Source organism: Epinephelus lanceolatus, chromosome 1 (genome assembly GCF_041903045.1).
Source record: "Epinephelus lanceolatus isolate andai-2023 chromosome 1, ASM4190304v1, whole genome shotgun sequence".
Classification (NCBI taxonomy): Eukaryota; Metazoa; Chordata; class Actinopteri; order Perciformes; family Serranidae; genus Epinephelus; species Epinephelus lanceolatus.
This window is the reverse complement of record NC_135734.1, coordinates 38,813,920-39,298,432: the sequence shown is the minus strand read 5'-3', so window position 1 is coordinate 39,298,432 and position 484,513 is coordinate 38,813,920. Positions and strand designations below refer to the sequence as shown.

The following is a 484,513-nucleotide window of genomic DNA, read 5'->3' as shown; positions in this document are numbered from 1 at the left end:
TGGCGTAAATTGTGTTTCAGACCTTTTTGAACTGATGTGGACTGTTGTATCAACTGCCACACATACAAGTAAAAGTCCAAGTAGAAGTACAAAAGTATTAGCATGAAAATATATTTAAAGTATCAAACATAACTTTATTCATTATGCAGATTGGCTCATTTCAGAATCATATATTATTATTACGATATGTATATTCATTCATTCATTTTCTATAACCGTTTGTCCTGTTAGGGGGCTGGAGCCTATCCCAGCTGACACTGGGCGAGAGGCAGGGTACACCTTGGAAAGGATCGCCAGACTATCACAGGGCTGACACATAAAGACAGACAACCATTCACACTCACATTCACACCTACGGACAATTTAGAGACACCAGTTAACCTGCATGTCTTTGGACTGTACCCGGAGAAAACCCTGACATTGGGAGTACATGCAAACTCTGCACAGAAGGGCTCCTCCACCCTAAGTTTGAGTTTGTGCCGCCTAATATGCACCTATATACCGCCTTATATACATTCCTGTATTTAAGAGGCTGTAGCTGAATGGGTTTTAAAGCTAGAGTGCCGGTGCTGGTATCATACGAAACTGGAAGACCTAAGGAATCCATTGGTACCAACTATGTCATGTGTGCCAAGAGAAGGGTTAAGAAGAGGGTTACATAATGCTCCAAAGTTAGGCTACATTTTGGCAAAGGAAAACTGGCCATTTTCGCAGGGATCTCTTGACCTTTCACCTCAAGATATCTGAATGAAAATGGGTTCTATGCGTACCCTCAAGTCTCTCCTGTACAGCCATGCCCACTTTAGGCTAGCCCTATGCCCTTTGGGGCAAGTATAAATGTGTTATTTTTGCTTATCATACTTGAATATTTCTGCATACTGGCGCCCCTTAATGGTATTGGAGTTGCATGAATTGGGTATGACTGGAAAGCTGAGACTCCTGTGGATTCGATGAGCCAAGTTTTATTTATGTGTGATGATATTCGTCCCCATATAAGACATTTCATTGTAGTGACACCATTTTTAAAACGGACATCATTATGTAAAATGACCTCCCGTGACCTCTAGGATAATCTCTACTCTAGGATATGTTAGGGTCTATGTGCTTTTGTATAGTATGTTGTCCTTTATGTGCTTTGGTTATGTCTCTGTCTTGCTGATTGTGCTTTGCTTTGTGCTGTGCTTTGGTCTATGTTGTGTTTTATGTTGTACTTTTGTATAGCATGTCCTTAAATGTTTTTGGTTATATGGTTATGTCATTGCTTTATTAATAGTGCTTATGTCTTGTTTTTGCTTATGTGCCTTGCTATGTGCTTTTGTCTATGGTTATATGCTTGGTCCGTGCTTATGTGCCCTTCTATGGACGTGCCATTAATCCACTTTTATCTGTGTTTATGTGCTTTTCATTTTTAATGTCTTTTTCTTGTATATAAATATACTATGAACCTGCCAGGGACTGCAGATGAAATTAGCCTGTATGTTAATTAATGTGCACTGTCCCTTTCTAAATAAAGTAAACATAAACATAATCACAGCCTCATAAACTTAACAGCTACAAACAAGAGCACTCAGGCATTTAAAGAATGTATGGCTTTCATAGGTATATTAACAATAGAGGGGGTTTCTCAGCAGTTTCGAGAGCAGAAGTGCCGCAGAGAAATGCCAATTCTCACAGAAATCTCCAAATGTCAAAAGTTTGTAATACCAAATCACAGCATGGGTTCTTCTGTGGGGTTCTTCAAGGTCTTGGTGTCTTGATGTGGCATTTTGGAGGGATTTTGGACCATTTTTCTTAATTCTAAAGTCATAAAAAATACTTAAATTTAGCAGCAAATCTGTGTAACTTCCCCAGATAATGCTACAATAACTTATGAGACATAAATGAGCCTGGGAATGACCGTCATATACGTATGTTCTAAGTCCTTGTACAGTTAGGTTTGAATAGGTGCCAAATCAAATCACATTGTTATTTATTGTGGCTAGAAAAATCTGTTAGAGAGTGATGAGCTGCATCTCAAATTAATCTTCAGGCTCCAAGCTTTCAGATGTTGACCTGCTATCCCCCCCGAGGATCCCCTGTCTAATGGTGCAGCTGGAAAATAATCTATCAATCTATCTATCTATCTATCTGTCTATCTATCTATCTATCTATCTATCTATCATCCTCTACTCTGTAAAAGTGTCAATGACCTGAAGTGTAGCAGAAAATTTAGGCTGCTCCCCTGGATCCTTCTCCCTGTAAATTCTGCCTGACCAGGAGCTTCAACTGTAATACACTTTCATACACATATTTTACAGTCACAAATCCAGTCTAGGCCCCAGTGGTGACACCTCACAGTGGGGAAACACAGATTTTGATGCCAAAATCATTAGATCATATAGATTTTCTCTACTTCTCTGCAATATATTTGAAGGAAAATATCTCACTGATATCATTTACAAACCCATAAATGCCATAAAGTGTTTTTATTGTGATTTAAAGAAAATATGAACTCTTGGGATCTGCAGAGGAGTAAAAAAAAAAAAAAAAAAATCCAAGATAGGAAATGTTGATGATATGGGAGGAATGTAGAAAAGATCTCACACACTCTGTGCTATTCATGACTCCTCTCAAAGAGAGTTGATGCTGACAAAAGAGTCTCTTGTGAGTGAGGCATCCTTAGTATTCACAGGCAACCGTAGCCGTGCACAGCGCGCCTCTGTGCCCTGTGCCCTCAATCAGCCAAGCTCCTTGCATGCTCACCTCTTCCCTATGGGCAGCGCTGGTATGTGCATGACAGAAAAGATAACATCCTTCGCTCGCCAAGGAGGGTTCACACAGCCACACACCGCTTGGCTGACAATAACAAAAGCCACATCTAATGAAGTAAGTTGAATTGCACATTTAATGATCTCTGTGACTGCGATGAGGATAAAGCTGTTTAAGTTATCCACATCTTCTGTGCCATTTTAAACAATAGAGGCTCTGGAATACAACATGTTTCAAGATAATGATGTCTTCACGGCATATTAGAGCGACTAAAATAAAACATGCATCCCCTCCTTCAGCTGGCTGGCTGCTGAGCCTCGGGCTAAAGACAGTGGTGACTCATGAACACTCTTCTCCAACAAAGACATGCACACTGTGCAAGTCACAGAGAGACAGCGCGTACAGTAAACACACACACACTGGAGTGCAATGTTTTCATGTGCACGGTGTTTGTGCGTATGGGCTGTGTGCTCCTAAATTGTTTGTGCTTGCTGACACACGGAGGCCTTTTCAGGATTCTTGTGCGTGTTTGTGACATTCTTTCCACCTGCTGTATGTGTCCCCAGGTCCGCAATTGACATTTTTAATAACACTGCGCAAGTTTTAAAACCACTTTTCTCATCACTCTGGCGTATAAATCATTAGCCTTCTCTGCAATTTGGTGCCCTGCAGTTCCCACCTGATCAGCCGGCATTACGGAAAGGGAGAATGAGGCCACTGGGTAAAGATCTAATAAAGTTAATCAACCTTGGATGCTATTACCTTCAGATAGGCTGTTTGACTTCAAAACAAATCTGCAAGTGGCGACAAAGCTCCCAATCAGCCTCTCATGAAAACCATAAAAAGAGCTGCATGATTCCCTGTATGCCTGGGAATCTACACATCTAAGTGACAGTTATTGTGTATGCTTCACTCTCTTAAACCCCACGGTGCTTTGTTTGGCTTGTGTTTTTCTCCTTGGAGAGTGTGAGAGGATGTTAACCCGAGAGTCACGGACAAGAATGCTCTAATGCTAACCTTTAAGGTCATCTGTTCCCCGAGGCAGCAGGGATGCCATTCATCCAAGCTTTCATTTTCAAACCCCCAGAATGTGGGAATTCAGACTGCTTGTCAGTGAACAAGCGGAGAACACAAGAAACAATCATGTACAGATCAAGTTATGCTTAGAAGAGTATAAAACAGAGCTCACCTACAGGTCAACAACATAAACAGTATATGCATTTTGAGAGGAACCCTATACAAAGTTGATGTCCCAGCAGTAAAAGAGACGCTTTTTGCATTATTTTGGAGCTATCAAGCCCTGGTGTCTGTCTTTGAAACAACACTCTTCAAATACGACTTCATTTTTAAAGTAACTTCAAAGTTGAGGGATGAAATAAATCACTTCAGTCGAGGCAACGGCAAAACTACCTGCTGTTAGCTCAGAATGGCTAAAGATGCGGCTCCTGTCAAAGCTTTCCAACAGACACGAACAGAGCTGACCTCTCAGCGGGGAAATGGGAGGGCAAGTGTGCATGGCTGAGTGAAGACGTAGCGCTGGATATCCATCAGTGTTAGAGAGTGGGAGAGAGACGGAGAGACTGGAGGGTAGAGATACAATCTTTTCTCAGCGTCTAACTGGGTTTAGTTGGTAATCTCGCTGGGTTTATTCTGTGAATTTCCTCAAATACCCCTCTTATCAGTAGCATCTGCAACATCTGTGGGTTATGGGAAAATCGACACGAGGTTCCCCACAGTGAGGGGATCTGTCAGTTCTCTACTGGTGTTGAATGGTTTACTGGTGTTTTAGCCACGCTTTCAGCACGGCTCTGTTGATGGCAGTGATGGTCAGCTGGTTTTAGTGAGATGTCTCAACAATTATTGGATGTATTGTCGTGAGATTTAGTACAGACATAAATCTCCAGACATAAATCAGTGGGTCAAAGTTTTCACTTTATGAACATCTTTGAAATGTATTGGCACAAAACCTTGCGCTGATCAATCCCAATGATTGTGACTTTGGCGCTACCATGGGGTTCACATTTGGGGTTTTGATTGAAATATTCTTGACAACTGCTAAAGGGATTGCCATGAAATTTTGTACAGACAACTTTGCTCTCAGCCATGCACACTTGCCCTCCCCAAACTATTTATCTTGTGCTATTGGGTCATGATTTAAATGTTTCCAGTACTGAGGTTTATGATGGAGTATTTGCAAATCAAAAAAGCATTTCGCAAATTTTGGTGAACATGGTAAAAAAAAATAAAAAATCAGAATTGTCATTGTAAGCACGTTCAAATGTTAACATTAAAATTTAGCTCAAATGGGAGTGTATCTATGTCCCCAAAGTCCTAAGTTCCCCGGGTCCAATATTCCCAGCTCTTATGTTCCAAAATCCATACATTCCCAAGAGTCCTATTGTTCCCAGGGTTCAATATTGCGAGGCTCCTATGTTCCAAATACATATGTCCCCAAGGTCTTATGTTCCTAGGTTCCTATGTTGCCAAGATCCTATGTTCTGAGGGTCCTAGGTTCCTAAAGTCCTATGTTCCCATAACTTAAGTTTCCAAGGCCTTTTGTTCCCAAGTTCCTTTTTCTCAGAGCACTATGTTCCTAGGGCCCTCTGTTCCCAGGGTCCTATGTTCACACAGTTCTATGTTCCCAGGGTCCTATGTTCACAAAGTCCTATATATGTCCCCAAGACCCTAAGTTCCCAGGTTCCTATGTTCCTAGGGTCCCATGTTTCCCAAGGTCCTATGTACGCAGGTACTTATGTTCCCAAGTTCAAAATTCTGTTTACCCACATTAACCGTCCTGTTGTTTTCCAGACCTCTTTTCTAACCCTAACCTGTTTGGAAAAGGCAATATTCAACTACTATTGATTTTCTAACCCTAAAATGTTCAATAATTAATTTTCTCTTTTCTTCATCTTTTGTTTTTCTCCCTCTCTTTTAATTGTTGGTTAATCAATTAGTTGACTATTATTTTGAATTTAGGGCTGAAATATGTTTGGGAGTTGTTCTCCATACAAATATAGTACCTGTTTGGGTGCCCCAGCAGCTCACCAGCTACAGCAGGTACCATTAAAGGGAAATTTCGGTTTATTTCAACCTGTCTCCTATCGTCCTAAATTTGTTTCAAGTGACTAGTGACATAAAAATAATAGTTAGCATGTTAGCCGTTAGCCTAGATACAGCCGGGGCACATAGTAGCGTCAGACCTGTTAAAACGTAAGTGAAAGGGCATCCCTTCAAGTGCAAAGTTAGTCCACTAAACAAGCTTTTTTCCACAAAGACCGCCTCATATCGTTGGGATAAATGTCAGAGAACATATAGAAAATGACATGTAAACGTGTTGTCTTACCTTACCAGTGTGCTGCCATGTTTGTTTACCATTTAGCTCTGCTTTCCAAAGCGTGGCCGAAATATTGCAAGAACAAGCAGCGATCTCATACAGTGCCTGAAATCTCGCGAGCTCTAGGTAAAGCGCAGCTGGATACTAACGTTACTCCAGGTGGAGGTGTCTCGTCCTCGGTCACATCCAGACCTTGAAAATAAGGCTGCAACCGGTCCCATTCCTTGCAACAGAGGCATTCCTCTTCTGTGGGCACTGGGGTGCAGCATTCACAGGTACACCACCAATCTCCAGAGCTAAAGCCTTGCAGCAGCCATTCCTCCTCTCTTGTCCTCTACCTGTTGCGCCACTCTCTCTCTCTCCTCCTCCGTTCTTCAATTTCACGAAGCTCTTCGTCAGTGTATTCTGGCTCAAAAAAAATAAGGGCGGCCATCAAACTCTGCAAAATCAAATTCCTCCTCCACAAAGTCGAAATCTGGCAAAAAGTCAGCCATTATTCTATAAATCTTTCATAAAATAAATGAATGAACTTTTCAGGCTACTGTCCGGTTCTGCCTTCCACCTGTTGCTGCTTGTTCTCGCGATATTTCAGGAACGGTATGAGATCGCTGCTTGTTCTCGCAATATTTCGGCCGTGCTTTGGAAAGCAGAGCTAAATGGTAAACAAACATGGCAGCACACTGGTAAGGTAAGACAACACGTTTACATGTCGTTTTCTATATGTTCTCTGACATTTATCCTGATGATATGAGGCGGTCTTTGTGGAAATAAAGCTTGTTTAGTGGACTAACTTTGCACTTGAAGTATGCCCGTTCACTTACGTTTTAACAGGTCTGACGCTACTATGCGCCCCGGCTGTATCTAGGCTAACGGCTAACATGCTAACTATTATTTTTATGTCACTAGTCACTTGAAACAAATTTAGGACGATAGGAGACAGGTTGAAATAAACCGAAATGTGAGTCCAGAGTAATTTCATGATTCTCATAGTCATGATTATAGTCCCCTAATCTAACCCTAGCCCTGCCCTGCCAAGTGAATAAAGAGCCAGGAAACATAGGGCCTTGGAAACATAGGACTGTTTATCATGTTCTCATTGTATGCCATATAAATTTTGGGGAACATAGGACCACAGGATTGCAGGGATGACCCTGCTCAGAGCACAGCTGTGCCTAAGTTCAGCCTCACGGAGCTGCTAGCATGCTGTAGCCGCTTGTTTAGTTGTAATTATACCAAGGGGGGAGACACAGAAATCTGAATGTGAAGGCTTGACGAGTGCTGATAGCCTGCAGATGCCTTTGAGCAAGATGCATTGTTGTGGCAATATAAAATAGGAGCAATCAATCCTGAGAGGGACATTGCGGCATTGTTGCCTTGAATTCTCACCTTCAGAAACCGGTTATCAGTGATGTTATTACAGCATTTATACTGCATCCTTTTCAAGAGGAAAATAGTTTTTGGGTCTGGTGTGATAAGGGACTGCTCATTCTTTTCTATCACGCTGCGTGGCATCATGTGCCACAACAAGCGCTGCCGGCAACATGAGGATAAAGATAAATTTAACAGATAAATTCAGCATGCCGGAAAGATCAGAATCAAAGCGCACTGTGGACTCCAGCTGTAGTTTCTTCATTTGTATGTAAGACGACATACAACAGCGTGAAAGAGGGATGTGCGTGCATGCAGGTGTGTGCTCACCTGCAGCGCATTCATGTTTGTATGCATGTGTGTTTATGCGTGCTTGTGTGTGTGTGTGTGTGTGTGTGTGTGCACAGAGGGGTAAATGTTTGTGTTGAAACCAGAGGCATGCAGAGCTTCCTGTGTTAGGTTAATGCTCTCTGTGCTGCTCTCAGTGAAAACAATGGGCACGGATCCATGTTTCTGAATTTCCCTTCAGGGGGGTGATGATGACAATGGCCACTGACAGATTAAACACATTCTCTGTGTTATTGCAGTATGATGGTTAAAGAAAACACCATAAAATTTCAATTGAATCTAATAACGAACAATTCACACGTGTTTCTTATCTAATGTACATGGGGGAGAACACAAAGGAGGGACGCATTTAAATTCAGATGGAAGACAGGGACAAAGGGAATGAATGAGCAAAAGACGGCACAGAGGAGAGCAGGTAGAGCAAAGCACTTCTGATGGAGTACACTGGCCCCCTTAATTAATCCTCAGATAATGCTGACGGTTCACAGCCAGGTCACTTTCAGTGAAACTCCGCCATAATAGCTGCCCTTGACATGCTCCATATCCACAGAGTACCGCAGATGTATGTCCTAATGATAGTAATGATATTGGCAGTCATGAATCAATCAGACATGCTTGATATATTCAGCTCAGATTCGAGAAATTTATTCTCAGGGAAGTGATACTGTAAGACAATCCACTTTCATTATGAGATGGCTCACACAGCACTTTAAGATAGATTAAGACCACACATTGAGAATAAAGACATTAATCAGCGCTCATAGTTGAGGGAAAATCCATTTATAAAAGAGGAGCCGTCAAGGTACAATATGCAATAGGAGCGTCTTTCTATTATCACGTTGTACTCCTTGTTGCACAAACCCTACTGTCTCAAATCTCTTTTAAAAAAGTCATTCTTTCATGTGCAAAAGTTTATTGCTATGGTTAAATCTGCCTTCATCTTTGGATACACAGCGCTTAGCCAAAGGCTTTTAGCCTTTTTAACTTTTGAACATCAAAGAATTTTAGAGAGTAAGAATCCTTTCCTTCCTTAAAAATAGACTCTGCCCTTGACTCTATATTGAGCACATTTTTAGAAGCAATTTCACTTGTTGCCGGAGTAAAAGGCAAGATAGCACTCTAGTATTCAGTCCTGGCTCTCTGTTATGACTACCTCAGATTTAAAAGGTGACATCACAGGAGATTTTTGTGTGTTAACCTCGATTCACCCGCTCGTTCTTATTTTTAGAAAGAGAGAATTTTCGTATTGTTTTGTGCACAATGTTATGTCTTTATCTTGGAGATCTCAGTCAGTTATAACTACAGATGTGAACACAAGCAGCTCTTCAGAGGAGCATAACCTGACAACATGACCGCTCTAATGGCAGTTAAAAAAAAGTTGTCAGAGAGTGAATAAAAATGTGCCTGGAAACGAGTCATTTAGCAGAGAGCTGATGAACTCAAATCTTTGGCAAAACAGAGACACAAGAACAGTACTCAGCAGTCTCTCGCGTACTTTGATAAAGATGAGTTTTGCTCATTTCTGACAAGAGCTGAGTCAATCTATTAAAAACCATTACATGCATGAATGAGATAGTAACCGATGATGGGCTTTTCAATACCACCTTGGGCGCATATTGACTGGCAGGAGGGAACAACAGATATTTCTGTAGGGGAGATAAGCAGAGAGACACTTGATTGCCAAGACAGTTTCCCAATAGAAACAATTTGGGATACATGAGGCAGTTTCGTGTACGCCTCTGAGGCTGGAAACGAAGTGATTTGTGAAACTTGTCTCTCCTCTGCTCGCTGGTAATCTTCCACGATCATTATGGATAAAACTGCACCTTCATTCTGGATTCATCACATTGTGTGTTGCTGTACAAGTGCTGAACTGAAGGGTTTTCAGATTGTTCACGCTGCTCCTAATGAGAAGACAGACAAAGAGAGTGTGTGAGCAGGCTACATCCACGTTTCCTTTATGCTTGCACAGCACACATACATGATTGTGGGAACTCAGAAATCAATAAGATGACTCCTTCTGGAGCTACTTATTGCCAGTTTCAGCATTTTGGCAGAGAAGCAACAACTGCAGAAACAGTGAAGTTAAGAAAAAGTGTTTTAATCCTGGTAAACTGCATAACAGAGGTCGTAGCCTATGCCTTCATTTTACGCCTTTCCAGGCTGATTATACAGAAAAAAGTAGGCATACTCTGCCTTTGGGTGATCTTCACAAAATGCAGTATCTACCAACAAAATCCACTCAACCTTCGTTTACCAACTTCTTTTATGAGAATAAATCGTGTTGTTTGGTTACAGCATCTCTCTGTTGCTAGGTGTCCATCTCTCCATCTATAATAAGGTTATTTATATTGAATTCAGTATCTATCATCTACAATGAAATACATTTAAATGTATGATTTAAAGGTGGTCTAATGCTGCATTTACACTAAGAGTGGTGCAACTCTGCTGCAAGAGCTCTAATGAACCAGTCAGAGCTGGTAGATGGTGGTAATGGCCAGGTTCATTCACCTCATGGAAAACCCTTTCTAAGTCTGGGATTAATAGCAAAGGACAAAGGTGTTAAGTGACCTCGTGTGGATAACCCACTCATGCTCTATCTCATGGAAAATCCTCCATCGCTCTGAAAATTACTGTACAATTCTACAAGAAAATAATAAAGTGATACAGTGATCGTATAGTAAATTTTAGATTTGTGCAAACATAAAGGCTAATGCTGCCTCTTGCTCCAAACATTACAGTGTACAAACAAAAACATTAATATTTTAACATTGCACATAGAAACACCAGAGGGAAACCAACCATAGAAAAACATTTTATCTCCCTAAAATGTACCTGGGATGAATAGCAAAGGACAACAGTGTTAAGTGACCTCGTGTGGACAACCAAGTCATGCTCTATCTGAAATGATGGCGTCATGCTAATGTTAGCTAACAGCACACAGACAATGTTTAGGTTGCAAAAATAACAAAAACGAATATTTGACATGGCAAACTTAATGACAGTCAACGAATACACAAACAGATAAAGCCAGCTCAGCTTCTAAGTTAACTTTACGTTTGTCCACAGACACTGACAAGCTACACCATGGAAAATCCTCCATACGTAGCTCTGAAAATTACCCACAATCCTCTGCTATCCTCTGCTATTCATGCAGCTACTGAATTTTGACAGCAGGTGACACTGTCACTCCCTCACACTGAATGTGTTCTGAATTTAAAGCATCTCAACATAGATATATCTTAGACACACAAAATGAATATAAAAAGGGCACACATAACGGCACTATTAGCAAGTTTAGCTGGATTTAGCCTAGAGCTTATTAACCATGTTACTCAACAAAAGGCTACAAGTCATTGGTGACATTGAGCTACAAACTGACGCAAACACCTCCCCAGAAATGTAACTACACATCGTGGCAACGCAGACCTCCTGTCTATTTTTGCAAGCTGAAACCATTTCCCACATTTTTCCTGCCTTCATGTGGTGGTTAGGCTAATTTATACAATCTAAAATGCCATAGGCTTGTGCTAATAACGTTCACTATTAGGCAGTTGTTTTGTCAGTGAACCTTGTGAATTGCAATGGAGCCAAATTATGTACTGTTACCTTTGTTAAATGTTGCTGTTGTCCCTGGTTTTATATGAGAAGAGGAAAAGATCGCTAGACGCTAGGCTAATTAATACAATGTAAAATGCCATAGGCTTGTGCTAATAACATTAGCATGTTGTATTTGTGGGGAAAATGTGTCCAGATAAAGACAAGTGCTTTGTCTGTGAATGCTGCGAGTTATAGTACTATTAAGTCATGTTTAATGTGTGTTTTGAATCAACTAAACTTTACAGCACTTCACAGTAACCTCTGCCGCCAACTAGTGTTTTGGAGGTGTAAATGCAGAGTGACACAGACACACCACCGCACAAGTATAAAGGCTCACAACAGTGTAGGCTACGAGCGTAGGATCTGCGCACAACCATAAATCTTGCTTAAACCAGATTGGTTCCCTGTAAGTCTCTCTCAGCGGGAAAATATTCTTTATCAGTTTAACTGTGTGCTATATTCAAAATATTTACACTGCTGTACCTTGCTACAGGACAGACGTTTATTTCAAAGCCAACAGACTCCATTGACAAAAATGTCACAGCTCAAGTTTTTTAATTGCTTATTATTTCATTCATTAATGTTGTTTGTTGCTGTTTTACTTTGAAACTCACTCCTCTTGTTTCAGATCACTTCACTTCATGCCCCTGTGCGTTTTCCCTCCCTTTTGATGACTTCACCTGTGTCTGATTGTCTGTCCTGCCCTGATTAGCCTCACCTGTGTCTCGTTATGCTTCCCCTCACCAGAGTATTTAGAGGCCGTTTACACGTACACGGTGATTTTGATAAACAGAGACATCTTCCTTCGTTTGTGCCCTTCGTTTACACGCAAACGGAGATTTCTCCTCTGAAAACGAGTCTTTCTAAAAACTCCGGCCAGAGTGGAGATTTTGGAAAACTCCGGTTGCACGTTTGCACGTAAACTGAGATAAACGGAGATAAACGGAGTTATAGGCAGCCGACGTCACAGTATGCACCGGAACTTGCGCCTGTGTCAAAAGTGCGACCTATGTTGCTATGGTGACAATGGATACATGGACGGCTTGAGCTTCTCGTTACACTGCCACCTACAGGTTTGGCATGCTCTTGTGTATATATACACGGGTAAGTGTAAACGAAGATCTTTTTGAAAACGGAGACAGTGAAATGTCCGTTTATGAAAATAGCCGGCAACGTATAAACAGCCTCTTAGTGGGTGTCTTGTTTGCTTCCAGTGCCAGTTCATCTTGCGTGTCCAGCATTGCAGCCATTTGTTTCCCAGTGTCCTTGTCTTGGTTTTTTGTTGATTGACTCTGCCTCTGCTACTTCCTCATCCCTACTGAATTTGTCTGCCTTCACTGACAGTCCTTCTGTGTACCAAACCTACATTTTGACCAGTGAAGACTCTCCTCTGGTTCACCAGTTGTGACAAAAAACTGTCATTTTAGTTTGCAGAACATGGGAGTTGCTGATCTATTGCTTCCTTGATCAGTTAGTGTGTAAGGTACTAGTAGTGTAACTATATAGTGCACACTTAAACTGATATTAATTTTTAAGTGGGTCTTTTTAGGTTGCTAAAGTATGTTTTGCTGCGGCCTGTGTCCAACACAGTAGCCTACATTGCTTGGCTTCCATGCCAGTAGATTTACAGTAGTTCCTCAAAGTCACTAGCAAAGCAACAAAGTACATAGACCTAAAATAAGCACGACAGAAACGTCAGATAGGTCAGACCACCATCAAAAATTACACTTACAGCTGAAAATGACAACAAAAATAAACAAATCTATCAATTTCACCTATCTCTGCAATTAAAATCAGTTGCCAGCTGTTTACCCAGAAGAGACTGTTGTTAGCCCAACATCACAGTGATTTAGTCTATATTGTAGAACAGATGACACAAAGTCAGATTCCTGACTTTAACAAATATATTTGCTATTCATTGGCATTAACAGGCTCACACCATAATAGGCTATATCAAACCTGATGTAATAAAAAGTGAGTAGTGGCTCAGTAGTTTTAAAGGGCAGACCTTGATTTACTGAAATAATAATTGAATGATAAAGTTCAGACAGTGAGTAAAAATCAACAAAACTGGGTCACAAAGTGCAAAAAATCAAGTAAAGGTAAGTGAAACAACCTCACACAGAACAGCATTACATGATCACAGGGGCAGGATAAGCTTTAAACAAAAAGCAAAGAAAATAAGATCTTCTTGCAACAAAGTGATAAGAAAGGCAAAAAATAATCTTTGTAATGGCACATCAGCTCAGGGCCGGGGGCACTCGTTAAAGGCAGACATTTGCAACTACTTTTATATGCATGTATGGATAAGAACCATATGTTTGAGGTGATGAGGACCCTGATAAAAAATTCAAGTCCTTTAGCTGGAGGTGAGGTTATATGAAATATTTATCAAGTCAAGTTATTCCAAATTTAGACTTTCAGAATTGGGGGGAAAACAAAAACACTGCAAAAAGGACCATAAGAATCCCATCGCCTTAGGTGTACTTGAGCTTTTCATCCACTTCAGCTTCTAAAAATGACCTTTTACTGTCAGAATTGTTCATAGTAGGGATGTGGTGTTTATGTGATTTAACAGCTAACATTTTTATCCGTTAGAAATCACTGGATTGTATTACCAAGATACTGATACTACCAGAGGAACCCCAATCTATTGTGGGGCCTCCTTGGTTTGCACTTGGCTCCTCGGACTTGGCTCTGACCTGTTGAGACATGGACACAGGACCTACTAGGGGTGTCCTGTAATGTCTGGCACCAGAGTGTTGGTGGCGGATCCTTTGAGTCCTGTGGGTTGCAAGGTGGCGTATTGACACGTCCCACACATGCTCAACTGGACTGGGATCTGGGGAATTTGGAGTCCAGGTCAACACCTTGAGCTCTTCGTCACAATTCTCACAACATGGCGTGCTGTCCTGTGGGACTGTACTTGGTCTGCAGTGGTTTTGTTTTGAGTCTAGTGGCATCGACATGAATGCCAAGACCCAAGGTTTCCCAGACCATTGCTGTTGTGATCAATGTTATTCACTTCATCTGTCAGTGGTTTTAATGGTTTGGCTGATCAGTGTATATTTAATTAATAGTTAGTTAGTGATGTAGATTAGTGACTTAACATACAGCTCTTTGAAAAACAATAGAAAGCTGTTAGTAGGTTAACAAATAACAGTGGATGCGTCCTGGTGCCCTGGTGGTTTAAGGTGCTGACCAGGTAATAACAGCAACATCCATGGTTCAGTTCTGACTGTGGCCTTGGGCAGATTATGAGACAACAGGCCCCTTGGCACAGCTAATCCAAAAGGCCCCACCACCTCTCCTACACAGGAGCATACAGACTTTGTGGTGTTTTTTCTTCATCTTTATGTGGTTATTTGTCTCCTTGTGGTTGTTTTTGTCTCGTTGTCGTCTCTTCATGGTCATTTTGAGTCTTCCTGGTCTGCACCTTTTAATTTGAAGCCTCTTTTACACTGCCTATTCAAGGTGGGAATATCACGCTGTTATGCTGCCCTGCCATGGTGTATATAAGGTTTTTTTCATTTCATTTCATTTCCATAACCGCTTATCCTGTTAAGGGTCGTGAGGTGCTGGAGCCTATCCCAGCTGACATTGGATGAGAGGTGGACAGGACAGGTCGCCAGACTATCACAGGGATGACACATAGAGACAGACAACCATTCACACTCACATTCACACCTACGGACAATTTAGAGTCACCAATTAACCTGCATGTCTTTGGACTGTGGCAGGAAGGCAGAGTACCCAGAGAAAACCCATGTTGACACAGGGAGAACGTGCAGACTCTGCACAAAAGGGCTCCCCCACCCTGAGTTTGGGGTGCCAGGAGCCCTCTTGTTGAGAGGCAACAATGCTAACCACTACACCACCGTGCCACCCAATGTAAGTACGTAAGGTGCGATCGCGTAATGGGGAGTCAGAGTGGTATCCCCTTTAATCCAGAATGGGAGGTATAGCAACAGCCCCGCAACAGTGTCTGTGTGATGTTTTGACGATGTATTATGTGTGCGACCCACCACGGAAGATTTCAAAGGTAGCTGTTAGCAATTAGTGGCTAACTCAAAGAAGAACAGCAGCCGTAAATGTCCACAAATAGGGAAAACAAGAAGGTCAAGGAGCTCCTTGCCCTCAAAGCAGAGGACCAGATCAGCTACAATACGACAGGGATGGTAAATGATTGCTGCTGACACGTGAATGTCATTATTGTTGTTTAAAAAGCACTACCTACATGTATATAAGTCACACTGGAGGCTGACGCTGATGTGTTGCATGTCTTGACCACCATGCCTCTCTTTTAATTACACAAAGCCACAATGCTGTACATAATCATAATGTTTGGCTCCCTGTCAAAATGCAAAGGAGGCATAAAGAAGGGACTTCATAGTGACCTTATAGCATGATCTCTGTGTAAAAAGGGCTTGGGTGACAGTTTGCAGGTGAAGTTCAGGGTCTGGCCTAACATTTTGGGCCTCTGGACCTGTGTCAGTAGGCCTGTTCAGTAATCCATTCATGGCTGTGGCTCTTTGTTGAGCATCACTGTCAACTCTTTAATGGAGGCATAGAACACTCAAAACACTTAAAAGCTCAAACATTATTCTCAAGCAGCCATTGTACTTTACAGAATGCGCTTGTCTTCAGTTTAATTAGGCCTATAAATAAAAAATATTGGCTGATGAGTGAATATTTCCTTTGAGCCTGCATATGGTTATAAACTCAAAAATATGTGAGTAACACACAGGTGGGACGTGTGGTTTTTAGACAATTTCAAAATCCATTAAAAATTAATGTAACACTGACATATCTGTAACCAAATCTTTATGTCTTATTTCACTCTAGTATTTACGACCGTGTCAGTAAATAGTTGAGCAAATTGTTTGCCTGTCCTTTTGACTTTATGAAACTCAGCTGCAAAATACTTTGGATGCAAATGCTGACAGATGAATATTTAACACGGTTATTTATAAAACATGGCAATGCACAACACAGTGGAGCAGGTGAAGGAGAATCACTGTCAGTGTCCACAGAGCGTACAGCTGGCCGGTGGCAGGCCGCCACAGGGCCGGCTAAAGACAGTTTACACTGAAGTAGGGCAGCTAACAATGTTATGTGCGCTCAAAATGTTCACCCAATGGCAGCGAGTGACTAATTCTTACAGTCACATTTAGACTTTTAGCTGATGGCATATTGTTATCTTGCTCAAGGACACTTTAGCAGACCATTTGTGGTAATTGAACCTTTTTATTGCTGTATAGTGGAGTGCAGTATGCCACATTGTGCCGACAGTAAATCAAATCCTGGAGGGATTAATAATTTCATCTTTCTTCCTGGTCACTTACAAGGCCCGCTAATCAAATTAGCCTTAATTGAATCTATTTTGATGTCATTCATTTGCTTACCGGCCGGGCGTTGCATTTCAGCATCTCAGTAGGAGAGAATAATTCATCTGTGATCGAGAAGGGAGTCTTTTTGGATTTGAAGTGATGCAAAGTGTAATGAAAAAGTTTGTAGAAAAATGTGAAAATGCACATAAAGCTCCAGCATCTGCAGCTGTGTTTCGCACAGTGAGAGATTAGATGTAAGTTTTGCTTTGTTTTCTCAGACAGTGTGCTGTACTACATCTGTATCAGCCCGCAGGCCCATGGGAGCCCCTGCTGGCCAACACAACCACTGTTTGAAACAAGCACATTCAAGAGGCTCTCCCTTAAGGCCAAGGAAAATGGATATTGATCTGGAGCCATGACTAAATGGATTAAATTACAGGGTAGTGTTGGTAGCAGGGCAGCAGAGAGAATGAGAGGGAGGAGGAGGAGGAGGAGGAGGAGGAGGAGGAGATAGAATAGAGGTGGAGGGAGAGACAAAAGGGAGGAGAAAGAGGAGAGACAGGGGGTATTGAAAGAAGTCTACCAAGTCTTTGCCTTGCAGACTGCTTTCTTTCTCTGCGACTCTTTTCATCAATAGCCCACCCAGCAGCCCTGTGCAATCATGCCGTACTCCCAAGCATCATCCAGGTCTTTATGCAGTTTTGAGCCAATTGGCTTTGGAGGAATCGACAGTCGGGGGGATTATCATTTTCCATTCAACCAAGGCTGTTGAGTGGTAAGAATGCCAACTGCATGCTGGGAGCAAAAGAAGATGCATCATCATGAATACAGAACCCTAAATGATTCCTTCAGAGAGCGTAAATCTGGGCGGATGTGCCCGGCCGGCGGTCGCAGTCAAACCTGTTTGGTATAAACAGTTAATCAATCAGCTGTCCTCCTTTAAAGGCCCTCTCCTTCACGGCCTTGCCGCTGGGTCTGGGGGCTGCAGAGAATAGCTTTCTGAGTGATTCTCCTGTTCTCAGAGTTGATATTTGGGACATTAATGCCTTCACTTGTATGACAGGAATATCAAAGAGGTGAGTGCGAACTGCACTGTAAAAAAAAAGGACGTCAAGTCAACTTCCAGGCAACAAAATACAACATCATTATCTTAAGTTCTGTCTTTAAATCCATCCAAATCCAATGGTCAGTACATGTATGAACAAATCTTAAACTCCAGATCTCAAAGCTGAGCTGACTGAATCATCTCTGAGTCAGTAGATTTAGGAAGTGGAGCTCCTCTCACTGGTGACTGAAAGCAAGTGAGAACCTCCTGGTTAAAAACAGAATGCCACATCAACGATTATGACGTGGTAAACAGGTGTCTGCTGAGCTATTAAAGGACAGGTTCACATTTTTTCAGTTTAGCTTTCCAAAATTTAGCTGAAAACAAAATATAAGGCTTCAACAGTCTGAGTATATCAACTCAAGTGGGAGGAGATAGTAACACAGAGATGGAATTTTGTCATAACAGGGTTCTTACAGCTCAATATAAGTCAGATTCAGTACTATTTAAGACTTATTTACAGTGGTGGATGAAGTATCTGAAAACTACATGGAGTAAAGATTCCTATTTTCTTTATTTGACACTCCTTTCCTCCCCTTTCCTTAGTCCTGATTGGGTGTTTCTCAAAGTCAAGGAAGAATCCTGAAACGGCTGAATTTCAAGGATGCTACATCATCAAATCCCGCCTCAGGACTGTTCCAGTGTCGAGGATCCTTCAAATTCTTCTGAGGACTGAATCCATCATTCAGAGAAATTTCAAGGATGCATGTGTGTATCCTCAGCAGGTGTAAAGTACCCACAATTCTTGGCACACAATTTGCTGGAAGTGACAGCGGGCCTCTTCAATGAAACCTGCGCTAGAGGAGCTTGGTGGGATTCAGATAGATATGTCAGTTATTTGGATTAGTATCTCAGAAACCTCATAATTTACGCGTTCCAATGTGTCCACTGCCAAATACTGAGATTTTTTAAAATATCGTGATTTAGATAAAACATAAGTGTTTAAACCCTGAACACAATTTCACTCATTCTTTCTTTCTGTCACAGCAGCTTCTTTCTCTTTAGTTTACCCTGTACGTTATTAGTTTATCTTGGAGCATTATTTACCCTTATTAAGATGGACATTTGTTTAATTTAATTTAAGTTCTAATTTTGTATTTGTTTCTTTCAGATTCAAACCCATGTGTGTGTGTCCCGTCCCCCCCCCCGCAAAGTCTTTAAGTATGTAATATTTACTGTTCTTAGGTATCAAAAATACTTATGATATTCAATGTACTTAAGTATTTATAGTAAAAGTTCAAGTAAATGCTGTAACTAAAAAAGACAGCAGTCAGCATTCTGCTAATTATGATTTTTTTCATTTTTCTGCTTCACATGAACACCACCCTAAAAATGGAGCCTACATCACACACAAAAATGAGGTCTTCTTCACAGCTTAAATGATTGAAAGGAAACCTTTGACCCCAGGGCTGACACACTGCAGTGGAGCAGTCACCGCACAGTTACCAGTTACCAGTTACAGTCACAAATCTTTATCTCCCTGAATCATTACTCACCTTCTCTGCTGCGGGACACTCCAGTCTTAAAATGATTGACGAGAATTGGTGCATCCAGGCTGAGCGCAACTGTGCTAACAAAACACAGCCATACAGATACTGGATACAATGGCTTCTTCCTAACATGTACATCACCTTTAAAATGGAGCCTATAATCACACTTTAAAAAAAAAAAGAAAAAAGTTTAAGTCTTAACAACTTAAAGGATTTAACAAAGTCCAGTTTTTCCCTTCCCCCCCAGTCCTTCATTTGTCAATCCCTCCCTCCTCGCTTCCCTTTTTTTAAGCAACTAGAATGCTTTGGGGAAATGTACTCAAGTAAAATTATACATTTTATTTATGAAATGTAGTGGAATAAAAGTGAAAGTTGACAGAAATTTAACTGTGACGTGACTCATTTATGTCTGATAGCAGAAAAAGAAGTTCAATCCTAACTAATAAGATATAAAACACTGAAATTGAATAAAAGTTTTATTATTGTTTTGCTGCATGTTCTTCTTCTTCTTCTTCTTCTTCTTCTTCTTCTTCTTCTTCTTCTTCCGAGGAAATCATACTTCCCACGCGCGAAAAATCACCAAACTTTGCACAAAGGTCCAGTCCCATGCCAGATTGCCTCAGCTGAAAAAACAGGCCAATAGTCCTGATGGTGGTGCTACAGCAAGCCTCTGAAGTTCAAAATGTATTCACCAAAATGTAGCCCCAATACTGAAGAAACTTTTGTACATTTAAACCTATTGCAAATTATGAAGTCCATCACTCAGTTTTTTTCAAAAACTGTAAAACCTATTAAACCTATCTCCTCCCACAATTTTTGCTCAGTTGACACCAAACTTGCTACAGAGCATCTTCAGACTGTCCTACACAAATGATCCACACAGATTTTTGATTTATCGAAAATTGAGCCTACAGTGCATCAAAATGTTTGACTGTAAACAGTATTGTAAACATATACTTGCAAATTCTTGCTAAATACATTTTCAATGTTCATTAAAAAAATGACAACATTTTGGAGTCATGGTAGATGATGTTTGGAAAATATCAGAATTTTATCTCAAAAACTGAATTTTTTACAACATTTTGAATTTCGCTCTCATGCGAACAATTGGAGTCAGTGCAAAAATGGCATTTTTAAACATCAGTTTTTCACTTATGGAGCCAATAAATCATTGTTAAAAACAAATTACCAACATCTCCATGCTGTCTAGATGCAATTTGTGTATTTTCGGATTTTTGTCTTAATAACTGAATTTTTGACAGCCGTTTGAAATCTGCCTTTACACACTAACAGCTGCTGTCTTGCACACAGCTTAGTCAATTTGTGAAGCTACATGTGACATTTCCATTTGCCAATCAGCTCAGTGAGATAGAGGGTGGTTCTTGGTGTTGAAGATTGTGAGTTCAAGCCTCAGCTCGTGCAACATTTCCATATGAGAAATCTACCCAAACTTTTCATAAAGGTCCAGTCCCATGCCAGATGTCCTCAACTGGAAACACAAGACAATAGTCCTGATGGTGGCGCTACAGCAAGCCTCTAAATTTCAAAACTTTGAAAATTCATAACAAATCAACCATATGTGCTACAGCTTTGGAACTTTCACTTTGAAATTTGCTTTTCCATGGCATGGATGGCTACTGTCTGTGAAGCCACACATGAACTGTCACTTGCCAATTAGCTCAGTGAGCTAGAAGCTGGACCTCAGTCTCAGAAGTTGTGAGTTCAAGCCTCAGCTAAGGCAGAACGGACATTCTAATGTGAAAGTCCTATGTTCAGGCATCATGTTATGTGGATTAGAGACTACTAAGGTTAAAATAATTATGATCCAGGCAGTTTCGCAGAGAGACAAATACTCTTTATCAACACTTTTCCCTGTTATCCCTTGTCTCTTTTCCCTGTTTATTTGGCTTAGCTATCAGTTAATATGCAGAGTCTATCCAATAGCTACTTTTACATTTTAAAAACTGTTTTCATCTTTGTCACCATGGATAATGTTTAGCTTTAAGCTAGACCAGGCCAGTTTGTTCATAATTGCTAGTAGTTAATGTTATTCTTACTTTCTTGTTCTTGAGTTTTTTCTTTCCTTTGTATATTATGAGTCTCATCACTTCAGCCACTCATCCACAATTTGAAGGGCATGCCATAATTATATGATGTAACTTCTATGTTGTGATATGCTTTGTTTTAGTGTGTGTGTGTGTGTTGCTCAGAATTTTCTAATTTTGCCTAAAATTGCCCGGCCCCGACCATTGCTGCGCAGCAGCTATAATTTTAATTGCAGTTTTTCTTTTTTTTCCTCGACTGGGTTCTACCAACACTTCATGTGACCTGTGTCACATGATCTCTTGCACACTTGTCCCTAATGCATTTTATACCTTGATAAAAACTCTTTAGTTGAAACATGTTTGTTTATCCAGGGATTTTGTGACCCAAATCAGATCGTCTCAGATATTTGGACTGCCAGCCCGTATCACGGACTTTCACACTGAGTAAGCTGACCAGTCCTTTTTATCATTATGTGACTATTTGCCCTGTCCTTGAAGAGCACCTGATTTTTTACAATCGTCTACACAGTGTCTTGATCCAGTGCAGCTCTCTACACCTGCCAACCGTATCACCGCGTAGAAGGAAGTGTGCATCTACTGCTAGCTCACCTAGCACCACTGAGCTAGCTAACGTTACAGCTTAGGCAAGGAGGATGCCATTAATGTTAATATCTGGCATTGTCATGAGCTCGACTGTCTTGTCCATGAGTAGATGCATGCTTCCTTCTGACCGGTGATGGGGTTGGCTGGTGTAGTTCAATAGAAAGAAAATAGTTCCTAAATGAAACCGCTCACAACAAAGTCTGTGGGTTATCTTGCGTAATCGGGTTCATTCATGCTTAACGTTAGATACGGAGACTGAGATAGACTGAGCCTTCTGTACATACTCTGCATACAGTTCGCCGGTATTTGCTCATGTTTTCTAAAGGGTGTGAACGAAACGGAGCAGTACCACCGGAGAGATCATGGAGGCCGTGTAGCATATTTCAAGCAAGATATGACCGTGGGAGACGACAAAGAAGTTTAAATAATGACAGAACGGAATAAATTCATAACATAATGAAAAAAATCCTCCATCCACATGTTGCAATCTATTGAATGGCCTCACACACCACCGCAGTCTTTTCCATGTTTCTTCCGCCATCTTACGACCTCCTCCACCGTCACCTTGACTGTTGTGTGAAGCTTGACTCTCTAGTGCCATCTATTGGCCGTGTCTATGCCAACATAAAGGACATATGAAACTATGAGGGCAGTGACATTTAGGTTTGAAACTGATGTATCTTCCCTTATGTAAAGGAAGTTTAAATGAGCCTTCATCGGGTCATGATTTCTGTAAAGAGACATTGTTGTTGAGTTTTTCAAATGTATTTTTTGGCGCTTTGAGCACCACAAGCCGAGTGCCATCTAGTTCCATTATATAAGACAGAAGGCAGACATCTCTACGGCTGGTGTCTCCAACACTCAGCACCTCACACCAAAACAATCAAGCACCACAGGTCAGTGAAAAAACTATCCTTTAAGACAGTGAGTTATCAGGACATGTTATATTTGTAAGTCCCAACAGCCTGCAATCCTCATTTAAACAACAAATATCAAAGTTGGTGTTTTTACAGTGCAGCCTGCAGCAACAGCAACATCAAGGGAACGCTGTTTCCTCCCAAAGGTCACTCCTGCGATTGTCAGAAATAAATGTGAACAGCTGTTTTTCAGCACCAAATTTGTCTCATCTAACATTCAAAATATCTGATCAAGCCCCACAGTGTCTTTTCACGAGTGGTCTCCCTCCTGTTAAATTTATTATAATACACATTTCTCATGATCAAGGCTTATTTCCTCAACTCCTGAGCTCTAATCATAAACACTTTTCCCCACTCCACTTCATTCCCTTCAGGGCAACGCTCCACTTCATGGCTAGATTGAATATTCATAAAGACTCTTCCGATGTCAGATGACACACGGGCATCCGACTATGCTCGACATATGCATAAAATGTGCATTAACATGGTTTTATTCCTGTCTCGCTGACGTGGGGAGTGGATGTTTATAGGACTTTTAATGGAACCCATCCTTTAGAGTGGCCATCAGATTGCATGTAATCTGCCAAAGTCTCTTTGAAGATCACAATTTACAACATGCATGACTGACAGCTACCAAAAGTTATCTGATGCGGTGCACAGCAGCAGAGCAGTCTGGATTGTCTTTGCAGTGCTCTCCCTCCGGTCTGCAAGTATATAAATTGGCAAACACAGCGTGAAGCATATGGCTATTGCCCCCCAACAAATTTGTTTCTTTTTTATATGTGGCCTAGAAATTTCCTAAACCATAAAGACACAAAAATGTCCTCTGGGAGCGTGAGATACAAAGACATTTGACAGTCCATGGAAGCACATAATCAGTCATCGCACATCATTCCACTGTCTTGGCTCTAATTGCAAAGCATTACGACTCTCTAGCTCCATCTGTTGAGACATTTTCATAATTATAGACGAGACAGCTGTGATTATGGATACAGAAGTTTACAATCCAGCTAGAGGACGAGTGCTGGATTCTTGCGAGGCATTGTAGACACAAATGTCAGCAGAGATAATGATTCACTAGCAGCCACAGATTCTTATGTAAGCGCTGTAATTCTTCAAACATGCTTGACTGAATAAACTAATGAGGGCTGGCTCAACGTTCTCATTCATCTACTGAAACAATATTTTATACATCTGTCCGTTTTCTGCATATCTGCTTGTAATATTCAGGATCTTGAGAGGGTGATGCAGAGGGCAGATTTCACCAGTCTCTCGCTAACACACTTAAACACATTCACACCTCCAGCCAGACAGAACTTGTCAAATTCACTCAGGGAAACCTCAGGTGGCGCGTTTGGGTTCAACTAAGGGACCTCTTTGCCTTTTTTTTTTTTTTTAGACACAGTGCTAATCTTGATTACTTAATTTAGCTTTGACAACTTTAATCTTTGAAAAATGCCAGGCAAAAATAATGGGCCTAATGCAGAGGCAAACATTTATCTCTTTTGAGGGATGTCTTGGCAAGTTTACAGCAAGGATGTTTTGAAATGGAGCAATTATTCTGATGGTTTTAGTTATTTTAAGGCAAAAATGTCAAATTATTTTCTGGTTCTAGCCTCTCAAATGTGAGGATTTGACTCTTCATAGTGGTGCATGATAGTTAAAGGGAATACTTCATCTGTATAATGACCATTTGTTCATCAGTTACTCATCATGTTTCCCTGAATTTGTGATATTTTAAAGACCAAATATAAACTTTAGATGATGTTGGTGGCAGGTAGCAGACACACTCAAGCCTTTTGTGATGTAACCATGTCAATGAGTGCTTGAACAACACTTTACAGAGCTGGGCACACAGTTGCTGTGTTGCTCATAGTGTGAACACAGCATAAGCCTCAGTTTCAATTTGATTGCAGCCACAAATCCATGTGTCAGCACATAAAGTTACATTACCTTATAAAGTGGATATGCCAAACTTGTAAGCAAATGATTGCCTTCCACATCCATGACATACAAAGCAACATAAGCGTGAATCTGGAGTCTTGTTTGCATGGAGCCCACACTGTAGCTAACTGCACTCCCTGAAGAAATGTTATCATATTTTTGGAAAAATGAAAGAGTGATTCCAGAGAGAAGCAGACAGAGGGGTCTACAGTCTGTGTTTGAAGGATATATCCAGGATGTCAAACTGACTCAGCAGCAACAACAGGTTAAAAAGACAAAGATAGTTAGAAGCTAAAGCCGAACTATAGGCTACAGATCACAGTGTAAAAGTGAACCACCACATCACTGCTGATCGCCACACAAGACAATGAATATAAAGGGAAATTTGCCAATACTGAACCCGCTGTGTGGCATCGCAGTGTGTGCAGATGAACACTGTTTGGCTTCATCCCTGTGCCGCTGCCAGCACCTGGACCTATGCGACCAGATGGGCAAGGATCTCCAAAGCAAAAGCAGCATGTGTATACATTCAGTAGGCTATATCTTCAGTAGCTAGCTAGCTAACCCTACACTTTTCAGGGTTTGATTTTGGTTTTGGAACAGGGAATATCTTTTTCCAACCTCTCCAGGTAACGAGTATCATTAATATACGACATTAATATATAACATTTAGCTCCAAATCCACAAAACCAGCCTGAAAATGAAGGAAATCTGAAACAGCTGCATAAGAGTCAATGGAGCATAGCTGTGTTGTTGTTGGACCTGGTCTGAGCCGGCCCGATGCTACATTATGATTGGCCAGTCTGCGTCCGGGGGCGGGACTTAGTGAAGGGTCATTTGTCAAAAAGATGCCTTTCAAACATTAGAAACAGGTTTGAAATCACTGTTTTATTCTCAAAGTAATGACATTCAACAAAAACACGTAAAACCTAAAACAAAAGTAAAAATATAGTAACAAATATTGTCATATCAAACAGGCTCTTTAAATGTGCCTGCTGAACAGTTTGTCAAAGTAAGACGAGATATTTCACACTTGATGTTAACACACAAGAGGATGTTTAAAAAAAATAAAAAAAGGTCGAAATGTATTCTAGTGAGGTGAATAGTAATAAATACCACGATTCTGGCACAAGAAAATGAAGTTGTTATACAAAAATAACATTATTGAATCAGGGAATTCAGGTTTGAGGAGTTTGGACATTTGACAGTTTCATAAGCTGTGCTGAAAAATCCAAGTGTTAACCGAAGTGTCCTCACTAGACAGTGTCTGTTCATGGCAACAAAGAACGGAGAAAATCCAACCGGTCTTATCTGTCTGGTCGCATCATGCCCGGCCTGACTGGCATCATCATCGGGCGAGGATGACGCATCATGTGTGGCGGTCCTGGCATCATCTGCATGGGTCCTCCCATCGGCGGCCTCATGCCTCCTAAAATGTGACAGTGAAGGGATGAATGGTGAATGGACTGGATTTCTACCTCACTGGACAAAGCGCTTCAATTTCTGCAAGCACTTTAAAATGTTGTGTGACACACGTTAGGAGCAGTTTTTTCTTACCTGGTCCACCGGGCATCATTCCATGTGGTGGAGGCCCCATCATGGGCATCATAGGCGGACCTCCCATAGGGGGCGTTGGTAGCATGCCTGGACGAGGAGGACCACCTGTGTGACAAACAGCAAATGTTAGTGTACAATCAAAATGACTAAGATTAACGTAATTTACATCAGATTCACATGTATCCCTGTCAATTGTTATATTTTGAGAGATTTATTTGCACTGTCTTCCAACTAACTAAACAGAAAAAAATGCACCTTTGTAACTAATAAATATCATGTTATTATATTAGGCCTCTCCCCTGTCGACCAACGTTAGTCGATAAGAAAGGTCATTAGTCAGCGAGATTTCATGGGTCACTTCGTCGCAGAAAAAAAAACCCAAATGTTAAACTCTATTAGGAGCTGCGTCTTGACAAAATAAATCAAAACCTATAGGACTGGACCATGTGGGAATTTAATTTGAAAGGACAGACACAGAAGAGGCCACGCTCAGCAGTCAGACAGGAGTCATGTTACAAACCAATCACAGCTGACGGATATCTTTCCCTTCTTCTGTAAATATTCAGTCTGATAAATACGGAAAAGTTGATCATGTTAGTGCAGGGCTACCCAGAGCTTTACATCTGTCCCACAGACGATAGGTCTACACACTTATAAACTGCGCCTGGAAGAAGATCAGCTCTGCACTCAGGATCGCAGGTTAATAGGTAAATGAAAGCTGGCACAAAAAAGGCACAAGAGTAGCGTCCAGCGCCCGATCTCACAGGATCGATACAGTGTAGCATCGCAATATTTTTGTGAGGCAATATCGTATCAGCGCATAATGCAGTTAAACTTCAGGGATATCAATCCGTCCATTTAGGTAGCACAAGTGATTGTAAATCAGTTTCACCTGCTTTCGTGCAAAAAAAAAAAAAGAGTAACAACAGGTGCAATGGAGAGGCAATGGTTTTGCACATGGTGTCCACAGATAGTTGCTCTCTCCTTATCTTTCCTGGCTGATTCTTCTCTAGTTGTGTGTTCTGCTACTATTACGTTACTACTGGTAACGTGAGGCTGTACCTGCAGCCCAATCAGGTTGCACAGGAGAGCATACAGGCACGCGGGGGCCACACACACTACTTCGTCACATCATGAGTTGCCATGATAAAATTCACACAGGTTGGATGAGCCTGTGATTTCAACTTTTCACCTTAATTGTCGGTGTGATTTTGAATCTAGCCCTCAGTGGGTTGATGAGTTTGGTTTCCATTGACCGTTGTTATGTCATTTTGTTCTCAACAAATTATCCAATGTATATCAGTAAAGATTATACTCAGAACATATTCAACAGTGACTATGATGTGTTTGCACAGTTTTGTGCATCAACATTATGTATCTATAACTAAGGGAAAACAACCAAATCTAAAAGAGAAATTCACTGTTGTACATGTTATGTTTAATAAATCACCCAAATTATGGAAAAAGAGTTACTTAATTATTTTTGGCTGCTGTGCTGGTGACAATATACAAGGGACCAGTAAAACTCTACTGGCAAATTGGATCCAGTGGGGAGACATGTTGCCTTGGACACTGAGGTGTACCTACATTATTAAACCAACAATTCAGTGTACTTTTGCCATTTTTGACGAAGACATCTGCCAATTTGGCCACAAGTAATTTGGCCTTGGTGGAGCTCTATCTGTTGTCTCCCTGTGAAACATCAAAGTGCTGAAAGCCAGGCGTCTTTCATAACTTTAAAGTGCTGCTTATTTGTATTCAAAGGACACTCTGAATATAACTTTTATATTTACCTTTGTTTAAACAGAGCCATCCATAACAGTGTTAAGTAAAATGTAACAACACAGAGATATGAAGGAAGACGCAGGTTGTAAAACAAAAAGCTAGTTTTCTTCAGCTTTCTATTCAGGTCCAGTAGTGAGGCAGATTTATCAATTTTTAATTAGTTGTTATCCCACAGGAACCGAAAGCTTCACGCTTCTGTTTATTGTAATGAAATTCATTTCAGCTGTCCTTAATACAGAGCAAAACGCTGACAGCCCTTCCCTGTTGACTACGAATCTAACTATCAAGGAGCATTGTGTCTATGTTACGCTGAGTTAATCAAATTACTGCGCAGCTGAAAGAGGGTGGACTCACCTGGGGGAGGGCCACCAGGGAACGGTGTGGGAGGAATCTTTCCCTGTTGAAAAGCAGCCGCTGTTGGGGGAAGAGACAAAAACGTTATCACACAAAACAACCACACAAATTATTCACGTTAAGCACACAGTCTTGTCTTTGCTTTTTGGGTTTGTGAAAAATTAATTTCAGCCTGTTTCATACTGTATGTATAGAATGCAAACAAAGTGCACCACAAAGGGTCTTTCTAGCATTTCTGCATGGCAAAATTTGTGCTGTAATCCTGCCGTCTGCTGTAAAATTAAGTATTTGAGGTGGGTACTTAATTAAAAAAATACACATAAAACACATCACTTCCAATAAAGCAGCCTTCACATGCTGATGGGATGTGTAGCCTACCATCTGTCTGTGTTACAAAGCAGCATTTAGTCTGTGAAACAACATGTCCCTCCACTGTGGACAATACTGCGCTCCAGCATCTCTCATATGGATTAGTGGTTTGTAATCTCAGAGGGGGCCCAAGTAAGCTGGTGTACATAGTGCACTATTTATGCAAGGAGCTTGGATATCCCACACACGTGCATTAGCATGCCTTGTAACAGGCTTTACTCCAACTAGTTTATTGTCTGGAACTAACCAGGATACTAAATATGGAGAACAAAGAGCATTCTGTGAATTAGGAGTGTCAACGTCACTAGAGGTTATTTACATGAGCTGTATCTCAAAGAGCTGACTCATTTAAAATCCACGTCCAAGACCCAAAATGTCAATAAAAATCATGTTCCAGGTTATCTGATATTTAAAAGTTCAGCTGAGACGCATTCTGAACGAGTGGCAAAATGTCTGAAAGAATTTAAGAGCAACTGCAGCATTTCTTAGTACTTCTAGATTCACTCAGTCATGTCTTTCAGATAATTGAGCCGATAGTTTGCTTACTTGTTTTATCGATCAGGCTCTGAGCCTGCTCCTCCATCCATTTCTGGTAGTAATCTTTCACATTTTCTTTGTGTTTCCTGCCACTGCAGTGGGTCTTCCTCACCGATGGCTGGAACAAAAGAGAAGAGATTTGAGGATATTTAACAGGAGCAGCAGACAACAAAGACAGATTTGGTACATACTCTGGACTCTGAGTGCCTTTTGTTGATATCTGATATGCCAATATTTTCCAACTCTTTTTGGCTAAATGCCAATATATGCAGGATTTTTTTTCCACCTAATTGCAGAGAACATCACATCCTCTCCTGTGTGGTCCACTGGCAGATACAGATATAAAATACAATGCTTTCCAAAATGCACACATTCGCTGGGCAAAAAAACAGAACTGCTTCAAATAAGGTTATCGACACACATCGACACATTACAGCTAAAATATGTTCTCGGCTACAGAAAATAAAATTGCTGTGATGTTAGATTACGTGGAAGGCTATCCACAGAAAATTACTGTGACAAAATTCGGTGACTTTTCCTAAACTTTCAATGGGTTTTACCAATTCCATGAATTTTCCAGGCCTGGAAAACACGACTTTGAAATGCTATGGCTTTTCATGACTGTTGGAACCCTGGATATTTTATTTTAAAGCCTTTATCTGCTGATACCTATGACGTGCTGGTAATAGCCTGGATCCCTAGTATACACAGAAACATGACTTACCGAATCATGTGTAAGGTAGGTGTCACAGTAATCACAGTAAAACCTGTTGAAAAAAAGAATTTGGGGTTAACACAAAAACATAGTAACTTTAACCAAAGCGGGACATATATAAATATAAAATCAAAATTGTTAATGAGTTGTAAAAACTAACTAAAAATTAAAGCCAAAGACCTCATTTACACTGACATGTAAATGGTCTTTTTTCTGGTCTTACAAGCTGCAATATAGACATACAGTTGTGTAAACCTTTTTATTTGGTCTGTAAACCTTTTTATTAAGCCATCATGGGCACATTACAAATGACTCCTTTACATAAACAGCCAACAGGAATGTGTTTCAGCTGTTGTTTTGAGATATCCAACACTATAGATCCCTGTCCATAAGGACATCTTTGGCTTCTGAGAGACAGGTCAGCACACTGTCCTGCAGGATCTTTATATTTAAAATGATCTTAGAAATGTTCATCCAGGATCTGGATGACCTAAACTTGACTTTGGATAACAATCACATTAAATTAAAAATACAAATACATGATTTTGTTGGCATCATGCTCCTAATTTCTATGACTGTCTTATCTACTTATTTTTTTGAGTTGTTCTCTGCAGCTGCTCCACTTTACCCAGCTGTGGCCCCAGAGACGACGTTCACCTTGGAGGTAAATGGATGTTAATGCGCATTAGATATTGTTTTTATAACTTAGTATACCATCATCTGCTCTTATCCATTGAAAAAAATGAATTTAACCTCGTAAAAAAGCATTACTGACTCATTATAAGGATCAAATGTTAACGTACTTCATCATATCTAAAACAACAAAAAAGTTACGCTCCATATAGATTAGAAGCTTTGAAAATACTCAGAATCGTGGACTGTAGCAGTTTAACTGATTATATCAAGGTGTAGTGATTGTCTTTTGCTGTTGACTGTTAGCTACGATCACATCGAGGTGGAGTCCAGCAAATAGACAGAGCCCAAACAAAGCCTTCAACGTTCACTGGAATCAAACTGGTCAGTTTAATTAGTTATTAAACTATATTTTACCGTAATTCTTTACGTAATACAATTATAAACAATAACTAATTGGTTGAACAATGGAAATCATTGATTAAGCATGAAAAAGATGAAATATCTGCACTTACTTAGGCATGTTCCCCGGCTATCTCCGTCGAGAGCGCGCTTCCGGTGTTCACGATAACTGTTCCTACCAGATATAAGACCCACTGACAGTTAGTTCCGCCTGAAGCTTGAGGGACCGCAAGAGAAGATATCTGTAAATATAATATTTAAGTTATTTATGTCCTCCAGTGGACTCAAATTTATATTTTGACAGCAAAGCACTGATTGTTGAATTAAATTTTTTTTTGCCCATAGTGTTAGTGTCTGTTAATCACAAAAGCAGCAATCTAATTTAAATGTTGCTTGTTTTGGGGTACTTTGCCCACCTTAAGGGACTGTTCATTACTTATAAGGGGGAGGGGTGGTGCAGAAGGCGGGAGGCATGTCATATTTTCTTAAGCACTGGGGAGAGACTTATATTATTTATTTTGTCTTAGGGGAGGGGCGTACAAATTTAAATGGTTGTATTTTGTATTTATTTTACCGCTTGCAGGCTTGTTTTCTTTAATTATTGCTAAAATAACACCATTTATCGTGGCCGGATCATTACTACTTTATACTGTTTGTAAAGGTAATCTATAGCTCGGAGTAGAGCTGCTGCTCCTTCGCGTTGAAAGGGGTCATTTGGTGGTTCGGGCATCTGATCAGGATGTCTCCTGGGTGCCTCCTGTTAGAGGTGTTCCAGGTATGTTCAACTGATAGGAGGCCCCGGGGCAGACCCAGAACACACTGGAGGGATTACATATCTCATTTGGCCTGGGAACGCCTTGGGGTCCCCCAGGAGGAACTGGAAAGCGTTGCTGAGGAGAGGGGCATCTGGGGTGCTTTGCTTGGCCTGCTGACCCTGTGACCTGGCCCCGGATAAGTGGATGAAAATGGATGGATGGATCATAAAACTCATCCATCCTTCAAAATACTTTGTAACTACAGACAGTAAATAAATGTAATGGTGTAAAAAAGTACCATATGTCATCATTACAACATCAGTAGAAATACTGAAGGACAATATACTCAAAACATACTTAATAAGGACAGTACTTGAGTAAGCATTTAGATACTTTCCACCATGATCTAATCAAAATCAACCAAAAAAAAACAAACAAAATCAGCAAAAACAATCTCGAGCACAAGCTCTAAAACCAATAATAATTACATATGACCTCTAGTAATAGAAAGAAACAGCGGGGAAGGGGTACAGACAAAGCATTAGTCTTATCTTACAGGAACACCTACATAGTTATATATAATTTACACACTTTATCATTTATGCATGTACAAAGGAGCAAACAAAAAAATACCCTACGCATTTACTGTTCCCTCTCTTTTAAACTGAGAGCTTATTTTATCATCAAGATAGAAAAACTGCCTTCAGGTAGAGAATCATACAATCTACACATATGTGCTCACAAAACATTAATAATCTTCCCCCTGCATGGTGACGTGCTAAAATGTTAAAGGTTATTAACTGAAAAATTAGTTTGAATTTAGTCCAGCTCAACCAGGTGTGTAGATTGTTCAAGAAACAGCTGAAGAAAACAGAGCAATAACAAGTATGTGATCTTATAATTAAAGTTACAAGGTGAATTTATGTGTCATTTTACAACACAGTTTTTGCCTCTTTATGCTAGTATGAAAATATTTAAATTAGAATAAAAAAATAAAAAAAATATATATATACATATACAGACTCTTACGTATACCTGTGGAAACGTTGGTTTAGTGGGAATGAGGTCTGTGTAAAAGTCATTATTAGCTCTACAAATGTGCAAATATTACATCCAGTATAAAACATCTGATGTTCAAACTGAGCTACAGAATGAACATCTTGGTTTTCATTGATGAACTAACTCATTTTCTAATTATCCTAATGTTGTTTATAATAACCCTGGTCTTAAATGGGAACATCACTTAAATGAACAATTCCAGTGTGTTATTTCCGTGGCCGAGGAAAATTCAATTAATGATTCAATCAATTTGTGAACATGAGCTGCTCTCTTTGAAAACCAGAGACCAGGGAAGTGAGTCTCAAACTTAAGATGTCATCAAGTCTGGAGAATTTCTAAATGAGCTTTATTCTATTGTAGTGTTCTCTGTTATGGAACAGCAAATGTTCCCATATACTCAGAACATTCCCCTGAGTGCTCTCAGTGTCATCTACAACATGTTTCCTAATTCACTGTAACCGGAGCAGCTCCAGACTTTACACCCTATGACATCACACATTTGAGTTTTAGCACTCTAATTTTTGGATTTGGGAGAGAGTTGTTTATTTTCACTGATATTTTTGGACCATATTAGATCAAAGGAATAATATGTGAAGTAAAGTCAGGTTTTTGAGACACCTTTTTAGTAGAATACCAAGAAAACCACCTAAAACTCTGAATAATAAGTGTTACATTTAGAACTTGCTACGGATCGTATATTGTCAAGTAAAATAATCTAGAAATGTTGGACCTACATCACTCTGACATGTTTAGGTAAAATGGGAAAGTCATGTTTGTTTTTTAAGTGGTTAAAATCATTCATCAGTTCAGTCATTAATTTATAAAATAATTAATGTAACCTGTGTCAATTCATTTAAAAAATCCTCCAACTTTTCTACCATGCTTTCCCTGTTCTGTTACTGCCTGTTCTCTTAGTGCCATATTGTCTACAATGGACATGTGTGTGTGTGTGCTTGCATGTGTGTAACAGTGATGGCTATTTCTGGACTATTGTCGCTGACATGGACTCACTGCACCACCTCTAGTAAGAGACAAAAATTCTAAAATGACTGTAAGATGACAGGGTAGCACACAATCGCATAATTAGTCTTGATTTAGTGGCACCTGGTAGCCACTGTAAAGATATTTTGTTGGGGCAGCAGAAGCTCAATCCCTAGGGACTTGGCTTGGAAACCAGAGGGTCACCGGTTTAGGTCCCCATATGGACCAAGTACGAAGCATTGACTGGTAGCTGGAGAGGTGCCAGCTCACCTCCTGGACACTGCCTAAGTGCCCATGTAAAGGTCCTGTTTGTGCATGTGTGTGTATATTTCAGAGCCTGTGTATGTATATGACTACAGAGTGAAAACAAATTATAAATTATATCTTCTTCTTCTTCCTCTATAAATTAAACATTTACGACAATGCAACATACTACAGCCGTTTTTTTGCTGTTGTAGCCGTATTATTTTAGCTGCAGTACTCTAATTACCAGAAAGAGAAAATCAACATGCCACATGTCTTTCCTTGCAAGTTCTGGGATCACTGATATTTTGACTCTTTGCTCTGCCCATACTAGTTACCTCAAACCAATAGAAATGATTGTTTTATGTAAAGGACGTTTGTAGCAACAACTCAATATCATGTTTGGTGACTGACTTCTAACATTGAAACCTGAGCAAACTGACTTGATTTCTTTTAAAACACAGGAAGAAGGCAATGAGCAGCGAAAGAAGAAATGACCAAAAAAATTAGTAAAAAAAGAGAAAAACAAGAAAATTAGTTAAAAAAAAATGTAATAATAATTAATATTATAAATAAGTATTTTTCTTTTTTTTCAAAGTTTAAAAAAATAATAATCTTCTAAATCTACTATTTTTTAATTTTTATTTTTTACAGTTTGTGGGACATTTTTCACCAAGTTGCTCATTGCCTTTCTGCCCATGGTTTTAAAAGAAATCACACCAATTCACTCAAGGTTCAAAGGTTTAAATACTTCCAAAAGGCACCTTCAAGCAGCACAAGAAAAGTGATGTCACTCCAGGTTTCAAAAAGAGCCTAAATTGTAAAACCTTATTTGTCCCATTTTACATTTTGTGCCAAATGACCTGACTTCAACCTAAGAATTGTGAAAATGGGGGAAATCCTCCTTTAAAGGTATAATCTGTAAGATCGTAGGTAATTCAAAGAAAAATAAAAGCTGGAGGACATTTATCATTCTGGTGTTGTCATGATTAAAGTATTAGATAATATGAATTTATTGTATTCAATGTTAAACTTGAGATATATGTGGTGCTGAGCTGCAAAATGAGCATCCATGATTCATTGATAAACCAATGAAAAGGTGGCTGCAAATAGCAACAGATGACGTCGACGGCCTCTACGTGATTGGCGAAGGTGACGCGCGGGCTGTTGCAACGTCAAACATCGTCCCCCTGGCCGTGCCATGCGCACTGACGCTTGTTGTTGTTGAGCTGGTTGTTATGGCTGGACAAGGCCTCGGACTAAACTGAGAGAGGTCCACCCCCTCCCGCACCACCCCGTCTCCGCCACGGGACACCCGCCACCCATGGAGGGCACGGACATGGACGTGGACGCGGAGCTCATGCAGAAGTTCAGCTGCATGGGCACCACGGACAAGGACGTCCTCATTTCGGAGTTTCAGAGGCTGCTGGGCTTTCAGCTCAACCCGGCCGGCTGCGCCTTCTTCCTGGACATGACCAACTGGTGAGTCCGGGGATGCGGAGGGGCCTGTCGTCGGACAGCAACATGACGCTAACCTAGCAGCGTAATTAGCTTGTTAGCTAACGTTAAAATGCTAACAGAAAAATGGAGGCAGACACACACGGTGCTGAGGTAGTGTCGCTAAAACCCGGGACGATAAGTCCTCTCATTCCTCCGCGGGAAACGGCAGTTATGTTAGTTAACTCCTTACGATCGTTTCGGGGGCAAGCGGAAGTGAAACGGTAAAGTTTGCCCCAACTGTGACTCACAGCGAGGTGAAATAAATGAGGAGAGCAAAGAGCAAGCGGGCTAACGAGCTAGCAGGTTAATTTAAGCACAGGGGACTCTCGGTGTAGATTATCTGCCATATTACATAATGTCGGGAGCCAGTTATAAACCGTGCTCTTTGTGGAGCCACAACTCAGGGCAGTCACTTCACGGTAGTCTGATGACGTAACCAGTCGTGATCTATCGACGGCTGACAACAAGTGGTCTTTGATCAACTGATATCAAGTTCTCAGATAATCAGTGATCAAAGGGCTTGATCATATCTTTTTTTGTTTTTAAACGGAGGACTCATCCATAATGTCTCGTTTAAGTGTAATTGTGGTGTCTGGAAATCAGCGCGTCATAAGGATGACATCATCACGTGACTATTGTGGTAATTTGTCCACTGAAACTAGTTTACAAGTCCTGTGTAGTTTATATGAATCCAGAGCTTAAAGGTGTTTAACAGTCAGACACACGTGCACCTCTCGCAACATGACATTAGTAAGGCTGCACAATTAATTGAATCAAATAATATATATAAAGAAAAAGGTGAAATGTGTCAAAACATGCCATTAACAGTGAAACATCATGGCGCTACAACAATAACCCAGGCTACAACTCATATTCCAGACATAAAGGGACATGTTTGGTACATGCCCCAGCAAAAATTATATTATTGCAATATTTATATTTTTTGTTTTTTTTTCAGTGAAAATACAGTGACAAAATTACATTCCCATTAAATCGTGACTCATATCGCAATGGTGATATCTGACCCAATGATCATATTTTTCGGTGTATGGTGCAGCCTTAGGCCCTCATCACACAGGAAGTGTTTAATGTAGCTGGAAGCAACTTTTTGTTATTGTTTTTAAAGAGAATGCTTCTTCCTGCTCGCATTTTCTGCTTTGTGTTGCACCTCGTGTTTCTGCGCTCTAGGTGCCAGGCATTTTTGTCGGAGCACTCTGAACTCCTGGAGTTGAAAAAACTTAAACCCAGACAGGAAAAGCGCCCCACGTCATCTCAGCTTTTTCCCCATTGTCCAATGGGATGATCTGTGGTGGTCACAACAACAAGTTTACAGCTGGTAAACAATTGAGAAGAAACTGCTGGTCGCAGTTGCTGGATACCCAGAGCTATATGGCCCAACACTAGGTTGACAAACTGCCCCCAGGTCGTCCTAAAATGTGCCTGGACACCGCCATCATGGAGGCAAAGCTCCTGGATCAACTGGTGGTACTCCCCATGATCTACCCTCTTTTTTTAGGGTCTCATGTACCCACACAGATCTCTGTTTCCCTGTGCCAAAAAAACTATTTGCTGACAGCCTCTCACCCTCAACCAGAGCTACAGCAAGTAACCTCTGCCTCAACATTTAAGAAACTAGATACTAATTACTGTCAAATAACTAGTAAAATAAATAAACGGTAGATTGATTACACAGAAAGTTTTTTTTACTAGTGGCATTCAGTTTAAAAAAAGGCAGTGCAGTGCACCTTGCGCTTTGCAACCTGTTAAGTGCTTTCTGTGTGATTGGGGCCTTAGACATTAGTTCTATAGTATGTTTATCATTTTTGAAGGTTTCTAAATACAATTGCACAAGTACATAAGCAACATACTGACATACATACACACAAACATACAAAATCCAGATCCAGCAGATTTGGTGAACAGCAGATCCCTAAAAAAGTCTTAAACAGGATTGGATTCATTAATCTAAAAATTAGGCCTAATGGCTGTTAAAATGTCTTAAATCAATTTTTCAAAGTAGGATGTTATGATTTATTTTCTTCTGATGATGCGATGTAAAATCTCAAATTCATTGGTAACACCTATTTTTTTAAAATTATTTACAGAATGCCGCTTGCATTAACGTCACACAGATCAGGATAACTAAACCAACAGCCCCCAGATTTTGTCTGCAGGCAAGCTGTCACTGTACCCTGGATTTAGGGTTGGAAATGAACTTTTTTGTCCACCTGCCATTGTGTGTGTGTGACATTCAGTAGATTACCATAGTGGTTTTTTTGGCTGATGAGTGAACCAAATCTAGCAGCCACTTGCGTATTTTACCAACATTTGACTGGCGAGTCAATGAAAACTTAACTGAGATTTCGCAGCCTGGCTGAAAGGGGTACAAAACTGTGCAAATGTCCACCCTCTGGACTTGCCGACTGAGCCCTCACAGACTTAAGTTGTATGTACTGTAATGTGCTCACTGCCAGCATGTTAAGTCTTTGAGGGCAGAGACTGCAGGTGTTGATAGACAGCCCTCAAATCTGTTTCATTCTTTGCTGTTGAAATGTTTGATAGACAACTACAGTCACGTACAACGTGATCGCTGCTGTCAGATTCCTCACACAAATATTGGATAGTGTCTGCTCATCTGCACCCCAGGCAGACTCTCTGGAAGTCCACTTGTTCTTGTTGACTGGATGAATTGTGGTCAGCCCTCCAGATTTCCGAGGAAATGTTGGAGTCTGCAAGTCTGCATGTGCAATGAAGTCCGGACATTTGGAATTAGCCTTAAATCTAACTTGCCTTAAGCTGTAGGAACCCTGTGGATGATACCAACAGAGAGCAAGAAATATATATATGTAAAATAAACAAAAGATTTTGCATGTGTGCCAATATTCATACATATAGAACATTTTCTTCAAATTTCAGAATTAGATCCTTCAGTTTCAGAGAGAAATAAGCCCCAGACCTTGTTAAATATAATGACTTTAGTTGTTCTTTTATCTCAGACATGTGTTAGGATGTTACATACCTTGACATGTTTTGGTGGAAACTTCCGCCTTCCTCAGAAGTGTCACTTGGTGGTGATTATGATGTGTCTTCATCAGCTGATATTAGGGAGGCGTGACCGTCCTGTCAGTTTTGAGCATACATGCTCTCCCACACCTGGAGCAGCGTCCTGGAGAGGCGGCGGATGGACAGCAGGTGGCGTGATCAGGACGGTCATGCCTCCCTAATATCAGCTGATTGACAGGTCAGCTGATAAAGACGTGTCACAACCACCACCAAGTGACACTTCTGAGGAAGGGGGAAGTTTCTGCTGAAACATGTCAAGGCATATAACACCCTAACACATGTCTGAGATAAAAGAACAACTAAAGTCATTATCAGAAACTGAAGACATAATGAACACCATTGAACTTGTTAAATATGTTCTCTATACCTGCGATTTTTATATGACCTGTTCATATGTTGCCATTTTACACATTGTTTCCATCCATTCTTTGTAAGGAGAAGGAGCAGAGGATGTCCAGTGTCTCAGGGAATCTTTACAACCTGCCAATTGTACCCATAACCTTGTACGTTGAGTTGCTCTAATGTCATCTGGGAGCTGTCCCAAGAGACAAAGTGTGGGATGAATCCAAAGCTTATAGCAATAAATTAATAATGTCTCAGGTGAAATTATCTTGAATGCAAACCTACTTGAGTGTAGCCTTTTTGTGTGTGTAGAGAATCAGTTTCAGAATCAATTTCTCCACGAAATTATAAGGTGGTAAGTCACCTGAATCCTGATGCGTCTTGTCTCATGATCAGTTAGTTAGCAGATGACACAATAGTCACTTTCATTAAAGGTCTCCTAACAATGTTACGCAGATAAGTCAGTTTTACAGTCAATGTGAGTGCTGCTTAGCTCGTGGAAACAGCTGTACTAGTTTGTGGCTCTGGAGGACCTTTATCAAATCTGATAACATAACCCCTGATGAGGTCTGTGGTGTCGTCAAGCTTACCTCAACTTTTGCTCGAAGATTCAAATAAACACCTGAAAGTCTGCGTGCAAATGAAATAAATGTGTTGATAAAAGAGACCAGACATATTTGGTGTCCCAGGACTCACTCTGTTGATTACCGTCAGCTAGGATATTTGTCTTCACGCGCAACTTAGAAACAGTCTGACAAATTGTAACTGAGCTATTCAGTCTATGTCAGTTCTATTTTAGGATAGATTTTCTGTAACTGTCAGTATCAGATTGATGAACTGTCACATTTGATGAAGTAGTTTGTGAGGCAGCAAATTAAAAAAGCTGTCCTGGACCTCTTGACTCAGTAAGTGTCATTTATTATCGTGCACTGAGAGAAAGTATTCGAAAGACACGACACTCAGCAGAAAAAACAAATGGCTTGGCTGTCAGTTTTCCTGATGTTATTTTGTATTCAAAGAGTAAATGTAAAATCTCCTAGTCAGGTTTACGTGTGTAATATCGACGTTTGTTAACACCATGCTCTTCCTTTTGTGTTGGAACAGGAACCTGCAGGCTGCTATCGGTGCTTATTATGACTTTGAAAGTCCCAATGTCAACACACCATCCATGTCCTTTGTTGAAGATGTGACCATTGGTGAAGGAGAGTCTGTTCCTCCAGATACACCGTTCACAAAAACCTGGAGAATACAAAACACAGGTGTGAAGCATGTCACCTACATTATAAGTAGTGTCTCTGAATCTATTTATCTATGCAGTATACACCAGAGCAAATGTCATTTACAGCATCATAGTTTTGTTGAACTGTGTTTTGACTACGCTCTTCTTTGTGTACTACAGGTGCAGAGTCGTGGCCACCTGGAGTTTGTCTCAAATACATAGGTGGGGATCAGTTTGGGCATGTAAACACAGTTATGGTAAAGTCACTAGACCCCCAGGAAATATCAGATGTGAGCGTGCAGATGCGAAGTCCCACAACTCCAGGCATGTATCAGGGCCAGTGGAGGATGTGTACGGCCACCGGATTATTCTACGGAGGTAGGACATCACCCAAAATTTGACTTGTTTTCGAATGAGGTAATTAATTAAAGCTGCAAGTAACAATTACTATTTTATTATTTGTCAACTTCTGTTTGTTACAATTCCCTCGAGCTTTCTCTGACCCCAAGTTTTTAACCCTTTAAAAGCTGACGTCCCATGGAAGGCCACTATCAGCCACGGGGGAATGTTGTCTGGATGATCCTGTTTAAATTGATCTAAAATAAGAACTGTAACAATGATGAATCTATCAAAATGCTTTTGCATTCTGCTAAAAATGAGCATATCCCCAAAATCAAATAATGTACATAGTTTAAGTAACTCATGGAGAATTAAGAAATATTTTGTTCATATTCTACATTTAGAAATCTTTTGGATCCATTTGTTCTGCGTGGTGGCATGGTGGGGCAGTGGTTAGCATTGTTGCCACACAGCAAGAGAGTTCCCTCCAAGGTGGGGGAGCCCTTCTGTGTGGAGTTGCATGTTTTTCCTCATGTCAGTGTGGGTTTTCTGCGGGTACTCAGCTTCCTCCCACAGTTCTCGCCCTGTGTCGGCTGGAATAGGCTCCAGCCCCCTCAGTGACCCCCAACAAGATAAGCAGTTACGGAAAAAGAATAATTTGTTATGTGTGTTTATTTTATAAAATCTGATAAAATAACATGTAAGAATTATTTTTTAATGACACTTCAATTCAATTGCTTTATCGGTTATCATTGTTTATTTACTTACATAACCTTTAAGCTTCGGTTGTACAGATTTTAGAGATATGAAGTATTTGAAGATACTCTAAGAAATGACATCACAATAAGCAAAAATACCAGCACAGGCATTGGTGAAAGGGTTAATGGCTGGTTTTGTCCTGATAGGTATTTTGCAGGTTGACTCAGTCATACATGTCATGTGTGCCTCTATCCTCCACAGATGTAATCTGGGTCATTCTTAGTGTAGAAGTTGGAGGTCTCCTCGGCGTGACCCAGCAGCTGTCCTCCTTCGAGACAGAATTCAATACCCAACCCCAGCGCAATGTGCAGAGAGACTTCAACCCCTTCGCCTCGCCACAGAAGAACAAGCACGATGCCACTGACAACAGCTTCAGAGATCCTGGCGGGGCGTGGGAACGCACGCAGGAGCCAATCCAGCAAGATCAAAATGGACTGTCTCATAATGCTGTAAATAGGGCGTCAAATGGTCTTCAAACCAACCTTTCTGTGGTGACTTATGGTCAGGTATGTATCAATCTACAGTCTACAGCGCAGGCGAGCTGAAGTTAACTTGTACTCATTCATCTTAACAAAAGACAGCAGTTGCAAACTTGTTTTAATTTAATGTCTAAATAATTACATCTGTGAGGCGAACATTAAGTATATTGTGAACACTTACGCCATATCCCAGAGACTAACATTAACAAGAGGAGCAGCGATCAGCGTGTAAACCAGCTGACCAAAACACGCTGCAGCATTAACCAAATTAAAACAGAGCTGTGGTGAAGAAAGTAACTCTTATTTCAGTCTGTTTTACCTTAAAAACCCTGTGCCCGGCCTGCCCAGTGTCTTAGATTTCTCTGGCACTAAAGGAGAGAGAGGCTGCTCGCATCTCCTCTGCTGACATAACGTAAATAACAACACAGCGGCTGTGGCAGAGACATTTTGTTGTATTGTTATGCATCCATAATCGTCTTATTATTGAATTGTTACCCTCTGAATTGTAATCAAATCGACTACATGTATAATTGCCTAGAGAGCGACTGCAGACTGGTGTCTCTGTTAAAGGAGACAAGACAGAGTGACAGCTGACGCATATGAACAGGTCCAATATGGGTTGAATGTGCATCTGCAGGTCCATGTTACATCTGGTGTAGGAAATGTCTGAATCATTATGCTGCATTTCCATAAACACATCCAGGTGCCATCTCACCGTCCCATGATAGACTGGCCTACAGCTACCATGTAGAATAGCAGTAGCAACTTTAAAAAAACAAGCAGCTCTGTCTCACACAAACATGCGCGCAGTGAAGAGAGATTGTCTGAGCAGAGGACAGACGCTGAGCGAGTGCAGTCAGGCTGGGTTTACATGCTCCAGACTGAGTTACCAGTTAATGATACAAATTAAGGGCCAACTGTAGCATCACATGGCTACTGGTATCTAAGTCTAATCTTTTTTATTGATGAGTTTAACAGCAGTCGAGCCTTTTCGGTGTGAGTTTGTTGATGATGTAAAGTCTTGGTGATGGATGTGAGCTGCTGCTGCTGTGTTAGCTTGTGCTAACGCTCTGGAGACGGTCTTTTAGTGCTGTGTCTGGACTGTTTAACGGCAGCAGGAATTTTGCTGATCTTGTAGGGAGTTTGGTGGTCTTGGATCAGACCCTCAGCACAATGGTGTTCCTCTGAAACTGTGAAAGGTGTTCCAGGGCGGCGACATGTTTTGCTCTCTGGTCAACTAGCTGTGCTTGTTATTCTTCTTCTCTGTGTTTATTGGCAGTCCTCAAACCAGCTTGTGTATTGCCACCCACTGTGTAAGGGTGTGTAGATGCTGCCCTTGTTATGTCAGTGAAAGTAGTGTGGCTTCATATTATTGTCTCTATTTATTGGCTATAATTTCATTATCGAAATAATACATAATTTAAAAAAAAGTGTCCCATTATCAGACAATTATTCATGGACCTGATATATATCCTGCATCCCTCCTCTTTACCAGTAGTACACCTCAAAATGTAAAGTTTGATGGTGGTCACAGAAAGGCTTCAGGATCTTTGAAATCAAAAGTGTTTCTGACTTTATGAGCATTAATCTGCTCAGCAATTTTATTGGTGATCCATGCATAACCTTGTGTGTAAATGATCAAATTTCTGGTCGAGGGTGGCATTGAGGAAAGCTTATGGACTGTTAAAAATACAAAGGTTTCATCCTCTGGGAGTATTAATCAGGGCTTTTCCACACACATGTTGGCTTTGCTTGACTTGGTTTGGCTCAGTGTGTCAGCGTGGCAGGGATTTGCATCTCCATACAGCAGGGCTACCTGCTGGAAGGTGTTTCTTTAACTGATGATAGGCTGGTGCTTGTGAACCAACTGAAGGTTTTTCTGTCTGCCCTGCTGGTGTTATTGTGGTCAACAGCCTACTGTTGTTGGAGTTTTTAAATGTTCTGTCTGCACGATCAGTGGATCCCCTGAGCACCTAACACAAGGTTTTTGATCTGTGTTTGATCTGTGTTTGATTATACAGAGCAACCAGTCATCTCTCTTTTTCTGATTTTTTTTTTTTTAAATGCCTGACAGCATACAGCTGGTAATGGAAACATAAAATGACGCAGCATGGTGTGACTGGGCGGGGCCAAAAGTGGCAATGGGAAAGCCCCAAGTGCGCTCAGTAAATGTTAGAGCATGACTTTGTTATTGTTTAGCCATGCAAGAGGTGTGGCTCTGGTAAACTGATCCAGAGTGAAATATCAGGACAGCTATTTGATGGGTTGCTGCGACATTTGGTACCTGACTTGTCATCCAACGCCGGCAAAAGGTCCCAATTTACATTCGTCTAACAACTTAGTTTTAGATGGTCTACGTCAAAAAGTAATGATCAAAATTCCTGTGAGCCCCAGCTACACTTTGTGAGTAATATATAGCCTTTATGTTAATGTAGTCTTTCATTTGGCTTCACTCTCAGGAGTAGTGGTACCTTTGCAGAGTTGTCATTTCTCATCCATCCAACAGTTTTGTTTCTGCTGTATAACGACCATGACTGCCTCAGGAGATGCCTACTGTGGCTTTCATTTTTGTTGAAATTGATATCAAAGATGATATTAATGTCAAAGATGTGCAGTGACTAAGGGTATGATGATAAGGCGACGCCCACGTGAGTATTGCTGTTATAAATTGCTGAATTGTTATATTGTGAATTCACTATGACGTGCATCAGAAAAAAATCCAGCTACAGCTTCTTTAAACCAAGTTTATGGTTTCTGTTGCATCCACCTATCACTGTAACGACTCACCTCACTCAACTTTATCACCTGAATCTCTCAGGCGGGGCCACTTTATTGTTAAATTATGCAGTAGTGTGACCTCATAGCTGTCGTAGCCGAGTCTTTATTCACAGTTTCAGCTAATAGCCTCTCCTGGGTGGCTGAACTGGACTGTCGAGAACCAGCTTTGTCAGCCAGTCGGGGAATTTAAATGAGACATTATCTCAAAAAGGACTGTCTGGGCTGCTTCCTACATGTACTGCAAGTTTTGGCACTGCCCTACATACATACCACACTCAAGTTTTCCACAAGTATCCCCATGTGTGTGCTGTCAGGACAGGTGTTGGCTTGATTTGGTTTTGAATTACTTCACAGTTTTACTTTCATCTTCACATATATTCACTTTCACTCCACATAAACTAATACTTTTTCTTTCACTTTCTCCAGGGTATTCACGGACCCTATCCATTTGGACAGAGCTAGAATGACAAAGACTTCCCCCCTCACACACCATGGTGGATGATGAGCTTAACACCCTGGGAGTCTTTACGTGCAGAGGAGTCTGAGGGGGGGAGGAACAGTTGTTTTATATTGACTCATGACAACCCTCTCCCCAACCCTATGGCCCTTTCCACAGAAACACAAACTACAGTGAGGTGATGGATTACAACCGCTACAGTGAAAACATCCCACCTGACGTCAACACCCGGATTCGCATGTGTGAATGCTTCATTTAAGAGTGCTATAAAACCTTAAAAATAGATACACATGACTATTTTTTATTTCCACTGTAAAACGAGCCTAATTAAAGGGAAAATCAGCCCTAAATAACCAACGTACAATTTGGTATTCCCATGGATAATTGAATACTTTGTCTCTTCAGGGTTCCTACACAGGTGTGGAAAAGTTTGGAAAGCTGCTGAAAATTAAACAAAATTAATTCTGATAATTTTGTGGCCTTAAAAAGTGTTAAAGAGAGACTGAAAATTGTGGGATGTATGATTTAGGTGGGGGAGAAGAGTTTGGATTTTCAATTTTCCTCTTAATGAAAGCCTTATACCAGTTTTACACACAAACCTATAAATGATGTGGGATGTCAAACTTCAAATATGATAGGTATGACACGTTTTACCAGACTGTTGGTCACCAGAGCGTGCTATTCATTTAATAAACCACAGAATTACTCTGAGATAAATTGGTGCCTGGTCAATTTAGGTGGGATGGACAGTTGAGGTGTTTACATTTTGTGAGCATTCACATCATTTGACAACTTGAGATGATTGAATGATGAAAGATTTGGCTGTATGAGGGTCAGTGTTGGGCTCATTGCCATGTACCACCTCTTGCCAACAGTAATTTGTTACATTACTTTTCCGTTACACCCCATGAAATTGGTAATTGCATCTTTTCCCCTCAAAATTCATGAATGAATGTCAGGGTAATCTCAAAGAAAGCACAGTTGAGGCTAGATAGCTTGCAAATTATTTTTTACCTGGGTGTCTTCTGTTGTCTGTAACAGCTATTTTCCCAAGGATTTGTCTGAAAGAGAGTCAGTCATTAAGATAGGCAACATTTCATCCACCACATACCCAGCCACAAGCTTCATTACGTCTCTGTAGCTTGTAGACTGCAGCTGTCCACCATTAAAATCCAGATTGAGTTGTTCAGTAATTGTAGGGCCACAGCCATCCTCCGTGGCCGCTGAGGGCTCATATTTAGTGAGGTGAATTTCCACAAGATTCTCATTCTGCTGTCGTCGTAGGTGTTTGAGGAGGTTTGAGGTTGTGTGGAAATAGTCCTGGAACAGTAGTGTTCTTGTCGTCGTCTTTTCTCCCGACAAACTCGACGTAAAGCTGCTGAATGTTTCCATCTTCTAAGCTGCTTGGTAACATGAACTAGAATGATGATGAAATTTAATCAGAGGATGTGATTGATTGTTCGATTTCAGATCAGTAGGAGGGTTGACAGCAGAAGTAAGGTTGTAATGAGTTATTTGTTTTAAGGGTAACTGTAATATTATTACTTAACTTTTGTTGGTAATTTGCTACACTACTTGTTACTGAAAAGCAGTAATATTACTGCCCAACACTGGTGAGGGTCAGATATGATGTGAGGCGTCCATAGGAGAGAGCTGTTAGAGAACTTTCCAGTTGCAGTTACAACTTGGATGTTGATGTGAACATTATTCAGATTGGAAACGAGGAATTACAGTAACTTCATATTAACTCTTGGATTCTGCTTTTACAGTGTCAGGTTCAGCATTACGTGCACCAATCTGTTAATGTTTTCTCTATTCAGTCACATGAATTATTCAGATGGTTTGTGATCTATTATAGAAAAGACAACAAAGTGCTTAAAATTACTTTGAGAACATATGATGTGCTGTCAGTGGAGAACAGTTATATTTATAGCTGAAAGGAAAAGAAGTTGCCGCTGATATCCGTTTCTGTACATTTATTACTCAAATCTTACTATTGTATTTTCATTGTTGATTAGTCTGATTATTTTTGTGTTTACTTAATTTGTTGTTTGCTCTATAAAATGTCAGAAAATGGTTAAAAAATAATGTCAGTCAGTGTTTCCCGGGAACCCAGGTGACATCCTCAAATATCTTGATTTGTCCGCAACCCAATTTTTTTTTTTTTTTTTTTAGTTTACTGTCATATAGTAGTTAAAAAACAGAAAATATTCACATTTAACAAGCAGGAGTCAGAGAATTTTCCCTTTTTTCCCCTTAAAAATGACTCAAATTAGATTAGATATCAGATTAATTAATTATCACATTTGTGGCCGATTAATTTAATAGTTGAAAAATAGATTAAACAATGCAGCTCTAGTAACTATCCTTTCAGGCTAAAACTGAGCAGCTTTGGCCCCTCCTTTCACCCAGACTGATTTTTTTTATATTTGCACAAAGACAAACTAAAACAATAACATGCAAACAATAAATTCAACAATTGTTATCTGACTTATTAGAGATTTTTTTTATATAAACTCACTGCCAATAACCTTAAAAACACACTTTGTTTCCTGTGATACTTTCATTTAGTCTCAAAGAAACATAACAGTCAGACCACTGTTATTGTTGTTAAATTCAAAAATAAATCTTTATCATGTTTTAGTTTTGAGACTTTAATCAGACACATTGAACACCACATATTCACGCTCAAAGATATTCAAATCTAGTAGTAAATATCCTCCACTTCAACTTCTGCAAAGCATATGGACCATACCTGTGTAGGAACCCCGTCTCTCCCAAAGATAAAACCCAGAGAACTACAACACTAACCTGTGTCATGTGCAGGTTTCCCAATTCACACTGCATGGGATGTGTGTGTGTTTTTTTGTTTCTTTTTTAGGGTGGGTTTTCGCTTTAAATAGATGCTGAAGCGCAAAAGGATGCGAGTGAGTTTTGAGCAAGTGAGGTGTGAGGAAGGGTTTAAAAAAGCCATCTAAATCTATTTTGCCTGGTGAGTGACTGTAGTTTCTGAGTCCATGTCTACAGTATGTGTAATAGATATATATGTATGCGTGTGCGTGTGTGTGTGTGTGTGCGCGCGTGCCTGTTAAGTGTGCATGTATGTTATGGTTTCTCTTTGGATTTAACTGACAAGAAAATGGTGTATACTACTTGGGCGATGGATGACGTGTCGATTCGCACACACACATCCATATTGAGAGAGCTTTACTTGGGCGTGTACCTCTGAAGTATTGTCGAGTGATTCTGCACCATTTGGATGAACTGACTCACTAATTGCCCTGATGTAATTATTTATTTGCTGTCTTATTGTGCACTGCAGATGCAAAAAAAAAAAAAAAGAAAGAAAATTGCATTTACAGCCAGCAGGTGGTGCTAAAAAATCAGATGACCAACTTCAACCTGACATCATGCTGAGCACAGTGTAAAGAGAGGAGTGATATGAAAATGAATGGTTTGCATCAGCTTTATTAGCACTGATGTTCTGTTACTGCTATTTGCACAAACCTGTCTACCACTTCTGAGGAGGAACATTTTGTTTTTGGCTTATTGTGGATTGTCATACCAGCATTTTCCAGAAAGTTTTATTGGTTTGTTTTGCCTATCTGTTCTCCCTCTAAAGGCCTTCACAGCTTTAAAGTTTGTTTCCACAAAGTTTTAAACATTACTTTCACGCCTGCACCGATGTCTGGTTTTAAAAATGAAGATTTATTCATGTCTATCTTGATCACACTTTTTGTTTTATTTTTGCATACCTGAAAATCACAGTCTGTCTGCTATCACACCTGGATTTTTACTTCAGCTTGGCTATGTTCATTTATGTCAGACGGTGGATTTCATCATGTATTTTGGGCTTTAAAATAAAGTGGGAAAAGTTGTTGATGGAACACCATGATAGTGTTACATTTTTTTCTTTAAGTATATTTTAATTTATCAGACTGTCTCCTCCTAATTATGAACATCTGCATGTTATTCATGATGTTTCGAGTTCATCGCCTCTATGATCATGTGTCTGTAAAATTCACCAGCATTCTGTGTTGCAGCTGTATTTGTGTTGAGAGTCAGCTGAGAGTCCTCCTCCCAAACAGTATACACTGTTCTGTGTTGCCTCTTTTTGTCACGTCAGTCTCTTTATGTGTACGTGTGTGAGTGTGCTTCCTCCTTGTGAGCTTGCTCATGTGTGCGTTTTGGTGTGTGTGTCAGTGAGAGAGAAACAGGTGATGAGAATTTGAATATTGCTGGATTCATTCTCTAGTTTTAGTTTGTGACTATGTTTGGATTCGAGATGGGTGGCATGGTGAGTGGATGCGATGAAAGTTTACATAGTCCTAAGATAGCACATTTATCTGAAGAGAAACTGTCAAAAAATAGCTTTTTTCCCCCTGTATCTATAATTAAGCATTTGTATGATTAAATTAACACTGAAACAATGAGTAAGTTGTCTTTTTTGAGGGGCCCCAAACACCAGTGCTGCTTCTGAACCTCGCATTACACCAGGCCCAGCTGATGTCATCTCACTGTAGGGCTGCACTGTTGGCAGTTTTACACTCATAGTTTCAGTCTATCCTGTGTGTGAAATATGGTGCAGTTATTCATGGTGCTGAGAGGATTAATCCTACTGATTTAAGTGATTCCCAGACTTTTGCTCGATTGTCACAAGTAGGTTGAAGTTGTTATGTATCCTATGAAATGTCAGAATCACCTTTAATGGTCAAGGAAGTGTATCCACATACAAGGAATTGGACTCTGTGTTTTTTGTCGCTCTCCATGTACATATACCAAAATAAGCATATAATTGAAAACAAGGACAACAGTGCTAAAGGATAAACAAAAATTTGACTACTGTGCACAGATATGAATATGTTTAAAAAAAATATACATGTATAAAATATGGTTCCCCTTCAGGAAAACCAGGAGAAGTCATGGAATTTCACAGTGACATTTACCAGGCCTGGAATGAAAGTAGTCAAAATTCTTTAAAGTTTTGGAAAAGTCATGGGATTTTGTTGTCTCACAAAATTATAATGCAATATCATGGCAAATTTATTTTCTGAAGCTGTCAACATAACCTAGCTCTAATATGCGTCAGTGTGTGACAACATTTGTTGACCATCCTGTGGGTTTTCTTAATTTTCTCCACATGTTCCTTCACTCTCTCTCCATGTATGCCAACTGGCTAAAATAACAATTATGGGCTAGTAGGGTAAGAAAAAAATATATAATGAGCCCTTGAAAAGTCATGGTTAGGCTTTGAAATGTTAAAAAATGTGTGGAAACCCTGATAAAAACAAATAAATTTAAATTAATACAACAGTGCAAATAATGCAGAATGTAGAAGGTGCTGGGAAAAATATGGAGTGATTAATGTAACATGAGGTAGGTGGACTTAAAGTAGCCTACACTGTGTGTGTCCCCCATGTTAGCCTGCCATCCCTGTCTGGGTCCAGGCACTATTGGAAAGAGGAGATTCTTAACTTTCTAATGATATAAGTATTGTTTTTGTACTCCAAATATTAACCAAAATATGGCGCATTACGTCATGAATGTGATAAGGCAATAACTTTGAGAAAACGGCCGCGAACGTTCATAGTACGGTGGCCGCGAAGATACGCGACAGATGTCAGTGGACTTGGAAAATGGAAGCCTATGCTGTAAACTCGGAGCTGTCCCGGATCAATAAAATTAAACATAAAACCAAGGAGACATATTTATTTTGTCGCCAACGAGGAGAAAAACAAGCCAAACATCAAAAGTAGAAGAAGAAGAAGAGAAAAACAAGCATACCCAACAAAATGGCGCAGGTAGACGGAAAATGCCGGAATAACGGCCGTTTGTTTGAAGAGGAGTTAGCATACACAGCTAGCAATGGACTTCACACAACGATATTCACAACTTGGATTAATTCTTTATGAAAAAACCCTTTTTGTTTTTAGCACTGAACCCTTATGGACTAAAAGAATTTAAATAATCGAGGACTGGACTTATATTCGGACTTTAGGAGCCTCAAAGGTAGGAAGTTAGCACTTTTTTAAATTTATTTTTCTCCTTTACCATGTTGGTAAATGTGAATGAATTATTATATGGTGCTTATGCTTTCCCTAAATTGAACTTAACGATTATATTGTGGAAAAATTAGCCGAGGCAACAATGTGTAGCAGAAAAAAATCAGGATTTATCTTTGTATTTTAATGCCTGGTGCTAAGCCACTTAGGGACTGTTTGTTACTTAGGAGAGGAGAGGAGGTGGTGCCAAGAGGAGGAGACATGTCAAATAATTTTTCAAGCACTACATTTTTTATTTAGGTTCAGGGGAGGGGCATTCAAATTTAAACATTTGTATTTATTTTACCACCAATTTTGTTACAGTTTAAGGTCCACTATAAATTTGGCCAGTACTTTGGTTTACCACCAAATACCTGCAAAATTAATGACTTTCCCATCATCTTCAGTTTGTAGCCTACCTTGTGTTTAGTGCTAATAACACTGGGGGAAATACACGGAACAAAAATTAGGACCCTGGATGTGGTGGTTCAGGGCTGGTGTGGTTTTGTGGTCTGCGGTTGTGAGAGCAGTTGGATGTACTGCCAAATTCACAGAAACTCAAGTGTGGATGGTCACTTAGTGAAATAAACGTCTATTTCATTAGCAACAGCTCTTGGTGCACTTCCTAAAAACTTGCATCATCTGTGGCTTTGTGTTGTGTGATCAAACTGCAGATTTTAGAGTTGTGAAGAGGCCACGGCACACCTGTGTGGTAATCTTGCTGTTTAATCAGCATCTTGATCTGCCACACCTGCCAGGAGGATAGATTATCTTGGAAAAAGGGAAGTTCTCACTAACACGGATTTTAACTTGGGAGAATCAAGTCTTTTGTGTGCATCAAAAACTCTTTGATCTATAGGAGAAAAAACTTAAGTGTTTGTATTTTTGTACAGTGTAGCTAGTATGCTACACTGTAGTCTTGCACAAAAGTAAGCGAGTGAATATGGAAAACATAGAGTGCCCCAGGAATGAGTCCTATAACCTGGAATGAGTTAGCATTTTAACAATCCTGGTTCCCTCCTCTCAAAGTCAGTGGGTTTTTTGTTAGACACCTGAAATAAAGTCTGTGGTTAACACAAGCTTAAGAGACTTTCAGGTTTTGTTCTGTAACGAAATATGTTGATAAATACCCCACTTGGGAATTTTGAAGCTTTTATGTGTCTTAGAAAAGGCGGTTGCTAACAAGTGGCTAAATGAGACTACAAAGTCATCACACCGACTGTGCCATTGCAGCCTCATTTTAGTGTTAAATCATGTGACTGTAGTGGTGTTCATTTGTGATGATTATCTTGCTGAAGAAAACGTGTAGGCCTAAGTATCATACATACATGTTTGCCATAGAGTTTATTTTCTGCAATAATCCAAAATCCAATTGAAGAATCCCATTGGCTTTTTGACAAGGGAATCAGAGCAACGCTATCTTCAGCATCTGCCTACAGAAAAGCGTCATCCCTATTAGCATCAGCATGTTAGCATGCTGTTGTAAGCATTTAGCTCAAAGCACAGCTGTGCCTTAAAGTGCAGCCTCACATAGCTGTTAGCACGTAGCCAACTTTAAGTTTTATATTTTACTTTTACAACCTGCAGAATATGAGTATGTGGTTTGTTTTGTTAAAAGTAGCAAAATGAATAGGGAAAAACTGTTGCAAATTGCAGCTTGCATGTTATAAATGGTTATAAACGGCCTCCAGGTTAGCATGCAGATGATTGGTCTGATGATGACTGAACAGCTCCCCCTTGTGGAAATCAGCAGCCTGCAAAACATGAAAAAGGATGCATCTAAAAAACTGCACACAACAAAACAAAAAAACACATTTGATCCACTTATAAAGATTATTATTAAGAAAAAGACAGTGTGGACAACCTAGGTGGTGCACTCACTTTTTTTTGAAGACATAAATAAATGAAGGAGGGCATACTGCTCACATGGCTGAAAATGTGCTAACCCATAATGCCATAATATGCTTATTATTGAAGATCTAAAAACAATGTTCCCTTTTACACCTGCTGTTGATGATATGCAGTAGAGTCTGTAGAGTGGCTGATGATCATGTAAAGACAGAAGTGTCAGTTTTTGCTGTTATTCAAACTCCTTTCAAAGGTGTCCAGACGGTATCAGATATCATACAAGGATACACACACAACCAGTTCCACATAAGTACTTGCAATAAGATGCGTAATGCTCCGTGTCCACGTATTAAAATTCCTCTGTTAGTTTAGTAATAGTATACTTAGCTCTTACGACATTCGTGGATTTCCAAAGAAAGGATGCACCAGTAAGCATGCACAGGTATCCGGTACATGTAGCCTGGAGAAAGCCTCTGGATTTCACTGGCTCCTACAGGCGGGTTGAAACTCAAAATGAATAGATGTTTCACAAATATTCATTGGTTGGTCTTTGGCACAGGTGCAGATTTCTGAGGAGGTGCAGGGGGTACATGTCCCCCTCAGTGTTTAGAAGTGCTTTTGTCCCCCCCCCCATACAAAAAAAAGTCAAGTCAAGTCAAAAACTCAAGTTGAAAATGACAGAGGACTTTTATTTGACAAAATTAAAGACATTTACACCATAAACTGATGTAGAAATGGCACAAATTGGTGCGTGAACATTCAACATGCTTAAAATTTTCCAGCAGAGCCCCAAACCCCCCACATTTCATATGTGTCCCCCCCAGTGTTTAAATGAAACCAATGCCCGTGGTCTTTTGAGTGCAGCTTGCACAGTCACATTGGATGAGTCTGAGGGTGCATACAGGAACACATACTGTATCTGTGTGTTGATGTACGAGAGATAGTGTGTGTCTGTGTGTGTGTTGGTGGGTGTGATGTCTATGCGCATGCAGGTGGAGAGCACCGAGGTGAGTGTTTGAATGGGGCTTGTGTAGACATCGTGTGACAGGGTAACTGAGGACAAATATTGACTTTTGTTTCAGCGTGGATTCTCCAAAGCTTCTATCATATCTGTGATCTCTCCTAGCACTTGAGTCAATAGGTTTGTTTTGGTAATGATGGATAACTGCCCATCATTCCTGTCAAGTCAAACAGACCTTTAGCTCGAGGCTTCCAGAGCATGAACGTGAAGGAATGGAGCACAGGTGTCAAAGATGGACGGTGGAAAGCAAACTATGAAATACTATATATTGCACTACAGGTCCTTTGTTTGTCATTAATGTGAAGAGGCACTGTAGTGCTTTGTAGTAACCTCAGTGAGTTAAATATGCAGAGAAAATGAATGCATGTATTGGTAAAAAAAAAAAAAAACAACTACATCTGAATATAAAGACATGTTTTTTTTTATCCAATTGTGCTTAAAATTCAAACTAACAGTATATAAGATGTTTAATGAAGCACTGATTGCAGTGAAACACTGGGGGAAATGCTTGTGGCAAACTGAAATGTTTAATTTAAAAATCTCTTTCTCTGATCCTTATCTGCCAAATTAACCTCTCCATACTCTCTTGCCCCCAGCAATACACAGCAAACATCACTTCCCAAATACATGCATGACTACACAGCAGTGATACTAGATTTTACTTCCTCAAAATTTAAGCTCAAATATTGAAAGATGACTCTCACATTGGCCCATTCAGTATCATGCAGAAACTGTGCCGTGAGTCTGATGGGTGAAGTGGTGCAGTCGGTGTTGGAGACAGGAAACAGACGTCTGTTTTAATATGCCATCTGGTTGATAGAGTTTCTTCTGCCTCAAAAGTATCAATGCGATTAGATTAGAGGTGTTATTTGTCTGGGTGGGGAGTGCCATGGGCATCATAAACGATGACGAACATGAGCCAATCTTTTTGTGAAGAGATGGCTCTGAGCAACAAGGACGGTAGAAGATCATTTACTCAGATTAGAGACGAGATACTGCAAATAAAAAATACTGTTACAAGCGAAAATAGTTTTTCAAAATTTCTCAATAAAAAATGTGCAGAATTATTATCAAAACAGGTATAAAGTAGAAGCATAAAGTATAAAAACCTGGCCTCTGTCAGAGTAATCTTAAATCATTAACAGTATTTTAATGTTTTAACTGGTCCAGGTGGCAGGTTTTGCTGTTTTATATGCTCCTCAGTAGCAATATTTAGCTCTTTACAGTAAAGCAACACATTATGAGATTTAGTCTAGAAAATCTTTATCTCCAAAAGTAAATATTCACTACAGCTGTTGGTTAACCGTGGTGGATTGAAACGCAGATCCATCTTAAATTTAGGAAAGTATAACTATAAAGTTGCACATGGGAGAAATACTGAACTAAGGCACTTCAAACAAGACACTGTATTTAAAGTTGAACTCAAAAAATGTTTTTATTTAAAAAAAAAATATTGTTTTGGTTCACTGACATTTTCAGCCGCAGCAGGCAGCTTTTTTCCTGTGAAAAACCTCTAATAAACCACGGACTATATAATTAAAGATGAACGACATGACAGCTCCCCAAAAGTGAGGCCAAAACATCTCTATCACCCCCTGGTGGTTGGCTGCGGTACAAATGATTAACCCTGCCCCCTCCATGTTAGCGGACAGGCCAAACTAAAAACTCCAAGTACATGTCAAATACATTTTTCACAAAGATGGTTTCTGCCATTTAAGGTTGTTCTTATCATGCTAATGTATGTTCAAGTGTTTGTTTAACTAGTAATGATGATGATTTAAAAAAAAAAGGTGGATTGAGGTCATGACTGACAGCTACATGTGCCAAACAGTATGCTCGCTATCAATGGTGCTGCTCGAGATTGGTCAGACACCGGTATGAGCGAGAACTCAATACTGGTGGAGAATGCTGCTGTGTACACTCTGGCTCCAAATGACGTCACTAGCGAGAGTCTGCTGAGAGTCTCTACCACGTTTTGGTGCGAGTTACAGACATGCTGCTCTGCTGATCTTCTGCCACCTTATTTACTCAGCAGAATGTACTGAAACAAGTGTATTTGTGACTAAAAATGGCAGTTTACTTTTTGGGCTGGTAAAATATATGTTTGGCTGATAGACTTTTTCATTTACCAGTCCCCTCGGCTTATGAGTAAAAAAGTTAATTTCGGACTCTGCTTGAAACCCATCAGCTTTTAGTCTGATGACGATAAGCCTCTAGGAGCAAGGGCCAGTATTTTGGTTTGATGCAGTGTAGCTGATGGATATCCTCTTAAACTCCCATGCACCGCTCATTTCGGCTAATCTCTTTAAACAGATATGTGCATATGAAAGCAGAAAAATCACAAAATTAGCTAATACTAGTCCATACCCATTGGTAGCTTTGTCACCTTCTACCTATGCCAATCCTCAATGCCTATATGCAGTTTCACATAGATTGACCACATCAGTGAGTAAACGTGGGACAGACAGAATGACTGACTGACAGAATGACACACTGACAGTTTCCGTGATTATGTACAGCATACCATACCATGACTTAGTCATACCAAAAATTAGAAAAAAAACCCAAACATTGGGCCACAGGGGGAGCCACAGTGATCTGGATTTCACTGGCTCCTACAGGCGGCTTGAAACTCAAAATGAATAGATGTTTCACAAATATTCATTGGTTGGTCTTTGGCTAATAAACCACGGACTATATAATTAAAGATGGATGACATTACAGCTCCACAAAAGTGAGGCCAAAAAATCTTTATCACCCCCTGGTGGTTGGCTGCGGTACAAATGATTAACCCTGCCCCCTCCATGTTAGCGGACAGGCCAAACTAAAAACTCCAAGTACATGTCAAATACATTTTTCACAAAGATGGTTTCTGCCATTTAAGGTTGTTCTTATCACGCTAATGTATGCTCAAGTGTTTGTTTCTCATTGGTTTGGTTATAACTAGTAATGATGATGATTTCAAAAAAAAGGTGGATTGAGGTCATGACTGACAGCTACAGTATTTCGGTTTGATGCAGTGTAGCTGATGGATATCCTCTTAAACTCCCATGCACCGCTCATTTCGGCTAATCTCTTTAAACAGATATGTGCATATGAAAGCAGAAAAATCACAAAATTAGCTAATACTAGTCCATACCCATTGGTAGCTTTGTCACCTTCTACCTATGCCAATCCTCAATGCCTGTGTGCCACATCAGTGAGTAAACGTGGGACAGACAGAATGACTGACTGACAGAATGACACACTGACAGTTTCCATGATTATGTACAGCATACCATACCATGACTTAGTCATACCAAAAATTAGAAAAAAAAAACCCCAATCATTGGGCCACAGGGGGAGCCACAGTGATCGGTCACATTTTAGTCATTTTAAGCATTTTTCTGTTGTTATAGCGCCACCCAGTTGCCAATTAGAGTCAAATTTCTCCAGTCATCTTGAGGCGTCCTGTTCTACATATCGACCAAGTTTTGTAAAAATCGATATGGCGGTTAGGCCTAGATAAGAAATTAGCTCTCTAGCGCCCCCATTTTGTTTGATTGGGTCAATAATGGAGGGTTCCCCTCAGATTATGTGTGGTCATATGCCTACAAAGTTGCGTGGTGATCGGTGAAACCCTTGAGATGTTATACACCTTGATGTGATGAGCCACGCCCTCCACAATATTCATTGCCTTATAGAAGCTCAGTTTTAGTAAGTTTTCCAACTTGCCAAGAGGGAACTTTAGATATTGGTCCCTAGATTATGTTCACTGAGTTTCATGCAGATCGGTCAAACTTCCTAGGAAGAGATCGATTTTAAGTGTTTTTCAAAAAATTCAAAATGGCGGAAAATCTATATAACCGGAAGTTATGGGTTTTTGAGGCAAATTTGTTCCTCATGAGGAGAGGCATCTCTGTGCAAAGTTTCATGTATCTACAACATACGGGGCATGAGATATGCCCATTCAAAGTTTGCAATTTCAATCAGTTGCTATAGCGCCCCCCTTTGGCCAACTGATGTAATATTGCTTCATTTGCATCCTCCCATGACCCTCTACCACTGTGCCAAATTTCACATGGACTGACCAAGTCAGTGAGGAGAAAAACATGGAACAGAGACACAGACAGAGTTTTCGTCATTATTTAGTAAGATAAGATAGAGCTAAATTGTTGTCAGAAAATAGCCACTGGGTCCTGAGACTGCATTTTGGCCAATGCGCTCCACCTCTCCACACTGTTTACGTCATTGAAACATGACTGGTCAATATTACTCAAACTGCAAAGAGAAAACCACAACACTTCCAATACCAAAATCTTGTCCCATTGTCTCATGCAGATATCTGTTTATTTGTTATCAATGTGAAAGGAACTTGTCTTGACTACCAGGGGCACAGAGATTAATGACATCTTTTACACTTGGTCTCTTTCAGCCCCCCAAACTAACTCAGAACAATTAAACAGCATTTCTTGCAGGTATGTAAATGCTCCAAAAGAACTCAGACCTCACTGAGACAAACTGTACTCAGACTCGTACTCCTCAGAAGGTGGTCTGAGCGTGAACACAAAGCACTCCAGGTTGGCTTTGCCATTGTGTTTATAATCAATACATTTACAAGGTCAGTGAGGAAGGTTGTCTCTGCTCCTCTTGTAGTAGCCTACTTAGTAACTACTTAAGAGAGGTGTACACATTTAAGGTTTCAAGTTTTTTTTTGGATTGTATCCATAAGACATCAAAGACGTGTTCTGTTTTCCTTTGCCTGGAACATCCCATAAAAAGGCGTGAAGCTTTTTCAAACTTGTCTTTCCAGTTTCCGTTCCCATTCAGGAGGAAAATAATCAGCAGTAATATATTCAAAAAGGGATTAACTTGTCTGTCTCTCACGGGGACATGATCCCCCTGCAGAGACAGTTAAAACCTTAATATACAACTTTTTACCCTGAGGCAGGAAGTGTCACCTTCATCTCGTGCTGGTGAATACAGTTGCATTAAATCTTGCGTGATGTGAGCTTAGACAACGTTGAAGTTATTCTCTGAAGTGGTCTTGTGTGTTTTGGGATTCTCTTCTGTTGATAAAATCTCTATCTTTGACTCCAGTGATTCTTGATTTCAGTAACTTCCCTCAGTAAGACGGTTCTCACCCTGTGTGTCATCAGTTTCATGCAGGATGCTATCAGTAGTGAAATCTCCAGGTTAATTAGGAGGTTGGTCAGAAGGGCAGCAGTGGTATCTGTCATCAGTGCTTGTGGCGTAGTGATTAACCATCTGGCAACACAATAGAGCTGTTCGTGTTTTTTGGACGTGCCTATTCCTGCATTCAACAGCATGACGCTAACTTCTTCAGTTGAAATAAATCTTTTGCTGACACAGTCATTTGCCTGGTGACATGCAAAGATGCATCTGGAAAAAATTTGATTACTCTCCGTGGAAACAAAAAAATGAATGCACAGACAAGTTTAAACAAGTGGAATTTGATAAACGAACAGGATACAATCATGATTTAAAACTGTAACTTTCCTCATGCTCAAACAAGTGAGATGACAAAGTGTTCAGATTTGCATTTGTCAAGTTGTTTCTTCTGTTGTTCTGCAGTGAAAAATATAAAGCGATCAGGCAATGTGAAACTGTATAAATGATTAAAGGAATACTTTAACCTCCTCAGATGACCATTTGTATACATTACTCATTCAGTGTTACACTGAATTCATGAAGAAAATGTTTTTCTCACATGCCTCCACCAGAGAATCCAAAAACTGAAAAACAAAATTCTTGATGAATTGAAGTAAGAAGGATCTGCATTTAACAGCAGCAAAACTATAACAAAACATCGGTTTACAAACTCTCACACAACTCCTGCAGTATTTTCCAAGTCTCATTTATTCAGTTGTATGCTCAGTACTTCCCGGACACATGCATTTGCGCTAAAACTTTACGATTTAAAACTGATTTAAGAGTGAAGATTAAGTTGCATCCCTCCAGCTTCAGCACTTACTTCTTCATTGTTTGGTTCTGTCTTGAGTGCATGTAAATGTCAGAAGACTAATAACTGATATTTTAGGGACTATTTGTTTTTAGAAGGGCTGTCAGGTGATTAAAAAAATAATCTAATTACATGCTCTGTGATTAGTTCAACTAAATTAATTGTATACATCAATTTTAGCTGTGAAAGTATTTAAAAAATTCACTTCCAAATGAGTTTTGGCAGATGTGTCGTTGTAAAACTGCTGGATTTTGGACACAGTTGTCCCCCTGTCCTCTACCTCTGAAACTGGTCTGCAGTCCATTGCAATCCATTTTGCAAGGGAGTTAGTTAGTCGGTCACAGGTAGACTCAGTTTGCATCTGAACGTCTGGTCGAGTGTGGCCTTGACGAGGCTGGCTGCTAGCGCTAGCATCAGAGGCTGTGCTAGCTCGGACCTCAGGGTTTACTGCTAAATGCTTTGTGTTGAGCTGATATTTCAGGCTTGCAGTACTCCGATGGTATGAAAATCCCCTACTGCAAGAGACACGCTCCTATGAACAGTTCCATCTGGGTGTTTTTTTAACGTAAATGTTCCACTCACCGGACCAAGCAGCACCATCATCATCACCACAATCTCTCCTGCCTCCATCATGTTACAAAGCCACTGTGGCTTTCACTGATGCACCACATCAAAGGGCACCACAGAACGTTATTAATCTGCATCATTTTTTTAAAACGCGTTATTTTTTCTGTGATTAATTAATCGAAATTATTGCGTTCATTTGACAGCCTTAGTTTTTAGGGCTAATCACTTTTCTTATCAATGTCAATAAAGCAGCTACCATCATTAGTGTTCTGTTAAAGGTCCAGTGTGTAGGATTTAGGGGGATGTAATGGCAAAAATATAGTAGGTATGTTTTCTTTAGTGTATAATCACCTGAAAATAAGAATTGCTGTGTTTTTGTGACCTTAGAATGATCTGTTTATGTACATAGGGAGCACTGCCGTGTTTGTACAGTAGCCCCAAACTGGCAAACCAAACACTAGCTCTAGATGGTACCATTTGTGTTCTCATGTCGGTCACTATGGTTAGTAACACACAGGGTCAGAAAAACATTAAAAACAAACAAACCTGAAACCGCTTTTTTTTTTCTTTTAGCGTTTTACCGACTTCATGTTTGGATCTTAAATTATGAGAGGGCGAGCACACATTAACAGGTGTTGTGCTAGTGCTCTGTCTGCAAACTCTAATATATCTGTTACTACATACATTTCTACTAAAATTGAAATATTTAAATAAGAAATCCAGTAATATGTCTTAATTTCATCTTTCTGTATCTTTCTTAATGTTCTTTCTTCAGAATTTTTTTTCTTTATTTTTAGGAAAATTACTTATTGTTCTGTAAAGCCTCGTTTCTGCCAAACACTTTCCGTATGGTACCTTTGGAACTAAAAGTAACCCCTCACACATGGTACCTAGACCCTAGCGTTTCCACTGCAAACAGTACTCTCAAATGTGGGCGGGGTTGTTGTCACTCACTGCTCCATCCAACACTCACTGTATTTCCTCATTACCGGTGACACAGATGGAAGTCTACACCTCATCTATCGTCCACAGAACAAGGCTACACACAGACATCTTCAGAACAAAATAGAACAGGCTGCAATTGTTCTCTCTATGGGATATGTAAGGGTTAATCCACTAGTAGGTGTGTTCCAAACGGTTTTAATGCACGACGTGGGGGCGAGTTGCCTCCGCGAAGTGTATTAAAACCGTTTGGAACACACCTACTAGTGGATTAACCCGCTTATACCATGGTCATTTGCCAAGAATATAGGAATTAAAGGATTTGACAACTTTTGGTGAAAGTTTTGTACTCAAAATTGAAAGTTTTTGAAGCAAGAGCTTACCATTGTCATGACAAGGAATAAACTAGTCCCTTTTACAACCACGCCAGTTACAGTAGTCACAGTAGGACGGGATGAGGCTCAATCGCTTTAACAGAGCCAAAAGTAGCCTATTAAAAATTAAAATTAAGCTTGATTTAGGTCAAAATTATCTTTCTCCTCCTCTATCATTTGAAGCTCTTCAGGTGTCAGTTCCTTGTGCCGTTTTTCGCTTGATTTTTTTCTTTCCTTCTCCATTTCTTTATTTTCTGCGGCATCCCATTCCTCAAAATCCTTGTACTCTCCAAATAAGTCAAAAGAAATGTTAAAATCAGCCATTTCTGTTTGTTTTTTCCCTCGGAAGTTGTTTGACAGCTGCGGTGTTTTTTTTCCTCTCAGCAGTTGACAGTTTGACAGCTGCGCTCATTTAATGTTGCTATGGTTACAGGCTGGTTAGCGGATGAATTTAGACAGTCATAAAGTTTAGCCGAACTATGTGTGCATTAAAGGGTTTTAACGCATATCTGCCAACCAATCAGAAAAGAGTATTCACCCAGACCATGGTATAATTAAAAATAGCAGGTATATGCATTTAGTCCTTCTCAGGCAAGCTCAGGGGTTTAGGGTTGCTGTAGCCTGAAGCTCTGCAATGCTTTTTTTTTTTTTCTCAGAGTGAGGTTTAGAATACATGCAGTTCACAGAACCTGGTCGACATATATTAACTCTTGAAGATCCACTCATTAATAAAAGTGTATGTCATATAAAAACTAAAGTAATGATCAAAGTTGTCGGTGACATTTAAGGTGTGTTGATGGATTCATGTCATCAGCTCATGCATTGAGTAACATGACAAGTTAACATTCCACCTTAAAAGTCGCCGGTAGTCGGCCCAGTAAATTAAGCCAGCGACCTGTTAGAACAAAAAACTGTGCAGCTCCACTTTTGGTTCACCTGATGATTATTAGGGGCTGGGCAGCCTAAGCTGCCAGGACCCTACTGTTATCCTGCATGTTCTTCTTCTTCTTCTTCTTCTTCTTCTTCTTCTTCTTCCGAGGAAATCATACTTTCCATGCGCGAAAAATCACCAAACTTTGCACAAAGGTCCAGTCCCATGCCAGATTGCGTCAGCTGCAAAAACAGGCCAATAGTCCTGATGGTGGTGCTACAGCAAGCCTCTGAAGTTCAAAATTTTGAAAATTCACAACAAATCAACCATATGTGCTACAGGTTTGAAATTTCACCAAAATGTAGCCCCAATACTGAAGAAACTTTTGTACATTTAAACCTATTGCAAATTATGAAATCCATCACTCTGTTTTTTTCAAAAACTGTAAAAAAACTATTAAACCTATCTCCTCCCACAATTTTTGCTCAGTTGACACCAAACTTGCTACAGAGCATCTTCAGACTGTCCTACACAAACAATCCACACAGATTTTTGATTTATCGAAAATTGAGCCTACAGTGCATCAAAATGTTTGACTGTAAACAGTATTGTAAACATATACTTGCAAATTCTTGCTAAATACATTTTCAATGTTCATTAAAAAAATGACAACATTTTGGAGTCATGGTAGATGATGTTTGGAAAATATCAGAATTTTATCTCAAAAACTGAATTTTTTACAACATTTTGAATTGGAGTCAGTGCAAAAATGGCATTTTTAAACATCAGTTTTTCACTTATGGAGCCAATAAATCATTGTTAAAAACAAATTACCAACATCTCCATGCTGTCTAGATGCAATTTGTGTATTTTTGGATTTTTGTCTTAATAACTGAATTTTTGACAGCTGTTTGAAATCTGCCTTTACACACTAACAGCTGCTGTCTTGCACACAGGTGACTGGCTTAGTCAATTTGTGAAGCTACATGTGACATTTCCATTTGCCAGTCAGCTCAGTGAGATAGAGGGTGGTTCTTGGTGTTGAAGATTGTGAGTTCAAGCCTCAGCTAAGGCAGAACGGACATTCTAATGTGAAAGTCCTATGTTCAGGCATCATGTTATGTGGATTAGAGACTACTAAGGTTAAAATAATTATGATCCAGGCAGTTTCGCAGAGAGACAAATACTCTTTATCAACACTTTTCCCTGTTATCCCTTGTCTCTTTTCTCTGTTTATTTGGCTTAGCTATCAGTTAATATGCAGAGTCTATCCAATAGCTACTTTTGCATTTTAAAAACTGTTTTCATCTTTGTCACCATGGATAATGTTTAGCTTTAAGCTAGATCAGGCCAGTTTGTTCATAATTGCTAGTAGTTAATGTTATTCTTACTTTCTTGTTCTTGAGTTTTTTCTTTCCTTTGTATATTATGAGTCTGATCACTTCAGCCACTCATCCACAATTTGAAGGGCATGCCATAATTATATGATGTAACTTCTATGTTGTGATATGCTTTGTTTTAGTGTGTGTGTGTTGCTCAGAATTGCCTAATTTTGCCTAAAATTGCCCGGCCCCGACCATTGCTGCGCAGCAGCTATAATTCAGCTTGTGAACATGCCCACGGCTGACAAATATCAGTATCTCTGATCTACACTCAAATTCTAGCTCACTCTTGTTCGCAACTATTGGGACATGTATTTAATCAGTTTATCAGAAAAAGCTCAAGATACGATAAGATAAGATAAAACTTATCCTGAGGGAAACTGCTCTGCAGCTGTTGTAATACAAAGTGGGAACAGTGCAAATATTACAGTCTTAAAAGCTTCATCCGTACAAAGGTTAAAACCCATCTCGAGGATTTTACACACTTCCACCTCTGTGTGTGATGTCTGTCCCTTCTATGACATAATACTCCATACTATGTTTTGACCACACTTCTGTTGTGTTTTTGTACATGTGCAGGATCAGGCCTGTCTCTGCAGTGTTAACTGATTTACAGGCAGCATAATGCCTTGGCAAGCTGCCCGGCTGTTGAAGTGGATCATCAGGAAATAGATCATAGCGCGATCTCAAATTGTCCTTGAGAGGGGTAACGCTACGGTTGAATGCATTGCTGTCAATAAACCTCTGTCTGTTTTCAAGAGGAAGGCATTAATAGGGCTCAATTACTCATAATGTACCACTGAAATGTAATTGGGCCTACTTGTATTCATTAATGTAATCTATCAACAGCAGGTATTTAATCCTGAAACAAGACAAGATGCCACGTGCAGGTAAAGTGATGATTCTGGATCAACTAAGATCTGGTTTTCTTCTCAGTTATCTTCGCCTGTCCTCACCAAAAATGACTCCATAGGTTGTTTGTACAAGCTGCGTATTATGATCCATATTTACGTTTAGGCAGCAACTTCTAGTAAATACGACGGGGAAAAAAGGAGAAGTCGGGTAAAGTAGTATAAAGAGCAACAAAGTCTGCAAAGGGAGCAAGTCCCCAGGAACAGCACCAGGCTGTGAAGCCAATTTGACATTGTGGCCAGGCTGTGTGGTTGCAACTCACAAGTCTGCCAGGCGATGCCATGGGGCCCAAAAAGACTTTTCTCCATACACTAACATTGTGAAAGAGATATCAGTGAAACAGTGGATACATTTTTTGGGGGGGTTCACTTCCTAGTACAAGCACGGAAATAGCTGGGGTCATGGTTTAATCATTGAAATTCATGTGAGTGAACCATAGGCGTATCAAACTGTTTTTGGCACAGGAACTGTGTGAGGTCAATGGGACATAGTTGCAAAATCATGTAACTACAACTTATGTGTCCGTCACGTGATGCCATGGGGCCCAAAAAGAATTTTTCCCGATATACTTACATTGTAAAAGAGATAACTGTGAATCAATGTTTTTTTTTTTTCTTTTGTTTGAGCGTCAACATCTGGAAGAGCTGCACGATTAAATTATTTTTTCCTCTGTTCAAGTTAGTAGAGGGCTAAACCGGAAGTGAGCTGCTCAGCTGAAAGCTTTGATTCTCCGCTCAGTCCTGATTGGGCCTAACCCAACCTGCTGGCTTTGGGCAAGGTTGTAATTTCTCAATATTCCCCAAGGGTTGAATCAAGTCAGGTTCCTTATTCATTTATTTTTTAAATATAACTGATCATCATCTGTGCACAGCATTGCAAGGGATCGCCGTGTGCACTCGAAGATGGAGATGCAGCGAACCTGCGTGCAAGACCCAGACGAAGACGGATGAACAGTTCAGCCCTGTACCTGGTTCAGTTCAGTACCTGGAATCTGCTGGAGCCACTCTCCCAACTTGAGGGTCACAGCCCAGATTACCACTGGTGCTGCTGTTGCCATTACTCCCTACATCTTTTGTAGCTCCTCTCTCAGCCCTTGGTATTTTCAACACTATGCCCGGTTGGTTAGCCATCGCCACTTTGTCAGACTGGCTCTGGAAGTCCCACAGGATCTATGCTTGGTCATTCTCAACCACCTCAGGATGTGTGTCTTCCATTCTGACCTTGCAACTTCCAGCCCATACTTAGTGCAGATGTTCCTGTACACTTTGCCAGTCACTTGGTTATGGTGTTTCATGTACGCTTTTCTGCCTGCATCTTATACCCTGCTATTATGTGCTGAACTGTCTCAGGAGCATCTTTGCACAGCCTGCACCTGGAGTCCTGTCTGGTGTGGTGGGCCTGATACCGTGGTTTGGGCTTGGGTCGGGCTTGGACAGAGGCTGTGCAGGTAATGAGGGGTCAGGCCTGAGTTTTTTGGGCCTACTCAAAGCCTCTAGTGCGCTTGCTGTATGGGCTTAAGATGAATAAGTCCTGGATAATTTTATACTCTAATAATATGATATAATAAACAATAATAAATATTATGACATGGTAGAGAGGTGGTTTGGATGGATGGATGGATGGATGGGTAAAACAAACACAGAACACTACTGTTCGTGTCTCATGTAAAACACAAGTCAATGTTGAGTTATTTTTAATGATGCATATTATTAACGTCACAGTACATACTCAACGTCAGTTATGAAACAAACTTATTTTGACCTAAACCATGATTCTTTTCCTGAACCTAATCTAACATGGAGAAGTGCTAATTTAGGAAACACACCTGTAGGTAGTATAACAGGGGAGGAACAAATGGCTTATGTTGTCATATGGGTTGGAAGATATGTTTAATTATCCCTAAAAACAGTTGGAAGAGCTGTCATATCCAAAGTCAAAAGTGATAACTCACTTCATACTCATATTCTGACAGTATGACACCTACTCACTCAACAAAGCTTAGTTAATCATGTTTATTGACTTTGCTTAAACAACTCAGGTGGGTCACTGACGCCTGTTTACAGTACAGACACCTGCACAAGCATTACTCATTTCCAGATCACAGTGTGCCAATTGTGGCTTTGTATTCAACATCCAGTCTGTTGCTTCTTTTAGCTCATTGTCTTTGAACCATGAGAATTTGGTTCTGGAGCCAAGGAAAAGGTCAGACGCTTGTCGACAAAACTGCCATGCAAATTTTGTTGATTGACTGGAAGTGGGTGAAGCCAAAAGCAAACAGACATTTTCTCCTCATAGAAATCTGTAATTATTACTTATTATGTGAGTAAAATATTACAGTACATTCACTTTTAATTACAAGGCAATTAAACTCTGCACCACGTCATAAACTGCAAATTTGTGTGTGTAAGCACTCCTCACAAACGATTGCACTCATGCTGCATGTATTAATGAAACACACACACACACACACACACACACACACACACACACACACACATTTATGCACAAGAACACACAAATACACACATTCATACACAATTTTATGTTGAATTGTCCAATGGAAGGAGGTTGTCATCACTCATGGTTTGATTTGGTGTGTCCACAAACACTTGGCTGCTGAGAAGCCTTGACGCAGTTTGTGCACACCCTCTCTGTATTTCACAATTAGTCCATTCACAGTGTGTGGCTAGCCATATCAAACCCACAGCTCCTGCATTGGAAGTAGAAGAATAGAAAATATGTCCTGGAACTGAAAAAGAAAAAGAAACTTTAGGATTTAGCGGGTTGCTATCAGAAGACTGGCCATTTAGTGACTTACATGGTGAATTAAAAGCAAGATTAGAGGGGAAAGATTAGATATACAGTAGTCGTAAAGTACTTTGTTGTTGTGGGTTACCACAGTTTTTCTAATAACAGGCTTTTCTTTGAAAGCCTTTCACCGACACCTGTTCTTTCTATGCTTTTGACAGAGCTGCATTGTTCAAACAGGTTTGAGTTGCGCAAAGAGCTCCTCTAAAGGAAACAGTTCTTCATTACAATGCATCACTTTGCAGTCAGCAAACAGGATTACACAGACAGTTTTTACATTTGAGGTTAGGATACACTTAATAAAGGCAAATAATTTCAGTGTTGAGATGTGGTGCTGACAATACTTTCTTCGTTTGTATAAAAGCAAATATTCAGAAGTAGGACTGTGCAGTGATAAAGATCTCTATACATGCCTGGTCATTCAACCATCCAACTGTGAACTGCTGCTGGGAAACCATTGTAAATGAGCCAAAACCCTCATCTCCTATAACTCATAAAGTGATGAGTGGTGGTGAGTCTGAAATGTGAGGAATATTCTTAGAAATTGTGACGTCTCTTTAACAAACACAATCTAATTCAGGGCTCGACAGTGTGAGCGTTTCACTCGCATTTGCGACTAAAAATAGGTGTGTGCGAACTGTAAAAAATATTTAGGGGCACATGTGCGCATAAAAAAATCAGCCGAAGCAGCCTATATTTTTGTCAATAAAAAAATATGATAATCTAACCGCAAATGTTGGAGGAACTCCAGCCGCCTTCCCTCTTCCCCGTGTGACACGGTTAAGAGCCACACCGCCCGCGGAAGCGCCGCGAATAGCTTCGAAGCGCCGAGAAGTGAAGCCAGTTTCCTTTCGGCGCCCATGTTAACCGATTGTGTCATCCACACCGGCTGCACTGCGCAGCTCCGTCGCCAGCCCTGCAGTGATCATTTCGGCTTCTGGTCTATTTTCTGCGCGAGCCGCGAGCAAATGTTTCAAGCTGGATAGTTACCCATGATGGAAAAACAGCCCCAAATGTGACGGATACAACAGCTGGGAGCAGAACCGCTTGTCGACCAGCATGGAGAAATGCGCGTCTGATGTGAACGGAAGTGCTCTGGCTCGCGGGAGAATTTCGGTGCGCTGCGCTTTGCAGGCAGGGCAGGCCCTGGTGTTATGGGCGGTTTTCCAAGCCACTGTCGGCACAAGGAATATAACGGCCGGGGTCCACCGGGCACGTCAGCGGCACGACACGTCTGCAGCGCGAGTCCTGTGGCAGCTCGCCCCCACCAGTCTGTCGCGCGACAACTCTCTATTTTACGCGGCTCTTCTATTTTTGTCACACTACGCTCCCCTACTTGACCCTCCAGCAGATAAAAACTACATGAAATAGTGTGCTAAACGAGCACAATGTGTTTTTAAATGAATAAACCATTATCAGAGGTGATATGTTATGATTTTTTTTCATGCATTTACCCATGTTTATCCGTGCAGGGCTCAACAATAAGGATTGCCTGGGGCAAGTAAAACTCAAGGTCGGGCATGTAAACTAACAACTCACTTGCCCGATCGGGCAAGTTGCTAAAAATAATAAAAGTTAATAACTAATTGATAAAATAAATGTATTTTAAAACGTGCTCCTTCGGCTCTGATGCAGCGGTCTCTCTGCCGGAAGTGACAGGCACACGTAACAATGTCCTGCCCACAGCCCCCATTGATATTATTTTGCGCGACGGACGCTTCATATAATAACATAACAATATACTATTTATGGTGTTATGTCATCGTGTCATTTCTGTCTCTACATGGTCACGGGTTACCAATTCTCCTCTGCTCTCTGTATCGCGCACGGTGGAGTTGCGCCACACACATAGGTGAGCACGCTAGAGCGGGCCACATTTTCCTGACCAAACCTGACCCCGAGCCCGGTGCAGTTTGTCAGCTGACAAAGTTATTGTTATGGACAGTGTGTAACCTAAATAACCATCAACAGACTGCTGTTACGCACAGACGAGCAGCGTAGCACGGCACTCATGCTGAGCTTGTGTTGCGTTCAGGTGTTGTCACATAAATAACAACTTCCAACACTTAAATAGGTCATAGCACAAAACAGCAACATGTCAAGTGACTTTTTACTGTTATTATATTCAATACAATTGTATGTTCCTAAATCTTGAGACACCTCATATGTAAGCTAGACAGACATTTCACCTGCTCATTACTGTGCACACATGTACTGTATGTACTTAGTCCTAAAGAGCCCTTATGGTGCCAGTAGATACATAGAAACATCCCAGCAGGCTGTGCTTTGTAAGCATACAAAAAAGTTTCACGCATGTGAAAATTATTTTTCATGCGTGTGCTTCACCTCCGCTGCTACAACTCCATCCTAGGGGAAACACTGCTGTGTGCATTTTGTGCAACAGGTGGATGTGGTAGTCTACTGGTAGAGTAGAGAGAGAGCTAAGTAGCGTTGAAGTAGAGAAGAGCAGGGCAGAGAGATGGAAGCAAAATATATTAAACCCGGTGTTAATACAGCAGAACTGGAGAGAGGGGTGAAAAATAAATAGAGGTGGGCATGGCTCAAGTAGGGCGCAAAATTATAGACAGAGAACGATTGACAAATTTTTCACTTTAAGCCCTGACACTGTCATTTTGTGTAGGAATTAAGCTACAATACATGACATATGTTGTTTAAAATGTTATAAATACAGTGTGAATAAAGATTACATAACATACAAATAACTGTGGTCTTTGTTATTTGATAGCCGCTTAAACAATTTTTACAGGGCAAGTAAAAACTGACTTCAGGCAAGTAGATCTCTGACCAACTTGCCTGACCGGGCAAGTGAAAAAAAACCTTAGCACTGAACCCTGTGTGACATTGTGTAAATGTCCGTGGCGGACATTTGAAAGTGAGTAGATAACAAACAGTACAGTAAACTTGTAGATAACTCAAATATATGTAATAACTTAGGTGGAAAATGCTTTAACATTTCTTTCAGCCTACATGCAGCCTCTCAGCTCGGCGGTAAACAACCCCGCTGGCTTCTCTACGTGTCGCTTCCGTACGCAGTCAGTGGAGCCCCAATGAATACGCCGCGATGCTACGCTGACGTGACGCTTACGTTTGCAGCCGGTGGAGCCCGGCCGTAAGTCCCACTGTCAGCAGTGTGGAAATAAGTCAAAGTGTGGAGGAGACGGACCGGGAAAAGCGGTGGACCTCCGGGAAGGCCTGCTCCGTTCTCCCCGCAGTTAGGGACCGTTCGCCACGGTACCGCTGCTGGGCAGGGTGGAAATAAGTCCTGCAGAGTTTCAGAGGACCTGGAGAATGTTTGAGGATAGTAATAACATTATATAAGATAATCATATTGCAAAGATAATATATATAAGATAATAACATTAAAGACAAAATTAAATTGTAATACTTTTTCAAAACTTGATGATTTTACCTTTCTGTACATTTTGTATACAAATTCATTAAATAATTTTGCTTGTAAATGTCTATTTGCATCACGTTTATTACGGAAAACACATTATTTGATCAATTTAGATTGTGCCCCTAAAGTTCTTTGTGCGCTCCTTACTTTTTCAACTTAGGAGCACATGTGCGCCTTGGGAAAAAAGTTAGCGTCAAGCCCTGTAATTGCTTTTATGAATGATTGCACAGCCTTACTGTAAGCAGTTTGGAGACTTTGTGCTTTTAGCTCCGTGAGGTTTGCAAATTACGTGCGGGAGGTGGATTTCTGACCAAATGGACAGTCCTGCTCAGGTTTTAAGCCAATATGGATGAGAAGTTCCTAAAAGTTTTAGCATCTACAGCTCCATTGATTTTGCTGATAAAGACTGTGTGGTGTAGTTGAATTCCACTGCAACACTTAATTACTTCACCATCAACATCAACCTACCATCACTAGCTACGAGTTAGCAGTTAAACTTTTAGAGCCCTGGATACAGCATTGAAGGTAAATGCTGTGATATATTCAAGTACAAATTTGTCTATTACTTTATCCTACTTTACTCTTAATCTCCCTGCATTTAAGAGGGGATTTAGTACTTTTTACTCTGACATAATGACAAAAGATGCATTGTCAAGTACTACCTAGCAGTTTAACAAACAGTCCAAAATATCTCCACCTCCATCAGCCACATTATTAAAAGCCTGGCACACCCACACAGGTGTTTTTACTCCTTCTCACTGATTAGACTTCAGCTCAGGACTTAGGACCTGCAGGACTCCTTAGAAAGCAGTATTGATACTGAGTGGATCATCCTGGTGAAATTTATTTTACTTATTAAAGGTTAAATTAAAAACGTATGAAGCTGGTAAATTTGCTGGTAATTATGAGAGAATGTAACGTACAAATAAAAATGATTTTTAAAAAGTGCAACAAAAATAGGCCAGAAAGGGAATAGTCAGAGATTCAATTAAAACACCTCTTCAAATGCCCTCTTGGATGCCCTGATGGTAGATAAAACATGATAAAGAATCTTCTACAGTGGACCAATGTGCAAGAAAACATGATGCAGTGCTCTCTAGGACAGTGGTTCTCAAACTTTTTGTGCCCAAGGCACACCAAACGGCAAGTCAAAATCTGAAGGTACACCTGTATTTATATCTGTGCACAATAGCTTCTATAACGTGTGTTATCACGACATAAGACAATAAAATAAGAAAAAATAAGGCAGATAGCTTTCTTGATACTGTCTACTGTTTTTTATTTCTTTTCTTTTGGTGGTAGGTTGTCTTTGCTGGTGCTTTGTTGTGATTTTCTCCATACAATAAAGGGATCCATTGTCACATTCACAGCTTTCTCCTTTTAAATGATATCATCCTTCACACTTGCTGCCAATCAGGGCTTTTGATGTATCACACACTTATAATTCCTACACACGAACGGCAACAAATAAGGTACTAAGAGTTCGCCTCTTTATTAGGAAATGGGTTCACACAACATACTGATACAGTCACCAAAAATTCATTCATAACTTTGTATAGGCATGATTGAATTTTGCAACAATATTGTGTAGTTATTACAAAATCTCACGGCACACCTGGATTGGCATCACGGCACTCTACTTCAGAAACACTGCTCTAGGGTGTCCTTCCAGTAGAGAAAACGTGAGTCATCCTACTTCAGTAACAGTGCAAAGCATTGTCAGCAAAGTGTTCTTACAGTAAAAAGTAAAAGTACTTGTTTTGTAGAAAAACAGCTCCCGTGAATGATATTACATGTGATTGAAATAATTACATCACTTATTACATTTTTAAAAGGGTAAATTGTAAATTTCAAAGATAAACTTGCCAATAATGATTATGTATGACATTATTAGATTTTTAATACTGACGCATTAATGTGGTTTCCAACCTAGGGGTTGCGCCCTTCCAGAGGGCCGCCATATAAGTCTGAGTGGTATTGAGATGATTAATGGGAAGGAATAAAAGTTCTGTTTCACAAATTTGTGTTTTTGACTTTCCTCTAGTGTTATCTCTCAAAAAGTACAATATTTCCCTCTGAAATGTTGTTGAATTAAAGCACAGTACCTTAAATTTGGAATTAAGTACAGTACTTGGTATTAAAAATCTGACGGCCCGTCCGTGGGCCCTGGTAAGGTTTTATTTGATGATTTATGATGTGTAAACAGCTGTAGTATTTAAATGGTTTACTTACATAACCTATCGTTCAAAAGCTATGCTCCTTGCAGTTTGACTGATGTGGATCATTTTAAGATACAACTACCACAGCAGTAGGGATGTCCCGATCCGATATTCGGATCAGTATCGGCCGCCGATATTAGCAAAAAACGGGCATCGGATCGGATCGGAGTGCATGAAAAAATGACGATCCAAGAACTCCGATCCAGTTTTTCATGATGTCCGATCTAGGTTTTCCGGCCAGCCCAGCGCTCCGCGATTCAAGCAGTCCATTCCAGTGATCCGCTCCAGCACTTACTATCAATCCACCAGGCCAGCATGCAGACAAACAGGAAACAGCAGCACCAGGCTGGTACTGACACTACAAAAACTGACTGAAAAGGAAAGGCTGCATTGTTTGTTAAATGTCAACAATGTCTTGTGGTGTTAATCTATTTTTTATTTATTAGGGGAGCAAAGCACAAGTGTGTGGAGTCTTGCTGCTATTTTAATTTCAGTGTTAGACATTTTAAAGATTTCTTGTGTTGATTTATTTTCTATTTATTAAGGGGCCAAAGCAGCCAAAGCAAACCAGCTGTATTTTTTATTTAATGTTAATGTTCAAGTTTAGAGTTTGTTTATTTAACCCTGTTAACAATAAACAGGTCAGTTTCTCATACCAACTGTTGTGGATCATTCTACCTAACCCGATTAAGTAGTTGTTCTTGTTAGAGTAATATCGCTTGATCAAACCTTTTCTAACATGACTGACAACAAAATAAGTGAATATGTATAATACGCGCTTGGATCGGATTGGTATCAGTATAGGCCAAAATAGGGCTGCACGGTATATGCGATAGACGGTAGAAATGATATAAATTTGGCCCACGGTAGAGATTTGCGCTCTACCATCCTATCGTCGATGACGTCATCGCACCTGCCTCAGTGTGAAAATGGCTGCGAGCACAGAGACAGCGGAGCAAGACAGGCTGGTTCATGTCCGTGATTTAGCGTAGCATGTGCAACATGTGTTGCTGGAGAACTTGTGAGTGAGTGAGTTAATGTTTTATGAACAGCCCCGGACTTCTCAGACTCTTTTAGCGACTTACCGCTCAGAGGGAACTCATTCAGCACAGCGTCTCTCCCTCTCCTCTCTCGCCGTGCGCACACGGGAGTTGGTTTTCGGCAAGAGAGTTTGTCATAAACCTTTGGTAATGTAAACCTATGTGACGCTAGGGGCTCCACAAAAAACTCCATATGTGAATGTGTGATAGTTGTGGTATCATTGCAGCCTGTCACAGGTTACAGCGTGATGATTAGAGGAGAAATGGCAGAGCATAAAGGTCCACGTGGAAAAAAACACAACTCAGTCATTTAGGATGTTGCTAAAAGAAGGAAATTACCTTTTGATATAGATCCCAGGGGACATTTTGCACCATAGAGTACTGGGTTTTAATTTTGAGTTTTGAGATCTGCATTCTGCACAATAAATGCTCTAAAAAATACATTATATCTTTGCTTTTGTTGTTTTTTTTTTATCAATTTAGCTTTGCTAAGGGACTACAAAACCCATTCAGAAACACTTCTATTATAACTTTTACACTTAAATTTATACCGCGATATATACTGTTACCGTGAAGGGATTCGATTTATACCGTGATATGAATTTTAGGTCATACCGCCCAGCCCTAGGCCAAAACTCAAGACTGTAATATCGGTATCGGATCGGAAGTGAAAAAGCTGGATCGGGACATCCCTACACAGCAGGTTCAATAGATGCTTCTTTCAGTAACAGCAAACAAACAGTTATAACTCACCTATGAAGCAGTATTGTAATCCACAGATCAATATTATGTAAACGCTACCACAGGTCTAGATGATCTGAAGCCATAAGATATTTAATCTTAACACATTATTACATCCATAGACATCCACACACTGTGGTTACATCGTTTCAAACATTCATATTTCTCCACCTATTGTCCATAATTTCTTCTGTTTGCATGTAAACATGCCGACTGCTCGTCAAAATGGAAGCGAACTCCTGGCCTTTTCATTGACACCTTACTTTAGCTAATAGTAGCTTCCAATGCTGTTGCTATGGCCTTGATAGCCAGTGAGGGCCTGTGCTAAGGGGACGTGCATCCCTCACACTTCCTGGTCTCAGAGCCAATCAGTAGCCAGTGACTGGCCCAATTGCTTATGTGTCCTGTATAGGGTTGCGCGGTATACCGCTTTCAAGGTATACCGTGACAATTATTTTATCGTGCACATTTGATATGGGGAAAAAAATGCAACTGGACAGAGAATGTCAATTTTATTTTAGTTATTTTGAGGGTAAAGTTTTAATTATAGCAATAAAATGTTTGTTCAACCAAAAATATACTGTAAATGATTATTGTACTCTGAAAATCTCCAACCCTTTTCTTGTAGTTAATGACACTCCAGATCTCCACAGTAGGTTTGAACTCCTTCCTTGCACCAAAGACTGTGATAAACGTATACAACTGATAAATAAATGGCTCCTATGTTGTCTTTGGGGGGTCTTTTTTTTTATCAATGTAGATTTTCTTGAAGTATTTTTAAGTACAGTAAGCTCCTCAAAAACAGTTCTGTCTGTGTTGATTAGTTTTTCACTCATTATCACACATGCAGTACATTGTTTCATCCTCATTTTTTGAAAAGCGTTTGAACAAAGCCTTAGAAAAACATGTGTAAAATGTTCATTTTCCGAAATATTATCTATACTTTGAATTTGGACTAGGCAAGGCTCTATGCTATGATCCCATTATGTCTCCCAGCTAATACCTCCCTGTTCTAGTCATCTGCAGCACCTGTTTTCAAGAAGGCAAAGATAAAAAAAAAAAAAAAACAACAACCTCAGTGTGTTAAAATGCATATAACTCAATTAAAGATGCACTTACAGTAATTCTGACGTGTGGGGAAAAACTTCATAGTGTGACCTTTCAATTGAGACCATGCATGCACATGTCATTAAAATGCACCAAGAACAGCTTCTAGTTTACTTTGGGAATGCCTTGGAGCATAAAAGACGTTTAAGGTGAATTTTCCATTTTTTTTTCTTTTTCAAAGTATACTCTTTTATCTCTTATCACTTTTAATTGTCTGTCACCTAAGTACTGAGGTCAACTAGTAGTGTTTGAAGAGGTCTGAGTCTAATCTGCAAGACACATGGCATTTCACAGACACACACACACACACACACACACACACACACACAAAGTAAACACGACTGCCCTATAAATATAAACTGCAGTCAATGGAGCTGGAATTCCTTCACACTCACTCGCAGAGTCACTTGCCCTTGCTTCTTTGCAGTTTGCACACACCCCCAGCAGGTGCTTTCACTTCAAGTGTAGTTTGCAGTTGTGCTCCAGGCTGTGACTTTCAGGTTAAGTGTAATTCCACCAAAGAGCCTGGGAGGGTCTGAGGCCTCTGGGTTTGGGGGCTCTGTGACACTCATCACGGGGGGAAACATAGTGAAGGGTGCCCGTTGCCCGCACGTCCCGTCTGAGCTGAGCGTTGGTCTGCGTCAGGGACAAAAGGCCGTCCTTCATCCTTCAACAGAACCAGAGCTGCGCTGTATCTTTTATCATCCAGTGAAGTCTTTGCCTCTGGCCATCAGAGCATCATTGTCTCGGTAAGAAGACGCTGCCTTACACAATGTTTTAAATATGTGATGTGTGTCCAAAAAAATGCAGGTTTTATTTACTTGTTCAAACCATTACTTTTAATTTTCAGAGGAGTATTTTGTGACACTGGAAAAACAAAGAAATCTTATTGTCTATTTTTTCAAGTTACTGTCTGTCACTGATGTTGATATCATCTCGTCTCTTAGAGAAAATCTTCTGCGCGACTTACCTGGCGCAGGATTAACAATATCTAGGGGATTTTAGGCAGTCAACTTCAACAGACTTAAAGCTTTGACACTCAGTTATGAGTAATATAAATCATTTAACTTATACCCAGAGCTTTGGTTAGTATTAAATTTCACAAAGTTAGAAACTTAATTGCCCACAGTGTGTAAAACAGACTTCACAACACCAGATTAAAAACAACACAAGTCCCCTGATAAGGACAGAAAAGCTGTTATCGTATTAATTTACCTAATCATTCATGTTCTTTGTCATGCTTACCTGTTTTTCTTGTTTCTGTATAATTAACTTTCACACAGGAAGATAAAAGACTGAATGTGGTTAGATAAAGGGTGTCTTGGGGCATTGTTGGTGGTTTGGTGCCCAAAACCACAACGATAAGCTGAGGATTTATTTATAATTTTAATAAAAGGAGGAAATTAAATACAACGGTTGCTCCCCCGAGACAAGACTATAATAACAATAAATTACAAACGGATATAACAGAACTGCTCTTTTATTTCTGAAGGTCAGTTTTTACCCTCTGATTCAGATCTGTCATGTCAGGCTCATTGTGACTACATCATGACTCTGTCTTGTATGATAACACTTTACTTTTTAAAAAAGCATTAGCGATAGATATTTTTATGGACCCTCCCCTGACTTATGGCAAAGAAAACCTGCCACACCCTCCTCCCTAACATCTAAAAACAGTACAACAATAGTGACTGTTGTCCACTGAATAGGGCAGAACACACCTTTATGATCCAGGGTGCACATTCACACTCATGTTTTTGTTTTTGTTTTTAATTTATAAATCTCAAGGGAAGACTGAAGATAGATATAGACATAAGGTAAGAAAAACATAAAAGACCCTTCCCTCCAAAAAAAACCCAACCTTAGAATACCCTCTCATCATCATGAGATAAAGATTGCCATACCATCTTAGCCCATGATCAACGCATAGTTTTGTACAGTCTCTCCTGTAAATCACTTATAGTGTTGCACATGGTTGTTCACATTTAAAACAATGGAAATAGTTAACAATGAAAAAGGTGGGGTGTTGGTGGCTTAGTGGTTAGAATAGGCGCCCCATGTACGAAGGTTCAGTCCTTGCTGCAGTGACTCTGGTTTGAATCTGGCTTGCCCCCTTTGCTGCATGTCAGTCCCCTCTCTCTCCCCCTTTCACACTTCTCTGTCCTACCCAGTAAAGGCAAAAAGCCCCAAAAAATAATCTTAAAAAAAAAGAAAAAAAGAAAAAGGAAAGCTCCATTCTCACCTCTGCACAGTTTCGTAACTTTGTTGTCTGACATTTGTCGCTTTAGTCAGTCGTCAAGTTTCTTGCAAATTTTAAACAACTTTCAAAAATCTGCAAACGACAAATGCAAATTAATGTCTGTTTGTTGTACTGGTGTTATACAAATAGTAGTTTAGCACATTGCGATAAACAGTTGGGGGCGCTAATTCTGCAGAAGAAGAGGGAACAATGAGATGCTTTAGTAGAGTGGTACAGGAATGAGACCTGAAACGCATTTTAGCACTCCTGGTTCCCTCGTCTCGATGTTAGTGGGATTTTTGAATGGGCTCTTGGTTATAAGGTCTGTGGTAAAACAAAAGCTTTAAACAAGATTTTCATTTTGTTCTACAACGTAAAATCCATTAAATTACCCACTTGTGAATCTTGAAGGTTTTACGTGTCTTAAAAAGACAGTTGCTAGCAAGTGACTAATTGAGACTACAGAGCATCATCACGCCCAACATGGCTATACAGCCTCATTGTGGCGGTCAGAACCTCACGTTAGCTTTTTACTTCTGGCCATAGCATTAAAGCTTCAAAATTGATAAAAGTGGTGTGCATTTGTTCATCAGTAAATATTCCACTTGTAAATTTTGAAGCTTTTATGTGTCTTGAAAGCGGCTTTACAGCCTTGCTGTGGAAGGGATGTTTAGTCATGTTGTGTAGTTTGTTTATAGTCTGACATTAGCTTTTTATTTATGGTGATTGCATTTAGGCCTAAAAAATCCTTTAAGTGGTGTTCACCTGTGGAGATAATGTTGCTGAACAAAACTTGTAAGTATCATAAACTTTTGTTGGCCACAGAGTTTTTTCTGCATTTCCTGCAGTAATCCAAAATTCAATGGAAAAATCCCATTGGCTTTTTGTCAGAGGGAACCAGGGCGATGTTAACTTGCAGGTCGACCTACAAAAAAAACCCCATCATCCCTACACCACTATTAGACAAGTGCTATTGGTACCTCAAACAAAAATGATGTGGAAACTGTGACGGAAATACGACATTCAAATTTGTTTCGTGCATTCATTTGAAAAATGTTAAGTCTCTAGACCTGTATTTTTAATCTCTAGATGTTTAAGTCTGTGGTGTGTTTCCATTGTAACATTTTGGGGTTTTTTATTCACTAACTTTTTCTCCTAATACAATTTTTTTCTCCGATATTTTTTTTCATCTCCTCAAAGGTTTTTTATGCCCAAATTGAAAATGTACAAACAATAGTGTGCACTACAAGCTCATAAGGCCTGACATGAAGCAGTGAACATTGTCTGTCCCATCCATCTACACCGTCACATTGCTGTTGGCTATAACAAAGTTTTAAATGGTAGCATTTTTTGTGTAACTTTTACAACTGCTACTAAAGAAAACCTGCTCTTTAGGATCCTCTGACATTAAATCCAGCTGCACGAGCTCATGCCTTAGGCCTCGCAGCGAGGCCTCTCCGTATCTTCACTATTCTGCAAAAACAGGTTTATTTCTCCATCTGTCCGTGCTACGCATTCAAATCTGCAGGTCCAGTCTCAGTCATATGAAGTTTATCATCTGCATCACCAACTGTAAATGCAGCCTTCTGTCGAAATTAACTTGGACCAACAGCAAAGCATTTGCAGTGGTGTAGTGTTTCCTAGGATACTGGCCAAATGCCAAGTGCACCTGACTAACAGAAGAAATGAATCACTTCCCCCATCGGCAGTTAATGCAACCCACATAGAGATAGAAAAAATGAAGAGTATAAAAAACAAAAAATATTGTAAATAGTAATAAAAAAATCTGCCTTTATTTGCACATCATAAAATAAGAAACAGACTTTAAATTGTCCATCTAGAAATAGACGACTGGGACACCTTAAACAAATCTATAAAGTGAACGGAGCACCTGCACTTGTCACTGTTGCCATAAAAAGGGGACTCGGGCAGTAATCCACAGATCCAAATCACTTCCTCCAGCCTGCACACTTTCTTACCAGCAGTACTATATTGGAAAGATATTTTTCCTTGTTCTCAGAACAATGACTTCCTTCGTCGGTCCAAGTTTCCCATGAGAAACAATAACAAGGGGAGAAAAAAAAGTCTCCCTTTAACGCTCACATGGCAAACAGTCACGCCTGGCTGTACACACTCCTTTAACTCCACACTCAAACAACACAGACCTTTTTTTTTTTTTAGGGGTGAGCTGAGCAGATGAACATTTCGTTCACTATTACATAGATGATCTCAAATGTTTCACAACCTTTTCTTTTTTTTTGTAGCTTTGATCAAATCCATCCAGGTCAAACCCCTTTTTGGAAGAGCCGTCGACTTTTCCTTGTTTGAATCACTACTCATTAACTTAAATCTAAACACTTCAGCCGACTAATGTCACAAAACTGTTTCATCAACAGTGATAAATGGGCCAACAGGTTAATTTCAAGCTAGATTGGTTCCATTGGTCTGCAACGTTTAACCACTTTCCCTTCAAGAGAGAGTTGTAAGTGAGGAAATTTTGGGAGCATAATCACTTTAACTTAATTTAAGTGCATTTTTCCTGTCAATTCCCACGTAAAGGAGGCTGTAGATTAAATGTGAACAGCTCCTGGAGACTAACTGATTTAAATGAACAATATGTGGATCCCAGTTGATCCTTGATTTGTCAAAATGGCCATTATTATGTTCATCAAAGTCCTTATGTGACTTCTTTTTCTCTCTTTTTTTTCCCACTGAAAAATCTAACAAGATCACGCTTGCATCAGTTTTTTCTTTTTGCAATCATATCCAATCATATAAAACCCTAGCTGATGTTACCAACCTCACCTAAAATAATCACCCTCTTTACGTTAATGAAACCAAGCATGTGGAAGGAATATGGTTCCCAGGGTGGACGCCTGCACGCAGAGAGTCCTCTCTGTCGGTGTCAAAGGCTGACTTTGCTGAGTAAATGGAGCAGCCTCTAATGCTCCTGAAATGAATATCAGCGTCTTGACCAAACTCATTTAGAGATCAGTCAGGGTCTTAATCCCTCTCCACAGGAGTGTGTGTTTGTGTCTTTTTCTTGTGCCCCCTCTTCCTTTTGGAAGAAGGTAATATGGCTAAATTTGCTTTGCTAATGGGCTTAGCGCAAGCTGTTGCAGAGCAGAGTTGACACGAAGCAGCCCAGGCCGGGATACCAGTGGCTTTTAATCTGACTCCTGATGGAGAGAAAAGGAGTGTGGGTTATAGTTTACGAGAAATTTGAAGATAAAAGGAAGACTTGGGGGGAGGTTTTACAGTGGGGGGTTGAGGACCAAAGTCTGAGAGGGTAATCTTTTTTAGGGTCGGGGAAGATAACTCTATTTGACTTTGAAAAAGTTTGTTAAATGTATCTATGAGAAAAGTAATAGAATCTTGAAAGTTTTGAGATCAGCTCTATGAAAAGGTTTGCACTCTTGAAACCAGGCTTTTCAAGAAGTAGTGTAAGGCGTGTGCAGTTGAAATCTGTAAACAACTGACAATAAAAGAAGAAGAAGTTGGCATCATACGTCTCTGCAAACCACAAATATGTTACATTTTCACTTTTCATATTAATCACATCAGTGTTTCTACAGGCTCCCGCACACTGTGTCGCTCTCTATTTTCTTTTTATTTAGGCAACGTTGCGGTCTGATCGACCTTCATCAGGCATTTCAAGACTTGAAAGAAAATAGAGAGTGAGACAGTGCGGGAGCCTTTTTTAATTTTTGCATACTTTGGGGTGCGCCTTCCTCCTACGCACCTGTTGCTTAGGTGTGCTGAGATTTTTTCATACATAGCGACGTAGTTTATAAAATGACTGTCAATGGGAGTTGGAGGGGTTGGTGGATGGCAAGACACCTGCCAAGCCATAGACCACTGTTCAAGACCGACAAACAACAAAATCAGTTGTGATTTACTGAGTCATTGCTGTGTTTCCAGCAGCTTTTTAGGCACAAAAAGCTGTTGTGTTTTGCTGAGACATCGCTGATTTTCCCGCCGGGATTGTGCACAAAGTGGGGATTTTAATACATGGTCTTTTTCTAACCATAACCAAGTGTTTTTTGTGCCTAAACTGAACCTCAAATTAACCACAGTTGAAACATAAAATTTCCATATATCTGCTACACAGTAACATGCAAATTTAACGTAGTTATGCTTTGAAACATACAATGTTAAAAAAATGTTTGGCGATTGGATTGCATTTTGGTTGTGTTATGCCAATGATGGATCTCTGACTGAAACATTCACTTTATTGTAACGCACAGCAAATTGTATTATTTATGGAGAGTTTGGTCGAAATAGTTTAGATTTAAAGGTAAACATGAGAATGATTAACTTTTGGGTACATTTAATTAGTCATAATACAGCAAAAATCTCTTTGACTGTGTTTATTGTTTTCAAGACTTTGTATGATGACAGTATTTTTCACTGTAAATGGATTTCCAAAGTTAAAAATATTCTTGATGATTGTGGTTTATCGTACTTATGGCATGACGCTGGACGGATGAACCCTAAATATTTAAAATTAATGATTGAACATAGATTATCTGATATGGAACTACAGAGATGGCATGAGAAATTACAAAGTAACCCTTTATGTGATAGTTATAAATTGTTTAAAACTGATTTCACTTTTGAACCTTATCTGATTATGTTAAGACCTGCCGAAAGAGTTTGTTTGTCTAAGTTACCTATCTCTGAGCGCAGGTATGATCATGAAAATGTCCCCCGGAAATGTACTCTTTGTTTGACTGGCAATCGAGGAGACGAATATCATTATGTACTTGTGTGTTCTTTTTTTGATAAAGAGAGAAGAGAGTTGGTTGGACAGTTCTATAGAGCAAATCCAAATATTTATAAGTTTCAAAAGTTAATGTCATCTCGAAAAGTAAAGGTCTTGTCAAATTTGTTGAAACTTTTAAAGAAAATCTTGAATAGTTTCTCTTGATTTGCTTTGACCTGTATGTATGTACACAAATTCTGTTTTATTTATTTTGCTGTGCATTGGCTGCCGCCTGTCCTGATTTGTTAATGTTATTTTTTGTTGTCTGCCCCTTATACCCCGGGGAGGGGTCAAAAGGAATAAATGAAATGAAATGAATTGTCACAAGTTTTTACTTTTTTTAACCCCTTGCACATTGATTAAATTAATTATTTTTGCATCTAAAGAACCTCTTCTTTTCTACAGAGAAAAGTTTACTGTCACCTGGATTCATTTTAAACTGCCTTCCCTGATGATTTGGGCGTATGGGTGCAGTCCATCATTTTGCAATTTTTACGAGACTTTTAATTTCTTTGTGTCTTGACAAATAAAGCCATGACTCTCCTTGAACATGTGCTCTGTGGGAGCACACTTCCTTTACGGTGGCATCAGCCACAGCCACTGATAACCTAGTGGGTGACAGCAGTGTGCCTTCCCATATACCAGCTGTGGCAGGTACACATTATGGGTGCCATATGCGAGTTCACCCTGAGATTACAACACTTGTGCTCCAGCTGACGTCCATAAATGAACAATTACGATGGCAATTTCCTCTTAAGAAGAAACAGCTATCAGTCGAGTCTTCATAAAACAGTCATCTTTTTTTTTCGTTTAAACATGGTTTGGAGGACGCCTTCTCCACATTATCTAACTTGATTAAAAACTCCAGCTGACAGTGGAGACAGAGGGCTGCAGAGACGGCACCTTGAAAGCCGAGGAAGGCGGCGGAGCTGCTTCAGGTCTCAATACAAGTCAGCTACCCCCAACACTTGAGCCATTCTGGGCCACTGACCCACAAATAAGAGACTCAGTCAAATCCATTTTGCCCCATGCCTGTCAGCGCTGTGTGTGTTTTAACGCTCTTGAGGGTCATTTCCCCAGTATCTCCATTAGGCCCCAGGTTCTTATAGAGCACCGACCGGCGCAGTCTCACCTCAGTTCAGTTCAAAACACATTTCGAAAAGGGACTCTCGTCTGCAGCTGCTCTGATGGAGTTTATTACCAGACAGAAACAATTGCTGGTTTAGCAACCAGAGAAACGCAGCAGAAGAACTGTTGAAGAAGGTATTTTCTTTTTGGCTTGAGGCATGAAATTATTTTAATCGAAGTGATAGTGAACTGCTTGAATGTTGCAGAACGGATTGTTGTTTATGAACTCTTGTCGACTGCTGATTTAAATTATGTATCAACTCTCTCAAACCATCTTCTCTCGTGTTTGAAATTGCAGGCAGATCTGTTGATTCTTTCTGATTTTACACTTTTCAGAAAAATCAGACATGAAGACACTTTTCTAACAAACATTTTGCAATGCTGAAAGGATACGTTACAAGTCTCTCTGTTCATGTGCAAGGAACAGGTTAGAGATGCAGAGTTTAATGTGGCTTTTCTTCACCTTACCCCACTGCCCTCGGGGTGCAGGTACAGAGCATTGAGGTGCAGAAGGGCTTGCATTGTAAAAGCCTGATCCCTGCAGTCATAGCCACCTCAAACAATAGGCCTCATTGAACAGGAGTGTGTACTGTTGTCTGTCATTGCATGTTGTTACTGTGTGCTATTGTATGTACTGTTTGATTTCTACAGTCATGTGGAAGTCTAAAGTTTGTGTCTCCCTTGTCTCCAGGTACCAGTTATGTCAAACCCAGTGGGCAGTTTATCAGAAGGCACAGTGTACGGATCCCGAATCGGGATGACAGAGGACTCCCTCGCCGTCCTGGAGCGAAACAGAGGCTCCGGAGAACCCTGGGACCTGGTTGAAACCAAACCAAACGTGGAGGCCCTGGAGCGTGGTGTGCCAGGCCTCTACCTGTCCTGTTTCGACATGCTCCTCACTGAAGAAGCCACCTGGCTGGTGAAAGTCTCAGAGGCCTCCCCAACACTGGCTGTACCCATGACTCGCATGGGGCCCCAGGAGGAACCGGAGCAATGCCCCGTCATCGACAGCCAGGAACAGGGACTCTCTCCTGGGCTGGAGGGGCAGGAGGAGGAGCGGTCTCTGGAGCAGGTGCAGAGCATGGTGGTGGGAGAAGTGCTGAAGGACATTGAAACGGCCTGCAAACTGCTCAACATCACTCCAGGTAGGCCGCCTGCACCACACCTGCTAGTGCTGTTTGTCATCTACAGCGATAAGACGTATAACAGACAAAGAAATAAATCTTTAAAGCACACAGGACATTTTTCATGACAATAAAAGATCCCAAAGTGTTGCCCGTTACTTACAAGTAAAGGGATATTGATTCAACTTAAGCTACTGGATCTTGCCCCCAAAATCAACACATATTTGTGTGGACAGCCGAGACAAGATGACAGATCTACTAAATCATATCCTGACTGACGCACAGCCGTGTTTGCCTGCTCCAGGATCTGTTTAATCCTGACCTTTGCATGAGTTCTCCTGGATTGTGACAGTGCATGATGTTTCTCTCCTGCCAGTAGACAGTGTACACAGTCTTAAGGGCGAGGTCTCTCCAAGCAAACAGAGGAAGAATTATGTATTGTACGGCTTCTGGCTGTCATAAAGCTATCCAATCCCCAGGCATCTGTTCTGCTGATTAGAATTTTAGTAGCATAAAATTGTGATTACCTTGTGGTTTCAGTAAAGGTATTATGTGTAAATGTAGCAGAACATAATACACAGAAAAATAATGGGAATTTAACTGACTTAATTTGACTCAATATGACTTAGACAAATAACCCCAAACCGGGTCATTTATTGCAGTGACATCTGGGAGATTTCTCACCGGTTTTCCCATTTGTTTTCACAGACCCCATAGAATGGAACACAGGGAACGTCCAGAAGTGGCTGCTGTGGACTGAACATCTGTACAGGTTGCCCCACGCAGGAAAGGCCTTCCAGGACCTGACAGGAAAGGACCTGTGTGCTATGAGCGAGGAGGAGTTTCGACAGCGCTCACCGCAAAGTGGAGACACACTGCACGCGCACTTGGACATTTGGAAGTCAGGTGTGTGCATGTTTGGTATTTATTTAAAAACTAAATTTACATTTTAAGTGTGTCTTAGTGTGTTTATGTACAGTATGAGTGGATGGAAACAGTCAGTTTTCTTTATTTTATTTGGGTTTTTTTTAAATCACAAATTTGCCGCATAGGGCTTTACAATCTGTACAAAGACATGCATTAAATTAATTTAAAGTTTTTATAATCAAATATCTGTCTCTCTTCTCTCTCCAGCTGCTTGGATGAAAGAGAGATGTTCAGTTGGAGATACAAAAACGACCGGTAAGTTTGGTTTCCTCACACACCTGCTTCTCAAAGACAGTAATAAACAGTAATGCAGGTATGCTCAACTTGCTATTCCCGGTGGCTACTTCTGCAAAATGACAGGCTACAGGCCAGTTAATAAACAAACATTAATGATAAATATATAAATAACTATCCCAGACCTCTGTCATGGAGTCCAGGGGATCCTTTCCTGTTATTTTCTTTTATAAACAAGCTGTATTTCGATGCTGTTTTAGGCTCTCTGGCACTTTATTTACATTCATTGTACAGGAAAAAAAGTCTTATGTGAATCAGTTTCTTTTTATTGTGAATTAGAAAATGGATAGACCACCGCACATTTTTACTGAGTACAATAATTTGGATTTTATGCCAGCAAAGCACCTACTTTGTGTACAACCCAGTCACCAAAGTAATGTTGGCATTGTATGTTCTCAAATCCATGGGCATGTTACATTTGTACATTTCATACAAAGCAGATATGTTGAAACTTAACATGTGGTTAAGTTTAGGCACAAAAATCACATGGTTAAGATTAGGAAAACATGTTTGGGCTTAAAACACCCAGTTTGGTCGCCACAGCATGGCTGGACATGTCCTGAAGTCTCTTTTATTGGTTTTGAACAGTGGTCTGCTGCTCTCGTCTCGCCGAGGTGTCACACCATCCACAATCCCCTCCTCCTTATCATAACTCAGCTCACATACATGTAATCTGAAGTACGTCATGTGTATGAAATGTACAAATGTAACATATCCATGGTTTGCAGAAATGTACTAGGCTGCCACGCATCTCCTGGTCAGGTTTGAAACCTTAAGGACCTTTAAGGCCTCTGGGAATGTGTGTTTATATTTGTAAGTCACTACATTTTGGCCTTTAATGTTTTTTTTTGTTTGTTTGTTTTTTTTTTTGTTTTTTGTTCTTTAGGAGGTGAGGATCTTTGGTCCGAGGCAGACTCATCTTGTTCTGGTCAGCCCATTCATCTGTGGCAATTTCTCAGAGAACTCCTGCTTAAACCTCACAACTACGGACGCTGCATCCGCTGGCTCAATAAAGAGAAAGGTATCCTCCCTTTTTTTGCTGTGTTGACTTGCACGTTAATCCTGACTGTTTGAAGACATCCAGAAGTACTGTGGAGCATCACATTGGGAGTCTTCTTGCTTTATTAGTTAGTTAGTTAGTTAGTTAGTTAGATAGATAGATAGATAGATAGATAGATAGACAGACAGATAGACAGACAGACAGACAGACAGACAGACAGATAGATGTACTTTTGTATTTCAACTGCTTTTGGCGCTTGCTCAGCCTACATTGACGTACCGATATTATCATGTATCCTTACCTCAAAGCCTTTCAGGGCTTCATCTGACTCTTCATTTCAATTTCAGTTCAAGTATTTTCAGGGCTCACACTTCATCTGAAATATCTTCAACCACTTACACTCCAACACTTAATCTGCTTTTACTTATTAAACGTAGACTGACATATCAACTGATTCATTTCTTAGGGCTCATTTATGCTTAAAGTTAGACACAGAGACGAAAACAGACGGAGCCTTCTGTCCGTACTCTGCATTAATTTTGTCTGTATTGTGTGTGTGTGTGTGTGTGTGTGTGTATGATTTCTGATAGCTTACCGAAACGAAGGACGATGACAATACGAAGTAGTACCACTGGTGATTTTAGAGGTGTAGCGTAGTTCAAGCGAGACACGACAGTAGGAGATGACAAAGATATTTAAATGGTGGTGAAATGGAACAAATCAGTAATATATGTTAATATATAGTAATATATGGTGACAATGACACAGTGAAAAGAATTCTCTGTCCACATGTCGAGATGCATATTATGTCTGCACAGACCACTGCCATCAACTGTTATGTTTATTTTGTGATAGATATAAAATCTCTTGTGATTCCCACCAGGTATTTTCAAAATCGAAGACTCGGCTCACGTTGCGAGACTGTGGGGACTCAGAAAGAACCGACCTGCCATGAACTATGACAAGCTGAGCCGCTCCATACGTCAGTACTACAAGAAGGGCATCATCCGCAAGCCTGACGTGTCTCAGAGACTGGTGTACCAGTTTGTTCACCCAGTATGAGGCAGCGGCGTAATGGGAGGAGAGGGAAGAGAAGAGGGAGGAAGAGATGGGAACCTGGGACTCACTATCTCACCATGCACTTGAACACTAAGAAGAAAAGGTGACAGGAGACACGTGCAGTGATCGACCCCGATGGCACACACTTTCACTGCCAACACTGGAGCAACAGCTGCTGTGTGAAGGCTTATCTGTGCACGACTCGAGAGGAAGAGACAAAACAAAGTGGCTGCCAGGGCTTTTTCCTGCTGCAGAAAAAAAAACAACCACAGATTTAAAAAAAGAACAGAAACTGCCTTTGTCATTTATTTGCATGATCTGCCTGTTTATTTTTACATAATGTGATTCTAAATTACAATCATTCATTACAGCAAACAGTTAGAACTGATTGCTCCTTCTCAAGCTTCAGGAAAACGCCCACGGCCTGCAGCTACATTTGTTTTGTCTTTTTGTTTCGCTTGTCTTGACCACTGTCTCTGTTTGAATTAGAGCCAGTTTTACTGCTTCAGTTGAAAATGTGGTGAGGATTGTTTTGCTTCGTTTTTGGGTTTGGTCCTGGCTGTTATACACACAATCACTCAGTCAGCTCCTGTAACCCATCGACCAGCTTTTATCTCATCTGAATCATACAGAGAAGGAGACTTTAACAGTTTGTTGGATCTGGATCCAAGAGTGGAAACCTGTTATCAGAGAATCTTCAGCACCTGCTGTGACTGTGTCATGTAACTGTATTTTTTTTTCTCTGTATGTGTTCCTCGGTAAAGCCTGATGCAATATTGTGTCACTGCTGAAGAGCCCTGCTTTATACTTTGAACTTTGAACTGTGTGTTTAAAGTATAATAACTTGTAAAAACATCATGAAATAAATAATCATGTAAATATATGCAGACATTAATGCGATATTACAATGAAATTGTGAAATATTTATTATTTTTTTTAGTCATGCTAATAGAGTGGCTCCATGTGTGGTGATGTTGATCTGTCGGTCGCAGGCCTTCAGGAAGTAGACTTTTTTTCCAATGACTTACGTGAGATTACAGAGGATACATTTTTTTGAGCGTCACAAAATGACTCATTTCACTGTCAAGATTTAATCCATTCAGTCTGATAACATCTGGAAAGTCTGGAAGAGCTGCAAGATTAAATCATTTTATCCCCACTTAAGTTAGCGGAATGCTAAACTGGAAGTTGGCTGCTCAGCCTCACAAGGGCAATTCAGAGTGCTCTACAGAGAAATAAAATATTACAATTACAGTTAAAAATGAATCAAATTAAAAATATCACAAGTGCATACAAGTGGTCCAAAGATAACAAGATTATTTAAAATGATTTAAAATATAGTTTACAAAAAAGGGTGCAGTTGTTACAGGGTGGAGCAGGCAGTGTAAAATAGGAATGGTTCTTGAGTTAAAAGTGGTCAGAGTTGGGGCTTATCTAACATCATCTGGGAGGTTTTGTTCTGACTCTTGAGACAGTCAACAACCAGTAATACTGTATGGGTTCAATGATGTGGAAGTAGTGCTGATCATCTGGGTAATTTGGCCTCATGTGCTACTGAGCAGCACCATCCAGCACCATCATCAGGACTTAAATTTATGATCAAAAATCTGCAAAAGTGACATCAGCCTCAGCTCCACTGTGTTTTGTGCCCATTAGCAAATGTTAGCTTGCTAACAAGGTCAACAAAATGTTGAGCATGCAAAAAATCAATGTGTGAACATTTACATTGTGAGCATGTTAGCATTTAACACAAAGCATTGCTGTGCCTACTGTCTCACAGAGCAGCTAGCATGGCTGTAGACTCTTGTCAACGCAGCAATATGACATTCTATTTGAAGGGACTCTATGTGAAAGTTAGGGTGTATGAGTTGTCTGGTTCCAGTTATTAACATGGAGGTAACTGAAACAGCTCTATAAACAGCAACAGTGCTGACATAGCTAACTGTGTTAACCGGGGGGGAAGCAGAGGGTGGGTGCTACACTTCCGCGTCGACGCTGTCTCAATATCAGTGATACCCATTGTATGAGTACAGTGCAAAGTGGCAGCGATGAGCTAGCCAGTGGAAATAATGGATATAGCTACTGTGATGTCACCCATTGGTTTTTTGCTTGAGTTTGGCATTTTGGCCGTTGCCATCATGGATTTTTGGAGCCAGAAGTGACCATATTTGGACAAGAGGGTGGAGCTAACCTTAACGCTAGCTGCTAGCTTGATTAGCACAGTGCATTTACAGCCATGTTTAATAATGATCATTCTGAAGCTAATGCTAATTTTCGCTAGCAAAAAACAGGCTTAAAAACCATTAAAACTAAATGTACATACCAGAAAAACAGAACATCCGAATCCTTAGACAGTCTCTTACATCTAAATGCTGTATATGATGTATTTTGGGTGACAAAAATGTTATAATTAACTCATACAAACTGAAAGAAAATAAGCTGTGTGGTGAGCAAACGTTTATGATACTTGCACATTTTGTTCAGCAAGATAATCTTCACAAACACTGATTAAATGATTTTTGAAACCTAAATGTAATCGCCAGAGGTAAAATGCTAACTTTAGGCTACAAACAAACTACACCACCGAACCAAAAAACCATTGACTTTGGGATGAGGGAACCAGGAGTGCTTAAATGCTAACTTAATCCCAGGTTTTAGGACTCATTCCGGGGCACTTTATACTCTGTGGATCTGGAGTTACACCTTAGTTACGTTACCTGACCGGCGCCACCACTCTTACTTCATTTCAGTTTTCAGCACAAACAGGGCAGAGCCAGTTATATAATTAGCTGTCAGCTAACCAGAAATAACGGTTAATTAAATAATTGGCTCTGCATTGTTTATCTTGCATGACAGGTAGTCACAGTAACAGTATTTCTTGAAATGCTAATTAGGAGAAAAATGCTGTTCTGAAATAAAAAAAGACTTTGGAAAAAAGCTAAAATGAAATAAAATTCAATTGCAATAAACTTTTATTTTGAAAAGAAGCAGGAAGAAATAACATTTTGCTTTTATTGGATTATTTCACAGTTTCATAGTTATATACAACATTTTTTCTGGATTTATTTAATGAGAATATTTTATGTATTTATTAATTTGAAGCTTTTGGGCTGTTTATATAGTATTTCGCACTCAGTTCTTCCAGTAGTGCTTATTATTTCCCTCTGGAGATTGCCTAAATGTCTGCTAGAGCAGGGACAGGATATCCAAGCTTCACACAGGACTCAATAAACCTTATTTTTCAACTGAAGATGCATCTGTGTCGTGTGTCTAGATAAAAAAAGGGTTTGTAGTGCAGCCACAAGTGTGTTGGAAAGCAGGTTAAACCCACCTCAGTGAAGGCTCGACAATCAATATATAATTACCTTCTTTTTTTTTAACTTTGTGTGTCATGTTGACATTTTATCTTTTGTTCCCACCATTAACTGTTCTTTCTTTCATTTAGTCCAACGGGTTTTTAAATTTGTTATAATTGCTCTTTCTTTGAAGGGTGCATGTCTGCCAAGAGGAGCTGGCCTTGAGCAAGAATGAGCAGTTTATTCCTGCAGGTAAGAGTGTGTTGTGGGGGTGTGTTGTGTATCTGTACAGGTTTTTAAATCTCACATCTGAAGTTAAGGACGTTGGCATGTAGGTGACTGTGTGATATATGACTATATAAGTTACCAGACCTGTGATGATGTGATAACACATACTGACAATTACAGAATGCAAACAGAGTTACTTCACACTTAAAATTACTGCAGGCCAAATATATTAATATACCTCGCCCATCCCCTCACCGCTGCTAACAACAACATCAGTTTAAATTCAACATCCACCCTGCGAAGATGAAACAAAGCCAACACACATCCTTATCAACCATCTGCGTGTAGGGAGTGGCAGCTACAAATGTTTTTAAAAAGAAAACCATATCCAGAAACCAGCAGATTAATATCCCATTACCGCTGCATTAGCTATTATATTATTTAATACCCAATTTGCCAAAGTGCCTTTCCTCTATCTATCTATGATGTGATGCTTAAGAACCCTATTGATATAAAGTATAGAGTATACTGGATGTGTATTGCGCAACAAGTAATGCAATGGTGCTAAAATTGCACTTTGAGCACACTCGAAATGTGATGGCTCCTAATATCAAAATCGAATTCATGGCATACTTGTAATCACACTTTAATTTTATGTTAGTTATTAAAATGGTACACTCTAAGTGAAGATTGTATTATAAGCTTTGCTGAACAGACACACTCTTAATATTCTCTGCTACACTTTCAAAGATGTTTAAAATACACATGCAAAATGTGATATATGGTATTTAAAATGTGATTTAAATACAATACGGTAAGGCTCAATGTTTTTAGTTTAAAATGATTTCTATATTTGTCAATCCACACAAGGCATATGGCAGTTTAGATAGATAGGTGGGAGGATAGATGGATAGATCCATAGATCGATAGGTAGGTAGGTAGGTAGGTAGGTAGTTAGGTAGTTGGATGGATGGATGGATGGATGGATGGATAGATAGATAGATCTAGGTCGAGGTCTATAGATAGGTAGGTAGGTAGGTAGATCTAGGTCGAGGTCTATGGATAGATAGGTAGGTAGGTAGGTAGGTAGATCTAAGTCGAGGTCTATGGATAGATAGGTAGGTAGGTAGATGGGTGGATGGGTGGGTAGACAGGTAGGTAGATAGGGAGGGAGGTAGATCTAAGTCGAGGTCTATAGATAGATAGGTAGGTAGGTAGGTAGATCTAAGTCGAGGTCTATGGATAGATAGGTAGGTAGGTAGGTAGATGGGTGGGGTGGTAGGTAGGTAGGTAGGTAGATAGGTAGGTAGATGGGTGGGGTGGTAGGTAGGTAGGTAGGTAGATCTAAGTCGAGGTCTATGAATACATAGGTAGGCAGGTAGATGGGTGGGTGAGTGATTAGGTAGGTAGGTAGATCTAAATCGAGGTCTATAGATAGATAAATAGATAGATAGATACAGCTCAACAATGATTCATATTCAAAGACATTTAAAGCAAATTAAAAAAGGACTGTTAGAACAACAACTGATAAAAGCAGGTTAAAGTGCAGCCTCTTTTTAAGATTGTTCAGGATGGTTATTGCAGAGGAAATTAAGGATTTCTTGTAGATGTTTTTCAGGGCCAGTGGGACTTTGTAGTGTCTGCCTGATTGCAGTAACTGAGAGGTGTGATGGGGGGGCGGGGGGGTCCTCAGTGATCAGGGTGTCTTTCCTGATCACTGAGCGGTTATACAGTTCAGATAGAGTAGTGGCCTAATTAGTTATGTTTTGGGTTTAGTGGTAGGTGAGTTGCATCAGGGTGAAATGTTGAAGGTGAGAGTGGATGAAGGGATTTAATGAGTGAAGCTGAAGTGAGACTTTTGCATATCCCTCTCAGCACACAGCAGAAGGATCAGCCATAATACAGCACCTTTGTAGCAGTTTGGGGGTTCAGTGCCGTGCTTGAGGGCACCTGGGCAGTGCATAGGGGGCAAACTGGCACCTCTTCAGCTGCCAGCCCACACTCCATACTTGGTCTGTACAGGGATTTACAGTTAACAAGCCAAGTCCCTGCAGACTGAGCTACTACCACCTCCCTTGTTTTAAGTCCTACTGACTTCTGACTTTTAGTGTTCATTCATTCATTTTCTATAACCGCTAATCCTGTTAGGGGTCGCGGGGGGCTGGAGCCTATACCAGATGACATTGGGTGAGAGGCAGGGTACACTCTGGACAGGTCACCAGACTATCACAGGGCAGACAACCATTCACACTCGCATTCACATCTATGGCCAATTTAGAGTCACCAATTAACCTGCATGTCTTTGGACTGTGGGAGGAAGCTGGAGTACCAGGAGAAATCCACAGTGACATGGGGTGAACATTCAAACTCCACACAGTGGGGCTCTCCCACCCTGGATTCGAACCACAACCCTCTTGCTGAGAGGGCGACAATGCTAACCACTGCACCACCGTGCTGCCAACTTTTAGTGTAATTTACAGAAAAATATATGTTAAGTTTACTTACTTTTTATATTGCAAATACTTACACAGTGCATTTTTAAGTGTTTTAAAATACATTTGAATAAAGGCAGAAATGTACCCTTCAATTCACAGACAAAAACATTTACAATTGTTCCCCAAATAAAGAACAGTTATTAGTTTGTACGGAGCACTGCTCAGGTGTGTACAAGCTGTCCCTCTACTGCTCTTCAATCTAGAGATCAAACGTTGTAAAATAATAATAATAAAATAGAAGTTGTTGTAGTAATCGCACAGTAGTACAACTGCTGCCAAGGTATGAGTGCCAGTTTGGGCAGTTGCCAATGGGAAAAAGAAAAACACGCACACCACCCAACCACAAAATGTACTCCGAAAAGCAAATAGTAACAGTTGAAATGTTTTTTCTTTCTTTTCTCAGGGTTGATGTCAATGAGTCATTTGAGGTCTCTTGAAATACCAAAATTACAGGGAATAAAAGCCACAACTGTCATCAGCAGGAATCTGCATTGAGAGAGTAACATCAATTCAGTTATTACACCAAAAAAAAAGAATCATATCATTAAAGTTTTGAGTCATGATCTTTGGGGAAGTCCTGCAGGACTATGGGAACTTTGTTGGCTTGTGTATGAGTTTCATTAACTGGCAGCAGGTGTCTTGACTGAACTGGATGATACTGGAGGGTCGCTGTTGTTGTTGTTTGTGGGAGTCTGACTCACAATGAGACGATTGATGTGACAGAGCTGAGTGTGGCCACTACTGACCTCCAGTGGCAGAATACGATATGAAAGTAAACCCAGGAGGACGCAGCAGATGGGAGCCACAGCCTTAATAACCTTAAATTAAGTCTTTCTCAGACTAGATTAAAGGTGAGGAAGGTCAGACTGTCACCATTAAATACTTCAAATAAATTTAAAAGGAGGCAACACTCAACACTGAACTCAAATAAAAAGCCTTCACCTTATGTTATGTTGCAGTCTCATACTGAAACAGTTTAATTTTTCCCACATCAGTCTATCTCTGTACTCCACAATGACAAAGCAAAAACAGAGTTTAAGATTTTTTTGTAGATTTATCAAAAAGAAAAATGAAATATCACAGTGACAGAAGTTTTCAGTCCCTTTGCAATGACACAGGTGCCTCCCATTCCTCTTGATCATCTTGCCTCTACTCCTTGATTGAAGTCTACCTGTGGTAAAGTCAACTGATTGGACATGATTGGGAAAGACACACATCTGTCTTTATAAGGTCTCACAGCTCACAGTGCACATCGGAGCAAAAAACAAGTCTCTGCAGAGCTCTGAGCACTGAGTCATGGAGCTGAATACTTACATCAGACCTCTGCAGGCAGTTTCTTTGACGTCATGACTTGGTTTTCACTCTGATGTGCACTGTCATTTCTGAGACCTTATAAAGACAGGTGTGTGCCTGTTTAAATCATGTTCAACCAGTTAAATTTATGACAGATGGACTTTGATCAAGGTTAGAAACATCTCAAAGATGATCCAAAGAAATGTAAAGGGTCTGAATTCTTAGTGATAATCAGCGATATTTAATTTTTTCTCATTTTCATAAATTTGCAAACATTTATTAAAATCTGATTTTGCTTTGTTAATATGACTGTAGAGTGCTGAGGGGAAACAGGAATTTAAAATTGTTTCAGCACGAGTCTGCAGCTTCAGTCACTGGGGCAAGACTTTTACCTATAGATACTTTAAGTACATTTTGCCAATAAAGCAATACTTTTAATTTTAAATGGAAGACTGTTTTTTGTGGTGGAGTACTTTTTAATCATTGTATTGGTACTTAGAGGTGTATCTCAGAAAATTAGAGTACCATGATAAAGTTCATTTTTCTCCCTTAGTTTAATTCAAAAAGTGAAACTTTAATTTGTCCTGGATTCATTAAACATAAAGTGAAATATTTCAAGCCTTTTTTTGTTTTAATTTTGATGACTCACAGCTCATAAAGTCAAAAATCCAGTATCTCAAAATATTAGAATATTACATAAGACCAATCAAAAAAATTATTTATAATACCGAAATGTCAGCCCTCTGAAAAGCATGTTCAATTATGCACTCAATTCTTGGTCAGGGCTCCTTTTGCACAAATTACTGCATCAATGCGGCCTTAAATGGCGGCGATCAGTCTGTGGCACTGCGGAGGTGTCATGGGAGCCCAGGTTGCTTTGATAGTGGCCTTCATCTCATCTGTATTGTTGGGTCTGGTGTCACTCATCCTACTCTTGACAATACACCATAGACTCTCAATGGGGTTAAGGTCAGGCGAGTTGGCTGGCCAACACCATGGTCAGCAAACCAGTTATGAGTAGTTTTGGCTCCGTGGGTAGGTGCCAAGTCCTGCTGGAAAAGAAAATCAGCATCTCCATAAAGCTTGAAGTATGAAGTGCTCTAAAATCTCCAGGTAGAGGGTCGTGTACAGTTTGGACTTGATAAAACACAGTGGACCAACACCAGCAGATGACATGCCACCCTAAATCATCACTGGACTTCAAGCAACATGGATTATGTGCTTCTCCACTCTTTCTCCAGATTCTGGGACCTTGATTTCTAAATGAAATGCAAAATTAACTTTCATCTGAAAAGAGGACATTGGACTACCAAGACCACTGGAAACAGCCAGCCCTTTCTGTCATGACCTTCTGTGGGTTACCCTTCTTGTGGAGTGTCGATGAGTGTCTTCTGGACATCCGCAGTCTTCCCCATGATGTGGTTGTGTGTACTGAACCAGACTGAGAGATTAAAGGCTCAGGAAACCTTCGAGGGTGTTTTGAATTAATTAGCTGATTAGAGCTCTTCTCGGGACTGTGTGAGTCCAGATATATACAATATTCACACAAACTTTTTCATGAAATTATTTCTTTAAAAAAACAAGGAACCAGAGTGTGTGCTCCAATTATCAGGGTATCACACTGCTCAGCCTCCCTGGGAAAGTTTATTCCAAGATGCTGGAAAGGAGGCACCGACCGATTGTCGAAACCTACAAGAAGACTTGTACTTGTAATGGAGCATTTTTACAGTGTATTTCTATTTTTACTTGAGGATCTGAATACTTATACCACTTTTTTTAACAGTATCGTGCTGAAACATAAACATTTGCTCCACATTTGTTTCTCACAGAGTCTCGTATGTGCTTCAGAGTTCTCAGATGACATCTTTTATTTTTGCGTATGCAGATGAACAGGCACTACAGTTTGGAAATTACAGCACTATGCTAAAAAAAAGAAAGAGAGAAAGCCCTCTGAAAAGTTTTCCTCAATACTGCAGATCAATGTTTCCAGACAGAAAAGAAAGAAGCATTTGAGTATTTCTTTTTAAATATACCGTCTTCCAGTGTATCACAGTTTCACAGTGGACGCTGCAGTCGTAGCTTTTACACACTTGTAAAGTACACTTGTTAACAGTCCCATTCTGCTTCAAATACAGTCTGAAGTCTTTAAATTCACATCATCTTCAGTCAGACAAAGAGGGCCTGCATGTGGTGTCGGTGTAAACTGAGCTGGAGAAGCAGGAGTCAGATTCTGTGGAAGTGAGCTCACTTTGTTAAACATGATGGTTGAGAGTCTTTGGAGTGGCAGGGTGGAGGATTGTAGTAAGGCAATATTAATGTCACCCCATCTGAGCCCAGTGCTTTACAAGGAGCTACATTTTTTTTAAAAAGCATACAGAAGCACAAACGCAGTACGAGAGACATTTCCCTCCTGGATCTTATAAAAATGAACTTCTCTCATGCAGCAGAAAAAGGAAAATGTCTCATTAATTTTTCAGAGACGGATCCTCTTTCTGCTTTTTTTCACTCATCGCAGCCTTCTCTGTCTGCGTCAGTAAGACTACACCCACCTTCCTCACAGACAAAGGTGTCGTTTTCACCTGTGGTTACCAGGAGCAACAAACCAATCAACATGTACTGTCCTGCCACATGCACTCCTGCTCTTTGTCTGTATAAAGTCTTCTGATTAAAACATTAAACTATAAAGACGTGTATATTTAACACAGTCTGCAGTAAAATAGACCAATCAGACTATGTTACGCAATGCAAATTATCATCATCATCCTGATAGGAGTTTTAATTTGATCAAGAAACTGTCAATAATTTGGTGGGAACAAAGTGAGGCCATGCACTGGATCAGTTCAGATCAGAGCGGTAAACAGTGTGTGGGAGCATCAGCATGCACATAATCACAGAGATAAGAACAGGAAGCGGAGTCACTGACATTCACTCAGAGTAAACAAGTCGCATTAACTGCAGATAAAAATAAATAAAACCTTTGTTGTTTAAATTAAGCTGTTTTCCAGGCAGGTTTTGTTCATGGCGTCGGGGTTATTAACACAGTCTGCACGTAAAGACGGGAGGAGGAGACACTAACTGCAATGTAATGGTTATAACAGGCACCTTGTCAGTGACAGGTGGGACAGCGAGGTTAATGTAAACAATTCTTGCACTGTTTGGTAGAGTACATATTTCCATTTCAAAGACAAGCTCTGCTGAGTGACTTTGTGTGTGTTTACTTTACTGATGGTGAGCTGTCTTTTATCTCCGCTCAGAATGCTAATTCAGTGACATGCTGTGGAGTGCAGCAGGAAAACAACTAAATGCATTAAAGGAATAGTTTGACATATATATATATATATTTTATGCAGAGTAAGGGCACGGCCACACATGAGCAATGCATGCCAATGACCATCGCCTGCTGAGGTGATATTCATCCTAAATGTGGGCAGTGCCTGATGTGATGCACACTGAAAATTAACTTGCTAGCTAATGTTAGCTAGCTTGCTAATAGATAGGGTTGACACGGCAACAATCGATAGCCCTTTTTACACAGAGATCGCACTATAGGGTTGCTACGAAGTCCCATCTTCATGATGTCTTTACATTTTTACACAGATCCCAATGACAGTGGCATCACGGCGCTCCAGTGTGTGATTTTAGGGTGCTTTCAGACTTAGAGTTCGCTTTTTTTGTTCTGAATCAGAGATTAATTTTGTTACAAAGTTACATAATTGCCTAGAGTTGGTTCGTGTTCTCACGGCAGCATTTACAAGCCGACCAGATTCAGTGCCTGCGAGAGAAAACTGCTCTTGATTGGTCAGAATTTCCATGTGGTTTAACCCAAACGATGTGTCATGTGACTGCAGTTGGTTCAGGTCGAGGTCAGAACACGTTCTCACCCTAAACAAACTGCACCAGAGTTCATTTGTAACCAGACCAAGACCACCTCTTCATGAAGGTCTCGGTCCGGTTGTTTTGGTGCGCACCCGAGTATGATTGCTGTGTTCACACCTGCCCAAACGAACCGCACTTTGGGAGCAAACGAACTTGAGTTTGATTGAACTGACCAAACAGGGAAGGTGTGAAAGCACCCTTAGATAGCATAACAGCATCGTGGAATGAAAGAGATGTGACGGGCGTGAAATGTAACACAACAGCGTCAACGTCTAGTGTGACATACAACATATGCTTCGGCAGCACTTTATCAGCAATAACAGTGGCATTAACATGGTTATACCAATCATTTACCATCCCTGTAAGGAGCTCCTGAATCTCATTGTTTTCTCCATTTGTGGGCATTTTTGGCCATTGTTCCTCCTCCTTAAGTCTTAAGTTAGCTGCTAACTGCTAACAGCTGCTTTTTAAATCTCCCACGGTGGGCTGCACACATAACACGTCATTAAATTGTCACACCTGTGCCACCCATGATGCCATCTTGCCGGCCATCCTGTTAATAATGAGGTCATTTCGGCGCTGTTACTACCTCTGCCGCCAGGTTAAAGGCGAGAAAACTCTGTCCTCCCATTCTGCGATTGTACCTTCTTTACAGAATAACCGCCTTGAAGAGGCAGTGTAACAGGGGCTAATGTCTTCTCCACATACTCTTCTCTGCTATTGGTTGAGGCTGTGACTTCGCCGGTCAAAGATCACTGAAGTTGAACTCAACGTGGTTCAAAGATGTGAATTTGCTTTGCCACTGGAGGCAAATCTTTTATTCTCTTGAATGAAGTGAACAGGAGTATATTTGCCAATGATAATTTTGTGCATGTGTGACTGTGCCCTTAGAGGAGAAGTTTAGTATCACTCTTGTGTTTGTGCACCAGCAGCTGGTTAGCTTAGCTTAGCTTAGCATAAAGACATGAAGAAGCAGGGGGAAATTAGATCGCCTGTCTCTGTCTGCAAAGCTCACTTAATCTGTGCAAAAAATGAAAAGTTGTGATCTTATAGGGAGTTTTGTGCTGTAACTCTTTTTGACTCTCCTATCTGCAGCATATAGTCCATTCACTTCAACTCTGCGTGGATTAAACCAGGCGTTTTCAAAGTCTGACCCTGTGAGCCTCCCCCTCTCTGGATTACACAAAGGAGATAGAAGTTGTTAATCGTTGAGCTTTAGAGGTGCTTGTAGGTGGATTTTGTTTCCTTTAGACAGAGACAGGAAAGCTGTTTCCACTTTATACTAAGATAAGCTAACCTGGGACTGCCTCTAGCTTTATATTTACAGTACAAACATGACTGGTACGGACCTTCACATCTAATGCCTACCACAGACACTTTCAAAGCCTTTGAAAATACTTTTAAAGGACTAAAGTCAGACACCCTCTCACATCTAAAGACAATGTTTATGACACATTGTCTTTAGATGTGAGGGGGTGTCTGACTTTATTCTTCAAAAGACTTTTCAAAGACAGGGCTTCAACAATTTCTGTCCACTTTTTCGTTCTCTATTCTGCCATGCTACAAATGGGAGGACACATCAGAGAGGCACTCGTGTTTCTCCTCCTTCTCAACAATCCAAGGCAACATCCACACCTCACCTTCTGTTTTTCATTTTATGACAGCGTTTTAAAACAAGAACAATCTCCGTACACATGAGCATTTTAGCACCGTTTCAGAATTAATCTCCGCCTATATTAACACACCTGAAAACGTATGTTTCATGACCATTGACAAACACTGGGCATGTGCATACTGGTGTAAACAGGAAGCAGATTGTCTACTCTCGGATAATACCACGGAGATGGCAAAAAGTACTAAGATTTCTTAGCTTGGACCAATGATGGGTCAGAACACTTACTGAATGTATAAGTATAAGATGGTAAAGGCAGCGGGAAACAGATTGGGAGGTGTTACAAAGCAAATACGGCCATATATCAGAGCAGTGCCTGGAGCATCATCCATCACCAGAGGAAGCCATGGAAAGATGAAATCACAAAAGATATGTAGACCAAGCTATAATGTTTTAACTTGACATGTCGTGACTGATAAGACCCAGTCAGGAAGCAAACGTAGGTTTCAACGTCATTGTTTTCACCCATCCAGACTAAAATGCAACCATGAAGTTTTCAGACTACATTGGGGTCGACGGCGTGCTCAAAGGTCTCAGATTTAGTGTTTCCAAAACGCTGAAGCGGTGTGGACGCAGTGTAAACTTAACAATAGTTATGCGTACTAGTAGTCTAAAATGTACTAGTGTGGATGTAGCCCAAGAGAACTGAGACTTAATCAGAATCTTATGCCTCCCTGGAGTCCCCTCCATGTTTACTGTCTACCCAGTTTGCTGTTCCCTGTTTGGAGCTGGAGAGATCGCAGCTATTGGTTGCTGACTTAAATATTTACATGAGCCAAGACTAAAAACTGATAATAATATTAAACGATGATTTTATCAGAACATCAAGATGAGAAAAAGAACGGCTTAAGACAGCTCGGGCCGAGTTTTCTAATACCTCACACCAAACGATTGAGATCACGGGAGCTCGCCACAACTGTAGCAAAACTCTCATGATTTCATCTCAACATTGGAAATTTGTCTGCAACAGTGAAATTGCTTGTAAAGTCGTGCGGTGTTTGACATTCCCCAAAATGTCGAACTATTCCTTTAATGCTGAACACGTAAATATTTCACAAAGAAAACACTGTATTCAATGAGACAAAAAAAAACTGTACAAGCGTCCAGACTGTAAAAAAAAAAAGATTAAAATATATACATGAAATGCACAATGCATAGCTCATCTCGCTATCCAGGCACAACTGACGATACCATATCAGTGTTATGATGAGAGAACATACTGTATGGCATGTTAGCATCACGTCTGAAATCAAACACAGCTACACACAAAAGAGACTAAAATATTTCTGCTGCATTTGCAGTATTTTGATGACGATGATGTGATCCTGAACGAGTCTTCTCTATGATGAGTGCCAAGATGAAGACAGCTCACTGTGCCCAGTGGAGAGAGGAAGCTTTGCTTTCAAGTCTCTGGCAATGTGCAGTTATGACCGGACGGTTCAGTCTGGGTTTGCCCTCCGACGAGACAAGCGTCCTTCGCTGGAATGGCTAAATCGGCTCCACGTAATTGGCCGGGTACAGACCCAGCTGGCCGTTGTCTAGACGCCCTTTACACCAGCCCTGTTCGTCCTCCTCCTCCAGCTTCGTCAGCTCGTCCCCTTCATCGATCAAAGGAGACAGAAATGAATGAAAAACGATTCGGAAGAATGCAACAGACTCAGTGTTCAAGGGACAGCTCACCCCAAAATCAAAATATATTTCCTCCTCTTACCTGTAGTGCAGTTTATTTATCTAGACTGTTTTGGTGTGAGTTGCAGAGTGTTGGAGATATGGGCCATAGGGATGTCTGCCTTCTCTTGAAAATAATGCAACTAGATGGCACTCTGCTTGTGGTGAAAGCACTCAAAAAATACAAAAAACAAGATCCAGGCATCTCAAATCAATGGAGACAACCATGGAAAAAAAACCAAGGCACTTCGTCATGAGATCAAGTGGTCTCATATTGTATACTAATTCTTCGAGCGTAGGTACTCTAACTGACCAACACAAATCCACCTTGGGTCTTTATCAGGGTCTGAGAAACACTAATGAAACTACATCTTATGCCAGCCATGAATGGCGTTTCCTCCCAACACATAAGGTCTAATGTATAGCCAATAGAGGGTGCTCAAACAATAGCCTGGGCCCCATACATGCCAAAAAATACATTTGAAAAACTCAACAGCAATGTCTCTTTCCAGAAACCATGACTTGATTACGCAAGATAATCCACAGACCTTGTTGTGAGCAGTTTCATGTAGGAACTATTTTCTCTCTACCAAACTACACCTGCCAACTGTGTCACAGTGCAGAAGGAAGTGTGCATCTACTGCTAGCTCACCTAGCACCACTGAGCTAGCAGTAGATGCTACTGCTGAAGAGGATGCCATTAATATTTACATCTCACACTGTCACAAGCAAAAGCCTCTCGTCCATGAGTAGATGCACACCTCCTTCTGTGTGGTGATATGGTTGGCGGGTTTAGTTAAGTTAAAAGAAAATAGTTCCTACATGAAACTGCTCACAACAAGGTCTGTGGATTATCTTGAGTAAGCGTCATGATGTTGACTTTTTCAAATGTATTTTTTGGCGCTTTGAGCACCACAAGCTGAGTGCCATCTAGTTCCATTATATTCCGGAGAAGGCAGACATCTCTACAGCTGATATCTCCAACACTACTCAACTCAAGCCAAAACAAATTAGATTGATAAACAGCACTACAGGTGAGAGGAAAAATGTGTATTTTTTATTTGGGATGAACTGTCCCTTTAACACCAATCTGATGGCTGTCAACAAGAACTTTAAAGGAACAATCTTCTTGAAAAAACATGTTGGCCTAAGTAGTGTGGAAGACTGCAGTGATTTAGGATGGTGATGGTTTCGTGACAAAAACAAAGTATCAAGATATCCAAAGACATTTTGAAAACCACCTCTTCAGTGTACTCCACTCAATCATCAGCTCTTAAACTTGATGGTCAGTGTGAATAAAATCTAATTTTATATTGGTACCCATCTTTGTGGAGTTTGTATGAGTTTAACACTTTGGGAAATATCCATAATTGCTTTCTTGCTGAGAGTTTCAAGAGAGGAGTGATTCCACTCAAAGGTCATGTATTAACTGCCATAAAGCAGCATAGCTGACAGGAATTTGTTTCAGTGAATCCATGCAATATGAAACTTTGTGGTACTGAGCTACTAGTTTCTACAGGAACTACCGATTTTTCAATGGAGTATTATTTTTATATGATATACCATACTGACAGTATAGCAGCAGGAACATACTGGGAGTCACTGTTTTATCACCAGGCATCACACTCACCTGCTTTGAAGCTGAGCTCGTCCTGCTCTTGGCCTTCGTAGTCATACAGCGCTCTCACCCTCACGCCTTTGCTCACTTCTTCCTCGAAGGGGTTTGTCCCTCCGTTGGTGTCGTTGCCTGAGTTCGGGGCTGTCTGGTCCTCGTCCGACCACTCCGTGGAGGCTGTGTATGCCTGATTCTTCTCGTAGCTGCTGACACTGAACATCAGACATTTGAACAGAAAGTTAATTTTCAGTCCTACTGGGAAATTGTTTTTCTTTATTTATTGTTGTAAAGCATTTATACTATACTGCTCGTTCTAATGTCGCTATTACTATTATTACAGCTACAGCAGTTGATTAAAAGATGACAAAAGTTACTTATTTGTGCTTGGAAATAAAACTGAATTTACATAGAAAATGATATAATTAATACCAGATACAGTATAACTATGCAAAGATAAACTGATGATTATAATCTCACCTTCCCCGGTCTCCAGCCTGAGCGTGATCTACTGCTGTGGTGACGTTGGTCAGCATGACTCCATCATTGGCTTTCTTTGACTTTTCTTTCTTTGAGATGTTGTGGGTGAGGTCTGGGTTGTATTCCTGCAAAACATGAGACAAAGCATTCATTCATTTATTCAACCTTTGTTTAAATCTTGATGAAACAAGATCATGCTGGTTGGCCAATCATCTGTAGTCTTTGCAGTATGTTCTTGTGCAACTTTTTGACCTAGGTCTGGCGAAATGAGGCGATGCACCAGTCGACTCTCAAAATTCAGCTTCTCAAAATTTTCAAAATCAGTGCTTGCAAGCAGGACCTCAAGCATTAGGGAATCAATTAAACAAGCTGACTAATGACTATTGGACTAGTATATAAAGAAGTGATGTATGAAAGTCAGTGCCTGTCATGTCTTACTGTTAGAGATGGCCACCCAACCTTTTCATACAAGATGTAATGCTAAATAGAGTAACTGGTAATGACCCTTACGGCTCATTGATAAACTGAATATAGGGGTTTAAGAGTAGAGGCAGAGGTGTTTCTGTAGATAACATCACTCTGCAGACATTACTTGACAGAGCCAGGCTAGCTATCTCCTCTTACTGTCAGTCTTCATGCTACGCTAAGCTACAATAAGCAGCTGTAGCCTCATATTTACCATACACACGTGTGGGGTGTTAATCTTTTCATCTACCCCCCAGGAACAATGCAAATAAGGGTATTTCCCAAAATGTAAAATGAGTCCTTTAATGTTTGGACAGTATATATAGCTGAAGGCTACAGGCCTCTTGGGATGATTTAAAGTCTTATAATTGTAGCTTGTAATTGTATCTCTGTACCTCAAACTGTGGCCAGTTCATGTGCATGCCAGGGCCATGGGTGTTGCTGAACCACTTCAGATCTTCCTGCGGGCTGGATGATGTGATGGTGCGTTCAAGTTCTCTGTACACTGTAGCATAACTGTGAAAAGATGAGAGAGGTAAGGATTTAGCGTACAGGGAACCAATTATCTGATAGTTGGGTCTCGTCATAGTAACTGTACTTAGAAATGTCTCAGACCTTTGGTTTTCTGTGAGGTTGAGGTGGCGTTTGACGTCCAACAGCACCTCCCTGAGGAAGCTCAGCCTCTTCTCTTCAAACTGCTGGCACTGATCAAACACCTGCTCCATGTTTTCCATGTACTGCGGAGTGCACTTACTCAGCTCATCCAGAGCCTTCTCATACTTCTCCTTGGCCTGGGTGACACACACACACACGAGCATATACGATATCTCACTAACGCAGGGGTAATTAATATTTTAATGGCACGTTCCTGTTTTTCAGTTCTGTTCAGATGTGAACTCAAATAACCCTGAAAGTGCAATAAATGTGTATTCAAGCACAAGAATGAATCATAGTTCAAGAGTGTGAAGGTCGAGACACACTGAACACTCAGAGTAGTGGGGGAGGTGTTGTATTCAGTCACACATTAATAATGCTACACTGACTCCAGCTACGATGCCTCTCTAACGCTCACACCCAGCTCCACGTCTTTAAATAGCCTGCGAGTTGATTTGCTTTTAGCTTGATTGCGGGAAACAACTTAAGCATGATGATGACCGACAGGCCTGTTAGAGCTGCAGCAGCAGTCGGTGCGCTCTCACCTTCTGTGAGTCCTGTTTGCACTTGTCCACCTTCTCGTGGAGCTTCTTCTGCTGGTCAGCGGTCACAGAGGCCTCTCCCTTACTGTTGGCCTCTCTGGTGGACGCCAGCTTCTCCTCTTTGCAGGCCATGTGGTAGGACTTCTTGGCAGCCTCGAGCTAAAGGAACAAGATGAAATGAACAAGCATATAATTACTTTTCATAAACAAAGTAGGGTTGCATCTAATGTGTAAATAAAAACCACGCTCCCTCACCTCTTTTAGCTTTTTGGCCCAGGGCTTCTGGGCCTTCTTGAAACCCTCCTCTGCCTCTTTGGTTTCCTTGAATCCTCCCATCATCTGCTTGTGGTACAAGTCTTTCTGCCAGTTCTTCACCTTCTCAAAGTCATCATTGATCAGATTGTTTTTCACTTCCTGGTGAAGCTCGCTCACCTTCTCCGCCTCCGTCATCACCCCCATCCAAGCTCGCTCTACTGTGCCGTACTGAGGCCCTGGTGGGGGAGACATCACGTGACGCATTAGATCAAAACAAAAACGGACGCAGATTTTATAGACAAACAATACTTGAATTTGCATGACATGAGTGTGAACCTCCGCTCACCTTTATCCACCAGCTGTCTCCATCTCTTGGACCACTCCGTCAGCTGCTGTGAGTAGGCTTTCTCTATTTTGGCACGCTCCTGGATGCAGTTCATCAGGTCATTGCAAAGCCGGTGACCATCATCAATCCGCTTCACTGTACGTTTGTAGTTACCAACCTGACGTAAGACCAAAGTCTCAAGTTACTTAAGGTAATCAAATAGTATTAAAGGAATAGGTTGACACTGTGGAACAAAAGCTTAGCTGCTCTTTTACTGCAACTACGAAAGGATCGACACCGCTCTTGTATCAGTGCGTTAAGTACAAAACTGGAGACAGGAGGTGACTAGCTTAGCTTAGCATTAAGCATCTTTTTTATTTTTCCAATTAAAGTTTTTTTTGATCGGGGGTTTTTCCCTTGTCTGCTGTGTGCGTCCAAACACAGAGGGATGTTTGATTATCAAGATAATTGCCAATTAATTTTCTGTCAGTTCACTAATTAATTAAAGCAACAGTGTGTAAAATGTATGGGGATTTAGTGGCATCTGGTGGTGAGGATTGCAGATTGCAACCAGCTAAAACTTCTCCAGGTTTTAGCTGGTTTTCCTTGAGTGTTTATTGTTCAGGAAGTTGTAACCAGGAGCTGAATCATCGACAGTGGTCTCCTCCTCTCTAAAATAAACAAACCCTGTGATTTAAACCGGTAAAAACACTGAATGACGCAGTTTCATGAAGGGTCCTGTCTATAGCCAGTGTTTGGTTTGTCCGCTCTGGGCTGTTGTAGAAACATGGTGGTGCAGCATGGTGATTGCCGTAGACAAAGACCTGCTCCCTATGTAGATATAAACGGCTCATTCTGAGGTAATGACAACACAACGATGCTTATTTTCAGTTGATCACACACTAGAGAAGCCCTACCTATTATATTATATTCAATTCTTTGCCAATATATGCTCCTTAATCCTACACGCTGGACATTTAATTGACTAATGCTACTAAAAGAACTGCTGTCTTCTGTTTTGCTGTATGGGCATCACTGTGTGAGCTGCCGTCTTTAAAAGGAGCTCAGCCTGCAGGTGATGCATTGAAAAGGCAGGAGGGAACAGCAGGGAAGAGACTACTGGTGTTAGTGGACTTATGCTCTGGAAGCAGGGGGTGGATTAATGTCATACAATTTACAACTCTCCGTGGACGCAGTAGCAGCAACCTCCCAGAGTTAGCTGTTAGCTGTTAGCTTTGCCCAGCGATAGAGTGAGACAGAGAGGGAGAGAGGCTGAAATCCCACATTACTGCATTCACATCACACCTTTGTGAAAGACAAACAAAGACAACAGTGTCTTTACTGAATGTGTAATAGGTGTTTACCTATAACTCATCCTGAAAATGACTCTCAACAAATGTGAGACATGGACTAAATGGAAGCAGCTGGGGGGACGGATGATTGTATTCCACACCAGCCCTCTGCTTCAGTCAGCCGAGTCAGCGATCAGCAGGCAGCACTGCAGCAGCTCTACTGGAGAGCACTGAGTGGCTGTGATGTAGTGACTGTGTGCTGGAAACAGGCACCTTTGCTGCTCCAGCTGATTGCTGGTCAGAGAGACGCGATGAGGATAAAACACAGCCGAGACGGAGAGGAAATGGATTATAAAACCCTGAAGTGACGATGCGTCTTTTCTGTCTCAAATACTGGCTGAGTCCATCCATCACACACACTGTATCTAAACATGCAGCAACGTGATCGTCAGTATTTTCTGTAGCTTTAAACGTGTCAGACTTTTTCCCAGTTTGAACACGTGAACCAGCTCTCATCTATTATGGATGGACTTCTGGGAACTTGTTGCTCAAATTACTCAGGACTGTTTGTGCTGGCGTGGGAGAAACTCAGAGCAACATACTGTCATAGAGCTGAAACAATAAATCACTTATTCAATGAATATAATAATAATAAACTGCCACCATTCAGATAAATGATCAGTTAAGCACACTGGACAAACGTTAGTTCCAGCTTCTCAGTTGTCATTTTGCTGCTTTTCTTTGTCTTATATGGTCATCTGGATATTTGGGGAGTTCAGAAAAAATAAGCAATATGACATCATCTGAGGCTTTAGAAAAATGTGTAATTTTTCCCTGTTTTCTGACTAAATAATGAATCAATAATTGAGAAAAGTAATTATCATATTAATGGATGGATAATGGAAGGTATTTTTACTTGCAGTCCTACGATCATCCATGTATAAATATTTTTTATAAGAATATTTTGTAAGCATTTTAGGAGTTGTCACAAAACCATACAGTGACAAGAATCATTCTTTATCCATCTATAAGCCTTTTTGATTTTTAATTTTTTTATTTTTAATCTTTTGCATTTACGTGTCAAATATTTGGTTCCACCCAAGACAGGACCAGTATTTTTTTTTTAAATTTAATTTAATTTAGATTTTATTTTATTTTATTCTATTTTATTTTTTTGGCCTTTTGCCCAATGTCAGCTGGAATAGGCTCCAGCCCCCCCGCAACTGCACTCCTCTAACTTTGTTCACAGCAATCTAAGTTCTGTCTTGTCTTATCTTATCTTAATTTCAAAGGCCTCATTTCTAAATGCTTAAATCTGTGCATAAGACTGTCTTCATGAATGACAAAGTTTGCATTTAACATGCAAAATAAACAATGAAAAATTCCTCTATTCCACAAACAGGTCCATTAATAAAGGCTAAATGGCTGATAGCTAACAAAGTGTGGGACAAATTAATTTAGGAACGGAACAATGAGGAAGAACAGAAGACAAATTTCAAAAACAATTAGGTTGTGAGACAGAAATGACATTCATGCTACAGCTGAATTGTTTTATTTGGCAGTTGGTAAGGTGATAAATGCTGCAAACAGTGTCATCTTTAATAAGAGCTGTATCAGAAGTTGCAGCAATTGCATCTCACTAAAGAGCCATCAGTGTCAGCTCAGTGTCACCCAGAGATAAAAAATAGTTGGTTATTATTTGTGAGTCCCTGATCGTTATACTGAGAGAGCAATCGCATTACAGGCTGAACCAGAGTTGTAAATAATTTGTTTTTCACTGTTGCACTTATTCTAACATTTGCAAAATATAAGATATAGCTGGCTCAGTTGACTCATTTAGAGATAACGGCGCTAAAATGTAACTGTTTGTCATCATGGCTCAGAGATCTGGTGCTCAGTAATCGATTGATAAATTTGATTCTATGCATCGATTTGAGCATTCATGTGTGAGTCTGTTGCTACGCAGTTGATAAACGAGGCCTCAGATCTTTCCTCTCACCTCCCAGACGAAGCAGGTTCAGTGAGAGTTCATCACAGAGCGGTGTCACTGTCAGCTCTCGGTTAGGTTTAATCTGTCAGAGACTGTGCCCTGCTGTCTCACCTCCCAGAAACTGTCTGTGGTCTCCTCCAGGCTGGCGGACTCGTCGTATGCTCCAGACATGGTCTCCAGATTTGGCAGGATGGCTTCAGGCTGTGGCGGTCTGCAGCAGAGTAACGCTCCTCATGCACTATAAGAGACAACGAGCACAGAGGAAGGTAAATACAGAGATTGGGAGATGTGCTAACAGCCGCATAAACACTGATTATGAATATGGTTTTTAGCTGCAAAAGATGTTGCTACATACTCTGGTTAACTTCACTAAAATATTCATTTTGCATGTTCAGCCTGAAAAGTACGCAGTTATGATGCTGTGATTTAAAACAAGCTTTTTTTTGTTCCAGATTAAATGCTTATTCCTGCAGCTCATGTGATCACAGCATCTTAATCTAGATCCTTTGTTCATGCTCATATAATGCCTACAAACGTTGTGTCATGGATTTCAAAGTAGATGCAAAATCCTTATGTAACAAGAAAAAGACAGCGCTCATGGAAGGTTTATGCAAGAGATTATTAACCACAAAGAATTATAACAAATTAAGCTGCTTTTTTAAAAGAAGAATAGATAATGTGACTCTACGGCTGACAAGTACATGGCATATTCACCGCCAGATTATATTTATGAAATATAGTCTCAGGGTGGAAACGAATGTTCATTATCTGCAGATGACGTCATAAATTAATCCTTTTTGCCTGTGAAGCAATACAAAACCCAAAGATATTCAGTTTACAATGTTATAAAACAAGGGACAGCAGAAAATTCTCACAGCTGACAAGTTGGATCCAATAAGTGTATGGAAATCCAGAAACAGTTATATAAAATGTAGAGATTAGTATTAAATTAAGTATTTGTGCTTGATACATTTCTGTCCTGTCAGTCAAACTGTTGCTTCAGCTCTAACAACAATCACAACTTTGCAATAAGGTCCTGTAGATAACACAGCTGAATACACTAATACACATTTGTACAAAGTCCAAACTACAGCTGACAAGATTATCAGCGATTATCAGGGGAATCAAAAGTGCATGTCTGAGCATTTTATTTTGCACAATACTTTCCACACACTGATATCAGGAACGTACAAAACCACAAACCCCTTTATAACCCCATAAGACTGCTTCTGGCTGTTTCTCTCTCCGCTGCCCTGAGATGACTTTGTCAGGAGATGTAATGACTGGCTGGTAATTATCATAACAGCTTCTGTCAGAACACTGTCGCCTAATTGCAGAGTAATCTTTCATCATTCTAGTCAATAACATTATCACAAGACCTCACTGGAACACCTTCTGCTGCAGCAGAAATTAATAGCAGTGACGCGACTGCTAATGATGACACGTCTTGAAATTAGGGTGCAACATTAGGGAAGGAAGAGAGAAACAATCTGTTTTTCAATCCATCCATCCGTCAATGAATGGACTGCTGAACAGGCCTATTGGGCACAGACACAAGGGTCCAAGGGGCTCTTGATGGAAAGTCAATCTGCCGACTGCAAAGGCACATAAAAGCAGTTACAGAGATGCAAAATGAAAAGCAAAACAACCACAAAGGAACACAAAAAAAAGAGCCACAAAGCGACAAAAAAACAACCATTAAAAGAAACAAATTGGCCATGAAGAGCAGCAAAGTTATCATAAAAAGGAACAAAATGACCACGAAGAGAAGCAAAACGGCCGCAAAGAGACACAAAATAACCACAAACAAAAACAAAACAACCATATAAGGACACAAAAAACACAAAGAGACACAAACGGGAACAAAACAACCATTAAGAGACACAAAGTGACAAAAATGACCACAAAAAGAAACAAAACAACTGCAAAGAGGCAAAACAAACACAGGGACACAAAACAACCACAAAGAGATGTAAAATGTCCAAAAAGAGACACAAAACAACCATTAAGAAAAGTAAAGTGACACTAAATGACTACAAAAAGAAACAAAACAATCAAAAAGAGACAAAATTATCACAGAGACACAAAACATCCACAAAGAGACACAACTTGACCACAGAGAACAGCAAAACAACTGCAAAGACACAAAACAACCGCATAGACACAAAATGACCACAAAGAGAAGCAAAGCGACCACAAAAACAACCACAAAGAGACACAAAATGGGCACAAGAAGAAGCGAAATGACCACAAAGAGAAGCAAAACAAATTCAAAGAGACATAAAACAATTAAGAAGGGATGCAAAGGGACCACAGAGAGACACAAAACAACCACAAAGAGACCCAGAACAACTAAGAAGGAAGCAAAACAACCACAGACGCATAACAACCATAAAGAGACACAAAATAACCACAAACAGAAACAAAACGATCAGGTAGGAAAGCAAAACAAACACAAAGAACCACATCATGACCACAACTACCAAGAGACACACGACAACTACAGAGAAACGCAAAAAAAGCAACACAAGTTTTTGTCTATGTACAGAAGCCCATTACCTACAAATCTGTCCATGTATCTGCACAGCGTGTGATTATAACAACCAAACAACACAGGATAAGAAGGCTCACTGACTGCAGACCCTCAGCATAATAACTCAGTGAAGACATTAACATTCAGTCTGAAAACATCCTCCTGGTGCTGCTGCAGCCTCATCAGCTCCACACTCACCTCCACACGTTCAGGTTCAGTTCACAGCCCACACTGCAATTTAAAAAGGGACTAGACTGTTAAACTGCCACATGTTCACACAGCGTACTGAAATTATGATCGGCTTTAAGTAAGAAGTAATTAGCTGCTGCCAATGAATTTTACTACAGCTTCATAAAACTTAATCACAGAGAGCCTCTGCTCTTGTAATATCGTTCGTAGTCTCCGATTCCTGACCCTAACCCTTGGACCGACTGTAACTTTTAGGTCCATTTAAAAAATAAACAACTTTTTAAACTAGAATTACCACCTCGCGGTTGTATACCTCCACGCAACACTCAATTTGCAGTTACAGTTTAAATTCATGTGAAAACATGGAGGCTTCACGCGCATCTTCACCCCGGCAGCACAGAAGATCAATATAGTGAGTGCAGATTCAAGATAAGTATCACCAATCTAGTATCTGACCAAATGTCTCACCTTCTGTTCCTGAGTTATGATGTAACAGCCAGAAAAGTGTTTTTGCAGAACATCATCATGTCACAGTGCAGCTGACCTTTGACCTTTTGGATATAAACTGTCATCACTTCATCATTTTATCCTGTTAGACATTTGTGTGACATTCTGTCATATTTAGCGTAGGAATGAGTTATGGCCAAAAACATGTTTCATGAGGTCACAGTGACCTTGACCTTTGACCTTCAACCACCAAATTCTTATCAGTTCATTCTTGAGTCCAAGAGACTGTGCCAAACTTGAGGAACTTCCCTCAAGGCCTTCTTGAGTCACGCAAGGTCACAATGACCTTAGACTCAGACAACTTTGTTAATCCCACCAAGGCCAATTTGTTTGACCAGCTTGCCTTGTAAATATATTATAATATACAGTAACATAGACACAGTCTCTCAGGATGTTCCTGAGATGTCATGTTCACGAAAATGAGATGGACGCAAGGTCACAGTGACCTTGACCTTTGACCTATGACCAACAAAGTCTTATCAAGTCATCCTTGACTCAAATTGAACGTTTGTGCCAAGTTGGAAGAAATTCCCTCAAAGTGTTCTTGAGATATTGCATTCAGGAGTATGGAACGGATGCAAGGTTACAATGACCGTGACCTTTGACCACCAAAATGTAATAATTCATTGTTGAATCCGCGTGGATGTTTGTGCCAAATTTGAAGACATTGAGTCCAGGTGTTCTTGAGATCATGTTCACAAGAATGAGAGAGACAAGGTCACAGTGACCTTGACCTTTGATCTATGATCACCAAAATCTAATCAGTTTATCACTGAGTCGATGTGGACTTTGAAGAAATTCTGTCTTGGTGTTTTTGAGATATCACGTTCACAAGGAAGGGATGGACAGATGGACAGACAGATGTGTGGACAACCCGAAAACATAATGCCTCTGGTCGCAGCTATCGCTGCTGTGGAGGCATAAAAAAATCAGTTAGATGTTAGTCAAGGCCAGGCATTTATTTGTATAGCACATTTCATACACAAGGGTAATTCAAAGTGCTTTATTGAGCAATAAAATATAAAACAAAATAGAGTAGGATTTACAACAGGAATTAGTCTAATTTGGTTTTGATTTGTTTCCCGCTGTCATTCAAGATGGGCTTACATTAAAACCTGTTTACATGATCACCATATCTTAGTGTAAATGTTATCATCAGCTAAACAGAGATTCAAATAAACTTCAGTTTTACAGATACCATTTCAAACACTTGTCTCTTGAGTCTGACCGAAGGAAAACAACAACAAGTCGCCCCCGGGATTAGTTATTGTAACTGTCTGCACAGGGATCAAGTTTGAAAGAAACCAGATGACTTGCCAGAAGATATATGTTGTTTTCCCAGGCTCGATGTTTCCTGAATCACTACATTGGAAAAAGTTAGTATGACGCACAGTCAACATGGACACAGTTATGAGAATAAGACGCAGGTTGAGAAATACCATATTTTCCTTTAAGTCTTGGATATTGGAGCTTCCCACCTGCTCATGACCTCGCCAGATGTTTTAATCAACCCTCACTTTCAGCAGCACTTCCCCACTTTGATATAACAGATATAGATAACAAAAACCCAGATATATTGTTTACTTTGGATATTTGCACAAGCATAAATCACTAAATGATACAACATTGAGATTAAAAAAAACCCAAAACTATTATGGAGATAGAAGAAAAGAAATGAATGTGAGCAGTTGAGGCAGGCGCTAGGCACAAAAAACAAAATACACAAACACACCAACGAACAGAAATGCAGATCAAGATAAGATGCAAAGTGAAGATGCAAATGAACTGGGTGATGAACATCAGATTACAACAGAACAACAAAGAGAGTTATTTGACAATGCTGTTATCAGCACGATGAAATGCCAGCTGCAGCTGCTGACAAGTTTCACTGAGCCTCTGCTGGAATACAAAATATCAATAAACAGATGATACAGAGGAAGCATTTGATAAGGGTGTGTTGTTCTAATGCTGTAATGATGCATCAGCTGCAATATGAGAGGTCGTTCCTCTCACAGTGCTTCATAAAACAAAAATATGCTCAGAATAAGTCATCTCACCTCTGACGAATATTCTGTTAGACGAGAGTTAGATGAGAAGATTGATACCGTTCTCTGTCTGTGCTGTAAATATGAAGCTACAGTCTGGAGCCAGGTAGCTTAGCTTGGCATAAAGATTGGAAACACTGGGAAACTGCCAAGCTAGCTTTGGCCAAAAGTTACAAAACTGTCCTACCAGCACCGGGTCGGTCTCAGGAAGTGTATTAAAACATCAGGGGTTACAGGGGTTTATGTACCAGACTATTTCTTGGCTGGGTGCTGTAACCTCCAGGAGTCTCTGTTGGTGAACTGGCAACCTCATCTAATAAAACCACAACTGGTTGTTTTTCTACTTCAGTTTTTGCACAGATTGAACAAACAAGATTAGGGCTGCCCCTTCAAAGTCAGGGATTCAAATCGTCAGTCAAAGACCCCTCAGTCAACTGAGACTGCCTCAAGTCGAACAGTGGGGTTTTTTTTAGTAGTCAGTGTGCTGTGCAGTGAACTTCTGGGGACATTTTGGTCCCTAGCACTGCTGTAGAAACATGTTGGGAAATCTCTGGTCTCTCCCCATGCCGCCCTGGTGAGTAGGCAGCTTCGTTTTGAGCCATGTAACCCCTTTAGCATTGTTGAATGCTTCAATTTTCAAAATTCATACATGCTCCTCCCATGGTGTAAGACAGTCCAAAAATACCAGCTAACAGGAACAACTTTCTCCCAAATCCAAAACACTAGAGTGTTAAAACTTAATATTGTGATGTCATCAATTATAACGTCTAGAGCTGCTCCATAGACAATGAATTGGGGAAGATGCTCTGGATGAAACTGAGAGCACCCAGGGGAATGTTCTGAGTATACGGGAACCTTTTCTGTTTCATAACTGAGAACACTACAGTAGAATAAAGCTCATTTGGGTAAAAACAAAAAACACTGTGGGTCCACAAAATCAGGCTCCCATTCATTGTCTATGGAGCAGCTCCAGAATTTATGACCTATGACATCACAAGTTTGACACTTACTTCCTTGGTGTCTAGGTTTGAGACAGAGTAGCTCGTGTTCATGAATATTGATTGAACTTTCCCAGGCCATGGAAATAACATATTGGCAATCTTAATTTGATTGGTGTTTAACTAAGGTATGTCAGTACCATTAGCCATGCTGACACTGCTAACAGTGCTAACAAAGCTAACAGTGATAACATAAGCCGAGTTAACAATGCTAAAGGGGGTTTGTGGCTTAAAAATTGAGCCACCTACTCACTGGGGTGACCTGGCGGGAGACCAGAGGATGGCTATCATGTTTCCATAGCAGCACTGTTGGGTCTGGATGGTGTTACTAGTGGTAATCGTCAACTGAGCAGCACCAATAGCTATCATTAGCTCCTACTAGACCTGGGTGGAGCTCAGTGCTGTAAACTGAGCAGTAGCAAAATTAACCTACAGATCGTCTTAAATAGCAGGTCAAATATATTCTCTGTGGTTAACCGTTGACATTATTACTTGGAACCCATCAGCCATCGGTCTGACGACAATAATTTTGGTTATTTTTCTAAAGCTAAATTGTGTCAGACAGTAGCAGATGGGTTCTGAGATTGCTTTTCACCCACTGTGTTCTACTCAGGCATAATTTGTCAGTCATTACTGCTCAGACTACAAATGGAAATCAGAACGCTACCAGTACTAAAATCTTGTCCTATTGCCCACAGATTCTGCACACATACATATGCAGATATCTGTTGACAGAGATTAGCTCCAAGTCAACATAAAAATCAAAATCTCAGTTGTCACAAAACTTTGTGAAGCGCTGATACACTGTTGCAGGTGAACACTATCTGTACTGTATATTTATGTCTCTTTGAATGACCTTCTCTAACCGAGGCCAAGGCCGATTAGACATTGATGATTGTCTCATTATTAACAAAAAAATCTCACAGAGCCAAAGCTGCAGAAGAAGACGGATTTGATGCAGAAGAGCATATATGAAACAATAGAAAGAGAAAAGGCAGTGATGTGTTTTGATAGGAGGTCAGGGGGAGGGGTAGGAGCTGCATGGGTATTTGGGTCAACCGAGGACCAATGGATGGAGCAACACTTTTGACAATGAAGAGCAGAGATGAAATGAGAGAGGAAAGTGTAAGGAAACTCCAAAATCCCCCAAAAATCAACTTAATTGAGGGGGGAATATCCTCAGCGATCTATCCCAACGGCTTCAGGCCAAACAAACGCCTCCGCCGGATGCAGCGTGGAGCATGGCATGAGTGGGTGTTTATCATGCTTGGTTAATCTATTAGCTACATGCCGAGAGGGGGCTTTTGTTCAGGGGAGCCCTTTGCTTGGCTCGCAGAAAGGCTGATCGTAGTGTAGGAAAAGAGCCATGGAGGAGCTTCTTCCACTTTTTTAATTAAAGCCAACAAGTAGAGACGAAACTGAAACAGGAATAATGCTATGAATCTGACTGTATGTCTAATTCAGAGTCTAGGGAGTTATTCGTTGTAGCCAGACAAACAATACCCACCCACACACATACACACACACAAACCAAAACATTGGCAGCCTCAAAGGTTTAGTCACCATCACACTGCTTTGATTCACTCCTCACTATCCTTCTCTTTCATCGGTATAACCTGCAGTCTCGGTCAAAAGATCTGCATCCTCACAAACAAACAATCAGATTAAAAAGAGCATCACTGGGAATCCCCGTCCCTCTAAAGCAAGTGGCACCATAAAGCACCACAACTCGCAGCAGCAAGGCGAGCCGGGAGCATCAACACGTCAAGAGAGTCAAACCCAGAAACAAAGACCGTCAACACACCCGGAGAGAGGCAGACCACAGCCCCCCGCCACAGCAACAAAAGCTTACCCCCAGTCCTCCATTAACAGCGGCTAAGGCTACAGCTAGGAGAAAGGAGACACGTGGACTCCTCCAGCAGTCAGCCCCTCTCTTCCTCTCCTCCTCGTCTCCCCCTCCTGTTCGTTTAGTTTTGCTTGCCGTCCTCTCTGACTGACTGAGCGATGGAGCATCAGCGTGCCGAGCAGGAGACAAGAAGCACTAATCTGTGATCTGAGATCTTCCTGCCCGGGAGCACTGTGCAGACTGCGTGTATGTGTGTGTGTTTCTCAATGAGTGAGGGATAATCCTGTGGTGCTGTGTTGAATGGCTCAGACAGAGCAGCAGGCCAGAGAGAGAAAGAGAGGAGGGAGTGAGAGGGAAGGGGGGGGTGGAGAAGGTGGGCTGCTGCCGCTGCTGTTTGTGAACACTGTGGATGCTGTAGTGTGGATGTGAGAGGAGTTAATGATCAGACTTTGGTGGAACTGGTGATGGTGCGGACATGATCTGAATGCTTCTATAAAAACAGCACAAGCTTGGTATTTTTTAATGAAGTTCTTAGTCATAGATACTTCCTTTAAATGCCTGGAAACGAGGAAAACGTACTTTTCTTCCTACCTTAATGTAGCTTCTACAAAAGCAAGACAAGTCTTATATGACTGTATGATCACACTAAAGCAGGCTGGTTTGGAAAATACCTTTTGCATGTGAAATCAACCTGCAGTCACACCTGTTTTTTCAGGTCGCAATGATACCTGTCAGCAATGAAATGACTAAACAATTGGATTTTTTTTTTGTCCATTATTTGCTCTGGTGCCTGCCCAGTCGCCAAAAGGAAATGCTGGCATCCTATGTTTCTGCAAACCATGTTACATTTGTATGTTTTATTTTATAGGTAATGTAATGTAGCATATGAGCTGACTTAGTCATGGGGGAGTTGGAGGGGATGGTGAATGGTGTGTCGAGATGCCTGCCAAGCTGCAGACCACTGTTTTGAGACCAACAATCAAACAAAAAAAGGTTGTTTTTTAGCAAGTCATTGCTGTGTTTCCAGCTGCTTTATTGCCAACAAACAGGTTGTCTTTTTGCAACCTGTCGCAGTGTTTCCACGAAAAATAGTTCCACAAGACCGTGTGGTTTTATGGAGACATTGCTGCATTTCCTGCTGGGGCAGTGCCATAAAAAACAGTTGTTTTGTTTGGAGACGTCGCTTGATTTCCTGCCAGACAGTGCCAGTTAAAGCGGGTGTTTCTCATGGAGACATTGCTGTGTTTCCTGCTGGGACAGTGCCACAAAAAGCAGTTGTCTTATTTGGCGACATTGCTGCATTTCCTGCAAGGATGGTGCCACAAAGAGTGGGTGTTTTTCATGGAGACATTGCTGCATTTCCTGCTGAGGCAGTGCCACAAAAAACAGTTGTTTTGTTTGGAGACGTCGCTTGATTTCCTGCCAGACAGTGCCAGTTAAAGCGGGTGTTTCTCATGGAGACATTGCTGTGTTTCCTGCTGGGACAGTGCCACAAAAAGCAGTTGTCTTGTTTGGAGACATTGCTGCATTTCCTGCAAGGATGGTGCCACAAAGAGTGGGTGTTTTTCATGGAGACATTGCTGCATTTCCTGCTGGGCCAGTGCCACGAAAAGCGAGAATGGCTTATGGGGACATTGCTGTTTTTAGCCGAGGAAAGCTGGTCAAGAGTGCAACTGGTGCCGCCCAGTAAATCTGCAGAGTTTCAGCTGACTAAACTTCTGTTCTGAGTCTGTTCTGCTGTCTGTGATCTGCGTTTTAATACAGCTGAAATAACAAGTTCCTTTATTTCATTTAGATATTTTTCTATTTCTGTTGTCTGACAACTAAATGACCATAAAATTCTGATTCAACAGTGGGTCATAATGCTACTCCTGAGCTGCTGCAGCGAGACGTCAAACATCAGGCGACTACTGACATTTAAAATGAGCGATCACAGAGAGGGTAATAGGTGACATTAAGTTGTCATCTTAACTCTACTGCCACACAGCCCCCAGGCTCACCTCACTGTTTAACAAAAAGCTCAGTTTTATATAAAGGGCTCCTGGAGTTTTTGGATTTATACACTCTGGAAAGCAGCTCAGTTTAAGTAGGGGCAAAGGGCCAAACGGCAGCGAAAACAATTTTAAATGTATTACTATTTTGTCTCAGTGTAGTAATATTCTGTGGGGAAGAAAAGGACAACCAGATGAAAAAAAGATGGAGAAGGTGGAATGAGATTTTGGTCCACTGATCCAGATGATAAAGGAGGCTACATTTCATTACAACACAAATTCCTTCAGTAGGCTCCAGTCAAACACAGGCAGGATGGGGGCTAACTAACGGGAGACTATGACAGTATCAAGCTGAGCGCATGGAGGGTGGAGGTGACCCTGAGGTAGATATACGTAAACTGTTCTGAATGTTCACGAAGGCCAGAGGGCAGACCTGTGCTGTTGACATGGCAGCCATAAAATGATTAATAATTAGACAACTTGTCATAAAGCGCAGAGCAAAAGTTGAGCTATGCAACTGTGGTGTATGTTGAAGTAAAACGCAGAGTCAAATGCAACAGATTCATAAATATGTTGATCATAAATAACTATTTTGTAAATATTTATTTATGTTAATGAGAACACGTTATCATGACAGTTTGCTTCACTGTTTATTTTATTCTTCTTGCTTTGTTTTTGCCCTCTCCTCGGCAGCATTATTTAAAGCTCAGACATTATCCAAGTCATCCTGTGTGTTCAAAAACAAGTAGAACAAGAGACGGACACCTCCGTTAGAGCCTTGACCACAGCTCGGTCACCGTGCCAACCAGACTGACATGATGTCACTGTCTGATGGGCTGACTGTCACAATAAGACAGAACCCAGCAGACCACAGAGAGCAGAACGGACGACTGTGTGTCTCTGCTGAGTGTGTTGTTGAGTTGTGAACAAGACAGTGGAGGTGAGGATAATGAAGACGGTGTAGTGAAAAGACTGCGCTACAGTCTGTAATCAGCACTTTTACACTGGTGATTTCACAAGTAAATCAGAAATCGAATCCAAAAGCACAGCCAGCAGGACATGGTTTTGATAGATGGAAGACTGTGACACAAAGAGAAAAGGAATTAACAAGGCTGAAAGGCAACAGCCATGCTAGCAGCTCTGTAAGGCTGTACGCTTTGTATTCTGTACTGAGTATTCTGACCTGATAGTGGCATAACATGAATAGTTAGGGGATAACTCAAGGCTTAAGCTTTTACATTTCATCCTGAGGGGGACATGAATGTCTATACCAAATTTCATGGAAATCCAGACAGTTGTTTTTGACAGTTGTTGAGAAATTACACTGAAAATCCAAACATGTAAACCTCATGGGGACACTAGAAGTTAAAGTCAGATCACCAAAGTCAGTGTGCTTCATCCTCTGAGTACCATAAATGTCTGCACAGAATTTCATGACAATCCATCCAGTAGGTGTTGAAATATTTTAATCTTCAAGTGGTGGATCAACAAATTAAACATCAGAATGGCATTGTCATCCCTAGAGCCTTGCCATTAACATGGCTTATGAAAGGATAAAGTATAGACAGCGTTTTGATAGATACAATTTGACTAGCTTAAGTGACATCATACTGTATGGTGCTTTTTAGGTATTCAGTGCATTTCCTCCCATGAAATTACACACCAAGGAATGGAATGTATTTATTTCAAAGAATCCATGTACTGTGACAGCTCAAGATTATTTACCATGTCAGCTTTACATAGAATTATGACCAAACTTCACAGCCATGTTTGTTATGCTCTAATCTATTCAGTCATGTGCGTATGTTGCATACCATCCTGTTTAAATTTTAAGCAGAAATCAACAGAATATACGCTAATAATGCTGCACCAGAAGAATATGTTGGTATTGTACATTTCTGCAAACCACAAATACACTTTAGAAATGTCATATCGACGTTTCTAAAGTGACGCGCCATATGAGCCGACTGTCACTGGGAGGTGGAGGGGATGGTGGATGGCATGGCCCCTTTAGATGGGACAGCTACCAAGCTGCAGACTAGCAGTGTTTTAGTGAGTCATTGCTGTGTTTCCATCGGGTGTTTATACTCCAAACATGGGCGTTTTGCAGTAACTCATTGATGTGTTTCCACCGGGGATAGAGACATGAAAAAGCAGTTATGTTTTACCAAGACATTGCACTGCTTTTCAGACAGGATTGTGTCCCCAGAATATTAGAGTACAAATAACATGAAAACATGTAATAATTTTAGTCAAAATATGATCACAGCATGGTGCTGCAGTTGCATTGTCGCCTCACAACAAGAGGGTTCCTGGTTCAAACCAGGAGTCGGGGGTTTGAACCTCTGTGCAGAGTTTGCATGTTCTCCACGTGTCAGCGTGGGTTTCCTCCAGATACACCAGCTTCCTCCCACAGTCCAAAGACATGCAGGTTAATTGGTGACTCTAAATTGTCCGTAGGTGTGAATGTGAGTGTGAATGGTTGTCTGTCTGTATGTGTCAACCCTGTGATAGTCTGGTGACCTGTCCAGGGTGTACCCTGCCTCTCACCCAATGTCAGCTGGGATAGGCTCAAGCTCCCCCGTGACCCCTAACAGGTTAAGCAGTTATGGAAAATGAATGAATGATCTTTTCCCAACCATAACCAATTGTTTTTGTTCCCAAGGTTCAGATGTATCGGCTACATGATAGTGTGCCATTGCTAAGTATCCATGGTTTTCAGAAACATACAATGCCAACTTTTTTCTGGTGACTGGGTTGGAGAATCTCCACTATTTTGTTGGCTTAACTTTACTAAAGTCTTGCTGAAAAATAACTTTTGCTCACAATCTGCGTTTTCGTGCTTTTTGTGCTATTTTGTCAGCTCCACCTCTCAGTGGAAATATAGGAGAAGCTGTTTCAAAGTCGGTTCTTCATTTTGAATTTCTCAGCAAGAGAACTGTAAAATAGAGAACCACCATATTTTAAGATCTTCAGCTAGGTTTCAGAAAAGTATCAAACCCCAGCAGGTGGAGCAAACAAGCTGATTAAACTTGCATTTAAAACTTTAGAGTGAACACAACCACAAAAACGTGATGTCTGGTACCACAGGAGATAATAGAAACCATTTCTCGTGCTGCATGACGCCTGACCCACAACTACAGAATAAAACAGATGGCCATGGATCACAGCTGACATGCTTTTTAATAAATATCCACACTGTATGAATTTTCTAATCAGCGATGGGTGCGAGGCGGACATATACTAAGTCTATTTACATTAAAAACAGCCTCGGAATAACAAAGACTGACACAACTCTGCTTCAGTTCATCCATCAAACTGCATGTGAGACAGAAGACGAGAGGAAAAAAACATAATAAAGGCTGCTGACATTTTTCAAAACAGTTTATAAAAATGAGGCGACACTTTGAGGAAAAGCAAATAAATATATTGCTTCTTTTGCGCATTGGTAGTTCCACTGCAGTTTTTTGTGCTGTTTGAAAAGATATTTGATCATTTAACGATTTCCACTATCTTCATATACTCTACACACACACACACACAAACAAACATCCACAGTATCTCTCTCTCTGGAGCCACCCTCTGCCCTCCGAGCACAAACACCTCCTGTACGGTGAGATCTTGGCCACATTATTCAAATGCAGCACTTTTTCTTTCCCTCAGGACAAACAGCACTGGTTCTGCTGCTGCCCTCATCACATTCAGGTCCTATATATAGAACCCCATTCATCAATAATTCACGCCGCTGTAAACAGATAGAGGAGATGACCAACCTGACTCACGTGGAGAAACTCTTTAGGGTTTGATATAATCTCATGTCACTGTCAAGACAATTGGATTATGAAACAAAGAGATCGATACAAGGCAGCGGCACCACAACAGGCCTGAACAGGAACTTTGTGAATTATGTGTTTCAGACCTTGAGGGCAGTTTGGAGTATCAGAAAACTAAATGCCACAGCTCATCCCGACAGCACAACACTACCTTGTGTACTGTGAACTCATTTGAAATGTAATCTTATCTTGCAGAAAAACAATACACTCTTCTCTAGTTTAATATCACCACTGACAGTCCCTGGTAAACAACTCCAGCTCTGCAAAACATCCTGGATTCTCAGCTGACGTCTCTGCTGCAGGTAAATAAAATGTGAATGAAGAAAAAGAATCTGCTCGGCTCTCGCTTCCCTTGACGGCTGATAGTGTTGCTGAGGAAGCCTCGATAAAAGGCATTTAACCCTCAGCTTCTCCTGTGGTGTTACTTCGTAGCCAGCAGTAGAGCACTGTTGTGCACTTCTCCAGTACAGATATGTGCAGCGGTTCACTCAGAGGGTCAGACACATGCAGGAAAAAGTGTTGATGCTGCATCTAAACACAATGTGCAACAAGAGAATGCACTTACAATTCCTGTAGAAGTGTTTAAGGCAGCCAGCAACCATTTGTCAAAACCTCTGCGGCCGCCCGGCCAACTAACTGAAACTCATTCCGGTTTCTTTACAATATTCATGTATCATCAATAATACAGAAGATCTGGACACAAGCAGACTTAAATACCTGTACAGTGGTCCTATTTTGAGCCACTAGCAGACACACTCATACCTCCGACAGAACTGTCAGCGGTCAGGTTGCATTGTGGGTAATGCGAGCACCAGGTTTTGACAAGGAAGAAGAATGCACGGAATAATAAAGACGATATCTCTGGTTCTGCCGCATTGAATCAGATCCTTTTTGTGAGTCTGACAGTAGTTAAAGGAGTGCAATGCTTTATCAGTGGAGCATCTTTTAAAGTCCATACCTTCACGTAGATAAGACAGAGATCAAGGTCCATGTGTGCTTAATCTAAGATGACTTTCTTGGCTGTTTTTGACCATGATCTTTTTAAAATAACACACACATTAGAGAAAAGCACTCAGTAGGGAGCAGATCTCCGCCAAGTGGCCGCCCGAGCTGATCACAGCCACTCTAGATGATTTATGCAATTGTGCAGATGCTAATAAAAATACAAGCCTTGTCTATTTTTGACAGAGCCATGACATATTGACCTGCTGACAGGCAGTGTATATGAAATATAGAGGCAATAAGCACAGCCAAAAATCTTTGATCTATGTCATTTATAGCTAGACTTTTAGAGGTATTAACTTTGTCTGTAAGCTACGTAAGAAATACCAAACACAATTAAAACAGACAAAGAAAATTAAAGATTTAATTACCTGCTGACCTACTTATGGTAGAAATGCAAATATCAAGGAAAAATGACAAAATTAACAAAATCTAAAAGCAAAATTGGGCAGCTTTTCCCGTTGGAATTGTCTCTCCTGGCTCCCTTAGATAAAATGTTGGCAAATGGGGACTAAGTCATCTCGTATCTTGCCTAACTTTAGTGGATCATAACATGTCAGATGGAATTAATCTGGAGATGCTTTGGTTCAAAATAAGACAAAAGGTTTCTATGGCTGTCAGTGTTTGAGCCACAATAAAGGCCAAAAAGTGGTCTGCAACAGACGTTAAGGCTTGTTTTTAGCTGTGAGGATTTCTGGAAAACTTGACACTCCTACTAGCTAGTTAAGAGAAGTGAGGAATCAGCACTCAATGAGGGTATAAAACAGTCAATAAAACAGTTTTTTCGAAAGTTACGGATCACCACAACTACAAGAGGTCCTTGAGCCAACAGTCATACATGTGCACACAAAATATGAGGCTGACTGGTCCAGTAGTTTGCGAGAGTAGCTGTGTACAGACAGATACACACACTCACAGGGCAGTTGTAGTGGAAAGAGAAGTGAGACTGATTATTATAGTAGAGGCCCTGGGAAAAGTTTGGTTTTGTTTTCACTTCATTTTATTTTTAAGTATTAATCTGTGATCTCATCATGAGGTCCTGGATACTTGCAGCCGAAATGAGTTTTCTGTCTGGGGTCAGCATTAGAGATAGGGTAAGGAGCTCGGATATTCAGAGGGAGCTCGGAGTAGAGCTGCTGCTCCTTTGCGTCAAAAAGGGTCAGTTGAGGTGGTTCGGGCATCTGATCAGGATGCCTCCTGGGCACCTCCAGTTAGAGGTGTTTCGGGCACGTCCAACTGGTAGGAGGCCCTGGACAGACCCGAACACACTGGAAGGATCACATATCTCATCTGGCCTGGGTGGGAACGCCTTGGGTTTCCCCCAGGAGGAGCTGGAAAGCGTTGCTCGGGAGAGGGACGTCTGGAATACTTTGCTCAGCCTGCTGCCCCCATGACCCAGCTTCAGATAAGCAGTTAAAAATGGATAGATTGAAGTATTAATGCCATAACTGAATTGAAATTGCCTGAAAAAATCGTTAAAAGACTGAAAAGGTAAAGAAAGCCAATTGACTTTTTTTGGGGGAAAAAAAAAAATCTAAAGGTGCGTGAGAGAGACATGGATCAAGAGAGGAAGGGTGGGTACTGAGACTGCTTATGCTTAGGACCCATAATTTGGTGCTACGCCCCTGCATACTCACACACACTCAATCACACGCAACCAAACGCATGATCCACTCTAGGCTTGTCTGGCGGAGATAAAGACACCATTGTTCATTCATTCATGTCAGAATTCATCCTGTGTTATACGACGGCAAAAACTACTGGAAAACGCTCACAACTACGAACACAGCTACACAACTACAAGTATACAACCATAAAATTAAAAGTAGACATTAAGATGTGTCATTACAGATCAGAGCTGTGTTACTGAACCTGGTCTGTCCTCTCTGCGGCCACTCAGTCCTCGACAGCGTCACTCCAAGTAATTTCTGACACCTGAAACTTGGAGTCGAACAGCCTCACTGCTCAACTGCAACCATGACACATCCTGCGGTCGAGCACGCCTTTTACACACACACACACACACACACACACTGAACTTTGACATATCCCTGAGAAGACACATTAGGTCATCAATTATTCGCTAGCTGCGAAGGAGGGTGGAGACTTGAGGGCTCTCCCTTGTCGCACACATTCAACTGGCAGGTGTCATGTAGTCAGGCAAAGGAGACTCAGAGACAGACTGATAGAGAGAGAAGGACAAAAGAGACAGACAGTTACTCATCATGCAGATGAAGGAGGCAGACAGGAAGAACAGAGAGAAGTAGATAATGCTTGTTCTGTAGAGTACAGACAGATGAGTCAACATCGGGGTATCAGGTCAGCCGTGCCACGTCACCTCAATCAATATGCATTTGCTGACGTACAATGAACGATACCTGTACAGGATGAATAGCGTCTTTTATTTGAGGGGTAAACATGTCTGACATCAATCATTTAAGAATGCTGCATGAAAAACTCTCAAAATAACAGGAATTATCTTGAGGGGATGCCATTTGAGAGCATAATAAATGTTCTTTTCGTAATTTAGTGTGATGCTGCGAATAAAAAGAATCAGAGCAGACAGGTGTGTGTGAGCGTCCTCTCGTAATAGACAGCTTCCCACAGAGGCAGGTACATCATCACCACACACAGCAGAGGATAATCACTCGCAGGATTGTCGCCTGAATTCCCGTAAGTCATGAAAAGACTCAAATAAAGCCTGTCGTCCATCCACGCAGACAGATGCTCGTCTCCCCATTATGTGCCATCTGTGTATCATCTAATCATGTTTCTCCCTGCGGGGCTCACTCCATTTGACCCCGGTGTTCTATCACATTATTGCAGGAAGTAATATACGACCCCTGCGCAGGGAGGAGAGGGACTGAAAGGGCTGCAGGTCTGGTCGTATGTAGAAAACACAATCTTATAATTGAGGCTGTTCTTCTCCTGTTATCTGACAACATTCTGAGGTCATGAGTCAGAGTACCCCCAACACACCCCTGCTTTAAAATATTTTAAAGTCTTTTAACTATTTGTGATAATTGTATTTCAATTAGTGAATATTTGCTGTTTTTCTCTGGAAACCAAAAGGCTTCTGTGTTCAGTACAACTAACATACAACTTTCTCTCTTATTTGTGATAATAATGAAATATAACATTGTTTAACCTTTGGACAGAGCCAGGCTAGCTGTTTCCCTCTGCTCTCAGCCTTTATGCTAAGCTAAGCTAACCATCTCCTGTCTCTAGCTTCATATTTAAAGGGACAGTTCACCCCACAATCCACAATACATATTTTTCTTCTTACCTGTAGTGTTATTTATCAAATAACACTATATATCGGCCATAGAGATGTCTGCCTTCTCTTGGATATAAAGCCCAGTTCAGTCAAGTGGTTTGCGACGAGAAACCGTTTCAGAATGTTGCAGCAGTGTGAACTGGCCGGCTGATGGTGTCACTTGCAACTCAGCTGATCAAATCATGTAGGGACTATTTTTCTTTCCACTGAACTACACCCACCAACCGTATCAAATCAAATCAAATCACTGTCTCACCACTCAGAAGGAAGCGTGCATCTCAGGATGAGAGGCTCATGCTCATGACAGCGTGAGATGTGCACATTAATGGCATCCTCCTCAGCTGAGCTGTAATGTTGGTGGTGCTAGGTGAGCTAGCAGTAGATCTATGCTTCCTTCTGAGTGGAGAAGTGGTTGGCGGGTGTAGTTCGGTAGAAAGAAAAATAGTTCCTACATGAAACTGCTCACAACAAGGTCTGTGGATTATCTTGAGTAACAGGGTCATGATTTCTGGAAAGAGACATTGCTGTTGAGTTTTTCAAAAGTATTTTTTGGCGCTTTGAGCACCACAAGCTGAGTGCCATCTAGTTCCATTATATTCAAGAGAAGACAGACATCTCTACAGCTGATATCTCCAACACTAAGCATCCCCCACGAGAGTTTAGACTGATAGACAGCACTACAGGTAAGAGGAAAAATATGTATTTTTGAGTGAGAGTGGTATTGGGTTTCTCATATCACTTTTGATAAGACTAAGCATATTTAAGTTTGCTATCTGACAGTTTAGCCACCAAAGGACATGTCACATTATCTCACATTGAACTCTGATGAAAGTAATTCATTCAGTGCAAATCAAAAGCAACCAAAAAAAACAACACAGTTGACAAAATATCTCACCACGACCTTCATTTTGTGGCTGTCGCCTTCAATCATCACACAATCTTTTTCAGTAGTTGTCACGAAACTTCAGATGTTTATGAATGTTTTTGCATTGGCTTAAAAACTGAAACTAAAGTTCACTCCTGACCTTGGAAACATGACTGACTAAAATAATTTTAGTTTCACTTCGCGTTCAGACTTTGCTGTACAGCAAGGGGAATAAAACCCAGACACAAAATGTGGCCCAGTGGTTATTTCAGGCAATCATCGGCAGGTGTACACACATCTATAAATGTTTTGCAGGTGCTGGGTGACAATCTGTACATAAGAACAAAACATCCCTGCACTCTACTGTCTTGTTTCCAGCCCCTATTTTATTCTATGACAAACTTACCATCTAAACACTTTCACATAACGTCTCCTGCAGATTAAAGAGAGAAAAAAATTATACGTGCATGTGTGGTTGTGGAACACCACTTAATATTCTGTGTAGAGCCAATTTCTCATACTCCAGGGTTCAAAGAATTCAATAGGGCAAGTGTGGAGGACCTCTGTGCTCTCCATTCCACTTTCTTTGTAATCAATAACCTTTTCTTTCCACCGCCCAGTGCAGAGAGTCAGTGTGGACACTGTTAATTGAAGCCTCTGGTTCAGCTGCTGGAGTCAAAGTGTGCACACACTGAAGATGATACTGAGAAGGGAAATGGAAATGACTCATTCAAAGACAGTGCAGCTGCTAAAAGCCATGAGAGCTACACACACACACTCTCACACACATACAAAAGCCTCTGTTGTTGTTGTTGTGAATGAGAACTCCTCTGGCTGTTAGGAGTGAGATCCACTGAGAGGAAACACCATCAGTGATGCAGTCAGTATTCAAGGGAAGGCAGACATCTCTACGGCCGATATCTAAAGTATAAATATGTATTTTTGGTTTTGTGGTGAACTGTCCCTTTAAGTTGAAAGTTCATTCTTGGCCTTGGAAACAGCAGCTGTTCTGAAACTTTCTGAAACTCATCAGCAGATGAAGTTTCCCCGTCATAAATAAATGCAAAACAAAGTTTTATTTCACCAGGGAAGCAAAGAAAGGCCGTGCTCAAACTGGAACATCTGGGCAAACTCCATCTTCTGATTAAGATAATGTGTTGTGACTGAAAGCTCCACAGCAGCCAATATGTGTGCCTTTTGTCAAGTTGATTGAATTGATTAAGTCATTTTTCCAAAACATTTGCTGCTTCTCAAATGTGAGCCACTTTTCAACAATTTTCTGACATTTTATATACTAAACAATCCTCGATCAGAAAAACAGTCAACAGGTTAATCAATGATGAAAATATTCATTTGGGTTTAGCCAAATTTCTAATCAGTAAGACTCTAAAAAGCTAAAAACTCATATCTGACATTTAATAGACCAAATGAATATTAATCGAGAAAATAATCTTCACATTAATCAATCATGAAAACAGTTGTTAGCTGCAGCCCTACGCCTCAAACATGCCCAAACACAGTCGCTCCCACCTCTACACACATGCACACCACACAGACGCCATCCTTAGCAAAGTTGCCATGGCAACAACAAGCCCTCTTCCTTCCTCCTCCTCTGGCTCTAAAGCACTTCACTGACACTATAAATCTGACACGCTTGAGCCTCAGAGGAGCAAAGCAAACCCGCAGCCAACAACCTCTAATAGCCTCTTTTGTTCCTCTTAAGCTGTGAGATGGCTTTTGTAATGTACCATCTACAGCAGAGGTGCCCCGGAGATACAAAGTGATTCATTACACTCAGGAAAGTGGAAGTGTATCAGCGTCACATGATGCAGATTCACAACTCTTCCTCCAGCACTTAGTCAATGAAACTCTCACCACATGGCTGACTTACAGTAAACTTATTGTTTTGTTTGTGTGTGACCCCTCAGATTTATCTTGGGACCACTCAAGGCCCCCTGACCCCCAGGTTAGGTACCAAATAGTGATTTTCATTAGGGATGCAACTAGCAATTGGGCCAGTTCTTTTCTCGATTAATTTATTCATCTTGGGCTGCAAGTATATATCATACTCTCAATTTATCATCCAAGTCGCAGTTATTTGCCGGGTTGCAGGGGCAGCAGGCCAAGCAAAGCATCCCAGACATCCCTCTCCCCAGCAATACTTTCCAGCTCCTCCTGGGGGACCCCAAGGCGTTCCCAGGCCAGATGAGATATGTAAATCCCTCCTGCTTGTCCTGGGTCTGCCCCGGGACCTCCTACTAGTGGGACGTACCTGGAACACCTCCAATGGGAGGCGCCCAGGAGGCATCCTGATCAGATGCCTGAACCACCTCAACTGACCCTTGTCGACGCAAAGGCGCAGCCACCCTACTCCGAGCTCCCTCCGGATGTTCGAGCTCCTTACCCTATCTCTAAGGCTGAGCCCAGCCACCCCACGGAGGAAACTCATTTTGGCCGCTTGTATCTGTGATCTCGTTCTTTCATTCATTACCCAGAGCTCGTGACCATGGTGAGGGTTGGGACGTAGATGGACCAGTAAATTGAAAGCTTTGCCTTCCGGCTCAGCTCCCTCTTCATCACAACAATCCGATCACTTGTTAACAAGACCCCAAGATACTTGAACTCCCTCGCTTGAGGCAGTAACTCAACCCAGAGGGGGCAATCCACCAGTTTTTGTAAGACAACCATGGCCTCAGACTTGGAGGTGCTGACTCTCATCTCGACCACTCCACACTCAGCTGCAAACCGCCCCACGGCATGCTGGAGGTCATGGGGTGATGAAGCCAACAGAACCACATCATCTGCATAGATCAAAGATGCAATTCTAAGGTCCCCAAACTGGACCCCTTCCTAACACCCCAGGCAATTTCATTAAAAGTCTTAAATTTGATGTATTAAAATTAATATAATGTAAGACAGAGAAGAGTACAACATTTGCACATTTGTGCACAAAATGGGAACAATCAAAGTTTTGTTCGTTTTGCTTGAAAAAATGACAAAAATTAAATGATTATAAAAATAGCTACTGATAAATTTGCTTTATTGCTGCAGCTCTAGATTTATCATTTTGCTATATTTTGCTATATGTCCCAAGATAATGACTAACACCCATCACAGTTTCCAAAAACCCAAGATGATGTACTCAAATTGCACCAACAGTCCAAAACCCAAAGATATTCAGCACACAATCACAAAAGTAAAAGAAAAGCAGCAAATCCTCAGGACCCTAGAACTAGATCATGTTTAGAATTTTTGTCTGAAAAATGACTTCAAACAATTATTTTTCAGTCCATCTATACATCCTCATGTAAAACTGTATATATTGTAAAAAGCCTAGGACCGACTTTAACCTATACTGTCTATCTGCTGTGAATTTATCTTCCAGCAGTGACCTGAATGCACCTCTGGATAAGAGAGCTGCATGGTGGGACCGTGTTGGCACGAAGCCGTTTGCTGCTGATCTGTGATGTGCAGCCTGCTGGTTAGATTCTGCTGATTTAGCATCTATAGGCACCGAGCAGCAGAGTCAGAAAGTATAGACACAACAGGGAATGTATAATTAGTGTCTGGGAAGTTGCCTCCAAAAACACTGCATATCTTAAACACATCTCCCGTGTAGTTAAATATAGTAGATTTGCCTTTCATGACTGATTTGCTAAATCAGCTCTGCGTGAAAACTGGGAAATTTTATGGAACTCTGAACAGATACCTACCCAGATAAGCAAATATGAATCAAGATTCTGTTACTGCTTTGCCTGTTTGTCACCTCCAATGTTTTCAGAAACATATTTTAGTGTAATATTTGGCTGTACAATGAGAACGTTTGCCGTAACAGAATCCTAATTCACATTTGATCAGGGCTACCTGGTTTGACAGTTTATACCCCAAGTCATGAGCAGTGAATGGACTGGACTACACTTGCATAGCACTTTAACTGGTCCTCTGACCACTCAAAGCACTACATGTCACATTCACCCATTCACACTCTGGTGGCCGAGGCTACCATACAAGGTGCCACCTGCTACCCAGACACACACCAATGGAACAGCCATCAGGAGCAATTAGGAGTTCAGAATCTCGCTCAATGATACTTTGAGGTATCGCAGCAGGGGAGTGAGCTGCCGATCTTCTGATTAGTGGGCAACCCGCTTTGCCTCTGAGTCATAGAAACCCCAGTTATTGACATGATTGATAGCTGTGTTAGAGGCTCCTCAACTCTGATTGGTTGTTTCACTTAGGTGCGGTTATGGCTTTAGAAGTGCTACAAACAGGCAGAGGAATATGTTTTTTCACAGACTATCTGTCTCATGTACTACTGTGTGGATACTGTGACAGTTTGACAAAAAGAGATTTTTTTTTAGAAAGGGTACCAATGACAGCTGAAGGTTTTTTTTACGCAAAATGCTCCGAAACTCCTTGTTTGAGCTCCTCAAATGTGAATATTTGATCATTTGCTTGAGCAAAATCCCTCCAAAACAACTCCTTTGTTCACTCACTACTCCATATTCAGCAGTTTACAGTGATCAGTGAACTGAGATTTCAGATACTTAGGAAGCATCATCATTTTGTGTCATCACTGACAGGTATAGAGTCAGAAGACAGTAGATTTTTGGCATAAATACAAAGCGCAACTCATTGTGGGATTGTTAGAGTAAAGCAGTTCACATGCTTTGTACACTGATTTCATTATGTACTACATATTACATAGATTTGACACTCAAAATGCAGGCACACAAATTGGCAGAGGGCAAATGTAGAACATTTCATAGTAAACAGAGAGATTTTGTCATCTATGACTGAATGCATATCTGTGGGTTTTGAAATGTTGGTCACAGAAAACAAGCAGTTTGAGGACATCACATTGGGTTCTGGAAAATTTTGATTTCATTTTCTGGTATTTTATAGACATGACAATTAAACATTTAATCCAGAAAATGATAAGCAGATTAATCAGGGATACAAATGATTTAGTTAGTTGCAGCCCTAGAAATCTGCAATCCAGAAATATTATTTTTTTTAAAGATCATGAAGGCACAGCCAGACCAAAGTCCTAAAACCAGCAGTAAGTTTAAATCATATATGTGGCTAACACATCTGTTGATACATAGAATCAGGTTCATCCTGGCTTCCTCCATCACAGAGTCGCCAGCCATTTTTCATAACACACAAGACAATTAAAGACTTTTATTCTGAGCCAAGGCAGGACAATTCTTCTTATGCAATAGTTATCTCATGTTGGTCTGAAACTCCACAGCTCAGCAGTTGCACAACACGGTATGCCCTGGTATGTAATGACAGCTCAGACCCCTGGGCCTTTAAGGAAATGCAGCCTGCCTTTCTCCCATGATCCCCTGTGAGGATCCTGTCTCAGGCTCCAATTACCTCACAGCTCAGGCCAAATCCAAAGCCCTGCTCCCTCACCATCCAGTCTCTGAACACGTACAGGAAGCTTTAAGAGGATCCTTTCCATTCAGTGGTACATTACTGACTTGAGTGCTGGTCCATAGATGTTACATACTGTAGCTTTAAAAAGGGAGAGCAGTGTGTAACTTTGAAACAACTTTAACCTATTGTGTTTGGGTAATTCTCAGAGGAACTGGGATAAAATTAAAATTTTAATTGCATTGATCCAAAGCCCAGGCATAAAGGAAAGGGCTTAGGATGTCTGAAGCCATATTGGTTACAAAGGCAAAAAGGACGAATAGAAAAGAGTAAGTTTAATTGCTTTCAATCAACTAATGTCAGGCAGGTTTGTCTGGAGCACCAGATGTGACATGCCAAGCTCATGAGTAAAAATGAAATGGGGAAGCAAACAGTGGCGTCAATGCCCACTGGGAATAACATAGTAAAATCTACAGAAAAGCAAAGAAAGACTCAGGGTTTAGTCTAATTAATTACATTAGCAGTGACGGCTCATCTGTCTTTGCTTTGACAAAACCTGAGAGGAGGTGAACCGGGCGCCGCAAATCAAATGAGTGACCCTCATTTGTCACATGAATTAATCCAATTAGACACTGACTCACTCACATAAGAGCACTTTATCAAATGCGTGACACACACAAATCCACTCATGCCTCCCTCTCTGTTGCTTTAAATGACCCTCAGCTATGATATTTCTATAAAACACAACACTGAATGTGTACTTTGTGTAACATACTTCACCATATGATTAGTTCTACTAGATGAGAAAAACAAGAAATGTTTCACACTCCATTTGTAGTTAATGATAAAAAAAATTCACTCGCTGACAATATGTTCATCAGTATTCACTCCCTGAAGCCAAACGATCCCCTCTTAGAGCATATCTGTGTTTGTTTAGGCTTTGTTATCGTAGGTTGATGGGTTTGCTGATCAGAAATGAGGTGAGATCTCTTCCTCATGACAAACTGTGTAGGAGGCAGAGGATTTCTACTCAGCTTTGACAGCAGAAACACTGAATGAGAATAACTATTATGCAACCAAATCAATCGTAAACTATCAAAATTGCTTTTTTTTGTGCAGCTTGTGGTGCAGAATCCAAATTTACTATAATTATAAAACAGAAAGCATCAAATCCTCATGTTTGAGAAGCTGGAACCAGCAATTATTAACATTGTTGTCGATTAATCAACATGATGTCAAATGTACCTCATCAGGCTGACAGTCGCACAATAGATGGAAACCCACTCTGCTGCAGTTTATATACACCAAATGCAAATACACTGACATAAAATGACAGGCTGATAATCTCCAGCGTACAGGAAGTGGAAAGTGACAGTGTTAGCCTGTTGAAAAGACTGCAGACAAATATAGAAACTTTAAAGGAGCACTCCGACAGTTTAGTTCTGTATTTCCACCACATTGTGAGATGTCGAAGCAGCAGAGGCTGAGACATCGTGACCTTTACTCCCTGCTATCAGAATCAGAATCAGAAATACATTATTGATCCCAGAGGGCAAAGTGTGATGTGTTAAAGTCACTCTGATGCACAGCATAGAGGAGTATAACAACAGGAAGTATAAAAATAAGTATGCAAATTGTAAGAATATGTGCATTATGCTACAGTGGTTAACACTGGTATGTGAAATATTTAAAATATAAAAATATCTGTATTATACTAAGTATGAAAAAATATAAAAATATGTGGATTATGCTCCAGTGGTTAATACTGGTGTGTAAAATATTTTAAAATATAAAAATATTTATATTTTACCAAGTATTTAAAGTGTGTAAAAATATGGAAAATATGTGTGTTATGCTACAGTGATTAACACTAGTATGTAACATGTAAACATATAAAAAATTGCATTATACTAAGTATTTAAAATATGTAAAAATATTTTTTCAAAAATGTGCATTATGATACAGTGTTTAACACTAGTATGTAAAATATTTTAAAAATATAAAAATATTTGTCTAATGCTAAGTATGTTACATATATAAAAATATTTGCATTATGCTTAGTATTGAAAATATGTAAAAATATAACAAAAAATGTGCATCATGCCACATTAAAATCTATAAAACTCATATGTAAAGCTTTTGTTTTTTCTATTAAAGGCCATGCCTCAAGAACACTACACTTCCCAAAATGCAACTCAATAGCATATTTTTAGTGACTTGGTGAATACCCACTTCTGTCAAACTCCAGACCTCCAATGTGTGACAAATTTCTTTCTGTTATACACGTGTTATCTCCAAATCGTAGCTGAGACAGCCCTGATATTTACTAAGATTCAACACAGAAGCTCATCCACAGCCACAGAAAACATTACACACATGTTGTGAACTAAACTTCACTTGTAAAAAAACATGTGAAAACAGTGGAGTGGCCCTTTAAGACATGAGGAGGAACACGATGTTTTTTGGAATAAATTGACTTGTGTTTAAGGCGTTAATCATATTTTGGCTGCAGTTATTCAATGTAACACACACATGTATACACTGTAAATGTTAAATCAATCAATAACTGATGTGTAGAGCGTACAGATGACAGCTGCAGTGTGTCCAGCAGCAGCCTGTTGTACTGTAACAGTCCATCAGTACTCAGAGTTCAGAACCGTGGACAGAGCTCACTCAGAGATCAGAGTCAGTGCTCACACTGAGGTCAGAACCTCACAGCAGCTCTGGTCTGATCCAACACCAGCTGCTCTCCACTGATAAATCAAAGAGATGTGCAGGTCTGGAGGAAGCACAGGCTCTGTGTCTCCCCAGAGACCAGCTATTTTACTTTAGACATCCCTCCCTGCCCTCTCCTGCTGCTGCTGCTGCTGCTGCTGCTGCAGCCACCACAGGCTGCTGCTGCTGCTGCTGCTGCTGGGGCTCACTGCATCCTCTGTCTGCACTGCAACTCCTGCTCAATGTTGTTACATACATTTCTATATCTGAACCTTTACAACACAAAGATCCTGATTCATTTAAAATGAGTGTCATGAAGCAGGAGTCCAGTCTGGCAGTGGTTCAAGTTACCACACTTCAGCATAAACTGCAGGTTCATACGATGCAAATAGAGAGGCTGTATCAAAGACTTTTACTTACTAAACATTTAACTTTTAATGCTGGAGACTTTAATTTAGTCTGAGCAGAAACAGCACTAGATAAAACGCCTGTTCACACCGACACCAGATGTAACGGTTCAGCATTATTAACTCAAAATGAAGCTACTTTATCCAGAACAAACCTGAAGCTAGCTGCTGATAATGTGTCAGATATAAAGAATAACGTACCGACAGCAGATTTTAATCCAGCTTCTGTGATTATATTTAAAATGTAATCATTGTCTTCATCAGCAGGAGCTGCCTCCGTTGTATCGCCGGTAGATGTATCACTGAAAGGAGCCGCCAGATGGGGGATGGTCCGGAGTTTGAGTCAAGGCAGCCATTACGGACAACGACACTTCCGGTAAGTGCTTTCAAAATAAAGGTATTAAAAAGGAAACGATCAACGGAAATGAAATACAATAAAATAAAATAAATCCACAAATAAATAAATAAATTATACGTTTTTAAGAGGGAATTATCAACAGAAACATAGGCTGGAAATAAAATAATATAAAAAATAAAATAAAATGAAAAAGTAAATATGTTTTTAAGAGGGACCGATCAATAGAAACATAGGCTGGAAATAAAATAAAATAAAAAACAAGTTTTTAAGAGGGAACAATCAACAGAAACAGGCTGAAAATAAAATAAAACTAAACTAAAATAAAATAATAACATGCATAAATAGATAGGTTTTAATAATAAAATAAAATAAATAAGATTTTGAAAGTTAAAAAAAATAGAAAAAAAGGATAAAAGTATAGAATTAATGAAATTTAAGTATGAAATCAACAAATAAAACAGGAAAGACTCATCATAACCTTTATACAGTCTGTGAATATAACTAGATAGATGGATATAAATTAGTCTTTGGCTTCTCTCAAACATCACAGGTACAGGCAGACACATAACACAATACACCATTAAAAACGTACAATTAACAATAAATGTGATACAATGGTACAATAGGCAGGTAGGAGCAATAATTTATATAAGTAATAAAAGAGAGCACATCTTATAAAAAATAGTAATCTTCCCTGATACAGTCATTCTATGTTCATTGCCTGTATTGTATAGGAAATACAGGACCTGTAATATGCAGTATGTAACTAGCAATAAAAAGCACAGAAATGAATCTCACTTTATGCAGTAGGTCAGCTATACAGCTATGCATGTTACAATACTTGTTGCTAATACAAAACAGAATCAGAAACACATTCATTGTCATGTACGTTTTCACACAATAGAAATCTGCCTTGGTATTGTTTTCTTTCCGTGCTCATTTTCTTACATTCTGTAGATGTAATGTAATGGATATTCACAGCCCTAATTCTCACCAAGTGTTTTTTCATTCAACAACCTGAGTAAAAATCCTCTGCCTACTTCATTGTTTGAGATGAGGAACTCATCTCCTCCCACTTCTGATTATTAAACCCATCAACCTGCCATAAAAAGGCTTCGACAAACACAACTCTGCTTTAATCAGAAATCATGTAGCTGTAGGCAATGGAAAGTGAAAAACAGCCTATATTGTGATTTGTTTTTATTATGAAACACATGGATGAGGGATATGAATTAATTATTTTTATTGAGTTTGTCACAAAATATATTATCAATTCATTACTCCCAGTAGTGGAGGAATTATTCAAATCCTTCATTTAAATAAAAGTATAGGAATAATATAAAAAATACTTTATACTTAAGGTCTTAAATGGTCATTGAAAACGTTCCACAAATATATCAGTATTGTTTGCAAAATGTAAGTATAAAAAAGTAAAAGTAGGCTTACTCCATTTTGCAAGCCCGGTGAGTCTTGTACTATTGTATGTCACATTATGGATTATTATTACTGATGCATGAATGTGTGGGTGGCATTTGACTGTTGTAGGTGGAGCAGATTTTATTAATTTTATAATGTTTAATTTATAAGAGTGATTCATGTTATTTTATATAATAATCATCTTATATGTTTGGTATGTAAAATCTTAATGTGTAAAGTAAGTAATAACTAAAGTTGTCCAATCAATGTACAGTGCAATATTTGCCTCTAAACTGTACTGGAGTAGAAAAGTACAAGTATAAAGTAACATAGAATGGAAATACTTGAGTTGAATATCTCAAATATGTATTCATTTTTTAATGCTTGAATAAATGTATAAGTAACATTTTATCAGTATTATATAACAAAAATAATAATAATACATAATTATTTAAAACAATGTTAAAAAGTGCTTCACATGGTTATACCAGAATGAAAACATTTCAAAACTTGTAATGACGTAAATAAAATCAGTAAGTTAAAAATAATACGGAAATAAAATGGAATACAAATAAGATAAAAACAAAAAACAAATGAAATAAAATAATATAAAATGAAATATCAATCAATCAATCAATCAATCAACCAATTTTATTTATAAAGCCCAATATCACAAATCACAATTTGCCTCACAGGGCTTTACAGCATACAACATCCCTCTGTCCTTTGGACCCTCACAGCAGATAAGGAAAAACTCCCCCCAAAAAAACCCTATAACGGGGGAAATACTCACGTTGGAGATCAAACAGTGTGATAAAGGTAATAAAAATGACAGAATTTAAGCATAAACAGACCCATAAAACCCATAATTGCTTTTATTATTCATTAATTTCACCAGAGCATTGGATGAGAATCGAAGTAATATTAGGAGATTATTTTAAAATATGTTTCATTAAGAAAACCCTCATTATAACCTAGATGGATTTTTTTTATGTATTATAAAAAAATAAATACAGTCTGTGGTGTATTACTGTAGTACTACTCTTCCCCTCCGCACCAGCAGGGGGCGGCACCTCTCCAGCAGGCCCGGGCCGAGACGATAAACCTTCCCGGTCAACGATTGTCGTTCCTTCCGACTCCGGTCCCCTTACAAGTGGAAAGGTAAAGACAGACCCGGCGCCGTAATCTAAATATATCTTCACCATCTTATGTGTTATAAAGCAATTATGTTTGATGCTTGATTATTATTAATATTAAAATGGAAACCGTAAACGTATTTTAGTCTTAAACGCTTTATAATGGTGGATATTAGACTTAGAAGTGGGGAAGTAACCCTGGCACTGATACTCATGAACGGCTGCCATTTTTCTCGGTTAACGCGGTCCGCTATAGTCAACGTTAACGTATATAAACGTTTGTGGCTTGCTCTGTGAACACTTCAAGACAAATGTTGTATATGTAGTTAATACAACGTTTGTTTCTTTGCTTTCTGCTGCTCTGGTTTATATCAGTATGTGGACCCAGGCTAGGTTGGCTAACATGCTAGCCGCTAACATGCTATGGTAGTGGCAGTTACTATGAGCTGCCTGTAACCAGTACTATTGGGAACTGATACATGAACGTGTCATCTAACACAGATGCTGATGCCCAAGAAGAATCGCATTGCTATCTATGAGCTCCTCTTCAAGGAGGGAGTCATGGTGGCCAAGAAAGATGTCCACCTGGCCAAGCATCCGGAGCTTGCTGACAAGAATGTGCCCAACCTTCATGTGATGAAAGCGATGCAGGTGAGAAGCAGGATGATGAAGGCTGGACACTGACAGTTAAAGTTAATATTATATGTGAATGTTGCCTTAACCGAGCTGTGCAGTTGATGAGTGATTTGTTTCCTGTAGAGCCAAAGCAGGGTATGGGTACTGACATTCAATTGTCAGGGTAGTTTTTGATGCTGTCAATATCAGTATTGAGTGATGAAATTAGCTGTAGATAAGTTATTATTTGTAATGTCAGTGTTAACAAGCAGCGAAGCTCAGGTATTTCTCGCCTGTTGCACTTCAAGAAGCAGTAGATTAAGTTCATAAAACTTAACTAACACGGACCTCAGGATCCATAAGATAATGCAAAATACTGAGCATCATCCTCTCTCATACTGTGTAAATATATTTATCTTTTAATTTTAGTGTTCAGCTTTTGGTAGTCATTACAGTCCAGTGCACAGCTGAATTAAGCTCTCATCCTCCTAAATAGTTGTTCCCAATAGGGCTGGTCAATGTATTCATTGTATCTATAACATGATATGAGACTGGATAATGTCATAGATTTTGGGTATCACAAGAGTTGTCTTCTCCTGGTTTTAAAGTCTGCACTACAGTAAAGTGATGTGATTTTTCTGAACTTACCAGACTGTTCTGGCTCTTTTAATTTGCCTGAACCCACTTGTCATTATATCCACATTACTGGTTGTTTATCAAATCCTACAATATTATTGAAAGGTTTGCAACAGTATACTGGTTTCAAGGTACACTGTGATATTAAAGTTGATGGTTATTGTAGCATGTATATTTGCCTAACTATCATATTGGAGGAAAAAAATGCAACTGGACAGAAGATCTCAACCTTTAATAATGTTAAGAAGGGAGACTTTTTACACATATTTCAATCAAAAATGGTTTGAAGTTTTAAATATAGTAATAAAATGTGTGTTTAACCTAAAATCACCTTTCCGTTTTAACTTCTTCAGGTGTCATTCTGACAATTTTATTTCCATGGTAGTGTGAAACTGCAATACTTTGAGTTATTGTACCGTTAAAATCTCACGCAGTTGCAGCCCTAATTGTCGCAGTATTGATATCAAGGTAATATCTTAAAAATACTGATATTTGATGCTCTATTTCCCAATCTTAGGAACACATATCCCCAGTTTCAGCCTCATGTGTATTAGTTTGAATTTGTTGTTTTCACCCAGATGGCTACAAGTCTTTTAGGATTGTGGTAACAACAACAGAACAGCATTGCAGGTTTCAACAGTTTCTGGGTTTGTCAGATATTAACGGTTAGTTATCTTTTAGAAAAACTGATGGTTGCCCCTCTGACCTGAATGCACGTTAATGCATGAGAGGCACATGGAAGGTGTTGAGATTTTTCTGATGACACGCACATGACTATGGGAGGAAAAATGTGGCGTGGAACTAAAGTTGAAGTGGAACAATATTAATGTGAACAAGGCTGGCAAGATGCAGGTTAGCCAGATTTATTACGAAAGCAGAACATAGAGTACAAATCTAATGGGATTTTACGAGAGAAGAGAAACGGGTGATGCTCAGTAAGCAGTCGTCTCTCAGTATCGTATGAGCTTTGTCTTTTGTTACTAAAAAGCAGTTTGGAAAAATTATCTTGCTCAACAGAACTCAGTGAGAATCATGCTTGCAAGAAACACTTACAGTTTTCTGTGGCAAGGGAGGTGGGCGGGCATGAGAATTAAAAAAATAATAAAATAAAAATCAACATTTAAAAGGGGCGCATAGCAGAAAAGTTAAGGAACCATTGCCTTAAAGGATACATGTGGTGTACTACGTAGTCTGTGCTTACAGTAGATGAATTGTGCTATGTGTGAAAACTAAATCATGTTTGCGCTTTTCCTCCAGTCCCTGAAGTCCTGTGGGTACGTCAAGGAGCAATTCGCCTGGCGTCATTTCTACTGGTACCTCACCAACGAAGGTATCCAGTACCTGAGAGACTTCCTCCACCTTCCCCCTGAGATTGTGCCCGCCACCCTGCGTCGCCAGACCCGCCCTGAGACCGCAAGGCCCAGGCCCAAGGGTAAGCTCACGGATACACAGATAATGTGGGATTGTTTGAATGTTGCTTGCTTTTGTTTTTTCGTTTGTATGTAGTGCATGTTTCCAAAAGCAAATGCCACAATCTGCAGAACTACTGACGTTGCTTTTTGAAGCCATGATACTACTGCATTAATCTGTCAAGTTTTTAGTTTTCAAAGTACATCAGATTGATTATAGACTCCCTCTGAATGTTGCAGTCTGACTAACAGAAATCACAAGTCATTAGCTGTTGATGTAAACCTGCTGAGTGGACGCATTCCAAAGAGATTAACATCATGGAGTCAGAAGGCCGCAGCCATGGCTCAGTGTTACACATTCAGCAACTCTGATAGTTTATCTATTCCAGCTGAGTTTCACCCCGAGATGACCTGAAACTGAATTATTTATATAATCATGAAATGCAAAGCAAGCTACCAGCCAAGAGCCAATAAGATTTTCCACTAATTTAGTAGGAAGGGTTGGGACTCGTGGGGAAATCACAAGCCAGATAATCATCCTCTTTTATCAGTGCTTGTCTGTGGCTGAAACTTGGATTTACTGAAATGTGGACCTGCAGGGTCTGGCACCTTATTCAGAACAGCTGATGCTTTAATATCATTTATGTATCTTAATATCAAACAGGAATCTTTGTGGGATCCTCCTAAAATGTTGTGACATCATATTTTTTTCCTAATACAACACCAAGAGAGCCGTCACTGTCCCCAGAATAAAGAATAATTAATTTGCGTCACGCTCTTTTGTAATAACCACACAACAGTTTTTTAACAAGTGTAAAATTTGCAATTGCTGCGACCTTTATGCCAAATTTCCGTCTCATGGGGAAAAGGCTGTGGCCACCAAAGGGTGGGAATTATTTTGTTGCCCATTCAACCAACAGAGTGAGCTATAGAGCTGCATGTGTATGGTGCAGAATCCATCAGAATAACTTTACATACTCTTAGACTGGTTAATGATTACTTAAAGTTCTCAAACTTGTTTACACAGGGTGCATATTAAAGCCTTTTACAGTAAACAGCCCTTTGGCATCATTGATCCTCGCCTCTGTCATCCTCCCTCTGCTGCTGATGTCAAAACACTGGGTGGTCTCAGCCTCAGCATACACAGGAATTCAACTCATTTTCAGATACTTATTATTATTATGCTCAACCGCCACATACGATTGACATTCCTTTGTAGCTTGTATACAGGTCACTATTAGCATAATGAGCTTGGTATGTCTGTGTGAACACACCAGGGTTTAGATGGGGCAGCAACCTGAGAGCAGGCAGAGGGGGCGAAGACGCTGCATTTCCACAAGTCAATGCTCTGCTTATTCAAAGGGTGTTTGACTGCTTGTACTGTCTTCCTTACTGTTGGTCTTTGTTGCTCTCATGGATAACGAGCAGTAGACTGGAGTTGACTCTGCTGTCTGCTCTGTGTGTGTGGGGCACATAATTATCGGCTGAAATTCCATTATGGGAACAATAATTTAATACTCTTATTGGCTAATGATGTACCTGCCACCACACACCATTCGTCCCTCGCTTTAGAGTTTAAGTGCAAGATAAAATGTGGTAGTCTGTAACAGCAGTGCCTTCTGGGAGTGTATTTCGCCCTTAAGTGTACAAATGTCCTAAAGTTGGTCATGAATTCTCAGAGACCAAGTTTTTATAAATACTGTTGCCTACACATGCACACATGTATTTAATGAAGCCTTTGACTTAAACTGAACATTTAAACCTCTAAACTGAAATTGTTCTTGTGTTTATTTCTGCAGGAATGGAAGGAGAGAGGCCTGCCCGCCTTAACCGTAGTGAGGCCGACAGAGATGCATACAGGCGATCTGCTGCACCCCGTAAGTATACTGTTATCACCATCATGAATGGAGTTGCTTAGGTGGTCTCATGATGTGTTCATCATTGAAATGAGCAGCATTGTGAGGCAGGTAGAAATTGTGACCTTGGCTTGAAACTGTAGGTTGATTTTTAAGATAGTATGATGCATTGACAACGCTCTATGAAGCTAAGTTCACACTACATGACTGTCAGCATCTTCAGGTCGCTGTTCTGTTCACACTGCACAACTTGCCGTCTTGTAATCGGGCGCATTGAAGTCTTAAGTGCTGTATCATAGGCAACTGGACTTGCTTGAGACGTTTTACCAAGTTTAAAAGCTAATGCCACCTGATGCATCCCCAGCTAACACTATCAATGCAGTACAAGGCAAAGTTATCAGGCTAAGAATGTACAGAAACATTGAATGCAATAGTCCACCTTCTCTTCCCCCTTTCTCGTCACTTTCCCTCTCTCAAACACACACACCCTTCGCACAGTGCCACTTGTCTCTGTCCTCAGTCCTTGTCTGGCACTCTCATTGGCTGTTAGCTGCCCAATAGCTCCAGATGTTTAGCATGCTAGATATTTGGGAAGCGTCTGCGATGCATTGGTGAGCATCTTCGTTTGCATCTTTGAACGGTTTACACAAAGTTCTCAAGCACCAATTTGCAACACAAATGCTGATTTGCCTCTGATCTGTAGCTTTTGATGGGGAACTCAAAAGCTGTCCGTGAGCAGAAAATCTGGACTAAAGTGGAATGTGAACTAGGCATAACTAGCAACGATTTATACCTGAAAAGAATACTGAAATTCATTGATGTGACTCACTGTCAGGAAACTGTCATAACACAAATATGCACATTATAAAGGAAATTAAACAATCTAAAGTGACTTCTGCTGCCACATTTTGATTTTCTGTTTTTGGAGCTGGACTGTACAGTAGGTGTGCTGTTGAAATATATCAGTTCCATTTGGTTATTAATTGCCCCACGCTCTCGGAGCACAGAGGGACTCTGGGTTCAGACGGAGCAGCACAATGTCAGACACAGTGAAAGTGAAACTTAACTGTTTGTTGTGCTGAGTCAGAAAGTTTGCTCGCTCACAAATAGCTGCTCCTCTCATACATTGATCTGACCTGATGAGCTCTAGTCAGATTGACTGATCAGTTATCCAACCAATGACTCAAAGCTCCACAAACTGCAACACTGTGTGTTGGTATCTTCCTGTTAATGCAGTTGAAAACTTTCTCAAATGTAAACACAGCATTGTGCATGTATAAGAGCTTTTTTTTTTGCTAGTTTCTTGTGTTTTGAGGCTTATAAAAATTGAAAGTCTGACTTGTTTGTTCTACTTTGTCCATCAGCTGGTGCTGATAAGAAAGCCGAGGCTGGTGCTGGAGCTGCCACAGAATTCCAGTTCGTAAGTACTGCTGCCACATTTACACTGTTAAACACTGAATTATGTTCCTTCAGTTTCCCTTTGTGGGAATTTTTATTTGTCGACAAGATGAGCATATTTCTGGTCTTGAATCATTTACTTCTATTATGGGTAATGAGGAATGTTTTCCACGGCAATTATACGACAAGAATGTCAAACATTCCTCCCTGAAACATTGTCAGCCTGTGGGTGCGGTTTTACAATGGCTCTGATCAGGAATGTCAGCAGGCTGAATTTAATTTGCAGTTATAAAGTTTGATTCTTCTGTTGAACTCAGGTTGACTGATGTATTGACAAGAACTTTTCCCTGTTGCAGAGGGGAGGGTTTGGACGCGGCAGAGGACAGCAGCCTCAGTAAATTTCACCACCTCTTTCTGTACAATAAAGAAAATCAAAATACAACTCGGCTGTCTCAGTATTGTTTGTATTCATGAGGATCGTGGCTGATGAGGAATTTGAAAATGAACGTTCTCAGATCTTTATTTAACACTGAGCAGAGGGAAGATGGTGAGCAGGGTTAGATTTAGAAGAGTCAGCACACATCAAGATGACCGTGTCCAGATACTGTACATACCACAGAATTAAAAACAGGATCAAGTTGGTGAGACTTGATGTAAATTGTTTTCTTTCTTGGATCATTAATGAAGTGGTAAACTCACCAACATTCATGGTGAGGCAGCATGCACTAGGACCCTGAAACTGAAGCCATGAAATTGATAAGATAGACACCTGCTGTGCACTACATAAACTCACTGGATTAGTATTAACTAATTGCCCTATAGACTGTACTGAGGTACGGTGATGCAAAATAAAAGAATACAATAACCACTAACAACACAAGATGAAAACTTAATGAGACATAAAATAAGCAGTTTGCTAAAATTAAAAAGTGATTTTAAAAGGGAGCTCTGGATCTGAGGGGTCTTGTTCTGTGCTCATGACATGATTGGAAAAGAGGGCTGGCTCTGATGAGGCCATTTCACTTCCTTGGTATGCCCACACAGGTGTCCTCACCTGATTAGACGACTTCTCAGGACACACTCATACCACTTTATTACTGTATCGATTTGGTGACCTTGTGTAATTTGTAACAGCTCCACCTGAGCAGAGAGAACCTTTATCAGGCAGTAAAAGCATAAATACCTTTGAGGGTGTGCAGAGCCCTAAAACTTTACACAGGGAATATATACACTTATTTATTAACAGGAAATATGCAAACCGGTGTCTAGACTGCGTGGAGTAATGTAAAGTCTGCTTCTTCAGTACAAGGAACAGCTTCTGCTTCAGGGCAATACTTATGTGTCATTACACACATGACATGTCACATGCAGTTCCTCTGTCTTGTAATGTGAAGTCATGCCCATTAACATGCCCCACTTCCTCACCACACACTAATTCTACACAAGTTGTGTGTGTGTGTTCGCACTGGAATAATTACTACACGAAGTACGCTAAAAAAAAATTCACATTTGTACTAAGCTTTATTTCTGAGTGCTGCTGATGTGCACTACTGTCCCACAGTGCAATTGACAAATAAAATGGGCGCAGTGTCCCAAATCTATACATTACCATTTGTACACACTAAATACGTCATATTAATCATGATAGTATGCAGTTTTGGGAGAAATAGGTCTGTTTTATATTAACATGAAATGATACATGGGCCATCAAACAAACCACAACTTCAAGGAACAAACTGCCTATTAGACTTCACAGAGACGACAGCTGCTTTTTCCCCAAAAAAAATGTGTGCATCAACAGCACACTGTATTTTCACTTTCTGTGTCTGCTTGTCTACAGTGAACACAAAACATATTTAAAGTCTGCTTAGTATAAGTATAAAGTGCTGGTTTAGGACGTCAGAGGCTCTAGCCACAACTTCAAAACAGTTTTTTTGTAAATGTGTATGGTGGTGAGAGCTCCAGAAAGATCTTTACTTCTTTATTTCAAAGGGAGACATCTTTGAGGAGGCGTTTGGCTCTCTTTATAAGGTAGCAGCATTCTGAAGATGTACTTATTGTATTATTTTTTTGGAGTATGAAACTGTTGTGTTGATTTATTGTATTATAAGTGGAAAAAATAGCTCAGTATAAAGAGTGGTATATAGCATGCAGTGTTGGGGAGGTTACTTTTGAAATGTAATTGGTTACAGACTGCTATCTACCCTCTTAAAAATGTAATAAGTAATGCAACTATTTAATTCACATAACATTGCATCTGATTACTTTTCTAACACGTTTTAAACTGAGCAATAAAGCTAAAAATGTCTGGAAATAGGCTCTGCACAGCAACAAGATGCAAAGCAACAGAATGAATGTTTTAGTCTACATTTTTTATTTTAGGCAGTGGTTAGCATTGTCACCTCACAGCAACATTCCCAGTCCGAACTCCGAGTAGGGGGAGCCCTTCTGTATGGAGTTTGCAGGTTCTCCACGTGTCAGCGTGGGTTTCCTCCAGGTACTCCAGCTTCCTCCCACAGTCCAAAGACATGCAGGTTAACTGGTGACTCTAAATTGCCTGTAGGTGTGAATGTGAGTGCGAATGGTTGTCTGTCTCTGTGTCAGCCCTGTGATAGTCTGGTGGTCCAGGGTGAACCCTGCCTCTCACCCAATGTCAGCTGGGATAGGCTCCAGCCCCACCAAGACACCCAACCGGGTAAGCCATTACGTAAAATGAATGTTTTACAAAATGATTACAAAGGGGGTTCTTCTGAATATATTGTTTTAGTAAAAAGCATATATGTAGAATATAACATTCTATATTCTTCATTATATTTAATGACTTTAAGTGAAAGTTTGACTGTAATCAGTATGTATTCTTAAAATCAGTCCTCTTATCTAACGTGTAGTGTTACTGTACGAAAAGAGTCCTGCAGGCACTAACACCACACTGACACACACACACAATCAGCGACACTGGCCTGAATGTGAAATACTGGTGTTTATTTGTTGGCACATTTATATTACAATCTTCAGTCTTCTCGCACTGGTTTTATTCCACAGTCCCAAATGACAAAAGAGAGGAAAAGAAAAATTCCAGTGACACGTATACCTTGGAGAATGTCACTTCAAGGCTGAGGTCAGGTGCATGTGTGTTTAGTTTGTTAGTCAATTACTAGTATTTGGGGTCGATCTTTTTTAAGAGCTTTTTCAGTTAATGTCTAATTACTAAATTCATTAAGTTATGAAAATGACCATTTGGCTCTCGCGCTAAAGGATACTGTTACAATCCTCAGCTGCAAAGTGATGTGCTTTTAATATATTTTTTTGCTTTGGCCACAAGATGGGGCAATACATGTTCAAACCATCACCTTTGGTTAGGAAAGGAAGTGGCTGTTTTGAAGGTCTCTTTTTAATTGTCTTCCCCAAAGTTCAGAAGCTTTAATGTCATACAAAAGAGCCAATTGAGATAGGGTAGATGCTCCATCTCAACTCCACATTAACTCTGGCATGCTCATATGGAGACATGTACTTCATAAATTCCCTCCTGAACTCCGGCCCTGATCCCTTTACAACTGACAGGAAGTGCCTAAATTTCGAGTTAGAAGGGAATTGTTTAAAAAAAAAAAAAAAAAAGGACTCTAATCCTTATTAACCGTTGCCAAAGTGCGTCCTCTGGCTGTAAGGGTGCTGTGTTAGCTATTTACAAGACATTAGCTTGTCAACAACACAACAGATTAAAGAACAAACTAAAAAAAAAGTATGGATCAAAAACAAGTGGTCATTAATAATTAAGTCACTGGCTGTTACATGTGGAAATCCTCCTCACATTCATTTTGACAGTACCTGTCACCCGCAACCAACCACCAAGAGCTAATTAAATCACCAATTACTTTAAGAGAATTTGAAATTTTTTAACCGTATATCATCCCCTTAACATCCGATTGCACATTTCAATAAAGACTTAAAGGTCTAATCAACACGAACTCTCATGAAGTGCCAAATAGGGCATCGTAAAGTAAGACTTTGGCCACCGCACCTTTCTGATTCGCAGCAATAAAATGAGGTCAAAGTCTCAAACCGTTGTGAAGGAGACTCCACACTCCTTCCATGTTCACTACATGTTTTTCTCTTTATTCAGGGAGTATAAAGGACTCCGTCTTAAGTTAAATTTGCTGGCTGGATTGTGCCCCTTCAAACAACTGGGAGAAAACACCATGAGTAAAGACGACCACCACCACTGCTGCTGTCACTGTAGAGATCCTTCCTGCCTCTTTTCTAGGTTAGCTCTTGATCCCCCAGCTCTCAGTTCTCAGTCTAATTTCCCATGAAGGCTTTTTTTGAAGGACTGAGTCATGATACTGGAGTCTTCTGTTCATAATCAAAGTTAAATGAGTGTCTGCTACAGTACTGGTCGGTCACATTTGAGCACCACATCATTATAACCAAGATTAAACAATTAAACTTTGTCTGCATCCAAAAACTACAGCCCCCATGAGCCTTAGCAATAGGTGCACGATCAAAACTGCTGCTACAATCAATGTCTCTATAATAACCGTGGCTGACATGATAACTCGTATGAAAGCTAACACATCTTGAGATCCAATCACCCAGACCACATTTGGAGGTGGTCTGAAGCTGCATATGGTCGCATTCTTTGAACAGTGTGTATGCTTATTTGTCCATGGCCACATTTTTTACTTCACGGCCCACGACTTCGATGTTTAAGTTCACTCTTACAGCATATAAAAAGCTATGAAAACCAACATGCGCTACCTGCTTACATGAGGCAAATTTGGTGTCTCACAGGTGATGATAGTGGAGCGTTTACAATCTAAGAGCCTGATATTAACCTCAGGAACTGGAGGAGACCAAAACAAAGCAAAAAGAGGGGCGGTAATTAGCCTAATCCTGTGTTCACACTATGAAAAACAGAGCAACAGGCTGTAAGTCATTTTCAAAGGAAGGCGGTGACATGAAGCTACAAACTGATGCCCGACACTTAAAGTTGAGCTGGCCTCAATTTTTTCAGCGCTCCAGTGAGGCCTCAACCAATCATGTTTTTGTTTTGTGTTGATTTTGCCGCTACCAAATACAAATTTTAGATGCTGTTAAGTCGCGGTGCTTTTCCTGCAATCTACTGGAACAAAGTCGATAATTTCCGAGTAGATGCTCCCAACTTCCGATCCATTAGCGACAAGTCAACTGTCTTGCTTGTCTTTGCTCATTTAGATAACGTACAGCAATTCAAAATGGTTTTAATATGTGCCGAGCCTAATAGTGTGAACCACAGTCAATAGTGTTACGTTGTAGAACACACACAAACACTACAAAAAGTGAAACTGATGAAAAGGTAATTCTGCTAGGTTAACTTTGTTTGCTGCCATGTTGCTGTGACTTCAGATGTGTTTATGTTGGCGAACTCGACAGATCTCGCCTTAGTGTCCAACTCTAAGTTCCGACCTAGAGGACTGTTCCATCACACTTTTCCATGTCAGACGTTGCCTTTTTTTTTCAAAGTTTCAAGTACACTGGATTACAGCATTTGTCGCCAACAGCAGACACGCAGAGGCCCGTGATGATGCAACTACGTCAACGACCACTTGAGCAACACTTCAACGGCAACTCAGCTGGCCACACTGTTGCTGTGTCGCTCAAAGTGTGAACACAGCATTACTTTTATCAAGCGGACACAAACAAGAGTCAACAGGCAACTGTTTGCCAACAAGTTTTCCATATAAACCTAAAAAACTGATTTCAGAGTAACGTTTACAGCTTGTTTCCACTGCACGCAAGTGGCCAAGAAAAAATCTTACAGATCTGAGTATGGACAGAAAACCACAGTATCATGTTTGAAGTTTTTGAGAAAGACCAACAAAAGAAACCCTCAGTGGGAAAACTGGGGAAAGTGGAACAGCTGCTGGCCAGAAAAGAAGCTTCAGGTTGGCTTTACTTTTAAACTAAGTAGTGGTTTTGGAAACTCAGACTATAACGTAGCCAAAGAACAGTAATTTCTCACTGTCACAAATCTGTTTTGCCATAAAAAAGGAAAAGGATTTCCAGAATATTTGCTTATAAATAGGCTCTTAACTCTCACCAACAGCCTCAGTCCTTGTTCTTTAGCCTCTGATGTGCTGTAAGCTCTCTCTCTCTCTCTAGAGAAAATTCCCCAACAGCTCCAAAGCCAACGGCACGAGATCAATGTCCCTCCAGCCTCAGTTGAAATGACACGTCGGACTCACAGATGTGTAAGAGGTGTTTTGTCATTTGTACTCTCACCTTTGATCTATACAGAAATAAACAATTTACAATAAAAACCTCTAACATGCTATCTACAGCGCCTCCAGTTTCACAGTATTGAGCCAGCTGCCTCATGCCACATCGAGGCCAAAGTGACGCAGCTCGGCTAAAGAGACTTTTGCCAGACGTTAGAGAGAAAAAACATAAAAACAAAGAAACAAAAAAAAAGAACTAGTATCCAAAAGCATTTTACATGTTAAAAACGAGGTCTCAAACTGTACAAGGCTTGTTTGTTCTGCATCAGCATTATAGATTCCATTACGTTCGATGTCAAGCAGGTGTTTTGAGTGTTTTTGGGGATGCAGATTAAATACTAACAGGAAGGGTAAATAAAAAAAAAAAATGACCATAATGAGTGCCCACTAAAGTCACCTGTGCCGTTACCAACACAGTGTAAACAATTGCTTTTAACCAAACTGAATGTGAGGAGTAAAATATGGAAATGGTTTTTAATAACTTAAGTGATATGTGCTGCATTTTGAAATTACAAGTCCATGATTTTTTTTTTTTTTTTTAAATCTACTACTTCTACCCTCTCAGTGTGTGGAGGAAGACTTTGTAGTCAGTCACAAGAAAGCAGGTTTTAAAAAAAGAAAACAAAAAAAGGATTAAAAGGAGGTAAAGACACTGAGGAGAAAGGTGGTTCATTTGACATTGTATGTTGACATTCTTTCTCTCTCGTTACAGTATATAGATGTCTGTCTGAGAGTGAAACCTGTAGTGCTTGGCTAGCTTCCCAAATAAGAGAGAAACACAGTTGACACTTGAGATTGGAAAAACTAGCGAGGAGCCGTATCCTTCTGATTAGAGAGACATCGATAACCACGATAAGGAGCAAAATGAAGAGAATCCAAAAGACCTTACCACGAGTCTGTTGCACAGTCAGCATCAGGTCACTCGAGCGAGTGAGACACAACATAACAGTGCTCATGCAAGACAAGTCACTTCCCACAATTCTGTTCATCCAGATACAGACGACATATCCTATCCTTATTAACAGGGGGGAGGGAATACACTAATGGGCACATTCATTCACAGAAAAAATAACCGAAAAAAAACAAATGGAGGAGACTTTAAAAAGACCACCAAAAGCCTTCAGCTTAAGCACTAAGTATACACTTTTACATTACAACAGTAAAAAGTAGTTCTTGCATTCAATAAACACCACGCTAAGGGCGCGTTAAGGAAAGAGGATGAGGGGAACGAGGGGACATTTCATGCAGTTGTCAGTAAAAAGAAAAAAAAAATAGGGGTCAAAAATTACATTTACATTTACAAAGTGTTTCAGACTATTCAACCGACACTTGTCATCAAGTCTGTGCCACAGTTCTGGCACAAAGGAGTTGGCAAGGCAAACCATGTTATTGAGACAGAAAGAGAAAAGAGAAGAACAGAGAAGAGAAAGAGAAAGAGAAATGACACAAGTAAGAGCGCAAGTGGTGGTGAAAGCTCCCAAAAGGTGTCAGAGTTATGGTTTTAGTTATCTGATACCCGAGACGGAGCTCTGATTGATGCTGTAGGTAGGGGAGAGGTCCCCGCCTATCGTGGCCACCAAAGGTGTTCCGTTACTGGTCAGGCAACTCTCCTGGAGAGCCTCGAAGTAGGTGGCCTGCACAGGCTTGTGACACTGCAACACTTGTATGGCATCGTCTATTTTAAACCATTCCCTTTTTCTCCCTGTCGACAGAACAAGACACCATTGTGGAACAAGTTAAGACATGTGAGAGATGACACAGGGAAAAAAATAATCAACACATTATGAAAAAATAGCATTGACTAATTATCAGTGCTGTGCATGGCGCTGAAGTGAAAATCACAAGGGCAGGAACAAAGCTGGTGTTTTAATCCCACCCTCCAACACACATACAATAAAATCCCTGGACTGTAATATCACCAAGGCCTGGGAAAAACAAAGCTACAGACAGCATGTGACTGCCTGAGAACTTTGTCCGTATGATCCCCATTCTGACTAGTAAACAAATGCGGTGCTTTACCAATGTTGACCGAGTCCTCCCAGTCCTCCAGCAACTCTGTTACAATAAGAACGTAGACGTAGGTTCTGTGTTTCCTCTCCTGGTTCTGTAAGAGGGGGAAAACACTGTCATGTTTTCACTTCTCATTCGCAAACATGCTGCACAGTGTGTTGACATTTGTAGACCAAAGAGAGAAAAAAAAAAAGTCGACAGCAAACAAGCCTCACCTCAAATACTCCGACTAAGCGACCTAAAGTCCCCTTCACACCGGCCTGTAAAACAAAGGAGAACGATTAAAACGGTGTGCAAATACATACCGCAGCACGCAGTTACACCTCAGGGCTGTTCTTAAATATGTGGAGGCAGAGGCGCCTGACAGTAAACACTGCATTTCTGAACCCCGTAGTGTTTTGTTGAGACTTTAATTTTGAAATTGTTTGTGTTGCAGTGGATTACATTACATCATGAGACTGTTTTTATCCCCTGCAAATTCACTCCGTGTAATTCCAGGGTTGCTGCTGAATCCTCAGAGTAACACACGACTTTAAATACACAAAAACACTCACTTAAATTTGACCCAAAGCTGAAGACGTGTTCTGCATGTTCTGATTCCTTCTTCATTAATTTCACACATCAGTGCAATGAGGACTAATTTAGGCAACGGTAAGTAAAGTAAGTAATAAAATTAGTCTGACAGTCTACGCTCTGAAAACAGAGTCACCAACAGACCCCCTTTACCCCTGGCAGTAAAATCATTTTGGGTGATAAGACTGCAGTCAGATAGTGTTAGACCACTTGACAGTACAGGTGTAAATGCACTCAAAACACACTGAGGACAGACTGTGATCCCATCAGCCAGACCACCTCTGGATACGGTCAGGGATGTTGTTCCTAAACCATCTCTCTCATCGGATGCTAACTCTACAGGGATGTCTCCCTTATCTGTAATGTATGTTGTTTCCTGTCTTTACAATCAGGTAGGCCTGTTTCATCCTCGTCAAGCCCACTGCTGCTGTACAAATCTTTCTGACTGGCTCTGACACACAACACTCTACCAAAGAAACCCCTGACATGTGACGTGAATAACAGTGATAATCTCCTTGATGCAATGTTCGGCTGGGAAACCTTGGGTCCTGGCATTCATGTTGATGCCACTTGACGTGTCCACCCACCGAGACACCATTACAGACCGAGTAAACCCTCATGGCAACGGCAAAACTGCTCAGGCATGGCCCCAGGAATGTGCCAAAGAACTCAAGACGTCTACCTAGCCTCAAAAGTCCCTAGATCCCAATCTGATCAAGCATTTGTGGGACGTGCTGGTACCCCACCTCACGGCCCACAGGACTCAAAGGATCTGCTGCCAATATTGCAGTGCCAGACACCACGGGGCACCTCCAGAGGTCCTCTGTTCATGCTACAGCATGTGAGAAGGAGGCCCCACTGTGGATTGGGGGTACCTCTGGGGTACCAGCATGTCCCACAAATGTTCGTCCAGATTGGGATCTTGGGATTTTTGAGGCCGGGCCAATGCTTTGAGCTTGGGGGCCACAGCCATCTAGGAATGGTGTTGCCATGGGAGGGGATACTTGGTCTGTAATGGTGATTGAGTGAGTGGAGCATTTTAAGTGGCATCCAAAGAACACAAGGACTCAAAGATTTCAAGCCGCACATTGCATCGTAACAAGATGAACAATGTTAATCACTTTACCCGCCTGTGGTTTTAATGTTTTGGCCGATCGGTTCCCAAGCCTCATGTCTTGTTTGGTCCAACCAACAGTCAAAACCCAAATATTTTATTCACAATTATACAAAACAGAGAAAACTAGCTAACTGACACACCTGTGAAGCTGAAACTAGCAAAAGTTTGGTGTTTTTACTTAAAGGGGCCCTATTATGCTCATTGTCAGGGTTATACTTGTAATTGAGGTTTCTACTAGAACATGTTCACATGCTTTATCGGCCTAAAAACACTATTTTCCTCATAGAGTGTGTGCGAGAACACCTGTTTTCATAGTCTGTCTGAGACGCTTTGTTAACCACCTGTCTCTTTATACCCCCTCCCGAAAAAGTCCAGTCTGATCTAACTGGTCAACGTTATGTGGTCTTCCATATCTTGGCGTCTCAAAACCATTATTGCAGCCGCAGAGTGACTGTAACTGAGAATAGCAGCACTTTCTACCTTGTAAAATCACCAATAAAAGCCTCTAAACACAACCAGACATGTTCCAGCAGGAATATGATCTGAAATTGGGGAGAAATGTACAACATCAGCAAAAAAGTTTACATGTTTCCCTGACGTTAGCATTTAGCTTCATTTACCAGTGTAGGGTATGTAATGTAAGCACTTGCAGTAGCGTGCCTGGAGCAGATGACCATATAAAGAAATCCAGTACACTATGATGTCATACTGTAACACAGTAGGAAAACATTTGCAAACAGAGTATTCAAAACAGTAGGAAGCCTGCGGTTTTTGCTCACAGGGATTACTTCTACATACGTTTACATCTTTATATGAAACTTTGGCCACATTTAATACGAACATCCATCATTGTAACACTGGATATAAGACACAAAATATAGAAAAGCACAACAGGTTCCCTTTAAGAAATGACTTCAAGAAAAACTTTCCGTCATCCAAAAATTGTTGCAGTTCTAAATTCTGCAGCTGCAAAATACATGTAGACACCTCCGCTCCGCTATCGCTTACTGTCACATACTGACAGCTTCACTACAAGATGTTTTGAGTACCATAAAAGATCACGTAGGTCACAAACAAACAACACAACATCTGTTTTGCTGTCACTTGCCTAACTCTTCCCGTGGCCTCAACACCCAAACCATGCAAATATGTCACAGCCTTTCCTAAAGACAGAGGACAGCTTGCTTGTTACCTTTAACATATTCTTATAACAAAAATAATCCCCACAGTAGATCTGATCTCCCAGAGGTGGATAGTAGGTCAGGTTTAGATACAGAGCCAGACCACTTGCTGACATCTTTGCAGCTTCTTCTTCAGGTTCCAGTTTCAGTCTATAAATAAATGTTGACTGCACCCTCTGTACCAAGGACTCAGAGTTGGACTCTTCAGGCCTTCAGCAAGATCATATGCAAAAGAACAGGCCCACCACCATTAGAAACCACAAAGATGTGCCAGGGATTAAGTAATAGGCCAAAAGTCAACCTGTATGTTTTGAGATGGAAACTGTCTCCCAAGTCAAACATTCGTGTAACTGAACACTACTAGGCATCGTCTTGGGAGAGGATGCACGACATTGAAGCAGCATTACAAGTTATGCAATACTGTCCTTTGTCTTCTTGATGCAGTGCGTACGACTACCGGGCATGAGCTGAGGTTGTGAACAGTCAGATAGAAAAAGAAACCGTCTGTAACCTTTAGCCTGCTCCTGACTGCTGCGTCTCCACTATTGTCTCTGGCAAGGCTCCAACCCAATAAGCATAAGCGATCACTCACCGCTCATATGGTCATCAGAATAAGCTTGTCAGGATTAGGATATGTCCTGTTACACCACCGTCCAATAAGAAGCTTAGGAAGCCACAGAACATGGTGATGCATTGAGTACCACTCAAAGTCACCATAAAGTTTCTGAATGCGGCCTTTTTAGCACTTTTAAACCTCAGTGGTGATGTGACATTGCATTTGACCCTGTGGAAATGTGTTGGCAAGCCGCTGCGTCCTGCAACCGCCAGAGCTACCAAACAGCGTGAGCCAGGATAAGGGATGATATCAGCATCCCTCAGTGTGATGGATCACACACAAAGAATAGGCTTTATACGGTCAGTGACCCGCCAGGAGCTGACAGCCGGGTGAGATTCAGTGTCTTAGGTGCCCTGTTGCCATTCAGATCAAAATGCCCGAGCGATGAACAGCTTGTACAGAGGGAGGGTACCTGATCTAAAGGACATACGTAGGCGGTATAAGCAGTGTTATTGATTTCCAATGAGTTGTGGGACTGTTTACCAATTGCTATATCCTCCCAAAACACACTTGCAAACAAAAATAGACACATTTTGCCCTTCAAACTGCCTCCATAGCCAGGCTGCTGCTGCAAAAATAGAACTGTCTAAAACATACACAGAATGAAAGCTGATCGTTTCCCTTCATTTGCCGTATTTGTGGGATCGGATAGTGCCGCAGTGCAACCGCTGGGCAGCCAGTGTTCAATCTCAGCGTGACCTCCTCTGACACCTAAACACTGCTTTGTAACATGATGCTATGATACAGCTTACATGTTGCTAGGTTCTCTCGCTCTCATGGCCATGCAAACAGGATGACTGCACTGACGAAATGGGTCCTGAGTGCAAGGTATTAGGCCCAGTGTTAAATACAGACATGATTTCATAGAAATGAAACACAATACATCTTATAAGCTTATACTCAATGTAATTTGCCACGCTGCAGATGTAAATCCATTCTCAGAACAATATTCCTGGCTATGTGCTAAGTCTAGAAAGGCATGTTTCACACCCACGTTTTAGACACAAGGGTCAAGTTAAGTTTGCTGGCGCACAGTCTACACAAGGTCAACATCAGGGAAAGTAAAGGGGTCCACATTAAAAGATTACATTAGATATAATAACTATGAAAAACAGTTACAGAACTAACCTCTTCACACACTTCTCGAGCTGCAGCAACATTGGGCTCCTCCTCTGGCTCCATGCCCCCTCCAGGAACTATCCACTTGTCAGGATGTCGACTACTGCTCACCAGCAGCACCTGTAAAGCATCCCATACAAGACCGGTTAGTCATTACAGTCTAACTCGACGTTGTTTGTTAAATCGTGTATTCATTGGTGTGTGTCCCCATTACACAAGTGATGCTGCTTGAGCAAGATTATTCAGTGATCTGTGTTGGTAATAAACGGAAGAAGAGCCAAACCCCAATGTGTGACACAATAGCCACTGAAAGCTACCAAGCTTGTGTCACTTTGTTTGCTTTTTTTCCACACCAGCAGGGTGACTTCATGGTGTCAACAGTCTGTTGGGAGACAAGCTGAGGCTTGGCTGACAGCCGATCTGGTAAACTGTACTCTCCTGTAATAGTTTCTAGCTACGTGCGGGTCAGACTGATGTGTTTCAGTTATCAACAGCCCAAGTTATTCACAAACTGGCCTCTTCTTTCACCAAAATGAGGAAAGAGTTAAGTCTCGATTAGTCACCCCCCCAGTAATAATGTTTCCATTACAAAGACATCTTTGTGCGTGTTGTTAGCTGGACATCAGCTTCCCAAAATCACCTCTGATCTCATATAACCCTTTGAAGGCTACTTTGAGTGGTTTTAGTGGAAGAGTGGAAGGTAGCGAGTGGCACATTGACACAGTTACACTGACTACGTGGTGATTTTCTTTAACAAAGAGGTTTGTCATTAAAGAGAGTACATGATACAAATCTTAGTATACTGAATGTTAACAACTGAAAATACATAGCAGTGTAGATAACTGGGTGTTGCTACCAGTGTTGTCTTTTGGCTAAAGGTAGCACAGCTAATAGTTACATATCAGTCCAATGTTTGGCTATAAATACCAGTTGTATTTAACGGGTCATTCCTGTCATGCAGCAACATTTTGGCCTCTTAACTTTTGAAAAATAGGAAAAGCTGGATTTTTCATGTTTTCTTCATTATAAAAAGTGACACATTTAAACAGTCAGGAATACATATTGGTAAATCTCAGAAACTCAAATAATAATCCTTATGGGTACACTGGTTTAGTCTATTGACCTAAGAGGGTGGGAAATTTTTAGCTCTGTGAGTGATCCAGATTTAACTTGCTAACATTTTACACATGATGTCTTATTTCTTTACATTTTTTTGACTGGATTAACTTTCAAAATTTTGTGGTGTAACTTTTAACAGTGTGACAAACAGATTAATATCATAAAACATGGAAAAACAGACATGAGTTAAAGTTTAAGCTCACCCCACTTAACTCCTTTAAGTTCCCTCCAAAAATAATTACATCACTTCCTGAATGAAAAAGGTCTCAATGGAATTGTAGTCTTTTAGTCTTCTTTGTCATCTTCTGTTTTTTTATTCTTTTGGAAAAGGCAAGAAACAACAAACTGACAGGGTGAGAAATTACTTCAGGGACACAATAAATTATGAAGATACTAAAAAAACAAAATAAAAAACTAAAGTTCTTAGGAGTGGGGAAAACCAACAATGTTTGTGTGACAATATTGTATCATCACAAAGAGCCAAGTATTAGCCTAATTTTTTTTATCATATTAATTATTAATATTACAAATACAAATTAAACATTATGTATCCTACTAGAATAATATATTCAATTATTTTTACAGTCCACTAGATATATTTTGCTGCTGCACAAAAAAATGGCTGAACTGAGATGAACAGATTGAAAACTTCATCCTATCAGACAAAACAGATGTTGACAAAGTTTCCTTTAGAGGCACAATTTAGTGTTAAAAAAGGTAATACATTGCAATATATTTTATTGCAATACTCAGCATATTGCAGCATGTTTAAAAATTGCAATAATACTGTATTGTGCTTAAGTATCGTGATAGTATTGTATCATGGATACTCTAGTGATTCCTACCCCTAATTTATGTATATATAAATAAGAGAGTTTGACATTACTTATAAAAAAATAAAAGTATATATTGAGTATTTCATAATTTGATGGCGTGTGGTTCTTGTAAAAGTTCATTACTACGCAACAAAAGCTGAAAGTAAAGAGAGTATTTTTTAATGTGCATTATTTTGTGTTCATGTGATGAGGCAGACCTTAATCTATAACTTATATACATGTTTTATAGACATTATATTTACACCAATACAGCAATATACATATTTTACAGACATTATGAGGAAGTAATTCACAGGGACAGATACGCTGCTGCATAACAGGATTGACCCTCACACAGCTGACACTAACTTAACAGTTATTTTACTCGCCAAATCATCTGTGACGTGAGCCGACAAATGTTTAAACTTGTCACTTAGGAAAGCTAAACAACGCTTTCCACCCAGCCGAGCCTGATTATCACAAAGTCCCCACTCATCACGGTCTGCTGTGGGCTGTGGTCGCTGGCCGTGAGCCGGCTGCCCACAGCAGCAACACGGCTAACGTTAGTTAGCGGGCTAACGTTAGCATTAGCATGCAGCTAACAGGTTGACTCCAAGTAGAAAAAGCCGAGGTTGGTATATTATGCACAGCTAAAGAGGCTTACATAACACCTGGGTAAGTACGAGCTCGAAACTAACGTTTAATACACAACAGCAGAGGGTAATAAGAAAGGCCAAGAAACGAGTGAGCCATCGTTTCCAGCTGGCATAAAACCCCAGCTGTTGTTGATAAATACACCGATTTACAGACAGAGAAGACACAGGGAGCAGCTACGGCTGCTAACGCTAGCTTGGCCCGCCAGACAGCGACATCCCCGGACTCACCTCCTCCTCGCTCTCGCTCCTGAAGCACAGGCAGGCGGCCCGCTTCTTGTAGCCGTCCCCGTCGTACGTCCGGGTTTGGTTCGACTTGAGCTTCATCATTTCAAAAGGGCACAAAAGTTCAAAAGTACAGCTAAGTTTACCACTTATAAAGGTGATGGTTGTAGACGCAAAGTCCTCCTCCGGGGAACCTCGGCGTTTTACTTAAAAGAAATAACTTCTTCTTCGCTTCATTTTCACAAACCTAGGCACATCTACGGCACGGTCGCCATTACAAGGAGCCGCTACGCCCACGACGTAATATACCCTTTAACAGCTCTGGGGGGCGTAAGGAAACTACCTATCAGGCGTTGAAGAATCCGAGTAACGGATTGACGGGAGGGGGAAAACGCAACACCGCGCTCTGACTGGAGTGAGCCGGTGAGGGAAACTGGCACTTTTGGCTCCAACTAGCTCGTCACGGCCACTTGTTTGAGGATGATATAATTTAATATGATCGCTCCACAGTGCTTGGAGGATTAAATGTAACGTTATCCACGTAGTGTGCTGCGGAAATTACAAAATGGTTGATTAGTGCTGGTTTCATTAATCAGTTTCAGCACCGCAGGTAATGGACAGCGCCAGCATGGCCCTTAAAACTGATCCAATAATGTCAACTAGGATTGTAGGCTTTTTATATTTTAATTTACATAATATGAGTTCAGCCTTGCCACAACTGTAACAGTTAGTTGGGCAATCCAGTAGGCCATTGGGGGGAGCTTAACCAGCAACCATTTAATAATAAATTAATTGTTTTAGTCAATTTTCAAGCAAAATAAAGCAAAAAGCCAAACACTTGCTGGTTTCAGCTTCTAAAATATGAGAATTTGGAGCCTTTCTTTGTGAAATGTGATCGTAAACTGAATATCTGTGGATTTTGAATTGTTGGTTAGATAAAACAAGCAATTTGAATATAACACCTTGCATTTTTCACTGTTTTCTGACATTTTAAATTGAACAATTCATGCATTTATTGAGAAAACAACCAGCCAATTACCTGATTAGGAACATAATTGTTAGTTGCAGCTCTTGAGGAAATGACAAACAATTGACATCATAATCAATTAACTGATTTATAGTTTCAGTGCTACACCTGATACCAGGTAATACCAGAATCACCAATATAGATACTGATATTGATACTTTTTACTATTCAAAGTGGTATGTAATTGTTTTCTTTCACTATCTGATAATGATATACTCAGATGCATGTCAAAAAAACAAGGCAGTTTGATAGTAAATACATGTTTATGGTGTAAATTCTCTGGACATATTATTTCTGCAGTCATGCACACAGCTGGTCCTTCTCCTCTTAATAAGAATAATGATGAAAATGCATTTTATTTATAGGCACCTTTCAAAGCACTCAAGGACACCTTACAAGATACAGTTAAAAAAACAAGCAGCAATGTATCCATAGATCATAAAAATCAAACTGTTTCATAATATACAATAAAAGTTAATAAAATGACTAGACAAAAAACATAATTATAAATATTAGGTATAAAAACATCATCAGTACAAGTCTCAATTTGTGTGTCACAACTCAGTCTTCTTCCTTCCTGCTTTCAGAGGTCACTTCTCAATCTTTAGTTGTTGTTTTTTTCCCCCAGATATGATACAAACCTTAAATTTATGCAACAGTGGAACAGTTTTTACCCCTTTGTCCAATGTCATCTTTTCATTGAAGTTTTTATTTACATTTTAGATCAGTCCAACATCATTTAAGAAAAAAAACATATCAGTACAGATACAGATACTTATATCAAACATATATCAGCACATAAACATGTCATAACAAAGCATATCATCATTTGATAGATACCAGACACAGCGTAAGTGCCATCTTGGATTATCAGCTTTTTTTCACAGATAGCATGTGTGCATTTTGTGTCTAATAAAAATAGATCTGTAGAAGACGTCAAAATTTTAAAGCCACAGTGTGTAGGAATTTCTCCCATCTAATGTTGAAATCATATATTGTATTCAAACAGATGGCGCACTCTAGCGCCTCACTGTTTCAAACACGTATTGCAACAACTGTAGCCGCTGTGTACCAAAAAGCTATGATAACACTGATGAAACCATGTCATCCGATACTACATGGAGTATTCATTCAGGCTCCTACACAGATGCACGCGACGCGAGTTGACAAACCCCCTCCTCACCATGCTGGCTGTGTTTACAACGTAAGACTGTTGGGGCGGATGTAAATTGAAACAAACCAATCACGTCTTGTCCTTTGACAACTGACAAGTGGCTCAACCTCACACACCTCATCCCTCTCCTCGCATCACTGCGCCGCTATCAGCTGTTAGTGGCCAGCGGCACTACTGCCGCATAACAAAGTCCCACTCTTTGAGCATAATGCAGGATCGTGTATTATGCAGCATCACGGGAGACGGAATCTTGGTCGCCAAGAAAGCACAAAAGGGAATCAAAAAGGCAGCGTGACCGGCGAATTAAAAAAACAAGGGTCAGCATTGGCGTTGCCTTTCCCAGGTGGAGAGAGCTGCTGAAGGAGAAAGGTAATACAATCACAGGCCAGTGCTAACAGTGGCTAACAGCGGCTAACAGCTAACAGCAGCGCAGTGATGCGAGGAGAGGGGTGAGGCTGTTAGCGACAGCCAACAGCGGCGCTGGCCTGTGATTGTATTACTATTCTCCCTCAGCAGCTCTCTCTACCTGGGAAAGGCTACCCCGATATGGGCCTTCGTTTTTTTAATTTGCCGGTCACGCTGCCTTTTCTGTTCCCTTTTGCGCTTTCTTGGCAACAAGGATTCCGTCTCCCATGATGCTGCATATGCATGATCCTGCATTATGCTCAAAGATTGGGACTTTGTTTCAAATTTGCCAGGGTAGCAGTGAAGCGCCTCTTGCTCCTCTCCTTCGGCTCCTCAGTCACGCAGTGCTGGCCTGGCTCTCAACGAAAACGCAGAAGGCGGTGCTGTATGTCCCTTGCTGGCGGGTGTATTCTCAAGATGGCGAAACGTAATGGAACCCCACAGACGACTTACCCGCACAATGTACAAACAAATCCGAAATTCTCCTTTTACGAGAATAAGTCAGATTATTGGTGGAGGTAATAGTACACCAGTGATGACATATTTATGAATGCAGACATCAATTTTTGCCAATAAACAACTGAAAATGTTACACAATGTCCCTTTAAACAATATGTGCACATGCCCATTTTACAGATAATTCCTCCCAAAATTAGAATAAGAAACAGTATAATTGTTGCATTTCCAGTTCAGCTGGATATTTTTGGCTTTTTACACAAGAGAAATTGGTTGTTAGATTAAAGTATTAATATCAACAGCTGCCACACGCACAACTTGTTGATACTTTTATTGAATCCAAAATCACGACCTTTGCCAACGGAAACATTTGACAAAAGATACCACATTCAAAGCATATCTATGATTCAGAGTCAGATGTGGGATTGTCTGCACACAGTTTTCAACATGGGGGTGACTGAGCCGTTGGTTAGCAGCTAACGGTGCTAACTCCATAAACAACACTAACAACAACAACAGCACTGACAGAGCTAACATTGTTACCTGGGAGGAAGCTGGAGGGTTTAGCGACAACACCAACTGCTGTATGAGCGCAGTGCAAAGCACCGATGCTTACTAACCGACAAGATACACAAACAGGGACTCATATGCACGTGCAGCCAGACCATCTATCACAACAACCAACAGAGAAGCTCAGATTACAACACACACACACACACACACACAGGGAGCGTGACTTCACTCTGCTCAGGACGCCATCACTCCACTATTTCCTTACATAGCACACAGTGGTCTGCTGCTACATTACTGCTGTTGCACACAGAACCTTTAAAGTAAAGCTTCAGAAATTAATGTTTTTGGGCCTCTGCACCATAAAATACATATTCATAGAGCTGCTGGGAGAGAAAACAGTATTCAATGCAATATGGAATTATAGGCATTTAGATAATGACAAAAGCACTTTACATTGTATTTGCATAATAAGCAGCCTGCACGCCTCAGTAGTGGTAGACTTTAATTGTTCAGACTCATTTTGAAGTCTACTCACTCACCGACTACAAACAATATACACTGACGAATAGCATGTAGCTTTAGTAGAGGAAACTGCGAAGAATCAGAGTCTGGAGCTGCTGCCCCCCCCCCCCCCACACACACACACACACACACACACACACAGACACACACATATTAAAATGATTATAACATCAGTAATTTGATGCTTTTGGAATCTTGGCTATCAGACAAATAACCACTGGCAAAAACATCTGACTTAGGACCAAGAACAAAAGTGAAGCTGTGCAGAGAAATTGCTCTCGAGAGCTCAGAGGACTGAAGAAAGCTCAGTCACACGTCTGTCGATGCACACTGAACCTCGTCTTGACTCGCTGCCTTCAGTAATGACAGCACATGAACAGACGTGGATCACAACTCCTCAGTGTCAATCAGAATGTTTTATGTCTGGGAGTGCGATCAGAGATTTAGGGGGTAAAAAAATGTCAACCAGCACTATTTTCTTCACATCAAAAAACTTCGGTTCAGTTAAGCTGAAATGGATAACAAGCAAAACCACAGCTGCAAACAGATAATGCATTAAAATCAAACCAGAAGTATATTTAGAAATATTAAATTCACCATCTCTCCGGTCTCGACAGTCCAATTTACATGCACTCCAAATCATCAGCACAATGATTTCTGACATGAAGCCATTATTGTTTATTCTCTTCTAACGGTCGCTTCATTACGGATATTATTTTGTGTCATTTCATTGCTTTTGCTTTTTTTTTCATACCCCTGTTTGTTTCTTTTTTTCTGTTGAAGTCCCATTGCCTTCACTGCTGCAAAAATCAAATTCCCCACCAGGGATCAGTGCAGTTTCTTCTTATCTTATTTACTCGTGTTCCCTCTGAAGTTTCTCCCCGCAGATCCTGACATTTGAAGTGGATCTCACTTTCCTCTCAGACGGCCCTTCATTAAAACAAATCCCTGCGTTTCCCATCCAAAAACAGTTTAGTGTCAAACTGAGAAGCCATCCTTTAAAATAAAAACACCTCCTATTGTTCTGTTGGACAGATTATGGTATTTTATATATTTTATTAAAGACAGATATCTTTTATTCCATTGATATATAAGCGTAGAATTTTGGCAGATACACCTTTTGCAAGCCATACAGGGGATTACACAGTCTTACAAAAGCATTGCATGTATTGTATTGGGCGGCATTACGCTCTGCAGGTGTTCATGATATTGTGTCCACCACCCCCCGTGTGCTGCTGATATATTCTACAATATTACAGCAAGAAAACATTATTAGATGCAGGAAAGCAAATTTAATTAGTTGGACGTGTTGCCCTGGGCCGGCTGTGGGCAGTAAACATGCAGCATTAACATATAAACATAATGAAACTGCAGCAACAATAAAAATATAGGCTACATATATTTTGAAGCAGAAGTCAGGAGTCAAGTCAACACATTCTCAGCTGTAGGAAGAGACGCAGCTTCACCCACTGTAATCATACACATTCAGCACTGGGAGAGGATTGTCAGAGGGCAGTGGAGATATAGTACAGTGTTTTAAGTGTAAGAATAAAAATGGTGTACAATATGTTTGGGAATAAACATGCAGCAAATATATGTGCTCACAAATTTGCTGCAAATGTAAAAACATATTCTGTGATTTTTTTTCAATGGGGGTGCATTTATACAGATTTAATCCAACCCAACTATCAACCTAATCAAAAAATAAACCTTAATATATGTATTTCTGCTTCAGCACAAAGCCACATGTTGCAAAACCCCACCGTCTGAGGGTGCTTCATCCCGTGCTCCCTTGCCTCTCTATTCTTCCGAGAGAACGAGAGCAGGCTTTACACAATTAAACATATCTGTATAGGGTCATACTCAAGAGGTTGCACTTTTACTATCTGCAGTTGCTACGGCAACCCATTCTCTTTTGCAAGTCTCTGGTGAGCCATTCACACGCAGGAGCAGAGAGACACACACACACAGTGCCGGTGGTGTCCAAAAGAGGGCGCTCACTTCTTGCAGTAGACAGCAGCAGCCAGGGTTCTGAGGAAGGTGTGCCGCTCTGTTGTTAAAATGCTTGTGAATTATTTATAAAATCATTCACAGACTAGTAACTATTTTGTGTGAAGGGACTCCCTGATTTTATTTAGTCATCCTCTGCTTCTCTCTGTAGATACAACACCTATTTTATGTCTGTCTGCTCTGGATGAGGGAGTTGTCTTTTATTGATTTTCCTAAGATTCTCCTAATTTTCCTGTTAAGCACTTGTCTTTATTAGGGAGTTTTTCCGTATTTGAATTGAGGCCTGGCTGGTGAGGAGAGGTCATTTGTTTGCACAGATACCATGTGTCTCAGACTGAGTGTTAGTATGCTTCAGGGGGCTGTGCTGGATGTGTGGGTGCAGTTAAATAGGATGGTGGTAGACGTCCCTGCACTCTTCCTCTCAACATATATAAAGGGACTTGATTCACGAGCGGTTATTTGTAAGATTAGTGGAGCTAGACAGATAAATAAAACAGTGGCTGAGCAGGCTGCGACATGGAGATGAAACTGCCCAGCAGGTCGGTGGGGGCCAGCTAATGTAGTTTAGTCTAGGCAGATACAATGTGCACATAAGGCTGGGTCAAAGCCGCAGCGTATCTGCTCTTTGATTCAAAGGCAGTTTAAGTTTAAAATAGGTCAGGGTTAGAGAAAAGTGTCAGAGGGCCCGGTAGATTTATGGCGGCACACTGTGATGCCCACAGCGGGGCCTAATGATTGGTCAAAGCACAATTTAACAGTGAGCTTCCACAGGAATCCTCACCCTACTTTTGTGTGAGCGTCTTGATACAACAAAACTGGCATGACATCACATCTAAATCACACAGGATTTTTTTTTTTTGCTATTCCTGAAACAGAAAATCTGACCTGCACAGGACACAAGAGTCTAACAAAGAGCAATGCATTGTTGTATTTTTGTTGTGTGTCTTATCCTAGTAACTCTGCCATTGTAAGCTGCATCACATGGAGAGCAGGAGCAGGTTGCATCAACTCTTCAATTATTACGTTAATATGTGTTTACTAAGTGGAGATTTGCACCCAGTAACTGCCAGGTGTAACTGCTGCATAGCTAACGGAACTAACTGACAAAGCTGATGTTAACTTGGTAACATACGACCCCTTTTAGAGCAGTGAGTACTAACTGGTCTGGCAACAGGGTCCAGATTTCTCCTTAGTCATTAGATAAAGATCTACAACACAGTTTAATATATTCAGCGTCATACTTGCATTTCGCCACATCGTCAAGCTGGTTTGCTGTCTCTGTCAAGAAGCTGTCCGGTAGTCACTGACTCTACAGAAAGAAAAGAAAAGCTCTGTGCTGAAAATTCACTATACCTCAAAATAAAGACATTTTTTACCAACTTGACACATCCAAGAGTCACTTAAGGTTCATTCAGAATGGACCTTGACCCACCAGTTTGGAACCACTGCTTTGAATGAAAGAAGTTATATAAAAATACATATTGGCACATTCTGAATTACATTTCACAAAAATAACAGGCCCCAAACAAAACATTATACCAAAAAAAAAATTACTACATGACCCTCTAATGTTAGCATAACCAGATATGCAGTCCACACTTAATCTTATGAGCATGAATCTTGCATATGCATACATAAATGTAAACAGGTCATACTTAGGCTTAGCAGTTGAGTTTAAAGGAATACTTCCCAAATGATCTAACTGTATATACATTTACTCACATATATTACTCACATTGTGTTATGTTGAATTCATGAAGAAAACTTTGTTCTTGCATCCCTCCAGTGAACACAGAATCCAAGTACAAAGAAAATTCTTGATGAATTTTAATAACGTTTAACAGCAGCAAAACTATATCAAACATCTGCTTACAAACTCTCACACGACTCGTGCAGTATAATCCAAGTCTCATATATCCAGTCGTATGCTCATTGCCTACCAAACAGACAGCCATTTCCAACAGGGAGCTAAAAGTGAAACTTCAAAGCTGGACTCCTTCAACAAAAACAGCAGTTTTACCTCACTGAACACAGGAGCTGCTGCTCTACCACTGCACCGATTAGTTTGTGTTATTGTGCGACTTTGGAGTTTTAAAGGGTTAGGGGTCTTTCCACTGAAGCTTATTTCTGTAATGCCTCGCAATGGGAATGCTGCATATTTACACCGTACTACAAACGCCGGCAGCATGACGAGGCGTTGAACATGAATTCTGCACTAAGCACTGCCTGTTGGGCATTCCGTTTTTGAGTACCGTGAGTTGTAAAATGTTCAACTTTGGGTAAAAACGCCACGCTCGTCACCATCACTTCGGCAGTTCGGTAAAAGTGGAAGAGAGACAAACTGTCTCATCTTACATGTTCAAGTGCGAGAAGGAGAAAACTGTTAATATACTGTATGTACACTATGTTTCTTCTCATGAACCCACACTGACCAGCGGGTCCGTCCTCACTCCTTGCATGCTTCGGCCTTCCCTCATCCAAATCAACCACTCTCCCTTTTGCCAACATGTTTACTAACACGGATATTCCATATTATAGCAACCAGATACAACCATCTTAGCTGGAAAAACCAGCCCGTGTTCCGCGAGGTAAAATGATTGTTTCTGTCAATGAAGTTTGACTTTTAAGAGAGCATAGATAAGTTTAACTTTAAGTTCAGTTTTCTGTTGTAAAGGGCTGCTGTTTTTTTTATTTTTTTTTATATACTTTATTAATCCCCGAGGGGAAATTAAATTTTTTTCACTCTGTTGTCAATTACACACAGGTCCGAACACACACATGCACAAACTGGACCTATACATGCACTAAGTGGAGAGATGTCAGAGTGGGCTGCCCATGACAGGCGCTCTGAGCGGTTGGGGGGTTCCTTGCTCAGGGGCACCTCGGCAGTGCCCAGGAGGTGAACTGGCACCTCTCCAGCTACCAGTCCACGCTCCATATTTTTGGTCCGGACGGGGACTTGAACAGGCGACCCTCCGGTTCCCAACCCAAGTCCCTATGGGCTGAGTTACTGCCGTCCCAAATGCGAAGTGCTGGGAAGTGCTGACCATACGACTGGATAAATGAGACTTGGATTATACTGCACAAGTTGTGTGAGAGTTTGTATTGTAAAGTATTCCTTTACTGTTCTGTTTGTGCCCTTAAAACTTTTATGGAAGTTATGTTACGGTGTCCAGACAGCAATGCAGACGTTGTCTAGCAACAGGTTTACATATAACTAAAGTCTTAACTTACTGAGACATATATTAAGTTTTAATGGTGCGACTACATTTAGTAAATCACTTGTTTGAGTCCAGCTAAAAGTCACCAGGAACTCTGAAGAGCCTTCACACACAGACTTAGTAATAGATTTGTATTTTCTTTTCAGAAGAGGACATAATACAGTTATAAAGTATGATCAACTCAGGTGTTGGTATATTCTATGATAGCAGCAGACAGACAGAGCAGTCACAAGCAGAGCCTCGCTGTGGCAAAGGTAAACAAGCTGAGAATTTCAGCTCTCTATCTCTTAATATGGCAAACCCTGTGAAGATGTATGACACACAACCAAAGGCTACACAGCAGCTGAGGTTTGTTTAATCGAAGGCTGCAAAGATATTGGCAACATTAACCTTTGGAGCACCTTTTTTTCTCCAGGTAAATATGCACGTTAATGACTAAATAAGCTGGAGCTTGTGCTGTTCTGCCCTGGGCCAGAATAGATTGTGCTTGGCTTCACACATAAGAGAAGCAATTTACCATGTTGTGATTTTCTGGGCTTAAAGTGACATTGCCTTCTCTTTGTGTGCAGTATGCTTTTCTAAAAAGTATCAGCCCGCCGACATGATTTAAAATCAATAGTTTCTTATTTTATTTGTGTTTAGATTACAGCACAAAGTCAGTTTTTATTGAATGCTGTGTAAAGAATTAAAGACTTAATGGCTGATATCCATCTTTCTAGTTAGTGGGGAAATTATTCTTTAGATGTGTAATAATTATCTCACACAAATCATTGTAATTGTACTTTAATCAGATCTATTTCATCATCAATTTATGTCTCACCGCTTTTACCTGCTTTTATGTTTATTAAAATCCTTAGAATAAAATGCATCAGCCTGATATGAAAAAACACATTTTATGTATTGCAAAATCTTATATATGGCTTATACACCTATTATATTGTGTTTAAATTCTAACATACCATCTTATTTAAGGTATTTTAGGATGTTCAGTGTCATAACCACCAGGGGCTGCTGTCATGCCAGTTACAACCGGCCCAAACTCCCATTTCTAGAGACATTCAACAATTCAGCAACAGCTTATATATTTAAATACCAAAGTGCAAAGAGATCATGTGTACATTATATTAATAGAATATGACATCAGTTAAATATAAAACAAAATTTGCCATTACCAGTGATATTGTTCTTATAACACACAGAAATACTATTTCGTGTCCCCACAATGACTGTGCCTCACGAATGACACCAGTAACTGCACTAACATGTGTCACAGTAAAGCAGGTAACTGATCTTTACATAATTAAGATCTCCTTGATTAATTTCAGGGTCATCTCAAAATATAATCCTGTCCCAACAACCAGAGACTCAAAAGGCGCACATGAGGTTTTAGTGAGACAAGAAGTGGAATGAGTACGCTTCCACGCTACTCAGCAGACACCCACAGGAAAATGATATTTTTAGATTAAATGTACGTTTAACAGCCACATACTGTACTTTATTATTCTTCTTTTGTGATTTTGGGCACCCACTAGAAGCATACTTTCCTGGCAGATCTAAATGTCCACCACAACATAATACTTTCTCCCTGTACATGGTTATTTACTTGTGGAATTGATTTCTGTCACAAATAACATAAGTTTTAGTATTTTGTGACTGGTTTTCAATATTAGCAATATCCTTTTTATTTGTATAGTGTATAAATATCAGAAAACAATGAAAGATGTCCTTAACAATATCCTACAGTGAAGTCAGATGTCTTGTTTTGTCCGCACAACAGGTCAAAACCAAAAAATATTCAGTTCATTACAATGTAAGACCAAGCAAAGCAGGAGTTTTTCACATTTGAGCACCTGCAACTGTCTCTGTTTTAAAGGTCCAGTGAGTAGGATTTAGGGGAATATATTGGCAGAAGCACAATGTAATATCATATGATAAGTATGTTTTCTGTAGTGTATAATCATCTGAAAATAAGAATCTAGCTTTCTTTCCCTTAGAATGAGCCACTTTCATCTACATAGGGAGCAGGTCCTTGTCAAAAAGTAAAGGCACTATTTAAAATTGCAACTAGCATATATTTACTAAAATCAAAAGAAGCTAAAATGCTTCAGGATCTCGGCGTCACTTCTAATACACAATCTTCTTGTTTCTTCATAAGTGTGGGAGTGGCCTATTTGAACCTCTTGTTTGAGACCATGCTGCAAGGTGAGTGTGTTTGCTGATCCTGTTAGTTTATCTGTCTCCTTTAACTTTAGCTTATACTGGAGTTATGCTATGTAGCGTGTGAAACAGAGTATGGTGAATGTGCTAGGAAAGGTAGTATCAGCACTGCTTCTACCTGGAGCTCACATGTACGGATCCTGGGTTTGTTGAAGGTGGCAGTGCTGTTTGGGCTGAGAAAGCCATGTGTAAGTAAGGTAAAGGAGGTTGTTGGGTTGGTGCGGGGAGCAGTGAGACCTGGCATTAGGGGAGTGTCTCTGGGACGCCAGAGATCACTGTCTAGCCTCCTGGAGGTGTCCTGGGACCAACTAGACGAAACACTGGTGAAAGGAGGTTCCCACCCGATGACCCCAAAGACATGTTAGTTATCACTGCTCACTGGTCTGTATAATTAAGCCTTGCCATTGAATTGAATTCCTGGGGAAACTCTGACATTGTGATTTTATGGGGCAGTTTTAGCGGGGGTTAATTGATTAATAAAGGTATAGTTATGAAAAAAAACGATCCATTAAAGGTCCCCTGAGTGAGATTTAGGGGCATTTATTGGCAGAATTGGAATATAATATAATAAGTATGTTTTCTTTGGTATATAATTATATGAAAATAAGAATCATTGTGTTTTTGTTACCTGAGAATGAGTCATTTATATCTACATTGGTAGCGGGTCCTCATCTGTGGAGATCGCCATGTTGCACCGCCATGTTTCTATAGTAGCCCAGGACAAACAAACCAAACACTGGCTCTAGACAGGGACATTTGCGTTTTCGCATCAGCCCCTTAGCAGCCCCTCCGCAACCAGCAAAATGGCATTGGAGAAACTTTGATTTTTAACGTGAAACTGCTTTATTCAGTGTTTTAACTGGTTTAATCACCTGATGTGTTTGTTTTTAAGGGGAGGAGATCTCTGTGGATAATTCGGCTCCTGGTAAAAACTTCCTGAACATCTGGATCTTAAGTTATCTGAGAAAATAAATGAACACACTTGAGCAGGAGCTGGACTAGGAACCTGTCTGCTATGAGCCAAACAGCACAGGAGAAACACTGATTTTTAATGTGAAACAGCTTTTTACAGTGTTTTTATTGGTTTTAATTGCCTGGTCTGTTTTGGAGAGGAGGAGACCTCTGTGGATAATTCGGCTCCCAGTCAAAACCTCCTGAACAATGAACAGTGAAGGAATCCTAACCAGGACTTCCTGCTTGACACGTGGGAGTAGTTTCAGCTGGTTGCAAACGGCTATCCTCACCATTAGATGCCACTTAACCCTACCCACTAGACCTTTAAAGTAGGCACATTTGCACGGCTTTTATGATTGGGATGTGAGGATGCATCCTTATTCTAAATTTTCCATCCTGAACCTTATTTGATCTTATCATCCTTATGACATCACTCTTATTGTTTTCTACCATTCACAAGGTGACTTCCTCACTCAGAGGACAAGACAGTAATGTGACATTGTCTTTCTCAGTGTATGACAGTATCCTGCAGATTCCCCGTGCACACACTCTGTACCATAGATAGAATCGTCTCTGTGGCCAGTCCCATATATGAAAAAGCTTTTTTTCCCGAGTTCAAAGGTCACACCTGTGACAACTGTCAGCCAGCCAGCATCTCAAACGAATATATCACTCACGCATGGAGCATATGGCCAATCTGTCCGCCCTGGCTGGCCTCTTTCATCTCTGTAAAATATTGCTTCAAACAGACAGTGACAAACAGACTCATTTCTACGTCGTCCAACTTGTGTTAGACGGTCAGGAGCTCCATTTTATGTAATCAAATGTCAGGAGATAGTCTGTATACCCCCAGAGTTCAACATGAGATGACACAGACGTTGATGAAACGATGGGAGATACAAACATCATATTTTGTTCTAACTATTAGCTTCCGCATCTTCTCCTCCTCCTCCTCTTCTTCTTCTACTTATCCTCATTGTTACTTAGTTGAAAACTTTTAAAGCAGCTCTTAAATTATTGGGAAAAGAGGGGAATTTGTGAGTGGACAAAACACCCAAAAACAGGTCAGAGCTGTCATAAGCAAAGGGTCACTCTAAATCGTATAAACTCTGCAGGAGCTTTAATGAATCCCATCAATACAGGGAAAATCTCGTGACCTTAGAATTTACATTTTGACTAATTCCCCTAATGTATCCATGAAATAAGAGACGTCTGGGGGCAGGCGATTATGCCTCAGTGGCTAGTCTTGTTCACTGGGATTTTCACTAGTCACTGGAATTAACATGGCTTAAATTCTCTCCGCCCCATAGCTAATTGAAACAAGTAATCTCTTGAGTTCGCCCTGCACTGAGGGACGGGGAGGACTCAGCGGCGTAACATGTTATCCTCAGAGCAGACGCGTTCAACAAGACTGTCTCCCAGCACACTGTGGCAGAAAGCAAAGCAGCAACGGGTCTCCTGGTGGAAATAACTTTTGTATCCATTCTCCACAGCTAAATAATTCACTTATTATGTTAACTATGCTGAACAGAAATAGAACACTGGTTTGAGGAGCTGACAGATGGAAGAGAGCTGATGCTTTGTGGGGAAATAAAGACATGTAAAACACTTTGTTCAATAATGTGCACAAGTTAGCTCTGTGAATGTTTTGCATGACTTATAGGGTCCCCTGACGACTCACAAGACCGTCAGTCAGTCTAGTCGTGTCGCTGGAATTTGCTCCAGCAGAGGTGGGGATGAATATTCAGAGGCTCAGCTGCCTCCAAGGCCCACAGAGACATGACACACACCCCTCAAAGGACCCCTCCCTCCCTCATCTCTCCACACACACACACACACACACTCCCCTCCACTTTCCCCTTGATGTGGTGGAGTCAGTCCAACACTCCACAGGTGTGACCCACTCAGACCTGTGAAAGCCTCCACACACCGCTCAGCCCTGTGATCAGGAAGGCAGAAAAGAGCAGCTGCGCATATACAGGAAGCAAAGGCAGAATTATCACCGCAAGCCTTCTATTGGACACCATGGAAAATTAATCAATGTCCCTCCTCCTTCCAGGCAGAGATGGATTACTGAACCGGCCTACTGGGCACAGGCCCAGGGGCCCAAAGTGTCAGGGGCCCCCTGGTCTCCACATGCAAAATGTCACTCAGATAACCAACCAGTTCTCATCCCAACTTGCCAAATACAGACGCTTTGTAAGTGGATAAATGTCAAAAGATGGTGCACCAGGCAGCGTCCTGCATCAGGACGTTCACAGATCAAGTCTCAACTGACGACTGTTACATGCATTGTGTGTTTTTAAATTACATTTCTCTTTTACAGGAAATGTACAGTTTCTGCTTGTTACATGCATACAGTCGTCTTCAAAATGAACTTACTATGTAGGTAAAACACTTCATCTTTATGTTTTTTCCTCAGGTTTTGGCAGCAAAAGCATGTGGTTATGTTTAGAAAAAAAACATTATGGTTTGGCTTAAAATAAGTACATTTATTACTAACATAAAGACAAGTCATGTGGTATACGGCATGTGACATACCATACGTCACTGGAGTAGTATGCTACTCAAACTAGCACACTGTCTCGTTAAAATAAATTGGTAATTGCGCATCTCCCCAAAATTCAAATGTGTGCCTCTGTGTGAATGCCAAGGTACAGTAATTGCCATCATTGTTGAGCAGCATTTCATCCACCACATATCCAGCCACAAGCTTCAACACTTCCTTGTAGCTGCGGCTGTCGTCACGATTAAAATCCAGTTTTGGTTGTTAAACTAGTGCAGGGCTACAGCCGACCTCTGCGGCCACAGAGGGCTCACCTTTGGTGGGGTGTATTTCCTGGAGCTTCACATTGTTGTGTTGTCAGTCATAGTAGCTGAGGCGTTTCAGACCAGAGGTTTGAGGACGTGTATTTTGCAGTGTAAAGACTTTAAGTCCGACTACCTGTCTGACTACCGCCATGGGAATATTTCCAGAATATTTCCAGCCACTAAGCTAAGTGTTTCTAACTAGCTTGCTGCTTTGTGACATACTTGCACAGCACAGTGATTCCTAAAATGAGTCTGCCGATGTGATGTTGTATTTCAAGTCAGTAGTGACTTGGAGTTACTGTAATATTAGTACTGAACTGCACCAGTGCCACAGCCCAACACTAGTTGTTGGCGGCACAGAAACAGCCACTGCCCGTGTGTATTGTACCGCCATAAAAGATGCCTCTGTGCATTGGTATCTGATGTAGAAATCATTGTCAAAGCGAAAACATTTGCTGAGTTGGGAGTGAGAACAGGCTGAATAAACACTCACCGACCACGAAAACACTCAAAATCGCCATAAAAGACCACGAAGAGATGCAAAGGAACTGCAAGGAGACACAAAGCAACTATAAGCATGGGCTAAACCACAACCACAAAAAGATGAAAAACAAGAAAGATACACAAAACAACCACAAGGAGACACAAAATGACCTCAAAAAGACACAAAAAACCCCACAAAGAGATACAAAACAATCACAAGGAGTCACAAAAAGACACAAAACAACCACAAAGAGACACAAAACAATCACAAGGAGACACAAAATGACCTCAAAATGACAAAACAACCACAGAGAGACACAAAAACAACCACAAGGAGACACAAAACAATCACAAGGAGACAGAAAATGACCTCAAAAAGACACAAAACAACCACAAAGAGACACAAAACAATCACAAGGAGTCACAAAATAACCTCAAAATGACAAAACAACCACAAGAAGACACAAAACAACCACAAAGAGACACAAAATGACCTCAAAGAGACACAAAACAACCACAAAGAGACACAAAACAACCAAAAGAAGACACAAAATGACCTCAAAGAGACACAAAACAACCACAAGGAGACACAAAACAATCACAAGAAGACACAAAATGATCTCAAAGAGACACAAAACAACCACAAGGAGACACAAAACAACCAAAAGAAGACACAAAATGACCTCAAAAAGACACAAAACAACCACAAAGAGACACAAAACAATCACAAGGAGACACAAAATGACATCAAAAAGACACAAAACAACCACAAAGAGACACAAAACAATCACAAGGAGACACAAAATGACATCAAAAAGACACCAAACAACAACAAAGAGACACAAAAAATCACAAGGAGTCACAAAATGACCTCAAAATGACAAAACAATCACAAAGAGACACAAAACAATCACAAAGAGACACAAAATGACCACAAAGAGACACAAAACAATCACAAGAAGACACAAAATGACAAAACAACCACAAGAAGACACAAAACAACCAAAAGAAGACAGAAAATGACCTCAAAGAGACACAAAACAACCACAAGGAGACACAAAACAACCAAAAGAAGACACAAAATGACCTCAAAGAGACACAAAACAACCACAAGGAGACACAAAACAACCACAAGGAGTCACAAAATGACCTCAGAAAGACACAGAACAACCACCAGGAGACACAAAATGACCACAAGGAGTCACAAAATGCCCTCAGAAAGACACAGAACAACCACAAGGAGACACAAAACAATCACGAAAACCTGCATAACAACTACCAAGCGACATAAACCACTGCAAAGTCTGTGTGTCTTGCTCCTGTGTAGGAGAGGTGGTGGGGCCCTTTACATATCTGTGCCCAGGGGCCCATTGCCTCATAATTCGCCCACGCCTCCAGGTCTGCAGGTTGCACCGGTGCCACAGTTAAACTGATAGATGGGGGAGGTCCTCTGTCTCCGTGCAACACACTCTGTAGGCTTTTGAAGGTTAATAGCCAAAAGATTGATCCATCAATCGCTTTAAAGCCTCAAATAATACCGTCCCATGCTTGGTTTAAAACTAATTTCTCGCTTTTATACCGGATAATGTTGGACACATATAGGCATGCCCTTGGACACGATTTCACATACTCTGCTGCAGAATGTGGCTGCTGCTGCCAGTCAGAGAAACACACACACTCCCTCACACTCACATGCAGCATCTAGATTGAGTTTTCGCACTCAGTGATTGGACTTGATATGTTCGTCAACGTCACAGGAGCATCCCAGGCGCCCTGAGACCCAACACGCTGCATATGCTGCGCAACAGCACCTGTAACGTTTGAGCCGACCCAGAAGCGTCACATGTGAAGCCATCACACCACATCTTGTGATGCCACTGCCATAATTGAACTGATTGCGCGCTATCATATTGCAGATAGTCCCAGAATATCATTAGAGCAGACATGAGAATGTTAATTTAGTAGGATGGAGAATTGTTGCATCAAGTCCAGATGATCTGCAGACGTTAAATGTGTCTCAATAACTGGCTTAAATAGTGAGGTATGTGAGTTTAATTAGACTTGAGTGTCAGTGCAGACTTCACAGAGAGAAATAAATGTACAAAAACACACCGACAGTGAAGTGAGAGCTGAGAGGTAAGACACCAGGCGGCCAAATCGACGTTAAGATATAACAAATGGAAGCAAAGGCTTCATGTCACACTTTTGACTATGCATCCACTGCCAAAGCGCTGGTGGTATTACATGCTGTAATCTGGTATTCACACATTTTTTCTTTACCCCCCTCCTCATTCATTGATGGTGCATTTCTTCCCTGATAAAGGCGGTGTGCTGCGATGCTTGTAACATCAATCACATCCAGTGCACGGGGCGCGTATCGTCTTCCGTCTATCAGCTCGAAAGTGCTCTCCGCCTCGGGTGTGTGGGATATGTGCTTCTCCGCTCTATTATCCCGTAAAAATCTGATTCTGTCTTCTCGGGAGCTGTGTTAGTGAGTGGCCGTGCTGGACGTGCCATTTATTTCCCCTCCGCTCACAGCCTAAAGTTGGGACTTAAGACTTTTTTTTTTTTTCAGCACCACTTTTTCCGTGGACAGCGCTCAGCGATGATTCTGGGGGGATCGACGCAGCCTCGACATGCGTGTGGATTCCTGTTGGATACTATTCAGAAACAATCTTTAGGTGTTAATTAATTTTAAAACAAAGCAAAGCCAGGAAACCCTCCCTTCCCATTGTGACAGACCCAACAAGATGCGATTTTGCTTTGGATATGGGTCACTTCTTATGAAAGGATTCTTCGTGGGCAGGAGACAGGGGTAAGTACAGCCACCAAGCCTGTAAAAAAAAAAAAATGGGTCATCCACGCCAAATCAAATGTTTAGAAAACGTCGTGACTTAAATTTACTTAAATCTCAAGGCGTAGCGTTGAGGAGACAATTAGGATCCGTGATACAAATGTGAGGATCCAACGCAAAAAAACATGTTGGTGCGACTGTTTCCAACGCTGCTTTTATACTTAAATCAATTAATGACTCATAATGGCTGTGACAGTTTTTGAAAAGTAGATGTGTGGATTGTCCACGAGCACGAGTGCAACGCCCAGGACTGTAGGTGCATTGATTGTTTTTACGCGTTAAGGCGCAGCGTTTTGTGTGGAGCTCTGTGCCTCGCTGCGCTGCAGAGGCGCCCCAAGTCTCCCTCTCTCTCTCTCTCTTTCTCTCTCTCTCTCTTCTCTCTCTCTCTCTCTCTCTCTCTCTCTCTCTCTCTCTCACACACACACACACACACACATAAAAAAATATGATAAAAGAATGACTCAATATCCAAAAACTGCTGGAGCTCCAGGGTGTAAATATGATTATAGTTACAGCTGTGAAAAGCGCGCAGATTAGACCAAACCGTGGACAAATCTTTTCTGCAATACAAGCCAATCCAGTTTGACTCTGAATGGCAACAACAGGATGCAAACAGCCTCTTCTCCTTCTTCTCCTTCTCCCCTCAGCTCCCCCACATTTATCTAATCTCCACCTCTGTGTTCGTGTCTCCCTCTCAGCCCCTGAAACAAGTTGAGTCACGTAGGGGAGCACCCCGGCTGGCTGGGTGGTGTTTTGTGAGTGAGTGTGTGTGTGTGTGTGTGTGTGTGTTTGGGGTGGATGTGGAGGGGTGGTGATGGTGCTGATGGGGGGGGGAGGGGGATGAACGGTGTGTGAACCATCGATTGTCAGTCACAGTGCTGTGCAGATGTGCAGCCTCCTGGCAGTGGAAGCGAGATTGGAGACAGCGGTAGAACTGCTGATGTGAGACTGCTGCTGTGTACCCCAGAGCAAACTTTAATAGGTTACTTAGGCATGCACGGTTGTTACTTCAAGGCCATTATTTTGTTGACAGCGATGTGCATTATGCTTTATTTGCATGTTTGTCTGCCGGCGTTTTAAAACACAAGGCTGGAGGTATAGTGGTCAAGGACTGTAAGACGAAGCCAAGCTACCTGACACACAAAGAGACCTCGGTATTAATACTGCTTCCATTTTGGGCTGCTCCCTCAGGCCTTATTGTGGGGCCAGAGATTAGCTTTGTGCTATCTTACTCTCATTGCTCCAATTCATGGTGGGGGGGCTGCCATGATTGCAGTCAAATATGCCATTGTCTGCATTCCCTCTGAACTTACAGCCAAGAGGGGAAATGTTCCTCATATCAGTGGGTAATTATCTAAAGAGTCTGACTCAGCAGAAAGAGAGATTTTAATTCAATCTCATCCAGCTTCGCGTGCCCCCACGAGATAGATTTTATGTCTTACGTTGGGTTATTCTCGTTGGCATGCTCTTCACAACTGCAGTGACTGATAGCCTACCTGGATCTCGCTACAAAGCACGCTTAAGAAATCTCCCCTGGAGAGAGATTGGGAGGAATACTGTGTGTGTAGATTGTAGCCAGCAGGAAGGTGCAGGGGCTTATTCAAACAGCCTTAGATTTACTTTTCCGAGCTTTGCCTGGCTTATCTTGTCCTCCGAGTTAGTTTAGCAAGTGCAGACTCAGCGTAAGACCCCTGGTTTGCCTGCTGCAAAGTTCTCTTTAATGTGTCATGGGCCAGAGTGTAAGAAGATACTGTAGCATTGCTTCATTTTCTGCTTAATAATACACGAGGACACACCAGCATGCCGTAGATTAGTTTGCCCGGGGAATACAAGTGCATCCTTACATTTCATTCTGGTGGGGTCAAATAATGAACACATTCTCTTGATGGAAACCACGATCATCAAAGTGATTGAAATCTTTCCAGGAGGGAGGGAGGGAGGGTTTTGAGCCTGCTCTCCAGCCTGCAGAGAGCCTCTCCACTCTCCAAACCCTTTACTGTAACTGCAGCATGGATCCAAGAGCAAGACAGCAATAAACAAACGTGTGCACTGTTTCCCAAAACAGACCCATGGTTAAATTCCCGACAGACCTCTGTTGTTCCCTTTTACAAAGGCTTGTGCTGGAAATGGGAAAATGTGTGCACAGTGTATAGAGAGCCCAGGTTCTAGCTTCATTCTCCTCCCGGCAGACGCCATCTGCTCACTGGGGAGGTTTTCCAAACATTTCCATAGTAAAGACAGGGGAAATGAGAAACATGGCACAGCAGGCTCTGTGTTTTTTAACTTAAAATAAAAAACAGGTCACTTAATCTGGAAAAAAGGAATGAGTAAACATACCTAAATAAATACATGACAAATAAAAATCACTGCACTAAGTCGTGCCCTCATGTGACATTAGCACAGTATGCATGCACACACATCGGAGCAAATTTCAGGCGGGATGGACACATGTGCATTAGTCAAAATTTAAAGGAACAGTGTGTAAGATATAGGGGGATTTAGTGGCATCTAGTGGTGAGGATTGCAGATTGCAACCGGGTGAAACTTCTCCCAGTTAGAATTTCTTCAGTGTTCATTGTTCAGGTGGTTTTAATCAGGAGCTGAATTATCTGCAGAGGTCTCTTCCTCTCCCAAACAAATGGACCAGGTGATTAAAACCGATAAAAACACTGAATTAAGCAGTTTAGCTTTACAAATCAGTGTTTTTTCCTACACTGTTTGGCACATTGCAGACAAGCCGCTTGTGCAGCACCTGCTAATGTTTGCTCATTATTTCTAAATCTGACGTTCAGGAGGCTTTTACTGGGAGCTGAATTATCCACAGAGGTCTCTTTGTCTCCAAAACAAACCAACCTAGTGATTTAAAGTGGTAAAAACACTAAAACAAGCAGTTTCACATTACAAATCAGTGTTTTTTCTACACTGTTTGGCACGCTGCAGACAAGCTGCTCGCCCAGCACCTCCTAATCTGTGTTCACCTTTTTTCTCTGATAATTTAAGATCCAAATGTTCAGGAGGTTTTTACCAGTAGCTGAATTATCCACAGAAGTCTCTTCCTCCCCAAAACGAACCGACCTAGTGATTTAAACCTGTAAAACCACTGAATCAAGCAGTTTCGAGTTACAAATCAACATTTCTCCCATGCTGGTCAGCATACCAGAGACAAGGCCACTAGTCCAGTACCTGCTAATCTGTGTTCGCTGTTTTTTCTCTGATAATTTAAGATCCAAATGTTCAGGAGGTTTTTACCAGGAGCAGAATTATCCACAGAGGTCTCCTCCTCTCCAAAACAAACCAACTAAGTGATTTAAACCGGTAAAAGCACTGAATGAAGCAGTTTCAGCTTACAAATCAGTGTTTTTTCTATGCTTATTTTAGTTTATTTCGGTCATTTTCCAATTTATAAAACAAAAATATACTGGTTGATAGACAATACATAAACATTAAGTTAATGTTTTTTAAAAAACAAAACAAAACAAAACAGGACCATAAAAGGTGTAGGCTGAAGCCCTAGCTTATTACACCTACCTATAAGAAACTGACAGAACTAAGTATATATACATTATATAGGCGTATTGTCTGCCCAAATATCCCAAACACATTTCATGTACACTCTGGTGTTCATACTTCAGTTTTATATTTGTTAATCATCTTGTGTTTAAATATTTTTTTAATCTATTGTGTGTATTATGCACTTTCATTTCTGTTTCAACCCCATTCCACAAATTTACTCCATATACTGAAACACACCTTTGTTTTACATTTGTTCTGGTCTTCGTTTTAATGTGAACACACAGCTCCCTCTCAGTTCACACAGACATTCTCTTATTTGAAACAACCTCTGGATACAGTCTGATAGCATGCCCTTGTATGCTATCAGTGATGCTATTTCAAGATCTACAAGTTCACTTAATTTGAGTGCCTGTGAATTTATGAATAATTGGCAATGCTGGCCGGCATGTCAGAGACAAGGCTGCTAGCCCAGCACTTGCCTATCTGTGTTATCTTTTTTCGCTAATAATTTAAGATCCAGATGTTTAGGAGGTTTTTACCAGGAGCCAGATTATCCACAGAGGTCTCTTCCTCTCCAAAACAAAAGGACCAGGTGATTTAAATAGGTGTAAAAAATGAATAAAGCAGTTTCACTTTAAAAAAATAATTGTTTTTAACACTATGGTCACAGAGGAGCTGCTAACTACAGTGGCAAAAGCGAAAACATGAAAATGCAAATGGCCCTGTCTAGAGCTAATGTTTGATTTGTTTGTGTCAGCTACCGTAGAAATGTGGTGGTGCAACATGGTGATCTCCATAGACAAGGGCCTGCTCCGTTAGCAGATATAAACAGCTCATTGTAACAATTTTAATTTTAAGGTGGTCATACGCTAAAGAAAACATACTTATATTATATTGCATTTCTGCAGAAAAGGCACACATTTTCACATAACAATGGATGCAGTAAATGAAGTGTTTGATGCTAAATATTTTCTTGCAGAGGACTCCCACACCCCCTGTCTCCCCCAGGTATTGAAGCAAAACCTACACTTTTACACACAGAGATGTATTTCTTTAGAAGTGTGCATGAATTTCCTGTCATCTGTCAGGTTTCAGGAAAACATCCTACAATTAGAGAACCACATTTCGTTCCTCTGAGGACAGTTTCTTTGTATTTTATATGTTAACGATATATGAAAATGCTTAAAGTCTCTGATATCTAAGCTAATGGAAACATGATGCGTATGAATTACATCAGCAGGAGTTCATGAAGACCATTAAATCAGAATCATAAGAGACCACTGACACTGAGAGGATGCCCTGTCTTCTGATGGATGGAAATTAAATGTTCGTCCTTGTAACAGGTAAACAGACGCTATTATCTCTTGAGGTTCTGCTGTTTCAATTTTGTGTGCTAGGTTGTAAATTTAGACTAAAGCAACAGGTAGAAATTAGACCCCCAAATAGCATTTTAACGTCGGTAATACATCTTGTGAAGTAATTCGCTGCCAAATAACGACTTGCATTGACTAGTATGAATTTCACACATAGCATGGAGTCGGCCCTTATTATATTCCTGACATATCATTAATCCTGCAATAGTGTGGAAAAACGATTGGATTTTGAACTTATTAACAATGGAGAGAAACAACAACAGAAAGATCCAGAAGAGTGATATTGTGCATTTCCTGAGTCATCATACATACACACAGATTCTTCCTGGGGCAGCGTTGTGTGAAATGGAGTGTGAAATGAGTGCACTTAACATCCCTGCAGTGGATTATACACATTATCTTACACCAGGGTTCGAGAGCATCTTTTGCCTCTCGCCTTCGAATCTGTCATCACGTTACACTCACCTTTACTCAAGTCCATTTAATGTTCCCCACATGCCTGAGTCCATTTTTTCAATCAGTCCACGCCTGCAGCGCCAGACACGAGTGGAATTCAAATATTCCCTGGAGTTTAGTTAGAGCACCAATTAGGGTTTGCTTCATTAATGCTGATGTATAGTTAATGGTCAATCACCAGAAAGTAGTAAAACTGACTTTTAAACTGTGTTAACTTTCTTGGACTCTTTATTTTGCTATTTATAGACCGAATTATGGTGATGTCATACTAATAACAACAATTACTTTTGGGTAGAATTGGTAAACTTGTTATTTCTGTTGTCATTTTCAGCCGCAACAGTAAGATATATGCGGTAAAACTTCAATTAAACGCCCAGTCCCTTTTACTAGCCCGGTGTAGCTACACATTTTGACGAATAAAGGCCTGTCTCAAATAGAAGCCTGGTCTGGTGGCCAAGCATTTCATTTTTATAGAAGTTCTTTAGATGTAAACTCGGATTATACAAGTTATATTCATACTGGTTCAGATAAACAATTTGATTGTATTTCCCATCTTTGCCAAGCAACAATTTTGTGTAAAAGGAATTCATGGCCTGTCCCATATAGACGCCCTTCCCAAATATAAGCCTGTTGAGTTCAGTGATTTAGACAAATAATAGCCCGGGCTACTAATTGAAATTTTACAGTAGTTAAACATGTTAAACCAATCTGATGTTTCTGCTGTGCTTATTTTATGCATTGTTTTGATTTGCTAGCGTCTTTGATGAACCAAATCTTCTGGCTTGGAAGCTAATGAATGTACTGCTGTGGAAGGGGGCAGCAGCAAAAAGTATTGTAGTGACCAAAAAAATTAATATCAGCTTATGTGCACACTATATTTGTAATCTTTTCACCGCTTTATCTTACACGCTAACTGATCGAGGCAGCAGTAGACCAGCAACTCCCATGTTCTGTGAAGTAAAATGACTGGTGGCTTTGCGATAACGTCTTCAGTTCCCTGTTGGAAAGGGCTGTCTGATGGCGAGGTAAAGCAGGGAAAATATTCCAAATGTAGCGTACACTCAAACTGATACTGCTTTTTTAGATGACTCTTTTTTCAGGTGGCTAAAAATGACCCAATTGTGGCGGCGTTTGCTCAGCACAGCTTCATTTTATGTGTGTGACGCAGGGGATTTCTACCTGGAAGTTATTGTAAACAAGCATTATGATTCTGTCTATTGCAAATAACATATTTATATTGTTTATAGAGATGTTTTATTTAGTTGCACAATCATGACGATACAAAATACATACAAAAGAAAAGACAGTAATTGCAGTGCAGGAGAGGAAGGAAGCCCACAGGGCTCATTCAGCATCCTCCCCCATGTAAACAAACTTAAAAAAAGACATTAATCATCAAAAACAAAACAAACAAACACACAAGGAACTCATAGCATAAAGAAACAACATCAATCTACACAAAACAAGCAAGCATAAACAGTAGATACAGAGTTATATATATGTTGTATTTTTACTGGTGTTTTGCTGTGATTTGGAGCATCTGCCTGCAAATGATGGATGAATGTATGTGTTGTTGTTTTTTGGGGACTGCCCATTGTCCTGATGGCTCATTATTCCCAAACCCCAGTAGTCCAGAAAATGTCCCATTGGACCGAAAGCCCATTTGTCTGACAGCCCGTTATCCCAAAACCAAACTGGTGCCAATTTTTTTCCTACTATAGCGAGGGCATGACTTCCTGCTCTGCCTCTGATTGGCTAGTGCATGTTGCCTTGTTTGTTAGATCAGTTAGGTTTCGGAAAGAGCAGTGGGAATGGTTACGGTTAGGGTAATATCAGGGTAAGCCAACAAGAGGCAGAGTAAGGCAGGTCATGCCTTCGCCATAGTGACAAAAAAACATACTGCAGCAGGGCCGACTGATTGAATCTTAACTACAGGGTCAGGGTGTATTTTTGGGAACAGTGAGCCCTCAGAGCAGTGGGTGTTTGTTTACAGGATAACAGGTTCCTGCTCAAATGGGTTTTTGGTCCAATGGGACACTTTTTGGACTATTGGGGTTTTGGAAAAATGGGTCGCTACAACAATGGCATGACACCCTTTTTTATTTCTGTTTTTTATGCTGTTGTTTTGCTTTGATTTTAAATTGCAGACGCTGTAACGTCAAAGGCAAATTTCCCACTCAGACAATAAAATCTGTCCTATCTAATAGAAAAGATAAGAAACAAACAATAGAATGTCTTGCCATAAGGTTATAGATGAATTAATTTAAAGGTCCAGTATGTAGGTGTGATGGTCACAGCCACACATGGTGTTGTTTTCCCAATCCACACCCTTTAGTGTGTTATCCACACAGGTTACTTTCATTTATGGTCAAACATACCTAAATAATTCACATCATACAGTTGTTTTGATTTAGAATCTGTTTATTTGCTCTTAACGTCGCATTGTTTAATTTAAGTGTACACATTCTAGGATTGTAGGGTTACACAGGCAAATTATTTGATGTTAAGCCTCTGTTTCTTTGTCTTTGAGTTACTGTGGTTGTTTGGCGAGGTCTTTTTTTGGTAGAGCAATAGGCATTGCTGAGGGCTGAGGACTCTTGGGCTGAATCCAAATGTCCAGACTTCACCACACTTGCAGACTTGCAGACTTTGCGGATGCGTTCATGGAAAGTCTAGGAGTGCTGAGGGCTGTCCAAATCCACAATTCAACCAGTCCACAAGGGGCCTCCAGGAAGTCACTGATTCAGTAACCCACAATTCATTGCAATACGGACGTGGTGTTGCCAGAAAAAATACCCGACCACCATCATGATACAGAGCTATGTATAAGTACAGGCTGTAGAGGGAATAAAAATGCATTTTATTATTGCAGTCTATCAGACTTTGCAAGATGAGAGGCTAAAAAAATTGTCCGAAAAACAAAATTCTTATGTCGGTAATGCCCAGTTTATTGAGTTATAGTCATGTCCTTATTCACAAACATTTCTGTTCTGTTGTTTAGCCGATTATATAGATGTATTGATGCATCTTTGTTTAGTCAAAAAAAAGCTATACATGGGATTTATATCTTGTTAACTGCAGGAACAGATGAGTTCAGCACTGTTCATCAACTTACATGACATATATGTGAATATGACAGCAGCAATAGCTGAACATTTCCACGGCAACAAGTAAAACAGTCTCGAGGGCTGTCTATCAGCCACTTGCTGACTGAGCCCCTGCAGACTTTACGTGATGACAGTAAATCCATCAAATTACGTTGAACTGAAGTCCACGAGGGCTCAGTCCGCAAGTCCATTTGGATTCAGCCTTCAATCCCGGAGCCAACTCATTGGATCAAACCACTCCAGTGTCATGGGGGGGGTTTGGTTGTTGTTAGATTTGCTTTGTATTTAGATGTAGTTGCCGTCCATTTTGGTTACCCCTTGTGTATTATTTGATTCGGCCAAGCCACTATATATGCCCCCTCGTTTGTCATTTTGACAGGTCAGTTTGTTCAGTTAACACCTTGTTTAGTTATTATAGTGAGTATAGTTACATTATGTTGACCTCTTTTATAGGACTAGTTGTTCATTTCCTCATTTCCCATTATTTTGTCAACAACTCCTGTGTCCTTGTTGCTTCACTGCTTGGTTCAGGAGCATCTATTGGCAGAAGTGGAATATAATATAACTATGTTTTCATTAGTTTATAATCACCTGAAAATAAAAAATCATTGTGTTTTTGTTGCCTCAGAATGAGCTGTTTATATCTACATAGTGAGTCCTCTTCCACGGAGTCTGCCATGTTGTTTCTACAGTAGCCCAGAACGAACAAATCTAACACCAGCTCTAGATAGGGCCATTTGGTTTCTTTGGTCGGCCACCATTGCTCTCCTACACACTTGGCACACATGAGAAGTTTCAGCTCTGCACCCTCACCACTAGATGTCATTAAATCCTGCACACTGGACCTTTAACTGTGCCCTAACAGCTGGCATGGAAGATAACTCAGTGTTATATTCAAAGAAAACCACAACTGCAAACCTTTAAATTTGATTAGAAAATGGATGTTTTCTTGCAAGGTGACTGGAAATCATTCTCTGCCCAGTTGAATGCGAGTGAATGTTTAAAGATAAGATAAAAAAAAAATGAAATGTATCTGGGAGATCTCGCCTACAATTCAGGTATTTATACATAAACAAGCGTGTCTGAGAAACATTTACTTTAGACAGCAATAAATATTCTCTAAAGAGAGGTGCAGGTGGATCACGTCTGTTAGATTGCAGTATGCCTGTCACACTGATGGAAGGGAAATGTGCTTTGGTGTGCTTTTATGTACATAATAAATACACGCCTCTATTGAAGTAGAAATTCAACTCAAAGCACTTTGACGCCTATAAAAGCAGCTTTTGTTTACTCGCTGTGCATTTTGGGGCCATTTTGTTGTTTGTGATGTGTTTTTCTTATTTATTCGGATAACTGGCCAAACACAGAGGGCATGGTGGCACATAAATATGTTTATGCAACTGCAATGGAAAACTTTTTTACCTTTTTAAAAAGTGATGGTAATTTCCAAAGACTTCGCCTCTTCTTTTGTGTGTTTTGAAATAAGCAGAACACTGTACAATGATGTAACTGCACTTGATGATGACCTTTTTAGTGTAGAGATGATTATATATATATGAGTTTAAGTTTTAATATAAATATAAAACAATAAATATACAGCACAAAAACACACACTAAAAAGAAAACAAACAATATAATGTGTTAGAATAAGTAGTGGGGAGAAACTGAGGAAGAAACTGTAATAGTACAAAGACAGAAAATACACAAAAAGAGCAGCTCTTACTATAGTGCACCACTGTTCAACATTCACACAGGGAGCAGTGGGCCTACATCACAGAGCGGGCGGAGGCATCACTCTTTCACTTTTACTCTCTCCACCATAAGTGGCCTCAGCAGACTAAAAGGCAGCAGGGGGAAAATACTGCAGGAGTAAAAGGAACAGCCGAGATCACAGATACAGCCACATGTTCACAAGCTGGATATCAAGCTGTACTCGTGTGCCCACAGGTCCATATTTGCTGGAAATTACTGTAACATAAGCGCTCGTCTTCTCTTTGGGTTGCCGAGAGGCATCGTGGGAAACCGAGACTGGAGGGAAGCACAAACTATAGTAGAGGAGGCAGATGGGGATATCACTGTTTTCAACATCAAGTTAAACCTTGAATGCATTAAACATTAGATTTTTATTGTAATGTTTTAAATAACACAAGAATAGCTAACAAAAATATTCAGCAGACTTAAACACCCAAAACAACACAAATAAAAAACACCTGACATATCTATTATGTTAGGAACGTCACACTGAAGATATTTTACAACTCAAGGGAAACTTGTAAGAGTTGCAATAACCTTTTTGGCCACCTGGGGCGGGGGGCAATATTATTATTATTTTATTATTTATTTATTTATTTGATGTTACTTTACTCCTTATCTCAGTGACTTTTTAAATCAGCCGTTATTTTCTCTGTCTTTGCCCGTAAGGTTACCTTGTGTGTCATGAAAGGTGCCTTTAAATAAAATGTATTATAATTATTATTATGATGATATTATTTTATAATTATATAAACGGCTCAGCAAACATTTGCCTTTAAACAGGTTCAACAGACATGAAGCAACACAATCATTATGTGGAGTTGTGTGTCCAATATTACTCTCTGTTCTTGGTCTCTGTCACCTTTTAGGAAAATATCTGTCTCTGTAGTTGCTAATTGCTCAGCTATGTTCATTACCAGCTAGTTGCTAACTGTATCTGTCTGCTGTTTGGTGCTGGGCAAATTGCGTATAGTACATTTTTAGAGCTTTTTTGGTGTAAACAGCTGCCTGCTGTGTTGTGGATGTAAAAGGACACTATAAACCAAAACAGTTAAGTTGTGGCTGTTAAACCAAAACAAAGAGCTGAAAGGTCAGGTGAATCTGTGATTGTTGGTGACACCTTTCACATCACACAATCATTTGATTAAATTTTAGTATAAACATATTGATTAAGCTGCTGTTCAGCAAGTTGAAATGACTGCTTTTGTCAATGGAGGCTTTGACTATAGCCTAAATTGGAATCTGAAGCTGTTAATGACTTCCTCGCCAGAACAGGCCGTCTCACAGAAAGGTAAAGCAGTGAAAATATTCTAAATATAGCATACACTTAAAATGTTCTTGATATGTTTCAGGAGGGACTTTTTTAGGTGACTAAAAGATATTTTGCTGCTGCCTCCATCCACAGCATAACAATGCCTAGCTTCCACGTCGGACTCCAGCCTGCTTCTCCAAACTGAGGATGTGCCGACCAACATCTACTGTATTTAATACACTGACTATGGCTAAGTACCTCATAGAACCCCACCTCAAAAGATCCAAACTTTCCCTTTAATGACATGACTAACCATGATTGTGGAATATGCACCAACAAGAGATTTTACCTTTTTTATGTAAACAATTTCAGAGACAAAGCGGCGTTGGAGTTACGATTTAATTAAACCAACGTGGGAGGAAACAAATGTGTGACGAATGAGCCCCTTGATAATCATAGTAAAATCTTCAAAATGAAGATATGAGATATCCTTCCCTCCCGAACCCCCTAGCTTCCTTCAAGCTCCCTGCATACCACCCTGTTAACCAGCTCCCCTCCTGCCTGCTTCTCCCACTACTCCCGTCTTTGCATTAATAAACTCCATTAACATATAGACATGAGCCCTTCCAAGACAATATATATTAACGAGCAGCGCCTGAATGCATTCGGTCCCTGACATTAAATTATGGCATCCATAAAAGCGCTGCAGACTCTCGTGTTCCCTTCTTTTCTACCCAAAGAGTGACAGTTACAATGACACCAGAGAGCTGGGAGCTGTGACAGCTCTGATGTTACCAGTAACTGTTGCCTCCTATTTTCCCAAACTATCACCTGTGATTTCTTCTCCTGCTATTCATAGATGGCTGTGTAATGTTTGCTGATTTCAGTGCTTCTGCTGTATTGCACCTGCATAATGAAATGATAAAAAAAAAGCTGCTCTCACGTCCCAGCTTTTCAGAAACCATATTTAGACATACTTTATCTTTCCTCTTTACCACCATTATAACCCAGTACAACCAAGGTGCTTTTAGTGATGTAAGAAATACTTCAGATAAAAAGACAGATACTTTCTGTGATGTAAGAAATACTTCAGATAGATAGATAGAAAGGTAGATAGATGCTGTTCTTTTAGTTCAGCTCAAGCATGGCCTGAGTAAAATTTAACAACATAGCAACGCTCCTGCTTGGATATTCTTTCCACCTCTGAATGTGGGTGTAACCGGACAGAGGCACCAGTCTACTGTGATCACGCTGCACTGCACTCTGTATATCCCATTTGTGCTCACATTCCCTTGAAACCACTTCTCAGATTAGCATCTTCGGAGGTAGTTTAGTCTGCAGTATTTCTCAGTCCTTTAAAAAAGTGCATATCAACAACTTATTTTGTTTCTTTTAAATGTATTTTTTCATGAAGACTGTCTGTGCAAACCTGCAGAGTGAATTTGTCAGAGTTCTTGTCTCCCAATACCAATGCAAAAACCATGATAATGTGGATAACAGTCATTATTTGACATAAGAATAGCAAGATTACATTTCTGCTAACCACGGTTATGTTACATATGTGCGTTTCATGCGTAGTTCATGTTACATGTATACGAGCTGAGTTTCTCATCAGGAGGAAGAGGGGATGGTGGATGGTTGGACACCTAGGTGAGACAGCAGCAGACCGCTGTTCAAGACCAGCAGGGGTGAATGTTTTTAAAGAGAGTTCAAGACATTTGAAACCACAGTTCAAGCCAAAACATTCTGTTCTCCTAACCTTAACCAAGTGGTTTTTGCGCCTGAACATAAGCACGTTTAACCACAGTGTTCAAGATACTGGCTTCATATGAGACATACAAATGTTACATATCTGTGGTTTGCAGAAGTGCCAACATTTATTTTGGCAATTGGGTTGTACTAGCCGATGGTGGGCGGTTGGTAAGTGTCAGGCTGTTGGTGAGCATCTGCTGCCCTAGTTTTTGCTATGGGATTGTTGTAAATAGGCAGCCCTTGTCGGCTGTTTTTTGGCTGATTCAGCATGTTGAATCGGTGTCGGAGAAGGTCGAGCCCGTAGGTGAGTGAAATCACCCTGACTGGCAGTTCAGCTCAGCACACGAGAAGAGAAATGGAAGTAAGGAAGGCGAACAAAACAATTAGAGCCAAGAGGGCGTGAGATCATCTTGTTAAATAGGTTAGATTTTTTTTAGCCATTAGGCTCTTTTGCATAAATGGTTGATGTTTGTGTTATTGTTCACTGGCACATGGTAAGTATTTGTTCTTTCAATAGGTTGTGTTGTTAATGAGCTAACTAATGTCCTAAATCTGTCCTGCTGGTCTTCTGTTACCCATTTTGGAATGATGAACAGAGTCCTGCATGGGTCCATCTTTTTAAAATCCACAACCTCTCATAACCTATCAGTACCAGAACAGACCTGTTCATTATGTCTAAGTCAAAGCTGTACCTGTTAATAAAAGTCCCACGACCCAACCCGCACACATGATTAAACACACACAGGCTACAGTAACTGATATTAAGCTGGGTCCTCAAACTTGACTTACAAATCCAGTGGAAGAAAAGTCTCTTTCATTGGCTGCACTCGAGGCTGGGATGGCAAAAACATTCCTCGCAATCACTGCCAGGTTAGGAAACATTTTTGCATGCTTCTTCCACCGACATAAAACCTCAAAAGGATCCTCCCCAGGTGTCTTGAACTCGATGGAGGCTGCCACCTCACCCTCGGGCTGCAAAGTTTCAGTGCTGGAGTCCTCCATGTCGGTGCTGAATGTGAAGACGGGGTCAAAGGTTCAACTTGTATCATTGACTGTCAAAATAATTGTCAAAAAAAAAATTGTAGCTTGATAAAAGTGATTTTGATGTCAAAATATTACACATATACTGCACATCTTTTTCATGAGTTTTATTCTGAAAGGGTTACACCTGTGTGTAGTTCATTTTTACCTGTGCCTGTACACATATTTTTACCCATTACCCAACCCGGTGCAGGTCTGTGATAAGGAATGAGAGTTATTTCCTCTCACACAGGTGCAGAACAGACCTGCTGTTTGGCTGTTGGCTGTAATCTCTGCAGTGTGTTCAAGTGCAACTATTTGGCTATAAAACCTGCAACGTGAGGCAATGCAACAGTCAGCCTTCATCGCCACTAGTTCTCTGTTGTCAGCTTGGCACGTCAGGGCTTTAAGAGTAACTTAATATCAGGGTTGAAAAAAGTGTTTCGCTGCTCAGTGTGCTCTGTTGCACCTGTACCCACTCCCTTTAATGATGTCAAACTGCAACATTGTGAGGGGTTAAATGAGAGTGCATTAATTTATTTTTTGGCCACTTGGGGGCAGTGCAACCAGCTGTAAACATATAGCTGACATATTATCATGACTTTAGCAAACAGTTGCTTATTTACAGATCCAGCAGACATGGAGCAACATAAGCATTCATTTGGAGTTGTGTTTGTGTCCACCTGATGAATGTAAATTCAATATTCAGTCTCTTTTTAGATTTCCTGAGGGAAACTGCCAGCTTTTAAATGCTCCACTATGTTCAGTCTGCCTGTTATACCTGTCTGGGGATGGCTGAGACACAACATGAAATAGACCTGTCTTCCCCGAGTTGCCACAGAAACAGATTACTGTTTCAACAACTAATGTGTTTATTTTCAATGCATTTAAAAAAAAAAAAAAGAAAAACAAAAGGTGAGGTTATAGGATTTGGCTTCAGGGTGGACAAAGTCCAAAATAAGAAAAACAAATGAACATGCCCAGGAAATATAACAAACTCTAGAAACACAGCAGCGAGGCAAAGACCTGACAGAGTACAATGCAAACATTCAAAGCAGGAACTGTGTGGCTTGTTTGGAATCACACCCGTCGCCCTTCACACATCAAATAGCGTCATTAAGACTGAAGGAGGAAGCACACGTTAGTAGCACAACAAAATACCACCACGGTCAAAACACTGCTGTTTGGCGCCCAACTGAAGGATGCTAAAAAGCTCTGTAGTGCTGACAAGGACTGCAGAGTCATGTGATGATTTTGTGTGGGTTTGTCACTATGAGCACCTCCCTTCACATTACACACAGGGCTCTTGTCCTTTGATTCATTGCTGATATAAAACATATTGATTTTAACAGCTTAAGAAAGCCTTGAATAAATGAGAGGACTGAAATTAGAGAAAGAACATAAAAAAAGGCACAACAAATGCAGACAAGCCTTACTGCCTGACACCCACCTTGACATGTGTAACACAATACTGAGAACATGTGCAATGGTGGGGTCAAGGATAGCCACAGCAGATGACAATGGGCTTGTATCCTGAGTACAGTGTACTTTTGGTGGTGGTATGATCTACACCAGGTTGGCAGTTTGCAATGCCATGGCAATTACAGTAGTATAAGATCGAGAAAGTCCACATGAATGGATCAAACAATCTCTGGACTTTCACCCAGGAGCCCTCTGTATGTTTCCCAGATTTCAATAGAGTTATTTTAACAAGAGAAGAGTGTAGTGTGCTAGTATGTATAGCATGCTATGCTGGTGATGTATGTCATATGATGTATGTAATGTAACTAGTAACAAACAAACTTCTTTTAGGCCAAACCATGATGGTTTTTTTTCTAAATCTAACCCCCAAAAGACCGGTCTGTGCCACTATCTTGACTGTGCTTGATTATGGGGATATATTATAGCCTGTATGAATGCACCCTCCCAGTGTTTGCATGCTCTGGACTCTGTGTATCATGGTGCATTTAGATTCATCACCAGCTGTAAGCCACTAACTCTGCTCAGGTTCGGTGGCTCTCTTTAAAATTCCGTAGACTTTTTCATTGGCATTCTCTTGCTTACAAAGTTATTCTTGGCCTACTTCCAGCATTTTTATGTGTGCATTAAGCAAAAAATTGAAAAAGGCAATGCTGTCTGTTCACAGAACGTGTTTTTATTGTCTATACCTTGGATACATACCAAGTATGGCAAATGAGCATTTAGGTTTGCAGCTCATTATGTGTGGAATCTTCTGCAGAAGGCTTTAAAGTTGCAATTATTGATTCCTTGAGGCCGTTTCAAAGCACTGTTGCAGAAATTTTGTATGCAATCATCTCTATGCCAACGTCAAGGTGTGTTTTAGCTGTTCTTTTTAATTGTTTGTAGTTGCCCTTGTTTTTCTTTTTCTTTTTCTTTTTCTTTTTTTATATTGTGTAACACGGTGATAACAAGTGAAGACAAGTGCACAGACATATAAACAGACAAAAGAGATGATACAAAGTAAGACAGAAACATACAATACAAATGAAGACAAAGTAAACTAGAAAAGCACTCAGAGAGTGCAGACCTCCACCAAGTAGGTGATATTCCCTCCCCCTCTGATAATAATAATAGATAATTTAAGCATTTTATTTGTCTTCCGCCAACAAAAATAGTTCCCTCAGGACTCCGCTGTCACCGTTGCTATGTAACGCAGACATGGTGCACCAGGCACTTACTCTTTATACACATTTATCTGCACATTTCCATTAATTGTGCAGCCGGTGAAATAAGTCTCTGGTGACTGCATGGTGGACTGTTGCTTCACAGGCACAGCCGACTCTGCCTTCTGATCTGACAGTATGTTGCTCCATTGTTTCCTGCTCTCCATGGATGGCTTCCAGTAGCTTTTTAACAACCTCTCAGACCGGCAAGACAAAAGGTATATTTAGGGCCCGACTCCTAATTAGAAGACTAACTTTACACATAGGCTGCGTTAAAACAACATCATACCTGCGCCCACTCACTGTCATGATCTCCCTAGCTTCAAGACCCGCATCTGACAGCTTCTGTATGGCAGTTGCCCTGAGGCTGTGATTGGTGTAGATAGCTGTTGTCCCCGCCTCTTTACACATCTTCGGCAGCATCTGTGCGAGTGAGTTTATTCCCAGCGGAGCTTTAGCGTACCAGATATTGTCTGTGTGGGCTGCTGTCATCCTGGGCTTCAGTTAAAGGGCATTTGCATCTGGTGGAAGTTTGTTTAAATACTTTTCCAGGGATGCAACGCAACTGCTGACCTAACTGACACTAACCGTCAGTTTTGATTTGATTGTTGATTGCAATCAGCTGTGAGGCGGAGTGATACACACACAGTGAAATAACCGTGATGTTGTACTCCAATATCGTCACGGTTTTACTGTCTCTCGACCAATCAGATTGCAGGGCTGGAACTAACTGTTGTATAAAGTGCTATTTAGCACTATTTTATTATTTTATCCACTTTGCTTCAACCAATCACCACCAAGAGACCAACGCCGGCAAAAACACAACCTCCTTGGCGGAGGTATCGAGGACACAGAGGAAAAACAAAAAAGACAAAACAAAAAACAAAAAACAAAACAAAAAAGGAGTGCTTCTCATGCTCAAACTGGCGTGTATTTCTTGTTTTTATGGTTCACTTATAAAATACATCAACTTACTTTTTAATTTTTCTTTTTAGTGATCTCTTTTTGTGTTTTATTTTGCTTGTTTTGGAGTTGCACATTTTTTGCTTTGTGCTTTTGTTCTGTGTTGTCTGTAGCTTTATATTGCTGCCAGTCTTGGCCAGGACTCTCTTGAAAAAGAGATTTCTAATCTCAAGAGGTTTTTCTTGTTAAATAAAAAATTAATAAAAATAACTTTTGTTGCCTGAACCCCGGGGTCAGCAACCTTTACAATCAAAAAAGCCATTTTTGACCAAAAACAATATAAAAAGAATCTGCCTGGAGTCACCAAACATATGAGCCCATCAACATCACCCATAGGTCTAAATCAGCATACATTAATATGTTTTTGGCTCCTCTGCAGTGGGCTATTTATGATTATTTGGCACTTTAACTTTGCAGCATGCAATATGTCTCCAAGACTTTTACTTTTTTAAAAAAAAAAAATTTGGAATCCATAGCTAGTCTGGGAGACTCAAGACTAGCCACTGCTATTGAGGTTTGGCAAAATTTAGAGGAAACAGCGCCAGGCCATAGATGTGCGTTTTAATTTTTCGATGTATAGGCTACACATTTTTAACACTGGAGAATGGGATAATTTCCATGTAGTTTTTTGTCAAAGCCACATGGAGCCACTGGAGAGGAGCTGAAGAAGCGTAAGTGGCTCCATGTGGCTACCCCTGCCTTAACTTAGGATGTAAACCTAAGAATGAGGTGTTTTTACCTATGTTGTAAGTTTATTTTGAAAAATAAGAATTGCTTGTAACAAGCCGAAGCTGTACATTTTCTGTAAACTGACAGGCTGTCTCTGAATGTCTAAACCTGACGTAGGAAGGGAACCCAGAGGGTCATATTTTGATGTGTAGGGTCACCGACAAAGCGACGGTATTTGACAAGTTGGGATGAGAATGTGTTAGACAAGAGGTGTTAAAGCGCTTTGAGTAGTAAGTCCATCCATTTATCATATTTTTATTTAAACAGTTTCCTTATGATGATACAAAACATAATCCATTCAGCATAATGTTTCTCTCAAAACATATTTGTTGTTGCAAATTAGTTCTATTGAACCATCATTTCCAGGAGACAACGTTTTAACAGTAGATGTCTGAGCGACGTGTTATACAGCACTCTCTCAGCTCATCATCATCAAAACACCAAATCAAGCAATATCTTTTGGAAGAGTTCTTGTGAAATGAGCTCTGAAGCTGTTCTGGCTGCTTGTGATGGCCCAACACCTTTATGTTGTTTCTCCCTTTAATTTATCACCCAAATGCATTTCAAACTGTACCACCAGATAAGCAGTTCGTTCCAAATCCATATGGTAAATGCTTCTCTTATACTCGAAAATGCTGCCTTTGTTCTTGTTATTGCAGTCATGGGCACAATAGGATCCATTCTAGTGAGAATGACGCCCCCAAAGATTGGTGTCTGTGCACGCACACAGATGTCTGCATGCCTGTCGTGCAGGAAAATATCTTCCCAAATGTGCTCCTGTATAATGGGGACAAGTCTGAATTATACATTCCACTTTTTTTTTTAAACTCGTCCTAAAACTATCCATTCAACACACTTAAGGTGACATGCTTGTTGAGAGGATTTCAGGTCATGTAGTTACAGTGATATATAATGAAGCCTTGCAGATGCACTACTTTTAGCCGCTCTGTTGCTTCCCTCCCATTTGGGACAGCATGAGAAAAAAGAAATCTGCAGTTTTAACAGCAGTAGATGCAGGTTTTACGTTGATTTCTACAATGAGTCCCTCTGTTGCAGATGAGATTTACACACAGCCACTGCTTATCAGCACAGGTGTTGATAAAGGGGCTGAAATTATTGGCTCAGACATCAGCATTACAAATGGATGCCTGGGCCGTTACCTGCGGACAGCTCCGGTTCTCACGCTCACACTCTGCCGGCTGGGAGGAAGGTGTTTGATTCAAAAAAATGGCTCTGCTCAGAAATAGATTGCTGGGCTTGCTGTGATGAGATTAGTGCGGTGCGGGTTCTGGAGAATCGACAGAACATGAAGAAAGCTTTATAGCTGCTATATGGCTGATGTGCCCTAGAATTAGCGTCTATGGGCACCAAAGCGAAGTCTGAATCCTCTGATGTCCTGTGGTGATTCATTTAACTTTGCAATGGCTGATTAAACTGCCTCTGCCTTCTTTTTAACAAAGCATGACAGGATGACAGTTTGACAGTGAAACCTGTTTTATTTTGAATCTGCGGTGCACCGTTTACAGCCACCAGTGGCACTGGGCCTATTAAAGTGAAACTTGCAATCACTTGTGCAGATGTACACGCAGGCACACAAAAGCAAACTGGCATGATTCAATTTATGTGATAATCTACCTCAATCGCAGCCCCGGCACTGCAGTTTAGCTTGCAAATTGTGGTTGCAAATGAACGTGTGTGTGCACAAATGTGTTTGCACACACGTCCTCTTAATGCTGACTTTTAATTAATGGAAGATAGAGCTGAAGAAGGAAGGAAGGAAGGAAGGAAGGAAGGTAGGCAAGGAACAAGCAGAGGGGATTTGTGCTAAATTGAGTTGTGTGAGTTATTCCTGTAGTATTTTTCCTATCGCAGCAAATAAGAAAAAAAAAAGTAGCTTGAGCAGACTTATCAGCATTCACACATGTGAATATTTATGTGCTATTTCTCTAATCCTTTGCATGTAGGCATCATTAACAGGGGGTGCTTAAAATAAAATCAAAACCCTATATCTCCTCTGACCAACTGCTGCACATGCACACATAAAAGGCAGAATATGATTTAAGTTGTGTGAATATCTGTCTGAACCACATCCACCTACACTCTGCATGCAGAGCACAAAAGCGCACATACTTGCCGTTGAAAGGCGCATACATAGGCAGGGGATGATACACGCTCAGGAATATAGGCACCTATTACAGCATGCTACACATATGGCATGTGACACATATCTACAAACATGCAAATGCACGCGCGGCTGGGGGGCGGATGCAAAGCGAGTGAGTCCATGAGAGCTCTTCTGAGATCCCTCTAGCCCACCGTGGGTGTTTTGTCTTTCCCGCGAGGGATGCTCGTTGTTTTGCGGAGGCAGGTTCAGCTCCAGGATTAATGAAAAGCTCCATCTTAGTCATGAAAAGAGCATTTTCACAATCTATTTAACATCATGCATACCAAAGGCTCACATTAGGCACTGTTGACTTATGCTCGCCTACAGCAGTGTTTTCTGATGCATTCATTGCCACTGCTGTGATCTTCTGTGGGTAGGCTGCCCCCCTCCAGCCGTGCCCATTGAGTCTCTTGCATTTCTCATGTTCACTGTCAGAAAACTCATTCTTCAGCGCCAGATGAAATATGGCACGCAACTGGAAGTCTGAGGGAGTTATTGAAGAAATGAGAGTAATAAAGCTTCCGAGGACTTTAGTGTTCTTTTTGGATAATGTCTTTTTTTCCCTCTCCCCGTCTGACGGATGATTGTCCACAGAAACAGAGGAGCATGGTATTAGCCAATTTAGTCAGACCTTTATAGGTCAAACACAGCACTCTGTGAACTTGCTGTGAGTGGTGCCGGGTCATGGGATTGTAATGCAGGATGTCTCTATCTCTGTGGCCAGGCTGACCTGACAAAGACTAAAGTGGTGTAATAGGCTGCAGTGGAAAAGCTCGCAGAAGTGCATTCCATGAGTGCTGGATGTTATTTCAGCGGTTGCTTCTGGTGAATTATTTAGTGCAAATGGTTGTAATTACACAGTGACTACAGTGAGGGCGATTAGGTTGTGGCGTGTCTGGATCATTGCAGGGATCACAGGACTACGTGATAAACTCAAAAGGCATTCCAGGAACTGCTGCGCGCTCCTGCTCGCCTCTCTTCCCCACCGCCCTCCTTTGCTTTGACTCTGTCAGCGATTTCTCTCCTGTGAGTGGCTGGCGTCAGGCCGGCCCTCACAGAGCTTTTAAAAGGCTGTTAAAGGTCCTTGTGAGACACGGCCCCTATCCCTCCGCCGCCACCCACACCATCCACCCAGCCCGCCCACAAAGCCCTCTAAGCAATCACAGCTTCTCAGGATGTCAGCTAGCATTACTGTAACCCCCCTTACGCCTGCGATCAGGGCTCAGCCATGCAAGGGGAACTGGGGCAAAGCGAAAGCGCTCGCTCGTGGCAGCCAAGGGAGAGACCGGTCATCACCGCCACACTGACCTTTGAGGGCCTTTCGAGGATGGTGATGTGATGGCGTGGGCGATGAATGATGGTGAAAGTAATGCTCTGATTCATTTGTTGGTGTAAACACAGAATGACTAGCACAGCAGAACAAGATGCATCTATAAGGACTCAAATAGGACACGAATGTCATCCAAATAATTTTTTTTTAAAGGTGAAGACAACTGGAGGGCCCATTATGTGGCCCCGCTCTCCTGTCCTGTCCAGGTTGGTTCGTCTGTCAAGGTAAAATGGCAGGACTGCAAATTTTGCCTGACAGCCGAAGCTCCCCTCAGGGAGACTAAGTGGCGTCAACCTGTCGTAGTCACACACTGTTGCTGACAAGGTGATGATGAACACCTTTCATTAAAAGGCAGAAGCTGGGCTTTTCCTCTGAGAGAGCATGTTCTGGTCTTAATGTCAAGCAGGACGGACTGCGGCAAGAACAGGAAGCCTTGGGGCCCCTAACTCTATATGATTTTATATGCTAAGACCTCCTGTATGTCACCGCGATGCACACTCAAAAATTCATAGGACCTGCAATCAGAGGCACGGGGAGAGGTGCAGTCCTGCTCGGATTGAAGCTCCCATGAAAAATATTTCAATCTTGCCACAAGCTGTCAACACTGCAGGTGCTGCAGTAAACACATGATATGTGGGTTCATATTGCTTAAAGAAGTATTTCACTGCTGGGGAGATGGTCTTTTCATAAAACTGGGCTGTCTATGCAGCAGAAAGACACAAATTCCTTTGACATTGGTGCAACATGATCAAAGAAAACAGAGGGAAACGACTGTGACATTCACTTTTGCTCAAGCGGTACCAGACCAATAAACGCCCCAGCTGGTGGGTGATATAAAGCAAGCCTGGCTGTTTTTTCACAGGAAACAATATGGCGGCTGGCTGGTAACAAATGATTTTGAATTACTGTTGAATCTTAAACTGAACCATGTTTCTTAAAAGAAATTAAGGCAAACGAAAGGCAACCCAGTAATAGAATCTTGGTTTATATTTGATCAGCACTGCGTAGTTTTACTGTTTGATCTCTTTCAGCCTTCATTTTTACAATACAGGAAAGTATGGCGACCAAACTCATATTACAAACTCATATTACAACCAAACAGTGCTTTAAAATTTGTTTCTAAAGACATTTTTTGGCGAGAAACACGAAATGTAGTTACAGATTTTGGCTTATGTATGATCAACACTGCTTAGTTTTACAGTTTGATCTGAGTTTGAAAGAGAAAGAGGGGTAGTGGTGGTGGCAGGCTCAGCTGGGAGAGGGCTTTCTACCAGAAAGGAATAATGTGAGGAAAAAAATCACTGTTTGGGTTAAAATAAATAGATTCTGTCAGAAAGAGATTTCTTGGGGAAAGCATGTGCCACGGCCACCGGAAAAGCTGCTTAGCCTTGCAGGAAATTTCTCCCAGTGGCCACTAGTGTTATTGCAGTAAAAAAATTCCCTGCACCTCTAACAGCATTTCCCCCATACGCCACCATTGTCAAAGAAACGTCTATAAAACTGTTGACAGGAAACCTCAAAGTGCAGGCAAGGTCAATTATGACTCTTACTATTATGAATTTTTGATCCATGGAGGTTTTAAATGTGTAAAACTTTCTTAAAGCTGAGAGAAGCGTAAAAATCTGCGACGTCATCATAATGTTAAGTCGATGAGCCAAGTGGGAATTCGTGGGCAGGGCCAGCATGAGAAACACGGATGAATATATTGCATATGGACTGCATATTCAGTCCAATGACAGCTGCTCACCTGGCACATACGCCAAAAAAAAGTTTCAAGCTTCGGGATTTACTTCCACAGTACGCAGCCTACTTAACATGCGCTGTAGTGTTTCTCCCCCGACCCCCACCCCTTGAGTTCCTGCTCTGCTCACAGACTTTACATTGTAATGACATCACAGATTCACCAGTTAGGACTTGGTGTTACAATCCTAGGAGTTTCAGTACGCTTTGTGCCAGAGCAGAGGTGTTTCGGCCACATCATCAGTTGTGTACCGCAACATCATCATCGGGTGTTTTGGCCTTTATCACAAGACACCCTCCGTCGAGGCAGGCCCACCACAGGCTGAATAGGCCTGGGTGTGTGTCAGAATGTGGGCTCCTCAGTGGTCACCTAGGGGCCCAGACGGGATCCTTTCTCTTCAGCCATAGCCAGTGACTGCACCTCTCAGCTGTATTGGCCAGATCCTTGACCATTTTCCTCTGGGCCTGCCTGTTAATCTTGCCCTAACCCTCAATCGGTCGCGCCTTAGCTTTCCAGCCTCTAGTCGCTGCTTCAGTTACGAGGTCAGCATGTATTCAAACGCCTCCTCCATGGCATCCTCCTAAGCTACAGATTTTAAATTCACTTTTTACTTCACTTTATTGGCTCCAGGAAAGTTCAACAACTGACCTTGTTTGCAGTTCGAGGTGTCCTGCTAATAGTTTTACAGACGTCTCTTTTACAATGGTAGTCTGGTGGGAAAACGCTTTTTGGGCTGCAGGATATTTTTGCTGCAATACTATGAGTGGCCACTGGGAAACATTGGAAGCTAGGCTGAACTATCTTCCTGGGGGCCTGATAACAGCCAGTGAAAATGCCAGATGATGCCTTTTGCTGGGAGATAAACGGGGACATCTGGGCACTGGTAATATGGAGATTACCACAGTTCATTTACAAATACTGTTATGATACAAATCTGATTGAATATTGGCGAATTACTCCTTTAAAGGTTCCATGTTCTAAAAAGTTAGATTTACATGTCTTTTTAAAGTTGTGATGTCACAGCTACACTATATAAACGTAGAAATTGCTGCTACAGCACCGTTACAGTAAGTCCTTGACTGTCGTGATGGTGCATAAACATCGAGAGCGCAGGTGTGATGGACCCTGAAACACCAACAAGTTAGAGCAGACTGGTCCTTTTTGGGAGGGGGGATTAAAGAGACAGGTGCTAAACAAGGCTTTTAAGGTAGAGGGTGAACGCAGGTGTGCCAGCATGGACAGCGTGAGGAAAAATAAAGTGTTGTTTGAACGTTAAAGCATGTAAATGTGTTTTAGTGGGAACCCACAGTACAAATATGAACCTGAAAACAAGCATACCATGGGACCTTTAAAGCTACACTTGGAAGCGATGGCAGCTCCAGATGGCAGCGGCAGGTAACTATTTGGACAATTTAAAGTTGACTACCCAGAAATCAGGGCTTGAGAAGTCATTACACTGCACACAGAGATACCGGCCAGTTTGTGATTGCTTTAAAGGGACAGGAGAGGCAGAAGCTCATTGCTGGCAGGTGAAACATTGCTGAGTCCAGTTTTCTCTGGTCAGAGCACTCACTCAGGAAGCATCTTTGACTCGACTTTTGATTCTGTGGGTAACAAAACCCAGAATTTAATTTGGGTAAACAGGATTAATCAATGCAGCCTCAGTTACACTGGATGGGGCGTTTGCCTGCGGCCTGATTTGAACTGATCCAACAAATGTGTTTTTAAAAGAAAATGTTGCCTGCTGTAGCTTCAGAAAGTAATATACCACAGAGCCCACTATTAGATTTTTGAATAAATACTGCATACTGTAGCTGAAATATTGACTGTTTTTTGGCATCACACTGTCACACTGCTGAGCATTTTTGACAGATGTTCAGTATCTGTTAGGAAGTTAAAGAGTCAAACTGTGTGGCATAAAAGCAAATTCCCTGCCAGAATTTCACACAACGGCTCATCACAGGCAAAAACATGATGGACCACCTGCTATAAATGATCCATCATGAGTCCAAAACACACAACACTGACAATGATGGTTATGATAATAGTCATTATACAACTCCTATTAATACTAATACCACTGTAAACACATCTATATATGATCAGAAAGCTTCATTTTCATTGATTATTCATAAGAAAAGAGGAAGATGTGTGGAGTTGGATCCATTAGGGTCCACTCGCAGAATGTAAATTATGACATTAGGAGTAATAAAATAGCTCGGATCTCTCAGTAAACACTAGTGTCTGAAGTACCTTGGCTGCCAGCGTATGGCTTCAAATGAGACACGGCTCCCACACCTACAATCTATCCACAAATCATTACTGGCCTAATGAGCAACATCAAATCCCGACATTACGACAAGTTACTACCATCTCCATGACAACTAGGATCTCAGAACAAAGACCGATCCGTCACAGCCACTTCCTTTTCCTTTGCATGCCGCAGGTTTTAATACCCTGAAACTTTAAATCATCAGATTCTGGCACTTTGGAGTTTGTTCTGTTTCAGCCGCGGCTCATGAGAGTGCAGGATGATGCCTCTGCACCGTTATGCCTTTTTAACATTAGAGAATTGTATCTACACTCGCCATCTCAGTGACCACACAGTGCTCAATTACATTGATTTTTTTCCTCCCTCTTCCTCTGTTATCCTGCTGGGTGTGTTAAAGCACACAGTGTAAAAAGGAAGGCAAGTGGAGGAAAACATACCTGATATCATTTTATTATCAGATAATTTAAAAAACATAACAAAAGAGGATGAAAAGAATTTTAAATGACCACATTTACATATCCCTGTTTTGCAGTGGAAGCCTTGAAATCCCAAATGTTTTACCCCACGTGGAAGGACTTCTTTTTTTCTGTGGTTTCAGAAAGTTGTACCCTTTCAAAATAAATTCACAAATACATGGTTGTCAAATGAAACAAACAAGACGTATTTGCTCCCCTTTCATGGCACCCTGGTACTCCTGGTGGAGATATAACTCTCTGTGATGCCAAAAACAATTGTTTTCCCTTTTTGTGATGAACAGTGTGTTTATATCCTCGGTTGAGTTTCTAAGATTTGCAGTTGTTGTTGTTTTATTGTGTTAATTTTGACATTTTGCAGCCCCGCGAGACTGTGACAGGGATTGGGCGACAGAAACACTGAAAAGATGAAATTTGGGGGCTATAATATGGTGCATGGTTTTTATCATTCACTGCATTTATTCCATTATGATGTTATGCGTGATGGCACAGCACTTTTAGGGTCACAGATCGTGTTTATGTGCACATGGAAAGTGCAGCTGTAACGTGATTAAGGCAGTAATGTGAGTGAGGTGGAGCTCATGTACATTCTGTGCTGGAGCTGCTTATATGATGATGCTCTTAGCAAGAGAAAGCCAACAGTGACTGCAGTGAAGTGTGGAGCGTTCAGCTATTACTGGCATTCACAGAGACCATTCAAGACATGTTACCATCTTAATGGAAGGGTTGATCTATCTGTGCCTAAGTAGCGCTTTATTATAACATTAAAACATGATTATTAATATATATGGTATCAAATAAACATCTTAATTGCGCCGTCGATTTACTTGAACTGTTAGTAAGATTTGTTTTTGTAGCAGTTTTTGGTAAATTAGCTGTGCGGCTCTTGGGATGGGAACTTTGGTTGCTTGGTCCAGACTGAAATGCCTCAGTTTATTTTGATTATAGGAGGGATTGCTATGAAATACTCTACAGACTTTAATGGTTCCCAGAGGACGAGCCCTGCTGATTTCTGTGGCTTGCTGACTTTTAATCTCACCACCAACAGGTCAAAACTTTGACTCATCCAGTGAAATATCTCAACATATAATAAAATGGTTTGGCAGAAGATGTTGTACAGACATTCATGGTTACCACCAGACAAGGATTCTAATGACATACGCCACTGGTTAGCAACCTGGGCGTCTCCACTCCCACTACTGTGCCAAAGCATCACTTTTCGGTACAGTTAAAGGAATTAAAAGCAATAATAATTAAAAGAAAACACGGGGTGTCGGTGGTTTAGTGGATAGAGCAGGCGCCCCATGTACAAGGCTGTTGCCGCAGCGGCCCAGGTTCAACTCCAGCCTGTGGCCCTTTGCTGCATGTCATTACCCCTCTCTCCCCCCCTTCACACTTAACTGTCCTATCTATAAAGGCAAAAAATATCTTAAAAAAAGAAAACCTAATACAGACAGTGAATCATATAAAGCTTCATATATATCAGAAAAAAACTCTGCTCAAAATTCATCCAAATTGCTCATTTTACTCAATCTTCCTGCAGTTATTCTGTTCATTACTTTTGGTTAATTATACAGTTTATTAGTTGTTTTGTACTTTCATTGTTATGCATTGAATATAATGGAAAATATCCAGAAAGTACAGTACAGGCCAAAAGTTTGGACACACCTTCTCATTCAATGCGTTTTCTTTATTTTCATGACTATTTACATTGTAGATTCTCACTGAAGGCATCAAAACTATGAATGAACACATGTGGAGTTATGTACTTAACAAAAAAAGGTGAAATAACTGAAAACATGTTTTCTATTCTAGTTTCTTCAAAATAGCCACCCTTTGCTCTGATTACTGCTTTGCACACTCTTGGCATTCTCTCGATGAGCTTCAAGAGGTAGTCACCTGAAATGGTTTCCACTTCACAGGTGTGCCTTATCAGGGTAAATTAGTGGAATTTCTTGCTTTATCAATGGGGTTGGGACCATCAGTTGTGCTGTGCAGAAGTCAGGTTAATACACAGCCGACAGCCCTATTGGACAACTGTTAAAATTCATATTATGGCAAGAACCAATCAGCTAACTAAAGAAAAACGAGTGGCCATCATTACTTTAAGAAATGAAGGTCGGTCAGTCCGGAAAATTGCAAAAACTTTAAATGTGTCCCCAAGTGGAGTCGCAAAAAACCATCAAGCGCTACAACGAAACTGGCACACATGAGGACCGACCCAGGAAAGGAAGACCAAGAGTCACCTCTGCTTCTGAGGATAAGTTCATCCGAGTCACCAGCCTCAGAAATCGCAAGTTAACAGCAGCTCAGATCAGAGACCAGATGAATGCCACACAGAGTTCTAGCAGCAGACCCATCTCTAGAACAACTGTTAAGAGGAGACTGCACGAATCAGGCCTTCATGGTCAAATAGCTGCTAGGAAACCACTGCTAAGGAGAGGCAACAAGCAGAAGAGATTTGTTTGGGCCAAGAAACACAAGGAATGGACATTAGACCAGTGGAAATCTGTGCTTTGGTCTGATGAGTCCAAATTTGAGATCTTTGGTTCCAACCGCCGTGTCTTTGTGAGACGCAGAAAAGGTGACCGGATGGATTCCACATGCCTGGTTCCCACTGTGAAGCATGGAGGAGGAGGTGTGATGGTGTGGGGGTGTTTTGCTGGTGACACTGTTGGGGATTTATTCAAAATTGAAGGCACACTGAACCAGCATGGCTACCACAGCATCCTGCAGCGACATGCCATCCCATCCGGTTTGCGTTTAGTTGGACGATCATTTATTTTTCAACAGGACAATGACCCCAAACACACCTCCAGGCTGTGTAAGGGCTATTTGACCAAGAAGGAGAGTGATGGAGTGCTGCGGCAGATGACCTGGCCTCCACAGTCACCGGACCTGAACCCAATCGAGATGGTTTGGGGTGAGCTGGACCGCAGAGTGAAGGCAAAGGGGCCAACAAGTGCTAAACACCTCTGGGAACTCCTTCAAGACTGTTGGAAAACCATTTCAGGTGACTACCTCTTGAAGCTCATCGAGAGAATGCCAAGAGTGTGCAAAGCAGTAATCAGAGCAAAGGGTGGCTATTTTGAAGAAACTAGAATATAAAAAATGTTTTCAGTTATTTCACCTTTTTTTGTTAAGTACATAACTCCACATGTGTTCATTCATAGTTTTGATGCCTTCAGTGAGAATCTACAATGTAAATAGTCATGAAAATAAAGAAAACGCATTGAATGAGAAGGTGTGTCCAAACTTTTGGCCTGTACTGTATGTCACTTAGTCAGGGGTCATCAGTTTATGGAATGATAGAAAAGGGGCCCCTTAACACTAAAAACACACCAGGCAGCAGCAAAGTGCAGCTGAATGCAATAGTGGCATTTTTCTGCAGCAAGGCGGTGTGTTCAGGAAGAAATTCTTTGTAATATAAGTCAACATGTCACGGGGAGGCACAGGACTCTGTTTACTGATTGGCTGTGGATATTCTCTGGCCACAACTCACAGTTAAAAGTTAGATTAACCCAAAGTTTTAGTTTGGCTGCACTTCACCACATAATCAAATGGCCACAGCTTTCCATGGATAATGCATGGCAGCTTGCTGCAGAACGCATTTTGCTGCTGCTTGGAGTGTTTTCAGAGTACGGAAAATAGCTGGGACACCCTGACTCATGCCACCAACGAGGTTCACGATTGTGGTTTTGAGAGAAGTATCTCAACAAATATTGAATGAATTGCCATGAACTTTGACATTTGGCATTCTGACATTAATGTTCAATTCAGGACAAATAACCTCCTGAGACCTGAACTTTTGTTTGGTATGCATTTTTAATTTCTCCTAGCTATTTGGGATCAGTAGGATCTGATAGGTATAAAAACTAAACATTGTCAATGATAATAAAGTCCCAATGTCTTCAAATGAGTATTTTCTTTAATTAACAGCATCTTAGCTTGTCATTGTTGCTAAAACTGGCAAAAATGTGTCGGCATATCAAACTGCAAACTTTATTTATCATCAGTAAACCAGCTTCAACCATGAAAATGTGATCAGGTTTTGGACCTTGTCCACTTTGTGTCGGGAATCGGGATCAGCTGCAGACTAACTTGGCAGAGATGGCAGCCATCTTGTTTTTACATGGATTAGTGTAATGTGGTCTTACTACCACTAAATGGCACAGAAAAGTGTACGAAAGAGGACAACAGGTCTAAGTTAAGTAGAATGAAGTATAAGGTCAGGTAAACACAACATCTGATGTCCTCATATGAGGACACAGGGTCTCAGGAGGATATTAATTTAATTTTTTGACATTCCCTCAGCCTCAGTGGTACATGGTGATTTCTGTAGATGAGGTCCCACTCCCTGTGTAGCTATAATATGGTAATTTTAAGGTAACGTAAACACAATGATTCTTATTTTCAGGTGATTATACACATAAGAAAACATACCTATTATATTATATTCCATTTCTGCTAGTATATCCCCCTAAATCTCCCCATCCCCTGAGGTTTGCAACTTGGGTGTCATCCTGGACTCCACCCTCTCCTATGAATTCCACATAAAATCTGTTGCTAAATCTGCCTTCTTCCACCTCAAAAACATCTCCAGACTTACACCCCCTAATGAAACCTGCAGTCCGCTGACTTGGGTCTCCCAAACATCCCTCACACCAGTAGGTGAACATTCGAAGATAGAGCCTTCAGTGTGGCAGCCCCAACCCTCTGGAACTCTCTCCCCATGGAGATTCGCCAGGTGCCAACACTGGACATTTTTAAATCTGCACTGAAAAGACACCTGTTCACCCTGACTTTTGGTTGCTAGATCGTTATTTTTGTTGTTGTAAAGCATCCTTGGGTCTCTTGAAAGGCGCTATATAAGTCAAAGTTATTATTATTATTATTATTGTTATTATTAAATCCTACACACTGGACCTTTAAGCCTTTAGGGAAGCAGAATTTTATTATGCTGGTATATTGTAAACTATAGAAGCGTGCAAGCTTGGTCAAAGTTTCTCTATTAGTAGTCTTGAAGAGCCTACAGTGATCTGAATTCATATCTGGCTTTAAAAATCCAGAACAGTCATTTAAAACAGATAATAAAAACTTCACAGTTTTATTTTTCGCTTTATTTTTCTCCAGAAAGCTGTTATTACAGGAGTTATTCTGGGTACAAGGTTGTTGTAATAGAGCCCTCAGTGTGACCGTGTTTGCATGTATTTAAGAATTTACATAAATAATTTGCAACCACTCTCACTTTGTGCTGAAAGACCATTTCAAGTTTTTTTTTTTTTTTTAACGGAACACATTACACCTGTTCATGAATTTATGCATGTCTCATCAGCCACACTTCGCTGCATAAGAAGCACTTTTCATTCTCACTAGCATCATTGTTTTGCATGTGGATGCAGGCCCGAGCTGATGTGCTTGTCTAGGCGAACGCTTAACACTCATCACAGCAAATTGGATGGCACTTTAATAAGTGGCGCTAACTTTTTTTTAAAATTGAATTGATTTCCAAAACGAGTCATTTCCTTGTTTAGTTATTATTTGAGATACCGACAATATAGTGCCATCGTCCAAATGGATTTCTGACTATATCTTTGTTAGACATATTGGGCTGCGGATGGGAAAAGAAAAGCACTCATAAATTGTTTTTATAAGGTTGTGACTGTTAATTAACACCTGATTAAGCGGTCAGCGGAGATGTCCACATCCTGCTGTGAGATGAGGCAGCGAGCACCATCAAAAGAATGCCCATTAACCATAACTGTATTCAGTGAGAGCAGGAATTATTAGAAATGTTTCAGAGAGGCACTCTAAAGGCCACACAGTAATGTAAAACAAAACATCCTCACACAATACTTTAGTAAACAAAAATAAATAATAAATGCAGAATTAATGTCGCTCCATTTAGTTGTATACAACAAGAACACAAAGCAAGTGTTAATCAGAAACACTTCCACATTGTTTTTTAAAGAAGTGATTTTTGCACAGGAAATGAGTTGTTATATTTGCCTCTGCTCGGAAGGAAAAAAAAAATCTCATTAGCAGTCAAGCTTCGCTCTCTATAAAATTGTCAGTGACATCCTTTTCTCCTGCCCCTGAAGACTTGTTACAGTGTTCAGGGCAACTTGTGAAGTCATAGCAGTGGAGACTGATGTTTGAATTGTGACATGAATGCAGACGGAAAGGCGGTATTATTTTCTGGAAGAGACATCTTTCTCCTCTAACAATGCCCTCTTTCTTTTTCATTCAGATAATCTTATTTGAGATTGCATTGTTGTGCTGTCTTCCAGAGTGTCACATAGCAATTACACACTTGTAAGGACCTGCGATAGGCTGTGGAGTTCAGACAAGTGTGCATTATTCGCACTCGTAGGCTGATATGTTGGGGATTTCTGATTATTGGTTTTTTTTTGTCCCCGCATGTCTCTTCTTCCACAAGATGTAATGGAATTGTTTGGTTTGGCCTTTTGTTTGTCAGGATAGTACAACAGTATTACTCTATTTGAATCTTTATGTAAATCTTTACCAGGAGTTTTCTGGTACAAATTCTAACTAAAAGGGAAAGTTCACCACATATTCAAAAGTCGAATTTTTCCTCTGACACTTTGGTCTATAGATTTCTAACACCTGTCTCACAGTGTGATTCTGGGACCAGCACTTTTCATTTCTCTTCACTGAACTGAGCCATAACTGTCAATTTTACTTCTACGACAGTGCGCAAAAAGCACTGTGCACAGAGGCAAAGAGGCCTTAAAGGGACAGTTCACTTCAAAATGATGAAAAATGCCCTTTATAATTGCCCAGACCCTAAGATAACATCTACAAAGTCCTGGTTCTATCCAACCAGTCATGCAAAACCCTAAAATATACAGTCTAAAAGCAACAAATCCCAGTTAATTGATTAATCAACTAGTCGTTTCATTGTGTCATACAAGTAACCTGCATAATCGCTGTTATTGCACAGTGCAGGAGTCTTTGGCAAAGCTTTGTTAATCCCCCATTTAAGCAAAACTATCCTCTTACCCAATCACCTGTTCCTACACAATAATGTCACAGGCTTATATTAATGCTCCGCGCTAAATATCTGTGTGGCTTTTTTTTTTACATCATAACCTGCAGGATTTTCTGCTGCAACTCTCACAATCCATTTTTCCTGAGCTTGAATTGGGTGTGTTGCTGCAACCGTTGCTGTCATATTTCACCAGAAAGTTTCTGAGTCCGTATTGACAAGCTCTGTCAAAGATTCCCACAGCTGTTTCACTGCAACAAAGACATCAGCTACGACTTCGAAACTCTTGCCAGTTACCATTTTGCCTCATGTGTTGAGACTAAAGCCGGTGAACAGAAGGCTTTCCAGCCTACACACTGACCGTGCATTACACGGAGAGTGCCTGTGCCCACCTGCAGCTTTGGAGGGAGACCCCACACTGCCAACATCTGCTGCGGGTCTCACAGGACCTGTGGGCTGTCGACCGCTAATCTGCACTCCTGAGTGTTTTTGTCTTTAGTTTCACTCAAGAGTTTGAAGGATAATGAGAGCTTTGTTCTTGAAAGGCACAAAAATTAAATCCACGCTAATTTTTCTCAATACAACAAAACATATTCTACGAGATCATGAATTCATCCTGAAGGTGTCTGAAAGGCACATTTATAGGTTAAGGAACAGGTGTTCATATTCATGAGCTGGCAGTATAACTGAATCAATTATGCATTAAAAAGATTCCCCACATGCGTGATAAGGTGAGGCCTCAGTGCAGAGCAGCCTATAGATCCAGCACCTGCTGCAGCAAGAAAAGGCTTCCTCCTACACACAAAAACATAAACGATTTTAAACATGTAGTCAATACGGGTTAAAAAGCTGCATCTGGTTTAAAATAGAGAGCTGCAACAAGCTGAAGTACTGAGCAATATAAGGTCTGGTGGGGATGAATGAGATTGTGGTGATGTATGTGCAAAAATAAACTTTGCCACCCTAATTTCTTATCTTATTGAACTGTATCATCGTTTTTTTCAAACTTGTCCAAACATCTGTGGTGGATTCACAGACCATCACTGCAGATTTGATAATTACTGGTAGAGGCATTCTCTTCAGTGGCACTACTGCTATTTTTAGGGCTATTTCACCACTGAAGTCATAACATCAAAAGAATATTGTCATGCCATACAAGGGCACTGTCAGAGTTCATCTGTGTGTGCACCAACAGGAGGCTCCTTTTGTAATTTCTTTAGGTAGTATTTTCAACTTAAACTCAAAAGAATATCTATTTTAAAACAGGTGCATAGGAGAGGGACAAGGAGGACACACTTTTAAGACAAACTCCCACACACTGTCTAACTTGCAAAAGAAATAAATTTACAGCAACAGTTTGGTAACTGGACCTTTGTCTGATGAAGGTCTACTTAGAGAAACATCTCGAAAAATGTATTTCGTTTGCAAGTTAGACAGTCTGCAGATGGTGCACGCCTAAAATCACAATATTTGCTTGTGAACAAATGGACTTGCACTTGTATGTGCCTTTCTAGTCTGCTGACTATTCACAGTGCTTTTTGTACTCCAAGTCACATTCACCCATTCACACACTGGTGGCCGAGGCAACCATGCAAGATCACCTGCTTCACAGCTTTATCACACTCTGATGGAACAGCCATTGGGAATGGTATGGGGTTCATCATCTTGCTACATGCCGACTGGAGGAGCCATGGCTCAAGCCACTGATCATCCAATTGGTGGACGACCCACTCTACCTCCTGAGCCACAGCCGCCCTGAAATGGGGCAGTATCATACAAAAAATGTTTTACTTTTATTTAGTGGCATTCATTCATTTTGGTCCCTAGGGGGCAGAAATACACCAAAACAAGCCGACAGATGCACGGCTAACACAACCTTTAATAGCTTATAGCCTACAGTTTGTTGTGGCTAACTAAACTTGATAATTTAATTTTCCCAAGTGATAAATTACTAATTGATTGACAATTTTGTTAAGTAAATGTCAGCAAATGGTGAAAAATGCCAGGGTGACACCTGCAGATTCCTTGTTATATCCAACCAACAGTCCAAACACCAAATTTAGTCTAAAATAATACATGTTAAAGAACGCAACAAACCCTCACACAGGAGAAACTGCAAAAAGAGATGCTTGCTTCAAACGTAATTTAAATGGTTAAACATAGCATGGTCAAAACCAAAGAATGGGTTGTAGGGAAGGAGGAAAAGAAAATTCAACAAAAGATATCTTCTTTGTCCAGCCTATTTCCCCTTAACATAACTGAGCTCCATATAACATCAATATAAGATTATGACCATTTGCTCATACTTCTTGAACTGAGCTACTGAGAAGTATCCTTAAGATCTTTAAATAACCTTCTTTGTCCTCTCTTACTGCAGTAATCTTTATTTATCTGTAATAATCAACTCTTTGGATAGCAGTAAGATCCAAACGAAAACTTGACTGGCTTATAAGTGAGCCTGCACAATTTCAGAAATTTGTCTCAGCGATCAAATTCAAGTCTCAGCTTTGTTTTTTGATATGTTCTTGGAGCTGAGAAACCTCGGAGAAACCTGTAAGCACAGCAAAAACACTCCTGCTGATTTATCATTTTGCCCCTTATTTCTCCTAAGGAGAAGGGTTTTAGGAAAAGAGATCAGAATATAGTAATCTCTAAATTAGAAAATGATTTATTTCTGATGAGACGAAGAAAAGACTGTAGTGACCAGCAAAATTTCCCTCTGGATTAAATTGACCCTCCACAGAGACTATTTCATGCAGTGTGGGTAGGCTATGTTTACAAAAAGCTGGCTAAATAACCATCCTAACCTTTATTATTCAAGTTATAATTTCCATTAAAATATATTAAATAAGTATTCATCTAACATTCATGTCACTGAAGTGCTCTTTCCACTATATTTTAGCTGGATTTATGCTGCTGGTGAAACAGCGCCAACGAGAGGAAACGTGATTATGGTCTTAATTTTGTCCCTTTCACCGCGCCGTAGCTTAAGAGACAGTCATTCCGAACTGAAGGACACGAGGTGAAGTAAACGTCTTTTAATTAAGACAAACACCGTTTCAAACCAAACAGACGAGGCTAATAACAATTTTTAAACAGTCAGGAATCTTAAAATAAATTAAAAAAATTAAGTAAAGCCTGCCGGAAGTTGATATTAAGGTACGGAAGGTAACATTACTCAAACAACCTAAGTTTTAGCTAGCTAGCGGTTAGCTGTTAGCTTCCTAATGGTAGCAGGAATCAACCGGGGCCAGAGCGTTACACTTTGAGACTTAACTTCCCCAAATTACTTAAAACGGCATTAATGGGAGCCCTAACTGCTCCGAAATAGGACTTTCGACAGGTTATATTAGAAGAAGAAGAAGAAGAAGAAGGAGAAGAAGGAGGAGGAGGAGGAGAGGAAGCACGAAGCACGAAGCAGGTGAACTTGGCCACTTGACGTTAGCTAAACTACTAATGGACTCCTGTAGGTTAGAACTGAAACGGAAAGTTATGTCAATGTTCAGCTCTTCCGCCATGAAACGGAAAATTACGAGACTATCCCACTCGGTTCCGCCGTGAAGGACATTAGTCTTCATCTACAAATAGTCGGTGAGTGATATGCACCCCTCATTACCTTGTTTGTTGGATTTATAGCCCGCCATGCCTTCGTCTGTATACTGGGCGGTTGTTGCAGCTGTGGAGGATTAATTGCTTAATGGTGCGGTCGCCTTTTGGGGCTGCATTCCTGTCACATTTCAGTCAATGTGCTGATGTTTTTACAAGTTAATAAGCACATACAGACCCAGGAAGCGTCTCCACATGGCTCCTTGGGCTGTTTGAATTAGTGGTCAAGCCACCTACTGTGTGCAGTTTACTCAGATGGCTGCATCTTAGATATTTTTCATCTTGTGGGATCAAGCTTTAATTTACTATATATGGAATACAGAGTATACTCCAAGCATATATATTGATATTATAGATGAATGGAGGGAGTGTGTGTATTTAATGCATGCATTAGGTTGCTAAGGTGAATATAAGCTTTTAAATGGGATCTATGAATAAATGTCTTATGGTTTGTAGTATTAATTTCACTGCTGATCTGTAACCTAAAGCTACAATATACTGTATGTTAAGGAGGTATCATGTCTTTTATGTATATGCATTATGTTCTGCACATTTTCTTTTTTGCATTAATCTAAATGTAATTTGAATATCATTCTGAGTTGCACAGGAAGCTGAATGTCATGTGCTTTTGTCCTTCTAGCACAGAGCAATTCAAGTATTTTTCAATCTGCAGAGTCATTTTAAGGAGGTTGGGACACTGTTGGATGTAGTGGAGCTCTGTGGGGCAGCTTCAGCAGATAACTGTATTAAAATTAATGGGCAGAGCCACTGGAAGTTGGACTCTGGCTCGATTTTGCCATATTTTGGTTTGCCCCCCCAACATTGTGACATATTTTCCAACTATTTGTGCTGAATTTTAGAAAAGATGGTCTAGTGAGAGTCTGTTGTCTTGTTTTTGGGTGGTCTGTTATGTGATTATAAAAAATTTGTTTCACATATGGAATATGAAAACATGCCAAAGATATTGATAGATAGATATATAGATAGATATATAGATAGATAGATAGATGGATGAATGGAGGGATGGTGAGTAGGTCATGTATTTGATACATGCATTAGGTATTTTTGAGGAAAATGTAAAGTTTTTAAGTGCGGCTTGTTGCTGTTATCTGTACTCCGATAAAAAGCTTCAAGTAGGCCTGTGCTGCATTTTAAAATGTATCATGTGTGTCATGTTTGAGTATGATGTGCATATTTTATTTTTTAGTTTGAGTATAAATCTAAATGTAATTTGAATATCATTCTGAGTTGCACAGGAAGCTGAATGTCATGTGTTTTTGTCCTTGTAGCTCAGTATAATTCAAGTCTTTTTAAATTCTGAAAGTCAGTGTCGAGGAGATTGGGACACTGTTGGATGTAGTGAAGCTCTTTGGAGCAGTCTCAGTTGGTAACTGTATTAAAATTAATGGGCAGAGCTACTGAAAGTTGGATTCATGCTCAATTTTGCCATATTTTGGTTTGGCATTTTCCCCAACATTCTGACTTATTTTCCAACATTTTTTTGCTTTATTTTAGAGAAAAAGTGTTTAGTGAGAGTCTGTTGTCTTGTTTTTGGTTGTTCTTTTAATTATCATTTAAAGATTAGACACATGGAATATGAATATACACCAAGCACATAGCTAGATATATATAGTTTGATAGATGGGGGATGGTGACTAAGTCATGTATTTGATACATGCATTAGGTATTTTCTGAGGTAAATGTAAGCTTTAAATATGATCTGTGGATGAATGTTGTGTGCTTTGTTGTATTAAAAGCTACAAGTATAGAACATCTTAAGAAGGTATTTGTGTTATGTGTGAGTGTGATCTGCACATTTTCTTTTTGGTTGGAGCATAAATCTAAATATAATTTGAATATCATTGTGAATGCAATGTGGTTTTGTCCCAGCACAGTGTAATCTGACAATTTCTTAGAGTCAGTTTTAAGTAATACAGGGGTTGGGACACCCTGTTGGATGTAGTGAAACTCTGTGGGAAAACCTCAGCAGGTAGCTGCATATTAAAATTAATGGGCAAAGCTCCTGAAAACTAGACCAAAGCTTGATTTCTGCCATATTTGGTTTGGTATTTTTCCAACAATTTGACATATTTTTTCAATAATTTTGTGCTGTATTTCAGAGAAGAAGGTTTGATGAGAGTCTGTCTTGTTTTTTGGTTGTTCCTTTATATATTTTTTAAATGATTTGTTTGACAAATGGCAAGCAGATAGATAGTTAGATAGATGCAAGGGTGGTGAGCAAGTCATATGTTTGATAAAATGTGTCAGGTCTCTGTTTTAAGTTTTTAAATGTGATCTGCGAATGAATGTTGTGTGGTTTGTTGTTGGTCTGTGCTGCATTTTAAGAAGGTATCATGTATGTCAAGTATTTTTCAGTTCTAAAAGTCAGTGTCAAGGAGGTTGGGACACTTTTGGATGTAGTGAAGCTCTGTGGAACAGCCTCAGTTGGTAACTGTATTAAAATTAATTGGCAGAGTTACTGAAAGTTGGACTCAGGCTCGATTTTGCCATATTTTGATTTGGCATTTTCCCCAACATTCTGACTTATTTTCCAGCAATTTTTCGTTGTATTTTAGAAAAGATAGTTTAGTGAGAGTCTGTTGATATTGATATTTGGAATATGAATATACACCAAGTAGATAGGGGTAGATAGATGCTACAAAAGATAGAAAGCTACAAGTATACTGCATTTTAAGAAGGAAGCGTGTGTGTGTGTCATGTATGAGTATGACATGCACATTTTCTTCTTTGGTTTGAGCATAAATCTAAATATAATCTGAATATCATTCTGAGTTGCACAAGAAGCTGAATACAGTGTGGTTTTATCCTAGTACAATGTAATCTCATTATTTCTCACAGTTATTTTTAAGTAAAAGTAAGGGTTGGGACTCTGTTGGATGTGGTGGAACTCAGTGGGAAAACCTCAGCAGGAAACTTTTTATTAAAATTATTGGGCAAAGCTACTAAAAGTTGGATTCAAGCTCAATTTTGCTGTTTTTTTTTAATTTGGTATTTTCCCAGCTTTTTTGTGCTGTATTTCAGAAAAGATGGTTTGATGAGCGCCTGTTGTCTTGTTTTTGGTTGTTACTTTTTCTATATTTTTTTAAGAATTGTTTGACATTTGGAAAACAAGGAGCTGTTTATTAACTTGTTCCCTGTTGTCTCCCAAAAGCTGACCTATTATCCTCTTTTATAATCCTTGGTTGTAGCTTCATGTGTTCCTAAATAAGTAATAGGTGCATTTGAATTTTCACATAATCAGGCAATTCAGTATCTTGTCTCAGATACACTAGAATAGAAAGTTCCTCACTCTGGCATGGAGATAATGACAGTGCCTTCTGGTTGTGGATTTACTCCCTGGAGTCTCTGGCTCTTACCTACGCATTCTGTATCAGCTGCAGGAGATTACAAGTGTGTGTATAGTTTTGTGAAGGTGATTGCTCTGCTGCTCTTAAAAAAACTTCACTCTGCCATGCACTTTTTTTCTCTCCGCCAAAATTTATGTAAAATGGTTTGATAACAGCCTCGATAGGATTCAGACTCAGTAAGCAGATTCGAGGTCATATTGAGGCTTGAACTTCAGCTGCAGCTTTCAAACTCTGGCACTCGCTGTTTGTTCGGCTGTACACAGCGCTGTTCCCATTATCTTGAAAAATCTAACAAACACAGGTATACACTTCCAAACCACTCATTCTCGCTGATATGCCCTAGTTTTCCATATGTTGTAGCTTCAAGAGATTTTGTTGGAAATAGGTCTCTGAGGGGCACAAGTTTGATAAGACATAAATTCCTTAATCCTGACAGGCAGGCAGGTCTAGCTCAACAGATACAGTAAATCAATCAATGTGTCTGAGAAGCAGCAGCCTTCTGTATTTACTGTGACCCCCCTCCCCTTGCATAGACACTTTCTAGGGCACCTTAGAGAGTGATTGCTTGTGATCCAATCTGTCTTCACATTCTAGCTCTGTACATACTAAGCCGTCATATTTTGTATGCTAAAAAAAAAACAAGGTGGAAAAAAAAAGCGTATTTGACCCACAAGATGAAGTATGCTAGGCATCATTACCAAGCACCGCTTAGAGTCAACAGGAGGCTGGAGATGGTTCACCTCATGCCATCTTTTCACTGGACCATTAACCAGCTTCACAGAAGGGAGCAAGTGAGAGAGAGCAGTTTTTAGTGCCAGAGGCTTTGAGACACCAGGACGTTTGGATATATTTTAACCTGTAGATTCAAGATTCAAGCCTGCCCTCTGAATTGTATTCAATCCAGGCCCCCAAGGTGTGCATGTGATGATAGGTAGGAATTGAAAGGTTTATAGGGAGGAAACCTGGTAGCCGTGATGAATACCAAGTAGAGTTGGCGCTTTTTTTTTTCCTCAAAAGGAAAGCCTAAACAAGAGCATGGAGCCTCAGTGAATAAAGGATACAACTCTGTAAAGACAAAGGGTGGGAACTTGGGAGTACGGGGGTGTGTATTTCATCATTATAGCAAGATGTAAGTCACTGAATCAGTCAAGTCAGTGAGTGGGAAGTCAACAATTTATAATATGCTCCTCTGACTTCCCGATGGTTTCCCCACATAGCATCTTCATCCCTTTTAAGCAGCGTGAGATTTCTCCCTCCACTCTTCCAGGGCAGGAGAATCGAGGCTTGTTCTCACATTTCAGTCCATTTATCTCCTGCTAGATGCAGCTCAGTGATCTTAGCCCTCCATTAGCCTGCACAGAAAGGCATCCAGTGCAAGTAAACAAAAAATTTAGGGATGGCCCATTTCTCCTTTCCCCCCACTGTTCCTCAACCTTGTCTTCCAAATGACTTGCGGTATCTTCAAAACAACGCATTACATTTGCCGTGTTGGAAAATTACAGCTCTGGCCTTCGTGTTAATAAGCCTTGTTTGCATGTCCCAAAATTTCTGTAGTCGGCACAGAAATGGAGCGGCTCTCTGGTGGAGTTGTCATAAAAGTTGATATTTCAAGAGATAAATTGCACCCGTGTATCCTCAGGGTTCTCAGCGAAAGGGAAATCAAACGGCCACAGTCAGCTATTGCATAATATCATGTCTTAGCAAGATTTACCACATATCTCAGGGTTCTAAATAAATCACATCTGTCAACTGCATTTTGCTGTTTCTGTAATTAAAGCACCCCAGAGTTAAAATATTCAAGCCAAGCACTCCCGTCTCTCTTTCTATCCAGTGACAAAACGCATCAGCTGTCAGGGGAAAGACACCGGAATCATTTCAATCATTTTCGTTTCACTAAAAAAGCTTTTCCCAGCAGACACCTCTGGCAGCGATGTGTAGAATACATACATCATACTGGACATGCGCCCATCAGTTTTTATTAACCTGTTTCACTTCATGTTTGAGAAATTCACATGTAGCCACTTTCTTTATTCTTAGATTATTTATTCCTACCATCACACTCCAACATGATTACTTGGTTAACTGATTAATCTATCAACAGAAAATCAACATACATAGGTTCTATTTTGATTATCATTTGTCAAATTAATATGAAGAAAGGCTACAACTTCTCAAATGTGAATGCCTTTTATCTGTTTTTATACCATTGTAAATTGAATACAGCAATCTAAAGAGTCATTTGGGGTTTCTGGGAAATTTTGAGTAATTATAAAAAAACAATTGATCATTTTAAAACATGGTAACACTTTATTTGGATAGGCCACCTACAGATGGTTTAAAGTAGGGATGTTTCTGGCGACTAATTTTTTTGTCGACTAAATGAAAAATTTAATTAACACTAGTTGACTAGTCTGAAAAAAGGTGTATTCAGGCTCAGCATTTTCCATTAACTTCCTGAAGCCTTTACCTTTAACAAAGTTAAGTGGAAGCATATCTTGCGAGGTCATTGTCGTGATAGGGTGCATTATCTTCTCAGACCGGGCGGGATCGCAGCATCTCCAGGAGAACTATGTCAAATTGGTGGTGTGGCCAGCACTGCTAGCAGCAGCAGCCGTCGTTCTGTGCAGGTTAACAACCAAATACTTGAGTTGAATGTGGTTGCGCATTGCTCCAGTCAAGTGATTATATGTTTTTTCTGACACAGCCTACATGCTACCTTTTCATTACGTTTTCATTTTCTAGATCAAAGTACTTCAAAACCCGCACTGGTTTTGTGAGAGGACATCTCTCCAACTTCCCATCATCCTGTTTTAAAACTCCAGTCTACTCGAACATTACCGCGGAAGGGGGACTACTGTCTGACGGCTCTGTAGCACCCACTAGTGGCGGGCAGCTGCATGACACTTAAGCTGCCTTTTACATGAATAAAACACTAATTAGTTTGACCGACTAATATTTCTGGTGCCCACTAGCGAGGGGGCGGACGTTTAACCCATTTAGACCTAATCTCGCCTGGAAAAAAGGCATTATAAAGCCTGTATAAAACCCCTAATCCTGAGCATATTCTGAAAAATGTAAAAGAACTGACCTCGCCTACTAAAACCTTATTTTCACAGGCTCTGGAGCAGATAGAAACATGAAATAAAAAGCATTTGAGAGCTTACAAGTGTAGCGTTTATTTGTACTTACTTGTTTTACAATAATCTTCAACTTAGATTTTCAGAAACTCAATAAACAACAAAAATATCAATAACAGACAACCATAAGACAGAGAGGAGAGTGTGTGTGATTCAGATAACTGTTTATTCATCATCAATTGTTATCATTGTATTTCTATTTATTTATTTATTTATTGCTGCTATGTATTTATTTATTGCTGCTGTTTATTTATTTATCTATCGTCAAATCATGTTATCATTGTATTTCTATGTATTTATTGCTGCTATTTATTTATTTATCATCAATCATGTGTTATCATTGTATTTCTATTTATTTATTTATTGCTGCTAATTGAGAGCTCTGTAACATTACTATGAAGCTCAAATACAAGTCTTAAAAGTCAAAGGTCCTCATTTATTATAGTCAGTCAAGCCATTTCGACAAATCAACATCCCCCCCGAAGGTGGTTGAATCACACACACCCCCGAAGGTGGTTGGGGGCACGGGCGGGCAGTATGTTGATACCGAAAGGAAACAGGAAACTGGCTTTGCCTCTTGGCGCCCATGTTAACCGATTGTGTCATCCACACCAGCTGCGCCGCGGCCGGCTCGCGGCCGGCTCGCACCCTGCAGCGATCGTTTTGGCGTCTTGTCTATTTTCTGCGCGAGCCGCGAGTGAATGTGTCAAGCCGGGCAGGAAGTCAGCTGGTTAGGGAGCTGAACCGCTTGTCGACCGGCGTGGAGAAATGCGCGTCTGATGTGAACGGAGGTGCTCCGGCTCGCACGAGAATTTCGGTGCGCTGCGCTTCGCAGCACTTCCGTGGGCGGTGTGGCCCTGGTGTAACCCTAACCCCTTGCTTGACTCCATGATTGACAGCTGTCAAAAGACCGATCTGTTTTCCCAGCATAAAATATAAACAGGGAGGGGTCAGGTGCAAGCATGCTACACGTGTAATTCAACCAATAACGAGGACTTTGCATTACTTTGTTGTTGACCTATTCTGACCAATCACGAAGCTTTTTTTCTGTCACGTGACCTCACTGACAAATAGATAGACATCCCTTGCACTCACCCACGTGGGGTTTCAGCCAGTCGTGGCGCATATCATCAGTCACATGCCTCGAAAAAGATGATAACGTGGAAATACACACACGTGTATTCCCTCCTTAATCCCTTTCATTCATGGGTATCCCGTCCTTAAAGGGATATACACATAGATGTGTATTCCGGTCTAAATGGGTTAATTGTTCAGACAACTAATCACACCCCTAGTCCAAGCAGTGGTTCCCAACAGCTCAAGCCACAGGATCCAAATTTCTTCTTAGTTATTAGTTCAAGGTCCACACAGTTTAATATATTCAGTGTCATACTTGCGTTTGGCCATGTTGTCGAGCTAGTTTGCTGTCTCTGTTAAGCAGCTGCCTGTTATTCACTCACTTCTTGACTGGAAACAGCACTTCAAATTAAAAGCTTGGGCCAGAAATTCATTGTACTTCAAAAATAAAAATGTGTTTGTTGCAAACTTTTCACATTTGTGAGTCACTTGCGGTCCATTCAGAATGGACCTGCGACCCACTTTTGCACCACGACCCACCAGTTGGGAACCACTGGTTTATAGAATATTTGTTAAATTTCAACAGCTTATTAGTTGAGATTCAACAATTCAACTGTTTTGCTTTGTCTTTGCAGATGTTTATAGAGCATATTTCACAATTTGCTTCATATTTAACTACTCACTTAACCTATGCTGTGTTGGTTGAATAAATAGTTAATATTCAGCTAAATCATTCTGAAAGTATGTAGGTATATTCATGAATCGTCACATATACTCTCAACTAATAAGCTGCTGAAATGTTACAGATACTCTATAATCTGTCTGTAGGCGGACTACCCAAATAAGGTGTCACCAAAAAAAGATTCAACAGATGAACTGATTGCACTCCTTCAAAGTGAAATCTAATTTACAGAAAGTTGCACATATAATATTGGACACCCAGGATTTATTAACAAACCAAGGAATAAGGACATCTCTTAAACTGCAACACTGACCTACTACTAAAGTAGAAAATGCACTAACTAGACGTAATTAGCTGTCATCTTTATTGATTTTCTGTACTGAAGTTATCTCTATATTATAATTATAAGTGAGAAATTAGAGTGTGCAGAGAAGTGTGTTGCAGAATTTTTCTAAAATTGATACTGATACAGTGATTATTATTGCAAGAGAATCGCTTATTCTTGCTGATTTCCCCCAGGATTGCAAAGATGATCATACTGAGTAAGAGATGGATAAGGAATTGCTGTGGAAATTGATTCTGATTAGTTGTATCCTGGCTCTTCAGCAGCAGTTCTACCTGGCTCTTCTGTGTGAAAAATGCTTGAAGGAATACTTCAACCTCATTCTCGGAACCCATCAGCTGTATTCGGCGTCTGACTTCCGGCAGACGGCGATACAGCCTCTGGGTGCAGACCCCCGATTTTTTGGCATTCCGGTTTGATTTGGGTGGAGGAGGCGAATTTCCGTTTCCGACTTCCGTTTATATATAAGTAAATATGCTGAACCATTGCGATGGATTCAGAGTTTGCAGTGACGCCAATTATGTTCCGCCTCGTTAGTTCACCGCACGGACCGTTTAACCTGGCAACAACTGCAGCTGGCTCAAATGTGACTGGTCAATATCACGCGGACTACAAACAGCCTACAATCGGAAACCAGGGCTCTTCCGCTCTTCTTCCGGAGGCAAGCTCTCCGGGGTTTGCCTACAGACTCTACATTCACTGAATGTAGAATGGTACCTAAATGATTCAGCCCGTGTTACCTTGAATGTGTGGAGAAAATGTTTTTCTGGCTTGTGTCCATGGTAGTGCTGTCAAAAATATCAGTTTATCCATACATATAAATTTTGAGTACCTGAAACAGTTTATGTAATTATTGTCCATAGTATCAATATACTGGCATCAGCTGCACTTTCTTGCTCTCTCTGTTATTGTTAATGTTAACCACAGTAATTCTGCTGTTCTCTGTTACTAACTAAGACAAGAGAAGTCATTGTTGTCATTTTATAGTCTAGTTATATTAGTTATAGTTACATTTTTTAAATTTTATGTCCTCAGTGTCAGATTTCCCTCCGGTATTGAAAATGATATAAATTGATATTTAAAGGTATCGTATTGAAGTTAGAAATTCCAGTATCCTGACAACACTAATCCACAGTGAACGAAGAATCAAAAAATTGTGAATATTTTAATGAACTACAGTGAAAGGGGGGCACGTTTGCAACAGCAAAACAACATCAAAACATTCTTTCACAAATTGTCACACAACTTCATTCATTCATTCATTCATTCATTCATTTCATTCATTCGCGTTTACACACACAACCCGTGCAGTATAAACCAAGTCTCATTTATCCAGTCATATGCTCAGTACCTCCCGAATGCATTTTTGCTAACACATTTAAAATATGTCTGCATACAAGTAGCAAGGTTTTAGCGAAAATTCATGTGTCTGAGAAGTACAGAGCATATGGCTGGAGAAATGAGACTTTGATTATATTCCACGAATTGTGTGAGAGTTTTTAAACATTCATTCATTTATTCATTCATTTTCCGCAACTGCTTATCCTGTTGGGGGTCGCAGGGGACCGCTGTCATGGGGAGAACATGCAAACTCCCCACAGATGGGCTCCCCCACCCTGGGTTTGAAGGGTGGGAGGTTCCTGGTTTGAACCCAAGGTGGGGGGTTCCAACCAGGAACCATCTTGCTGTGAGGTGACAATGCTTATCACTGCACCACTGTACCATCAGTTTATCAACAGCTGTGTTGAAATAGTTTTGCTGTTGTTGAATGTGGACCCTTTTACTTCAATTCATGAAGAATGTTTGCTGTTTTTCAATTCCTCATTCACTGGAGGCTGCAAGAAAACCAAGGTTTTCACAGGGTGAGTGATTGATATACAAATGGTCATTTTGCTGGTGAAGTATTCCTTAAAGTATAGAATATAAATAGGGACACAATGGACCAAGTAGGTCACGTAATTAGAGCAAACTGAAATCCGTGGTCAGATGATTTGTCATTTGTGTTGAAAGCTTTAGTTGTAATTTTCTGTAATTTGGTTCCTGTTAATATAATTTTCATTTCAGCTTGCCGTGCTTTGAGAGGTGGTTTCCTGTTTGCCATCTGTTTACAACTGTAGTCTGTTATTATTGTGAAGCATTCACAAATGGTGGGAGACTGCTCAGGCGCTGCAAGGCTTGGCTGAAGTGCTGCAGCTTAAAAAACATTGAAACAGAGGAGAGAAGGAACCCCACATTCAGGCTGCAGAGATCTGAGTGAGTGGAGGCTTCGCTCTATTGTGAAGTTTAACACAAACTGGTATCGAGATTGCTCTTTGTCTCAAATGCATACTGTGACAGCTGGCTATAAAGACTCTGTTCATCAAGACTTTTTCTGTAGTGATGCATGGAGGCGTATGAAGGCCTGGAGATTTACTTTGTCAAAAATTATGCACATACGGTAGCAGCAACTGTGCAGGGATGGAATTTTTTAGACTTTGATAAATCCTATCTCTCAAGAAAAACATAGATCTGTATAAAATGTTTGTAACATTTGCATGATAATAATCCTTACATTGAGGATGTATGTTGATACGTATAGCAGAAGCAGTTAAATGGAAAATTAATCAGCATCTGTCATAATCTAATCTCTTTGTTTCAGTAATTTTTCAAACAAACAATGTCAGTCAACCTGTAGTGTTTGTTCCTCCAGTGTGAGGATTTGCTGCTGAGAAAAACAAGACATTTAAAGACGTCGCCTTTGACTCTGGGAAATTATAGGCCCTGTTTCCACCAAACATTTTAGTAATGGTACCTTTGGAACGAAAGGTAACTCTGAAGACATGGTACCTAGACTCTAGGTCCATTTAGCGTTTCCGCCAACAGTACTCTTAAATGTGGGTGGGGTTGTTGTCACTTACTGCTCCGTCCAGCACTCACTGTATTTCCTCATTATCGGTGACACAGATGGAAGTCTGCGCCTTGTTTATCCTTCACAGAACAAGGTTGCACGTAGACATTTTCATAACAAAATGGAACAGGCTGCAGTGAGAGTCTCTTGTGATGGGATATTACTGCAAGAGGCAGCAAAACATCCTTTCATTTTATAGTTACAGTTTACTAATATATGTAAAACTCTCCATGGTATGAACAGTGGTTACTTGAGCCTCAAAACCAGCCACAACTCAGCCCTGAGCAGAGTGACCGTCCTCTATTGACCAGTCAACAGACTGCAGTGTTCACAGCTCCACCTTTTAGTACCAGATCTGTGTGCTAGGTACCCCAACAGTGGGCGACCAAAAATGGGGACGGCACGGCACTCTTCCATTGGTACCATCCACAACTTGTCACAATGGAAATGGAAAAAAAAGCGTACTGAACTGTACCATACCTAGGTGGAAATGGGGCCTTAGTGGGCATATTCCACTGTTTCCTGACATTTTCTACACAAGACAAATAATCGTTTTATTGAGAAAATGAACAGCAGAATAATCAGTTATGAACATAAAAGTTCATTGCAGCCCTACATAATTTATCTGATGTTACTGTTGATGCTGATATAGATTGGTACAGGGATGCATTGTAGTGCTGCACAATATGAAGCTGAACCTGTCAAAGCAGTTTTCAGCAACAGTACAGTAAAATTGCTGTTGAAACTAAACATTGAATGTTTCCTTTTAGAAAAGTGTCAACATATTTCAGGCTGGGAATAACTGGGTTGACGTGCTGAAAAAGCAGATCAGTGGCAGATGGCAAGCTCAGTTGAGTGTGTTGCACTAATTGCATTGCAGTTTTCTGGTTTTGCTGCTCAAAAAATAAGGTATGACCCCTGGACCACTTACAGATATGAACAAAGAGCAGCATTACCAGTTTGATCCATTCTTATCGATGCATCCTTTCAAGGCTCATTTCAATCATTTTTTTTTTCCGATAGAAACAGTGTCAGCCTCTTCTAAGCTCTCCAGTCCTTGTGTGCATCCTAGCCCTTCTCTCTCTCCATTCGTTTTCCTCAGGGCAGCCTTCCTCTACCTTCCTATTGATCTGCTGTGCAGCATCAACATGCTGGAGTGTCAATTAGAGAGCCCCTCCTGCCCATCTGTGAGAGGAGAGCTAAAGCACATCTCTAAAAGTTTCCCTGGCTGGCTTCGCCATCCAGCAGCTGCTCAGGTCTCAGAAGATGAAGAGAGGAATAATCTGCTGGAAATAAATATACATTAATTTCAGATGTACCCTTGTTTGTATTTATAATGGTTACTTTTGCAGTACTGATTGGACTGTAAAATGCTTGGGCCAGAGCTGTGAATCTTTTTAATGTGAAGCACTGAAAAAACATGAGGGAGTTTCAAGGTGCAGGGGCTGGTCTTCACATCACATTCTTTATCTTCAAAGAGAACACTTCTGAAGTTTCTTTTTCAGGTGAAGTGCATTTGTAAGGGCAGGTGGGTTGAGGAGAGTGGAAGCGACGCATATCTCTTGGTGAAAAGAGATTCTGTCTGTAGCATTGTTACTTTTAGCAACCCAAACCACGATATGTTTGCAGATCTTTCCACATCACATCTCCCCCAAAGATTTAACACAAGTTGTCTTTAGACCTCCTTCAAACATTTTTCACCTTGCAACCCTGCCTAAATATCAAAATGGTCTGTACACTTAAAAACTAGCCTAGGTGACAGATGTGTAGGCGAGGCAAGACCAGACACCATGTAAAACAACACCCACACCATGTCTTCTTGTGCACATTAAAAATCTTCTTCTTTTTTTTGTTTATTTTTATTTCAGTTGAGAACACTCAATACCTTAAATCTCGCGTAATAAATTTGCCAAAATGGACATCTTTAATGTGCAGAAAGCAAACACAGACCATTTCAAAACAGACAGGTTTTTGCCCTCATGAGAATGAAGGTGTTACCGTAGACTCAGCTGCAGCTGTTGCTCGTGTGGCCATGTAACAGCACACACTTATTTGCCTGAAGGTTAGTGTATGGCCTTTTGAAATGAATGCGTAGTCTGCTCTAAAACTTGCTTTGGCACCTGGGGAAAGGTTGCTCTCCTGATATGAATCTCCAGTAATTCCTGCAGCTGTCTTTGACATTTTCTAGCTGGTAAGCATTTTTGTTGTTTTTCTCAAATCCTTGTCGTACATTTTTATTGAAGTATGCCATTACAGGCTGATATGTAAACATACACACATTTTGTTGTCTCATTCAGCGCCCTTGTCACTTCTTTTTTTTGTGTGTGTGTGCATTGTTTGTTGCAGTGGCTTTAAAGCAACCCAAAACTGAGGTCAGTTTACATTGTGTCAGGCTTGGAAATTGTAATATAAGCCACATAATGGAGTCTAAGTAACATGCAGTATATTACAGCTGAGTTCTGGAAATAAGATATACAGTGAAAACATAACCGGATTTCTCTGAGTATGCTAATACTGTGCTTTCCATTCAGCTGCTACAACACTACATGTCATGTTGAATAGAGCTCTGAAAGGTGGCTTACCTTAACCCTGGTGCTTGGTGATTAAAAGGGGAGTTATAGGTTTCAGCACAGTGATAGTAGTTTCTGAAATGATTTGTTCAGAGGATATAACCAGCCCTCATCTAAAGCACTGAGATCTTTAAGATTAAAGAATGAATTACCTGCATCCTTGCCAAAGAGGAGGCCCTATAAGGTATCTGAAACAAGACAAAACAAGCTGATTAACATGATAATGCTCGATGTAATCTTGTAAGGTGTTAGATGTTTTTTTCCTCCAGTTGCACTCGAGATACTCCTCCAGATTGGCTAGCTGTTTTTCAGTCTGAGGGAGACGTATGAGCTGTCTCCCCACCAGCTCTTCTTTTGTACAAACACCAAGTTTGATGACATCTGTCTTGAAATCTGCAGTCTTGCAGAACAGTTTCTTATTTGAACTCCTCAATGTCTACAGCTGTATTTTTTTTCCTTTTGCCTATCTATACCGAGCTGTGTTGGCAGCTCACTACCTTCTCCTCAGTGTCTGCTCTGATGTTAGATTATGCTGGTGCATGGTTTGTATTTGGTTACGGGGGCTAAGGTGAGTTGGCTGGCTTTCCAGTTGTCATCTGCTCTGCAGCAGTTAAAGTGAACCCGCAGTGAATCAGCTCTGAAAAATTACTTCTCACTCAGTAGGAGATAGTTGGGTGTATTCAAAGGACCTTGTCACTTCCAATAAGCTCTCAATGAATCTCAGCCGTTGCTGATCCAAGGCTTCAACCCACTCTGCTGGAAAACCAATGTCTACAGCTCTATTCTGTTACTGTGTGCAGGGAGATTGTTCCTTCAGAGCTTATTTCTGCTTCAGGAATGAACAGGGCGTAGATGTGTACATACAAGATAGCTTGTATGGGTGTATTTTGTGTCTGGCATGCATGTATTGTGTGTGTCAGCGGAAGCAACAAAAGAGAAGGGGGGAAATGATGCTGTCAGAGCGTGTAGATCTGCACATGATGCAGTTTAGAAAATCAAAATCCAGCTTTAAATCTGCAACATGCACCTCACCAGCATGTTTACAGCACTTGAGCCTGTACAGGATCTCTTCTAATAACTGTCATAGCAGTGAAACAATAAACAGAGCCACAACAAACAGATGTAGTTAAGTAGAGAGCTGAAACAATTAGTTGATTAATCAGTTAGTCAGTCACCTGGAAAATAATCAGCAACTGTTTTGATAGTCTATCAACACTTTTAATGTCAATTTGATGATGCCAGCATCCCCTGTGTGGGGATTAGCCACTTTTTTAGCCTGAGGAATGAATGTAGTAAACTAAATAGCTTGGGTTCAGGAATATTATTTGGTTAATTTTTCTCTTCTGGGTTTTTCCTGCATAAAAAATATTATATGTGCCTCCGTTAAATTTCATCCCACCTCCAGCCTTTGAAAAAACTCTGACAGGTGTCCTAAAGGAAAACACTATTTCCAACAAGCGTCACTCTTGGTGGATTTCTGTCATTTGTAACTGCAATTGCAGCATTACACTTATATGGTGTTGCTGTATTGTAATTAGCACAGTGCAGCGGGAAAGGCAACATTTGAAGACAAATAAAAGATACGTAACAAAACGGTGGCCAGCCTGGTGCGCCACAGTGTTTCAGCTGGTATCTCCTTTGCCACCGAAACAAAAAATCATTCAGAAAACTAAACAAAGAACATTGCTTATGAACATTAGGTATCCAGGAATACACATTATAAACACAACTGACTGTCCATGTAGCAATTTAGCAGCAGTTTATTAACGACTGTATTTTGTTTTCAATCATATAATCATTAGAACTCATAAAATACGTAACCTATAAACGGTGTTTCCACAAGCCAGCTGAGGTAAACCTGCATGTGTGTGCTCATGATCAGGATGGTACCACCTCTGCCTCATTCTGAGCCAGGATAAACCCAGCTACTTATTGATGTCAAGACCAAGCAACTAATGAATTAGTAAAAAAAAGGAAAAATCTGCAGATTGATTAATGGAAATAGGCATTAGCTCTAGGGAGGTATAACTGCCATCACTGAGATAAAAATAAAGTTTTAGGCTTCACATTTTCAACGTATTGACGCTCTGTTTCTATATGTGATCAGTGAGTGTAAAATATTCATATCCCTTCATGGGCAAAATTACAGGCACCAGTGATCTGGATGATCGTTCAGTCATTTTGAAAATGTACAGTATCGTCTGCTGTGTTAATGGCTGCTCAGAATCAGGAGTCAGCTTGCTTATTGCAGCGATTTCAAAGCTGGATATTTTTCTTTTTGCCAACTTTGGATAGAAAAGCTGCTCCCCATCTGTAATAGCATAATTACAGTTCCAAACTCATTCCTTAGACCATACCCCCGTTGGTTTGTTGTACTTTTCTACCCTTCAAGGCACACACTTAGACATGCTTAAGAGAGTCTGAGACCCACATATGAATTCCATTATAATATATGTAATTGATTTTGCCTGTAGTAAGCAGAAATAGCCAGGTAATTCTGGAGAGGTCCATTTGGCACAAAGAGATATCAGCTTTATCAGTAGCTTATTCAGTCCTTTTGAACTTCCCTTTACATCCGTAATGTTTCTAATGATTTGTCATGCTTTGAAGAAGTAATGTGGCAGCACTGGTGATGGATTTTCTTGAATATAATGATTTCTCAGCTAAGGACCAACACAAAACAGCAACTTAACTACTACTGCCAATGCCAACAGCATGGTCTTGTGTTAGTGGAACCAAATAACTGTCAGTACTTTTTTAATTTTGATGTATAATCATTTTGACGAAAAAGAAAAAGGAAACATAATTGTTGACAAATGACACACAATTGTGATAGAGGCTGAGCACGTCTGTTAAGGTTGATAGGTGAAAATGAAGCGTGGGGATCTGACTCTCAGCACCGTCAACCTTGAGAGTCCATGGAAACCTTTTGAATTCAAAATGGTAGACGTAGGAAGACTATATAAGAGAAAGAAATGAGTTTGTGGGAGCAGGACTGTCTCTTCATTCCACATAATGCTGCAGTAAAAAGGTTAAGCAAAAAAAGAGGTATTGAAAAGCTCATACCAGTACAAATCCCTTTGCCTTTTTTCTGTTTTCTCTGTGCACTGTCTCACTACTCTTCTCTTTTTCATCTTTCAGGAATTCACTCTGAAGCCTGTGGACCTAAGCAGGCCTGAGGGCTCTGACATATACCAAATCCCTGCCCAGGGGAACAGGGGAGATTAAAAACTTCTGATTGAGGTGGAGAGGAAAGAGACACAGAGAGAGAGTGGGGGGAGAGACGGAGAGAAAAAAGCTTATCGTTCACCTTTGTTCTTCCTAATGCCCCAAGTGAAGGATCTCCATAGGCAAGTCTGTGAATAACAACAGACTCAGGAGCAGCTGCCCACCACTGTGGTCAGATGCTGGAGTGAGGGAGTGAAAGAGAAGCGAACAGGATTACATCCTGTGAAATAGCCAAGCTCATATTCTACATTAATTGAATGCCTGGGAGAGAGCAGAGACATGAGAGGAAGCCTTTTCTGTGCCAACTGCTTCAAGAGGTATTGCAATTAACCCTCTGGCCATCATAAAATAATACCTGGCTTCTGTTGTTTTCTGATTGCCGGGTTTGGCTGTACAGCGTGGACGTGTGCTCAGGCCGCGGTCATGTTTCAACCTCCAGCGTATAGACCGGATCGGACCGGCTGTCAACGAAACAGCCTGATTCTGCCTCTGCTGCTGCTGCTTCTCTACAGCTCCCTGAAGGCCGCTCAGGCTGCCAAACCCAAAGGGCCAGGACACACGCATTTGAACTCCATCCGCATCGACGGCGATATCTCCTTAGGTGGGCTCTTCCCAGTACACGCCAGGGGCCACGATGGCAAGCCATGTGGGGAGCTGAAGAAGGAGAAGGGTATACACAGACTGGAGGCCATGCTCTTCGCCCTTGACCGCATCAATAATGACAATAATTTGTTGCCTAACATCACTCTGGGGGCGCGCATCCTGGACACCTGTTCCAGGGACACTCACGCCTTGGAGCAGTCGCTCACCTTCGTGCAGGCTCTGATCGAGAAGGACGGGACAGATGTCAAATGTCTCGGCGGGGGGGCGCCAATCATCACTAAACCTGAGAGGGTGGTGGGCGTCATTGGAGCCTCCTCCAGCTCTGTCTCCATCATGGTGGCCAACATACTGCGCCTGTTCAAGGTAAGACGTCATTATTTTGTTTATGTATGTGTGACTGTCCAACTCTTAGTATGTAGGAAATGCACAGAGCAAAGAACGTGAGCTGCTGCTGAATACTGACTGACACTCACACCTGTGACGGGTGATGTTTTGCTCTGTTGATCCTCATATATGTTTGTTTAAATAATTAATGACACCGGCTGAAAAACAACAGGAGCTGCAGAACAGTGTGTGAGAACAATATGTGTTAGAGATGTGCTGCCACACAATGGACACTTTTGAGAGAAGATAAGATTGGTAAATCTCATCTCTCTGACTGTTGCCCTGCAGGAGTTGGTTGCTAAGCAGTGAGAGGTATTGCCTGTCACAACACAGAAGTGATTAATAGGATACTGCTTGATTTCATTTTTTACCCGATAGCCTGCCTTCCAATCAGTTTGGTATGTACATCTGCATACAGTGTGGAAGGAATATGTTCTGTTCATGTACATTTGGACATTTGATGAATTATTTATCACACATTTATTTTCTATCCAGCCAGCCATGGCAAGGGTAATAGCTCTTTCTACATTACTGAAGGTGTGATAGCTATTTACTGCTCGACTCACTGCAAAATAATACGCCTATTTATTTATTTTTTTTTTACTTAAAAAAGAATTACTTTTTAAGAAGTACTGTCATGTGTTTGAGATTGTTTCATGGGCAATTACACATTTCAGCACAGATATAACTCAAATCAGTTTCATTGGGACCCGCGAGGTAGTGGCTTATTTAAATATTGTGGTAATTAAAAAGAGGGATTCTTCTTCAGATAACACTCAGACTTCAAAACCAACTTCAAAAAATGTATTTCAGATCCTCTGCATTCTGCTTTCACCTAAAAAGCTGATTATAATCCCGACTCCAAAGTTTACTTTCACCTTGATCTCCTATGAAAATTCATGACTAATCCAAACAATATTACCCCTTATTTTTGCTTAGAAGTTAGAGAGGTCTGCTGGTGGCTCAGTCAAAAAACTAACTCTGCAGCTGATTCAGTATCTTACTTAAAGTCTGGTAAAGTAAAATCAGTGATCGGTGATTTGTTTCTAAACATATTATACATGTTAAAATGCTGAATCAGCCTGATAAACTTTATGCTCATGTTTTTGGTGGGCCTGAAATTATGACCCGATGATGCACTTGAGCCATCCTTGGCATAGTCCCTCCTCTGAACTATATAAACACTAGAGCGCACAACATCAATGGTTATTCCTCAGTCACGAAATACAAAACATATCACAGCATACAGTTTGCAACCGAGCAATTAGTGATGCACAGGTCAGGGTTTTTCACTACCTGCACCAACCTGACTTGAAAATATATGTTAATTGACCACCCGCACCTGACCCAGTTTGCAAACCGCCAACTTTATGCATTATAGTAACACTATGTCATGACTGAGGACAGAGACCAGGACCAAGTGCTGCTCTATTTGTTTGAGAGAGAAAGGTGGAAGGTTGACTATTGCATGCAGCGTTTCTGTAAGTCAATAATGACTTACCCAGAATGCTGCTTTGTGACTTTGTCACACATGAAGGCTGCATTGACAACTTTGACTTGTTGTGGTGACACCTCAACATTGCCGTCATATTGGATGGGGCAAGACTGGCCTACAACATACAGGCCCTCAGCCTTTCAGAGCAGAGAAAGCTTGCTATTTTTTTCACAATTGTAAGACCTTACCAATTTTTTTAATCATTTAAATTTGGCTACTTAGTTGATAACACATTTTTCTGTTGTGTGACAAATTCAGAGCATGCATTAATTTTTGCATGACCCTTACTTTAAAAGTCTAATGTTGGCTTTAGTTTCATGTAGCAGTGAGGTAGCTGAACTGAAACTTTGCACATGTACCAAGGGTATCAGAGAACTATGGTAGCCAACTTGGAAAACATGGATGGTCCTATAGAGCCAGTGTTTGATTTATCCATTCTGAGCTACTGTTGAAACAACATGGTGGACTCTGTATAAAACGACCCGCTCTGTATGTAGATAGAATTGACTCATTCTAGGGTACCCAGAAAACGATGGTTATTTTCAAGTGATTATGCACTAATGAAAACATACTTATAAGTATCATATACCATTTCTTCCAGAAGGGGCCTCTAAATCCAACACACTGCACCTTTAAAGGCAGAATTGGTAGAATTTGTTGGTTGCCGTTTGTAAACACTGCATTTAAAGTTGGGGAGCTACACACAACTGCCAAAAGGTTGACGCCGAGAAACAAAATAAGAAAATACAGACAGATGGCAGGGTCTCTGCAGATACAGACTTCGCCACACAATTCTCATATCTCAGAAGTGATGATTGAGAGGGATTGTTTTAGTACAAACCTATATATCATTTTTCAGGAATCTCCTTCTCATTCTACCTTTAAGGACACTTAGCAGGCCAGGTGTTACCTGACTACATCACCCTAAATAATTTTAGATTTGGTAGGGCTGCTCCTTATAAGTTGACTGTTAAAATCATCAGAGGGGGATCTGCAGATTTGCCCCTTGTATTGTTAGTTGATGCATCAGACACTTTGTTGTCAATTCACAAAGCAAACTAGGGTAACAGCATGGCAGGTTACAAAGTTTAACAAACCTAGTCTTGTGACAAAATTACCTGATCATAAACCTACTGTGATTGTAATGGAAAAAGAGAAGGTTAATGAGTTTTCACTGTTTGACAAAGTCATTGTTATTTTCTTGATTCTCTTAATACAGCTTCTCAAATGTGAAAAATAGCTGCTTTTTCCTCTTATATGATAAATAAGCTCAATATCTGCAGGTTCTGTCAAAACAAACAATCTGAAGATGTTACCTTGAGCTTTGAGATATTGTTATGGCCACTTTCAGTATTCAAAATCTAAATAGATTAATTAAAGAAATGGCTGGCCAGTCAGTAATAAAAAAAAAAAATCTATAGTTGCATTCAAAGGGGATGGAAATGGAAGGTGGAACAGTGCGATGCATGCCCTGTGTTTTCATCCTCATTTCTGCTCTCCCCTGTGATGCTCTCAGCTGACGCTAGACTACTCTTGAACCAGACCAGACTCTGGCACTGCCTCCTCTACTGCCTTCCAGTGCGATCAACACTGTGCCATCTATGCCAGCACAGTGCTGAAGAGATGCTCAGCAGTGTGATAGGTTGTTATTACTGAGCTATGATTAGGATACACACTTTTGATTTCATTGACTGCGGGAATCTGGTGTTTTCACATCACTAATGAAAAACACTTTGTCTTGAGGTAAAACATGAGACTTCACATGTAGGCTATTACACTGTAGGAGCTCAGTGTGGGGTGGCTGGTCTGTGGGTGTGCTGCACTGTAGTGTAACTGGGTGGAGGCAATGAATACTACAGCTTAGGGCTGGTTAATATGGCCTATAAATAATATCACAGTATTTTAGGCTACGTCGTGATTCACAATATTTTTCTCAATATCTTAAAAATATCCTCTAAAGCACTTCAGAAATGCTCAATTTAACCCAATGCTGTACAGTCACACCAGTATGATGGTTGCAACATATTTCTGCATTAAAACAATCTTGTTTATATTCACTAGTGGTTTCTGTCGGAACACTGGAGCCATATTGGTTCTGGTTGCTTTTGCTGCTTTTTGTTTTGTGTGAGTCAAGAAGTAGATGTGCAGAGTTTTAGGCATTCTTTGTTTTGTAGTGGATGGCACTTTAAATGGCACACCTGACACCCCAGTACTTTCACTACTTTCCTCCCCCTTTTTAAAAGGGTTTTAAACATTTTAGATTCACTGTTTAATCAATAGTCAGTGTCAGCCCATTGCTTTCCATCTTGCATTAGTACAGAGTTGTAACTAAACCTTGACTGAGAGACTGTCACTGTTGTCTTGTTCTAAATTATTTGCCATTATCTCCATATATTGTCTAGAATGGTCATTTCAGAGTTGGGAGTTTCATTTTGTGTATGCGCATATTGATGCATATTCATGTGTGACGTAATCATCTGTATCAAGCTGCAGTTTATAAACACTGGTGGCCATTATCAAATGTTAAAAAAAAGTTGTATTTCACTTTTATTTTTGTCAGGCAAAAAGTCAAAGAACACAGCCTTGGAAATTGCTGGCAAGCAAGAAAGAGACAGACAGACCAAGAGATGAACTGCCGAGCTAGCACATCAATTTAATGTTACTGTTATTTGCTGACATCAAACCTGGAGAGGAAAGGACAGTTTACCTGATTGCTGTCTCTGCATTTCATTCTCACGGTGTACCTTTTTTTCTATTTTTGCGACCAGAAGGATAGTACCATTTCATCCTCTAATCCAAGTTGTCAACATTGACACCAGCTTTGACGTGAGAGAGAGGCGGGGCCCTTGGGGCGTATGTGGAGTCTCTTAGGGTGATGTATGTATGTGATTTTTATTTCTTTTTGTCTCTGTGAGAGGGGAAAGCCATAGGAAAGAGCAGGAGAAGTGAAATGCCAAAGTGAGTCTCACGCCGGTGGCTTAAAAAAATCACGCAACAGTTTGTACTTGATGTTTGTAATATAGTCATTTACTACATCCCACCTAGAACAAGCCACAATACATAGATTCTTGTCGACATGTCGCCCACCCCACTACGGCATTAGTCATAGTTCTAGGGAAGCTGTATTGATGTTGAATATTTTTAGAACTCAAAATGTAGGAACCACTTCGCTTAATAAAATCAGTATGAGCCCAAACTGGTGAGTCCAGTTGGAAAATTCAGGCTTGGGTACAGCCCCAGACTTAGGCGCGGTGAACACAAGGCTTTCATTCAGTTTTTTTTAATGCTTTTTTGTGCATTAGTTAATATAATAGTCTGCAGCAACAGCCTGCAGTATATGTATGATTTGATAAGCTCCCCGATTGCAGAGTGTTACAAACCACATGGGATGTACTCTGCTTGTCGTAGCCCCCAGCGTTAACCGGAGTGAACCCTATGTGACAGAACACATTGTGGTGCATCTTTTATATGTTCTAATGTATGTATGTTATTCTCTTCTGTGGCTTATTTATGCCTCAGTGCATGTGTGTGCTTTAAATATACCCGTTTATGAACACATAGTCGAGCCTACAGAGCCCTGTGCATGAACTCTATATTTCTTTCTGTCTCTCACACATGAAATATGCTTATGTGCACGCTCACACAGGTAAGAGTCAGTGTGGGCCACAGTAATGAGCCTCTCCAGCAGCGTGTTCTTGATCCCTCTCTCACGTGGAAGCCTTAAATCCTTCGTCATTAGCACAGTGCTCCTTCCCTCTTCATTAATGCACATAAGCAGTGTCCTTGCATATTTAATTTAGATTTCTCTGATATCCTCTCTCTTTATCCTCAATATATATATTAGCATTTCCCTTTTCTGCCTTTTTACTCTCAGACAGCTGGAGGTTAAGAAAGCAGCTTCAGACAGACGGCAGGCTGAGTAGATCAACACGGTGGGATTTTACCAGCTCATCCGCAGTTACTATCACTCTGGGTTTCTGAGCCGCTGTATTGAAAATCAAACCCCTTCCAAGGTAGTCGCCGATCAATCAATGTCCACTCTAATTGAATAACAGTCATTACAACAATCAAAAAAGAGAAAAGACTCCGGACGTGACGTAAAGTCGTCTGGTCGGTTATATAGATTAAACAGTAAACCCTTAATGGAGAGTGGTGTGTGGTCATTTAGGTGGGGTCTTGAGTTATGGCTTCCTGGGGATCTGCTGGTCAGCCAGATGCCAGCTGGTTCTCCTGGTCCTGATGGGCCTGCTGATGACTCCAGAAGGTAACCAACTTAACTTTATGACCGTCTCATAATACGTCCTGTGCTAGCAAGACATCATTTGCTGCATGGTCTAGCATGCAGAGAGAAGAGGGCACATCCACATCCACTAGCACCGTGGCTAGACATAAATGTTTGCTTTAAATGAAGGCAATGCATGCACACGAGTACAAACTCAGCATACTGATGAAGATGGGCAAGTCTCATAGACATGTAGACATGCGCATTACTGTATGCTTTGACAAGCACATACACACTTAGCATGTGCAAAACTGTACCACTCAAACACACACACACCTGAAAATAAACACTTCACGCTCAGAAACACACACATACACAAAAGCAATCAAGCACATTTGCACGCAAACCACTTTAAACCCAGCAGCAGCCACCCTGGTGTAGTTAGCAGGTTTACACAAAAGTGTTTCCTCAGCACTCAGCTGCATACAGATGTGGTCCAGAGCAGCTTGATGAATATTTTACTCCAACCTTATGTAACGGTAACACTGGGACCAGGAGCTGCAGCTCAAGAACATTTTAGTGTAGTTTGCCAAGAAGTGGGAGCTGCTGTGACAAGCTGTTGGGGAAAAGATAATTCATGATCACAGACAAGATATGTCAGGTGACGACATTATTCATTTGCGTAGCAGATGTGTTCATAAAGTTGACACGCATCACTTACTACACAGATTGTACTACTAGGTCTGTCCCTCTTGACTAGTACATCAGCAGGAGATCCTGACAGGGATTTCCTTTGCAGCTGTAACAGAAGTTTGGCTCTTTTTCAGTGAGGAGGAAAAATAATTTGTTTATATATTTCATTTGTTTGATTCTGTGGTGCACATGAGTAGCACAACAGAGAGGCAGTGACCCAGGAATAAGAAGCTCAGAGCATTCTAGTCTCTAATGCTCACTGGAAAGCATTTTGGTGGCTCCTTGTTCTGACGTTACAGTTTACTGCTGGTTGGACAAAGCAGCTCACATTCACTGAAGTGGCTAGTTAGAGTAGTAAAGGGGACCACAGAGAAGTAAAAAAAACCCGATCCATTTAGAGGAAGGAAAGTAGAAGAAAATGATTTTTCATGCAAGAGCACACAGGCCCTCAGCATCCCACTCATTCTGACATTTTCCCTCACCCCTTAGTTCATACTCTTGTTTTTAAGTTTCACATTGGAGATGCAGAAGCTGACCCCCTGAGTTATTATTTATGTGCCTTCACATTGTGTAGGAACCTTCTCAGCTGTCTTGCAATGGTGTCATCATCCATCCACCTATATAGGTCTCAGAAACAAACTTAAAACCTATGTGATTTTTTTGCACATTTGATCCACACCCTTGCTGTTTACTGTAACTATGCTGCTCTCCCGTGACATCTCTGTAACTAATGTTATGCAGTGAAATTGGTCTCAACTCTCATGGGTTAAGTGCTTCAAACTGTCAACAAAAAGCAAAGCAAATAATATTTAGTGCTGGATAAACAAAGTAGATTATGAATAGATGATTAGAGATTGCCCTGAGCTGCCATCCCTCAGCTTTATTTTCTCATGAATTCACTGGGGATTTTGTAACATGATAACATGGCTGGTAAAAGCATGTAAATAATGAACCGCAGTGTTGAATAATACATTTTTAAGCAATTATGAATATACTGGCTGTTATTCCAAGTGCTGTGGATTAATACAATGAACCAAGATATCTCAGATTTGAGTAGGCATTCTTGCTTTAAAAGTTTGGCAAACATACAGCATCTTGATGGATGTAGGGGAGGACAAGAGAGAATAATTATATGCACATCATGTAGGTGCAAGACTATCAAAAAACAGTGTACATTGAGGTTAAAATGAAATGTTATTTAACTTGTGTGGCATGGAGTAAGTGTGAAGGCGTTACTTGTTTTCCTTAATGTAGGGAGGAAAACACATTTTAGGTATAAAAAAGAAAAACTGTAGTTCAAACATCCCTGTAAAATCAAAATTACAGTCTGAAGTTGCCAATGTTTGCTTTTACTGCTGCATTTGATGCTATCGTGACTCATGTCTGAGCTTGTGCATCCTTAAAAAAACCCAACATGACAGCTTGTAAGTTAAAAGCCATCAGTGTCAATCTCAGTCAAAGTATACATGTACAGCGGAAACACGGCCACACAGCATACTGTAAGGAGGCTGGCAGATATCATTAGCACCTGACAGTTTAATTCATGATTCCTTGAATGAGCGTGCGGATTCATTCTGCAGCTGTTTTGTGGTCAAAGCCCCACCACATCCCTCTTTCCCAGAGGTGCTCACCATCTGCTTTGTTGCAATCTCTTTTAGTGAGTTAATGGTTATTTCCCCCCAGTTGATACTCTGCTCCTGTAAACAGTTTAGCTTCAGACCTGGTTGGTAAAATCAGTAAATATTAGGTAACTATTAGGAGTGAAATTGTGGAATTCTGGGACGATACGGATAGCGATGTTTAAAATGATAAATTTAACAATGTTTTTTCTTTACTGTCTTTTCTTTTTTGGTTTGGTTTGGTTTTTATTGTTATTTCTCCTTTTTGTCTTTATTATACAAAAAAGTGAATTGATTTTAAGTTATTCAGCCCTTTATCTTTAAATGAGCTCAAATTCCATCATACAACTTTATGAAACAACCTTTGATTTAACCTTTGACATGCAAAACATCTTTAAAAAACGAAATAACTGTCTCAAAAACCTTTTTTACAATACATTATAGGGTTGAGCCCAATACTCGGATGAGACAAGTATCTGATACAAGCAATGTACTTATTACGAGTACCATGTAAGTAAAATGTGTCATTATCTTTACTCTGTTTAATCTACTACTCTTGCCATAAAACGTGATCTGAAGCTCAATTCTGAGGCAGTTCTGTAAATACTTTTCCCATAGGTAATAAATATGGCAACTCCTGATTAATCCATATAAGTTTTATGCTTAAAATAACAGCTTGCAATTAGGCCCAACCCATTTTCGATTTAAACCCCAACCACTGGCATAAACTTCCACCCATTCCGAGTACAGATGCAGATAATTCAGTTGGTTGAACAGATACAACCAACAGATGCTCATCCCTAATATATAGTATATCAATTCGCTCTCTAATATCTATTTTATATCACTGTGAAAGCATCAGCTGTATTTATTTCACAAGAATACATTTGAACACATCATGATAACCCTCACCTCTGCAGTGATGTGGGCGATGTGCCGGACCGTCGTGGTGAAGAGGGAGCTGAGCCGGAAGGCAAAGCTTTTGATTTACTGGTCCATCTACGTCCCAAACCTCACCTATGGTCATGAGCTCTGGGTCGTGACCGAAAGAATGAGATCGCAGATAGAAGCAGCTGAAATGAGTTTCCTCTGTGGGGTGGCTGGGCTCAGCCTTAGAGATAGGGTGAGGAGCTTGGACATCCAGAGGGAGCTCGTAGTAGAGCTGCTGCTCCTTCGCGTCGAGAAGGGTCACCAGGATGCATTCTGGGTGCCTCCCACTGGAGGAGTTTCGGGCATGTCCCACTGGTAGGAGGCCCCGGGGCAGACCCAGAACACCCTGGAGGGATTACATATCTCGTGGCTTGGGAACACCTTGGGTTCCCCCAGGAGGAGCTGGAAAGCGTTGCTGGAGAGAACCCGGCTCCGGATAAGCGGATGAAAATGGATGGAATTATGGATAGTCATCATGATAACAATATTAATAATCATTTTTACTGAGTAGAGGTTGAAGGCATCTTAATGTAACTCCGTGTAACCTCCATGAGCTATTAGTTCCAGCCACTGGCTCTCCTCCTGGTGTTTCACCACAGAATTGTTGTTCACGATGTAGCATTATCAGGGGTACGTAGAGGGTGCGTCCCTTGATGTGTTGGTAGTGAGCTTACTGCGTCTTTTTGTCCCGTGGAGGATTTCTGCTTTTCCTAAACACGTTTTTTATTGTCCTTGGGACGACACAATTCTGATATTCTGGAGCCCTGCTTTTAAGCCTGTGGAAAATTGATGTGACACAACAGAAAAACATTGGCCACTGTAATTGGTAAATGACGTCTTATTTGCCGATGGGTCGATGACAGTCGACAAGGTGATTATCAGCCGATACCAGTGTTTGGCTGGGAAATTGGTGCATCCATAGTTAGTATGATCAGGTACTGCAAAACCTCAAACATTTTCTTGCTATTCTCTTTGGCAGCAGAGAGGGAACTTACAGCTCATTTCAGGTCTAGAAAAGAAAGAAAAACAATGTTCGGTTCGTCTTTGACAATGTAATTCAAGTCCAACCTTTTGTTCTGAAGAACTATCTATGAATGTTTAAAGTATATCTTTTTGAACATTATGTTCATTACAGGTTTTCTTTGAGAACTATCTCCTTGTCAGCTTTTCAAAACATCTTATTTGAGCAGCATTTTATCTTTTAGCCGCTGGGCTTGTACTCACTTGGAATGAAGCAATAACCTGAGCTGAGCTTCTATAGAAAACTTAATCAAATCTACTAATTTAAATGCATGCTTTTCATGTTAATTTAGAATTTAGACTCAGACAGAATTAGATCAGGGGTAAAAGAATTAAATCCACTTGCAGACTAGGGCATTAATCTTGCCTCAGAATTATGTTTTATTTCTGTCCATGTTTTTCTGTATGCATAAAAGGAATTTAAAGTTTGACAGTCCTTGAAATCTAGCATGAGTGGTTTTATTTTATATGGCACGTATTCATTTTCTTTACACTGTGTTTCATCACTGCTCTGTTGAAAATTAGTCGCCCTGTTTATTGCATTTCATCATTGTGGTTGCCCACACTTTTAGTGACTCTGGATCAACCTGACAAATAGCAGAGGCGATAATTTGGTTTCTCTCATGGTAGTCAATCAGATAATATCTGTATATTTCTTTGAATTTTACCCTTGTTGTGGCCCTTAAAACTGTAAAAAACGGGTTCATGTCATGAATTTTCATGCTTCATCTCACCTTGTTCTGATGGTTTTTACTCTCCTATAAACCTTCCAGTGACACAGTAGAATGACGGCTCTGTGTCACAATTGATTTAGCAGCTCATTTGGGGGAATGACAGCTAAATCAAGATAAAATAGTATCAGCCCATCGAGGCATCTCACTTCAACCAAACCCACTCATTCAGGGAGTCTGTGACAATACGGCTGTTCACATCGACTGCTTCACTATGAAGCCATTAAAGACTGTTTTCTTCCTCGGAGTACATGTACCTTAATTTCATGCAAGAGACTGACATGTTTAAACAAGGCTGAGAATTGTTAGTGAGAACGATTTGCCATACACTCTGTAGTTTAGTGACAAAGGTGTATAATTTACAGAGTTTAGAGGGCAATTATTGTGAGATTCTCTTCTTGGGTTCAGTATAAGCATAATGAGAATACATTACATTCCTCAGAAAGCTGGACTGTATCATTATTGCTTCAAAAAAGGGAAGCCGTAGCACAAATGGTGAAAAGAAAGATAGTATAGGGCATTGTTACTCTGTAATTTTAAAATGAGAGCCATTTTGGCCAGAGTACTGTAAGTCATTGTGGGAGCTGCAGATAATAATCCTGCTCAGTTCAGGGAGGTGAATTTTTTTCCATTTTCTGTATTTTCCTATGCCATGCTTTTTTTTCCAGGCTTCTCTGCCCTCTCTGTGCTCCAACTACACCATTAACAAAATGCTGACTGTCTGATTGTGCAGCTATTAAGCCAACACTTTGTTTCTCTTTTCTTTGATATTTAATGTACGGTTGTAGTATTGATCCGTTTCTGTTGACTTTGATGAGTCAGAAATTATTACACATGGTAACCCATTGTTCTTTGCCCACCGCAGAGGCTTCAGCATCATCAGCATCATTTCATGCTGCTCATGCACACACTGCCTGCACCTACAGAGCAAAACTCGACACATGAGATGGTGCATTTTGTGAAAGTTGTATTTTTTTCCTGATTTGGCCAAATCCAAAATCAGACCCCCCAAAATTTCATCTTTCAAAGAATGGCTCAGATCTGATGGATGGATATGCCGCAGAGCCATTTTCTGCAGGTCTTGTAGACCTGTGATTGTGCAGGGCAGTTTGACCCAGTGTATTGGTCCCGGCTGTTGATTAGTGTTCATGTTTTTAAGTTGGTGGTTCCCAATCTTTTTGGCTTGTGACCCCTTTAACCCTATGGGCCCGAACGACTTAAAGTGCGTCCAAATTCACACCCGTTCTTCTCTATTGATTTTCTTTGAAACAGGGGAACTGCAGCTTTACGACAAGACCCTCATTAACTGAAAATCTTATTTCATTGTAGACCTACACGGAGTGCCCCATGTGCTATCTTTGTTTAGTATGACACTACTGCTACAGGAGTGTGAGTTCCACACTGGGGATGTAGAGAATCCACCCACCTCCCCACACACAGTAACAGGGCTAACTATTAGCATTGCGTGGCTAACGTAACCTAAGGTGTAACGACTGAGTTGAGATGTTTCACTGTTGGTGTGAATTTGTTTGGACAGTTTTAACGGCTCACTTATTGATGTTAGCTGCTGCGGCTGCTGTGTTAGCTAATGCTAACCAGTATCATTGAACTTCTGTGTAACAGCAGCAACAGAAAGTTTGCTGATTCTTTTCACCAGTGAAGTGGATTAGGTGTCCACCCTTGCCTCTTGGTCTTGAGCTTGTTGAGCAGTGTTGTATTCGTCTTGCAGGAGCAATGTCATGGTGTTGCTCTGGTGGCAGGGTATGACTCCAGCCTGGGCAGCTGCAGACTCTGCTGTCTCATTATCTTCCCCTGTAGCGCCAGTATATTACGTTTAACATAGGTCAGAAGATCATAGGTCATAACATCGGTCAGAATTCTTCTAGTTGGTTAAAGGTCTCAATGCTGATCATTAACATCCCTACTAGAAAACCACAAAACACAAAGAAAAGATTAGAGGAAGTCTAGAAAAGAGTAACAGTACTCCTGTAGTATAAGTAGCATTTTTTAAACTTCTTCTCATTGCACAACTCCTCAGATTTATCTCACTACTTCTTAAGGGGGTCTCAACCCCCAGATCGAAAGACACTGTTTCAGGTTATACTTCTCCCCAGACTTGCGTAGTTCAGGTTAATTTGTAAACAGCCTGTCATGAAACATCTTCTCATTTACTAAACTAAATAAAGTTCAACCACAATATGCACAGTTTATAGTAGTAATGTCAACAGGGCAGATCTGTTTGCCTCTTTATAACGAAGACGGATCATTTAGCTTACAGACCTGATGGCAAACAACACAACCCAAATTAACCTTGGGCCTGATATTATGTACCCACCTCTAGCTGTTTACAATGTTTGCATATGTGATTTTTGAATAAATTGTCCCAAACCTCATCTTTTCCATGGGAAGAATGCACATTTATTATATAATGAATTTTACCTGTGCACTAGAGGAGACAAAACACCTTTTGACAAATATAAGCTTCACTGTGAGTAATCTAAATCAAAATGAGGGAATACGAAATCCTGCCAGATACTGGATTTCTATGGCTGATACAGATAATTGATATTTGTCAGTATTTAACCTCTTGCACTCCACTCCCATTTTGTAGCGAAAACGCCTAAAATGACATACCCAAATTAAAATGGCTGTAGCCTCTGAACTGCTTTGACTACATGCATGCATGAGGTCTTGCCAGAAAGAAAAAAGTCGTGAAAGTGTCAGAAACACTCTAGGTGATACAGAGACAGAGTAATGGGCCTCTGAAGTCAGTAAAAAAGCAGATGTTTTGGGTTACAAACAACAGAAGGTGATATCATTAATTCACAGGAGGAATCGATAAGGGAATCGATAAAGAATTGGATCGATAAGCAGAATCGATAATGGCATTGATATTGATAAAATCCTATCAATTCCCATCCCTATTCTTGATACAGATCCTCTAGGTTTGCATTTTTTTAAGAATATTGACCAAGATACCTACAGTTAAAAAATTCAACTTCTCAGTGCTCTTTAGTGGAGAAAGTATGTAGTAGTGACACGAACTATGACTCAGTTCAGGGGCTGCAGCCTTTGAAGGACGCGGCCGAGTCCACATCCTTTGAAGACCGCATCAGCCAAACCAAACAGTCTCTGAAATGGGATGGTCTGATCTGTGGATGATTTCCTGGATGCATCACCAGTTGCTCTCGCCCCCGACCTGTTGGCGTTCCTGTTACCTAGCAATGAGCTGCGCTTGACGAAAGAAGGAGTAAGCTAGTAAGCTAGTTAGCCCTAAATCATGGACATGTTATTAAGTATTTATTTTTTATTTAATACTTGAGGAGATGATTCACCACCGAAGATGCTGCTGTTTGATATATGTCAGGCTGAGGGACCGTTTTCAAGTAAGCTTATTCGATTAAGATTGTTTAAGCTGTGTGCTTGTTGCTAATAGTGATGTTAACAACAGTTAACAGTTAGCTAGTTAACAACTGTTACTCAGTTTAATATATAATCGTCACCAGCACACAGTGCATCTTGGGATAGGCTACACCACGAAGGATTCATCCATTGCATCCTCCAAATTCGTGGAAAGAAGGCTGCATTTTTCAGCAGGATTTGAAGGAGCCTTTGAAATGAGACCGCCTTGGTTGCGCCAATGTGACACAGTTGGTCTTCAAACGCACCCTTGGAAGCAGTCACATACAATCTTTCCACAATTTTGCTTGATGGGATTGCAGTCGGATAGTGCTTGACCACATGAAATGTAGTTTTAAATGGACTCACTGAGGTTGGATTGTGATCCGATTGGCCAGACCACCTCTGGAGTTTGTCAGGGACGTATTGAAACCACATTGAACACTAGTGTAAATTCAGTTTTCAGACCAATGCAATCAATCAATCAATCATTTATTTGTCATGTGAAATCATAAATGGTACAGCTCTAGTAAAATGTCATCCTGTCAGCTCCTTCAACTTGTGCATTGCCATTTAGCCATTTTGCCTCTTCTTACACTGTAGGCTGCTGTGTTATATTTTTCCATGTAGCCCAGGTCAGACCAAAGATTCATGAAGAGAAAAAACCTTTTTGGACGTTGTAGAGAAAAGCTGCAGCAGTGTGAACTGGCCAGTCCCAACTTGACTCAAGCTGGCTGATGGTTTCACCTGTGACTCAGCTTGTCAAATCCCCAGCGGCTGGTTTTAGAGCAACAGTCATGTCACCTGTTTCAGCAGCCAGTCAGCTTGTAGCAAAGTCTGCTGGCCAAGTCAGTTACAAACTGTCAGCACACAGCGTGTTCATTTGCTGTGGCATTCTCTGACAGCAGCCCTCCCTGAGCCTGAGATCATCTCATTTACAGTCAATGTAGGCTACGTCTCTCTTCGTCCTCACAGTGTGTCGGCGTCTGAAGGTGGGGTGCTGCTGCTGCTCGCTGTTTTAGCGCCCCTGTTCATTGACTAATCTGGTTATTTAAATTACTGTGGCGTATTGAGGGAATACGGTCCATCTGAAGCTCAGATTGTTTTATGTTGGTTTTATGATAGTCTTTGGTCTGAGCTGGGTTAAAGTTGAAAATATGTAATCATGCATGACTGCTCCAAACCAGCAAAGTAACAGCCATCGGCCAGTTAGTGAAGCTAGCAGCAAGAAAGCTTATGGATATTGAAGACACTTGTGGATGGAGTCAAGACCAAGTGTCTGCTTTCACTTTTGTAGCTTGCATTAGAGAGACAAATTACTGGTGGCAGGTATTGGCCTCCTCTGTAGGATTTCTGTGCACTGCATGTCCTGTGTTCCTGTATGATTATATTGTTTTACCATATAATTATATTTTTCTTTAGTTGTGCTCTCATCTCACTGAACATAAGCGACTAATTCTCCATGCAAATCAAGCGTAACAACATTTTTGTATCTTCAAGAGTTGACAAACGTCCATCCAGAATCCAAATCCAGACCTTCTACCATCTGTCAGTTTTCTTCACAAGCCAGACACCCTGCTGTTTGCCTGTATGTGTGTGGGTGTGTGGGTTTGAACACATATGTGCATGTGTGTCTTACAGGCTGTGTTTACATTTATTAACAGTGTATATCTGTTTGGAAACATGAACGTGTCTCCACTTCAATGGACACATGTTTCTGTTAAAATAAACAGTGTGAAAGCTGGCTGTATTGCCTCATGGCTCAACCTGGTGTCAACAGCAAGCATTTTTTATTACACAGAATCAAATAAGTGTTGTTGTTGTTTGTTTTCCGAGTGACAGCTGCCTCTCGTGGTGTGTGTTTTTGTTATTGTTAGTAAACCATTGGCACGGCAGAAGTGGGCGTGATTGAACGAGAACTAGCTTATGTCGTTACTCCTATGCAACCCATGCAGACTAATTCCAATCTATGCTGTTAACAAGTCATCCTGGTTACAGACCTGCTGCTGCTCGCTTCTTAGATTTGTTTTGTGATATGAAGTAAAGGCTCATTTATGCTCAGCGTTAGAGATGGACACGAATGGAGCCTTTGGTCCGTACTTACCGTTCATTTCATCCATATTTGTGCATGATTTCTGAAAGCTTACAGATACCGATGAAACAGTGCAGTACCACCGGAAATCATGGAGGCAGTGTAGCATACTTTGAGTGAGATAAGACCGTAGGAGACGAAAAAGACATTAAAATAATAGTGGAATGAAACAAATCAGTAATATAGTGAAAGAAATTCTCTGTCCACATATCAGGATGTATATAATGGTTGCACAAGACACCTACAACGCTGCCTCCGACTAAATGTACAATATTACGACCTCCTCCACCGTCACCTCATTTGTGGTTGTGCATCACTCCGCCATCTAGTGTCATCTAATGAATGTATTTATGCCATCATAAAGGACGCATGGAAGCATGAAGGCAGGGATGTTTACAATGTTTGAATTATCTGTTTTTATACTTAAAGGGAGTATAAATGAGCCTTAAAATGAAACGGCAATTCAGTGTGATTATCAGGCCTCTAACAGCGGACTTCACTTTCGTTGTTTTGGTAATGTTACCAGTGTTGTGCACATTCACACCTCACAAATGCTAGCTCAGTGTTTAGTTCACACACATCAAAATGGCCTAGCTCAAGTTTATAGTTCACAGTCCCAAAAAATAACTTGTCATTTCAGTGTTAGTCTTGCTACCAGACAATCAGAGATCTCTGCCTTCTGATAGTCTGGGGACACTCCTTTCTAAAGTGTGTTTAACACACCGGAGAAAACGGCCGGCAACAAAGCAACGCCTCTTGCATTTTTGAAAAGGACACGCCCTCCCGGAAACGTGCGCTTCCCCTTTTCTCGTCTGCAAGGACACAAACACACCGAGAGCTTGAAAATGGATGCCGAGAGATTTAACTCCGTTTTATCAAACGTGTGCTCAGTCCACAAGATTGTGGAAATGAAGGACTTACAGCGACTTGAGCCATTTTGTACCGCTACACGTGTTTCTAGTCGGACTATGTTTATGAGCACAAGAGTTCAGCGAGCCACCGAAGGACTGCCCTGCAGATTTACTATTGGTTCTGTAATGTAGGGAGTTTTTTTAAACTCTGAAATTGTATCCGCTCATCTAAACACAAAATCAGGGAGAAAGTCATCAGTCTTTAGTTAAGCAAAGCGTCTAAAGACTGACTTGTGAATCTATTTCAGTGTTGTTTTATCATTTTTAAATTTGTTGCAGGTGTGGCTGATGTGTTTTTTTTTAAGACCCAATTTACACAGTTTGCATAAAAAACTGAAATTTTTCACTGGAGTCTGCTCTGATTTTACTGCTTTGTTCATAAAACTCTGTAAAATATTCATTTAAACAGTCTTTCTAGTGTTTTGGTTTCATGACTGACTGTGTTAAGTGGTGACTTTCAGCTGAATGTGTCTGTGGTACCTCATAGTAACTTGGTGCAGATCAAACACACTCTCGTAAGAGTTAATAAGTTAATGACATCTGCATGTGTTTGTTGCAAACTGATCTTCAGTTAACAATTCACCAAAAATGTTAGCACACTTAATGAATGCGCTCTTTTGATACATTCCTTTACAACACTGAATATTAGTGGGCAGATAAAGGCAAAAAGCCTCCACAATTCTTCCATCTGTGGGGTTGAATACAAAACACTTCCACTCATGAATCTTTTGGGTTTGTTGTCATAATGATCTGATGAAAGGTGACAGAGAATTTTATGAACACCCCCTGCTGGTGAACAAGGCATGGCCTGTTGCATTTCGACACAGTGAATTTTGAATTTGGACAGATAATTACAGATTGAATATTACATTTTAATTCACATTCAAATGGTAATTTTAATTTTCAAATAAATGTGACAGCTCTACACTGTATTTTAGCCAGTATCAGCCCCTACTATGAAATTCAAAATCCACCTCAAAACACTGTGACACTGTTCATTACAGCTATTAGTGGTTTACTTGCATCTCTTCTGGAGATGTGCAGCAGTCTGAATTTGTATTTTTTGTAATGTGTCAGCTGAAATGCACAGAAATAAACACATCTGTATTGAACTATGAAATAAGATGCACCCTGTAAGAACAAATGTTTCCGTTACTCTTGATGATTTCAGACGATATTGGAGATGTAGAATCTCTTTAAGATCTACTTTCTGATTTTGGGAATCACATCATAAAGAACTGGACCAATTACAATCCAGCTAATCATGCACAGCAGCTGGCAGTATGACTGACACACACTCAGCTACACTGCATGTTGCCTGGGGGGAGACATTTTTTTAAATAAAAGAAAAAACTCATGCACATTCATACCATAGGTTAAGTTATTTAATAAACGGAAAGTTCACGTGAAGCCTCGAACTAACAAAATGGAGCCCAAGTTAAACTGACAGGTCAAATATATAACTGAATACATCAATAAATAATATTGTAAGTTAAATAATTCAGATGAAGTATAAAAAGACATACAAAGCTTTTCTTTAGCCTTTGATCAGTTGGTAAAACTGTATTTTTACTCTCAATCTTAATTATTTAACTCTTATATTACAGACTATCAAACGCCTGTTGCAACATACTGCTACTTCACATTTGAGACTATTATTGTATGTGAAAAATGCAGACAAACAAAACTGTTTCAACAACATTTATGAGTGCAACCATTTTAGAGTTGTCTCTCAAACGTAATGGATGACACATGACAATTTATTTTGACTCAAAAATAACCGTTTGTCTTGCCGCAGTAATTGGTTTTACCGGTGTTACATAGTGTATGGGCACACATCAATTACATTACTTGCCTACAGTCCCCGCTGTTGTTCCGCTTATTTTAAAAATCAATACTTAGTCAGACGATGGACGCTACAGGAGTTGGATACACTGGCAAGACATTGAAAATGTGCAGCTTGTTGCCTGCAGCTCTTCATCTTACGCTTCACTGTGGCTGCTCCCTCTTGTTTCACTCCCTGTGGGTTGGTTTCAATAGGGCTTAACTTTGGCGTTAAGTCGATTAGTTGACCATCAGAATGTTAATCAGTAACAGATTTGAGAATAGATTAATCGTTTAACCCGGCCCTGGATAAGCGGATGAAAATGGATGGATGGATGGATGGATGGATGGACTGTTGTTCTGAACAAAACAAACAATTAAATTTTGATGGACATGTTTTACTATTTTCAGACATTTTGTAGTCCAATCCATTAATTAGTTAGTAAATAATAGGCTAATTTGAGGCTGTCTTTGTAATGAACAATAAGGCACGGCACGGCATTGTTCTCTCCCCACTATTTCAGAAATCATCAGTAAACACAAAACACTGTCCCCCTCACTCTGTTTTCTTCTCTCCATCTACTGTACATGTATCATACACAGACACAGCCACTCGATTTCAAAGCAGTGTTATAAATGTTGAAGACATTGGACATGAGGTAGAAGTTGACAAAGCAGGCTGTGGTGAAGTGTGCTAACCATACATAAACATAGATTACAACACTTTGTCACAGAATGCTCTGAACATAATACATTATTAATATATAAACGTAGCAGTGTAAAAAGGGGGAATGTTTTAATGTTTAACACCGCAGTAAATGCATTACACTACAAAACCATGACCTCACTTACTGCCACTTACTATTGCTTTTACATGGTACTACTGTCACAGTTTTGGCGCCAGTTCACGTGTCTTGGGAGTTTTTAGTTTTCTTGACAAATGGGGAGAAACTCCAGTCAAATATTCTGTGTTTATTAAGCTTAAAGAATTGATTGGCAGGCTGTGTAAAAATGTCATCAAGGCGGGTAGGTTTATATTTGTAATTGAAAAGTAGGCTACTTTTGCTTATATATTGTATTCCAAATAAAATCAGTTTCATCAATAGACTCATGGATAATGCACATAAATAAAAATACAATGTACCTTAATTGCAATAGCAACATGCGCAGTATAGGTATTGCAAAAGACGTCTTGAACTGCGATAAATTGTATACTTACATGTGCTGTGCCTTTATACGCTGCACTTTGTGATGAGACAGTGGCGTCGGGTGACTTTGCTAGTTTTGAAGTAGTGTTTTTCATGTCACAGAAACCACTGCGAGTGAAACTGAGAGTGTTCTGGTGCTCCACACAGACCTTAAACCTGTCTGCCTGCCCACCTGTTCTCATCCCTGGGTTTCTGAAGCTTGGTGTGCCGGCATTTCATGGTAAAGACGGCAGGATGGCGCGGTGGTCCCTAGAAACCACTGGTAGACAATAACCTTGCATTCTGAAGTTTAGAAAACACACCCGAATTCATGAATATGTAGGATATTACTATGGCCATTCCAGTTATCTTATGTCTGCTGTGACGGCAGATGCTGTATTCACTTGTGTATTGACTCATGTCCTTCGACCTACAGTGTTGTTCCTCCCCTGACACTGGTACATTGTGATTATGTGATTGTGCTTCTGATCGATACTGCAATGAGTCATGTTGATGGTGACCCAGTGATGTTTTACTGTCCACAGATTGCGTCGTGTTGACAAAATATTGTCACCGGCAGCTGACATTTTTTTACCATACATTACTCACCCATCTTTGAAGAGGTTATTTCTCCAGCCTTATTTCAGGCACACAGTTTATTGTGATGTGGTTTGCTTACATGATGGATGCATATTAAATGGATCCAGCGTAGATGGAGAGCCTCACATGTTAAGTAGTGTGACACGGATGCTCCCTTGCTGTTGTAGATACAATGTTAGAGCTACATATTCGCAGAAGGAATTACTTTCAGTGGACATTATGACTGGAGAGATTTTGGTATGTCGGACTTAAAGAGATTTTCTCAGTTGCAAACAGGTAATCACTGGATAATGGAAACCCTGATGATGGTCTAAACTTTCCTTGAACTTTGCCTCTGGTTTGCGGCGAACTAAAACCATTTGACACTAAATTCGAAGAATGTAGATCTGAAATGGTTTGTATTTAACTGATTAATCAATCAACAGTAAATTAATTAGCTGCTTTTTAAAATTCATAATTGATTTATAATTTGTATCACACAAGCACAAATGCCAGACATTAACTGGTTTCAACATCTCAAATGTAATGACTTGCCCTTTATGACAGTGAACTGCATATCTGTTGGCTTTGAACTGTCTGTTGCTGCAAAACTGTGATCAGCATTTTTCTATTTCCTGATATCAGATAATAATCATCAGATTAATCAGTTATTAAAGTAATCATAAATTGCATCCATAGAAGTATGCTGTTTCATCCAGGTTTGAGTACGATTGAATCTTTGATGACTAATCCAAGCAAAGAAAAGACACATTCATACTACATACAACTATTTTTCCACTGAGAAATGTCACTGGATTGAATGCAAATAGCATTATTCACACGGTGTGTCGATGCCCTGTCTGTAGCCATGGTGATCTTTGGCATGTGCTAATCTGGCTGTGAAAAAATGGAAGTGTATTGATTTGATATTGAGCTACACCAGCTTGATTAAATATTTTCATGGCCGAATTTACACATCAGTGAACTATGTGATTGCATCATAAGGCCTGTCCTGGGGTTACTGAAAAACAACAACACTGTAAAACACATGCAGTGTGTTCTTCCTCCTACCTTATCATGGCATCAGAAGCTTCTAATGTGCACACGTGCGGATGTAGCCAAACGGCTGATTGCAGATGTGAATTTATCATGAAAGGCCCATATCACACTCTGCCCTGATATATCTGTTGACGGGCAAATGGTCGATGTGGTCTATTATTGGACAAGATGATGTATTAATCTTTGATGGTCAGGTCCAGTCTTTGGTGGCTTAGCTATGCTCTTTTCATCCTTATCATACCCGCAACACCTATACAGGTGATTACAGCTGCGTACAGATCGCTGCTGTAATAGACAGTCAGACAGGGAAAAGGCCAGGCTGTGCCCACAAAACATAATCAGCTGTCTGTGGGAAGTCTGAGCACTTCTTATCAAGCGGCTTGGCTGAGCAGCACAGATCGATTGTCAAGATGCTGTAACGTCAGATTGACCAGGACGGAGAGCGAAGTTAAATCCTGTTATGGCACTTTATTTTTTTTTTCTTCTCAGTGACATTAGGTTCATGAAATCAGACATATCATAACCTGTCTAAACATAAAACGACCCAGTGTTTCTCCTCGGGCTGCTGGAGTGTGTTTGAGTGAGTAATTATTTAGGCAAGCTTGTTTTCAAGACACCTTGGACAACAGGCAATTTGGTTTGACCTATAGTGATTGTCAGTCTGACACCGAAGTCGACAAATGCCAAACAGCGCAGAGAAACCGCAAACAAACTCTGCCTGTGTGTTTTCCCTTTCTGCCGGTGCATTAGAGTGCATGTACGCGGGCAAGCGGGGGCTCGTGTTTGTGCTGAAGTGCCTCCAACCTGTGTGTGCAGTCTGGGCGTCTATTTGTGAAAAGGCCACTGGACCTGTCGGGAATTGTGGAAGAGCGTTTGTCAACCCCCCGCCATCTAATTCTGTATGTAGTTTTTGCAGACTGAAGACAGTCTGCAGTGAGGCATGAGAGAGACCATTACACACATGTCTAGCACGCTCTAGATGATGAAGAGATCTGGGAAACCATCCTCCCGTGGAAACTGCCTCTGGCCCGAGATGCTGCATGCAGCGGATAGAGGCCACAGCCAAGCTTTGCCAGGCTCTGCTGACATAATATACACATGGTGGAAGCTAACCCTGAGACAGCCCTGTGTCACACTGAAGTGTTAATAATTTAATGACATAAATAGTTCCTGCTACGGGAGGAAAATGGAAATATAACGGTTTTGAAAACACACTGGAAAATGAACTTTATATAATATTGGCAGGGCTACAAAAGAGAGGGGCACTGAGAAAATAATTTGTCCACAGATGGCTGGAATCACCTTTAAAGAGCACTTATTATGCTTTACCTATTTTAAGGTTTGTACTTGTATTAAGGGTTTCTACTGAAACATGTTTACTACTTCAACAGCCAAAAAAACAATTTATTTTTCTCATACTGTCTGTGCTGGAACACCTGTATTCACCTGTTTTAACGCCTACCTCTTTAATTCCCCCTGCAAAAACACAGTCTGCTCTGATTGGTCAGCGTTCTGGGTTTTCTGAATCTCTAGCTGTGTTCGAAACCGTCCACTCACTCACTCACTATTCCCTATTTCGTGTTTACTATATAGTTCACTACATGGGGAATGACTGAATGAGATTTCGGACACTAACTGAAATTTTCTGAACGTCGTTGCGTCAGTAGCTGCGCCGCATACTCCTGTGATGCAAGTGGACGCGCCGAGCATCATGTAAACAAACCGGGCGCTTTGAGGATGATCGAACTGTATGGTGGTTGTACTTTTTGTCACTAAATTGTTGAAATGTCAATGGTGTGGACGTTTGGTTTTGGCAGCTACGGTTGTGTGTCTGCATTGTGAGCTGTAATAGCCCACGATAGTGCACGAGCTACAAGCTACCTGGCTCGTGCGAGCTAAGTGGCTATTGTTAGCTCGTGAGCTAACGTTACTGGCTAGCATCCTATTCGTTTCTTTTCTCTTTGCAGTTGTTCTTCTTCTTCTCCTCTGGCAAAAGACGACTGCATTGCATTGTGGTATACAGGAGTGAAATGTAGGGTACATCGTTTATTCACTCACATTTGCTGTGCATTGTGGGTATTTTATAGTCCACTATATAGTGAATGAAATTAACCGCGGAGAATTCGAACAACACTACAAAATGGTGAACACACTATATAGTGCACTATATCCGTGATAGGGAGCGATTTCGAACGCAGCTTCTGTGTTTCTGCACCGTCACTGCAGCCAGAGAATGACTGCCAATGAAAGATTCCAAACACGATTTGACATGTCACGGCAAGAATATGATCTGAAATCAGTGAGAAATTGACAACATCAGCGAAAGACTACATATTTCCCTTACATTAGCATGTTGCTACATGTACCTTAGCAGTGTACTTGCAAACTGTAAGGAAGTATTGCGATACTTTCTACCATTAAAGATCACCAATAAAAGCTTTTTAACACAACTGGACATGATCCAGCAGGAATATTATCCAAAATCGGGGTGAAATTTACAACATCTGCAACCAAGTTTATATGTTTCCCTGACATTAGCATGTAGCTACATGTAGCAGTGCAGGCTACATAAGCTAAATTTGCAGTAGCGTGTCTGGAGCAGATAGCCATATAGAGAAATCTAGCACACTATGATGTCATACTGCAGCAGGGTAGAAACAGATTTGTAAATGGAGTATTCAGAGCAGTAGGAAACCTGAAGTTTTTGCTCACAGGGATTACCTCTACTTAAATTTACCTCGTTATGTGAAACTTTGGCCCCATTTATATGAACACCCTTCACCATAACACTATACAGAAAAATACAGAATTGCATACTAGGGCCCCTTGGTTTAATGTAAATATTCATTGTTAGATATATTTGTAAGTTAGCATGGACTTGTAAGAGTTACTTCTATCATCTCTCAAATATAAATATACTGTAAGTTTCGATATATAATGTTTATAGTATGAGTGTTGAGGACTAAAGGAAACACTTCTATACAAACTCCTGGGTTTCACTTATTTTTCTAGTGACGTTAAATGCCACACTCATGTTCTGTGTGAGCGAACAACATCAATGAAGCAATTAGGCAAATTCTGACTGCTCGGGAGTGTTAAGTAGTCACACAGCGTGTCTGTCTGATCAATTCTGACCAATATCTTGTCAGCTGCTTCAGTGGAGACAACATCTGTCCTGTGTGGCTGGGAGCACAAACTGTGGGAATCCTGAAGTTTCTCACCACTTGATTTCGATTCAGTGGGCTTTGATACCGTCAAAAGAAGACTCTGATTTCCATTCTTGTATCTTTACACTATGAGTAGCCTGGTTCCAGACCATAGACCCCGCCCACTCAACTGAGTAGGCTTGCATCTCTGGTCTGGCATACTTCAATGAATTTGCGATTTATCTCGTCCAAACGCTGGATGGATCAGTGAACGCCGGGGGTCTAGTGATTAGCCAATCAGCGCCACGCTGATGTCAAGCTGTACGCCGGTGGGTAACTGGTGAGGATAGCAACAATGGCGATCACTACAGATCCTACAGACCACATTGACGATGCTATCGAGGTATTTCGCCACTACTCGCGTTAATGGAGGACCAAATTAAGGAAGCTGCTAAACTGGATTTAACGGCGATGCAGCTGGGCGTGCACGACGACGGAGACATTTTAAACGGGCAATGCTCGCTTGTTTTCGGCACCCCCGAGGCATGGATACTAATGACGTCAGATTCTGGGTGAGTCGTTGATCTCTACTGATTGGTTAGGGAAAAAATCAAATTGCCTTCCCCTTGTAAATCGCCTTCAATGGAAGCCATGTCAGACTGAAGGTTCTGGGAGCTTCAGTCTGACACTCAGGCTACACTATGAGAACAATTAGACAAACAGTCATACTAATCCATCATGAAAAGTAAAGATTAATTTACGTCTTTGGTATTTATTTCTTGCAATAACAAACATGCCAGTCTCTACATATACACTCACCCAAAAAAGACATAGTATCTACACATGAAGCAAAGTGTGCACACAGCAATTATTAGTTTGAGATATCACTCACAACAGGTTCCTTTATCTGGTAATTATCAGGTCTCAACAAACTTTGTGAGAGGCAGCCAAATCTAATGGACGATTATATGTTAATTTTCCCAATGTTAAAACCTCTGCAGTTAAGTGGATGCACATCTTAATGGTCGAGCTGGTATTAAAAACCTCTCGAGACAAAATACATTTCTTGGCACAGTGAACAGTTATAACAAAAAATGGTTTATTTATTAGTTTTACTCAACCAATATTACAGTTAAGTAAATATAGACCAGTAGTCTTTTTAGATTCCACATAAAGAATGCATCGCTCTATGAATGAATAGATTACTTTACAATCTCCAACAAGAGAAGCATGTATGTTTCACCTTCACATTTTCAACAAAGCTGTTATTTTAGCACAACAAAACCGGCATCAGCACGGTATAGTTTGTTTACTTCTCCATTCAGAGAAAGGCATTTCTGTCCTGGCAATATTGTGAACCTTGAGTAAACAAAGTCAGTGCAGCTGTCGTCTTTGAACAGAATCAAGTTATTTTCCAACAAGCTGTTTCCTCGTCATCACTCGCTGCTTTTCTCGCTGTCTAAACCACAAAGACTGTTGCAGCTCAGCTGTCACTCCGAGAGACGCCGCGTTGCGCTACGTCATGTATATACATGTACACGATTGGACAAGATGGAGCAGCAGACCGACTGCAGTCCAACCTGCTGTTGACAGCTCGGTTTCAGTCTGATGGAACAGCTGTAGACTTGCTCCGGCCTCTTCTTTAATTAAAAAAGCTCAGACATCAACTTACCAGAGGGGGAGAAACAGGAGGAGTAGTAGTGTGTGATTGGAGTTAACTGTGAGACACTAAAGCTTATGTGCACTGTATCTCTGGATTGGCTTGGCTCAACTGTAAATTGGAAACTTGATAGCTTGTAATTAAGTGTTAATTTAAGTTTTTATATTTCTTAAGTAAGATACAAACAAGAAGGTGAGCAAAAACCATTGAGCTGAAACGAATCCTCGAGTAACTTGATTACTAAAATAATCAGTGGCTGCAGCTGTAGTTGTCAGTAAGATAAAGCTGATGTTATTTCATTGTGTATTTAACAAACTACACTCTGATTATTGGGAGCAGTGCAGCTCCTGCTGTAAGTGTGTATCTAGATTTAACTGTAATGGAAATACAGCAGAACAGCTCAGTGATGGTTTGTATAAAACCACAAAAAGATCATTACCCTTAAATCTGTTGTGCTGGCGGCCTGCCGCACAGATTAACAAATCTCATCTGGTTCTACAAAGACTGAAATGCAAGTTATAGGATTATTTTATTATTAATATATGACAATTTGGTATTTTTTATTGATTTATTTTTTTTAACAATACTCAAAATTACATTTTCTAAGTTTTGAGTGTTACATATAGCTCTTGTTCATGAAAAGAGACCTTTAGCCAAAAATGTCTTTTATTTTACTTTATTGGAGAAAAAAATGATGCATAGTATTGAAAATGTGTGTTTATTGTAAATGGAAATCTTATGCAATGTTGAAGCAGCTCGTAATATCAATGTCTAGTCAGTTAAAAAAAATGGTACTGCTCAAACCATGAAATAATTATAATTGTGGTGGGACCATTTGAAAATTAAGTCCCCACCAGTGACTGCATGATGGACAACCAGGGCTGGAATTTAACTTTTTGTCCACCTGCCACTGTCGCTAGGGAATTCCAAAATCTACCAGCCACTCAATAGATTGCCATTATTTCTTTTGGCTGGTGAATAAAGCAAATCTAGCAGCCAGTTGTATATTTTAACAGCAATCTGTACAAAAAAAGAAGCCAAAATATCTCGGGTGTCGTGATTTTTGCCATCTGGAGCTATGTCTTAACAGTAGTGATCAGGAGGTGGAGTAGCCACCGTATCAAGTTCCTGTTTGACCTAATTAAGAAATGCCGTTGATCCCAAACACACTGATTGGCACACACAGATATCAAGATGTCACACACCCTTTTTATAGCATCAAACAAGTAATTGAAACCAAACTTCATAGAAAAACATTTAACTTAAACTTACATCAACATAATGAGAACCATCTAAAATGACAGAAACATCTTTGGGAAAAATATATTCGATGTGTACGTTGATTATTTTATTTTTTTTTAGTTTGGCCCATGTCTCATCCGCTAACATGGAGGGGGGGGGGATTTATGACCTATACTGCAGCCAGCCACCAGGGGGCGATTGAGGTGTTTTGGCTTCACTTTTAGAGAGATGTCCTGCCGTCCATCTTTTTTGTACAGTCTTTGGTCCCAACCAGTGATCAGCTGTGTAGACTTGATTCTCATTTGTACAGTGACCAGACAACTACTCACAGACAGGAAGCTGTATTTGACCAGGAAGAAAGGTTTACATCTGTAACAGACTTCTTTTTGTTTGTTTGCTTGTTTGATGTTCGGTGTCCGTTTTCCCCTAAAGAAGATGCTAAAAAGCCCGACATTCATGTGAAAAGGTGTACTTCAGTTCTGTACTTGAAATAATCCATAAAGTTTTGCCCCAGTTTATCTGAAATATGGTGGAAGACAATAAAACAGGGTCCAGGTTAAATTGTCCTAAGAAGTAGTTTGTTTCAATTTTCATTAACTTTTTTATGAAACCAAAAATATCTGAAGTAATTGTTCATATTAGACATACTGCAGATCATTGCTACATATTCATCTAAGTAAATATACTGTAAATGTAGTAATATCATTGTTGAGCAGAAATAATGTATAAAAAATAGAAAACACATCATTTCTTGTTTATGTCTGCCCATGAACGTCGTCCTGTAAGCCTCTAATCATATTTCAGAAAGCTGCATATTTCAGCTGACATCAACTAAACTGATTCTTATTAGGATGATGAAAATCACCATATTACTGGGCGTCAGCATGCAGTCAAGCACCAAGCTAACACAAGATGTTTTTGATTATTCTTATTGTTGAACTTGTTTCATTAGAAGAAAGATGGAAAAACAAAATTCAAAGACCATAAATAAACCCTGGAACAATGTGAGGCCCATAATCAAAAGGTGGAGGAAAAATGTCACCACCAGGACCTCACCTAGATCAGGCTGTCCCCTCAAGATGGATGATAGTGCAAGAGCGAGGCTCATCAGGGAAGCCAAGAGGCCACAGCAACCTTAAAACAAGGGCAGCTCTGTATGATAGAGCCCGACCAGTCTGTGTGTTTAAAAACAATTTGAGTGGTTTGTGTTGTTCTGGTCTGAGTGGTAAGATGGAAAATGAAGGCTCGTCCAGTCTTAATTGCTCAAGAAGACATTATCTGTCTCAACAAATAACGAGGGAGAATGTTGTATAGCCAGATGAAACCAGGATAAAATGCTTGTGGTATTAATTGCTAAAGTTTGGCACACAGCCCATCAGTGCACTCTGACTCTCTTGGTACACCACCAAAGACACATCACTTTACGCCCTTCAAATCCGTAGAATATAGTCTCTACTGGTAAGCACGATGATGAGAGTATCATGCTGTGCGCTTCTCTTCAGCAGGGACAAAAGCTCTGGTCAGACTGCAGGGGAAAAATGAACAGCTCCAAATACCAACATACGCTAAGCTGTGGAAGAAAAAAAAAAAAATCTGCTGCCTTCGGCACAAAACTGAACATTGAAAAAGGATTTCATTTTTCAGCATGACAACAATCTTAAACACCAGGCCAAAAGAATGGACTGAGGAGAATCAAGAAGGAAACTTTCCCAGTGTTAACATGGTGAGCTGATACTCAATTCTGGAAAAGAAGAAACACATGCCATTCTTTCTCGATAGATTGATAATGATAGTGATGACTATGCGTAGGAGTTATATTTGTAATTTGACTGAAATTAAAGGCCAATTTTACCAGTCATGTTCACATGACAGTAAAATGAAACAGTTGGTTTAAGACGTCTTCTGTGGCTCTGGAGGAGCTTTGGCAAGTCTGAGTAAAACTGTAATTATGTCTTCAGGGTTTCCTCGGGTTGGGCTTAGGGGCTACAGATTTTACATGAAAAGTCTCCATTACAAACCTGATGCATGAAGTTCCAAAAACATGATAGTTTATCAGTTTATCTATTGAGTTGCATCATGGGATGTACAGGATCTGGGATTTCTTGTAGCCTATCTCTAATACTAGGGACTAAAAGGCAGGATACCATGACAGCATACCTTGTCTCTTGCAAGTCCTCCAATATTACCAACAGTGGACTGAAAGGATAATTCTGTTATATTACATCTTAGATCTTATTATCGTAATTTTGGTCATCATTCCTGCCAGTTACAATTACAAGTTGACCAGTTTATCGATTTGGCTGATGAATCAGCGCTGACTGGGCCTTTGGTTGACGCTGATGGCTGTACAGTCTCCACCACTCAGTAGGGGTGTAAATCACTAGTTGCATCACGATACGATATTATATCGATTATCTCGACAATGAACGATATTTGCAACAAATTTTGCCATGATACAATTTTGATTTGATTCAATCGAGGGGCTTGTGACCGACATGAGATGATGTAATATGGCCATTTAACGTAGTCTGTTACAGAAGAACGTGCCATCTCTTCTCTTTCACAAAGTGCTTTACATTGAGGGCATTATAAGCACTGAATGCTTCACATGAAAATAGAATGCACATAAAAAAAGCCTGATTCATAAAATCATAGAATTGTTAATCTATAAATCATAAAATCAAGTAAAATTTTAAAAGAGTTGCAGCAGTGTGAAGCCTAAATAGGAAGCAAAAGCGTAAAGAGAGAGTTTCAGACTTGTTTAAGGAAAGTCAGAGCTAGTTAAAGGCTAAAGTGAACAGATATGTCTTCAGCTTTCTCTTAAAAATATTTAGTGAGCTAGCTTCCCTGATATCTATAGGTAGTGTGTGGGACGTAATTGACAAAGGCTGCATCCCCGATCTTCTTCCAGCTGTGACTGGGAATCTCCAATAAACCAGCAGCAGATAACCACAGTGTTTTTGGAGGCAAATAGTTTACAAGGGAGTTAGCAATGTAGCTCAGTCTATGCCCATGTAGGGCTTTGTATACACGGAGGAGGAGCTTAAAATCAACTCTAAATGTATCAGGAAGCCAGTGCAGAGCAGTTAAGCCTGGCTGTAAAGGATAAAAACACCATAAAAATAATGTAGCTAATTGTAACCAGTTAAGTGCAGAAAAGTTTACTTTAAATTGACTCCACTAACACATAAAACAGCACACTGAATATGTTAACCTTCAGGGCTTTTTGCCAGGTAGCCCTTTGTGGAAGAAATCTTCTCATTTTAACCCAAACCTTCATCTTCTTTCTAAAGCTTTGGGGCTATCTGACGTAAAGCCATGAAGGCTAAATTCTCCCAAAAGCCATAAAATATAGATTAACAACAAAATCATTTAACAAAATTGTAAAATTTGGCTTAGTAATAACTGTCAAGTTTCATAGACAAAACATTGAGTTACATAAAATTTTACCCCTGTACAGTTGTCATGAAGGGGTAAATTAGCTTTAGAGACCAAAACTGTTTTTGTTCCAGGCTGTAAACATGTTTATTTCTGCTGTAAAGGTCGGCATTGTAACATGGGTGTCTGTGGTGATTGACTCACTTCTAAAGCCAGTCTCAAGTGGTCATTAGAGGAACTGCAGTTTTTGGCACCTCCATGTTGGCGTCATTTTACAACCACTAGATTTAAACACCATAAATAGTGATAATAAATTCCTAATTTCACGGGAAAACTTTGTGTCTGCTTACAACTAAGGCACCTTGTGTAGTGTAGATCAAAGTTGAGCCTGGAAGTTGGTTTGTAATCCGTAAAGGACTAAACAATGGATAGTTTGTACTAATTTTACCCCTTACTTTAGTTGTCCTTTCCATATATGTTTTGCTAATCCATGATTTGTCTAAAAACTGTGTGATCTGCTCATGTTGTCTCGCCCCTCTGACTTTTTAAGCAGCGGCACTGCATTCCTAAATCTTATAAATGATCTATTATTTATCATTATGGAACAAATGACGGTCAGAACTTAGATCAAAGTTGTCATCAACCGGATTTATCCTCTAAACAAATGAGAAAATGTCTCGGTGTGATGATGAAACAGCCCTGTCTCCTTTTAGTGCCACAGTGAAGCTTGCCTCCGTCTCTCCCAGGTGTTAATTGAAGGGTGTGAATACGTCTGTATCAAAGATATTTTAGTTTCTCAGTTTCAGCACACTGTCAAACACACACGGCACAGCGAGCACAGAAGCTTCTGGCAGAGCTGTGTGGGATGACGCAACAAAGTGTGCAACTGTTCACAACTCAAAAAAAAAAAAAAAAAAGTAAGTGAGCTAAATATAAGATGATCGTGTAAAAGTGGGCCTGTACTCATAGTGCAACTGTTTGGCTGTGAACCACTTGGATGATGCTACATCAGCCGTTAAGAGATATGTGAGGAATGAAAGGATTACATGACAGAAGCACAGCTAGGAACAGGTGTTAGTCTGACTCTGAGCAGGTGTGGTTGTGATGGTGGATAGATGTATGTACAAGGGGTGTAAGGAGATGCTATTTTTAGGTATCTAAATTTTTTATCTGTATTTAGCTTGTCTGCATTCATTTTAGATTCACACTAAGGCTGTTAAATCTGAGGCATGTTTATTTTAACATCCCCAAACTCATCCTTAACCTCCACTTATTGAATTCACAACCTGTCAACATACAGCCATATCATTAATTAAGTTTTTATTGCGATCTTGGCTGCCTGTTAAATATGTTCAAACAGTGCGGCAGTGTTTGATATTAGTGTCAGCATGGCATCACAAAGTTCTTCCTCTGACAGATGGTGTGATGAGACGGGACAGCTTTTATTTCTGACCAAAAATGCAACGCTGGAATTGTTCACATTTCAGCATGGAGCATCTCTGACACTTCTCTGTTTATTAGATGAGGCTGATGATATTGCTGACTATTAAGCCTGATTTTATGGTCGTTTCATATGAGATGTGATATGCGGAGCAATAATTTAAGCCCATGATAAGAAAACATTTAATTCTCAAGCTCACTGTAATCATTATACGCAGGGTCTGATATTTGTCAGAGCTTTTTGTTCACCCATAATGTAACTCTGTCTCTCTCTGTCTGTATGTCCTTCCCATATCTCATTTAACGTTTATCAGATCTGCTTTATACTTGGCGGGTGTATTGATGGGGACCTAAGGAAGTGCAGTGTTGAATTTGGTGCCATTTCAACACAAGATAGGTTTGGTATTGATAAACTTTGAATAAATAAGCAACCAGCGCTCTGTACTGCAGCAAGGGCGGGGCTTCTGGGGTTCAGCGGACAGGCCACAGCTCATTGACTGCAGTTCACTTTTGCTGCCGGATGCTGGGGTTTCTGAAGTTTCAACCAAACTATTCTTCACCTTCCTGGAGTCTACAGGAACAGCGCTGCCCTGCCAAAGCAACTTTAATTGTGCAAGTTTGCCATACTAACTCGTGACACTAATTACGTTACGGCTAGCAAAATAGCTCTGCTAATTAAATCCATGCTCTACTTCTTAACCCTGGTGGTAATGTCAAAGCAAGTGACTATCTGGGAATTGATATGTGTGCTAAGTGTATTTCAGCGGTGTCTCTGACCGTGAGTAGCTGTGACTTGGGTGTGTTTCTCAGGGGCGGATTCAAGGACTTTCTGGCTCCAGCAAACACTGTCTTGATTTACTTTTTTATACAGTCATTCAAGCAGTCAATCACACATTTGTCACGTGGTATCATATAAGAAATGCAACTCTGCTGGAAAGTGATGTAGCATGGAGGTCGTCCAGTTTATAATCTGATGCCTGTACAATGGCTGGCAGGTTGCTAGTTTAACTGGTGCCTGTGTTCTCCATCTTTTACTTGATTTTTATAGTGCTGTGTACATTTGAAATACCACGACCTAGCCAACTAGCATAAGTCAGCAGGAGGAGAGTTTACACACTGGTGAATTAAGTTTCTTATTCTGATGAGTGATGCGTAGACACACACATCCACTGTCCAACACCACAGACACCACCACTAACACTTGCAAAATAGACATTAAAGCATAAACATAGCACAAATTTAGCTGAGGTGACATGATGATGAGAGTTGACTGGAAACATCTGTGCTTACGCTAGGCTTCCTAGGCTTCTCTAACTGTTATTGTTGGTATATGCAGTGATACAAAGAAGTTGCTTAAAAAACAGAGCTTCTGCTCCTAAATGGTGTGTAAACTTTAGCATTGCTGGGAGACTCAGGACAGGGCAGTGTCAAGTGTGAAATTGTTTGTATCAGTGGTTCTCAAGAAAGCTGCTAGCAGCAATACCACGGGCACTAAGATATATATATAACATAACTGCATCCTCTTGATAAAGTTGCGATAACTGCATCTACATGTTGAAAATCCCACAAATAGAAATCAAGCAAATTTATCATTACAATTTATTTATTTATTTTTTAAGTTTTAAAACCTTAAAAGCCTTTTTAGCTTTTGCCATCATTTCTATCAGTGATTATGACGTGGTACTCACACTGCTATAACATCTGATGAGGCAAGAAACACAAGAAGCCAGTAGTGTAGCTGGTTTATGTAAAACTTTATTTGCATGCACAATGATGGCAAGTACAGTGGGTAAAGTTTAACCAGGATGTTGTTTGAAAACTAGAGCTCCAAAGATTAATCTATTAGTTGTTAACTATTGAATTGATCACAGACTAATTTGATAAGCGATGAATTGGTTTGAGTAATTTGTTATTAAAAAAAGGCAAAAATTCTCAGATTTCAGCTTCTTGAATGTTAATATTCTCTCTTTATTTACTCCTCTGTGACAATAAACCGAATGTCTTTGGGATGTGGACAAAAGAAGACATTTAAGGATGTCATCTTGGACTTTGGGAAACACTAATCAGCATTTTTCAACATTTAAATCGATTAATCGAGCACTATTGAAACCAGACAGCTTTTACTGTTTTTAGTTTTGTCTTCCGAAGGAGTTTGGCTGATCTGGAGGTTTGTCTCAAGCCTGTAGCATCACCTGACTGCTTGTATTTCTTGCCTATTACATTATTTCAGTGGAGTTGCCGCATTCCCACATCAAATAATCAACAAATAATGTTATGATAAACGATGAGAAACTAAGGTGAAACTACCAAACACAAGATCCCACTTGCAATAAATCTGAATTATCCTGTAATTTACTGATATGCTTTTAAGCAGTCTTACTGCAGAGCCTATATCTGCAGTATTTATGAAGTACAGCGGGATTCATTAGCGGTGAAATGTAGGGAAATAACCATATTCACTGTAAGTTGTTATGAATCTCAAGACTTGACATGGACCTGCATATTGTGACTCATAACACTTTTCTGCTAAACAGGCAATTAGAAGCTGCAAACTTTTTTTATTTATACATTTATGTCTTGATGAAGAAAAATATCACACTTCCTCCTGAACTTATGGGATCAGATGAACCCAACTGACAACGCCTCGCTGTTAACATAGTCCCTGATTAGTCATTCATAAAATTATGAACATTTCAAGTGCTGACGTCTTCAACAGTCCCCATCCCACTCACTCAACTTCAGCATCCGTTAGTCTATCAAAAGAATACAGAGGTAGACCCGTCGGGACAAGAGACAGCAAAACACTGGCCTCACTAATGCTAAAAAAGTAATCAAAATAATTAGCCTATTCATGAAGCAAACAAAAGCCAGAGGTACAAGCTGCTCTTCTTAACTATCTCTCTGAGTGAAGGAGGCAAGCGGGCTGAGAAACACTAATACAATCCACCCTTTTTTCTCCTCTCAGTAAAGTGGAAAAAAAGCCAAAGTTTTCAGCTTAACATTTTCTCCACAGACACCCAAACACTCCAAAACAAAACCAAGAAGATCCAAATAAAACTCAGAAAACTCAGCAGCATGAGGCATCGGTGGCTTAGTGGATAGAGCAGGCGCCGCATGTACAAGGCTGTTGCCGCAGCAGCCTAGTTTCGACTCCAGCCAGCAGCTCTTTGCTGCATGTCACTCCCTCTTTCTCTCCCCCTTTCACACTTCACTATCCTATCAATTAAAGGCAAAAATGCTCTAAAAAAATATCTTTAAGAAAACTCAGCAGCATCTCTGTTGTGCACACTCATGACTCTGAAAAACTCTGTTTGCTTTCCAGCTCAAATCAGGAAGATTGTGGAAAACTGTTCTTCAACAATTAAACCATTTTGTTTTTGTCAGCCAAACCTGACCTTAAAGAAAGTTGTTTGACCTGCCTCACATTAAAAGATATGTGTGGTGGTATTGTATATTCAATTTATTGTCAACCATCCCATCAAAACACCAACACCAACAATGAAGTGATCCCATAGACTGTGGGTGGGCGATATGGCCAAAATCTTCTATCACAGTAGATGTCATTTAATATCACAGTAATTGCTCTGTAAATTTTCGTCTCAATTATAATTTATTTGTCAAATGAAATCATAAATGTGACTTCAGCAAAACGTAATTGTCAGTTCCATCAATATACTCATTGAAAACACTTTAACAGTAACAATAATGATAATAATAAATGTCTGTTTAAGATATGTTTTGAAATAACCATGTTGTACTTCATCCCATTTGATTATTTCTTGACTTATTTGGAACTTCCATACAAACCCCCTTCCCCAAAGCAAACAAAAAACCCCAACTGACTCATGTGAGACAACACAGTTAAAAACAAAAGACTCAAAACAGTAAAACTAAAATTATTTTAAAATGAAAGCTTCAAGGTTCCTGAGAAGAATAATTTCAAGTGTTCCAGCTTCATTCTACTTCGCCACATCTACCCAAATCACATTATCTTTCAAGCATGGTTGCAGCAGTTTACCGGTCTCGAGGAATGCCATGGGCTGAAAATTGACGGATATCATACCGTGCACAATTGCTTATATACACTATTAAAAAAAAAAAATGCAACTCAATGGTGAATCGCACCTGCATGTGTGCATCTCCTTCCCTCCTTGACTGTATGTTGGATTTTCTTCACATTTTTTGATTTAATTAAATGATTTCAAGTTTAGATTATAATGAAGTATATATTCAACAAAACACTTGTTTTTTATTCTTTTAAGGGTCATTGTGACCCTTGCTTATCATGATAAGCAGAATTGACCCTTTACTAAGCCCAGCCCCTTTACGATGGGCCGTCAAGCTGTCGCAGCTAGTAGGGTGCCCACACTGTAACTAACTGCACTCCCTGAAGAAATATTATCATATTTTTGGAAAAATGAAAGAGTGATTCCAGAGAGAAGCAGACAGAGGGGTCTACAGTCTGTGTTTGAAAGATATATCCAGGATGTCAAACTGACTCAGCAGCAACAACAGGTTAAAAAGACAAAGATAGTTAGAAGCTAAAGCTGAACTATAGGCTACAGATCACAGTGTAAAAGTGAACCACCACATCACTGCTGATCGCTACAGCAAACAATGAATATAAAGGTAAACTTTGCTGATATTGAACCAGCTGTGTGGCATCACAGTGTGTGCAGATGAACACTGTTTGGCTTCATCCCCGTGCTGCAACCAGCGGTCGGAACTCTGCTGCCAGACTGTTCTTCTGCGCACACTGTGATGACACACAGCTGGTTTAATATCAGCAAAGTTTCCCTGCTTCCCTTCACTGGTTCCTGTACAGCAGGGTCGGTCTTTGTTTCACTGTTATAATCATTAAAAAGCAAAAGCAGCATGTGTATACATTCAGTAGGCTATATCTTCAGTAGCTAGCTAGCTAACCCTACACTTTTCAGGGTTTGATTTTGGTTTTGGAACAGGGAAGAAATATCTTTTTCCAACCTCTCCAGGTAACAAGTATCATTAATACACGATGTGCCCCAGGCACAACATTTAGCTCCAAATCCACAAAACCAGCCTGAAAATGAAGGAAATCTGATACGACTGCATTAGAGTCAATGGAGCACAGCTGTGTTGATGTCGGACCCTGGTCAGAGCCGGCCCAATGCTACGTAGCAAAGGGTCAGTTGTGTAATTCCATATACCTTGAAACTGTGATATTTTCCTGAAACAGTTATCGTGACTTTGAATATCTCACACCATCGCAGCCCTTCTTGGGAGGCAGCTGGATTCGCGGGTCATAGGAGAATTTAGCCCTGATTTGCTACATAGCTCCCATGATTGGAACAACATTGCCAGATCTCTACCAGTGGACACATCTCTGCGGTTGCCCTCATATCACCCAAACCTACCGCAAACAAGTAATTCTGTTTAGCTGAAGCCTGATATGGCTTATTGCTCTCTGCCACAGACCTCCATTGTTGACCAAAACCTATTAAAAACACATAAATGAGCCTCACTGTTGCACTGGGTGACATGTTGCTCCATTATGGTCCAACACGGGCACTGTAGTTTGCTCAGAGTCAATCCCGCACACACTGTTCTGCTGTTGCAAATACCTACCAGTGCGCCAAATGTGTGGATTATTTCACAGATGAAAATAGTGACCAATAAATGCACTATTTACTTCCTGTTTGAGTAACATGTGCTTGACTTTGAGTATTTTTTTGTTGACAGTATATTGAATAATTCCAGCCGTACTCTTTTGTCATTATTTCACATGACGAATAGAGGGATGGGTGGGTTCCAGTTTGTGCATTTGCTACACAATCCAATTAGTGGTGGGGGAATGTAGCGTTCACAGAATTTGTGCCGGGAACATATTCAGTGCTCATTTCCTCAAAAAATAATCTGTGTGTGTGTGTGTGTGTGTATGTGTGTGTGTGTTGTCTTTTTAAGGATAGGCAGAGTTCATTCAAGTTTCTTTACACTCAGAGGGAAGAAAACAATCCGTTAATGACTGTTGAACTTTTTGTTTTCATTACTTATTATTGCCAACATGTCATCATGAAGTAAAAAAATAATGCTTCAGTTTCTCAACAGTAATTAATCAAAATAAAACTAATGGTATAGATTGCATGAGTGCAGACATCAGATATGATATACAATTAAAACTGAATGGTGTATTCCACTAATGAGATGAAACATTAAAGTTTACTTTTTATGCAATGAAATATTAAATCATTTTATTTTCGCCTCAGAACTAATGTGATTTTAATCAGCTGTAGTTACACTTTCCCCAGCATGAAATTTTTTTTAAAACTTGCTATGTAATCACCTAGTGTAAATAAATATGTAATTTTTGCTGTATCATGTTTTATTGATTATCAAACTCGTGCTACGACAAGCGATATTCATCTTTTATATCTGCTTCTGTGTGTTTGTTTCTGAGTATTTCTTTAAAAGAAGGAGCAAACTTTTCTGCTCAGTGGAAATTCAAAGTCAGCGTACATGAAATACCAAACTAAGACCGGTCAGCTTCACAGGCATCACAGAGCATCACTAAGCCTAAAACCCAACCGGGTTTAATGTGTTTGCCACAGTTGTGAGCCGTTTGCTCGTTCCCCATGTTCCTCTTCAATTTCCCACCATGAGGACAAGAGAAGGAAACCCCTGAATAGCTGGAAGGAGACATGTTTATCACTTTCTTGCAGATACACGCAACAGTGAATCAAATCTTCGTGTGATGTGATGCCGAGGAAGGATTTTTTTTTTTTTAGTCGCTCCTAACGCTGGTTACCTCTGACATAAGTGAAAATGATCTGAGGTGGGAACGCTATCTGTCCCTTACAGCCCTTAAAGCCTGCATGCTGTAAGTCGGGGAAATACAGGCCTTAACGTCAGGGCAGAACTTTTTTTTACTCAAGTGTTTTGCTAACGGGTATGGTTCTTATGATCCTAATTTGGCTGTTTTTTTTTTTGTTTTTTTTTCACACCGATGGCAGCGTTGAGAATGTTCTGTGTGTGTGAAATTAAGACTTTTTATGTTTGATGATAATTGAATTGTCAGGAATAAGTGTAGCATATAATTGTATTTTTGACGTTTTGCAGGGAGAGCTTACTTTTTAAAAATTGAGCTCAGAGGTGAACAAGATGAAGTTAATTAAGCGTCCCCTCCTTGCAGCGTGTATCCGAACCTGTGGGAGTAAAAAGAAAAAAAAAGATGAGGAATTGAACTTTTTAAGAAAAGAAAATCCCTCCACTCCTCCACTTCCACATCATTGCCTCCATTTTTCTTCCTCATTTTTGTGGCTTCAATGTCGACCTTTTTGTTGTCTTTATCTGAAATTGTGTTTTGTCAGTTTCCCTTTCCATTTAAATCCACACCCCTCCCTTTATCCTTTCTATTTCATAGTATTTTTCATGTTGTAGTTGATAGGGTTCTCGGTGGCTGAATGAGTTCACTCCCATTCTGTTATCCTCACTTTCTTCTGCTGACTATGGCCCATTCAGCTCAGGAGTCTCCGAGGGGGCCAGGCGGTGAAGCGGGTGTCTGAGGCAGACCGCCGTGTTACAAAGATTGATAGCATTTGTTGAACCATAGCTTCTGCTGTGAAATAATAAAAGGCTGGCGTGTCAGTGAGGGTATTATTTGAAATACACCACTAAGAGAAGAGGAGTGATTATATTTAAAAGGAGATGGATCTGATTTTTCCCTGTATTCCTGATAAGTTAGAAGACTTGGTCGTAGTTATTCTAATGAATCTGCCCTACTTTGAAAGGTTCCTCTTCCGTCAGGCGTATTCATCTTCTGTGGCCTTTATCAAGGGGGCAATGCAATTTTCTCCCCTCCACTACATATCACAGGCTCAGAAACCAAACTCTGATGGCGACTATAGAACGTAGTCTTTCAAAGGAACTCCAGTGGGTATTCATGAAAAATGCATGAGTGCCGACTGCACATGGATGCTCTCTTAAAGCTGAGGCTCGGAAAATATGACAGTGACAAACAATGGTCTGATATGTCAGCGTTACAACGAGGAAGAGGAGCATCTGAACCCATGTGTGGGTGTGTTGCATGGTTATATGTATATTATAGACTCAGTGGGGCTGGTCGCAGTCCCTCTGAGGCCCAGACTACTGTATGCTGGGACCGCAGATGTACATTCCCTGCAGCAAGTCCAAGCACTGCAACCCCAAAATGTACAAGAAGAAACACTCAGGCTGCCTCTTGTTCTAGTTACATGCTAAATCAGGGATTGTTAGGCTGCATCTTCCCCTCTTTGAAATCAACATTGTGAGATCAGACAAAAGACCAATAAAACCACTCAAAGAGAAAATGATTCTTTTCTTTGAACGTGGATGCCCATGTAGTCCTTAGATCATTTTATGGATAAAGAAAGAAGATAGAGCAAATCCTCAAATGGCAGTAGTGTTTGATCAATTGTGACAGACTATGAAGACGGGCTCTGCTGTAATCCCGAGCGGCACGTGTTGCTTTGTATTCCCCCAGTGAACCTCAGCCGATTAAAACTGTAATTGCGGTGCTTTATGAAATACGACCTTTCAATCTTGAACCTTTACCTTGATTTTCCAAAACAAGGGCCTCTAAATCAAATTGAGCGATTGAAGTATGAAACAAGGCAATAAATTAATTCTTGTAATGTCTTCCTGTAATGCTGTTTCTTTGGTCACAGTTATCACAGGGACGACACAGCATGGGGGGCTGATAAGCCGGAGATGTTAAGCCCGTTTCCCCACTAATGCTGATAGTCATGGTCTATTTTAACCAGACCTCGCCGAGCCGATAACTTCACTGTTACATGCTTGGTCCTTCAGTGCTACAAGCAGTAGCTACAGGAGGTGAGGGAAGATGTGTCGCCGTGCCACACATTATCCATGAAGGTGAAATAAATTAAACAAGACAGATATTCTCGGCCATGTTTTAGAGAATCAAGGGAACAAAAGCAAGTCAGTGGGGTGAGGAGAGTAGAATTAACTTGAAATGATGAAAGGAGGGAGATGAGATGAAGAGTTATTATTGTTAGTGGAGTCAAAAGCAGCATCACATTTTTGCCAAATGTCAGCAAATGCATATATTACCAAGGGGAGAAAAAACTGCTGCTGGGCATGTGTCTTTAATCAGCTGGCAAAAAAAAGTGGCATAAATATTGTGTTTTCCCTTTTTTACAAAAGTACCTCATTTTCACATTATTTTTTTGTAACTCGAGTCAACCTAATTATTTTGGGACTCATTTTGGCTGGGTGTCGCCATGCTTTCACTTTTAGCTCATGCCCAAAGCCTCCTCGGTAATGGAATTTGAGCCGCCCTTTTTCGGTGACTCATCCCTGCTCCATGAAAGGAAAAGAAGGTCACATTAAATGGGGATTTACATAAGGCTATCTGCACAACTATGAATTCCCACGCTATTATGGCAAATTTCAAAAGGCACATAAATGCTTTTGGAGAAACATCAAAAATTCATTGGAGACAAAATGATTGAGGAATCTGCAGCGAGACACTTTCCCATCTTGTCTTTTGGTATTGCTCGGTGAAGTGCGCACCATTTTGCTAGGTGGGAGAAGAGGTGATGTCATTACAGTATCTTCAGGGATTTGCTTTGAAGATGTCTATGCTGTAACAAATGGATGCCGATGCTAAAAAGTAAAAACAAAAAGACAAATTTCTGCCCCGAAAATAAATCTTCCTGTAACCTGAGCCCTTCGTTGTAACTGTCAGACTCTGTAAGGCTTCCCATCACTCTGAGAATAACACAAGAAATGTTTGATGTTACAGCGGGGGACACCGCAACAAAATGGAAAGTTCTCACTCGCCAATTTTTATGTTTGCTATACCCTGTCGAGCTAAATGTTTGTACCGCAATTTGACACACAGATGAAAAGATTGTACAAAGATTGACATCCCAGGTGGCCCTGTTCGCAATATTGGACATATTTGTATTATTGGACAGCAGATAAAAGATACTGATCTATTTAGGCTGGTGTTATTCCATATAGTCAGGCCATTGATAAGAGCTGTTTAATTGAAACAGCAAGTTGAGAAAGCGATCGATGGTTACACTGGTGCAGAGAGCTCTCCTTGTGCGAGTCATATTATTAGATTTCATACAATCTGATAACCCTTTAGCTTTTGATTGATCTTTTCCATTTCAAACATTCAGGCCTTGGATCAATGGCTCTGCCCTGCAGCCACTACTGTCAAAGCAGTAGCACGCCTGAAAAGAAGCAGGACATGGTCATTTTCTGAGACCCACGTTCGAGTAAAATTGTGTGTTGTGAATTGTTATGGCGTCGGACACACAGCCCGGCCGCCTTTAAACAATCCTGGGAATACACATCATAAACATTATTTACACCGAAGCATCAAATAGAAGCTAGTCGTGTTTGGTTTTATTTCTTCCTTGATAAGCTTCTGTCACAAATAATTATGAAGCAGTGATGCTTTTATAGAGCCTGTCAGATGAGAATCAGAAAGCGCCTTTCATTCTTATGGTCTTCACATTATGTCATCTGATCTTTCCATGGTGTGTTTCTAAAGAACTGGGATTTGACAGTGAGGGGAGGAGAGTGAGTAAGCAGAGCTAAGTGCCCCTCTCTAATTCTCTCAGCCCCAATCTCTTGAGATAGCCTACTGGAGCTGGTGGGTGTAGCTATATGAACCGAAGGGCTGAATGAACTGTAATGAGATTAGTAACTACAGTACACAGGAACAACCATTTTATGGGGCTGCATGGCTGGTATTAAATATCCTCCTTGAGCTGGTCCTGCTGCTGAGCTCAGTCTCAGTGTATGTAGCATATGAAGATATAATCCTTCAAGATGAAGCTGCATAGCATATACATGTGTTTCTAAAGGCTTTGTTAAAAAAGCTTTAGTACTGGCAGCTCTTTTGTAAGATTGTTATTTGTTTAATCCATACAGTGCAGTATACAATATCCAGCTGGTGCAGAATAGATAGGAAGAGCACAACGAGAAAGAGATGCATCAATTACAAAAATATTTACAGTTATTTCTGACAACAAGCACCTGCAGATGGCTTAATTAGCTCCAGACCTAGGGGGAAAAAATCATTAATTGTTGATCTGTTTATTAATGACAAACAAACCAAGAGGCGAAAGAATAAAATCACATGAATAAGCGAGGGCTTAGTAATATATTAATATTATATCGATATCCTGATATGATGTGTATATGTCATTTTAGATTTTAGATATAGTAATATATGTGTTGTCTTTTCCTGGTTTTAAAGGCTGCATTACAGTAAAGTGATGTAATTTTCTGAACTTGTCAGACTGCTAACTGCTCCAAAATGTTTATTTGCAATAACTTCTGGGTAGAAACCCATCACGTCACGAGCAGAAACTCAGATGTTGCTCAGCAAACGCTGTGCTAACGCTAAGTGAAGTGAAAAAAGCCCAACCAAAATAACTGATATCAGTTTAAGTGTACATTATATTTAGAATATTTTAACTGCTTTAGCTTACTATGATATAGCCCCTTCTGGAGAACTGAAGCCATTACCTCAAAGCCACCAGACTCTGTTGACAGTAACTGTCATTTTACATTGCCAGGGTTGGAAATTAACTTTTTTGTCCACCTGCCAATGTGGCTGGAGGATTCCAAAACCAGGCACTCAGCAGATTATCATTGGTTTATTGGCTGTTGAATGAAGCAAATCTAGTAGCCACTGGCAAATTTTACTAGCATTTGGCAAGTGGCTGGTGCTAATTTCCAACCCTGTACTCCACAGAACGGCAGGGTTGCTGGTCGACTACTGCCTCTGTCAGCTATTGTGTAGGGTAAAGCGGTGAAAATATTCCAAATATAGTGTACACTTAAACTGATATTGAATTTTTAAGGTGGCTAAAATTTGTTTTGCTGAATGTAGAGTCTGTAGGCAAACCCCGGAGATCTTGCCTCCGGAAGAAGAGCGGAAGAGCCTTTTTTTTCCCGGTTGTAGGCTGTTTGTAGTCCGCGTGATATTGACCAATCACATTTGAGCCGGCTGCAGTTGTTGCCAGGTTAAACGCTCCGTGCAGTGAACTAACGAGGCGGAACATAATTGGCGTCACTGCAAACTCTGAATCCATCGCAATGGTTCAGCATATTTACTTATATAAATGGAAGTCAGAAAGGGAAGTTCGCCTCCTCCGCCCAAATCAAACCGGAATGCCAAAAAATCGGGGGTCTGCACCCAGAGGCTGTATCGCCGAATACAGCTGATGGATTCCGAGAATGGTAACTCATTGATGGGTCTGTTTTGGTGATGTCATCCTGCATCGTCAAACATTATATTGTGCTGACTGACTACTATATATACTCTGTAGTGTTGCAAGGAGCTCACAAAGAAATCATCTTGGGTTATACCGATATTCAAAATAACAATTTGGCTACAAGCCAATGCCAGTATTGATGTTGTTGGTTATTTTGTATTTGTTCTTATTTATTCCTCCTTTTGTGCCAGGGAAACAAGGAAATCTTCACTATAAAAAATAACTGAATATTATTATTTTCAGGTAGTGTGAAGATTTTTGCACGCTCTTATGTTGTTGTAAAAGGAATAGAATGTAAGCAGTATTTTCAAAGCACATGACCTTTTTGTATTCCGCACAAGTTCAGCTATAGCATTATCCATGTAGTATGTATTTCATGATTATATCATTTAAACCCTTATAAAAGGTAGTTTTAGAACCTGTGGTGGAGTTTATAAGAACACATTAACTTACCCAATTTGACGAATCGTTTTGGTTCCTGATTCTGTAAAGACATTCAGCCCTTTATGATACTATCTGTGAATTCACTTAAACAAAATTATGAAACAACCTTGAATATAACCTTCCACATGCGCATGGCCCTTTTACCTAATGCCAGAGTCAGAATCATGTCCAACCAGTGACTACTTCTCTGAATTAGCAGCTGGGTATGCTAGCTACTGTTGAGTACAACCGCAAATAACCAAGCCGATGCAAAACTGATAACTATGTTTGGCCGATAAATTGGTACATCCCTATTGATAATGAGCAGTATTTGTTGAAACAACTGCAACCTCACATGTCATAGACTACGATGGAAAGGTAGAAACATGGCACAAAAGAGGCATCTTATTGCAATATTGTGGGTGGTGGCTTTGTTATGTTTCACTTTTTAATGAGGACATGTTGCAGGACAAAAACACAAGACACTTCTGTTTTATCTTGTGCTGATGTGCATACATGTTACAATGGCTTCCTAATTCATCTTATACAGATTGCTATTTTGACATTAATTAAGCTTTTGAATTCTTGCTATAATCACATATCTACTATCATAATATTATTTGAACACTACAAACAAACTACACTAGAATCAGCCTCAGAGACCAATCTTTTTAAGGTCTCAGTCCGTCACAAAAGGAGGCTCTTGTTACTTGTTTGTGGTGTGAAAGCGAAACCAGGACCAACCACAGGGTTTTATGATGGTATATTTGTGATTCTAGCATAAAATCAAAAGCTAAACTACAATTAAATCCCTCTGCTGATGTGTATCCATGTCACCACATGAGTGCAGGGTGTGAAAAGTATTTAAAACACAGACATATTGTGCTTCTGTCCATCTCCGTTTATTTTGTCAGTTCCTCATTTAAAAAGTAAGTGAATCATGGCAGCCGCACAGTAATTATCAGTTATTTTTTTGCGAGCTCTTTGTGACACCAGAGAAGTCAAATAAACACATAAAAACATAAAAGTGCGGCATGACTCATAGTCAGTCAGCAGAGCTTGATTTCCCCCACGTGGGTCTTTATGATGCACTGATGATGCCTGATGACAACCACCAAAACCGTCCACTCAATGAGTTTAATATCAGTACATTACATAAGACTTCATGCTTACAGCCATGTCTTGGTTTGTTTGTCAAAAGCAAGTGTGAACACAAACTGGACGCAACAATGGCCATTTTTTATCCTGGGTCTGGAACTGACATTTTGGTGCAAAAGTGACTGAAGACTTATTACCAAAATGTACAAAGTTGTATCACAGAGTAAGAAAAACAAAACTAAACAGAAATGCTTTATTTTACCAAGGGCTGCCCCTGAGTAAGAATTTTCGGGGGTTCATTTCATTTTGGGCCATTAGTCGACTAGTCGCCCGCATGTTTACGACATTAATTTAATCATAATTAATCACATAATTATATTTTGGGCGGGGCAACACAATGGTTTGAGTTGAAGGTGTGAGAAAGAATAGTATCAGTAACATTGTTAACACTGTGCTACATTACAGAGAAATACAAAACCGTACTAATGAACCTTCATTAATATAGGCCTATTTTTATCTACAAGTGCACGTCACACACTGAGCGAGCTGCCTGTTAATGACACTGTGGGCTAATGGGCATGTAGCTACTCCCATGTTTCAGATGATACATCATGTTTGTAGTCGACCAATGAAGATGAGTTTACATATTACCTTGGGTCCGTCCTTCACCTTCTCAAAATGATCTCACACTTTGGATTTCCTGCCTGACATGTTATTAACTAGCCTGTGGAATAACCGCAGGTATCAGCCCTGGAAATTAGGGGCTGTACACATGCCGCGCCTTTAACTACCTGGAAAACTATCGTCCATGGGACAGATGAAAAGCTCTGAGTAGCCCTGCACTAAAATGATCAGCTTTTCCATATTTATCAGACTGAATATTTACAGAAGAAGAGAAAGATATCTGTCAGCTGTTACTGGTTTGTAACGTGACATCTGTCTGACTGCTGAGCGTGGCCTCTTCCTGATAAGGTGCAGCTCCTAATAGAGTTTCATATTTGTTTTCTCTTTTTTTCTTCTTCTGCGACTAAGAGACCAATAAAATCTTGCCAAATAATGACCTTTCTGGTCGACTAATGTTTGGGATGTTTTGAGATGAACTTTTTTTTTCCATCTCTTGCATTCACCAGAGAGCTGAACGTTTCTGGTAAGCACTGTTGCATGGAGTACTCAGCAGACCTTGCTAACTAGCTAGTGGAGATGGTAGTATGACATAGTATAGTAAATACAACAATGATATCTATACCTGTGATAGTATTTCTGTAAGTAAGTACTTGCCCATCTTGTTGCATTGTGTGGGACGGCAGTCTGAAGTCTTTGAGCACACAGGTGATAGGTGTGTGTTTTTTTTTACATGACATAATAGAGATCCATATTTATCAGATTGAGTGAGGACAGACACCAGGCGAGCGTCCAACTATCACGCCGCACCACATGACATCGGACGCTCGTCTGGTGTCAGGAAAGGGCGTTAGCATTCCTTTACCATTCTGCCTTCCTGATAAAATTTTGATCTGACATTTTGGTTCCATAATTAAAAAAAAAACAAAAAAACAAGCTCAATGGTTCTCACATGCTTTTTACGCTTGAATTCAGCCTCATGAAAAGTTAATGTGTTCTCATATACAAGCAGAGGAAAGATCAGCAGCTGATGAGGGGCATACACGCAACATGCTCTCCCCAGTGAGCCTCCATATTTTACAACAAGTGAAAACAGAGACAAAAATAACACAGTTAGGCTCAATCTTCTCATTTCACCTTATTAAATCCAAACACACATATTGAATTAGGAATGAAAAATACCAAAATAACAGATGTTATTCATAGAAACTCCTTAACCTTGGAAACACTCTAGGCTGCGAAAACATGGATTCTTTTTCTGTTCGTTAGTGACACCGTGAAGGAGGACTACTTATCTCAAATTATATTGTTTACCCTCTAATCAGGTTAAACTACCACAAGGACCTTTAGTGTTTCCCTGACCACCTACACTAATCATTCAGACAGGCGGACCAGGAGAAAGCCTCCCATGGTCCTCCTTGTTGCTGCTGTGCCTCATTTAAACCATACTCCAGGTCATGTTATCTAAATGAATGAAAAAGGAATAGAAATGCCCTCACTGGCTGCAATTTAGACTTCATGGCCACTCTGTGCCATAATACACATTGTGATAATTGTTCCTCTCGTAACGCTAAACAATGGGAAATCAAAGGTGGGTTCAGAGCATCTGTATTCTCAATCTTGATTTAATTTATTTGGTAAAACGTAACAAAATTTGGTACTTGCTATTATTAGCCCTTCAGAGCTCAAACCAGATTGCTTACAGCCATTATTGATTAACATATTTTCATAAGCTGGCTTCTCTACTTGTAGAATAATAATTGCTCACCCCGACCCTTATGATCTGTGGTGCAATCACTAATGAGCTTATGAAAATCATAAGTTCCTGGCAGGAGCTGCGCTCAATATTAATGAACAAACCCCGAGCTGATTTAGGATATGAAATTAAATATGAGGCTAAACTACACTCTATCTCAAGGTTTGGATGTATTTCTTTTTGTTACAGCTGACAACCATCGCAGAGCTTCCCCCCTCCACCTCGACATATTAGAGAGAGGAGAGACAATAAGAGCGATTGAGGGGCAGGGTCAGCCTGATAGGAGAGAAAGGGAAAGACAGTGTAGGGAGGAGGGTCAACACCAGCAAGATTGAGAGGCAGTCTGCGTAATTAGGTAGAGTAATTAGATTGTATTAATCACTCACACAAGCTTGTAACAGAGTCTAGGAAGCATCTCCTGAATTTTGCAGGGTGAAGTTGGACCACTGTTAAACTAAAATGCCCTTTATTAATGATTTAAAATGAAAGGTTAATCGATTAGTCAATCAATGACAGCAGTTTTGATAATTGAATCATCATAAATATGATTTATAAAGCAAAAACATGAACTGGTTTCAGATACTCAAATGTGATGCTCTCTCTTCTTCGGGTTTTGCGGTGCTGATCAGACAAAACAAGAAGAGGACTTCATTAATTTCTCAAAAGGAAATTAAATTTGAAGCAGTCATAAGGTGTCACCTTGGATTCTGGCATTTATCTCTGTTTTCTGATATTTACCTCCGCCAATTTGTCAGCAGGATTACAAAAAAAACTACTGGCCCAGTTTTCATGACAGTTGGTGTAGCATTGGCCCCAGGAAGAACTCTTTGGTTCACATTGCGAGATAGGGTATTTCACCTTGGCGGAGGTTTAGTTTGTAGATGTAATCCTGCATTAACTTATTTGATTTGGCCAGTAAGGGTCATGTGAGACAAGCTTTAAACACAACATTTAAGTTCATATGGCAAATTTAGTAGCAAACAGTGGCTTACTTACAAATCCAGCAGTACCAAAGCAACAAAAGGATTAATTGAAGTTTGTGTTTATGATGACCTGATGATTGAGAGTCCCATATTTACTTTCCTTTAAGCTCTGTTTTTGGTCTCCACCACCTGCTGAGTGAAAATTCTGTCTCTTTAGCTGCTAAATGCTTTGATATGTTCAACAGCTAGTCGCTAACTTTGACTGTATGCTGTTTGGTGGAGCGCAGGTGGTGTACAGAGGGTTTATCATAGCTTTTATTTATTTATTTTCTTACGGAAAACAGCTTTTGCTGATGCCGATGAGAGCCGTTTGAGTGAAGCAAAAAGCTGAAAGACACTTGAATGCTCGTGTGTCAATTCTCTGTGGGTTCGCACTTACATCTTACACATAATCATTTGATAATACAAAAATATTGATGTTAAACAGTCACTAGTTGTGGTATTGCTCAGTAATATCTACAGTAACCTTGTGACTTTTGTTGTGACCTTAATCCGTACTTCTTACACATGACTGAATCCAACACAACATGTCAAATTCAATATTCATCCTAACATTATGATTATGAATAGATTACATTTTAACTCACTTTCTACTGCCCGTCAGATCTAATTAGCTGCTGGTACCTCTGTGAGTGGATTCTCTTTCTTTCTCCCTCCTTCCCCTTCTTCCCGTCAGGGACTGACTTACCAGCCCTCTGTGACCCTGTCTGTGTTATAAAGCTGCCCATCATGCTGTTATAATCATTTATCCAACCAGTCCTGAAAGCAAGCTGCGAACTGCCAGTCCCTCCCACCATGTGCCAGGCTGCCCAGGCCTGCTGATCAGGGAGTGCATGCCAGAAATGGAGTGTCCAGGGGCACCATCCTGAGGCTATTTGAGGGTTGCTGTGACACATTTCCACCCTTCAGTAAACTGTCTGCAGTAGCCTCTGACGCATTTATGATAAGATATGTCCCTGCATACTGTGAGGTTTGCCTCTATATGTTTTCAGTCCATCTGTGATTTTGTCGTCCTGGATGCTGATACTGTAATTTGACTATGTTGGTTGGTCTGTACACATGACATCTGTTGCATGTGTTGATCCAGGGAGAGACATCCCCCCTCTGTTCCTTATCTTGAGGTTTCTTTCATTATTTCTCTATCAGATTTTTCCTTGGGATGGACCATTTTATCGACTGAACATTAATATAGGCTGATATTTAACTTGTCTGCGCATTGGCGTTTTGGCAAATAAGATGACATTCATGAATGGCAGTAGCAAATGTTTTTCTGTTGCCTCACATCAATTTTTCACAGGGCAAAAAACAGGGCTCCAGACTAAAATTGTTCCATCGTTGGGGATACAATAGTAAACATGTTTTGGATGAGCAGAGATCTTACCTAGGATGCGTTCGGGACGAAAGGAGTAAACCCCCTGATTATGCCACATTGTAAACAACAAATCCATTTTGACATCGGCAGTAGGGGTGGGCGATATGGCCCTAAAATAATATCACGATATTTCAGGGTATTTTCGCGATGATTATATTCTTGATGATAAGGACTGAGTTATTTTTTTCCACCTTGACCTTTATGCTCTGCCATTCTGCCATTCACATATGTAGTTTTCTTGTTGAGCTGCGAGCATCACGTAGCTTTACATTACCAAAGGTTTATGACAGAATGACTCGATGACGCCAACTCCCATGTGCACATGGCAAGAAAGGAGAGGCAGAGAAGCTGTGCTGCTGCCAGCGCAGTTGAGGGTCGGAGGGTAACTCGCAGCAACTCGCTTAAAACATTAAGGACACCCAGGCCTAATGACGCTTACAGTTTATTCCACGCTGCTCCTCTTTTTGGAACCACTGCGGAGTTGGTAATAATTTCCTTCTCAGCCATGCTTGTTGTTGCTGTGGGCAACAGTATGACGTAAGTATCAACAAGCCAGAAATCTGGAGAATAATGAATGAATTAATTTTTCATATGACATGAGAGCTAGTTAACATTAGCTGTTAGCATCAGGTGGCCAGGACTAACAGGTAACAGGGTGAGGTTAAATTATTATGTTATCATGATTAAGTGTAATCTTAAAAATGAAGGTGTAGTAGATGTGTAAAATGTAGTTTTTGGCAAGAAAGCTGTTGAGGGACAAATTTGTTGATTATTTAAAAGCAAGTTAAATTAGATATTAGAGAGAAAATTATGATAAATGTAATAAAGAGGCATTTGAAGCAGTTTAAAAAAGCTTAAATGTGAAAGAAGGTTGCAGTTAAAGGTTGTCTTGTAAATTTGCATGATTGAATGTAGGCTCATTTTGAAATATTGTAGTGAAGGGCTCAATGACTTTAAAACAGTGCAATTATTTTTTGTAATGAAGACCACTTTGTTAATCTGGCACTAAAGGAGGAATAAATAAATCAAATCAAATAATTGTTCTTTAATTGTCAGCTCACTCAACATACAACAGTAATGCAGGTAAAATGAAACAGTGTTTGCGGGGGGTCGTTCCAACACTAAATTAATTGATACTAATACCATAAAAACAACATCAATAGAATACAATAACTTCTAACTATCCAGCAATAAATAACAACTAAAACAACAGCAGACACTTCAGTATTTGCTGTCAGCCAAACTGCCATTTTAAACATGGGTATCAGCCCAGAATTGCACAATCAGTGTGTGCCTAGTTTTTCCCTGTTCAGATGAGGGTTGTTTACTGTACATATTATTAAGCCCCTTGAGGCAAATTTGTGATTTGTGATATTGGACTTTATAAATAAAACTGACTTGACATCCGCTGAAATGGAGGGCCTGCTGTGTGCAGTATTCAGCTTTTAGCTTTTTTCTAATGGGTCGTGATGAGAGCTCAAAAATCATACACTCAGAGAGGGTGCAACTGTTTTGAATCGACAGTCCTCTCACAATCAAAGAAGACCAGAAGGGATCGTGAACTCGCGCATCTTGACAAGTTCGTGCAGGCTGAACAGAAGAGGTTGAACGTCATCCTGAATGTGTTAATTACTTTGTGAGTTCTGACTGGAAGCGTGATAGGGGGATCTCATTAGAAATAAGCCACACCTTTCTAAAGAGGAAAAGCAGGATTTCATGGGAGAAGCTCACAGCTCAGAGACTTCCATTTTCAATGACTCGCTGTGACCAATAGCATTTTCTCCAGCTGTTGCAATTCTCTAGCTTATTCTTGGGGCTGGGGAGACTATCTTACTGACTTGCCAATAAAATGTCTGTTGCCACTGGGAAAGAGCAGCAACCGTCAATTGGTTTCACCTTATCTACCTTAAACATGCCTCTGCTGACTTCATGCTTCTTCCCATTTCTTTTTCATTGCAGTTTTTCATTGTTTTCTTTTACCCCATCCTCCCACTGCACATGCACATAAAGAAATTAGTCAATTACTGAGAATACATTATCAAGCGAAGGCTTTTAACAGAGGCATGAGACAAAGTTAAAACAAGTAACTGTGCTTTATGAGTTAAAGGTCTGCAAGTTCATTTAATAGTTGCCTAGTTTTGTAATGATTCATTTAACACCAAAATGCTATTTAATAACCCCTTTGATTTGATTCTGTCTTTGTTGCAAAGGAGGTTGTGTAATCCAAACAGTCGTACAGATAATTGAGTGTGCATGTGGTATTTGACACAGACCGCATATCTCTTCATTTCTGGAGACAAGAGAGGAGGTCAGGGGAGGTAATACTGATCGGTCCCTGAGTGCTCCTCAAAATCAGGACTCCAAACAATTGTGGAAATATAGATGACAAAGCCTGGCCAGGGAATTGCTCTGAAATGGTCTGATTGAAAGCTCATGTTAGGGAGGCTGAAGCAATCAAAGGACTTGTGTATTTCAAGTTCAAGGGGGTCATGTTGAGAGCATGATAAATCCAGCATCCTGATCCACCATTCAAAGGCAGCTGTTTTCTATTGTTGTTGCTGCTCGCTGGTGTTTGGCACTCTGAAATATTGTCTCTCTATCTGCTTTGATGTGCAGCAGTTCTTTATGGTGTCTGAGGAGAGGCTATGCATTGTTGCTTCAGTGGCATCTAATTTCATTACCTGTCATAGACACTGTGAGCCTGTTACATTGCAGCGACACAAATCTAATATTATGAAGAAAGAGAGAATATTTAGTTGCAAATGTTTTTTAGGTTGAGGCTAACACAATACACTGAGGTGCCATGCTGGCAAGTTTGTCAGGGAAACTACCCAGTAATTGAGAAGCTGCCTGTTGGCGCATAATGCTGCCAAAATGCCAATTAGCAAAGGCACAGAGCACCTGCCTGCTCACAGACAAAAAGTGACACTGGCTAAAAATACTGTGCTACTACAAGCTAGCATGGGGCAGAAATGTTGTGATATAGTGATACAGCACATACTGAGCACATGCTTTAGAGCTGCTTTAATTCATTTGTTCTTGCTCTGCGGTTCTACAGGCTGTTTTAACTAAGAACTAGTTTTTGTGGACGATATATTAACCCAGAAATAATTGCGACAAACAATATTTTTCTTATTTTAAAGGTCCCATATTGTGCTAATGTTCAGGTTCTTACTTGTATTTTGTGTTTCTACTGGAAAATATTTATGCTTTAATGTTAAAAAGTACATTATTATCCTCATACTGTCTGCCTGGATATACCTGTATTCACCGTCTGTCTGAGACGCTCCGTTTTAGCGCCTGTCTCTTTAAGCCGTCCTCTGAACAAGCCCAGGCTGCTCTGATTGGTCGATGTTACCAGGTCTTCCACATCTGCTTTCTTGGCATCTCTGTGCTGGCATTGCAGCTTGGGAATGACTGTAACGTCACTGTAGCTGCACTTTTCTACCTTTATATAGTATAGTTTTGACATCACAGCGTCATGGAAGTCCTGACGGCACATTTAAAGGCACAGTTTCTGAAGGCACAAGTCTGTGGATTGAGCATGTTGATATTTTCAGAGTATTTGTATAGCACTGCACTTTATGATGAAATAAAGACAAATCTGACTTTATACAATATGTGACCTTTAAGACCATTTTAAGCCACTGATTAAATATGGAAGTACACCCTTTGAAAGAGCAATGAACTATTAATTCTTAATAGACTGTGATATTGGGAAGTGTAAAAAAACAAACAAAACCAAAACATAAATGTGTGTGGAGATGCAGATGAGAGGACATAAGCAGCACTGTGAGAAATGACAGCAAAACATGTCTCAGTGTAGTTTTATCTCTTCATTTGGTCCAAGCACTGTGAAAAAATGCTTAGGGGCTCAGACCAAATCTTGTAATGGTTTGAAAAACCTGCTGCTTATTCTGGCTAAAATGTTGGTAACAGTATTACATAAACAAACACATATAAACACAAGGCAATATTGTACAATATATGGACATGTCCTCGCTGTTTTTTTGCTGAGTAAGTTGATAACGAAATGTTTGTGACAGAACTAATTATTATCAACTGCCACGGCAAGCAGATGTTTTTACGCAGAAATACAGTTCAATTCAATTCAGTAGAACTTTATTTATCCTGAAGGAAAACCTTATGCCAGAGAATGCTTAAAATTACAGTAACCACTATTAAACAATTCACAACCAGTAACAACAAGACGACCAGTGGGTTCCCCGGGTCAGGGTCAGTCCCTGGGCTCAGTTTTAGAGCAATAGAGTATTAAATATCTATACAACTGTCCTCAAGGAGCAAAAGCAAAACCAGTGCCTAATAGAGTAACAATAGGAGTACAGTAAGAACAAGAGTTACTAGAAATGAACCAAAATGGTGGAAAAACCAGACTGAGAAGTAGTATTGCACATGATTAAGAATTGAGCACATGAATATTCTGATGAACCTAGAGTGCATTACCTGCCCAGCAGCACATGGTGGACTGACAAGGTTAGTGATTAGCATGGTGAACATAGTGGAGCATTTAGCTGTGAAAGAGGCAGACATTTCTCACAGGAGTTAATGGGGAGCAAAACCGAGCTGAAAGGAGCGTAATTGTTGGACTTTAAGTTATCAGGTGGACAGAAACAGGACTCCAAATAAATGTGAATGTTGCCAACATGTTTGCCACATTAACATGTCAACACTGTGTTTACAATCAGAGAATACAGCTAATGTTTTTATAGTGAACACCAAATCTTTATCTATCCTGTGATGCAAAAATTAAAGCAGCATATAAACACATTCACATAATGCGTTATCTGTACATAACTCACATTCCTTTATCAATTTTCTGTCCTCCCAGTTTTCCACCTTGTGACACCATGAACCAGATCACCGCTAATCATCACCATTAAGCAGGTGGTGTTTTTTTTTCTCCGAGCCACTATATCACCCACATTAACCCCAGCGCTGCTTTCAACTACAGGCACATTTTAATAATTAAGGATCTCCGAGATCATCAATAATTGAGTCGTTTATTCATTAAACAACAAAAGGAATGCAACAGAGGCAGAGTCATTTGAGAAGGCTCTGCCCGATTTATCCCGAGCTGACAGGGCAGCCCGATCTTTAGGCTGGAGAATGGACTAAACAAGTTTATGAATTACAATGTCGGAGTAATGTCTCTTGTGGTTTGCAGACAGGTTCTTCAGCAGGATGACAGATATGTGGTATGGATAATTGGGCTGGCGATAACTGTCATCTGGGCACTTAATGAAGATAATCGGCTTTTGGTTTGACAGCTCAGTTAGGGCTATCCAGTTTTTACTCCCTCTTCATGCAGTACATTTTAAAGAAATGTAACAGATCTTACTGTCAATTAAAGCTTGAAATGTATAATGTTTGATATTTAAGGTTCTTCTTTAGCTCACAAAGACATTCACATTGTCCAGAGTTTAAGCTTTTTCCGGGGATCATTTTCTCTGTGAGTTTTATTATGTGAAAAGATACAAGCTTCAGTACTCTACCTCCCTCACCTACCCCGGATCACAATCAAGACAAAAGCTGGTCAAGAGCTGGATTTTATAGCTGAACTATAAAAGAAAGGAGACTGCAAGTATCCCTCCATTAGTTTGGGTTTTTCAAGTCTTTTTACTGCATTTCTTCCTCGGCTTTGCAAACTCTGTGTGGATATTGTTAACAAATGCAGAGCTGCTGCCATCAGCACCTTGCATACTAATGAAAATCATGGGAAGAATTTTTATTATTGCACTCCCAATTTATTCACTATTAACAGCTAGCAGCTACCCATCCCATGAAAAGAAGAAAATGATAAATAAAGAAAGCAGCCTTTTATACTCTAAGCTTTGCCTGCACCTGCCTGCACAAAGTGATACTTACATTTGAGGGGGAATACTGGGCAGCGTTGTTTTGCTGAATTAATTAATTTGTGATGCATTCAGCGATGAATTCGAGATGGACAGTTTTTCAAAAGACCAAACCGAGGAGTGGGAGTGGAGGTGTAGAAGTGGCAGCAGTCTGCCCTTCTTAGGTTTTTGTGTGATTAAATTCAAAACAGGAACTTCACTTAAGCGTTTTACCGAAGTGAGAAATGTTCAGCCACATTGGACGTTGTAATGCAAATGTGACTGTTATTGTCTGTGGTATCATCCATATTATCATCCATATTTGTTACAGGCCACAACTTCTAACAAGGCCATTGTAATTGTGATTTATGTCAGTGACCAGAGAGAGAAAAACAATCATTTTCCTGAGTACAACCATACATGATTTCAGTCAAACACGTTAATCGTGACAAACAGACTCACTGGCTGTTCTTATGAGAATCATTTTAGGCAATTTATTTTCATAGTCTACGTGAGAAGCACTCTCCTGTAAGAGTCAAGCAGAGTATGTGCGCACGTGTGTGTTTGTGTGTACTGGATGTGTTTGGATGCTTTGTTGATTTTAAACTCCTGTTTTACACTCTTGCCTTGGACACTGGATAGACCTATTATGGTATCTGCTGATGATTTTCCCTATTAAGTGCTAAATCGTTTGTCAGAAAATAGAGAAAAATGCCTGTTTTAATTTCCCAAAGCCAAAAGTGTTGCCTTCAAGTGTCTTGTTTTGTCTGAACAACTGTATAAAATCCAAAGACATTTAGTTTACAATGATATAAACCAGAGAGAAGCAGCAGATCCTCACATTGGAGAAGCTGAAACAAGGGAATGTTTCATATTTTTTTGGCTTGAAAATGGCTTTCATTATCAAAAATAGTTGTTGATTAATCATTTCAGCTCAAGTGTTCACACATTTGAACAAGCATCAAACAACTAACAGACAGTGCTTGTGTTTGTACCCAAAACAAATCAGTAATCTTTGATTAGTTTCGTAAACTGATTAGGTCAAGGTCATTGCCTGATCCAAAAAAGTGCACTGATTCATACGGCATTGTGATGAGGCAGTTTCTCTGTTAACAAAAAAACAAAACAAAACAATAAACACAACGCAATTATCAAGCTGTCAAGTGTTGTCAACGGCGGCACAGTGGTGCAGTGGTTACCATTGTTGCCTCACAGCAAGAGGGTTCCTGGTTTGAACCCAGGGTGGGGGATCCCTTCTGTGTAGAGCCTGCATGTTCTCCCCTTGTCAGTGTGGTTTTTCTGGGTACTCCAGCTTCCTCCCACAGTCCAAAGACATGGAGTTTAGGTTAACCTGTGATTCTAAACTGTCCGTAGGTGTGAATGTGAGTGTGAATGGTTGTCTGTCTCCATGTGTCAACCCTGGGATAGTCTGGTGACCTGTCCAGGGTGTACCCTGCCTCTCGCCCAGTGTCAGCTGGGATAGGCTCCAGCCTCCAGTCTGGACTAAAAATGATGTGAGATTCAGCCAGAAATGTTGGTCTCAAGTGGTTGGTGAGGGAAAATCGAATCACCCTCCCCCACGGAAATCAGTTAAAGTAGATGCAATGTCAGACTGAAGATGGTAACGGAGTCTAACGAGTTGACAATTCTGTCTGATGTCACTGTGACCTCACAAAACATAACTCAAGAACTCATACGCTAATTATGAAGTCATAACATTTGTAATCCAGAAACTCAAAGGTCAGTTTCACTATATAATCATAATGTTCTGCAAAAACACTTTTCTGGCCATAATTCCACGTCACAACTCAGGAATAGAAGGGGAGACATTTGACCTGATCCTGAATTGGTGACACTAATTTTTGGTGTCTGCCTGAGACTTGACTTTGCTGATTGTATAGATGTTCTGTGCTGCAGGATTGAAGATGTGTGTGAAGCATCTGTGTTACAGAATTTTAGCTTTCAAGGAGCAACATCTATATTTGAGGCGTTATCCCTGAGAAAAGAAAACTTCAAATTAAGATCTCTTCTTTGTTCAGCCTAATTCTCTTAAACATAACTGAGCTCACTTTACATCAGTATGAGATTTTGACCATTCTCTCATACTTCTTAAATTCAGCTCCTGAGATACAGCCTTCCTCTATTCTTAGCTCATTCCTAATTTACGATCTTAAAATGTTCTTTTTCCTCTCTCACTGCAGTGATCTTTATTTGTCTGAAATAATCAGCCGTTGAGATAACAGTGAGATCCAAAAGAAAACTTGACTGGCTTATAAATGATCCTGCACAATTTCTGAAATCCCAGTGATCAAATTCAAGTCTGAACTCTTCAAGTCTGTGTGATCTGTTCTCAGAGTTGAGAAACATCTGAGAAGCCTATGAGCAAAGCAAAAACACTCAAATCAAAAATCAAATTATTGGTTTAGTCCGATTGAAACCGGACTTTTAAATGCATGTAAACAGCTTAGTCCGACTGAAATTGGACTACGTATCCGTTGCTTGACCAACACACCTAGATATTTCGATTGAAAATCAAACTATTGCTGCATGTATCCACTTAGTCTGACTGGAGTCAGACTCGGCGTTCTGCACATGCACCACTTTGTCTTGTCTGGAAGAAGAAGAAGATGACGTAGCAGCAGTGCAGTAACTCCTGGAAAAACGAACAAACACACACCATGGTGACTGAGAAGCAGATGACGCACTTCTGAACGGACAAGGAAACTGCATTCATGCTCCGCCATCTTCATTTGTCATTAGTTTCCTCTTCAATACGCACTATATTAAAAAAGGACACAGTGCTGCCTATTGAGGCGGAGTCAGACGTACTTGGCCAGAAATTTGATTTTGTCTTCTGCATGTATACTCAGACAAGATGAGAAGTCCGACTTGACTGATTAGCCGACCTATGAGCTTAGCTCGACTACTGCGTGCATGTAAACATACTGACTGCTGATTTATTATTCTGCTCTTTATTTAGGGGAAACAGATCAGAATTTAGTGATCTTAAACTAAGAGGCTGATTTATTTCTGATGAGAAAAAGTAAAGACGATTGTGAGCAGCAAAATTTTCCTCTGGGATCAACTGTTATGGCTTCATATGAGTCTTGAGAGACATTTATGTAAGCTGCAGCTTGCTTGCTTGGCGGAGGCATACAGCTGGGAGGTGGTAATTCTAGTTCAACTATGATATCTGTGGCATCTTTAAAAGTTTGGAGTCATTTTTGTGTCATTACGTGATCAAAGAAACTGCAAGTTTGAAGTATGTGGTATTGTGAATTAATCATAATGAAATTCAACACTTGACAAGCCTTTAAACTTGACAGTGATTCCACTTATATCTGACATTTCCAGAAGCTAATCGATGTCAATGAATAAAAAAGCCGACTGAATGTTTTTCTACGGTATGTGGACTTTTATTTAATGCTGTTCATCAATAAACTCTGAATAAAGACACAATTTAAAAACTCCCCAAAAGTCACACAGAACGCGCATAACAGGAGGCTAGATTAATGATTTATGAACAATCGTGCATGTCCAGTCATTTTAGGAAAGGACCATAATAGGTTATTGACCAACAACGAAGTGAGACTGATGTTGCTGCGATGGCATTTATAATTACAAACTCTCCATGTCAACTTCGCCACCTCTCATCTGTTTTTCATTTCATAGATTGCAAAGAGATTAGAAAATCTGTAACTTAAATTGGTTCACGAAACACGCTGCTTGTGTGTGAGCTGTGTATTAAATATGTCATGTACTCTAAGTTAAAGTTTATAGAGGATATTCAGCGGAGACGCTTTGAGCACAATGCTGTGACTTTTTGCTCTTTTTTATGTTTGAAGCAAAGGAAGACTGTGGCATTTTAATGTTTGTTCAGGAAGACAGCACATCAACATTAAAAGAACAGAAAAATCACACAGAATTTTAAATAAACCCTCAAATGCAGCCGTTCCATTTTTATTCCCATCTGTTAGATGGATAGCTGCAAGTTGAAATGAACACTGGAGGTGTTCAGATATGAGCCCACACAAAAGGAGAACATAACCTAACATAACCTGCCGCCACTGATAAGGCCTCTAGATTCACTCAAGATTGTGTGTTTAAAGCTGCGTGGATTAAAGGATGACATACAAGCGGCGGCCCTTTTTAAGGGTCAGTGAATGTGACACACTGTGCTGCTCTGTGGTCTGCGTTGTTAGAGAAACATAACGTCAGGGCAAAGGCAAACAGCATGTGTCTTCCTGTCATTCTAATCCCAGCGGTGCAATAGCTTTGATGGCTGGGTATTGATGATATCTCCAGGTCTTTATGAGGACATTTTGTGCCTGTGTTATTAAGTGGCATTTTATTGGTTTGTGAGGTTTTTATCTGGAGGTGTTTTTTAAGCACGCTGCAGAGAAAGAAACCTGGCAGAGGGTTACACCCCCCTACACACACACTTTTATTTTACAACCATGATTAATAATATCTGCCAATGTGTCAGTCACTTTTATTTAAGTTTGGAGTGTCATCACACCAGACTAATTTAACATTTTGTTGGAAGCCGGCGGGTCTTTAGAAGCCAAAGAGGAGTGGATAAAATTCTGTCTGGAGGATTTATCTTCAAAGTTTGGCTCCTACTGTTCATCTTTAAGTTTTAGCTTCATCTTTTATCTGGCCCAAACCATCCTTAAAACTTCTTCCTCATTAGCTACCTGCTGGACGTGTTGGCAGAGGATGTGTTTGCGTGTGCATGTGTGTGTGTTTTCTACAGTAGCACCATATGGTTTCAAATGGTGGGTTGTCGTGCGCTGCTGCACGTCTCAGTGGACTTGTGAACCTCTGCTGCTGCCGTGTTTGGGGAGGGGAGGTGTTATTTTTTGTGCTTGTGGCTATTTTACATCATGTGCGGCCCACGTTGATGTCTTGCCGGTTGCATCAGTGTTAGTGACAGATGATCAGCCATGCACAGCAGAGGAACCCCCCCCCCCCCACCGTGCTGTATGTTGTGGAACAGGACACAGGGACGTGGCTGGCACCCATTTTTGTACCATGACTGCTCGGATTTGTAGTTGAAACACTGGAATAGATTCAAGCTTTGCCTGGATGCTGTTTCTGTTTTTTTTTTTTTTTTTTATTCTGGCAAATAAAAATCGTGGCTCTGGTGAAGGTCGACATGTGACCAGTGAAGGCGCTGGCCGCTGCACAAGTGTTAACATCACCTTTTAATTGTTGCTATTATTGAGCTCACAGGTAAATCTGTGTGTTGCTCACCTTCATAGGGCTTTTTCACGGCAGGGGATTTTAACTTGTCATGCAAAAAAAAAAGCACAAGTGTAATTAATAATATTAATGAGGGTTGTATCCTATTTATTTTTGCTAGTATTACAGCGCATACTGACTCACTGGGACGGCTTCCTGTCGGGCTGTCACTAACGACTATTTATCAGGTCGGCTGAGTCAGTGATCTCTTTAAAGCCTCTTCATAAAACATATTTTTATTGGAGAGCCTTTCCTGATTGTACTCGAGTTCCAATTTCCCTTAAACTGTTTTTCATTTCCTCAGTTGTATTCACCCAGTTTTTTTTCTTAATCGGTTTACTTTTAAAAACAAGTTGATTTTATAAATTTTAGTTTTACTTTGCTGCCATGTGAAGCACTTTATAACACTGTCTTTGACAAGTGCTGTATAATTAAAGATGATTATTATTATTATTATCTATCAGTTAATCTATTGACTACTTTACCGATCAGTCAGTAAATCTTAACAATTAATTTCCCTCCAAAAAATCTAATCGACCATTTTCTTTGCGTTCATTTTATTAGGGCTGTATTCAGCCAAAGACATAAATTAACCATGTGAAGATGGATTACACTAGAAAATCTGATAAACTAATAAGATATATATTAAGTTACCCAGCAGTAAATAAAAAATGATATGAGCCCCACCTTTACCAACTGTAACATTTAAGTGATTAATGCATTAATAACTATTATCCAATATTATATAACAACTGTCAATCATGTCAATCACTGAAATGATTGACAGTGATTGACATGACAGCATGGACTTAAACTTTGGCAGACTTTCTCACTGCATTAAGAACCTGTCTGACACACTTCATGAAAGCATTTAGGGTTTTAAATAATTAGATTTATACTGTTGTTGTTTTAAATGGTGCTCTCAATAACTATCAATATATTATTATTAAGTTTCATTCAGTAATTTGACCTTGGGGACAGTGCTGACCACTAATAGTAATTGATATTATATTCTTCCTCTAATTTTTTTAATTTATTAGCAATTTTAACACTTACACTTACACTCCCAAGCTGTATTGTGGACAGTTGATTCCATAAATCTGAATATATGAAATGAGGGGTTGGGCTGTGTCCTCTGCCAGAATATTTTGGGCATGAAATTTTTAATTCCCTGCATTTCTGGTGAATCTTAATGCATCACAACATGCCAAGCATAAATTTAAAAAATCAGGGCTTATTATTTAAGTGAGTAGAGCAAGCTTGCAATGTACATAAGTCCTGTCTCCTTACAAGGCCCTGATTATTTATTCATTATTCATTCATTATTATTCCGGTAAATGTCATGTTATTCTATTGCGCTTGACCTCTGGGCATGTTACGCACACATGCCCCGTCAGCAACACAGCCTTTGATTCATCAACAGACATGACCAATGCATCGTGGGACAGATTCGCGCTCTCAGTAGATTTCAGCTTACGATAGCAATACAATAGCGTCTTTTAACATGGATAAATGATCACAGAAAACATTCAGTGTTGGATTTATTAATTTTATACAGTCCTACACAACACTGCTGTTGCATGCTGGAATTAAATGTGTTGAAATGGATAAGAACACACCGCAGCACTCACTGGAAAGCTAGGATGGTGACAAAGTGGAGGCTAAGGTAAACGTCTAGACTCCAGCATTCTGGAGATGTACTTAAGAGAGTACTTTAAGGTTGTATACTACATCACCAACCTCGGGTTCAATTTACACCTTTAATTATATTGATCCCTGATTGTGCACAAACACACGCACAGTGGCACCCTTAATCAGCGTAATAGAAATAAGCCCAGATAGCCTGCAACAGAGAGTTGAACTCTGCTGCAGCGACTGTTTTGTAAAGACTGTAGTGTTGACTGAGCAATTAGGTTCGAAACCCCCACCCTGGGTTCGCACCAGGAACCCCTCTCTGCAGATTTTGCATGTTCTCCCTGTGTCATTGTGAGTTTTCTGTGGCTACTCCAGCTTCCTCCCACAGTCCAAAGACATGCAGGTTAACTGGTGACTCTAAGTTGTCCGTAGGTGTGAATGTGAGTGTGAATGGTTGTCTGTCTCTATGTGTCAGCCCTGTGATAGTCTGGTGACCTGTCCAGGGTGTACCCTGCCTCTCACCCAGTGTCAGCTGGGATAGGCTCCAGCGCTCGCGACCCCCAAGAGGATAAGCTCTTACAGAAAATGAATGAATTAAAGAAAAATATTTATATATATTGACGTTGACTCATTTTCAGTGTCAACATCATCAATTACATCGATTACTCACAGCTACCATAGCAACCTGTGACACTATTAAATAGACCTGAGCATTCTTGATGTTACTAGTAACACTTATGCTTTCATTCTTAAGTCAAGTATGTTTGCCAGGAGAATGGGAACCACAAGCTACAGCAGACAATGACACTGATAAAGACCCGTGAGTCACAATGTGTTGGTCTTTTTAATCTATATTGCCATGTAAAATAAAGACAGTGTACCTTGGATTGTTTTTGACGGACACTTGCATTTTATCTTTTTTGATTGAGAGTGTACTTCACCCATGCAATGAGCCCTTCACAAGGTGGAATAAACACAGTGCACCTGAAGTATCAAAAGAGCACCTGTATGTGACTACGACTAAGACCCAACAGTGCCTCTACTCCTTTGTCTTCATGGTAGCCATTTATGTTTTAATATCACTGAAATTGTAGCAATGAAATATGGTTTCTTTGAAAACTGTGACTGTATTTAAATTGATCTGGTTTGACGTTCCCTCTTTGTAGCTAATGTCAGATGTATTTGCTTCTTACAAATTCAGACAGAAAATACTTATACTTAGTCCAATAAGAAACTGTATTGTTGTTGGAGCTGTTGCTAATTGACTTTGTCCTTTCCAGATTAAAAAGTTTAGGTCAAATCTCAAAATGAGGTTGCTGAATTCGATGGTAAAAGATGCTAGACGTCTTTTTAATGAAGATACTGAGAGACCTTTTATTGCTGTGGGTTGTCTTAAACCATATAGCACTAAATGGTTGAGTGCTAAATGGTTAAAGAAAACCTGATTCCATTTAAAATGAAATCATAAAACTTGCTAAAGCTTGTCAGGAAAATCTTAAGCAATAAAAGGTTTCTCACTATCTTCATTTAAAAAATTCATGATTAAAAAACTCTTGCACAATTTGTTTAATATTTAATTTTCACTATTACGACATTCAGAAAATTGAAAAAAGACTGCAACAAGATTGCAGTAAAACAAAATTATTGCTTCACCTTTTAACCTCTCACTCTAGGAACATTAATTTTTTTATCTGGCTGACTAATAATTTTTCACGCTGTTGATGTAATTTTGTTGAGATCATCCTCGACATTAGTTAGCTGCAGCAGCCACTAATTAGCTCAACATGTTGCCTTATCAAATGCAACGTAAAGAAAATTGAGAGTCACTATGAGCTGACAGCTGCTTCAGGGCTAATATATGGTCTGCTTTAATGAGTTTTAAGTGCTGGAAGTCATCATCTTCACTAATATGCAATCTGAACCACCAGCCTGGAGCTATAATGCAAATACTTAAGTGTCAATAAGATCCTCATTTTGACCCTCCTATCTAAAAAGAAGAGTGTCTGCCCATGTGGAGAGACAGTCGCGGTGGCAGATGATTTAAGTAAACTAAACGCGTCAAACAGGTGGCTGTCCCAGTTGGCTGAGATTTTCTTCTTTCCTCGCTCTGTTTTTGTGAAGGGATGTGTGTTTATGTGAGTGTGTGTGAGATGCAGTGCAGTCAGGACTCAATAACCCCCTCTGTGGTTTGAATGACACGCTTCCCTCGGAGCGGCGGGAGGCAGAAACATATCAGACTGTGATGGATGGTGTGAGGATGCTTACAATGATGGATCTGTGGGACTGGACCAGGAGTGACTGTGACACACTGAGCTGCCAAAAACGGGGCTGGAGTAACATCCTCTGTGGTCAGATTGGTGACATCCTGTTGTCTCAACAAATTTGAGCAGCTCCCCTCAGTTCACATCATTGATTACAGATAGAATGGATGCTGCACATTTTGGGGGATATCAGCTCTGGTCTGAACCGTATAGAAAGCGTGAAGTTGTTTTTGGCTCAGCCCTCTTAAGTGTCATCGATAGACTCGGTTATATTTTCTTCAAACTACAGCAGCTTGAATAAAAGGTCACCAGAGGTGCCATCTTTGGTGCACACAGAGAGGAGAGAGGAGAGATACAGACCCAGATAGCAGCGAGTCGATTCCTCACACACTCTGTCATAAGGTCTTTAACAGATGGGGGTGCTATGTTTAGCACAGATGAGAAGTGCTTCAAAGAACCTTGGAGCATCTTGGGTATCCAAAGGGATCTGAGAGAACCCATGTGACAGAGTTTGGACTCTGAGCGTGAACCACCTCACTATGCATTGTGGTTCTCTGTGTTAATATTGAGTGTGTGGAGTAAGGTTGTGATTGAAGGTGTTTTGCATTCAGTGATTCGAGAGGAAAACAACAAGTTGTTAATGTATGGAGTTTTTCGACGTGTAAGCTAGGTTGGAAGGAGTACTTGTGTCAAAGGGTGTAGATATTTTACAGTGTCCTCTTCATCCTATTCAAAGAGATTTGAACTTCAGACTTCCAGGTCCATCCATCTGAATAATTATTTTTATCTCTCAGGCCACCAAACGGTTAAATACTCATGATGACTCATCTGATGATTAGTTTCCTATAACTACTCAGGGCTGATGATGTTTTTGGTGATAGCTAAACAAACTCTAGGTTTCAAAGTGCTGTGCAGTATAAAAAGACTAGTCCATACCCATTGGTAGCTTTGTCACCTTCTAGCTATGCCAATCCTCAATGCCTGTGTGCAGTTTCACATAGATTGACCACGTCAGTGAGTAGAAAAACGTGGGACAGACAGAATGACTGACTGACAGAATGACACACTGACAGTTTCCGTGATTATGTACAGCATACCATACCATGACTTAGTCATACCAAAAATTAGAACAAACCCCAAAACATTGGTCCACAGGGGGAGCCACAGCGATCGGTCACATTTTAGCCATTTTTAAGCATTTTTCTGTTGTTATAGCGCCACCCAGTTGCCAATTAGAGTTAAATTTCTCCAGTGACCTTGAGGCGTCCTGTTCTACATATCTACCAAGTTTAGTAAAAAATCAATATGGCGGTTAGGCCTAGATAAGAAATTAGCTCTCTAGCGCCCCTATTTTGTTTGATTGGGTCAATAATCGAGGGGTCCCCTCAGATTATGTGTGGTGATCGGTGAAACCCTTGAGATGTTATAGGCAAGGCAAGGCAAGTTTATTTGTAGAGCACAATTCGTACACAAAGTAATTCAAAGTGGTTTACAGAACAAGAAAATGCATTAAAATCACAATACAAAATGAAAACATAAATAATCATTATAAAATGAACTTTAAAAGAGAAGAGAGTGAGAGTTATACACCTTTATGTGATGAGCCACGCCTTCCGCAATATTCATTGCCTTATAGAAGCTCAGTTTTAGTACGTTTTCCAACTTTTGCCAAGAGGGAGATTTAGATATTGGTCCCTAGATTACGTTCCCCCGAGTTTCATGCAGATCGGTCAAACTTCCTAGGAAGAGATGGATTTTAAGTGTTTTTCAAAAAATTCAAAATGGCGGAAAATCTATATAACCGGAAGTTATGGGTTTTTGAGGCAAATTTGTTCCTCATGAGGAGAGGCATCTCTGTGCAAAGTTTCATGTCTCTACAACATACGGGGCATGAGATATGCCCATTCAAAGTTTGCAATTTCAGTCAGTTGCTATAGCGCCCCCCTTTGGTCAGTTGATGTAATATTGCTTCATTCGCATCCTTCCATGACCCTCTACCACTGTGCCAAATTTCACATGGATTGACCAAGTCAGTGAGGAGAAAAACGTGGAACAGACACATAGTTTTCGTCATTATATAGTAAGATGACACACAAATATATAGCAATATAAAATGTACACAAATATAAAACAGAATAAAACCAGTAAGAACAATTACAAACATGAAAAGATGTTTATAAATCCTAAAGTATTTAAACCACTACAAACAACCAAAGGACATTGAAAAAAATGCACTTTATTTATCTTACCACGTTTTATGTAGCCTGCCTTAGTCTTTGTGTCCATGTCACTGTATGTTCTACGTTTTACCTTGCATGACATATTCTTAGAAAACCAATCCATTGCCAGCACCTCCATTGGATAATTTTACGAAATCCTGGATTCCACGAAATAACGTCCAATGTCAGCCTTTTTGATTCACACTTCCTGTAAAAGGCAGCCTTGTCATGGTTAAGATTAAATGTGCTTGAGGTATTGTTAGGGTTAGGCAACTAAAACACTTGGGAATCACAAGGAAAGACTGCAGATACAGTTAATAAATAACGTAAACATTAATTCCAGGACAAATGTTGGCATCAAACGTAAATCTCGAGATGGAGAATCATTCAGTATGAGTGTAATTCTTTGGAATAGTGGGTCAGTTTGCGGCAGTAATCAGTGTTACTGTTGTTACATGGTGTTCTGGCGTACACTGACTTCACAAATTCCATTAATTGCCCACTGCCCCTACTATTGTTTAGTTTTTTTAGCTCATTTTTAATGAAAATGTGTGCTCCGTATGGCAGCAACAGCAGATTCACTGCACAGACCTTTTGCGCATGGCAAGATTCATGGACCTGCGCTACTGGGATGACTACAACCTGAATGTTGAGGAAGCCAAGAGGATGATAGAGGAAGAGGCAATCATCCTCAGGCGGAGAGTGTACCCTATGAGATTAGAGGACGAGGGAACTGCCGCTGAGCCTGAGCTACAGCCCAAAAGAAAGATATCTTTAAAGTTTATGAAAAGGAAAAGCAGGTGCTGCTGTAGCTACACTGTTAATCTTCACCACTACTAAAGATGTACTGTTAAAGATCAAAGTAAGGGCTCTACAGATGTTTGGCATCATTCACAAACATCTTTTCTTGTAAAATGTCCAATGTCATCTGTAAACCCAGTGTATTATCATTTATTTTGGTGTCACCTGCTGATTATATTAAATAGTAAGCCTTGAGATTAAACTCTTGGCTCTTGTGATGTGTGACGGGCATTTCTCTTTATTTTTTTGCAGTATTTTCTCAAAATGAACAATCCAAAATGTAGACAGTTCTAATTCTTCAGGGAAATTGTTGCAGCCTAAATTTTGCTCATGTAGAAGAAAGAACATTCATGAATACTTACTCAGATATATTTTGACATAAGTAGCTCTTTTGAAGACAAGCGAATAACATTTGGTCACTGTGAAAAGACTGAATATGGCATCCAGACTGTAGGGATTTCAAAGCGATGACCATATTATCATTATTTTTTTTTTTCAATCAGAAAACAATATCTCCAGATTGACATAAAAGGAAAACGGCCTCAAAGCAAACCTCAGTGAATTGTTGTGCTGATTGTGCTATAAATCCATCACTTTACCCTGCTCATAGTCATTTTCCCATTTCCAAAAGGCTGTTTAAATCTACAATGCACTAGTTTTATAAGTGAATGTTAAAGGGAAAAAGAATAGGACCTGCGTTTAGCTGCTTTCAGCCCCTGTATAGGAGACATTTTTAAGCTGAAGTATACGTATAGGCTGCACTGTATGCCATGGCACTGATACATTATCACTGACCGCCATAAACAGAAACAACATTTACTTAGTGGCCGAAACAATAAAGTACATTAAATGTTACTGCACTGTGACAACTTGATTTATCCATCATCATTGTTAAGGTTAATTGACTTCCTCCTTCATATGGGGGAAGAATTGAACAGCTCATTAAGGGGTCTATGAGGTACTACCACGGGTTTTTAAAGTTCTCCAAGTTCAGCTTTTCCTGCAGCACAAAGCCGATTCTCCTGCAGGAGCTACTCCAAGAAATTCCTGGAGTCAATCCAAGAGGCTCTATCAAATACTGAAGCAATGTGGATAACTACGAATAGCCTCAAATCAGCCACTGTTTTCAGTGTGCAGGCTAATGTGAGTAACGTTTATTTTTAATCAATCTCAGGTCACACACAAAGCTCCGCTCAGTAACACTAAGGTCATTTGTCTCATCAATTCCAGACTAAATCAAAGGGATGACAAGTTGTACAGCTAATCTGCGCATGCAAAGGAGAAGTGTGACATAAAAATCAATATCTGGAGAGTCCACCAGAAAACAGACATGCACAGAGAAACACCCACACACTAAGGAGGCATTTTACTGTAACTAACTAGGTTTGCTCATGTGTGTCTCATGATCTTTGAACTGATTTTTCAGTATTGCATTATAAGCTAAGACAAAGGAGTAAACCATCCCCAAAATGATTATTTATATATCGATTACTCACCCAGTGTTACTTTGGATTTGTGAAGTAAACTGTTTTTCTTGCATGCTTCCAAAAACCACAAAAGTCATGACAAATTTAACAATGGCTAAACTATAACAAAGCATCTGTTCTCAAAGTCTTACACATTTGTTTATGTGTGACTTTGCTGAATCTGAACAAACCCTTAAAACACCAAAGTCAAACATTAACAGAAACAAACTGACTGATGAATGCAGCTTAGACCAGCAGCTCATGTCTTCAGTGGGATAAAATTACTGTTACTAATTTTTGTCACTGGAGTCTGGCTTTGAAGAGAGTATAGATAAATTTTACCTCCAGTTCAGTTCTGCGTCAGAAAGAGCCATCTCTTGAAGAAGTACTGAGCGTACGACTGGATAAATGAAGCTTGGATTGTACTGCACAAGTTGTGTGAGAGTTTGTAAACAGATGTTTTGATATAGTTAAATGCAGGCCCCTATCACTTTAATTCATCAATAGTTTTCCCCATTTTTGGATTCTTGGTTCACTGGAGACGTGAGAAAATTTTACTTCACGAATTCAACATTACACAGGGTGAGTAATTGATATATAGATGATCATTTGGGGAGTAATTTTGATTTAAACTCAATTATATTTCCAAAGCCCAATACCACAAATCACAGCTTGGGGGGCTTTAAAGCATACGACATCCCTCGGTCCTTTGGACCCTCACAGCGGATCAGGAAAACCCTTTAATGGGGAAAAAATGGTAGAAACGTGAGAGCAAGAGCAACTGAGGAGAGAGCCCTCTTCCATGACAGACAGACGTGCAATAGATGTCGTACAGAACAGATCAACATAATGAATGTACAGTGATCCATATGACAAAATGGCAAACAGTCATGACAATAGCTACAATAACATTAATTTCAGTAATAATAAAATAATAATAATAGTATTTTGGTAGTATATTTGTTGTATGTACACATTATTACAGTATATGACAGTATATGTATGTGACAATTATAATCATATGTGTGTGAATAATAAGCAGCAGTAGTCGTCAGCATCAGGCAGGACCATGACCTTCAATCCAGGTGTAGCCACGATTTGATGGAACCTGTGAGACAGTGGAGCACAAAGGCTCTGGAGAGGAAGCTGAATTCGTGACACGCACTAATAAGAATGCAATACTATAATAAGGAATACAAGGAGGAATATAGTAAGTATTCCTTTGAAAACAAATCCATAAGTAGCAGCATTAAAATATTCTTAAAGCACCAATGGTAGTCATTATGCAGAATATCATACAGTGTCAAATAGAGCTGGGTTATAATCAGTGATACATTGTGAGCATCATCACTGTTGCAGCTGGTAGGGTGGGATTAAATCCCCATTTCCATCCAAACATTTTTAATATGGATAATTGGAACCAAAAGTAACCCTTCTCACATGGTACCTAGACCCTAGCGTTTCCACAGCAAACAGTACTCTCAAATGTGGGTGGGGTTGTTGTCACTCACTGCTCTGTCCAGCACTCACTGTATTTCCTCCTTTATCCATCTGCATCTTGTTAATAGGCCACAGAACGAGGTTGTTTTCAGAACAAAATAGAACAGGCTACAGTGAGAGTCTCTCTCCGCGGGACATTTAAATTAGTGGGTTTGTGCATTTAGTCCTTCTCAGGCAAGCTCAGGGGTTTAGTGTTACCGTAGCCCACAGGAACGACGCTCTGTGACGCTTTTATTTCTCCAAGTGAGGATTGGGATTAGGGCTGCTCGATTATGGAAAAAAATAATAATCATGATTATTTTTGATCAAAATTGAAATCACGATTATTAAAATGATTATGCGGCGCACATGATGACATACATTGTTTACATGATGGCATGTCATTTCTGTCTCTACATGCGCATTTAAAATTCTCCTCTGCTCTCTGTATTGCGCACGGCGGAGTTCAGCTCCAATGCGCACACACATGCGCACGCACACATACACGTGCGCACGCACACACACATACACACAGACCAACCTCTCTCGCTCTCCCTCTGCCATTTTCCACACGCTGTTTTTGAAATGTTCCACGATCACCTGCCCCTCGCATTACTTGTAGTTCACCTACTTGACTGGCTCATGGACTGAAAAGAGGAGAGGCGGTGAGGGGGAGGTATTGCGCATGTGAGGCTTCCTGGTGCGTTTGATTTGCAACACAAGACAACGAGAGTAAACTGACAAGAAGCGCATAATCGTTTTATGTTATCGTTATGATTATTTTGTTTTCATAATCGTTCAAAGCCCAAATCGTAATCTAGATTAAAATTTGATTAATCGAGCAGCCCTAATTGGGATATACGCAGTTCACATAATCCGGTCAAAATTAATATATATTTTTAAACGCTCGAAGATCCACTCATTACTGAAAGTGTCTGTTATAGAAGAGAGACAATGAAAACTAAAATAATGGTCAAAGTTGTCATATTGAAATTTAAGGTGTGCTGATGGATTCACTTTGTCAGCTCAGACATTGAGTAACATTACAGGTAAATGTACCACTTTAAAGGTTGCCAGCAGTCAGCCCAGTGAGTTAAGTTATTTTTTTTCTGTGACCCCACCTGCTGCGAGAGGCAACAAACATCATTTCATTTTATAGTTGTAGTTTACTACTATATGTAAAACTCTCCACAGTATGAACAGTGGTTTGAAAACCAGCCACAGCTCAGCCCTGAGCAGAGTGACCGTCCTCTCTTGACCAATCAGCAGACTGCAGTGTTCACAGCGCCACCTTTTAGTACCAGATCTGTGTGCTAGGTACCCCAACAGAGGGGGGACCAAAAATGGGGAAGGTACTGAACGGTTCCATTGGTACCATCCACAACTTTTCACAGTGGAAATGGAAGACTGAACTGTACGGTACTGCTTGGTGGAAACTGGACTTAGTATCAGCTACTTCATATAGTGGTGGGTGGTTTAATCTGTATTTACATATCGTTATTCAGTTGTTGATTTATGTTTTGTATTAATAATCCTAATCTGCAAAATAACTAGTAACTAATGTTATCAAATAAATGTGGTGGAATAAAATGTAAGATGCTAGCTTCCAGAATGTAGTGGAGTACAAGTAAAGTACTCCACTTTAGTAAAGTAAAGTAGTAAAGTAGCACAAAATGGAAATACTCAACTGAAGTACAAGTAGTCCTAAATAGTACTTAACTACATCACTGAATAAAATGTACTTGTTGATTCTTCTGCTGCCTTTACATTGGATTACACCGCTCCTCATTGTGCCACTTGTGTTATAAAAAGAGATTATTTGGAGCAAATCACATTAATGTGTCTCTTTGTCTCTTCTGAGTCTCACCATGTATTGGTCGTAGTTGGGTGTATATATTTCTGCTCCAGAATATTTCAGAAATTCTGACATCACTGAGTGAGATGGAGTTTTACAAGGTTTGAGAACAAACATCTTGAGGCAAACTCCTCATTGTGCCTCATCCTAAACGGTCACATCAGCAGCAGGTTCAGCTCAGTTCACAAATCCTTTTTGAACTGGAGAGTTATGATCACTTCAGTAGAGCTGAAGTAGGCAGTGGAGAGACTTTGGTTCCCCAGAGTGATCTGCATGATTGAAGCAGGAGTAATGTCGGTCTCGGTGGAAGACAAAGCAGGATGAGCTCAATGTTATTGGCTTTGCCTTCTTCTCTCAATTCAATCGAATGTCAAAATATTAAAGGTCAGATCTGAGAGATGGAAATATTATGAAAAGGTCTAAAGCATGCTCAGAGATTTTATCGGCAGCCTCTTGGGGCTGGACATTTGACAGTGGACAGAGTGGCCGCACCATGTGGCTCTATCCGTCGGCACTGGAGTTAGGCAGCATTATGTAGGCTCACAGTTTACAATTTAAGCTCAATTAACTGTTGACCTAAACCCATTATAACTATGCAGTGCATCAACATAAAACACACAAACACTGGGAACAGAAGAAATGATGCGCCGCCTTTGTGAAAGTCCAGAAAATAATGAAGATAATGAATTTATTTCCACTACTATACAGGCGCTTTATATTATATTGCATTGGTCTGAATCATAGCCGAATGTCCCCATTGTGTTTGGTGCTTCGTTGTTCATTCCCAGAGCAGTGAGAATCTGTTTTGTTATATCATTATGCAGGAATTGGTTTTCTATTCAGGAGGCTCAGCTATTTGCTGCTCCACTTACCCTGACAGTAACAAAGTGAAACTTTAATCTCCCCTCAGTGTCAACAGCAGCTGATAGCAATTAAGGAGAAAACCTGGATACTGAAGTGGTGCGTTTGACTCAAAGAGTTCAGCCGCATCCCTCTCTGCAAAATTTAAATGACTTCTCTTTATGCTTGCAGCCGCTGTCCAGACCCAAATTTTCTTCTCAGGCCCCTCAATTGAATTAAGGAGCTGTGTGAATGAAATAATTCAGTGTGACTCTATTGTCTGTCTGTGCAGATGTTGCATGAAAACAAAACATTATAGCTGTTTTCATTGCACATTCTTTTCCCGTAGTAAGTGGCCATTATATAGTTAAACAACATAAATTAGATGCTGTAATTTCAGTAAATTTAATCTGCATGAAGCTGGAGCAGAAAACAACAGGCATTATCTCTGCCTGAATATACTGAGTACGCTGCCGTTTTGCCCACTGACACTTAGGTATAATGCAGCCTTTGCTGTACTGCAGCCAGCACACAAAGCTCCTGCTGTGTGAGAGAGAGAGTGAGGAGCTTTTTGCAGTGCAAGCTCTGCTGTTTGGTAGCTCTCCGACACAGAGCAAAACAAAGCCAAAACCCACTGTTCGTGGAGTGCACATGCAGACCCTGAACTGTTCAGATACTGGAGCCTGGCAGATGTTTTAGTGTATGATTATCATGGCTGTTTGTTTCTACATTTACACTTGTCTAAAGACAGCAGGCAGAGCTGCTAAATGCTGATGATGTTGGTGAAATCACCTCTGGGCATTGGACTTGGGGTTAAAATGTGTCCCTGTGTTTCCTGAAATGTTTTCATGTTACTGTGTAAAAAATGAAATGCTAATCTGATGTAGATGCTGGGGGCGAAACTTGCCTCAGAGCCATTTAAGGCTAATTTTCATTTTGTTACAATTTTTTTTTTTTTTTTTTTAATAAAGAAATGCCTATCATTAAGCAGAAACATGTTGAGTAAAGAAAATACAGTCATATGAACTGATTCATCTTGGCTGTTACATAGTGAATGCTCAAACTGAAAAATCACATTACATTTTGTAATTTATAAAACCTTTATTTAATGAAATTAGTCTCATTAGGTGCCTTAATATTACGGTTGGGAATCACCAGAGGACCCATGATACGATATTATCATGATACTTAGATCACAATACAATATTATTGCAATATTGCGATACAATATATTGCGATTAATCACCCTTTTTACCCAACTGCAAATTATTTTTTACCTCATCAGATAAAGTTTTCAGTCTGTTCATCTGACTTTAATCATTCTCATTGCAGTAAATGTGACACAAAGGAGACAGACTGACCAACGCCATCATAACACCTGTCAGAAATGCTGCATACACTTGACAAACTAAACTGTTGGCAGATTGAACACACTCTGCAAGGCCAGATTAAGCGTGTGAGCCAAACACTTCACATGCAGGTATTCTGCTAACTGAATGGCAGCACTCATGTTAGAAGTGTTGTTAGTTACAACAGCAATCCCCCATCCTTGTGCTGCATGTTGCAGGAGGTGAGAGTCATGTATGAACCCACTGAACTTGAAGTCCAGGCGTCACAAGTTAACACCACCCTTCCAGCTGTACTCAAAGATTCCTCAACTTCATTCTTTACTTATTTGTAGAGCTTGGATGTAGCTGTGTCACATACCTGGGTTCCTGTGTTTTTAGCATGTAACAAAAGCCTTTGTTTTCAACTACGCTGTATGGATGCAGATCTTTGCCCATGAAGTAGGTGATGGTCTGTGCTATTTATTGTGCTCTCTCAGGACACATTCATACTGGCGCTATTTGGTCCGCTTTAAACAAACAGAAAAAAACATACAAACAAACAAAAAAACTACGCAAATCAGCAGAAGCAGAGGAAAAAAAGAAAAAGTTGGAAAATGTCTCGACAGACAGACGTGGAGTAGTGAGAAGGTGCAGGCACAGGTGCTTACCCCTAGACTGCATAAATTTGGTGTTGCTCCATTGATTTTTGGTGACCAAGCCGGCTGAAGGGGATTGATTACCATTTTCGGTCCTAGCCAATCATTGAGCTGGGTTTTCTTCTTCGTCATGCTTTTTTTCTCTCCCTGGTCAGTGGTCGTTTCAGGCAATTCAGCCCCCAAACGAGCAGCTGTTGTAACTGCGTGACGTTGTCCACGTGGTTTGGTCCGCTTTAAAAAGTGCAGTGTGAAAGTGAACCGAACCAAATGAAGGTGTGAAATTATTCGGCATTCCCTGCCCAACCGAATCCAGTCCCCCGGACTATCCTGGTGTGAATGCGCCCTCAGAGTTGGATAATAGTTGTGTCAAGCTAAGTGTATCCAGTATTGGTTGATTTTTCGGCAGAGTGGGTTTAGCTATCTCTGGATGTTGGAGTGTGAGGTGAGCCCTCATGTTCATAGTATTCCTGGAGTATTCTTATATGACACTGCTTGCAAATTACATGTGTCATATCCAAGTCCTCCTTTCCATGTAAAAAAGTCCCAAATAAGTCCAGACGTTTGATTTAAACCCTGACAGCACGTTTCTGATTTTTTCTCTGGTGCCTCAGCTGTTTTTATGCACCATCTTCTGTTGGTTTTGATAGAAAATTGCTCATAAATTAAAAAAAAACAAAAAACATTTAGCACTGAATTCATTCTAGTGCTGTGTTCTTATGTGAGTGCTCTGATTAATAAAAGTATTTTCTAATTTCGAAACAGTAGCCTTCTGTGACGTTGTCGTTGGAGGCTGAATTCGGAATGTCTGGACATATCAATTGTCTGTGTCTTGTATGTGAGACATTTAGGAACATCTGTAAATTGTAGTTTGTGACGAGAAGCTCAGTGGCATCTGTAATTTGTTGCTACAGAAAATAACCTGGGTTACTTACTACTAAATTGTATTAACAGGTGAAACTACTAATTCTCATATACTTTATGATATACTGAAATTAATTTTATTAAAGTTAGGAGAAAAACTCAATTTGTTTCTGGTAGTTTAGACACTTCACAGCGGGCAAAACCACTTTTCATAAGTCAAAAAAGTTATATTCTGATTAAATGCTTTGATTGAATGTTTTTTTTTCCAAATCACTTCATTATTGTCTATGTAAACAGTTCAGTTTGACTCTCTTATCAGAATGATTTCAATCAAATTGAAGAAATACCATCCCAGCTAATGAGATGAAGATCTATTTCAGACTACAAGGCAACAGCAGAGAGAGGGAAAATCAAATGTAGCCAGACGTGACAAAAGCACACACAGCATCAGAGACAATCGCACACATCACATAATAGATTCAGTGTTAAAAGTTTAAAATCGGCCAGTGAAGTGAGACTTTCAGCTTTTAAAATCCTCTAATTTATTCAGTTTATTAGGTGCAAAGCAGTCTTTCAGAGTTCAGCATTGACCCGAGGGGTAACTAGAGTTAAACAGTCCTGAGATCTGGTTTGGTGAGCAGTGGTTTCAAATTTGAGAAGAAATGTAATGTACTGTGGCAGCTTGTGCAGGAGACCTTCATAAATAAAGATGATAGAAAGCAGTTCTCTTCATGTTGAAAGTGAGGCCCAGTCTATTTTTTTCTATGTAGTACACAGTGAAGAGTACTGTGTTTGTCTCCTGTAATGAAAGCACAATGATAAACTGCATTGAGTTGTTTTGAGGTAGAGCCAGCAGCATGACAATAAAAGATATCTCCATAGTCAAGCAGACATTTTCCAGTCCGTTAGACAGAAACAGGCTCTGCTCCACTGTGTGTCATCGCTGCTGCTGCTACACTGATCTTCAGTTTATAAATGTCTGTAAGATGTTTCAGTAACAATAACAGCTGCAACTAACATTGACTCTTTTATCGATTGATTTTAGGGCTGCCCTCTAATAGTCGACTAAACGTTAGCCGACCAGAAAGGTAATTAGTCAGCAAGATTTTTTTTTTTTTTTTTAAAGATATTTTTATGGGCATTTTTAGCCTTTATTTGATAGGACAGTCAAGCGTGAAAGGGGGAGAGAGAAAGAGGGAGTGACATGCAGCAAAGGGCCAGAGGCTGGAGTCGAACCCGGGCCACTGCGGCAACAGCCTTGTGCATGGGGCGCCTGCTCTACCACTAAGCCACTGACACCCCGTCAGCAAGATTTTATTGGTCGACAAAACGTGGAACTCTGTTTGTAGCTGCACCTTGTCAGAAATAAATCCAAACCTATATGAGTGGACCATATGGGGATTTAATTTGAAAGGACAGACACAGGAAGTTGCCATGCTCAGCAGTCAGACAGGAGTCACGTTACAAACCAATCACAGCTGACAGATACCTTTTCCTGCTTCTGTAAATATTTAGTCTGATAAATACGAAAAGTTGATCATGTTAGTGCAGGGCTATCCAGAGCTTTACATCTGTCCCACGGATGATAGGCCTACACACTTATAAACAGTGCCTGGAAGACGATCAGCGCCGCATGTAGAATTTCAGGTAAATAGGCTATATGATGCTTGTTAAGGTTGCTTCGACGCGGCATGTGTCCGGCCCTCAATTTCCAGGGCTGGTACCTGCAGTTATTCCACAGGCTAGTCAATAACATGTCAGGCAGGAAATCCAAAGTGTGGGATCATTTTGAGAAGGTGAAGGACGAACCCAAGGTGATATGTAAACTCATCTTCATTGGTCGACTACAAACATGACGTATCATCTGAAACATGGAAGTAGCTACATGCCCATTAGCCCACAGCGTCATTAATAGGCAGCTCGCTCAGTGTGTGACGTGCACTTGTAGATAAACTACAGGCCTATATTAATGAAGGTTCATTAGTACGGTTTTGTATTTCTCTGTAATGTAGCACAGTGTTAACAATGTTACTGATGCTATTCTTTCTCACACCTTCAACTCAAAACATTGTGTTGCCCCGCCAAAAAATATAGAATTTAATAATTAAATTAATATCGTAAACATGCGGGTGACTAGTTGACTAATGGCCCTAAATGATGACTATTGGTTGACCAGGAATATTCTTAGTCGATGTTGATTTGCAGTTTATTCTCCTAATAAATCAATTAATTGTCCGGACTATAAAATGTAAAAGAAAAACAATAGTGAGATCCCGGAGCCTCTGCTTGGAAACTTCTGCACTGTGCTTGAAAATAAAGGGATTTATGATTAAAGGTGTCCTGTGGGTTTTTGTAAACAATCCAAACTTGTGTTTACATTCAGTGTTACTCAGCAGGACCCATTGTGTGTATCCCTGTGGCCTAACAAACATAGTGAATGTATTTCCTTCCATATGAAACTTTGGCAGTGTATTTTCACACGTTACTCCACCTGTGAGTCAGTGGGATAGTGTGAAACCATTGGCAAGGCTTTGTTCCGCATGTGTGTGTACGTGTATCCCTAAATACCATCCATTAATTATTTCAGCTTTAATCATAATGTAAATATCGTACAAGGTTTGTTTTGGTTTGAAATGGGTATGTAGCTTATTTCATACTAATGAATTTGGTTTACAGTTACTGGTTTTGTAGTCAGCAGTATATCCCTGTTATCATATGTCTGGGTCATGAGTAAACAGCTCAGCTTAGCTCATACTATGTTGAAACCTGCATTCTTCTGTGGTGAAATGAGATTGCCAAATAGTGAGGATAAACCGTGTTTACCCATCCATGTTTTCCATATACAACTTGATACAAGCAGATGCTCTGCATTTGGACCGCACTGCAGGTTGCAAGGATCTGTCAGGTGTCTGAATTACAGATGCAAATATAGTCAGCTATTTTGCATGTCGGCACGGAAAAATACTGCACCTACACCTCGGGTCCCAACATTATCATCATTAAGTTGCTCCTCATCTCAACAGGATGCTCAACAAAGGAAACAACAGTTGAGATAAATGTGGCGCCAGACAGTCACTAAAAAGTCTTAAATGATGCTGTAAAACCAAAAGGCATGCAACACAATATTTCTGTGCCAGATTATCATTTCTCGGAGAGGACCTAAGGTGATCTTGGGACATTTGAAAATGTTACTATTAAATGTCTTGATATCAATAGGGCAAGTTTTTAATTAGAAATCAGGCATTTCAGAGTGGGCTGCCAAGAACAGATGGGGCTGATGCACAAAACCGTTTAGCTAAATATCAATGCATCTTGATACAGATTCAGGGAATAGACTGTTATATTGTCAAATGAGTGATTTGTGTTACAGTGATTTCAAGCACAGTCTCGAGACCCAAATGCATTAACAAGCAGAGACAGGTGCTGCAGTAAGAGCTGTTTTGGCTGGACTGCAGCATGAGCATGCGAGGCCAGTGCTATAAACACGAAAGTCTGAGTGAGTGAGTGATGAAGTTACACCATTGGTCAAAGTGGCCGTGCTTTTTCGAAATGAGTCCTGTATTATGTCCTCAGGGGGGCGTCTGTTTACAGCCACACTATGTATTGACTGCTGGTATAGTTCTCTGTTACGTCCTCCTGGGGTGTTTACCACTGCTCTGTTTATGACTGAGGTTCATTCATTTCAAGTCTACCGCATGCTACAATTGTGGCTAGTGGTTGTGCAGCCTCCACCAGTCATGCAGGGACTAGCATCACTGACTGGAGCTGAAGAGGGGAGGTTAAATCGAACAACAAGGAGCTGGATCAGTGAATACAGCTCCTGAGAAAGCAGGTCCCTTCTGCTGTGAGTGAGAAGCTGAAAACACACCTGCACCGTAGCCCCTAGCACACACTGGACGCGTCACACTGCATCTCAAAAACAGATGACCATGCAAAGCTATTACTACTTTAACTGAGAGATCTGTACTTCCTCCACCTTTGCATTAGCTTAAAATCATGTGTGGAGAGCCCCTAAATAAACATGATTTCTCATCTGAGGAGCCGATCTCCAGAGCTATGACTCGCTAGACAATATCTTCTTGGCCATTGTCTTTATAATGACGGGATTGTGGGTCTTTTAGCTCAGGATATTTGTCGACCTCAACAATGAGTCTCTCCTCATCCACTCTGTCTCACACGAGACAGCGACAGTAACAGAGTTCTCTTCATGCATCAATAGTGAGGAGAGGAGTCAAGCTACCGTAGGAGCAGAGAAAAAGAGCTGCTACGGGAGGTGGTATGTACAAGCAGAGAGGGAGCAGGGGGAAAATGCATTTAATTTCAGGGGCAGGAGGTTGGAAACAGGATGGTGGCGTGAAGTGCTGCGGGGCGATGTGTCCAGGAGCGCCGACGTGTGTCTTGCCACCACCGGTGTGGGGTTAAGGCCCATTTATGCTCCCTTTACGTACGAAAATGTATGCGTCCGTTTCAAACGATGTTACCGTCCCTGCCCACATACTTCTATGCGCCCTTTACGTTGGCATGGATGTTAACCAGTATATCCACCAGGAGGCAGCCCAGCGTCAAAAGTTTATGACAACAACAAACTCAAAAACAAACATGGCGACTGTGGAGGAGATATTGATCATGTACCTCTTGCATAAAAAACAAAAACAGAGGGAGCGTTGTAGGAGGCGGTGGTCGGTGAGGCTGTTAAATACATCGCGACTGGAGGACGGAGAATTCTTTTCTCTAGTACTGCCGATGTGAGAAATTGAATTGTTATTTCTTCTTCGTGTCTCACTAGAGCTACGTATCGGGTAGTGACAGCAACACTGCCCCCACGGTTCCCGGTGGTACTGCTCCGTTTGGCCCGTATCCGTAAGCTTTATGGAAACGTGCAGAAATATGGACGAAATGAACACGGAGCATGGACAGAAGGCTCCCTCCGTATCTGGATCCGTATTTAATGTTGAGCATAAATGGGCCTTTATACGTTGAAATTAATAGGGGTGTATTTGTTGACACGTGGCGTTCGCTGCCAATGTTTTTTGGCCTTGAGTTTACTTTATTGTTCAGAGTAACAGCGGGACCAGAACTGTAAGAGCAAAAGGCCATTACTGTGTCTGAAATTGTATACTAAGCACTACATATCCCAGATGTGTACGATTGTCCAATATACTTCTGTGTGCATAAACAGTAGTATGTATCTTTTCAGACCATAGACTGTATATAAAGATGGACGATGTGTCTTCACTTAACCCCACTGTACCAGTGTCTATCTTTGTCTTAGTCCTGAGACAAAAATGCATATTAGTTATAGTCACATTTTAGTCATTTTTATCCTTCACTAGGATTTGTACCCAGGTTCATTGCAAACTCTGATTTATCAGCTTTACTATTAAGAAGCCAGAAAATGACTTTATTTAAGCCTGAATTCTTTCCTAATCTGCAACATGTCAGTCTGGAGGTTTAAACTCATGTTTTACAGAGTAGGTGATTAAAACTAAACTTTAATCTCTGTCGGAGAAAACTCCGCTGAGTTCAGACTGTTCACTTACACTCACAGATAACTGAGCCTCCTACCTGCCTGTCAAAAAGCATCAAACCATGAACCTTCCCAGAGACACTCTGGACTTGATTTGAGTCCTGCAGGGATCAACAGATGTGAAGTCCGGCGGCCTGTGGTTGCTTGCTTCGCTGCTACTTAGTGGCTGACAAGCAGAGCTAACAGCTAACAGTCACTGCTGTAACTAACAAACTGCACAAATCCATTCAACAGCTCCACCATCCACAGTCAAACACACACGGCTGATTATTTACTGCTGAATTAGAGCTCACAACTCAACAACAACACACTACTCTGGTGTGAGTTTGACAGCCTGTTGCTCATGTGGCATTTGAAGATATTTGCAAGCACGGCTGTTCTTGCTTTCGACGTCTGATAGTCCACCATTAACATTTTTGTCTCGTCTGTGAAAAATTAAACATTAGTTTCATCATAGTGTTTATTATCAAGCTCCATTTTGAGCTCGTCGTCGTCTCGCTTTTTGTCATGGATAAAAGGTTGTTCAAGAAAAGTGTTCGTCATAGTTTTCATCAACAAAATTAAAACTGCACTGTACAAACATGAATCCAAAATATTGATGCAGCAATACAGTCACTGCCATCTCTGGTGACGTCATTTGAAGCCAGAGTCTGAACAGTAACGATCTCTGGGGTGTCGAGTGTCTACCCAAACAACCGTCCAACCAATTGCGAGCATTGCCATTGGTAGTGAGCACACTGGCTGGCACACATAGCGGTCATCATGACATCAAATCCCATTTTTTATAGTATCAAATAACTTATGAAAACCTAACTTACCAGAAAAACGAACATTTGAACATACAGCAGCCTGATAAGAGCCGTCCAAAGTGACAGAAACCATATTTGGTTGGTTGATAAGTGAGATCATCCAGTATTCTGGTCATAATGAAAATTTTCACATCCCTCTCAGCAAACAGCAACTTGTCACCTTCACAGCAGCTGACACAGTGTTGCAGAAATCTGCTATTCTTGGCCCCAAACTGTACCTGCTAATAGTCAGAACAATTAAACAGCTTTGCACTCTGCTGAGTTCTCAGCAGAGAACATGTTGGGTATCAATAGCTGAGAAAGTCACATGCCAGGCAGGGAAACAACACTTTTACCTATGAATCATTTTCTGTTTGAAGGTCTCCTTCAAATGATGCACTTTTGTTCATTTTCGATGTAAGGCAAATAACAAGATGCTCTAAACCTTAATCCATGCATCATGTGGTGCATTCATCGGGCCACTCGACCTGGTTTCTGTCAGTATAATTTGAAGAAACATTGATCATTTGGTGCAGTGCAGGTCCATGTGATCCCTAATATGGGAGGGAACAAGAAAAAGGCAGTTGGATTAAGAGGAGAGAGACACAGCCAGCTACAAAAGAAGTCCTTACTTAGTAGAACTGTTTTTAATATAACAAAACAATAACTTCATTTACAGGGACTGCAATGAGCAAAGCATTTGAAGTATTTGAATTAGAGATGCCACCTAAATAAAGAAGTTGTCGTGATAATAGCTCTCAAGGAGCGTTTTAGTAAGATAAAGTTTTCTTCTTTTATTCCCTAAATAACCTCAGTCAGTAGCATGTTAAAAATTTCAGTCCATGAATACACTCAGGTCCCTTATCATGTTTTCCATATCATTATTTCATGTTGTTCCCCCTGCTGTGGCTCTCGCAGGGAATCATCTTCAGGTCCTGGTACTGAAGTGAATACCTCAGGGAGTCTGGCCTCTAACCTGTCTTCATGAATACATCTCAAACCAAGCTGGGGTAGCTTGGATAGCTGTGGTCGGAGAGGCTGAAAATACCACAAACAAAACCCCATGTACCAAACAAAAAGGGAAAACACATCATCTTTTTTTATTTAATGTAATGGGACTAAGAAATCAGTGCTTTTCATCCTCGATTCTGCATTGAATACAGATTACATATTAAAACTACTAGTTTGGTTAGGCATTCTTCTCTCATAAAACACAGTTGTCCAAATATCCACCAAAATGCAAACAAAAAGACACAAGCCATGTCCCAAATCCATCTGTTTAGTTCTTCACCCGCCACATTTCCCCCGATGCCACTGATCACCGCTAAACTATAATGGCAACGGGCCGCGTATCATGCCGATGTTAAAGGATGGCTTTTTTTTTTTTTTTTGGTCCCAGTGTCTGGTGTCGCAAGTCACTGCCCAAGCGCCGAATTTCAGAGTGAGACCAGGTTGTCCTTACAGTATATGTGTGTTTGAATGTAAGCTGTCCTGAAATATGTACAATTTTCTAGGTTTATCTTCACTTTCTATGTAGTCTCGCTCACCAGACCTTTCTCAAGAAAACAAAGGTCTGGCTAGGCCGACTCTCACTTTGAGATTGGAGAAAAAAACGCCCCGGCTGCTTGTACTTCTTTCAACCAATCACAATCATTCTGGGCGGTGCCACAGCAACGGTGCGCTTGCAAAAATATTGCCGGGGGGAAACAGGTTTTGGTGTAACACGCCCACAAAAATATCACCTACAGGACGTGAACCATGGCAGAAAAATGGCTACATCCTCGCAAGATCAAACACTGCAAAAGTTAGTAAAGGACATGTTGAAAACGGTTGAAAACTGCTACACAACCGGAGGTGGTAGGGCGGGACTTCAGCGGGTGGCTCGTTCCGCCCAATGAGAGGCTGATCTCTGCAGCGAACTTCCGCCCACTCAGACTACTTTCTATGTAACATTGCTTTTGACAACATTGGGAAGAACGTGTGCAGTTCTCAGCTGCTCCAACAGAAGTGGCAAACTTAAACTTTGGGGAAAAATGATTGTAAAACAACTAATGTCAGTTAACACTGGTTTAGCTAACATAGCTACCGTACCGTAAAACTTCAATTAATGGCCTAGTCCCAGTTAAACACCCAGTCTTTTTTACTAGCCTGGTGTAGCTACACATTTTGACAAATAAAGGCCTGTCTCAATTAGAAGCCTTGTCTGGTGGCCAAGCAGTTGATTTTTATAGAAAGTCTTTGGATGTATAAAACTGGGTTGCTGGCCTGCCACTTGAGCTAACGTGAGTTAGCTATTTAGATAGCACATACAAACAAGAAGTGTAACAAGTAGTATAACATGTATAGTAGTAAGTATAACAAGAAGTGTTTCTGATCAGGATTACCAACTATAACTTTAACTGGTGACTCAGCTGAATGCGTTGTGGTAGCTCGTAGGGACAGCAGCTTTTGAAAACAGAAACTATTTACATAAGTGACAATGAGCAGTCACAGCTGCATCCAGCGAAGAGTCACCAGTTTTGTTTGGTAGGAGTATCATTTTTTAACATTGACTGTTTTTTGGCAGACAGTCAATAATGTCTACATTTTTTATGGCAGCATTTGTCATCAGTCGGCTGAGATCATTTAGACAGCGTCTGCAGCTGTCACTATCAGCAGGCAGCAGCAGACGCTGAGTCACTATGACTTGCCACTGCAGTGATGGTGGCGCTGCCAGATGGTAAAACACACAAAGCAGTCACCAGATTTGTCTTCACATAAATGAACATACTTAGAAATTTTATACCAACAGGCAATAATACATGTGAAGTTGGATTTCATCAAACTGCATCTGAAAGCGGCCGCCAATTAAAGTTCACAATGAGACATTTATGCGTTTGTTTTGTTTTCCAAAATCTTTCTGAAGCTGTTTCACCACCACCCACAATTATCTTTTTCCAGCTGTGAGCAGCATCTTCAGTTCCTTTGTGCACTGCATTGTGGGAGAATAGTGTTCATCAACAGCACACTCTCAAATCAGCTGTATTTAGTATGTGCTCTGTCTGCTGTCAATATACTTACACACGACTGTACATACTAAGAACATGCTTAGAATCAGGGATGAAATTTGGACACAGCGACAGATCCAATCCGACATAAAACATGCACATGCAGAAACACAAATACAAAATTAAACAAACTATAAATAACATAAACATATTGTGTCGTCCAAAGAATTGATATATTATATCGTGATGAAACCTTTGATTTACCCCCCTACCATGGCAAGCTGCTCACACACTCTTAAAGGTTTTACATCCACAAGAGCTTTATCTATTGACTCATTTGTGACTATGTCTAGTATTAATGTTTGTGCTGGTCTCTAGTATGCTGAAACACCTGTAAATAATGTTGCCATATATAGATCCTTTTAGGGCTGACGTCACAATGATGTCATTTTCTTAGCTGGAGGCAAAACAGGACTCTCCACCACAGGGCTGTAGGCTATATAGGAGTCTTAAATGTTGTCCTGTTGTGTTATTGGGAGCCAGAATAGAAGGAATCATGGCTCAAAACTTAAATTTTATCGCATACCAGCCTCCACTGCCCATCAACAAAAACGAAGGCAGCTGTGGTTAAATGTGATAAGACAAAAGGACTGGACAGAGGCAATCAGCAAAAATGCTCACATGTGCAGTGCACACTTCATATCAGGTTAGAGGAAAAGTATTTCCTGTTGGAGGGGTTAAAAATGTTATGTGTATTAAGGGTTATCATGTCCACCTCATCAGAAACTGGGGAGTATTAAGAAGAATACTGGATTACTCCGTAACACTAACTTTTTTGCACATTAGCTAACGTTAGCCTTGATCGCAAAACTAACTGGAGGAAACCCTTTAAGTTTCATCCTCCTTTGTAAGATTGGCATAGTAACCAACCACAAAGCTTCAGCAATCCTGTCAATCATCCTTCCACTGAGTGAGAGCATACGGGTCGGCCAGTCTGGTCCTGTTGGTCAGTGTTTAATTTTTCAAGTAACACTCACAGAGTGAGTGACCTGACATGGTGCGTTCGTAAATTCAGTCTGATGCTCTACACTATAATGAGAGCCCTGTTGGTCGAAGAAACAGAGCGTTCTATTTCTACATGAATTAACGAGCAGCTAAGCTAATCACACATTCACTCTGCTTGGCACTCTGCTGATCCGTCTCCCCAGACAGAGTGCAGAGACTCAGAGAGTCTGATGTGCTCTAGATAACCGAATGATACATTCAGACAGCGCATTGAATTTACGAATGGTCCAGTTTGTGCCAAAGTGAGCTCTGACACTCGGACACTCACAGAATGAATATTTCTGGACACACCACTCGCATCATCTTCCTCCATTGTCTAAAACAAGGCAACAGAAGTTGCTAGCTAGCACTAGGTAATGTTTGTGGAGAATTGTTTTGGCTCCAGCTAAGCCCCGCCCATGAAAAAACATCATACTGTTTACTAAAAATAAAAGGGTCTATATTAATGCCTTAAATGCCCCGGCATGTGGATAAAAACTGCCCTGTTAGCAGTGTTTAAGCTACCAAATGCAGAGTATAGACCAAAATGACTAACACGCTTACACATAGGACGCATGTGCATACTCATTAGTATCATCCAGATGTTGTATTGCATTTCCACTGTTCTACACATTTTATTCCTTCTTCTTTTCTAGTTTGTATTCCCTCTTTGTACATGTCCTGTATCATAGCCAATCTGTGGCCAAAGGCCAGTCAAGATAAAACTCCCGTTCAGCTCTTATTTATATATTTTGACTCAAATAAGAGAGCTGGGCCACAGTAGTGTTCATCTTGGTGGGAGGACGTTGCCTTGAAGTCAGATGTTTAATATCAAGGGTTATCTGTGTGTGTGTGTGTGTGTGTGTGTGTGTGGTGTGGTGTGTCCCCCAGCCTACAGGTCTGCTGTCTCTGATAATGAAATGTCGCATGCCATGTGGCAAAGAGGCATCTAGAGGGAAAACAGGGCTGTTTTTCATTAGGATCATGTATCACTGAGTGCACCTTCTCCTCATTTTGTTCAGAGACACAAAAACATGACGACAGATCCTCATCAAAAGGCACACTGTGTGTCATTACCAGGAAACACCCCGGCCGTCTGTTTGGTGAATCACTGTGTGCCATAGGGATGAAAAATCCCATTTGCACGAACACAGTTTACCTATTACAAAAACTGACACAGTGCAATCCCACGAAAACAGCCCCCTGTGTTGAAACACAACCACCACCACCAGAAAATCTAAAATTATGGTCACTCAAGACAGGCTTCGTGCTCGAGCTGACCCATTTATTTTTATATTTAAGTTCCTTATGTAATGTTTTTCTTTCTCCAACACACGCATCACTAACATCTTCGCAGCGGAGGGAGCAACAGAAGCCTGCCATGATGCAAGTTCTTGCATTTACAAAGTGTTACTATTATAAAAGCTACTACTGCGTACCCTGTAGCAGTGGATCGTTTTTTATCAAAGTAAGATGCTACAGCGAAGACAGCACATTCTGTGGTGTGTACAACAGGCCATGCTAAGATGTGTTTATGTTTAGCAAGTGACCCCTACTCATGAGGCTGACATGCTCATCGCCTCAGCTTGTGAACTGAGCAGCCTGCTGCAGTGTGAGGGAGCACTGAGGCTGGGTGTTTAAAGCCTCGGCGGGGGTTCAGGATCAGTAGCTTTGTTTTGAGTCTCGAAAGGAAGGAAGCTTGTTGGATGTTGTCAGGCCTCTCACTGAAAAAATGGTTTTAATTTCTACTTGTCTCCAGGGTTGAGAATGTTTTGGAAGCTCATGATTTGATGTGAGTCTTTGGTGTCCGATTAGATTCAAAATCGATTCTCGACTGAATGAATAGCAATTTTAGTCTCTGGCTCTCTTCGGCTATCCTCTGTGCTCAACCATTTACTGGAGTCCTGATTCCACTGGAATACAGTATGAAATACAAGTGGCAATTAAGATAAATGGTCCACAGGCTTTTTATTTTAAAAAGTTAACTGCATTAATTAATGAATCAATTAATCTGAAAGCACCTCACAGTCTCCCGCCTGTGTTCGAATAACAAAATGAGGGGGTGTGCGTCACTGTGTTGTTTTAAACATTTTGTCTCCAGCAGCGCGACCTCTATGCTGCACCCTTTGCTCCAGGGAAAGCCAAAATACTGAGCGAGCGGAGTGCAGGTTTTTTTTTTTTTTTTGAAGTGAAACAGACTGACAAAGTTTTTTTCTATCCCACAGAGTTGTTTATTGTTTAATGCTGCCATGTTTATCGGTCAGCTGGTCTCATTTGTTTACATTACTGCTGATTGCTGCTCTGCTCCGTTGTCGGCTCTGCCAGCTCCAACCTTAGTCTCCGGGTGATGGCGTACAAAGTGTTCAGGATATACTTCATGTTCATCTCTCAAATGTATTTATGTAGACATTAAATTGAATTAAATAGGCTCATAGGCCTGTCATCAGGGTCTGAAATGAACTCCTGCCAAGCGCCAAATGCAGGTAGATTTTTTTGTTTGGCAAGTAAATCTCAGAAGGCTGTCCGCCACACTGGTGGGTAAATATTTGTAACAAAATACTTATGTGAGTAAAACCATTCTGAGAGTTTCTACTGCATTTTGGTGTCATTTAGGGGCTCTGCTGCTCATAGGTTGCTCCTAGGCCTGTGGATCCCAACTGGTTCAGCCACTGGGTCCAGATTTCTCCTTAGTCAACAGTTCAAAGTCCACACAGTTTAATATATTCAGCATCATACTTGTGTTTGGCCATGTTGTCGAGCTAGTTTGCTGTCTCTGTCAAGTAGCTGTCCGTTAGTCACTCACTCTACAGCAGGAAGCAGCACTTCAAAATAAAAGATATGTGCCGGAAATTCACTGTACTTGACACATTCGCGAGTCACTTGGGGTCCATTCAGAATGGACCCGCGACTCACTTTTGGACTGTGACCCACCAGTTGGGAACTACTGTCCAAGGCTGTCTGTGTCAAACAAAGGCAAACAAACACACGTGCGTCTAATTGGTGCCATATAACTGACCATCTCAAGCTCAGTTTCTCGGCACTGTTTACCATATGGGACATCAGCCGATCCACTAAACTATCACTCACCACTGGTCTGCTGCTACCTAGTGTTGCGCCCATACTTATGAATGCAGTGAAATATTAGCATGGAGGCCCTGTGTCTGAATCAAGACGTCAAACTCTTGCCTCCCACATTGTCAGCAGCAGCGCATTAGCTTCACTTTCCGTTCTTACCTTTCACAATAAAAGCCCCAGTTATATACAGTGCATCGCTGTGTACCAGAGGTAACTTATTCACATATAGACTGTGGTGATGATTTGCTTCAGATTTGGCTCTGGCCTCTTTTTCAATTTTGTATCCAACGTAGTACCTTTCTATCTTAATTAAATGTACTGGAAAAACATATATATGACACAGAAAGGCATTTTTTTATTTTGGCTGGTCAAAAATATGCTTGATTTTTTTCAACTACCAGCCCCCTTAGCAGGTGTATCAAGAAGTTAACTGACCTTTACATTACCCGTTGTGTTTACATGCATGTTTGTCTACCTAAGAATGTCACCAACATGAATAAACAGCAGGTTTTTCCAGACCATTATTGACTTCGGCACAGCGCTTCTTTCTTTCTTTTTTTTTGTCTCTCCAGCCCGCCTACAAAGAAAAATTAAACAATACTTTACAGACAACACAGCATAGCTTACTGGTAGCCTGCAGCTGCACTTTTGGAATGAAGAGGCAGAGTCCTGACAGTCGTTACGTTGCTCGTTTTACCCTCCAACAGCTTCATCGCATCTTCCGCATTGCAGCACATCTAAGCATTGATTTCTTTCCCCCCACCCATACATGTCTCATTTTTCTTTTGTCAAAGATAAAACAGACAGTCTTGCTTTTGGAGCCAAAGAGGAGTGATTAAAAACCAGAGCCCAGCTTTAGTCGCTAATGTTAGAGACCACAAACCAAGCCAGAAATCTTTGTGTAGTCATGGATTTAGACAATTACAAAATTACTCTAACATCACTTAAAGAATATATCAACAATTAAAGGGCAGTGTCTCACTAGGAATGAGAAAAACGCACCCACGCATCTTTATCTTCATTATTATAATCTTTATAGATCACTCTTAAAAGTCATTCAGACAGCTGCAGCTGTCCTCACCAAAACCAGCACAGTGGATCACTCACGTCTCATTTCTCAAATCTTTACACCATGGTCTTGTTTGTCAAATAATGGACTTTAAAAAAAATACTGTTTGTCTACAGAGCTCTGCATGTTCCAGGGCCAAAATAAATTTCTGTTCTGCTACATAATGAACTGTTCAGACCTCTCAGCTGGTCTGGGACGGGCCTGCTTCCTGTCCCCAGAGTCGAAACTAAACACGGAGACGCAGCGTTCAGTTATTCTGCTGAACATATCTGGAGCAAAGTCCCAGAAAAGTTAGGGTGCAATAAATCTCAGTACTTTCAAATCAAGGTTTAAGACTTTTTTGTTTGCTGCTTCCTTGAATTAAATTAAATGTGGGACTATTTATTCATATCTTGCACCGCACTGTATTCCCCTGTTTAATCTCTTTTTCTGATTTATCTTCTTTAATTTCTGTGTCCTTTTATTTTGTCTTTTTATATTGCTTCGTGTTTCTTTTCTATCTAGTCTCAATGCCTTTATGTCTTATGTCAGCACTTTGAACTGCCTTGTTGTTGAAAGGTGCTACACAGATAAACTTTCTTAGCCCTAATACTTTTCACTCCCTCCCAAAACTATTTCCACTGGAAGCTACTTGAAGCTCATGCTGTTATCAATATTCTTTCCTGTGCAGATACCCCAGGTGAGCTACGCCTCCACAGCTCCAGAGCTGAGTGACAACACCCGCTACGACTTCTTCTCACGCGTGGTGCCTCCAGACACCTATCAGGCCCAGGCCATGGTGGACATTGTAAAGGCCATGCGCTGGAACTACGTTTCCACAGTGGCCTCAGAGGGAAACTACGGAGAGAGCGGCGTCGATGCTTTCATTCAGAAGTCTCGGGAGGACGGTGAGTACACTTGGCCTCATATATCATTACTGCAAGTCTAGCAGCGGGCGTGGGAAGATGTTACCCAGTGCGAACATTCTGTATTGTAGAAAATCGGTAAAGCTCGAAGACATGCACGCAAAAATCAATTAGTCAGGTCAAATGTTAGATTTGATCCCAGAACATGCAAACAGCCAGAGGTCGATTACAGACTTTAATATCTACCGTCACAACTCGCAGGATATCTATTTGTTACACATTTGCTTATGATGTGGCTTTAAAGCTCCATTAGATCCAAAGATCAGCTGCAGTCTTACACAACCATTAGTCACCTTCTTCTCCGGCTGTGCAGTGAAAGAAGTACATCAGCAGGAGTTGCAGTCTCCTGTCAGTGTCTGCACTGGACCTGCTCTGCCACAGTACTGCTGTATTGTTATTAAAAATGTATTTATTGATCCTTTATTTAACCAGCAAAGCCTCATTTTCAAGAGTGTCCAGGCCAAGATGGGCAGCAGTAACAATGAGTTACAGACACACAACAGAAGACGGAGAACCACAAAATGTGCCACAATAACACAGTTTTAAATAAATGTGATAATCATAAATAACATTTCTTTTACTATGAAAATTACTTGACAGTGCTCACAGTTCTTAAGACAATCAGGTATTAACTGTACTGTACTGACACTACAGGTCAGAGTTATGCACACAAAATCAGGGCTTTACCTCTACTTTCATTTCTAGGCCCACTAACATATTTTTTTTTTAGAAATAACATTAATATCATGATGTGATTTTGCCAAGAAGGTCATGCTCCTGGATCAACATCCCACATCACATTCCAGGACCAACATTGCAGTCAACCAGTCACAGCCCTCTGACATCATCAGTGTGCTGCTCCTGTGCTTCTTTCCAAATTCCCTTGTGCTTCTTCAGAGCTAAGCCAGTTTTCCAATTTGACGCTAGCACTATTGAATAAAACCCTCAGTAACAACGAATAAAAGCCTTATAAGCTACTGCAAGGTTAGTGAGTTAACTTGCTAACTACTGTAGGTGGGCTACGTTTTTAATAGAAGATTAAAAAGGAGGGAAAAATGTGTTAAGTGCGGGTATTTACAGCTGAAAAATTATATTATCCACAGTCTTTGTCAATTAATATTCTAGCCTATAGCCAAGCTTACTTGTTAGCATAGCCTACCTATGTAGCAAGCTAACTCACTAATATTCTCACCTATTGGCAAGCCTACTTGTTAGTATAGCCAACCTGCGTAGCAAGCTAACCCTTCAGTAGCTTATAAGGTTTTTGTTCATTGTTACTGAGGATTTTATGAGCTACTGCAAAGTTAATTAGTTTAGCTTGCTAACTACATTGGCTATGCTAACAAGTAAACTTGCCAATAGACTAGAATAGTAGCAAGTTAGCTTGCCAATTAGGTAGCCTATGCTAACGAGTATGTTTTTAAATAGTCAATTTGAAAAAGGAGGGAAAATGTGTTAATCACAGGTATTTACATCTGAAAATTATATTATTATCACCACTCTCCGTTAATGAAGAATATTCTAGCCTATAGGCAAACTTACTTGTTAGCATAGCCTACCTACTTAGCAAGCTAACTCACTAACCCTGCAGTGGATTTCAAGGTTTTTGTTTAATGTTATTAAGGATTTTGTTTAATTTTACTAACTTACTTTTGGAAGCTTAGCTCTGAAGAAGCACAAAGAAGCAGCACACTGATGATGTCAGAGGGTTGTGATTGGTTGATCATTGGTTGAACATTGCATGTTGGTCCAGGAACGTAATGTGGGATGTTGATCCAGGAACATGTCCTACTTGGCAAAATCACGTTGTGCAACATTGATATCACCCTTTTTAACAGTGCAGAGACAGATGAGAGTGCTGTTAAAAACTATAGATTAAACATGGGAACTAACACAGGACAGGAATGCATTGTGCTTCATTATAAGGACACTGAGACGTCTGAGCAGGAGCTGCTGGCTTGAAATGCAACACAGAATTAAAAATCTTCTAATGGAAGCGACTTGTTGTGTGGATCAATTTGTTTCTACTTTACCAGACATTTCTTTGATCCAGCACTCTCTTCATCAGGCACAGGGATGTGCAAGCCTTTTTTCCCCTGTTTTTCATCATTGGGTTGCCACGGTGAGGATATCTTCTCATAGTTAACTAATGATGACACCTGATTAATCTTTAAAGATTATTTTTTGGTTTTTGCCTTTATTTGACAGGACAGATTAAGCATGAAATGGGCAGAGAGGAAGGGGGTGACATACAGCAAAGGGCCACAGGTTGAAATCAAACCCACAGCCGCTGTGGTAAGGACATTGCCTTTGTACATGCGCTGAGCTATGGGGCGCCCAATGACGACACCTGATTATTGATAATGCTGGACATTAACCAAGAAAAGACATGACATTGTCTTTAGAGTGCTGAATTAAGTTACTGCTAATGCAAACCAAACATTTCCTTCTGCTGCGGCTTCACATTCAAAGTATTTCACCGTCAAAACAAGAGCTGACCTTTATCATGAAGTAGTCACAGGAGATGCATTGTGTTTGTCAGTGAGATTAGCACTACAGCTATCGTTCGTGACAAAATACTAAACAAGACAACAGTCATTTTCAGGATGTGTTGACAACAGATCAGTTTGAAATATGCCAGGGAGCAATGGAACAGTCAGGAGCAGCCAGAGTGAGCTGTTAGATGAAGAGCTGCAGGCGACCGACTGTGCACTTCCAACTTCTTAGTGATGCAACAAGCTCCTTTTACTTCCAATGTTATCAGGTTTCCTATTACCATTGGGTTTAAATCAGAGATATTGCCAAATAGGCACTTTTGTTTTTGACTTTGACACCAAATCCTCCGCCTGTCTGTTAACTCTCCTTACTCTCATGACTTGAAGGGAAATCTGACTCCTGCTACTCTTTGCTGCAGCTCTGCTGCTGCTGTACGGAGCAAACACTGGTTAAAATGTGAGCTTGTCTGCTTTGTTGATGACAGTTGAAAAAGTCTGGTTTTCTCTGTCCAGTGTAGCAGGGTATTGGCATCTTTCAACCCTTTGTTTTGGTTCTTCTGCCCAAACACAGACTGTACATGTTTGAGTGCCATGGCTCTCATCACCCGACCCACCAATATAAAACTGCAGGCAGCCATTTCCTAACAAGCTAAATGAACACCACCTGCCCAAAAATGACACAGAGCTGAGTTGAACTAGTTTTTGCTCAACCTTGAGCAACTAGCAGACGTTTTCTGAGGAGTTGGTGAAGATTGACTCCAATGGGTTGCTCATTTTGCTTTGAGTCTGCTGGATGTGTATGTAGGCAGTTGTTTGCAGCAATTAGCCTGAACAACATGATAAGTTGACAGTATGCTAGGGTTGTCTTTCAGAGTTCGTATTGAGTTTTGGAGTTTTTATTTCACCCAGTCATCAAAAATTGCTTCTTACACCAAATTAAGAGTACAAAACACATATGCTTACATATACCGAACCAATTTAGGTTTCAGGATTGGAACCATGTCTTTGCTATTATCTATTTAAGCAAAAGACAAAGATCCCTATGTGCACAGTTGTGCTCAGGAACATTATGTTTAGCCTTAGAGACTAGAAGGTTTAATGGCACCCCGGAGGAGGGCAGACTTTGTTTGTTGTGTAACAATGAGTTTCATTTTACATGTTATTGTACTGTATATGGAGACATATGGGATCTACTTTTCAGTAAAATTACTTCTATTTATGTTGATTTGATTGGATTACCATGAAAAATAAGAATTATTTTTTAGAAGGAGAACCTTTTTTTGGCAGTATTTGTTTGCCAGGCCTGGGATAGAAGGCAAAGTACTTTGTCTGGAGACTGACCAGTAACAAAACAAGTACTTTGGACTGATCACTGCAACATTATTGTGATGGTGTCTTGTAAACCCACGAGGGTTGGGCACATGTTTGTGTGCATGACATAAAATAAAAATCAATTCAATCAGTCATTAGAAATGGTTTTGATTTTATTTCAAAACCATTAATCCCAGTAACCCAAGACGAAAACCAACATCTGACAGACCTCAGTGTGTTTAAAAAATCAACTGTACGGGTTCAGACAGCCTTTTGTGGTAGAGAGAAAAAAAGAGGCTGTATTTAAGAAATAGAGCTTTTCCCATAAATATCACACAGAACACAATTTTTTCATTTGGCCCTCTGTTCAAGGCTTTGTATCCTCTTCCTTTTGTGTTTACCCCAATCCAACAAATTACTCTATTGAAGGAGTTCCAAGGGAGTTTGAGTGTTTTGTTTGGCAAAGTACGAGTGTAATTAAAAGGACGAGACTTTAAGGTGCCTCGGTCATGTCTCCGGCTTGCACCGTGCCTGGACAGAATGAGACCAGCTTGGCTGTGGTTGCTCATCAATTATGTCTGTCACTCTCTGAGCACTTAATCGCCTGGGCGCAAGTCAGGGGCTGCTGAGGGATGGGAAAATAAGTGATGCCGGGTAAAACATGTTAGGGATTTTATCAGGGCTGAAAAATCAGGAAATGCACATCTCTGCAAATTCTGATCTATCTGATGAGTCAAATACATTACCTAAGGTCTGAGGTGCAATTATTTTAAAGTGTCATGCATGGGTGAAACAATGAAAACACTGCTAATAACCTACAGTGTCACACATTACTTAGAGATTATATTCAGTGCAATCAAAGACAATCCATAACAGCGCTAAATGATCATCTCCACCTGATGAGTTGTGCTCCAGGAGAGAACTTTAAAGGGTAAATCCATGATTAATGTTGCTTTTTGTCCAGTTTCCAAATCATGGAACTCGTTTGCTGCCTTAAAAAGAGGAAACGAATTATATGCACATCACTTAAAGATGCAAGGCTTTTTAAAACCAACATTAATGAACAACTAATACCTGAACACAATCCAAGTCGCACATTTTTTCAAATAAACAATGCTTTGATCCCACTTAGCTGCCTTTAACATTTCCATAAAAAAAAAATCCTTATTTTGCAGAATAAACAGCAAATATACTGCAGTTAAAGATTTAACCATTTAAGGTCCACTGTGTAAAATGTAGAGGCATCTATTGCCAGAAAAAGAATATAATATTCATAACTATGTTTTCATTAGTGTCCAATCACCTGAAACTACATTGTGTTTTTGTAACCTTAGAATGAGTCGTTTATATCTACATAAGTATCTACAGTAGTCCAGAGCACACAAATCAAACACTGGCTCCAGATATGGCCATTCGTATCTTTCCATAGCTCTCCTACACATCTGGCACATGGGAGAAGTTTTAGTTACAATCTGCAACCTCACCATTAGATGCCACTAAATCCTTCACACTGGACCTTTAAGATAGACTGAGTACATAACAATCTGTAGACTTTCTAGGCTTACAGTATTTTATATTCACACAGTTAAGAAACTTGGTATGAATACTGTCAAATGTAACTTCCTCAATACTCTCCTTGTATATTAACCGAGTGTCTCTTTTATAAGTCTAGTTGCAAATTTACAGAAGATTATTTATTAATCTTTGATAGGAATGGCTAGTGGATTAATCGATTAGTGAAAAAGTAGAAATATTCAGCAGATATTTTTGACAATTAATAAGTAGTTTTAAACAAAAACCTTCCCATCCCAATCAATAGTTTTAAGTATGATTTTTAGGATTTTCTGCTTTTCGTCCCATCAGGTTGGTCAAGCACAGTTCAGACTTAAGATTTGTGGCATGATGAAATGAAATGGGCAACAACTTGCAATTGACCTATGGCTAAGCCACGCCCCCCCTTCACTCACTCAGACAAAATATCAACATTCAGTGACTGGCGCTATGGCAGGTGTCACAGTACACGGCATTTCACAGGAGGGAAATGATGATTTTTGGGGACATAACAATCAGATGTCATTGAGAAGTAACCAAAAGGGCCTAAACTATGAATTGGAGGGATATATTAATCATTTTATTGTGGAGAAGGTCGATGAAAAGCTTAAATTACAAGCCCAAAAGCCAAAGGTCCCAGTGTAAGCGGGATAAACCACATTTCGTTGCTGTCGCCATCAAAGACAACAAGTTAAAGTGCCACTAAAGTTAAGGTTTTTGGCTCAGAATATGAGAAAAGGATAACAGCCTTTTTACCATCTTTACCAAGAGTGTCTCTCCGTTAATTTGGTGCTACAGTATTTACACTGAATCATTCAGCATAACGTTTGCCAACCTTTGTTATCTCTGCGATTACAGATAAGTTAATGAAGCTAAGCTCCAGAAGTTAACGTTAGCTTAACTAGAGCCCTTTGGACAACAGCTAACAATGATGTACGATCACCAAAGTACAAAACTAGAACAAAATAGGCTAATGAACTCCCAGCAAACAAGGTGACATGATGAACAACGCAGCTAGGATCTACCGTTAGGCTAACTTTAGCTAACGTTAGCTAGAGATGTTAAAGATAACTTTATATTTCTTTCCAGCAAAGTGACAATATGTTGCCTCAAACACGATGTTGACTTACCTTAGAACAGATGTAGACATCATTGTTAATCTTATTCACGTTGAGTTGATATTGTGGTCTAACGTTACCACACAACTTTATCCAAAGGAGACACTTTTCTCGGTTGACATGTGGTTTAGGAAAGGGTAAAAAATACACCCCGTCGCCCAGCCTCTCAGGATACCTTGTGTCGGAGTTGCATGTACCCCATGCACACCGTTTGACCATTTTTAAACTTCAAATCTCAGAAAAAGGTCATTGAACCGAACGAAACTGACTTTCTGTAATGCATTTCAATGGACGTCCAGGCAAAGACTGTCCGAGTGTATTGGAATGGCTATACGCACTGTGATTGGCTCATCGTGTTTGAGGGCGGGGCATATCCATAGGTCAATTCGCTGTTCCTAGGTTCTACCATCGGTCACACCGATGCTTTTCAGGCCTATTTTGTAGCTGAATATAATTTGTAGCTTCTTAAAATATGAATGAGGATAGTGATAGTGAGATACTGGCTACAGTTGCGTTTGTAGTAGTGATGAAACAGTGAAAAACAGAAACAAAACGAGCATCTGATGGACTGTATTCATGATAAATATGCCACAATAATATAGGTAAGCAGTGCCCATTAATTAGTAAGAATGTGAGCAGCAGCAGCAGCAGAGACCCACCGTCCGACTCCCACAGCAAGCAAACATGCCGTCTGTGGTCATTTTGAGCCAGCAGACTTCACTACAAGCCGATTGGCTGTTGGAAACAGGTGACCAGCTTTTCGTTCTAAAACCAGCTGTCAGCGACTTGACCAGCGGAGTTGCAGGTGACACCATCAGCCGGCTTGAATTGAGCTGAAACCGGTAATTTCACACCACTGAAACTTTTCTCTGCAACATTCTCGAAAACAGTTTGGTCTTGTTGTAAATCTTTGGTATGAACTGGACAAAACAAGGAATTTGATGATGTCACCTTGATAGGAATATGGAATTAAGTTTAGGGCTGGGCAGTTTATTGATATTCTATCGATATGAGACTAGATATCTTTCTAGATTTTGGATACTGTTATATTGTTAAGTGTTTACTTTTTCCTCAGACACTCACTGCATTACCGTGAAGTGTAATTATCTGAGCTTACCAGACTGTTCTATAATTTGCCTTTGACCACTCAGTCATTATATCCACATTAGTGATGATATTTTTAGCAAAATTCTCATGTAAATATTTTGTTAAAACATCAGTAGTCAACCCTGCAATATTATGGAAAAATCAATATTCAGGTGTGTGATCAAAAATATTGTGGTGCACTATTACCTTCATTTTTTAAAGAACGATTTATCAAAAATATCTGACAAATTATATGAAAGTAATCACCAGGTGTAACCCTTATGTGCAGTACCTTGCATAGTGGCGTTCTTTGTAGTCAAGAGAGACTGATTATCATATTGTTTTTTTCATAAAAAAATCCAGCTTTGTCGTCATCCATCATAAAGTTCATTCCAGGTTTGTTCCATTTTTGAGTGGATAAACATCTTACCAATCAAAACTTATCAAATTAAATCAAGCATGTTGCTCTGAAAAATCAACAGATGTTGGTTATCACATATTTTCCTGTGAAGTGATCGGCACCGAGTTTGATCTCTTAATTGAAATGTTCTCCAGCAGTGTCCTCAGGCAGTATTTATTCAGTCTAGTGGAGAGATGACGGCAGAAGATGAAGATCTTTCCAAGAAACACTTTTATTAACACCTAACAAAAGCTGAGTTAATCTTCAGGGTAGCTGATTGGTGTTTTAAGAAAGGCAGGCTTTTTTAATAGAGCCGCAGACACTGAACTTACGTGATAGCAATTTTTTTGTAATGACATTTCTTGGTAAAAAAAAAAAAAAAAAGGATATAAAATCTCGCAAATTCCAGAAATGTTCAAAAACAGCAAGTTCACATTTCACCCTCAGAGCCAAGCATTATGCTGAGGGCACAGTCTGGCGAAAACAAACTTCAGTTTTGGCAAAAACAAACGTTACTGGCCCATAAGCTGCCAAAACAGTTCAACGCTAGTTCACCACTTACACAAATGCTTATATAAAGTAATACTTAAGATTAAGTGTGAGTGACCAATAAGTGATTAACTAAGACGTATAATTATGTAACATACACCACATCTATATCCTGCAGCAGGATATTACATCGTTTTATTTCACTGCATATATACTGACTTAATTCACTGTTGTACTTGCACACTTACTTTGCATTGTTGTGAGCAAAGCGTACCAAGAAAATAAGCCGAAAAGGCAAATTATCTGAGTCAGCTCCCACAGCAGACACAACCCTGGCAGCCCAGCAGCCACCTGCTTGGAGTTGCACCAGCACAGCTTTCCCCTCTCTCCCTTAAGAGCGCTAGAAAATATAACTGAGTACAATATGGGTAAGAAGCAGATGATGAAAGGTAAATATGAATTCCAGGTGGGGGTTTTTTGATCTCTGCTTTTGTATCTTTCTTCGCTGGCACACAGCGCCTGGAGCTGGGAGTCAGTGGCCTTCAGTGTTCCCCTTCTCGGGGTGTTTGAGGCCGAGCAGCTTCTCATCTCTCATGCACTGACCCTGGATGTCACTCTTCCTGAAGGGAGATACGAGAGCAGATGTAGGATGCACAGACATGGAGGAAGAAATCCCTTTGCTTTGAACAAACCACTTTAGGAAACATCAGATGTGTGAAAATGTGCAAGAGTCTTTTGTCCTTCAGATGTTTACCCAGAACCTATCCTATTGACAGTGTAATACACTTAAATTAGAGTGTGGTGTGTGGGATTTTAAAAGTGGCATTGTACAAAAACCTTTTCTTGACCTTTTCTTTAGTGCCAGTCTAATAGACAGCTTTCCTGGCAGTGTGCGTCTTGTAATTATATTTAAATGGTGAAGAAATCACAGCAAACAGCAGGACAATGAGCACTTATATCACCAAATAATTTAGTAGGAGCATCTTAAGTGATGTATTCCTGCCTGGTATGGACACAAGATGCTTTATTTCTTTAATTTTCAAAGGGCCTGTTTTCTGAAACACACGCACAGTTTCTGAAATGGAAAGTTCATAATGGTTATCTGGGGTCTACTTAATGTTCTCTCACTGCTTGCTACTTTGGTATTTATGAATATAGGATTCTTTTTGAGTGCAGCCTTTTGGAAACAAACAGGACACAGAGAGAGGCCAGTCATGTGTGGGCAGGAGAGTCCCATCTCTGACTGCAGACAGCCCCTCTCTGCAGAGATGTTGATTACTGTGGAGCGTGCCCCAATAGATGTCATTAATCAAGTTAATGAAACACAATGTCAATAAGAACCCTAACAAGATTCCCCTTGCAAACCAATGGCCTGCCTGACATCAACATGAGAAACCCTGCTAATGGAGTAACTGGCATCCCTGTTTGACGAGGAGGATTACAAGCATTAGCCACAGAGTTTGGATGAATCAGCGCATGTGGGGAATGCAAAATGAAGAGGAAGAAAAGGGGAACACAAACAACTCTGCATTGCTCCTGGGTGATTTATTTCTAGATACCGAGAACAGACAATATTAGACTGGGTTGGGGTTATGCCTGGCAACAGAAAGTACAATACGAAGAAGAAGTTGGAGCCTAATTATACTGTATTAACTGATTCTCACAAAGAAAGATCTTTTGGGTTCATCAGAAGTTGTTTCTGTGAATAATTTATTAAGGATAAAACTGGCAATATTCTACATGTTTTCTCATAGTCAACAGATCTATGAAAAGACCAAAACCAGCAATGTGTTAGTCTGCTGCCACAAGCCCATTCTTACTGAAGACGCAAATCTCATCACTTCTTTTAAAGGGCTTTATAAGTTCCTAAAACAACTGGGTAATGCCGTTTATAGCAAGTGTTACTTAAAGGTTCAGCATGCAGGATTTAGGGGCAACTACCAGCAGAACAATGAACAATTCATAATGACCTGAAAATGAGAATCGCTGTGTTTTCGATACCTCAGAATGTGCCATTTATATCTACACATGGAGCGGTTCCTCTTCCATGGAGTCTGCCATATTCTACAGTAACCCAGAATGGAAAAATCAAGCAGTGGCTTTAGATAGGGCCATTTCATTTTCTTATTGTAGTTCTTAAACATGCCTGACACACGGGAGAGTTTTCAGTTCTGCAACCTCACCACTAGGTGCCATGAAGTCCTACACATTGGACCTTTAAAAAGAAATTGTGGTAAATGGACCTGTGGACTTTCATAGCGGTTTTCTAGTCTTCCGAATACTCAACGTGCTTTTATACACTCCATGTCACATTCATCCATTCAATCACACAGTCACACACTGGTGGCTGAGGCTCCCATTCAAGGTGCCACCTGCTGCTCAGTAACCATTCACATGCTCTCACACACTGATTGAACAGCCATTGAGAGCAACTTGGGTTTCAGTATCTTGTCCAAGGATACTTTGACATGTGGACTGAAGGAGCCCGGGATCGAACGCTGATCTTCCAATTAGTGTACGACCTGCTCTACCTCTGAGTCACAGCTGGCCAGTGGATTTGTTGGGGAATATTGTCAGCCGCTGATTAACACATTCAGTATTTGGGGTTATAGTTAGAGTTTACTTGCCGTGGTCCAGACCTTTGAATCTGATAACTCCACCGAGTTGACTGATTCGTCTGATGTTGTGACATGAAATTGCGGTTTCTTGGTTAAAATAAATATCAATTCAATGAGTGCCACAGGGGTATTAATGATTAGTCAGTCGACAAGATAGACACGGCTATTAAGTGGGGCTGCCCCCCTGAAAGTAGAAGATTCAAATCATCAGTCAGAGACCCCTCAGTCGACAGAGAGTCTTTGTTTTTTTGATTAATTGATTAATTTTTTTTTTTTTGTCACTGAGTGTGCAGTGTACTACTACTACCTTTCAGTCCTGAGATTTAGCTGCAGGGTGAGCGCTCGTCGCTGTCATGCTGTTCTCTGGTACAGGTAGTTGTAAACCCAGACCCAGGGTGAGTCTGAGTGAGGCGGAGGCAGGAAGAGAGACCTTTTCTGGTCAGGCTCTGAGATAACGTTATTTTCTGACTTCTGCTTAGAAATGTTGAATGTGCAGCTCACAGCATCTTAATACAACACAGTCGCTGTCTTTTGTTGTCGTTGCAGATTTCCTATCTGTTTTTAGCGCAGTTAGCACGCATTATCTTGGAGGGCAAAATTGGCTTGTTTTCTATATTATCTAAGTGTCTGATTGTCATGCACCCTTACATGTGCCCAACCCTCATTGGTTTACAAGACACCATTACAATGATATTGCAGAAACAATCAAAAGTACATGTTATTTAACTACTCAGTCCAGAAACAGAATGCTCTTCTTCTATCCCAGGCCTGGCAAAGAAATTCAGTCACAGAAAAGGTTCTTGTTTCTTTCTGAAACAAAATTCAAATTTTTCATGATCATCCAACCAAAAGAAATCAACATAAATAGACATCATTTTACTGGGAAGTACATTCCTTATGTCTTCATACACAGAACAGTAAAACAAGAAGTGAACCTTATTCTCAGCTTCACCTAAATTACACAACAAACAAATTCTGTCCTCCTCTGGGGTGGCGTTAAACCTTCCAGTCTCTAAGGCTAATGGTAACGTCCCTGAGCACAACTGTGCACATAGGGATTGCTGTCTTTTGTTTAGATTATACTTCACATAAGGTTACACGCTGTAGCTATTCTTTATGAGACAGTAAGTTCATACTTTTGGTTTATGCCATATGTCAACAGACCATTTTTCTCTCAACATGCAAAACATTTTACTCCTCCCATCGACATGTCCTCTAAATATAATCTGACATCGTATCTTGTTTTTACTTCACTTAGCTCCACTCTTAAGACCCCAGCAAAACGGGTATATTGGCATGGCTAATCATCAGTGTGGACTTACAGTAAAATGATTTTAGATTCAGGCAGATCCATTGGTTGGTAAGGGAAAATCGAATCTTCCCAGAGGAAATCAGTTAGAATGGACACACTGTCAGACTGAAGTGTAATAAGTTTTCAATTCTGTCTGATTTTAAGCAAAACATTTACAGCAGCAAGATGGTGTATGTGGGCTCCACTTGAAACTAACCACAGTGCCCATGTTCATCATAATGAGTGTCAGTGACTCCCAGTGTAACAGCATGACTCATGCATGTGTTTTCAGTAACAATGGAGCTTGATAACACCAGAAAAAAAATCACCTTTATCAAGATGAAATCGTTGTTAGTTTTAGGCTTTTTACTGAAATCTGATGACACTGAGAATCATACAGAATATCACCAGATGTACATTTTAAAAGGATAAAAGGAAAATTGATGCGGAATCGTGGCAGGGTGTGGTGAATAGATTAGAGAAAAACAGGTCTCCACACAGAGCAACAGGGGGACATTTGAACATCTGTATTCTAAATAGCTGCAGTCACTGAGGGAAGGGATCACAGCACACTTAGTGATGTTCCTGCTTCTACCCATATGGCCTTTTTAATCTCTAGTTCACACCCGGGTGAGACGTGTCAGCCAGTTATGTCTTTATTTATTATTCAACATCACACAAATGACCCCTGAGTGCCTCAGATATGTCCTGTTGCAATTTGTTTAAACAATTACTTGTCATTGCTTAATTGGGCACGGCGAATGGCTGAATAATCATCACTCATCTCCACTCGCTTCCCCCCCTCACTCTCCCTTTCACTCAGCGGCTGTCACTGACATAATGGTTATGTGTCTCTCTTAATGCACAGATATTGCACAAGCCAATTTCCTTAAGCGACTGCCTGCTGCTTGATCTTTGATCTCTAGTATTAGACACAGTCCCCTGTAGAGATGGTGGGTAACCTTTCATCATGCTGTGTTTAACTTAAAGGTAAACACAAGTGAAGTTATTTTCCCATATGGGAGCATTTTAATATTAATGTACATCGATACATATTCAAATAAAGAGAAAAACTGTTTGGTTTTTTTTAAACTCTAAACAACATGAGTAAAGAAAGCACAAATAAAGGAAAAACAAAACAACATTCATCTTCCTTAAAGGGAAATTTCGGTTTATTTCAACCTGTCTCCTATCATCCTAAATTTGTTTCAAGTCACTAGTGACATAAAAATAATAGTTAGCATGTTAGCCGTTAGCCTAGATACAGCTGGGGCGCATAGTAGCGTCAGACCTGTTAAAACGTAAGTGAACGGGCATCCCTTCAAGTGCAAAGTTAGTCCACTAAACAAGCTTTTTTTCCACAAAGACCGCCTCATATTGTTAGGATAAATGTCAGAGAACATATAGAAAACGACATGTAAACGTGTTGTCTTACCTTAGTAGTGCCATGTTTGTTTACCACCTAGCTCTGCTTTCCAAAGCGCGGCCGAAATATCGCGAGAACAAGCAGCGATCTCATACCGTGCTAACATGCTAACTATTATTTTTATGTCACTAGTCACTTGAAACAAATTTAGGACGATAGGAGACAGGTTGAAATAAACCGAAATTTCCTTTTAACCACCTATCCTGTTGGGGCTCGCAAGGACGCTGGAGCCTGTCCCAGCTGACACTGAGCGAGAGGCAGGGTACACCCTGGACAGGTTGCCAGACTATCACAGGGCTGACACATAGAGACAGACAACTATTCATCCTCACATTCAAACCTATGGGCAATTTAGAGTCACCAATTAACCTGCAACAAATTGTCAAAATGATAGGGTTAACAGTTTGCTTGCCATTTGGCCCCACAATGTGCGTCTCATTCTAAGATTCCCTCTGATTTCATGTTAACTGCTTCATTTCTTTTACTTATTCCACAAGGCCAACACATTCTCACTCTGACCTCATCACATATCGACGTTTGGTCACGGACTTTCCATGTCCACATATGACATGCAAGGTACCCTGGGTGTGTTGGTTGTTGACATTCTGGGACGCCGTGTTAAGTTCTGCCTGTTATATGCATTGTCTTCTATGAAAATACACTTCAGTTTTCACAGGAAATTTAATGTGTACACAGTCTTCCTTTTCTTTCAACAACTAAAGCACTTTATTATCACCTTAACTTTTGTCCTTATCCCGCTGCGTTTCCCCCTGGTGCCGCAGAGCACTGTTAAACTATAATGACAACCAGCCGCGTATCATGCTGATGTTAAAGGACGCCTTTTTTCGTTGGTTTCTGACACCGCAAGTCACTGCCCAAGCGTCGGATTTCGACAACTTCGGAGTGAGACCGGGCTTAAAAACGTAACCAGTTTTTGTTAAGAGTTTAAGAGTAGATAGCGTCAGTATTCTAATAAGGTATTTATCTTTAAATCCAACCATCCCCTTTGGTATTTTTCCAAACAGAATGATTAATTCTTTCATTCATTCATTTTTCGTAATTGCTTAACTTGACTCCCAGTTGACACTGGGCAAGAGGCGGGGTACACCCTGGACAGGTCACCATACTATCACAGGGCTGACACATAGAGACAGACAACCATTCACACTCACATTCACACCTATGGACAATTTAGAGTCACCAGTTAACCAATCTGGAAATCCATTGGTTAAAAATAAAACAAAACAAAAAAAACGGAAGTGCAGGGGCCTCGGGGATCGCTCACCCCCTTCACTTCCGGCAGTGCCCCCAGTGTTACACTCCTACCTGCAACTCGAACCAAACGGCGGTAAAAACGTTGCCGCTACTGCCCTTTTTTTTCCTGTCCTGAAGAGTGGAAGGTGTGCTGGTGGATGCACAATACTTGTAAGTTGTGTTGTTGTCCATGTTTTTCACGTTGACGAGACAGTGTTTTGGGTGGAGCGGTCGCCATGGATGCGGAGCTTGCCGTTTCTGTAGGTACACATTTCCTGGGGACACCTGCACATCTCAGCCCCGCCCCCTCCATTGTGATTGGCTAAAGCGCAGCATCGTTCAACCTCAAAGCCTGTTGTCTTATGTGATGATAACTGACTTATATTTTCCCATTCAATATTTAGATAGTGTTAAGTCGAGTCTTCTTGCTATCTTATGTTTTCTCTCAATACTTATGGTCTATTGTTGCCTTGCAGGGTACTATATATCTCTGAAATGTGATGCTTAAAAAAAAAAGAGAGAACGTGACAAATCATATTCTCGCTGTAATGATTCAGATTGCACAAAACCTCAGTGTTGCTCATCAAACCAAGAGAGCAGCAAACCAAGGCAATGGATTAAGGTGTGGGGGAGGTTTCGGGAGACGCTGCAGATTCATTTATCCTGAAGAACCCGGTGAATGTTGCACAAATCGGCCACAAAAGGCGATCAGAAATTCGCACAGATAAAGTCGGTGGCTACTATGCTAATGCAGTATATGCGTAATTACATGGAAAATTAAAACAAAGAGATAAAAAAAGAGAATACTGACTTTAAGAGATCAATAACACATTTGCATCCAATCAATAGGCTGCCGTGTTGTCACATGCCTAAAAGTGGAGCTTAAATGAAATTCCTTGTTAGTCACGTTGCACTCAGTAACAGGAGATTATCAGTTTACAGCACAGGAATAATTAAAAACAACAAATTAAACAGGTTTGTGAAATAGGAACTGATGTAACAAACCCAAATCAGGTGTATAATAACTCCATGGCTTGAGAAATTTTGGGAACAGCTCATTTGAAACTGTTAACAGGGTTGTGAGGATAAAGGATTTGATTTTAAAAGATACTTAAATCTGCCTTTGTCTTCCCCCAACTGTTAAAAAGGAAAGGATTTCAATTAGGCAACGTAAGACAATAATGTAAATTGGACAGCTCATGCAACTAATCTGGATTACAATTCTGTAACTAATCCATACAGCTCCTCTTCATTAGGACATATCAATATCACTTCTGTCAGAGGGATAAGATTTTCTCAGCTTCCACTAAGCACTTTCTAAACGGCTCCACATTATCATCATCGGACGAGGCTTACACATTGTATTATTCAGTGTTATAAAGATTTGATGGCAACCTGTTTCTTTCTCTGGTATCTTTAATTAGAATACAATGATGTGGTTGTGAATGAAATGACTTATGGCAGAGACTATTAAAATTACAAGTTATATTTTAAGCAAACTAAACAAACAAATACTTCAGAATAAATACAGGAGTTAATTAGCAATGTTTGACATGTCAGTAACGGCTGTATATTTAAACAGAGGTAAAAGGAAACAGAATCTAATGACTGATTTTAGATCTATCAAGGCAGAAAATTCATATTCATGAGATAAAGACTAACTTAGCCAAATTAAAGTTTTGTATACACGTATGTAGTTTTTTTTTAAATATCAAATGTTATCTATTGTATATATGTGTACATTTTAAAGGTGCTTTTTATTTATTTTAGGAGGTTTTTATATCATTCTGTAGCTTTCCATTCAGGTTCTTTCTGTATTCAAATCAACAAATTCAAATTTTGGTCAAAGTATGTGTGTTTTAGCATTAAAACGCTATTTTCCTAGGCTCTTCCAAAACCCTTATTCCATGTTACCTGATGTAGGTTTCTACATGATGTCACTGCTAAATATAAACCCACGCACTGCTTGGACGCGTTAGTTTGGTTCTGAAAGTTAAACAGTAAGAAACAAACTAAACTGCAGTAGACCAGCAACTCCTGTGTGCTCTGAGGTAGAATTACTGTGTGTCAATGGAGTCCGGTGGCTTTCAAGAGGGCGATACAACAGCTTCAGTTCCCAATCAAATACCCTTTTTCCATTGTCACTCTTGGCTGCGCTGAGCAAAACCACGCCACGCAACGCCATTGTCAGTTTTGGACCTGCCCTTTAAGACATAAGCCACAACAGGGTGTCTACAGGTCCTTAAAAAGTCTTAAATTCAATGTTAGAACAATAAGGCCTTTAAAGTCATTAAAAATCCTTAAATTTGAATTTGTGAGGTCTTAACTACTACAAACATTTCGTCAAATTTAATTTATCCACTTTTTAATTTCTTTTTGTGAAAATGAGTGAAGCCTTTCAATGTAAAAGCTTTCATTTATAATGTTACAAATATTCTTGAAACTATAATACTGTCATTTTACTTCATACCTGCACTTACCTGTCGGCAAAATGTAGATTGACTAAACTCACTCTAATACCCAGTGTAACCGGTGGACTCTAGTGTTGTCTGCAGTGCTTACCTGCGCTAGTAAACTAAGTAAAACATGATTTGTCCAAAATCTGTCCTAAATTTTGTCAAAAAGTGTGATGAACTGGTCTAAAAAAGCCTTCAATTAGGGTGTCTGATACCTGTAGACACCCTGCACAAAAGACACTGATAAGGTTACAGCTTGTCACAGTCTTTCAAAACTTTTGCAGGGATGTATGTACACTATAGTGTCAGATTTTTGTTATTTTCCCTTTAGCCATGAGACAAATCAATACAGCTCACGTCAGGACAGTGTGAACACTTTGCAGCCCTGTATTGGTTGTTTAATTTGCTCTTGTTGGGGCTCTTACTTGGTCTTAACCTCTTCCTTTCTTCCTCCATCAACCTCCTACTGTGACGTGTTGAGAATACCAAGCTAGCTGTTAGAAAAAAATCTTTATCTTGGTTTCCAATTGTACATAGTATCAAAAGAAAACATCATAACAAATCACTGAGACAACAAAACCAAAAGCAATGTAAAACAGCTGAGCTAGCTGGAGGTGTGAGCTGCAGAGCCATAAAGTGTTAACGCTTGTCCCCCGGGAGATCCGACCCACTCACCAAAGTTACATAGTTCAAGAACAGGCATTAAAGGCGTGCAGTGGGAATAACAGAGGTGCCATTTTCCCTGTTATGAGTCAGACTACAATCTAAATGACTTTGAAGCTGTTATTTTCAGGTAAAAAAAAGTTGCTTAATGTTACTGTAATCCCTCTCTGACAGCGCCAGCCAACACCGAACATTACTGTCTTTATAAACGTAGAATTCACGACTGAGCTTTTGTGTTGGTTTGCATAAGATTTAACAAGTGTACCTAATAAACTGGCAACTGAGAGTATATACATATATTTCAGTATTCTCATTATGAGATTACAGTAGTTATTTTATATCTGTTGTTATTGGTTTTGGTTTTAACTGCTTGTACAGTTAAAAAAAGAAAAGCAGCTTCACCAGATGTCATTCTTGTGTTTGTGCCAAGGCCAGTTTGTTTTCTAACTCTGATCATGGGACACTGATTCCCCAGAGGGAGGGTTTGGGGGTGGGGTGGGCTGTGCTTCACAAAAAGGCATCTAATTTATTTGTCTTTCTAGGAAATAGCTGTGTAGTCTTAAAACATCTCCACTGACCACCTCTGCAAGAAAGAACAGCAACCTCTGATTCACATAACTTCTTTATGTGTCATCTCAAGAATCTGAATTGCTCTGAGTAAGAACCTGCATCCTTTATATTATATCTTACAGAAATGTTGTGTTTATAGCTGTGGAATTTTTTGCACTACACCCCCCCCAGAGGTCAGTTGGCAGTTAATCAGTGTGGACAGAACTGTGACATCTGTTTCCTCCGCGTTTTATTGCTTAACATCTACAGAAAATCTTTTTCCTAGTCAGCTGGAGAGGCTGCCACTGCTTAGGCTCGGCTACTGGATTCTTAAGTGATTATTCCACAGAAATCAATGTCACTGCATCTGAAAATAATCCTGTAACATTTGGAAATAAAGCACAAAAGTGGCAGACAAACCTGTTTTGTGGGAAGAGTTCCCAAATTTGATTATTTGTCCCATGCTGATCATGTTTACAGGAATTCTGTTGGCAGTTCATGGCAGCATTATCACTATGAGAGCTCTGGACATTTTTAATTATTACATTTGGACCCCTGTCCAGGGATAAAATGTATTATTTATCTGCCTACACTGTCAAAACCTACAACTGGAAATACCTCATTTGTTTTACTTCAGTCATGACATTCAGCGGGAAAGCAAAATCTGTAGCCTTCCCTGATTTGCACATTTGGCATCTGGATTACCAGAGCCATGTAGCCGGTGGCAGCGCACAGCAGCATTAGTCTTTAGATTAGGTTATTGAGCGAGAGTTATCGATTCCTTCAGGGAAATTAGGTCTTCCCAGCAGGGAAAGTGATAAGATTTAGCATAGGCAAAGACCAGAAGAGTATAATCACACAAATGTAAAATAATCAAAAAGGATTGTGTCGGAGCACAGCTTTATTGGACAGGAAATATATAAAGTGGAACTGATGAGTGAAAGCTTTGTTTTTGTCACTCGTGTCTCTCCTGACATTGACATCTTAACATCTCATTCAAAACTAGCACAATGACAAACGCTGATAAAAGCTTCTATGAACTTGAATTAGATGAAATCATTATATTTTGGTGATGCAGGGGAGTTTCTGTTGTGTACAGTATCTGCATCAGAGCAGATTTTGCTTCACAGCTCTGTTGTAAAGAATCTTGTGTGTAAATCACCGCACAGCATGGAGCCTTGTATGACAAAATCCAAGAGGAGCGCAAATGCATCTGTCAGTACATTTTCCTTTAGAAGTATTGTTTCTTTCAAGATGGTTGCTGCTAATGAGCAGGTGGAAGATAATATTGTTTAGTCAGCGTCTCATGTGAATTTTCATTGTGATAAACACCATCACCCAAAGACAGCAGCTTCTTCTAAAACCCACAAACTTACTGCTGTAACCCCAATTTGTGCAACAGGAGGAGTTTAATCTTGATTGATGAAAGATGTGTGCGTTTTTTTGTTTGTTCTTTATCCAGCAAAGATGTATTGTTTTTCAAGGAGAAGCTAGGAAGTTCAGATGGTGGTGGTATTTTGATGAGACCTTTTCTGAGGACTGTGTGGACAGGACAGGGACTTGGTATTTCATCCGAGCTCTGTGACCATCTCAGCCTGTGCTCTGAGTGTACATACATACTTTATATGATAACTTGTGTGCACCTTTGTAACAATGCAGAACGGAAATTCTGAGGTATTTTTGGTAAATGAAAATGAGAAGTTGGACTTAGTGTGGACTAGTTTTATTTATAAAGCATGGGAAATTGGATAATACTCTCATACTTAACAATATGCGATCAGTTTATTTTATGCAAGTACGAAGGCATGCAGAATTTATTAATGTGTTTTCCTATACCTTGTGTATGAAGTCTAACACCCATGTACATCCAAACTGGTCATCTGCCTTGTAAGCCCGTTTGGGCAGCTACTGATGCAAGATACGGCATTGATACCAGAATACAGACCTCCCCCCATCGAACTAGATTTTTGTTGTTGGAAATAATTCAGTCCATCTATATGTCAGTATATTTTAGCACTGTTTAGTTGTACCAATACATTCTCACTTCTGCCTCGTCACATATTGTTGCATACGTTTGGTCATGGACTTTGCTCATCCAGATATGATGTGAAAGGTACTCTGGGTACATTGGTTGACGACGTTCTGGGACACTGTGTCAAGTTCTGCCTGTTATATGCATTGTCTACAGTCTATGTCAGTACAACACTGCAAATTGACTGTTTTTTCCTTCAACAAATGCACGTGGTTAGGTTTAGGAAAAAAACAACAGGGTTTGGCTTTATAATCTTACATGACATGAACACCACTCTCCCAAGTGAAGGTCAGTGTTTGTTGGACCCATCCACCACCCTTCCCGCCCCCCCTACTCGGAGTTTCGCCACCTTAACTTTAGTTCTTGTCCTACCACGTTTCCCCCTCGACACTTCCGAGCACCCTTAAACTATGACAATGATCGGCTGCATATCATGCCAATGTTAAAGGATGTCTTTTTCCTCAGTGTCTGATGCCGCAAATCACTGCCCAAGCGCCAGATTTCAACGTCTTCGGAGTGAGACAGGGTTGGTTGTACATATTTTCCAGTATAAAGTTATGACGGTCAATTTAATAATTGAAAAGCAGTCACATAAAAGTCATTTGGAAATCTGCAGGGAAGTCTAGTTGTGGTTGCATAGTGCCAGCTGTAAATCAATGATCACAACAAAATGTCATCTTTGTTTGAAGTTACAGTTAGGCATATGGTCTCCTGTATGTTTAAATTAAGTTAATAAACAATTTTTTAGGTTGTGGTTTTGCAAGCTTATCCAAAAAGTTACAAGACAACCCAATGTGAGATGACAAAAACAGGCATAAGGCATGCAACTCTCTGTGTGACACAGGATGTGAGGCACTGCCCTTGGGTGAAACCCTGTGTTTTTACAGAGATCCAGACAGGACACACTTTTCTGTCCATGCGCCTGTCAGGGCAATGTACGCCATGTACACACATTGATTAGGATAAAACCCAGGGTGGGGTCCCCAGAACTGTCCCATAGTTCACAGACATGTAAGGATCCCCACATTTTAATTCAGAAAGAAAACAAGTTACCAAACGAACTGACTATCTAGTAGGTGAACAAGAGAGCTAACCTACTAATGAGTGAGCTAATTAGCAAGTAAAAAGAATACTGCACACTGCAAAGTGTACTGGCTATGTCTGACTCATGACATCCATAACCAGAAGTCCTTCACTTGTGATCTAGCTGCCTCTGTTGTTAGCAGGTTCTTGGCACTTGTAAGGTGCTGACATTATTTCAGTCTTGACAAAAAGTCTGAACACTGTGAGACGGCTCGGGGGACTCAAAGCAAAATGAATGATGTCAGTGTCTTTATTTACCTTTTCCATCAGTGTCTCTCTGTAATATGCTGCAGATTATTATTTTTCTGTTAGAATAAAAGACTGACTATAAAGGTGAACACTCATTTCCATTCACACTACACCCACTTTACCACAAAAAAAGAGAGAAGACCTTTATTCTTTAGAGTTGGAGATGACCTTTAAAAAAAGAGTTAATTAATTGAAACTGGCTTGGAACAGATTGGGATTCAAAATCAATGATAGTCATAAGTCATCCACACTGATTATATACCTGAACACCTTTGGATGGAAGTCATCACTGTACTGTCGGATTCAAAAGGTTCAAACTCAACACCTTAGTGATTTAATTGAAGTGTGAATAATCGGTCCCTGTATCTGTATTCAGAATACAGCGAAGAGTAATACTGTCTGGGGCGAACACATCTGCTTAGATACCCTAAAGTGAGTCCTTGGGTCTCTTATAACACCGAACACCAACCTTTTCTCTTGTTTCCATAATAACTTTATAATCTACAGTGTTCACCACTGTCACCGAGTCCCAACAATTTCTTTGAAACGTACGCTTCCTCTAATGGAAGATAAATGCAATTTCATTTCTGCAGAAAGCCCTTGAAGGGTCAATTTGGAAGCGGTGGGAAAGGCAACCTTGTGTTAGCGAGGCAGGTGGACCAATATCACAAGGGGGGATGAATGGGGGATTTGGTGCCTTATGTGAGGGAGAAAACATGGGCATGAAACAACCAACCACTATCAGGGACAAGCAATCTCATCCACAGTTGGCTGCGTAACCTTGATGGTGGAATATGATTTAGCAATAAGAAAAAAAAAAATACCAGTGATGCTGAATTTTGAACATGATTTGGTAATAGGCTGCACAGTGAGACACAATTGTCCCATTAGCCCTGATGAAATCAGGAAAAAGTTGAGGCTACACATGGGTTAAACATTCAGGATTGATTAAAGCGAATGTCGGATGAATTTCAGTTATTCCTGATCAAAAGCAGAAGCTTTTTCTGACGACGGCTGGAGAAAAATAAGTGTTCTCTTGTGCATTAATGTGTTGTGGGCAGGGATTTTCCCTCAAAGCATTTGGTCTTAAAAAATATCTTTTTTGAGGATAAGCACAAACCACTTGGAGTTATATCCCACAATATGCTGATTAATGTGTGAACCAAGTCTGTCTGGTTTGCATTTCTGACCAACTGGGCATTAAGACGCATCTGTATTTTCCCTTTGGCTTATTTTATCCCTTATTCACCTGTTAGACCTCAAATAACCTCGATTAAAAACTGGGGGGGAAAAGACTTTCACAGCTTCATAAAAATGTGACGCTGCCCATCACTCTTCAAGACAAACAGCAGGAGGCTGAGGCATAAAACAGTCTATCCTTTATACAAGTATAAGAGGAGGCAGCCGTTTCAGTAGAGGGGAGAAAGATAAACAGCCTTTCATTTGTTTGTTGCAATTTAAAAGTTGAACATAATCCCTCCTCCCCATTTTCTCTGGCAGATTTCAAACTTGGTAAAGAGGTGTCGAAGTTTGCAACTTTTCTCCCAGAGAAACTTGAGTGAAAGACATTAGCTGGCATTCTGGATTTCAAGTATTATTGAAGACGCTACACTGGAGTCTTTTTTGAAGTTATGGTGGCTCCGCGAGAGTGTTTCTAATTTGATTCTGAATGAGGAATAGAGCAAGAGTGATTTAGCCCGGCAGGAATCACAGGATAAAATTTTGACATAATGTCACTTTGACTCAGGGCGTGTCATTTCCATTACAAATGACAAGGCGGTTAACAGTCAGTTGAAACACAGGGAGGGAGCGGGAGGAGGAGGAGGGAGAGGCGTGTGGGTGAGACAAAGCAGGATCGGATTTGAAGGCAGGGAAAAAAAAAAAGGGGGGAAATGTTTGCAGAATGCAGAGAAACAGTTGTTTGATCAGCCAGTAGTGAGCGAGCTGCTGTAACTCTGGGATTTCATTACTCATTTGTTCTTTTGTCAGTCTGATGAAGAAGTGATCAGAATGAAACAGTTCATCCTTTACTGTTTTGTGGGAAAACAAACATGCACGCTACTGTGATCACAACACAGAGAGCACCATTTCCCTGCAGGATTTTAGTGTTGAAACCTACATTTCCTGGTTTCTTGTAGTATGCAGGTCAAGCGGTTGCAAAAGGAGAGCGGGTGGGATATTTTTCAGGGATAAATCTATAATTTTTAATCTCATACTTCCATTTCTCCTCGCGCATCGATCCATTTTGTACCATCAGCGAGCTTTGTGGATGGATTAAGCCACGCAAACAAAGAAAATGTGGCGTCCCAACATCACGCCGTGATCAATGGCAGAGACAGCCTGGGTCAACAGTTTCGATGCCTGTGTTTACTGAGGCAAAGTATTGGAGCACGAAGGGGCCGGTGGAATAGAGGGTGCAAACTAGAATCAATACAACAGCTATCATCATTTGCAGGGTTTATTAATGGCTTCGCCCCAAGCCGGCTACCAGAGTAACACTCACTTGCATTTAGGGAACCAACACTCCAGCATTTATGCAGCTCGCCTCCTATCAATCATCACAACGCAAGTTGCTCTCAGCAATGGTCTGGCTACCTCCACTCACCTCACACCCCCCCCTCCAATCATGTAATGAATGGCATCAATTATGTGGCGAGGCTGCCAGGATATACAAATGATTCAGAGTGGGTCAAAGTCTAAAGGCTAGGAAAAAAAAGTGACTGCAGGTCTCAGTTTAATTCACTTTCTTTCACTCTCCTCTTTGCTGCGGCTCAATAGAGTTTTCATGAATTTTAAAAGGTATATCCACCTGTTCGTGACTGACAACAGCATCAGTCACACAGGATACAGCCATAAGGCAACGAGCGTTTTACACCAACAGGTGCTGCCTATCCGCGTGGTAGTCGGGAAAATTCCCGCATGTAAAAATCCTTCCTACTTAGAGACTACAGAACATGTCGGCTGCTATATCAGACAGCAGAGAAAGAGACACGCTGCTTTTTAAGGCAGCTGAAATGTTTCCACAGGATGTGGCAGCTCTGTGTAAGAAAAAGGGGTTTCTGTTCAGTCAAATATGGCAGTGTAAAGCAAATGAACAATCCATTTTTTCCTACTGTCAAATAAAACTGTCGAACTCCGGGTGATAGATGAACAAAAGGAGACATAAAGGTCTGCTATTCTATTTTATGATTAATACGGAGGGAAGAGATATGATCAAAAAATGTATTCGAACTGAGTGTAATTCGATCCTCAAGCCATCAACCAAAGGCAATGACATATAACGTTAAATGAATATTGTAGGAAATTCAAAACAATCGAATGATGGGAGGATTATCACCTCTCATGATCCATGACAGAGCCAGCAGATGAATTTGGCTGACTGCACAAGCTTACCCTTATTCTTCTTCTTCTGTATGGTTGTCTGGTGCTCGGTCTCTACACAGATTAGTCTGCGGTGCTGGCCTTGAGGTACAGTACCATGTCCATGGGATTATCCCACTTTAACACAGCTCCCACTGCGCTGACCCACAGACTTTAAATTGTAGTCCTGCTTGACAAGGTCTGCTCTACAGGCCAGGGTACAGGATCCAGGATTAGCATATTTGGGCCCAGAGCTCTAAAGCACACTGAGATGAATGGCGCTGCGAAGATCTCAGAGTGATCCTCCTGTTTTTTACTTTCACTATCATCTTTCTGCTGCAGCACAAAGCTGAAGTGAATCTGCATCACCTTGTCTAAGGCTTCAGTAAATCTGCAGCACCCGCAGCAGCATAATGATGTAGGGGTCTGTTAAGCAGAAGCGTTTAAAGGTGTATTCATAGTTTCACCAACTGTATTTTGGTAACTGCGGTAACACTGTCACTGCGCTCATTTGACAAGTCATACAAGATAAAAGCTTTAATTAAAAACAGACGATAACATGATAAAAATGTTGGCTCTCTGCTTCATGTATCTGTCAAGGAATAAGAGCCTCCTTTCATTGGAGTAATTTGCCATAGGACAAAGATGTCATGTATGTTACTCATTTTATGTTTTGCCTGTATTCCTCCGCCAAGTGTTCCTTTATTGTAGAGCTGGGAAATGAACAATGTGTGCACTCTGCTGTGAATTCTCCACAGAATTCTTGACAAGGCTTGAAAGATAAAGCAGGCATCAAATAGTCAGATCTCCATGTGTTTGATTGTGAAGTTAGAATATCTGTCTGCATGCAAATGAGGATGCCTCTCTCCCTCTCTTTTTATTTTTAAGAAAGGTACCTCCAGTTATTTGTCTCTGATTGTAAAGTTGGAGATATTTCCATAAATATCCATCTATAGGAATCATAAGAATCAGTTTGCAGAAATATGTGTGGCATATATACGGTAATAACGTCAGTATAACATCCTGACAGTGAGGCTGACTTCATAAGGTAGACAGACAGTTTTGCTAATATTTAAGTACACACTGCACACATTTAAATCCCAGTTTTAAACAAAGCTGCAGTAAATCTATTTTGCACATTTAGCTAATCCAAATTATCTTTAAATACAATGCTCGTCCACAGTTCGCCTTCAGTCATAATATTGGGATATTTACTACATTATGCATACTAAACACGACTTAGCGCATGAAAATAGACTGGGCTGGCTGAGTGGTTGATATGCCATGTCTTTAGGAGAACATCAAAATCTTCCAGTGGTGAGCCCCGAGGCCACCGGCAAATTAAAGTCTCATCATTATCTGACTTTACTCATATTGTTTATACCGTATGAAATGAGTGTCTGTAAGGAACTGGTGAGACGTTTATAGCTGAGGGCACTCTTTAATGTGCCAGCGTGCATAAAAAAAAAAAAAAATTAACTGCAGCGGTAGCACGGAGGTTAAAGAATCCGGCTCGTAACAGAAAGTTTACCAGTTACCAGAGATTCACTTGAGCTGGGAGAGGCGTGCTGTAGGGGGGCTGAAATGACTTTGTAACTGCTGTCAGGATGCACCTGACCAGGCACTGAAGCCAGATTCCTCAGCCCGCGAGGCAAGTGACACTGTTACAGTGAAAATATATGCATGTATAAAAATGTATGTCCTTGTGGCACTGTAAGCCATTTCAGAGCTTCTGTAGTTGACCCGGTGGAGATGCACTGCAGCGGTGTTGACAGCTCCCGTGTGTGAATGTGTGAATGACTGCACACCTTGCTCTAACCCTCCATGTTATCCCTGAAGCAGTTTCTGCAGATGTTCTGTAGATGGGGGGGGATATTTGAAAATCCTATTTTAGTCCTCCTCATGTCTACAGTCTCAGTTTGATACAAAAATCTCTCTAAACAGTGCGCTCCTACTGTCGAGCTGCCAAAGTCCAGATAAGAGGAGGCTTTAATTATCACCGTGTGCTCAAAGCAGTGAACTTTATGTCCTCTGTTTTTATTTACAGATAATATTCTCCCGAAAAAGCTAAAAATAAACATAAAGCAAAGCTGTGGCAGTACGGAAAAGAGTTCTCCATTGTTTTGCATAATAGATTTTGAGTATGTTTATTGTCATATTTGATCATTAACAATGCATGCAAGTTTTTGGGTATACTACTGCTTTGAATTGTAGTGTTAAACTTAATTTTGATGTACTATGGTTCTAATCATGGTTAAATTCATGTCTGTTGAAAATGTTTTGGAAACTTAAACAAATACCAGTCAATTAAATCAATCAATCAATCAATTTTATAAAGCCCAATATCACAAATCACAATTTGCCTCACAGGGCTTTACAGCATACGACATCCCTCTGTCCTTAGGACCCTCACAGCGGATAAGGAAAAACTCCCCCAAAAAAACCCTTTAACGGGGAAAAAAATAACGGTAGAAACCTCAGGAAGAGCAACTGAGGAGGGATCCCTCTTCCAAGACAGACAGACGAGCAATAGATGTCGTACAGAACAGATCAACATAATAAATTAACAGTAAAGACAGAGACAGAGAGATGCAGGACAGACAGCAATGACAGCAGCCCACAACAACATCAATGAAAGTAATAATATTATAATTAATAATAATATATTAATATCTGATAGTATACATATGTGACAATAATCATATGTGTTTAATAACAGTAGAAGTATGACCAATGATAACAGCAGCAGCAGGGGGCATCTGGCAGGACCACGGCAGAAGCACAACCACACACGCCACACTATCCAGGCACCGCTGCAATACGAGTCAACCTGAGTAAATCCCAAATCTTAAAACTAGGGATGCATGATGATATCAGCACGTCATCGGTATTGGCCAGTACTGGCTTTAAAATGAGCTATCAGAATTGGCTAACATGCTTTTTCCTTAGTTGCACAATTAATGAATATTATGTACATTGAAAAGTATTGTATTTCATGCCTCCATCTGCTGGTTGGCCATCACGATAAGAGTACACATTCACAATAAGATGTTAATTCCACTACAGAAGAGACTTGATGATCACTAAAATTAGGTAGGGACAAAAGTGGATATAACGATATTGGTTATTGGTCACATGGGTTGTCACATATCGGCATATCTGATATCGGCCAAAAATCCAGTATCGTCCATCCCTACTTAAAACTTTATACACAAAACCACAGACTGTGTCTCTTCATACACGGTCTTTGTACAGAACATTATATAAATGTCACATCTTGAGTTGAGTATTGAGAGCACCAAAATGATCTACCCAATTTCAAGTAAATCACATGTGATATATGGTGTTATACAACAGTTAGTTCCGGCCAAGTAATTTGATTGGACGAGAGGCATTCCGTGAGTGCTGATATAGAGTATAACATCACTGGGACATGTAACAGTAAAATCACTCCGCTCACAGGTGTTATAAATATAAATACAACTGTTAATTAACCAGCTGTCACACACAAACGGGCACTATAGCGTTACACCAAGAAGATGGATATTTTCCCCAAAATTACATTTGAATTAAATTATGAGTGTGTGACATCAGCCGACCTCGACAAACTGGAGAGGAGCAAAAATGAAGTGAACACGGTCAGGAATTATCAGTGATCATCTGATGAGGTACTGATGAGGATGAGGGAGAGTGGAAGCTGAATCCGGCCGTGCCAACATCCAGGTTTGCCAACGTTTCATCAGCCAAACTGGACAAAGTTACACAGTTGCAGATCAATGTAAATACAAAGTAGCTTGTCAGTTCCTGGCGTGTGTGCTGCGTTGCCTGGCAACAGACTGGGGGAACTGTTTTTTTCGCGGAGCTACATAACATACTTAAATAATCTATCACCTTTTGTTAACGTTTCCTTACTCAGCATTGCTGTTTAAGCTGTTGTTGAACTGTTGTATAAAAGCAACATCACACTCGAGGTCATGACGTTGTACAACAACATAATACAACATCACTCCCTCTAGTGTGATATTGCTTAATTGATGTTTAGTTTAGTTTATTAGGATCCCGATTAGCTACTGCATCACAACAGCTATTCTTCCTGAGGTCCAGGTATGTGTGACCATCCCTACAAATTAAAATAAACTAGAGTATAAATATAACACTTCAACATTTTGAGAAATAAGCTCTCTTAGTTTATGTTTTCCTTTCCATCTGCAGTCACAGGGGACATTACGGCGTGTGATTATAGGAATTTCTGTAGTAATATTTACATATTTATGATTTTGGGTAGATTTTATGGACCTAAAAATGTAAAGCCATTGTCTACCGATGATCCTGGGGGATCTCTGGGCTGTTTTGCCCACACCAGAGAGCCAGGGATGACAGTGAGCGGGTCTGCAGGTGTCAGATCAGTGCAGAGCAGCGGAGCGAAAACACAGACAGTATGATAACATCCAAAACACAAGTTTCACTCTCACTGGTCTCTGCTACATAAATACTTTCAAAATATGTTAAGTTGTGTGACACCACTGTTTTTATCATAGACTATATAAAGATGGACGACAGGACAGCTCCCCAAAAGTGAGGCCAAAACAGCTTGATCGCCACCTGGTGGCTGGCTGCAGTATAGGTTATAAATCCCATCCTCTCCATGTTAGCGGATGGGATGTTTGTTCAAGGGTTCTGGTTATAACAAGTAATTTGGGAGATTGCTACTGAGCAGACTCTGGCTCCACATATGTCACTAGTGCAAGATGGCAGCAGCAATATCTGGGATACTTTGGCTTCATTTTTGGGGGTAAGTGGAGATGTGACGTCCACCTTTATATACAGTCTATTGTTTCTATGATTTTAACACAGATTTGTTGTTCACCATGTAGCACTGTTTGGGAAAATAACAGAGTGTGTGTTTATTGCATCCCTTCAGATTTTAATGTGTCAGGGACATAGGACACATACCAAGCAACATCACTGTAGATTGTTAAGATGTAGTGTGTACAAGCCAATACATCCCTAAATACTACACCAGTGCAGGAACTGACAGCTACAAGATCTCTTACTTTCACACATCTGTATTTATCCTTTAATATATTTTAACTCAGCCAACATTACAATGGCAAGAACAATTTCAAACCACCTTTCATCATAGAAAATCTCATCTGTGCTACAAAAATACGTTTATAAGAAAAGACACATAGACACATACTCTTGAGCGCTCTGTTCAGTGTTGTTAAAGACTGTGAACACACTGCAAAGTGTTGTTGTGCTTTCTAAAGAACAACTTCCTCAGCATACAAAACTGTAAATAAAATATGCAAAGCAAGTTTTGCGGGTAATTAAAATTAAAATGGACATCAGCGAGTACAAGCACTTACAAAGGATTGTTTATTATGAGCTGAAGGTCAGGCTGGGAAAGTGATAAAGAATAAAGTGATGCATATTTGTGTACAACACCGTGATATTTATTGACATTTTGCGAGCAGAAAAACATATTCAAATCATGCGAAATTAAGAATGTTGCATTTGTTGAGAAAATGTTGCTACAAGAGATTTCAGGGAAAATCACTGTCGCTTTGAATCCTTTTCATCTGGCTTCTTTGATGCAAAATTGGTTTGGTGCAGCCGAGCACTTAACAACATCACAGGGTGTGTGAAATATTTTCCTTTCGGCACACAATCCTGTTTTTTGGAGGGGATTGTTTTTGTTAGTGACAACACACACTTCTTTGTTTAATGTTATCTTGTAAGTGCAGTCTTAAGATCAGTGTACAATGGCTATTTTCCACAGACAATTTCACAGACTGTTCTTAGACTACCATTCTACCATTACTTCAATTCTGTTTACTATCAGTGAATGTTAAATCCTGTTTGTAGCATCACCTGCATTAAGCACATACACAACCACAAAGATGTATACCACTACATTACAGCAGAACCATGTGAAAACAACCTAAATAATATCTATCTATCTATCTATCTATCTGTCTATCTATCTATAATATTTTTCACTGGTCACCTAACAGTGTATTTAGACAGAAAGCAAATCAAAAGAATGAGAGAAATAAATCTAAAGAAAATAAATTAATTCATAAGAAAGACTTGTTAGAGGATCCGTGTTGCTGTACGTAGGCACAGTGGTGCTTTAAACATAATGCTAACATTAGCCGGATAACATGCTCACATTGAAAACATTAATGTGATGATGTTTAGAAGATATACTACATTCTGCGTTTTTGTTTGGTGTGTTAGCTAATATTTGATAATTAGCAGTAAACGTTAAGGGGGACCTATATATTATCTTATTTATATGGCCATCTGCTCCAAGCACATTACTGCAAATGTTGACATTACTGTTACTATTTACATTACGTACACTGCTATAATGAAGCAACATGCTAACGTCAGGGAGGCATGTAATCAAGGTTACTGATGTTGTTTTCTCACTGATTTTGGATCATATTCCTGCGGAAACATGTCTGGTTGTAATTAGAAGCTTTCGCTAGTGATTTTTAACAGGAGAAATTGCTAATATACACAGTAGCTACATGTAGCCACATGCTAATGTCAGGGAAACATGTAAACATGGTTGAGGATTTTGTTAATGTCTCTCCAATTGCAGATCATATTCTTGCTGAAACATGTCCAGTTATGGTAAGCAGCTTTTATTGGTGATTTTTTTTATGGGAGAACATACTGCTTTTCTCCATTGCAGTCATTCCCTGGCTGCAATTATGCTGTACCATGTAGCTACATGCTAACATCAAGGAGACATGGTTGAGGATGTTGTTAATTTCTCCCGTGATTTTGGATCATATTCCTGCTGAAACATATCCAGTCATGTTTCTTTGCTTTCATCAGTGATTTGTAACAGGAGAAAGTGCCAGTATACACAGTCATTCCCCAACTGCAAGTACATGCTAAGTCAGGGAAACATGTAAACTTGGTTGCCGATATTGTTAATTTCTCCCTGATTTCGGATCATATTCCTGCTGAAACATATCCAGTAGTGTTTAGAAGCTTTTACTGGTGTTTTTTTAATGGGAGAAAGTGCTGCTTTTCTCCATTTCACTTATTCCCCAGCTGCAAGTACACTGCTACGTGTAGCTACATGCTAATGTCAGGGACACGTGGTTGAGGATGTTCTCTAATTTCTTTCTGATTTGGATCATATTACTGCTGGAACATGTCAACATTGAACATTAATTATTTACAAAATTATATAAAGTAACCTAAATCAAATATTCACAGATACATTGGCATTAAAATAGATAATAAACAGAATATATACAGTAAAGGTAAAATAAGGTGACAGTGGGTGAAGTAGTCTAAGGGCCACTCAGAGGGAGGAGTTGTACAGTTTGATGGCCACAGGCAGGAATGATTTCCTGTGGTGCTCAGTGGTACATCTTGGTGGTATGAGTCTCCCACTGAAAGTACTCTTGTGCCTGACCAGCACATGGTATAGTGGGTGTGAGACATTGTCCAAGATAGTTCATAGCTTAGACAGCATCCTCTTCTCTGACACCACCATCAGAGAGTCACACTCCATTCCCACGACGTCACTGGCCTTGCGGATCAGTTTGTTGAGTTTGTTGGCGTCCGCCACCCTCAGCCTGCTGCCCCAGCACACAACAGCATAGAGGATAGCAGTGGCCACCACAGACTCATAGAAAATCCTGAGCATAGTCCGGCAGATGCTGAAGGACCTCAGTCGCCTCAGAAAATAGAGACGGCTCTGGCCCTTCCTGTAGAGAGCGTTAGTGTTCTTAGCCCAGTCCAGTTTATTGTCAGTGTGTACCCCCAGGTACTTGTAGTCCTCTACAATGATGGAAACAAGGGTCACCAGTGTCTTTAATGTTACTACCAAATTATGTGCTAATATCCAGTAGATATTTAGATATTTCACTGGGTAAGTGGAAACTTTGACCTGCTGGTGGCACTAAGGGATAATTCAGGGAAACACCAAAGTGATGTAGAATTCATTCTCTGAGGAACATGACTGTCTGAACCAAATTTCAAGGCAATCCATCTGACAGCTGTTGAGATATTTCAGTCCTGACTGACTGACAGATGACCAAAACTGCCTAGAGCTGTGCTGCTGGCATGACTAAAAAAAATCAGCAGTCAGGCTGTCTTAGAGTTATTTTGTTTCACTTATCATGAATCAAAAATCACTGGTGTCCTGAATGTATCCCACAGAGCTGGCAGTTGAACCCAGGATAACCCCAAAAATTCATAGAGAACCCCTCTACTGTATGGTGAACTCCCTTTATGTGTCAGGTCCCTGTCTGTCTCTGGCATGATTACTGCAAAGCTCTGCTCATGCTGGAGTGAGGGAGCTGCCAAAATGCTTTGTGGGTATTCTGTGTTGAAATGGGCAACTACTGTCTGTCCTGCTGGTTTCCCTGCTGGCACATTTAACAGCTTTTCCAAGTATGCATGCAATGTGTCCAAATCGAAACATGCTGCACAGACATGGTGAAAGGTGGATCAAGTTTTTCGCAGCAAGTCCTGGTCAACTTCTGAGCAAGTTAATTAGAGTTGTCAAGTGCTAGAGTTGTTTTTGTTTATGTGGAGTGATTTTGAGTCATGCAAACAAGGCTTAGGCTATTTTAAGTGTCAACAATGTGGTGAAAAAACACCACAAAATACATTTTTAAATTAAATCAACCTTTTCTGAGTCTCTCCAAAATTTGTATGCTGTAAACTCACAGTTAATTGAAAGCTGCAGTACTAGGTGTTAGATATTTGTGTTTCCAGACCATTGCCCCATTCTGCTTTCTGAAATGTAAAATTCTGAATTTCTGAAAATAAATTGATCATATAACTATTTTTTTTATGGTGCTTGCAGCAGGCAGCCAGCACAGCCAAAATGTTTACCACTGTGTGAGAGAGTGCAGGCTAGAGCAAGTTTTATTCCATTGAAAGGAAGGCTAGAAGTATGACATGCAACTGAACACACACCTCTACGCAGAGCTGCCTCCACACCAAACAACTGAACCAAATCAGGACATCTGTGACCAAATTAGTTTAAAAGAGAGTATGGCAATTTTTCTAGTTGTAAATATATACATAGCGTCATAAATAACCAAACTACTGCCGGGCGATTTGGCTTAAAAATAATATTGTAATATTTTTAGGCTATATTGCAATACACAATAAATATCGCGATATTTTAAAGCACTGCAGACTATTAAAATAGTAGCTGCTGTCATAACAAAGGTAAAGAAAGTACTGTTAAAATAAAGGCAAAGTATCGTTAAAATTAAATAAATCAAAGCAGTTTAAGGTGCTAGTCTACAGTCAGATGTTAGCCGTTAGTTAAACTGTTGCGGATGGACCTTGAAACGTGAGAATTTACTCACTGTGAGCTGGAAACACACTGACTAACAGTAACTAACTCCTGTTCACATATTAAAAGTATTTGCAAGATACCCTGGTGCTCCATGGTAGTGAAATGTGACTAAATAGTAGCAATCTGGAGCCCTACAGGTACAAGTCACACGGTTTCTCTGCTTCTCATTAAATTAAACTTTTACCGTGATAATTTATTCTTTATAAGCTGGAAACACACTAACAACTCTCCAGTGTATATATACTTGCGCTTAGGGCAGTATGACAAAATTTTCATATCACGGTTTTAAGAAAAAATCATATCGGTGTCACAGTATTTCACGGTATTTTGCTCAGGTTCGGCCAACTTGACATGCTGCTGTGTTGTGCTATGGCCTATTCAAGTGCCGGAATTTGTTATTTACCTGACAACGCCTGAACACAATACACGCTCCACTCCATTCATTTGGGCTCCACTGACTGCGTACGGAAGCGACATGTAGAGAAGCCAGCGGGGTTGTTTACCGTTTGCCGAGCCGAGAGGCTGCATGTAGGCTGCAGGAAATGTTAAAGCATTTTCCACCTAAGTTATTACATATATTTGAGTTACCTACAAGTTTACTGTACTGTTTGTCATCTACTCGCTTTCAAATGTCCGCCACGGACATTTACACAATGTCACGGATAAACATGGGTAAATGCATGAAAAAAATCATCACATATCACCTCTGATAATGGTTTATTCATTTAAAAACACACTGTGCTCGTTTAGCACACTATTTCATGTAGTTTTTATCTGCTGGAGGGTCGCGTAGGGGAGCGTAGCGCGACAAAAATAGAAGAGCTGCGTAAAATAGAGAGTTGTAGCGCGACAGACGGGGGTTGTCGCGTCGCTCCCGTTGCCGGTGGAGCCGCTGTAATTGATTAACAGGGGGGTGAGCTGCTACGGGACTCGCGCTGCAGACGTGTCGTGCCGCTGACGTGCCCGGTGGAGCCCGGCCGTAACTGTCTCGGACTCGGGACAGGTCGTCTTGGGTCAGGAAAATGCGGTCCGAGCCGTGCTCTAGTGTGCTCACCTGTGTGTGCGCTTTGTCTGTGTGTGTGTGGATGTGGGTGTGTGGTGTGTGCGCATCGGGGTGAAACTCCGCCGTGTGCGATACAGAGGGCAGAGGAGAATTGTAAACGGCGGTGCGCCGCTGCTAGTTGCATATAGGGGAAACACTGCTCTTTTTGATATGAGTTCTTCTGGGTCATTGTGTACAGTTGCTTTGCTTTCAGGACTCTCTCCGGCAGCCATTCTCGCCTCTAAACTTTTCTATGCTCTCACTCTCACCCGCTCAAGTGTGCCTGTGGTGTGCAGCGGTGAAATGGGTCCCCGCTGAAACACTTTCCCGCCGCGCACGTTCTGGACGTTGTTTGGGCTATTCACCGGTATTGCGGTATATGAAAAATTCATATCATCAAAGTGTGTGTGTGTGTGTGTGTGTGTGTGTAATATTTTCTGTGTAAGGAAAACTTTATAGCTGCGTTCATCATAGTTTCTATGGACGCACTGAATAAACAAGGCTGCATAGACGCTGTAAAAATTGAATTATTTAACCTTTTCCATGATGTTCCGGGCACGTCCCACTGGTAGGAGGCCCCAGGGCAGACCCAGAACACGCTGGAGGGATTACATATCTCATCTGGCCTGGGAACGCCTTGGAGGAGCTGGAAAGTGTTGCTGGGGAGAGGGGACGTCTGGGGAGCTTCAATGGGCTGCTGCCCCTAAGACCCGGCCCCGGATAAGCAAGTGAAAATGGATGGATGGAACCTTTTCCAACTCATTTTTTAGCTTTATTTTTAAAAAAAAAAAAACACTGAAAAATGTTCGGGCAACAGTAATATATTATTTATTCAAAATGTTTAGTGAAAATAATACAAGTAGATAGCAACGGATAGTTTACTTCCTTTTTGGGCAGAGATGTTTGACAGTGGACGTCATTCTTTTTGTGTGTAGTAGGAGCGTAAATAGATTTGTACGAGCTACACTTCCTAGCAACAATCTTCTGGCAATTATTTGGCAACATCATAGCAAACGCATTCAGAATGTAATCAGCATGTAAACAGCTAGATTTTAAAACCCTCTATTTACATCCTAAACATTTAGCAATTTGCATTCAGATGTCAAATATAGTCTGAAAAATCTACCGAGAAGTTTGAGCATGGAAAAGTCTGGTATTTAAAAATGGAAAACATGTAGGAACCCTGCTTTATGTCTGTATGTTAATATAACCATATGCTGATACACAAGGTTGGTATTTTGTGCCCATAAAGAGACACTGTTAGAAATCTATCTTTAGCTGTTATTTTATGGGTATTTATTTCTTATGTTCTGTAATCAGTGTTGGTTGATTAGATGGGAACACTGTAATTTCCATGATTTTATGGATGAATAAATTAAACCATAAACCTCAAAATAACATTGTTGTGGAGACGTGAACTTCAGCAGAAATGATCAAATTTAAAGATAACATATATTAGTGCAACATATTGATTATAGGGTCCTCTAATCTGAAAGTAACAGTCCTAAAAACCGTCTCAGTCAAACACTAATCCCCAAAGAAAAACCACGTCTGAGAGAATTTCTGTTTTTGCCTCAGAGGGGAAACTGACAAATGAATCTTTTTTTATGCTTCACATGACATCATGAATTTTCCACAAAATCCAAACCAAGAACGGCAAATGGCTCTCTAATGAAAAATAGTCTTTGCAAAATCTATTTCATGAGCACTGTTTATCCTGAAGGTCTGGGTGAATATAGATCCCAGATGAGTGAAGAACACCTAAACAATAGCTCACCCAGAGGGCTGGACACATCTCTCAATGCATGAACCAGACAATAACAACAAAATCTTTTAAACAACTCCCACACTGGGCAGTCTGTCTCAGATTTAAGATATTATTAACCATACTGCAAATGTTCAGACTTACATTATTTCTGTCCATATTTATGTCGATTCTACAGGGACTTGACAGCCACAACAAATTTGCAAAACAAAACACTTGACTTTTTTTTGGCTTTGTTTCCTCAGCAGGCTTTTTTTTTTTTAATACCATATGAATTCACAAATGGTGTTTATATCACCTTCCCACATCAGTGCGCCCACTAAAGCTGCGTTCTATAAATCAAATGAAATGCTGTCGGGGGTTGCATCATAAAAACATCTTATATGGTGACAGAAAAACAGGCAAATCAATCAGTCAATTAGAAGATGAAAGCAGCTGCTTCCTCTGCGGTGTTCTGTCGGCGTTTAATTGGTGAGGAGGTGATGATGACGAATGCGCAGAGGTCATTCATCTCCTGCAGCAGAGGTTTTCTTTAGGACTGGCGCGATCGTTTGCTGCGTCTCGAGGGAAGGAAAAGAGCTCTGGATCGAAGAATTAAATTTGAATTTAAAGAAAAGGGACTGGGCACATTATTCAGTCATTTTGAAAACACTTTACTCTGCACATCAGTTTTGAGGATGGACTTATTTTGCTCTCCTTCGCAGAGTTTTTATGAAAATGTTCCTCCAGGTCTGCATTCATTATGTGTAACAGAATGCTTGATATGATTTCTACAACCCGGCATAATGAATGGGCAAAATGGGCTTGTTTGCTGTCCGCATATTTTGCCCATATCTCTGCGGTTGTGATTCTACAGCTCTGTTATCTCTCAGGCCTGGCAGCTTAAGGGCTTGGATTTTCCTCCTTGGAAGCCCCTGTGCTCCCAGGCAACAGGTCCCTCTAATGATGGGAAATTATGCTTGTGGCACATCAATTATGGTGCAAAAATACTCCCGAGCAGCTGTGTATCATTTCTTGAGGCTTAGCGTTTCTCTCATAAGAGGTTTTCTGTGCTATTGCAGGTCCCCTCCCACTCACAGTATCTCTCACAATGGCACCACTAAAATATTAAGCCAAAAAATAAAACTAAAAAAAACACACCGGCTAATATTTTCTCTGAGTTCACTCTGAAATAGCTACTTCTTAATAAAACAACAAAATTGTTTACCTCTTCACTGATGAGACATTAGATTTCACAATTTGAGAGGAAGAAAAGGTAAACCTGTGTAGCCAAATTTGTGAGAGAGCCGTGTGTGATCCAGCAGAGCAGATTTTATAAAGCACCGGCAGCCTGTGAAGACCCATTACCTAATCATTGTCATCCTGTCACTCCAGATGACCTCATCGCCACAGAAACACAGGGAAGAGCAGCAAAGTGAAATTCAAAAACAGTGGGAGCCTGCTGTTAGGTAGCCTCCTCCATATGGTGCAGGAATTTCTTTCCTCCTTTTAATTAACACCTTTTGAATGTAAGCAGCGGCCCCTTTCTCTACACAGGAGAGGTCAGAGGTGTGAAAAACACTCTCTGTGGAAGAGGCCCAGGTCGTCCAGAGAGAATTAACAAGAATATTACTTCTTCGTGTGAAGACGCTCCGATAGATAGCTTCGTTTGAGGGAAAAAATATTTAAAACTCACTTGAACTTAATGAGAAGTGATGATTACTACCACTGTATAAAGTACATTTTTTTAAAGATTATTTTAAGATTAGTTAAAGCAGTAATTTTCTTTCCTTCTTTGGCCACTTCAAGGCAGATCAAGGCAGACAGGATCAAATCTTGAATAAGTGTTGTTCAAAAGAAAGACAGGATTCTGCAATCGGATTAGATCATGTAATCCAGTCTTGGTTGTGATCTGGATCAAACCTTCAGTGTGTGTTGTTCAAAACCTTTTGGTAGGATTGAGATACCTCGACCAAAATAATTAGGATTGTCCTGATCCCAGCAGAAGGGTGGATTCAGGGTTGATTTCAGGAACAAACTGTAATAAAACTTTTAAATTGACTGATTAAAGATCTCTGTTTCTCTGTTCTCTTTGGCAGCATCAGTGGCGATGAGTGTTAATTACAGTGTCTTTGTAGTCCCAGTAAGAGCTCTGGTTATCCGGATTTGGTAATCTTGTAATGTTTGTATTTGGATCACTGTGATCTAAGCCAGTGTTGTTTTGAAAAACTGCCACAGAAGTAAGATGGATTTGCTGATCCTCAACTGCAAAATATGGAATTTCCTAATCTGGTTCACTCTTAGCCAGATTAATTCTTTTTAACAACTGGGCCCCAAACATCACATTTGGCATACTGAATTATGGCCTTACAAAGCTGATATAACTTGTTAGCATACAGCTGCTTGTTTACACATCTGGCAGACACAAAGCAACATCAGCATTAATTTGGAGTCGTGATTTGGACCTCCTGATGAATGTTACTGGGAATACCCACTTAAAGCGAGAAACAGGCAGGCTCACACACACACTCTGGTAACCTTGTATTGATCAGTCAATGTCATTACAGTAATTAAGTTCAAAACATATATAAAGCTGGATATTGTGTGGTTAACAGCTGTCTATGCAGATTTTGCCTTCCTAAATGAGACAAAAATAGATATGAAGTATAAAAAAAGGCAGAGGGTTGTGGACTGATACATTTAATACAATGGAAGTGTATCTGCTCTATGCTTTTACTTGGCACCATCAGTCATAGACGCAAACTAGATGTCATTTAAGTGAATTAAAGCAGGACAGTAAAATTAGGTGAGGCAGGTAGAAAATACCTGCAATGATAATGCTGGATGGCATTGATGTCCAAAGTTGAATGCTGCATGATGGACATCAAAAATGCTTTTAAAACAGCTTTAAATGGGGATTGGCCGTAAGTCCAGTGATTACTTCATTTTTTTTTTTTTTGAAGCTCTGTTTTGCTCTCCACCAACTCCTGAGGGAAATATGACTTTTCAGGTGCTAAAATTTGTTTACCGTTTGATGCTACCTTTGCCTGTTTGTCATTAGGTGCAGGTAGGGATGGGTACCAGAACCTGGTATTAAATGAGCCCCGGGGTTACATTATCAAAGACCATAGTATTGATAAGTTCCAATGTTAGTGAAGTTTTTAACAGTACTTTTTTAACATTTTGCTTTAATGCATTGTCAGGGCTTGACGCTAACTTTTTTCCCAAGGAGCACATGTGCTCCTAAGTTGAAAAAGTAAGGAGCGCACAAAGAACTTTAGGGGCACGATGTAAATTGATCAAATAATGTGTTTTCCGTAATAAACGTGATGCAAATAGACATTTACAAGCAAAATTATTTAATGAATTTGTATACAAAATGTACAGAAAGGTAAAATCATCAAGTTTTGAAAAAGTAGGCCTATTGCAATTTAATTTTGTCTTTAATATTATTATCTTATATATATATTATCTTTGCAATATGATTATCTTATACAATGTTATTACTATGTAGTGTTGCACAGTATACCGGTACTAAAATAGTACCGTGGTACTAGAGTATTCCAAACGGTACTATACTGCATTTGAAAAATACCAGTACTTTGAAATTGATTCAATTCATTAATTTAGTTAATTTATTTTACTCATTTATGCACACAAACGCCTTTCTTGTTCCTATTGGAGCACAGATTACACAAGTGGTGTGTATGACAACACCTGTATCAACATTCGCAGCAGGCGCACGTGAAAAAAGACAAGAGAAAGTCTACCTCGCAAAGGGAGACAACACGAGACAACACCAACTTGGTGGAACATTTGAGTTACCAAACCGTGACGTCCGTACCGAGGTACTAACCGAACCACGATTTTTTTGGTACCGTTACACCCCTACTATTTATTGAACTAAAGGTTTGTATCCAAAAGGACTTTTCCTTAGGAAAAGTACCGAAGAGTATCGAAAAGTATCGAAATTCATATTGGTATTGGTACCGAAACAAAGATTTTGGTATCGTGACAACACTATTACTATCCTAAAACATTCTCCAGGTCCTCTGAAACTCTGCAGGACTTAAGCCTCTTTCACACAGAGCTTTCGCGGCGCCCACTGTGGGGTAGGGCGCAGAGGACAGGATTTGGGGGAGTACAGGCTCGTTCAGGAGCTATAGCTCCATGGTGACCGCTTCTGGGTCTACTTCAGGCTCTTCTCTGCTATTGGACGTGCTGAGGTGTCGTCACAGCGCACAGACGCCGCGACATGCGCCCTCTCGCGCGCCACTCAGCTCGGTGGCAGAGCGGTGCACACTTGCGCCGCGGTAGCACATACACAATGAATGGGTTCGTCGGCGGAGGTCTGCGCTTTGCGCGCTCTGTGTGAAAAGGGCTTTATTTCCACCCTGCCCAGCAGCGGTACCGTGGCAAACAGTCCCTAAAGGCCTCTACACATGATCAGCTGTAAAACCGCTTTGCACTGGCTGTCCCATTGTTTGTCTATGGAGAGGGCAGCAACGCCTGACAAAGCGGCACTGCTACCCTTGGCGTCGCGCACTGCTCGGATTTTCCGCCCGAGTGCTGCGCTCAGAGTTGAAATTATTTGAACTATGGGGAGAACGGAGCAGGCTTCCCCGGAAATCCACCGCTTAACCTGGTCAATCTCCTCCACACTTTGACTTATTTCCACGCTGCCGACAGTGGGACTTAAGCCCTTTTCACACAGACCGCGCAAAGCGCAGACCTCCGCCGACAAACCCATTCATTGTGTATGTGCTACCGCGGTTGCAAGAGCGCATTGTGCCAACAGTGGCTTGGAAAACTGCCCATAACCGTGTCACACGGGGAAGAGGGAACAGGGAAGGCGGCTGGAGTTCCTCCAACATTTGCGGTTAGATTATCATATTTTTTTATTGACAAAAATATAGGCTGCTTCGGCTGATTTTTTTATGCGCACATGTGCCCCTAAATATTTTTTACAGTTCGCACACACCTATTTTTAGTCGCAAATGCGAGTGAAACGCTCGCACTGTCGAGCCCTGATTGTCATCCTGCAGCCTCTCACCTGCACTCTATGCACACACACACGCACCCGCATGACACGGAGCAAAGTCAATAAACAGGAGAGTGGACGCGGTGGAAACAGAGTGAAGATTTCACTCAAACATTACCCGAGTTGACGGCAGCTACACTCGTTACTGTAAGTGACATTAAATCTTAGCGAGTAAGAAGCCAATACTTTATCAATACATGTGTTCAGCAAGCATAAACATGTAAACGTGTAGACAGCGATATTCAATATGCTCCGTCCACAGTCTCTCATCCACCAACACTGCCATTATGTCTTACATGCTGATTTAGACAGCACACTAGTTCGGCTGATAGTGAATTGTTACTAATAAGCTCAAATGACAGCTGTCTGTATGTAGACTAGGTTAGATTGACACTTATCATAAAATTGGGCAGATACGTTTAAACTTATTTGAGACAAACTTATAAAATTATATTTTCTAAAAAAGCAATTATTTAGAAATGAAAAAGAACCGATAAGAGTACCAATAGTACCGTACTGATAAGGAGTATCGATAAAATCTTAACCATACCCATCCCTAGGTGTGGGGCAGATAGTGTACTGTTGGTTCTGACTGAACCAGAAAGGAAAAGCTACAGACCTTTAAACCAGAACAATGAGCTGAAGATGCTATGTTCAGATGCTTTGTAGAGCGATTCTTTGTCACCACAAGCGACCCTTTTACATGAATGTGTCTTATCCACTGTTCACATAAAAGTATTGATGTTTAAGATCATGGCATGATCTATAGTTATCCATGACATTTATTGGCATGTTGATGTAATTGGCTCAGAGAGATCAATTCTAAACGCAGAGGTAAATACTGAGTGCTACATCGCCACTGTTTTGTTGCTCCTTGTTGTGTTAAGGGTGATAAACTTGGAGTTACACTGGGAGGTCTTTTTCGTCATTTTTAAGGGTATCAGTGTTGCCAAAGCTTGCTTGAAAACTCAGTCAATTTGGTGGCACTGAACTATGACACTATTACAGAGTCAATTAGGTAGGCTACAGTCTAAAGCACTCCTATTCTTAGGGCTTAGTGTGCGGATTCAGCTCTGCCTAAGGCGTTTCTGGACTGTAGTCATAGCAGAGAGGTCAGGCAGAAGTCAATTGGTTTGATTGAAACTGCTGCCCTTGCTTTAGAGGAGAGGTGAAAAATAAAATGGAACATTATGCAGCCGTCTCGTTTTTTTTTGTCTTGCACTTTGAAGAGAGATTGTGATGATGGGACTGTGTCAATCCGTCTGGTAATGGGGTATCTGTGGTGATGTCTCAGAAGAGCAGACTGATTGGAGGGGCTCTGTAATTAAATTTTTTAAACTTAAATGTGACATGGCAGGCACCATCTCCATGCAACGTTGCTAAAATGTTGATGCATGATTTAATCCGGCAGTGTTTAGTGATGTTGAAAAACATTACAGTGATTAGCTTGATGGAGGCGATACTAACTAAAGGTCACATTTTTAAACAATGACAGGTTTTGACTCCACCGTGGCCTCATCCAACGCCTAAAACAAATCAGGTCATTTTGGTTCACAGCAATGAGGGGAAGCCAAACTAACTTCCCCCCCCCTGTGGTCACTTATTTTGCCTGGTAATACAGCCAACAACACAGAGAATTAGAAATTTTGTTTCAAAAGTATTTTTCAGTTTGATGTCTGAAAGTCAGTGATGACAGAAAAAGAGTTTTATCCCAAAGTGCTCTAACTGGCTGTATTTGTCATTCATCCAAACACCATGGATGGAGGCAATGCTCCATTTTAGTGTTTGCCAAAGTACCATCAAACTAAAAGAGAGAAACAAAGGAAGCAATTTTACCATTTCTTCTTTTTTGACATTTCAATGTGGACCGAAAACTGTGTGGAACGAAACCTTTCAACACACTAAATGGCAATTTGGCACCTTTAGAGATGTATTGTTGTGGGCAAAGGTATCTGACTGAGCCTGCACTACCCTTTCATGCAATAGTGATCAGAAATTCCATTGTATTCAAGTATAAATTCATCAAACTTACAGAGAATACATTCAAGTGTTCGTGACAGTTTAGGATGAGTATTGAGGAATTATCTACCAATCAACCATCAAAGAAACAAATGACCTTGGTCCAGATCTTTGAATCCGCCCACTCCTCCGTATTGGCTGATTTCGTCTGACATCGTGACATGAAACAACGGATTTCTGGGTTTAACAAGCAATCAATTCAATGAATGCTGCAGGGGGACTAACATTTAGCCAATCAGCGCATCGGGCAGGGCTAACCCTGTTGTCAAGCTGTTGTCAAGCTGTTGTCTAGCAGGAATCAATGACAAGTAATAACAACAGTGGTGACTGATAGAGACAAGATAGACGCTGCTACCAAGGCTGTTCTAAAGTGATTATCACCTGACATCATAGTTTGTATTTACCTCACTCTGCTTCACTTTTAAAACCCTGCAAAACCAGTATGTTGTCATGGCTATGCATCAGCGGCGACTCAAAATGACATTCAGGCAGATACGTTGGTCTCTAGTATGAGTTTAATGCTACACAAAATTCATGCTTTGGCATGAGCCTTGGTTTTGTTGTCACAGTTTGGTACATTTTTGATACAGCAGGGGAAGAATTGATGTATTATAAAAAATGTAAACTTTTAGCAGCTCATCGGCCATAATTCGTACGTTAAGAGTTAAAGTATTCAAACACTGGCATATTGTTATTAAGAAAAAAATAACACAAATGTCAGTAATGTCATGCTCCGTCATAAAGGTCTTTGCACAGAGTCCATTTGTTTCATCCAAAATTGTCGCATGTCAATACGACTTCACGTTGTGTCAGTCATGTTTGTACACCAGGTCTGTCATTAAACTTTCGTCCATTTAGTCCTTTAGAGACGTTTGACCAAGAATCAGTAAAGAAAATATGGCAGTGGGACACAGTCGCAACAACAGGAATGGGGCGCACCAAATCATTTCATAACTCAGATAGCTCACTTTTAATAGGTCAGATAGTAATATTCAGGTGAATGATGATGAAGAGGAGGAGGACGTGGACCACACACAATATGGAGACAGAGAGATGGGATAGCTCCGCCCCTTCACGCAGCTGCGGTGCCACATGAAAGACAGGGAGGGAGGGAGTGGTGACAGCCAGATAGGTAACTGCAAATTTTCACAACGAACTGGCTTCTGAATATCTTTTTTTCCACGTGTTTGAGTAGTAAACATTAATGAATTTGACTGTAAAGGTCACAGAGTGTACAGAAGGTCAGTTGCATATCAAACTGGTCGTCCTGTACAGAATGGTTCAGAACAAATACACTTACTGTTACACCCCTTGTCTCCCCTGATTGGTTTGGTAAAATCAAATCCTCCGCCTCCATAAAAATCAGAGTGGACACACTGTCAGACTGAAGATAGAAGCAAAGTTTAAAGTGCTGACAGTTCTGTCTGATAACAGGCAAACAAAGTAAATATGAATAATAATTTTGCACTCCAATCACATAGAAAACATTCAGAGAAACAAACACCAGATGTTCACATTACAATAGTTCACTGTTCGGCTTAGCCTTCTTAACAGACAGCTCGTTTGCATATGTAGATTTTATTACTTTTAGGGTTTCCATCTAAAGCTGTAAATACATGTTCATCTTTATGATAGAAGGAGAGGATTTTAGAACATGACTTTGTACATGAATAAAAAATGGAAGTGGTTGTTTTCTATCACCTAAGTGTACTCACGCTGACTTGTGCATTAATTTTAGATGCTCTCTGTATGCTGGTTTGTAAGGAGGAGTTTGTGTTTATTTTTATGAAAAGCAGAATGACAAGAAGCCGTTCGATGAGAGACAAAACACAAAACTGAAAAACATCTACTATGCTGTAACAGATTTCACATTTCACACTGACATGTCAAAAGGCCTGAAAGGTGTCATCCTCCCTACTTTGTGCTTCAGAAAATTAACTATTCTAGGAATTTATTTTATTTTTTTAAAGTCTTATATTGCTGCAATTCACTAAAATTAAAAATTCTCAGACACTGGCTGCAAAAAGAAATCTGTGCAGTATGTGAGAGAGAGCAGACTGCAATAAAAGTTTTTTTTTTATTTTGAGAATACAAATCACCTGTATAATTTAAGATGACACATCTTTGGGGCATAAAATGTGATGTTTCTGTGTTGAGATGCATTTTTGTAAGGCATCCATATTATTTTATCCACTGCACACCTTATAATATAACACCATCAGATTCAAAATCGACACATAAGCCAGCATCAATGGTAGGAGTGGTAGAGATATGTCCTAACCACTTTTCTGATTACCTAAAATTGTCCCCACCACTAGTTTGATATTAATTTCGTGTGTTTATATCAGATATAATTTTCACGGGCTCTGAGAAAGTGTTTCTACTGGTGTTTGTTAAGTTCCGTCTCCTTTACATGGGGCAGTATGAAGAGCTTTGCCCTCCATGATCATAATGTTATAGTACTGATATCCCGTTGATTGTTCAGTGATATGAAAGACAGACTGTCCTGGGCTGGCGAGCTCACTACAGACCAGAAATTGTAATAGTCTTCACTTCCAGTAAAGAGCAGCGCACACCACTTTCCTGAACTTTGTCTCATCCAGAGAGAGCACCAAACCGGGTTACAGTATGTGTCTGTCAGACGGTCTGAAGGGGATACTAAAGCACAGAGCAATAAGATAATGCACAGCGGACTAAAGGGCAGGTTGATTTTTTTTTCTTTCTAAAATATTATGACTTTATTACTGAAATCTCAAAGAACACAGACGTGGGATTGTGTTTTGAATGTGCAGGAAGTTTTGAACGTGAGCAGAAATCTTTCTGAAACACAAAGGAGGTATTAAGGTCCAGGGGTTTATAAAAAAAAAAGAAAAATTAAAATGAATAAATGTATTATTGATGTAAATAGGTGCCACATGCACATTTAAAGAAGTTGCTTCCCCAAACAAAAGGCACAAATGAGAACTTAAGAGTATTTGTTGACTCAGCAGCAGGGATAACAAGTGGATCTACGGGGAAAATGAATATCTGAAAGCAATACAGGCTGTCTGAAATCCGTACTGCATAATATTTCATTGTATTGTCAGATTTTGAATTGTCACCTGGTGCCTGAATGTTGTGTTTTCCCTCACATGAATGCTCAGGGTGGGAATCACCAGAGGCCCCACAACCCAATATTATCACGATACGTAAGTCACAATATGATATTATTGCGATTTTAAACGTTTATTCTAAGTATTGCAATAACATGTATTGCAGTATATTATGAATTATTACCCCTTTTCAACTGTTAAATATGTCCCCAAAGGAAAACTTTAGAGTTTTTGGTTTGTTTATCTCACTCTAGTCATTTTTATTGCAGCAAAATAAATATAATGGATGACATAACCAGTTGATTTTATGATTCTGGAAGGCTACCAAATGTTTAATTTATATTTTTAGTATTGATAATTTATATAATTGAAAAATCGATACTTGGCATTTGTGTATTGATTCAGTACTGCTACGCAGAATATCCTGATACTATGCGGTATCAGTTTTTCCCCCAGCTCCAATAAACACAGATATGTCCACTGTAATTGGTGCATGGAAATGAACCAAAATGCAGGAAATAAAGAGTTTGATGCTTAAAATTTCTTAGATTACATTATACTATTATGACATTATTACAGTTAACATTACGTTAATTCATTCCTTCGTAGGTTTTGACCTGCTGAGGAAATTCTAAGAAGAGAAAACATTCTTCAAAGCAGCATTGATTGATTTCTTTTGGCCACTTACCATCAGTGGAACAAGCTGTAATCATGACATTGACTTTATCACCTTATAAAGTTGTTACAGCAACTTTAGCTTTCATTATGTCAGTTTGTAGAGCTTTTTTTTGTTGTTGCAAGAAACAGCTGCCTGCTGCAACTGAAAACAAGGTTGTAAAGCGTTTGTGAACCAAAACAGTAAATTTGCAGGCAGTAGAACCAAAACAATGAGCTGAAAGACGCTTAAACGTTCAGTAGAGTTAAGGGGAACTGTGGGCTTTGTGGGCTTATCACTATATGAATAACTTCTTTCACATTACACAGTGTTGTTTAAATCCATTTTCAGTATCATAATATTGAGTATTACATCTTTAGATATTTATAGTTTTTATAGTTTGTACTTAAAGGGATAATTCACCAATTCTCAACCAGCTTTGTATCATAACAATATGGGTAGCACATGTAAAGGAACTGAGCAACCCTCCATTTTGCCAGCACCCAGATCTCCCTTCTCATTTGTCAGCTAAAAAAATCAGACAGATTAAGTAGGCTCTAGGGCTGCTAGAGCAGCTTTTACTTCCTCACTTTTGCATGCCCGCTGTCACCACCAACACAAAGAGTGAAGCGGATTGAGAGAGAGCCGCCCCCCTCTCTCAAACACAGATCCATCTGTAAAACTAAGCAGCGTTAATCAGATATAAACCAAGATTCTGTTACTGCATTGCATATTTCTCACCTAAAATGTCTTCAGAAAAATATTTAAGTGCACTGTTTAGCTGTAATTCGAGGTTGTTTGTAACCTGCTGGCCACCATATTGTTTTCTGACAAATAGAAACCAACTCTCATTACGTCCCCCACCAGCAGGAGCATTATTGGTCCAGTGTAGTGCAGTGCGTTCTGGTAGTTGTGGGTTTTCTACCTCTTGAGCAAAAGTAAATGCCACAGCCCTTTTCTCCGTTTTCTTTTTTCTGGTCACATAGCAGCACTTTCAAAAGTATTCATGTCTCTTCACAGCATAGACAGCCTAGTTTTATGAAGAGACCACCTTCCCAGCAGTGAAATACTTTGATGAGAGAGTGGTGAGAATATAAAATAAAGCCTATAGATAGCACCTTTAAAACATTCCTGGTTCTGTGCCTGGATCCAGATTCGCATCGAAAAAATAATAACTTGTTCCTTGGCCCTTGGCTATGGTCTCCACCAAGTTTCATGTAAATCTGTTAGTAAGTTTTTAGAGATAGCCTGCCAACAAAAAACAAGGCTGAAATCACAACCTCCCTGACAGAGGTAAAAATGACTCAATTTAATATTGATTTTTAGTTCTTACTTATTTTTCCTTGGTGCTGTTTTTCAAAGTAGCTGTTGCACTCTGACATAAAGAATGTCACGCAGATATCTGTGGGACAGCCAAATAGAGACGGCTCAGCTGTGTGTGATACCGTGTTAAATATCACTAAATGTGCATTCAGCTAGAAACCTAATAGGTAAACAGACATTATTTATAGCACATTATTAACCTTCCTGTTTCTGAAAATGCTGTCTCTAAGTATCATTGCATTTTTGTCCTTTGTTATACATCCTAAAATGTAATTCGCCAAATATAATTTTACAGTGTGTGCCACACATCATCGACTATAATAAAACTGATAATTTCAATTTGTGCATGGCTGGTATTGGACTGCTGTTTGTGCTCTCATTTGATTTAGCACAATATTTTAAGCTGAAGTCTGAAATCAACCAACTTTCCACACGCCGACAGCACAGAAATCAAACAGCCCTTTAAAGTCAGGAGCATCTAGAGCTTAAAAAAAAAGGAAAAAACAAAGACAAAGTTAAGATGTTGCGTTCCAACTGGTTAATTATTTACTTGAGTGGCTTCACAGACTAAACACACAAAAAGACATGTGTGGAGAACAAATAGCAGGGGAAAGATGTACAATTAGGAAACTCAGTGGAGCAGAGACACAACAAATTGTGTTTTCAGACTTAATACTATTGTATTTCTTTGGTTTAATTGAACATGAACTGAGCATGGACACAGCATAACAGATTAAAGTCTACAAGCAGCCAGGCTGACGGGGCTCACGGTGGAAAATATGTCTCGAAAATTTATTGTGAAAAACAAATGACATCGTTGGACAGGGTTTTCATTTCTGGCACGTCAGACTCACATAGGCTGTTAAAGACACACAGTATACACTTGGCAAGTAAAGGGAATAATTTGCAAGGGGAGGTTATTTCAAATCTCCTCACATATCCACGAAAACAACCTCCTGACGCAAAGCAAGCCAAAAGCAAACCTAGAAGATTCCTCTTTGTATTGTAAATGCAGCAGAAAGGTAAAACCATCACAGACAGAAGTTACTTTCGAGCATCAAACGGTTTCCCAGGATCCGGTTTTCCTCTTTCAATATGTTGTCAGTTCAGTACTTAAACTCTTCCATGAACTTTTGTGACTTTTCTGCAGTTCACATTTCATTTGTAAAACCACAGTACAGCTGCTGAGAACGTTGTAATGGTGAATAGTTCACACGTGTCAGTTTAAATGCCGTGTTATCTCCGTTCATATAAACTCTACAAACAATATGATTAAATTTCTTTCTGGCTGTTGTCCTCATCAATCCAGTAATTACTGATCATTATTAGTGATATAGTGCTATCAGTATTCAGCATGAGGACATCTGTGTCCTTTTTTTTTCAGTGAATAACTTTCCTCCCTGACAAAAAGGTCTTTACATAATGTATTCAAATTGTAGTTTTCAGTGGAATTAAACAGCAGTCTTTTTGTGTGTGTATGATTGTTGCAAGGTTAGCAGGCTCAATGCTTTTTTTTTTTTTTTTTTTCAACAAATCTTGACTTAAGCAGGAAATGACAGTATGTTCTACCTTATATTATGACATGAAAGGCATGAAATGGGAAATGGGCTGTTGCTCATGTAAAATACTGAGGAAATGAAGGAAGTGACACCAGAGTTTTTGTTTAAATAGAAAGCCTTTGTCAGCTTATGTGGAGTTCAGCATCCTTAAGATTTAATCCTGGATTTACAAGGAGCTGATGTCATGCAGTGTACTGTACATTACATAGAGGATAACCTTCAAATGATGCTCATAAACACAAATATAAATGTTCATGAATTCACACATTGTTCCATTTCTATGCATGGGTTTTAGTCATAGACTGCATAAATAATAGGCGTAGCTACTGAGACATCATCCATTGGTTTGTGGATTCTGGTTTTGAAGCCTTGAGTTCAGCATATCAGCCATTGCCATCATGTTTTTTTGGAGCCAGAAGTGACCATATTTTTAGCGAAGGGTGGATCTGACTCATAGACTGTGGTGACACCTGTCACTCAAGTAGCCCCGCCCTTAAATATTTGTTACTTTGAGCCTTGATAAAATGTAAATGGATGAGTTCTATAAAAAATTTACCCCCATACAGTCGTCATAAATGTTGAAATTTGCCATAGAGACTACACCGTTTTTTGTACCAGGCTGTAAACATGTTTATTTCTGCTGTAAATTTGGGCATTTTAACATTGGAGTCAATGGGGATTTACTAAATGTTCTAAATCAAGGAAAGACAGAAAATATTGCAATATCTTGTGTGCTGTAAAGTGGTTTGAAAAAAAATGAAATCGAAATCGGCCAAAATCGGAATCGGCCATCCGAACGCTCTGTAAATCGGAAATCGTTATCGGCCCAAAACATTGTATTTGGTGCAAGTCTAATTCAGTTTCCAGCTGTTTTTTTTTTTTGTTTGTTTTTCCACTTTCAAGACAGGCTCGTGACCTGTTTCGTGAACTTTCTTGAAGCACATTACTGCAGTTGTTTACATTAGTTAGCCTACACTGCTATAAAGTTACATGCTAAAATCAGGGAAACATGTAATCTTGGTTGCTGATGTTGAAAATTACATCATATTCCGTTTGGAACATGTCTGGTTGTGTTTGAAAGCTTTTATTGGTGATTTTAAACAGAGCAGCAAGTGTCATTGTACTCTGTTACATTAACTCTCCTGGCTGCAATGATGCTGAGATATGGGAGACCTGGAAACGCTGACCAATCAGAGAAGACTGGGCTTTTTTGGGAGGAGGATTTAAAGAGACAGGTGCTAAAATGGAGCGTTTCAGACAGAGAGTGAACACAGATGAAAGTAAAGGAAAGTAAAGTGTGTTATGACCATTAAAGCAGGTAAATATGTTCAAGTAGAAACCTTAGATAGCAGACTGAACCTGTAAGTCAGCATAATAGGTCCCTTTTAAGGCAGCACTAAGTGACGTTTTCGGCTGTTATCATTTGATCCCCTTTTCACAGCACAAAAAAAACTAATAACACCCTCTAACATCCGTTTAAATTTATTTATTCAATGGCAAAGGTTACTGTTATTCACTCCTGGACAAAATGATTCTGCAGCAGTCATAGGTATTTATTGGCTACAATTACAGTCTTTTTCGATGGGCTTTGATGGAAATATAACACCTGTGTGGACGTGCTAATTTTAGCTCCTTTGCCAGCACAATACAATGACAGACTGCTACAAAATACTGTTTGTCTCTGTCTAAGCAGGGCTCAAACACCATTCACAATTTAGTTGGCACAGAGTTTGAGAGATAGTCAGAATAAGTGAATCATATAAAAAAGAAGTAGGCATGGTAACAATTTTACTGGCCTCCATGCTGCTTTCTACGGTTTACCAACCTTTTTTTGTGGCCCATCCACGACACGAGACACACACACACACGCACACACACACACACACACACACACACACACACACACACACACACACAGAAAGGCAGACCCATGTACACAGCTCTGGTCTACGGCATTACAGCAGACTACCGCCCATTTTAGAAGAAGTTTTCTCTTGTGTAGAAACCTACATACTTTCGCTAATTTGGTGGAAAGGAGGTACTATAAAGGTTATATGGTGAACTTGTTAGCACATCGTTGCCTAATCACACATTCAATAGGCATGGATAAACATAAGCACTTATTTGGAGTCATGTTTATGCCCAATTTTCACTTTTCTCTTAGCTGTGTTTTGGTCTCTACCAACTCCCTAAAGGGAAATATCTGGCTCAGTTAACCACTAAATGCTTCATTATGTTCACCAGTTGTTTGCTAATTTTGTCTGTCTCTTGTTTGGTGCTGAGCAGGTAGTTTACAGTGTCTTTTAGCTGTGATCAGCAGCTCTATAGGTCACTGTGTTGGCCAGTTGTTTGGTCGGTGGGTTAGTTGGTCTGTCCACAAAAATTTCCCCACCTTTGGAGGCCGTTTTTTTGCCTTGGGAGGCTGAATTTGGCATGGAGGTCAAGTGTATGTGTCTGTGTTCATGCCAACTGGCTGGGGGGCTTTTAATATTAACTTCAGAATACAGTTTTGTTGTGATATTAGCATGAAGTGCTGTGTGTTAGATGTGAAAAATGACATCACACACATAAAAACGTTTTCTTATCCGTTTCATTTCCATGTAGTTATTGTATTTTATATCCTGCTGAGGTGCATTTCGAACAAATATGCAGGAAGCATAAAAGGTGCCTTTTAAACATGGGCACCAAATAGGAAGGAGGATATTTTCAGTGTTACGGGAAAACACAGAGAAGATGCTGCACACGTAGTGGCAAAGTTATATCAGTCGAGGCTATGTGGAGAGAGAAACTGGTTGACTGAACCTGAATTTGGCCTCTGATGAACTTGTGTCATTGACAATAAAAATCAATTCACATCTTGGCAGTTTCTCAACTCCTTTTATGTATCAACACGTCGTCTCTGCAGTCTAAATCTAATCATCAGCTTATTTGTTCATGAGGGAAACATGGAAGTGTGCGGCTGTGACTTAATCCAATTTTATGGCTGTGGAATTTGGTGTTCGCATAATTCAAACACAAAGAAAATGCACTGGTTGTTGATGTCTTGACTCGATCTCACGCACGGAATGTCTGTTGTTATCTGGAAGGCATCTAAATATAAATGAAAAGCAGAAGAAGAATGCTGCTCAGCCATTGTGGCAAAGACAGATTATATGACTGTGGCTGTCCTGACACTGCGGCAGCTATTTGTCACTATTAGTTTCCATTCATTTTAGTGAACACATTGTTAAGATAACACCGGAATAGTCCTCCACTGTGGCATGGGAGATACTGCAAAGTGACGGCATGGTTTACATGCCTCTCACTTATCTAAACCCATCAAACACCCAAAATGACCGATAATGGAGCCTGTTTGAGTCAACTGGACAAGTGGGTCATCACACACAAATGGCTGAAGTGATGAAATGCTCTGATGACTGTAGTCATGGCACACACTCCCTGCAGCAGTCTACCATAAACTAAAAGATGATGAGAAGCATCCCGACGGTTAAAGTGTGATTTTAGGGACACCAAACGACACTTCGAGGATCAAACACACACTGCACTTCCCACTCAACTCTGTAATAAATGTCCCAAAGGACATTCAAATGTCAAAGAAACCTTTCAAAGACCTGAAATAACAGTCTCAATCGCTCGTTGATGTCAGCCTTGTCAGAACATGAGACTTGATAGTGCTGCACCAGAAACCATTAATCCATTACCCAGTCATGTTTATTTATAAACAATCTGCAAATCCTGTAACCCGGTTTCACCTCTCAATCACCAACCACATGTTGCTGTTGTTTCATTGACAGCTTTTTCCCTCAGTTAGAGAAGCAGTTGACCAATCAGAACTTTGCAATCAGAACTTTGCACTGTCGCAAGATTGCAACGGAAAAATGGCCACAAGCATGGATGAAATCGATGCAGAAGTACAGGTTGTTGTAAGTTACTTACTCTTAAAGGAGCTGTGTGCGACATTTAAATTATTAATATAGCAGCAAACTGTGATATATAGTTGAGTAATGGCGTCCTGAGCAGAGAATGTAGTCACGTTCCCTCTGTGTGTGTTGTAATGCAAACTTCTCTGTTCTTTGTTGTGGTAGACGAGGGGTCTGCAACCATTATTAAAACAGCCATTTTTGGCCAAAAAGGAGAAACAAATCTGTCTGTAGCCGCAAAACATAATTCAGCCTATTAACATTACTAACAGATTTAAATGAGCATTCATTAATATGTTTTAGCACAAGATAGCTCCTATGCAGTGGGCTATTTATGATTATTTTGTACTTTAACTTTGCGGTGTTGCCGATAAAAGCAAACAAATTTCTCCTTGCACTTTTAATTCTCTATTTTCCCCTGAGACTTTTCCCTTTTTCGATTTGGAATCAACAGCTATCCTGAGGAAGACTCAGGACTACTGTTGCCATCGCGAATGATGTTGTTAGAGGAAAATGTGCCAGACCACAGACATGACGCACATTTTAGTTGACGAAATGTTAAAAAAAAAAATTTAATCGGTATATAGGCTACACATTTTTAAAGTTAAAGAATGTAAGAATCACTTTAGGCCTACAACAATATATGAAAATTCAAATATTAGATAAAATATTGATTATTTATTTCCATTTAATTTTCTGTCAAAGCCACAGGGAGCCACTGGAGAGGGGCTATAGAGCTGCATGTGCCTCTAGACCTGCAGGTTGCCCCACCCCTGTGGTAGACGGTCCGATAGTATGTGCATGTTAGTGCATGTGAGTCCCTATATATATATATATATATATATATATATATATATATATATATAGTGCCCTCCAAAAGTATTGGAACAGTGAGTCCAATTCGTTTACTTTTGTTGTAGACTGAAAACATTTGGGTTTGACGTCAAAAGATGAATATGAGACAAGAGATCAACATTTCAGCTTTTATTTCCAGGTATTTACATCTGGATCTGATACACAACTTAGAAGATAGCATTATTTGTAATGGAACACAAAATTTTTAGGTGAGCAAAAGTATTGGAACATATAAACTTAAAATAAATTAAAGTGAATGAGACTTAATATTTAGTTGCAAATCCTTTGCTTTCAATAACTGCATCAAGCCTGTGACCCATTGACATCACCAAACTTTTGCATTCTTCTTTTGTGATGCTTTTCCAGGCTTTCACTGCAGCCTCTTTCAGTTGTTGTTTGTTTTGGGGGGTTACTCCCTTCAGTCTCCTCTTCAGCAGGTAAAATGCATGCTCTATTGGGTTTAAGTCTGGAGACTGACTTGGCCAGTCTAAAACCTTCCACTTCTTGCCCCTGATGAACTCCTTGTTGTTTTGGCAGTGTGTTTTGGGTCGTTATCTTGCTGCATGATGAAGGATCTCCCAATCAGTTTGGTTGCATCTTTCTTTAAATTAGCAGACAAAATGTTTCTGTAGACTTCTGAGTTGATTTTGCTGCTGCCATCATGTGTTACATCATCAATGAAGATGAAAGAGCCCGTCCCAGAAGAAGCAATGCAAGCCCAAGCCATGACATTCCCTCCACCGTGTTTCACAGATGAGCTTGTATGTTTGGGATCATGAGCAGATCCTTTCTTTCTCCAAACTTTCGTCTTTCCATCACTTTGGAAAAAGTTAATCTTTGTCTCATCAGTCCATAAAACTTTTTCCCAGAATTTTTGAGGCTCATCTCTGTACCTTTTGGCAAATTCCAGCCTGGCCTTCCTATTCTTCTTGCTAATGAGTGGTTTGCATCTTCTGGTGTAGCCTCTGTACTTTTGTCCGTGAAGTCTTCTGCGAACAGTAGATTGTGATACCTTCACTCCTGCCCTCTGGAGGTTGTTGCTGATGTCACTAACAGTTGTTTTAGGGTCTTTCTTTACAGCTCTCACAATGTTTCTGTCATCAACTGCTGATGTTTTCCTTGGTCTACCTGTTCGACGTCTGTTGCTTGGTACACCAGTGGTTTCTTTCTTCTTCAGGACATTCCAAATGGTTGTACTGGCTATGGCCAATGTTTGTGCAATGGCTCTGATTGATTGTCCATCTTCTCTCAAATTCACAATTGCTTCTTTTTCACCCATAGACAGCTCTCTGGTTTTCATGTTGGTTCCACCTCTAAATGCAGTCTGCACAGGCAAAAACTATCGTACCCAATCTGAAACTGAGCTCAGACATCCAGTGCTATTTATTGTTTGAATAATCAGTGTAATTGGGAGACACCTGGGCAACAAAACACACCTGTCAGTCACATGTTCCAATACTTTTGCTCTCATGAAAAATGGGTGGGTTCAAACAAAATGTGCTATCTTCTAAGTTGTGTATCAGATCCAGATGTAAATACCTGGAAATAAAAGCTGAAATGTTGATCTCTTGTCCCATATTCATCTTTTGATGTCAAACCCAAATATTTTCAGTCTACAACAAAAATAAAGGAATTGGCCTCACTGTTCCAATACTTTTGGAGGGCACTGTATATATATATATATCCCAATGACTAGCTATTCGCCCCCGCTCTGCACTGCACTCCTATGGCAGTTACCACTGATAACGTCGTCCCGACCTAGAGTGGCAGAATGGCATTGTCAGGAAACTGTAACTGCCACCCTCCAATTCCCCCCATGTTAACACTGTTAGCTCCGTCTAAACCACAGCAGCTGTCATCAGTGTTCGCACTGTTAGCATTGTTAGCTGCTAGTCGCTGGCTCAGCCACCTCCATGTTGAGAGCTGTGTGCAGACGATCTGGCTCAGAATCACAGATGTGCTCTGAATGTCCCTCTGGATGTCCAAGCTCCTCTCCCTGTCTCTAAGACTGAACCCAGCCGGGTTCATGTCATTGGTTCGACAGCCCATTGGTTCGACATCCCATTAGTCCGACTGTCCGTGGTGCTGAACGGCTCGCGGCGGGCGTATGGTGCGCCGCGACCGGCTTGAGGCGGAGCAGGCTCACGGCTTATGTGTTTGTCACTTTCTTTTTCATTTTAACCCACACCATGATCTTTTCCTGACCCTAACCAAGTGGTTTTTGTGCCTAAACCTAACCAGACCTTAACCACAGGGCATCATGATGATTTCGGAACGGACTTCGGAACAATGAGTTTAATATGGTCGGAACAATGGGATGTCGAACCAATGGGTTGTCGAACCAATGGGCTGTTCCCACCCAGCCACCCCACAGAGGAAAGTCATTTTGGCTGCTTGTATCCGCGATCTCATTCTTTCGGTTACAGCTAGAGACTGAAATTATGTGCCATACATAATAATTATATCAAAGTATAATAATTTTTTTTTTTGTTGTTGGTGTTGTTATTAGAAACAACCTTTAATAAACAAAGTAGACTGAATGAATAAAGTCAAATAAAATGACCCTCCTGGCTAAAAAACAGTTTGTTATTCTAATATATTTTGTTGGTATTTTATTCAGTACACTGGTCACCCAAGCTAGAAATGTATCTTGCATGCAAGCAAAGTGCTTTGTTTCCATTGTTACAATAAATAAATATTTAAGTATTAAACTCTGAGACTCGAAGAGCAGTGATGCAGTGTGTCCCTCTAACGGCCGGGCTCCACCAGGCACGTCAGCAGCGCGACACGTCTGCAGCGCGAGTCCCGTAGCAGCTTGCCCCCCTGTTAATCAATTACAGTGGCTCCACCGGCAACGGGAGCGGCGCAACAACCCTCGTCTGTCACGCTACAACTCTCTATTTTACGCGGCTCTTCTATTTTTGTCACGCTACGCTCCCCTACGCGACCCTCCAGCAGATACAAACTACATGAAATAGTGTGCTAAACGAGCACAATGTGTTTTTAAATGAATAAACCATTATCAGAGGTGATATGTGATGATTTTTTTTCATGCATTTACCCATGTTTATCCGTGACATTGTGTAAATGTCCGTGGCGGACATTTAAAAGCGAGTAGATGACAAACAGTACAGTAAACTTGTAGGTAACTCAAATATATGTAATAACTTCGGTGGAAAATGCTATAACATTTCATGCAGCCTACATGCAGCCTCTCGGCTCGGCAAACGGTAAACAACCCCGCTGGCTTCTCTACGTGTCGCTTCCGTACGCAGTCAGTGGAGCCCAAATGAATACGCCGCAACGCTACGCTGACGTGACGCTTACTGTGCGTTCCCACCAAAGATTCAGAATCGCCAGCGGTCGCTCAGGTCGCTGGCATTGCGCTGCCTGGCAGCTCTGGCAGCTCTGGCAGGCCTTGCAGAAGGTTGCCAAGGGTCGGGACTTTCAGGCTGCGATGCAGAAGATCTCTTTCTTTCTTTCTTTCACTGTACCGCCTTGAGAATATTCATAGTCTGCAACTGGCTGCTGCTCGCTGCTGCTTTGGCGGCAGCGCTGCTCATTTGCATAAAGTTGAGCTTCTCTCAACTTCAGCTTGACGCTCAGGTCGCTGGCATCGCGCTGCTCGTGGTCGCTCGCTGCAGCCGACGCAAGTGACGCTCTTCGTCGCGAGTGTTCATTGAAAATGAATGGCTGCTGGCTGCTTATGACGCTCATGAATCTTTTGGTGGGAACGCACAGTTACGTTTGCAGCTGGTGGAGGCCGGCCGTTAGTGTGAGACTGAAGCTGATTCAACAGGTCTGCAAATTTATCGTTTAATTTTCAGGCTTTCAGATAGTGAAAGTGTCTTTATTGGAAACGTGGAGCTCCTCAAACGGCCGAAGCAGAGAACAAAACTACAGAAAGATAACGTGCCTGCACAGCTGAAATTGAGGGCTTTTTAATTTAGTTTATTCTCTTAGTGATGCAGTGATCCACAGAGTAAAAAGATGTGGCCAAGGCGGGGTCATGCATTAAAAGATTTTGAATTTGGATTTGGTGGTGAGGGGTCTTGATATCCTGCTATCCTGCCTTTATCCTGTTTTTCTTTTAGTAACAGATTTAATCAAAACTTCCTTGAGAGGAAAGAGAACTTTACAAAATCTGTTGCATGTGCAATAATTTATGCTGATGAAAGAGAAACCATCTTTACAAGGCCACATGACAAATTTGGAGGAAATTAGTTGGGCACAGGCAGCGCGATTTCTTTTGTCATAAACTCTCATTAGCCATTGCAGCCCAAACTTGTCTTTACAGAGCTTTCATTGCAGGATTGTTACAGATTTTTTTTTTGTGTGTCGCTGACAAAATTTTAAAATCTTTGCATGTGTGAGGATTGGGTCAGAAATTCTGTCTGACCTTCTCAAACTTAACGAGGTTCAGTGACAGCTGTGCAAGAAGGAGACAGTTTCATCCAACACAGGGAGTCTGTCTCAGACCTCAAAACCTTTTTTTTTAGACAGCTAAATCGGGATTTAACTGCCCCCTCAATGAGCTGGGCACCAGGCTGGAAGACCACAGAATGACAGGAGTCCAGACCGCCACAGTTTTGGCCGTCACACACGCGCACACACACACACACACACAGGAAGATAATTTACTTTACAGAAACTGAAATAAAGACGAAGCCTTCTTGCTGTTGCATTTGTTATCTGTGTTAGCTTAGCTTCATGCGTCACAGTTGTTGACATGACTCAGCTGATGGAGAGGGATGGATGTGCAACTTTAATTTGCAGTTAATTATTTAATCATTTCATTGGTTGTTTGCTCTGATTGCTTTTTGTAGAACAGCTTGTCAGGCTGTAGAGTTAATCTTTAATGTGACACTAAATAAACACAGACTTGCTTTGGCACAGAGTTATTTACAAAGTTTAGCTTCTCTGACTCTGCACCAGTCTCCAGCCACAATAGTGATAAGTACAGTATGTATCTATAGGGTCTACGGTGCACAGTATGTACAAAGACATGTCTCGGCTTGTCCCCACTGTCCTGAGAGCTGCAGGAGGCTAAGAAACAATCCTTCACACAAACATGCCACACTGAGACACTCTAAATCTCCTCCACAAAATCCTGTTGGAGAAGCAGTGGAAACATTGCATTGAGTGCACAAAACACATCACAACATCCTCCTGTTTCTTTTTGTTTTTTATACTCAGTCGGCTTTTGCAAGGACTCAAAGTGTTGATATAGTCATATTGTGAGTTTAAAGTGGGTCTAAGCAGGGACTCAGACCAAAAGCATTTACAAGGTGCTCATGCATGAATATTTTCTGTGCCTGTGTAACACCGTGAACAGAGTCATTAAATGATCCATGTTGCCAATGTAACAGTGTGCTCTGGCATTGCAAGCTGCAGCACACAGCAGCCCTGCAACACAAACTTCTCCTCTCACTGTCAGGTTCATGCATGAAAATAGATAAGCTCCAAAAAATATCAATGTATTTTATTTATCTTATGCTGCACCGCCCATTATTTGTCATGTGGTTCTAACACTGTTGTTTTCATTTTCCCAGTTCAGCACTAACTGTGCCAGTTTGTGTTTTAAACAGTGAATGACATTCAGCAGCTACACCACAGCGATCAGATGTTTGTAGGCCTCGATCACACAGAGCACATTTTAGCAGCTTGTGGCGGTTTTCAAAAATCGTTTTCAATGAGAGTGAAGCCTTTTGCTCGCTGCTTTTCCTCCTGCTGAGCACCCCACCTTTGTACTGTGTGAGGCTCACATTTTTCCAGGAGCGCACTGAACACCTCGAGTTGACACCCTCCAATTTAAAGCAGAGAAGGGGGGGGGGGGGTCGTCATGTGCATTTTTCTCAACGTCCAATCAGATGAATGACAGGCGGGTCTCTGTAGTAGCGATAAGTTGAAGTTAGCAGAGCTCCGTACATGGTTTATGTTAAGCTAACTTTTGCTCACCGTTAACCCCCCCCAGACAGAAAGCAGGTAGTTGAGGCGACAGAAGAAACTGTCGCCTTAACTACTTTCCAACATTTTCCCAAACATAAGTAGGCCAGACGGTTGACAGCAGGTTGTCAAACTGTCCCCAACTCATCCTAAATAAGCCTTGAACCAATCATCATCCAGGCAAAGCTCCTGGACCAGCTGGTGGTACTTCGTGTGATTTTTCCTCTGTCTGATGAGTGTCTCAGTCAGAGCCTTTTTATATAGGGTATCTGTGAGTTTGCTTCAAAGCCAAATTGTTGAGTTTAGTCAAGGACGTGTGATTAGGTGATTGCCCGGCAACTTTTTTTTTTTTTTTTTTTGAAGATGCCGCAAATTGCAAAAAATGCTCTCTCTGATCCAGGCAGACTTCAATGAAAAAGGCAGTGCGGTGCACCTCACATTTTGCAGTTTGCAATCTTTCTCTGTCTGATCAGGGCCTTACGGTACCACATCCATCAGCCTTCAGTGATTCTGAGGACGACATAACGAAATGAGGACATTTTTAATTACTTTGTAGTGTCTTTTCGTGGAGATGGCTCTGCTGTAGGGAACCTAAAGCAAAATTTTTCAACATGACTACTAGAAGGACTTCAAGGCCATAAAGGGATAGTGCACCCAAAAATGAAAATTCAGCCATTATCTACTCACCCAATTGCCGAGGGAGGCTCTGGTGAAGTTTTGGAGTCCTCACATCCCTTGCGCAGATCCCAGGAGAGAGTGGCTAGCAGCACAACTGCACACATAATGGCTGACGGGGAACCAGATTAAAACGTCCAAAAAAACACATAATTGAAACCACAGAATATCTCCACACTGCTCGTCCGTAGTGATCCAAGTGTCCTGAAGCCCCGACATAAAAAGTTGTTTGGTCATTTAAACTCTGTTTTTAGCCTCATTGTAGCCTGTAGCTCTAACTGCCTATCTTTGGACCAAACTCACGTGTGTGCACTTGCGCGAGACCGTGAGACATGGGCACCACCTTCATGTGTGTTCACGTGCTTTCGCTGGTCTCGCACGCATGAGCTAGGTGTAAACAGAGGCAGTCAGAGCTACAGGCTCCAATGAGGCTAAAAACAGAGTTTAAATGACGTTTTTCTAAACAACTTTTTATGTCATGGCTTCAGGACACCTGTAATTGCTCTCACCATTGGTGAAAAAATGTCAACACTGAATGTTAATACAGATGATGAAGATGATGATGCCCTATGGCTGGTCGCTACAACTAATGTATAAAGGCTTGGCTAATGCTAGTGAGGTGCATCTAGCTGGGAAAAGGTGCTTACTCTAACTTTCTGGTACCGAGCTAACAGGTGAGCTACAGTTAGCAGTATGGGGGTAGTAAAAGTAGCGTATCACACTTCTTCTTGAAACATGGAAAAAATAGCATCTGGCGATCTGCTGGTTAGCTCAATCTGTGGAGAGTTAAAAGGATAGTGCACCCTAAAATGAAAATTCAGCCATTATCTACTCACCATATGCCAGGGGAGGGTCAGGTGAAGTTTTAGAGTCCTCACATCCCTTGCGGAGATCCCAGGAGAGAGGGGCTAGCAACAAAACTCCACCTAATGCAGGCTGGGCGCCCCCCGATTAAAACATCCAAAAACACATAATTGAAACCACAAAATATCTCCACACTGCTCGTCTGTAGTGATCCAAGTGTCCTGAAGCCATGACATAAAAAGTTGTTTGGAAAAACGTCATTTAAACTCTGTTTTTAGCCTCATTGTAGCCTGTAGCTCTGACTGCCTCTGTTTACACCTAGCTCATGCGTGCGAGACCAGCGAAAGCACATGAACACACATGAAGGCGGTCTTGCGCAAGCGCACACACGTGAGTGCGGTCCAAAGATAGGCAGTTAGAGCTACAGGCTACAATGAGGCTAAAACACAGAGTTTAAATGACCAAACAACTTTTTATGTCGGGCCTTCAGGACACTTGGATCACTACGGACGAGCAGTGTGGAGATATTTTGTGGTTTCAATTATGTGTTTTTGGATGTTTTAATCGGGGGTGCCCAGCCTGCATTAGGTGGAGTTTTGTTGCTAGCCCCTCTCTCCTGGGATCTCCGCAAGGGATGTGAGGACTCTAAAACTTCACCTGACCCTCCCCTGGCATATGGTGAGTAGATAATGGCTGAATTTTCATTTTAGGGTGCACTATCCTTTTAATTCTCCACAGATTGAGCTAACCAGCAGATCGCCAGATGCTATTTTCTCCATGTTTCAAGAAGAAGTGTGATACGCTACTTTTACTACCCCCATACTGCTAACTGTAGCTCACCTGTTAGCTCGGTACCAGAAAGTTAGAGTAAGCACCTTTTCCCAGCTAGATGCACCTCACTAGCATTAGCCAAGCCTTTATACATTAGTTGTAGCGACCAGCCATAGGGCATCATCATCATCATCATCATCATCTGTATTAACATTCAGTGTTGACATTTTTTCACCAGTGGTGAGAGCAATGACAAAACCATTGTTTAAATGTACTTTTGTAACATCATGAGGATCAGCTCTCACACAGCCAGGAGCTTTGAAAAAGCATTTGCAATTTTCCAAACAGGTGTTATTTGAATAACCTGATCACATATTGGGAATCTAAATGGCTTCTTTCTCGCCTGGAAAAACTTAATAGCAGCTTCTTTAGCCTAAAAACAGCTTTTTGGCAAGTGAAGGATGATAAAGCTGGCAGGAACTAAGCAAAGCAATTACACTGACCTAAAATGGAAGAGCACAAAACTACGCCATGTGGAAGCCCCGTAGTTTAGGCAACGAAAAAGGTGAATAGGAAAGTGCACAAAAACAGAAATGAAAACATATTTAACCCAATGACAATATCTCAACATCACTTTAGGAACCAGTTAAAAAGTCGGAAATGTAACACTATATATGATAATGAGTATCTTTCAAAATAAAAGCATCAGCTAAATCCACATGTGAATGTACAGGAAATGCATAATGCCTTGGTCATAATAATAAAGCAACTCACACACACACTACTTCACATTGTCACATTCCTCTTCCACAAAACTGCTAAAGAAAAGATCGTACATTAAGAAGCTCTCAAAGACAGTCGATCTGTTTCTTTCTTTTAGAGCAAACTATCCATCAGTGCAGCATTTTATCATCTCAGTTGTCTGAGCCTTCCCTTGTAAACTCACGACACACAGCTCTCAATTTCACTACCTCACCCATGACTGTTTTTTTTTGCACCTAATTACATTTAAATTCAGTTCACACAACAAATGTGTAAAGTGCTTTTTTGATGTTTATCCATTGTATGTTTCTTTTCTTTGATTTTATCTGATACTGTGAAGGTATTGTTCCACAGTTTCGCTTCATCATCATGTTAACATCTTTAAACTTCTGTGTGTTTTTAGGAGGTGTGTGCATCTCCCAGTCCGTCAAGATTCCCCGGGAGCCCAAACAGGGAGAATTTGACAAGGTCATCCGGCGTCTCAGAGAAAACCCAAATGCGAGAGTTGTCATACTTTTTGCCAACGAAGATGATATCAGGTAAGGCCCGGTAATAGGTACATAACACTCCTTTGAAGATTAGAGAAACACAACCGCAGCAGACGGCACAGAAACATGTGGGAACACAGCCGTTTCAGTCCAGCTCTGCCAGACCACTGTGTAATGAATTGCAGAACCAAATCAAAGTGGAGCCGGTCAGGATGCTGACCTTATCCATGGCAACATCTGTTTTCTCACCTTTGCAGGCGGCTACTTCATGCGGCTAAAAAGGCCAACCAGACGGGTCATTTCATCTGGGTGGGTTCGGACAGCTGGGGCTCAAAGATCTCTCCGGTGGTGCACCAGGAGGAGATGGCAGAGGGAGCAGTCACCATCCTGCCCAAGCGGCAGTCCATCAAAGGTACAGAGAAGGGCATTGTGCATATATCAAATCTGCCTGTATAATAAAACCATATGCATAAAAACAGTAAAATATTCCTTTCATGTGATGCAGGACTCTGCCTGTTTGGAATAAAAGTTGCTTTGTAATGTTTAACTATAAATCATTTGATCATCAAAGGTCTAAAAAGTAAAAATCAGTCAAACAAAGCAACAGAGTAATTTGAACATATGCAATATTCAATCAGTTATGCTGTAGAGCACATCAGAGCTGCGGCTCACAGACTGTACCAACACTGTTGTTTACACTGACACTCCCTGTGTCAATGACAATGAACTCATTGATCTGTCTAGGGTTTGATCGTTACTTCATCAGCCGAACGCTGGAAAACAACAGAAGGAATATCTGGTTTGCTGAGTTCTGGGAGAACAACTTCAACTGCAAGCTCAGCCGTCACGCCGTGAAGAAAGGGTCCGGGCTGAAAAAGTGCACAAGTAAGATACTCTTCCTGTTGTGAGCAAAAGCCAATTAACGTTCGCTTTGTTCCAATTTTTAACCAACGCGAAAAGATCCCTCTGATGTCTTGAGGGAGGTGACACATCTGGCTCACAGTGTGTTGGGACAGCGTCACCCACCTATAAAAATTGGAGCGGCTATACATTCGATATTCAGACTCACAGTTAATCTCACAGCTGATTTCAGTGCCGCACTATATTTCTGCTGACTCTAGTGTGTTTACCCACATGGCTATAACAAGTGAATGGCTTAGCCTGGCTGCACAGTTAAAGCTCCAGGCTCAGTGCCATACATTATAAAGCTGCGGAGGGCACAATCTGTCTTGAGGTTGAAAAACCCAGCACATTTTATTAACATTAAAACACCAATTACGTAGTACAAAAGATGAGGGATAAAAGAATGTTGTGGGAGTTTTCTCACAGAATCCTCTCTTATTTTAATAGTTAACCCCGGAGTAGGTGAGCCCTTCCGTGTGGAGTTTGCATGTTCTCCATGTCTCAGCGTGGGTTTTCTCCAGGTACTCCAGCTTCCTCCCGCAGTCCAAAGACATGCAGGTTAATTGGTGACTCTAAATTGTCTGTAGGAGTGAATGTGAGTGTGAATGGTTGTCTGTCTCTATGTGTCAGCCCTGTGATAGTCTGGTGACCTGTCCAGGGTGTACCTCGCCTCTCACCCAATGTCAGCTGGGATAGGCTCCAGCCCTAGAGTTGCCACCTGTCCCGTTTTTCCCAGAATTGTTCTCTTTTTTCATCAGCTGTCCCGGGAAAAAAAAATAAAAAAACTCTCCCGGGACACAATTTGTCCCGTTTTTTGGGGAAAATGCAGCAGCAGCAGGCCAAGGAGTCCATCCAGAACGACGCATAGTGCGTCCAAATTCACACCTGTTCTTCTCTATGGTTTTTCTCCGCGACCATGCGTCATAGCGAGAAACCACGCATATCACGTGAAACAGCGGAATCGTAGCTTTCCGAATGTTTTCACAGCGAAAAAAAAAAGATAAAGTTACACTAAAATGATGTATAACAGAGCTTTCATACAGCTTTGCACACACATTACTCTTGGATGGATTACTCGCGAATGCAGCATCGCACAGAAATGCCACGCATATCACATGAAAGTGCAGGACCACACAAATCATTGTGCTGTCATCCCATCACGCTATAAATCCAGATTAATTCTCTACCAAATAAAATCCTGACGAATTTCTTTACAACCCATTATACAGATCTTGTTATCAGTCACTTCATATAGTGAGGAATATCATATCTTACCACGTCTTAGGCTTGTGTGTGTTTCTCCCTGTCTATCCACATTTGTAGTCCGGCTTTCAAGATGCAAATATCTCCATATTGTCCAGTTGACACTCCATCAAACTTTGTATGACAAGACCAGCCACTTCACCTTTGCACACCCAGACAACTGTAGCCTAATTATGCATGCATGACAGGGCAAAGTGGCAAATATTATCTTGGAGGACATCATTGCACTTGGGTGACTATTTTTCTATGATCTTAGATGTAAATATTGTTTCTTTCAGATAAAACACATTTTTGACTTGTGAATGAGTCAATGGAATTTCTTGCAATAATGAAAAAATACTGTCAATCATGTCCGCCTGGCACAAACCACATGTTTTGGACAGCTGTGAAGTGACAGAATGTCCCAGCATCATGGTTCTTATATTACCAGATTCCAGAGAGTCTCCCCTCTTCAGATATGGCAGAATATGTCAACTTCCAACTTGCTATGGTGAGATACATGTAAAAATGTAAGAATTTAGTCACACAGATTTGTTTTTTTCATTGATATAAAAATTAATATAAAATACAGGCACATAGAAGGACATGGAATGATGGCAAATCTGGTCTCCTATGTCCGAATTTCATGTTCATTGGTCAGTCTGAACTGGTAATAATGGCCGAGCCCTCCGCCTCAAACATTTGGTCGAGTGTCCCTTTTTTTCACAAATCCAAGGTGGGAACCCTATCCAGCCCCCCGGTGACCTCTAACAGGATAAGTGGTTACAGAAAATGATTGAGTGAATGAATTAACTGTGCAGTTCAACTTGAAGCTATCAAGGGAGTTAATGTTAACAGCTCATCCTGTGATGAGTTTTGGAAGCATTCACTGTCATGTTAGCACATCATCTTCAAAGACTACAGGTACATTTGGTACTTTGTACTGTTTATACTTTTTACATATTAAAAACAAGCCTCTGGTGCTTGCTGAAAGAAACTTTTTATTAGATATCACTCACAAATTGGCAAGCGTGCTAACCTAATGTTATTTGCCCATAAAACGAAGCTAATATTAACATACATGGCATGCACTAGTATTATTTATTCTGCTGTGAGGGAGCTGTACTGTTTCTGTTGCAAGATATTTCTGTGACACCATACATCTTAAAACATTTAAGAGGAAATGTTGTTTGAGTGGAACAGATATACAGGAGTTACAAGGCTGCTTATGTGGTCTAATGATGAGATCAGCTATGTTTTTCCAAACAGTATTAAGGTTTACAGTGTGTGTAGCCTAGTTAGCACGAATGCTGCAGAAAAGTACCCTACCAAAACCTTCAGTCTTCTCTGTAGATGCCCCCAAAAAGATTGAATAAAAGGACAGTTCACCCCCAAGTCAAAATACATATTTTTCCTCTTACCTTTAGTTCTGTGTATCAGTCTAGATTGTTTTGGTGTGAGTTGTTGAGTATTGGAGATATCAGCTGTAGAGTGTGTCTGCCTTCTCTTCAGTTTAATGGAACTACTCGGCTTGTGGTGCTCAAAGTGCCAAAAAATACATTTTAAAAACTCAGCAGTGATGTCTCTTTCCAGAAATGATGGTTATTCAAGATAACCCACAGACCTTGTTGTGAGCAGTTTCATGTTGGAACTGTTTCCTTTCTACCGAGCTACACCCGCTAACTGAATCACCTTGCAGAAGGAAGCGCACGTCTACTCAAGAATGAGGGGCTCGCGCTCATGACATTAAGAGAAGTAAACAGCTGAGCTAGCAGATGCACACTTCCTTCTGCACGGTGATACGGTTGGCAGGTGTTTGGTGGAAAGAAAATAGTTCCTACATGAAGCTGTTCACAACAAGGTCTGGGAATTATGTTGAGTAAGCAGGTCATGATTTCTGGAAAGAGACATTGCTGTTGAATATTTTAGATATATTTTTTAGCGCTTTGAGCACTACAAGCCACATTCCATCTAGTTACATTATATTAGAGGGAAGGCAGACATCACTACAGCTGATATCTCCAACACTCTGCAACTCACACCAAAACAATCTGGATTAATAAATACAGGTAAGAGGAAAATTAGTCTCGCCACCAGACAATCAGAGATCTCCGCCTTCTGATAGTCTGGGGACACTCCTTTCTAAAGTGTGTTTAATACACTGGCGAAAACGGCCGGCAACAAAGCAACGCCTCTTGCATTTTTGAAAAGGACACGCCTTCTCGGAAATGTGCGCTCCCCTTTTCTCGTCCGCAAGGAAACAAACACACAGAGAGCTTGAAAATGGATGCCGAGAGATTAAACTCCGTTTTATCAAATGTGTGCTCATCCGTGAAGAAAATATTTTCTCCAGCGGATGTCTTAGTTACAACATGATTGAGCTAACTGGAGTAGTTTCATGTCGTATCCGACAACGGGAGGCTTTTAACAGACAACATCCTGATGTTAGCTTTGCTGCTGCTGTTAGCTGTCCCTGTCAGCTGCAGCCACTGATGCTTTCTAGACATCGTGATTTCCTAAAACTGAATAAATACCACACATAGCAACACAAAACTGCTTTGCTAGCTCAATCATGTTATAACTAAGATATCCGCTGGAAAAAATATTTTTTTCACGGACTGTTTAATGAGTTATTACCTATTACAGACACTGCTAACGGCTAAGAAATAGTAATGTTTGTTCAATCATTGTGTTTATAGACTTTACAAACATCGGATTAGTCTAAACGGTGATATAGTGATGTGAAAAATGTGATATGTATGTGCGTGTGCTTGTAAACTCATCCCTCTGGCCGGACTATAAAGGGAATCGCCTTGTTGTTTACAAATACTTCTGGGTAGAAAACCAGCAGAGCTTTTAGCTATAACGTTTTATATATATATATTTATAGTCAGGTCCATAATTATTTGGACAATGATACAGTTGTCATCATTTTGGCTCTGTACACCACCACAATGGGTTTTAAATGAAACAATGAATACCTGCTTAAAGTGCAGACTCTCAGCTTTCATTTAAGGCTTTTATTAAAAAATGTAGTATGAACCATGTAGGAATTACAACCATTTCTTCACACAGTCCCCCGACTTTAAGGGCTCATAAGTATTTGGACAAACTAACATAATCATCAATTAAACAGTCAGTTTTAATACTTGGTTGCAAATCCTTTACAGTCAATGACTGCCTGAAGTGTTGGACACATAGGCATCATCAGATGCTGGGTTTCTTCCCTGGTGATGCTCTGCCAGCCCTTTACTGCAGCCGTCTGCACTTCCTGCTTGTGTTTTGGGTGTTTTGCCCTCAGTTTTGGCTTCAGCAAGAGAAACGCATGCTCAATTGGATTCAGGTCAGATGATATGATATGATAAAACTTGGCCATTGCAGAACATTCCACTTCTTTGCCTTAAAAATGTCTTTGGTCGCTTTTGCAATATGCTTCAGGTCAATGTCCATCTGCACTGTGAAGCATCATCCAATGAGTTTTGAAGCATTTGGTTGAATCTGAGCAGATAATGGTGCCCCAAACACTTCAGCTTTCATCCTGCTGCTCTTGTCAGCAGTCACATCATCAATAAATACAAGAGAACCAGTTCCACTGGCAGCCATACATGGCCATGACATAACAGTACCTCCACCATGCTTCACTGATGAGGTGGTGTGCTTTGGATCATGAGCAGTTCCTTCCCTTCTTCCTTCTCTTGTCTTCCCATCATTCTGGTAGTTGATCTTTGTTTTATCTGTCCATAGTATGCTGTTCCACAACTGTACAGGCTTTTTAGATGATTTTTGACAAACTCTAATCTAGCCTTCCATTTTTAAGGCTAATCAATGGTTTGCATCTTGTGATAAACCCTCTGTATTTATTCTAGTGAAGTCTTGTCTTGCTTACAAGAGCAGTAGGATGAAAGCTGAAGTGTTTGGGGCACCATTATCTGCTCAGATTCAACTAAATGCTTCAGAACTCATTGGACGATGCTTCACAGTGCAGATGGACATTGACCTGAAGCATATTGCAAAAGCAACCAAAGACATTTTTAAGGCAAAGAAGTGGAATGTTCTGCAATGGCCAAGTCATATCATCTGACCTGAATCCAATTGAGCGTGCGTTTCTCTTGCTGAAGCCAAAACTGAGGGCAAAACACCCAAAACACAAGCAGGAAGTGCAGACGGCTGCAGTAAAGGGCTGGCAGAGCATCACCAGGGAAGAAACCCAGCATCTGATGATGCCTATGGGTCCAACACTTCAGGCAGTCATTGACTGTAAAGGATTTGCAACCAAGTATTAAAACTGACTGTTTAATTGATGATTATGTTAGTTTGTCCAAATACTTATGAGCCCTTAAAGTTGGGGGACTGTGTGAAGAAATGGTTGTCATTCCTACACGGTTCATACTACATTTTTGAAAAAAGCCTTAAATGAAAGCTGAGAGTCTGCACTTTAAGCAGGTATTCATTGTTTCATTTAAAACCCATTGTGGTGGTGTACAGAGCCAAAATGACGACAACTGTATCATTGTCCAAATAATTATGGACCTGACTGTATATATATATATATATATATATATATATATATATATATATATATATATATATATGTATATATGTATGTATATATGTATATATATATATATATATATACATATATATATGTATATATGTATGTATATATGTATATATATATATATATATATATATATATATATATATATATAAACTTCTACCCAGAAGTATTTGTAAACAACAAGGCCATCGAAGGACCGCCCTGCAGATTTACTATTGGTTCTGCAACATAGGGAGTTTTTTTTAAACTCTGAAATTGTATCCACCCATCTAAACACAAAATCAGGGAGAAAGTCATCAGTCTTTAGTTAAGCAAAGCATCTAAAGACTGCCTTGTGAGTCTAGAGGAAAATATGTATTTTTGATTTTGGGGTGAACTGTCCCTTTGAGTACAGCTACAACATTTCAACATCAGGTTGTATTCAACATGTGACCAAGTAGGTCCATATATAGACTTCACCTCATTGAACACAATTGTTTGACCTGAATGTTTGTCAACATGAGTCTCCTTGATAAAGTGGAAATACAACGCAGACACCAACCTGAGGTACAAAACTGTGTTATGGGTGAGAGCCTTTTAACGTCGCCCAGCCTGAGGTGACATTGGCAGCAGAACTTTAAGCTCTGTAATTGGACTCTTACAGCAGTACCTGTTAGAACCAGAGACCTCTGTCTTGTACCTTTTGACTTATTTTAAGAAACTAGACTTTTTATCTGCAGCCGCTAATGTTTGCTCTCCCAAAGTGACGATACCCGCTGAGGACTGAGCTCATACCACAATCTGAGAGCTAGATCCAGTGATTCTAATGCAGAAATTTGTCCTAAAATTCAATTTCAGATTCTATTTATTTTTCAGATATGGCAGGATAACGCCTTGAGACTATATGTCATTGAGCCCTACATTATGCAGACACGAATATGAAATGAAAGCAAAATGTATTTGAAATTTAAAGATGGTTTACTTTAGAGTGAGGACAGAGGAATGTGCAACAAATGAAGATAAGGAAAAACAGTATTGTGTTGCGTTATGTAACATAATTACGGCCTGTGGGACACATGCAGGAGGGAAAAGCAAAGACGGCCACCCCAGAAAAATCATCACATCATTACCGGACACAAAATCAGAAAATCAGCCACTCTCACATTCATACTTGAGCAATTTTCGAGCCTCTTGTCCAACTGAATAACATGTCTTTAGGCAGAATCCACACACTCTCCAGGGAATCAAAGGGAATCAAAGTAACGACCATCTTGCTGTGAGGTGACAGTGCTAACCACTGAGCCACCACACTGCCCTGGAGCCAGATGTGTGTATGCACAATCTGCATACGCTACTTTCCACACAGACACTGGTGTTTACAAACAAGAATGTGTCATGACAGTATGTGAACAGTAAGTCAGTGCATGCGTGCATGATGGTTTTCTCGACCTTACTGAAAGAGAAAACATCAAAGAAGGAAAATCATGTTTAGTCTTTTTATTTTTTTCAGCCAGTTACAGAGCAGCATTTATGAATGTGTGCAGTGACATTCTCCTTCTCTACAAGTGTGATCCTGTCACATATTTATCCAAAACGTACCGTAATGCAGACATAGGAATATGTATGTATATATATATATGAGATATATCAGATCATAATTATCACTCATTCTTGAGAATTAGGACGAAACCTTTTTGGGGTTTGTGATTTTTAATCTTAAGTTAGACTTGGAAAATATATTTCAAAAGATCAAAGTCTTGACTATTAAACCTTGTAATGGGCCAACCTCCCAGTGATTTAATTTTTCCTTGAACAGCATACATAATGGATGTTAGAGAAAAGATCTGACAGAGTTGATGTCTTCTGGAGTTGACAAAAAGTAATATATGTATTAATTTCACAGCAGTCATATTGAGTGGCCTTTTTATTGCCTGATTAAATTATGTTTTTGTAGAAATCCGACAGAGTTGACAAAAATCTGGGACACATTTTTAAAGGACCAACATTTTCACAAAGAAAAGACTTTAAAACTTATATGATTATAGCCGAGCATTTTACACCAATGTTATCGTATGAATGTACTGTTAGTTTTAGATTTTGAAGGCTTTTAATTGTTTGTAGTTGTGACTTCTTCATTGGGACAAGGGTGTTTTCTGGCAGAGGGCAAGTTCAGAGGTTAAAAAATGAAAGCAGTTTAGTGTGTTGATAAGTAACAGTTTGAAGGTGGGTTTTTTTGGGTAGGGCATGATTTTTGCAAATCTCAAGAATACCTTAAAACTTCAATTAAGAGCCTAGTCCCAATTTAACACCCAGTCCCTTTTACTAGCCCGGTGTGGCTACACATTTTGACAAATAAAGGCCTGTCTTCATTATAAGCCTGGTCTAGATGTCAAGCAGTTCATTTTTTGTATAGAAATTCTTCAGGTGTATAAAACTGGGTTGTTGGCTACCTCAAATTATGTGTCCATTTCTGTAAGTTATTAATATTCCTTTAGTCCATAAGGGTCCTCAGATCAAAAGAATTAAAAGGGTTTTAGTAGTATAAGGTGGTGCCGTAACTCACTCTCTCTCTCTAATGTGCTGTCTGTCAGAGCATGGTCAAATGAATGATTCATAATTGATATATTATTTGAAGCCTAATTTTTATACAAGCCAAATTTATACCTGTTTAAATAAACAATTTGATTGTATTTCCCAATATTTGCTGAGCAACAGTTTTGTGTGAGGAAGGAATTAAAGGTTTGTCCCATATAGATGCCTATCCCAAATATAGGCCTCTTGATTTCAGTGATTTAAGCAAATTATAGCCCGGGCTATTATTTGAGGGTTTACAGTAGGTGTTATCAGTTACCTGATTTCATTTTTCATTTTTATCATTAATGTAAAATGGGGTAGACAAAGTATTAGTACCACAATCTAGGTGTCGGCTTCGTCGAGTGTACCAAGTGCAGCACGATGCTGGTATATGACAACAAAAAGATGGGGACCTCGACACTTAAGAGGAACATGACGAAGGCTTGCCATGGAAAGAAAGACGAGAGTCAGCCATCAATGTCCACGTTCGTATCCTTAAAAAAAATCGGGTTTAAACTGGGCTCGGGCTTGTAATTACAGTTAAAGGGACAGGTCGGGCCTGGCTCGGACAGAACATGCACAGGCTTTGGTGAGGTCAAGCTGGATTTTTTAGGCCCGATCTCAGCTCTAGCACTTGTAGAAGCCATTGTTTCTAGCAAAGACGATGGAGAACAGGCGTTCTTCTTCGGTGCTTGTCCTCGGCACAGACTGACGCGCGTATACTGCCCCCGTCAGTTCCGACAGGAATCGACACGGTAAAGTTGTATCTGGTACTTACGGTACCGAAAAAAAATAAAAAATCCAGGTACCGACAAATTTTTTGCGCGTTGGCATCGACTTGGTACCGAAGTATCAGTTCTCATCACAACCCTACCACAATCTACGTCCTTCAAAATGCTGATAAAGTTGAATCAACAGCTCTCAAAACTGTTTCAACAAAAAAACTCAAACTTGATGTGCAAAATTAGCTTTTTTTTAATTTTTTATTGGGGGTTTCAAAGTTTAATAAATCATCACAATAGTAAAAAAGTGAAGACAGAATTTCTAGTACAAAAATCTAAAAATCAATATACAAATCAAAAATACCCATAAAGGTGGTTAATCATACATGTGTAGAAAAAGACACAAGTTTACAAAATGTAACCCCATTTGTAACCCTGATGAAGACCCAAGAGGTCGAAACCGGTCGGTCTTTATACAAGCCATAATAAAATAAAGGCTTTTTAATGAAGTAATCAAGCTACCTTTTTTCTTTCCCTGCTCAATGCAAGAGTGCCTGAAGTTTGTTTTTCGTCTTTGGTAAGATTTTGAGCCCTCTTCTTCAAGAGCACCTGCATTTTTTCCTTGAGTTTTTGGACAATAACAATCGGTTCTTGAGCACACCACTACCTCTCTTCTCAGTTACAAAATGTAGTATTTGCGAATAAAACGTATCATCGTATTTATCCTATTTAAAATAATGAAAAAGGAAAATAAATACAGAAATAGTTCAAAATTATCTTTTGATGCACCCACACCCTCACAATGCTGTGTGCACTGGAAATTGCTGCTCATTATCAGGTGATTAGATGGAGATACCTTGACCTGACAGTAATGTGTTAACCCTCAGATTCTGCTGTACCTTTTATACCTTGGGTAGCTTTCCATTGAATGTCTGTGATTGTAATAGACCAATCAGTGAGCAGGGCTGCTTTATGATAATATTGAATTTACAGCATTTTTATACCAATGTGATGAAGAACCTTGATTTGTTAGGTAGTTAATTTACTGAATAACCCATGAGCAGATGTCTGATTGTTTATCGTTAAAAGGTTTCTTAATCAGGGCTCTCGAAAATGTAGAATGTCACTATGTATTTCTAATGCTATATATATATATTAAAATAGCAAATAGAGAGGAGAAGATTATAACTACTGCCCACTCATACTGTGCATTTGAACTGACAAGCTGCTAGGACGATGCTGCCAGATAAAACATAGTGTCTCTGATGTATGTCCAGTTCTAAATGGGTTGACATCCGTTTATGTATAATTGTGGGCGCGATTATCATGCTCCTATATTTGCTGTAATGATGTCCAATAATAAGAGGGAAGCACCCAGTGTAGAGACTCAAAACTCAGGAGAATCTTGATGTTTACTTATTTATAGACTCAGGGTTTAACAAAGGGAGGTCTTGGCAGAACAGTAAACAACTAAAACAGCGCTGCAGAAACACAACAGGCTCACTAAATGCATTGGAGAGAAACAACTTAAACTCAAGAGGTGGGCTCCAAAACCAACAGCTGGCATCGTCTTCACAGTCCCAACACTGAGCACGAGAGAGAACACAAGAGGCTTGTATGTAGGGAGACACTCAGGTGGATAAGATAATACTGATAGATGAGTTAGAATCGAAATTGGAAGGAGTGACCCCTGGATACCTGCCAGCGGGAGGGCTGGTGAAAACATTGACAAGCTCCTCGGGGAGCTCCAGTGACGGTTCAGGAACGTACCATCTGATCAGAGCTCTGGATAACACTCAAAACATGTGTTTTCATCTTCAGAATAACTGGGGTGTAACATATGGAAGGGTGTGTATGCAGGGGTTTAAAGTTGGCACAAATAAGGTGCATTACTGCTGCTGTGCATACATCAGATTTCGGTCTTGAATCCAAGGAGAGTTTCATGTATGTGTCTCTGGAGTCGTAATACAGAAGGTTAGTGGGATATTTATAAGTATCTATATCGGTTTACACAAGCAGCAAAGTGAAAAATATCAAGTTCTACTTTCAGATCTTACAGTGAAAATTTGTCATTGAACATCCCACCACAGGTTTGAAAGGACAAGACTGACTGTTTATCTTAGTGTCACCAGATCCCACAGTCAGAGATTCAGGTGTGTTATGTAATTAGCAGACAGGGTTGGGGGATAACAGAAAAAGAGTAGCAGCATCACATATTTGATCGATGTCAGCATGGGTTTTCTCTGAGTACTCCGGCTACCTTCCACAGTCCAAAGTCCAGGTTAGGTTAATTGGTGACTCTAAATTGGCCGTAGGTGTGAATGGTTGTCTGTCTCTCATAGCCCTGTTTCCACCGAGCAATACGGGACAGTATGGTTCAGTTCGGTACGCTTTTTTTCTGTTTCCACTGTGAAAAGTTGTGGATGGTACCACTGGAACTGTTCTGTACTGTCCCAATTTTTGGTCCCCCCTCTGTTGGGGTACCTAGCACACAGATCTGGTACTAAAAGGTGGAGCTGTGAACACTGCAGTCTGTTGATTGGTCAATAGAGGACGGTTGCTCTGCTCAGGGCAGAGTTGTGGCTGGTTTTGAGGCTCATGTAACCACTGTTCATCCCGTGAAGAGTTTAATTAGTAGACTCGCCGACTGCCAGCGACTTTTAAGCTGGAACGTTTGCTTGTAATGTTACTCAATGCACGAACTGACAATGTGACTCGCATCGGGCTACGGCAACACTAAACCTCTGAGCTTGCCTGAGAAGGACTAAATGCACAAACCTGCTATTTTTTAAATATCCCATGGAGAGAGACTCTCACTGCAGCCTGTTTTATTTTTGTTCTGAAAATGATGGCGTGCAGCCTCGTTCTGTGGACGATAAACAAGGTGCAGACTTCCATCTGTGTCACTGGTAAGGAGGAAATACAGTGAGTGCTGGACGGAGCAGTGAGTGACAACAACCCTGCCCACATTTAAGGGTGTAGGTACCATGTCTGAAGGGTACTTTCAGTTCCAAAGGTACCATACCGAAAGTACAGTATTTGGTGGAAACGGGGCTTGTGTGTCAGCCCTATAGTCTGGTGACCTGTCCAGGGTGTACCCCGCCTCTCGCCCGGTTACAGCTGGGATAGGCTCCAGCCCCCTGCAACCCCCAACAGGATAAGCTGTTACGGAATGGAATATGTTATTATATACCATATATATCATACATTTAATGAATATAATGAATTATTTAATATTATGTAGTTAATAGAATAAATTTATAATTTTTCAAGAATCGGTTCAGGCACTGTTTAGGCACCCATACCGTCTTAAAAGTGTTGTTTACCACCATTATTATAAATGAATTTCCCTCAGCAGCCTGTAACTTTCTCAAATTCCTTCGTTCATCTCTCAAAATTAAATCTTTATGTCCATAAACATGTCAGTGCCGTCAGAATAACAAGTCCTTGTGTCATTGTCTACAAACAAGAGAGTCAAAATGCTCAGTCATGTTGTCAGTATAACTGTACTCAGTATTTTCTAATGTAAACTATGTCCAAGGTTTTGATGATAATGATAGGAAATGCACAGGGCTGCACTTCTTTTGTGTGTCATACATTAGTTCCAACAGTACACAGTTATACATTACTGTATGTGGGAGACTGTTTGAAAGTGACTGGACTGGATTCACATTCAAGCCTTTACAGTATGTACTAGGGTTGTCACGATACTAAAATTTCAAACTTGATATCGATACCCAGGAAAATATTCAATACTCAATACCATTTTCGATACAGCAGCAAAAAATTAAGAGGCATGTCATTTTTTAAATAAAGATCAGAACAGTAACATCAATGATAACAACAAAAATTCCCCCCAAAATAAATAACAACCAGAAACAAGATCTGTCCATACAAATGTATTTATCTACAGCCCTGTTTATTTTCTGTGCTTCTGGTGAATTGGCACCATATTTTTGTTGCTGATCAAATAGAGTTGGTAGTTTAGGCTCAGGATGATCCTGTTTCTACCTCACTATGTGATCAGAGAACCAGGGGTTATGGGAGAAACCAAACGTTTTTTCAGCTTCAATCTGTGACTTTGCAGTTAACATAACTTTTCAGACACACATAATTGTGTTGTCCTGTTAAACTAACATTGTCTATTAATGTTACAGACGGGCATGACTGATTAAGTTTTCTGCTTAGCTCCCACATTAACGTTAGAAGTTATATTTTAGTTTGATGCTGGCGACACCAGCTTCTCAGCTGCTGGTGAGGGGAGGGGCTGTACCTGCCTTCTGCAGCGTGCTGTGTTCACTTCACTAAATATTTCCAAAGAGAGCTTTTTCCTTTATCATTTTTGACCAAAACTGGCTGCTCTGATCCTCCTGCAGCCGCGCTGGCCATATTACAGCAACAGAAATGTGTGCATGCATGCACAGCGACGACAACAAGCCGGGTTGCAGCGAGGGCTCTGTGCCTGCCAGACGCTGCCTGCACAGCGTGTGTCCGTCGGACACGTTGTCACGTATTGTATCCGGATACAGCATTTAAGTATCAATACTTTTCAGAGTATTGATACTTTTGACAACCCTAGTATGTACTGTAATTTGTTGACAGACCATGTCATTGCAACACAGAAAAGAAAAATACAAAGTCTGTTTTGCAGCGCTGCATAGTACAAAGGAAAATGATACACAATACAAATGTAAACACAGGAAACATCCCTCAGGCAGAACTGTACATGAAGCGCTGTATGAAGAATTACTGTGCAGTCTTTACCTCCTGACCTGTGAGCAGGCACAGCGCCAGCATTTCAATTTTGGCTGGGCCTTTTGATTACAGAAATTAATAGGGTTTGCTTGTTTTCCAAGTGGTGAGTCTCACTAAAACAGAAATGCTGGTATTGTGCTGTGGAAGCCAACCAGCACGTCTGCTTGATTATGACACTCTTTTTGTGAAACATTTTCAGTGCACAGATAGCTTATTATTTACCCGTGACAGTTTGTATTTATTACAAGCAACACACATGGGTATGTTGCTCAAATGGTGCGAAAATGAAACATGGTATTCTATCTATCATGTAGACCAAAACATCCATTCATTTAGAACACTGACATTTCATTGTATTTAAGGAAACAGCATTTTGTTTGGATGATCTGGCTGGATAATTATTTGTATAAGCTTGCAGAAAGACAAAGAGAGAGAGATTGACTGCTGGGTGAGGTAGATTGACTTTTAACAAGAGCGAGAGAGAGAGCGTTGCATTGCGCTGTCAGATGACAAGCTTGTCTCAACAGCAACGGTCTATGCTTTCAAGGCAGTATAGATGCAGGGCTCGACATTAACGCTTGCCTGAAGCAAGTACACTCTGTGTTCAGGCAAGTGTAATGCCTCATGCTGTTGTTCGATCAGGCAAGTGAAGAATATCTGTGATGTTTGTAACGTTATCTGATAATAAAGTGTCCACTATATCACAGATGCTGAGCTTTTCCAGCTGAGCTGCATGCACGTCTGTCTCACCACCAAGGGTTGAAGAAGACTGATGGGTAAAATCTGACATACTGGACACTATAGTAGTTAACTCTGGACTCTAAGCTGTGTTTTTGACTTGTCAGCCATTCAGAGGCTGTGTTTCTGATTTGCAGTTTATTTAAAGGCTGAGTTTTTAACCGGTTGACCAATCGGAGGCTGTGTTTCTGATTTGAAGTTTATTTAAAGGCTGTGTTTCTGATTTGAAGTTTATTTAAAGGCTGGGTTTTTAACCAGTTGACCAATCGGAGGCTGTGTTTCTGATTTGCAGTCTATTTAAAGGCTGAGTTTTTAACTGGTTGACCAATCGGAGGCTGTGTTTCTGATTTGCAGACTATTTAAAGGCTGTGTTTCTGATTTGAAGTTTATTTAAAGGCTGAGTTTTTAACCAGTTGACCAATCGGAGGCTGTGTTTCTGATTTGAAGTTTATTTAAAGGCTGAGTTTTTAACCGGTTGACCAATCGGAGGCTGTGTTTCTGATTTGCAGGCTATTTAAAGGCTGTGTTTCTGATTTGAAGTTTATTTAAAGGCTGAGTTTTTAACCGGTTGACCAATCGGAGGCTGTGTTTCTGATCTGAAGTTTATTTAAAGGCTGAGTTTTTTACCGGTTGACCAATCGGAGGCTGTGTTTCTGATCTGAAGTTTATTTAAAGGCTGAGTTTTTAACCGGTTGACCAATCGGAGGCTGTGTTTCTGATCTGAAGTTTATTTAAAGGCTGAGTTTTTTACCGGTTGACCAATCGGAGGCTGTGTTTCTGATCTGAAGTTTATTTAAAGGCTGAGTTTTTTACCGGTTGACCAATCGGAGGCTGTGTTTCTGATCTGAAGTTTATTTAAAGGCTGAGTTTTTAACCGGTTGACCAATCGGAGGCTGTGTTTCTGACTTGTGAACCAATTAGAGGCTGTGTTTCTGACCCTCAACCAATCAGAGGTTGTATTTCTTACATTCAACCATTTAGAGGTCTTAGAACTCTTTTGGACAACAATGAATATGTCTGGCAGAGAGGAATAAGATATAAAGTATCAGGCTATGGCAACACAGGCAAAACTAATTAATAGACACACATAAACTATTGTCTTATATAACAGTAAAAGTATAAAATTCCACCCGTAAAATAAATATGGCCTGCTTGAAATTGTGAAGCTGTTCACTAGATTTATATTTTATCTGCAGGTTTGTAAACAAGCAAGACAAGAACCCTTAAAAATATGACTGTATAAAACTAAACACAAAAGGATGAAACTGAAACTGCAAATGGGAGAAAGCACGTTTCTTCCACGCTGTAGAATAAACTGATTATGAGACACACAGCGCCTAAATCTTGAGCAGTCAACCAAATAATTGACTGAAGTGATTGCTGATGCTGTAAGACATCAAAAACCCAGTCAAGTTGATATAAAAGTAAATGATCTGCGGTGATTACATACTTTGACTAACTCTTTGTAGTCTTAAAATGTGCTTTACGTAATTTACTCTTTTATAAAACCCAGGTGGAGGGGTTAATTTCCTGACATGGTTAACACTCTCACTATAGCAGGATTGACTGTGGTAGGTACCTGTGTCAGTGCAGTCAGTAGCTCTTCTGTGACCAGCCTTTCTCATTACAGACATCGTAGTGTTAAACTTCACTATCCGCTGTGCTTCATGAGGAGAGAGAGTCTCACAGCATTTGTTTGAGGTTGAAGTGTGACACTCGTGGTGCCTCTCCACTGGTGGAGAGCTTTGCAGAGTCTCTGAGGCAGCTTTGAGAGAACCACATGGGGCATGCTGCAGAATTATCGGTGTCCTGAGAGGGTTAGACGGCTCAGCATGATCAAAGGATAAGGAGGGAATGAGTGACTGGAAAAAAAAAAAAAAAGAGAGACCTGTCTTTTGTATGTGAATGAAGGAGATGTAATAGCGATATTGATTAATGTGGGAAGGAGCGGTGAGGTAGAGCAGGGACACATCTCATAGGCTCCTTATATCTCCTGCATATTAATGATGTGGGAGCAGCAGGAAACACAGCAATGCAGATAAACCAAGTGTGTGCTTTGCTTTGTCATCCAAGCATCTATTTTTTAAACCGCTTATCCTGTTCAGGGTTGCAGGAGGCTGGAGCCTTTCCCAGCATGCATTCTGGTTAGTGGTGTGGGGGGAGATTTTCTTTTGTATGATGAAAATAAATACAACATAGAATAGGGTTGAATGTTTTGAGGAAAATATCTAATTGTCTTTGGCTGTTTCCTGGAGGCAGTTAATACCAGTGTAGACCCGGTAGACATTGAACTCTCGGGGATCAGTAGAAAGGAATCATTTGGCCATGATAAAATAGTACAGACACCCACATGCAGAGAACATAAACCAGATAACAGAGATTTTATTCTCTACTTTGTCCAGCTCAGGGATGGGCAACCTGCGACTCTTTAACCCCTCTTTAATGGCTCCCTGTGGCTTTAAGATCCTTTTTGGACATTTTAATTTTCATTAACATTCCCCAGTTGTCAAAATGTGTAGCCTTGGGGCGCCCCATGTATAAGGCTGTTGCCGCAGTGGCCCGGGTTCGACTCCAGCCTGTGGCCCTTTGCTGCATGTCAGTCCCTCTCTCTCTCTTAATTCACTGTGGAGTTCTTTCTCTGTTTATCAGACCACAAATGAGATCCCACCCTTACTGCGCCTCATTTCCTAAAGCTAGAGACTACTTTGCCGGGAGGAGAGCGGGCAGTAGCCTTCAATAAGCCAGCTTTAGCCAGTGCACACACCAGCACTGGGTGTCACGTGGGCTGGGTCTAACCTGTGTAAGGGCAGCAACAGAAAGTTTGCTGATTCCTTGGGGAGTCGGGCTGGATCAGACCCCCGGTGCTGGGGTTTATGCTGGCTGAATTCGAGTTGATGTCACTTTCTGAAGGTCTGTGCCTATAAAAGCTCTTTTAGATGCCACATTGTGATTTGAGGCTCTAGGTAACATTAGCTACATAAACATATCCTTAGACATTGAAACATTGAATAAGTGAACATTTTTGTCCATCTCTAAAAGCTGACATTGACATACTTTTTTTTTTTTTTTTTTTTTTTTAAATTTCGTTTATTGTCAGACGCTACTTCAAACTCTTTTTTGGGTTGCTCTACAGTGTAGCCAGTTGTTGCAGATGCTTGAATAGCAACTTCCTCTGCAGGACTCTCCTCACCGAAGGGGAGTGCTCTCACATTTGCATTTAACCAATAGGAATGCCCTCCTGTGATTGGCCATAGTCTCCCATCACAGGTCCAATCTTCCAAAGCTGGGAAACAGAGTCAAGAGGAGGTGCAGAAGTCTTGTTTTCACTCAGTCCACTTGAATTACAATGATACCCTCAAAACAAACTGCCTACCCCAACTTTAACACATGGATGTTGAAATTTATCAATAAATTCTTGGCTCTTGCATCCGCCCAAACTGTGTTTTGTTTTGTTTTTTGTCAGTAGCAGCTTTGATAACAGATTGTTAATTTGTGATTTATTAAGAGAAAAACATTTGCTGATCTCAGCTTCTCAAATGTAGGAATAGTTCGCACATATATTTTCAAACAGGTGCATAGGAGAGGGATGAGAGGAATAAAAGTGATTGGAAAAAAATGACTCCTGCAATGTTTTGGTGACTAGACCTTCATCAGGCAAACAGTTTTGTAACGAAACTGTTGAAGGCCAATGGTCGCCTGGTGAAGGTCTAGTCACCAAAACATTGCAGCAGCATTAAAATTATTATTTTTGTGTGCGGGAGTCTTTTATATCAGCTGCTTTTCTCTGTTTTAAATCCTTGTAAATCCACTATCTTTGGGTTGTAGTTGGTAAAAGAAAGTAATTTGGAGAAATCATCTTTGACTCTAGGACGCTGTTGTTGCCATTTTTCCCACATTTTTTCATATGTATATGTTAAAGTCTAAAATAACGTCAATCAAATTCTACAGATTAATCAATAATTAGAAATAATTGTTGGTTCCAGCCCTAAAATGACATGAGAAGCAGCTTTAGCTGTAAATTCAGATTTTATAAGATATAAAGTCAAATTTTAAAATGAGCCAAATAATGAAAAAGGAGCTGCACACACAGCGCCAGTGTCAGATTAATTTAAGAGGCAGCCCAACTGTTTTGGCAGGAAAAGACTGAATGGCCTGTGGCCAATTGCACGCTAAAAAAAATGGTCAAAGGTCTGAGCCCACACACACTGTCACAAAATGTCTTGTGTGACACCTCAGAGTGGAAGACACCCACACTTTGCTTCTGCTTTGCTTAATCTGAATGGATTTCTCTGAAAGCACAACGCCAGCCTGGAAAATGTGTGTGAGAGCGCCAAAATGCCAATGAAGAGGGAGCTGGAGAGAGAGAGAGAGAGAGACGCAGGGAAAAAGGGAAATGGTCTTATGGAGAAGAGACAATACAAAGTTAGTGTGGGTGGCCTGCCAAGCCTGCAAGAGAAATATCACTCTCACACCCATTCTGGCTCGCAGGATTCCCCATGGCACAAGCATGTCGGCCAAACTGTGACAATCTCTGTCCAATCAAGGCCCTGTGGCCCTTAATTACTGAGCCGTAACCTCCAACAATAATTCATGCATTTCAAAAGCTCATGAGATAATCGGGGGCATTAAAACGCCTCTGGTCTGCAGCGAGGAGCTAGAGATGTAGTAAATGAAAGATGGCTAACAGAAAGAGACCTTTGCTGATTTGGGGGTGAGCACTCTTTCAGATTGAAGTGGCTGCTGAAAATTGCTTGCACCTTAAGAAATCAGATGTTGCATTAGAAAATAACTGTCTGTCACAAATATTTGGTCATGCGTCACTGGTATCCACATGTCCAGAATATTAACAGAGGCTATAGTAGAATCTATACGTCAACTCGAGCCGCCACACTGTCAGTGAATAGAAAACCTTGAGCTATTTACATGCATGCAAGGCTACATTTGTTCTAGGCTCTGAGCCAGTAAATGTGAATGTATTTCCACAGAAACACTCAATATATCATAATAATTAATTAAATGACTTAACATCACACCACAGGTAAGATTATGAATAAGGGTAATTATGGTAATTATACACAGGCAGGTACAAGGTTGGACATGTATTTACAATGGATGTTTCCTGGTGTCGCCTTGTTCCATTTAGTGTTTGGGCATTCAGCAAGATGAATCATTCCTTTACAACATATATTTTTCTTCAGGGCATTTTTTCTGTTGACTCTGTGTTGTGCTGCCTGTTGGTGACGTGCTACTTTTCCATAATGGATGTGTAGTCCAAACTGTAGCCAGTAAACAGACGTATGACCACAGCACATGCATGTAGGATTATTAGTGGTCACAACATCAAAGTGTGATTGTGTACTTTTTATTATTTTAATTCCTCAACTGAAAATATAGTGTATTAGAAACCTTTCATGGTAGAAATAATATGTTTTCTTCGTTAGAGAAGGAAATTCTCAGATTATTATTTTGGCATAATTTCCTCTTGGTGCTATTTTGGTTTTACCATAGTCTCTGTGAATACTGGATTCTGATTGACTCCCAGTTGTCCATTAAAACCTGATTAAGGACACCTACTAAGTAGCTCCCTTGAAACTGTCTTGTCACCGTTATGAACTGACTACATTACAGTCTGTGTCTGATATAAGTAAACAGCAACAGGGACACAGTCAAAGCCTCCGCTGAAAATTTATATTCAGCACTGAGTGCAGTCCTTCAGTGCCTCATCCTCTGAACATCACAGGAGAGCGACTTTAACACTCAAGCTGCAAAAAGTACACTGGCCCTTTGAACTTAGTGATTCTTTACATCACATCAGAGATCATCTCACATCCCATTCGCTTTTCAACTTGCTACTTCAGGCTGCTGTTAAGTTAGGCACAGTGTATAGTTTGCACATGAACCTCTTGATATTGATTTGGGGACAGTGACATGGCAGGATAGTGAGGTATTTTCGTTGTTATATTTACTGTTTGTCAACCGTACGCAATGTAAAGGATTTGATGATCTGGCTAGCAAAATGTTAGCTTTCTGGCTCATAGTTAAGTCAAAGGGTGTGAATTCAAAAAAGCTTTCTAGCTGATGTTGGGTTTACGCTGGCTGTGCCGCAGCAACGAGCTCTGTAGCCAGTTCACATTCTGCAGTGACAGCTTTGATATTTGGTCTATTTTTTCTGCAAGCTGCAAGCTAATATGGCAATAAAAGCACTGATAATCTATTATGAAAGACATTCAGGCTATATTAGACATGATAAAAATGATGTGATTATGATAAATGATAGAATATGCACCCCATGGTTTCACATATTTGTCAGTTGTGTCTAAAGAAAAAACAAAAGAGACTAACGGACACACAGAGAGACACATGCAGACAGAGATGGAGCTGTACGTGTGATTTGAACAGAGCAGAGGAGCAGAATTGCCTGCTGACTGGCACAGAAAATGCGCCTCATAGATCCTACATATAAGGGTGCTTCCGTGTCGGGTGTGAACATGGCATTAGAGTACATTATCCAAACAAATTGGCCCATTTATAATTCACATTTAAAGTTTTAATCTTTATAAAAAATGGCACAGAAGTGGCGCAAATGGCACATTTTTGCTAAATAAAGAGCTCCACATACCATCAGGTAATTTTGCATCCACCAGTACAGCCAGTGTTGCAGAAATTTCCGCTGCACATCCCCATTGTGTGCACATTAACTTGCAAAGCTTAATTAATAATTCCATTTGGCATGTTTATAAATACATGCAGCTCTATCATTAGCTCATCCCTGGTAATTAGTCTACTGTTAATCTCAATTGAACACACCTGCTTTTTATAATCTCTTTTGCACATACAGCACATTTACACTGAGACGGCTTTTGGATTTGAGGCTCGTGAGGAGAAAGGAGAAGTTGGGATTGGCATGCTGTATCTCCTTCTCAGACCCCACCTCCTCACAGCAATTAACAGTCACAAAAACCTATGGAACAACCTGGGCCAGGATTAATAAACTCCTATCACCAGTTATTACATTGAGCCTATGAGCGGATTATCCCCGTCCTGTGAATGGATGTCTCCATTTCCTGCTGCTCTGATTCCTCACGACTTAATTCACAGTTGGACATTCAGCCGAGCGGGTCAGGATTTGATCACAGTGGAACGTATATCCATGTTTTAAAGTTGCTAATGGAAAATGGCACAGGGCATATAGGTCATGATTAATGGAATAGACGTGTAGGTCCAAGACCTAATGTGAACAAAGTCACTCAGAGGGAAATCCAGGTGTTCCTGCAACAGAAACGAGAAAGAGTTTTTGTTTTTAACTGATGAGATTTCCCGAAGGAGAAAACCTTGCACTCCAGATATTGGAATTGATTTGCTCCTTTGCAGCGATCCAGATATTTACCTTCTAGCTAATTGCAAGAGGCAAGACTCATTCAGTGTAGAAAGAACAAGACTGAGGAGCGATGCATTTTCTTCTACGCCTTTTGGACTGACGCCACACCCTCCATTTAAAAAGTTCAGCTCACTGCAAGTGCACAGAAGCATCCTGTCCAACCTGAGCTGCTCTCCAAAGTGGGTGTGACTCGAGGGTAGAAGTGTCGAAAACACACGTTTTAGTAACTGTTCGTAAACAGAGTAGAATATTCAAGTAAATCTATAATTGGGTTTCATGATGGCTCTCTTCAAAAATCTTTTTTTGGCACTATTATGGATATTAGTTGTCTGGGACAAGCACTAAATATGCTGCTTCATCATCAGCCTACTTCAAATAAGGACCAGGGACAAACTCACAAGTGGATAATTCTTTAAGCTGGACCCGTTCATTGAAACCACTTGAGTCTTTAAGTGAACACATTTTTCTTGATTGCATGATGTGGCTGTTAGAAGTACTGATCATGTATTTAAATACACTCGTGAAACCCTTTTCAGCCTCCCTTAGGATTGTTGAACTACATAGATATGAATGTGCGACTCAACCTCACACTTGACATGTTTAACAATGAGCCAAATGAGTGACCACACAGGATGCACCCTGCATGATTCAGCTGCATGTAACCACACAATACATCATAATGAAGTATGTGATGTGACTAACATACATGTGTCTGTGTCCTACAGATCAGGAGCGGATAGGAAAGGACTCCAACTACGAACAGGAAGGAAAGGTGCAGTTTGTGATCGATGCGGTCTACGCTATGGCTCATGCTCTGCACAACATGCATCAGGAGCTCTGCCCGGGGAAGGTGGGCCTCTGCGCCAAAATGGATCCCATCAATGGCACTCATCTGCTCAAGCACATCCGCCGTCTGAACTTTGCAGGTTGGTCACGTTTATTATAATTAGAGTATTTAAGTATTAAACCCCTGGCAACACTGAAAGAATATAGATTTAATAACCTCATAGGGATGTTTCAAGAACCTTTACTTTGGTACCAAATTGACGCCAAAAATCAGAACTCATTTTCCTTCAGTATGAGAGGTACCAGGGATGAAATCCTTCCAGACCTGATGAGGCAGCATAAATGCCTTCAATCCAATCCAAAATTAATTATAAAGCACATAGAAACAACAGTTATGTAAGTGCTGTAAGATGAGAAAACAACACAGGAGAACATAAAAACAGAAAATAAATGACACAGGGAAAACACAGAGATCATCACAGTTAAGACACAAGTTTTAAAGACACAAGGACAATAATATAACAAAAGCAATGCTCAGAGTGATTTAAAAACCAGAGAATAAAAATGTGTTTGAAGACATGATTTAAAACAGGCAGTGTCAGTGCCTGCTAACATGTAGAGGCAACTCGTTCCAGAGTTTGCGGGCTACAACTGAGAAGCCGCGATCTCCCCTGTGCTTCAGTCTCGATCTTTGGACAACAAGAAGCAATTTGTCAACTGACATGAGTGACCTTTGGGGAGGATGTATGTTTTGTTTTTTTTCTTTAAGATTATTTATTTGGCTGTTTGTCTTTATTTTGAAGGACAGCTTTAGTTTGAAAGGGGGGGAGAGGGGGGATGACATGCAGCAAAGGGCCAGGGGTTGGAATTGAACCTGAGGCCGCTGCAACAAGGACAAAGCCTTTGTACATGGAGCATCCACTCTACCAGGTGAGCTACTGGGCGCCCCGTGTCGTGTGGTCGTAAAAGGTCAGAGAGACCGGTTTGGGCCAGCCCCTTTATTGACATGTAGGTACGCAATAAAATCTTAATCTATGTCTTCAAGTGTCCAGAGGCCTGTACTACAAACCAGGATTTGGAGTTAAAGAGGTAACCTCACCCTTATGCTGAACAGCTGACCTGCACCTGAGCAGGTTAACTTCAGAGTATCGGCTCACAGCCTGTCAACACCCCGACCTCTGACCAATCAGATCACTGAAAAAAAAAATGAATCCATGGACAAAAGTCCAGAGTCTCAGTCAAAAAAGCATAGCCTATATATTGTTATAGGTCAGTAGAATCATTTCATTGTTCCAGGGCTCTATTTCCACTGGTTTTAAACCAGAGCTTCTAATAAATGGAGAACTCGTTTACAACACTAAACACATGATTTTAGCACTATTTGAAATTATGCAAGGTTTATTTTAGTCCGCAGTGACAGTGTTGCTGTTTTACACTCTGACAGTCACAGTGGTGACACTGCAGCTCAAAATAACATGAGACACCAAAAACTGTTAATTGGCTCCCGTTATTATTAATGCAACAATTGAGTCAGACAGACCTCATCAGTCATTAACTACTTTTCAACCTTTTACTTCAGTAGCAGAAACGGTCTAGTGTTTTACAGTATGTGACATATTCAGAGGAGTTTGTCAGCAAAAACTCTATATTAATGTCACGTGTAGCTCAGTGATACCTACACGTAATTTAAGTCTTGGCCAACAGTGTACTTTTGGATAGTATTTACAATATTTCTACATTTTTCGTGATAAGATTAAAGAGTATCATTTACTGTACATCCCGCATCACTGACTTTTACTGTCTTGCAGTTGCAGATACTTTCAGTACCGTTTCATCTCAATCGATAGGAAGTAACCTTCTTCATTCATGGTTCTGATGATGTTGCCTGTAGTTAACACCCACGCTTCTTTTACGTGAACACGCTTGCAACTGGATAGGAAAACCCAGAGCTGACTGAACTAGTTGATAGCCAGCTTTGTAGTACCTGTTATCCAGATGGCCAGTGTTAGGGTTAGTCAAACCAGATAACAAAAGAAATCGTAGGTAAGTTGAACTGGCTTCGTAGTACAGGCCTCAGGTCTGCTGATAAATTCCGAAGGAAGAAGAACAACAACACGTGGGAGATGGAGACAAGTGCAGCTGGAGAGACAACTTCGTCTTGTCTCATCGAAAAGAAATAATGTTTTTTTCCAGATGCCAGTGTATTTTGTTACTTCTTTTCAATGGGAGCACCGCGTATTTACACTTAGCTACTAACAGCAGCAATGTGACAAAGTACTGAGTGTCTATCTTGTCCTAAGCGCTGCGTTACACACTGGATTATCACTATAACTTTTTACCCAGGCATCCAGTCACAGTGGAGGAGGGGTGGGACAAATACCACAAACACCAGCTGTCAAATCTTTAATGTACAAGTGCTGAAGAACATCAAGGGAGGAGAAATATGTTGATATAATGAAGGCTATATATGAACAAATGTTTCATCTCCCACAAAATCTCATGAGCCCACATAGACTGGTACTTTGTGTCAGAGGGGAACCATCTGTGATTAATAACAAAATTTGAATTAGATTTAGATTAAATATTATTAACAATAGAGTGTACATGGAATTTATTATTGTTTTGTTTTTGTTTTTTACCGTAGTATTGAATTGGGTATCAAGAATCGTGGAATTCAACTGATATTGGTATCGACTTATACATTTCTAGTATCGTGACATGCCTATAACCTCATGTATATTACGTGCATTACCTTGGAAAGCATTTATTGCACAACCAGATAAAGATTTTACACACACAGACGTCATCAACATCTCGTGGGTCACAACCCAGCGCCAGCAGTGACTTTGTTCTGTTGTATGACCCATTTTCCATTTCCTCCATGTAGCCCTACACCCAGCTATCAGTCAAATTCACACTCATGACTGGCATATTAATAATTAACTGCTTTCACACAAAGAGCAGTGATCCAGAGTTTCATTATATAGACACTGCCTTTTAAAAGCAAAGCAATTTAAGACAATTAAAATTCCTTCTCTGAGACTTGAGTATGCAGTGTTTGTACAGATAAATTATTCATTTGAACTCCTGCTCTTCAAGCTAATTTGTCATTCCAGTATCTACTTGTTGCTTTGGCAAAATGTCAATTCAATGTTTAATTCATATCTGAGAAGTGAAAGAAAATAATTTTTCCTTCAAAAAATTGAATGGGTGATTTTGAAGGCTTTCCTGTCACAAAAGATCAGCGACATTTTCATAACGACAGCGTGGATGCCACTCTATGAAGTGGCTCCTAATGTTGTCTGGACTGCACCACTGCTGCCAGAGCGAATCACAACCCTGTCGTTCTCTGCTGGACACACGAGCAGAGCATCTCACTTCCTGCTCTTGTATCTGCTCTGCTGTTGTTACAAGCGTCGTCTCGTTCTTAGCCGATTAACTTCCATTTGAAGCCTTGAGTTTACTTGTGAGTGTATGGAAATGTGCGGAAGATGAGTCATAGTCGTAATGAATGAGCCCACACCTCCGATTCATTCAGTGAGTGAAACAGTTGTGGTCTTGTGTTTATTGATGGTGGTTTTTACCTGGTGAAGAAACAATCAAGCAATAAGAGCTTTGTTGGCAACAGAAAGGGGGACGTCATTCTTATAGCTTTCCAGCTTCTTCCATAAACCACAGAAACATTACCACAAATCTACTGATGAACGTGGATGAAACTGACGCAGCTATCCTTCAACCTACAGGAGACACAACTCTCAAAGTGACATGTTTGTTTGATCATCCTGAAAAACCTTAAGTTAACTGCTCCTGGGGTCTCATTTATAAACACTGCGTACATACAAAACGAGGCCTGAAGGAGGCATACGCCACTTCCCACACAAAGAGTGTGATCTATAAAAACAGCCATGATGGGAGAAACTTTGACCCATGCTTACAGACATTTTGGAGACGAGTATTTGGCAATGCACATGGAGAGTTGGAAGCCTGATTGTAGAAATTGTCGAATATTTTTTGCCACATACCAGTTTTGGCTTTTGTTCATATGGACATTTTTAGTATGGATCCTTCACACTGATTTATTAATGAGACCCCTGGTGACCTCTACTGAAGCTTGTGTGTTGACTGATGCAGGTGTGGAGGATAAGATATTCACTAGAGACAAGAACATGAACAATCCCTCCTAAAGAAAAATTGGCTCACTGTAATGGACACATTGTCAGACTTAACAAAGGTCAAACAGTCTGGATTATCAGGCTGGTGATATTAATATTAATATACAGTATCCAGTAGGCAGGTGTGAGACCTGTGTCAAGGTATATAACAGATTTATATATAATTTATTATATCTGCTAGAATTGTTCTGACTATAACAAACTATTTGGTATTAGGCCACTGCTTTGGTGATTACTTCTATTTTGGAGGTTCTTACTGTTGCAATCAAGCTGACTTCTGGTTTGGCCCGACAGTATGAATGTGTGTATTAGGGATGCATTATATATATATCAGGCCGACAATGGGACATTTTTATAATCATGCATTATTTGGATAATTAATATTTTAGCCGATTATCAGTGTCAATAATACAAAGCCAGTCTGCTTTTATTGACTTAACAAGGGCATCATCTACACACCTGATACAGTGTGGTGGTACATGTACATCTAAACTTGGTTTGTGAGCCGCCAATAAACGTCGTATGCTGTAAAGCCCTGTGAGGCAAATTGTGATTTGTGATGTTGGGCTTTATAAATAAAATTGATTGATTGATTGATTAAACACAGAGAAGAACAACAACAACTGCAGCAAGCTGTCAGGACGGCAAAATATGTTGAGGTGTGGACGTCTTTCACAGTTCCAGAGGAAGACAACAGAATTGTACTGAGGGTCTGATCTCCGACCACCCAACAAGCCACTAGATCAACAAACTTCTTGCAGCTGTTAAGCAGGTTAGACACAGCGCTGAAGGATGTTCTCCAGAGTGCACAAGCTAATTCGCAGCAGTGGCTAACATCCAACACCAAGCTTTTCTTGATAACCATGTGATGCTACAGTTAGCGATCACTGTATCTCTGGCTGCGTGTGTGTGAAACACAGCCACTTGTTTAAGTGTTAATGTGTGAGGTGAATCAACAGTGCATCACTATTCTACTTGGTAGTTGTGGGCTAGTTTATCGTGGGGTGGTGAGATGGCGCCTGCGTGTGTTTATAAAAATGCAGCGTGACAATATAAACATTTAATACACCACATGTGACGCAGACCTTTCGATGTTCATATGAGTCAGCTGTCAGTGTTTGTCTCTGTCAGTAGAGACTCCACACTACAGTGTAGTTTATACACTTCACTGGAGAATCACACAGTAACACTAGGCCTCATCATTTCCTTCTCTCTTACTGTAAACTATAAATTTATTACTGATTAGAAGTCATTTTACTTTCACATCCTTGTATTTATCATATTCATCTGTAGTGGAGGGTTATATGGGGGCAGGGGGCGATGAGGGTACACCATTTGTCTTTCTCACAGCCTAATGTTGGCAGGTATGAAGAGTCAGAACTGTTCTTTGTTTTTGTTGTGTTAGCACTAGTGATGTTAGTTGGGTTTTGGTAGATCAAGGCTACGGAATATTAAATTCTCCATATTTTCTCACTACATCTCAGCCTTTCTTACCCTCAGGTGTACATAAACTACAGGTTCTTCTTTTCTACTTCTTTTTAAAATAAAAAAAAAAGTGAAATTATCAGTTATCGGCCACGAGAAGCAGGTAATTATCGGTTATTGGTATCAATATCCATATCGGTGCATCCCTCGTGTGTGTAAATATATCAGGATTCCTATGGGTCCTAGAAATCTATTAAAGTTTGTAAATGTGCGGGAAAGAAATCAAGGTCTTGAATGTTTCTGTAGATAAACATAAATAGATGTGGGTCATTAAACGTGTCTGTATTTATATACTTTGTGCAAGTTCTTTCCATTTAAAAAAAAAAAAAGAAATGTCAATAAATGTTTTGTTTCACCGTCTGCATGCGTGTCTATTGCGGTTGAGTCATTATTTCACACGCCACCACCTACACGGCACAACTGAGAAATGTTCACACATCCAAGTCTCTCTCTTTTTAGTTTATCTGTGAGCGTCTGTAAAGCCTGCTCGTTCACAATATTTAACTTCACAGTTTTCAAAGAGCAATCAACCTCGATTTGTGTCTCAAACTATGCCGAAAAGTCCTTGAGAAGTCTTTGAATTTGACGTTTAAGAAGGTATGGAAACATTGATACATAAGGTGTATATGACGCAGATTTATATCCTTGGTATCCAAACAGCATTTCTTTGACAAAAACCTCAACACTCTTTCAGCCCGTGCTAACCTGACTTGATCAATGTAAAGCCTCTAAGTAATAAATCAGGAAGAAAATGTAAACAATCTCCTTCAACAACAGTAACAACCATTAAGATACCCTTAACTTTCAGCTTCACCAGCTGAGCTGCTCAGAATCCAATAGCATGCAGGAGAAAAAACAACTGATGGACTGCTGTTCACAACAGGCAGTGTGTTGGCTTCAGTGGTTCTCATGGTGCACTTTAAACAGCTTCTCTTTTCTCCAGACAAAACTTCTTGTGTATCGGATCGTCTCTGTCTAGATAAATGAGGTTTATATAATTGACTACAAAGGGACGTGTTAGTTTTCCATTTGCAAACTGTATGAAAAGTTGTATTTCATTTACATATTATTTGTTTTCACAAAACTTAGCCTGGCACTAAGTTCAGAGTTTTAAATGGAACCATCGTGGGGAAACGTGGCAGCTTTTATTCCTCCCTTTTGGTATGAATGTTGGATTTATTCTGTAATGTTTGGATTTTGGGGCCAAATAAAACAAAATATTTTCACAAAAGATGTGAAATAGTGAGTGTGAAATAAGTCCATGAGGGATTAAATATTCCCAATTGTTAGAAATACAGATATTACAAGAGCACCAGGTAAATATGATGTGCAGAAATAGAACTGCACCTCTTACAAATGTATAGATTGGAATTGCATCCACGACAGAAATCAACTTACTTTAAAATTTATTGTTTGCTCAAAGAACAATGAGTGGTGCCTTTTATGAACTGGCTTCAGTGAGGTTTTTGGCCCGTAAGCAGGGACATAAAGCTCCAGTGCAGTCGATTCTTTTGAGCTGAATTTTGTTCCAGGCAAACTGTATTAATGTTACAGCACCATCTGACCAGAGGGGTTGCCTTAAGGTTACACTACACTCCATCTAATTGCATCAGCACACAGCAGTATATTGAACTTGTCCAGATACATAAAACAACTCAACTGCTGAGACTGGACTTGCTGGATTTTGTTATTAAATTTTCAAAGACAATATTTATCTCTGCATTGTGATATTAGTATGTTACGCACCAGTGAACACACACACACACACACACACACACAGCAGTCATCCCTTTTTTCCTTACAAACAAATAGCAATTGCCAGAAATGCATGTAAAAGTAGGTCATTTTCTTGCTGTTGTGATGAATCATTCTTGAAGCTGAGCCAGCAAGAATCTATTGTTACACATATCTGTTTACTGTCAGCAGTTTTAGCGGACATCTGCTAAAAATAATTCACATTTCTTCCTCTGCAGAGCTGCACAGCCTCTCAGGAGTCCACACAGACCATATCCGTAGCAAATGTAATGTGTCTTAGGTTGCATATGTAAAGAAAGTCAGTTGATAAAGGTCAAATGGCAAAGAGAGTTACTTAAAAACCAAAGGCGCTCATAGTGGCCATACACCTGGCACACTCACAAAACCATTTATCTATGATATCTCAGCGGGCTGTCAGGGTCTCAACAGGGGACACAGTAAGCTAGCTGATGACAGATAACCTTTTAGAAAAGATGAAAAGTGACCTGACAAAAGTCGCTAGTCGGGGAGTTTCTGTGAGCTTTCTTAAGAGCCTTTATATTTTCTACAATCCTATATTCCACGCAGATTTATCTAGTGGTGGAAAGCAAAGAAGTGCATTTACTCAAGTACTGCATTTAAGGGTCCAGTGTGCAGGATTTAGGGGGATATACAGGTAGAATAATATTCATAATTATGTTTTCAATAGTGCACAATCACCTGAAAATAACAGCCTTTGTGTTTTTGTTACCTTAAGGTGCTTTCAGACATGGAGTTGTCTTGCTTTGGTCTGAACCAGGGTCTAATTTTGTTACAAAGCTGCCTAGAGTTGGTTCGTGCTCTCACGGCAGCATTTACAAGTGGACCAGATATAATGCCTTGTGTGAGAAAGCTGCTCTTGATTGGTCAGAATTTCCATGTGGGAAAAATCCAGGAAGTAAACAAAATGTTGAAGAAGAGTACACTTGCAAGATAAATGTGACACTTTCTAATGTCACAATGGAGGGACAACTACGCAGGTTGATTTTAGCGCTGCTCATCGTGGACTATATTGCTGTCATTGTTCATTTTAGTCAAACCAAACAGTTTGAAAACGAGGCGTGGCTCCAACTAGAAAACAATGTTTTGATGCATTGGATGTGCTGAATGTGCATATTAAGGCAGTACAGGAGGAGGTGCACGTAAATAATCCTCCAGGACTGTAACATGCTCATGTTTAACCCAAACAATGTGTCATGTGACTGCAGTTGGTTCAGATCCAGGTCGGAACACCTTCTCATCACAAATGAACAGCACCAGAGTTCATCTGTAACCAGACTGAAACCACCTCTTAAAGAAGGTCTCGGTCCGCTTGTTTTGGTGTGCACCCGTGTGCAATTGCTGTGTTCACACCTGCCCAAATGAACCGCACTTAGGGGGCAAATGACTACTACTCACATGCGATTAAACCAAACCAAACAGGGCAGGTGTGAAAGCACCCTTAGTATGAGCAGTGTATATCTACACATGAAGTGGGTCCTCTTCCACAGAGTCGACCATGTTGTTTCTACAGTAGCCCAGAATGGACAAATCCAACACTGGCTCAAGAGAGAGCCATTCGTGTTTTTGCATCATCCACCATAGTTCCCCACGTTTATGTCTCAGCAGGATCATTTTCAGTTGACTTGACTACTGTAACAGTGTCTTTACTGGTCTCCCTAAAAATCAATCAGACAACTGTTGCTGATTTAGAACGCTGCTGCTCGAGCCCTCACTAAGACCAAGAAAGTGGATCACATCACTCCACTGAGGTCTTTACACTGGCTCCCTGTCTGAAATAGAATCAGTATCAAAATACTACTGTTGGTTTATAAAGCATTGATTGGTTTAGGGCTAAAATACATTTTTGACCTTCTGCTACACTGTGAAACCTCCAGACCTCTAAGGCCATCTTGGACAGCTCTGCTTTATGTCCCGTTAGTTAAAACTAAACACAGAGAAGCAGCATTTAGTTTGTATCCACCACATATCTGGAATAAACTCCCAGAAAACTGCAGGTCCGCTGCAACTCACAGAAGACTTTTCGGTTTAATGCTGCCTTTTATTAAATCATATATTTATTAATCTCTTACACTGCACTTTTATTCTTGTATTTTATACCTGTCTTAGTATTGTTTTTGATTTTATTATCCATCCTGTAGCTCTTTAATGGTGTTAAAATGTGTTTCTTTTGCACTTTAGAGCACTTTGAATTGCCTTGTTGCCGAAATGTGCTATATCAGTGCTTCCCAACTGGTGGGTCGCGGTCCAAAAGTGGGTTGTGGGTCAATTCTGAATGGACCTCAAGTGACTCGCAAACGTGTCTAGTTTGTAGAAAACACAATTAATTTTGAAGTTTTAAGTGCTGTTATCCTCTGTAGAGTGAGTGACTAACAGACAGCTACTTGACAGAGACAGCAAACTAACTGAACGACTTCGCCAAACACAAGTATGACACTGCATATATTAAACTGTGTGGACCTTGATCTGATGCCTAAGGAGAGATCTGGACCCAGAGGCTGGACCAGTTGGGAACCACTGTGCTATATAAATTAACTTGCTTTGCTTTACAGGCTTTGCACATTGGAGAAGTTTCACTTAGTTGCAGTCTGCAACCTCACTGCTAGATGCCACTAAACCCATAACACTATACCTTGAAGTACAAAGCCAAGCTACTTGTGCTTCACTTGAGTATGTCTATTTTTGACAGATAGATACTTTATTTATCCTGAGGGAAATGAATTACTTAATGCAGCGTCGTACTTCTGCTCCACTACTTCTCAGAGGTAAATATTATCTTTTTACTCAACTGCATTTGTCCAGCCACTTTATTTACTTTTCGGATTACAGTTTTTCATCCCTGTCTCGTTCAATGAAAACCATATATTTCCAAATTCATTGATTTCAGATGTACATTAAGATAAGCTTTTATCTATCCCCAGGTGTTGCAGAAAATTTAGATGAAATAACAATAAATGAAATGAGAGGTATAAACAACTTCAAGGTATACGAGTAGGAGTAAAGATAATAAACAAACAAGCAATTCAAGATTAATTTAAGAGGTAAAGACAGGTATGATGTGATTTTCTCTAATGACCTGAAGGATTAAGTGGTCCTGTATGTCCTTATTAAATACTCCCACTTCTAAAGCTAAATAAACTATTTAAACCCACTCTTGAATCAGCTGGAAAATGCATCATGACAAAGCTGAAAACAGAGCGGTTTCTCTAATAAAATTTGACATTTAGAGATTCGTGGTTCTCACAGGACAAGTGGTTCCCAACTGGTCCAGCCACGGGGTCTGGATTTCTCCTTAGTTGTTAATTCAAGGTTCACACAGTTTAATGTATTTAGTGTCATATTTGCTTTTGGCCATGTTGTCGAGCTGGTTTGCTGTCTCTGTTTAGTAGCTGTCCGTTATTCACTCACTCTACAACAGGAAACAGCACTTTTAATAAAAGCTCTGTGCTGGAAATTCACAGTACTTCAAAATAAAATGTGTTTTCCATTCAGGATGGACCTGGGACCCTATTTGGAGCGTGACCCACCAGTTGGGAACCACTGATTGAGAATATGATGCATTACTGTCGATTAAACTACCCAGCAGCATATAAAGGAGTTGAAATGAGTGCAGCCTTAAACATCTACAGCAGTACAATGCAATATACACATTAATGCAGCAGTAAAATTAAAACAAAAGCATATTTAATAGTAAAACACTGAACATTTTTCTGCAGAATGAATACTTTTATTTTCAATACTACTTTGAATACGAAACTAAGTTTTGAATGCAGGACTTTAACTTTGAGCGGAGTGTTGTCAAAGTGTGACATTGGTACTTTTATGTAAAGGATCTGAATACTTCTCCCACCGCTGGCTGTATCTAAAGTTGTAGCTTTATTCTAAATCACCAACATTTTAAGCGCTCATTTGCTCATTCAGCTGCAGCTGACAAAGCAGAAGAATCGAACACCTCCAGTCCATCTTTATGCACTGTTTGACTCTCTTTAGAGCTTCCGTCTTTCTTGTTCCCACCTCTACATTCAGTGTGTCTAAGAGTTGTTCAGACTTCAGTAAGCCACAATTGAATGAGGCTTCTCATCAGTGTTGCATGTCTCTTGCTGTCACGTCAGGGAAAAGTGCTTTTGCTTTGCTACAGACTAAAAAGCAGTGGCCTTTCTGCCGTCACTCTCACCAGGGACAGCTGTTGTGAGTGTGGAATAAAGACGAAATCTGAGGGTTTTTCCACTGAAGCACACCTATCTCTCTCTTCTCAAGCGAGTGCAAAGTCTTCATTGTTGTGCAACTCAAAAAGTGCTTTTAGTAGACATGTTTTTTGCATAATGCAAAATGTCTGTTTTTCTTTCACCGGCATGACACCCGGGCCTGTTATTCCCAGAAAATATGACTGTCGGCATCTTAACATGATAAGAATGGACAGGTCTAAATATAAAGCCCATTCATCATAGTGTGGTATCCCAAAACCTGTTGTACACACACTGAGATGTAAAACTGCAAAAAAAATACAGAGGCTGAGGCTGTTATTTACCTTGACAGCAGAGAGAATCGTGCTTGATTTGAAAAGGTTACTTACATAAGAGACAGGCTTTTATTTTCCAGTTTTATATCGCATCATACTTTAGCTAAGCATCTCCCTGTTTTGTGACCATGCTCTTGTTTTAATGCGCTATTAGTGCAGGAAAAGTTACATCTTGTGGGGAGAAGATTCAATACAACCCTCCTCTTAGAAAAGAAAAGTTAAAGACCAAACCAATAAAATGCAGACTTTCTCAGTTCAATACAGCGACAGCCTTACTCACTCTGGTGTGACCAGTAACTTAAATTGCTACCACTGCTGCATTACTGTTACACCACATTTTGGTATGTCACAATGTTCAATGATCTGTAATAGTAACGTAGAGTAATACTGTTAGTGTTTTTTACAGTTGTTGCCATTTTTCCGCACTGTTAAAGGGCACATTTTTTTAACCTGGACCATATTTTTCCATGTTTTGTTTCTAAGTGCCTGATGTGAACATCTTTTTTTGATATTGGTCCAGTATTCACAGGGAGGGCTGCAGCCGGCAGCCACACAATGTCAGCAGTGTAACTAAATGGGGCAATTGTGCACCATCCATTAAAGAAGGGTGCCACAGGTTTTTTAATAGCAGGATTGTTATCATACAAGTCTGAAGTGTCTCTTCACCTATCTTTTCATTTAGCCTGTATAACATTGTGTCCAAAGCCCAGGCCACACTGCCTGCGTGAGCAGTGGGTATACGTGCCGGAACCTCTTATTTTTTTTCTGGCATCTGTGTAATGGACAGAATCCTTTCCTTTTGAAAAGGAGGCTTTTTAAAGGCTTTTTATTGTGAAATATCTGCAGGATTGTGTCGTTGACAATGCAGTGGCTTGCGTGCCTCAATAATTTAGTGAAGTACCAGCTTTTAATTGCGGAACTACAGTTATTATAGCAGCAGGCAGCTCCACAGCAGAGCTGCTGCAGCAGCAACGCTGTCTGTGTGATTACGGAGTCGCAGCAGATCAGCAAGGTTGCCATTACTCACTGCTCATGCTAGCAGTGTGGCCAACACTTATCATGTTCAGTGCAGTTTGAAATGCTGTTCAATGAGGGTTTTGTTTGTGTTTGTGTGTGTGTGTGTGTGTGTCACAGTGTGGTATCAGTACTTTTACTTTAGTGAAACATCTGAATAGTGAGGCAGATTTTTTCTAGCTTTCAACAGAGCCTGGACGGCTGTTTCAATCAGATGTGAAAGTGGTTTTGTTCTTCTCAGCTAACTCTTACAAGAAAGCAAATTACTATTTTTTTACAAAATGTCAAACTGTGTCTTTACCTCATCTTTTCCACTATCCTCATTAAAGCAGCAATATGTAAAATTTTACACTAACTATTGACCAATCCAATATATACTAAAAGCTGTTGGAAAATAAAGATTGAAATATTTGCTGGACTGTGTTGTTGTCAGCATACTGGCTTGCACAACTCGATAAATTAATGGAGTATCTGCTTTTAATAGTGGAAATGCAGTTATAGCAGGAGGCAGCTCTGCAGCAGTGCCGCAGCAGCAGTGTTGTCTGTGTGAACACTGCAGGCATGCCAGCCGCAACACTTCAGTGAGGTAGCTGTAACACATTGCTCATGCAGGCAGTGTGGCCCAGTTATAAGTCTTGCTAAAAGAAAAGTCTCGTTCTGAAATTCTCACTAGACATATACTGGGGCTCAAATAAATACTGGTGACCGTGGAATTCAAAGGTCCTCATCCCCATTGTTGAAATCAGCTAAATAATCATCAGTGACACCAAAAATCATTTAGATCAGTAGTTCCCAACTGGTGGGTCGTGGGTCCACTCTGAATGGACCACAAGTGACTTGCGAACATGTCAAGTTTGTAACAAAACACTTCATTTTGAAATACAGTGCATTTGTGGCACAGAGTTTTATTTTGAAGTGCGGTTTCCTGCTCTAGAGTGAGTGACTAACTGAGATGGACAGCTACTTAACAGACACAGCAAACAAGCTTGAAGACATGACTAAACACAAGTATTACGCTGAATATATTAAACTGCGTGGACCTTGAACTAATGATTAAGTAGAATTTTGGACCCTGGGACTGGACCAGTTTGGAACCACTGATTTAGACAACAGTAAGCTTTTCTTTCTGTACTCAAACACAACATACTGTTCCCTCTAACTCGTTTACAGCGTTGTCTTTCTGATACAAGTTACATCTCGAGATTTCAAACGAGATTTCCAGAGCGAACCAATGTCATGAATTGTTGTTCACAGCAGTCACTTGGACAAAAAGATATGGGGATGTAGAGTACAGATTGAAAAATGCCAAGTTACCCTTTAAGTTACCATCAATAAAAAGCTTCCCACATCAAAATCCTTCCTGCGACTTAGAAAACACAGTCCACCCCGTTTCTGGTAGGCTTTGAATTTGATCTACAGATCTACAGTAAGTTCTAAGTTGTATTTATAGTAATGAAATCACTGATAGAGCTTCATTTATTAAATAAATCAAAACAGTTTTTATCTTAAAAAGAAAAAAGAAACTAAGAGCAGCAAAGTGTTGAATTCAGTGCTGAAATGTACATTACGCTGAATTTACCACGTACTCCATATGCTTACGTTTAAAGCCCAATTGGAGAGCACTTGTAGATAAGCGAAGTTTATATACTATGATTGAGTAATCATGCAGATGTCTTGACAGTGACAGGGAAGACACGCACACACTTCACTTGAGTGTATCCATGGTAAATTCTGCATGACTTGCCTGCGTACAGGTCATTAAGAGTTAATGACCGGTGTAGAGTGCAGCAAGCTGTGCTGCCATTCACCAAGTTGTCCCGGTTGTGCATCCATGCGGAACAAGCACATGTTGGATTAATGATCATACTCGGGTAGTTCTTAAGGTGTGTGTGCATGCGGTGTAAGAGAGAGAGGGCTGGGCAATACAACAATCATTAAATATTACATATAATCACAAGCACCTCATTAACCCCAACGCTTCTTTGAGAGGACACGAGTGCTGCGGTACACACATGTGCGACTCCAGGCTATCTCGTCACATTAGTGCACAGCACAATGCAGCGGTGGCAGAGGCCTCTGTGGAACTCATTATGCCCCTGACTAGTGAGAGGACTGTTTAGACAAGCAATTTGTGCCACATGACAGGCCTAATTCCTCATCTGCAACTCAAACATTGACCATACTGCCCCAAAATGCACCACTCTCTTCACTCTTAATGAAGAGGACAACACCACTGCCTCGGGAAGAATGACAGAGACCTCAGGCAGCGTTTCCCCTGAGTGCCTTCATGTGTCAATTCATTACTAAAGACAAAGCAGGCAGATTTTACATTTGTTTCACCATTTTGCATACCACTGGAGAGATATGATGTGCTCTGCCAGCAGAAAAATACCATCTGGTCACTTCTGATGTGTCAAATGTTTAAGCTGCAGTAAAGGGGACTACTGTATGTATTCGGCCGTCCTCTTATTCTGCAGTGCATACAAATGAAAATAATTTGCTGTCACATGCAGACTACAGCTGAGGAACGCTTGATAATGCAGACATTACTGCTTGGAGTGGTAATATTTGGTGATAAGTGTTCAGGGTGGGGAAAATCGATTAACTTAAGTATCTTAGTTTTTTTATTACCATTATTGAATCCGTTTTTTAATGCCTGAATTAATATAATTCAAATTAAATAGCTTCCTTTAGTCTTTGCTGAGGTGGAAAGAGAAACAAAACTGAAGTGAGGAAGCAAAAAATGGCGGACAGTCCAAGTACACAGAGCTTCAATCGGCAGCTATAGCAACCCAAATTCAGCCAGCGCAAACCCCAGTCCACCCCGACTCCCCTTCATGTCAGCTAACTTTCTGTTGCTGCCTTTACATCAGTTAGAACCAGGGCTGCTTCCAGCCACCAGCCCGCTGCACTGAGGTTTGTGTTGGCTGAATTCAAGTATCTATGACTGATGGTCGGTGCTGTGGGGTGCTCTCTTCCCGGCGAAGTAGTGTCCTAGCAGCGGGGGATGAGACGGAAAGACTGCAGAGTGCGCTAGCAAGCTCAAGTTTGGCCATGACGTTGAGCTAGTTTGCTGTCTCTGTCAAGTAGCTGTCCATTAGTCACTCACTCTACAGCAAAAAACGGCACTTCAAAATAAAAGCTCTGTGCTGGAAATTTACTGTACTTAATTTTTTTTTTTTTTTTTTTTTTTTTACAAACTTGACATGTTCATGAGTCACTTGCAGTTAATTTAGAATGGGCCTGCAAGCTACTTTTGGACCGCGAACCACCAGTTGGGAACCACTGGTCTAGCTTACAATGCAGTGTTTCTAATATGTAATTAGCCTACAAGTACTGCTGGGTCTAAATACTAACGGCCCATAGAATAATGAATCTATAGGAAATAGACGCCCTTTTGCTCGAGGACCTGACGATACTTGTTGGAGATGATGTGTTGAATAAAGTTATGTGGTACTTAACGTCATCTCTAGATAAAGTTGTATACTTCCAAACAGGGCAGAGATGTTTTTCTTCTTTTACTAGTCCTTTAACGTTATCCCCACCTCTCGCAGTCGCCATTTTACTCAGTTTAGCTGCCTGTTCCACCAGAGACTGACCTCTGGTGGCGCGTGCTGTGCACTACCATACGTCACCTCAATACGGCTTCGCCATATCAGTTAAATAGAAAGACTAGTGTCTGTATTTTTGCCAGTGTTGAAAGTCATACCGTCGGCATTTCCAAGTACCCCTGTATACTGTAATACCTTGATACTGCCCAAGCCAAAAGCATATCATCAAGCACTTCTGTTGTGTTTTTGATCTTCATTTCCTAGATGTCCCCTCCTATTCCAACAGTGTTATCAGGCCTGTATTAAATTTGTGGTGGCTATTGCTCCTGTTGCTGATTACTTACTTCTCTGATTTATTTTAAACTGCTCTCTATGCTGTCAGAAGTATATACCTGTGATGAAGATTTCTTTCAGCAAGGATGTTCCTCTTATAATCTAGGTGGAAGTAATGACTCCTTATCAACCTGTAAGAGATGAAAAATGGAGAACAAATGGTTGAAAGTAGTGTGGATAACAACATTAAAGGCATAATTTATGATCAAACCAAAAGGGTTGCCTCACCACCAAAGTTCAAAAAGACAGGAGTTAACTTGCAGTCATTCCCAAAATTGATTAACAGGTCTTTTAATTTACAGATACCAACAAATAACCTTATTACTAACCTTAATAGGTATGTTTACAGAAGTAAAATAGACTCCTACCTAGAATGTTTTATCATACATCATGAATACACACACAGGGGTTAGCCTCTTCAAATGTACACATACTTGTAAATGCTATGATCCAGAAATAAAGATTAGACAAGTTGACAAAGTTGAATTACAAAGACATTGTTTCATTTTTAAATTGCATGTGGCTTTAATTTATGTGTGTGATAAACAAGCAGCAGTGGGTGTGACGTGTGCATACAGAAGCAAATTCATAGCCTATCAAAGCCACGGTAAACAAGCTGTCAATCTATGAAAGGTCTTAATTTGAAAAGTAAGCATGACCAAAAGACCCATAGAGCTATTAAATATAATCACACAGTATCAGCAGTGTTATGCTGCTCATGTTGCTGCGCTGTTCTCTTAAAACCACCCGTGTGGCATTCAGGGTCCATTTTCCTCTTACATGTGAGCACTTACAGGCTCGAGCACATAACCCCAACCATCACAGTGGAAAGCAGACAGCTTCAAAGCGCTTTTAAGAGCTCAGGAAATTGGAGAAAACGAGCAACAAAAAACAAAAAGAGGCTTGGCTCGATAAAAATCTCTGATAGAAAATATGACAGTTTACCAGTAATGTTGATGTGCTTAATATTTTTATGTAAACATAATGCCTCCCTGCTTTATAAAGTCAGTGTAATCCTCCCATGATCACTAACTGCTTTGTGATGTGGGCGGCATTGTCACAGGCTGAGTGAAACGGTAATGCCGTAATCCAGCAGGGCTGACTCATCGAGATGTGGATTAGGGTGCTGCATTCTCCAGCATTGAAACAAAGAGCAAGAACAAAGAAAAAATACTCATCAGCAGAAATTCATCAGCAGCAATTGGCCATGTTTAACTTTTTGTTCTTAACCAGGATGTTCATTGTGTTTTGAGGGACTTAATAATAAAACAGCCGGGGCTTACAGCTTTCATCAGCGTTTGAGGGTATAGACATTTGTGGAAGTTGATGTGAAAAGCAATTAGACATGACGTTCCTTCCTTCTCCCTCCAAGGAGAACCCTTCCATGTTCTACCATGATTAAACAGATCGCAGGACTGGAAGTACAGCTCACCTACTTTCCACATAGGAGCTTATAGAGAAATCTTTGGTGTGCTTTTCTTTGTGACACATCGTTACAGCCCGTCTTAAAAAGACACACAGAAATACAGTGTAACATACTGATAAAGCAGAAGATAGGAGTGGTGAGAAAAGTTTGTTAGGCGTCAGTTCTTCTGTCCAAAGACTTTTTGAAAGCAAGTCCAACCAGAGAATATGTTGATATTGGAGGTGTTGATATAAATCTATGATTATCTTCAATGACAATAGGTTAAGTTTGGCACTTGATTAAAGGGACAGTTCACCCCCAAAATCAAAATACATATTTTTCCTTTAAACTGTAGTGCTATTGATCAGTCTGGATTGTTTTGGTGTGAGTTGCTAAGTGTTGGAGATATCAGCTGTAGAGTTGTCTGCCTTCTCTTGAATAATAGAAATCATTACTGCTTACTAAAAGGATAACTTCGGTATTTTTCAACCTGGGCCCTATTTCCCCATGTGTATGTGTGCGTATGATTCATAGGTACAACTCGTTCTAAAATTGGTTCAGTATTGAGGGAGGCGGATGCAGCCGGCAGCCGCGAAACGAGCTAAAACTGTAACGGGGGCAAATGCGTCCCGTATAAGTTTGCGCATTAAAAGTACTTTTTTTTTTGCCACTGATCACCAGTGCTATCTCTCTAAATAGTATACTAAGCGTTTCCCTTACCTCTGGGCTGTGTGACGTCATCTCGCGAGAGCTTTGCTCCACTGTGTCTGTAGCTCTCTCTACTCGTGGGACAGCCGTTTTCTTGAGGAAGACGTGTTTCGGGATTGGATGTCTTCTCTTCTTCGGCTGGCAGTAGTCATCTTGGGAGAAGTGAGCTCTGCAAGGCGCATTGTCTGGACAGGAGTGTTAGCATCCATTTGTAGCACAACTAGCCACAACTTCAGCATCTCGCCATCCGACAAAGGCAGCCTGTGAAAGCTGTACGGGGTGTTGCGCGACATCCTGTTCTTACGACTCGAATAAGCACAAACACGAACCATTGTTTTCAATCGATGCTCAGCTGTACTATGGGACAACCAGCGCCACTCAGAGCGGCGCTCTGCTTGGTTCCTCTGTTTTCTTTAGCCCAGAGCAAGTGAAGGGTAAGGGAAACATTTAGTATGCTATTTACAGAGATAACACTGGTGATCTGAACCGGTCAGTGGCGAAAAAAAGCACTTCTAATGCGCAAACTTATACGGGACGCATTTGCTCCCGTTACAGTTTTAGCTCGTTTTGCGGCTCCCGACTGCATCCGCCTCCCTCAATACTGAACCAATTTTAGAACAAGTTGTACCTATGAATCATACGCACACATACACATGGGGAAATAGAGCCCAGGTTGAAAAATACCGAAGTTATCCTTTAAGGTAATCCACGGACCTTGTTTTGAGCAGTTTTATGTAGAAACAATTTTCATTCTACCGAACTACCTTCACCAATGACATTACTGCCCAAAAGTTAGCGTGCATTTACTCATGGACGAGAGGCTCATACTCGTAACAGCAATATGTAAACATTAATGCCGTCCTCTTTGGCTGAGCTGTGATGTAAGATAGCTCAATAATGGTAGGTGAGCTAGCACATTGGTTGGTTGGTGTAGTTTGAAAGAAAGAAAATAGTTCTTCCATGAAATTGCTCACAACAGGGTCTGTGGGTACTCTTGTGTAACCATCATCTCTGAAAGAGAAACTGCTGTTTTTAATTTTTTAGTTTTATCGTATCCCACTGAGAGCCGAACTTCTGTTTGGTGTGCATTTTTAATTTCTTTAATTGAGGACCCAGTGAGTATAAAAAAACGTTACATTGCCAACGATAATTAAGTCCCAATGTCTTCAAACAAGCACTTCCTAATTAAGGTGCATAGCTGGTTACTGTTGCTAAACTTGCTCAGATTTGTCGCCATATCAAACTATAAACATTATTAATCATAAATAAATAAGTTCAACCATATAATGTGATCAGGTTTTGGACCTTGTCCACTTTTGTATTGGGATCAGCTGTAGACTGACTTGGCAGAGATGGCTGCCATCTTGTTTTTACATTGGATTAGTGTATTGTGCTCTTACGACCACTAGATGGCACAAAAAAGTGTCTACGAACGAGGACAACAGGTCTGAGTTAATGAGAATAAGGTATAATGCAAGTAAACCCAAAATGTGATGTCCTCATATTGGGACACAGGGTTTCAGGAGGATATTTTAGAGAAGGCGGACATCTCTACAGTCGATATCCCCAACACTCAGCAACTCACACCAAAACAATGTAGAGTGATTAATAGCACTACAGGTAAGAGGAAAAACTTGATCAAAGTAAACTCTAGTTTGATAATCAGACTGAATTGCCTTTTTGTTTCACCTTATTCAAATTTCGACTTTCTGTTTTTGTGGTGGAGGTTGTAGTTGATGTTTTCCTCCTGCTGACATCATTTTCATTCAACACACAAGCTTTGGCAGCGGTTGCCAGGAGCATTTCACATTTTTTATGACAATCAAAAACAAAATGCTAATTTTACAAATCAAAAACTGCCTCAGTCTCATGCCACACTTTTCATGGATGTAGCTATGTTAATAGTTACCTGTATAGTAATATTCCATTCTTAATTCTGCCTACGAAGCTCTGAGCCGATGATTGTTTCTCCTGTCAGGGGAACAGACATCAATGAAAGAAACACCAGACTAGGTAAAAGCTAATGTGAATTGTTGGTCTGTAAAAAGATGTGTACTGTGGCCCGAGGCATCAAAATTATTCACCAGCCCAACCTCCACACCACACACACTGGGCAAACTATTTTCTGCAAAGGCTCAGAGTTGGCAGTGAACGTAAATCATATGCATAAGACTCGTCCAATATGACCATATATATGCTCTCATGAGGAAACTGTAGTTGAGAATAATAACGAGAGACAAGACATAACTTTCCAGATTCCAAAGCATCATTTTGGTTTCTAATGTAGTGGAATAATAACTGTGGTAACAATGACAACACATTAGTTTGCTTTCACAGATTCACGTTCACTATACAGAAAATAACTCAATGATGTGCAGTAAATGATGATGATGATTGTTCTCTCATTTAGGCATCGCTGGAAACCCAGTGCTCTTCAATGAGAACGGAGACGCTCCTGGACGCTACGAGATCTACCAGTACCAGATCCGAAACCGAACAGCCGAGTACAAAATAATTGGCCACTGGACGGATCAGCTCCATCTCAACGTGAGCATTGCCTTTTCTGTTCCATGCCCACACATCTTCACAAAAGGATCGGCGGCATTCAGCCTACAAGTGTTCTGTTTGTGTTAGTGTTTGCAGTGAAAATCTTTCTTTGAAAAGTTGTTTTCTCTCAGCTCTGCAGCTGCGTGTTTGCTCACTAACCCCTCCCAAACCATTTGATAGCGCTTAGTGCAATCTTCAAAGGTGTAAATATCCAGAGGGCGCTTTAAATGATTAACAGGGCGGACTGTGATGAAAAGAAAGCCACGAGAGCTTAAGGACAGACATATTTAATATCATCTCTCCAGACGGCATCACTGACTTCCAAAAAACAATACTGTGGGCAGGGAGTGTGATGAAGTAACGGTATTATAACAGTAAATTACATAAAGGAACCAAACAAATTATGTTTTGACAAAATGAAGAGGAAGCCTTGGGCATGCAATAGAGAGTACAATAGAACACATGAAGCAGCTTGAGAGGAGCTTTGCCTTCTTTACCTCTTTCAACAGCGTGTGCCGTGGAAGAAAAAAGAATAAATAAAGCGACGTTTGTGGTGGGCACCTACTGTGAAACGTGCCAGTTCTGACTCTAAAGCCGTATTTAATTAGTGTTCTTTGAGTTCTTAATTAAATGCACATTTAGAGACAAATTTACCGGCTTTGAATGAACGGTCACAATTGAATAAAATTGATAACATAACATCAGAGAGAGCAGACCCCGTTTGAAATGACGTATTTAATTTATCTGTACAAGTATGCTTGTAAAAGGAGAAAATCCACAAAGAGCAGCCTCCTGAAATGGAATTAATCTTTTATTTCTCTGATCATAGACAGCTGATTGATTTTTTTTTTTTTTTTAACACAAACAACTATTTACCAAAGAGAAACACTATGTCAGTTCCCTGCAGAGCAAACAATGGGTTTCCCCTTTTCTCTCGTGTCCTGCCCTTTTGATAATTTGACCTCACACTGGAAAATTTTGCTGAGAAACGCTTCATTTGACCCCGGTTTGCCCTTTCCCACCCCCCACCCAAATAGATAAATAAAGCCAAGTAGCATGGGAGGATACTAAAGGGTAGTTCAGGGCCCGGTTCAAACACCCACACAGCAAATAACATCTAGATTGTCCTTGACCTCCAGGGGTGCTAGGGATCTTTTTGGATCAATAAAGCATCACTACCTCAACATGCCACCATTTTTACAGGATACCGACAGTTTAATAATCCACACGTCTCTTCTATTGTGTCTTTGACTCTCTCTCTGCTTCCATTCGTCAGTGTTTACACGAGGTCCTTGAACTGCTTGATCTGCACGAATTTTGAGGGGAGAAAAATCAGAAATTGCTCAGCATTTCTGTTTTTTTTAAAAATTCGTGTCACAGTCTCAACAGCGGTGTGCCATCCCAGGGTTTCCCACACATGTATTGCGGCAGCCAGCCATGGTAACAACATCTGCCGCCTTGTATTGATTTTCTACATTATGAGCGTCATTAGAATATATATACAGTTCAGTCATGCATTGCACAACAGAGCGTACTCTGGGCAGTAGAACGGCAGGCACAGTGAAAGTGAAACTTAACCGTTTATTGTGCTGCGTCTTAAGCCAGTTCAGACCAAAGATTTGTGATGAGATGAGTTGAAACTTGCAACAACTTGCGATGTGCCGTTTTGCAATGTTCTAAAAACCTGTGGGTTCACGCCAATGCAACTAGAAAAGATGGTGTATCATCTCTATGCAACAACTCTCTGTCCTTTCACTCTTATTTCCAGCTTTTCAGGCTTATTTTGTGGCTGAATATAATTTGTAGCTTCTTAAAATATGAATGACTGTATTCATAATAAATACGCCACAATAATATAAATGACCAGCGCCAATTAATTAGCCAATGAGAATGTGTGTGTGTGAGGGAGCATAAGCACACACAGTGAGCAGCAGCAGCAGCAGCTACCCACTGTCCGACACCAGCACACTGAGGACGGAAACAGAGGGCTCGGCAGGAACAGAGCACTTACTGCAGCAAGAAAACGCACCGTCTGTGGTCATTTTGACTTGACCAGCGGACTTCACCACAAGACGATTGGCTGTTGAAACAGGTGATGCGCTAAACGTTCTAAAACCAGCCGCCGGCAATTTGACCAGCGGAGTGTCAGGTGACACCATCAGCCGGCTTGAGTCGAGCTCAGACGGCCAGCTCACACTTTTCTCTGCAACGTTCTAAAACGGTTTCTTGTCGACGCAAATCTTTGATCCGAACTAGACTTAAAAGTTTGCTTTCACTCGCGTCTGCAGCAGCTGCTCCTCTCATCCAGTCAGCTCTGTTTGGATCGGGTCACTGATCAATTATCCAGCCTGCAACTCAAACTCCACAAACTGAAAAGAAAAAAAGGATTCATGAAGAGTTCTGTGCTGCGTTTACAGACCCACAAAAACCTTCAAATTTAGAAAGCAGACACAGGATGAGACACAGGGACAAACACATACAAAAGTAGTGAGTTTCTGTGGTTACGCTGATGCTCTCACTCTGAAACTGTCTCTGGAGTGGAACTGTTTAAAGCACGTGAACATGGTTCATTATAGTAGTATAAGCACCGTAGCTCTCATACCATTCAAATGTTTTGTTGAGAATTTTACCTATAAGAGTGAGATGAGTAACCCTTCACTGAAAATAGAGACATTGATCACATCATGTATTTGTTCAGTAAAAAAATGATATTTGAAAATTTAAGTACAGCTCTTGAAAATGACAAAATAGTGCTTGAAAAAGTACTTGAAAGACTTTGAATTTCATTTTCATTTCATTACTTGCTGTATGACCACTGATTCATGTCTAACTGTGTCCCTCTGCCACCCTCGCAGGTTCGCACGATGCAGTGGCCCGGCGGAGTCCGTCAGATCCCTTCCTCAATCTGCAGTCATCCCTGTCAGCCCGGCGAGCGCAAGAAGATTGTCAAAGGCATCCCTTGCTGTTGGCACTGCGAGCGCTGCGATGGCTATCAGTACCAGGCAGACACCTACACGTGTAAGATGTGTCGCTTTGATTTGCGGCCCAATGTGAATCACACGGGCTGCGTTCCAATCCCCATTGTTAAGCTGGAGTGGAGCTCTCCGTGGGCAGTCATCCCTGTGCTCATTGCAGTCGTTGGCATCATGGCCACTTTGTTTGTAGTGGTCACATTTATTCGCTACAACGACACTCCCATTGTGAAAGCATCCGGCCGAGAACTAAGCTATGTGCTGCTAACTGGCATCTTCCTCTGTTACGCCACAACGTTCCTGATGATTTCTCCGCCTGATGTAGGAATTTGCTCCCTCCGAAGGATCTTCTTGGGTCTGGGCATGAGTATTAGTTATGCCGCCCTGCTCACAAAAACCAATCGTATTTACCGCATCTTTGAGCAGGGCAGCATGTCCATCAGTGCACCCAGGTTCATTTCTCCAGCCTCCCAGCTGGTCATCACGTTCACCCTGGCCTCAGTGCAGCTGCTCGGAGTGTGCATCTGGTTTGGCGTGGATCCCTCCAAGGCCATTATTGACTATGAGGACCAGAGGACGTCGAACCCGGTGATGGCTCGTGGTGTGCTCAAGTGTGACATCTCTGACCTGTCTCTCATCTGCCTGCTGGGCTACAGCATGCTGCTCATGGTCACCTGTACAGTCTACGCCATTAAAACCAGAGGGGTGCCGGAGACCTTCAACGAGGCCAAACCCATTGGTTTTACCATGTACACCACCTGCATTATTTGGCTAGCATTCATCCCAATCTTCTTTGGCACGTCACAGTCCACAGAGAAGGTAAGCCGACAACTGCTGCTGTTGTGCAGTTTTTATTTTCTTTTGTTAAAATGCTTTTTCTCCAGCTCATGGCAATACTTCAAGGGTTTTAGAAATCTACACAGCTACACAAAAGCTTCTTTAATACCAAATCAGCTTGTCCTTTTTCATTTCTGTGTTTATGTCTTTCTTTGTTTATTTCTTCTTGGTTTGTTCACAAGAATGTTATAAGTCATTAAGTCCATCTACTGAAGAACGGTACTTAAGTACAATGTTGAGGTACTTGAACCTTCTGTTCTGTGCTAATATGTAATTTTCCTTCCCTACATCTAAGAGAGAAATGTGCTTTTGACTTCACTGTCTATAGTTACTACGATAACGTTGAACGTTTGACACAGGTTGCCTGCATCTTCCACCTGTGGAAAAGATTATAGACAGAGTCTGAAAATAGGCATAACTTTAGTAAAGCAAAATATGTTTTTTTCTGTGTTTTTATCCCGTTTACCATTTGTCTTGTGACCCCTTGCGGGGGTCCTGACCCACAGGTTGGGAAGCACTATTTTAAAGTAATCAACAAAACTAATCAACAGTATTTAGGCAGTTACAATTAGCTCTACCTAGGACAGCTACATACAGTTCTGTTAACATGTTCATGCATAAAAAAAAAAAAAAAAAATCATCTGATAATATAAGACACTGTATTTAGTGTACCCAATATTTACATTTGGTCAGCTTGTATCACCTTTTTGTGCCGTTGTCTTGTGTAGTACTCCAGCAGACGAAAATATCAACAGCCAAAATGTCCGGTTGGAAATACACCAAATAATTAGATAAATTCATTAGTAGCATATCAAACAGCCTAATATAGTGTGACCTGTAAGACATGTTGCCATGGTAACTTAAATATAAACTTATATTATGCAGACCAGATTTTAGGATCTTAATAAAAGACGGATCTGTTTATTCACTGAAGCTGCAGAGAGTGCGTCACTGCCTCCTCATAGCATACTCCACATATGTGGGAGTCATGGTCTTTCTTTAGCGTGCTGGTGTAGGTGACAGCATCATGTATCATGTTCCCCAGGAAGACCTTTAACATGAGAGATAGGCTTCACTCCAAGCCCTGCTTGTCAGATGTCACATGGCTTGATGATTCCCTGGATATTATTATGGAGGACTTTTTAGGCTCTTTCTTCAAATATATGATTTGGTTTGGATATAAAGACAATTATAGCGTTTGTGTTTTATTGTTGTTTAAATTTAAGCTATTATGTCTATTTAAAATACGTATGTGCAGTAGTTATTTTATGTGGCCGGAATTTTGTAATATTAACAACCATATTGGTGATCAAAAAAAACAAAACAAACTGTGTTAACTCTGAAAACACTTTTGTCAGGAGCTGTTGGGTTTAAAGAATACTTTTACTTTGATAGTTATTACATGTATGAGTACATTTTGCTGTTTATACGTCTGTATCTTTACTTTTTTTATTATTATTTTTAATCAAGTTTTTATTGGTTTGAAAGGCTCGGTACATGGTATACATATATTATTTTCCGGGCATCCAAGAATACAAGGCACATATTTTTTATAATATGGAGGTGGACTACAGTGCGTAAAGAAACATGAACATTTAAGTTTAATAGAAAGTGAAGAAAACATGTTACACATATGTCCTCATACATCACTCTAAAGGATCACATAGTCACATAGCAAACTCATAATACTAGAATTACAAAAATAAGTACTTCTTACTGCAGATTTGTCTACTTTAACAACTGTAGTTCAGCATTGTTTAAATTTGTCCCTCAGTCCCACGCCGAACGCCAGTGTTTATTTTCTTATCAAAATATTCCACTCTGCCTTTATTTCATGATGAGAGCAATTTTAGAAATAAACCCAGCAGCTAGAAACAAAAAAAATAAGGGGTGTCATGTTGAAGCCTCGTGTTTCAAATCTACGAACAACCTACCAAATGTGGATACACAGTGTTATAAATGCGTTCTCTAATAACTGCACGCAGGCCTGTGACTCACTTCTGTGTGATGGCTGCATGCCACAGTGCATTAGAGACCACTGAGCTGTTTACACAAACACAAGCTCACACTCGTATTCCCGTGTCAAATCAGTGCGCCTGACCTCATGAACCGTGGACCTGGATCACATCCAGTGGGAGCACTGGGAGGCTACAGGTCAAGAGGGATCCAAAAGGGACATGGAAATGGAGGCTGGGCTTGGAGTTCGGGTTGGGTCTGGGTACAAAGCCAAAGGGGTACAACAATGACAGTAGAAATGTGTAGATCCAGTTGAAAGAGGTCTTTTGGCGGTGTAACAAAAGGGGCTCAGTGGCTACAAGAGAGGACAGTGGTGAGGGAAAAGCCTCATACTGGCAAGGAATCTATTGGCGTTGCCAGCATGGGTCTGACAGATGCAACAAATTAATCCTTACCTCCTTCCCTCTGGGATTAAACAAAACAATGTATCAAAACGCTGGCCTGGAAATCTGGCTGTGATAGTTACCTTTGTGGAAAAACCTTCTTGAGAGACAGAGAGTGTGCATTGTGTCACCCTCAGCATCCCAAAATAATTTCTATAGTCTACAGCATTGCAGAAAATATGCATATGACTGCAGCCAATTGAACAGCATTAATAATGCAGGATGTGACCAGTAGTACAATGACTTGTTTTCATATGCTGCATGTTGTGTTATCACCACTGAGTCCAAACTACTGTGGATCTGCATACTGGCCTCCTCTTCTTACCCCATAAATCTCCTGCTGTTAACACTAAAATGAGCAACAGCAGCTACATGTTGAAAACAACCCGAGACCTGCTGAGCTCGACCGTTACACTTACTGAAATACAATCAGGAAAATGTACGGAAACGTCAGCTACCATCATCATACGGTCTTGATCACCACACAGAGTAAAGAAAAAGCGGCCCGAGTTCAAAGTGCACGTTATTTTTTAATGTGACTGTTGCACATCTTAAGTCCTATGTCAACAGCAGCCATGGATATCAGCGAGTTCTTTGTTTAATCATTCCATCTCCTCGCTCTGAAGATGAAAGAGAATTATACAATCACACTGAGTGAACGGCTTTTTTGGAGGATGAGGTAATCCATTAGCTAGCGTGGCTTTGAATAGTAAAACAGAAGTGAAAAGAACTCTTTGAAGGATAAGTGAAGTCCTACTTTCTTCTTCTTCTTCTTCACCTCGGTTGAATTTAATTTACAAACCCTGAAAAACTTCTCCCACACAGTTTTAATGTAAGGCACTCCAAATTATATTAGTCACTCATTAATTATTATTTCCTGTGGAAAGTTGTACACACAATGTCTGGGAGATAGTTTCACTTTTATCATTTGGAAAACTTTTACCATTGCCCTGAGCGTTGTTAAGGTAAGACATGAAATAGGAGACAAAATGGAAATCTTGCTTCAGGGAAATGTCCTACATTTTTTTTCTTTCCTCATTTGAGAGAGAATAATCATATTTAATATATAACCAAAAGGCCCTTTGAGTGTCGAGTTGGAAAAAACTTAATTTAACTCACACTCTAATGTGGTTTAGTCTAGTCAGACCATGCAGCACGAAGTTACTTTGTTATTGTGGATGATCCTCCCAAGACTCACGACAGAATCCCCAAAAACCAAATGTGTTTAAGCTCAAGTGACAGAGCAAGCAAAGGAGGAGGTACTGTGATGCTGTTATAGAGACTATACCCATATGCTTCTGAAAAGGAAAAAAAATCTATATATATATTTTTAAACATGCCCACATTGTTCCCTAACCTTAACCTTAAGTGGTTACTATTGTAACCATGACAACAATGTAGTATTTTCCACCCAATAAGATCTTTCCTCATAGATATAAAATGAGAGCAGAACAGACATTCCCATTCAAGTCAGTGTAGCAGGATGGTCAAAGCGGCAGCCATTTTAATGTGTGCCGTTGCCATTGTAAACATTGGAGCAGGCTGACTTCTGTATTAACATACTAACTTGCGGCAAGTTGCGAACTCACAGAGGTATGGTTTTTCAGTAACGACCAAACCAGCAGTGGCGTAGTATCATTTTGAAATAAGAAAACTGTTACTTTTAAATTGTCACCCTAACTGTTATTTCCCTTTTTATTTTGTTGCCATTAATCATATGTTTGTTGAAATATGATGTAATGCTACTGTAGCTGCCTCCAAAGAGCGAGTGAGAGCTGCTGCTCTCAGCTGAGAGGCATCAAGAGACGACAGGGATAAACGGCGTGCAGATCAGCTTATTTTCACATCTAACTCAGTGAATTAAAGATTTATTTTAACTGAACCAGAGTTGGTGATTGTTGGAATAGTGGATTGACTAACTAGATGATCAACAGTATATGGAGGAGTTAAAAATTGCACAACCTTTGACATCTGCAGCAGTAAAATAATAATAAAAATACATTTTATTTGTATAGCGCTTTTCAAAAACACTCATAGACACTTTACAAAAACAGCTGAAAAACAAACTGAACAGGTGGGTTTTGACCAAAGATTTAAAGGAGTTTAAGTCTGTACAGTTACAGATGTGTTGGGGGAGAGTATTCCAGAGGGAGGGGGCAGCAGTGGAGAAGGCTTTGTCCCCCCAGGTGCTTGGTCCTGTGTGGTAGAGAGAGATTTGCATCAGAGGAGCGGAGACTGCGGGAGGGGGTGTGATGGTGCAACAGGTCAATGAGGTAAGATGGGGCCTGGTTATGGAGGGCTTTGAAGGTGAGGAGAAGGACTTTGAACTGAATGCGTTGAGGAGGTTCTGGAGGACGGGCCTGATATGGTCGCAGGACTGGGTGAGGAGACGGGCAGCAGAATTCAGGATGTATTGTAGTTTGTTGAGGACTTTTGAAGATGAACCATACAGAATGCTGTCGCAGTAGTCGAGTCTGGATGTTATGAATGCGTGAATCAGAGTTTCTGCGGTGGAGAAGGTGAGTGAGGGGCGGAGCCGAGCTATGTTTTTTTTTACAATACAACAAAATTTTGAGGGCTACTCCACCATGGTGCATACAATAAATACAACATTAAAAAAAAAAAAGAAATATAAATAAAACTATTACAATAAAAAGAGCAATAAAGAATAAGGTGCAGGAGTTGATGTTCAAGAGGTGGCAGTGAGTGGACTGAATTTGTTGACCTGTGTTTGTTTAGTGAAATTTTTGCATTTGGGAAGAAGCTATTTGTGAATCTGGTGGCTGTGGATTTGATGGACCTGTAACGCCTACCAGAGGGTAACAGTTCGAACAGGTGGTGTGATGTTATTGGCTCTTGAGACAGTGCAGCTGTTTGCAATGACTGACAGAGAGGGGAGGAGGCAACCAATGACTTTTTCTGCTGTCTTGATTCTCTGTAGAGCTGTTGTCAAGCACCTCAGTGAGGTGCCACTTCTTGATAAATTTACTTATAACTGTACTTCCACAATTCTGCTCTACTCGACAATGTGTCGCCACGTAGGCGCAGGCTCTCTTTGCAGTTAGTGTGAAATTCTCCTCTCATTTGTTGCATGCCACAACACAATGTGCAGAGTCGATGCAAAACAAATATGGTCAATCAACGTACGTGTTGTAGTGATGAAGTGAAGTAGGCTTATATCAGCGATCTGCCCATCGTGGCTGACCTCATTTATGTATATTTTTACTCGCACTTGGCAATTTGTGGGTACCAATTTTGGACCCTATAGTGCTTGTACTGAAAAAGCCACAGAACACGCCTCCAGTGACACAATGGGCTCATTGCTGTAACAGCCACAGGTTGACGACAAGTTGATGTTCTTCCCAGTTGTTTCATCTGTGTAGCCCTGGGTTGAAAATCTGATTATAGATCTGTTTTTCGATAATAGAGTATATAATTAATGGAGATTGTATTGAAAAGTATTGATACTATTGACAATCTCACTTCAAGCACATTTTGATGCTAATACTTGTATTCTTTTACACGTGAAAGATTTTTAATGCAGGACCTAACATAGTATCTTTACACCGTAGTATTCCTACTTTTAGTTAAGTAAAAGATTCTAGTACTGCTTTCATTATGATGTCATCCTGGTGATAGATCAATCAGGTCATCAGATCAAAAGACATTAACATGTATTATGTAGATAACAACATATTGTTGGATTTTACTGCCACACAATAAAGTAGCCAGCGTCACTGTGCTAGGCTCCATGTGAAAACAAACCCTGTGACTGATTCACTGAGCTGTTACATAAACAATGTTCTTATTTAAGGAATTAACATGTCAAAGCAAACACACCTCATAATCACCTTACTGTAAATGACAGGCCGCACAAAGCCTCACAGCCCACGTTAACACGTCTTTCAGAGCAATTAAATGCTCCACTTCCTCCGGGTCTTGATTTACCTTATCGAGCCGCCTATGTGCTCATCACCACTTTACAGCAGGCCCCTGCCTCAGCATTACAAGCACACTCATTTATTTGTCATCTGGTGCCAGGATAAATGTAACAAATGCCATGGGAGGCTCTCTCTATCATTCAAACAGGGACATCTGGTCTATCTGTGGAGCGTGATCACCGAGCTTTGCGCTAGCTTCAGGAATAGACGTGACACCTGCTTACCTGCAGAAACAGTCTAAATCAGCGGCTGCCTCAAAGACAGGAGGCAGGAGCAGAGGCGTCGGACAATAGCATGCATGGGAATGAGGCTTCAGCACAATAGGCTCAGTTCAAATTCAATCAGCCCACACAAAGAGGTCCTGCCATTACAGTGCATGAATGGACTGATGAATAGGATGGTGTTGTTTATTTCTCTATGAAGTCTCCATCACACTATTGGCACTGTCAACTCGAGGACAGAAAACTGCTGTTGGTGCACTAGTCAGACAGAGTGGGAGTTGCAGTGAGTTCAACGAGACCAGATGTCAGGCAGGAGTGCTACCTGTTACACCTCCCCTGGTCCTTTTACATTTCTCCCTTTGTCTCTTTTCAGTACAAAGACAAACAGCATTATTCACAGTAAAGTCCCACAGGCCCAATAATGCATAATGAGGATTGATGTTACGCAGCAGAGGGAGCTGAGCAACATCTTGGACTTGAGAGAGCAGTTGTTGCATTCATTAGGCCTACAGCAGAGTGGCCCTCTGGGTCTTGGCTGTTGACCTCTGGGTGCTCCAATAATGGGTGAACAGGACGTGAAGCTAATCAAGGCCAAAGAATTGTGATCTTTATAAATGACACACTCCGATGAAGCTATATTATTTTGTCCCCTAAGGCTTCTATTTGTTTATTAGCTTAATTAGAGCGCAATTATATTGAATTCTCATGCAGCAAGCCTCTCTGCTGAACATTTCCATAGCATGCTGAGAAATAACACAGCAGCTCAATGGGAGTTACGCTGTTTAAATGAATTTGATAGTTTGCATCCTGAAGCAGATGCTCTCCAGAGTCTCTGGTTGAAAATAGAATCTGTTTACATTAATTTACCCTCAGATTAATCTGACGTTACCAGCTATCATAGACGTTCTCACTCAGATGTGTTGCACTCTGCAGGCAGGGATGTGGGATTTCTTTAACTCCTCTCATCATATATGTACTAATGGATTGACATTGTTTCCCTCTCCTTCGAGTTCATAAATTATCACTGTAATACACTACCTCCCCTATGTTGTGTTTTGCCTCAGGCAGAGGCTCAGATCTGCTCATGGCAACCCTTTGATAGGTGTGTGGGATATACAGCAACTTGCTTTTATGAGCTCTGGCGTGTGCATGCTCAGGTGGACTGCAATCAGGAGGAACCAAATTAATGGACTGAAGACTGGAGTTGATTTGACACTGAAAACAAGAGTCCATTTGTAAGCAAACGCTCTGTAGCTCCATGAAGCAGTACAGTTGGAGGTTGTTTTTCTTTTTTTGAAAGAAATCCACTGGCACTTTGGTCTGTCTGAGCAAACACCAGACACAGATATACTGATTTTCAAACAAGGACTTGGCAACCATGCTTCTTGGTAGAATTGTGCTGTGACAGTGTGGTCCAATTGTTTTTTAAGGCTGACTGGTAACATGTTGGTGAAGATTCTCAGTCATCCAGGTCATGGTAACCTTAAGTGCTATATCATAGGCAACTGGACTAGCCTGTTTTTCTTGAAGACGTTTCACCTCTGATCCAAGAGGCTTCTTGAGTTCTAACTGACTGGTGTGGAGTCACAGGCTTTAAACTCTGTGTGGGTGTGAACCCTTACAGACTCATTGAGGTCACATGTGAGCTCTGAGTTTCAGAATCATTAAGGTCACATGTAAGTCACTTGTGACCTTAATGATTCTGCCTGGTAAGTTAGCAAGGCCAGTACATCAGCAAAGACTAGCTTAATTAAGATATTTTGTACTGGTGTATATGTCAGCTGAGAAGTAACAACAAATTGCAGTACAGAAATGCCAAAAATATATTTGAGGTCATTTAAAAACATTATCACTATTATACCTATTTACAACAAAATTTGCACCTGTATGCAGGGTTTTTTTAAACTTCGGAAAACCTTTAAAAATAGGCAATAAACTCCTTTCCCATTGCCCGTAGACCAGCAGAGGAGTATGCCCTTCTAGGTTTTTCTTTTTGTCCCGGTGTGTTATGTTCGACATCTTATATGGGCCAGAAAAGGAGTTAGTAAACAGTAGAAAGCAGCATGGAGGCCAGTGTAGCTGTTATGGTGGTTACTTGTGGTTTTTACATCTCTTCCTTATTGAGTCTCTCTCTCTCAAACTCAGTGCCAACTAGTGTTGCACAGTATACCGGTACTAAAATAGTACCGCAGTACTAGAGTATTCCAAACGGTACTATACTGCATTTGAAAAATACCGGTACTTTGAAATTGATTCAATTCATTAATTTAGTTAATTTATTTTACTCATTTATGCACACAAACGCCTTTCTTGTTCCTATTGGAGCACAGATTACACAAGTGGTGTGTATGACAACACCTGTATCAACATTCGCAGCAGGCGCACGTGAAAAAAGACAAGAGAAAGTCTGCCTCGCAAAGGGAGACAACACGAGACAACACCAACTTGGTGGAACATTTGAGTTACCAAACCGTGACGTCCGTACCGAGGTACTAACCGAACCATGATTTTTTTGGTACCGTTACACCCCTACTATTTATTGAACTAAAGGTTTGTATCCAAAAGGACTTTTCCTTAGGAAAAGTACTGAAGAGTATCGAAAAGTATCGAAATTCATATTGGTATTGGTACCGAAACAAAGATTTTGGTATCGTGACAACACTAGTGCCGACTAAATTTTGAATGATGTTTGAGCTCTGCTTGTACAGAGACGAACAGTATGTTGTGGCTACCCGTCATTACACTGCACTGGAAAATGGGCAGTAATTAGCGTGTCCACTCGGATGTCGCATTTCCATCGCTGCCGATTGGAGCTGAAGCTGATAAATACCCGTTACTGCTGCAGAATCAATTGTCCCAGAAGTGAACGGCAATTGTAACCTTTACCATTAAATACAGAAGCCAGGTGACTGCAGATGTTAGTGGGTTTTTGTCCAGTTTTTATTTTACTGTAAAATGTCACATTCAGTCCGAGGCTTTAGGATTCTCAAAGATTCTAGTGAAAAATCATTGTTGAGAATTTGTTATATGTAAAAAAAATAAAAATAAAAAAAAAATAAAAAAATACCAATATATGATCATCTGATTTTTGTAGATCTCAAAAATCACTACTGGCATCAACCCTAAAAATACACCATTATTCAGACTCTAACAATGGACTTGGACTCTATTTCCCATCTTTTGTGTCTAAGTGACTAATAAAGACTGCAGTTTTTGAAACTTGTTCAGTATTGAGCGACAGGGCTGCAGTGTAACCAGGGCAGTATCACACTGTCAGGTTACATCCACTACAAGTGCTTTTGCCACAGAAAGGCTCCAATTGTTATTATAATAAGTGTCTGACAAAGAAGTAAAATGTTTTTCTTAACCTGTCATTTGATGCAATCTGTTTGTTTTTGTCTAACCAAGTCTTGTTCAAGGAAAATTCTTGAAATCTCGTGAATTGAGTTGTTGCAAGACATTAACAAACAGACCAGATTACAGCTACTCCTACCTTTCTTGCATTTCACACAGCACTTAGAAAAAATGTGAACATCCACAACTCCCGCCTCCCTCCAAAGGCCTATTCCCCCCTCCTCCATTAGTCCTCATTACGTCTATGATAGACGTAGGCGTTGCCAAGGCAACGTTAGATACACAGAAGAGGAGAGCGAGTGTAACGTTACAACACAGACAGTCAAACGCAACCCCAGATTTTTAAAACTCAACCGGAGTCAGTGATGACTGATGAGTTTTAGAATAAGGTTACAGTGCTAACGTTAGATAGTAGCGTTAACGTTACTAGTAAGTGGAAACGCACAAGGAAGATAACTTAGGCTGACATTAGCCATTAGCAACTGGATGCTGTGTTGTCATATATAACGTTATGGCCTTTGTTACATTAGAGGCAAACTAAAAATACCTGTCCAGCAGAAACTCTGCGACTATCTCGTCCCTTTTTAGCTCAGGATGGAGCTGCATCAGTCTTCGTCATCGCTCGAAAGCAGAGCCGATGTTGACCCGAGTTTTGGCTCTTCCGGCATCAGTTGGAGTAGTTACATCAGTCGGAGGTCTCCACATGGGAAAGACAGACAGGACGCTCGAATGCAATGATTGGTCGGAGTTTTCTTAGAACCATATGAGAATGGTATAAATATGAGTTTATATTTCCGGTGGAATTCATTTACATTTTAGTGCGCCATCAGCTTATTAATAGCATTTTAACCTAAACAAAGAAAAGCATAACATTTCCAGAAAGGTAGGTAAAAAAAAAGGGTGCATAACTGTGTGGGTTCCTCTCTGTAACATTGTCAGACACTTGTAACACACTATGTAGTAACAACCTGAGCCTGTCAGTGGCAAAAACAAGCATTTTTAGTGGACGTAAAATAGTGATGCATAATTGTCCATAATGATTTGGCCGCAGCTCTGTCGCTCAATACTGGACAAATTAAAAAAAAAAAAAAAAGTTGTCTCCATTAGTCACTGAGACACAAAAACATGCGAAAAATAGGGTCCAGGTTGAAAAATACAAAAGTTTAACCTGAACAGTGCAGCACAGTTCATTGCATTGAACTTTTAATTTCATTATTTTCTATTATTTTATTCTTATATTTTCATCCTGATACTTTTGCTTTAATTTGCCTTAATTCTAAAGAAATAATATTTAATTTTAACTTAAGCTGAAATAAGTAGTTCATCAATCGTTGAGCTAAATGACAGAAATTAATTAGCAACTATTATTTTGGTAAAAGAGTGTCTGAGATCCGTTGAATATCTCTGCGTTCTGGACTCTCAGTCATGCAAAATGATATATTTAATAGTTTAGTAGACAATGAATTTACAAAGCAGTCTGCAGATTAATTGATTTAAATATCTTGACACTAATTTAAGCTATATCTCTGAGCGCTATTTCAAATTATGGTTAATTAACTCATCTTTGTTTGTCATTCTTCTGTCACTATATAACAAAATAAGCTAAGTGACCCAAAGAATGGCTTTTACTCTTGGTTGAAAGGCCACAGAACATTTTTTTCCCTGTTTATGTGAGTAACAGCTTGGGTTCAACAGTCCGTCCCTGAGGCAGCAATGAACTGAGCCCAGAGCAGTTCACTGGTTAACACTCCCTACAGCTGGGGGGGGACCGCTGCAGCTGTCCCTCCATCATACAGCCCCCATTCTTCCATTCTTCTCTCCAGCCAGCAGTCCCACAGCGTAGCAGCACTGGCTGAGATGAGATGCAGCCAGTATGAAGGGAAAGCACCATGGAGAGTCACAAATAATAAAAACAAACAAGATATTCAAGCAGAGGGCACATCTGGGGAGCTAAATGTTACTCTGCTTTGATGAAAAAACAGCAGGGAACTACGGTGATAGGAGGTGGAGGGGTCACACGGCTGCTGATGAAACCTCACCGTGTCAAAAGTAAGACATACTACTCTAAAGGCAGAATCGTATAAAATATTTACAGTTGAAGGTACAAAGCGTGTGAGCGACCGCGTGCATCATGGCTCCAGGAATGTTTCATCCTGATCTGCTAGCATGTGTTGAGATCACATATTCAGTCATCAATGGTTTGATTACAGCTGTAAATCAGTTCTCATAGTAGCCTAAAAACGATAACACTGGGGCTGTGCCTGAATCAGAATTGTTTTGATTTTTAATATTAGGATTTAACTTTGCATTCCTTTTTTTTTTTTTTTTTGGACATGCACTGTTTTCATAACGCTGGCTGTGTCCAAAATCATTCACTCATTTACTACCCAGGTTATTTTCTCAGCGCCATTAAATACGTCATTGCTGTCACACAATTAAAACATGTCATATTAGCATCAGTTGGTGAACCATCCATAACAAATACTGACATGCATATTTGTGATAAACATTAAATTATACTGAGCATATTTTCCACACAGTATTTTGATTCGCTGCTCTGCTCACATTAAACACATTATTAACGTTACATTGGCAGACAGACAAGAGGAGAGAGAGCAGCGCGGTTGCAGCCTGTCCTACTAACAAAAGTAATTTTCCATCTAAACTTTGTGATGTTGAAGTTTGTTTTGCCAGTCAGTCATGTAATTACTTAAATTTAATGTATAACGTCATTCACGCATTACAGCATTGCGGCACAAATCAATAGAGACCCAGCTCGCTAACATTAGCTTGTGTTATTAGCCCTACTCTGTACAGTAACTGTGAAGCACTAAAGAAGATCAGTTGCTGATTTACTTTTGTCTCTTCGGTGGCCGATGATGACACATTAAACTGACAGTTTATTACATGGCAAAGAAATACTGGTAAAACAAACTTCAACATATGCGGTGGGCAATATGGCCCAAAAATGATATCACGATATTTCAGTATTTTGCGTATTTTTACATTATTCTTGGGGATATGACAAATATATTAAAATATGTATATATGTTATTATTGATTTTAGAAAACAGTACCATACCACAACTATCACACATTCACATGTGTTTTTTTGTCGAGCCGCAAGCCGCACATAGGTTTACATTACCAAAGGTTTATGACAAAATCACTTGACAACACCAACACCCATGTGAGCATGGCCAGAGAGGAGAGGGAGAGACGCTGTGCTGCTGCCAGAGGAGCCGCTGAATGAGTTCCCTCTGAGCGATAAGTCGCGAAAAGAGTCTGAGAAGTCTGGGGCTGTTCATAAAACATTCAAGATGCCCATGCCAAACAATGCAACAGTTTATTCCACACTACTTAAGCTGCTCCTCTTTTTCGAACCACCGTGGAGTCGCTGATAATTTCACTTTCAGCCATGCTTGCTGCCATGGGTAACAGTATGATGTCAATATGTCAACAAGTCTAAATATCCCGAGTATCATGATATGAATTTTTCATATGATACTGAAAAATATACCGGTATTATCATAAACACACTCACAAACTCCATTCTCAGTCCAGATGCCAGGGAGTAGGGTGGGGGCGTCAGCTAGCTAACTTACCTCATTGAGCTTGTCTCATGTGATTTGATAAACAGAGAGACAGAGGGCACGGCTGAGCAAATCAATGCACCTAAATACTTAAAAAATATCAATATGTGCACAAAACAATATCGACACCTCAACTTGAAGAATTTCAGTTCAGCTGAGAGGTCATCAACCGATGAGTCAACTCATCGACTTTCAGGTGGCAGCCCTAAATAATACGCCTGCTCATTTCCTCTGAGATTTAGATCATTGTCGCCCTGCAGCAGTGTGTTCTATTGAAAATCTGCTTGTCCCTTCCTACAGAGAAAATCCAGACATGTGGCCTCTGGAATACTTTTTTAATCTAAAGAAATAATTCTGTTAATGGTATATTTAGTAAACCGCCTTTAGAAGACAGAAACTGTAAGTGTGTCTTATTAAATGCTTTTAAAAGTGAAAAACAAACAAAAACAGCTTCAGCTTGAGGCAGAGTGAGAACCTAAAGTGTAAAAGAAGTACTGATAGTTTATGCTGTTTCCCATAGCAACAGATGCAGACCAGATGCTGAAGCGTCAGGCTGCAGAGCAGGACTGACTTTGTTGCTTACTGATCAAATTTGGATTAGGAGGTTTTTAGACATCTATAACCAAGTGAGAATAACTACACTGAAACTGTATCTGTTTCCATGCTTGAATAAATAATGTACTGGAGGACATATGATACATTTATCTGCATACTAAAGCCCAATAAAAAACAGCTTGTCATGTTCTCATATAAGAATATTTTCCCCTGTGATAATGATGCATCTCCTGTCCACGTTACTGTGTATATATATATATATATATATATATATATATATATATACCTTTGAAGCCCTCTAAGTCCTTTAATCAGAGATGTACTCTGAACAGGGAACACATGACAGGAAGTAGTCTGCCTCAAACATAATTGTCATGTGCAGTACAGTTATAGTACAGTAGTGTAAGATGTTCTTTTTAGCAGCAGTATTTCTCAAATCCCAAGCAGCTTAATAATGATTAATAATTAGATTATTGATCAGCTATTTGTGAAGGTATTTCCTTGAAGTTGGCGAGATGTGTCTTTGATGTATCTTTCCGTATCACTCCCCGTCAAGCTTACAACAACTGGATACTGATTAAAACTAAAGTTGGTCAGAAGTATGTGATGAGTCATCGCCCATCTTAGCTACTCAGTGAGCTGTGCTGCTTTTGCTGAATTTGTGCGATGATGTGCGGATTGGAAGAGTGGGAAAATTTCCCATTATTCCCACTGCTACACTTTAAAAAATGCCCTAAATTGTAGTTAAGTTATTGTTTTTTCTTTTTAATTATTTTTGTTTTTTCTTACATAGTTCTAGCAGTTCATTATTTTTGCAGGGTTAAGCCTGGAGGGGATCATGCATGAGTGTACATATGTGTGAATCTGTGTATCCGTCTTTTTTTTTTTCAATCAATCAATCAACTAATCGTCATTAGTTGTTGCATAGAAATTATACAGAGTGCAACTCCAGTGAAATATTAACATTAGCTCCTTTAAGTTGTGGACTGTAATTTAGTCAGTTTTCGTCGTCTTTCAACATTGGCTGATGTCTTGTAATTATCCATGATTCCAGATGGTTCTGGTAATCCATGGTTCCTGGTTGTGGAGGGACGCAGCTAACTACTGCACACAGCAAACTACTGGACCAATCAGCCTAATATTTTGTGTACAGTCAAGGCTGTTTGCTCAATAACCTCTTGCAGTTGTGTTGATTCAAAATTGTTGAGAACCTGTTTTATTGACCATTTTAGACTGTCCTTGACTGCCGAAACCTCTCTCTTTTTAACTATTGTTAATACCTCATTTGTTGTGCTGTAGCCAACAGGCGAAGTTGATACTAGTAAAAGTTTACTTACGGATGACATGGATCAAAGATTTGTGGCTGATTTAGTTATTAAAAATAAATTCATGCTCATAATTGTATGAATTCACATACAGGGCCTGTAAAAAAAAAAAGAAAAGAAATCAATCTGCTCTGTGTAAAGCGCCGTGGCTCTGTCAAATATAGATGCGTGTATTTTTGTGATGTTTCTGAAACTTGCTGCATTGCGTCTGCTGATATTACAAGAATTGTGTTGAGGAGCCACAATCAGCCTGGGCAGCCGCTTGGTCGCCTGGCTTCATTCTAAATCAGCTGATTTGACTCTGCTGGTGTTCATGTTGGATTTTGTTTGTTTGTAACTGTTTGTAGTCTGTTGACACAAGCTATAGATATCATGTCAAAATCAGAAATACTTTGTTGATCCCTGGGGGGAAATTATTAATCTCTTAGAAATTCACAGTATCACACAGGCCATCTTAAATGTTGTTTTTCCCACTGCTGCTCGTAATTATGGTCCAAACAATGTGATGTGACTGATCATTTTACTGTTATCATAGATGCTAAAGCAAAAACACTGAGTCTGAGACAGTTTGAGTTTCTGTTGTGGAAAATGTTTGGATGCACTGAAGTCTGCAGTATCATTAAATTGTAACTTCCGTAACACAACTTGCAAAGTAATTTCTCACAGATGGCCAATCAAGCACTCACAACATAGCATGATGTATAGAAATAACACAAGCTTTCCTTCATCTGTAATGCCTCCCTGAAGATGACTCATTAATTTGCTGCAGCTTTGCAAACAATTAAAATGGAATGAGTGAGAGTGATACCCAGTGTTGCCCTCCCCCATGATTCAGAGGAATTGACCATGTGTAAAATTTTCACGAGCTTGTTTCTTTTTTTACGGGCCTGCTTGTTATGAGTCAGAATAGGATCCAATCGACTGCTGTTAACAGAATCTGTGTTCAGGCTGACGTGATGGCCATATTAAAACTAGTATGGCAGAAAATTAAACAAACAAGGTGGCCTTGGCTGGTTCGGCACACGGGACGTAAAGGCAGATGAGATGCTGATTTAATAACACCACTTGCCGTAAATAGTTTTGAAGCCTTTAGTTGACACAGTAGAAACTACTTCAACAGCTTGGCCAACTAACGGGTCATTGGATGCTCTAATTACAATGATACACAGCAGATGTCACTTGTACTGTACAGGTCTCTACCCATATAGGAAAATCTGTAAAATCCAAACAAAAAAAACAAAAAAAGGTTTCACTGTTTGTGTTTTTCATGTTGGTGTTTTTCTCTTGCAGATGTACATCCAAACAACCACGTTGACCATCTCCGTGAGCCTGAGCGCCTCAGTGTCCCTCGGGTTGCTCTACATGCCGAAGGTCTATGTGGTTCTCTTCCACCCGGAGCAGAATGTGCCCAAGCGCACACGCAGCCTCAAGGCTGTGGTTACCGCCGCCACCATGTCCAACAAGTTCAACCCCAAGGCCGGACTCAGACCCAACGGAGAAGCTAAGACTGAGCTGTGCGAAAGCCTCGAAACACAAAGTAAGTATATGCATGCTAATGAGGAGGCCTGTGACTAAGAGCCGACTGTTTCTTTTTTTTTTTTTTAATCCAACATGTTTTGTCCTTCAGTGTCAGTAAATCAAAGAAATTGATTCAGAGATATGAAGCAGAGTAAAAAATAATTACTTATTAACAGATGTGTGGCATGTTATTTAACACTTCATTGAATCCAGTAAATGTGCCACTGTTGTTTATTTGGTGGGAGGCGAGTCAGGAGGAAGCGTTACAGGATTCTCAATTATGTGTGTGGGGTGGTGAAGTCATGATGAAATGGATTACTGTTATCAACACAGAACAGTTTCTGCAGCTCAACAATACAACTGCAGTTCTGCTTCAGTACAACCTTAAAATATGACAAGTTAAACAATGATTTTTTTTCATTGTCATTTTCTTTTCATCATCATTTCATTAAATGTAGTGGTTATATCTGAAATCTGACATCTCATGCTTTAAAGGACCCTCTCCTTTTGACTGTTGCTCCCTTTAATCACACCCCTCCTGCTGAAAGAATTAGTTGATTAATTGAATAGTGAGAAAAGGAAAAGTTAAAGTGATGTCTTAAACACTGATGACTGGGTTTTTCTCTCCTGGTCAAACCTTTTTTTAGGTTAAGAAAGAGACATTTTGTGTCACATGCATCTCAGGGTTGTGCTAAAATGCTAATGTTGACAAGTTGGGCGATCAATAGGTCTAATCTAATTAGACTCTAATTAATTAATATAAGCTAATGATTAACATGTAGAAAATGTCAGAGGACAGTGAAAAGGCACATTGTATTTTCCCAGAGCCTAGTGTGACCCCTTTAACTAGCGTGTTTTTTATTGAGGAACAGTCAAATCCCCCCAAAGATATTTAATTTTAATCATATAGGACTGAAAAAAAGTAACAAATCCTCACATTAAAGCAGCTTAATTCAGCTGCCAGCATTTGGTATTTTAGCTTGACAAATGACAAGAATAATGAATCAGTTATCAAAATTCTAAGCCCTTAATTTAGTGTCAATCAACTAATCAATTTGCCCATTTTTTTCAGCTGTAGAGATGTAGTTTAATGTAATAAAAAAAAAAAAGAAAAAAAAAAGGACAACATTTCTATGCTCTAAATTTTGCAGCTTTGCTAGAAAATTAATACTAAAATAAAAAACCTGTAGAAAAATCAGATGGGAAAAAAAGAGACTAACTTAGAGGTCAGATAAATGACATAAATTTAAGACATAAATGACTTCACTATTTAAAATCCATAAAAACTGGTTGAAGTCATTTATGAGGCCAAACTTCGACCAGGTTCAGCTTCTGTAATATAAGAATTTGGATCTTTTTTCTGCTTTATATTCATAAAAAATGTATATCCTCAAGGTCTGGACAAAACACTTAATTTCAAGACCTCAGTTTGGGCTCTGTGAAAACATAATGGACATTTTCCACTGTTTGACATGCTACAGAGGAAACAACTAATTGAATAATAGTCAATATGTGATCATTAATTAAAATCATTGTCTGCAACCAGAGATTCAAGTTATTGTAGATAATCAAAGGATGTTTGACTCTCCATTCTGAAGCAGCTCAATCTCTCAACATGTGCCTCCTCCTAATTGCAATAGCAACTAGAAAAGCACTCATAGAGCACAGACCTTCACCAAGCAGCTCAGATTTCCCGCCATTTTATTATTTTATCCACTTCGCTTCAACCGATCACCACCAGTATTTTAGCATCTGTTCCTCCCATTATCAGCCTTTATTGAAAATTTCATCAAAATCCATTTAGAACTTTTTGAGTTATTCTGCAAACAAACAGACCAACGCCGGCGAAAACATTACCTCCTTGGCGGAGGTAATAAAAGTGCTTGGTGCTACTGTGTCACTGACACACCAGTGAAGTAAATAATGACTTCAGCAATTTAGTCAGCAGAAATTACTCATGTGATGTCCAAAATGCTCTTCCTCCGCTCGCCTCAGGCAGGGAAAGGTTTAAATCGGTCATGTCTGTCAACAGAGATGCATCCCATCCGTCTGGCCTGTCTTAACAAGGGAATTGAGCCTATTGTCACACATTTTAAACTTCTGTTTACTCTTTACTTCTCAGCAGGAATGAGAAATGTTTTCCTTCATAGGAGAATAAAAGAGCTGACAGTGTATTTATGGTGAACACAGAAAACAGAAATCAATACAAATATAATGACAATGTAGTAACAATGGCAGGCCCATCAGAATAGCTACATATAAACATACAGTGCAACATTAATTCATATCCTGCTTTAAGTATCTCTGGAGGGTTAATAGGGCCTTTTGTTACAATAAGTGTTGAGAAGGCAGAGGCGCAGAATTGATAGCCAGCAGCAATTTATCCTGATGGGGTTACTGTTTACAGGGGCTGTACAGTGCATGGCTATTTGAATAAGCACCATTTGTCATTGTCATCGCCACTGTGGATATATGGCTTGATGAAATTGAAAAATTCCTGTCTGGGCCAGCTCCTACTACTGCCAAGATCTGGTGGCGATATGTAAGGATTTATCTGCTCCACCTCAGTGAATCAGCTAACACGGTGTGGGGAGACAACTGGAAAGTTAAGGCATGATAGCTGAAGGAAAAGGAGGTGTGATTGGGGCAGTCGGATTCACTGAAACCCCTGTCTGCTGTAGGTAGTACAGGCATGTATTAAGGGTAAAAATACAGCCACAGAGTTGAGGATTTTGGATTTATTTTACACTACAGCACAAGGACTAAACAGAATTCTTAAATTCATTTTATTAACATGTTACACCATTTGAAGACCCTTTCCAAACATTTTAAAACCTCATTGCCACTTGAAGTTCTAACCAGTTACATCAGCAACATACTTTAACTAATATACTATAAGTTAAAGTAGCACATCTAAAAGTCTTTGTTTGTGGTAACCACTCTGGACCACTGTCTCAATGCAACATAATTCTGACAGACAGTTTGGGAACAAAGCACAAAGATATTCCTGATGAAGGACTGTATGTTAAGCAAGGTAAACATGATGAAGAGCTAGTAGTATGTACAATCTACTAGCTACTAGCTAGTAGATAATATGCCATACAAATCAATGTATAGTATGTCCTTCAAAAACCCATAAAAACTCATACTATTGTATGTCATAAAATGCATAAAAATTCATAATACCGTATGTCATAGAAAAATAATGCAAAAAAAAGAGTCATAAAAAATGTGCAACAACAGAAACTAGTATTAAAAGTATATAGTATAGTATAGTGTATGCCTAAAAATGCCATGAAAGTCATGGTATAGTATGTCATTAAATGCCTTATAAATAAAATATCATAGTTTTTATTTTGTCATACAAAAAAACAATAAAAAGTCATAGTATTGTATTTCATAAAAAATGCCAAAAAAGTCATAGTATAGTTTGTCATTCAAAATGCCATAAAGAGTCAAGTATGTAAAGTATGTCAAAACAAATGTCATGAAGGGTCATAGTATAGTATGTGGGGAAAAAATGTCATAAAAAGTCATAGTATAGTATGTCGAGAAAAAAGAGTCAAAGTCATAGTATAGTATGTCAAAAAAAAAGTCATAAAGTGTCATAGTATGTCGAAAAAAAAGTCATAAAAAGTCATAGTATAGTATGTCAAAAAAAAAAGTCATAAAGTGTCATAGTATGTTGAAAAAAAAGTCATAAAAAGTCATAGTATAGTATGTCGGGAAAAAAAATGTCATAAAAAGTCATTGTATAGTATGTCTAGAAAAAAAGTCATAGTATAGTATGTCGAAATGTGTGTCTTGTGTGTCATAAAATAGGTCATAACTACTTAAGACCCCATGGACATCCTGTAAACAGCAACTGAACAAATTATTTGCCATTATCTGACATTTCACCTTACACTTGCTACATCAGGAAGCAAGGCCAAACACAACACCCACATGTCCTTCAGAAGTTCCTCTTATCTTACAGGTCACAACAGTTCACCTTTACTCTGTTTAACTCCCAGCCTCCCTCTCATTCTTCTCTTTCAGCTTTTTCAACAAAGCAAACCTACATCAGCTACAGCAACCATGCAATCTAAGGGACAAATCTTCTTATCGTAATTCAGGATTTTCCACCTTGACGGAGAAAAACATGCAGTGGAGTTTCACACAGCTGGCATAAAAAATGGATGTGTCATTGTACGGGTGGAGATCACAGAAATGTTGCCCAAAGACGTGACGTGGCGAGGAGAGACCACGGGAATGGACAAAACAGGGGACCAGAACAGATAACAGTACAATTGCAAGGTTCCATCTTCTGTCTGCCTCACAAGAATACACATTAAAAAAAGAAAAGAAAAATGAAAAATACTTGCATGGCAGAGGCCTGGAGACTGATGGATGGAGCTTTCTTTTTGAGTGTTTACATTTCAGCTATGCCCCCTTTCAAAGACTTCTCCTTCATCTTGAGCAGTGCTGACTGAAACTGAACTAAATCAAGAATATGTTCAGGTGTTCTCAATGTCGTCTGCCAGTTTTAAAAAACTGTAATTAATCTTAAAAACCCTCAAGGCATCACAAGGGATTAATCAACACCAAAAAGGCATGAAAACATGGTCCATGGATTTCTAAAGGGGGAGGGTAGGGTTGTGTTTGTTTTTATTTCTAAATGTAATCCAGTCTCATGAGTCAAATGACTGGAAATGGCGATCATCTCAGCAACGCAACAAATCTGTACCAGACTCCATGTAATTTTTTTTCCCCCTCTTCCAGGTTTCCACTGAGTCAGTGATAAGGACTACACATATAAGATGGTCTCTGCCGATTTTGAGCATGCCAGTTTCAACATCCTGTGTTGTGTCGTTAAAAAAAAAAAAAAGAAGAAAAAGAAAAAATAGTATCTTTGGAATGCGTTTAAAACTCTGTTGCAGCGTTGTTAACAATTGTTTGGGCCCGAGCCTATTGTACGTTAAAAACTGTTCTCAAATGGTGAAGGTCTAGTGAGTGATTATTTATCTGTGCTTAAGTGAGGCCATGATTTGTATTACCAGCTAGCCCAAGGCTGCCACTGCCCTCCGCATACCTGTATGTGCTTTGAAACGATGGCTCGTGGTTAAAACAAACAGTATTTTATCCAGGAGATGTTACCGTAAGCTGTCATCCAGGATGACCCTCCCATCACTGCCACCAGCTATTCTCTTGGTCACACGTAGTGTAAGGGTAAAGCTTAGCTGTACAGATCCATTAGGAGGGGAATTAAGATGAAGTATGCCCTTGAGAGGATTGTGCAATATGACCTGAAGGTGATATCCATAATGGACCAGCTACTGGGAAAATTCATTACTATACATGTCCTCCTCAGGCACTCTCATGATAAGGAGGAGGTGTCGGGAAGTTGTAAGGCTTTCCAACAAATGAAAATCTAATTGCAAAAGTATACATTATCTCTATCAATCACCCTGAGCTCGCTGAACAGATTAATAGTTGGCTTCATACTGTAAAAGCCCTCTAATGTCTTGGGGAAAAACATCGTGGGGTCATTTGTGTTGTGAATTCAATGCTGCTCTTCATGCCTCCCTCTGTATTACTTTCAACACCATTTGTGTTGCAGAATAAAATGTGAGTGCTGACCAAATTAAATGGCAAGTTAATGTATGTTATTAAATAGATTGATGATGTCTGCTTTATGTCCTGACATATCCTAAAATTGGGGAAAATGTACAAAAAGATACAGTGCCTGGCTATCTGACTATGTATTTGTAAAACCTCATGAAAACTAATGAAGTGTGTGAAGCATGTTTAGTTTTTTTTATACAAAATTTTATTTCTATTAAAAATGTTTTCAAACTTCAGCACCGTTTGTGTGATTTGGAAACATCTACTGGTTTCTTAGTTCACATATTTGACCCTTGGTTTTAAAAATAAAGGGAGGAATAAAACAGAATTGTACATTAGCAAACACTGCATCATCTTCAGCTAAATGATTGGCAGCTCCTCTGTGGGAGTGTGGTTTTTTTTCTTTTTTATTCTTGTTGTAAACTAATAATACAGTTTAAAAAACAGTTTGTCAGCCCCTGGAGAAAAAAGAAGATAGCTACCATCCTCTGAATAATATGTTGCCACAACTGCTCTGATAATAGCACTGGAAGGAAGGAGAATTGGTGGAGGGAAACATGAAATTATTTTAAATGAATGGTTTGCTGCTACTTGAAACTAAGGCCTCTGCATGCGGCGAGCTCTCAGGATCTATCATCTTTTCCACGCCCTCCTGTTACTGTGAGCGCACCACACAAAAGGCTCAGAAATAACAGTTGTTATAGCAAGTGTGCTAAATGCGTGCCCAAGTACTAGATAACTGCAATATGTAGAGCAGAGTATATATATCATCTTCACATGGCAGAGACAGAATGAGGTGTCTTCAGTGTTTAGTCCCATGAGACTACAGGGCTTTGCGTTAGACATTCTCCTGTTGATGAACAAATTTAGAAAGATCTAATGCCACAATAAAGAAAGTGACGTAAACATTAAAGTAAAATCATGTAAATTATGTAGCATTTTAAGTATCTTAAAAAATACAGTATGAAGTCACAAGCTCACATTAATGCAGCACTTCCACATGCTCTTGTGAAAAAAGAAATACTTCATACAAAAATAAAAACTAAAGAACAGTTTTTGGCCGGCTGCCAAATAAAAATCTATACACAGTATGAAAGACACTGCAGGACCCTGATGTGGGCTACTAACTAAATAAATCACTAAATCAATACATTATTAATAAATAACACATAACAAGGCCAATACAGGCTGCAAATAACCTCTATGTTTTTCCTCAAGACCCACAAACTGAAATAATCAGTCTTTCATGGATCTTACAGGCCTGATTATTGGGAACCAACATTCCTGAATCTGCAGTTGTTTTTCTGAAAGACATCCTCAAACGAAGTCAATAAAACTGTTATACTGACAACTACTAAACGAAGAGCATACACTGTATCTCTCTGAATTCAACACATTTATTACAGTTGATGTAACTTTAACTCCCTAGGGACACTTGAATTTACCAACAGGAAGTACAGCTGGAACAGTTACAAACACTTATACTTGAACCTCTAATCTTGTGAGATTAAACAACTCCAATATTTTCTGTATGAATCGTCAACACTTAATGATCCAACATAAAAAGAAGCATACTAATGGGCACTGATAGTGCATCACTTCAGTCCAGCTAAGCACTGATGGAATTGTTTTGATCCCCTCTTATGATGTTAATGCAAACATTTCCTGCAACTCCTTTACTGTAAAACTGTATCTGACAAGCTCTTACTGTAAGGCACCTGCAGTAAGGAGTGCTTTTATTCAACAAGTGTGAAGCCATCTTAATGCATCAATAAAACTGAACAGTATGTGTTCCTTTAGCCTCTTTAACACTCCTTTGAAAAAGCTCAACTCAAGAGAAAGACGGCCTCCAATTAGCTGGGAAGAAATCAGCCAAACTGAAGAGATACTTCAGGTTGCACCACCTTACTACATATCACACGGTAAGTAAACTACATGTAATGTTAAATAAAATTCTGATATGGATTAAGCCTGCAAAGCTGACTGAGAGTCAACTAAATTTATGCCTTAAAAGGCATAGCACATTGTCATTTAAAATGCCATTAAAAGTCATAGTATAGTATGTTGTCAAAATTGCACTAAATACTTATAGTATGTCGTCAAACTTTGATCAAAAACAGTCAGTAGTGTGTCATCAAAATTTCATTAAAAAAATGTCATAGTACACTGTCCTGCAAAATTATGAAAAAATGTCATAATGTAGCAAGTTGTCCAAAATCATGAAAACACATCATAGTATAGCATGTCGTCCAAAATAATGAAAAAACATCATAGTATAGCATGTCGTCCAAAATAATGAAAAAACCTCATAGTATAGCATGTCCAAAATAATGAAAAAAGGTCATAGTATAGTATGTCGTCCAAAATAATGAAAAAAGGTCATGGTATAGCATGTTGTCCAAAATCATGAAAAAACGTCATAGTATAGCATGTCGTCCAAAGTAATGAAAAGATATCACAGTATAGTATGTCGTCCAAAATAATGAAAAAATGTCATAGTATAGCATGTCGTTCAAAATCATGAAAAAACCTCATAGTATAGCATGTCGTCCGACATAATGAAAAAATGTCATAGTATAGTATGTCGTCCAAAATCATGAAAAAACCTGATAGTATAGCATGTCGTCCAAAACTATGAAAAAAGTCATAGTATAGCATGTCGTCCAAAATTATGAAGAAATGTAACAGTATAGCATGTCTTAAAAAATTCATGAAAAATGTCATAGTATAGTATGTCGTCCAAAATTATGAAAAAACGTCACAGTATAGCATGTCGTCCAAAATTATGAAAAAACGTCATAGTACAGCATGTCTTAAAAAAATCATGAAAAAGACATAGTATAGTATGTCGTCCAAAAGTATGAAAAAACGTCATAGTATAGCATGTCGTCCAAAATCATGAAAAAAGTCATAGTATAGCATGGCTTAAAAGATCATGAAAAAGACATAGTATAGTATGTCGTCTTAAATCATGAAAAAACGTCACAGTATAGTATGTCGTCGAAAATTATGAAAAAACGTCATAGTATAGCATGTCGTCCAAAATCATGAAAAAAGTCATAGTATAGCATGTCTTAAAAAATCATGAAAACGTCATAGTATAGTATGTCGTCTAAAATCATGAAAAAACGTCACAGTATAGTATGTCGTCCAAAATTATGAAAAAATGTCATAGTATAGCATGTCGTCCAACATAATAAAAAAATGTCATAGGATAGCATGTCGTCCAAAATTATGAAAAAACAACATAATATAGCATGTCGTCCAAAATTATGAAGAAATGTCACAGTATAGCATGTCTTAAAAAATTCATGGAAAAATGTCAATAGTATAGCATGTTGTCTAAAATCATGAAAAAACATCATGGTATAGCATGTCTTAAAAAATTACGAAAAAAGACGTAGTATAGCATGTCATCCAAAATCATGAAAAAATGTCATAGTATAGCATGTCGTCCAAAATTATGAAGAAATGTCATAGTATAGCATGTCTTAAAAAATCATGAAAAAGACATAGTATAGAATGTCGTCCAAAATTATGAAAAAATGTCATAGTATAGCATGTCGTCCAAAATCATGAAAAAATGTCATAGTATAGCATGTCATCCAAAATCATGAAAAAATGTCATAGTATAGCATGTCGTCCAAAATTATGAAGAAATGTCATAGTATAGCATGTCTTAAAAAATCATGAAAAAGACATAGTATAGTATGTCGTCCAAAATCATGAAAAAACGTCACAGTATAGCATGTCATCCAAAATCATGAAAAAACGTCACAGTATAGTATGTCTTCCAAAATTATGAAAAAACGTCATAGTATAGCATGTCGTCCAAAATTATGAAGAAATGTCACAGTATAGTATGTCGTCCAAAATTATGAAAAAACGTCATAGTATAGCATGTCTTAAAAAATCATGAAAAAGACATAGTATAGAATGTCGTCCAAAATTATGAAAAAACGTCATAGTATAGCATGTCGTCCAAAATTATGAAGAAATGTCACAGTATAGTATGTCGTCCAAAATCATGAAAAAACCTCATAGCATAGCATGTCATCCAAAATTATGAAGAAATGTCACAGTATAGCATGTCTTAAAAAATTCATGAAAAAATGTCATAGTATAGCATGCCGTCCAAAATTATTAAAAATTCCAAAATTATGAAAAAATGTCATAGTATAGCATGTCGTCCAAAATTATTAAAAATTCCAAAATTATGAAAAAATGTCATAGTATAGCATGTCGTCCAAAATCATGAAAAAATGTCATAGTATGGTATGTCATCCAAAATTATGAAAAAATGTCATCGTATAGCATGCCGTCCAAAATGATTAAAAATTCCAAAATTATGAAAAAATGTCATAGTATAGCATGCCGTCCAAAATGATTAAAAATTCCAAAATTATGAAAAAATGTCATAGTATAGCATGTCGTCCAAAATTATGAAAAAACATCATAGTATAGCACGTCGTCCAAAATTATGAAAAAATGTCATAGTATAGCATGCTGTCCAAAATTATGAAAAAATGTCATAGTATAGTATGTCGTCCAAAATTATGAAAAAAAGTCATAGTATAGCATGTCTTAAAAAATCATGAAAAACATCATAGTATAGCACGTCGTCCAAAATTATAAAAAAATGTCATAGTATAGTATGTTGTCCAAAATTGTGAAAAAATGTCACAGTATAGTATGTCGTCCAAAATCTCGAAAAAAGGTCATTGTATAATATGTCCCCCAAAATCATGAAAAAAACATCACAGTATTATATGTTGTCCAGTATCATCACAAAACATCACAGTATAACATGTCGTCAAAAATCATGAAGAAAAGGTCGTAGTATAGCATGTCTTCCAAATTCTTGAAAAAAGCTCAGAGTATGGTGTTATGGCCCAGGTCTTTATTTTTTGAGTATTTTCCTTGTGTTGATCTGTGTGACCTTTAAGGTGTTCTCTCTCCTCCTGTCAGAGTGTGTGCATGTGTTGAAGCTTGATTGGTTGTTACAAGCTTGATTGGTTGTTACAAGGCAGGTGGTGAGTGCTGATTGGGCTGGCCCAAGAAGACCGCTGACACCGGATTGGCCCACTGCAAGTCAGAGGGTTTTTAAACCTTCAGCTGAGAGAAGCTCTTCCCTCCTTTCATCCTTCCACTGCCAACAAAGCCAGTAGTATATCTAGATTGTGTTTGTGTGATTTTGTGTGAGTACCTGCAGACAAAACTCCTCATTCAAACAATTAGTGTTTGTGTATTTTGATAACTCAGTTACGTAGACAAGATATTTTAGTGATGTTGAGTAGGTGAGTAGATTTTTGTTTAGCAGCTTTATGTTTGGGATAATTAGTAGGTGTTTTCTTGTATCACTTTTGTAAATAGAGCACTTAAAGCAGTTAGTAAGAGTGAGAAGGCCTTTTTGTTTGGCTTTGCCGTGTTTTTCTCCTTTTTTTTTAATGATAGAAGTTTAGGTTGGAAAACTGTCTTTTGTTTCACCTTTCTTTATTGTTAGGGAAGTTTAGGGGCCACTAGTTTATTTTTGTTTGTTGTTTTGGGCACTGCTCATCTCTGAAGTAAAATAAACTGCTTTCTTTCATGTCTGAAAAACTGTGTAACTGGCCTTCCTTGGGAGTGGGAAGAGTGGGAAGTCACACATCATGTTATGTCTAGGTTCCCCTTGACCGGGACAAAACCATGGTATGTCGTCCAAAATCTTGAAAGAAGGTCATAGTATAGTATGTCATCCAAAATCATGAAAAAAGGTCACAGTATAGTATGTCATCAAAAATCATGAAAAAACAACGTCATAGTATAGTATGTCATCCAAAATCTTGAAAAACAGGAATAGTATAGCATGTTGTCCAATATCATAAAAAAAGGTCATAGTATAGTATGACGTGAAAAATTATGAAAAAAAAGGTCACAGTATTGTATGTCTTCCAAATCCTTGAAAAAACGTCATAGTACAGCATGTCGTCGAAAATCATGAAAAAAACGTCATAGTATAGTATGTGGTCAAAAATCTTGAAAAAAGGTCATAGTATAGTATGACACTCAAAATATGATAAAAAAAGTCATAGTCTATAGTATGTCGTCCAAAATAATGAAAAAACCATCATAACATAGTATATCGTCAGAAATCATGAAATAATGTCATACCATGTCGTCCAAAATCATGAAAAAATATCATAGTATACCATGTCGTCAAAAATCATGAAAAAAACATCATAGTACAGTATTTGGTCCAAAATCATGAAAAAACATCATAGTATAGCATGTCTTAAAAAATCATGAAAAAACTCATAATATAGTATGTTGTCCAAAATTATGAAAAAATGTCAAAGTATAGTATGTCGTCCAAAATCATGAAAAAACGTCACAGTATAGCATGTCATCCAAAATCATGAAAAGACATAGTATAATATGTCGTCCAAAATTATGAAAATACGTCATAGTCTAGCATGTCGTCCAAAATTATGAAAAAATGTCACAGTACACGTCTTAGGAAATCATAAAAAAACTCATGGTATGGCATGTCGTCCAAAATCATGAAAAAACATAGTATAGTATGTCGTACAAAATGATGAAAAAATGTCATAGTATAGCATGTCGTCCAAAATTATGAAAAAAACATAGTAGAGCATGTCGTCCAAAATTATGAAAAATATCATAGTATAGCATGTCTTAAAAAATCATGAAAAAAGACATAGTATAGTATGTCGTCCAAAATTATGAAAAAATGTCATAGTATAGTATGTCGTCCAAATTCATGAAAAAATGTCATAGCATAGTATGTCATCCAAAATTATGAAAAAATGTCAAAGTATAGCATGTCTTAAAAAATTCATGAAAAGACATAGTATAGTATGTCGTACAAAATGATGAAAATACGTCATAGTATAGCATGTCATCCAAAATTATGAAAAAATGTCATAGTACACGTCTTAAAAAATCATAAAAAAAAGTCATGGTATGGCATGTTGTCCAAAATCATGAAAAAACATAGTATAGTATGTCGTCCAAAATCATGAAAAAATGTCATAGTATAGTATGTCTTAAAAAATTCATGAAAAAAGTCATAGTATAGTATGTCGTCCAAAATCAGGAAAAAACATCATAGTATAGCATGTCTTAAAAAATCATGAAAAAAGTCATAGTATAGCATGTCTTAAAAAATCATGAAAAAAGTCATAGTATAGCATGTCGTCCAAAATCAGGAAAAAACATCATAGTATAGCATGTCTTAAAAAATCATGAAAAAAGTCATAGTATAGCATGTCGTCCAAAATCATGAAAAAACATCATAGTATAGCATGTCGTCCAAAATCATGAAAAAACATCATAGTATAACATGTTGTCCAAAATCATGAATAAACATCATAGTATAGTATGTCATCCAAAATCAGGAAAAAACATCATAGTATAGCATATCTTGAAAAAAATCATGAAAAATGTCATAGTATAGCATGTCGTCCAAAATTATGAAAAAATGTCATAGTATAGTATGTCGTCCAAAATCATGAAAAAATAGTATAGTATGCCAATAAATGTCATACTATATTGTGCCGTGAGAAATGTCATAGCATAGTATGTCATGAATATGTAAAAGTATGGTTTATATAAAAAAATGTCATAGTATAAAACAGTATGCAATAAAAATGTAAAATTATGACAAAAAAAATTCATAGTATACCATGTTTTAAAAAAATATCATAGTTTAGTGTATTACAGTATTATAGCGTGTATTATTTGATAAAAATGTCAAAACATGCCATGAAAATTGTATAAAGTGCCATAGAAAATGTAAAAGTAAAGTTTGCCATATAAGTTGTAATCGCAATGTATGCCATGAAAAAAATCAATGTCATAGTACAGTATGCAATAGCAATGTCAAATTATGCCATAAACAATGTCATTATATCGTGTGCCTTAAAAAGTTCAAAGTATTGTATGCCATAAACAATGTCGTAGTATGCCATGTCTTAAAAAATGTCACACTGTCGTATGCCATAAAAATGTCAAATTATGTTATGCCCTTAAAAATGTCATAGGGTATTATTTGATAAAAATGTCAAAGTATGCCACAAAAAATGTCAAAGTATAATACGTTATAAAAATGTCACAGTATAGTATGTCATAAATTGTTGGTATGCCATAGATAATGTCATAGCCTATCAAGTGATAAAAAGAAAAAAAATTAAAGTAAAAAAAAAAATGCCAATGTATAGTATGTCATAGGAACTCTCAAAGTGTAGTATGCCATAAAAATGATATAAAAAGTCAAAGTATAAGACTTTAAAAAAAACCCTTGTTGTATAATATGTAAAAAAAAAAAAAAAAAGGTACGAAAAAGTTATAGCTTAACGTGCCATAAGTGTCATGAAAAATGTTGCTTGTGCAGCCATCTGATGGGTGTGCTTTAGAAGATGTCTGGAGGCCATGTTGGTGGAACATTTAGCCATTCCCTTCTATCCCTACAAGAATCAGGATGCCCTGCCCCGAGACGTGACAGCACAAAACAGACAGGGAGGAAGTGGTATCAAAGGGTGTATTGGTGTCTTGCGATTCAGCCTAAATCTAAAATAGCTGCCAAAATTATCACTAATGACACGTCTTTTTGGTTGTTGTTTTTTTGGCCATCCATTTTTAGGGGCTGTTTCTAACTACAACAGAATTAACCGAGCAGTTTTCTTGCACTCTTTCAGTATATACATTTAATGTACTTTATGGAGTTTTGAAGACTAGCAGCTCTATGGAGCAATTTTTTAGTAGTAGATCCGCATTTTGACAGTGCACAGTCCTGAACACACTATTCTGCGCATCAAGAATTGATGACGGTAACATGCTGGTGAATGCAGCAGCGAGCCAACAGATGCAAGGAAAGAGCAGACTGCTGGTAAGTAAATATTGACACAACAGATAAATCATTGAGACAATTCAGAAAAATCAGATCTGAAATCTTTTACAGGAAGGAAATGCGTCCAATATTATGGCAGCACCAGAATTCTTACTGTGCACATCAGCTCCAGTCAGCAGGGACTTCAGTTTCTATAACTAAGGACTTCCCTCCCGACTGTGGAGAAGACAGCCAAGTATGTTTTATTTCTCCAACAGCTGGCCTCTCCACACTTCAATGCATCTGAGTCTGAAAGCCAGCAATTTTCAATAAACTTGAAGAATATTTAGGACAACTTGAGATGTTGTTCAGCAGCAGGATGGCAAAATGCGCTCAGAAAGAAATTTCTGTGGGCAGTTATAATGACACCACTATGAGGGGTTCAATGCAATCTGCTCAACTGTGTCATTGCAGATAGGGAGATACAAATGCTCAGGCAGACGTTGAGAAGTTTATCCACACGAGTTAAAGACATACTGTAGGAGCTGGTGACACTACAAATGTTACACCACAGAGATGATGAGGTGGTCTCATGTTGTGAAAGCAGACAACAAAATCCAAGAAAAATTCTCCTGAGTATAGACCCCTTCTCATCCTTATGAGATCACAGTGACAATGACAGCTCCTACAGATTAGTGGAGTAAATTAATTCAAGTAATTCCCCCACATCAGTGGGGAATATTAACATGAGCATACATACCCACAAACCAATCAGGCGAGGACTGGATCACAGAGCAATTATTAATCCTTTCATATGTTCTTGAAATGGTCTTGGCACACTTTCCTAAGACAATTGGATCATGTCAAAGTCCGCTAAAGTGTGTAAACGGAAACCATTTTTCCCTGCAAGAAAGCTCTCAGAAAGTAATTTAATTTGGTTCAAGCCATCAAATAACAATTTAATTTCATTAATCATTTAACTGTGTCTGATTGCAAAGGATGGTGGACACTGAGTCAAAGCCATCTTCAGCAGTAAAGCGCCAATGCTGAGACAGTCCTTACTCAAGTATGAATAGCTGAGCAGATACAAAGTATATCCAGACCTATGCCTGCGCACCTGAGGATAATACAACTGCCCCCAGGTGACAGAATTAGCACAGGAGCATATTCAACTAGAACTGTGCACCAATATACAGCAGGATTAAGAGAAGCATTGCAGTGATTATTCTCTCAAGGGTCCTTTGACTGAGCTCTCTCAGCTGTGCACCTCTGCTATAGCATCCCATCATACACAGACACTGACAGTGCCTGCTTTGCTGTAAGAAGTCTGATCTAGAGGAGTGATCTGGAGGAGCGCCGGCTGCAAAAAGCCTCAACAATTCACTGTGGAGTGCGAGAGAAGAGTGAGTTTAAGCAAGAGAAGTGACTCTGAGTGTTTGTATGAAGCGAAATTACAAAGAATAAAATAACTGTTTGTGAAATAAAGTGTGAGAAAACTGCCACAGTGCTCTCATGACGATGTGTTCTTGCTTAAAGAATCATAGCCTGGCATTTTATCAGATATTCAACTAATATTTCATTCACCTTTCGTCTTTGATAGTGATGAGTGATCAAAGACGTGGCACTATAGCTTATACACAGTGCATACACTATGTTGCTAGGAAACAGTAGCTCATGAATATCCTGCAGTTATCAAAGGGGTAATGTTCTGATAGTTCACTGACTGCGTAAAAAAAGCAAAATGTTGGGAGGGTACCGCCCTACAGGAAAAACAACTGGGATATAATTAAATAAATGCAATCCATCAATATTTCTATGTGAATGTATATTTATTTATAGATACTGTGTATATATAACACAGAAGCACACAGCTGTTACACTGTGACATGATAATAAAGTGATATAGATGCACCTCTTTGTACAGTTTGTCTTTGATTTGCGACAGTGCTTTTCATACCTATGTTGCATCATTATTTGTAAGTCACGCTTTATATTGTTTACATTTTCTACCTTTCCACTTATTTGACTCTATTCAAGAATGTATTAGAGATGCACAGATATAGAATTCAGGGCCAATAACAACACCCCAAATTGCAATTTCAACATGGCTGATTTGGATTTAATAACAGATGACAATCTTATAGTTGCAAAAATGTGAAGAAGAAAATAAAGTCTAACATCCTCTTAGATTCAACAGTTTGACCCCCTTAGGCCAAAATAATACAGAAAGTGTTTTAACAGCTGGAGGCAGCTTTTTGTAATTGTTTTTAATAAGAATTAAGCTTTTTGCTCGCTGTTTTTGTGTTGCGACGCACCTCGCATTTCTGCGCTTTAGGCACCTGGCGTTTTCGCCGGAGTGCTCTGAACTCCTCGAGATGAAAAAACTTAAACTCAGAGAGGAAAAGCGCTCCACGTCATCTCTTTTTTGGTAATCTTTTTTTCCCATTTTCTAATCAGATGATTTGAGAGGCGGGCCTTCTGTGGCGGTCACAACAACAAGTTTACAGTTGGTAAACAATGGAGGAGAAACTGGTGGTAGTGGTTGCTGGATACCCAAAGCTATACAGCCTGACGAAAGACAGCAGGTTGTCAAACTGCCCCCGAGTCATCCTAAAATATGCCTGGAAACAGCCATCATGGAGGCGAAGCTCCTGGACCAACTGGTGGTACTCCCCATGATCCACCCTCTTTTATAGGGTCTCATGTACCCACACAGATCTCTGTTTTCCTGTGCCCAGGAAACAATAGTTTAATACCTTAAGATAAGACATTTCACTGACACTGTCAACTCCACCAAAAACAACTGGCCTGATTTTTATGCAACTTGGTGGAAGCGTGTCTCGTGGGCCAAGGAAGAACCCATTAAATTTTGGAGTGGATCAAAATCACAGGGCAGATTGGCCTTGGTGAAATAAATGGCCTATATTTTAAAATCCAGTATAGGTAGTAAAGATGAGTAGTGACAAAACATAGCTAGTTGTAGAATTACTATGAATCCATACTCACGGCTACCAGTTATCCTCTGCCGTAGACTACACATGTAGTTGCTCTAACTTCACACAGGAAGGAGTCGGTTGTTATGAAACATTTGTGGACAGTGATTTCATGGTAGAACTGGTACAATTGTAAGACCCCCAACAGTTGTAACACTGTAACACTTTTTTTTAAACTAAGGGTGTTTTCACACCTGCCCTGTGGGCAACAAAACAACCGGACCGAGACCTTCATGGAAATATGGTCTCGGTCTGCTTTCAAAACTCTGGTGCTGTTCACTTGTGGTGAGAACGTGTTCTGACCTGGATCTGAACCAACTGCAGTCACATGACACATTGTTTGGGTTAAACATGAGCATGTTACAGTCCTGGAGGATTATTAATGTGCACCTCCTCCTGTACTGCCTTAATATGCACATTCAGCACATCCAGTGCATCAAAACATTGTTTTCTAGTTGGAGCCGCGCCTCGTTTTCAAACTGTATGGTTTGACTAAAATGAACAATGACAGCAATATAGTCCACGATGAGCAGCGCTAAAATCAACCTGCGTAGTTGTCCCTCCATTGTGACATTAGAAAGTGTCACATTTATCTTGCAAGTGTACTCTTCTTCTACGTATTGTTTACTTCCTGGATTTTTCCCACATGGAAATTCTGACCAATCAAGAGCAGCTTTCTCACACATTTTGTTTTTTATCTGGTCCACTTGTAAATGCTGCCGTGAGAACATGAACCAACTCTATGCTATTATGCAACTTTGTAACAAAACTAGTCCCTGATTCAGACCAAAGCAAATCAACTCTAGGTCCGAAAGCACCCTAAGGTGTGGCTATGAAAACGTAAATACACACATATCATACAACTGATTATACTCCTCCTCACATCTGAAACTGTCTGCAAGTCCACCAGAGATACTGAGGAAGAATGTAACATTTCTAATTTGAAATTGCATAATAAACACAGAGCTGAGATGATGAGGATTCAGACAGACACAACTCTACCTTACATCATTCTAACGGTTTTGGAAGTCTAGACAGTAGTTGTCCTTGCAGATCTGTCCCCTTCTAGTTCTCTATGTTTCCTTACAAATGCTACTGTTCATTTACATATTCTTCTTATTTCTGTACTTCAGCAGATAATCCGTCAGTTTGTCTCTCCATACTTTCCAGCTTCCCCTCTACAGTCTAACAAACATTCTGTGTACTAATGAGTATTTACAAGAGCACGACAGTATGTTGGATTGACCCTAAATAAAATACAGTGCCCCTGTTTATTGTAATGAAAGAAGAGAGCACCACAGTGTTGCTCACTGACATGTTTTTAACGGGTTTTGGATAACAATAGAGGTCTGTGGCACTGAGGAATTAGCTATATCAGGCTACACAGGCTTGTTAGTGAGATTTCAATGGCTTTGGTCTTTTAATGGGATTTGTTGACAAGAAAAAAAAATATAGAATATCACCAGATTCTCCCTGAATGTGCTAACAGGGAGCCATGCAATTAATCTGCCTGTGACGTTATTATACTTACAGTGTTAACTCGTTCGCAGCTATTGTTAGAAAAGCCGGCACATTATCAGACGTGATCATCGGCTGAAATTACATTCCCAGAACAATAACAATAATTAATGTTAAGAATAATTATTTTTCTCATGTATTTGAGAATAATTCATAAGCCACTAGTATATCATGCATCCCTTGTATGTACAGAGATTCATATTAACCTTTAATTTATAATTTATTTTATTCATTTCTAAGGGAGAATGTGGATTTACTGTTTGATGTGTTGTACAGTATAGATATAATGGCTATAGCCGCTGTGTACTGTCAACCACTGGTGTGTGGACTACTGTTCTGAAGCCTCCAGTTTGACATTTTGGCCATTGCCATCTTCAATTTTTGGAGCCAGGAGTGAACATATTTGGATGAGAGGTTGGAGAAAGAGGTGGATTTGACTCATAGACCCCTTTTACACAGACTGTGCAAGGGGGCAATATTGTGCCATTACTCTACCTTGGTGTTCTGTATAAAAGGTGCAATCACGGAATAGGAACACAGAGTTGTGTTGCCTTTCAGCCAGCAGCAAAGGTAGTATGAGAGCCAAATCAAAGTCAATGTAAAAGGCACAGCAGGCAGGATGGGACAGGTGTGACGTTTTGATGACCTGTGATGTGTGCTACCCACAGCTAGGAGATTTAAAAAGCAGATAGCAGCAGTTAGCAGCTGAGTCAAAGAGGAAGAACAGCAACCCAAATGTCTGCAAATTGGGGAGACAATGAGGTCCAGGAGCTCCTTACCCACCGAGCAGAGGACCGGATCAACCGCTGTATTAACAGGGACAGTAAATGACTGTTATTGCCAAGTTATTCCATTGTCATTGTTTACATAGCCGTGTTGATGCTTATGTTTTATGTCACAGTAGAGGGTGACACTGTTGAATTACATAAGATATGTTCGTGCCTTTATTGCTTCTAGAACACCCTCATGCTATCTAAAATCACACACTAGGGCAGCATTATACCTGCATTGTTTAGTTCTGTATAAAAAAAGCAAAGCCGGCATAATAACAGACTTTGTTGTAGCCCTACTGCAGGATCTCTCTGTAAAAAGGGCTTTAATATGTGCTGATGCCTCACAGACAGGCTGTCACTCAATGCGGCCCACTCTTAATAATGCATAACTTTAAGCCTTAATGAAATGTAAACAAGTTAGTTATAGTTGTCATGAACAGGGAAATCAGCTATGGAGACCAAAAATTTTGTACCAAGCTGTAAACATGTTTATTTCTGCTGTAAGGTTTGGCATTTCAACAAAGGACTGACTCACTTTTGGAACCAGTCTCAAGTGGCCATTGGATGAACTGCAGCTTTTGGTGCTTCAACACTGGCTCCATTATACAGCCCTGTTGGTTGCCAGTTCTTTGTACCAGAGTGACTTTTCATTTGCAGGTTACTGTGTATTAGGACTGGGCGATAAAATGGTAACCACAATTATCTTGATATAATTTTCCTCGATAGAGAAATAATATATCCCCAATATAATTAAACCATCCATACACCCATAGAGCTGGGCAGTAATGCACCCTTAATTGCCAGTTGCTACCTGCCATTAACCAGAAGAAGGAGGAGTGGTAGTAGTAGAAGTGCAGGAAGAACATGAAGCCGAGACCAGCCACTAATGCATACGGTAACGTTATAGCATTACAACAACATTCAACACATTCCATCCATCCATTTTCATCTACTTATCCAGGGCCGCGTCACGGGGCAGCAGGCCAAGCAAAGCACCCCAGACATCCCTCTCCCCAGCGACGCTTTCCAGCTCCTCCTGGGGGACCCCAAGGTGTTCCCAGGCCAGACGAGATATGTAATCCCTCCAGTGTGGATTTACCCTGAGGCCTAGTAGGAATTGTACTTGGTCAAAACAAGTACAATTGTTTTGACCATGGATGACAGCGCAGTACTACCCTACAACTGAATTCACCACAAAACATTACCTACAGTAGCTGTATAGTCATAATGCTAATAGTAAGTTAGTATGTTAACGTGACAGAGTAACCACCTGTTTCATCAGAATGAATGACATAACGTGACCAAAGATAATGGGATAAAAAACGTTCACACATCACCTCGTCTGTGAACATGATTTCTGCCTAAGTAATATCAGACAGACATTCATCGGCAATAGAGAAAATAGTGAGTAAATACTGTTTTGTGTTTATTTTGTTTACATCGTCAGCTAAAACACAAAATGTTTTAAACCGACAGAGTCTGACATGCTCTTGACCACAACTAAGACTTCTTTGTCTATTTGTTGTTTTTATTTGTTGACATTATTTTGATTATAATGGTTTGGAATCTACCTCAGATTTGGTAAATGCTCTGCTGTTTGGCAAGGGAACTGCCCATTGGTCCGACAGCCCATTGGCCCGACAGCCCATTGTTCTGACAGCCCATTGTTCCGACCATATTAAACCCATTGTTCTGAAGTCTGTTCCGAAATCATCATGATGCCCTGTGGTTAAGGTCTGGTTAGGTTTACACACAAAAACCACTTGGTTAGGGTCAGGAAAGGATCATGGTGTGGGTTAAAATGAAAAAGAAAGTGGCAAACATATAAGCTGTGAGCCTGCTTCGCCTCAAGCCTTTTCCAGCTGACCCAGAGCCGGTCGCGGCTATGTTCCTCTACTAATTTATTTCTGTCTTTGACTGCTGCACCAACCACATTTCATTTGGAGATCAATGAAGATGTATCTTGTCATATCTTTTTATAAGTATTTTCATTATTATTATTATTATAGCCCCCATTAGGCGTGATATACGTAGGTAACACAAGGGCATAATAAACATCAAATACTTTTGTTGAGATAATGTGTTCCTGTGTCATAACAATTAACGTCTGCTCTCACTTTACTAATAAAGTTGATTTAATCTATTTCATTAACTATTCTGAAGCCGTTTCTGTCATTATGAACAATATGTAACTGTCACCCACAGCAGACAAAGACGTCATTACTCATCTTATCTCCGAGGTTTGGGGTTTTTAGAGAGAGGACATACTCGTCGGTCTGTAACGAACAGCCAGTGATCATCTCGACTGTTGAGTCCACTGAACGACGCTTCTAATTGAGCCTGAGGGAAGGAGAGGAGCCAGACGCGAGCTGCATGTTGAGATCCCCAGGTTAAAGACAGATACTCGGGTAACATGTTTCCCTCAGGGAGGAAAAAAAACAAGTGTGAGGAGGTGGGTAAAGCCTTTACAATGAAACTAGGCCATCCTAACAAGGACTGGGAAAGACTGTGACAGTAGAATACAGAGCCTGGTATACCGCAGCCAGGGTCTCTCATATTCACTGCCAATATTGCTTTCATTTGCTATGCACCATTTCACTCTCTCCTTTAAGCTCTGCCGACCTCAAATGCATTATGATGTTGTATGGTAAATATATTTCCTAAGGTATTCTGTCAGGAGGCTGCTTGATTTCTGGTATCTGGATTTAGGTTGTTCAAATAATGACAAAGAAATGTTTATGTCTGCACCACATGTCAGCGCTGACATTCCTTTAATCAATATTTCATTAATATTTTTTTAATGTTTCATGCTTTTAGATTCATAATTCATAATTGAATTTCCATTTCTAAACTGCCATGTCTCTTTTTGGGCACCTACATGTAGCATATATTTACTCATTTGCACTGGAGAAACTGTGCTCTGATACTTTACATGTACAGCGTTAGTGTCACGGCTCTGAAGATGGCAGTGTCGGTCGGTTCAGCATTTCATTGAGTCTGAGAGATCTTAGCAACTATTAGATTGAGGAAATTTTGCCATGAAAGTTTGAAAAGGCATTCATGGTGCCCAGAAGATGAATCCCACTGACTTTGGTGATCCTCTAGCGCCA

General features: G+C 40.2%; 7 protein-coding genes across 12 annotated transcripts; 4 read left to right on the top strand and 3 right to left on the bottom strand.

Annotated features, from left to right (window-relative positions):
- Positions 1-25,701: 25,701 nt before the first annotated feature.
- snrpc (small nuclear ribonucleoprotein polypeptide C) lies at positions 25,702-31,414 on the bottom strand. Its single transcript, XM_033626043.2, has 6 exons — positions 31,298-31,414; positions 30,159-30,201; positions 29,444-29,552; positions 28,529-28,588; positions 26,390-26,494; positions 25,702-26,261 (listed from the first exon to the last, which is right to left on the bottom strand). Exons 1-6 carry the CDS (start codon positions 31,303-31,305, stop codon positions 26,140-26,142), a joined length of 447 nt encoding a protein of 148 aa, XP_033481934.1. The 5' UTR covers positions 31,306-31,414; the 3' UTR covers positions 25,702-26,139.
- A 4,001-nt stretch (positions 31,415-35,415) lies between these two features.
- Positions 35,416-48,228, top strand: ilrun (inflammation and lipid regulator with UBA-like and NBR1-like domains). The gene is made up of 5 exons (XM_033626753.2): positions 35,416-35,704; positions 40,232-40,386; positions 40,527-40,724; positions 41,646-41,950; positions 45,128-48,228. The coding sequence occupies exons 1-5, from the start codon at positions 35,547-35,549 to the stop codon at positions 45,161-45,163; spliced, it is 852 nt and encodes a 283-aa protein (XP_033482644.1). The 5' UTR covers positions 35,416-35,546; the 3' UTR covers positions 45,164-48,228.
- A 28,579-nt stretch (positions 48,229-76,807) lies between these two features.
- Positions 76,808-89,830, top strand: spdef (SAM pointed domain containing ets transcription factor). Its single transcript, XM_033626214.2, has 6 exons — positions 76,808-77,160; positions 85,235-85,688; positions 86,376-86,573; positions 86,802-86,849; positions 87,775-87,909; positions 88,772-89,830. Exons 2-6 carry the CDS (start codon positions 85,244-85,246, stop codon positions 88,948-88,950), a joined length of 1,005 nt encoding a protein of 334 aa, XP_033482105.1. The 5' UTR covers positions 76,808-77,160; positions 85,235-85,243; the 3' UTR covers positions 88,951-89,830.
- Positions 89,831-98,109: 8,279 nt separating this feature from the next.
- pacsin1b (protein kinase C and casein kinase substrate in neurons 1b) lies at positions 98,110-139,022 on the bottom strand. Of its 6 annotated transcripts, none has more exons than XM_033626890.2 (10): positions 138,882-139,022; positions 111,202-111,328; positions 107,830-107,986; positions 107,484-107,719; positions 107,232-107,387; positions 106,648-106,823; positions 106,428-106,548; positions 105,568-105,692; positions 105,106-105,302; positions 98,110-103,405 (listed from the first exon to the last, which is right to left on the bottom strand). In XM_033626890.2, the coding sequence occupies exons 2-10, from the start codon at positions 111,259-111,261 to the stop codon at positions 103,296-103,298; spliced, it is 1,338 nt and encodes a 445-aa protein (XP_033482781.1). In that variant the 5' UTR covers positions 111,262-111,328; positions 138,882-139,022; the 3' UTR covers positions 98,110-103,295. The 6 variants fall into 6 exon arrangements, with proteins under 6 accessions (XP_033482781.1, XP_033482782.1, XP_078026413.1 ...); XM_033626891.2 differs by lacking the exon at positions 138,882-139,022 and adding an exon at positions 127,907-128,036; XM_078170287.1 differs by lacking the exon at positions 138,882-139,022 and adding an exon at positions 127,884-127,987.
- Positions 139,023-141,514: 2,492 nt separating this feature from the next.
- On the top strand, positions 141,515-147,946 carry rps10 (ribosomal protein S10). Its single transcript, XM_033626892.2, has 6 exons — positions 141,515-141,615; positions 142,092-142,241; positions 144,099-144,273; positions 146,050-146,127; positions 147,471-147,526; positions 147,861-147,946. The coding sequence occupies exons 2-6, from the start codon at positions 142,092-142,094 to the stop codon at positions 147,900-147,902; spliced, it is 501 nt and encodes a 166-aa protein (XP_033482783.1). The 5' UTR covers positions 141,515-141,615; the 3' UTR covers positions 147,903-147,946.
- A 2,519-nt stretch (positions 147,947-150,465) lies between these two features.
- Positions 150,466-163,494, bottom strand: nudt3b (nudix (nucleoside diphosphate linked moiety X)-type motif 3b). The gene is made up of 5 exons (XM_033626827.2): positions 163,193-163,494; positions 160,384-160,494; positions 155,984-156,028; positions 155,778-155,862; positions 150,466-155,460 (listed from the first exon to the last, which is right to left on the bottom strand). The coding sequence occupies exons 1-5, from the start codon at positions 163,289-163,291 to the stop codon at positions 155,264-155,266; spliced, it is 537 nt and encodes a 178-aa protein (XP_033482718.1). The 5' UTR covers positions 163,292-163,494; the 3' UTR covers positions 150,466-155,263.
- An 18,042-nt stretch (positions 163,495-181,536) lies between these two features.
- LOC117257486 (metabotropic glutamate receptor 4-like) lies at positions 181,537-466,045 on the top strand. Its single transcript, XM_033627717.2, has 11 exons — positions 181,537-181,794; positions 236,235-237,287; positions 330,121-330,337; positions 395,747-395,882; positions 396,089-396,243; positions 396,576-396,716; positions 419,406-419,606; positions 440,837-440,973; positions 443,829-444,764; positions 461,461-461,707; positions 465,727-466,045. Exons 2-11 carry the CDS (start codon positions 236,745-236,747, stop codon positions 465,774-465,776), a joined length of 2,763 nt encoding a protein of 920 aa, XP_033483608.2. The 5' UTR covers positions 181,537-181,794; positions 236,235-236,744; the 3' UTR covers positions 465,777-466,045.
- The last annotated feature ends 18,468 nt before the right edge of the window (positions 466,046-484,513 follow it).

What these genes read in the sequence shown, in the direction of transcription:
- pacsin1b (XM_033626890.2), bottom strand. Translation starts at nt 111,261, where the DNA reads ATGTCTGGAGCATACGACGAGTCCGCCAGCCTGGAGGAGACCACAGAC. An exon ending in CCACAGACAGTTTCTGGGAG is followed by an intron (nt 107,987 to 111,201) that starts GTGAGACAGCAG and finishes GTCTTACGTCAG; the next exon opens with GTTGGTAACTACAAACGTAC. An exon ending in CGAGCTCAGCTTCAAAGCAG is followed by an intron (nt 103,406 to 105,105) that starts GTGAGTGTGATG and finishes TGATCGATGAAG; the next exon opens with GGGACGAGCTGACGAAGCTG.
- rps10 (XM_033626892.2), top strand. Translation starts at nt 142,092, where the DNA reads ATGCTGATGCCCAAGAAGAATCGCATTGCTATCTATGAGCTCCTCTTC. An exon ending in CGCAAGGCCCAGGCCCAAGG is followed by an intron (nt 144,274 to 146,049) that starts GTAAGCTCACGG and finishes TTATTTCTGCAG; the next exon opens with GAATGGAAGGAGAGAGGCCT. An exon ending in CAGGCGATCTGCTGCACCCC is followed by an intron (nt 146,128 to 147,470) that starts GTAAGTATACTG and finishes TTTGTCCATCAG; the next exon opens with CTGGTGCTGATAAGAAAGCC.
- LOC117257486 (XM_033627717.2), top strand. Translation starts at nt 236,745, where the DNA reads ATGTTTCAACCTCCAGCGTATAGACCGGATCGGACCGGCTGTCAACGA. An exon ending in CAAGCGGCAGTCCATCAAAG is followed by an intron (nt 396,244 to 396,575) that starts GTACAGAGAAGG and finishes TGATCTGTCTAG; the next exon opens with GGTTTGATCGTTACTTCATC. An exon ending in CCGCCGTCTGAACTTTGCAG is followed by an intron (nt 419,607 to 440,836) that starts GTTGGTCACGTT and finishes TCTCTCATTTAG; the next exon opens with GCATCGCTGGAAACCCAGTG.
- ilrun (XM_033626753.2), top strand. Translation starts at nt 35,547, where the DNA reads ATGGAGGGCACGGACATGGACGTGGACGCGGAGCTCATGCAGAAGTTC. An exon ending in CTGGAGAATACAAAACACAG is followed by an intron (nt 40,387 to 40,526) that starts GTGTGAAGCATG and finishes TGTGTACTACAG; the next exon opens with GTGCAGAGTCGTGGCCACCT. An exon ending in CTGTGGTGACTTATGGTCAG is followed by an intron (nt 41,951 to 45,127) that starts GTATGTATCAAT and finishes CACTTTCTCCAG; the next exon opens with GGTATTCACGGACCCTATCC.
- snrpc (XM_033626043.2), bottom strand. An exon ending in GAGCCTGATCGATAAAACAA is followed by an intron (nt 28,589 to 29,443) that starts GTAAGCAAACTA and finishes TTCCCCCAACAG; the next exon opens with CGGCTGCTTTTCAACAGGGA. An exon ending in AATGATGCCCGGTGGACCAG is followed by an intron (nt 26,262 to 26,389) that starts GTAAGAAAAAAC and finishes GTCACATTTTAG; the next exon opens with GAGGCATGAGGCCGCCGATG.
- spdef (XM_033626214.2), top strand. Translation starts at nt 85,244, where the DNA reads ATGTCAAACCCAGTGGGCAGTTTATCAGAAGGCACAGTGTACGGATCC. An exon ending in ACTGCTCAACATCACTCCAG is followed by an intron (nt 85,689 to 86,375) that starts GTAGGCCGCCTG and finishes TTGTTTTCACAG; the next exon opens with ACCCCATAGAATGGAACACA. An exon ending in CTGGCTCAATAAAGAGAAAG is followed by an intron (nt 87,910 to 88,771) that starts GTATCCTCCCTT and finishes GATTCCCACCAG; the next exon opens with GTATTTTCAAAATCGAAGAC.
- nudt3b (XM_033626827.2), bottom strand. Translation starts at nt 163,291, where the DNA reads ATGATGAAGCTCAAGTCGAACCAAACCCGGACGTACGACGGGGACGGC. An exon ending in GGAGCGAGAGCGAGGAGGAG is followed by an intron (nt 160,495 to 163,192) that starts GTGAGTCCGGGG and finishes GATGCTTTACAG; the next exon opens with GTGCTGCTGGTGAGCAGTAG. An exon ending in GCTTAGTCGGAGTATTTGAG is followed by an intron (nt 155,863 to 155,983) that starts GTGAGGCTTGTT and finishes CCCCTCTTACAG; the next exon opens with AACCAGGAGAGGAAACACAG.